The 490,908-nt window shown below is 41.5% G+C and overlaps 2 protein-coding genes across 5 annotated transcripts; one reads left to right on the top strand and one right to left on the bottom strand.

The window, feature by feature from the left end:
• Positions 1-22,449: 22,449 nt before the first annotated feature.
• PDE4B (phosphodiesterase 4B) lies at positions 22,450-490,657 on the bottom strand. 4 transcript variants are annotated; one of them, XM_061633352.1, is made up of 17 exons: positions 490,622-490,657; positions 436,562-436,674; positions 428,823-429,058; positions 124,623-124,817; positions 120,972-121,008; positions 116,210-116,280; positions 113,265-113,314; positions 59,038-59,150; positions 39,520-39,613; positions 37,142-37,320; positions 35,587-35,685; positions 35,292-35,456; positions 33,938-34,037; positions 32,637-32,791; positions 32,228-32,350; positions 27,951-28,133; positions 22,450-24,441 (listed from the first exon to the last, which is right to left on the bottom strand). In XM_061633352.1, exons 2-17 carry the CDS (start codon positions 436,601-436,603, stop codon positions 24,076-24,078), a joined length of 2,208 nt encoding a protein of 735 aa, XP_061489336.1. In that variant the 5' UTR covers positions 436,604-436,674; positions 490,622-490,657; the 3' UTR covers positions 22,450-24,075. The 4 variants fall into 4 exon arrangements, with proteins under 4 accessions (XP_061489336.1, XP_061489337.1, XP_061489338.1 ...); XM_061633353.1 differs by lacking the exons at positions 428,823-429,058; positions 436,562-436,674; positions 490,622-490,657 and adding an exon at positions 383,317-383,351; XM_061633354.1 differs by lacking the exons at positions 113,265-113,314; positions 116,210-116,280; positions 120,972-121,008; ... (2 more) ...; positions 436,562-436,674; positions 490,622-490,657 and adding an exon at positions 99,041-99,098.
• LOC133387791 (uncharacterized) lies at positions 332,407-338,016 on the top strand. The gene is made up of 2 exons (XM_061633351.1): positions 332,407-333,435; positions 337,009-338,016. The coding sequence occupies exons 1-2, from the start codon at positions 333,015-333,017 to the stop codon at positions 337,611-337,613; spliced, it is 1,026 nt and encodes a 341-aa protein (XP_061489335.1). The 5' UTR covers positions 332,407-333,014; the 3' UTR covers positions 337,614-338,016.
• Positions 490,658-490,908: the final 251 nt, after the last annotated feature.

Here is a 490,908-nt window from a genome sequence, read left to right as displayed (position 1 = left end):
AAAAGCATGGGGGACAGTACCGATCCCTGCAGGACTCCACAATGGAGAGTCCAGGGCATCGAGCAGTGTTCCCAAGCACTACCTTCTGGTGGCGACCCACCAAGTAGGAGCGGAGCCACTGCCAAGCAGTACCCCCAACTCCCAACTCCATGAGTCTTCCCAGAAGGATACCATGGTCAATGGTATCAAAAGCAGCTGAGAGATCAAGGAGAATCAACAGAGTCACACTCCCTCTGTCCCTCTCCCGACAAAGGTCATCATACAGGGCGACCAAGGCTGTTTCGGTGCCCAAACCGGGCCTGAAACCGGATTGAAATGGATCAAGATAATCAGTGTCATCCAAGAGCCCCTGGAGCTGGCCAGCAACCACCCGTTCTAGCACCTTGCCCAGGAACGGAACATTCGCCACAGGTCTATAATTGTTCAGGTTATCTGGGTCCAAAGAGGGTTTCTTCAGGAGCGGTCTCACAACCGCCTCTTTTAGGCAGTCAGGGATCACTCCCTCTCTCAGAGAGGCGTTTATTATCTCCTTGGCCCAGCCAGCGGTTCCGGTCCTGCCAGCTTTCACCAGCCAAGAGGGGCAAGGGTCCAGCACAGATGTGGTCGCCCGCACCAGTCCAAGGATCTTGTCAACATCCTCAAGCTGTACAGACTGAAACTCATCCAATAAACAAGGGCAAGACTGTGTTCTGGATGCTTCATTTAATTAATGGATATGTGTAAAAAAAATCATTGTAGCAGGGTGACTGACATAGATAGTGCTAATGCAAATCCTTTTGATGTCTATTTCATACTATTAAAGATTAGTCAGCTAAAGAGTAAGCTATTGAGTTATTGCACACCTATTTTTTTTTACAATAATTTTTATTCAAATTTTCATAAAACATAGAAAACAAAATCATAAAACATTCAAATACAAAAAACAAAACAAAACAAAAATAATTAAACAAAAAAAATAAAATATTGACTTCCCATTTGTCACATATCAAATCAGTTATAGGTCTACAATATATAACAATCCTGTCTCTTAAATCATATTATAAAACCACTTTCCTCCAGTAGTTATCTTAATTAATCATCAAATCTCATAAACATTACTTTATTCTTTCCACAAAAAGTCAAAGAGAGGTTTCAATTCTTTAAGAAATATATCTATCAATTTTTCTCCAAATAAACATGTCGATTAATCCATCTCGTTAATAATTATAATAATCTTATTGTCATAACCATAGTCCAAATAAACATTTCGATTAATCCATCTCATCAAAATCTGTTAGGTTCAATAATTTCAATAGCCATTATTCCATTATCCCTATTAGTTCCATCTTCCATCTTCAATAGTCCTGTTAAGTCCAGTAATTTCAGTGTCCAATCTTCCATTATCAGTATTCCATAATAATTTTGCTGTCGTAGCCATAGTCATATAATAAGAGTCTGATGGGAATTTCCTCTATCCCAAATATTTTCTTGCCATCCATTCTGAATAAGTTGCTGAAATACTGTTGTAAAGTCATATCTCTGTTCTTCTTTTTTACAAAATGCACTGGCTCATCTCTTGAGAGTTTTTCCATTGTCACATGGCTGCAGTTAATTCCATAGATTTTCTCTATATCAAACTCCATCACGTCATTCCAGTCCAAAAGATTATCCAAGCCATTGATAACTTTATCTCTAATATCTTCATTAATTTCTTCAGAGATAACGTTAAATTCCAAACAGTAGATTTTATTTCTAAAATCCATAAACTCCAGATCTTTTTCCAATTCCACATTTGTTCCAATCTCCAGGGCTTGTATCTTCCCTTTATTTTTTCTTTTCTCATCTCTGATCTCATTCTCCTCTCTCACAGGATCCCCTATTTCTTTAAGCTCCTGTGTCATTTTGCTCAGTTCCATTTTCAGCTCCTTACTACCCTGTCGCAGGGTTTGTTTCGTTATCTCAATCTCATCCATTATTTTCTGAAACATAGTTACTTCCAGATTCTCAGCCACTTTCTTGATTGCCATTTTTAAAACCACGAAAACAAAGCAAAACAAAAATAAAGAAGAACCACTTCTTATTTCAGCAACAATTGGGTTAATATTCCAGGCTTGATGACATCACAGTATAAACAGAGCAGCCTGCCTTATCTCTCTATGTTCAAGAATGCAAAACAAATTTAGTTCCCAGCATCAAAACAGTTAGTGGCTTCGTGAAGAAGCAGATTCGTCAAAATAAAATAGACCAAAAAGAGAATAGTCCCAGACAATATAATATTCCTCGGAATAGAAATCAGGAATAGAAATCCCTCTTCTGTTTATATCTTTAGAATGCACTTCCAGGACAGCTTTTTGCGACAGAAACAGAGATAAGCTGTTAATTTCGTGAATAACAGAGAAGAGTTATAGCTCACCCAGAAGTTGTCCAAAGCCGATCAATCTGACAAATCTCCTTTTGCTGCAACAATTTAAACCAAGTAAAAAAAATAATAGAAAGAAGGGTGCTTGCCTGTTAGTCCGTTCTCTCTTTAAAGAAAAGATAAACGTATCGCTTAAACAGATAGAGCTTGTTCGGAAGTCCGTCCGGCATTGTTGGCTGGACCTTATCTCATAAATTAATGAAATCCAGTCCTCCCAACAAAAACAGGCTTTTGAGGTTGATCTCTACGTTTCTCCCTGCCCGGGAGAAATTTCATCAGTCAAAAAAAAATGTTCTGACTGATTTATATCTGAATAAGCTTCTTCTGAGGCAGGAGCCCGTCTCAAAAGCAGGCACAAGCGAAGTCACCCTTCCCGGAAGTCCGAGTTATTGCACACCTATTGAGATTGGACACAGATGTTTTTATTGAGGGCAGGCACTATCTGTAATGATGTTTGCCTTACAATGTTTGAAAGAACTCCTTTACAATTCAGACATATTGCTACACATACAAGAGAGGACAGAGCTCCTGAACCTTTAATACAGCCTTTCCCAACCGGTGTGTGGGAGTTGTGGTCCAACAACATCTGGAGGCACACTGGTTGGGAAAGGCTGCTTTAATAGTTGGATAGATGAGTGTGTCCCAGAAGGTGTAGCTTCTCTCTGCCTTACCATACTATTTTATGACAAGCTGCACCTGACAGGATTCCCTTGTCTACACAACTGTTAAAGGAACAGGGCTCCTGTTCTTGCCTGCTTCTGGTTTCTTTTGACACACCAGCCTTTTGCTTTATTAAAGAAATCGACAAACATAGCAAGGACTTCTTGGAGACCTATATTTAGATTTTATTTTTTTGCTTTACTTGGCATGCTTAAAATAAAAAAAAACATAAAAATATAATTAAAAATAATACTTCCTTCAATAATATATCTGAAATCTTTGTCGAGTGTCCTGTCCCATCTAAATTTGATTTGATTACAAAAAATAAAAATAACCTCACACTCTCAAAAGATACAATGAAAACATTTGTATATTTTCATCAGGAAAAAGCCTGAGGATAGAAACACTCACTGCTCTGCCAGTTTCAGCTTCACCTCTCTCCTGAAAAAGGTGGCACACAATGCTAGGCAAACCCCACCCCTTTCTAATGTAAATCCTGGTCGGATCAGCTTGAGTGTGTCTTTTTTGAATTCAGCTTCAAAGAGATTTTGCAACTGATTGGCAGATCAACCCATTCCCCCTCCAGGTGTAGCGAATGGAAACTCTCTGCTGTAGGAGACTATTTGTGTTCACAGCCTCTGATATATCTGAGGTGCTGGCTCCAAAAACAAACAAATACACAATTGCTTTGGCTGCTTTTTTACATAGCCATGATAAAAAATGGGACTTACTCTGTTTTTTAATTTTATTATTACATTTATAAGCCAGTTTTCCTCTAGGTGCTGAAAGTGATATACATGGTTCCGCTCACTTCTGTCTTATTCTCTCCCAAATCCTGCAATGTAGGTTAGGCTGAGAGACTGTGACTGGCCCAGGGTCACCCAGCAGCTTCATGACTGAGCGGTGATTTGAACCTTGGCTTCCAGGCCCTGGTCCAACATTCTGAACTGTATATACACACACATGCAGACATGCACAGACAAGGTAGATGCATGTCTGTCCACACACATGCATAGGCTTATGCTCCAGGGTCCTGAATTCAGCCTCTGACATGAGCAAGAATATAAATACTTATATAAAAGTACTTAATAGATGTTGTTGTTCTGTTGGTGTTGTTTAATTTATTAAACATCCTTCACCAGCATGTCCCAGGGTGGGTTACAATAGTTTAAAATTCAATGTTTAAACAACAATTCATATGTAATTCAATGTAAAGTAAACAAAAAAATTATGAATGTTTAAAATTCATTTAACAGCTTTTAAGGAATGATAATAGGCTTTGTTCTTCTATAATGTGTCAAAACATTTGAATTGAAAATTGCCATTATGCCCATTCCTAGATTTTCAGTTCATTCATTTATAATTGGGATGTTCTATAATCTCTACTTGTTTGCGTATAGAATTTTTGCAGCTGTCAAAATATATGAAATAAATTCCTTAACTTCACTTTTGACTGAACCCTCTATTTGATTTAGTAAGCAAAAAAACCCCAGTTATGTTATCTTGTATTCTTTATTTTTTCTTAGTGACAAAGGTCACTTTTTTTTCAGTTAGTATTCCCACCAAATATGGTAATAATCTCTGGTTGGTTGGTTGGTTTTTGTTTTTTATTTAATTTCCAGCATTTATTTGGATAGTTTTTATTTATTTTGTTTGAGTTGCATTCAATATTAATCATATTCCGAGTATATCCACTGAAATTAATGGAGGTGACTGAATTCGGTCAGAGGGAAGATGCAGAGCTTGGAAGATTACTTTTAAAAAGTAATAAATTACAGTTACAATTACTTGGCCCAAGAAAGTAGTAATTACCCTTACAATTGCAATTGCTCTGAAAGTAACTGATTACTATACTTTTTCTCAAAAGTAATCACTACAATTACATTTCAGTTACTTTTTAAAAAAAAACTCGTACAGGGTGCTGGCCTTGGCTGCTGCACATCTAAGAAGCCTAAAACAATATTAAAAATAAACACACACACACAGGGGGTAGTAGAATAAAAAATTTTATCCATAAGATTAACATAATGGCATAACAGAATCTCACAAGCAATGAAGATACCCCAACACTTGAAGATTAACATAACGGCATAACAGAATCTCACATCCCCCCAAGCAATGAAGATACCCCAACTCTTGAAATCAAATTTTACACTTGAAATGCTTTTATAATATGTTTCTGTTATGTCTCAAAAGAACAAGATGCTCAAAGAGCATGTCAGACAAGGAATGTCTTTTTACAGTCATTATGTTGCCACCAGTACTGAACAGGCGTTCTACTGCGGCGCTTGAAGGCATGCCTGTGTTGTGCTGCAAAAAACACCGCAGCACACGTGGAAAGCCATGGAGTGATGACACTTCCCTGCTGGGAGACCTCAGGTACCTCACCAGTTCCTCCTCAGCAGTGTCCACTGCTGACTTCTTGCCCTGGGGCAGAAAGTTAAAGAAGTCATCTTCTAAGTCATCTCCTTCCTGGTCTTTATCTGAAGACTGATCACTGTCCTCATTAAGTACACCCATCTTTATTTCAGCTTTCAACAAGGCTTCCATTGTGTATCTAAGAAAGAGAGAGGATATGTTAACACATATATGTTAGGAAACCATCGTCTACTCTTCATTTCCTGATGCTTGTCATGCCCCCTGGTTCAGGGTCCAGCCTGAGCCTGTGGATGATGACATGGAAGGTAGGAAGGTGACCAAGTCACCACACTCATGGGGCAGCACAGCAGACCCTTAAGGATTATGTGCAGCAACCCAAGGTTGTGATGAGGAGCCCCAGGAAGAAAAGGCCCAGCCCCTGCCTACCAGCTTAAGCCCTCTGATGCCTCCCTTGAGACATTTCCCTTGGAGTAATCCACCCAAAGGGCTTCCCTAATGTTCTTACTTGTTGGTATGGGTGGTGGCCTGACACGATTCCAGCCAATCTAGTTTGAAGCGAGGGTGTAGGCAGGCTGCCAGAAGAAGCCTCTTGTCCTCCCAGATAGCTGCAAACCGCTTTCTTAGGGCTTTGCGCACACCTCTCAGCAGCTGAAAACAGTATGTGTACCTCTCAGGTTTGTTTTCCAGTCCTTCTAACTTGCGGTCCAGATTGCAGAGCGTTGGTAGCAAATACCCCATGAACATGCCGTTCTCCCGTTGCAGGATATCTAGGGACTGGGCTAGTGGCTCCATAATCTCTGTGTATTCCTGTACCACTTCAATCTCAGCAGCTGTGATCCTGGACAAGGAGCAGCGGTCCATTATGGCATGCATTTTTAGTGGCACAGTTGACAGGAGCTCATGTAGTTGCTTCAACGCATCAAAGGTGGAATTCCACCTGGTCTTATTCGGTACCTTCAGATACACACCACATTGCGCATGGATATACTCAGCAATCTGGGCTGACTGGCTCTGCTTGGACCACAACTTGCTGCACTTTCCCATCAAGGAACGAAACTGTTTCTTGAAAGGACCAAGAAGACTACTTTTGGAGGAGTCAGAAAGCATGGCCTCTATGTCTTGTGTTGCCACAAGGTTGAGGGTGTGGCTAGCACATCTCTGGTGTGGTGGTAAAACAAAATCCTCTCCTGAGTCTGCAGCTTCTTCCTCTGCCTCAGGTCCTGTGTCCAGGATCTCACAGATAGGCACAAACTCCACCTCAGCCTCCTCCTCCTCCTGGTTATCACCATCATCGTCACTGGTGCCTGCAGCTTCCACTGGTTCTTTGGCCATGAAAACTCTGAACGCTTTCACAAAGTTGGAGGCATTGTCTGTAGTAGTGCACATAACTTTGTTGTGGATCCTGTACTGCACATGTACATCATGCAGTGCTTTTGAAAGGACATTGTATGTATGGCGCCCCTTCAGACGCTTACAAGCCAAGGCCCCGACCTCACGTTTCAGGGTAGTTGGGTTGATCCAGTGGGCTGTTACCCCAAAGTAACTCTTCTTGCCATTGGTCCAACAGTCTGCAGTGGTTGCTATATATGTCACAGCACCCATTCGGTTTGCAAGAGTTTCTCTCATGTGGCATGCTCTCTTCTCAATTCTGTCTCTCAGAGTCTTGGCACATATGATGGTGAGATCTTTGGGGAGTCCAACGCGAACCAGATTAATGAATGATGGTTTGTCCACAGTCTGAAGTGGTAATGTCTCCTCTACAATGAAATCAATGATTCTCCTGTCGAGATTGCTCTGGGTGACAGGCTCCCTGCCAGATCCCCACCTCTCAAGGGTTGTCTGCTGCTGCTTCAGCATTTTGGCAGGAGGGGTGTCATGCATTGGTTCAGGAAGGCCACGTCTCCTTGCCTTTATTGCTTCTTCAATTGCTCTCAGCTTCTCAGGGTGTGCCCTCTGAGGAAGAAGAACAAAGCATGAATCCAAGAAAAAATGGAAGAGGAACTTCACAATTTAAACATAAATAGACAATGGACACTCTTTGAGGACCAGCATGACAAAGGCTTACCTCAAAATGTTTCTTCACATTGGATGAGGAGGAAACAGCTGATCTCAGATTTTTGATCCTTAGAAGGCAGTAATTGCATCGTACAACAACATTTTTCCCACTCTGGCTCACAAATGTACAAGCTTTCTCAAAGCCAAACCATGGTACTTGCTGTTCTGCAGATGTGGCTGTGGGCAACTGGCACTGCTTCATGCCCTCCTCCTCCTCGTGCACAGGGCCTCCTTTCTGAACCTCACTTTCTAGTTTTGCCTCCTCAGGATCAACAAGCTGTGACTCAAGTGGCTGCACTAACTGACTGCTGCTCTCAGCAGCAAAACCTGCAACAGGCGTCTCTGTAATAAACAAGAGATAATGCTCCTATATGGGTGAACTTCAGCTGTGATGTGCCCCCATCTCTTCCCCATGCTGCAAGATGCCCCAGTCAGAGTGGAAGTAAGCAGGTCGATAGCACAATTAAAAGAGATCCTATTTGCATCATTTTTGCTCACTGAATAACCCTGCCTGGGCCAGTCTAACCTACTATCTCACAGGGTTGTTGTGAGAAAATGAGACTAGGGTTCAAATCCCCACATAGCCATGAAGCTCACTGGGTGACCTTGGGCCAGTCACTGCCTCTCAGCCTCATGAAAACCCTATTCATAGGGTCACCATAAGTTGGAATCAACTTGAAGACGGTACATATATTTTTTATTTTGAATATGATGATTATGATAATAAATATGCAGCATTTCAAATTAATTCTGTATGAGAAGCATTCCATGCCAAGCTTGGAAAACCAAGGATGAGGTATAAAATGTAGACAAAAATACTTTTGACAAAATGCCGTTTATCTTTTATATCTATATCTATAATTAGCAATACAGCTGAATGATGTATGTAAAGTATTTTTTCTTTCCCTTTTTTTTATTAATATTTTAGTACTACTGCTAAAGTTCTGATGAAAGAATAAAGCATTCATTAGCCAAATTCAAATGATTAGAACACATCACATAAATTCCACTGAAGTTGGAGTTTTTGCCATAGAAAATGAAAAAAACATATAACCTATGATAGCCCAATAGACAATCAGAACTAATATAAAACCCTATTGCTTCTCATTTGCAAATCTTGCAAGCTCTAAGGTAACTCTAGATCATGTGAGTTCAGGTGATGCATGTTATGTACATTTGTATAGATATTAGCACAGATTGTCAACAGTCTATGATGCTTGTGTGTGCCAATGTGTGTGTTTGTGGCAGGCTTTTACCCTGCACTGAAATCACTGAGACTTAAGACTTAGTAAAATAAGAAAAGCTATTTCATTTATAGACATACATCGTAGATAGGAAAGGCATACCTAGTTCTAAGTAACTAACTTGGAGGCGCAACACCCAGGTTTGGGAGTTGCCCTCACTGCCCCTTCTTCATGTGTACTGGAGAGTGACAGAATAGGGCTAGAAGCAAATAGAAAGCAAAAATGGAAAGTAGGGTAACATCTAAAGAAATACTCCCCTTTACATCTCTCCTTTCTTTCTTTCTGTATATATATATATATTTATTTATATTTATATATATCCCACCCTTCCTCGCAGTAGGAGCCCAGGGCGGCACTGACAGTGGTTGACCTTCACTTCCTAAAAAGCAGTAATGATGAAACCCCTCAACATTGCCTATTGCAGCCTGTGCAGCTTTGGCACTGTTCATCTTATTGAAGCTTACTTGAGCTTCTGCTTTTTGCACCTGCACATTCTTTTCTAGGCAGCAATTGTGTTGCAGCGACTGCACCACACAGCCTGAGACTTTTCTCCTCCTTGCTTTGGTCACCACATGGCAATGTCATCAAGAAAGGGCTTGCACATAAATACACAAGCCTGGGCTGTGATGAGAACAGATTAATCTCAACTCTGAAATTCACTGTATGCGAACTGAATGGTACTTGTCTTCCTGGTCAAATGATTTTTTTTTTAAAAAAAGCCAACTCTAGGGCTACAAGCTTTAATTTTCAGCAGATTAATTAACTAAAAGGAGAGTTGATTAATCAGTGGGGCCTATTTTTATTGGTAAGAATGAGTTTTAATATGAGACCTTGTTTATTGTTTTTAGAGTAATTTTATGTGTTACTGTACTGGGGAATGCATGAAACAATAACAAAGATCAGCCTTGATTTTTTTCAACTGTGTGCCCTAGAGCTTCTGTATTGAATTCTTCATTGTCTTGCACTCCTTTTAATTATTATATTCTGGAAATTCTCATAGATTTGAAGTCTTGGTGATAAGCAAATCAATTGAAATGTAATTGATCAGTTTATTGAAAGGGAGAGGATTAATCAGTTAAACATTTTAATTTTACATTGCCCAGATATTCAGCTGCAATAAATGGATTTTTTTCAACAAGAGGTGATCTTCACAGGTACCCCGCCTGGGGATGCTGTTGGAGAGAATGGGGTTTACAGGAGTTGTCTCTCTCTGGGACTGGGAATCTCTCTCTTTCTCACAGAACATGAGTTTGAGAGCTGGGGGACTGAGAGGAGGAGCTGCAAGGACCCTACTTCTCACCTCATCTCTGCCAAGAACAAAAAAATCAGCCTTAAGCCATTTATTATACGCCTAATGATTTTTATTATTATTATTATTATTATTACTGAGACAGTTTTTGTCCCACATACAATTCAGTCTTGTGATTAAACAGGACAAAAATACAAATAAAAAGAAAGATGGAGTTCAAATAAATATACAATAAAAAGCTAGCCGGCATTTTAAAAGGCAGAAGTGCTCTGTCTGGATAAATACAGCACACAGGTATGCATGGGAACAAGGGGGAGAATTCAAAAAGGGGGTGAAGGAAGAGAAGTAGGCCGAAGTTTCAGAAGTGCCTTGTGATGATGGAGGGGGTGGCAAATGTCCTATCTGATACGCTTGTGAGAGTCAGAGAGAGAACACATCTTTAAAAAGAGTGTTGTTTCTCTTTTGGGACATGCAACTAACTCTCACCCTGAGCTAAGAAAAACCTCGGTTAAAAGTTAGTGAGCCCAGCTTCATCCCGTCACTCTGGCAGTGCAGGTGGCATGATGTGAGCAATGCCTGGCTCTGCATAGCATAACCATTTTTGTCTTGTCCTGGATCCAGATCAAAGCTTTAGAAAGTGGTTTCAAATTCAGAGGCTGGGAAAGGGAGGGGTTTGCTTGCCAGAGCAGGGCAGCTCTATTTCTTCACAGTTGGAGTAGAGGGGTCAGGAAGGCCCCCCAACCCCTGGGCAGAGGGGGCACCCTGCTGCTGAGGCTGCTGCTGCCCCTTGCAGGCCCCATTCTTGGGGGACTTGGCAGGGAGGGACAGCCCACTGTCCTCATAGGCCTTCCGCTTGGCTAGTGGGCGGTATATAAATCCCTTGGGCTGTGGGCGGTATATAAATCGAATAAAATAAATAAAATAAAATAAATAGTTGGCCACGGGGTGCAGCTGCATCGTCAGTTCACCCAGCTTGTTGAAGGCAGCGCCAGTGGCAGAGAAGATCTCCCCCACCTGGGAAGGTGTGCCAAGAAACAGGTTAGGGGTGCTGGGGAGAAGTGGCAGGCACCTGCTACTCCTGTCACCCCCCACAACAGTGGACGGGCAGCGAAGGGGGTGCGGAGGAGCAAGAGGGAAACAGCCCCTCCCCCAAAGTCACTGAGGAAATGGGAGGGGGGCACCCCCCACCCAAACTCTGTGGTAGCCAAGCAGGATGAAGCCATGCCAAAGTGCCTTTGAGCCTGTGCAGAGGACTTCACCCCTCCCCAGCCTGGAGGCAGGGCAAATAACAGGCAAGTTCATGGGGGGTCAGGAGGTGCGGTGGCCGTGGCAGCGAGGCAAGGAGAGGCAGTGGGGGGGCAGAAGGTGCCACGGGGGGGCAGAAGGTGCCGCGGAGGCAGCAGCGAGGTAAGGAGAGGCAGTGGGGGGGAGAAGGTGCCACGGGGGGGCAGAAGGTGCCACGGAGGCAGCAGCGAGGTAAGGAGAGGCAGTGGGGGGGCAGAAGGTGCCGTGGGGGGGCAGAAGGTGCCACAGGGGGCAGAAGGTGCCACGGAGGCAGCAGCGAGGTAAGGAGAGGCAGTGGGGGGGCAGAAGGTGCCATGGAGGCAGCAGCAAGGTAAGGAGAGGCAGTGGGGGGGGAGAAGGTGCCGCGGGGGGGCAGAAGGTGCTGCGGAGGCAGCAGTGAGGTAAGGAGAGGCAGTGGGGGGGCAGAAGGTGCCACAGGGGGGAGGAGAAGGTGCCATGGGGGGCAGAAGGTGCCGCAGGGGGGCAGCAGGTGCCACGGAGGCAGCAGCGAGGTAAGGAGAGGCAGTGGGGGGGCAGAAGGTGCCACAGAGGCAGCAGCGAGGTAAGGAGAGGCAGTGGGGGGGAGAAGGTGCCGCAGGGGGCAGAAGGTGCCGCGGAGGCAGCAGCAAGGTAAGAAGAGGCAGGGGGCAGAAGGTGCCGTGGGGGGGCAGAAGGTGCCACGGAGGCAGCAGCGAGGTAAGGAGAAGCAGTGGGGGGGCAGGAGGTGCCACAGGGGGGAGCAGAAGGTGCCGTGGGGGGCAGAAGGTGCCGCAGGGGGGCAGCAGGTGCCACAGAGACAGCAGCGAGGTAAGGAGAGGCAGTGGGGGGCAGAAGGTGCCGCGGAGGCAGCAGTGAGGTAAGAAGAGGCAGGGGGGGCAGAAGGTGCTGCAGGGAGCAGAAGGTGCCACGGAGGCAGCAGCGAGGTAAGGAGAAGCAGTGGGGGGGCAGGAGGGGCAGCGGTGAGGAAACGAGAGGCGGGGTGGTGGCGCAGGAGGTGGTGATACAACGGCGGTGGCGGGGGAACAAGAGGTGGGGTGGGGGCAGCAGGAGGGGCGTTGGCAGCAGTGGGGGGAACGAGAGGCGGGGTGGGGGGCGGCGGGTGCAGCAGAACTGTTCAGAACACGCTGTGGGGACAGCAGGGGGCACAAGCGGTGGTGGGGGGGCAGGACATGCAAGGAGGACGGCAGGATGTGCACACACACACACACACAAATCATCGTCACTCACCTCCACAGCTCTTCGCCATTCTGCTGCTGCCTTCTCCTCCGTTGTCCTTGCCCTGGCTTTTTCCTCCAGCATCCATTTTTTCCTCTCAGACACTAGCAGGCCCTGCCTATTCACCTCTTCCCTCGTGCCTCCTAACACAGATCACGAGGGAAGAGAGAGTCTGCGCAGAGGTCCAGTCAGTGTGAGGCACATGTCTTGTGTTCACCAATCACAGCCAGGAGCTGACTTCCCCTTGTTCCCGCCCCCAAGTAACGTCCAACCTAACGTGGAAACGTTAAAGTTGCAGCTGAAAAGTAGCGAAATTACTAGTCGTTCCATTACTTGCCAAATGTAATGGAATTACCCACTTGTTATTTAAAATTGTAACGAATTACAAGTAACTCGTTAAAAATAATGAGTTACTTCCAAGCTCTGGGAAGATGTTGGGTTTCCTCTCCAGCTTGCCCCTCTCCCTCCCCAGTCTTACTTTGGTCAGTTCATTCCTTAAAGGATCAAGAATTGTCTATCTTTGCAAAGGAGTGGCTAAGGACAGTTGAGAGTTCAGCACAAAAATGCTCTTTTGTAAGATTTTGCAAGCATATCTTTCTTAGCAAGATAAATTAGGAATGGGATAAATTAGGAATAGGAATTAGTCTGCAAAATAAGACTAAGTGAATAATATTAATTAAAGTAAGGGAAAGCAAACTTTTTAAACGTAAGGCTAGTTAACTTAATTAGAGAAAAATGAAGAAATGTTGAGGAATGGAATTCCTGTACTCTTTCAAGTATATCCATATGCAAGTCCATACAAAGCACAGCTCTGTAATTCATAATTTTTATAAGGTGTCAGGTGTATGTTAGCATACCATGTTGCCGTTATAGGCTCAGAAACAACATTTATAAAACAAGTGACAACACTCAGCTTAAAAACGAAATTCAACAAAACTACCTACAAGTAGGGCTAAAAGAATTTGCTCCCAAAAATTGTCCTTGAAATTTCCTTTGCAGAGAATTTTAATGTTGAATATTCTCCAGAACGCTGAATACTTGTTCGCTGTGGAATTTGATTTCATGTTCAATATCTGACTATCAATATTGGATAGCATGTGTTAGTTGACATGCAGTATGCTGAAGTGACTTTCAAACTTAAAGAAACTGACCATTACTTTATAATATGTTTTGCTGCTATGATATTCTGGTTGTGTTTGATTTGCTTGTTTGGACTGGTAGCTGCTTTGGATTTTTAAAAGGAAAATGGGATATATAAAAATCAGGGAGGAGTGTAGTGGTATAAATCTATAAGACAGGATTGTACTTCAAGGAGGTTGAGATATTGGCACACGGTTAGATATTGGAAAATTCCACTCTCTCCTAATGCACTCAGACACATCCAGTTAAGCTGAATGTTGGAAGATTCAGGTCAGACAAACTACAGTACTTCTTCACCACAGTGCCTAAGGACAAGACTATCAATGACTGCTAGCCACAATGGCTATGTCCTTCTGCCACTGTTGGAGGCAAGATGCCTCTGTATGCTAGTTGCTGGGAATCACAAGTGGTGAGAATTCTGTTATGCTCAGATCCTGCTTGTGGACTTCCCGTGGCTATATGTTTGGCCACTGTGAGAACAATATGTTAAACTAAGTGGGCCTTTCTCCTGATCCAGCACAACTTTTCTTATGTAAACCAGATGGATTGCAGAAGAGTCTGAGGTAGAAAATTCAGTTCAGTTTTGTGTGGTGGGCTTTGTTCTTATCTTCTGAGTCTGGCTCTCTTTTATTTTATATTATTTTTATTTATGCCTTATTATGAGATTGTGGTTGTTTTCAGATGACTTATTTCGCACTGATTTGTTTGAAGAGAGGTTAGATTATGTTGGCTATTTATTGAGCATTCATATATTCATTTATTATCTATTATTTATGTATTTATTAAATTTATATACCGCTCTTCCTCCCAGTAGGAAAACAAGGCGGCAATCAAAAACAAAACATTCTAAAACACCTTAAAGACAGACTTTTAAACTTAGTTTTTTTAAAAAAAAAACGTTTAAAACACCATAAATAACAATTCCAACACAGACACAGACCGGAATAGGTCTCCACTTAAAAGGCTTGTTGAAAGAGGAAGGTCTTCAGTAGGCGCCTAAAAGATAACAGAGATGGCGCCTGTCTAATATTTAAGGGAAGGGAATTTCAAAGGGTAGGTGCCACTACACAAAAGGACCACTTCCTATGTTGTGCTCAACGGACCTCCTGATACAATAGTATCATCAGAAGGCCCTCACCTGCAGAGCACAGTGATTAATTGGCTATATAATTAATGGGGGGTTGGGCAAGAATTATTTCTGAGGATCTGATTATAATAATAATAATAATAATATTTAATTTGTTTGTTGCCTATCTGGCAAATGGCCACTCTAGGCGACGTACATTAAAATGAGATAAAATACAACAATAACAATGCAGTCATATTAATAACAGTAAATAAAAATGCTGGACCGTCATCAATACATATAAAAACAATTATATTAACAGCATACGATGACAAGATCAAGGAGATTTACCCTTCCCAAGGACCTTAAAGGCCTGTTGGAATAGCCATGTCTTCAGGGCCTTGCGGAATACCTCTAGGGAAGGGGCATGTCGAAGGTCACATGGGAGGGAGTTCCAGAGAGTGGGGGCCACCACAGAAAAGGCTCTCTCCCTAGTACCCACCAGCCTAACTATTTTGGTTGGCGGGATTGAGAGAAGGCCTTGTGTGGCTGATCTAGTTGGGCGGCATAGTTGGTGGCGGTGGAGGCGCTGTTTCAGGTAAGCTGGACCGAAACCGTACAGGGTTTTAAAGGTTAAAACCAACACCTTGAATCGGGCCTGGAAAACAACCGGTAGCCAGTGTAGATCAAATAATACTGGCGTAATGTGGTCCCGGCGGCGGCTCTTGGTAAGTAAGCACGCCGCTGCATTCTGTACAAGTTGTAATTTCCGGGTCGTTTTCAAGTGTAACCCCATGTAGAGCGCATTACAGTAGTCCAGACAAGAGGTGACCAGGACATGCACCACAAATGGAAGCTGTTGAACAGGGAGGTAGGGTTGCAGCCTACGTATAAGATGTAATTGATACCAAGCTGCCCGGCTCACAGCCGAAATTTGAGCCTCCATGGACAGCCTGGAATCAAGAACAACCCCGAGGCTGCAGACCTGGTCCTGTAGAGGCAACCTCACCCCATCAAATACCAGGTCAACATCTCCTAACCCTCCCTTGTCTCCCACAAGTAGTACCTCGGTCTTATCAGGGTTCAACTTCAACCTGTTCCTGCCCATCCATCCACTCACGGATTCTAGGCACTTGGACATGGTCTCCACAGCCCTCTCCGGTGAAGACTTGAATGAGAGATAGAGCTGAGTGTCATCCGCATATTGGTGACACTGCAGCCCAAATCTCCTGATGATCTCTCCCAGCGGCTTTACATAGATGTTAAATAGCATGGGTGAGAGGATAGAACCCTGTGGCACACCACAATTGAGAGGCCAAGGGTCTGAAACCTCATCACCCAATGCTACCTGTTGGTGCCTATCAGAGAGAAAGGAGTGGAACCACCGTAGAACTGTGCCTCCCAATCCCAAACTCTCCAGGCGATCTAAAAGGATACCGTGGTCTACGGTATCAAAAGCCTCTGAGAGATCCAGGAGGACAAGGAAGGTGAGTTCTCCCCTATCCATTGCCCTCCTCATATCATCGACCAGAGCGACCAAGGCTGTTTCAGTTCCGTGTCCAGTCCTGAAACCCGATTGGTATGGATCTAAATAATCCGTTTCATCCAAGTGTGTCTGCAACTGATTTGCCACCACTCTCTCAATGACCTTGCCCAAGAATGGAAAGTTTGAAATTGGGCGAAAGTTGTTTAGAATCTGGGGATCCAAGGAGGACTTCTTTAAGATGGGTTTAATAATAGCCTCCTTGAGGGCTAGTGGCATAACACCCCCTTGCAGGGATGCATTAACCATTGCCTTGATCCCCTCACCCAATCTCTCTTTGCAGCTCATAAGGAGCCACGATGGGCAAGGGTCATTTAGACAAGTGGTAGGCCTTACAGATGAGAGCACCTTGTCCACATCCTCAGAAGGAAGAGGCCAAAATCGATCCCATTTGACCGGTTTGCAACTGGTCACCTCTAGCTCACTCACTGTATCCACGGCGCACGGAATCGAGCTCCTCAGGTGCTCGATTTTGTCAGCAAAGTGCTTTGCCAATTTGTCACAGGAGGCCTTAGACTGTTCCAAGGGTTCCTGAGCAACTGGACCGACCAGGCTTCGGACCACTTGGAACAACCTCCTGGGACAGCACTCCGCTGATGCAATGGAGGCGGCAAAGAATTCCCTCTTTGCCGCCCTCACCGCCACTTGGTAGGCAGCTATTGCTGCTCTAACCTGTGTCCGAGCATCTTTGGAGTGAGACTTCCGCCACCGACGCTCAAGTCGTCTCACCTCCTGTCTCAAAGTACGCAACCGTGGTGTGTACCATGGTGATACTTGAGTTCTGTTCAGGGGGAGAGGACGTTTCGGAGCCACTTGGTCTAATGCCCCGGCGATCCTCTCGTTCCACTCCGTCACCAGGGCTTCGACCGGGCGACCTTCAGCAGGTTCTAATTCCCCAAGCGCCATCAGGAAACCATATGGATCCATCAGGCGTCTGGGGTGGACCATTCTAATAGGACCTTTACCCCTGCGGAGGGCGTGCAGCATCAAGAGATCCATCTTTACCAGATAGTGGTCTGACCATGACACAGGGGTAAGAGAATTGGCCCCTAACTTCAGCACACTACCCTCCCCCCCGGGACAAATACAAGGTCAAGAGTATGACCGGCTACATGGGTGGGCTCAATATTACTAAGGCGCAGTTTCCAGGAAGCCATGGTTTCCAGGAAATCCCGAGGAGCTCCAGTGAGAGTGGTCTCAGCGTGTATGTTAAAATCACCCAGAACTAACAGTTCCGGGGACAACATTTGCACGTCCGAGATCACCTCAAGCACCTCGGCCAGGGAGTCTGCCGTGCAGCGGGGCGGGCGGTACACGAGCAGGATCCCTAAACTGCCCTTCGAGCCCAACCTCCAGTACATACAATCAACAAAGCTAGTCCCACGAAGGGGAGGTCTGGCAAAGAGCAGCGACTCTCGATAAATAACTGCCACTCCCCCTCCCTGCCTTCCAACCCTCGGCTGCTGTGCGTAACGGAAACCTGGTGGGCACATAGCCTCAAGAATAGAAGCTGAGGCTTCATCCAACCAGGTCTCCGTAATACATGCCAGGTCTGCACATTCATCCAGGATCAGATCATGGATGATAGATGCCTTCTGTACTACAGACCTGGCATTACACATCAGCAGTCGAAGGTCAGTAGAAATCCTGCGTCCCCCAGCTTCCTTCTGGTTCTGGACAGACCTGGAACAAGGGATAGATATTACGTTGACATGGTCTGCCCCCAGCACCCTTCCAGCGCCTGCCGCCCAATCTTATTAAACTTTGGCCCCCAGCTCTTCCCTCCTCTTCCCTCCCTGATTTACACATGCCCCTATCTCCTCCGCCAATCAACAAGCCCAAAGATAAGGTCAAAGATGTTGTAAAAGATATTAAAAGAGGGGTAAATCAAGTCCAGTCAGTCCTATCATGAGACTGCATATGCATAAATCATTCAACTCATTCATACCACAAAATAATCAATCATACAACATTCATACCATATTAATTCACACATACAAGCACAGCACACAACCAACATTAAAATTAATCCCCTACTAACATACAGACAGCAGGGGGGCGGCAATAATGATGAAAAACAGGCCGCAGAGAAGACCCCCGGAGGTGATACGGCACACAGCAGCAACAACTGTAAGGTAACAACGGCACCTCAGCAGTTATCCAGTACCATCACGGCCGTGTTCTTCCGTGGGGATTGCTCTTGCTACCACCACCGTTGTCGTTCGTCGGCTCCCGCAGCACTCTCACCGTTGCGTCCTGGTGCACTGTTGCCATCCGCCGGCATCTGCGGCGCTCTCACCGCCACCTCCCCGGTGCACCGTCGCCGTCCGCCGGCTCCTGCAGCGCTCTCACCGTCACTTCCCGGCGCATCAAAGCTCTCCCCGGCCTCCCAGGCCCAACGCCGCCACACCTCCGCGACTTCCGTGCCACTATCAAGCCACTCCTCCTCAGCAGATCTTCACACTATCTCGCTACTTCCTCATTGCCGCCGGGCCAGCCTCCCGCTGCCGGACAGGGTCGGCTCCTGCGGCGCTCTCACCGCCGCTCACCGCCTCCCAGTCCAGCCACCTCCCGCGACACTCTCACCGTCGCCAAAGCGGGTCACTCTCCTCCGCCAAGCTGTCGGACACCCGCACAACACTCTCCGACGAAGACCCACACACTTAAAACTGGAAAAGCTCCTGACATTCTTCCTTTTTTATGATTGAATTCCTGTTCCTCAATTCCCCCTCTTTTTCCCAAAATTAATATTCTTGCATTATCCATCATCCTTGTTGTTTTCTGTTCAGTTGCATTATGCTCTGTGCATGTTGTCTCTTAAATACCTGTTCTCTCTTAAAGTCTAGCTTTTCCACCTTTGGAAGCTTATGCAAATATGGCTCATTTACATAGACACCTACCCATGAACCATTTGTTTGCATGTTGGCAGTGGGGCTAGTCTAACTGCACAGCAATGCAGGGGATTATTTGGGACACCAAAATGTTAGGGATGCATATGAAACTGTACATGCTTCCAGATGTGAATGATCTAGCAGCACCCAGTCATTGCTCTTATGCTTTAAGCTGGAAGTGGATTGGTCTTTCTCGCCAGTGGCGTCACTAGGGTTGGTGTCACCCAGTGCAGTAACTCCTGTCACCCCCCCATGGACCTCCTCCCGTACCGGACCATACAGAATCCGTAGTAATGGTTTTTGTACTAATGTTACTCGTAAATCATAATGCCCGTATATCACTGAATGTAATGGCAATAGTAGTGACATAAACAACTAGCAAAATTAAAATTACACCTTTAAATTACAATATCATACGCACAGCCTAAATGTATTTACATTTACATAGTTTCATGTGGTTAAAGTGAAAATTCGGTAAGAAAACAATAGAATTCTTTGTTATGTTTACTCAGAAGTCCCATTAATTTACAGCACAATCCTAACCATGTCTACTCAAAAGTAAGTCCTAATGAATTCAATGGGGTTTACTCCAGGTACATGGGATCAGCATTTCTTTACTCCCAGAAAAGCAAGTATTGGATTAAAGATTTCATATTGGAAAGGTTTTCAAAGCACTGCCCTCTCCAATAGCCCAGGGTCTGACTGCTACACACAACAGAAAAAAAACTTTAACCCATATTCTTACTTACTCAAACTGAACACCTCAAAACCACCATTTTGACGTTGTAATGAAGCACTGCCTGGGTCAACAAATCACAAGCCTGGCTCCCCTTATTGGCTACAATCCTGAAAGGGCGGGATTAGAGGCCAGAGCTTGGAAAAGTTATTTTTTGGAACTATAACTCCCATCAGCCCAATCCAGTGGCCATGCTGGCTGGGGCTGATGGGAGCTGTAGTTTAAAAAAGTAACTTTTCCAAGCTCTGGCTAAAAGCTGCTATACAGATTGGTTAAAAAACAGATTAAACAGTCGCGGGGGGGCTGACGTTTCGGTGTATATCTCGGGAACCAGACAACCTAGAAACTTAGGTTTTTTTTTAAATTGAAGCTGAGAGTCCGGAGATTAAGGTAAATTAGCTGGAGAGCTGGAGGGAACCCCCCAAAACCAGAAACTCCAGCTGAAAATCGGACACCTGGTAACCCTACTCCATCTTTGCACCCCCTGATTGACTGCACCTCGACCTTCCCTTGGTACACCACTGAAGCATGCAGTGGGTTTACAGAGGCAGTGCTTGGCTGGGCTGGAGGTTTGAATCTCCCGCTCTTTGGCTGTTGCAGAGCGGTTTTTTCCCCATCCTGCCTGAGAAGCCACTCAGGCATGCAGCCCAAGAGCAGGCAGGGGATTCAAACCTCCCACCTAAAATTCACAGCTGATGAGCGGGCAGGCCAGGCAGGATGGGGGGGGGGAAACCGCTCTGCAGCCGAAGAGCGGGAGATTCCCCAAGAGGGAAGTGGCTGGCGAGATGGCCGCTGCAGGGCTGAAGATATAGGTGCCTAGGGGCGGCTCTGGGTGTCACCCCACTCTGATGGTGTCACCCGGTGCGGTCTGCACCCCCCGCAACCCCCTAGTGATGCTGCTGCTTCTTGCCCCAGCCCCAGATATTGGAGAGGGATTTTGATTGGGATCCTTCTATTGTGGGAAAGCGTTAAATGCTCCCTCACCCATTACTGTACTCCCAGTAATGATTGTTTTCCCTTCTGCATTTTTTTGGGGGTGGGGAGAGAAAAAATGGCTAGTAAGGCAATTCCTAATTTGAATTTTGTACCTGAACATAACACCTCTCACAAAGTGTCCCTTATTTCTCAGCCTTTTGCTTTTTCTCAGTCACTGCTTCTTTGTACCTTTTTATTATTAATTTTTAAAGATATGCACCTGGAGTTTAAAGAGTATTCATTTGTTTCAATATTCACATGAGATGCAAGTGGAAAGCAATGTAAGGAAAAGAAAGGCAGGGTGTATGTGTGATATGTATATCTATGCCACATATATCATTGACATAAGAGCGTAGGTGAGGCTTGCTTGTCTTCATGATCTTTCCAGCTGTTTCTACAACTCCTTCATGCAAATATTCTGCAAGAAGGAATCATATAAACTGAATCTTATTTCCTTGGCAATCCAAATTGTAGAAATGGAGATACTTTCACATAGCACCTGTGGCAACCCAGGTGACAAACCAGGGGAACCAGCATTTGAGTGCACTCCAACTGACCTATATGTAGAGAAGCAGACAAAAATAATGTGACATTAAAAGTGTCACCACAAATGTCCCAACAACTCTAAACCAACCTGAGACCATATTTATATATTATTGTTCAAGGTTGCTCCAATACAACTGGCACAAAGAAGAGCTGAGATTAGAAACTGAGAATGTCTCACTTGTGCTGACAGGCTTCAGCTACATCACACTAGCTTTTTAATGATTGTGCAATGCAACTCTTGTGATAATGTGTTTCTTGCAATATTTTCCAGCTTCACTGGAAGAACTAGACCAGGTACAAAGAACAATGGGTTTATTAGTTATAATATAGAACTAAGCCTACAGGTTTCTACTGCATAAGCATCTTGGAATAGCTTCAATAGCTTCTACTTTCTAGTCAGCAGTAGGAGATGTATGGCTCTTCTATGTTAATCTTCACATAGCCAAGCAGTTTTGCTTATGCTTTACTACTTTCTGCAACACTGATAAAAATGTATTGCTTGTGGGTTTTTTTTAAAGGTATTTGTGTTGGTTTGCCATATAATATGAAAACTAGTTTATAACAATTGATCTTAAGATGGAGGTGAGGGGAAATTCTAAAGTCCATGAAATAAATGAGTACACTTAGGGCATCTAATCCAACACAAAACTACTTACTATAAAGGTTATATCCCACTTTTCAAAAATATTTTCCACAGGGCAGCTCATAATCTTGTTAAAATCTACATAGTTTTATTTAAATTCATGGGGTGTAACACTTTCATAACTTGCTGCAGGGTCAGACTGTTTTTGAGATGGAAAATCTGCTTGATTAATAAAAATGTAAGAACAGTGGAGGGTCAGTCTGAGATTTACCTAACTGAGTATCATATCTCTTCCAGTGACTCATTCCTGATGGGTCAGAAAAAGTGTACACGACCAAAGAAGGGTGTTTGTGAAAGGATTCATTCCTTATTCACCATCAGTGATGGTGACAATATGTTCAACAAGTTTGCATTAAACACATGCAACTTAGACATAGTGGATAACCAAAAAGAACATCCAGGAGATCCCAATCTAAGTCATGCTTTAATTTATTCACTTCATATAAAAATCTCTTAAGAATGCATCTGAACACAATATATAATACTATAACAACATACATCGTGTGAAACTTTGAAACAAAATAACCACCTGAAACAATGCAGTGTTCAACAGACATACAAACCCATTGATCATGCACAACTGTGCTATTTCATCAACTAATTAGTCACAAGTTGGACTGAAAGCTTGAAACATAGTTTTACAAACTGAGATCGGCACCATATACATGCCTAACAAGCTTTGTTGGAAGAAGTTTCACAGCACAATTATAACATCATTTCACATTTTGTCATAGGAATTCACATTGGGTTGTTCGTTAATTGGAAATTGACACTTAACATTTTGTGGCATTTACTGGAGGTTTCTTTTTCAAAGTTTCAGTAGTTTCACATCATCTGAATACCATTCTAAATATTTTTCCATTATCCACCAACCATGATTATTTCCCAAATGCTAGTGAAAATGAAACCCCTGTGAGCTAATGCCACCTGAATGCCCTCTCTGGGTTCCATATGTCTCTTTTAAGCTATGTTCAGGTTCTATTTTATGCAATACAAAAGGTTACAAGAAAGGCAACTCTTATGCAGAGTATTCTACACAAGTAACATCACCACTGACAGGCAATGTTAATTTATATAAATTAATACTTACAAAACATTACATTATATACATTAAGTAATAAATACACTGTTATAAACAGTACTGGACATGTTAGCGCTCGAGGCAAGTGCAAGAGAGAAAAGGAGACATGAACTATGGAGGAAGAGAGAACAGAAGGACCAAGCGTGCAATTTTCACAGAGTTTAAAAAAAACCCCACAATGAGGAGAGAATGCACATCACATTACCTCAGTATGCTGGCTTTTACATGTGCTGTATTGTGCTATGGAACAGAAAACTACACTTTATCCTGTTGACAAGAAAAGTCAAAAACAAATCACACTGAAAAACGCTGTTTTCAGTATGAAGGAAATGGAGGAGCTACACAGGATTTGCAGGATTGATAAAGTGACCAATGGTGCAGTAATGCAAAGAGGAGGGCATCCTGCTTTATTTAGTGAGTCAAAGTGATTTAAACTGCAATAAAGAAACAAGTATTGCCCCTAAAAGGAAGACCTCTTTCATTAAAACAGAATTATTAAAAAAGTATACATCAATATCAAACACGTTTTGTTGCGTATTTTGTAGGCTTCTCAAAAAGACATGGAAGTGTTTATAAAAAAGGCACACGGGTCTGCAGACAGGTGGACAAGTTTTAAATGCAGAGTTACAAATCAGTAGTGCTAAATGTCAGACCTGTCTAGATTTCAGAATCTCTTAAGGATAGAAAAGTTTTCAGTTGACTATAATTCATGATCAGGCTTGTTCAGTTACAACTCACACTGGCTCCACATTTTGTTTTTTGGCTGACAAAGCTTGAGTTGCAATATAAATCACCTGTTAGTTTCCTGAGCAGTCACACACACTCTTTAACCCTGACTCCAATCTCAAGTAGCTGGAAAGGTCTTTTAGCCAATGGTAGATGCTGGCCTAAGACCTTGATTTCAGGCTAGTCAGCAAGACAACCTGCATGTGCATGAAGTATTTAAATTCACCTTTACAGATACAGTATATTAGGTATCAATAGGTGATGTATCTTCTGTCACAATTTCTATATTAGCTTCACTTTGGGGATCCCTTTTTCCTGGGTCAATCACACAGAGTGTCTTTGTACTGCTGAAATAGCTGATACTATCACTTTCTTTCTCAGGCCCATCAGAATCCTCTTCTTCAAGGGTAAGCTCAAATTGGAACTTCTCCATCAGACCCTGACAGTCTCTGTTGTGTTCATCAAGGGGAGGAGAGGGGCTCTGAGGGATCATACTCTGGTACCAATTCCTGTTGTCTTCTAGGGTATCCAGGATGTCTTGGGCATCAGGCTGTACTAGGTCTGCCCATGTCTCCCAAAGTGGGTGCACAATATAATCAATGAACCCAACCTGTAAAACAACAATAAAAAGTAGTTGTTACAAATCTAAATTTGTTAGGAACAAAAACAACAACAATTGTAACAAAATTTACAACTTGAAAAGCTGCCACTGTTATGTCTGTAAATATCAGCTCAATAATTTTCTTTTTACTACAGCTGAACGACTTTCCAGCCAATAGTGTTATTGTACAACAGACATGCAGCAGTTACACAACTGTCAAAAAGGATCCAAATCTTAGCATGCCTGTTGTTAATAATATTTTTCCCATCAAGAAACGACAACAGTTTGTCATTCATAAAATCTGAAGCTCAGATTTTCCATGGTTTCCTGTTACGGCAAGCCTGTATGCTAGAGGATGAGATCCAAACCTTCTGCTTCCACCATTACATTTCCCTGTCCATACTCAGGGGACTGGGGTGCAATATAACCATCACATTATGTACTGGCTGCCAAGATATAAACCCATCAGGAGGTCTATTCTGCACAATGTCGGAATTGGGCCTTAAGTGTGGTGGCACCTACCCTTTGGAACTCCCTCCAACTGCATTATCAGACAGGCACCTTCTCTATTGTCTTTTTGGTGCCTGCTAACAATGTTCCTTTTAACAAGCCTTCTAAAATCTTTACCCCAGTTGGTATCTGTCCTGGATCTGAACTGATTTTATGGACATCCTGTTTTAAACTGTTTTTTATTGTTTATATTTCCATATTTATGTTTTTATATGATTGGTTTAACTGTTTTTATACAGGAAACTCTTTTATATATGTTGTGGTAATGTAAATCACTTGAGGGTGCTTCATGAGAAGCAATTCATGAAGCAAACAACTGTGGGTAGTTTGAAACTCAAGTAAGTAAGAACAAACTGTGATCAAATCTCATCAGCTGCAGAGAGTAGCAACCATAAAGGAAGCTTCCTTCTAGTGACCTGGTTCACATGTAACACTCACCTAAACTGTGGCTTGGCATGATTGCATGAGGGTTCCCAGAGAGGAGATTGCAGCCACTTTGCTCCTCCTATATTCCTGATGTTCCTGTGCTACCCATGGTTTGGCTTAGTGTGTTGTCTGAACCAGAGCTTTGGGTTTGTCTTGCAATGTTTGTTCTTGGTTTATGCTTGTTTGTCTGGGGTGAGACAACCACAACCCCAGGTTTGGACAATGTGCTAAGCCAAACCATAACTTAGTTTGCAGCAGCAGCAGGACCAAAGAAGGAACCATTGTCTCTTCTCCAGGAGCACATATGCTCACGCATTCCTGCTAAGCCATGATTTGGCTTAGTGTTATGTGCAAACTGGGCCACTGAATGAAACCATTAGTCCATCTAGTTCAGGACTGTCTACATTGAGTGGCAGTGACTCTCCAGGGTTTCAGACAGGAGACATTCCCAGCTTTACTTGGAGATATCAGGAATTGGACCTGGGACCTTCTGCATGCAAATAAGATGCTCTACCACTGAGGTACGGCCCTCCCCAGCGTACTGGGGCAAGCAAATTATTGATTTGCTTACATAATATTGAGTTTTCAGAAATCACAGCAAATAAAGATGATGTAAAACAAGGCACTAGATGCCAATCTGCTTCATCAGTACTCCTAGGTAAGTTTTCCGACACCATCTCTCTAATAATGAATTTACCATGAAGAAGGCATGCTAGTAAATAACGGCTTGCTGGTAAATAAATTATTCAAGTACAATATGTGGGAGCAAAGTAGGTTAATGTTTATTCTGTGCACTTACAATTTCATTGCATCCTATAAAGAACTGCCATGCCACAGGATGGGCAATATCTATCTAGAAAACTTGGGGGTAAATGCAAATGAAAAGTGTGGGTTTTTTTAACAGGCACTCTGACATTCTGATGAAGATCTCACTTTTCTGGCAGTTTTGGAATTGACACCATCTTTAGTTTGAGGATGCTGATGCTTTTCTGGAATTCATTTTACCTTTGATATTATTGTACTATAATGTAAAGTTTATAACTGTTAATGTAATTTGCATAATGCACTATATCTTTAACAGAGACAAAGAGATGCTATTTCCATTTAATATTTATATTCCCCTCTACTAGGTTTTGTAAACAGCAGGAAAAGATAAATGAGGCATTCGCTCTTAAGCCCAACCCCTTGCACCCGTGCAGGCATACTGTAATGTTCTGTGGGAATGGTGTGTCATTGTGGGGAAATAATGATGGCTTCACGTGTTAACTGATGAGTAAGGTCTGGACTGAATTACTTCTTAGTTGCTTGACAAACAGGAAGTATGGAATAGAGAAAAATGAATGGCCATAACAGTTATTGGAAAGTCTTCTGCCTGACCAAAGTTTGTCATTTAATTCCAAAAGCTGCTGGATGGCAATTTTAAAGAGCAGGAAAACAGCTCTCAAAGGAACCCATCTCCGTGTTAGGATGTTTGGTTTGGAAATCACATTTGCCTTCTTCAGACACAACAGGATGTCGAATGAACCATTATAATTCTATTGTAACCACTAAGGCTGCTTAAGCCAAAAGGTGATGAAAACTTCCTACAGAGTGTGCTCAGTAGAGAATGTTAAGTAGCTTTGCCTGGTTATTAGAAGGTGGGGCTCTTTGGCACTTTACATTCATAAAGAAACACCACCAGAACTATTTCCAATTTTTAAACTAAGTTGAAAGTTAATGTTCTAAGCAGACACCTCAAACCAGGAAAGCGAAGAGTCTTGTTTTACCAGTTTTTGGCTTGTAAAAGGTATTATTTAAAGTTAATTTTTGATTTTTGTAAACCGCCCAGAGAGCTTTGGCTATGGTGTGGTATATAAATGTAATAAATAAATAAATAAAACTTTTTGCCTTATAATTCCTTTTAGTCTTATTATTTAATTTTATTATTACATTTTTTCTCTCTGGGCTTTCTTCCAAGTAATTCAGGACACCAAACACAGTCCCGTCTATTTTATCTTCATAAATGTTTCAACTGTGTTTATCCTGTGAGGTAGGTTAGTCAGAGACAGTGAGACAGACTGGCCAAAGATCACCTAGTGAGCTGGGTGGGGATGTGAACTGGGTCCTCGCAGTTGAAATTCCAGCATTCTAGTTCAGGGCGAGCCAATGTGGTGCCCCCCAGAAGTTGGGCTACAGCTCCCATTTTCCCTGACCACTGGCCATGGTGGCTGGGGCTGATGGGAACTGGAGCCTAACATCTAGAGAGCACCATATTGGCTGCCCCTGCTCTAGCGGTTGCACCATGATGGCTCTCAAGTGCTTGCAACTAGAATTGGGAATATAAAAAGAATAGGATGATATCCCTTGCATAATGGAGAAGGTTGGAGATGACAGAAGTCTATTTTCTGCTTACACCACAAAGGTGTCACAGGCATGTAGAGCTTTGGAATCAATCTGCATTCAGCACCAAATGCAAAAAGAAACCTTCTGGCATTTACCAATAAATGCAAACAACATGGAATAAGACAAAATAATAGGACATCTGCCCCCTTTAAAAAATGCTCACACTAGTGGAGGGAGGGAGGAGAAGGGAAGTGAAATACCTGTGACTTCTCTACAGAAGCTGTGTGCTTGTCACACATTGGGCTGATTTCCATTCCTCTCTCCCGTTCCTTGTCCCCCTGCTGAAAAAACTCCTCCATGATTCTGTCTGTCCACTGTCGATAGAGTTCAAGAGATTTTGTGGGATTACTTAAGTCAGCGCAATGGACCATATTTCGGAGAACCTGTAATTACATAACCTGTATTAATTTGAAGGCTCACATAATCAGGCAGAATAAAACAACATTTCATTCTGTACTTGCTGGTATATCCAGTACAATTTCACATTAAAAGAAGAACATTGTGATCACAAAAATACCCTTATTTTGGAATATTTTATGAAAACAGAACTTCATTAAAATACATTTTTTCCAAGTCAAGATGCAGATTATTTGGTAAGAGGTCACCTTATGTCTACCTAATTATCTGTGTGTGCAGAATGAGCAATCGTTTTGGTTTGTGCAAATTTCATGAGTGCTGTCCTGAATAACCAAGAGCAAAACTAAACCTTACAAGTGAGACAGAGCCAGTGTCAGGGGCTAGGAGTCGGAATCCTTTGTCTCAGGTGACAGTGAGAACTCCAAATCTGAAGGGAAAGGGCACACAGGACCAGAGCCAGAAGTGCTGCTATCAGACAAACCTGAAGGGCCAGTGCCTCCCCAGCCTGAGGATGCAGCACTGCCATCCTCAGTCTTGAAGGGCTCCACTGCAGAAGACCCTCCCCTGCTCCATCACTGTAGGGGACTACTGCAGAAAACTGGCTCCCTTAAGTAGAGTAGTACCTTGTAGTACAAGGAAGACTGCTACGATGTAAGGGCTCGGTTCAGGTTATTTCTTGCTGGACCAACTTCAGAACTCTGTCTTCCCCAGAGCACCACTTGTGTCCCACCTGAACATTGCCTCCCCTTGCCTTGCCTCCCACCTGAATCTCTCCTTGTCTTCAGGGTCACTGACAGACGGGTAGAAAGGGTCCATTTCTACTGGGCCCAGGGCTAGAAGGGGACTCAGACGTCTAGCTTTCATTTTTTAAAAAACAAGTAAACTTCTAAGTACTCAAAAAATGTTTATACACCAAAATGTGAGCTGCATCCCTACCACAATTTCTGTGAAATGAACTAGCTGGCTGGACCAATCCCCACCCTTTCAGGTTTTTAGCCAATGAGTGGAGTGAGATCTGTGATTGACAACAGATTTGTTGTAACACCAGACAACTAGAAACCCTGCAAGTGCTGAAAACAGATACCTTTTCTTCCATGTCTCTGCATATTGGTTAATGGGGTGTGTGTGCGCACGTGAAGTTGAGTGAGATTATAGCTTTCAGGAGCAACACGTTGCCTGCCTGTTAGGGATTGTGCTGTTAAGTCAGTTGGACTTTTGAGTAGACATAAGCATAAGACTGTGTTGTTAATTCTTCTCTGTCTGTGTCCCAACCTTCCACCTCCAATCCTATTTTCTGAGGACATTAGGCAGGGCTTACTTAGGTGTCACTGCTGTTATTTAGCAATAAACTATTATATGGGGTCTCTGCATTTTTACATCTCCACTGTGTGTGTACAGAATATTTGCAACAACCCTGTGAGCTAGGTAAGGTTAAGAGTTGGTTCAGTCAAGTTGCACATGCTTAGAGTATTTGTGTGTGTGTGTGTGCCATTGGCAAGTGGTTTTTTTTAGGGGGGGGCTGTCTTTGTGCATGTATTTTCCATTTACTGCATAGTTTGTGAATATGACATGATATATTTGCACCTCATTTTCTTCCTGAGTTCTCCCTCCCCCTTTTATCTTTGCAATAACACAGTGAGGTAAGTTAGGCTGAGACTTGGTTCAGCCATGCTACATGCTTTTTTCAACTGCTCCTATCTTTTTAATGTTATTTTGATGTTTAAATATTGTTAAATAATTATATGATTATGGTTTTTGAACTGTTGTAAAATGCCTTGTGAGGGCAGGAACTCGGAAATCTGTTAAACATCTCTTAAATCAATGGTTCTCAAACTTCCCCCCCAACAGTTCACTTGAAAATTGCTGAAGCTCTTGGCAGACTACTTAATGATATTTCAGCCTATTACAGCAATTTGTAATCTGCTATGCTATCTGTTGTATGATTTTTAATTGTATTTTATTGCTTATTTTATTTCTTGTATTTTATTACATAGAATTAAAATTGTAATACAATAAAATACAAGAAATAAAGAAGCAATAAAAACACATATTGCCACCATTAAAAGCAAAAATGTTGTCAGGATTAACCTTCCTAACTCTAGCCTCCCATTAATTCGCAGGCCACCTGAATGAAGCTTGCATACTGGTAGTCCATGGACCACAGCTTGGGAGTCCATGTCTTAAATCAGAACTGTGGATTCAAATAACTGTTCATATTGGTAATATATGTAAATATGCAGCAGTTTTTGCCAACAGATTACTGGTAGGTAAGGGGTGGGTGGAAATGTAGGGATCCCAATCTACATGTAGTATACCAGGCCCAGGAAGTCCTGTTGGTGCTCCTGCTTGCCTTATATCCCAGTTGTGCCTTGCCTTGCCCCACTGCACCACAGAGCAGGACAACTAGCTGCTTATGTCCCACTTCAAAGGAGGTCCCTATCCTATAACTGAATCCAGAGCTGCTTTCAACATTACTGTACCCTTTTTATATCTAAAAAAATACCAGTAAGGAACAAAGAAAAAACAAGTCCAGACTCTCGTGTCTTGAATCTAACTCAAGCTCAATTTACATTTTTTAGACTGAAGATCTAAAGGTCCCTGGTTAAACCTGGGTTTCAGCATATTTTACAAAGATTAGTAATTATAATGTCATCATGAGATTGAGGGACCTTGATTTGAATCCTAGCTCAGCTATGCGATGACTTTGGGCCAGTCACTATCTCTCACCTCAGTTAGTCTAAAAAGTACTATTTCATTCTTTTACTGATCTTTATAAAAGACTAAATGTGGCATATCTTCTATAGATACACATTCTATCTTCCATAGTTGCTGTGAGGATAAAATGAGAAAGAGAACTAAACACCAGCTTGAGCTCCTTGGAGGAAATAAAATGAATTGGAAATGGAAATTAAATGAAAAATGTTTTTGTAACACCTCAGCTGTCAGCCATGAGTCTGATACAGAATTTGTGGCCCTGATTTATGCAGGTTTACAGAGAGTGCCTGTCAAGACTGGCATCTGGCTCTCCATTTGTCTGTCCAGGCATTACAGAGAACTGAATATCTGCTCAGCCTTGCTTCTTTCTTCCTTACTTGCCTCCTGAAAGCTGGAATATATTATATATCTGAAGCAGCTTTCAGTTACTTGTGTGAAAAGAGCCCAGGTTGATCACTCATGCTGGTGCAAAATGCTTACATTAAATCCTTTGTGCTATAGATGCTGACCTATGGATGCTGATCTATGGATGCTAGTCCTATAGATGCTAGTCCTATAGATGCTAGTCCACATAAACCATTTTTTAAAAAAGGAATGGGGAACCTGTGGCTCAGAAAAGCTGAGAAAATATTGGAATAAATCCTCAGCCTTTAAGGAATATTTTTTCCAATATTATTAGCCATCCATGACAAGGCTTAAACCTTAGAGCCTATAAACATGTGAACAACAAACTTTTTGATTGCACAACACTTGGACATACTACAAATCCAAACAAACACTAAACTGGCTATATTCATTATGACTGTGGGATCCTGTCTTCTCCAAGTGGGTTGGAGAGAGGAAGAATTTAGGAAACCACAAATTACCAAATTCCTATCTTGTGGAGAGGTTTGTGTGATTATATAGTTTATGTGAGCAAATGTGCTTTATCAGCTCAGTCATGTTCCTGGTTGCAATTGCAGCACAAGGAGAAGTTTATGTTGCAACAGCTACAGTAACAGTAGTCTAGTTCTACCCCACCTCCTCTGAACCTCCCGACTACCTCTTACTACACCTTGATTACTGGCACAAGTCACTTTCCTAACCATTAGTATGCCATGCTAAAGTTGCAGATGGGCCTTACCTCCCCACCTTGAAAACACCTGCAGTATACTTGTGTTGTGGAAAGCTATTCTCCCCCTGCCCCAGGAAATTAGACAGGCTTCTTCCACCAGAGCAAGAGTGCTGTGCTTTGCACTAGAAGTCCTCTGATGCACAGCAGAGCTTCTGGATACACCTTCTCCACTATAAGCCAAGAGCATAGTGTCTAACTTGTTATGCTTTGCTGCCTTGAGCCGTAAAGGAAGTCACAGTATGCATTTTTTTTAAAAAGCAGCATAATCAAAACAGAAGCTCCCATACACACCTGTATTCGGTCTGTGTAGTTATCTAGAAGCAGGACTCCGGAACTTGTCACTTTTTTAGTTTCCACCATAGTCTTTAAGTCTGCCAGTAGGAACATGTGTTTGGACATATCTGTTGCCAAAACCTATATGAAAGGAGAAATAATTATTGTAAGTGCAGGGAAATAGAAACATGAATTTCTGTTACATGCAGCGTTAAAATGAGCAGCAATAAAGTTAAGGAATGTATTTATTTATTTATTTATTATTTATTATTTCAATTTATATACCGCCCTTAGCAGAATAGCTCTCAGGGCGGTGAACAAACAAGATAAAATACAATATATCATAGTAAAAAATCACAAAAACATGTACAAACAAACAACAGAAAGCACAACAAAAAGTAAAAAACAAAAAATGTAAAATCCCTACCATGTCTATCGCCATTTTCCTGAGTGTTTGACGTTGCTTCTTGGTCAAGTTCTGGAAGATATCACAATGCTCTTCTTGTAGCAGCTTAAAGCCCACAGCAAGATGGTGGTTTTCCAAGACTGACTCATCATTGTACATCAGAGCAAGTTCAGAATCTGGCCAAAAAGAGTCAAATAACACCATTAAATGTAATGCATGATTTCATAAGGAAATTCATCTTCAGTATACTAGAGACTTCATGATTTAAAAGGGGAATGTACAGAAACCAGTGAGACAGTATATCAGTCTCTTTGGGCACGCTTCTGACTGACAATGTGGCTGCTCCACTTAAAAATTACAAAGGAAAGTTAGAATAAAAGGTTCCAGAAACGGAATTCACTAATCAGTTGGGCTGCATTGTTGGGTGATTTTCTCACTGCAAGATGTAATGATCGCCTGTTGCTTATGTGCTGCCTACACCTTTAGTTCTACAGCCGCTGTTCAGTAATCCTGTTTGGTGACCTTACAACAGTTTAGGTATAATGCTGTATTTATATTTTACATTTCAGTGACTGGGATGTCTCTTCTTCACCCTCATGTTCATTCTTCCCTAATTCACTTTATGTAAGAAAAGGCTTGGAAGATCAAAAGGTCCATCCAGTTCAGAATTCCATTTTCAACTGCAACCAGCCTAAACTTCCAGGAAGTCTATAAGCAGGGCATGAAAGCTGCAGTGTTCCCGTTGCTGAAGGGAAATATTGGCATTCAGAAGCATACTGCCCCTGAATATGAAGGCTTCATTTATTTCTCTCTCACGATACCTCAGCCTAAGTGAATATGTTCCTAGAACCTTCTCAGTTCATTTTCTGAGGTAGTTTCAGTGCGGGAGTTTAGCATAGTCTGGCTAGTTAGATGCTATCACTGCTCTGCATTCATACTTGACTCTGAACCAGCAGCAAATACCATGAAGATCAGCACAGTCCCATGTGGCTTTCAGATGTTGGCCACATTACTTTATCTTGGGGATTCTGGCTCTATCAATATGTCATGCCTGACACTCTCAACCTATACTTTCTGCAAGCACTCTGGTGTTACATTGCATTCTCGAATCATAACAAGCTAAGAATCTTCTAGAAGGTGCACACTACAGGCCTGAATGAATATATTATCTTAAACATTTGTTTTTTTTAAAAATCTAATAAATAAATGGGTTGCATGAAGAAGAAATGCCAAAACCGGTGATAGAGACAGAGAGGAGATAGATACAGAAATAGAGATATGGAGATGTTTTTGTGTGTGCATTTAATAAACAAAGGACTTACTTGTATTAATAAGAAACTGGTTGGAGACACCAGGGTGATCCACATCATGAATTGCTGCCGCAAAAATAGCTGCAAGAATTTCCAAATCAGTGAAGACAGCCTAGGACAAAATGAGCAATAGAGAGATCATAATTCTGAACATCAACTACATGCTCAGTCATTAATAGAAACCAAATTCAGTTAACATAACTGCTTTAGTCAAATACTATTAAAATGACACAGTCTGTAAAACAAAGTCTTTTTCAGGACCACTTGCCACTTTCCCTCCATCCTGGCACATTCCTCTGGGAAGAAATATCCCCAATATACCCACTACATAAAGGCAAAATAACTGTATCAAAGTAAATCTACTGCATTCAGTATTATGTTTCTCCATGGAAAAATTAAGATTTTGATACCAGAGTATTGCCTAGATGTTTACCTATATGGTTCCATCTTAGAAATCAAGGCCTATGCACCCTTATGGAGGATCTGTTGCAATTCTTTTTTTGGTCATTAATAATTGGTTTGTACTCAATAATAACAACAACATTTATGTGTGTGCATTTAACTAATAATTTAATATTAATTCAATTTATATTCTGCCTTTCCTCCTGGTGGAAGCCCAGGGCAACTCCTATGAAAAATTATACTTACTTGTCCTTGTGTATATGTGTGTGTATATATATGCCATAACCTACACTCAGCAGGAAGGAGAATGGGCAGGCTAATGTGACTCCTGAAAACAGGCAGAGAAGATAGAAATATTTATTGGGGTCCAGCAGGGGATTGATGAGGAATGTCAACAAGATGACCTAAGAGTGGGGTTTTTTTTGGAGTTTTTCTCAAACCATCTAAATATATATGCCTGCTATTCAAACCATGACATCTTTGGCTTTGAACCAATGGCAGGTTGGTAATCCAGCCATGAAACTCCCAATAGTCCTACACCACAGTCCAGAACAGGTGTGGGGAACCTGTGGCCCTCCAGATTAACTGATTAACAATTGTAGCTGGACTACAATTCCCAGTCATCCCTGGTCATTGGCTATGCTGACTGGGCTGATGGAAATTGAGTCCAACAATTTCTGGAGGGCCACAGTTTGGCCATTACTGGTCTAGAAATCAACTTAATCATGCAACTACTAAGTATGCAAGAACACATGGAAATAGCTGTGGCATCCCAGAAATGTCAAAGCAACTGGATGATGCATATTACTTTACTTATGTATGTTTAACTATCAGAATATTTAATGAGGCCTGATGATATAAGAAACTGAATTATAATAACAGAATGTTGTAAATAAGTAATTATCCGGCAAAACAACCTGATTATCACAATATGAATATTTTCTGAGGGTGGGGAACTACTCACATCCAAAGCTGGAGTGGACAGAAGAACATGTGTTGATTGGGCTACATCAGCTGCATGGAGACTGTTGTGGTAGGCTACATCAGAATGGTAGTGGTCTTCCAAAGTCATCATGTAAGTTATGAAGGTGTCTGATGAGATCTTGAATGTCTTCAGTAGATCTCTCTCCTGTTTAAGGTAATTGCAATTGAATAAATTTATAAGGTGACATAACTTAATAGCTTGGGATGGGACTGTTATTTGTGGCTGATTTTAAATATAATCATCTGATGCAATATATATCAGTGAAATAACCAACCTGAAAAATGGCATACATAATGCAAGTGAGAGGTCTACTGTGCGAATATCTTGCAACATTAAATATGTTCAGACCCCATTTATTCAGATCCTCCAGCTCCTACAGGAGAAAAAACACCCAATATTAAAAACTTTATGGATGCACAATGCTATCACAAAGAGAATAGGGCCACACATAGCCTATAACTGTATTTATAAACTCAAGCAATTCTTTTTTTAAAGATTAATATAATGAATGCTGATAATATTTTCATCAAAAGAACATGGTATTTCATGTGAAAAGAATCTATGTAAAATAATTTATACATGGAGAACACATGAACATAATTATAACATGATAATTATTTGTATCACAGTACATCTCCTTGCATGGAAAGTGGAAAATAGGAGATGGCAAATGAAGGATGCTATTACTGAATATTAAAACATCTATAAAGACTTTTAGCCTGCAATCCTATGCACATTTGCCTCAAAGTAAGTCTCATTGAACCCAACAAGGCTTGTGTCTGAGTAGATATGTATAGGATTGGATTATTAATGCTGTTATGTAAATATATAAAGTTGATTTAAGTTAGTAAAAAACAGATGCCAAAATTTTATTACCTCCACATTTCTTTTGAACTAGATAATAGTCATTGCTTCCCTCCATGGAACTCTGGGAATTGTAGTTCAGAGGGAGAGGGCTAAGAATTTTCAACAGATAATTTTCTGCTGACGGGAGCCACAACACATAGTGATATAAAACTGATATAAATTTGTAGTATGCAAACTTAACTACTATGGAACTGTTAATGTAGCATAACATACCATGAAATAAATAAAGCGAGACATAGGCTACCAATATTTTTTTTCGTCCTTCCTGGTGTTATTATTTTATTTATTTATAAAAGTATTTATATACCATCCTCTCACAAAACATCAGGATGGTGTACAACAATATAAAAACCGTTAAAAGCATTACAGAAAGCAATAAAATCATTGCTGCTCTTGTTGAGGTGACACAATGGCCAGCCTCAAGTACTTTTGAGGACTTATACCACAGAATTTTCACTTGTCAAATACTTTGGGACTGAAGGCATTCTTGCTCAGATGTAGACCTTAAACAACTTATTATGAGACCTTTGATATTGCAATTGGATCTGGCATACTTTACGCCGTCTTAACATAAGCCATCAAAATTTACACTGGTTTTCCCATAGTTAGGATTGCTCACTTGCTTAGGTCCATTAATTTCAAAGGGTCTATTCTGAGTGAAACTTATATGGATACCGCCCAGTAGTTTTTGTTACCATGACAGGATCCATTATGTACTAGGAAGAAGAAGCGAGCAGAAACTAGACTCAGTAACTGTAAATTCTTAAACTCTTCTACTTCAGTGTCAAATATAATACATAAGAGAATGCCTTTCTGGTGAAGTTCATATTCACTATTCCCAGGTAGGATCAGATGTCACAAAAAGACTTAAGCACTGGTCTTATACACTATATTGAAGCAGCTGGTCAAAATGTCTCTCCTCCATTGGTAGACTAATACAACAATAAGCGAATCACACTTACCTTGGCTAGATGGTCTTCCTTTTCTGTTTTCACACCAAATCTTGAAATGCTAGTATTATTCAGGCTTGAACTATGCATTAGCTTTTTCACACCACTGATCTGTGTCATGAGCTGCTGCTTTTTCTTTTTCTCTCTGTCCTTCTGTGTGGGAGATGGAATCTCCAAATCATTCTGTTTGTCTTTGAAGAACATACAGAGAAATGAATTGTAGTATTTATTAAACATAGTGCATTGCTTTCAAACATTTTGAATAAGCATCCTTTGTTTTAATACTACACATGCACAATAAATATTTTATTATACTACTTGCTTATTCAAAAGTTTAAATAAATTAATTAATCTATAAATTTAATATTTAGATACTATGTAATGACTATTGAAAATAAAGACAATAATTACTACTATTACCAAATTTATTTGTAATGTTTAATAACCAAAGATGGAGCTATGTAATGGATAAATTCAATGGGAGCATTAATGGTGGTTATCAAATACGACATGACCCTTAAAAAAGGAACAATATCACTGACAATGTTAACATAGTGATATCAATATTATTTCTTCATTAAATATTTTGCTTCAGAAAGTGCACTTGATTAGAACCTAGATAAAGATTGTGTGTGTATTCAATGCCCTTGTTCCATTAGTGCAAGGATTTACACTTGTGCAATTGAACTCCCCCTCATGTCCTGTGCCCTCCCCAAATCTACCCTGGAAGGGGAACGTGCAGGAAGGAGGGGAGGAGCTCCATTGTGCAAGTGTAAAACTTTGTGCTAATGGAATGAGATTCTTAGCGCTACTTTGGATACAAGCCTGTGGATCAAAGTATCCACTACCTATGCTAATTCAACCACCCACACCTAAGAATATCCACTGAAGGCAAATAAGTTGTATTTACTTTGTGGTAAAACAAGGACAAAATCACTAGAAATGTCACAAAAATGTTATGTTCACAATTCAAAGTAAAATGTCAAGCTTTCAGATGAATTTTGTGTGTGCCTGTCAAGATGCCTATTTATCAATATTTGAAAAAAATAATTTAAACTAGTTTAATACTAGGATTGACATCACTACTGGTGTGTTTGATGGTTTAGAATCTAAACTTTAGATCATCATGCTGGTTGGGGTTACTACTCATCTGTATTTTAAAAAAAACTGCTGTATTATGTAAGGAAGCATCATGATGTCTGAATGCGTTTGCATAGAGTTGTATCCAAATGCTCTGAGTTCCTTGGAGCAATGACAGAATAAGAATGTAATAAATAAACAATAAAATAAAATAAGCATGTATATTTTAACCAAAATTATCATTGAAAGGCTGCTGGATGCTTAAAATGGGGGAAACAAATACTGACAAATAGAAATCGTCACTACCAATCACTACAGAAAAACTACAACCGAACTCACATATTACGGGGCTGTTTAAAATGAATACACTTTGGTAAGAGGGGAGAGGCCAAAGGATCTGGGGGAAGGGGTATTGTTTAAATGCAAATCTTTTTGTGCTGATATACTTTGACTTTTGGCTGAAATAGAGCCTCCAGTTGTCGCATCAATCCAGTGTTTTATATTATAAAGAAAAAAATCACTAAAAACTTTCAATTAAAAAAAGAATGACTATATTCAAAGCAGAAATCAGCTAATGAGCATATAAAAGCAGACAACTAGGGCTACTGCTGGTGAAATGGGCCAACCACCTCAGGTCCAACCACTGAATTGGAGACTGATGTGGCTATGGTAACTTCCAGCTTTATAAAGAGCCATGATGAACAGTTCCAGGCAAGCAAAAGCCACTGAAGAATCACACAAGCAAGCACCATTTCCCCCACGCAACTTCCAGTCATGAAGCATATGGATGGTTGCTAAGCAACAGCCTGCAAAATTAGATTTCTCCCCTCCATACCAATTCTATACTCTTGTACTTCTAGAGTTAACTAATTAGATATTCTTCTGCTTAGTGGTGGGATAAATAAATAAATAAACTGTGCCTCCTGCATACACCCCAGTTTTATCTCTTGTCCAAGACTGGGCCTATCTCTGTCATGATATGTGCGCCCTACAGCACTTTATCCAGTTTGTTTTATGGCAACCATAAAGTCCCATGCATGAGCTCAAGTTCTTCCCTATACAACACTGGGGCTTCTTTAATCTCCTTTCCTGATCATGCTTCTTTCACTGCATTGGAGGCTGATTTCTAAAGTCTACTGGGTTTCTGAACTGGATTGTTGGATGGTACAGTGGGCTGGGATCGAAAAGGAAGGTTTGTGAAGCATCACTGCACCTGTAGAACAACCCTGCAGGCACATCAGATCCTAGCCATGGTTGTTAAAATCCTACTTATACAGAACAGGAGATGAGTTCAATGTTAAATAGCTTACCTAGGAAAGTGTTTGAAATATATTCAGACACCTGGTTCCCTGATCGGCTCATTTCTGAAAGGTGTGTCAGCTCCCGGTTCAACATTCTCTTGAACTAGAAATTAGAAAAAATAGAGATAGAATTAGAAGAAGTAGGAAAAAAATTGGACTGTCAGTTCATCTGAAAGATGGGTGCACAGTAAATAAAATTGGGTATTACTAACTAAACAAGGTACTTGACAAGGTACTTGGACTGGTGCGTGCAACCACTTCCGTACTGGATCCTTGCCCCTCTTGGCTAGTGAAAGCTGCCAGGGTTGGAACAGCCAGCTGGGCCAGGGAAGTGATAAATGCCTCCTTGAGAGATGGAGTGGTCCCCTGCTGTCTGAAAGAGGCGGTGGTGAGACCACTCCTGAAGAAGTCTTCCCTGGACCCAGATAATTTGAACAACTATAGACCGGTCGCGAACATCCCATTTTTGGGCAAGGTTCTAGAGCGTGCAGTTGCCAACCAGCTCCAGGTTCTCTTGGATGAAACCGATTATCTGGATCCATTTCAATCCGGTTTTAGACCCGGTTTCGGCACCGAAAAAGCCTTGGTCGCCCTGTATGATGACCTATGTCGGGAGAGAGACGGAGGGAGTGTAACTCTGTTGATTCTGCTTGACCTCTCAGCTGCTTTTGATACCATCGACCATGGTATCCTTCTGGAGAGACTCACAGAATTGGGAGTTGGGGGTACCACTTGGCGGTGGCTCCGCTCCTACTTGGTGGGTCGTCTCCAGAAGGTAGGGCTTGGGGAACATTTCTCGATGCCCTGGACTCTCCATTGTGGAGTCCCGCAGGGATCGTTCTTGTCCCCTATGCTATTTAACGTCTACATGAAGCCGCTGGGAGCGGTCATCAGGAGCTTTGGAGTGCGTTGTCACCAGTATGCTGATGACACGCAACTCTATTTCTCCTTTTCATCTTCTTCAGGTGAGGCTGTTAACGTGCTGAACCGTTGCCTAGCCGCGATAATGGACTGGATGAGAGCTAACAAACTGAAGCTCAATCCTGACAAGACTGAGACGCTGTTGGTGGGTGCTTTCTTGACCCAGGTGGTGGATGTTCAACCTGTCCTGGATGGGGTTACACTCCCCTGAAGGAACAGGTTCGTAGCTTGGGGGTCCTTTTCGATCCATTCCTGTCTCTTGAGGCTCAAGTGGCCTCGGTGGCACGGAATGCGTTCTACCATCTTCGGTTGGTAGCCTAGCTGTGCCCCTATCTGGATAATGATGACCTCGCCTCAGTTGTCCATGCTCTGGTAACCTCGAGATTGGACTACTGCAACGCACTCTACGTGGGGCTGCCTTTGAAGACAATTCGGAAACTACAGCTAGTGCAAAACGCAGCAGCCAGGCTGCTGACGAGGACCAGACAGTCCGCACATATAACACCTGTTCTGGCACATTTGCACTGGCTACCTATTTGTTTCCAGGCCAGATTCAAAGTGCTAGTTTTGACTTATAAAGCCTTACATGGTGCGGGACCTCAATACCTTGTGGAACGTCTCTCCCGCTATGAACCTACCCGCTCACTACGTTCAACATCTAAGGCCCTCCTCCGAGTCCCGTCCCATAGGAAAGCTTGGAGGGCTGCTACTAGATCCAGGGCCTTTTCGGTGGTGGCCCCTGAATTATGGAACAGTCTCCCCGATGAGGTGCACCTGGCGCCTACTCTTATATCTTTTCGGCACCAGGTGAAAACCTTTTTATTCTCCCAGGCATTTTAATTTTAATTGTTTAATGTTTAGTTAATTTTATATCAAGTTGTTAAATGCTTTAGCTGTCTTTTTAGGGATTTTATCTGATGTCTATTTTATAGTATTGTATTTTATTCCTTGCTGTGAACCGCCCAGAGAGCCATTGGCTAAGGGCAGTATAGAAATGGAATGAAATAAATAAATAAATAAATAAATAAAATAAAATAAAATAAGATAATCATTAAACAACACCTTTATAGATAAACTATAAACATTTAAGAAATATTTTCTAGAACACACGGCGGAATATAATGTTTTTTAAAAAAAATATCATGCAAAGGTAGATAAATTTTCATATAATTCTGGAAAACTATGCAGATTTTAGTTTTGCACTTTATAAGCTTCTTTTAAACAATGAAATGTGTTAACAGTCATTTTTCCCACATACAATACAAAGACAACTTCAATTTATAGAACTTTTTGACTCTGAAAGTATACAACATATTTTAAGACTATATAGTAATACAAATATGAATCTGATATATACAGTAGGGCCCTGCTTATATGGTGGGTTAGGGACCAGGCCCCCGCCGTAAAGCGGAACCCATTGACTATAATGGGTCGCGTTGCGCAAAAATGCTGCGAAAATGCTGCAAAATGCCGCAAAAGTGCAAAATCGGCTTTAAAATGGGGAATTTCCCCTAATTGAAAGCCACCGCATCAGTGGAACACTGGAAAACAGGACGCCGTAAAGTGGGGCCCTACTGTACCTTACCCTACATATACTGAACACAATGGGATTTTATTTTCTGCTTTTCATTATTTTAAACCCACCTTGATATAACCCCAAGATACAGATAACAAATAGTTTGCCTCAGGCATTTTTGGAAGACTCTGCACACCAAAAGCGAAAAATCCCTTATGAAGAATTTGTAGATCAGAGGGAGGAACTCCTCAAGAAGAAGGATTTCCCAGCTAGTGAAATTAATATCTATAATATCTATAATAGTCAGCAATTCCTGTAATCATGGCTACTTGCTACTGCAACACAACATGAAGGTTTGAATTCCAGTTTTGCAAAAAAGACTGGTTTGGCAGAACACAAAAATGATTTGAAGGGCTGCGTAAAGAAGCAACAGTAATCCAACTGTTTCCAGCAAGCTGCCTTAAAGCACTTATGAATTATGAAAAGCCCTGGTTGCTTAGCTGTCTGAAGCGGGTCTCCAGATTAGTATTCCTTAGCTGAACAGAGTGAAAAAGAAATGATGGCTGCTTTTGTAGGTATTGTGAGCTTTAGTAATACAGTCATCTTTTCAAAAGAAAGATTAAAATGGAGGAAGCATATTTAAACAATTCAAAAGAAGATGAGCAGTCTTCCTCCTTCGAATCACTGCATTGCTATTCTGGAAAATCCCCTTTTATTCACAGAGATGTTTAAAGTCAACTTTTGGATGTTGATTTAAAATAAAAATTGTTCTCTTTTTCTCCATTTCCATATGATTTTGTATTTCTTTACAGGTTTTATATATATATATGCGCTAGCATATAACAAAGAAGATATATTTTAATTTTTAAATGCATGATAGTATCAAACAATTTTCCCTTCTGGAATGCTCAGGAAACATAGCAAGCTATTCTATTTCTGCAGAGTAAAATATAAGATGATTTCTATATCCAGTTCCTTAAAAGAAGTTATTCAGAGCCCCAGTTTTATTGGAGGTTTTCATTTCTGTATCAGGCTGCAAAGGAACAAGCTCATTCATACGCTGTCTCTTCTTAAATCAAGATAAGAATCCAACAAAAAACAATAAATTAAAGTGAAATAATCAGATTGAATTACTGTAGCCATTTAAAACAAATTTATACTGCTTTTGTTCCCCAGGCCTCACTTTAGGTGTCAAGAATCACCTAAAAATAAATGTGATTTAAAAATTATTCTTGTTTCTAATTAGCAACCACTTTGGTTTTATAACATAGAGCTGCCTTCTCTCTCCCACCCCACCCTCACCCCAGCATATCTCATTCCTGTCTTCAAGAGTTCATATACAGCTGGTCAAAAGAATACCACAGTACCATGGCAACATGACAATCAACCTCCTTTACAGTAAGGCTTCCCTTCAGATTACTGTTATGCACCTCTAAGGGCCTTCCTTCCTCTAAGGGAATTCCAAGAGTGCTTTAGGCAAATTCGAAGCGAATTCCTGTGATCCAAAATGGGAAATATAAAGCCAGCCTAGTAATATAGAATCTCCTTCTTTTGCGACAAAAAAAATGTTTCAGGCGTACACTACAAAAGTTTCTACCAGGAAATAATGTTTATCTCTTCTAAGAAAGCTCTAAAGCATTTTGAGTACCAAAACTATTCTGACAGCATGATAGAACACATATGAACTATACAGTATAATCTGCGATATGAAGTTGCATTATGATTGTTATTCTTTCTCCAGTCCCAAAGAGATTGATTAGATCTGATCTTTAACATTTGTTTCTTTTACTGCTCCATAAATTCATACTTATCACCTCCACCAGTTTAGCTGCTACATTAGCGGTTTTTAAACTGGTCTTCTATTTCTTTATATGTCAATGGAGTGAATACTTAAGAAAGGCTGAGTGATTAGACAGTAACAGTGGCCACTTCCAGACTGCTGCTGTTTTGTGGTGGGATTCAGTGGCATACCAGCAGGCTGCTCAATTAAAGTGAATTTGGAGCCCTTGTGCGACAAACCTCCCACCCCCACCCCCGGACCTGTGGCTTGAAAGGAAAGTGGCTGGAAAGTGCAGAATAACGATTGATTCAATGTCGTGTAACTTCCCTGCAAAGAAATCGGGGAATGCTGAATAAAAACAATGAGCATTGTATAACCTCCCTGCAAATGTTGTGCAAACAAATCAGAATGAATACGCAATGAACAGGTTGTCTGGAAGTGACCAGTATGCATTTTGCACCTGAGGGACAGGGTTATTCCTTTTCATGGCTTATTTTAATACCTGGTGGAATACAAGAAATTTACTATCCCATTCTCTGTACTGGCAAATTGCAGCACAATTTAACAACAAAAGTACTGATTACAGTTTCAAAGGTAAGAGTCTCACTTGGTTCTGAGTTGACTGTTCTATAGATATTCCATTCAATTCCCTGCAGCTGTTATGGTTTGGAAATGTGCTTTTGAAACAAGGAGTTTGTGTAATCCTAGTATCGTAATTGCTTCTCCCTATGTTGACCCTAGGGCCCACTTGTTATCCTAATCATGGATTGGAGAGGAGGTTACTGGGTAGACAAACATATTATTTACCTTCTTTTCAATCCATGGTTCATATTTTGTTTTTCATCAAAGGCTTAAAATAGCATTCAGGTATGTTTAGCTATTGTTTAGATAAATGGCTTGTGTGGCCCTAACCATATACAAGGAACTAGCTTGTGGAGAAATTTAAATTGTACCCTATGCCCAGATATCATATAAATAATTTATGAGAATTCCTTGCATGCCTGCAATGAAGCACACCAGCTAACTGTTGAAATTTAACCTACATAAATATACTGCATACGATGTTAAAAAAATAGAAACTTCTGTTAACTCTACACTGGAATGTCATTCAATAAAGTTTACTAATTAGTTGGCCCAGTTAATCTGAATCTGAGGATTTTTGAGGCTAGCCTAAAATGCTTAACCTGGAAAAGTTCCATTGAAATCAACTGACCAATCATCACTGGTAAACAGGAGTTATACAGGATTTGCTCATTCCGAACAAGTAGGAATAATATTGGCTTCCGATAAACCAGGAGTGGGGAATCTTTTTGGTCCACTGGGCCAGATCCTTATCTATCCCCACCCCTGTGGGCCAAATATGGTAGTCAGGGAAGACATTCACCTGTCAACAACCTGATGTAATTATGACCTTGCAGAATGCTTTGTGCAGCGCTTCCTACATGCCTGACAGCCGGCTGGTTGTCAGGTGCTTGGGAATTATAGCACAAGGGGCTTTGTCAGCCCTATGCATGGTGCTTGGGAAGTGCAGAGCACAGGGCTTGCAAAGCACTTTGGCAGAACTTCCCAAATGCCTAAGAACCAGTTGGCTGTTGGGATGTTTGGGCAGCACTGTGTGAAGTGTGTTTTGCAAGCCCTGTGATCAGCACTTCCCAACCAGCGAGCACAGAACTGGCAAAGCCGCTTTCTGCAGGGATCAGCTGCATTATCAAGTTCCCTAAGGGGAATTCAATTGCACAGCTGATCCAGCAGGCCTGAACTCATTGTCTATCAGCTGATAGATAAGCCATAAACCATAAAAGCAAAATGTTTCAAGATAACTCTATGGTGTTCACCAATTTGAAGTAATTACTGTGAAATGAAAAGAGCTCATAGTTATGATGAAAAACATTAAGGAATTTGCTCAGAAGCCATAAAGAATTTTGACCCCTGAAACAAAACAGGCAGCTTAGAAATAGTGACAGAACAACCTCTGTAGAGGAGATTGTAGTTGTAAGTGCCAGACTCTCCTGCTTGGTTTATTTTCCTAGTTAGAAAGTAGAAAGAGTAACTACTAGCTCACTGTACGCTCACTTATAGGCAGGAAAATTGAACAAGTTGTATAACCATTTCATTGGTGACATGCACCTTGCTAACAGGAGCCTTCAGCATGTATTTAACCCTGCAGGAAGATCACAGAGCAAATGCTACCTATCCATGCTTTGTCAAAGTAAAGGCAAGTGTGAGAATCTGCTCTCAGAGAATGTTCAGAGCTTTTAGGTACTCAGGCTTATTATTATTATTATTTATTAAATTTATATCCCACGTTTCCTCCCAGAAGGAGCCCAGGGCGGCAAACAATGAACGAAACACTAAAAACAAATGTTTTAAAAACATTTTTTTTAAAAAAAACTTTAAAAACATATTAAAAAGCAATTCCAACACAGACACAGATTTGTAACACCTACTACTCTGCTGCCCTCACTTGCTGCTTCCTGCAGCTTGGATCTGAATGGGAAGTCTATGGATGGGCGTAAGATATAAAGAAATTTTCTGTTATTTGTGTCTGAGTCTTTGAATACTTTGAATTTAAGATACATCTAACCAAAGTTTGAAATGCTGGAAGACAAAGCACACAGCCCTAGGGTTTATGCACAAACATCAAGCTGGTATGAGACTTTGAAATGAAATATAAGTCGTAATGTGTCTGAATTTCCCTTTCCTTTGGCAAACCAAAGGCTAAATGGGCAGCCGCCTGCCACCCCAGACAGACTGTAAAAAGGAGTCCTTAAAACTGACTGCTAGAATGTTGCGATTCAGAGTGGATGCTGTTGGCACAGAGGCCGCTTCTGATGTGTGTCACTCCTCTCCTGGCTCTTGGTGGGTTTACTCAGGAATATGTCACAAGATATGAGCAAGGGAAGGTGTGAATGATGCTTGCTGTGAAGGTCAGAAATCCCAGCTGTGTAGGCACATGGAGGGGTGGGTGACTTTCACCTCATGGAACTCATTTAGGACTCAGATCAATGGACCAGTATGACAACAACTTTGCCAAAAACAAAAGAATACCAGAATTCAATTAAATATTTAAGTCTAAGAACTAAATCAATGTAATCTAAGACATTTAATTTTATCTTGATTGACACAAAAGTATGCCTCTGCAATATGAATAAAGACATTTGAACAGGATATTAATTTACAGGAAGAGATTTTCTTCAGTTTGTTTGTAGTTGGAGAAATAAAATAAATAAACTATCGCATAAGGCCAGGTATCTTTCTGCTTACATTTTTAGAGCCCAATTATCATATTGTTGTGCGCCACCCCAATCTCCAAGCGGTGAAATTTCCAGGGGTCCCTGTGCTCATCCAGGGTTTGGTTTCCTTGGGAAGAAGCTCAGCGGAGACTGTGGTGTCTTTATGAAATATGGTTTATTTATTTACACACATTCCAACCTGAGCTTAGGATGGAGGGGTTCAAGGCATCAGCAGTCCAATATCCAGCTTTTCCATCAGGGTTACATGAGGCACACCAAAGCCATGGTGCAGACAGCCAGTCTCTCCGCCTGCCTCCAGTTCCCAGCCTTTCTCAGACACAACTAAAAACACAAGCCTCTCCTAGGCCCCAGGAGGGGAGGGGAAGGCTCTCCTGAAGAGTTCCAATGACAAAAGGATCTCCCTGGCCCATTCACCAGTTGATGGGCACCTGATAGACCCATTAACCCACCTGGCCACTCTATTAGATTAACAAAAGAAACTCATCTGACCAGTAGAGAGTGTTTCTCACCCCCCAGGCACAAGTCTCCAAATCAGAGGCTGGAACGGGACTCATAGGAATTATCCATCTCATCCCCCAAACTCACAATATATTAAACAGAGTTGCAAGACTTCCATGAGAGCAGGCTGAATAGTCACCTTCCAGAAAACAGTATGGGTTCAAGAAAGATGATTTACTCTCATACTCATAGTTAAAACTCCCATCGCTCACAACAATGCATTTCCTTTCAGATGCATGTGTCCAGTTAAAAGCATGTCTACTCAAAAGTAAGCCCAATTATGTTCAATGGGACTTACTCATAGGTAAGTGTGCATATAACATAAGATGACGCTGATGGATCAGACCTATCTAGCCCAGCATTCTGTTCTCAGAGTGGCTAACCAGGTGCCTATGGGAAGGCCACAAGCTATAGGATTGCAACTTAATGGCAATCTAAAGGAGCATCAGTCTAATTGGATGCGACTGAAATTAGGCATGCCTGAATCTCATTGAAATCAGTTGAACAAGGGCTAAATTGAGCATAGGGTTGCTGATTTCAGTAGCATTTAGATATGCTGCTTAAATTTGTGTTGGTACTTAGCTTGCCCAACAGTTGTGCCACTCAGGGGGAGTTCTGAGATTAAAGGGGAGAGAGAGAAAAAATACACCCAGAGGATTAATGTGTTATGATTTTGCTTAACAAAATGTAATCCAATTATATTTTGAAACAACTGGAATTGCCTGCTTGGGTCAGCAACTTTAAATGTAATTTTATTCACATTTAACATAAACCACACATACTAGCCTTTATAACGTTGTACAGATTTCTAGAGCATTGAATGATGTCAAATGCTCCACAGAAAGACATTCATGCCTGCAGGGCGAACATATATTGCTTTCCCCACATAAATTCACAAATGCTATAAAGTGTAACGCTCTGTAAAGGTTTTTAAAAGCTAAATCAGTAACAGTGAAATGTTAAATAATGGTATTGTATTTAAAGAAGAGAAAATTAGAACTATTTTGGATTAAATAACTTGCATGAATGCAGCAGGTTGCATATTTCATAGAGCTTGCACATCTAAATTTGTATTAATAATTTTTGTCAGCATGTAGAATCAGTTTAAATGTTATTATTTTAATGAAATCAGTGCAATAAAGTAGAGATACTGCATACACAATCAGTTACAAGATCACACATCATGAACATCTGAATAGACTATTAAACTTAAAACCCATGTTCTTATCTTTTAACAATGGTTAATGCATACGCAAAGCTGTGAAAAATAGATCCCAATTGTGAAGTTTTCCTGTTATGCATGTTTTCAAACGACTGTAAAAACAATTATGAGCTAATTAACTCTGCCAGACATTGAGTCATTCTTCAGTTAACAGATTTGCCTGTTGTAAGAATTGCTAAGTATGATGCTGCCCCCGCTTTTGTTGTTGCTTTTAAAAACATTGTGACAACAATTATTTAAAAGGCTTTTGGAAATACTTCTTCAGATTTACATTAAAAACAGATAAATTTTCATTGCTCATTTCTGCAACTTTGTTAATGCTAATGTTTTACATTTACAGTAAAAAAACCTAGTCATTTCCTTCCCTTCACTCAAAAGGCTAAAGACAATCTAAGCAATGAACAAACTACATCCACTGACTATCCCCTGAAAGACTGTACAAAGTGGGAGATGCTGTTCAGTGTGAATGAAGGTATAAATGTATTTTGAATCTGACCTTAGCTTATCATTGATTGCAGCTTTTTTCAGAGGAAAAGTTCATGCCTATCAACACAATGCACATTTATTCCAGCACAGTACCTTTCCCCTTTCAGCACTGTATCAAGTCCTATTCAGTAACTTGCATTTCAAAAATGAGAATACACCTTGAGTGGGTAGCATTTGTGTCAGAGAGGTTAAACAAAACGTAAGTTGCATATACCCCTTTCTGGTTTTCTAACCCAGAGCTTGCTCTGCAGGTAATCCTTAGATAATAATTTATATGTAGACTATAGTGTCACATGAGAGCCAGTGTGGTGTTGGACTATGAGTTGGGAGATCAGGGTTCGAATCCCCACACAGCCATGAAGCTCCCTGGGTGACCTTGGGTCAGTCACTGCCTCTCAGCCTCAGAGGGAGGCAATGGTAAACCCCTTCTGGATACCACTTACCATGAAAACCCTATTCATCAAGTTAGAATCAACTTGAAGGCAGTCCATAGTGTCACAAGCGCTTATGCAATTTATAGTCAAAGACATGATCCTTGCCCTAAGGGGCTGAAGAAATTTTTAGAAAGCTTTTCGGGGGTGAGAAACTGTGTGTGTGTGTGCGCGCACACACATACACACATGCATACATAAGTAAGTGAAAATGCCTTCTGGTCTGTTTCTGAAATCTCCATTCCTTGTACTTATGTTAAAGTTCATTTCTTTTTCATCTGAATAACTTTCTTTCTGTGTAAACACAAGACTCCTCCTGTTTATACATGTTACTGTACTATTTTGTACTGATCATCTTACTCATGGAAACTCTCTGTTAGAAATCTCTGTAACTCTTAGGCGGAGTGATTGATGCCTCAAAACCAAACTAGTGCAAACTGTTGTGAGATAAAATAAGAAGTGTAATGCCTTTTATTGCACCAGTTTTGGGGCAAGAACCAACCAAGATTAAGCACTTTAATAAAGTCCTATTGTTTCAGTAGGAGAATAAAGCACATTCTCAAATCAATTCCACTAGTTCTTATAGGCCTTATGGTGGTTTAACCTGGCTGGATAATGCCTTCCCCCACCCCCTTCTTATTATATATCTGATACTGCTAGGAATGGTTGCATTTCAATAGCCTCTGAACCTGAAGTGCCTTTAACATGAAAAACTGGAAGTTTAATTCAGAGATTAAAAGCAAAGACCAGGAAGCAAAAGAAATTAGTTGGAAATAAGTGCAAGGAAGCAACAGCAAAAAATAAAATAAAATTATGACTAATCAAGTAAGGCCACAGGTGCAAAAGTAATTTGTTACAGAAATTCTTCATTCATAAATCTGAGCTATGGCACTTAAAATGTTAACAAAAGACTCCTGATCCTGGGCAAACTTGTTCGTCAATGTCTGTCACGTGAACTGCATGAACTCACACTTATTATTGCTGCTAAGCTTGTACACCACAAAATTAGCTCAGAAACCACATGTAAATTTTGTCCAGATTATGTTGTTTATAATCCACCTGCCTCAGGGCAGTGGATGAACTTGGTGATCTTTTCCCATCCCTTCAAGTTTCTAAAACAAGTACATAGGCCAGACAAGATGGGCCAGTGCTGGAGACATGGAATAATGGATTTTTCTCTTCAATTAATCACTTTGTTTCTATCATTTTAACATTATAATAAAGAAACCTTTCTACTTTTCTCCATAATACATTCCAGGGGCTTGACTGAGAATGAATGGGGTAGGATTTGTAGATTAATTTTGAGTTGTATAGTATTTAGAAAAAGTTAGAAGTGAGGTCTGTGACAAAGATGGATGTACAAGTCTTCTTACTGTGAATATACCAAATTGTGAGCTGAGGAAATCTGACATCATACTGCTAGCATTAAGGGACAAGGCAGCAGAAACAGGAGTTAAGTCTGACAGCTGGGTTGACAGACTTCATACCCCAATGTTTTTGTTGCATGCCCCTGTAGTTCTCCTTGTAAACTTTTTTCTTCCCTCTTTGATCTGTATGCCACTCAAAATACATCCAAACCAATTCTTTAAACAGTGTTTTAGAACATTATGATGGTATAGAGAATATTTTCAGAGCAGTTCATCTCTTTCTCTCTGAGGAGAGGTTGCTTCCCGGTAACTAAAACAACACAACACACATCTACAATTGAGCAGCTGCCTTTAAAGGTATGCCCTGTTTCTTTAAAAAAAGCTGTCAAAGAAGTTATACTTGAGGAAGAAACACCATAGACGAGAACATGTGGGAAAAGTTGGCATTGTCTAGTGGCATGTTTGGGAAATCAAACTCTTGCTAATTCCACTAAATTCTTTATTTGGCACCATACTCAAACTTAAACAAAGGACATAAGTTGTACACAGTTCCAAAGAGGATATCAACATCAATTTAGAAAGGGTGAGAGAATGCCTCACAGAGAGATTTATTTCAAAATCTTGGCTGGAGAACAAACATATTCAAAATAGGTATATTTCCCTGAATATCTGCCTCCAACCTAATGGTCAATTTTGTCCATTTTATTCCCAACAGCCTCATTTGCCAACTGGGGTCAAAACAGTTATCTGGTACTGCTGAGATTTTTCAAGGAGGGCCCTGACTAATATCTCATAATGGTCAAGACAGATTTTTTTTAGAAAAAATGACCAAGATTAGTCCAAAACAACCACATTATCCTTTCTCCAAAAGGTTTTCTTATATAAATTTTGTTGTCAAATCACTTGTCTTCACTATATATACAGTTGAACAAACTTTCTCTTTTCACCTCACATAACCATTTGCTTGTTTTCCCTGACTTGCTTTTGAGGAATTCTGTACCACAAAAAATCTGACTACATAGAAGAATCTGACCAATTGAAAGCCTGGAACATCAAACCCTTACAAGTAAGAGTGAATTAAGGGTTCATTCACATATTCCAAAAATTCCAATTGGTCAATGTCTTCAACAGAACACAGTCTAGGAGTGACATCTCATACCTACTTGCTCCAGCCACCAAATTGTTTATTGAACCAATTTCATAAGATCATTTTACAGAACTCCTGTATTGGACATCCTGAGAAAATGCTATGGCACATGAAAATACTTTTTTAATCATTGATTTCAATTAATCAAAGACCACCAGTGTTAAGAAATGGAACTGTACAGCTTCCATATTTGCATGGACAGCCATCCATTATTCTGCCCCTCAGTGCTAAGCCCACAAAACCAACTGGCAGCCCATGGGCTGCATCTGTATTCTGCTATGGCAACCATCACTTCCCCAAATCACAGTTGGTATTGTCCATCACCCAAGTTCTATGTAGGATCTTAAAGGTAAATAAACCCCAGTGAGTTCTTGAAGTCAGCCTAGAAGAACTAATTTTAACTTATAGTTAAATTCCTTAAAGACAATGCTCTAATACCTAGGTAGAGCTTTGGCTAGGGGTACATGTTCCATGTGCTTACAAGGCCCATGCCATCAAGCAACACACCCACACAAAATATAAAGCTGACACAGAGCATACTATTCAGACTCTCTTGAACAAAGAACAGCTGAAAATCCATAACTCACATTAAGCAGCACATTATTGAAGCATTAAGACAACATTCTTAAGAAACATTTATCCATTTTATAGACGTAAAATATTGAGGGAGAGTATCTCTGGTCCAAAACAGAATGAAAGGGGGGGCCACAAAGTCTGAAAACCAGCCGAGCCAGTAGTTTCCCCTAATTTTACTTGGAAGGATGACACATAACACAAAAACGAAATAGAGGGGATGGGGGAAAGTTGCACAAGGGAGCCTGGCAGGCAGAGCACTTACAATCTCACACTTTACTTGCATCCTTTTAATACTTAGTTTTATTTATTTATTTGCTTTCCTGAATAATTAATATCTGCACAACTCACCCCACACTATAGAAAATAAATTGGTCGCTTTCCCCGGTGCTAGAAGAATCTGATTGAAATCAAAGTAAGGCAGTTCACATGTTATCAGAAGGAATGTTCCTCAGTACCTCCATAAATTCTCACAACAAGTTTAGTAATAATAATTTAAATAGCTAATTCTCTTTCTAGTAGTTTAATGCTTATTGTCACTAAATTGCTCTTGGGTAAAGTTACCTGAGATTTATTATAAGGTTATTATGCATGTAAGAAATCCATTGATAATAATGGTGTAATTCTGATGACTGATTTGACTAGACATTCTTTCCCATTTGCTTAGGCAAAAGTGCTGCTGCAGTAAGGACAAACAATTGTAGCCCATCAGGAGATGGGAATACCAAACTGAAGGTCATAAATCTAGGCAGAATCCCCCGATTCATAGCTATTAAACTCCACTTTATAAACCAAAGAGAATTGAAGTAGTAGGTTCTCTAGCTAGCTGCCCAACACTTAATCTAGACAGTCTCTGTGAGGCATATGGCTATTTTGTAATGTATATTAAACAAAGGAAGTTACAGTAAACTAAAACCCAAGAACAGTCCGACACTCCTACAGGAAAACATCACGTACCAAGTGAGCAAAATCCAGAGCTTGCATACTCATAATAAGACCCCCCCTTCCCAATATGGACACTGTGCAATGAGGCACATAGACAGCTGGAAGGCAGCCAGGAGTTACCTCCTGAGTTTACATTAATGTCCTCATGTTTAGTTTATTTAGCCTCCTAAAACTGAGGCGTGACGCTGTGTGTCTTATGTGACTGAAACCCCTTTTGAAATAGTGCAGTGAAAGCTTTGTATACACCAATAGATTTTAGTTTACAGATAACAAAGACAATAGTCTAGTATGTGAAATTGCTAACAAAAGAGAGAGGAGCCATAATTGAAATTTCAGCAAGCGCCTACGTGATGTAGGGATGCATGTCCCTTTGGATCATTTAGGTGGTTCTGAAAAAACATATCCTGGTGGTGTGTTTCATGAAGGTCATGGTTCATTTTTCTTCAGTCATGCCACACATCCATAACTGAAATCATAAGGTGGGGAACCTGGAGAGCAAGTCCTATGAGAAAAGGTTGAAGAAGCTGGGTATGTTTAGCCTTGAAAATATATGGTTAAGAGTGACATGATAACCATCTCTAACTATCTGAAGGGTTGTCACACAGATAATGGAGCAAACCTGGACTCTGCTGTTCCAGAAGTTAGAACCCAAATCAGTGGGTTCTGATTACAAGCATGGGGATTTCAATTAAACATTAGGAATAGCTTCTTTTAGTTGCAGCCCGGTTATTCATAGCACAATTTTGGAAGGATCTTAAAGGTATATCTATTTCATTGTGGTATAGTAAAGTCTGGCAATTAGCCTTAACAGAGAAATTGTCACAGAAGTTAAAGATAGCGAAAGGACAGAAATGTAAAAACTCTTTTGTGGCAGAGTGGGGGAGCTTTATTACATATGCTAATGTAGCAGACAATAAAAACAAGGTTCCCATGGCATTCCAAAATTTATTGACTCTACAAAGGTGACCAAATAATAATGATTATTTTCTTGTATATTTAAGTGCAGGAAATCTTATTTTATATATATGTTGTTTACCCCTTACTCTCAATGGATGCATGACTTACTTTTTCTGAAAAATAATTACAAAGTAAAAAATAAATAAATGCGGAATATGAAAAAAAGGAATAGCTTCTTTTAACTGAAAGAGCTGATTGATAGTAGTCTTAGAAGGTGGTAGACTCTCCTTAATTAGAGGTTTTTCAGGAATGGATGGCCACCCATCAGGGATACTTCCAGTCTCAAAAGGTGGTTGGATTAGATTACATGTGGGAACCTTTTTTCAGCCCAAGGATGACATTCCCCTCTGGGCAACCTTTTGAGGGCTACATGCCAGTGGTTGGCAGGGCCAAAGCAAAGGTGGGTAGAGGAACAAAAGTATACTTTACCTTTGTACCGTAAGCTAGTTTCTACATACACTCATACTTGCCCACTCTTCTCCAAAGCAGAACCAGTGAGAGGTGTGGCTTGAGAGGAGTTCCGAGGGCCAAACAGACAGGCCTCAAGGGCCACATTTAGTGCTTTGGTGTGAGGTCCTGTACCCCTATATTAGATAATCACTGAAGTATAGATGGCTATATTGGGCAGGTCATCATTTGGTTCCTCCTTTTCTTAGGGCATGTTGTAGGTTGCCCCCACAAATGTTTCAGATCTCAAATGATCATTTTTATTTATCAGAAGCATTAGGTCTACACACTGAGCAACTTTTGTTATAATCATTAAAAAGGTAAAGGTGTCCCCGCACTTGTAGTGTGAGTCATTTCTAACTCTTAGGGTGACGTCTTGCGACGTTTACTAGGCAGACCGTATATATGGGGTGGGATTGCCAGTTCCTTCCCCGGCCTTCTTTACCCCCCAGCATATGCCGGGTACTCACTTTACCGACCACGGATGGATGGAAGGCTGAGTGGACCTCAACCCCTTTTACCAGAGATTTGACTTCCTCCTTCCGTTGGAATCAAACTCCGGCTGTGAGCGGAGCTTCGGCTGCGTTACCATCGCTTACCACTCTGCGCCACGGAGGGTCTTGTTATAATCATTAAGTACACCTATATACTAGGAAAGTATGCCAATGGCAGTATTCTTTTTTTTTTTTAAGGATATTTGTTCTACTTACGTTGGTATGCCGATTTGGTATAAGTATCCTGAGATATATTTTTAAAAAGTAACCATAACTAAAGCTCTTAAAATATGCTGCTTTTTGTTAATTAATATTGAATATATCCAGGAGCAGGGCTTTAATCCACACTGAAAGTCATGCTCACCTATTGAAATCTCTTTGTCCTCTCCTCCATTTCTAAAATGATGTCCCTGCCTTTTTTAATATAAGGATGTACTCAGCATCTATCTCCTTCTTCTTCTTGCTATGTTAGGTAATAGGGCAAGGTGGGTCTGCAATTCTATTTCTAAGAAGAATTATGATGTATTCATCTGCCTAATGCCTATGTTAGCTTATGAGGCTTCTAACAAAACACCACTTCCCTATATGGTGCTCCTAAATAACAATCAACCACTAAGTTTTTTGTGTGGAAGGGATTCTAAAATGGAAATAAATAACACCAATGCAAAATAATATTAGTCAAAACAAAGAGCTGCACAAGAAACACATCATGAACCAGCAGCCAACAGCAGTAGCAAGTATGCTAATGTGTATTTTATAGTTCAATGATTTGAGTATGATTTTAATGCAACTGGTATATGTCATGCCACAGTATATTTTGCAGCTTTTTACTCTTCGCAGCTCTGAACTCTGTTTTCTAAGTTTCTGCATCTGAGCTTCAGACCCATACACTACTTGAAGGCCATAGATTAAGTTCCTCATATTCCTGAGTAATGTAATCACTTCACTTGATAAACATTTGCATCTGTTTTTACTACAAGTCTTTTACAAACTTTCATTCAAAATTCTTTGGCCCATCACCAAATTATCAAGAAATATCTTTTGGTAACAGCTTTGAATAAAGACTGTCCAAACCAGTCCTCCCTTCTTTGTCTGCTGTTGTTGCAATGCTGTACTTTAAAACTACGTCTGTCAGGAAGGAGACAGGAAATTCGAGTCACACTTACAACAGCTGTGCCATGCCCACTATCATTCTCAAATGACGTAGTTTGGCTTCAGTGGCACAGGGCCAGGAACTGAGCAATAGCAGAGGTCAGGAAGATAGGTCACTGTTTACACAGCTCTTGCACTTGGGATCATGCTGGGTCTATATGCTTTCTTCCTTTCTCTACTGTTGCTCTTTCCGTTATTCTTTACTAATGGTGAGGTAGAAGCATCCTGTTTTCAAAGCACTAGACTGTTTTGCTATTACCAAATCTCTACTCAGAAGCCTTTGACGGAAGAGAGCCAGATTATTCAGATACTTGACAGATGTGGAAAACTTGACAATTAATTAATTAACAAACATCTTTTAAAGAGGCTTAACAGCTTCTGAAAAGCTTCAATGTACTTTCAGCTGTAAGTGTTGTTGGGTCCAAACCCAACACGCAAGCCGCCCTGTCAACCCCAACTCACTTACACCTGGGAAAAGTGCGGAGCTGAGTGCAAATTAACCCACTATCAGAGATCAAATAAAGACAAGACAATTCCTTTGCAAAGGGGACCCAATACTTACAAGCCGAAGCAGGCCAGCATGGGAACCTCGTTTATTGGTGTCGTAGGGTTTATATAGGCTCACCCCGAAGTTTACAATATCGGGCTCACGTCATAAAATACAAAGGAACTGGGCTTTAAATCCAATCCTAACAGTGTCAAGCTGCATGACTCACCTCCAATATCGAATTCCAAAAAGCTATAAGGAGTCATTTATTTGAAATAATTCTACATCTTTTGTTATAATATGATAGAAAAAATGGCAAATTACAGTAAAAATGAGAGGCGTATTGGAGTCCTTTGGATGAAGCCTTATTTTACCTTTGTTGCCTCCTATTTAATTGCTAATGCCACTTTTACTGTGTAAAATGTGGTACAACCTATATCTCATTTTTTTTAACAAGGTTGTGATGCTGGTTATTAATCCCTAATTTAAAGATGAAGAGAAAAGTACACAATGGTACCTGAACAAGGTTTAGTAGCTAGTCTGTGGCTGGGTTTGTGAATGCTGGATATTTAGAAGGGTTTGTAAGAAAAGTTGGAAACAAAATGTGAAAAACAGATGGAAACATAATAAAATGTTAGGCTTCATAGCTTGCTTATCATATAATGTCATGTACAGGTGTAAATAAGTGCACCTGGAGAAAGTTATGTGTGCTGATTCTAGGGATCATGAATGTTGTAGCTCAATTGACCAGAGGGCATAGTGTGAGATATCTGCATTAACATTGCAAAGGAGCTCCTCAGAAAGAGGTGAGCCACGTGTTCCATTGAACTGTGCCTGGGATCATGCAGAGGTGGTGCCTGTAGCCTCAGGGAAGTGGGTGTGCTTTTTGTTAACTCAGTCAATGTTCAGGCCAGCAGCCAATCAAAGAATGACATTAGCGTAAATACAGTCTGAGTCATAAGTTTTTACCAAGAACAAGATAATGCTTCAGAAGCTCGGGACAATTTCTTTACAGGAAGATTTAATTTATAAATTGAACACGTATAATCAGCATGATTTTCCAGGTAGCTTAGTTGAAAACATATGAAGGACACTTGGCTCTACCAGCCAACTTTCTAACACACCTTTTTACCCCTTTTAGAAATATGCCTATAAGTATAACTTGTCATTTACATGTGCATCTGTTATATATAAAAGAAGTTTATTTTATAATATACAATACAGGAACTAAAATTAAAGCAAGACATACTATATTTGCCACATGGTAACTGTTTACAATTATCAGCATCACAGGCAATTTAATTTACTAGGAGCAATCATTTCTGAAAGTTATTGGTTCCTATTGAAGGCAGCCCCAATTATAGTCCCATCAGGGTAGTTGTAGTTAACTGTTTTTCTCTCAGTGATATCACTCTTTTCACTTGATTTCACTGCCTAATAGTTACTATTCCTACAAATCTAAGGAATAATCTAATAAAAATTCAGGAATTGTTAATCTGCTCCCCAAATTTACCCAACACCTATTCAACAAAATCAAAGATCAAAACTTGATTCCTGAATGCAGCTGTGTTCTGCTTGAGGACTTACAAAGTTTGGTATCATTTATTTGCACTGCTCCATTCACCTCCCCCTCCCATAGCTATAGGCGCTAACAATACCTAACAGCTCTAAGAAAGAGCAAGAGGGTGGTATGTAATAGTTCATAAATTTTCTTTAACTTTGTATTCAGTAAGCCAATAATAGGTATGCTGGTAGACACAACTATATACATAACAACTATTTAAACTTTTATACAATTTAATCCCCTTTGTAAAAAAAAAGTTACATTTTATATGAATATTTTCTCTTACCTTATTTGATGCCATTTCACTAACAGATCGGTAGGTCTGAATGGTTTCAAGTTGGTCTAAACACCAGTCCAATTCCTCCAAAGTTTCCATAGCTAATTTTTGATAAGATTCCTCTGCAAATAAACACATAGACATGTAGTTAGGCTTGAGTGATTGCAGGCTTTCCATGCTGGAATCGTTGGCACGGCTCGGACCAACACTGCTGTAGGTACTACAGTGCACTTTCATCATGAGTTCTGCAGGCTCCTGTTCCACTCTCCAGCAGAACAAATCAATGCACGTCTCGCCTTTGAATGGCTGTTGTGGTTTTGTAGTTCTCCCCTTTCTTTTTGCTCTTGCTGGCTTTGAAGAAGCAATGTCAGTAGTACATCAACAAACTTCCTCTAGAAACGGGTGTAGGGGGAGGGACGCCTGACAGGCTCATCTGCATCTATACGCACTCACAGAACAGATGAGGAAAAGCAGTTCTTCGTGAGCAAAGGGTTTTTTTCTCTCAAGTATTAATCATATCGGAATTTCTTGAAGCGATGACATTTTTATAAGACGTCTAAAGTGTCATCAAGTGAGATTAGGTAATCAAACTGTATCTGTCTCCCCCCCCCCAAAAAAAACATTTTCAGATAAAAATCAAAGAGAGAGAGATAAGTGGAAGTAAGCGTGCAGACTCTTTGGACTTCTGCAGGTGTGATCATCATCCACTCAAAAAGGTTATTTGCATAACAGCAGAGATTTTTTGTTTGTTAAATTAATTTATATTAAATTGGGTTTTTGATGAAATGTCTCTAACAGGAAGACTAATATGGAAATACTGGATCTTTTTTCAGTGGCAAAATGGAAAGGCTGCTTCCCATAACCAAATTAAAATTCTCCTTTAGTACATGCCAAAGTCACAAAGAAATTCTGAACTGGAATTCCAGACGGGATTATAAATGTCTGTATTATTTTCTTGTCTTTGCAGATGTTATTAGGGAAACATACATTTCTTTACAAGATTTTCTAAAACTGCAGTTTTAAATAACTTACAAGACTAAATTTGTCCAATTGAACTTACTGAGATTTACTTCTGAGTAAACAAGCACAGGATTGTGCTAAAAGAATTCACAAAGAATCACAAGCAGGGGCATTGTTGGGTGGTGGCTGGGGGACTCCTGAGTCCTGACTCTTTTGTTAGGGGGCCTGGATAGCCTCTCTCTTTTTTTCTTTTTAAAATTAATAAAACAAATAAATAAAGTTTAGGGAAAAACACTTTCCTTGCTGGTTAGGCACACTGCAAAGTGAAGTGCTGGTATAACCCTAGTCACCTACCATCTTAATATATATCACAAGCCTGTGGCAGAGTTCTAAGTGCCAGGCAATGCCCTGGAACATAGGTAACAAGCACCTAAGACTGACTCATAAAAAGTACATCTAACAAGCTATATTATTGTTATTGTTATTGTTATTGTTATTGTTATTTAATATCCTACACATCTCACAGCAATGTACAAAAAACAATAAAAACAGCAACAATAGTTAAAAACCACACAGAAAAGAGCAGCAAATCAACTGGTGGGTTGTTGTTGTTATGTGCCTTCAAGTCGACCACAACTTATGGCAACCCTATGAAACAGTGACCTCCAAGACCATCTGTCATGAACCACCCTGCTCAGATCTTGTAAGTTCAGGTCTGTGGCTTCCTTTATGGAATCAATCCACCTCTTGTTTGCCCTTCCTCTTTTTCTACTCCCTTCTGTTTTTCCCAGCATTATTGTCTTTTCTAGTGAATCATGTCTTGTCATGATGTGCCCAAATAATGATAACCTCAGTTTCATCATCTTAGCTTCTACTGACAGTTCTGGTTTAATTTGTTCTAACACCCAATTATGGTCTTTTTTGCAGTCCATGCTATGCGCAAAGCTCTCCTCCAGCACCACATTTCAAATGGGTTGATTTTTCTCTTATCTGCCTTTTTCACTGTCCAACTTTCACATCCATACATAGAGATTGAGAATCCCATGGTCTGAATGATCCTGAGTTTGGTGTTCAGTGATACATCTTTGCATTTGAGGACCTTTTCTAGTTCTCTCATAGCTGCCCTCCCCAGTCCTAGCCTTCTTCTGATTTCTTGACTATTGTCTCCATTTTGGTTAATGACTGTGCCAAGGTATAAAAGTTCAATGTCCTCATTGTCCACTTTAAAGTTGCATAAATCTTCTGTTGTCATTACTTTACTCTTTTTGACATTCAGCTGTTGTCCTGCTTTTGTGCTTTCCTCTTTAACTTTCATCAGCATTTGTTTCAAATCATTACTGGTTTCTGCTAAGAGTATGGTATCGTCTGCATAGCTTAAATTATTGCTGTTTCTCCCTCTTATTTTCACACCTCCTTCATCTTGGTCCACTCCTGCTTTCCGTATGATATGTTCTGTGTATAGATTAAACAGGTAGGGTGATAAAATACACACCCGTCTCACACCCTTTCCGATTGGGAATCAATCGGTTTCTCCATATGCTGTCCTTACAGTAGCCTCTTGTCCAGAGTATAGGTTGCGCATCAGGACAATCAGATGCTGTGTCACCCCCATTTCTTTTAAAACATTCTATAGTTTTTCATGATCTACACAGTCAAAGGCTTTGCTGTAGTCTATAAACCACAGGGTGATTTTCTTCTGAAATTTCTTGCTCTGATCCATTATCCAACGTATGTTTGCGATATGATCTCTGGTGCGTCTTCCCTTTCTAAATCCAGCTTGGACGTCTGGCATTTCTTGCTCCATATATGATAAGAGCCTTTGTTGTGGAATCTTGAGCATTACTTTACTTGCATGGGATATTAAGGCAATAGTTTGATAATTACTGCATTCTCTGGGATCCCCTTTCTTTGGAATTGGGATATATATTGAACACTTGAACTGGGGGGGGGGGCAATAAAAACAATGGAGAAGCTTTCCAGCTGGGAAAGCTTGTTGGAACAAAAATGTATTCAATTGTTTTTGGAAAGTTCAGATAGGAGGTGCCTATCATATCTCAACAAGAATGCAGCCACACTAAATAGGGGCAGCCACACTAAAAGCCCTGCTCAGAGTTACTGTAGAAAAAGCTTCTGATATCTTTGAACTTGAAGGAGAAGCTCTCCTGCAGATCGCAGTGACCTACCTGATATAGCAGGGATATAGCCAGTGTGGCATAGTGGTTAGAGTGTTGGACTACGACCTGGGAGACCAGGGTTCGAATCCCCACACAGCCATGAAGCTCACTGGGTGACCTTGGGCCAGTCACTGCCTCTCAGCCTCAGAGGAAGGCAATGGTAAACCACCTCTGAATACTGCTTACCATGAAAACCCTATTCACAGGGTCGCCATGAGTCGGAATCGACTTGAAGGCAGTCCATTTCCATTTTTCATAGAAAGGACCTACCTGATATAGAAGTATGTGGTAACTCAGGGCCCATGCATCAACATATACATATTTGTTGATACAAGGATTGTGGAAATTTTAATGATGTTTAGAATAAAAGCTGCCCCATCCTTGGCTGCTAAATTCACCACCACACTTGCTGGTGGCATATTTGGAGAGGGGTTATTTTATTGATTTTCGGAGGTGGGACAAATCCTTTGGTTTCATGGTGGTATGGTTTTATATTTTTCAACTTAAACAGTTTTTTAAAACATACATACGTTGGATAATAGATCAGAGCAAGAAGTTTGTCTCAGTGGCTGCCACTTGTGGCTGCCTTTTCCTCCTTTTCTTGAATGCCCCTGGTATAATGTTACGTCAGATAACATCATTCCAGTGCCTGAGGAAGGATAGCTGCTAGCTGCCAATAAGTGCCCTGCTATTGTTGCTGGAAATGTGATAGGCAGTAGGGAAAAAAATTGCTCTTAGTTTAAAGGGGGGGAAAGGAGTAATTGCCACAACTCATCACAGTGTTAAATAATTTTTCTCTCTTCATATAGAGCCAGTGTGGTGTAGCAGTTAAGAGTGTTAGACTAGGACCTGGGAGAGTAGGGTTCAAATCCCCACTCAACCATGAACGTTTGCCAGGTGACCTTGAGCCAGTAACTGTCCCTCAGCCTAACCTACCTCACAGCGTTGTTGTGAAGATAAAATGGAGAGAGAGGAGAACCATGGATGTCACCTTGTGCTCCTTGGATGAAAGGTGGGATGCAAACATAATAAATAAATAAATTCAGGGTGGTATTGTAGTGACCGAGAACAGAAGCTTCTGTTGGAAGGAAAGAGGATGAACCAAAACTAAGCAATTTTATTTTAAAATGCATTTAGGGGACATGCCTGACATTTATTGAATTTACTAGACTGGTCTCCCTTTTGCTGACAATAGCAGTGTAGCTATTTACTTTATATTCTGTGTATGCAAACAGAATTTCTCACTTCTCTGTGAACAGCTCTTTCCCCCAAATAGTGCCAACCCAGAAATAGATAAGGAGCAGAACTGGATATATGATACAGCCAGTTTGGATTTTTCACATTCCACAATGTTAAATTGAAAATACGCCCCATGCCATTCTACTGCTTTCTATAAGCTCATTTCAAAACAAAACCTTACAAAACTTATAGTCCTGAACTCAAAAATGCTTGCTTAACAACCCTCTAACTTTTCATGGTGATACACAAAACACTCAGAGAGAATGGAGAGTTCAAAGTGTAAAACAAGAGAAAAAAATCCAGACCCCATTGGACTTTATTCTGTCAATAGTCTCATAATTTGTTGAAATTAATTAAAAATCAGCCGTGTTCACAGAGTGCCTGCAATCCTATTACTGACCTTGCCCCATATTCTGACCTTCATTGTCTGCACTTTAAAAGTTAAAAAAATGCCTGGCTGATGTTTAATTAATTTAAGAAATTTAACATTGAAGTCTATTATAACGTTAGACATGTCAGTAAGAATCAACAGTCAGTATTCTAAAAGCCAGACTCACAGCTGTTTGGCTTGGCTAATCAGGGGCCACACCCAGGCCAGACCTTTATTTCACTTTAGACAGTCATGGCTTCGCCCAATGAATCCTGGGAAGTGTAGTTTGTGAAGGTGCTGAGAGTTGTTAGGAGATGCCTATTCCCCTGACAGAGCTCCAGTGGCCAGAGTGGTTTAACAATCAGTCCCTCTTCTGGGGATTGTAGGTCTGTGAGGGCAATAGGGCATCTCCTAGCACCTCTCAGCACCTTTCACAAACTTCCCAGGATTCTTTCAGGGATGCCATGACTGTCTAAAGTGAAATAAAGGTCTAGTGTGGATGTGGCCAGGGACAGCTTTGGTTTAAAATTGGGTGGGAGACTACGCATGCCTGCTGTAGAATAAAAAGGTCGGGGAAACCCTGAAAAATGATACTGTTCACAATGTTTTCCTTTTGGAAAGTAAAGGGGCTTTCCCTATGCCCAGTGCCCACTCACCCAATCCCCTCCCCTTCCTTTCTCTCCCTCTTCCACCTCCCCGCCCCTCCCTCTGGTCAGTTTCACGTTTCCTAAGCATGATTGTACAGGAGTAAATCCCATTGAACTGAAAAAACATGTAAAGTATCAAACCTGCTCTCCCTTCCTCATCCCTCTTACTCCTTTCCTCCTCCTTCCTTCAACCCTCCCTTCCTATCCCCTTCCCCTTCCAATCCCCTCTCCCCTCCTTCTTCCTTCCTCCTTCCCCCTCCTCTTCCCTCCCTCTCCTCTTCCTCCACGGTCAGTTTTACCTATTCTAAGCATGATTGCATGGGAGTAAATCCCATTGAACTCAATAAACATGCAAATGATCAGATCTGCCATGCCCTCCTCCCTCCAATCCCCTCCCCCCTTTCCCTTCCGTCCTCCTTCCCTTGTGTGTCCCTTCCCTCTTCTCCCATGGTCAGTTTCACCTACCCTAAGCATAATTGCAAGGGAGTAAATCTCACTGAACTCAATAAGCATGCAAATGATAAAACCTGCCCTCCTCCCCTCTCCTCCCCTCCCCTCCCAGAATGTTACCAAATTCTTCCAAGCTACACAGGAAATGGATTGGACTGTGAAAGACCAACCCAAACTGTGTTTGCATTTTTACAAATTTGTAGGGCAATACAACATCCCAGAGAGGAGGTCAGGTCTCCTGCTCCCCTGGTGCATTCACTATAGCTACCCAATTTCCCTGTTTTTTAAAGTTTGATAGAACTATCTGTGGGCTATAGGTACGTTCTTAAACTGCAAGGTTTTTTTTGCCTATTAATGAATCTATTCTATGTATGCATCAGCCTTCACCAATCCAGATGTGCCCTCCAGATGCTTTGGACAAACTCCAAAGAAATCCAAGCCAGCAAAGGAGTTGTAGTCCAAAAAATCTGGAGGGCATTAGGTTGACAAAGGATTAATTCATGTGTGAATTACTTCTGTGTAATTTTAGAGCTCTAAAGAGAAGTCAGAGCACTCACTCTTTGCTCAACATAGTCTACCTCAGAACCATGGGAAGGCATGAGTGCATTTCCACAAATTTCTCTTCTGAGTGCTACAAAAGGCCACAGCAGAAATTTTTTTTGAGTGGTATCCAATATTGGTCATACTTATGGCAGACACACTGTAGTCAATCAACTTAAATAATTTGGGCTGCAAGGCCATTTCCCATAAACTACAGCCACCTGCATCATATGTGATGTCAGGCATACGACAGGTATGGATACAGGTTCAGAGGAGCTCTTAATTGTTCCTTGAGAAGCAGGGCTCCTTTGCTGACAGGGAGCCCTGCTGAGATTGGTTGGACTAGGGAGTTTCTGATGGGGAACTCCCTAGTGCAGCTAAGGCTTTCTTTCTTTCTTCCTTTGGAGGAAGTGGTAGACATTCAAGTAACTTCCTCCAAATGGAGCATTTTCCCCTCTGCAAACATCTGCAGAGGGGAAAATACACTGTTTGGAGGAAGCAGTTTTCACAAGTATTCACAAACAGGACAATTATGTACTAGGGTAAACTGTGTACTTATATAGCTTCATAATGTGGCAGAGAATTTAGATAAGGCTGCATATAATCTTAAAGAGAAGATTAGTTAGCTTACTTAAGGAGGAAGTTCATTGCAAGTATTATCTATTTCACATTAATGACACCATTTCTTATAAATTACTGAGCAGGAGGAAGTGTGGTTGGTTTGTCTGTGATTGAGGGCAGTAGTTACAAAATAATTGCTATCTGAGGAGCCTCTGGACACGCTTCTTCATGACAACAAAATTAAGGACCAGAGTACCAGGTGACCGTGATGAGGGGGATCCCAATACATGTCTCTGTTTTATAAACAACTTTGTATCTATGCCCTGGAGTAGCAGCTTGATTTGGGTCTTACCTAAATGCATTTTTAAGTAGTGATGCATAAACCCCATTTCCCTTAAATCATATCTGGGCCATTATGGGTTGTATTCAACTAAGTCCTACTCAGAGTACTAGTTAAAATAAAGGAACCTAAGTTAGTCATATCCATTAACTTCAGTGGGTCTTCTCTTAATAGGACTAGCATTGAATATCACCCTGTGAGTTTTCCCTGGAACAATGGGGGTAAAGTTATAAATTGGCTTATAATGATTTCACACTTGTCAGGTTTTGTGATGTCACCTGAGAACTGTACTGTGGGATGTAGGCAGACAAGAATGTGGAGGAAGAAGAGATGTAAGCAGCTTCAGTGGTAGTCTGGCCTGCCAGACAGCAGTTGGGTGCTATATTAGAACAGAGTCATGTTTAAGTGATGCACATCATACATTGCTCCTCAGATCTTCTCCTAATGTCAAAGTGGACCTAATGCTGGTAAGTAACAGTATGGGTTCCTGACAGAAGCAGGAATTATAGGGGAAGGTGGCAAGGTTTACTCTAACATGCAGCTAGATACATTTTGTGCAGTGTCAAAAACTGTGCAGTGTGAAATAAGTTTTTGTGCAGTTGGGGTTATGGATTTAATAAGGAGCTAGGTAGTTTCTAAAAAACAAATCAATGAGAAAAGATAAAAAGAAATAGAAAATAAAGATGAATGCTGGTTTATTTCAAATCTTCATAACCCTATATTAATAGTATGTTATGAAACCAATTAGTTGACTAGTCAAAAACATTTATTGATTCATATTGAATTCTACTTACAGTATGTAAGTATACAATTGTTACATACCAGTACAAAACAAACACAGAACTTAACTGTGGATTGGGGCAGGCGCATACTTGAGTGTTAACAGTACAGTAGTAGGTATTGCATCAGTAGATTCTTGATGTTCATCAGTAGGTGCAGATGACAACATAGCTGCAAATGTTATGTTGGCAGGTAGTGTATGAGGACATCGGCTAGCAAAACCATTGTCAATGGTGGTTGTGGTGAACTGTTGGATGCTGCCAGCCACCGCTGCAGAGAGTTGGTTTTTCACCAGCCGGCTTGGATTGATGTTTTTTCATTCTGGTATCAAGTGGTACAACAATAGACTTTGGAAAAGAAACTTCCAGGTTGAAAGGTCATACAAAGGATTAGCAACTAAAGGACTGAATGGAACGTATGGATTAAAAGAAAACAGTAAAACCAGTTTTTCTCCTCTGTCCCTAACTAAACATCCCTACAAACGCAAACTTTGAGCTTGTCCTAGCCAGCAAGGAACTCTTTCCAAATGCAAAGTCTTCATTTTAGTCGTCAGCCTCCCGTGGTTCAAAAACTGTCTCCAGCAGCTACAGTTCTCCTTGGGTCTTGAAGTGACTCATTCCTGTCAGCCCTTTAATACAACTTAGGCCAGGTAGCACAGTTATTTCTCTCTCAGCAAGCAGCTTGGAAAATCACATGATAGGCCCCTAACTCTTCTTTCAGTCTTTGCGCAGGCTCCTTACCCTTCCTTCTCCAATCCTACTGTTTTCTCATAAGAGCAGCTGCAGCATAAGGCAGGCAGGTGTCTGTTGTGTCATGCTACAGTTCCCAGGATTCCTGGAGCTTTGTTCGTGTTTGCCAGTATTAGTTTTGCCCTTCATCTCCTGGAAAACTAATCCTTAAAGAAGACTCATGTCACATGACTAGACTTCTGGAAAGCTCAATTCAACAGAAGACAATAGCTCAGAGAGACTTTGGCCACATTCACACTGTACATTTATTCCACTATTATTCCATTTTAAACAGTCATGGTTTCCCCCAAAGAATTCTGGGAAGTGTAGTTTATGAAGGATACTGAGAGTTGTTAGGAAAGCCATAGTCCCCTTACAGGCTGGCAATTCCCAGAGTTCTTCACAACACCCCTTCCCAGGATTCTTTGGATTCAGCTGAACGTTAAAAAGACTAAAGTAATGACAACAGAAGATTTATGCAACTTTACAGTCGACAATGAGGACATTGAACTTGTCAAGGATTATCAATACCTTGGCAAAATTATTAACCAAAATGGAGACAATAGTCAAGAAATCAGAAGAAGGCTAGGACTGGGGAGGGAAGCTGTGAGAGAACTAGAAAAGGTCCTCAAATGCAAAGATGTATCACTGAACACTAAAGTCAGGATCATTCAGACCATGGTATTCTCGATCTCTATGTATGGATGTGAAAGTTGGACAGTGAAAAAGGCGGATAAGAGAAAAATCAACCCATTTGAAATGTGGTGCTGGAGGAGAGCTTTGCGCATACCATGGACTGCGAAAAAGACCATAATTGGGTGTTAGAACAAATTAACCAGAACTGTCACTAGAAGCTAAAATGATGAAACTGAGGTTATCATTCTTTGGACACATAATGACAAGACATGATTCACTAGAAAAGACAATAATGCTGGGAAAAACAGAAGGGAGTAGAAAAAGAGGAAGGGCAAACAAGAGATGGATTGATTCCATAAAGGAAGCCACAGACCTGAACTTACAAGATCTGAGCAGGGTGGTTCATGACAGATGCTCTTGGAGGTCACTGATTCATAGGGTTGCCATAAGTCGTAGTCGACTTGGAGGCACATAACAACAACAACAACATCCCCTTACTCCCCCATTCTTTTCAAGGCACCTGCATTTTTCTTGCTCCCACAGTGTCTTTTTCATTTCCCCAAATTTCCTGTTTTTCTTCCTCTGTTAATTTTTCTTCCATCTTTCATGCTCTTTCTTTGAGTTACAAAAAGTTTGGGGGTGGGCAGTATGTTGGCTACTTGTGCAGCAGGAAAAAAGTTTAGAATAAACCCTGGAAGATGGCAGGGCTTGAATTGGGAGGTCATTCCCAAACAACCCACAGACAAAATGGGAATATTAACACTGAACTATAATGCAGAGATCATCAGATAGGAAGGCCAGTTTTACAGAATGAGTAAAATGTTACTCAGAATGAGTAAAGTATTACTCTGTAATAGAGTTCTGGCCATGAACCAACGTCTGCTATAGGCCTTGCCAGCCTGGTCTGCTAAATCTTGATCACCAGTGCTGTTTTGGTAAAAATGTGCAAGTACTCATATGTTAATAAAACAGCTGTGGGTGCTAGCCCATAATGATTGCCATAGGCAGCAAAACAAGAGGTGTTGGTAGCCTATACTGGTGACTACTGTCACAAAAAAAGCTGATCACAAACAGGCAGAAGTGAGGCATGAATTTGCATGTTTTGGTATGAATTATGTTTGGAGTAAAAGCTTAAGGGTAAATATATTCAACATAATAAATATGACAGAATTAGAAACAGTGAAAATGTGTATTATGAACCCCTTATTTGCAAACTTTGTTAATATCACTTCTAAGCAGTACTAAAGTTAAATTACTATTTATAAAAACAAACAGGCAGTTTGTAAAACAATCCAGTTTATAATTTTGTAGTGATTCAGGACCCAGAGACACAGACACATATATCCTATCAAGAGATTACAGAATAAATCTTTCTGCAGTGAATGGAAGCAGGCTGTATGGTTCCATTAGATGATTCCCTCTTTAGATGTACACAAATACTGTAAAATGTCATTTATTACTTTTATTTGTAAATATTCTTGAGTATTTTCTCTTTCATGTACCTGCAAAAAAGGTGCTACACTAAATCAGAGTTAGAAAATCCCAATACAATAAGCAAAATGTATATAAGTGTTATTTACTTCCAAACTTGATTTGACTAAGTACTAACCATGTGCTTGACAATCACGTTGGAGATTAGACATGTGGTTGAGAAAGAGAAACAGTGACCTACAGTAACTGACTATACAGACATTTGGGCAGGGTTCAGCTGATCATTCATTAATCCCAAATTAAACATGTATGTGAGGAACACCCTTCATTTAACTTTGAAAGTTAATAGAGCGGCATGTTATTCTGACATGCCAATACATGAAAGAAAATAGGTTTATGTGGAACAGCCAAGAATGAATTCTTGGTCTACCATGGTTAATATGCATGTGAGGCTGTGTGTCTATGTATGCACATTTATATTAAATAGCACTGACTGAATAGTTCTCAGGGAACCATTTATCTGGGGGAAGGAGAAACAGCTTCATAAACTGCAGTCCTAAAACACACTTAGTTGGGACTAAATCTAAGCATCATCGCTTAGCCCTTGTGTGGAATGCCTATTTAGTACGTAATTGCTCCTTTTACCTTGAATAATTTTTCTAACTGGATTTAATAAAAACTTTGCTGAATATTTTGTTCTGTGGCTTGATTCTGAATAAACATTGTTTTGTGTATTCAATGTTCCAAACACAAATCTATTGTAGGAGGAAGATGCTTCCTTCTGACATGATACGAAGCTCCTATGGTATGTTTATTAATAGCAAAATCATGTGGATGGAGCCAACTGCATGGGGAATTCTTATTCTAGAAATGAGGTCTTGTAATCTGCATAATGTTGTAGGATGCAGCAAAAGTTATAAATAGGCAACACAATCCAGAGAGTTCAGTACACTCCCCATTCCTTGCAATGTAAGGAGCTGATTACGTGCACAAAGGGACTGTGTATTAGAATCAATTCCTCCACTGAAATTAGGGAAGAGACCATTCCTGGCTAGTAAGCACAGGGAGCACATAGAACATCCTATACCTAGAACAATTCAGGGAGAGAAGATACCATAAATATGAATGATATATGTATACATTTCAGACTCTTGCTTTTGAGACAAACTGTAGTCCTGACAATTTCACAGAACTAAGGAAAGTTTTTAGGGGGAGGGCAGTAAAACAGGAGTAATTAGTGGCAACACTTGGTAACTACAGTTTATGAGCTATAAAATACCAAGGCTGCCTTTCCCCAGTTCAGTTTATGTTACTGAATCTTCTCATGTTCAGATGGCATCATGAATGGAAGTTACAACAGCTCTTGAGAATGTAATATGGTAAATTCTGTATATGATCACATTTAATCTCAAACACAATAAATTTAGAGAAAAGGTATTCGTGATTTGCAGGTTCCAATGTGAATATTGGCTTATTTTATCTATTCACTCAATTTGTTCACTGCCCTTCATCCGTAAAAGTTCCCAGAAGCAGTATGGCCTGAACTGAAAGAAAAATTTGCTTGCTGGCTGTAAAGCTCCACAAAGAGAAAGGCAAAACACTCCTTTATGCTATAGGGGAAGAAGCCAGCAATGTACATACATCCTTTACTTTTGTTGAAGAGAGCCATAAGGACAACTTTGAGAGTGTTCTGGCCAAGTCAGATGCCCATTTCATCTACAAGATGAATTTGGTTTTTGAGAGGGCTCTGCTTCTGTTATAGAATAGTAGAATAGTAGAGTTGGAAGGGGCCTATAAGGCCATCAAGTCCAACCCCCAAGAGACAGCACAGAAACCTTGAGAAACTGTTGAATCATTTGTTAGAGCCTTTTATGAACAGAATGAATACTGAGTTTGTTCATAAAAAGGAACTGCACCTTACAGAGCACTTGGTGCTAAGCAAAGGGCTTTCTGAAATAATGCAGCTAATAGAGATCTCAGTCTTTCACAAAGCCATAGAGATGCCAAAGCAATCAGAACTGGGCAAAACCCAGAATAAGGAGCAAAGAGAAATTGGGAATGACTGTGAAAAATTAGCCTTGACTTCAGAAAACACTAGATGTAGTTGCAGCAGCCATTTTGAAAAGAGCAAACACAACTCATGTCTCTGGAGAATCAACAGAAAAGAAAACTCCCAAAAGCAGTCTCGGTATTTAAAAAGAAGTCTGCAGCAAAAAGAAACACTATTTCTGATTGCTCAATTAATACAAGGGGGTTGACCCGTGGCACCAAGGAGCTTGGTTCAACTGGTACTCTGTATATGCCCTGGCATCATGTGTTTATTTTAGCTTTGTTCTGAACACTGAGCATGGTGACACTGCAAAGAATCAGAGGAAGCTGTGGCAATTCAAGCTAAGTATCCTCCAATCAGAGGAAATCCAACTTGTTCCAGCCAACTATCCTATACATAGAAACTAATGTACAGGGAAATTTACCTGTTGTAACTGAAAAGCATTATTAGCCCCTGATATGTCCACTGTATCTAATACAAATAGATACCCTTATTTAGCATTACTGAACTCTGGACAGAAATGGAGGCATCCTCTGGCAAATACTTTCTCCTGGTATTTGGATTAAATCTCAATTTACATTTCATGGGAATTTTTTCACCTGTCCCCAAAAGGGGCACCTCAGTAACTTGGCTGCAAGTTCTGATTGGCCAGAGGCTCCTTGTGACCATTCAGCCACTAGTAGCGGGGAACTTGCACTGATGTATCTATAATGACCCAGTATTTGAATTAATTAACATTTAATATCACTTCTATCCAGCCACATCCTTAATGAATCCACCTTTTGTATCAGAGCTCCATGTTTCTCTCCAGGTAGGTTTTTTTGCCTAGGAGTTGCACACCACTCTGGTTCAGTCTTCCCCATCCATTCCATACTCCATAGAGATCGTCAAGCCTGCTCTGACCCCACCCACCTGTCGATCTCCTGACATAATAGTGACATCAAGTGGTGCTGCTCTTTGAAGCCTCGACTGTTGGGACTTCAGAGTGCAGCAGTGGGGTTGTTTGAAAATCCTTTGCAAAGGGCTTTGAAACAACCACATTGCTCCTTTCAACGCAGAGCATGCATTGGTCAAGGAAGGGGAAGCAATTTCCATTCAATGGGAACTACTTTTCCATCCCACAGATTTTCTTTGAAGCATCCTGCTGCTTGTTTACCTTTCTGAAGGCCTAAATCTAAAAGGCTTTCTTTGACTGTTTATGCCTATTCCCTGCCTTTTAAATTCAAGCTTTCAGAGGTGTACACAAACAGCACAAAGCTTCAAAGAGCATAGCTGGGATGGGTAAGTGGTTCTCATTGAATGGAAACTGCTTCCCCTTCCTTGAACAAGGCATGCTCTGAGGTAGAAAGGAGCAATGAAGCTGTTTCAAAGCCCTTTGCAAAGAGCATCCTGGTAGAGCATCCTTCAGCAAGGCACACTCTGAGGTTTAAACTTTGCCAATGGAGAAAGAAAGGCGCCTTTCAAGCATAGATGGCAGACAGGACTAAGCATTTTGCAAGGGGAGAGGAAAAAGAAAGGTGCATTTCCCCAAGCATAGGCAACTGGCGGGACTTCTTCCACTCTCCACTGATGCTTGCAAAAGGTACCTTTCTTTCTCTGTTTTCTGTTACTTCCGTCCCACAGCCAATGCCTGCAAAAAACCCGGGGCTGCTTGCCCTGAATGTGCACACCTGTTCTCAAAAGGGAACAGGTGTGCACAGCCAAACTGAGCAGGATTTAACCCCTGACAAGCAGGGTACACATTTATCTAGGCCTTAAAAAGCGTAATAAAGCTATAGTCGATGAGAAAAAATGTAATTCCAACACTAGAGGGCCTTCTTCTGAAAGTGACAATTGTCAACGTTTTTTCCAAAATTGGATGCTTAAAGTGGTTTCTGGCAAACACTTTTGTCAAACCAGAATGCTAAAGTGACATTTATTTTGTCTTCAGAATATTGTTATTTTGAATCACAAGTGCTTCTGAGCCTTTTTAAAGGAAGATGACAGAACTCAGACAAAAATGGAGTCACTGTCTTCATGGATGACATCTTAATAAATGGCACATCAATGGAAGTCATTGACAAAACACTGGCCAATTTATCCACTCCAACTGTAGAGGAATCTCTTTCCAAAGTGATCTGACCTAGAAAAAGTTGCTGCTTCAGATTACCAAGCAAACAGAAGTTATGACAATTCTATAAAAATTGCAATTTGGTGTGAGAACTACCAGATCTACAGCCAGAGGCTGAACTAAAGCCTTTTAAAATCAATAGGAGCCTGCCAGCAGTGCTCTGAGGTCTTGGGAATCAATCATTTGAGTTGATTAATGCTGTCACTTCCATGCTGTTAGCTGTGAGCAAGATAACAAAATACAATTAGCATTTTGCAAATACAAAATGGTCTGCTTCTAATATATTAGTTTAATAATTGTCTAGTCTCTTGTCCATTAGTTCTTTTCTTTTTATATATTCTAAAGCTATTTACCTCATTGTGAAATGTTATTCTGAAAGATGCACTTGTTAACCAGCAGGGTTTTCCTCAATGTTCTAACTTATTGTTAGAATTAACATACAGGCAATGAATCATTTCTTCAGTGATTCATAAATATACACAAGAATTCAAGTGAGCATTGAATAACTAAGGCTGCAATCCAATACATGTCTACTCAAAAGTAAGCTCCATTGGGTGCAATGGGACTTACTCCCAGGTAAGTGTGTATTGGATTGCAGCCTAAGTCTAGTCAGTAAAGGGATAATGTGATGAATCATCCATTTGCTCTTGGAGAGAGAGATCTGCGTAATCTTTTCTTTTCATTCAATACCCAAAGTTAAGTCTCTCTGGGCTCTTGCTATTTCTGCTTCTAGGTATCCATTGACCGTAGTATTTCTAGTATGCAGGCAAATCCCATTCCTTGATTCCCCCTATGATATCATTGCTAAGTGACATTTGACAAAATGTTTCCTGCGTTTTGCTCCTTCCATTTGGCACCATCCACGCGCTGTCACTTTTCTTTCTGATTTGTGACAACCTCAATACATTGTTTGCTGTGTTTGGCTCCCAAGGAGGCACAACCCATTGCCAGGAGGAGATCTATGCTAAGGTTGTAATGCTTTGTAGGCAAAATGATATGTTGCCTCTCTTTTCAACCCCTCCTTACTTTTTCATAATCTAGAACTAAGTGTTTCAAATCCCTTTGTCAATCCATTTAGAAATCCCTATGGAAAGATAAAATAACAGTATCTGAAGCTTCCAACCAAGGCACTATGTGCACAAAGTGAATAGGCTAAAATGTCTTTTTAACTGTGTTTGCCAAGACAAAGCCACAATTATATGAATGGCTGTTAATTTTTTTATATCTGAATTTCTGCACAACAGTGTGTTGAAAATCTCAACAGTTCTTAATGATATGCTTGTATTTTCCTTGTGTATTTATTTTTCATGCACAAATGCGCAATAGATTCTATCTGGTTGATAATAAGCATCACTGTTTGCTTTGATGACTTTTCGTATCAGCCCAAACTGTGTTGAGGCAGTGATGTCATTGGTATGCTCCATCACAGGCTCAGATGCCAAAATAGTGTGCCACTGCACTGCAAGATGTGCTGTAGAAGCATTACATCAGTATTAGGGGCCTGGGAGCTTGTCAGAATGAAGCCCTTAATTTGAGATGAGGAAGGCATTTGTTGCTGCTGGACTTTTGAGGCGATAGATCTTTCTTGAGGTCTGTCTAGCTCACCGCTTCAACATTTGATTACTTATTTTAACAATCTCATTCTGTACAGTTTGGATTTATTTCTTGAAGGCTGTGGACTGAAACTTTAGAAAATATTTACATCCATTTTGAAATGAATGGTCTCCATGCCATTTAGTAGTAAACAGAGGCTTCATTCATTGTTGGGATATGTAATACCTGTCAGTTTATTTATTTATTTTATTATTTTTATTTATTTTTTAATTTATATCCTGCTCTTCCTCCCAGCAGGAGCCCAGGGCGGCAAACAAAAGCAGTAAAAACACTTTAAAACATCATAAAAACAGACCTTAAAATACATTAAAACAAAACAACTTTAAAAACATTCTTTAAAAAAGCTTTAAAAACATCTTAAATAAAAAGGGTTAAAAACATATTGTGTAGAAAAAAAGTTTTAAAAAAACCATATTAAAAGCAATTCCAACATAGATGCAGACTGGGATAGGTCTTAACTTTAAAGGCTTGTTGAAAGAGGAAAGTCTTCAATATGCACCAAAAATATAACAGAGATGGTGCCTGCCTAATATTTAAGGGGAGGGAATTCCAAAGGGTAGGTGCCAACACACTAAAGGTCCGTTTCCTATGTTGTGCAGAATGGACCTCCTGATATGATGGTATCTGCAGGAGGCCCTCACCTGAGGGGTAAGACGGTCTTTCAGGTATCCTGGTCCCCAGCTGTATAGGGCTTTGTACACCAGAACTAGAACCTTGAACTTGGCCTGGTAGCAAATGGGCAGCCAGTGCAATTCTTTCAGCAGCGGGGTGACATGTTGGCAATACCTTGCCCCAGTGAGCAGTCTCACCCCCGCATTTTGCACCAGCTGCAACTTCCAGAACAACCTCAAGGGCAGCCCCACATAGAGCACATTACAGTAATCCAGCCTGGGGGTTACAAGTGCGTGGACAACAGTGGTCAGAATATCCCGGTCCAGAAACTGCCGCAACTGTCTAATCAGCCGAAGCTGGTAAAAGGCACTCCTAGCCACGGAGGTCACCTGGGCCTCTAGCAACAAAGATGGATCCAGGAGCACCCCCAGACTACAAACTTCCTCTTTCAGAGGGAGTATGACCCCATCCAAAGCAGGCAACTGACCAATTACCCGAACTCGGGAACCAGCAACCCACAGTGCCTCTGTCTTGCTAGGATTCAGACTCAGTTTATTGGCCCTCATCTAGCCCACCACCGAGTCCAGGCACTGGTCCAGGGCTTGTACAACCTCTCCAGATTCAGATGTTACAGAGAAATAGAGCTGGGTATCATCAGCGTACTGCTGACACCTCGCCCCAAACCTCCTGATGACTGCTCCCAAGGGCTTCATATAGATGTTAAACAGCATGGGGGACAAGATGGTACCCTGAGGCACCCCACAGCACAACTGCCAGGGGGCCGTAAGACAGTCACCCAATACTATTCTCTGAGGGCGACCTTGGAGATAGGATCAAAACCACTGTAAAACAGTTCCTCCAATACCCATCTCACCAAGTCGGCCCAGAAGGATACCATGGTCAATGGTATCAAAAGCCACTGAGAGATCAAGTAAGAATAACAGGGTCTGTTTCATCCAAGACTACTTGCAATTGCTGCACCACAACCCTCTCAATCACCTTCCCTAAAAAGGGGGTATTTGCAAGCGGGCGGTAGTTGTCAGAAACCAATGGGTCCAAGATGGGCTTTTTCAGGAGTGGTCACATCACCGCCTCTTTCAAGGCGGCTGGAACCACTCCCTCCCGCAATGATGCGTTGACCACACTCTGGATCCACTTGGTCAACCCCCCTCAGCAAACTATAATAAGACAAGAGGGTCAAGGGTCAAGAGGACACGTTGCTGGCCGCATCATCGCAAGCACCTTGTCTATGTCATCAGGCCGCATCAACTGAAACCAATCCCAAGAAGTTGCAGCAGACATTGCACTGGACATCTCATTGGGGACTACAGTAGATGTGGATGGGGCATCAAGTCTGCTACGGAGGTGAGCAACTTTACCCTCAAAGTGCCTTGCAAACAATTCACAGTGGGCCTCCGAAGGGTCTAAAACTCCATTTCCTGGAGTTGATGTCAACAGACTCCTGACAATATGGAAAAGCTCCACTGGACTCATTTACATGAGCATTTCCACCTTTCCACATGTTGGCCTCATATATTCAAAGATATCTATGCAATCTCCAGGTTTTATTGATTTTCTCTGTGTTTTGTTGACAAATAAAAAATGTTTTGTGTTTTATCTATAATTTTAGGTGAAGTGTTCTATAAGTCTTTGGAAATAAAAAAATATTTATTACAATAAAATAAAAGAAATGCAGATCCAAATCACAATTAAACATGCACATTTCTGGAAGATGTGGAAATGAACGTTCATGCAATTTAAACTGCATTGTGTTCCTCAATAAGAAAATATCCTTAATTTGTGCAAACTCTGTTATGGGGGGCCATGGATACATGTAATGATTTAAAACTGATTTAAAGCCACATCATATTCCCCTTTGGCAAGCACATCTCCAAGCAGATTATGAACTGTATTGGGAGGAGAAAGAAAAATGAAGTGTGCCCTCTTTTTAAGGTATGTTTGCATGGTCTCTTACACTACTATGTAATTCAGTCTCTTTACACATTTTCTTTTAAACAAAAGATGTTGATCTATCTGTAAAACAAGTTACAAGTGGTGTCTAGGCTATATAAAAAAGAAAAAGAAAAAAAGCAACAATACTGCCGTGTGAGAAGGTTTGCAGGAGAGAGACAGGTGAGGACCACCTCAGAGCCTGCTCTAGCAGGACTCCCTCATACCCCCAGGCAATCAAGTATCAATGGTACTGTGAGAAGGATTCCAGAATTAAGAGATGAAAACCACCTCAGAGCCTGTTTGCGCTGGACTCTCACTCTCAGGATCTACCATCTACTGTATTGTAGGAAGGATTGCAGAAGATAGAGAGAGGAATATATGCAAAGACCACCGCAGAGCTGGATTTCTCTTCTCCACCACAGGGCTATTTTACTATCCACTACCCTGTGGAAAGGATCCTGATGACATTTCTATCATATTGTTTATTGTGGTTTCTAAAAAGATAGTTTAATATCTCCTGTAAGCCACCTTGGGAAGACTTGTTTCCTGAAAGGTAGGCTATAAATAACTGTAGTGAATAAATAGCAAATAAACATGCCCAAAATTTGAGAATGAACAGCAACAATAAGGGTTAGCACTAGTAAACCTGCATTTGGAGTACTAAGCTAAATCCTGGGTGCCACCGTTCAGAACTCAAGAGAAGAGTCATAAGGCTGAAAAGAGATATAGCAGGCATGATAATTTAACTCATGGAAAGAAGAACTGTGGAGGAGTGGCAAGTTCAGAGTTTGACCATTTTTATAAGGATGTGAGATGGAAGAGGTTGGACAATTGTTAAACGCATCCACTAAGTACAGAATAAGAAGCCATGGCTAAGATTCAATGAGCTAGTTGAATTAACAGAAGGAGTACATGCCCTTTGGCATATTTGACTTGTTGCTTAATTGACCAACCAAAGCCATTTGACAAACTGCTTTTGAAACTCCCATGTGATACAAAAGTACTTTGCCGTGTGCTAAAGGGGAATGTTGGTCGCTATTTAAGAATAATGGATTTAAAGTCCTGTTGAGCAGCACTGCTTCACAGCTCTTTGTGTCCTGTCTAATGGAGCTTTAAGGCAAAAGCAGTTAAATGTAAACTGTAGGAAAACTGTCCTAAAAATAAAAAAAACTGCTCAGCATTAGAACAAGCTGCCAGCAGAGGTTGCTCGATCTTTTTTTTTATCAGTTTGGGGCAGGTTTGTACTTATCTGCTGCCATCCACCCCATCACCTTCTTCTCATGCTTCCCCAGACCTCTTTGCTGCCGCTGGTACCTACTATCATTACAATTTCTGCTTGCCACCATTTTAATTTGGGATGTGTATGCATACAAAACAAGGCATCATACATATATATACAAACACAGTATCACCTTTAAAATAGCATCAAAATGGACAGTTACAGAAGAACAGGAGGAATGGACAGCAGTTTGCAAGTATGGCAACAAGGTGTACTGGAGAGTAAATGTGTTTAGAAAAGGGAATTCTGGCATGTACAGCCTATCATGGCATAGCACAACAGAGGTGGTAAAACTAGTTTTCTGTTTTAACCATCATCCTAGCTGCAGCACCCATGATAGGCAGCACTAATTGGAAATCCATTGTTCATCCCTAGCCTATTACACCAGAATATGAGTATTTATTTGTTTAAATTTGCATCCTGCCCTTCCTCACAGAGGAGCCCATTATATGCATCTCTGCGCAGACATGGGCTTGGATCCAGAGTACATGAGCAGGATTTCCACTGATTCCCCTTTCCCACTGTAGCTCTCTGAAACACACAATGCGCAGAGGGTCTCCCAAACTTCAGGAGTGGCTTTTAGGAGACAAAGGAACACAGTGGGGAGGAAATGGTGAGAAAGCACTGTTGCATGAATAGAATTCCATTTCTGTTACTCTGGATCAAAGCCATAGCTTTTACCCACTTTGAAGAACATCCTCAAATCACTATTTGAAGTGAGAACAGCCATTTTCAAATAAGTCTACAAACATTTGCTGTATATTCTCCTGCTGTTGCCAAGAAATCCTTAAAATCAGCCAGTAATGCAGGGTTCTTTGACGGGTTATCTTTTGTGGCCCCATTATGATATGTTGTGTTGTATTTTATTGTCCTACTCTGTTTTGAATAGTTTTAATTGTATTGAATGCCAGATTTTTTAAATGTATCAGCACAATCTTTCAGACCTGGGACAATCAGCAAACAATAATATGAGTGTGATGTTGTAAATAATTTGCTGCTTACCCAGTGGCCTGTACTCTTATAAAAATATGTTCTGGATAATCCACATCTTTATCAAGCTCCACTCACTTGCACTGGCCATATGTAGATTAATCACAGAACGAAACCCAAAATGTTTATTCAATGCAGCAAAATTAGCTTCTGTTCATATGATAAATTTATTTATTTATTTATTATACTTGTATACTGCCTCATAGCTGAAGCTCTCTGGGCGGTTTACAGTAACTAAAAACAAATGCAATTTAAAATACATCTTTTAAAAAAACAATTTAAAACACAATTTAAAAATTTAAAACAATATAAAAACACATGCTAAAATTGTGTGTTTCTTGCATGTTAAAATCCTGCATTTTTGGGAGGTATACATATAGGGTCTTTCCAGAGACTTACCATTGTTTGTAGTATAGTTGATGTTTGATCCAACATCTTTAAGAGTGAAGTTGTAGCTGATTGTCCGCACCTTTGGTCACATGTCACTGTTATTAGAGTGCAAGTGCGAGGTTTTTCTTTTCACACTAATGGTGGGTTGTGCCTGAACTGAGAAACGTTCTGGGGCTGTGGTCATGTTTCTTATGTATCCTTGTATTTACTTCCTCCATTAAGTAAATGTTGGAGTTGTAAGTATGCGCATGGGAATAGCCCTTCCACTTTTCTTTTTAAAATGCCAAGTATTCCATAATTCTAATCTTGTGGGAGTATAGGAGATTACAAGAAGTTAGATAAGAGAAACTATGAAACCCCACAGCTACTACAGTTTGTCGCTGAACTCCCTTTGCTATCTGCCATCTCTCTCTTATGAACTGAGCTCACAAAGTGACATCTCACACTGATCAGAAGGAAGTAGACATCTCTAAAACCATGCCCACTAACACCTACCCTCTCCACACAGAAACTAGGATGATGCTTGTACCTTTAATGAAAGTTGGATTTTTTTGTGGTAGAAGAAAAAATTGGGGTTTTTTTGGAGGACATTATTCTGGAATACTAGCTGAATAATGACAATGTTGTGTGGTTTGTTGTTGTTGTTATGTGCCTTCAAGTCGATTACGACTTATAGCGACCCTATGAATCAGCGACCTCCAAGAGCATCTGTCATGAACCACCCTGTTCAGATCTTGTAAGTTCAGGTCTGTGGCTTCCTTTATGGAATCAATCCATCTCTTGTTTGGCCTTCCTTTTTTTCTACTCCCTTCTGTTTTTCCAGCATTATTGTCTTTTCTAGTGAATCATGTCTTCTCATGATGTGTCCAAAGTATGATAACCTCCGTTTCATCATTTTAGCTTCTAGTGACAGTTCTGGTTTAATTTGTTCTAACACCCAATTATTTGTCTTTTTCGCAGTCCATGGTATGCGCAAAGCTCTCCTCCAGCACCATATTTCAAATCAGTTGATTTTTCTCTTATCCGCCTTTTTCACTGTCCAACTTTCACATCCATACATAGAGATCGGGAATACCATGGTCTGAATGATCCTGAGTTTGGTGTTCAGTGATACGTCGGGTGACTAAGGTGACAACAACTGTGGTGGGTTTGGATCAAACTCTGTTCGCTACCTGAGGTATGGCAGGCACGGCGCTGAAGCGGCTAATGGCGGAATATAAACGCCCTGCAGGAGAAAGAAAGCATCGCCCCAAGGGAAGGAGAGGCTGCTGCTGCTGTGCTGCTGCTGCTGCGGGACCACCACCTCCACCACCCTTCCCAGAGGGACTTCTGCCTGGCAGGACCAGGCCCCAGGTACCCAGCCAGCCAGGACTGATTTACCACCTGTCCCTCTTTGGAGGGATACATAAGCCGGCTGGCTGAGGTGGCCTGGGAGACCCAGGCCCTGCAGGAGAAAGAAAGCATCGCCCCAAGGGAAGGAGAGGCGGCGGCGGCGGCGGCGGCGGCGGCGGCGGCGGCGGCGGCGGCGGCGGCGGCGGCGGCGGCGGCGGCGGCTGCTGCTGCTGCTGCTGCTGCTGCTGCTGCTGCTGCTGCTGCTGCTGCTGCTGCTGCTGCTGCTGCTGCTGCTGCTGCTGCTGCTGCTGCGGGACCACCACCTCCACCACCCTTCCCAGAGGGACTTCTGCCTGGCAGGACCAGGCCCCAGGTACCCAGCCAGCCAGGACTGATTCTTACCACCTGTCCCTCTTTGGAGGGATACATAAGCCGGCTGGCTGAGGTGGCCTGGGAGACCCAGGCCCTGCAGGAGAAAGAAAGCATCGCCCCAAGGGAAGGAGAGGCTGCTGCTGCGCTGCTCCTTTCTTTTTTTTTACTTTTTGTTGGTGTGTTGATGCAATTTGAGATGAATGGGTGCCTGATTATATGAATGTATGTTTGTTTATATGCTGTATATATGGCTGTATATATAGCTGTTTTTATACGTTTAATTGTTGTATATTTTAGTTGTATTATGTGCTTCAGAGAGAGTTTTATCCATCAGGCGGGGAGACTTGAGGGGGCCCCAATTGCCGTAGTGACGGGCAAAGGAAGGTATGGCGCTGTGAGAAGGACGTGCCAGGTAAGGGGAACGCGGTCCAGACATGTTGTGGCTGTGCCTTGTTCCGGTCCTTCCCACACCCGCAAGGTCGTTGGTAGTCCTATCAGCCAACTCTCAGATCTCCAGTTGCTGTTATTAAATGCCAGATCGGTATATAATAAAACCTCCCTCGTCCACGATTTGATTGTGGATGAGGCAGCCGATCTGGCATGTATAACCGAGACCTGGGTGGGTGAGCAGGGAGGAGTTGGTCTCTCTCAGCTCTGCCCACCGGGGTACCTGGTCCAGCATCATGGTAGATCTGAGGGTCGGGGAGGTGGGGTTGCTGTCGTCTATAAGAGTTCCATCTCACTCACCAAGCACCATGTTCATTCAGTTACTGGCCTGGAGTGTTTACACCTTGTGTTGGGCCAGAGGGACAGGCTGGGAATCCTTTTGGTGTACCGCCCACCTTGCTGCCCAATGGCTTCCCTAACTGAGCTGGCGGAAGTGGTCTCGGATATATTGTTGAGGTCCCCCAGACTAATAGTACTGGGGGATTTCAACATTCATGCCGAGACCACTTTGTCTGGCGCGGCTCAGGACTTCATGGCTTCCATGACAGCCATGGGGCTGTCTCAATATGTTAGTGGTCCTACACATGTATCGGGGCACACTCTAGACCTTGTTTTTGCTACTGAGCATGGGGAAAGTGATCTGGATGTGGGGAGTTTTACAACACTCCCTTTGTCATGGACAAAGCAGAGACCACTGCTTGCTGAAGTTTAGACTTTCAGTAACCTCTTCCCTCTGCAAGGGTGGGGGACTTATTAAAATGGTCCGCCCCCGGAGACTAATGGATCCTGAAGGTTTTCAAAGGGCTCTGGGGGATTTTCCGGCTGATAGGACTGGCGCTCCTGCTGAAGCCCTGGTCGCTCTGTGGAATACGGAGATGACCCGGGCTGTAAACACGATCGCTCCTGCACGCCCTCTCCTGTGTAGAGCTCATACAGCTCCATGGTATACTCCGGAGCTGAGAGCGATGAAGCAAGATAGGAGGAGGCTTGAGCGGAAATGGAGACGAACTCCCGACGGATACAATTATGCGCTGGTTAGTGCTTCGACTAAGCTCTATGTAGGAGCAGTGAAGGCAGCTAAAAAACATCATTTTGCTGCCACTATTAAATCATCTCTTTGCCGCCCAGCGGAGCTCTTTCGAGTTGTCCGGGGGCTTCTCCATTCAAATCCTCCGGACAGGGTGGAATCATCGGAGGCCCGCTGTAATCAGTTTGCCGATCACTTCCAGAATAAGATCTCATGTATCCGCCGGGACCTAGACTCTCAAGTTATAGCAGTAGATCCTAGTGAGGTGTCCGGAGCACAGTCTTGTCCTGTTTTGTTGGATGAGCTTCAGTTGGTTCAACTCGAGGACGTGGACAAGGTGCTTGGACAGGTACGTGCAACCACTTCGGTACTGGATCCTTGCCCCTCCTGGCTGATAAAAACTAGCAGGAATGGAACAGGTAGCTGGGCCAAGGAAGTGATAAATGCCTCTTTACGAGAGGGAGTGGTCCCGGGCTGTCTGAAAGAGGCAGTGGTGAGACCACTCCTGAAAAAGCCTTCCTTGGACCCAGACAATTTTAACAGCTACAGGCCAGTGGCGAATGTTCCATTCCTGGGCAAGGTCTTGGAACGGGTGGTTGCTGGCCAGTTCCAGGCGCTATTGGATGAAACCGATTTTCTAGATCCATTTCAATCGGGTTTTAGGCCCGGTTTTGGCACTGAGACAGCCTTGGTCGCCCTGTACGATGACCTATGTCGGGAAAGAGACAGAGGGAGTGTAACTCTGTTGATTCTCCTTGATCTCTCAGCGGCTTTTGATACCATCGACCATGGTATCCTTCTGGAGAGGCTCGCGGAGTTGGGAGTTGGAGGTACTGCTTGGCAGTGGTTCCGCTCCTACTTGGCGGGTCGTCTCCAGAAGGTAGTGCTTGGGGAACATTGCTCGACACCGCGGGCTCTCCAATATGGGGTCCCGCAGGGGTCAGTTTTGTCCCCCCTGCTTTTTAATATCTACATGAAGCCGTTGGGAGAGGTCATCAGGAGTTTTGGAGTGCGTTGTCATCAGTATGCTGATGACACGCAGCTCTACTTCTCCTTTTCATCTTCTTCAGGTGAGGCTGTCGATTTGCTGAACCGTTGCCTGGCCTCGACAATGGACTGGATGAGAGTTAACAAACTGAAGCTCAATCCAGACAAGACTGAGATGCTGTTGGTGGACGGGTTCTCTGATCGGATGGTGGATATATACCCTGTCCTGGACGGGGTTACACTCCCCCTAAAGGACCGGGTTCGTAGTCTGGGAGTCTTTTTAGACTCTTCCCTCTCACTTGAGGCTCAAGTAGCCTCGGTGGTTAGGAATGCGTTTTACCAACTTCGGTTGGTAGCCCAGCTACGTCCCTATTTGAGTAAAGAGGACCTTACATCAGTGGTACATGCTCTGGTAACCTCACGTTTGGATTACTGTAATGCGCTTTACGTAGGGCTACCTTTGAAGACAGTTCGGAAGCTACAACTAGTGCAAAATGCGGCGGCCAGATTGCTGACAAGGACCAAGCGGTCCGAGCATATAACACCTGTTCTGGCCAGCTTGCACTGGTTGCCAATATGTTTCCGGGCTAGATTCAAAGTGTTGGTATTAACCTATAAAGCCTTATACGGTGCGGGACCACGATACCTTGCGGAACGCCTCTTCCGATATGAACCGGCCCGTGCACTACGTTCTGCTACGAAGGCCCTCCTCCGGGTTCCAACTCACAGGGAGGCCCGGAGGGTGATGACAAGATCTAGGGCCTTCTCAGTGGTGGCCCCCGAACTATGGAACAGTCTCCCTGAGGAAGTACGCCTGGCGCCGACTCTGCTTTCCTTCCGGCGCCAGGTCAAAACCTTCCTATTCTCTGAAGCATTTTAAGTTACATTGATCTAATTTTAATAATGTTTATTGTATTGTTGATTGTATTTTAATATTATTTTGTTATTCATTGTATTTTTATACTATTTTATGTTCACCGCCCAGAGAGCTATCGCTAGTCGGGCGGTATATAAATTTAATAAATAATAATAATAATAATAATTGCATTTGAGGACCTTTTCTAGTTCTCTCACAGCTGCCCTACCCAGTCCTGGCCTTCTTCTGATTTCTTGACTATTGTCTCCATTTTGGTTAATGACTGTGCCGAGGTATTGTTAATCCTTGATAAGTTCAATGTCCTCATTGTCCACTTTAAAGTTGCATAAATCTTCTGTTGTCATTACTTTAGTCTTTTTGATGTTCAGCTGTTGTCCTGCTTTTGTGCTTTCCTCTTTTTCATCAGCATTTGTTTCAAATCATTACTGGTTTCTGCTAAGAGTATGGTATCATCTGCATATCTTGATGTTTCTCCCTCCAATTTTCACATCTCCTTCATCTTGGTCCACTCCTGCTTTCCGTATGATATGTTCTGCGTACAGATTAAAGAAATAGGGTGTCTCACACCCTTTTCTATTGGGAACCAATCGGTTTCTCCATATTCTGTCCTTATAGTAGCTTCTTGTCCAGAGTATATAGGTTGCGCATCAGGACAATCAGATGCTGTGGCATCCCCATTTCTTTTAAAACATTCCATAGAGTTTCGTGATCTACACAGTCAAAGGCTTTGCTGTAGTCTATGAAGCACAGGGTGATTTTCTTCTGAAATTCCTGGCTGCGTTCCATTATCCAACGTATATTTGCGATATGATCTCTGGTGTCTCTTCCCTTTCTAAATCCAGCTTGGACGTCTGGCATTTCTCGCTCCATATATGATAAGAGCCTTTGTTGTAGAATCTTGAGCATTACTTTACTTGCATGGGATATTAAGGCAATAGTTCGATAATTACTGCATTCTCTGGGATCCCCTTTCTTTGGAAGTGGGATATATATTGAACGTTTCCAGTCTGTGGGGCATTGTTTAGTTTTCCATTTTTCTTGACAAATTTTTTGTCAAAATATGGACAGATTCAGTCTCAGTAGCTTGTAGCAACTCTATTGGTATGCCATCTATTCCTGGTGATTTGTTTCTTCCAAGAATTTTAACAGCAGCTTTCACCTCACATTCTAAAATTTCTGGTTCTTCAACATATGGTTCCTCCGTGAATGAATCTGTCATTCTTGCATCTCTTTTATAGAGTTCTTCAGTGTATTGCTTCCATCTTCCTTTTATTTCATCTCACTCAGTCAGTGTGTTCCCCTGTTGATTATTCAATATCCCTTCTCATGGTTTAAATTTCCCTTTCATTTCTCTTTTCTTTTGGAATAGGGCTCCTGTTCTTCCCATTTTGTTGTCCTTTTCTATTTTTATACCATAAGTATTGTAATAGTTTTCTTTGTCCCTATGTATTAGTCATTGTATAGTTGCATTTAGAGTTCTGACCATGTTTCTATCTCCTTTTGCTTTTGCTTTCCTTCTCTCTTTAACCATTTTAAGAATTTCTTCAGTCATCCACTGAGGTCTTTCTCTCTTTTTAACAAGCATTCTCCCCTGATAATGTCCCTGATTTCACTCCATAGTTCTTCTGGTTCTCTGTCAACTAAGTTTAAAGCCTCAAACCTGTTTTTTGATCTTTATATTCTTCTGGGATGTTATTTTAATTATATTTTGGCATTATGAGTGCTTTGTTGTTCTTCTTTAGCTTTACTCTGATTTTCGATATGATCAGTTCATGATCTGTACCGCAGTCTGCTCCTGGTCTTGTTTTTGCAGAAAGTATGGAACTTCTCCATCTTCTGTTTCCAATTATATAATCAATTTGATTCCTATATTGACAATCTGGTGATGTCCACGTGTACAGTCGTGTTTTTAGTTGCTCAAAAATGGGTTGACAAGAAACAAATCATTGGCTTCACAGAATTCAATAAATATTTCTCCTGCTTCATTTATGTCTCCTAACCCCATTTCCCCACAATTCCTAGTTCTTCTCTGTTCCCTACTTTTGCATTCCAGTCCCCCATGATTATCATCATATCTTGTTTTGGTGTGTGATCAATTTCATCCTATACTTCTGTGTAAAATCTCTCCAATTCTTCGTCTTCTGCATTTGATGTTGGAGTGTAGACTTGGATGATGGTTATGTTAATAGGTTTCCTGTTTCATCTAACTGATATCACTCGCTCAGACCTTGCGTTGTAGCTCCTAATTGCTTTTGCTACATCACTTCTCACTATTAAAGCAACCTCGTTTCTTCTTGATTTATCATTTCCTGTATAAAATATTTTGTAGTTGCCTGACTGAAAATGTCCCATTCCAGTCCATTTTAATTCACTCGCGCCAAGTATTGTAATGTTGATACGCTCCATTTTTTGCTTGTCAATTCTAACTTTCCCTGGTTCATGCTTCTCACATTCCATGTTCCTATTGTGTGCGTCGTACAACTCCAGACTCTCCTTTTGCATCTGTGCGCATCAGCCTCTGGGCTTCCTTTCGGCTTTGACCCAGCTGTGTCATTAGTCATAGCAATACTCATACTTGTCCTTTGTTCTTCCCCAGTAGCTCGGTGAGTGCCTTCTGACCTGGGGGTCTCATCTTCCAGCACTATCTCGTGTTGCATTTTGGATACTATGTTTATAGGGTTTTCATGGTAAGAAGTATTCAGAGGTGGTTTACCATTGCCTTCCTCTGAGTTTGGATGCATCTTAGTCTGGTGTCTCAGCTTTGACCATTCCACCATGGGTGCCCCTGCTAGGAGTCTAGCCTCTTGGTCTAGACTCCTGATGGCACCAGCAGCTATACCACTATAAATGGTAAGAGTGGAAAGGCCCATAACCAAATTATGGTGATATTCTCAAAGGTTTCCCTCATTATTCTTATTTGTTACATGATAACTTGGTATAAAACTAATTCTATACACAGTGGAATAATTGATAATCAGCAGCTCAAAAAATCTTTAAAAACAAGACTCTATTAATAGACCTAAGAGTGTTTTTTAAATCACATTTAATAGTTTAACCATCCTTGACTATCAAGGCTGCGGTTTAATGACTGTGTTTTTGATGCATTTTTAATGAAATGCATTTTCTCTTGTGGTCAAATTGAGTTTTAAAGATACTATATCACTAAGTAAATCACAGAAAGTGGGATGAAAAGGGACTAGAACCCCCCCCCCAGTTTAGTTAATTTAATTTTTAATTGGTTTAATTATTTAACTTTCTTTCTTATTGGACTTAGTTGCAATCCAGAAAACTTCACAATCAACCTATACAATCAACCCAGTCAACAATAGTAGACAAATGTATGTACGTGCCTCAAGTCACCATGGATATAGGGTCATGTATATACAAACACTCCACACATAGGCCTGTCTGGGTGCACGCCTGATTTCCATAATCTTCCCCTCCCTCAGAATGCGAGGAGGACAACTCACACAAGATATTATATGGATAAAAGGCCCCAGATGACATGTAGGCCCACTACTGATGTAATGTTGCCTGTAACGTAAACTGTAGTTTATGAAGCCAGGAACGAGTGTTGGGTTTGCATGCTCCCTTTCCTTTCCTCATGTGTGCTAGCTTCAGTGCAGCTATTCAGGCTTGTTTTAAACCAGAACTCCCAATTATGTCCAAAACAGGGAAATCCGGTTTAATGTTGTTTAACTAACCAGGTGATTAAGCAGGACTTAGAATCATAGAATAGTAGAGTTGGAAGGGGCCTATAAGGCCATCAAGTCCAACCCCCTGCTCAATGCAGGAATCCAAATCAAAGCATTCCTGACAGATGGCTCTCCAGCTGCCTCTTGAATGCCTCCAGTGTCGGAGAGCCCACTACCTCTCTAGGTAATTGGTTCCATTGTCGTATGGCTCTAACAGTTAGGAAGTTTTTCCTGATGTCCAGTCAAAATCTGGCTTCTTGCAGCTTGAGCCCATTATTCCGTGTCCTGCACTCTGGGACGATCAAGAAGAGAGCCCGGCCCTCCTCTATGTGACAACCTTTCATGTACTTGAAGAGTGCTATCATATCTCCCCTCAGTCTTTTCTTCTCCAGGCTAAACATGCCCAGTTCTTTCAGTCTCTCCTCATAGGGCTTTGTTTCCAGTCCCCTGATCATCTTTGTTGCCCTCCTCTGAATCCGTTCCAGTTTGTCTTCCTCCTTCTTGAAGTCCGGAGACCAGAACTGGATGCAGTATTCAAGATGAGGCCTAACCAGTGCTGAATAGAGGGGAACTAGTACTTCACACGATTTGGAAACTATACTTCTGTTAATGCAGCCTAATACAGCATGTGCCTTTTTTGCAGCCACATCACACCGTTGGCTCATATTCAGCTTGTGATCAACGACAATTCCAAGATCCTTCTCACATGTCGTATTGCTGAGCCAAGTATCCCCCATCTTATAACTGTGCATTTGGTTTCTTTTTTCCTTTTTCTGTCTTCCACGGTGTTAGCTATGCCCCCCAACTTTGTATCATCTGCAAATTTGATAAGCAAATTTGTACCTCCTCATCCAAGTTGTTAATAAAAATGTTATTAAGACTTAATATCTTAAAAGAAGAGGCGGGGCATGCTTATTTTGGTTTCATAAACCAGAATGTTGCATCCTACCAGGGCCAGTATTATTATTTTATTGTTTATTCAATGTATATCCTGTCCTTCCTCCCAAACAAGCCCAGGGTAGCAAACACATCAACAATAAAACAACTCTTAAAAAGCATCCTAAAACTAGTTTAAAAAATCTAAAAACAGTTACAAGCAGTTACTCGGGGATCTCAGGGTTTCCAGGAATAGGGTGTTTCATGTAGGCTTCTGGACAGTGAAGTGTTTCCAGAAAGACATGTAATGGGTTAAAACTGTGCAGCTGTCCAAGGACAAACTGCAGCAGGCACTGAACCAAAGGTGTATAAAGCCTTGGGAGAAAAAAATCTCAAGGTGTGGGGGGATGTTAGTCGGAGTAAGAGAATTGTATTATCGAGTAATCTTTGTCTTAGGGATCAGTAAAGATCCATCTATACATAACTTGCTGTTGTCCATCATTATTCTACGTTCGAGTGCATTCTGGATTGTTTGGCGCATTATTCTTTGGGCATATCGCTTCAGCATTTCATCGCTGCACAACAAAGGTTATGGGCCCAGACTGCCCAAGGATATAGCCCAGACTATCCGAGGAAATAACCCAGAGAGCTCAGAGAGAACAGCAAACAAAGTACAGTGTGTGCGGAGTCGTGGAGAGCTGCTGCAGACAGGATGGCAGTTTCGCTTTCGGCTAGCATGCCTCTGGAATGGCTGACAGAAACAAATTACTTAAGTTGGCGTTTGAGGATGCAAGCATTTCTGACAAAGGAGGATCTATGGCAAGTAGTTATACATGAACCCCCAACCGTGCCGACACCAGAGCAGTGGATTCGAATGGATGAAAAGGAAAGGTCATTTCTCATATTGGCAGTTGATGATTCACAGTTGCTGCATATTCAAGATAAGCCAACAGGCAGGCTTATATGGACTGCTCTTAACGAGGTGCACGTAAGAAAAACAGCCAGCAGCAAAATACATTTGGCAAGAAAGCTCTACCAGATGAGGCTGACCGAAGATGTGAAAATGTCTACACATCTTCTGGAGATTAAGAAGCTGTTTGCTGAATTGCAAGAAAGGAATGTAGTTCATACGCAATTGCAACAGGTATATATCATTCTCTCTTCATTGAATAGTTCATGGGACTCTGTAGTATGTTCATTGGAAGCAATGCCAGACAAAGGGCTGACTGTCCAGTATGTTTCGGGAAAGCTGATCCAGGAATGGGAAAGGCAAAAGGAAGCAGAGGAAAGAGAGGGAGGATCGGAAACAAAAGAAAGAAGAACTGAAAGAACTGACATAAGTACGAGAACTTTTGGAATGAAAGCCTGTTATATATGTGGTTCACATACGCATCTACAAAAGGACTGTGAGTTGAAAAGAAAAGGACGAGGGAGAAAGCCATCGTACGTGCAGCTGGTGAGTGCTGACAAGTGCAAAACGGAAAGCTGCAGAAACAAAGACAATATTGCGTGGATAGTAGACTCTGGAGCTACTCTGTATGATCACAGACAGAACATTGTTTAAAACTATGGTTCCCATGACTGAGGATGTGGTACTTGCTGATGGTACGCACAGAAAGGTACTGGGGAGGTGAACTGTAAAGTTATGTATACTTAACACTGTCATGACTGATGTATTATATGTACCAGGATTAGAAAACAACATCTTATCTGTCACAAAATTGAATTGCATGGGTTATGAGGTACTGTTTAGTCACGGAATGTGTACAATAAGCAAAGGACATAGGATATGTGCACAAGGAAAGCTAAAGAATTCACTGTTTTATATAAAAATAAGTCTCATCAGGTGTAGTCAGAGGGTGGAAAGCCTAATAATACCAAAAGGGAGTAACAGCAAAGGCCCAGACGGTGCAACAGAAACGAGCCCGGTGATAGAGTCGTCCCTGGTGTTCACCGCCGCCATAGTCGCACATGATGAGTTACAGGAGGAACCCTCCTGCATTGATGATATCAGGCAGTTGTCCATGACCGAGCAGGCCAAATGGCAGGCAGCCATGAAAGAGGAGCTAAAAGCCATAGACAACAATGGCACATGGACTCTGAGCAGTCTTCCCACAGGAAAGAAAGCCATTGGCTGTAAGTGGGTGTTTAAGAGAAAAAGGACTAGCTCAGGAGAGGTGCAAAGATACAGAGCACGACTAGTAGCAAAGGGGTTTACACAACAGTATGGTAATGACTATGATGCCGTCTTTGCCCCTGTTGTGAAGCATGAATCCATTAGAATACTCTTGAAGATTGCTGCAATGAAACACATGAAGGTCTACCATTATGATATAGGCACGGCTTTCTTGCATGGAGACCTGCAGGAGGAGATATACATGGAGCAACCCCCAGGGTTTGTAATGAAACCAGGGCTAGTGTGTAGGCTGCACAAATCATTATACGGTCTTCGCCAGAGTGCAAGATGTTGGAATGCAAAGTTGGACGAAGTATTGAGGTCTATGGGTTTTAGACGATGTAGAGCAGACACTTGTGTGTATGTCAAGACAAATGGAACAAGCACCACGTATTGTTCCGTGTATGTGGATGATATTCTGTATATATTCCACGATGAGAAAGATGAGATATACTTCCATAATAGCCTACGACAGCATGTAGATACGAAGTGCTTGGGGCCAGTGAAGCACTATTTAGGAACTGACATCATGCGTGGTGATGATGGTAGCTTTATCTGAGACAGGAAGGAAAAATAAAGCAGCTTCTAACAGAATGTGGGATGTCAGACTGTAAACCAGTAAAGACACCCATGACTGTCTCATTTCAACAGGAAACACAGGAGACACAATGCGCAGACCCAACCCTATATAGACATATCCTGGGCAAGCTACAATACCTTGTGAAGGTGACTCGCCCAGACATTTGTAATGCAGTCGGCATCTTAAGCAGGAAGGTGGAGAAACCCTCAGAAACCGACTGGCAAGGTGTCAAGAGAGTGCTTAGATACCTCCAGGGCTCAAGTAAAAAGGGGCTGGTTCTTTCCATGCAGGAACAGGGTGGCATGGACTGTTTTGTGGATGCAGACCATGTGGGTGAACTCACAAGCCGTAAGTCAACCACTGGCATAGTTATGCGGCTGCACAGGGCAGTGATCGATTGGTGTAGCAGAAGGCAAGCGGTTGTGGCAACATCCAGCTCAGAAGCTGAGTACATTGGCTTGTCAAGCGTGTGCAACGAATTGCAATGGTTCGAGCATCTGACACATGAAGTGGGAATAGAGGTTAAGAAGCCTATAAAGGTATATGAGGATAATCAAACATGTATAAGGCTAGCGACATCAGAAGCGAACACCAAGCGCACAAAACACATAAGTGTCAGATATCACCATGTCAGAGAAAGCATACAGCAGGGGTTCATCATGTTGATATATTGCAACACTGCTGACATGTTAGCGGATATCATGACCAAACCCATATGTGAAGAGAAGTACAGCAAAATGGTTACTATGCTTGGCGTGTTTAACTTGAATTAAGAATGAAAGAAGGAACTGCATATTTCACTTGTAATAAACCTAACCAAAATGAACAAATGTAACATGAATGTAACAAATGAAAATTATGTTTGAAAACTGCGTATTAAACTGCATCTTGTCTTTATGGAAAGGTGGGAGCTGTAGGCTTCTGGACAGTGAAGTGTTTCCAGTAAGACAAGTAATGGGTTAAAACTGTGCAGCTGTCCAAGGACAAACTGCAGCTGGCACTGAACCAAAAGTGTATAAAGCCTTGGGAGAAAAAAATCTCAAGGTGTGGGGGGATGTTAGTCGGAGTAAGAGAATTGTATTATCGAGTAACCTTTGTCTTAGGGATCAGTAAAGATCCATCTATACATAACTTGCTGTTGTCCGTCATTATTCTACGTTCGAGGGCATTCTGGATTGTTTGGCGCATTATTCTTTGGGCATATCGCTTCAGCATTTCATCGCTGCACAACATTTCAGCCATCAAATGCCTGGGCAAATTGAATGTTTTTAAATTCCTCCTGAAAGTCAGTAATGAAGGCAACACCATACCTCACTAGGGAGGGCATTCAAGAAACGAAGAATCACCACTGAGAAGGTGATTCTGGTTGATCCTGTCATGGGTCAACATCTACCAGGCAGCCCCCAGTAGTGGCACCATCAACCAGACTTCACCTGCCTATCATAGGGGATGAGATGGTTGATACTGGGGAAGGTGCTCTTTTAGCTAGTACTAGCATCTAGAGTCCTAAATGGTCTGGTACCTCACTGGCAGTCAGTGCAGCACTTTCAGGACCAGCAATGGTAATACTGTATTGTATAGTGGGAAAGGATATGTGTGCCTGTTCCTCCACCACCAAGTTTGTGACACATTGTTATTCATGGGGGGGGGGAATTATTCAGCTATTAAACATGCCTAAGTGAAATTTCTGAATTATGGCCCTTACAGTCTATTTTGTTGAGCCTTATTTTCAAACATACTGTAGGACACAGTGGGCGATAGCATAGGATGTAGACAAGAGATTAGGAGGCCATTGCCTTGTGTTAAAATATGAGTTATGGTTTATTTTTCCATCCAGCTTTGGTGTGATCTCTGACTATTTACATCTGTGTCAGTGGAAAGATTTCTGTAAACGCCATGGAACCTGAAGTAGAAGATTATGTAGACTTAAAAGTTGGGTCTACTTGCAATTCTATTTTTATGTACATGTAGGCATATTAGTTGGCATGATCGCCTGATATACCCCAACATGTTTTAAGCACAACCTTTACTGCTTTTGAATCAGTGTATTTATTTATCTCACACATTTATATCTTGCCTTTCCACAAGTTTTCAAGATTTAGAAATAGAAAAAATAAAATACAAAATAAAATAGACTGAAAACAATAAAAACAGTGCCAACATGAATAATGAATAAAAGCCATAATTATATCCAACCAAAAGCCTGAGAGGACGGGGCATCTTTCAGCCAGTGCCTAAAGGACAGCAAGGTAACTGCCAGGCAAATATGCTTGGAGAAAGTGTTCAGTCAATGAGGTGCCATGACAGAGAAGGTCCTGTCCGTCAGAAACTTACCTAGTGTCCAAAAGTAGGGGCAGCCAGAACAATGCCTGAGCTAACACTCTCAATACACATGCAGATTTGTAAGGCAGGAGGCATTCTTTCAGATATTTTAATCCCAGGTCATTTAGGGCTTTACAAATAAAAACCAGCGCTTTGATTTGCACCCAAAAAGAATGGGAAGCCAGTGGACAATTTTTCAACACCAGCAAACTATGATTAAAAGGTGGGCCCCAGTAAATTATCTGGATGCTGTGGTTTGAGTCAGATGAAGTTTCTGAATGCTGCTCATAGGTAGGCCCAACAATATGTCTCTTCAGTAATCTATCCCAGGTATTAGCACAAAGATAATTATGGCCAGGAAGTGCCACATGTGGAATGCCAACCAAAGGTGCTCCACACCACTGAGAGTGCTTGGGCATTTCATAAGCAAGACTGGATCTAAAGAGCCCCAAAGCTGGATCAGTATAAGGGAACGTGCAACCACATCCAAAAGAGAGTGAATGCCATCTCAACAGCCAACTGCATCATCCATCATCAGCACTTCTGTTTTATCTGGATTGAGCTTAGTTTATTAGCCCTTATCCAGCCCATTACTAACTCTAGGCAACTATTAAACGTATTCACCACTACCCTACCTAAATTAGATGAGAAGGAGAAATAGAGGTGGTGCCATCAGCATATTGATGGCACCTTGCTCCAAGTCCCCAGGCAACTTCATCCAGTAATTTCATACAGATGTTAAGTAACATGCTGTAATACAGTGTTGTAGAGAACTTTATGTATGTCCTGGAATCTTGATCATTGGTGGCAATTTGCAACTAAGGAGTCACAATATGACAGCCATATAATGTAATTATTATTATTATTTTTAGAATTGTAAGGCTGCAATTCTAAACATGCTTGAGAGTAAACTGCACTGGATACAGTGGAAGTTGCTTCTGAGTAAACTTGCCCAAGATTGTGCTGGACAGTTAGAATGGGAGTTTGAGTCCTAACTCATTCTTGTGTGACTGAACTCTGCTGATACCAATTTCAGAATTGCTTCCAGCACAGATTTTGTTGTTGTGCCTTCAAGTTGATTATGACTTATGGCAACCCTATGAATCAGTGACCTCCAAGAGCATCTGTCGAGAACCACCCTGTTCAGATCTTGTAAGTTCACCAGCACAGATTAGGGAAAGATAAATATTTGAAATAATTTGGACAATGATAGTACTATCAGCGTTGCAACTGTTTAAACACAGGCTTCTCCTTCTAAGATTCACTAAGTAGTGAGGAAAGAAGACTGTGTGGTACTTCATATATTACTTCAAAGGTACATAAAGATATGGACCTTGGGGCTGACGTCCAGGGCCTCACAGTCTTAGGAGGCATCCAAATGACAATTCAGAGAGTAGTAGATGATAAGAGCAGTGGCAAAGTGCCCCATATCAGCACCCAGGCCAGGATGGGAGTTCATACACTATCCCACTTTCAATATTGTTTGCACTTAGGAATATTTTGGGGTGGTCACACGGCTTCATTTCAAATGAGTGCATAACCTGTAACTTTTTATAACACAATTAGTTTGGTTTATTTTTGTTCTGCTTTTGTTATGCTATAGGCCCTCCAGACAACAATCATGTGGTAGCATTGGGGAAGCATTGCAAAATAACTAATAAAGCAGAATAAATCCACTAATGTACTATTATTGTGTCAAGAACATGTTACAGAATACACCCCTTCTTTAAAAAAAAAAGAATATAGGGGTAGTCACCTGGGCATGTACATAGTTACAGATACACATTTTATTATTTTTAGTTTAGAAATATATTATCTATTTCTACAACAAAATGATTCCTATTCCTGAGTTAATGTGTTTAGCATTAAGTTAACAGAAGCCATTTTATTCATGTACTCTTGATTGTACAATAATTTAAGTGAGTGTAAAATAAAAAGCTGCACATTATCAGAGTATTTCTCTTTTAAAAATCAGGATTGGAAAACTTTTTTCTTTCTCTGTCACACATATAATCAGGAATGTAATCGTTTGTAAAGCATAGAATGGCAGTGTGAGAGAGAAGTGAAATGTTAATTGTGTGCTTCACAACTGAATGAATACATATGCCTATCCAAAGGGCCCCCCCTTAAAATTACCTAGCTCCACCACTATTTTTTTTTTGTTCACAGAGACTAACAATCATATAGAAAAAAATGTACCCTATAAGGAATGGCATGAAAGTATTTTCCATTGGATAAAACAAAAACAGCAGGTCTGTTTTTCAAAATAAAGTGTGAATCGTCTTCCAAGGAACACTGGTCCTATTAAAATTCTTATCCAAAGTTTCTGAGTGCTAGTAAGTTATCTGGTGGATTTATCACACTGTTCTTAATGCTATAACCATTATGTTGATTTTGCTTTTGATGTCTTTATTGTTGCTTTTTTATTGTTGGATGTGTTGTTCATACAACTGCCCTGTAGTTATAGCGTAAAGCAACTCAGGAGTTCCTATGGAATTTACATTTAAATTTAAACTTGAAAATAAATAAAATAAAAATAAAATTTCATCTCAAATAGTAAAAGCAGACCCAGTTTTAGTCCTCTTCTGTAGTGTCTGGTATCACCAGAAGCAAACTTTTCATGCCTCCATAATCGTATCATGCATGCAACAGATTCTAGCCCTCTCACAGATTTTCCTGACCAACACTGACATCAGCAGGAGCTAGAAAAGCTAAAGGCATGGAACGTGGCCCACAACAGCAAGAATTAAATACTAGCTGTTGCCACCTTCTTTCTTAGTGCCTGAATCTCTCAGCAGTAGTTGTCATCCTCTGAAACTCAACTCCAAAGATGATATAAACATAGTATTTTGAATTTGTTTTCACTCTGCAAGTTTCATATGCACCCCTTCCTTGTTGGTGCTCATAGATTTTATCCTTCCCATTCCTAGCTGGCAATCTGTGAGACCAAGATGATAAATTGCTGGGATGGTTCAAAGAACCATGCTGCTCTAAAGTAATGCCATGTCACAGAGTCAAATGACATTCTCATTTGAACATGAAAACGTAAAGAAAAGTTGAAGGCCTGAAATCACCTCTGAAGTAACTTAGGGGAAAAATGTCACTATTGTAAAGCTAGTGCCACCCTTAATAAAGCACATTTCATTAACTCGGGCTTTCACTTTTAGTCAGACTCCTAAGTTTTCTTCAAGGCTGAGTTTGTCTGCATATGGACTACTAAAAAAGGTGTATAAAACACAGAATTCAGTTTGGTAGGTTTAAAAAAAAATTGCATATGAACTGATGCTGGAGCCCTCCTGTTTACATTGGAGAAGATTATAAAAGGAATTATATTTCCCTAGCTGGAGGAAGAAACTCTTCCCAACAGAGAAAAAGCAAGGAGCAATCTGGAAGGGGAAATGACAAGAAAACAGAGGCTCAACATCTATAAATCACCAGAAAACACTGTGCTTTTGTCTTAAACATACCTGATTGTTCCATCAAAAGATAAAGTCGTCCACCACATATTTAAGGGTGCCATATATCCTCAATTGTGGAGCTTTAAAAGGCTTTTTAAAGAAAACTCTTGCCTGTCAGATCCATTCTGTCTGGAACAGCTGCATATCCTGCACTGTGTATCTAAAGAGGATGGGGCAGCTCTAGGATGTATGCATTATCCTGGTTAACATAATGAATGAATCTGTCAGTCACTCTGTCTTGGAAGAGTACTTGCCTCCCCTCCTCCCCACTGGAACTTCAGAAGGGTTCCTTGACTATGCTCAGGGAGTCCCACTGACATCACTGTTGCTTGCTCAGCTGCCATAGATGGCAGTTGGACTGGATGGAATGGCAGGGTGCATGATGGGTATAGCACGTGTGGAATGCCTAACATGAGAGTCCACAGGTGTGGGTGACAGGAACAGTTTATATCAGTTGCTATGGAACCACGACTGGCTTACACATCTTCAGAGCCCACAGGAGGCTTGCTGAGGAGAAACAGCAGCTATTTTTTAATAGACTCTATGAAATCAATCCCTGAAGAACGTCTGGAGTCAAAGTCTAAAAAGGTTTGGCTGACTTAATGTTACATGATATATGTAAGTAAGTCTAGCTACAAGACGTAAAATTAGTGTCACTTTTCAGTCAAAGCTGATCACAAGAAACCACTCTTTAGTCACTCATTTAGGGTTGTTTATTTACCTAGTAACAGAATGACAACATCTCCACTGATCCCCCAAACTTTCTCAACAATGAAAAGTAACTGAAGTTTAAGACAGAGGAGTCTTCTGCAGCACAGAGACATTAAGAAAGAAGCTTTCCACGTTATGTTCTCCAACTGCAAAAGAAAACCTGATGTTCTTCTTTTAAAAACGTGTCTGCCTCTAGGTCTTTGGCACAAGCTTAGGGTTGGGAGGGCCAGCAATCTATTTAATGACTGCATTGACGTCAATAGCATAACTGAAATACTTAGTAAGATGCATGATTCCAACTTTCAGGGGGGTGTGTATTTCTAAGCAGTGGGAAAATGAGAGGTGGATTCTCTATGGGAAGGAACTACACTTGAAATGCAGGAAATGAAGGCAGTATTGCAACCAGTATTGTTTGAATACTGGCCAGATAATTATTGTCTGAGAGGAAAAAAGTTTAAGGATTACCTGACAAAAGATATACATACGTTTTATTTCTGGCAATTTCAGAACTATTCATTTTTCAACAGAATTAATGCATGTTTTAAATATCTATTTTTTTCCTAATACAAAGTGAGAGTTTATGCTATTGGCTGTTTCCAGCTATCTGCAGCAACATCAAGTTTTGTTATAAATGTCTCATTTGTTTTTTAAAAGTGTTACATTAAAAGTAACAATTTAGGGGCACTTTTGGGTTTCATAATCTAAATTTCTAGCAGTACGGATCCACTGTGTTATATTTTAAGAACATGGTGTAATCTAGCCAATCTAAATTCTTTTAAAGCTGTAACCCACAGGGAAAGAACCACAGCTCAATGATACAGCACACACTTTGCATGGAAAAAGTCCTCTGTTCAGTGACAGTCACTGGCATTTCCAGAGGAGATAGGAGAAACCTGTCCAAAACCCTAGAGAGCTGTCGCCGGTAATATATATACAGTACTGAGTTAGATGGGCTAATGGTCTTAAGTTGGTATAAGGCAGCTTTCTATGTTCCCTCCCACTTATTGGTGAGTGCCACTGAACTTAATGGAACTTACTTCTGAGTAGTCATATACTGGATTGTTCTGCAAGACCACTGATTAGAGTGGTGGATGCTTAACTCTCCTGTTGAAATCAGTGATACTTAAGTGCTTGATCTTGACTCGATTCTATCCGTATTTACTTATGTGATGGAGATGCTAACAATTATCAAATATTTGTTAAATTTAAATATTTAGCATGAAGCCAGCCACCATCCCACTATAAATTCTATATTAACATTTTTGGCATCTTGTACTGGACTTATTTTGATTTACATAGTAGTATAATTATTTCTGTTCTTTAAGGTGCTTTTGCCATCACAAAATCATTAATTTTATACCCCTGTATTTCTAGTATAGAGCTGACCTATATTTAAAGGTCAACTCAGATTACTTCAGATCTAGTGGATGGTGAGCAGTATATGGGTCTGAGAGACTTTGGTTCAAGTCCCACACATATTCATTCTATGGCCTTAAGGAAATCACTGCTATGCCTCAAATCCACTTCTTTTGTGCCACCTTATAAGGTTATTGGCCTATGGCCATGCTACTCTAAACATGCCCAATCTCGTCTGATCTTGGAAGCTAAGCAGGGTCAGGCCTGGTTAGTACTTGGATGGGAGACTGGCTTAGACCATAGGCTTAGAGGAAGGCAACAGTAAAACCACCTCTGAATACCACCATGAAAACCCTATGAATATATCCAAAAAGATTCATAGGGTTGCCATAAGTCGTAATCGACTTGAAGGCATATAACAACAATGTGAGGTTATTGTGCAGAAAAACCACAATCAAAACTATAAAATACTCTGCAAGTTATGTACTATAAGTAGCTATAGTATTTTACCCTACATAACTGAATGGGTGTGTGAATTAGCTGCTACATGCCAAAGTATCACTAGGCATACCCTTAGTTGGGTAAGAAAATCCTCAAAGATTGTTATGAGATTTGAGGCTATGACAGCAGATTCGCATGATTCATTTACTACAAGCACATCCAGAATCTATACAGATTGAAATAATGAGGCTCTCGAAATAGTAATAACCTTACTAATAGTAACTACCTTAGTTAACTGACAACCTAATCACTTATTTTTCTTTGATCATTCATGCACAAATACACACCAACAGAAAAAGTACATGTGTATATTGAACACATTTAATTCTTTATGTAAAGGTATGTAAGGAGTTTAAGCAAATGTGGTTTACAGAAAAGTCCACTTGAAGCAGCATGAAGGGAAAAACATAGTTTCATAATTACTCATCACAATGGAGTTTTTACTGTCCTTTAATCCTATGAGCCTTGGGAAACTGTATGCAATTTGTTGCAGATATCCACAGCCTAATGTTGCAAAGCATAACAGTCAGATACTGTATTGTTGAACATGTCATTCATTATCAATGGTGCATTTGTCTTCTTTTGAAAACAGTTGAGGGTTTTTCTCTTCTCTTCTTCCCACCCCTGTTCTTTTCTGCAACAACACATTTTTTAAAAATTATGCTGGGTCCCAATTAGACTCAAGTAATATCTTGGCAGTGCAATCTTATACGTGTCTACTCAGAAGTCAGTTCCATTGAATTCATTGAGTCTCACTGGCAGATAAGCATATTGGAGATTGCAGATTTAATCTGTAAAATCATCCATCACAGGATGCCCCTGAAGACAATTCAAGTTTTTCACTCAAGTAAAACCAGAGCTTGGAAGATTACTTTTAAAAAGTAATAAATTACAGTTACAATTACATGGCCCCAAAAGTAGTAATTACCGTTAAAATTGCCATTGCTCTGAAAGTAACTGATTACTTTACTTTTTCTCAAGTACTAATCACTACAATTACATTTCAGTTACTTTTTTAAAAAAACACCTACAAGGTGTTGGCCTTGGCTGCTGCACATCTAAGTAGACTAAAATAACATTAAAAATAAACACACACATACAGAGGTAGTAGAATAATTCTTTTTATCCATAAAATAGCAATGGTGGTCTCTCCGCTGGTAAGAGAGATGGGGAGGGAGGCAGAGGCCACTATTCAGATCTTTGCATGTCAAACCAAGTGCAACACCCCCCAGAGCCAGCAAGCATAATCTCTCTCACTTAACCACCTCCCGCACCCTTCCCTGCCACCAACTAAAGGACACTCACCCAAGCAAACATTTTCTTCTGAGATGCAAAAAAGTTAAAATACTGCAAATGCAGCACAGTAGCGAGAGAGGGTGGTGGCCACTTCGTGTGCCAAGTGCAAACACAGAATTCACACACACACACACACACACACACACACACACACACACACACACACACACACATGTTGTCATCTTTCACCTCCACAGTTCTTTATCTCCATTCTGCTGCTGCCTTTTTCTCCTTTATCCATGTTCTTGCCCTCTGTCTCCTTTTTCCCTCCACTCCATTCTTTACCACCACCATCCATTTTTTTAAACAATTGTTTTCTCCACTCCACCCCGTCTTACTCTCCACCTCCTCCCTTGTCGCCTCCTACCCACCCACAGAGCATGAGAGAGAAGTGACACTGCACAGAAGCCCAGTTTGAGGCACATGATTTTCATCCACAAATCAAAGGAGCAGAAGACTTCCCCTGCTTCACCCCCCACGTAATGCCCAAAGGTAATGCTGGAAACATTACAATTACTCCATAAAAGTAATAAAATTACTCCTATTTCTATTATAATCAAAATGTAAAGGAATTACCCACTCGTTCCTCAAAAAGGTAATGAATTACAAGTAATTCGTTACTTGTAATGAATTACTTCCAAGCTCTGAGCAAAACATATGTACCTTTCTGTTTATTTAGAACTATCTTACACTCTTATTTTTCTTTCAATACCAGCATTGCTGGTTTAAGAGATTTCTTGTCAGTTTGTATCAAAGATCAAAGTTGATTCTATTTTCTGTAATATTTACACATCACTGTAGGCAAACAAACACCTTTAAAAAATTGATCCTAAGTCCTAGCCTGGAGGAGTTTACAGTAATCCAGACATATACAAATACCAACTGGATGGGAACCAGGTATAAAAATCAGAAAACAAAACAACACAAAGAATTTATATTACACATTTGTATGGTTGGTTATTTCAGTTGGCATGGCAAATCTAGAGATGGACAAGTATGGGTGAGTACTGCCTTGCTTGTCCTGAAAAATTAATTTGGCTGTTTGAATTTGGAAAACATTTGGAACATCTTGATGGGTTTTTCAAGCATTTACCCTGAATGCATAAACAGTTCAATTAGAATATAAGAATGTAGGACGCTGTCTTATAACAAGTCAGACCATTGATCTCTTTAGCTATTGTCTATACTGACTGGCAGCATATCTCCAGCATTTGAGATAGGGAGTCTTTCTTGGCCTTACCAGGAGCTATTGAGGCTGGAACCTGTGAATGTATGCCGCTGCTTTTACCCTTTAATCCGCAGCAATCCAATTTTAATCCGAAAAAGAAAGGAAAAACTGTCTGTGCTTCGTATCTCTAGGGGCTTGCAGACGCTTAGCTCCGATGCTTTGGTGAGTCCAAGCCCACTCCCTCCTCCTCCCTTTGTTCATGTCATTTCCTGTTGGCTCTCGTTCTGCAAGCCTGCTGCAAACTATGCTTTTTTTTCCTTTCCCCCTAACTTGTGCAAAACGCATAACATTGTTGAAACAAATATTTGTATTTCTGCTGGATTCTGAAAATACAAACAATAGCATTTGAGGATTTCCCCCCCTTTTTTAATGAAACTTAACTCTGGAACAAACTGAGCATACTTGGTCATTAGGAAGCTGCGTGATTGACCCTTTCCCTTCAGTGTAAATGCAAAACTGTGGATTGAGGGCTCGTATAAGGTAAGAAGTATGAACCTTTAAACTCTATCACAATGAGAAAAGCTTTGTCTTTAAAATGGAGTTTAGCTCCCATGTGAATGAGCTCTTAGTCACAGCAAAAGAAAGGGAAGCTCATCCATGAGAATTTCATTGACATTTTATTTTCCTTTTAATAATTTTAATGCATTCCTCCTCTCATTAATGGATGGAGAACGGCTGAAAAAAATAGAAGAAACGTTCAGCACGGCACTACTCAGCAGTAAATAACATGCTCCACACATCATTTCCTGCCAGGGATCAAGGGGCTTGTAGTCAGGCTCTGTGATCCATTAGAAACTGTCAGGTGGATCATGCTATTTGCCCTTTCTTCTGTTCTCTGCCACTTGGTAAGGTTTTTCCCTCTTAAGAACAGTGGAACTGGCAGAAAGTGCAGTGAAGGAGATGTGGCAGGCTGTGATCCTCATTTTCAATTCAGGCCAGTTCAGATGGGGCTGGACCACCCTATGTGAATAGGAGCAGGTTCCATTTAAGCTCCCCATTTTAAATACTTACTCCATACTTAGGCCTATCATAATTAATGGTGTGTGGAATATACCCCCTCCCCTTTCACAGAACTACTAATTCCATGTGAAAGTGCATGATCCTCTGCGTGTTTATGTATGTGTGGATAATATATTCAGAGACGGGGAGGGGCAGGGAGAAGACACATTTCTAAGACCTTACATGTGGGGTTGTCTTATCTTGCTATGAGGTGGCCAAGGGTTTCTTTTTTCTTTCATGAGCCAAAAACAAACAAAACAAGACATTGCAACCACCTGAAACAGTGGCTTGGCTGCTTTGAGCACATTTCTGGCAACCTGAACACCTATTAGACCATTGGTCTATCTGGCTCAGTACTGTGTACACTGACTGGCAGCAACTCTCCAGGATTTCAGACAGGGGACATTCCCAGACTGACCTGGAGAGGCCAAAAATCGAACCTGGAACCTTTGGCATGCAAAGGAGATGCTCTCCCACTGAGCTACAGCCTTTCCCAGGATGTGAAGCTGGTTTTATAACTGTCATTTAAAGATATCCATGGAGATTAACCATTCAGTTGCAGCATACAAGGGATCAAGAAAAGTGTACTAAACATTTGCCAATGATTTATATGTTTGCTTATGAGAAGATTAGTCATTGGCATATTCTCCTTGGCATCAGCTGAGCAATTATGAGCATTTGGAAAAAGAACTCATCTCTTTTCTGAGAGTTTTCTCTCAGCTTATAACATTGGAACACACATCCAGTTAGTGCTACATATGTGTGCATTATCATATTGCCCCCTGGGAAATGTAGTTCCTAGCATTAGCCATAGCAACACCGTGTGGAAATTCAGTCCCTCTTTAGCACACACCCCATACACACACAAAATGAGAGTCTTAGAGAATTGATTCAGAGAAAACAGTAAACAGAAGACTGCCTGGTTGAGTAGTGTGGTGATGTAATTCACAGCAAGCAACGAGAGTTTCAGTGACAGTATGAGATTTAACATTAAAGAAATTTGCCTACAAATGAGATAGAGTTTGAGTGTGTAGTCTCCTGAACAATGACTACTACATATGCACAGAATCTCTTTTTATGTTCCAAGTGGGCGGATGTCAGCACATTTTGAGATAGGTCCAGCCCCCCCCCCCAATCTGGGAAAGTGGCATAGGCAGGACGGATCTCATGCATGCCATTTCCCACCAGATCATATGGGGTGACTGACTACAGGCTCCATGATCACTGGCAGGAAATAATGTGTGGATCATATCTGCCACTGAGGATAGGTCCCACAGGGCCTCTTCTAGCCTTCTGCTTCATGTAGTATTACTCCCCACCCAAGTAATGATTTTTTCTTGGGCATGAGGACAAACAGCCCAGAGGATGGGGCAGAAGAGAAATGGGAAGCCTTGACAAGGATGAAAAATTGACTTGTTTGACTGTTCATGTCAAATACTTAAGAAACCTCAAGGGTTTCACTTGAACCCTCCAACAGCCCAATTAATGTTTGGGATGAGCAAGAGGGGCTTGCCTGTCTAATAGTGATGAACTTTGACAATGCCACTAGTGTAAATACCACTGCACTTTAAATTGGAATAATGCTTCAGAAAATGCATATGAACGTATAAGAATGAACTCTAGGCAAATGTGGGGGGGTCACCAGGCTTTGTTCACTCACTTTTCATGGGTCGTGCAAATCCTTGCCTGGCTTGGAGCAAAAAATACTTTGACTGCTGCTTTGTGCAAATATGATATATAATAATAATAATAACAATAATAACAATAATAATAACAATAACAACAACAACAATAATAATAATGCTGTGTGAAGGTGTGTGCATGTCCATAATGGACCTCAGTTTCCTGGCTTGGAGTGACACACACATTTAAATATATATATATATATTTGTTCTTTTGTGAAACCTGGTATATATAAAAAAACTCTTGAATTTCAAATACATACACCACACATGCAGGGGTTAACAAATACCAGCTTGCATGCTCACAACGGAGCTCATATTTCTGGAACTTAGAGTGAACAGGGAAATACTAGTTGGGCAGAGGGGACAGCAACACACAGCGTGAATACATCCCATCAAACACCGCTCACTAGTGTGGATGGGCAACATTGACATAGAGTTCAGAGGCATAAAACTGAAAGCCCTCAGGCATGCAATGAAGGCACACAAATGCACGTACGGAAACAACAATCCATGGTATGCATTAATGCCCTAGTGTGGGCCCAGTCTCTATTCAGTGCCATGGAGAATAGCAATTTTAATCCATCCTCCAGCTGAGAGTAGAACTGCAACTTCTCAGAAGCACTAAAAGCTTGGAAGGAACCTGTAACTGGATGGTTACAACGGTACATATTTGCATATTGTTTTGGGTTGCAGAATGTAGTGGCACATCAGCTTAGCTTAATAATGATATCTATTAATGTTGTCTTGAAATCATAGTTTTCCACAAAGTTGCAGAACAGATGGTCTCACAGACTAGATTTATTTATTTGTCAAATACTTGTCTTTTTGACCCCTTAAGAGCCTTTTAATTTATGAAAACAATTCTGTGTGTTCCTGTGGTCTGTAATTACAATAAAATTAAAAGGGGGAAATTTTGGCTGATTTTTAGGACAAAGTACAGTATGTATTCCGAGTACATGTTATTCTTCTTCATTGCAGCTTTAAGGCTAAAGAAAACACCCCATGACAGGACTGGACAGCTGTTTAAAAGAAACTTAACTTAGTAATTATTTATGATAGTGTAGTGTAGTAACAGAGTGTGAACTGGGAAATCTCCAGTTCAAATCTTGCCTCTGCCACAAGCTCACTGAATGGATATAGGCTAGTCAATATTTTCTCAGTCATAATTCTCCATTGACAAAATGATAATCCAGACCAACCTTAAATGATTGCCATAAGAGTTTCTGACACAATGTCTATGAAGCATTTTCGATATTAAAAATCCACTGAAGTTGATGTACATGTTAAATATTATTATGCTGCCCTGTCAGACAAAGTAACTGCTTGTATAACCCTTTAATAAAACATAATGAGTGAAGAATTGCTATTTGTTTGCTGAGCTCTGAAACTTCTATTTAGTGCCAAGAAATGTGTCACGTTAATTTCCAGTACAAATGCTGAATGAGATCTGCTTTCTTCACCAAGGAACATTACTCAGATTTATGTCAGCTGGCTTTAACTGTTTTATGCTTCTCATAACAGGGTACGAGTCACACTTCTAAAGCAAAGAGAGTATTTTCTCTTATTCAACTGACGTTAGTTGATTCTGTGGATTTTATGACTCAAGTTATAATAAGATAACTTGCCGCCCTGGGTTCCTACTGAGAGGAAGGGCGAGATATACATCAAGCAAGCAAGCAAGCAAGCAAGCAAGCAAACAAAGGGCCTATTCGGAGATAATCGGGCATCAAGTCTGAGACCTACCTTGGATGCCTGGCTGTGTCTTCTGAGAGAAGGTAGACCCAGCTTCCTGCCTGCTTGACACCTCCTCCCACCCACCCCAGGATTGATCCCTCTACAGGGTGCAGGTGATGTTCCGCAAGTGGCTTTCCTAAAAGAAAGTTGCTTGCTGAACATCACCCATGCAGAATTGCAGGGTATATTCTGCACGGTGCAGGTGATGCTCTGCAAATGGCTTTCCTAAAGGAAAGCTGCTTGCTGAACATCACCTGTGCAGGATCGCCCCCTCGGCTCAACAGCTGTTCAGCAGAGAGGTCAAAACTGCAGGGTGCTGCGACTCCTTCCCCCCAATCAATGCCTCCACTGAGGCATTGACAGGGGGCAGGCATCACAGCATCCTGCAGATTTGACCCGTCTTGGAGTCTTGGAGGGGGAAGGACACCACAGTCCCCCACCCCTCTCCCAGCTATATGATTAATTAATGTTTTACAGATCACAGCGGATGGGGGGGGCTGTGCATAGCCCTAGTACCTAGTCTTGTTAGGAAGAGAAGCAACTTATGATGGGAAATCACATTGTTTCATCTACTAGAAAATATCACACACACATTTTAAATGTCAGCTCTTCTTTCTTAGAAATATGCACAAAATAAAAATAGAATTTACACCTAGTTTGAGGTACTCTGTAAGAGAAGTGGAGAACCTGTGGCCCTCTAGGTGTTGTTGGATTACAATTCCCATAATCCATGACCATTGGTCATGTTATCTGGGGTTGATGGGAGCTCCCCACCTCTCCTCTGTATCATACCCTTTCAAATGCCAAGCAGCCAAGGATAAAACAGAGCATTCCTAAAACATAAAGTTTAAAAACACAACAACCCACATTTATGGTATGCACTTAAAAACCCACATTAAGAGATCTATATTAGAGCAGGTGGAGAGAGACACTGTTGTATTCATCCATGTTTTCACATTTGTAAAAGGACTTCTGCTAGTGCAATGGAATTTCCCCTCCCTCTTCTCTCTATGCCCCCCACATCTGCTCTAGAGCATTGGGGTAAAAACCCAGAACAGTTTTTGAGAGCGTGCCAGTGGAGGAGATGAAGGGGTAGTTCCATTAAACACGTGGGAAGTCCTTGTGTGAGCAGGATGACTTTGTTGGATATCCCACAATAGGTGAATGCACATATGGAAGTAGTGGTAAAGGACATGTGAAATTCTGGAATTGTTATTCATACACTGGAGAGCATTCAGAAAAAATATGCAAATATAAATATTTTCTCTTTAAATTACTTACTGGTATTAAACCTTAGACCTTATAACTGGGAAAATATTCTAAAAAGGCCAAGCACATTTTCATGATTATCACAGCCTGTGCTGTTATAGTCACATACCACATGGGTTCACATCTCAGGGAATTATAACTTGGTGTATATTGTTTCAGCTTGGCTTAACATGGTTGCTATAATTTGTACTTTTTCTTGTGCCGATGACTAAATGTCAACATTTTGACAATGTGGGCAATTCTACAGGTATCCTGTGGGCCAATTATTTTCTCTGGTGTGTGCTTCTTGGCCAGTGCAATCAGAATGGCAGTACCACAGCTCATATTTTTACATAGAGGTTCTATTTAAACAAAAATATTGATTTCAATGAGGCTCAAACAAACTTAACTATTAGCAATGCTTTGCTAAATTAGAATTAAATACAACTAATTTTCTTGGGGTGACAAAACAGTATTTTTGTAAATAATTTAATTTAGAATTAGGAGACATTTTAGGAACTGAAATGAATAAAACAGATTTAATTCTACAACTTTTTAAATACAGAAAGCCAAATCCTCTATTTATTTAATAAGAATAAAAGTGTTATACTACATATTACACAGGAGATCTGTGATTTGATCTTTCAACTTTTTTTTAAAAAAAGTGCAGTTGCTGGAAGCTGCCATTTCTTGCACATCTGTGGTACAGGTGTATTTATGGTTAAAATGTGTCCCCTCTTCTAGTCTTCCCCTTATCCGACAAGGTCTAGGGTTAGGGGTAGCCAATGTGATACCCTTCAGATTTTGTGGACTGCACCTCCCATCAGCCTCACCCAGCATGGTCACTGGTCAAGGCTGGTAGCTGCTATATTTCTAAACACCTGGAGGGCACCATGTTGGCTACCCCAGGTCTAGATTGTTTTATTGACCTGCTGACCAGTCTGTTGTAACACCAGGTTGGTGCACAATAAAACAGAAACTATCCATGATTTAGGTGTGAATGAGGGGGGTGATTTAGTGTGTGTTACTGAGACTTGAGTGGATAAGCTGAGTGGGATTGATCTGACCCTGAAGTGTCTACCTGTGAACATGGTGCAGAACCAAAACACAGACTGGAGGGCAGTGGGGCGGGGGGAGGCTAGACACCATCATCCATAGGGATTGCATTAACAAATATTTCACTATATTCTTTACAAATTGTAGGTACAGCTCAAATAAGTATTTCAGTTTTTGGTGAGGCACTGTTGTGAGGACTGTTGAAGGGATCCTTTAGTTGATATTTCCACTTTAAAAGATAGGAGAAACAAAAAAGACCAGATGAGGGTCTCCATATTGGAGCTACGGAAAACAGAAACATAACCTTGAGTTAAAATGTATGCACTAGAAATGGGTTATGTTGTTTGTTACTCAAAAAAACTAACAATACTGATAGTCTTGTATTGGGTAAAAATATTTCTTTTGCAAAAGCATGGAACAGAAGCCAGAAGAATGCAATATACATATTGCTGACCCTACCAATAAATGTATTTCACTTCTTGATTCTAGTCTTCACTGAAAACTGGCAAAAAACACATGTCACATTTATCCTAATGAACAGAAACTCTTAATGTTTGCTGGTTGGAATTCTAATTGGCCATCTGTTTCCAAATTAATCACAGTTCCTAAATTCGGGCATCATTTACACACACACCCATTTTGTAAGAGTGAGCTGAACATTAAAAAAAAAGTCTAAACATATTCCACCTTTATCTGGATTTCCTTATATACTGTTAGAACATAAGAACATCTATTGCTATGGTTAAATATTTCCTGCAGATACCAAGGTATGCTATATGGGTGTCTTATCATGCAGTGGAATTGCTGAAGCCTTAGTGAGAGAGTTGTATAGCCAACAGAACCAGGGCCAAGACTGGCAGTCATTCATCCTGGAATCATGAAGTAATGTTGGCATCTATCAAGGGCTGAGGCTATGGTGGCATGTGCAGATTTCAGTATGTCACTTGAAGGAAGCCGGAAGGAACAAAGGGATTAGTGAGGAATTGTGAGCCATCTCTAAATTTGTTAAGAGAAACCTTCTTTGGACTTGGGGGCAGTTTGCTTGGTTCCAACTGATGCCTCTGTGCAAGAGGAGGATACTGAGGCAAACCACTTACACCAGTACCCCAGCCAGGTCAGTTATACTGTCATCAGTAATGGATAGGGCTGTTGCATGAACTTCAAAAAGGCTCATGCACAGAACTGTTGCATGGCCCAAGAAGTCTTATGGATAGGGATTTTGCATGAATTCAAAAAAAGGCTTTTGCATGGTCCAAGAAGGCTTAATGTATTATTAACAAAATGTAATATTTCAGTTTAAACATACCACCATCAGTTAGATATAACCAACATGGAGTCATCATCACCAACATGGTGCCCATGGGTGTAGCTGCAGTGACCTCCCTTGGTGCCCTTCCTTCCACTAAAATTAGACTTGAAAGAAGCATTGTAACTAGTAGAATGGGTTGCTGGGTGCACTGCTTGGTTGCAGGGTGTATGGTGCCCATGATGGTTTCTCTGGTTTGCAAATGTGTCCATGGGACCAAAAAGGTTAGCAGTCTCTGCTGTATCTGCACAGAGAATTTAAGACAATCAAATTCATCTCTCTGTTGTGGAAGTCTCTACATAAAACTTGTACAAACAGGTTGCTTACAATTTTAGTTACCTGTTGTATGTCTTTACTGTAAAGCCATCCCATATCTCATAACTGAATCTTTTCTTATACCTCTTCCTATCTACTACTGTTCTCTTCCTCTAGCTAATGTGTCACATACATACCCTGCTATCTGCTGCTGGTGTCTCTGTACCCAGTTTTCTCAGTGGACGGTCATTGTCCTTACCACCATAATAATAATCTCCTTAATCACAAACCATCATGCAAGTTTTTAAAAAAAACGTATTTCCCATGAAGTAACCATTCATGTTTTCTTTTATTTAACAAAATTTATATACACTTGAAAAAGCTCAAAGCAGTTTACAAAAAAAAAAAGTTATGATAGAATTGGCTAATAGTTTTCCTTCCACTTCTCATTAATGGCCAGAGCAAACACAAAGAAATGGGGAAGCACTGCAGTACTGGTTATATTATATACAAGTAATTATGATACAGATTTGCTTCATGATATTTATTTATTTGTTTGTTTGTTACATTTATACCCCACCTTTCTTTCACCATGGAACCCAAGGTGGCATACATGTGGTTCCCAGGTGGTCTCCCATCCAGGCACTGACCAGACCCAGACCTGCTTAGCTTCAGCAAGGTGGTGGCCTCATGTGCCTTCAGACCATAGCCTAGGACCCAATAAATGTGCTGGCCCTGGTGTTTGAAATACGAGGTCTCTAATAGGATTTTAATGGAATCAATAGTGTTCTTCACAAGACTGTTATTAAAATAAAAGACAGTTGTTGGTTAAGCATTTGTGTTCAATAAAACACATACCTTGAATGTTAACCCTGGAGACTGGTGGTTGATTTCCTGCTGGTGACCTCCTGCACAAGTATTAATAATACATTATAAGTTTCATATCGCCAGGTTGATTAATTAATACAGTCTGAAGTTGTTGTTTTGCCTTTAACACAGTCTGACTAAGGCCTACTTCACATGAACAACAAATAATGTTTATCTGCATTGTGTGAATGAAGAACCTTATCATGTGGATCAGCTTTTAGCAAGGTTTTTCTCTCTCCACACATCCATGAGCATCAGACTGGAATGTTTCGCATGAAGGATCCCACATATATGGGATCCCACATATATGCCTCTATGAGGCAAGTTGCTGCTCACAAACAGCTTGCCACATGGAGCAACTGCCACATAGATTCATTGTCAAGCAACCTCCACGCTGCAAGTATAGGTAAAGTGAAACTACACTCTATAAAATCATGAGCTGAAAGAAAATGTGTTTTCTATATGGAGCAATCAACAGACGGATTCTACTTGCATTGGGGTGCCTATACAAGTCCACAAAAACAGACAATAGTAATTTTATAAATGTGCCATCCTAGGTTGCTTTAATACCACTTTGAGCCTCCATAAGACCAAGAGGAAAAAGTAATTAGTAATATCTTGAGAACACTAATTTCCTCAAATAATCTTTAGTTTTAACAGGCAGCAATTTATCCCAAATGATGGAGCAAAATGACACATCTTGAGAATCAACGTTATGAATAGCTTTACAAGTACCTCCGTGACAGTAAAGAGATCACAGAGTTTTTAAAGTTATATTAGAAATATGCTGTTCTGGCTTCATTGTCTTCAAACACAGCTATATAAGAAATAGAGGCCAGAGGTGACACTGCTTTATATAATATAACACAGAAGGATCATGTAATGTTTGACATTGAAAATGACTTCAATGTTTATCAGTTTCAGCATGTCTACTCAGAAGTCCTGAATTCAATGAGGCTTACTCCCAGGTTAGAATTGCAGCCTTGTTTCTGTATCGTAGAGACTAACAGAGCAATCCTAACCATAGGAAGCCAGCGTAACTCAGGCCAGTGTAACTTACACCAACCTAAGTTACTCCTATTCCAAACTCCATTCAGGAGCCTCGGGTAGATGGGCTACGGCCATCTGAACCAGCAGGTGAGTGTGGGCCTGAGCTTTGAGGGCTGGGCCCTAAGTCGCATGACTGAGCTGAACAGGATTTGGAATAGATGCAAGTCTCTTCTTGCTCTGTCCTGCCTCAGAATACCCCTTTTGGGGGGGACTTACACCAACATAAGTTCCACTGGCTTAAGTTCCACCAGCTGAACTGGGGTAAGGGAGTTACATCGTCGTTTCACTAGCTCAGTAGGGATGAGGGACTAGTGCTGAGCCCTGGCTCAGCCAGGAAAGCCCAACAAACTTTCAGCAAATCCAAACTCTCTCATCCTGGCAGATCTTGCATTTAGATCGTGCTGTAAGACAATAGACTGTGAGTTTGAAGTTCTTAGTTCAGCTTTCACCTCAGCATGAAGTCTTTAGGTGGCTTTACACAAACCACTATCTCTCTCAGCCTCACCCTCTTTCCAACATCTGCAATGTTAGCATAATAAGAATGTGCTACCTTACAGGGCTATCTTAAAGGCTACTGAGATAAAAAGTGGGAACCTCTCTGAACACTCAAAGGTGCATTATAAACACTTAAGTATTTTTATTTTCTCCCTGCCTTTGGAGACTCTTTAGAATATGGATAGGGAACCTGTGGCTAACCAGATGCTGTTGGACTTCAAGTTCCATCAACTCCAGTCAGCATGGCTCATGGTTAGAGAACATGGGGTCTGCAGTCCAGCAACATCTGAAGAGTCACAGGTCCCCCAATCCTGCTGAAGAGTCTGTTGCAAGTACAAAACATGACAACTTACTTCCTGAGACAAATGGACCACCAAATGCACGTTAGATTGCCAATCCAAAATCTGTGCTGGCATAATTTAATGTGCTGGTCTTGGCCAATTTAATTACAATTGCAGTTCCATCTGTGCATCAGTTTCAACAAGCAGATATAAAAAGTGCTCTTGGTAGCTGCCATGCAAACTTCAATATAATGCAATGTTTGAAGTGCTGGGTAAAGAGTTTTGCCTTTGCGTTAGTTATGCTCAAAACTGCCGGATTTACAGTATTTTGTTTTGAATCCACAAATACTTTAACAGGGTAAATTCTTGGACATATTTAAAACTAATGCAGAGCCCTCATTGGTTTTTAATATTTCACTCCCAATTATTAGCAAGTGTAAATAATGACTAAAATCACCCTAATTAAAATCAATTGGATTTTGTCATTGACTTAAATGTACAATAGGTTGTATGCATTACATTTGGTCTACACACTTTTTCACTGTAGGTCCCTGGACAAAATGTTAGTCAGGAGCCTGCAACACAAACACTTCATTTGTAAAAAAATCAGCTTAAGAATGGAGATCTATCTTATGGTGTAATTTTCAAAGGTAATCTAGGGTTGCCAGGTTCAGGGCCTGAGACTGATCCTGTATGTTTAGGAGAAGAGAAAGTCAGCCAAGTGCAGGTGTTCTTGCAACACTATATTGAGAAAAACCATAAGGTGGAATTCTCCCTTCCCCCTGCACAACTTTTAAAGATACAGAAGACCTCTTTGAGGCCGGGTCTGGCAACCAAGAGGACTTCTGTATCTTTAAAAGTTGTGCAGGGGGAAGGGAGAATTCCACCTTGTGGTTTTTCCCATTACAGTGGTGCAAGAACACCTGCACTTGGCTGACTCTCTCTTCTCCTAAAGATACAGGATCAGTTTCAGGCCCTGAACCTGGCAACCCTAATTTCCACCCATTTCAGAGTTACTTCCTCTTTAGTAAGTGTTCTTAGATTGCAGCTCAAATAATGTTGTAGCACAATCATCATCATCATCATCATCATTTAAAAAAGGTAGCTTACTTGTTTGATGTTCCTTGAAGATTTGTCAATAATGTAAAATTATTTCTTACACTCCTCAAACTTGCCAAGACCTAACAAAACACAAGACCGCTGAATATTAAAATAAATACATCCATTCAAAATGTACAGATAAACGTGTAGATAGCTAAATACTCCCAAGCGCCATTGATTTCAGTGGATGAGAAACAGCTGTAGCACTGGGGAACTGGAGGAGACTTGCTCCGGGAGTGAGTACTTGAGCATCTGGGTGCTTGCTTCCTCGCTCCTCTAGATTGCTCTCTCTTCTGCTAAGTGCTGTAAGGACTGGGACCTCCTACCTGGCCCTGAATCCAGAGAGAGACTGCATTCAATCTTGCAGTCTCTTGCAGCTCCTGGCTGGGTCAGGGGGCATAAAAGCCTGGCAACCCTTTGGGTCCTTGGGAACAGCTGCAGCACTAGGAGAATGGAGAAGACTTGCCCTGGGAGTGGTAGTGGAGGAGCCCAGAACAATAGTCCTGGGTGATTTCAATGTCCATGCTGAGGCTGCCTCTAGTGTTCCAGCTCAAGACTTCATGGCTTCCATGACGTCCATAGTACTGTCTCAAGTTGTCACTGGTCCAACACATAGGGCAGGGCACACCATTGATTTGGTTTTTGCTCCAGATGGAGAAAGGGTGGTTGGGAGATGGTGGGGGTGTCACTCCATTGTCATGGTCAGACCTCTTCCTGGTGAAGTTTAGATTTATGGCTCCAAGCCTCCACTGCAGGGATGGTGGAGAGATTAAGATGGGCTGTCCCTAGAGACTAATAGAATCCACTGGATTCTGGAACACTCTGAGGGAATTTCCAGTAGATAGAGCAGGTGAGCCTATTGAAGGCCTTGTAACTCTGTAGAACAAGATGCAGCAGGCTGTTAACATAGTTGCCCCGAGTGCCCTTTTTGGCATTGTGGAGTCTAGGTTGCACCTTGGTACACCAGTGTACTAAGGGCAATGAAACAGGCTGGATGACGGTCAGAGTGCAAATGGCAAAAGACGTGCCATGAGGCTGATTGGGCATGAGTAAAACATCATAACTGTGCCTAATCTGTGGAGGTGAGTGTGATGAAGAAGCAGGGCCAGCTCTAAAGGGCGGCCAGGTTGGGCACTGGCCCGACGGCCCCTGGAGCTACAGGGGGCCCCTCAGCTGCCCCTCCACTCCCCTTCCGCGATCCGTGCCCCCCACACCCCCACCTACCTTTCTGCTGTCTTTTACCATTGCCCTTAACGAAGATGGAAGCTGCGGTTTCCTTAAGTTACTGAAGCCCCTGCCGCCATCTTAGTTGACAGTAGAGATGTGCGCGCGTAGCACGCACATGTGCCATCAACAAAGATGGCAGCGGAGGCATCATCCCGTTAGGGAAACCATGGCCAAAACCATGGCCGCCATCTTTGTTAAGGGAATGGTAAAAGACAGCAGAAAGGTAGGTGGGGGCATGGGGGTGTGTGCATGCGTGCATGCACAAACGCCGGGGGCCAGGGCAAGCTGATGCCCAGGGGCCCCGGCATTCCTGGAACCGGCCCTGCGAAGAAGGCCCACTTTTCTGCCTCCTTTGCATCCTCAAGTAGCCGTCCAGTGGAGCTTTTCTCAGGGGTCTGTTAACATCAACTCCAGGAAATTGAGTTTTAGACCCTTCAGAAGCCCACTGTGAATTGTTTGCAAGGCACTTCGAGGGTAAAGTTGCTTGCCTCTGTAGTAATCTTGATGTCCCATCTAACTCTACTGTAGTCCCCAGTGAGGTGTCTAGTGCAACATCTGCCACAACTTCTTGGGATCAGTATCAGTTGATGTGGCCTGATGACATGGACAAAGTGCTTGCGACAATGCAGCCAGCAACATATCCTCTCGGGCCTTGCCCTTCTTGGCTTATTAAAACTTGCTGAGGAGGTATGACCAAGTGGATCCAGGGTGTGGTCAACATGTCTTTGAGAGAGGGAATGGTCCCATTTACCTTGAAAGAGGCAGCAATCTGCCCGCTCCTGAAAAAGCCCATCCTGGACCCATTGGTTTGTGACAACTACAACCCAACTGCAAAATCTACCTTTTTAGTGAAGGTGATTTGAGAGGATTGTGGTGCAACTATTACAAGTACTCTTGGATGAAACACATTATCTTGACCCATTCCAATCTGGATTCAGGCCTGGTTATGAGACTGAATCGACTTTGTTCGCCCTGATGGATGACACTTATCGGGAGAAGGACAGGGAGAGTGTGACCCTGTTATTCTTATTTGATCTCTCAGTAGCTTTTGATACCATTGACCATGGTATACTTCTGAGCTGACTTCGTGAGATGGGTATTGGTCACACTGTTTTAGAGTGGTTCCAATCCTATTTCCAGGGCCATTTTCAGAGAAGAGCATTAGGTGATTGTCTTTCAGCCCCCTGGCAATTGTGCTGTGGGGTGCCACAGGGTACCATCTTGTCTCCAATGATGTTTAACACCTACATGAAGCCCTTGGGAGCGGTCATCAGGAGATTTGGGGTGAAAGGTCAACCATATGCTGATGATACCCAGCTATACTTCTCTGTAACATCTGAAGAAGGAGAGGTTGTACAAGCCCTGGACCAGTGCCTGGACTTGGTGGTGGCCTGGATGAGGGCCAATAAACTGAGTCTGAATCCTAGCAAGATGGAGGCACTGTGGGTTGGTGGTTCCTAAGTTTGGATAATTGGTCTATTGCCTGCTTTGAATGGGGTTGTACTCCTTTGGAAAGAGCAGGTTCATAGTCTGCAGGATGCTCCTGGATCCATCTTTGTCGCTAGAGGCCCAGGTTACCTCAGTGGCTAAGAGTCATCTGGGATAGTGTGTCCACTATTGTCCATGTACTGGTAACCTCCAGGCTGGATTACTGTAATGCACTCTATGTGGGGCTGTCCTTGAGATTGATCCGGAAGCTGCAGCTAGTGCAATATGCAGCGGCACAATTGCTCACTGGGGCAGCATATTACCAACACATTACTCCACTGCTGAAAGAATTGCACTGGCTGCCCATTAGCTACCAGGCAAAGTTCAAGGTTCTAGTTTTGGTGTTCAAAGCCCTACACAGCTTGGGACCAGGATACCTGAAAGATAGGTTCACCCCTTATATACCCAATTGATCACTGCACTCTGCAGGTGAGAGCCTTCTACAGATACCATTTTATCAGGAGGTCAGTTTCACACAACATAGGAAGTGGACTTTTACTGTTGTGGCACCCTTTGGTATTCCCTCTCCTTAAATACTAGACAGGCGCTATCTCTGTTATCTTTTCGATGCCCATTGAAAACCTTCCTCTTTCAACAAACCTTTTAAGTAGAGACCTTATCCCAGTCTGCATCTGTGTTGAAATTACTTTTGAAGATGTTTTTAAAGTTGTTTTTCAAATATGTTTTAAGATGTTTTGTTTTAATATGTTTTTAAAGATGTTTTGTTTTAATATATTTTAAAGTCTATTGTTTTTAAGATGTATTAAAGTGCTTTTAGTGTTTTTGTTTGCTGCCGTGAACTCCTTCTGGGAGGAAGGGTGGGATATAAATAAATAAATAAATAAATACACACTTAACTCTTCCCCATTAAAACAATGGGATGTCAAAGTTTTAAATTGGTCTGGATCATGCCCAACATATAAAAGCTGATGATTATTCAAGTTAATTATACAATCTACACAACTCATATAATATATCCTTAACAGGAACAGCTACATATAGAAAACAAAAGCAGTAATAACTTATAATAGAACCATCACAGCCTAGTCATGCCTTCAATTTTGCTACAGGATGCCTGGCGTAGGTGCAGCTGCAATAGGGTGGGGCTGGAATGGGGAGAAGGGCATGGCATTCTTGTTGGCCATCTGGCCAGATTATCAGTTATCAGGGACAGGGTTTATATTAGGTAACCATAGTTACCCACCAAGCACAGTACTTCTGTAGGGAAAGCAGTAGCCAGAAACATAATCCCACATAATCTTAGTGCATTTGCTCTAGGAAAACAGGGAAGTAAGGGATGGGTGGAAGACCTGCTTCTATAGGGAGTCAAGAAATATCACAGCAACCAGAAAGAAGAGAAATACTCATGATGTCCATAAACTCTTAATTTGATGTCATTCTTGAAAGCATAAAGCACTAGCAGCGCCATATCAGGCCAAGAATTCACAAATAGCTTTAGAGGGATGGGAAGTAGGGATTGTCAATTTCAGTTCTCTCAGTTTCTCATTTTTCCAATCTTAAAAATGAGTTCTCCACGCTTCTGCAACAATTTGTGATTTTAAGAAATGCTCATGAAAATTCTTCAGCACTGTTTGCAAATTTCAGCTAATATATTTTCTATACAGCTTTGACTAGTATAAACAATTTTGCAACCAATTTCTCCTAATATAATTAATTTTTCTGTTCATTTTAAGCACATTTCCCCTGAATTTATGCCTTTTTGTAAACATTATTTGGTTGGAGAACAGCAAAAATCCAGTGCCTACTTTGAAGAATAGCTGTGTTTCGGTTCTCATATTCTTTCAGGAAATGCAGATTTGATAAATTCAGCTTTAAATGCATACTCAGTTGGTTCCCCCCCATCCCTAATGGGTAGGAACTACTGTAACTAGAGGAATTAAGAAAGACCTACGAAGCAATGACAGAGGAAGAATCATGTGAGCCAGGATCCATGTGAAGCAAAGGAGCAATACTCATACATTCACTTTTGGCTCTCAAATGCTTCACGTAGAGCCCCATCAGCATTAGAATCGGTGTCAGAATATTTGGAACATACCTGCGCAAAAGGTGTAACTATCAAGTCATCTCCATGTCTAGTAAGAAATGAAAAGAAAAATAATCACATATTTTAATAAATAACTACCTAGCCAAGAAACAACATGATGCAATCTCATTTTGTTTTAAAACTTTGGGCAACTTCCTGTGTAACAGTTGCATACTCATTCTGTACATTCAGATTAAGATTGTAGAGATTTGAACTCAAACACATGAGTGGCAACTTTGAATCAATCTGATAAATACCATTCTTTTCACTGCTATACACCACTGTCACAGTGTTGTATCTTGTCTAGCCCTCACTCCCTTGGATCTCAACCCCAGCCTCTCTAGTACACAGCCATTTTTGTATCTCTTGGCTGTGTATGATGTTTTCCACATCTCTCTCCTACCCCCATGGTGCACCTCAGACAGTGCCCATGAAGGAGCAGGTGGGTTGCAGACAATATATGGTCTGCTTTTCGCCTGTAAAATATACTTTGACTCCATTCACATGTATCGCTAAGCCAAGCCATGACTTAGTGCTAATGAGCAAATGTATGGGTTCATGAAGAGAAGATCATGATCACATTATTCCTCCTCTGGTACAGCTGCTCTCATGTTACCCAGGGCTAAACCATGGTTTGGCTTAGCATTACATCCAAATCCAAGCTCATGGTTTTTCTCTCCTTAGACAAACCATAAACTATAACCAAGGTTGGTCCTATGACTTACAGTCCATGATTTATCTGGAGTGAGATAAACCAGGAGCCAGCTTCGGATGTAACACTAAGCTAAAACATAGCTTAGCTCACAGCAGTGTGACAGCAACAGAAGGATCAAATCAGCCATGATCTTCCCTCTGGGAACCTGAACTTTTGCTCATTCACCCTAAGCCATGATTTGGCTTAGTGTTACATGTGAACTTGGCCAGAATGTGTATGTATATTTTTATAAGTCTGAAAATGACCATATCTAAATATTTATGCCACCCTGGACATATTTGCAAGCTGAAAAGATATTCCGAAAATAATATTTGCTTGCAATAACCTCTGTTCAGTAAACAACTCTTTACCACCTGTAGTAGAACAGAGAATTTGTCCATAAAAGGCTGCTTCTAACTTGATTGGTTCTCCAATCCTAGTGTGTATTCATAAGAAGAAAATAATCCAACTAGAAGCTCCCATTTGGTTCTTGAAGTACACAGGAATAAAAGCCAGGACATTCAAAGTTAGGGCGGTAGATTCCCTCACAGCTGGAAAAAAGAGCATTAACAGTCTGAGTAAAGGTCAACTCTGAATTTCCTGGCTTTTGTTGACTTGTGACATTGCCTTTAATGATTTAAACACAGGGCTTTGCCTGTAGATTTTCAGCATGGTGTATACTAAGCATGGTAGAAAGTCATTGAAATATTTGGGATTTATTGTTGTTGTTGTTATTATTATATTAATATATAATGAATATATCTATATCTATATATAAAAATATGTAAAATATAATGAATGTTTTAAAAGTGAAGTTTTAAAGTCATCTACCTAGCTAGATTAATATTGATCATAAGAAGTCTACTGAAGTACATATATTTGGGTCTGGCAGCATGAGCAATCAGCCTGTTTGCTTTCTAAATTAATTTCATTACAAAACTTGACATATTCAATCATCATCATCCCCACAACCACTGAATTAGGAATCATAAGAGGAACCACCAACAAAATATTGCAAGATGTCTCCTCACCCCATAACAGAAATAATTCTGTTTAAGGTTCTTGCCAGGTAGCTGTGACTTCCTCCAGGATATTAGAAGCAAACCTTCACCCTTCACTGATTTCCCTTTTTCCTCTTTTCCAGCTGAGACTAGACATTCATAGGCTGGGTTGTTTCTGCTTTATTTATTTAATTTTCTTTTTAACAGGCAATGCCCCATTTGGGTTTTTAAAACAGATTCTTTGTACTTTTCCAAGCCTCAGGGTTTACTTGACTATGCTGATACAGTTCCCTCTTCTTCTCAATGGCCCTGTTCTGGCTCCAGTCATGCCATCATAAGGGCACTGAATTAGAGGGAGAGATGTTTGTATGTATTCATACATCAGATATGGGTATAATAAGAATCTCAGAAACTGATGGCCATAGGCACCCAGCTGATGAGCACACACATTATTTGGATGTTACAATTTTACAGCAGTGGAGTAACTTTTAATTTTATTCTTTGAACAAAAATTATTTTTCCAGAAGCAGCCCTAAGATTGCTCTAGAACAATCAATTGGTTAAATGCTAGAATTGGAATGAAGGGACAATATAACTGATTCTTTCATACTTTGGGGCTAGAAATGGCAACTTACAATCTGTGTTGACGTGTTTATGTTGGTCTGGATATTTTGTTTATACATATACAATAATTATTTTTGCATTTGGGGCATTAGTTGCATTAGTTGCATATTTATTTTTACTTGCATCTCAAGCAAATTTTTTTTTCCAAATAGTGCCTACATTACCTAGGCATTGTGCATAAATCAAAAGGGCCAGGTTCCGCTCTTTTCTGTCATGGGCTAATCCTGACGTTGGAATTTTGAATAGGGGGAGAGTTAAAAAGGACTGTTTTGTTGGTTAAGCAGGGGAGTTCAGATTGGTGTTGTAATGAAGTTAGTTAGATGAGAGTTAAGTTCTAATGAGTTGGGGTTTTAGGAGAGAGAGGGAAACAGTTGGGAGCTGGTTGAGAGTAGGTTAATATAGAAATATTGAGAAGCAGAGTTCAGGGAAAGGTGAAGAATTGTATCATTGTACCCATCATGTGCCAGCTATACATATAGTCCTAAATAATTTCTTGGTTTAAAATAAAATATTTCCTCTTTGTTTTACATTACTGCCTGGATATTGTGAATGTTCTGAGAATACAAGGTATATTATTCCTAGAACCATCTGGTACGAGTCACACATACAGGGAAACACTGGGACACACTTCACTCTTTTATTTCACTACTCCTATTTTAGCCAGTGTGGCATAGTGGTTAGAGTATTGGACCTGGGAGACCAGGGTTCAAATCCCCACACAGCCATGAAGCTCACTGGGTGACCTTGGGCCAGTCACTACCTCTCAGCCTCAGAGGAAGGCAATGGTAAACCCCCTCTGAATACTACTTACCATGAAAACCCTATTCATATGGTTGCCATAAGTCAGAATCGACTTGAAGGCAGTCTATTTCCATTTCCATTTCATTTTAGGACAGTCACCTCATAAAAAGAATTACAAAAGGCAGGTGAGGTGGGACAGCCAGCTCCAGTGAGGGGAGTATATAACTAGAGCAGTAGACCTGGTTGTACAAACTGAAGAGGAGATCAGTTTTACAATTCCAGAATGAAGAGGTAAGTTTTTAATAAAAACATTTAAACCCAGCTAAGGCCAAGCTGATCTTCACTTACAAATTATATGTAACATCCCTTAAATCAACAATGCTAAAAAGTTTTAATATCATAACTTGATTGCTGCAAGGCTATAGAACCAGATAGAAATATTCTCAATATAAGACATGCTCAGTACTGCAAATGTCTAATAATTTATTATTATCAATAAGAATGTATAGTTTAACCTTAGACCATCAATTTATTAATATACATGGTATAGCACATGGACCTAATACATACAGTTGAGTACAGTACACTGTGTTGTGTACTTACTGTTCACTTGGAAGAGAGGAATTCCTGGACGTGGTCTTTGGTGATAGGTCATAGTCACTGTCTGATCTATAAAGAAATGACTCTCTGCGCTGGCTGTGCCCGGGGAAAGTGGTATGGAGCACAAGTCCTGAAGAAGAGCTAGCCTGGGGGTCCAGTGGGCTGCGACCTGGTGATGGGCCATTTTCCACATCAAAGCTGTGAACGAGGTAAACATGACTGTTACAGGACAGCATATTCTTCATTTTAATAATCGCTTTATGTAATGCTTTCATATACAAACACAATCATTTACTTGTGATTTATTTTAGCAAACAGCACAATCCCTCCTGCTACTGAAAGAGACAGCTTTATGATCCACCAGAATAATATTTCCTGGTGGTGATTGCTATTGTAGTCCTTTGCAATTTTACTACCATTTAGTTTTCATTTTGTTAACATCATTTCTGTTAAAATTGTCCCCAAACACTGCACATCATTATCTGCCTTTACCAAACATTATCTCCATTCATTCGCTCCCCCAATACATGCTGAAAAATCTATAGATTTATTTGTGAAGTTAAAGCCAGCTTTGAATAACCTTTTAGAGTACTTACTGTGGTCATAGAGAAAAGCAAATGAGGTATCAAAATATAGAAAGCTCAGATTTGCAGGAATATAGCAATGTAGCAATTTTTCTCCCAAATCAGATAAATGATAACAAAAAATACAGTTCAATAATAGGCAAAAAAAAAAAACCTTGCGAGTTAAGTACGTACCTAAAACCAACAGATATTTCTATCAAACTTTTATAAGCAGGGAAATTGGGCAGCTATAGTGAATGCACCAGAGGAGCAGGAGATCTGACCTCCTCTCTGAGATATTGTACTGCCCTACAAATTTGTAAAAATGCAAACACAATTTGGATTGGTATTTCACAGTCCTATCTACTTCCTGTGTATCTTGGAAGAATTGGTGAGTGGTGGCAACACCTGAAATCAGTGGGTGGGCACTGGGCAGAGGCAAAGCCCCTTTTCCAAAAGGAAAATATTGTTAACAGTATCATTATTTTTCAGAGTTTCCCCCACCTTTTTATTCTACAGCAGACACATGTAATCCCCACACAAATTTAAATCAAAGCTGTCCTGGGCCACATCCACGCCAGACATTTTTTCCATTTTAAACAGTCATGGCTTCCCTGAAAGAATTCTGGGAAGTATAATTTGTGAAGGGGGCTGAGAGTTGCTAGGAGACTGCTACAATCGCCAGAATTCTGTGGGAAGAGGGGCTGACTGTTGAACCACTTTGGGCATTGGAGCTCTCTCAGGGGAATGCCAGATGTCTGGTTTTCACCTGGAGACTCCAGATTTTTGGGGTCCTCTCTGGGTCTCCGGGACAGTCAGATTAATCTCTAGACTCTCAGCTTTCATTAAAAAAAAGTTTCTAGGTGGTCTGGCCCACAAGATATACACCAAAACATCAGCTGCCCCCCTCCGCAACTTCAATGAAATGATCTCTTAACTGGCTGCTCTAACCCCACCCTTTCAGGTTTGTAGCCAATAAGTGAAGTCAGGGTTGTGATTGACAAGGGATTTCTGGACCTCCAGGCAGTACTTAGACTGCATTGCAAGGTAGAAAATGGTTGTTTTTTTCCTGTTTATCTGAAAATCTCATAAACTGAGTATGTATATAGCTTTCAACAGTACCAAAAGTTTCTTTTTCTGTTGTGTGCAGGAGTCAAACAAGTTTAAATTTTCCAGGGCTGTTGAAGAGAGCAATGTTTTGAAAAACTTCCCAGTATGAAACCTTAATCCAGTACTTGCTTTTCTGGGAGTAAAGCTGTAATGCTAATCCCACATACCTGGAGTAAACTCCACTGAATTCAATAGGACTCACTTTTGAATAGACATGGTTAGGATTGTGCTGTAAATTAATGGGACTTTTGAGTGAACATAGCAAAGGATTGTGCTTGTGTTGTAAATCTTTCTCTCCCCCTCCAATTCTGTTTTTAAAGTAATTAAGCAGGGCTTACATAGGTATCACTGCTTTTATTATGTAGGAAACTAATACCGATGTTATTTTTTAAAAAAGTTCTGCAATGACCAACTGGTTTTGACAATAAACGATTATATGGGGTCTATGTATTTTTACATCTCCAGTGTATGTATGGAGTCTTTCCAACAACCCTGTGAGGTAGGATTGCTGATTGGAAACCAAGGCAGCTCACAACAAGAAATAAATCCTTTTAAAATCCAATAACCATGAAAAGTATAAACAGTTGCAAAACAGTTTCAAGTGGCATGATTCTGAATTTTGGGTTGGGTGAGTGTTCCTTATCACTTGAGGCTGCAGTTCTGTGCACACTTCCCTGTTTGAGTAAGTCCCATTGAATACATTGGGACTTGCTTCTGAGTAAACAATCATTGCACTATAAATATCTTTACAGGTTGTGTAAATAAAGATCTTTGGCATTCAATCTTATATAAATATTTCTTCATACTATGTCCTGATCAGTATTTGATTTCACACTATGGTTGTAGATTATTATTTCCTGTACATTTTAAGTGTGCCCTTCTTCCTTGGGGTGGTCATGGTTCTCCTCCCTTGTGACTGGCTGTGGGATGCTGAGTTTTCTGCCTTACTCATAGGAACTTTGTTGTGGTTGGTATAGTATTGCATTTAGGAAATCATCACTGTCTTTTGTTTTTCTTTTTCTGTTTGCATTTAATTTACCTTTAACCTCACTCCCTTACAGCCATAGAAGCAACACCAGTGGTTCCATGTGCTCAGCTCAACCTCCTTAAACCCACAGATGATGAACCTTGTTGGTTGCATGACGGTTTATTTCTTGCCCAATAGTGGTAAAAGAGAATTCACATCCTGGGAAGTGTGGCTTCAATTGTTATTGTTCCCAAGCTTTGCAGAGGATCCCTAGTCAAGCTTTATCAACAGCACAATCCAAACTATATCTGCTCAGAAGTAAGTCCTGTTGAGTTCTATGGGGCTTGGTAAGTGTGTTTAGAATTGCAGCCTTCAGGGGCATCCATCTTTACTCCTGAGTGCTCCTATCTAACATCTCCACAACATGAGGCTCCGTTCTTCCTACAATGGCCTTCTGGTGACTGGCCTGGCCTGAGGCATTTAAGCCCTTCTTGCCAGAAGCAAGTAGGCTAGATTCCCTACCCAGGCTCTATCTTTTAGCTAAGATTTCTATCTTAATTTCCAATCAGAGGAAATGTTTTTGTTTGAATTGTATGCTCTAAGCAACTGTGGTTGATGCTTAAGGTATCATGCTTAATGACATCACTTGGGCCCACCCCTGTGACATCACTTGAGCCCACCTATAACATCACTACAGACCACCCCTGTGACATCAGTACGACCTGCCCCCATGACATCACTAGAAATCTCAGGGTTTGAGATGCTTCTGACCTGGCAACCCTATTCCTAACAACTCTCAGTACCCTTCACAAACTACTTGAAAACATAGGGTTGTTAGGCAAGTGTTTCTGAGTTCAGGGCTATAAATTTCATAAGATTTTGTTTTGAAATGAGCTTATGGGAAGCAGCAGAATTGCATGGGTGGTATTTTCAATTTAACATGGAAAAATGTGAAAAATCCATGCTGGCTATTGTATTTATTTATTTATTAGATTTATATTCTGCCCTTCCTCCCAGTAGGAGCCCACTCTCATGGCTGTATAATAAGGTGATCTCATACTGAAGTCTTTTAAATATACCAATTAGCTTTATGAGTTCTGTCTTGAGATCAATAAAATTAATTCTCAGCTACTAAGGTGCTCTAGAATATTTATGAACATTTCATTTGATGAGAAGGGTTTACAAAACAACAACCGTCAGCACATAAGACCTAGGGACAGATGCAGCAGATTGCACTACTAAAAGATAGGGACAGAGGCACGGGTTCAACAACGATGGGAGATGGCACCACTGTCAAAGTACTGGTTAACAGACTTTATTAATATATAATTTTCTTCTAGCCAATACCGTGCTCCACAAGGTAAGGAATGGTGCTTGTTTTTCAGATACTAATGGTGAGGACTCAAGAATATTCACGAAAAAGTGAGGTTATGCACACACCTTGAATTTGTACCTTTTTTATTAGTTAAATGGTATTTGCAGTGAGGGACCAAAAGGGGGGGAAAGCAGCGTGTATCTTCCACCTGGATGCATATTCTCTCAAGCTCTTAATCAAGACCAGGAAATTTATATTTGAATATTTGTCCTGACTAATTCTTTCTGCCAGGCTGGCATGAGTTGGATGCGGTAGATCCCCAGCTGCGCCGGCAGGCTCCCAGCTGTGTAAGGCTCTGCTGCTGCTGAGCTGTGACACTGCCAGGAGCCTGCTGGTGCCTCCAGGTAGGCCAGTCTGGCAGATCGAGGGCCAGCAGAAGCCCCAAAAACAGGGTGTTCCAGGGGTGTGGATGGGAGGAGCTGTGGGGGGGGACTTACGCGAGATCCTCTTCATGTTCAGAACCTTCCTCCAGGTCCCAATCCCCCTGAAAACGCTGCCGGCCAAAAGGCCAGTACAGTAAAATATTTTATTTATTCTCCATTGTGGCCTATGGGAAGCATTTACTCCCTTGGAGGCCTGTTTGTTGGAGCCGGAGCTACATGGCCTGTAACAGAGCTGGTGTTCAGCTGGGCTAGTGGCTCCCGAGCAGCAGGAGGATCCCATGGAGCTTTCCACCAGCTCTTCTGCCACACACCCCTCCCCGCTGACTTCCCAGCATTTGGATTGCTCTGTTAGTATGCCTTCTGAACGCATCTTTAGCATAGGACATAAATTCAACTGATCCAGTCTGAAATCACTCATATGGTAGAATGAGCCTGTAAGAAGCAGCACAAACTGGAACACTTTCTAATATTGAACCAGATGTTAGTGAGCTTTTTACTATGAAAGCTGTCATTTAAGGGAGACATAACCCCCCCACACTATTTTCCATTCTTTCACATATGTCTATTTACAACCTTGTTTGCATGGTGGCTTCTGCTTCAGCTGTATTTTTTTTTCTTACTTGAACGGTCTTCTTCTTCCCCAGCTAATCAGGGACCACACAGCAATCATTTTTTTTTTCAATAATTTTTATTCAGATTTTCATAAAACATACAAGACAAAATCATAAAACATTCAAAGACAAAAAACAAAATCAAAAATAGTTAAACAAAAAGAAAAAAAGAAAAAAAAACAAAAATAAAAAATAAAGAGTAAAATATTGACTTCCCATTTGTCAAAGATCAAATCAGTTATAAGTCTATAATATATAACAATCCTGTCTCTTAAGTCATATTATAAAATCACTTTCCTCCAGTAGTTATCTTACTTAATCATCAAATCTCATAAACATTACTTTATTCTTTCCACAAAAAGTCAAAGAGAGGTTTCAATTCTTTAAGAAATATATCTATCAATTTTTTTTTCCAGATAAGCATATCGATTAATCCATCTCATTACTAATTATGATAATCTTATTGTCATAACCATAGTCAAAATAAACATTTCAATTAATCCATCACATCAGAATCTGTTAGGTTCAATAATTTCAGTAGCCATTGTTCTATTATCTCTATTAGTTCCATTTTCCATCTTCCATCTTCAGTAGTCTTGTTAAGTCCAGTAATTTCAATATCCAATCTTCCATTATCAGTATTCCATAATAATCTTGCTGTCAAAGCCATAGTCATATAGTAAGAGTCTGATGGGGATTACCTCTATCCCAAATATTTTCTTGCCATCCATTCTGAATAGGTTGCTGAAATACTGCTGTAAAATCATATCTCTGTTCTTTTTTTCAAAATACACTGGGTCATCTCTTAAAAGTTTTTCCATTGTCACATGGCTGCAGTTAATTCCATAGATTTTCTCTATATTGGGCTCCATCACATCATTCCAGTCCAGAAGATTATCCATGCCATTGATAACTTTATCTCTAGAATCTTCATTCATTTCTTCAGAGATAACATTGAGTTCCAAACAATAGATTTTATTTCTAAAGTCCATAGACTCCAAATCTTGTTCCTGTTCCACGTTGGTTCCAATCTCCGGGATCTCCTCTCTCACAGGGACCCCTATTCCAGTCTCCAGGGTCACCTCTCTCACAGGGACCCCTGTTCCAATCTCCGGGGTCTCCTCTCTCACAGGGACCCCTTCCAGGGTCACCTCTCTCACAGGGACCCTTATATCTTTAATCTCCTGCTTCATTTTACTCAATTCAATTTTCATTATCTCAATCTCATCCATTATTTTCTGAAACATAGTTATTTCCAGATTTTCAGCCACTTTCTTAATTGCCATTTTAAAAGAAAAATATAGGAAAACCACTTCTTATTTCAGCAACAATTGGGTTAATACTCCAAACTTGGTGACATCACAGTATAAACAGAGCAGACAGCCTTATCTCTCCAATAGTTAAGTAAACAAAATGCAGTTCCCAGGATCGAAACAATTAATGGCAATCGTCAAGAAACAGATTCGTCAAAATAAAATAGACCAAAAAGAGAGTAGTCTCAAAACAGTATAATATTTTTCAAAATAAAAATCTGGAATAGAAATCCCTCTTCTGTGTATATCTTTAGAATGCAAATCCAGGACAGCTTTTTGCAACAAAAACAGAGATAAGCTATTAATTAGTGCGTAGCAGAGAGAAGTTATGGCTCCCCAGTGAGATGTCAAAAACTGATCAATCTGGCAAATCTCTTTTAAACAGCAACAATTTAAGTCAAGTAAAAGAAAAATATAGAAAGAAGGGTGCTTGCCTGTTAGTGCGTTCTCTCTTAGAAGATAAGGTGAACGTTCGCTTTATCAGATAGAGCTTGCTGTTAAAAATCCGTCCCACCTTCGTCGGCTGGACCTCGTCCCATAAATTAATGAGATCTGGTCGTCCCAACAAAAATAGGCTTTGAGGTTAATCTCTTCGTTTCTCCCTACCCGGGAGAAGTTTAATCAGTCAAAAAAAAAAGAAAAAACTGACTGATATATCTGAATAAGCTTCTTTTGAGGCAGGAGCCCGTCTCAAAAGCAGGCACAGGCTAAGTCACCCTTCCCGGAAGTCCAGGGACCACACAGCAATCATAATGACACTGTAGCACCACATAGCCAATCAGATCTAACTATATGATATTACTAAGGGCACACCAAGTTCTCCCATTGTTCCTAATAGCAATGGGGGGAGAGAGAGAAAACTCATGTTATGCTACTAGTAGCATTGTCCACCTTCTCTATGTGGCAAGAATTTTACCCTGACTCAGCCAAAGTTGCACATCTACATTAGGGACGGGATTCACTGCATGGTTCCGATCAGCTTGCGTTCTGACAATCTGTCCTTTAATCCTGATCCACCATATTTTTGTTCCCGCTTGCTCTCGCACTTGCCAATTCGATCTGCTGTGCATGTTTTTGGGGGATTCAATCTGCGGTGGGGGGTTTTCCGGTGGCCAAAATTGCATAGTTATCAAAGTCAGGAGCCATGACATCTCAAGATATTATAATGTAAATGTCTGCATATGTGTTGTTTATTCATCTATTCTTTACCAAAGAGGAGGCCTGAAGGACCCTCTGGAAGAGAGGAACAGTTTCCCCTTCCTCTTGCAACAAGTGCTTTCTGGATTCCAAGGCAAAAGCCTCGGAGATTACCTGATTGGAACCAAATGGTGTCAGGCTTATGAACAGGTTACCCTTTACCCTTAGGACGATCTAGATTCAAAATTGGCTTCATTGGGAACATTTCTATAAAATACTAAGGTTCCTAAAATTGGGGGGTGTGAGGGAGTGTGAGAGCAGTGAAAAATGGGACTAAAGAATGAACCCTGGAGGCTTCAAAGCACAGGTATTTGCAAGTACAATGAAACGCAGTTTTAAATTGCCTAATTGGAGCTGCTTTTCCTTGTTAGCAACGTCCAACATCTTGGGGAGCAGTTGATTGACAAGTGATGGAGGTTACAAGGGCATGAAATGCTGGCTTCTTGGAAATGAGCCATTTACAGAGTGTTATAAAATAACTCAATGTAAAATAGGGGGGAAAGTTCAAAATAATAAATTCTTGCCAATTTGCAGCCATGACAGTAAAATCTGTGCCGATTACAGCCGCAGCCCGCAGCAAGAAATAGGTGCCGGTCCGAAAAGATGTCAAACTATCAAATTCAGCTTGAATCTGGTGCCAGTTATTCCATTAATTGTTAAATAGGTGAATTTTAAAATAAATACTTCTTCAAAAGTACTGCAGAAGTAAAAACTACTTGGTATTTGAAGATGTCACACAAAGCTATTAACTAGCAAATTAGCCTATGTCTGAGAGCTGCACTGCTAGTGCACACAACTCATATCCTTCTTTAATTTGAAACAAACCATGGAGCTACTTGCTTAGCATTACGTCCAAACCAGAGCTTGGAAGTAACTCGTTATAAATAACGAGTTACTTGTAACTTATTTCTTTTTTGAGTAACGAGTGGGTAACTTCGTTACATTTTGCTGGTAACAGAACGAGTAGTCATTTCATTACTTTTGAGCTGCAACTTTAACGTTTCCACCATTACTTTTGGACGTTACTTGGGAGGGAGCGGGGAAAGTCTTGGTCTTGGGTGTACAGATTTGTACAGCTCCAACTTCCCACAATACAAACGTCCAGGTAAAGAAACCCTCCAAGACTCTCCGAGGAGATGAAGGAGCAACTTGGGCCAACCAGTGAGGACATCTAGGGTTGGCCGCACTGACCCAGGGCTGCAGCTTCCTTCTCTCCTCCCCTCCGGCGCCAGAGTCACTCAGCTGAGGTGATGACAGAGCCGTCAGGCTCTGGATTCATCTAGATCGGCATGGACTCCTTTTTCGGTATGGTCTCTGCAAGCCAGGGAGCTGCAAAAGGCTGCCGGGGAAAGGCGAGAGCAGGCAGCTTGCAAGAGCCTTGCCTGACACGTTCTCTAGCCCCGGGCTGCAGAAGCGAAGGACGGAGCCGGCGCACTCCTCCCCTGTGGCTCTTAATCCCACCAGCCTGGATCCTGTGGCAAAGCAGGCGCCGGCTCCCTCTCCCCCTTCCGGGGCTCTTGCAGCTGACTGCCTCAGCTCCACTGCCTTCCAGGTGGCGCCTCCTGCTCCTGCGCTCGTTTCCTGGGCACTTTAAACAACAAGGTCGGGGAGAGGAGCGCCCAAGTTATGAGGGAGGTAGAGAGAGAGGGGAGGGGGTCCTCCTTGTGCAAGCATGCATGTGCCCAGGAGGGGTCCAGCTCTGCGCGGGACGCATGTGTTCCGAGCCGTGCCAGCCAAGCCTCCTGCCCTTACCTTGCCTGGAATGGAAGGGAAATTGAGGTGAGGAGGGGCTGTGAAAGGCTGGCGGCAGCAGCAGCAGCAGCAAAGGACCAGAGCAGCTCGGTGGTAAAGCACATGCTTTGCAATTGCTTTGCAATGCAGAAACACACAGGTTCGATTCCCTGGGTGTCTCCGTCGGTCTCTCCTACTTCCAGGAAAGCTGCTACCAATCAGTGTTGACAATACCTAGTTGGTCTCACTACAAGGCAACCTCCTGTTTTCCTGGGAACAGCCCAGTGGGAGAAAGTCCCAGCTCCTTTTCTGATGTTTAATAATTATTATTTTTGGTTTAATCTTTTAATTGTGTTCCTATTTTTTAATTTCAAAAAGTATAATGAACTACTCCTGAAATTTCATCTAGGATAAACATTGCTTCTATTTTCTAGATTAATCTTGACAATAATTAAAGGGCCCATAAAGAGTAAAAGCATCAACCTAATTAAATTTGTTTAAAAAATGGATAAATGCTAGAAACAAATTGCGATCACTGTAGAACATTTACAGTAGTATCCTACACATAGCCAACTGTCATGCCAGAACAATTAACTATTAATAATGTAAGTGGGAGAACTTCAAAGAACAAATTCATTGAAATAAGGCATATAGGCACTTGTGGTATAATTCACTATTCACTCTGAAGGCCATACAGGGTGAACAGATCCTTGGAATGTTTGAGTCCATGAATCTTGCTGATTCCAAATCTTGTCATAGATAATATTTGCCTGTCATGGATTTTTTTTAAAAAAAACACAAGTCCCCTTTCCCTTCCCACCCCCAAAAGGTAGAATTTGTATTTGTTCTATATGTACTTCAAGTTACATAGATGTGACTAAGCAAAGCTGAGGGCTTCTGGGTCAGAAATGTCAGTTCCTAGATGGGCTCAAGCTACAATGCTTACATTCTGAAGCAGGTGTTGGCAACTTTTGGCCCTCCAGATGTTGCTCAACTACAGTTCCCATCAGCCTCAGCCAATGGCCAGGGATGATGGGAATTGTAGCTCCGCAACATTTGGAGGGCCAAAGGTTCCCCGCAGTTGTTCTAAAGGAAGGCATTTAAGGCTGCAAATTCTAACTCCATTTGCTTGGGAGTAAGTCCCATTGAATGCAATAGGACTTACTTCTAAGTAGGTATAGTTAAGATTGTGCTGTCAGCCTTCCTAGATGTCATGCAGAGCAGGCCTTCCTTAATCAGAAATGTACCACACACCTTAAATATGTGAGATTGGGGTATGGAGAAAGGTGCTGGTTGGATGCTGGATGTTTCCAATGATAAACCACAGCATAAATGAAGCACAGCTCGGTTCAGCTATTGATTTATGAAGGGAAACAGCAGGGCTCAGGCCTGCCTGGATGTCATGTCTGTTGATTTGGAAAGCCCCTGCCCTCAACCCTGTGAGGGGCAGCTTCTAAATGCAGAATGCATAAGAGGCTGTTTTCAAATGTCCACGGTGGTAGTCTGTCTATGCAACCTTTTCCCTAAGTTATCTAAAAGAGTTAGGCCTCCCACAAGGCCAGTTTTCTCAGTAACACTCCCCTTGCTGCTCTCAAAAATATTGTTTAATTCATAACCTTAATTCTCTATCTACCACGGTAATAGGTTTCCATTACTTAGGTAATTTGAAAAGCTCATCCTATTAGAATCATAGAATCATAGAGTTGGAAGGGGCCTTGTAGGCCATCGAGTCCAACCCCCTGCTCACAGCAGGAAATCCACAGCTAGAGCATCTCCCGCAGATAGCTGTCCAGCCTCTGCTTGAAGACATCCAGCGAAGGGGATCCTACCACCTCCCTAGGCAGTCGGTTCCATTGCCGAACTGCCCTTACTGTCAAGAAGTTCCTTCTAATGTCCAATCTGAATCTACGCTCCTGCAACTTAAAACCATTAGACCTAGTCCTACCCTTTGGGGCAGCAGTGAACAAATCTGTACCCTTCTCTATGTGACAGCCCTTCAGGTACTTAAAGAGTGTAATCATGTCACCCCTCAGCCTTCTTTTCTCCAGACTGAACATGCCAAGTTCCTTCAACCTTTCCTCATAAGACTTGTTCTCCATACCGGCTATCATCCTTGTCGCCCTCTTCTGAACCTGCTCTAACTTGTCTATATCTTTCTTAAAATGAGGCGCCCAGAACTGAACGCAGTATTCCAGATGAGGCCTGACTAATGCAGAATATAGTGGGACTATTACTTCCCTCGACCTGGAAACTATAGCTCTGTTTATGCATCCCAAAACCGCGTTTGTCTTTTTTGCTGCAGCATCACACTGCTGGGTCATGTTCAACTTGCGATCCACTACAATTCCAAGGTCCTTCTCACACGCACTACTGCTAAGCCGGGTATTTCCCATCCTGTACCTGTGCATTTTGTTTTTGTGGCCTAAATGCAGAATCCTGCGTTTGTCTTTATTGAATGTCATTTTATTAATTTCAGCCCAATTTTCTAGTCTATCCAGGTCCCTTTGGATATTGTCTGTTTTTATGATGTGAAGATCTGTTTTCAACATACGTGCATCTCCTTGCAATGATTCAAAATAATTAAATGTACTCAGATTCTGGTTCAAATGCTCTTTTAGAAATGTCACATATGTCTGGCAGGTAAAGATTTGCTAGCAGTCCTAACACACTGAATCCCACTAGACAGAAGGTGAAGGGAGTCACCAAAACCTCAAATCACCCTTGGTTCTTGCATGTTATCTTTAACCCTCCCACCTTTTATAGTCTCAGGTAAGACCTGAAATCTTAGAGCTATGATATACAGGAACGGTGCTACCATTAGGCAGAAGGAGGGATGGCAAGGTGCTGGAGGACAGAGCAGTGCATGCCACGTGGCCTGCTCTGTGTCCCCTCAGCCGGCCTGCTGCAGTGAGTTGTGATGGAGGATGATGTCCTTTAGCAAGTACTGGAAGCAAGATTCAGTAGAACGCCTGTTCAGTACCGGTGGCAACGTAATGACTGTAAAAAGACATTCCTTGTCTGACATGCTCTTTGAGCATCTTGTTGTTTTGAGACATAACAGAAATGTATTGTAAAAGCAGCATTTCAAGTGTAAATTTGATTTCAAGTGTTGGGGTATCATCATTGCTGGGGGTGTGGGGGGATGTGAGATGCTGTTATGCCATTCTGTTAATCTTACAGATAAAAAAAATTCTACTACCCTCTGTGTGTGCATGCTTATTTTTAATGTTGTTTTAGGCTATCTAGATGTGCGGCAGCCAAGGCCAGCACCTTGTAGGCATTTTTTTTAAGTAACTGAAATGTAACTGTAGTGATTACTTCTGAGAAAAAGTAAAGTAATCAGTTACTTTCAGCGCAATTGTAATTGTAACAGTAATTACTACTTTTTTGGGCCATGTAATTGTAACTGTAATTTTTTACTTTTTAAAAGTAATCTTCCAAGCTCTGGTCCAAACCATCACTCATGGTTTGTTTCTCCCTAACAAACCATGATCAAGAAGCCAACAACAAACCATGGCTTCAGACTGGGGTTTATTGGACAGAAACAAACCATGAGTGCTGCTTGGGATGTAATACTAAGCCAGCCGCTCTGTGGTTTGTTTTCTCACTCAAATAAAGTTGGAGTGAAGTGGGACAACTTGAGCTGCATGCATTTGCCTGCAGCTTGTGCAGAGGCTAATTTGCTTAACTGAGCTAGAACGTTTCTTTATGACATGCTCTCTACATGGACAGCATTCAAAAAAGTAACCCCACACTTTTAAGTATGAAGTAGTACAGCCCAGACGCAGGTTTATTACTTCAGTAAGAACTGTTGGAAGTGCAACAGGAGGGGATCATTCAGTTTGTGACTTAATAGTTTATTCTGTTATCAGTAAGTCAGCTAACCAAAAGGGGGAGTGGAGGTGTTGCTCAGCAACCAGGCATAGAGGCATGATCTTTAGTGAGATAGCATGTGCTCTTACTAGCTATGTAGTTCTGAGGGAGTTTTCCTCTGTATGTTTGGTTGTACATTTCCCTGTTATGTACTTCTTTAAGGGGCTGATGCACCTACTGACATCTTGGTTGATGGTAGGCATGTGAGTGTGCATAGCATACAGTGCATGTGTGCCATCAATCAAGATGGCGGCTGGGGTGTCAGCCCCTTAGAGAAGCCTCCACCACCATCTTGGTTGATGGTAAACTTCTGTGCGAACATGCATAGCAGCAGACAAGAGTGAGGTAGGTGGAACAGGCAGGAGCCACACGCCTGAGGTCCATGCCTGGCTGCGTGCAGGTGCTGGGGCTGGTGCCCAAGGGTTTCAGCATGCCTGGCACCAGCCCTGGTATTATTGGGTGGTTATTGGCTGTTTCAAAGTTGCTCAGTACCAGTTAGTGTTAGGGTCTGAACAGGTATAGAATATAGCCCTTCCTTGGTGAGAAACTGGGAGGGAGTGGTTATGTGGCATAGACTATTGGACTACGACCTGGGAGACCAGGGTTCGAATCCTCACACAGCCATGAAGCGCACTCGGTGACCTTGGGCCAGTCACTGCCTCTCAGCCTCAGAGGAAGGCAATGGTAAAATCACCTCTGAATACCGTCTACCATGAAAACCCTATTCATAGGGTTGCCATGAGTCAGAATCAACTTGAAGGCAGTACATTTACATTTTTATATATTGCTCTAGAGCAGCCTTTCCCAACCAGTGTGCCTCCAGATGTTGTTGGACCACAACTCACATCAGCCTCAGCCAGCATTGTCAATGGCTGAGGCTGATGGGAGTTGTGGTCCAACAACATCTGGAGGCACACCGGTTGGGAAAGGCTGCTCTAGAGGGAGGTGGGTGAATGAGCTGGTTATAAATTGTGCTTAATGTTGCTATGTACTTTGGAGACCAAAACATTTGTTCTTTAATAACTGATTGGCTGGGGATTAGTTATCAGTATGGTTGGTGGGAATGCAGGAGAGTGAGGCTTAGACGGGGAGGATATATTGGGGGGGGAACACTGTGTTGGGGAAGGGAAGTGTAGGTGCAACTTCAATCTCAGTTATTTTGTTTAGTAACTGATGATGTTTTGTGGAGTTTATTGTATTATTGTATTTCATTGTTATCCATAAAGTTTTTATGTTTGAGAGATTTTGTTTTCTTGTTCATTATGTTGCTGTAAATGTGTATTTTATATTTGACCTTCTTCTGTAATGTTTTATTTTGATATTTTGTAACACTTCATTTGATGCTTTGGATTGTAAATTGCTTTGAGATTTTGTATATATAGGTATAGAAATGATTTAGATAAATTAAATAAATAGTTTGTTCCCAAGTATGGTTTGTTTCTTATCACATATCTGAAAAAACAATCAGCCATCTGATTATAAGTCTCCCAGTTCAAATCTAATGATGTAGGTAGGGTTTCTGCTCACGAATGAAATTAATAGGCCAGGCCTTTTTTTCTGCAAAAATAATTTGATTTATTAAAGAAAAGTGTTAGATAAAATCATTAGTGAGTATAGGGTGACTGTTTCACATGACATTGCTGTAAACTGCCCAGAGAGCTTCGGCTATGGGGCGGTATACAAATACAATAAATAAATAAATAAATAATCTACCTACTAGTCCACACTAGGGAATGGGGAGAAATTTGATTCAGTTCACATTTAAAGCCAAATCTATCAAATTTGCACTTTCGAAAATAATATGGGAACCAAAACAAAGCCATCCTTCCAAATTCACACTTATCTAAATTTTGTGGTGTAGTTCTCCAGCCAACCAATGATCGCATATATTGCAAAATGCATATATTAGAGAAAGTGGGCATAAAAATGAAGATATTAGTGAAAATAACATAAAATGCAACATACTTGGACAAATTGCTTGCAAAAACATGTACATTATTCAAAATTGCATAGTGTTTATTAAGAATGTTTATTAGGAATGTTTATTAGGATAAATGTTTATTAGGAATGTTTATTAGGATAAATTTGTACTAAAATGCCAAAGAATTTTCATGAGTTTTTTTTTAAATCACAAATTGCTGCAGAAATGTGGAGAACCAAATTTAAGATTGGACAAATGAGATACTGAGAGAACTGAAATGGACAGATCTTTGCATCCCTACTCCACACTTGTAAAGTGTGTGTGTAATATAGATGTATGTACTTAGTTTTGTACTACCCTGAAAAAAGATTTGCAAGTTAGTTATTTGTCTACTACTTTGAGATCATTAAGTGAAAGGAAATACAAATCAGGCAAGATCTTTTATACACAATTCTGAATTTAGTGGTGTTCACTGAACTCTATGCTGTTACATTACACTCCTCTGTGGCGCAGAGTGGTAAGCGGTGGTAACGCAGCCGAAGCTCTGCTCACGGCCAGAGTTCGATTCCAACGGAAGGAGGAAGTCGAATCTCTGGTAAAAGGGATCAAGGTCCACTCAGCCTTCTATCCATCCGTGGTCGGTAAAATGAGTACCCGGCGTATGCTGGGGGGCAAAGAAAGGCTGGGAAGGGAACTGGCAATCCCACCCCATATATACGGTCTGCCTGGTAAACGTCGCAAGACGTCACCCTAAGAGTCGGAAACGACTCGCACTATAAGTGCGGGGACACCTTTACCTTTTTTTTTACATTACACTCAATTATACTCATGCTAATGGCATTTTTTTTTAAAGGAGACCCTAAACATGTAATTTAGCAACAAGCATGAATCATCATCATCCAGAACCAAGCTCAGCAGTTTATATTCTAACAATTTTCAAATGCCAACAGAAACAAAATTAATAGATAAAAGACCCCATTCACACTGCTGTACATCACTGAAGAGTAAACTGACGGGTAAAAATAATAATAAAAAAGCAATCAGGAAACTATCTTGACATAAAAAAAATTGCAGTTGATGATTATACTTTACCAATTCTTTGCAAGCAAAGAGAGCATGGTGTAAAGATCACCATATGAAGATTGCATTGGGATGTTCTACTCTCACTACCATGACTGAATCTATGACCCTCTATAAGAGGAGCACAGACAGACAGGCCACTGTCAGTCACATGCATGAACGGATGGAAATGGCTGGCCAAATTTTAATTTGAATAATGACTCAACAGGGATTAGTTTGGGGGCTTATCTTCAGTTGTCAAAGCATCTGAATTAAGACAAAAATGCTTTTGACAGGCACAGAGTAATAATCTCATATAGTTTGATGTGGCTTCTGAAACACACTTTTGGGTTTGGAGGCAAGTTTCTGGGTCACAGTTTCAGGGTTCTGTTCTGTCTCCTTTGTTATTTAATATCTATATGCTGGGTGAGATCATTCAGAGGTTTGGAGTCCGATATCATCAATATGCAGATGACACCCAGCTTTATTTCTCCTTCCCTCCTGACGCCAAAGATGCCGTCCGACCCCTGAACCAGTGCCTGTCCTCAGTGATGGATTGGATGAAGGTCAATAGGTTGAAATTAAATCCAGACAAGACAGAAGTGCTTTTCGTCAATCGTGGGACAAACCTGGAAATAGGGAATCTACCTATGTTGGACGGGGTTACACTCCCCCTGAAGACTCAGGTTCGCAGTTTGGGTGTGCTTCTGGACTCGGCTTTGAATCTGGACGCTCAGGTTTCGGCTGTGTCCAGGAGCGCCTTTGCCCAATTAAGACTGGTTCGCCAACTGCGCCCGTTTCTAGAGACGTCTGATCTGACGAAGGGTACACATGCCTTAGTTACATCCCAGTTGGACTACTGCAATGCACTCTATGTGGGGCTGCCCTTGAAGACAGTTCGGAAGCTTAAATTGGTTCAACGTGCAGCAGCGAGAATGCTGACGGGGGCTGGTCCTCGAACCCACACAACCCCCTTGTTACAACAGCTCCACTGGCTGCCAGTTAGCTTCCAATCTCAATTCAAGGTGCTGGTCTTAACCTTTAAAGCCCTATACGGTTTGGACCCTGTTTATTTGTCCGATTGGATGTCATTTTATGAACCCTCCCGCCCCCTGAGATCTTCTGATGAGTCCCTTCTTGTGATTCCCTCAGTGTCACAAGTCCATCTTTCGGGAACTAGAGATAGAGCGTTCTCTGTCATCGCCCCTACACTTTAGAACTCATTACCAGTTGAGGTGCGATTGACTTCTTCGCTTTTGGCATTCCGTCGCCAGGTTAAGACATTCCTATTCCGGGTGGCGTTCAACTTAAATAAGGAATAGGAATAAGAATAAGAAAATTTTTAAGGAGAAATGGTGCTTAACTTAAATGAGGAATGGTAATGTTTTAATTTTAATAGATTATGATAACATGTATATGTTATTATGTAGTTTTAGTATATTTATTTTTTGTAAGTGATTATAGTTTATTATGTATATTGTATTTATGTTTTTATATTGAAATTGTTCGCCGCTTTGAGTTTCTTGAAAGACAAAGCGGGTTAGAAATGTTTTAAATAAATAAATAAATAAATATACTCTTTGCTCCTGTCATTTTAGAAACTAATTATTTGAGCAAAGGACATTTTAGCTTTAATACATAGATTCTGCTAGAAGAAAGCTTTCCCTTTAAATTTACTAATTTGAATCTTGACTATCTAGACCAGCCTTTCCCAACCAGTGTCCCTCCAGATGTTGTTGGACCACAATCCCCATCTTTCCTGACCATTGGCAATGCTGGCTGAGGCTGATGGGAGTTGTGGTCCAACAACATCTGGAGGCACACTGGTTGAGAAAGGCTGGTCTAGACTCTGTGAAGCAAAAAAAGTTACCTTGTATATGCAAGTGAAAAAGAAGACAACTAAAATATAATTATTCTCCCCCCCCACTAACCAGCAATCAACTGACATATTGTTTATTTAGAATTTTATAACATACTTATGTCTGATGCACAAAAAATTGTCCTTGAGAATAGGTCTACTGTTTTCTCAACGGTAGACACAGATGGATTTATTTTCCCATGGGAATCCAGTTGTTTCCTCTAGTACACATGAATATAACCTGAACTGTAAAACTATTTTAATATTTCTACACAAGACACAAATGTATCAAACAATGAGCTTTCATGATATATTTCCAATAAATAATGCTAAATTTATCTTACATTATAGGTCTGGGCTTAGGCTGTCATAACAGGTCCAGAATGGTATGCAATGAGCTGTGCTTTTGCTGAAACCCATAAGATGGAACAGTTCCATACCTGCAGTATGCATCTATTAGCATTGCAAATTTACCCTCAATAAGATACAGTAAGACCACACTCATTCATGATTTGATCATGGATGAAAGTGCCAATTTGGTGTGCATTACTGAGACCTGGGTGGGTGAGCTGGGAGGAGTTGATCTGACCCAGCTTTGCCTACCTGGATATTCGGTGCAACACCAGCACAGGCTGCAGGGATGGGGGGGGGGAGGAGTTGCTGTGGTCTACAGAACTTCCATCTCTGTCACCAGGAAACCACTCTGTCTTGGAGCTGGCTGTGAGGGCCTGCGCCTGGTGTCAGGCCAAGGAGACAGTAAACTAGGGATGCCACTCTGCTTCCCGGCAGCTTCTCTGACTGAGCTGGTGGAGGCCATCTCGGCTGTGGTATTGGAGGAGCCCAGAATGATAGTGCTGGGTGATTTCAATCTCCTTGCTGAGGCTGCCTCTAGTGTTCCGGCTCAGGACTTCATGGCCTCCATGACGACCATGGGGCTGTCTCAAGTTGTCACTGGCCCGATGCATAGGGCAGGGCACACCCTCGATTTGGTTTTTGCTCCAGATGGCAAAAGGGGTGGTCTGGAGATGGGGGGGTAGATGTCACCCTTTGTCATGGTCAGATCACTTCCTGGTGAAGTTTAGATTTATGGCTCTGATCCTTCCCTGCAGGGGTGGTGGACAGATTAAGATGGTCTGCCCCTGGAGATTAATGGAATCCACTGTATTCCTGAATGCCCTGGGGGAGTTCCCAGTAGATAGAGCAGGTGACCCTGTTGAAGCCCTTGTCACACTGTGGAACAGCGAGGCACATCGGGCTCTTGACACAATTGCCCCTGAGAGCATGCTCTGGCATTGTGGAACCCGGTTTGCACCTTGGTATACAGTGAGCTAAGGGCAATGAAACAGACTGGATGACTGCTAGAGCGCAAGTGATGAAAGACATGCTGTGAGGCTGATCGGGCATGAGTAAAACATCATAACCATGCTTACTGGAAGGCCCACTTCTCTGCCACCAGCGCATCCTCAAGTAGCCATCCAGTGGAGCTTTTCCGTATTGTCAGGGGTCTGTTGACATCAATTCCAGGAAATCGAGGTTTAGACCCTCCGTAGGCCCACTGTGTATTGTTTGCAGGCACTTTGAGGGTAAAGTTGCTCACCTGCGTAGCAGTCTTGATGCCCCCTCCACATCTACTGTAGTCCCCAATGAAGTGTCCAGTGCAACGTCTGCTGCAACTTCTTGGGAACAGTTTCAGTTGATGTGGCCTGATGATGTAGACAAGGTGCTTGCGATGATGCAGCCAGCAACGTGTCCTCTCGACCCTTGCCCTTCTTGGCTTATTAAAGCTTGCTGAGGGGGTTTGACCAAGTGGATCTAGGGTGTGGTCAATGCATCATTGTGGGAGGGAGTGTTCCAGCTGCCTTGGAAGAGGCAGTGATTCGACCACTCCAGAAAAAGTGCACCCTGGAGGCATTGGCCTGTGACAATTACCAACTGGTCACAAATACCCCCTTCTTAGGGAAAGTGATTGAGAGGGTTGTGGTGCAGCAATTGCAAATACTCTTGGGTGAAACAGATTATCCTGACATATTCCAGTCTGGGTTCATGCCCGGTTATGGGACTGAATCAGCCTTGGTCGCCCTGATGGATGACCTTTATTGGTAGAAGGACAGGGAGAGTGCAACCATGTTATTCTTACTTGATCTCTTGCGGCTTTTGATACCATTGGCTATAGTATCCTTCTGGGCCAACTTGGTGAGATGGGTATTGGAGGCACTGATTTACAGTGGTTCTAATCCTATCTCCAGGGTCATTTTCACAGAATGGCATTGGGTGATTGTATTTTGGCCCCCTGGCAGTTGTGCTGTGGGGTGCCGCAGGGTACCATCTCATCCCCATGCTATTTAACATCTATATGAAGTCTTTGGGAGCGGTCAGGAGATTTGGGGTGAGGTGTCAGCAATACGCTGATGATACCCAGTTCTATTTCTCCATAACATCTGAATCGAGAGAGGCCGTGCAAGCCCTTGACCAGTGCCTGGACTCGGTGGTGGGCTGGATGAGGGCCAATAAACTGAGTTTGAATCCTGACAAGATGGAGGTGCTGTGGGTTGGTGGTTCTTGAGTTCAGATAATTGGTCACTTGTCTGCTTTGGTTGGGGTCGTACTCCTTCTGAAAGAGCATGTCCGTAGTCTGGGGGTGCTTGTGGATCCATCTGTGTCACTAGAGGCCCAGGTGACCTCAGTGGCTAGGAGTGCCTTTTACCAGCTTTGGCTGGTAAGACAGCTGCAGCCGTTTCTGGACCGGGATAGCCTGACCACACACTGGTAACCTCCAGGCTGGATTACTGTATGCACTCTATGTGGGGCTGCCCTTGAGGTTGTTCCAGAAGCTGCAGCTTGTGCAAAATGCAGTGGCGTGACTGCTCACTGAGGCAGGGTATTGCCAACGTGTCACCGGCTGCTGAAAGAATTGCACTGGCTGCCCATTTGCTGCTGGACCAAGTTCAAGGCTCTAGTTTTGGTGTACAAAGCCCTATACAGCTTGGGACCAGAATACCTGAAAGACTGTCTTATCCCTTATATACCAGTTGATCACCGTGCTCTGCAGGTGAGGGTCTCCTGCAGATACCATCCTATCAGGAGGTCCATTCTGTACATTATAGGACCTTTAGCTTGGTGGCATCTACCCTGTGGAATTCCCTCCCCTTAAATATTAGATGGGTGCCATCTTTATTATCTTTTTGGCACCTATTGAAGACCTTCCTCTTTCACCAAGCCTTGTAAGTTGAGACCTTATCCCAGTTTGCATCTGGGCTTAAATTAAAAATTGCTTTTTAATATGTTTTTGAACCTTTTTTAAACAATATGTTTTTAAACTTTTATAAAAAAATGTTTGGAAAGCGTTTTTAAAAAAAAATTTTTTTAAAGATGTTTTGTTTTAATCAGAGCTTGGAAAAGTTACTTTTTTGAACTACAACTCCCATCAGAACCAATCAGCATGGCCACTGGATTGGGCTGATGGGAGTTGTAGTTCAAAAAAGTAATTTTTACAAGCTCTAGTTTTAATGTATTTTAAAGTCTTTATGATTTTTAAACTGTTTTAGTGCTTTTGTTTGCTGCCCTGGGCTCCTTAAATCAAATAATAAATAATAAAATAAATAAATTTATATGATCCAACAACTCTAAATGTAAAACCATACCACTAGGGCAGCTAAAGCTTGAAATCTGAACTTTTGTACTGAATTATCAGACTAGCATTCTGGGCTGGCATCAAGTGTTATGATGGGACACCTGCTGAAGGCCCACAGCCTGACAGAGTTGCTGACCTGAGATACCAGTCTGTTTCCCATTTCTTCAAGAATGGCAGGGCCTCTGGGGTATATTCTGTATATGGAGATTGCCTAGAACAGTAGGCACAATCACATAACATAGAAGTAAGCAGTTTAAGCTCTATGTACATAACTCTCCTTGTCTTCTCTGAAGAGACTGGAAATTAACTGTACTATACATATCTGATCAAAACTTGTATTTTGTTGGAAAATGCTATTATATTCACTCTATATTTATCCATTGCTTCATCACCCCTGGAGGCTCCTCAGAGTACCAGTATAGCTCCAGAGTATACTAGCTGGGGCCATTGCTACAAGACCTCAGCCTCCCTTTTCATCTTTGGACTAGTCCCCTGGGCTTGTCCTTTATCTTGCTGCGTACACCTATTTTCCTTATGTTCCACCAATTTCATGTTATAGGCTCGCCTCCAGAACTTTTTGTCCCAGCCCTAACTCCAATGTCTCTATTTTTTGTTCCCTTATTATTTGCTCTAAGTGTGAGTCCACCCTCCACGCTGCTTTTTCTCTCTCACTTATATTTGGACACTGCTTTAGAGGGCACCACCCTCTTGTCTCTATTCCCCTAAATTGCTTACTCTGCAAGCAGGATGTAGTGCATCCCAACAATTCTCCTTCTCCTCTCCACTCATCTGGTTCTCACACAGCTTTCCTCTTTCAGCTTTCCTCATCAAGCCTGTGTCCTCGTAAGAGCATGCTTAAAAAGTTTATTCATGCTGGAGAAAATTGTCACATGTATCTACCATCAGGCATGGCATATATCAATAATGTTGCCATTTGTGATGACTGAAATCCCACTTCAAATGTATACAGTAGGGCCCTGACTAAAAGAGAGACAGCAAAAGAACAGTTAATGCCCAGCAGTTTAACCCCTCCTCTTCTCCCGCTCTCTGAAGGGAGGCTTGAGATCAGTAAAATAATTACAAACTCAAGGCTGAGAGTAAAGCAACCCCTCCTTTCTCTTAGGAGAATGCCTTCCCTGCTCAATATCAGCAGCCATGGATTAGTACATGGGTCTCCAGCATGGTGCCCGTAGGTGCATGCGTGCCCACAGAAGTGTTCCTTGGTGTCTGTAGGATCCTTTAGCCAAAAGAAGGGTCTCCTTTCAAGCCTAATCATGGCATGGGAGCAATTTCCAGGGTGTAAGAAAGAATCAGAAAGTAGTGATAAAACACTTCAGCAATCTATGGAAGAATAAGGACTAACATATTCATTTCATAAAACTTGTCAGTAACTAGGGATGGAGCAATAACAATCATGGAAAACTACAAAAATTGTCCCTTTTATCTCTATTGCTGCCTTTAGCACACATATATGAAGGACGCAAACTTCTTCACGTTTCCCACATGTTATGCTGCTTGCTTCTATTCACTCAGATTCTCTTTGAGTTTGGGTGACCAGAACTGTGCATGGTATTCCAGATGTGACTGCATCATTAATAAATGTAATAAGAGATTATACCTGCTGTTGAGAGAGAGGGGGAAAATGCACCTAAAATCTGTTTGTATTATGCAAGTCAATGTACAAACCTCTTTTTGTGACTGTAATTCATTCTGCCCTTTGTCATGGTTGAATATGACTGACACAGTTCTGGAGAATATTATTAGTGTGTGTGTGTGTATATATATATCTGTCTACCTATCTAAATATTTATCACTGTATTCAGTTTATAGGATTTACACTTTACAAGTCTGATACTAATCTTCATGATATTAATTTAGAAAAAAGTTATGTCTGAATTGGAACTGAGTTGGAAAGTTTAAAAATGCTGATGACACAATTTTTAATGGTTTGACTCCTTGATAACAAGTCACACTACTTTTTATTGCATATTAAGAAGCTCTAAGAAAGTATGATAAATATCCATGTAATGTGCTTGCCTGCCTCAAACTGAACTGTTATTTTTGCCCTTTGCTTTCCCTTTAACACCACATCATACCACAGCTTTGATAGTGTGAAATATTTACAAAATGACTAAACTCTACAATCATTCACATTTAATTATTATAATTCTAAAGTTTTAAGAACAACTGTATTTCATGTCAATCCCCAAGAATTTCATTGCTAACCTGGCAGACCCACAACAAGCATCTGAACCCAATTTGCTCAAAGAGCGTGTGGGATGAGATCCAAAAACTGATGTGAACCATAGAGATAATATTTTCACAGCTGCAAAATCTTTGAACTCAGAAGAACTCCGATCTCCTCCACTAAGACTTTCTCCTCAATATCTCTTAAGGAAAAGGGGGCGGGGACTGAGTTTACTGGGATACTAAACATGGGTGGACAAACTCAACACTGATCTAAACTCTCCAAGCAAACTTGCAAGACACAAGATGGTTCACTGCCAACATCTTTCCCCAAAAGTTCAGGTAAACAGGTTCATATAGCCATTCTAGTTTCCTATACTATAGGCTTACTATACTATATGGTTACTGAGAACTGAAGTTGCTAGTTGTTCCAGCCTCATTTATTTTGCCTTTCGGAGAAATGGCTTCCTACAACCCTCATTCAGCATGACATGAGAAACTTTCCTCCTCCAAGTTTTCTGGCACATGCAGAGGAACTACTGTTGACTGCCAATTAGAACTGGTAGTATGCCAAGCCAAACTTTGTGGACCTCTGTGTATGGCTTTTTAGAAAGATATAGATATATAAACAGTTAACAGGACTTTACTACTGCTATGTGAGTCAAGAACAAAGTACACATTATATGGGATATCCATCACTGGAACTCCTCATATAATTTTATTTTCCAAAAAGCAGCTGTGAGAGGCCTGATTTGTATTGGGTCTGCAGAATGGATGAAGGGACAAACTAAACCCCTTCCCCTTATATTAATTCCTCAGTGCAAATCATCCCTTTCCAAGCTGCTATTAAGTGCAGATGAAGAAAATATTCAGGCACTCTCTATGGCACAAATCTAACTTCAGAATATTGCAATGTTTAGCATTTCAAAATCAACAAACACTGAAGCAAGCAAGCTAGCATACAGCTCGTTATCACATACTATAATCAGCAAGAGCCTGGCTGTCTCTTGCTAATAACTACACTGCAATGATCAGGATCCACTCATCTAATTTATACCAAATCAGTAAGGTGCTACGTAGAAGCCTATGGCATGTACACAATACTTAATGTCGTTTAATTTAAGAAAAGCTTTCCATGGAACTCAGAATCTCAATTTAAAATGTCTTCCAAGTTCCCAGCTTTCAGATTCCTGTTCTTTACATGCTTTACTCCTCTGCGACATTACAGCTAGCGAGCCATAGAAGCTATTACACAGGGCCCCTTTGATGTTATATCCATTAAGTCAATTACATAATATAATAAAAGGGAGGTTAGTAATTTAAAATTTATTTTCATCTTATGTATCTTATTTTGCTGGAAAAGTGATAGAAATCTCAGATCTTTCCATTTGTTGTCTTCTCTATTTTATTTCAGTTTAAAGTAATAAAACTTTAATGGGAAATTTAAAAGAAAAAGAATGCTTGTCCTTATTTATTATTGCAAGTACCATTAATATTCTATGATTTGCAAGAGAAAGTTCTCATTTTATAAGTTTAACATCTCAGTCCCCAAAATCTCATGCCATAATAAATTTGTTAGAACTAAGGTGCCATAAGCCTCTCTTGTTTTTACTGCAAGAAGCATGGCTACCACTCTGAAAATAGTTTTTAAACTGTCAGTTTCACTGCAGCCAGTTAAGTTATAAGGAGAAATAAAAATATTAGGAAAAATAAAAGAATCATGCTATCACAACCTAAACTTTAAATACTGTACAGGTGTCAATAATTATTACTATTAATGAGTCCCATATTATGAATTATAACAAGCAGTTGCTACTCACTGAGTGCCATCTACTGGAATATTGCTTCCCAGCTATAGTTCTAGTCATTGCCTTTATAAGTATTCTGAAAGTCCACCCTTCCTGAAATCCTCTTTTGCCCATGTTAATGTTGCTGCCTGTTATCTCCACTATATCAGTGCCTCTAGCTCTAATCATAAATTTGCCAGATTTTCAGCTTCCGTTCATGATTCCTTGTAGGAAATGTGTCAATTCCTGCTATTTCCAACCTATCATCATTCCGGTCTTCTTAGATATATCTTTTATCATACCACTTTTTGTTAGTTCTACAAATGTTGATTCATTTATAAATCACACCACTACAGCACTGTAACTATTGTGCAATAGTAACTTGTGTTTTAGCCAGATTTAGCAGATTTAATGGCAGCCCTATCCTCAGCCCGTTAATATAAACTTGAAATGAAAGAACGGTGTTAAAAAAAAATAAAGCAATAATTTTTCTATAGACTTTGGTCCATATTAATTTTTAGCAGAAAGAATGGAAAGATAGCTCACATCTTAGGTAGAACAAATTATTACTAAGAATACTTTGGGCAGAGCAATCCAACTCAAGGGTAGCTGGTGGGAGGGAGTGCCAGCGGAGGAGGAGCTGGTGGGAAGCTCCGTGGCATCTACGTACTGCTCGGGAGCCGCTGGGCCAGCTGAATGGAGCGGAAGGAAAGAGCCAGCTCCCACAAACAGGCCTACTGGGGAGTCAGCACTCCCTGTAGGCCACAACTGGAATAATTGTACTGCAACAGCCTTTTTGCCGGTGGAACTTCAGGCCGGATTGAGACCTGTGGGAGCGCTCCAAGGGGGACTTGGATGCTGCATAAGTCCCCCCTGCTGCCCATCTCCACCACACCCCCAGAATGCCCCATTTTTAGGCCTGCTGCTGACTTCCACCGGCTCTCTGACCCCTGGAGACGCTGGAAGCCTGCTAGTGCCACCACAGCTCAGCTGGGATGGGGGGCTTCTGCTGGCAGAGTCCAGCAGCACCAGGACCCTGCCAGCTCAGCCAGGGGTCTGCCACATCCAACTCCCCACAGCCAAGCATAAACACAAGTTGGATTGCTCCCTAAGTCACCTTTCAAGACCAATCTTCCAAAGACTGCATGCAATAATAAACATGCATGCCTACATGCAATTTCAGATATATATACAACAGAACAGCTACTTCAGAAGTAAGTCAGCTATGAAACCCAGGAGGAGCATATACAATAAAACCATTCAACTAAAAGACAGAGAAAACAAATGATTTTCTAGGGCTCTCTTAAAGTTCATGATTGGTGGGGCCAGTCATATATCTCCTCGAAGGGGAATCCATACGGTAGGGGCTCTCAATGAGGAGGTCCTATCTTTAGTGTCCATCAGTCTAATGACCATAAAGATGAGACAAGGGGGTAGTCTGAAGATTATTTTAAAACATGGGTAGATTCATAATAAGACTCCAACCATTTAGGGCTTTAAAAGTCAAAACCAGCACTTTCAGATGGGGTCAGAACTGCACCACAAGCCAATGCAACTTATCTACAGAATTGGTATAATCCAACCACCTGGGCCCAACAAGGACACCAATGGACAGATTCTGCAGTAGATTAAGTTTCTGAGTTGTCCTTAAAGTCAGCTCCACATAGATTGCATGACAGAATATGTACTAACCAAAGTTAGTAAACAGCACTCCTAGCAATCATTGCCACTGTGTTTCCACAGGCAACGCCAAATCCAGGAGCCTCAAGATAAAAGCTTGATCCATGCAACACCAGTTTTCACCACCAGTTGAATCCATCTGTACAGAGTAATGGGTGGTATCCTACACTCCCATTCCTCTAGCACAAGAGATGTACTCTAGCAGAATGGAACTTTTCACTCCTCTCTTCTACAGCCCCTCCCAATACCCTTAAAATCAGCTCCAGAGCATTGGGGGATCCTGCAGAGAAGACTTTGGGGGAGTGGGGGGGGAAGAGGAGAGGAAATGGCACAGCCAATGGTGTGGCATTTGTTGTAATCCAGCAACATCTGGAGGGCCAAAAGTTCCCCATTCCTGTTCAAAGGATAGCAAACATCTCATGTGATCAAAGTAATTGTGATTATTTCAATAAAACATAGATTTTACTGATATTACAACCAGTGACTACTCTTTTTTTTGCTATTAAGGCTGCATTCAGATGCAAGGTTTATTGCATTAGTTTTTATAACACTGCTGCTTCTATCCTGATTTCTAACCTTTCTTTTGCACTTCAGTACCTGTTGTGTTACTGAACTGTGGATTTTTTTATCAATTTACCTCCATGCCATGGTAATTTTCATTCCTGCCAGTGGATGTGGTGTGGCACAACAATGAACATCATCAGATATGTTGTCACTCCCCCATCCTTTCTACACATGCATGCTTCTGTTCCCCCATGGTTTGCCGCATGGTATGCTAAAATATTTCCCCAAAATTTGTTACTTGAGTGGTGGGGAGGTCATCCATGAAAACTGTGGGAACCTTACAAAGGAAAACTCCCACAATATTCCAGATTTCCAGGGTTAAAAACAGATTTTTTTCTAGAAACATTTAATGCAGAAATGAATGCTAAACTTCCACTAGATTTCCAGAAGCGGCTTTTACATTGTGTGAAAGATCACCTAAAACATGCAAATTAACATATAAGGAAACATCAGGAAGATAGAATAAAGTGTCATCTGAATTCAGCCTAAATTGCCTATTCTAACATTCCAAAAGACTCCTGACTTAATCTGTTCCTCCACTTTCACTTCCCTGCACAATGACATTAAAATACAAAAGGAAAGAGTAACACTGGAACTGGCATTATACCACAAGCCAGTCAGTGACTGTTGGGAAGGATGTGATAAGACTGAGGGCTCATCTACACAGTGGTTTACGTGTGTTTAGTGCTACTCGCAAGTCCTTTTAATTTGCATGGTTAACATGACGTTACTGGCAAACAGAAGCTATCATGCAGTTTCCCCCCTGTAAATCCATACTAACCCAATCTTCTGATAATACGTATCTCTGGTGCTTGCAGACACTTTGCTCCGATGCTTTTAGGTGGGTATGTCAATCGTTCCCCTCTCCACGCCCACTCCCTCCTCTTCCCTTCTTTTATTTTATTTCCTATAGGCTGAAAAGCAACTTCCAGCTGCTCTCTTCCTTCTGCTTTTTTATGTTGCTGCAGACAGTGCCTTTATTTTCTTTTCGCCCCTAACTTGTGCGCTAAAGCATAACACTGCTCAAATAATGATTTGTATTCCAGCTATTTCCTAACAGGGAAAACACAGAAATTCACACTTCTGGGTGTGTGTTTTTAAGGAACCCACTGCAACATGCTTGGTTGCCAAGCAACCAGAGGGAGTGGAAATGTTGAATTAGAGGGCATGGTCATTAGGAAACTACATGATTGATCCTTCTCCTCAGTGTGAATAGAAAACAGTGTTTTCAGCTGGTATTTAGCCATTGCTGTGGATGGTGCAAATAGAAAATAGAGGTAAAAACAGGGCCTTTAGTATGAAGTAATGCTCCCATATGGCTAAGCACACTATGCATCAGGATCAGCTTAATCACAGTATTCCATGCATTGGTAACCTTAAGGTTGGATTGCTTCAATGTGCTCAATGTGTGGCTACCCTTGAGGTTGGTCCAGAGGCTGTAGTTAGTGCAGAATGTAGTGACTGGGCTGCTTGTAAGAGCCAACTACGACCAGCATATAGTGCATGTCTGTGGGAATCTGTGCTGGCTGCCAATCTGCTACCAGGTCAAGTTTTAAGTTTCTGGTACTAACATATAAGGCCTACACATCTCAGGACCAAGTTATTTGAGAGACCGCCTTATCCCTTGTATACCCAGTAGGTAACTGCGTTCTTCAGGAAAGTTTCTCCTTAAAGTACCGAAAATATCAAAAACCCATTCCACAAGGTTTTCAATGTGGCTGCCCCTGTTGTATGGAACAACATCACTGTGGAGATATAGCAGGTGCCCATTATTTGTACCTTTTGGAAATAATTGAAGGCATTTTTGTTTCAACAGGCTTTTCCAGCCAGATGAAAAGGCCTCGGCCTTAGGTGTTCATTATGTATTGTTATTAAAACTATATTTAAAAAGCACTACAGAAATCAACTATTTTCAGTTGTTTTTATGACATCTTTATAAATTGCCTTGAGACTCATGTGGAAGGCAATTCAGAAAATAAATAAGTAAATCTCAAGGACAAATAATATAGCAGAGGAACAACAAAGTGACATCTAGTGCTTTTGCTCATGCTCAAGAGACAAAAGAAGCTATAGTGTGTGTATACTATGAAAATGAGTGGTACTTTGAGATGTGTGCATAAAATTTTGCAGAATGGGAAGGACTGGGTTATATGCAGAAATATGTGAAAATATCTGAATTGTGCTTACATGTGAAAATAAAGGATTGCAGATGGATTGTACTTAGACAAAATTGGAAGAAATGGTGGGAAATGGGTTTTTACTGAGATTTCAATATATATTGGTGGCATTTTATAAACATCATAATAATGGAACAATTTCTTCTGGCACAATTGATCATTACAATTGTAAAGGGGGGTAGGCAAATCCCAAGCTCTCTCTTTCCCAAAGCAGGGGCTAATTTGCCATTTACGTCTATTTTTTTTCTTGAACACTGAAAATTGTATCCATTGAACACTGCATGAGTGACTGCATATAGAAGCAAGAAAGAGGAGGAAAGGGGGGAAATGTTGGGGGGAAGATGGGGGGAAAAGACAGGGTGTACCTAGACACAATTGTCAGTAGATTCAAGATCAGTTTCTTTCACTAATCAGTTTAATAGCAGTGAACAAAGAAGGCACCTGACTGAGGCTGTGGCACAGGAGAAGAGGGGCTTAACCTTTCCCCCTAGGGGGGCTAGTTTAATTAAGAAAATGGTACAGAGGAAAGGGTTAACTCCCTCCTCTCATCCTTACCCTGCAAGTGGTTCTGATCCACAGCTGCTGTTAAATTTCTAGGGAATCATGGGAGATCCAGTCGCAGATCTCCAGATGACAGCTCTGCATTGGCCCTATATAGCGGAACCATTTAGAAAGCTAGAATTTTAAAGGATTGCTAGCAGCATAAGATGGAAAAAATGAGCAATCTGAGGAGAACGAACTGTATTAATTGTTACCGAAACAGAAGATATAAAACCAGCAAAAGTATTATGAAAAGAAGAAAAAGTATTTTCCTCCCTCTTCTAGATGTTAATCGAAGCAAGGGCAGTAGATGGCTCTGTAGCCTTACTTGAGTTGACACGCAGCACCGAGTACTGTAAGTAGGAGGCATGAAAATAAAATATTACAGCTCTGTGTTACTGTATTAATTTACTGAAATATATGTTTCAAGAGATACTGAAGCACGACACAGTGTACAAGATAAATATATATTGATTTGTTCCTACATTAAGCACAAAAGACCTCTGATGTGTGATTATGTTAAAACGGCTTTGGATTAAAAACAACACATACCCCAAAACCATATTTTCTAGACTATTACATAAGACCTGGATACTATTTTTACCTCAGCTAAAAGTGCTGAAGTTTAATTCTACAGATGCTAAAAGAAAACCATCATTTTTATTTTTCTCAAAAGATAAATTCGATATTCATTGAAGGGGAGGGCAGAGAGACCCAGCCTGTGTTTGCTGTCAGAGGATGGCTGCTTCCACCTGCCATGTCCTACTCTCCTGTCCTACCAGCCTTCACGAGGCAGCATCTGCCAGAGGAATTATTGCGGGGGGAGCATTCTGGCCTTTTGAGAATGGGTGTAAAGGTTGGGGTAGGATTGCTCATAGCTACTTATTACTGTCAGTTGCTCTAGGACTATTCCTAATTATAGAAAAAACCAAGAGCTTGGACATATTTATTTGCAGGTTATCAATAGGTAGTAAATAGCTCTGGTGGTTTCCTCCAGAGAAGCCTGCTTGGCAAGCATAAGCTAGAATTATCGGGTCCTTCACAAATACCTTTGGTTGCTTCCTAGGCATTTTGAACAAGCAAGGAGGCTAGATACTGGGGTCTTTCCCCCCCCCACCTAATATCAGTTCAGAAATGCAAATATGTTTATTTCTGTCCCTATGTCCTAAGAGCTTACTTAAGGAAGCCCTCTCCAGTTTTATAAATATAATGGTAATTGGCCTCTTTCCTAAATCCCAAATCTGGGATAGCCAGAAGATTTACATCCCCTTTCATTTAAAATAAAAGGAAAGCAGAGTGCAAGGCCTCAGGGAAGTGAAAATACTGAAAAACGGGAAACTTAATCAGAATAACACTCTAGACAATAATTGGTTTTCCTTGGATCTTTAGTAAAATATTCTAAATGTTAGGGATTAACCAAACGGGTGTTAAAACTAGGACTCTCATTCATATGTTACTGTAATGATATTCACAACCTTTCCTACCTCATGGCCTGATTCCATATCATCTCAGAAACATATGAAAATGTAGCAGGTGCAACCACTCTGCTTTGCATGCATCCCCTTTCAGCTGTAGACCCTAGTGCAGCTAATAATGACATGACTCCACAGGATTGGAATTTCTAAGTATCTTGAAGCCAGCCCTGCCATTAGGAAGAGTGAGGCGGCTGCCTCAAGCAATAATGCTAGGGAATGCGGAGTAGCAGAAAAGTGTTGGAGGACAGCTATGTGTGCTATGCAGTCTGATCCATGCTCTCTTAGCTAGTTTGATCTCTCAGGTGCAATATGCAGGATGTTATTCTATAAACAGTGTTGAAGTAAGATTTCACTGCCACCAGCCCAGTTGGTTTCTGTACATGGAATGGGTTGGTGCCATCTTGTCCTTCACCTCATGGGGAAAAAAAGTCTTCTCCAAGCACTGCATGTCACTACATTACCATATGAATTGGGCCTGAAACAGGAATAGAATAACAATACTATGCTTAAAACCAAAATGACCCAAGAATCCAGTATTACACAATAAACCTATAGCACTGTGATTGTAAAGTGTCTATAACACTGCAGACCTCTAGCTTTGTTGTCAGATTTTACCTCTGTATCTTCAGATACATGCACATCTTTTGAGAATCATACAGAATTAACATTTGGGAACCTGGAAAATGGTTAACCTTATGGTTTTGGAGATCCCCTTTTCAGCCAGGGTACTGCAGACTCCCTAACATAATGCTCTTGAATTATCTACTCCAGGAATTTTTTTAACTACTACCAGCTTATTGTTATTAAATGTTACAGATGGTTTTGAGTTCCTCTCAACAGAAAAGGTTCCTTTGCCAGGGTATTTGAAGATGCTAGATTCATGGAGCAGCCTCTATCTTGTAGTTAAAAGGGAAAACAATGCTCTATAACTAACTTCTATACAGTCATACACAGGCAGTGGTGGTACAAGCAAGTGCTAGCTACTATGCAAACATCTATTCTACTCACATCTATACATAGATAGAATTTACCACAAGCATGGTCAGAAAGCTGACCCCAGACAGAAATATGAATTCTGACCACTTCCAGATTTCCATGCCAAATGACATTTGGGTAATATAATTACTAGGAAATACACATTATATAGGGGCAGTTTGGTGTTACAGAGGACATGATGTCAACAAAAGGTTCAGAAAAGAACTTTTCCATAACATTATTAACCAGTACTGACCACCTTTATTGCAAAGCAATGAAATGTGGATGTCAAATAAATAAAGGCTCATGACTGATATGTGACAGGCCATATAATGGTGTAACTAAATCTATTCACCATTAGGGTTGCCAGGTTCATGGCCTGAGACTTATCCTGTATCTTTAGGAGAAGAGAAAGTCACCCAAGTGCAGGTGTTCTTGCAACACTATAATGAGAAAAACCACAAGGTGGAATTCTCCCTTCCCCCTGCACAACCTTTAAAGACACAGAAGACCTCTTGGAGGCTGGGCGTGACAACCAAGAGGTCTTTTGTATCTTTAAAAGTTGTGTAGGGAGAAGAAAGAATTCCACCTTGTGGTTTTTCCCATTACAGTGGCAACCCTATTCACCACCCACATGAGTTCTGGCTTACTTTCTTGGCATAACTATTCCACAGAAAGGATTAATGACTTTAGAACTCTACTGCAGCAAGCAACGCAAACAGCAATTGAACATGCATCAAAAAAGTTTTATGAACACCCCAATCTGGGTAGTGAGAAGTTTCAGGGATCCAAGCACATAGCCTGGGTAGGTTTCCTTGGAACAAAAGCTGTATAAAATGGAAGAATCAAAGCATTAACACTCCAGCCTCAGGTTCTTAAGGGGCTATCTGTGCAATAGGCTTTTTCCAGATTACAATATAGGTCTCTGTCTCTTTCAGGCCCAGTTCCAGCACTGCTAGTCTATTGCTCTTTGTCATACAGATTTTTGGAAGAAAGGTGGGATAAATAATAATAATAATAATAATAAAGCTTATATAAAAAGGGGATACTTAATAGCAGACACTGGTTTGACCATTTTAGCATTCCTCCTTGTCTGCAGACCTCCATCTTAGAATTATATAATCACAGGGCTAGGAGGGATGTTGGGAAGACATACAATCCAATACCCAATCTCAATCCCATAATAATTTTATAAAGCCAACTGTGATCAAGATAAACTGATGATCAAGTTGTATCAAGTTCAAGATACAACTGCCTAGAAGCAGACATCCTATTTGAATGTTGTCTTTATTTGGCTAAAAGAAAAGACACAACAAAGCTGTTGAGGTGCTAGAAAGTGTCTGATGTGACAAACTTAACAGAGGAAGAAACTCTGGCTGCTGTTGATACATTTACACAACACTCACCTGAAATGAAGTTAAAACACACACCTACACCTATATTTAATTTCCCTCCCTGCAAACACCTATTAAGGGGGAAGGAGAAGCATAGAATCACAGGACCAAAAAAGGCCCATGAAGTCCTCGAATGAAGTCTCTTGGGCTTCACTATTTCCTACATGAACTGAGAATTCATCCTAGAATCTACCCACCTCTCTCTTGTGACTCTACTTTGCAAAGGAAGCCTGAAAATTCTGGGCAAGCTGTACTTCAGGGAAAGTTGTCCATCATTAGCAATATTTTAACTAAAGAATGACTGATAAAGTTTCTAAGACTCCCCAAAAGACAGTTGAAAGCCACAAACCTAGGTAGAGAATCCCTTGAATTTCATATTCCATAATCAATCTAAATATTTGTGTACTACAAACAGAATAAGTATACCCTTCCAGAGGCTTTGGACAATTGCATATAATTGTTCACACAGCTAACTATGCCACATGCTCTAATGTACTTTACAAACAAACAACTTCCTATCGGCCACCCACCATACTAACATGAATTACAATATCTACTTCTGCTTCTTATCAGTTATGAAACTGGTCCAAGACTGAAGATTATGCAACTGCACATAAATATATTATACATGTTTTCACACAGGTATTCACACATGTGCTCCACAGAACATCTTCTAACACCTTCAAAAAGACCTTTTTGAAAAGTGCTTTAGCTATTAAGGCTGGATGATGTTTAAAACACCCATCAATCATGAGGCTAAGAGAATTATCTGTCTACCAGCCTCAGGAAAAGTCTAGTAAAGAGCAAGATCAAACAAGCAAGAGAAAACTAGTGGGCATTGTCTTTATAAACACCATGAAGGTCATATGTGACATACTGTATTAATCATTCACATCAACCAAAAATTTCTAGCTATTTCAGCAAGGGAAACAAAAAATTTGGTCAATATTAGAGGGTTGTTGACTATTTACATAGCTGAACCAAACGGAAAGGATGGCCAGCTCAAGTGTACATGAAATGTTTAAATTCAACACACACACACACACACACACACACACTCCTAGTCATTAAACATAATCACAATGAAGCTGCATTGAAAAAATATGCTATCCCACAAGACAGCATTTTATTTTGAGATGCTGGCATCTGAATACAGTTGACTAAATTATTCCAGTTATCTGACACTTCTGGAATGTTTTTCTCCATTCACTTCTCTTTATTTGTTTCTGTTCTCTGAATAATGGTTTGTTCAGTGATCTGACTTACACAGGTAAATCTGCAGAGGACTTAACATTTATGTTAGATGATGCTTACTGATTCTTCCAATACTGCCTATACTACTGCCTGGTCTGGTTTGCATGTCCTCCAGAGCCATGGTTTGTGTAAATCATGGTTCACTTAAGAAAGTACAAACCATGAGATATCCCACAGATGATCAAACAAACCATGGCTTGTTTACTGAAAGCTTGGTTTTTCTTCTGCCCATTTATCACTGTCTGCAGATATCCCAAGTCCTTTTGTTAGTGCCCTAGTACTGGCATTGCCTCTGGAGGTATAGTTACCCAGGGTCTCGGGGGTGTCTTAGACCTCTTACCTTTTTGGGAGCCAGGTCTGGGGGAGGGGAAATGGGGGTGCCCCCTAGGATTTTTGTGGGAAATTATATTTTGAATTTGTGACATGGCAGATAATAACCTCCATTTAAAGAATGATAGCTTGTTTTAAGTACAGGAGCAATTTAACAATAGGACCCTCTGAAAAATTCAGTGAATAAGACAGGGCCATTGCACAACAAAAGCCTCTGGAAGACCCCCCCAAAGTTTGCTCACTCAAGACTTTCCCTGATTGAGAGTGGATTTTTCATTATTACAATCACCATATAATTATTTAAGTGATGCTGGGGGAAAAACACAGCCTATATAGTAACATCAACCTTGAAGAGTTAAATATAAGAACTTTGTATTATGGCCAAGAGCTAGACTCCACCTCTTGGACTTTCCTTTGCTCTGCTTTTCCTTTTCAATTTCAGTTGTGCTATCTACACAGCCAGCAGTAGAGAAGCATGTCTGTTTACCAGCAATAAGAAGAGTTTGTCTGTTTTGTAGTTATTATAATGAGTAGAGTAGGAGTGGGTGCTTATTGCTAATGGGTGAAATAAAGCAATAATTTTTACTAATAATGAGTGAGCTGAAAAAATGCCCACCTTTTACTCTTTTAAAGCATTCACTCTCCTCACAATCATAGAGGCTATTTTTTTCTTTTTTCTTTATTACTTGATGGCAAAGGATGAAAACAGCCCTAGAGGAATAGAAATATGGCTGTGTACACTACATTTAGCTAGCTGGACACCTAGGCCATAACTGAGGTCTAATTTCTGATTTTCCCAATAAGTGCAGCTCAGCACGAGGCCTTTTCAGGTTTTCCAGACGGAAAAATCAACCCAGCAACCAGTAAAAAAAATTCCAATTGCTTTCCACAGGTAGTTTCCGATTGCTTAGTTCATCCTTTATATAGCAGCCAGTTAAAAGGTTTTTCCTTGATTGTCCAACAGAGAAAATCTAAAGGCCAGAAACAATATTAGAAGGAGGGATTCTCAAGGAGGAGTTAACAAACACACCCTATAGTATTTATTTTCTCTCTGCCCTTCCCTAAACTTGTAGTTTGGACAAGTTTGTTTTTCAGGTGGAATCTAAAACTGAGATACCTAATGCAGCATCAAAGCCAACCTCAGGAACTCACTGTCTTTACCAAAATAGATCAGTTCATGAAGAATCAGAACACAGGAACAGACCACATGTGAAACAGGATTCTAGCTATAAGCAAAGTCAAGCTTTTGAGTCTACTATTCCTGGGGATCTCTCAAAAAAGGGTGAGACAAGTCAACAGATCAAATTTCATTCATGTAAGTTAACACACTCTCTGGATGGAGGAGTGAGGGGGAAGGTCAGGCCTTTCCCTTTCCCTTGCCTGGCCCTCACATCCTCTCCAACAGTGGGGGGAGGGACTGGCTAGTGCTATGCACCTCTTGCTTCCCAAAATGCCCCACCTAGAAATGTGGCTACCCCACCTAACAAGGAAGGCTGGCTACAGAGCTGTGCTGGCCCCTGAGAAGTCTTCAAACTTGCTTCCTTGTCCTTTCCTGCTCATTGGAGCCTATCAGAGTGAAAGGAGGGGAGTCAGCTACAGTAACCAACACATTCCACTTTCACACTGATTGGCTCCTAGGGATGTCTGTTGTTGTGGGAGAAGATATTAACAAGGATCTTATTCTCAACCCAGCAGCAAAAAAAAAGGGGGGGGGAAGAAGATGTGTGATTTTGTTCCAGCTCAAAGCCAGGAGTAAGGGAGGAGGAAAACAGAGAGAAATACATCTGGGGAGGAGTGTATGTGTATGTGTGTGTGGTGCATGGTTTAGTGTAATGCATATGAATATACCTAAGAATGTGCATGTGGTGAAGCTAACATCAGAGGTTAGGATCAGGAATTTCCATGCTTAAGTTTCCTTTTAAAACTCACAAGGTCTGCCCAAATGCAGTTACTCTGAGGCTTAGTATGGCAGCCATGAAGGGAAACTCAGCAAAGGAAGTTCCTTACCTTACAGCAAAAGGATGTTGATGATGATAACAAACTCTCTGAATGTGCTAAACCCCCCTCTTTTTCTAACATGATGGGTAGGTGTGGAAGAAGGAAGCAGTGACACAGAGAAATAGGAGAAGGGGGTGGAAAAATCCCTTCCTACCTTCTAGAAGGTGGTAAAGTTCAAAAGGTTACAAATTCCTATGCAAAATGAGTGCCTGGCCTGCTTAGAGAGTGTGAATTCCTTCATTTAGGCAAAACAGGCTTTGTCTTAACCAAGCAGCAAAAAAGTCTCCAGACCAGAGCTTGGAAAAGTTACTTTTTTGAACAACAACTCCCATGAGCCCAATCCAGTGGCCATGCTGGCTGGGGCTGATGGGAGTTTGTCAGGACCCTTCCTGTCAGGATCCCAGCTCAGGCACCACCTGCTAGGATCCTGCCTGTGGTCACTGCCTTGTCACGGTCCCACCTCAGGGTCCTAGTCTTTAAATGGTTCTCACCGGCTCTAGCAAAGATCTCTCAAGATCCCACTGCTAGGCAGCAGCACCAGTCACTCCCTGTAATTCAATATTGCCTTGAGACTGTGCCTTAGTCTCCTCCTGGCCTATTGATACTTTGTGTCTGGGTACACTTGCAGGCCACAATCCCCCTGTATCTTTGTGCCTATAAATAATACAGCCCTGGGTTGCTCTGGATACCTGATGATGTTACACTATCTCTTCACCGCTGCCAGCATTGATACTATTTCCCAACCTTGGTATAAGCCCTGCCCACCTTTCTGGTCTGTGTAAACCCAGCCAAGGATCAGGCGTTAGGTAAACCAAGAAATATTTATTTATATACACAGGAATAACAAGATTACTTAAAGGTATAGTTAACAAGCGTATGGTTTCATCAGATGCGTTTATCTTTATGTTTCTAGTTATCAATAACCTGCCTCGCTACCAGCCTAATCCAATCCAACCCACAAAACCAACTCCAACCTCCCTCAGAACTCCCACCAACCGAACTCTCTCCAACTGTCATCCTCTCATTTATACCTTCAGACACTCAAACACTCAGCCAATCATAATACAACATTCTCCAGCATTCCAGCCCATGTACTCCCCCCTCTCACTCAGTCTACTTACCATATATACTCCAATAAACCCGCACTTACCATATTTACAGTATTATAAATACAGGGGCATCACAGAGTTGTAGTTCAAAAAATTAACTTTTCCAAGCTCTGCTCCAGACAGAGTAGAGCCTATGCACCCAGCAGTTTTTGAAAGTCTGTATTTTTCTTTATTGCTCTAGGGCTTTCTAAATCACTTATGCAGGCTCCACTGAGTGTCAATTGCAAGCAAGCCTTTATTTATTCCTACTTCAAAAAGCCAAGACAAGTTGTGGAGAGTGAGAATTCTGTAATTGCAGAAGAAGAAGCAGTAAATCCTGGTGATACCATCCCAGCTATATCATCAAGCAGTTTGGTAGCTGCAAGATATAAACATGTAGACCCTGAATCCAGTCAAATGGTGATAGTGGTACAGAAGCAGAAAGCAGTCTTCAAGCCTGGCCAGATTATTCTATAATCTTATAAAGTTGTATAATCTTAGGAGGAGTCGGGGCTGTGACTGTCATGAAGAGACCCTGTACTTCTGAATTTGCCACTACACTACTGATATGTTATCAGCCCCCTCACATTGGCTGCCTGCATGAATGGGTTGATGAGATTTTCTTGGAGCGCTTTGGCTGATCTTGGCAGCAGATGAGGCAAACCAGCATCCTCCCTTTTCTCATTAAAGAAACATCTAATTTAATCATTTTCTTGTAAAGTTTTGCTGAGAAAGCTTTTCTCTCTGCAAGACTCAAGCTTCTGTGTTGTAATTCTCCCCCCCCCCAATCCCCAATCTGAGTGAAGTAAGTTTAACATAATGTATGAGTCTTCGGAGGAAAAAACCCACCTGGCACGGGGCAATTTTTATACCAACACTCCAAATATACACCTGCCTAAAGGGAACCTTAGAGTTAATCTCAATTTGGAGAGAAAATCTCCAACTCTAATCAACAAAGTACTCAATGCTACCAAAAAATGTCTCTTTTAGCTTTCAAATCTATACCACCACACCTCAGGAAATTATTTAGCAAGCAACTCTACTGTATTCAATTCTAATAACCAGTAAGTCCTTTCAGAAAGTCAAATCTCCTTTTCTCTTCCCATCTCAACAGTTCCCTTTCTGCTAATAAAGATGCATGTTTAATGAACAAACTTTATTACACAATTAGCAGAGCAGATAAAAGCAAGCATCAATTCATGTGATGAACTGGAGGGTTGAAGTGGGAAGTGGCATGCTTGAGTAGGGTGCATGTGAGAGAGTCTGTCAGCTACTGGTGGTGTGAGCAAAAGTGTATGGTACAAGTCAGTAGTAGCTTGAACTTTGGGGAAAGAGGGTGTAGCGCTCCCAAATGATCTAGGATATGTTGTCAGGTACAGGAAAGTTCAAGTCATGGCTACAAAGAATCAAGAGCGCACTCTTAAGTGCGCTCTTGATTCTTCTTTTGCAGCTTGAATTTGGAGGTTTGTTTACGTATTTATTTATTTATTAAATTTATATCCTGCCCTTCTTCATAGAAGGAGCCCAGGGCTGCAAACAAAAACACTGAAAACATTTTAAAACAAACATCTTTAAAACATATGAAAACAAAGCATCTTTAAAACATATTAAACAAAACATCTTTTTAAAAAAAGCTTTAAAAACATCTAAAAAAGTAATTCCAACACAGATGCAGACTGGGATAAGGTCTCCACATAAACGTTTTGTCTGGACAAGACTATGTAAAATGGTAGTTAAAATTAACTAATGCTTCCACTCTTCATGCCAAAGCAGAGGAAAAGGGAGAAGGTTCATGTAAACTATGATTTAATGTTACATCTGAACCAGACCATTTTATTGAATATTTAATCTGGTGGCATTCACTAGAGCTCACTTGCGTATATCCAACACAAAGATGTGGAGGGGGACCATGCCTGCTGGCTCTGCCCATAATGATTCATGTTCTGCAAGCTTTGACTCCAACCTTCAGATGTGATGTTTGAAAGGGGAGCCTTTCTACATTGTCTGTCCTCTTAATTGTGCATCATGACAGTGTAGAGCTCCTGTTCAGGCAGAGAGCCTATGTGTATATAGATATAGGTGTGTGGGCTTCCGTTGCAAATGCTGTGATGGGACCTGGGGCCAACAGGGTGAAAAACACTGAAGGTGATGAGTGTTAATCTCACTTTCTCATCCATGTACTGGATATATGCATGCAGCTTGTGGTTTGAACACTGTACACAGCTTAGGTGGAGCTAACCCCCCAGTCCTTTATAGAAATAATGATACAGCCACAGGAGCAGTTCCATAGCAAAAGGAGGCAATATCTTGAAGCCATGAAAATTCTATTCTTTGTAAAGTAGAGATGAATTGCCATCAGTGTGAAATTTGTTATAAAGGATCTCTTGGAAGAGGGAGGGATGACATATCATAAAACTGGATTAAAATGACTGGATGTTAGTAGTTTAATAACTGGAAGCAGAAGTGGAGGGAATTTCTCCCTTGGATGTTTCTAACAGTTTTTTTGGTGAATGGGGAAACAATTTCAGCTTAACAGACTGTATATAGAGATATTTTTGAAAATGCATGTGTGCTACTGAGGTGTGCCTATAAATCTGTTTCCAACAATCTGTTGTATTTAAATTTATGTGTTCCTGTTCCCACATTGTTCAATGGTTGCAAATAGTGGTAGAATTTATGTCACACATGCTTAGTGGCAGTGGGAGTCAGCAACTAAGTTTGTAACTGGGCAGGAATTGTTTGGTTTAAATATAAAGTTACTTTGTCACTCTGGGCAAGGTAACCCCCTCGCCAAAAGAAAACACAGAAGAGAAATAGTTAAGAGTGAAGCAAGCCTTGTTTTGGGGGACAGAGAAAGGAGAGCCTAAAGTGGGTGGTAAAGCAGAGGCTAGCAACTGAATGTATTTTGAGACAAAGACTGAAAGGAAATAGGATGTAATGGGGTATTCAGGAAGAAAAAGTATGAGTATAGGTGGTTGGTTTTGGGAAAAGAAAGATGCACAAATTAAAAAAAATAACCAGACAACTCCTGCAAATATTACCAGATCTCCCAGGAGCATCCCCCATGGTGGCCACCCCTCTCCACAGCAGAGCAGGCCACTTCTTGCCCTGGCATCCAGGATCTCATTTGCACTGAAGTAATAAGCAGGTATCTAGGCTGTGCTACTTGGTAGAGTAAACATTTATTTGGTGGCAAATAGAGGGGAAATCTGAAAGCAAGCATGAAAGCAAAGGGTACACAATTGAGGCAATGTGGGAGCCACAGAGGACTAGGATTTGGTGGATATTTAGGGGGAGGGGATTCCTATTCCTGGGAGTTTCCAATTGTTTTGTTTTGCTGATGAAGGAAATACAGTTTCAATGGTTCTGTTTGGGGGCGTAGATATTTTTAAAAAATAAGTGTGTAATTAAGGTGTCCCTTTTATTTTCTTTTTAAAAAAATTCACTGTGTACCTCTAATGTTTACATCCTATTCATTTAGTGTGTATTGGTGACATAGAGATGAGGAATCAAGCTTTAAGAACATAAGAACATAAGCAGAGCTTGCTGGATCAGGCCAGTGGCCCATCTAGTCCAGCATCCTGTTCTCACAGTGGCCAACCAGGTGCCTGGGGGAAGCCCGCAAGCAGGACCCGAGTGCAAGAACACTCTCCCTTCCTGAGGCTTCCGGCAACTGGTTTTCAGAAGCATGCTGCCTCTGACTAGGGTTGCTGAGCACAGCCATCACGGCTAGTAGCCATTGATAGACCTGTCCTCCATGAATTTGTCTAATCTTCTTTTAAAGCCGTCCAAGCTGGTGGCCATTACTGCATCTTGTGGGAGCAAATTCCATAGTTTAACTATGCGCTGAGTAAAGAAGTACTTCCTTTTGTCTGTCCTGAATCTTCCAACATTCAGCTTCTTTGAATGTCCACGACTTCTAGTATTATGAGAGAGAAGAACTTTTCTCTATCCACTTTCTCAATGCCATGCATAATTTTATACACTTCTATCATGTCTCCTCTGACCTGCCTTTTCTCTAAACTAAAAAGCCCCAAATGCTGCAACCTTTCCTCGTAAGGGAGTCGCTCCATCCCCTTGATCATTCTGGTCGCCCTCTTCTGAACATTTTCCAGCTCTATAATATCCTTTTTGAGATGAGGCGACCAGAACTGTACACAGTATTCCAAATGCGGCGCACCATAGATTTATACAATGGCATTATGATATCGGCTGTTTTATTTTCAATACCTTTCCTAATTATCCCTAGCATGGAATTTGCCTTTTTCACAGCTGCTGCACACTGGGTCGACATTTTCATCTTGCTGTCCACTACAACCCCGAGGTCTCTCTCCTGGTCAGTCACCGCCAGTTCAGACCCCATGAGTGTATATGTGAAATTAAGATTTTTTGCTCCAATATGCATAATTTTACACTTGTTTATATTGAATTGCATTTGCCATTTTTTCGCCCATTCACTCAGTTTGGAGAGGTCTTTTTGGAGCTCTTCACAATCCCTTTTTGTTTTAACAACCCTGAATTTAGTATTGTCAGCAAACTTGGCCACTTCACTGCTCACTCCTAATTCTAGGTCATTAATGAACAAGTTGAAAAGTACAGGTCCCAATACCGATCCTTGAGGGACTCCACTTTCTACAGCCCTCCATTGGGAGAACTGTCCGTTGATTCCTACTCTCTGCTTTCTGCTTCTTAACCAATTTCTTATCCACAAGAGGACCTCTCCTCTTATTCCATGACTGCTAAGCTTCCTCAGAAGTCTTTGGTGAGGTACCTTGTCAAACGCTTTTTGAAAGTCTAAGTACACTATGTCCACTGGATCACCTCTATCTATATGCTTGTTGACACTCTCAAAGAATTCTAATAGGTTACTGAGACAGGACTTTCCCTTGCAGAAGCCATGCTGGCTCTGCTTCAGCAAGGCTTGTTCTTCTATGTGCTTAGTTAATCTAGCTTTAATAATACTTTCTACCAGTTTTCCAGGGCAGAAGTTAAGCTAACTGGCCTGTAATTTCCAGGATCCCCTCTGGATCCCTTTTTGAAGACTGGCGTTACATTTGCCACTTTCCAGTCCTCAGGCACGGAGGAGGACCTGAGGGACAAGTTACATATTTTAGTTAGCAGATCAGCAATTTCACATTTGAGTTCTTTGAGAACTCTTGGGTGGATGCCATCCGGGCCCGGTGATTCGTCAGTTTTTATATTGTCCATTAAGGCTAGAACTTCCTCTCTCGTTACCACTATTTGTCTCAGTTCCTCAGAATCCCTTCCTGCAAATGTTAGTTCAGGTTCAGGGATCTGCCCTATATCTTCCACTGTGAAGACAGATGCAAAGAATTCATTTAGCTTCTCTGCAATCTCCTTATCGTTCTTTAGTACACCTTTGACTCCCTTATCATCCAAGGGTCCAATCGCCCCCCTAGATGGTCTCCTGCTTTGAATGTATTTATAGAATTTTTTTTGGTTGGTTTTTATGTTCTTAGCAATGTGCTCCTCAAATTCTTTTTTAACATCCCTTATTGTCTTCTTGCATTTCTTTTGCCAGAGTTTGTGTTCTTTTTTATTTTCTTCATTTGGACAAGACTTCCATTTTCTGAAGGTAGACGTTTTGCCTCTAAGAGCTTCCTTGACTTTGCTCGTTAACCATGCTGGCATCTTCTTGGCCCTGGCGGTACCTTTTCTGATCTGCGGTATGCACTCCAGTTGAGCTTCTAATGTAGTGTTTTTAAACAACTTCCAAGCATTTTCAAATGATGTGACCCTCTGGACTTTGTTTTTCAGCTTTCTTTTTACCAGTCCCCTCATTTTTGTGAAGTTTCCTCTTTTGAAGTCAAATGTGACCGTGTTGGATTTTCTTGGCAATTGGCCAGTTACATGCATGTTTAATTTAATACCACTATGGTCACTGCTCCCAATTGGTTCAACAACACTTACATCTCGCACCAGGTCCCGGTCCCCACTGAGGATTAAGTCCAGGGTTGCCGTCCCTCTGGTCGGTTCCATGACCAACTGGTCTAGGGAATAGTCACTTAGAATATCTAGAAATTTTGTTTCTTTGTCATGACTGGAACACATATGCAGCCAGTCTATGTCTGGGTAGTTGAAGTCACCCATTACTACCACATTTCCTAGTTTGGATACTTCCTCAATTTCATATCTCATCTCAAGGTCTCCCTGAGCATTTTGATCAGGGGGACGATAGATCATTCCCAGTATTAAATCCCTCCTGGGGCATGGTATCACCACCCACAACGATTCTGTGGAGGAGTCCACCTCTTTTGTGGTTTCGAGCTTGCTGGATTCAATGCCTTCTTTCACGTATAGAGCGACACTGCCACCAATACGTCCTTCCCTGTCCTTCTGATATAGTTTATATCCAGGGATAACCGTATCCCACTGGTTTTCTCCATTCCACCAGGTCTCCGTTATGCTCACTATATCAATGCTCTTCTCTAAGACCAAGCACTCCAGTTCTCCCATCTTGGTTCGGAGGCTCCTAGCATTAGCGTACAGGCACTTGTAAGCAGTGTCTCTCTTCAAGTGTCTTTGGCACTTGTGGTTTGGCCTGTGGTAATTTTGCTCTTCTGAATTTATATCCTGTGCCCCTGCTCTCACAATGCCTACTTCTAGGCCCACCCCTTTTAAAATTTCATCATTTCTTTGGTCTTTATCCCAGGGGGGAGGTTTATTCCAAACCCGACCTTCCTCAGCTCCTGTCGGGTTTTCCCCCTCAGTCAGTTTAAAACCTGCTGTGCCACCTTTTTAATTTTAAGTGCCAGCAGTCTGGTTCCATTCTGGTTCAAGTGGAGCCCGTCCCTTTTGTACAGGCCCGGCTTGTCCCAAAATGTTCCCCAGTGCCTAACAAATCTAAACCCTTCCACCCGACACCATTGTCTCATCCACGCATTGAGACTGCAAAGCTGTGCCTGTCTGGCTGGTCCTGTGCATGGAACTGGTAGCATTTCAGAGAAAGCCACCTTGGAGGTCCTGGCTTTCAGCATCCTACCTAGCAACCTAAATTTTGCTTCCAGGACCTCACGGCTGCATTTCCCCATGTCGTTGGTGCCAACGTGCACCACTACCACTGACTCCTCCCCAGCACTGTCTACCAAACTGTCTAAATGACGGGCGATATCTGCAACCTTTGCACCAGGCAGGCAAAACACCTTGCGGTCTGCACGCCCATCACACACCCCACTGTCTATGTTCCTAATGATCGAATCACCCACTACAAAGCTTTGAGCTTTGATGTAATTTCCATTCCTTCTAAAATTGGAATTATACTATTTATTCTAGCAGTATTGTATCAGCTGCAGAAGATCTCCTGGGTTAAGGTACAAAACAGTCCAAATTACAGATATCTGTAGTGTAAATGTAATCTGTAGGTCAGTGTTAATATGACTGTGATTGATTAAGTCTTTAATCTATTGTTCTTCCATTGATTATTTAGGACTGCCTGAAAAAACAGATTCAGGCTTGCGCCCTCTGACTGTTTCTTTTCCTGTTCTCCCCCCCCCCCCCCGAATGTTCAGTTAAAAAACTGAGCAGGAGAAAACTCCGCTTCTGACTCCTGTGTCTTTCTCTTTAAAAAGAAACAGGAGGACTTAAACAGTGGTAATGAGGATAAAAGCACTGAAGCTCTAGGCCTAACTTCATCTCTGTGGGAGAGAGAGGAATTAAAAAAAATAAAGAAGAGAGGAGAGACTTGGTCACAGTGAGTCTAGACTAAGGGGGAAAAGGGGACAATAGGATGGCTAGCTGTATTGGAAAGATTGATATTTTTAATTCTGTAACAGAAGATTGGACACTATACACAGAGGATTGAACAGCATTTTGAAGCAAATGAGATTGCTGATGAAACAATGTGCCAGTTTTACTGAGTGTTATGGGAGACAAAGCACACAGTTTACTGAGAAGTTTGACTGCTCCACAAAAACCCTCATTATTCAGCTTGGTAGAATTAGTGAAAATAATGCAGGAGCATTTGGCATCAAAACTATTACTGGTTGCAGAGTGCTTCAGATTCCATAAATGAAACCAGAAAGAGGGAGAGTCCATTGCAACATATGTAACTGAACTTAAAAGGTTGTCTGGGCATTGCCAATTTGGTGAGGGGCTAAATGATGCATTGAGAGACCGGCTGGTCTGGACTTCCGGGAAGGGTGACTTCGCTTGTGCCTGCTTTTGAGACGGGCTCCCGCCTCAAAAGAAGCTTATTCAGATATAAATCAGTCAGAACATTTTTTTTTTGACTGATGAAATTTCTCCCGGGCAGGGAGAAACGTAGAGATCAACCTCAAAAGCCTGTTTTTGTTGGGAGGACTGGATTTCATTAATTTATGAGATAAGGTCCAGCCAACAATGCCGGACGGACTTCCGTACAAGCTCTATCTGTTTAAGCGATACGTTTATTTTTTCTTTAAAGAGAGAACGGACTAACAGGCAAGCACCCTTCTTTCTATTATTTTTTTTACTTGGTTTAAATTGTTGCAGCAAAAGGAGATTTGTCAGATTGATCAGCTTTGGACAACTTCTGGGTGAGCTATAACTCTTCTCTGTTATTCACGAAATTAACAGCTTATCTCTGTTTCTGTCGCAAAAAGCTGTCCTGGAAGTGCATTCTAAAGATATAAACAGAAGAGGGATTTCTATTCCTGATTTCTATTCCGAGGAATATTATATTGTCTGGGACTATTCTCTTTTTGGTCTATTTTATTTTGACGAATCTGCTTCTTCACAACGCCACTAACTGTTTTGATGCTGGGAACTAAATTTGTTTTGCATTCTTGAACATAGAGAGATAAGGCAGGCTGCTCTGTTTATACTGTGATGTCATCAAGCCTGGAATATTAACCCAATTGTTGCTGAAATAAGAAGTGGTTCTTCTTTATTTTTGTTTTGCTTTGTTTTCGTGGTTTTAAAAATGGCAATCAAGAAAGTGGCTGAGAATCTGGAAGTAACTATGTTTCAGAAAATAATGGATGAGATTGAGATAACGAAACAAACCCTGCGACAGGGTAGTAAGGAGCTGAAAATGGAACTGAGCAAAATGATGCAGGAGCTTAAAGAAATAGGGGATCCTGTGAGAGAGGAGAATGAGATCAGAGATGAGAAAAGAAAAAATAAAGGGAAGATACAAGCCCTGGAGATTGGAACAAATGTGGAATTGGAAAAAGATCTGGAGTTTATGGATTTTAGAAATAAAATCTACTGTTTGGAATTTAACGTTATCTCTGAAGAAATTAATGAAGATATTAGAGATAAAGTTATCAATGGCTTGGATAATCTTCTGGACTGGAATGATGTGATGGAGCTTGATATAGAGAAAATCTATGGAATTAACTGCAGCCATGTGACAATGGAAAAACTCTTAAGAGATGAGCCAGTGCATTTTGTAAAAAAGAAGAACACAGATATGACTTTACAACAGTATTTCAGCAACTTATTCAGAATGGATGGCAAGAAAATATTTGGGATAGAGGAAATTCCCATCAGACTCTTATTATATGACTATGGCTACAACAGCAAGATTATTATGGAATACTGATAATGGAAGATTGGACACTGAAATTACTGGACTTAACAGGACTATTGAAGATGGAAGATGGAACTAATAGGGATAATGGAATAATGGCTATTGAAATTATTGGACCTAACAGATTCTGATGAGATGGATTAATCAAAATGTTTATTTGGACTATGGTTATGACAATAAGATTATTATAATTATTAACGAGATGGATTAATTGACATGTTTATTTGGAGAAAAATTGATAGATATATTTCTTAAAGAACTGAAACCTCTCTGACTTTTTGTGGAAAGAATAAAGTAATGTTTATGAGATTTGATGATTAATTAAGATAACTACTGGAGGAAAGTGATTTTATAATATGATTTAAGAGACAGGATTGTTATATATTGTAGATCTATAACTGATTTGATATGTGACAAATGGGAAGTCAACATTTTATTTTATTTTGTTTAATTATTTTTGTTTTGTTTTGTTTTTTGTCTTTGAATGTTTTATGATTTTGTTTTCTATGTTTTATGAAAATTTGAATAAAAATTATTGTAAAAAAAAAAAAGAGAGACCGGCTGGTCTGTGGAATTCTGAAAGAAAGCGTTCAGAAAAGACTCTTAACAGAGGCAGATTTAACATTTAAGAGAGCAATTGAAATTGCCACATCTGTGGAAACTGCTGCCAAAGATGCAATAGAGTTGCAGTCAAATAAGAAAGTCACCACAGTGCCTAAATTTGTATGAAGTATATTGGGTCAGTGTTATTATGACTGTGATTGATTATGTCTTTAATCTATTGTTCTTCCATTGATTATTTAGGGCTGCCTGAAAAAGTTTCAGGCATACCCCCTGTGGGTGTTTCTTTTCCTGTTCCCCCCCCCCAATGTTCAGTAAAAAAAGCAAGCAGCAGAAAACTCCACTTCTGACTCCTGTGATTTTCTGATTAAAAGGAAATGAGAACAATATCAGATGAAAAAGGAAGCATACACAGTCCTCTCCTTTCCCCTTTTATCCTCACAACAACCCGGTGACGTAAGATGGTGACTGGTTGAAAAGGATGAAAATGGAAGCATACATAGTTCTCTCCCCTTTTATCCTCACAACAACCCAGTGAAGTAAGATGGTGACTGCCTCCAACCTGCAGAAGATGACCATGGGGTATGAAGGCAAAGTATGTGCACATGAACTTAGCTTGGAAATAGTATATCAGATCATGTAGTGCTTTCTTTAGTGCATCTTTAGTGCTTACATGATATGAAAGTTAAGGTGGAAGCTTTAAGATACAATTTTTATGCTTTTTGGAGCATGAGAGAATTTATAAGAGCCTGAATTCTTCACTTAACCCAAACTTTTCTAAATTGTAGAATCAATATTAAATATTATAAATATTGATTAAATATATATTCCAAAGAGAGGGTGAAACGGCATTGACAGAGCCATTCATTTCCTTAAGAGTGTATGTTAAATTCATTATTTGACAAATTTATACCAGCCAGCAAACTAGCATTTTACACAGTTCATCCCATGTCCTTAAACTCATTTTGTTATGTGAGCATGCAGAAAGTAATTGCTCTGAAGTCATTCTATAGAATTCCACATGTTGTGAAGGAAGGCTATTTTAATCCAATTTAGTAACTGAAAAGGGGGTTAGGATCTGGACATAGGCAATTTAGTGGGGGGAGGGGAAAACTATATTGCCATTTTCTGTGCTCTTTAGATCATCTTCTAGGATTAAGTATTCATAGCCACATTCATTCATTCATTCATTCATTCATTGGCGATCACTCGTGGCTGAGTAAGATTGTCTCCCAAGATAAGGTCTTTAACAGTGGGTCCCTGTAAGTGACTGTGGAAGCCAATTCTTGATCCACACAGCCTCCCACAGTGAGGACATAGGTTTCCAGATGGAAGATGGTCACGATGAGGATTTGTTTGACGTGCCTTCCGCTTAGCTCGTTTGTCCCGTTCGCCCTGTATTCGTGCTTCTTCAAAGTCCACAGCACCTTTGATAATAGCCGACCTCCATTTGGGACGTTCGTGGGCCAAGACTTCCCAGTTGTTGATGTTCATGTTACATTTTTTTACATTCGCTTTAAGAACATGTTTCAACCACTTTTTGCTGTCCACCAATGTTTCGTTTTCCATCCTTAAGCTGGGAGTAAAGTAGCTGCTTTGGAAGACGGTGATTAGGATTCAAACAACATGGCCGGTCCAGCAAAGTTGATGTTGAAGGATCATTGTTTCAACACTGGTAGTCTTTGCTTCTTCCAAAATGCTAACATTAGTCCATCTGTCTTCTCAAGTAATTTGCAGAATTTTCCGGAGGCAGCGTTGGTGGAATCTTTCGAGAAGTTGGGAGTGGTGTTTATAAATGGTCCATGTTTCACAGGCATACAGTAAGGTCAGTAGTACAATGGCTTTGTAAGTAAGCATTTTGGTCTCCCTGCGAATATCCCGATCCTTGAACATTCTACGCTTCATTCGGGAGAATGCAGCACTCGCAGAGCTCAGACGATGTTGAATTTCAGCATCGATGTCAGCTTTTACAGAGAGATGGCTGCCAAGATAGGGGAAGTGATCAATGTTCTCCATCACACCATTAAGCTGGATTGATGGTGCTACAGAGGGACTAGTTAGCCACATATTTCCTTCCTAACTAAAATTAATCCAGTAAAACAATCTGTGTTCACTTGAGGTTGGACTTTTCAGCTTTGGAGGATAGAGTGAACCTGGCTGGTGGTGGTAAACTCCCCTTCTGTGCCAATCTGTTCTTCATAGACTTAGAAAGAATCTGTGCCAATCTGTTCTCCATAGACGTAGAAAGCACAAGCGGTAGCCAGCAGTAGTGGAGCATCCTAGGATTGATAGTTGTTTATGAGAAATGGCGAAATTTGACCAAAGCGTTGCCAACAAATTGGATTTTCTAGAAGCTAGTGCCTTTGACAGAGAGCCAGTGTGGCTTAGTGGTTAGAGTGTTGGACTATGACCTGGGAGACCAGGATTCAAATCCCCACACAGCCATGAAGCTCACTGGGTGACCTTGGGCCAGTCACTGCCTCCCAGGTTCAGAGGAAGGCAATTGTAAACCACCTCTGAATACCGCTTACCATGAAAAACCCTATTCATAGGCTCACCATAAGTCGGGATCAACTTGAAGTCAGACCATTTCCATTTTTCAGTACCTTTGACAAAGCTCCAGATTGTTCTGACTATGCCTTTAGTGAACATGTGAGACACCTCCTTCTTGGTACAACTTTGTCCACAGAGTTATGCACAATATGTAATTGAAATAACTTAACTTGTTTCAGATTTGAACATTATTTATAACACAGACTTTCTCTTATTTATTTGAGAGCACTCTGTTTATAGCTATATGTTCCATACTATATTAATGCATATACTTCTTTCTGAAGGTGTTAGCAATATTTTCTATGCTTCCCACTATTTAAAAAATATTTCTCTTGAAGACAGATTCTGTTACTTACTTACTTACTTACTTATTTATTTATTTATTTATTTATTTATTCAATTTGTATCCCACCCTTCCTCCCAGCAGGAGCAAAGGGCAGCAAAGCAAGCACTAAAACACTCTAAAACATAATAAAAACAGGTCTTAAAATACATTAAAACAAAACAGCATTAAAAACATTAAAAAACATTTAAAAAGGGTTAAAACATTATTAAAAACATATTAAACAATTCTGACACAGATGCAGACTGGGATAGGTCTCAACTTAAAAGGCTTATTGAAAGAGGAAAGTCTTCAAAAGGCGTTGAAAAGATAGCAGAGATGGCGCCTGCCTAATATTCAAAGGGAGGGACTTCCACAGGGTAGGTGCCACCACACTAAAGGTCCATTTCCTATATAGTGCAGAACGAACCTCCTGATAAGATGGTATCTGCAGGAGGCCCTCACCTGCAGAGTGCAGTGATCGACTGGATATATAAGGGGTAAGACGGTCTTTCAGGTATCCTGGTCCCGAGCTGTATAGGGCTTTGTACACCAAAACTAGAACCTTGAACTTAGCCCGGTAGCAAATAGGCAGCCAGTGCAATTCTTTCAGCAGCGAGGTGACATGTTGGCGATACCCTGCTCCAGTGAGCAGTCTCGCCGCTGCATTTTGCACCAGCTGCAGCTTCTGGACCAACCTCAAGGGCAGCTCTACATACAGCTCATTACAGTAATCCAGCCTAGAGGTTACCACTGCGTGGACAACAGTGGTCAGGATATCCCGGTCCAGAAACGACCACAGCTATCTCACCAGCCGAAGCTGGTAAAAGGCACTCCTAGCCACTGAGGTCACCTGGGCCTCTAGTGACAAAGATGGATCCAGGAGCACCCCCAGACTACGGACCAGCTGTTTCAGAAGGAGTACGACCCCATCCAAAGCAGGCAACTGACCAATTATCCGAACTCGGGAACCACCAACCCACAGCGCCTCTGTCTTGCTAGGATTCAGACTCAGTTTATTGGCCCTCATTCAGCCCACCACCGAGTCCAGGCAGCGGTCCAGGGCTTGCACAGCCTCTCCTGATTCAGATGTTATGGAGAAATAGAGCTGGGTATCATCAGCATACTGCTGACACCTCGCCCCAAATATCCTGTTGACTGCTCCCAAGGGCTTCACATAGATGTTAAACAGCATGGGGATGAGATGGTACCCTGTGGCACCCCACAGCACAACTGCCAGGGGGCCGTAAGACAGTCACCCAATGCTATTCTCTGAGAATGACCCTGGAGGTAGGATCGGAACCACTGTAAAACAGTGCCTCCAATAACCATCTCACCAAGTTGGCTCAGAAGGATACCATGGTGAATGGTATCAAAAGCCGCTGAGAGATCAAGTAAGAACAACAGGGTCACACTCCACCTGTCCTTCTCCCGATAAAGGTCATCCATCAGGGCGACCAAGGCCGATTCAGTCCCATAACCAGGCCTGAACCCAGACTGGGATGGGTCAAGATAATCTGTTTCATCCAAGAGTACTTGCAGTTGCTGTGCCACAACCCTCTCAATCACCTTCCCTAAGAAGGGGGTATTTGCAACCGGTCGGTAGTTGTCACAAACCAATGGGTCCAGGGTGGGCTTTTTCAGGAGTGGTCGAATCACTTCAAGGCGGCTGGAACCACTCCCTCTTGCAATGATGCATTGACCACACCCTAGATCCACTTGGTCAGACCCCCTCGGCAAGCTTTAATAAGCCAAGAAGGGCAAGGGTCGAGAGGACACATTGCTGGCCGCATCACTGCAATCACTTTGTCCACATCATCAGGCCGCATCAACTGAAACCGATCCCAAGGAGTTGCAGCAAACACTGCACTGGACACCTCACTGGGGACTACATTAGATGTGGATGGGGCATCAACACTGCTATGGAGGCGAGCAACTTTACCCTCAAAGTGCCTTGCAAACAATTCACAGTGGGCCTCTGAAGGGTCTAAGACTCCATTTCCTGGAGTTGATGTCAACAGACCCCTGACAATATGGAAAAGCTCCACCGGACGGCTACTTGAAGATGCGATAGAGGCAGAGAAGTGGGCCTTCTTCGCCGCCCTCACCGCCACACAATAGGCACTGTTATGATGTTTTACTCATGCCCAATCAGCCTCACAGCACATCTTTCGCCCCTTGAGCTGTAGCCATCGTCCAGCCTGTTTCATTGCCCTTAGTTCACTGGTGTACCAAGGTGCAAGCCGGGCTCCACAGTGCCAGAGAGGGTGCTTGGGGGCAACCAGGTTGAGAGCCTGATGCACCTCGCTGTTCCACAGTGTGACATGGGCTTCAACAGGGTCACCTGCTCCATCTACTGGGAACTCCCCCAGGGCATTCAGGAATCCAGTGGATTTCATTAGGCTCCAGGGGTGGAACATCTTAATCTGTCCACCACCCCTGCAGGGATGGATCGGAGCCATAAGTCTAAACTCACCAGGAAGTGATCTGACCATGACAATGGGGTGACATCCACTCGCTATCTCCAGACCACCCCTTCCTCCATCTGGAGCAAAAACCAAGTAGAGGGTGTGCCCTGCCCTATGTGTTGGGCCAGTAACAAGTTGAGACAGCCCCATGGTCGTCATGGAGGCCATGAAGTCCCAAGATGGAACACTAGAGGCAGCCTCAGCATGGACGTTGAAATCACCCAGCACTATCGTTTTGGGCTCCTCCAACGCCATAGCCGAGATGACCTCCGCCAGCTCGGTCAGAGAAGCTGCCGGGCAGCAGGGTGGATGGTTCACCAGCAGCAACCCTAGTTTACTGTCTCCTTGGCCCAACACCAGGTGCAGGCCCTCACAGCCAGCTCCAAGACAGAATGGTTTCCTGGTGACAGAGATGAAAGTTCTGTAGACCACAGCAACTCCTCCCCCCCCATCCCTGCAGCGTGTGCTGGTGCTGCAGTGAGTATTCAGGTGGGCAAAGCTGAGTCAGATCAACCCCTCCAAGCTCACCTACCCAGGTCTTGGTAATACACACCAAATCGGCACCTTCATCCACAATCAAGTCATGGATGAGACTGGTCTTATTACCAATCTGGTGTTAAACAACAACACACACAGGCCAGTGGGCACAGCAGCTGAGCAACGAGGAACCCATCCATGAGAGGAATGGCAGCAAGGAACAAGACACAGATAGCCTTGCCTTCTCCTTCTCTGGTAATTCACCACCTCCCCATGGCTATATTTCCCTCTGCCCGTAATCAGCGAAATTGGGGAGGCATCACCCATGTTCCTCCGTACTAAGACTCCTCCTAAACACCTAATATGGGCCCAACACGAGCCCACCAACAAAGCCTGCTGGAGCAAATTATCCCAGTAGGCCTCTGTGAGGATTGGGAACAGTCACACCCATTCAAACTTTTTCACACAGGGCCCATCTACTCCCCCTACTGTCTCACACCCAGGGAGGGCCAGCCTTCTGCCAGTTACAGACTCTCACTCTGAAGGCATCTGGTGACTTTCTCCTCTCAGGCAGTTCACCGCACAGGCTCCCACCCAGTGCAGGAACTACACATGCACCACACACCCTCCCCACCACCAATCTCATCTAGACTGGTTTAACAGAAAACAAATTAAAAAAACAAAAAGAAGAAAAATATAAAAAGTAATAGAAGGGTGGTAGCGTCCTCGCCCTGGGGACTCCCCTTCGGCGGCGACCCCTTCGGTGGTAGACCTGCTGCCCAAGGGCAGCTGGGCTTTTATGCCTCCTGATCCAGCCAGCAGCTGTTGCAAGGGGCTGCGTGATTAACTGCAGCCTCTCTCTGGAGCAAGGGCCAGGCAGGGGGTCCCAGTCCTTGCAGCACTTACCAGGGACTTCAGCTGTCTGGACAGACAACAGCCCAAAGGAGCTAGTAGCAAGCACCCAGATGCCAGATATTCACTCCCAGGGCAGATATTCCTCAGTCCCCTTGTGCTGCAGTTTACAGGTCCCTACAGCAAAAAGTACACATTTAGAAGCCTGTTCAAACTTAATTTTGGGACCAGATATTTACAGAACTAACACATTTTCTCATAGGAATTTGCCTGCTGATATAAACAACAGAGGCTGTGCTCCATGTCCCATCCCTGACCTGGTTTATATGTCATGGGTAAGCCAACTGTTGCTTAATGGGATGGAGCAAATGTGACACCTGGAGAGGAGCTCACACCCATTCTGCTCCTCCCCTGTCCTTTTAAGCACAGCCAAGATTTTGCTTTGCATGTCACCCAACCCGAGATGCCCTCTTAACTATGATCTGTACCCAAGGTTTGTCCTCTGGTTACACATCATTGAGAAGTGACCCTAACCATGATCCCAGATTTGGACAACATGCTAAGCCAAACCTTGGCTTAACTGCTGTGCCACACTGTGCTAAACATACCGGGGAGGAACAAAGTGGGTGTAAGCTTCTCTCAGGAGGAATCATAGTTTGGCTTAGAATGCCATAATTTGACTTGGCGTGACGTGTGAAAGAGGTCCCTATTAGAGGTGTAACTGGTGGGGATAAGGACCAGGGCTTTTTTAGATTACCACCATTTGCAGCGCCCTTCCCTGAGAGTTCCCCAGTTTACTTGCATTTTGACCATCAAAATGATGTTGTTTTAATTGCAGCTTTGGCTCAGAATATTTTTGTATTTCCTTGCTAGCATGCTGCTTTGATGGTTATTTTGTGCTGCTGACTTTTGTGCTGCTCCTATTTCTTTCTTTTTTTGCTATGTGATTTTTATTATTTTCACATTTCTTTTGTTTTATTGTATTATACTTTTATTAGTATATTGTATGTTGCTTCATGGACCCTTTTGGGCATTTAAGCCTATACATTTAAGTATAAACAAATAAACCAACACATTTTGAGGCTATTAACTTCAGTATTAAATTAATCCAATGTTATTGCTTGTGTGACAATAAATGTATAGGCTGGAAACCTGCTCATTCTTAGGCTGCTTCAGTCTAATTGAAGTAGGCTGCAGGACTGCTGCAAAAGATGGCCCAACTGAGATAACAACAGTGATGGAGCGAGCAATAAAAGAAACAGCCAGTTCCTGGGCAAATTTACTGTCTAAGTGCATCAAAATCCAGTTAATCTTTCAAAAATTTTGACAAGCATATAAAGAGCATAACCTTTTCCACACAAAACCATTTCATGCACTCAGAAGAGTTGTTCTGTCAATATTTTTTATTCATTTTCTGCATCATACATAACAAAAGGTGAACTTTTATAAATAATAAAATGTGAAAGGCTAGAGTTACACACTCTAGGTAGCTCCAAATAATACTTCAAAATAAATCCAAGAAAGGATAACTGCATGCCATTATCTGCTGGTGGTGCATTGTGATAGAGAAGCATTAGCTCCAACCAGCTGAGTGTTACTTTGTGTAACTACAGCATGTGACAGACTGGCCTTTCAAAAATTTCTCCACTTGGGAAATGTATATACAGAAATTAAAAGTTATCCACTGAGGTTTGCCCTTTGGGGAAGAAAGCAACATGGACTAGAAATGATGGGTGCTTGCCAATTTTAATCACATTTAACTTCTAAGGAGAACTTAGGGGCTACTGCACCTAACTACAGAAGACAAATTCAAGCTTCAAGTCTCTCTACTCCAGCAAAATATAGGAGATAAGGTGAAAATCTAAGATCTCCTTCTTACTTTTGCTAGGCTTTGAGCCTTGAGTGGAGTCATTTCTGGCTTTAGGACAATTATAATATGAATATGGTATGTCAGGAGACAGAAACCTAGATATGGATCCAAAGATGGTATGTAAACACGCATAAAAAAATCTGCATTTGTATCTGGAGCTTTGTGTCCCCCTGCTGAAGAGACAAGATACAAGAAGCTTCTTCATTCAGTGGTGGAAACTGCTGCAGTGAACCAGCTGCACGTGCATTTCACCCCCACATGCACATATTATTCCCCTATCTGCATATTGGTCCTAATTTTTACTGTACAGAATAATGTTATTTTGGTTCAGTTTGGATCCAACATTAAACCATGGTTTAGCATTTCATAAAAAAAGAAGCAATGAGCATTTGGCTTATGAGCTACCCTTCCCCTCTCCTCCACTGGTGTATGGAGCAGGCCTGGTGTCAGCACCTGGCATGGTGAGGCAAATGCTGGAGGAGCCCATGAGCCCCAGAGAATCAACTGCAGCTGCTGCTAGTCTCCTTTTAAGTTTTCCCCCCAAAATATAAAATAAAATTATGGCCTGACACTGTGAATAGCATACACTATGTTGAGGAGGGGTCCCAAAGACACTGGAGATCATGATGATGGCAGCAGTGACTGGAGCTGCCTTGACCAACTCTACACTGAAGTAGTGCCAGACAGTTGGAGCTGTGTAGCTTTCAGCTGGAGTTGTCCCATCTGTTGCCCACTACCACCTGTTACCTTTACTCTCTAGTAAGCATTGGAGGGGTCATGAGGGTGGCATTAATGGGTCCATCAGGATGGCATTGGGGGAACCACCAGAGGACCTCTTCAAACCTGATGCCAGCCTGCCTGGCATGACTGAGAGGAGAATTGAAATATATGCTGCTTGGTTTCAACTGACTGGAGTTTATAATCACATTTGAACTGGGAACTCTTGTTCATTTATTCAAACTAGCCAGAATCATAAATCATGGTTTCATCCTGACTTCTTTCAATATACCATAGTTTAACCTAACTAGAGGTTGTCCTTTCTATGTAGATGTTATGACAAACTCTAGCTCAATAAAACAGGAAGCAGATACTTCCAACCTCCTTCTTGTAGCCTCATTGGAGGAGAAGAGAAAAGAATAGCATGAACCCAAAGCTAATTTACTGATTGGTTTAAAATTATGCCCAAACTGAATGTCAGCAGCACTGTCAAATTTGAGGGGGCCCAGGGTAAGGCACCCTCCAGTGGGGTCTCCACACCATTGTGGCCACTCTCACAAAGATGACCCACTGATTTCCCGAAGAGATTGCATCACTTGATTTTTCTGAATTTTTAGATTGGGTCTAAGGCAGTTAAACTCCTAAGAGCAGCTGATCAATGCCCCTTCTTGGTTGGTCATTGTGAGAACAGGATGCTGGACTTAGTCTAATCCAGCATGACTTTTCTTATGTTTCTCAGCTGGGGAGAAACACAGTCAGGTCTGTAGCTCCAGTTCGGGACATTTACTCTTTTTCTGTTTTCTATCATGAGGGAAGAGAGGAAGCAGAAGTGTCCTAGATCTGATACTCAGTTTTGTTTCAAAATCTAGTAACAAAAAACAAAATATTGGGAGACTTGGAACCTATAACTAATGGGTTCCTTTTATCAGTTTTCAGACAGATATGAAAAAAAAGTGGAGGTTCACCATACTGTACAGTATTCTTGTAATGTAGTCCCTAGAAGTACAAACAACTCAACAGTGTTTTTTTCTGGAGATAATTTTTCTCCATTGATTATTAAGCCAGGTAGTGGTGTTATAAGTTTATATACTGTAATGAGGAAAATTTAAAAGTGGATCATATGCTGGAGAATCTGCAGAAACAAGGAATCATGTATCAGAAGCTACATCATCATTATTATTTAAAAAAGTAAAATGAATGCAAACATAGTAAGATTTAATCTTTTAGTTCTCCATTTAATTTCAAGACTTAATTTCTAGATATAAGCATGACCTGATAATATTTTCATAATTACAAACGAAGAAAAATCAGAAAGAATAACAATTTCTTGATAAGCTAACCACACCATGCTTGGAAGAAGAGCAATAAATAGATTCTCATATCATTACCTCTGTTGCAGCCGATGACTCAACACTGCTACTGGCATTATATCCCAGAATAGTCATGCTTCACTATGCAGTACTTTTCAGTAAACCTCTTTTTGTGAATTGACAGGGAAGGACCTGATTTTGATAGGCTAATTTCAAGTGTTTCTGTTAAGAATAAAAAATATTTCAAAAAAGGAATGAATGGCATTGAATTGCATTTGCCACTGTACTGCCCATTTACCCAGTTTTGGAGAGATCCTTTTGTAGCTCCTTGCAATCTGTATTTTTAAAACAACATCCCTGAACAATTTGATACCATGCACCAATTCGGACACCCCACTCCTCACTCTAGATGATTTATAAACAAGTTAAAAAGCACAGGTCCCAGTTCCAATCCTTGGGGGACTCCACTTCCTACATCGCTCTATGGGAAGAACTATACATTTATTCCTACTCTCCGCTTCCTGTTTTTTAACTGTTATTGATCCAGAATAGTACCTTTCCTCTTATTCCACAACTGCTAAGCTTACTCAAGAATCTTAGGTGAGGTACTTTATTTAATGCTTTTTGAATGTTTAAGTATACATGGTCAACCGGATCACTGCTATCTGATATGCTTGTTGACACTCTCAAAGAACTCTAAAAAGTTAGACAGGATTTAACACTTGCAGAAACCTCCTACTACCCCACTGATTCTCACTCTTAAATTGCACCCAGTTATAATGTGTAGTTCCAGCTTTAGTATTTTTGTCTTGGTAAGTATACATTAATATTTTGTGAATTATTTTAAAGCTATCATAGACTTAACCACGTTTTTAATCAATTGAGCGCCATTTCCAATATTTGTATTCTCTGTTTATAAGAGAAGGCAGGGTCCAGAGCGACATATCATACAATTGTCAGAGAAATATTGTGTCTAAATATGTTTCATCTGGATATGTATTTATATTTTTTAAAAAATGCAGAATTAGTACTGTCACAGCAGTGAGTACAGCAACAGTGGCATGACAGACTTCTCCCAGATACTTTTGCAATGCTAAGAATTTCCATTAACTTTTGTAGACATGTGCCCTACATCTTCAGAAGGAACACAATTTTTTAACTAGAAAAATGCATTTTCTACTGTGCAATGGTACTGAAAAGATTACCACTGAGTTTTCAAAAAGGACTTTTTAGTATACATGCTGAAAGGGGGAATGTTCTACATGGATAACATTCGTACAGTGTTATACCACAGTCACTGTCTTTATGACATAAACTTCTTGCAAATGAATACCCCAATGGCCATGATTTTTACTATAACTATATTTTCACTGAATCCTACTACTTTTCTTTGTAGGTTACTAGAAGGAACTTTGTGATTGCATAAGATATATGATTTATGTCAAGAGAATCATAACTATAAGTACTTATTCACTAATAGGCAAACAACCTTGCGGTTTAAGAATGTACCTATAGCCCACAGATATTTCTATCAAACTTTAAAAAGCAGAGAAATTGGGCAGCTATAGTGAATGCACCAGGGGAGCAGGAGACCTGACCTCCTCTCTGAGATATTGGACTGCCCTACAAATTTGTCAAAATGCAAACACAAATTGGGTTGGTCTTTCACAGTACAATCCACTTCCAGTACACCTTGGAAGAATTTGGTAACATGTGCCTCTGAGCATATGGTGAGTGGTGGCAACACCTGCCATCTCCAAAGATGGAGAATTATATTTTTGTATGTTTGTTGGTGTTCTTCTTAGTTTGCTTCTTTCCTGTGTTACTAATGTTTCTACAGAGAATCTAATCTAGAAAATTTTATTTCCCTCATTATTCATCCTAGAAATCTATGCCAAATTTATTTTTATTAATTTCAACGCCCTTTTATTGGTCAATGTCATATGATGGTGAAGACAGCCTTTTGGGTTTCAAATTGGAGGTTATGTTCTATTTCTATTTTGGGTGCATTAACAGTTGAATCTGAAACTGCAGTTTGATGTAAAATCAGACTGATTACAATATGTTGCTCCTTCAGCAATGACTCTAGCTGTTGGAAAAAAGAGGATGCATGTTTTCAGCCTGCTATGTTTAAATCAGTTCATGTAAGGCAAGGTGGGCACAAACAATTAAAACATAGAGCACACCTAGAATTTTGCTAGAATATATTTTACCTCCCACTCTAAGACACTCCTGATGTCCACTGGAGACTATTCTGCAGAATAGTTACTGCCATTATTCCACAATTATTTTTGAAGTTCTTTTAGTGTAAATTTTTGCAAAGTGTTGCTGTTCTTCACATATTCACAGAAATAGAAACAAAAGAAAATGATTTCCTATAGGAAACCTCACTAAAATTGCAAAGTAATTTAAAGTGATCATCTGAACTATATCAACTGTCTTAATAATGTTGCTTCCTCCTTGCTAAAACAAGATCAGTACAGTACATGTCTTCTTTCTATTATTTGGGCTGATTGCAGTTGCTGCCACCACTTACCATATGCTCAGAGGCACATGTTACCAAATTCTTCCAAGCTACACAGGAAGGGTATTGTACTGTGAAAGACCAACCCAAATTGTGTTTGCATTTTGACAAATTTGTAGGACAGTCCAATATCTCAGAGAGGAGATCAGGTGTCCTGCTCCCCTGGTGCATTCACTATACCTGCCCAATTTCCCTGCTTTTTAAAGTTTGATAGAAATATCTGTGGTCTATAGGTACGTTCTTAAACTGCAAGGTTTTTTGCCTATTAGTGAATTTCTCTGCTTTTAAATCTGGGAGATGAGAAATGGGATCCTGTCCAAGTTTGCTGAGAATGGATTAATCATTTTCATGTTTATTGAGATCAGTGGGATTTACTCCCCTGCAATCATGCTTAGGATAGGTGAAACTGATCACGGGGGATGGGGATGGGAAGAGGAGGGAGGGGAGCAGGCAGGAGGGGGAGGGGAGGAGAATGACAGGTTTGATCATTTGCATGCTTATTGAGTTTAATGGGATTTACTCCCATTCAATCATGCTTAGGATAGGTAAAACTGACCATGGGGGAAGAGGTGGTGGAGGGGAGGGCAGTGTAGAGGGAAAGAGGAAGGGGGGAGAGGGGAGCAGAAGGGGGAGAGGGAGGGGATTGGAAGGGGAGCGGGAAGGAGGGGATAGGAAGGGGGAGGGAAGAGGCAAAAGGGAGGTGATGGGAGGCGGGAAGAGGGGAGGTCCGGTTTGATCATCTGCATGCTTATTGAGTTCAGTGGGATTTATTTCTGTGCAATCATGTTTGAAAATGGAAATGGACTGCCTTCAAGTCGATCCCGACTTATGGTGACCCTATGAATAGGGTTTTCATGGTAAACAGTATTATTCAGAGGTGGTTTACCATTGCCTTCCTCTGAGGCTGAAAGGCAGTGACTGGCCCAAGGTCACCCAGTCAGCTTCATGGCTGTGCGAGGATTCAAACCCTGGTCTACCCAGTCCTAGTCCAACACTGACCTGGGGGAGGGTAGGAGGAGGGGGAGGGGAGGAGATTGGGTGGGTGGGCACTGGGCAGAGGGGACAGCCCCTTTCCTTTCCAAAAAGAAAACATTGTGAACAGTATCATTCCTTTTCATCATTTCCCCTACCTTTTTATTCTACAGCAAGCAGATGTAGCCTCCTACCCAAATTTAAATGAAAGCTGTCCCTGGCCATATCCACACCAGGCCTTTATTTCACTTTGGACAGTCATGGCTTCTCTCAAAGAATCCTGGGAAGTGTAGTTAGTGAAGGGCGCTGAGAGTTGCTAGGAGACGCTCTATTCTCCTCACAGAGCTACAGTCAGAGTGGCTGACTGTTGAACCACTCTGGCCACTGGAGCTCTGTCAGTGGAATAGGCGTCTTCTCTCAGCAACCTTCACAAATTACACTTCCCAGGAGTCTTTGGGGGAAGCCATGACTGTCTGAAGTGAAATCAAAGTCTGGTGTGGGTGTGGCCCCCTGATTAGCCAAGCCAAGCAGCTTTGAGTCTGGCTTTTAGAACACTGATGATTCTTACTGAGCATGCCCGACACTATCATTCAGTTCAATGCAAAATTTCTTAAATTAATTAAAAATCAACCAGGCATTTTTTAACTTTTAAACTGCAGAAGATGAAGGTCAGAGTATGGGGCAAGGTCAGTAGTAGGATTCCAGGTACTTTGTGAACATGGCTGATTTTTAATGAATTTCAACAGATTATGAGAACTCACAGAAAAAAGTCCAAAAGGACTCTGGGGTTCCCCCCCCCTTTTTTCAGACTTTGAACTCTCTGTTCTGACTGTTTTGTGTATCACCATGAAAATATAGAGGGTTGATAAGCAAGCGTTTCTGAGTTCAGGACTATAAGTTTTGTATGGTTTTGTTTTGAAATGAGCTTATGGGAAGCATCAGAATGGCATAGGGGGTATTTTCAATTTAACATGGTGGAATGTGAAAAATCCACGCTGGCTACAGTATACAGTCACTCTCGTGGCTGTATAATACTTTGAATTCACAATTCCAACATTAGTAGAAAGTGTAAATGCTCACACTGATTGTAGGCACTGTCAGTATCAGGGAAGGTATTATTGTAATCGTAGTGGAAGAGGTCTCAGTAATTGTGAACTAGGACAGCAACAAGAAATGGGTAGTGAAATTTGCTTCTGCAGGAGTTATTTTGAAAATTACCAACTATTCCATGATGATTGACTCAAACCACTTTTTGCATACCTTTAGAACACTGTGGCAAATGTTTTTGGAGAATGTCAGTTCAAAATAAAATTCTCAGTAATATCTGTGGTCCTGCACGTCCCCCAACTTATAAGCATTATGTGGAGCACTGCCATTTTAGGTGATTATATTTGGTGTTATACAGATGGAGCCATAAGTTCTGGATATTGTTTTTCTGTATGTGTGGAGAAATGTTTTTTGAACTTCACTGTAGACTTAACTTGGATAATAATGCATAATAGGAAAAGGAAACTGAGCAAGCAACACAACTGTAGCCTCTTTGGTAATTTATTCTCAGTAATTCACTTTTCATACAGTGAAAATATTGTCATGAATTCAAAATAGATAGAAAACAGCAGAATTTCAGACCTTTTCTCCACAATTAGGTAGATCATTACCATAATCATCATCAGCCTGTTCCTCTTGTTTTGTTATTCCATGCTGCCTGGTCTGTGCATGTCTCAACATTAGTGTCCCTGGGTTTGGAACACAGGAAGCTGCCTTATACTCTGGCTCTGTACACACCATACATTTAAATAACATCTTTCTCCCAAAAAATCCTGGGAACTGTAGTTTACCCCTCGCAGAGCTAAATATTCTTTAACAAACTACAGTTAAGGAGTAAAATGTAGGATGTGTATACACAGTCTTACTCTGACCATTGGTCCATCTATCTCAGTATTGCTGACACTGACTGGGAGTCCTTCCCAGTGCTACATGGAGATGCTAGGAACTGAACATGAGACCTTTTGCATGCATGGCTTACGCTCTTCCACTGAGCTATGGTCCTTCTTCTAATGTAGCCATTTTACTGAAGCTAACCAGGCTTGGGTCAGTGCCTAATGGGAGACTGCCTGGGAATCTCACGTTCCATGATTGGAAAAGGTGGGCTATATATATGTACTAAAAATAAATACGGTTGGGCATGTTCTCCATGGCAAGAACTGTAACTGGGCATTGCAACTTTTATAACACAGTTACTAGGAACAGTAGTTTGGATTGTAAGCAGGTTCACTATGCTTGCCAAGTTTTTAAAAAATCATGTCAGAACAGGACAATCATGGGAAGACAAGGTTGTCATGCTTAGAAATTCATTGGGAAGATCAAAATACAACAAAGCATAGCATTTTCAGTGCTGTTATCGCCATCTTTTACACCCTTGTGTTCCAATGACGTTCTTGTGCTTTATTTGTACACTGCTGCAAACTGCACTTTGGGCACAGTTTTCTTTCCAAAGCTCCATAAAATATTTTACTGTATCATCAGTCTGCAGCGGACATTTTCATCCATTTCTTTACATGCATTTCTTAGCAGAGAAGGGTGAAAATTGCCAGCCAGCTCCATTGCAGCTACCTGTCAGATGAGGTACATCATCTATAAAAACAGTGTGTCTGTCAATTTGATGGGAAGCCACTGAAGAAGTTGGAGAACAAATGGACAATTCCCATCTACAACAATCCGATTGCTATACAGAGGATTCAGCATTATGCATACATAACCATGTGTATATATTTGTATTAATGAACAGAACACCATGAATGAAGTTTAAAATAGTAAATAAGAAAGTTTGTTTAAAAAGAGAAAACCACCACTCTGGAAATCCAACAATGCTCAAAATTTAAATTGGGAAGATACATACACTGACATTCTAAATGAGTACTGATCATGATTAGATATAGATAATAAATGTGGATGTAGGCATAGCACTGGGCCTTATTCCTCCATACTTCTGTCTTGCCACTTCCTACCTCACAGCTACAACACAGCATCTGCACACCTTATACACAAACAACAGTAAACTTTGGCTGCTTTTCTTCAGTCAGTTATTTGCCTCCTTCCTAACAAGATCAAATTTATCAAATCGTTCTACTGGGATATTGCAACCAACAGAAAAACTGCACACCGGGTGGGAGGGATTGATGTTTTCAGAAAATTGCTATGAGCTAAAGTACAGTTGGAAAGTCTGCATTTCCCAATAAAAATGGAACTTATAGTTCTCATTATGAAATAAGCAAACTCATATCTAATACTTTTTACTCGATTGTTTTTCAACATTACTGCCTGTCATGAAGCAGCTTCAAAAAAGAAGATTTTACTGTTCTTTCTTCTCCCACACCTAATAATCTATTCGCAATCTTTGGAATGGAACTGCCCACATGTTAATTCTCTGTATTCATTGCATTTTCAACACTTCCCAAATTAGCATCATCTCTTGTATTAATTAACAGACTGTTTCTCCTCATCTTTCACATCATTAATAAACAAGTTAAATTAAAGCAAACAGGAAAACTGCTTTCATCAATCCACACATCTTCAGAATTTCTGTGCAATATATGATCCTGAAATATTTCCATTTGCTTCTTCATGTACAAGTTTTATATGCACAATAACCAAAACTTGAAAGCAAAATTTTACCCAAACAAATATTTGTCTTGGTAGGAAAACTATGGTCAGTAGGGAGCAACATAACCATGACTGGTGGCTCCTTGAATGTTCGGACTAAACCTGCAGCAAAATCACTACTCCACTGACATCAGGGGTGCCAGTGTCCACTGACTATAGCAAATTTCCCAACAAAGGATTGTCTCAGGGTCACATAATAAAGAATTCTCCCATGGAAGCAGTGGAAGTTTTGAACTGGTGTCTAGAGTCACTTTTGGAATATGAACAACTGGAAACTTCATCTTGACAAGACAAATGCACTATGGATTGGGAGTTAAGGCAATTTAAGAGGCATTGAGCTTGTGTTGGATGGGATTGTTCACCCCTTCAAAATTAGGTTCCCAACTTAGGGTGCTCCTGATCTGGCTCTGCTCCTGGATGGTCAGGTAGTAGCACTGGCTGAGTGCCTCTCACCTGGAACACCAGCTGCACATTTTTCTGGAGAAGATAATTGTAGTAATCAAGAAGATTCTAGAGACGTTTTACCATAATAAGGCAGAGACACTGCCTTGTCTGCGGGGCCCCTAGACAGGTACCTTCTGCCCTTCTACTCCAGCCAACCTGCTCTTCTCCCTCAGAGAGGGAAATGGTAAGTGGAAAGTGTGGCAAGAGAGAAGCCACACTTCCCTAAGTGGCCCTGGAGCTGTAGCCCTTCTAGAAAATGTAGGTGGAGATGAGTATAGAACAGCTTGTGCTGCTGTGAGTGGTGTGAGCAGGGGCGGCTGGCACCCGAAGGGGGGGGATCATGTGTAGGCCAAGTGGCCTATCATGAAGGAGGGCGAATGAGCTTATAAACCAGCTCCGCCCTCAGATTTGCCTCTCGGTTGCCCCCTGCCCGCCTTGTGTCCAGTTTCTGCCCTGTATAACTTTATGTCCGTAAGGCCAGCGGGCCACGGTTATTTATTCATATACCTCGATGGGTCTGCCCTGCCTCAATTTCAGTTTTGGTCTGTGGTTTGGAGGGCCTTGTTGGCCAGTGGGCGAGACCCAGGAGCGTATGGACTACATTCTTTCTGAATTGGGGTGGCGACTGCCACAGCCCTCGTGGGCATGCCTTCTGAAACCATGGAAGATGGCGATCTACCACATTTAAATCTTATGTTCGTTTGTAAGTGTTGTTTCTGATTGTTTTTGTTCTTCCCAAGTTTCTGAAATCTTCGTGATCTGGCCCAGGTCTTTCTTTGTGGGCATTCTATTTTGCTTTGGGTGTGAAGGAGGGCTGGTTCTTCTGCGGTGGGGATTCAGCTGCAGCTGTCATCTCGTGCAACAATCCATTGGGTGGTCAAGTGATGCATGTTATGGGGTGAACTGTTACCAATGGTTTGTAAAATGATGTCATCTGGCAATGGACCCCATGTTTTCCTTATCCATTTGGGTGAAAATGATTTTGTGCAGCAGCTGGGCTTGGACTTGCTGCACAGTGTGACCCATGATTTTCATTGGCTCAAGCACTCATATCCGGACTTGCTTATTGTGTGGTTGGATATGCTTGAGCGTAGGGTATGGAGGGGTGCTATTCACCCTAACAGAATAGACAGGTCCCAGTGCTGGGTTAACAGGATGGTTAGACAGTTGGTTTTGTCCATGGGGGGTGGTTATTCCCCATAGCAGGATTTGCTTTCATTGTCCCCATCTCTTTAGAGATGACGGAGTTCACCTCTCTGAGATGGGTTGTGATTTCTTTTTGGAGGATTTGCGGCTGGGTTTGGCAGCCTTGTTTCTTGGGTAGAGGGGATCAAGCTTCTGCTAATCCCCTCTTGTGGCATGGAATTCGGGCAGGTGAGGAAGGCAGGGTAAACAGCAGGATACTGAGGCATTCCTGGGTAAAGGGCACCCTCTGGGGAACTGCCAGTGCTTGTTGCCTGGTGGGGATCTGGGGGGGTGTCCTCGTGGGCCTAATTTGCACATCAGGGTGAATGCCAGTACGGTGGGTCCAGGTTGCACAGGTTGGACCCACACCCTTGGTTCTACTAGCAAGGAGGGACAAGTTCTTCCCCATCCTTTGCTGGGGAGCCGCAGCCAGTGGCTGATTGACATGCCCAGGTGACTGGAGGGAAATATTCCTACCAGATAGGTTTTAGTCTCACCTGCCCGAATAAGGTTTAATCTGGTTAATTTGGATCATTTGGTTTAAGGTTTGAAATTGTTGTTATATTTTAATAAATATAACATTATTCCAAGTTTTGTGTCACAAGCGGGTGTGGGGGCAATTACAGTATATCAGCTCACTGAAGAATTAAGGATTTCTTGACTAGAGTAAAACATATGGCTCCTGGAGGCAATAAACCTCTTGATCCCACAAGACTTCTGCATCAACACAGAAATGTACATCATGTACCAGATTACTATCAGCAGCAGATGAGTATTTGTTCCAAGGACCTCCTGTGAGGCAGCATCACAAGAGAACTGTTAAGACTGTGTACCATGTATTCTGTATGGCTAAAACACTGGGTTCCAGCTTTAAGGGACAGCGATTTAGTTGCCAAATGGTGTAAGAACTATATACTGTCACTGTTAGGTTACATGTGATATATGTTTGCACGTTTCAACAGAAAATGTATGTAGCTATGTAGTATGTAGGTATTTTAGGAACCTCGGGGTCTGAAGATGGAACTCAGCCCAGTGAGCTGCCATAATAGACTATGTGGAGTACATGAGTAAATGAGCAAAACAGATTTTAAAAATTTATTATTACATTTATATCCCACCTTTCCTCCAAGAGCTCAAGGTGGCATACATGGTTCTCCTCCCTCTCCATTTTATCCTTGCAACAACTGTTTAGTAGGTTGGCCCAAAGTCACCCAGCAAGATCATGGCTGAGTCAGGATTTGAACACTGGTCTCCCAGGTCCTAGTTCAACACACTAACTGCTACACCACACTGGGATATGGCTGTGGCTAGGAGTGCCTTTCACCAGTTTTGTCTGGTTTATCAGCTATAGCCGTTCCTGGACAGGGATAGCCTGAACTCCACATGTTGGTAACCTCAAGACTGGATTACTGCAATGCACTCTATGTGGGGCTGCCCTTGATCCTGGTTTGGAAGCTCCAGCTGGTGCAAAATGAGGCGGCCAGATTGCTGATGGGAGCACATGGCCAACAACATGTGACACCACTTTTAAAATATCTGCACTGGCTGCCCATCTGCTACTGGGCCAGGTTCAAGGTTCTTCTATTAATTTACAAAGCTCTGAACAATTTAGGTCCAGGGTATCATAGGGACTGCCTGAACCCTTATGGTCCAGTTCTCTGGAATGTTTCAGCAGGCGTCTTCTGTTCTGTTCTGCCAGGCTTATGCAGGCAATTACGATGATGCTTTTTTGCAGCAGTTGACCTTTGTTTTTGTTGTATTTAAATGTTTTTATTCTATGGTTGTTGTTTTTAATGTGTTGTAAATTGCTTTGACGTTTTTAATGAAATATCAGAATACACATTATATATATATATATTTGTATATAGGGATATTCAGCACCAGCCCATGCAATTGTCAGGCAGAATGAAGCCTCTGGGTTAGCCAGGCCTCATGTGAAATACTGTAAGGCTGGCCTATTTTGTATAAACAACAGAGTAGTACTTTTTGCTTACAGCACATTTGTCTTCATATTCTCCAGCTGAAGGAAGAATTTCTTTCATGTTTCAAAGGTAGGATTATGAGCTTGAGGAAGTAAGAGAACGCCTTTGTATGGGGCCTCCAGAATGCAAGTCTGTTTAATGCAGATCTGGATGCAAGTTACAGAGCCCACCCATACCTAACTGCAAAATCCACATTTTTCATATTCGGTTTGTGGCCTCGAGATCCATACATGTCCTATTTGTGGTCAGATTATTTTGAAAACGCAATTATCAGGCATCCACATGTGGGCTTTTCTTAATGTCTAAATTGCTTTAGCAATGGGCATTCCCCTAAGTCCACCCCTTTTCAGTGATTGGTCCATAATGGTTGTTTGCTTTTCACACACTTTTTCGGAACAGCGCAGAAAGGTATATCTTTTTATTAAATTCCCACACATGCACAGGTTTGTGGATGTGCTATTGGGTGGGAAGGAGACAGGGGCTTGGCATATGATGGAGGAACGCCCATAGACCATGTATTATAGGAAAGTCCATTGCATTATGTCCAAGTGCATGGACGTTAATGTGATTGATTATGGATACAGGAAAGCATAATCGGTTTTTCAGTCATGTTTCTAATGCAGATTTGTGAACACAAACATCCACACTAGTTTGCAATGTCATATGCACAACGGTGAATTAACGAGGACACAAAGCAAGAACATTGCAGACTATACAGTCATATGGACAGGCCCACAGAATGGGCACCTTTGTGGAAACACAGTGCAGCACAAATAGTGGCTGTTTGTCCTGTCTCCATGCCTGTGTTCTGGGATCATGGGGGGTGGGAAGGAAAGGAGTGCAGCAGAGGGGCACTGTAGTTCAAGGGATCAGGAGAGACACAGAGGTTTTTTTCGTACAGCAGTAATGTAGTGAAGCAGGAAAGAGCTCTGGGAACTCAAAAGGAAGGAACAGAGGATGGAAAACGACATTCTGAAGTGTTAGTGACAGGAGGGCAATGCAGAATTTTTCCTTGTTATTACAGCACCCCCTTTCACCCTCACAAAACAGGAAGACAGGGGCGAGGGGAAAATGTATGGGGAAGAGCTCTGAGCTTGATAACCCATACAGATGTACCACACCACACCAACACAGACTGTTGTGTTGCCTTTCTTAGACAATCAAGTTATGCAACAACCAAATACTACATTTTTCATACTGTACAAATATAGAGAAATGTAATACAAATTGTTTGCAGTGCTTTTTTTTTAAAAAAAATGCAGACACTCAGCTGCCTGCAAAGCTCTAAATGGACAATTTGGGGGAAGGTTGCAACTTTTTAAGGATGCACACTCCTAACATGTTAATGCGTTTTGTATCATTACTAATTAACACAGGTTATTTCAGTACTTCAGATCTGTAAAAAGCCACCTCTAATTTGTAAAGATAATAATGTAATGCAAATAGTGCTTAGAACAACTACAACAAAATCCTTTTCAAGCAGAGAAAATTCCTTGGTATTTTTGTTAGCAAACCAAAGGACCTCTTTTAGCTTTTTATTTTATTCATTTTAAAAAAACATGTTATAGCTTTAAATGAATTAATTACAGATAAACTAGATAATTCATTCTTGTTTCTAGTTTGCTTTTCTGAAAACAGTAGATACCACACAAGCAAATTAATACTAAACACAGTGGGTTCTTGAGAGACAAATGATCCATTTTAATCTTATATTTAAAAAAACCCTGCTACAATTGATGCATTTTCTTGCTTAAATCTTTATACACATTTATGAATTCATAATCTTTCAAGGCTGATAGATGCAGACAAGAAAAGCTTTCCGTATATACTGTCATTTCACATCTCTATATCTGTATTCTACATTTGCCTTTTAAAATGGCATTTCTCCACATTCTAGTTACAAAATGTTTCGTGTTTTGTTTTTAGAAGAGAAAATTATTAATGTGGGAAATGCAACACACTAGAATGAGAAGAGAGAATTTTTAACTTTCCCTGAGTAGTGGATTATGGAATCAGTGCATTTTTGTTTCATTTATGTGCATGTTTACTATATGTCTTGGACTGGTTTGAAACCTCCCAATGACGACAATGGGCCAGAGAAATTAGAGCTAAGCTAGACAGCTGCACTGCACTGAATCTACTGAGACTTTATTCTTTTCTCCCATGGTGACATCCGAGACAGATACTATTAATCAGACTCTCCTGGCTCAGCACCAAAGCAGCAGTGTTTCGGCATTCTGAATCTGCAATTAGAACAGTTCAGAGCATCTTAGAAATATGATTGCCCACTATGATTATTAATAATCAAAATAAAATGTAGCTTTATTTAAACTGAACGGCCATTAAGGGTGAAAGCTGCTTACTGATCTATAACATTATTTAAGTGGGGGGAGGGCAGCATCCCTGTAGTCAAAACTGGGACTTGTTATATGAAAGATTTTTCATTTACTTCCCTTCCTTTCAAGTTTTCTTTGTTTTCTCTAGTACTAAATTATAAATCCAGTAAAGGAGATAAGGCAGTAACATCTCTTTCATAATTTTAACTAACCTGATTTCAAAATATATACAGTTCAATAATACATTCCTACAAAGCAGTAATTATTTTGTAATTATTATCACCACTAGACCTATATATAGAAACAAATATCTCCCCCTCTAAAATGCTTCAGTTATTTCTTTATAGCCTAGTCTATTGATTTTTCAATATTCTCAGGTTTAAGCACAGATTTTTCTTGCCAATAAATGCTGCACTGCCTAAAAGGAGTCAACAATGGAGATGCAGAGACTATTGCTGCCTTGGTGAGGAACTAAGTGACATCTGGCTGCTCGAAACCACTTCCACAGTGGGTGGTCACTTTTGAAGGGGATGACATCAAAGGTGATTGTTCCTTTGGGTTGTCTCTTCGAAACTCTCCTTTTTTGCTGGGATTGCCCCTGGTGAGGAGGTATCTTTTTGGATGGGAGTGGGCTGTTCTCCAGGACTGAAGCTAAGAGGGGGCTAGGGGGGCTGCCCCTTAAAAATGTTCTGCCCCCTATTTCTTTCTTTTTTTTTAACAAAAATAAATAATTAAATTTATTACAGAAAAATTCCCCCCTACTTTTTTGGTCCCCCCCCCCAACTTTTAGGCTAGCTACGGACCTGCTGCTCTCCCAGGCTATAGTGACATGGTCCCTTGGTTAGGGGACTAGCTTATCTCTTTCGTTTGAACTATAGTGAAGGTATTTATGAGAGGGAAACAGGAAGAGCTATGTTTTGTGTTGTTTTGGTTGCCCTGGTTCTGTTGTTAAATGCTTGCTATATACTGGCTATAACTCTCTCGGGACTGAGGTTTTTTGTTGTTGGGATTTGTATGTTCTTCTTGTTTATCAGTTCTGCACTGAGTTGGCTGACTGAACTCTGAAGGACAGAGAGCTGTGGGTCTGGGTTGGGTGCTGTCATTCAGACGGTAATAAGCAGAGGGAGATGTGGTAGCAAAGACTGGACATGCCATGATAGGCAAAGAAGAACTGATTATCTAAGGACTGTTCCTATTTCTGGTCCTTCCTCCAGGGAGCCTGGCAGTCATGCTGGCAGTCTCTTGACAGGAGTGTCAACAGGATTTTCTGGGCCAAGTACACTATGTGGATTGGGCCCTCTGACCCACTCACAAAAAGGGACATAGATTTGTATACAATTTACATATGCTCTGTATCCTTTGCAAATTTGTGTCCTCTTTCGCAGGTAAAGTGGAAGGCCCAAAAATTAATCAGTGGCCACAAAATGTATGACAGACTGAATATGAACAGGTGAAAGTTTCCCCATAATTCTATTTCCATACCAGAAAAGGCTTGACCTGTTGAATTTCTATGTGCCACACAGCTGTTAAAGGCACATGAACCATGCTTTCCCCCAATGCCAACCCTAAACCAAAGCCTAGGCTGCAATCCTGTACTCAGTTACCTGGGAGTAAGCCCCATTAAACATAAAGAAACGTACTTCTGAGTAGACATGTATACCATTGTACTATAAGTTTACTATACAATGTCCGGTTTGTAGTTCCTGCACAGCAGGAGACAAAATAACTTATAGGGGATAGCTGATTTCAGGTATCCCACCACATGAAAGATGCATTCTGGTTGCTAGGAAAAAAGGAAGGGAAAAGTACAAAGATCCCAAGGACTGGAAAATGACACAGAAGCAGGAAATGTGCTCTAAAGAGGATGGGAAAACAGGAGCTCTCTAGGACCCAGGGATTCCTGTAGTCTGGTGTGCGAACAACCTACTCATCAGTCACAGCTCTGACTTCACCCATTGGCTAAAAACACTTAAAGGTGAGAGCAGCAGGTTGACTCATCTCACAGGAATAACTTAGAAATTCCCCCCCTTCTTCCTGCATAACTTTATTTCTAGGAAGGCTAGAGTTTTTTAAAAAAAGCTCAGAGTCTGGGGCCTAGGCTGGTTGTGGGCTCAGTACATCAGTACCCTACCCACCTCTCAGTCCCTTGATTCTTAAGATGCTGAAAGTTAACACAGATCAGTTAAGATTGTAGCTATTCAGAATTTGATCCTGGATGAGCAGCCCAATCAGGTGGCTAACCTGTGGTCCTCCATCGGCTACTGAATGACAGCTCCCATCATCCCTAGTTGTTGTAGGGAGTTGTTCAGAAACATCAGGAGGGACACAGGTTAGCCACCCCTGCTTTACAGCATTAACTACCCTGACTGCCAATCTGTTTCTGAGTGCAATTCAAAATTTTTCAACGAGTGTTTGAATGTACTGCTGGTTAGATCGTGATGTGTGTTGCTTTTTAATTCTGGTTCTTTAAGTTTAATGCTGTTTTAACACTGACCTGATTCACACATCATAAGAACATAAGAACATAAGAAGAGCCTGCTGGATCAGGCCAGTGGCCCATCTAGTCCAGCATCCTGTTCTCACAGTGGCCAACCAGGTGCCTGGGGGAAGCCCGCAAGCAGGACCCGAGTGCAAGAACACTCTCCCCTCCTGAGGCTTCCGGCAACTGGTTTTCAGAAGCATGCTGCCTCTGACTAGGGTGGCACAGCACAGCCATCATGGCTAGTAGCCATTGATAGCCCTGTCCTGCATGCATTTGTCTAATCTTCTTTTAAAGCCGTCCAAGCTGGTGGCCATTACTGCATCTTGTGGGAGCAAATTCCATAGTTTAACTATGCGCTGAGTAAAGAAGTACTTCCTTTTGTCTGTCCTGAATCTTCCAACATTCAGCTTCTTTGAATGTCCACGACTTCTAGTATTATGAGAGAGGGAGAAGAACTTTTCTCTATCCACTTTCTCAATGCCATGCATAATTTTATACACTTCTATCATGTCTCCTCTGACCCACCTTTTCTCTAAACTAAAAAGCCCCAAATGCTGCAACCTTTCCTCGTAAGGGAGTCGCTCCATCCCCTTGATCATTCTGGTTGCCCTCTTCTGAACCTTTTCCAACTCTATAATATCCTTTTTGAGATGAGGCGACCAGAACTGTACACAGTATTCCAAATGCGGCCGCACCATAGATTTATACAATGGCATTATGATATCGGCTGTTTTATTTTCAATACCTTTCCTAATTATCCCTAGCATGGAATTTGCCTTTTTCACAGCTGCCGCACACTGGGTCGACATTTTCATCGTGCTGTCCACTACAACCCCGAGGTCTCTCTCCTGGTCGGTCATCGCCAGTTCAGACCCCATGAGCGTATATGTGAAATTAAGATTTTTTGCTCCAATATGCATAATTTTACACTTGTTTATATTGAATTGCATTTGCCATTTTTCTGCCCATTCACTCAGTTTGGAGAGGTCTTTTTGGAGCTCTTCGCAATCCCTTTTTGTTTTAACAACCCTGAACAATTTAGTGTCATCAGCAAACTTGGCCACTTCACTGCTCACTCCTAATTCTAGGTCATTAATGAACAAGTTGAAAAGTACAGGTCCCAATACCGATCCTTGAGGGACTCCACTTTCTACAGCCCTCCATTGGGAGAACTGTCCGTTGATTCCTACTCTCTGCTTTCTGCTTCTTAACCAATTTCTTATCCACAAGAGGACCTCTCCTCTTATTCCATGACTGCTAAGCTTCCTCAGAAGCCTTTGGTGAGGTACCTTGTCAAACGCTTTTTGAAAGTCTAAGTACACTATGTCCACTGGATCACCTCTATCTATATGCTTGTTGACACTCTCAAAGAATTCTAATAGGTTACTGAGACAGGACTTTCCCTTGCAGAAGCCATGCTGGCTCTGCTTCAGCAAGGCTTGTTCTTCTATGTGCTTAGTTAATCTAGCTTTAATAATACTTCCTACCAGTTTTCCAGGGACAGAAGTTAAGCTAACTGGCCTGTAATTTCCGGGATCCCCTCTGGATCCCTTTTTGAAGATTGGCGTTACATTTGCCACTTTCCAGTCCTCAGGCACGGAGGAGGACCCAAGGGACAAGTTACATATTTTAGTTAGCAGATCAGCAATTTCACATTTGAGTTCTTTGAGAACTCTCGGATGGATGCCATCCGGGCCCGGTGATTTGTCAGTTTTTATATTGTCCATTAAGCTTAGAACTTCCTCTCTCGTTACCACTATTTGTCTCAGTTCCTCAGAATCCCTTCCTGCAAATGTTAGTTCAGGTTCAGGGATCTGCCCTATATCTTCCACTGTGAAGACAGATGCAAAGAATTCATTTAGCTTCTCTGCAATCTCCTTATCGTTCTTTAGTACACCTTTGACTCCCTTATCATCCAAGGGTCCAATTGTCTCCCTAGATGGTCTCCTGCTTTGAATGTATTTATAGAATTTTTTGTTGTTGGTTTTTATGTTCTTAGCAATGTGCTCCTCAAATTCTTTTTTAGCATCCCTTATTGTCTTCTTGCATTTCTTTTGCCAGAGTTTGTGTTCTTTTTTATTTTCTTCATTTGGACAAGACTTCCATTTTTTGAAGGAAGACTTTTTGCCTCTAAGAGCTTCCTTGACTTTGCTCGTTAACCATGCTGGCATCTTCTTGGCCCTGGCGGTACCTTTTCTGATCTGCGGTATGCACTCCAGTTGAGCTTCTAATATAGTGTTTTTAAACAACTTCCAAGCATTTTCGAGTGATGTGACCCTCTGGACTTTGTTTTTCAGCTTTCTTTTTACCAATCCCCTCATTTTTGTGAAGTTTCCTCTTTTGAAGTCAAATGTGACCGTGTTGGATTTTCTTGGCAATTGGCCAGTTACATGTATGTTTAATTTAATAGCACTGTGGTCACTGCTCCCAATCGGTTCAACAACACTTACATCTTGCACCAGGTCCCGGTCCCCACTGAGGATTAAGTCCAGGGTTGCCGTCCCTCTGGTCGGTTCCATGACCAACTGGTCTAGGGAATAGTCATTTAGAATATGTAGAAACTTTGCTTCTTTGTCATGACTGGAACACATATGCAGCCAGTCTATGTCCGGGTAGTTGAAGTCACCCATTACTACCACATTTCCTAGTTTGGATGCTTCCTCAATTTCATATCTCATCTCAAGGTCTCCCTGAGCATTTTGATCAGGGGGACGATAGATCGTTCCCAGTATTAAGTCCCTCCTGGGGCATGGTATCACCACCCACAACGATTCTGTGGAGGAGTCTGCCTCTTTTGGGGTTTCGAGCTTGCTGGATTCAATGCCTTCTTTCACGTATAGAGCGACTCCCCCACCAATACGTCCTTCCCTGTCCTTCCGATATAGTTTATATCCAGGGATAACCGTATCCCACTGGTTTTCTCCATTCCACCAGGTCTCGGTTATGCTCACTATATCAATGCTCTCCTCTAAGACCAAGCACTCCCGTTCTCCCATCTTGGTTCGCAGGCTCCTAGCATTAGCGTACAGGCACTTTTAAGCAGTGTCTCTCTTCAAGTGTCTTTGGCACTTGTGGTTAGGCCTGTGGTAATTTTGCTCTTCTGAATTTATATCCTGTGCCCCTGCTCTCACAATGCCTACTTCTAGGCCTACCCCTTTTAAAATTTCATCATTTCTTTGGTTTTTATCCCAGGGGGGAGGTTTATTCCGAACCAGACCTTTATCAGATCCTGTCGGGTTTCCCCCCTCAGTCAGTTTAAAAGCTGCTCTGCCACCTTTTTAATTTTAAGTGCCAGCAGTCTGGTTCCATTCTGGTTCAAGTGGAGCCCATCCCTTTTGTACAGGCCCGGCTTGTCCCAAAAAGTTCCCCAGTGCCTAACAAATCCAAACCCTTCCACCCGACACCATCGTCTCATCCACGCATTGAGACTGCGAAGCTGGGCCTGTCTGGCTGGTCCTGCGCGTGGAACCGGTAGCATTTCAGAGAAAGCCACCTTGGAGGTCCTGGCTTTCAGCATCCTACCTAGCAACCTAAATTTTGCTTCCAGGACCTCACGGCTGCATTTCCCCATGTCGTTGGTGCCAACGTGCACCACGACCACTGACTCCTTCCCAGCACTGTCTACCAAACTATCTAAACGATGGGCGATATCCGCAACCTTCGCACCAGGCAGGCAAAACACCTTGCGGTCTACACGCCCATCCCACACCCCACTGTCTATGTTCCTAATGATCGAATCAGCCACTACAAGGATCCCTCCACCCCCTGGAGATATATCCTCGGCACGAGAGGATAGCTGCTCATCCCCCAAGAAATGGGTCCCTTCTAAGGGATCGTTTCCCTCTTCCTCAGCTGGATGCTCTCCTTCCCCGAGACCATCGTTGTCCATGATAGCAGGAGAGCTATCATCGTTGGAGTGGGACACAGCTATAACGTCCCTGAACCTGTGGCTTAGCGAGACTGCTCAAGAATGTGGGCTGCTGGAGAGGAGCTTGCAGCTGCTTTGCTCTTCCCCAGTCCTTTTTGCTGATGCACTGCAATGAGCTAAGCCAAGGTTTGACCTAGTGTGTCATTTCCAAGGGGGCATGTCTTTCTTTACTAACCACAAGGTGTAACCAAGGTTTGTTGTTGTATTATTGTATTTTAACCGAATGTAATTTTTTGTTCTGTTTTTGTTTGCCACTTTGAATGTCTGCATTTGGTGAGGAAATGTTGGGATATAAATTTTATTATAAATAAAACAGCATTTTTTATTATTTTTGGAATTAGAATGTGTTATGCAATGTAACTTAAGCCTTGGGTGTAAGGATTATGGCTGTTAAGCCACATACCTGCATAACACTGAGGAGAGAGACTAACTCTCTCCTCTGAATGTTTATTAAAAAAAGGCTATCCCAAAACAACAATCTTTCCAAAGCAGTTTCTTCACCCTTGAGGAGGTTTAATCACCATAGTTTCTAATGGATACTGTTGTTTACTTTAAATTAACCTTTCTCTATTGGTAGATATGTAGAAGGTATGAAGATATGTAAAAGGGATTGGAAAGGCTACATTATACAAGAGAAAACTCAAAGCCTGAGACAAGGGATCTAAGCAACTATACTACCCGCATAATGCACCAGCATATTTAAGCAGACAATAAGGGCCAAACTATGCATTACAAACAACTGTGTGTATATTTTATCTCATGCTTTCCTTTAACCAAAAGCTACCTCCATTTCCAGGCAAAATGCCATGGAAGAGTCTGTTTAACCTCTTTTCTGTTGACCAGTTTTTATCTTACAATCCCTCCCACCCCAAAGAAATGCTTTTTGCCCTGGAGGGGAAAATATTGACATCTGTATTTCTTCTCAGTTGAGAAAGAAAAATAGATAGCGGGTGGGATGTTAAGTTGCTTTTTTCTCCTCTCTCCCCAGTTTGTCTGCAGAAATTCACGGCTGCAAAGGCTGCTCTTGGTTACAGAAAAGAAATGGAAGAGAAAAGATACACAGAGCTAAATGTAACATGTTGTTTGTCCCTGAACCTCATCACAGGTTCAGCTTCTGCTCCAAAGCCATTCTGCAGCAGGTTGGGTTTGGTACCAGGGAAACAATATGCTCTCTCATGCCCAACTTACAATTGTAGCCATGTGTGATGAGTTACAAAGAAGATAATTTATGAACAGCAACTATGATCAGAAAGCTTACATGTCTTCTTCATGACACCCACTTTCCTAAATTGGGAAAAGGAGAGCCAGGATCACTTCTCAATCATCCCAGAGTGCAGCACAGGGAATAATGGGCTCAAGTTACAGGAAGCCAAATTTTGGCCAAACATCAGGCAAAACCTCCTAACTGTTAGAGCAGTACGACAATGGAACCAATTATCAAGGGAGGTGGTGGGGTCTCCAACACTGGAGGCATTCAAGAGGCAGCTGGACACCCACCTGTTGGGTATGCTTTAAGTTGGATTCCTGCACTGAGCAGGGGATTGACCTTGATGGCCTTATAGGCCCCTTCCAACTCTATGTTTCTATGATTCTAAGAAAAAACTGTGAAGACAGCTGATGAAGAGCCTGTTAATTGGTTTAGGGTCAGGCATCTTCATTTAATTGGCATTGTGCTTTGTACTAGTTACAGAAAGCAAAGGACAGCAAAGAGAGGTCTGCAGACACAACATTATGCATAGCACTGAATTGTGTTCAGTTTTGATCACCACCAAAGCTAGAGGCACAGAGGAAAGGCTTTCAGAGAGCTGGACTATTGTCCAAAGCCTCCAAAAGGGTTATGAGCAGGGTTGGTGTTTGCTAGTGGTTTATAGTTTTATGAAATTTTTGAGCATTGAGAGCATGGCTGGAAGCAGATGGGCAGCATTTTAAGACTTTACCTTCAATTACCTTTTCCTAGTGATCAGAGGCATCATTGCTGGTAATACAGATATTGTTTTATATATGCTTTCACTGATCGGGTACCTGGAGCTCATATTCATGGGGACTTTATTTATTTATTTTAAATATTTCTATCCTACCCTACAATTGGGCACTCAGTGTGGCTACAATAGAATCACACACATATATAATAAAATACACAATAAAAACGCAAAACATTACAGTAAATTAAAATGCATAACATACTATTAAAATACATAAAATGCATTATGCATACACATACAAACATACATACATACATGTATATATGTGCATACACATATAAGAAAGTGAGAATAAAAGAACTTAAAAGATAAAAATAAAAGATAAAAAACTTAAAACAGTGTCAAGCTGACCCGTCAGTCCCAACCAAAGGCACTCCGGAACAAAATAGTTTTTACAAGGTTCCGGAAGACCATCAGGGAGGGAGCAAAGTGGGCTTCTTGTGGCAGGGAATTCCAAAGTCTGGGAGCCACAATTGAAAAGTCTCTCTCCCGCGTGCCTGTCAATCTAACTTCTTTCATTCCAGGCACGTAGAGGAGACCAGAGGTAGATGATCTTAAATCCAGGCTAGGAACATATGGACGTAAGCGGTCCCTTAAGTACACTGGTCCAAGGCCATTTAGGGCTTTAAAGGTCAAAACCAGCACTTTGAATTGGGCTTGGAAACAAACTGGGAGCCAGTGGAGTCGATAAAGCACAGGGGTGATATGCTCCCTGCGCCGTGCTCCAGTTAGCATTCTGGCTGCTGCATTTTGGACCAACTGTAGTTTCCAAATCGTTTTCAAAGGCAGCCCCACAAAGAGTGTGTTACAGTAATCAAGCCTCGATGTCACCAATGCATGTGTCACCGTGGCCAAGTCAGCTGTTTCCAGGAACAGATGCAGCTGGTAGACCATTTTGAGATGGCCAAAAGCACCCCTGGCTATCGCAGCCACCTGATATTCCAGCAGCAGGGCAGGATCCAGAAGAACTCCCAGACTGCGGACGTGATCTTTCAAGGGGAATGCAACCACATCCACAACAGGTTGCAACCCTATCCATGGCACAATTTTTCGCTTGGCCAGCAACACTTCCATCTTGTCTGGATTAAGTTTCAGTTTGTTTGCCCACATCCAGCCTTTCACAGCCTCCAGACACCGGTTTAGGACAAGCAGTCCCACCTTGCTATCAGATGGAAGGGAGAGACAGAGTTGAGTGTCATCAGCATATTGATGACATTGCACTCCAAATCTCCAGATGACTTCTCCCAGTGGTTTCATATAAATGTTGAAGAGCATGGGAGACAGAATGGAAACTCTGAGGTACCCCATAGGCCAACGGCCAGGGGGTCGAGAAGTAGTCTCCCAGCACCACTTTCTGGGTCCTGTCCATTAGGTAGGAATGGAGCCACTGTAGAACAGAGCCTCCTAGACCCATCCTAGCAAGACGGCTCAAAAGGATACCATGATCGTGTTGGTCAGTGACGCAGGCTGTGAGACTCACAGACAAGGTTTTTAGCAGAGAGAGAGAAACCTGAAGCAGAAGGGTTAAGCTGTGAGAACAGAGAGCCAGACAATCAAGGTCAGTGGCTGGCTGAGAGTGTGATAAGGTGGGAAACTGGCAGGAACTCAGTGTGGGGGAAGAAATGTCAATGGAGAGAGCTGTGTCTAATGTCTTTGCCTAGTAAAGACTCTTACAAGAAACTTGCCTGGCCTGTCTTATTCCTGTTCTAAACGGCTCTTGAATTCAAACCACGTTTGACCTATTCACGCACACGCCAACAGGGGTTATGGGCCCAGCTTATCAGGCGTGGTAGCGGGTTCGAGAGCCGGTGAAGTGGCGTTGTTGCAGAGAGAAACAAAGCGCAAGTAAGAGGCAAGTAAGAGTGGGCAACATGGCTGTAAATCTGTTATCCGGGATGCCGATGGAGAGGCTGAATGCTGTAAATTACTCCAGCTGGAAGTGGAGAATGAGAGCAGTTCTGATTAAAGAGGATTTGAATGATGTCGTGGAAAACCCCCCTCCGGCAGCTCCTTCAGCAGCGTGGCTGAAGAAAGACGAGAAAGCGAAGGCTTTTATTACTCTGGGGCTATCAGATTCACAACTGTTGCTGGTGAGTAATGAGCCGACAGCTAATCAGATGTGGGAAAAGTTAAGAGCCGCGCATGTACAGCAAACTGCGGGAAGCAGGCTGTGTTTAGCACGGAAGCTATATCAGATGCGTTTTACAGATGATGTGACTATGGAAGAGCATTTGGCTGAATTTCGTAGATTAAATGCTGAGCTGCAAGATCGAGGCGTGCATCATAATGACTTACAGATGGTTTATCTCCTGTTATCTTCATTGGATCAAAAATGGGACGTGCTGGTCTCTAGCCTGGAAACCCAGCCTGACGGGAATCTGACTTTGGACTTTGTGGAACAGAAACTTCAACAAGAGTGGTATAGGAGACAAGAGAATAAGAAAATGGAATTAAAAGAGACTGAGACTGTGTCTGTACAACACCAAAATCAAAGAAGCAGGGAAGAGACTAAAACATGTTATTTTTGTGGATCACGTGGTCATATACAGAGACATTGTTTAAAGAAGAGGAATTACAGAGACTTTGAAAGTCAGAGAGCAAGCGTGAACTTTGTTTCTAAGGAGAGCAATAAACTGATTAACTCTAAATGGCTTCTTGACAGTGGAGCGTCTAATTGCCTAATCACAGACTCTAGTTTATTTTACACTTCAAAGCCGACGCAGGAGAAGCTTTATCTGGCTGACGGATCGACTCAGGACGCGACTGCGAGAGGAACGCTGAAGATGGGTAATTTGGGAATTTTAACAGATGTATTATTGATTTCTGGTCTAAAATATAACATTCTATCAGTGAGAAAATTGGCTCAAATAGGTTGCAAAGTTACATTTGAAGGGGATAGATGTTTTGTGAGAAAAGATGGTGAAATATGCATGCAAGGGAAATTACAGAACAATATGTTTATGGTTGAGTGCAAGCTTGATAAAGACATGTGTGCTTGGATAGCAGTAAATAAAGAGAAACATGATAATTGTGTCCATGAATGGCACAGAAAACTGGCACACACCCATTTCCAAAAGATACAAAACACCCCAAAATATAGTCAAGATTTGAAGTTAACACACTGTGAGCATGTGGATGAGTGTGAGGTATGTTATAAAACAAAAATGACTGTGAATCCAGTAAATAAGAGCTGTGAAAGCACGACTTCTGAACCCTATCAGCTCATACATGTGGATTTAGCTGGACCTTTTCAGTGCTCAAAAGGTGGAGCAAGGTTTTATTTAGTGATTGTGGATGATTTCTCCAGATTTACACATGTGTTCTTATTGAAAAAGAAAAGTGATGCAGAAGAGAAATTAAAGGCATTCATACAGAGAACAGAAACACAACATGGGGTTGTTATCAAAAATATCAGATCAGATAGAGGTGGTGAATTTACCAGTAATTCATTTCAAACATATTTGGAAAAGAAGGGGATAATTCAAAGTCTCACTGCTCCCTTCAGCCCATCCTCCAACGGAACGGCAGAGAGGAGGAACCGGTCATTGCAGGATTCATTGAGAGCAATGCTAGCAGATGCTGATATGAATAACACTTATTGGGGTGAATGTATTCTGTACACTGTTTATATTCAGAACCGCCTTATGCACAGAACAATAGGCATGTCTCCCTATGAGAAACTGACTGGAAGAAAACCCAGGGTGAAACACATAGAACGTTTTGGGGCAAAATGCTGGGTACATGTTGCAAAACAGTCAAAAGCTCAGGCAGGACGCATTTTGGGATTTCAGAATTCATATTATAGAGTTTGGTTGCCTGAGAAACAACAAGTAGTGTTAAGCAGAAACATAAAGGTGATAGATAAACCTTGGAGAGACAGTCAAACAGTGATCCTAGATAGTGAAAGCAAGCAGGAAGCTACGGATGTTCCTTTCGGGCAGCAAATTCCATTAAAAACTGCTTTAACAGATTTAATACGCAGTGGCAAACGTACTGTTAAAAGACTGAGAGGTGAAGACATAACAACACATGATACAGAAATACCAAGTACTAGTGGTGCAGGTCCGAATAAAATTGAGAGTGAAGAAGAAATGGAAATAGATAATGTCAGGAAATCAGAGAGAAAAACGAAAGGTCAACCTCCTCAGAGATTTGCATTTAATGTTACACAACAGAATAATGAAACAGATGAAATTCCAGTAGAATGGGAAAAAGAAGGACCAATAGATAAAGAAACAATGGATCTAATGTGGCAATTTTGTGTTGAAGAATGAAATAAATGTATTATCAAATGAAAGTGAACAAACATGAATCTGTGAAACTTGTGTAAATAAAGAATAAAGAGAAACTGAACTGAACTGAACTGTAAATGTAAACTGTGAGAAAACAAACCATGTACTGAAATGTATTGTGATGAAAAGTTAATGTTGTAAAAATGTAATAATTGTAACATGAAGTTTTGTAGTCTGTAAGTCTCAGATGGGGGCTGTTGGTCAGTGACGCAGGCTGTGAGACTCACAGACAAGGTTTTTAGCAGAGAGAGAGAAACCTGAAGCAGAAGGGTTAAGCTGTGAGAACAGAGAGCCAGACAATCAAGGTCAGTGGCTGGCTGAGAGTGTGATAAGGTGGGAAACTGGCAGGAACTCAGTGTGGGGGAAGAAATGTCAATGGAGAGAGCTGTGTCTAATGTCTTTGCCTAGTAAAGACTCTTACAAGAAACTTGCCTGGCCTGTCTTATTCCTGTTCTAAACGGCTCTTGAATTCAAACCACGTTTGACCTATTCACGCACATGCCAACAGATCGATGGTATCAAAGGCCGCTGAGAGTTCCAGCAGCACCAACAGGGATGCACTCCCCCTGTCAGATGCCCAGTATAGGTCATCAAGCAAGGCGACCAAGGCAGTCTCTGTCCCATGACCAGGCCTGAAGTCTGATTGAAAAGGGTCTAGATAATCTGATTCATCCAGGAAAACTTGGAGTTGAGCCGCCAGCACCCTCTCAACCACCTTGCCAAGAAAGGGGAGATTAGAGACTGACCGGAAATTATTAAAATCTGCAGGATCTAATGAAGGCTTTTTAAACAAAGGTCTAATCACAGCCTCCTTCAACAATGTTGGCAAATAGCCTCCCTTTAGGGAGGTGTTAATCAGATATGTCAACCAACCAGCTACTCCCAATCTGGCAGATTTAATTAGCCAGGACGGGCAAGGATCAAGCGAGCATGTAGTGGCCCTCATTTCTCCCAGAATCCTGTCCACATCCTCAGGGTTTACAAGCTGAAAAGTATCCATAGAAAAATGACCAGAGGGAGCAACGGGGACATCTGGCACAACTGTAATTAATGAGGAGTCCAGGTCAATCCGAATGTGAGCAATTTTATCTGCGAAGTGCCTCGCAAACATTTCACAGTGAGCAACTGATGGTTCAGAGTCTGCTGTCGGGCCAGATCCCAAAAGACCCCGGACCACCTGAAAAAGCATCGCTGGATGGCACTGGGCAGATGCAATGGTGGCAGAGAAGTAAGCTTTTTTTGCCACCATCACCACCACATGGTAGGCTCGAAAATGAGCTCTAACCAGTGTTTGGTCAAAGACAGATTGAGTTTTTCTCCATCGTCATTCTAGCTGTCGTCCCTCCTGTTTCATCAGGCCCAAGGTTTGAGTAAACCAAGTTGTATTATGGGCCTTCCCTGGTGAGAGAGGGTGCTTTGGAGCAATAGTGTCCACCGCCTGGGTCACCTCTGTATTCCAGAGGTTGACCAGGGCTTCGGCAGCAGCACCAGCCATGCTGGGAACATCCCCTAGAGTGCTCAGAAACTATCAGGATCCATAAGTCTCCGGGGGCGGACCATCTTAATTGGCCCATCACTTCTGCGGGGATTATCAGGGGCACAAAGTCTAAACCTAAACCTAATCAGGTGGTGATCTGACCATGACAACGGAGTCACCGAGAACCCCTCCACCCTCAGATCACCGGCTTCCTGTCCCAAACAGAATACAATGTCGAGTGTGTGTCCTGCCACATGAGTTGGTCCAGAAGATATTAAGGACAGCCCCATGGTTGTCATGGCAGCCAAGAAGTCCTGAGCTGGACCTATGAGATTAACCTCAGCATGTAAAGCTCATCACATCGGGTATGCTCCATAAAGTATGCTTTTCGATTCAAGCATATGCACACATACTTATTCAGATTTTCTCTATGGGCATTTATTAGATTATAAATCCATATTTCCTCTGATGCATGTGGGCTATGTTCTGTTGAGCTTGCAGCTGAAAGCTTATCCTACCGTTCACAGTGAGTAATTGCATGTCTATAGGGAAAAACATCTGAAGGTTACTGCACTATCAGAGCAATGATGATCTGATGTATTTTCCAGTTTTGTCACAGTCAGACAAATTTCACAGTCGTTATACCACAAAGCCAGCCAGCCTAAATCCCATTCTTAATTCATTAAACCAAACACTCAACAGAAATCAGTTGGAATTTCTGCTAAATGAACACTGGGATGTGGGGACAAAGAATCACCAGGAAAACAAACTTCATTAAATAACTTTTTGGGGTGTGTGGGGTAAACAGCATCCTGAATTGGTTGTATATAGAATACATGCACATTCCCAATTATTTGTCTATATGACTTTATTTTAAATTCTAAATCTAGAAATTTCCTATATTTGAATACAAGGATTTAATACAGGTACCCCCCCTCTCTCTGATATTACTTTTTTAACTAGAAAAAAATGACACCAATGCAGATACTATGAGATGGACAAGAAATGAAAAATGTGTTGTAAAAAAGGCAAGCTTCCAAGAAGCGGGGGGAAGCGTCTGAAATCGCTGAATGCCATTTTTTTTAGTAGCGATATTTAGGACAATAAAATGAAATTTGCAGAATGTGTCAAAATGGCTGGCAATAACTATATGCAGGATGGTCTTCATGCTTTCAGGATGACCCAAGCACTAACACTTTGCATATACTGTGTGTTCCCAAAATGCCTAGATTTAAACCAAACCAATATTCTTTCTACCATGTAACTGAATTAACACAATTTTATTCTTTCTGAAATAAGCACTATCCAATGTTGTGTTACTTAAGAACAACCACCAGGGGTCACAAATTTGCAACCCACAGGCTGCACCTCCTTCCACAACTGTTCTGCCTGGCTTTTCAGGATGAGGAAAGCTGAGGTCGCCTGGTTTAGAAGTAAGTGCAGGACTCATGAGTATGTGGTGGTGAAATTGGGTTGAGCATTTCCCTGAGGACTGGAAAGTAGTGCGGTCCAAATCTAAACAAGTTTCCTGAAAGTCACGTGCTCCTTCTGAGCTAGCTGGCTCATTAGCTACTCCTCATCCTTTCCAGAGCTAAAGGCAGAGACACCCCAGAAGCCTTTGCATCAATGCACAGATTTCAGCAGCATCTCTGCCTTCAGGTCAGGAAAGGCCAAGCACAGGCCAGCCAGCTCAGGCACAGCTTGAGATTCTCATATGTGCTGCATTGAGCTTATGATGTGGTGGAGACCAAGATCAGTGCAACACTTAAGAGTCCTGCAGCGTTTGTGGTAGGCCAATCTTCAGCCTATCAAGTACTGAAGAGAGGGGCATACCCCAAGGTCATCTGTAGTGATTCAGGGTTTGCAGGGACTCAAGGTTGTTGATTCTCATGCAACACTGGAAAGGTCCACTGTAAGCTCATAGGGAAGTCTGAAAGTGGTACTAGTCCAGTCAAAGGCAGTTTTGTTGTCTAGCTTCTCTCCCAGCTGGCCTGCATTCCTCTCAGCACTGGAGGATAGAACTGCAAAGGTTTCTGCATTGATCACAGTGAATCCTCTTCTTCAGTGCTGAAAGCATCTTTAGCCTTGGTGACCAGGCGTTCCCTAGCCATGCTGCCAGAGTGGAGATAGGATGTACAGTGATGTCATTGCCATTAGTGTTCAATCCCAGCTTGATCAAGGAGAATCCAGCTCCCTAGGTTGAAGAACATGGAAATCTCCAAGTTAAGCTTTTGTGTGTGTGTGTTCTATCTACTGTACAGTGTGGTTGACTCTACACAATATACAAAATATTATTAAACTACCAGAGGAGCCAAAACGTACCCTTCAAATAGGTTCATAAACATGATTAATGCAAAACAATATTTTGATACTATCAAAATTAAGATAACAAATTAAACAAGTTTAACTGATATTATTATATATAAAGGATTTGTAATGCTGTTGCTCTTTTCATTTCCTTGAAATAACGGCCTTGGAAATGAAGACAATAAGAAGGGTAATGTAACCAATACCTTATCAGGATGGTACAAAATAGCAATCTATATGTATAAAAAATCCTCTATGAACAGTAGAAGAAAGCACTGAAGCACAATACTTTATTACCATAATTCCCCTGGTTGCTTCATCTCATGGCATTTTTCTTCATCAAAATTACAGTTAAACAATACAGTCTTTGTCTTTATTTAACTGTAGTTTCTCAGTATGTGAAAATATTTGTTATTCCATTTTTCTATTGTGCTTAGTGTCCTGCTATCTCCTAAATAGGAAACTTGAGAGAATGAGAGACCAACTATAGCTTTCTTTAATGCCGGCTTTAAGAATTAATAATCTGCTAATTCTGAAATGTGGAGACAAAGTATTATATTTTAAAAATCTGATTTAACTCTAGTACTAATAGCTGGATTTTATTTATGAGAGGTAAGAATGACTACAATGTGGAAGACTGCATTGGAGCCCCTGATATCTCCTGCTGTTGGTCTGTCACAAATTTCCTATGAAAGCACTGATTCTGTCTTCACACCCCCCACTTCATATACGATCACTGCCTGAGATGGCTAGTGGGAGCTTCTGTTGTGCCCAGTGGAGGCCGGTCCATCAGGGCTACTGGGGCACTGCCCCACCAACCTCAGTCTGCTCTCAGCCAGCCTTCGTTTGCCTACCTCCTTGCTTAAAACCAGTTCAGGGGGTGGCACCTGCTGTTCTTCAGTCTCAGTGTTGCCCTTGTAAAACTCAGCAAGGAAGAGAATGGGGGACAAAACTAGAATGAGCTGGCACTGCCTATCATTGGCTCTGCTGCCACCTACTGTCAGTTTCTCTGCCTTCTGTCCTACCAGCCCCAATGGGCACCAGGCACCACCACTCTCTGGTTGTGCCTATAGTATCCTTTGGATATCCTTAGAATTTCACAGAATCATTGAATGGTAGAGTTGGAAGGGTCTTATAAGGCCATCGAGTCCAACCCCCTGCTCAATGCAGGAATCCAACTTAAAGCATACCTGACAGATGGCTGTCTAGCTGCCTCTTGAATGCCTCCAGTGTTGGAGAGCCCACCACCTCCCTAGGTAATTGGTTCCATTGTCATACCACTCTAACAGTTAGGAAGTTTTTGTTGATGTTCAGCCAAAATCTGGCTTCCTGTCCATTGTTCCGTGTCCTGAACTCTGGGAAGATCGAGAAGAGATCCTGGTCCTCCTCTGTGTGGCAACCTTTCAAGTACTTGAAGAGTGCTATCTTATCTCCCCTCAGTCTTCTCTTCTCAAGTTTAAACATGCCCAATTCTTTCAGTCTCTCCTCACAGGGCTTTGTTTCCAGTCCCCTAATCATCTTTGTTGCCCTCCTCTGAACCTGCAATGTCCATTAATGGGAGAGAGGTTGGAGTTACTGGAATTTTTTTATGCCTTGCTAAAACATCTTGCTCACTACAAATGCTAGAGATAGGCCTCTGTCACCAGCAATCTTTGAAGTAAGATTCAAATGATATCCAGTTCTGTGTGGAGATGAGAGCCCTATCACCATCTTGCTCTTTGACTCAGGCAACAAAATGTCTTGGCCAGCCTTGGGTGGTTGTACTAAATAGGGTAGCCAGTTATACACTGCCAAAAAATGATGTGCATCACCAAAAGAAGGCATAGATTTGCATTTGTTAATTTAGATGTACAAATGCACATTTAGAAATAATTGGTATAATTTAAATAGGAATAAAACCAGTCTCATCATAGTGAAGACCAGTTTGTCTATGTGCATGCTCCACCTGCTGTCCAGGTGCTAACTGTTGATGGGTAACTTAAAGGCCCCTACTTTCTCTTCTTCTGGTTCTTTGAAACTACACTAGGACTGAACAGCCCTTAAAATAGAGGGCATGTTCAAATAGAGGACTGTCCTCTGTAAAGTAGAACGCATGGCCACCAACCTAGTACTCAGGCTGACTATACTGAAATCTTATTGCTTAAATAACTAGGTAGGGGAAGCTGCTGCCTATTTTTTCCAGTATACAAACATTTGGCCCATCTCTTGCCTCTTCAGAGACTATATAAAATGTGATTGAGATGTGGTAGTAGTATTGTTTATTACGGTCGAAGACCAGTAAGAATACATAACAACATACAAAATATACAACAATTAAACACATTTAAGATTGTTAACTAACATAATGGATGAAAATTATTTACCGTGAACAGTCGGGATTTGGTTATAGATTTTATACATTTATATATGCATATACATATACAGTATGAAATAAATTACGGTATATGAAGTGGGAAATCATTCAACTATACTAGAAATTGAGCTATAAGTTAAAATTATTATCTAAAATGATAAAACAGAGTTAATTACCATGGACATTACCCATTTACTTATGAAATTAAACATTGATTGAGATGTGCTTTTTGTTTGTTTTATGCTTACGATTGCTGTATGGCAATTGGTTAACATGATCTGTTCAGTTTTACAATGGTACTTCATTGTAATCTACCCTTAGATCTGTATGATGAAGAGCAGGTTTATAAATCAACACACATACATACTTTTTTGAAAGTATATTGGTTATTTTTGAAACATCCAAACTCTTATAGCTGGACATACATTTTATGGATGTAGGTGCCATCATTCATGAGACTGCATGGCGGTGGTTCTGCTCCTACTTGGTGGGTCGGCTGCAGAAGGTGGTGCTTGGGGAACATTGCTCGGCACCCTGGACTCTCCAGTATGGGGTTCCACAGGGGTCAGTTCTGTCCCCCATGCTGTTCAACATCTACATGAAACCGTTGGGTGTGGTCATCCGGCGCTTTGGAGTGCATTGCCATCAGTATGCTGATGACATGCAGCTCTATTTCTCCTTTTCATCTTCTTCAGGTGAGGCTGTCAGTGTGCTGAACCAGTGCCTGGCTGCAACAATGGACTGGATGAGGGCTAATAAACTGGGGCTCAATCCAGACAAGACTGAGATGCTGCTAGTGGGTGGTTCTTCTGACCGGATGGTGGATGTCCAACCTGTCCTGGATGGGTTGCACTCCCCCTGAAGGAGCAGGTTCGTAGCTTGGGGGTTCTCCTAAAGCCATCTCTGTCACTTGAGGCTCAGGTAGCCTCAGTGGCACGGAGTGCCTTCTACCAACTTCGGTTGGTGGCCCAGCTACGCCCCTATCTGGACAGGGATAAACTGGCTTCAGTTGTCCATGCTCTGGTAACCTCCAAGTTAGATTACTGCAAAGTGCTCTACGTGGGGCTGCCTTTGAAGACGGTTTGGAAACTGCAGCTTGTGCAAAATGCAGCGGCCAGATTGGTAACAGTGATCAGACGGTTTGAACATATAAAACCAATTCTGGCCTGCTTGCATTGTCTGCCTGTATGTTTCCAAGCCTGATTCAAGATGCTGGTTTTAACCTATAAAGCCTTACACGGCTTGGGACCACAATACCTCTCCCGACACGAACCCATCCGTACACTATGCTTAACATCAAAGGCCCTCCTCCAGGTGCCTACTCCAATGAAGCCTTCTCAGTGGTGCCCCCCAAATTATGGAATGATCTCCCTAACGAGGTGTGCCTGGCGCCAACACTGTTATCTTTTTGGCACCAGGTCAAGACTTTCCTCTTCTCCCAGGCATTTTAGTATGTGTTTTTAAATTGCTTTTTAAAAATGTGTTTTTAAAATTTGTACATTTGTGTTTAATGTTTTTAATTGTTGTAAACCGCCCAGAGAGCTTTGGCTATGGGACGGTAATATAAATGCAATCAATCAATCAATACCAAAACATCTTCTAAGATTAAAACATTTTAAAAAAGAAAGTTTAAGAACATATTAAAAAGCAGTTCCAATACAGATGCAGACTGGGACAGGTCTCAACTTAAAAGGCTTGTTGAAAGAGGAAAGTCTTAAATAGGTGCTGAAAAGATAACAGAGATGGTGCCTGTCTAATATTTAAGGGGAGGGAATTCCACAGGGTAGGTGCTGCCACACTAAGGGTCCGTTTCCCATCTATGAGTTCATGGTCTTGTAACACACTTTAGGGCAGATCCAGTGTCAATTTCAACCTACAGATATTTTAAGGGAAGAAACTCAGCAACTTTAAGGATATAAGTATTTGGAACTGGTAAGAGTCTGTGAAGTGGCATGGCTAACAGTATAAACAATAAACTAGAAAGTGTCGAGTTCAAATCTCACATCAGCCATGCATGAATTAGGTGGCATTAGGCAAGCCATTATCTCTTAGTCCCACTACTGGGAACAGCATTACTGACCGAAATTGCACATTTATACCTGTGTATCAATGCTATATCAACACATTTTTTTTTAAAAAAATGTAATTTTAACTCAATGATCTAAAATGTATTATACTTAAAGGATAAAAAAGTTTACTTTTTCGAAACATCATCCTACCTACAATTGCTGTACAATAACTAAAGTCAAGCAGCAATGACAAGCAGTGGTGTCCCCCCCACAAATTTTTATTTCAACTGTATTGATAAAACAATGTTCACAAAGTTACTTTTTAAAACTGAAATTAAAAGCTACACATTCACAGTCTATTGCCAGATTGCCAGTCAGATGGGCGACTAATAAATTTAATAAATAAATAAATATATCATCAACTCGTTTCATTTATTGTGCAATCCTTACAAACCAGATAAACAGAACTTTATACACAGGATCAGCAATTAATCTCTATTTATGACAATGTCCTACTACCTTGCCTACAAATTTAAGACAAATTTTGCAGTTCTGCTACAAAAAGAGTACCAAAATTGGTAGCTGTATTTAAGATCTCAGGAGTCTGGAAGTGGTGAACCACAAAAGCTTTTAAACTTCACATTACTCATAATTTCTTTTTGTACTTCACATTATTCTTGCAGCTGTATTACCTCCCATTTAACTAGCACACCACTGTTTAGCATTTCTGAGCATGCTGGAAGCAAAGCTAGCACAGAGAATCAAATTTCTTCACTGGCATAATATGCTGGTAAAGCAGCAAAGTGGGAAAATTGTTTAGATTATATTTTCTTCCAGGGCACGTAAAAAGAAATGTGCCAATTACAATATCAACACGTTAAACTAAAGGTGCCAAGTGAACATTTTTCAACACTTTAAAGACCATATCCTCTGAGCTTGTGTGCATGCACAGTGTCATAAAACAGAAGCACAAATAGTTTTGACTATCATCTTAGTAACTTTCAAATCAACACTGAAACCAGTGATAGCAGAGCATGAAGAGTCTGTTTTTAACAGCTTTCCATCGAAGGTGCCTCCACATACCAAGCAGTTTGTTTCCTACAGTTCATTTTTTTATGCTGCTGATGTAGTTATGTAGTAAAAAATCTCAAGTTTCTTACTGGGAAGCTGAAAAGGTGGCCAAGTCTTACCTGTTTTCCAAACTTTATAGGGTGAAGCAACATATAACGGGGCATATCCTGATGTCAGCAGCTAGTTGCTAAGTTCATGCAGGGGAGAACAGTCCTGCATATATCCAGGTCCTTTTCAATCCCTTAAGAGTAAGTACTAGGCTATTGGCACATGTAGAGAAGTGGAGTTTAAGAGTCAGAATGTGTGAAGAGAGTCTTATATTATTAACAGTTTTGCTAATTACTGAGAAAATGATACTTTAAAAAATGCTTTCAGGGGCAGCTCCGCAGAAATGGGTAGTTTCATCACAGTAATTCCATGCACTCAGTTTTAAAAATAGTGGGAAGGGGTTGTTATAGAGAAGCACGGTTTTTGCAGGGAGTCCTGGATTACAAGGAGGCTTTTTACTTCATCAGATTCAAAAGGTAATTCTAAAAGATGTGTTATCACACCATACAAAAGAACATAGGCAGCCTAGCAGTAGGCTAACAGCATGAATGCTGCTGAAACAACATCAGCTATCAGCTGAACAGCTAGCTGCCTAGCTGCCAGCAGCATTTAACAATGAGTCACACATTACTGCTGGAAGAATATCATTATTGGCCTGACTTCTGAAACTAGTGTTGGCCAATAATGTCTGTGAAATCAAGTGATGAGCATAAAAAAGGAAAATAAGCACTACACTATTTTATTAATTGTGGTTTTCAGCTAGAATTTTTAAATCTTTTAAATGGAAACATTGCTGCATACTAAATACTTAAAAATGAGATTTAATGGATTAAAATATTTGTTAATGAAAGAAAATAAAATGCTAGTCAGAAACACTTTGTGCCCTTTTCTATTGACTTTTTTCTAGGCAGAAGTACAAATCTTTATTTTATTACCTATATTACAATTTAAAAGTGACCACTTTACCCAAGTGGCAGTACTGATTATATAATTAGTGTTCATATTAGTGGGCGCATGTATTGAAAATTGTAACCATGTTTTGTATTTGCAATATTTCCTGTGTATCCATTCCCTTTTTATATACCCATTCTCTCACATACTGCATGGCCTTCCACCAACACAGCTACTGAGGCCTTCCTGGCCCTCCTTGCTGGGGATGCTTAAGTCAATGCTACAGTGCTTTGAGCTTAAGCTACATAGTGTTGTGACTAGTGTGTTCCTCTGAGTGTTCCCCATTGTGAACAGATCAAGAGAGCAGTCTGTACATACAGCAGTGTGGATGAATTGGTGGGTCTTCAATTTCCAATCACCGTGGAGACAGAGACACAATAGCATTAGCTAAAGCTTTTATCAAACGTTATAAACACTGGGAAGTTATTGTTCAGCATCACGTGGGATCTTCTGATTCTCTGTGATTCTCATTCTGATTTTTCTCTAGCAAAACTGTGCTGTCTGCATGACTCCAGGAAGATGGCCTCAAGTACATCCTGGAGCTTTGGGTGGATGCCTGCTTGCAAAAATAGAAGTGGAGCATGTTAGTGGTGGTAATGGTGGTTTACTGGTTTGCAGTCGGAATGGATATTCCATGTTCATGCGCCTCTCAGTAAGTGCCTCCACCTGGTGTGCTTGTTTTCCTCTCTTGTCCTCCAACTCATATACTCATCATTTCGCCTCTATGTTCTCATTTGATCCACTCATCAAGTGGCCGTTCATTTATAGATGCATCCGTTCAATAAAGAGCATGCCAGTGACATACAATCATCATCTGTTGGTGCATTCTAGTTGTCTTCAGTTCCTGCTTATTCCTGTCTTCAGCTGAGTTGTTTCTATTCATGGTGATAGGGCAGCAAGGAAGAGATACTCAAGACACCTACAGACAGAGATCTCTCTGCCTATAGTCAGAGCCTGGAACCCTGTCTCATGATGTCCTATGTTCCCTAATCTCTTTTCAGCAGAGATGTGATGACAGGCAGCTTACCTGGGGCTGTTACCTGAATAGCCTTCTGTAGGGGCTATTTTTTGTTTTGTGCTATGATGGTCATATTATGACCTCCTGAATGGGAAACAAGGGTTACAATTGTGTTACATCTGCTGCCCCCCTCCATTTCCATGGTAGCTCTTAACTGGGTGGGTGCTCTACCCTTACACAACTGCAGTTGCAGAGGTGAGGTTTCTTGGGCAGCATTTGTCTCCTTAGGCATGGGGAACACCTGTGGAAACCCTGATAATGTTTGTGGGATATACCTGTCCTTCCTTCCTTCTTCAAGACTTTATTGCCCTCAGTGGGTGTTTATGGATTGTGCTTGTCTCCCCGTTATACTTGGTGCTGTGTTCTTTCAGCAATGTTTCCTTTCACCATTTGCTCTCCTTTTCTTTTCTTTTTTTTACAATAATTTTTATTCAAATTTTCATAAAACATACAAAACAAAATCATAAAACATTCAAAGACAAAAAACAAAACAAAACAAAAATGATTAAACAAAAAAATAAAATGTTGACTTCCCATTTGTCGCAGATCAAATCAGTTATAGGTCTACAATATATAACAATCCTGTCTCTTAAATTATATTATAAAATCACTTTCCTCCAGTAGTTATCTTAATTAATCATCAAATCTCATAAACATTACTTTATTCTTTCCACAAAAAGTCAAAGAGAGGTTTCAATTCTTTAAGAAATATATCTATCAATTTTTCTCCAAATAAACATGTCGATTAATCCATCTCGTTAATAATAATAATAATCTTATTGTCATAACCATAGTCCAAATAAACATATTGATTAATCCATCTCATCAAAATCTGTTAGGTCCAATAATTTCAATAGCCATTATTCCATTATCCATATTAATTCCATCTTCCATCTTCAATAGTCCTGTTAAGTCCAGTAATTTCAGTGTCCAATCTTCCATTATCAGTATTCCATAATAATCTTGCTGTCATAGCCATAGTCATATAATAAGAGTCTGATGGGAATTTCCTCTATCCCAAATATTTTCTTGCCATCAATTCTGAATAAGTTGCTGAAATATTGTTGTAAAGTCATATCTCTGTTCTTCTTTTTTACAAAATGCACTGGCTCATCTCTTGAGAGTTTTTCCATTGTCACATGGCTGCAGTTAATTCCATAGATTTTCTCTATATCAAGCTCCATCACGTCATTCCAGTCCAGAAGATTATCCAAGCCATTGATAACTTTATCTCTAATATCTTCATTAATTTCTTCAGAGATAACGTTAAATTCCAAACAGTAGATTTTATTTCTAATATCCATAAACTCCAGATCTTTTTCCAATTCCACATTTGTTCCAATCTCCAGGGCTTGTATCTTCCCTTTATTTTTTCTTTTCTCATCTCTGATCTCATTCTCCTCTCTCACAGGATCCCCTATTTCTTTAAGCTCCTGCGTCATTTTGCTCAGTTCAATTTTCAGCTCCTTACTACCCTGTCGCAGGGTTTGTTTCGTTATCTCAATCTCATCCATTATTTTCTGAAACATAATTACTTCCAGATTCTCAGCCACTTTCTTGATTGCCATTTTTAAAACCACAAAAACAAAACAAAAATAAAGAAGAACCACTTCTTATTTCAGCAACAATTGGGTTAATATTCCAGGCTTGATGACATCACAGTATAAACAGAGCAGCCTGCCTTATCTCTCTATGTTCAAGAATACAAAACAAATTTAGTTCCCAGCATCAAAACAGTTAGTGGCGTCGTGAAGAAGCAGATTCGTCAAAATAAAATAGACCAAAAAGAGAATAGTCCCAGACAATATAATGTTCCTCGGAATAGAAATCCCTCTTCTGTTTATATCTTTAGAATGCACTTCCAGGACAGCTTTTTGCAATAGAAACAGAGATAAGCTGTTAATTTCGTGAATAACAGAGAAGAGTTATAGCTCACCCAGAAGTTCTTTAAAGCTGATTAATTTGACAAATCTCTTTTTGCTGCAACAAATTAAACCAAGTAAAAAAAATAATAGAAAGAAGGGTGCTTGCCTGTTAGTCTGTTTTCTCTTTGAAGAAAAGATAAACGTATCGCATTAATCAGATAGAGCTTGTTCGGAAGTCCGTCCGGCATTGCTGGCTGGACCTTTTCTCATAAATTAATGAAATCCAGTCCTCCCAACAAAAACAGGCTTTTGAGGTTGATCTCTACGTTTCTCCCTGCCCGGGAGAAATTTCATCAGTCAAAAAAAAATGTTCTGACTGATTTATATCTGAATAAGCTTCTTTTGAGGTGGGAGCCCGTCTCAAAAGCAGGCACAAGCGAAGTCACCCTTCCCGGAAGTCACCATTTGCTCTCCTTTTCAAGCTTGTTTCTCCCAATGATGGAGTCCTATATTCAGTCTCCTCTTATTTCCTGTATATTACACAATGTGAATGGTAAGCTGGTGTGGTCTCATTCCATGCTATGCCCCTTCTCCTCACTTTGCAAAAGATAAAAGCCACTATACTTATAACGTACAGCTACATAAATTTATAAGGCACTGTAATATAGGACTCACTTGCTAATTTTAATCTTGCTTCATAAAGAGGAAAAGCCTTACTTCCACATGTAACCCACATAGGACTTTTTTTATATATACCATATACTTCATCTAAAGAAATTATGTTCTGTGGGTTGTATCCAATGTTGCATGAGCATAAGACAGCGTGTGCAACTGATTGTTCCTTCCCTCTCCAGCCTCCACACCCCCCAAAAGCATCTCCAGAGGGTGGGAGGAAACTGCTCCAAATCAGGTAGATGAATGTGCACCGCTCATGGAATGTTCCAATTTTGGCCGATTCCCCCCCCCCCACTGCAACATTGTAAGATGTAGTCTTCAGTGTTCAGTAGACCCTCTAGCGCTCTTGAGAAACTTTTTGGGGCGGTGGAGTGGATGTAAATGATTGATATTTATCACTTTCAAAATTTGATAAGTTTTGCTACTAAAAGTGAAACAGAGTTTTGGCCCCTTCTCAAGATCTAAAAATTATAGTCTGCTGCCTCACAGCATAAAAGGGACATATTACCATTCTTGTACAAAGTAACTAGGTGGTGTTCAGAAATGGTGTGTGTATCTGATGCTCAAGGAATTGGCCTGAAAAAAGGTAAATGAGAAAGAAACTCCCATTCACACTGACTAGATACAAGATACATTTTTTTTCTGTTATTCCCTTCTGGCATGTGACAGATATTTATGCAGTAGTGCAGTGGCAAATTCAGAAGTGCAGGTTTCCTTCATGATAGTCACACCATACCCCCTCACAGCCACACCCTCTTTTCCACATTCCCTCGTGTCCCTAGCTCTCTGGATCATCTCTGTCCCTAGACGCCAATCAGCATGAAAGGGTAAGCTGTGTGTTAGTTACCCAGAAGAGTCTTATCAGTGGATGATTCACCTCCTTTCACTCTGAGTGGCTCCAATGAGCACAAAATGACAAGGACTCTTCTCGGTGGCTAACATGCTCCACTTTCATGATGTTTGGGCTCATACATAGGGACCTGGCTGGGACCCTGCTCCCAAAAAAATAAGGGGTCTACAGCCCCCCCCGCGATCCCAGATGACTACACCCCTGTATTTATGGACATGACAGCTAGTTTAATTATATATATAAAAAAGAAAATAAGGATAATGATAGAATCACAGAACTGAAAGGAACCCACCTATAATATTGTTGCATACTCTGCATGCATGAAATTCACCCTCCATTCACCCCTAAACATATCACCCAAATTATAGTATGTTACAAGCGAACAAACATCTCACATCAGAGATTCTTCAATGATGCAACTAATCATCTGGAAAAACCATCCATATGACACAACCAAAATTAACCTTTATAGCTGTTCTTCTGTTAAAATACACAAAAAGAATTAGTTCCAATTTAAAAATGAGCCCTATATTAATCAAAGCTTTATTAATTTTCAGATTAATATGAAGTACAGAAGAGGCACCACAGATCATTTCACAAACATATGTTGGATAATGGAACGGACCCTGTGCTTTATAGAATACAGCAAAGCCTTTGACTGTGTAGATCATGAAAAACTATGGAATGCTTTAAAAGAAATGGGGGTGCCACCGCATCTGATTGTCCTGATGCACAACCTATACTCTGGACAAGAGGCTACTGTAAGGACAGAATATAGAGAAACCGATTGGTTCCCCATCGGAAAGGGTGTGAGACAGGGTTGTATTTTATCACCCTATCTGTTTAATCTGTACGCAGAACATATACAGAAAGCGGGATTGGACCAAGATGAAGGAGGTGTGAAAATTGGAGGGAGAAACATCAATAATTTAAGATATGCAGACGATACCATACTCTTAGGAGAAACCAGTAATGATTTGAAACGAATGCTGATGAAAGTTAAAGAGGAAAGCACAAAAGCAGGACTACAGCAGAACGTCAAGAAGACTAAAGTAATGACAACAGAAAATTTATGTAACTTTAAAGTTGACAATGAGGACATCGAACTTGTCAAGGATTATCAATACTTCGGCACAGTCATTAACCAAAATGGAGACAATAGTCAAGAAATCAGAAGAAGGCTAGGACTGGGGAGGGCAGCTGTGAGAGAACTAGAAAAGGTCCTCAAATGCAAAGATATATCACAGAACACCAAAGTCAGGATCATTCAGACCATGGTATTCCCGATCTCTATGTATGGATGTGAAAGTTGGACAGTGAAAAAGGCGGATAAGAGAAAAATCAACTCATTTGAAATGTGGTGCTGGAGGAGAGCTTTGCGCATACCATGGACTGCGAAAAAGACAAATAATTGGGTGTTAGAACAAATTAACCAGAACTGTCACTAGAAGCTAAAATGATGAAACTGAGGTAATCATACTTTGGACACATCATGACAAGACATGATTCACTAGAAAAGACAATAATGCTGGGAAAAACAGCAGGGAGTAGAAAAAGAGGAAGGCCAAAGAAGAGATGGATTGATTCCATAAAGGAAGCCACAGACCTGAACTTACAAGATCTGAGCAGGGTGGTTCATGACAGATGCTCTTGGAGGTCGCTGATTCATAGGGTCGCCATAAGTCGTAATTGACTTGAAGGCACATAACAACAACAGATGTAATGGATATTTGACTTGCTTGATGTGACCTGGGAAACATCTTAGTCAGTATCAAAGATCATTTAATGATGGTGTGGGAAACATGCTGATGTTGAATGGTTCTAGGAAAGCCATAGGGAGGTAAGTATTAATAGATATTTGTTTTCAAAAGACAGGGAAACAGAACAGAAGGCTCTAAATTGGATGAAGATACGGAATTGCCTGCTCTTATGTTTCTTAGCTTGCACATCTTTAACAACAGGAGGCAGAATTTTCTCCAGTCACCTCCATGGTGTCTCTCTATTGCAAGATAAGGTTCTATGATGTAGGATAAAGTAGCACACTTTTGGATGCCTTGTTTCTTCACAGGACTCTGATCAGTAAAGATGTAACAGCTTGTTTATGAAAAGAATCTAGGAAAACAACTCTCTTGATATATAAAAGTCGGTTAATCTGTGGCCCACTAGATGTTGCTGGACTGCAACTCCCATCCCTGACCACTGGCCATGCTGACTGAGACTGATGGGAGCTGGAGTCCCACAAAATCTGGAGGGCCACAGGTTTCCCATCCCTGCTATATACATAACACTGACAAGTCTACTTCCACTACAATGTGAACTAGAGATGGGCAGCTGTACCTTTTCACGGTTATACAGATAAGGGAATTTGGAAGCTAAAGGTTTTCAAACTCTTGCAGTGCTATGATATATCAAGATACATCTGCCTAAATTCCCTTAAATATGAAAGGTACAGGAGCTCAGATTTTGAAAGAAAGGCTGTCCCTAATAATAGTTGCAGAAATATAATCAAAATGCTACAATCGAATGTAATAACAAATATTGAAAGCTAAACTATAGAACTGGCAGGTTCTTTAGGCACAACAAGAAGCTGTTAATAGGAATTCAGGCCACTTAATGGCTCTGCCTATTAAATTAACTTCCTCTTGCTCACAATGATTGGTAAACATCCTTGGCTTCATTCAAAATCAGTTCTGTATTAATGAACTCTCTGAAAGCGTTCTACAAAATGCTCATCTCTGTTGGAGAGTTCTCTCCCGGCTTGAAATGAGTGCTGATGATCTTCTGGCTATGTGCCTCTTGTATTGACCATGGGAATGGTAGCTAGCAGCACCAGCCACAGCTGAAAACCACATGGAACCTAAATGCATATATCCCTGTGAAAACAAACACATCTAAAAACTAGAAAAGGTTTTATAGCTGGATGGGAACACCACTGCTTAAAATGTTTACAAAATCAAAAGCAGTGTTCCAAAGAGAGAGGACGCACAGATAAAAAATGTGGTTTGTTTGGAAGTCTGGTCAGTTCACAGAAATCAATGAGAATTTCATTAACAGTTAGGTCTTTGAAGAACTTTTAATAATAATAATAATAATAATATTTAATTTGTTTGTCGCCTATCTGGCAAATAGCCACTCTAGGCGACGTACATTAAAATGAGATAAAATACAACAATAACAATGCAGTCATATTAATAACAGTAAATAAAAATGCTGGACAGTCATCAATACATATAAAAACAATTATATTAACAGCATACGATGACAAGATCAAGGAGATTTACCCTTCCCAAGGACCTCAAAGGCCTGTTGGAATAGCCATGTCTTCAGGGCCTTTTGCATATGTACTGTACCTACAAAGAAACTCATTTTACACTGTGAGCTAAAGTAGAAGTTTTGAGGGAAATACATCCAAGCAGTATGAGCTGGACAAATTTGTACGCTGAAACAGATAATTATTATGCCTTAGGTGACATCTCTATTTGCACACAGTGATATGTTTTCCCCAGATTTACACTTGTTAATGAGAACAGACAAATCTATCCAATGGGAACAACTTCAGATTTAATGTGCTGAAAATTGTTCTAGTATCATTGCCTCCAAAAAGTGCCTTCTCACAGGACTTTTCAATAACATTTCCACCTTTCTGATTGTTTTTCGTTTTTGTTTCTGAGATGCCATAGGCACCAATTTACTGGCATGATCATCATAATCAAATTAAATGGCTACCACAATGCTTGGAATTAAAATGAAAAGCTTTGGAGGCAATGCAAGGCTGGCAGGCACCTCTTGTGATAAAATGTCTACCATGGAAATTCAGTTCAGCAAACAAGTTTGTCTGCTGCACAAAGATAAACACCCATTATTGAAAACTAACATGGAAGAATGCCAAAGAATGCCACAGAGAATTTTCTGTACAGAAAATTACACAATTTTCCAAAACAAAGCAAGCTGTAGTCTATAACCATAGCTCTCCAAAGTCCTAGTTTAACTGTGGTCCTCAAGAGGTTGGACAAGATTTTAGGGCCTTGAATTCTAGCCGGGCTGCAAAGGAAGAAAGGAAGACTTGGTAGCACACTCAGAATGTGCTCCAGATTCATTACTTTGAAGTGGAGTAACCTGATGTCATGGTGACTGACATGCTCTGGAAACATCCAGATTGGATTATTTAAAAGCACTCTCTGTGGAGCTGCCCTTGAAGACAAGTCAGAAACTTCAACTGGTCCAAAATGCAGTGGCCAGATTATTCACTGGGGTTCCATTACGATTATAACTTCTGTTAAAACAGCTGCATTGGTTGCCAGTTCATTTTTGGGCCCAATTCAAGGTGTTCACATCAGTGTTTAAAGCTCTAAATTACTTAGACCTCAAATAGCTGCTTCTCTGCAGACTCTCTTAGGTGTTAAAAGCAGAGGGGGCCCTCTTGGTAGTTCCACTGCCCTCAGAAGCAATGGGGGTGAGGCCAGGGAGAGGGCATTCTCTGTGGCAGCCCCTAACTTGTGGAACTCCCTCCCTACAGAGGTTCATCTGGCAACTTCACAATACAGTTATTGGCTGAAGACACACCTCTTTTCCCTCGCTTTTGACACCTGAGATGTATATTTTTAGGACCCACCCTATTTTTGTGATTGTGAGTTCTTTTAAAATTGGTTTTTAAGGATTATTTTAAATTGATGTAGTACAAAAATACTAATAACCACCTGTTAAAGTGACCTACCAGATGCTAGTGGTGGTCAGGATCCCATGAGCTGGTCGGATCCAGTTAACCACCCATGTTTTAGGTTTTTGTAGCCTAAAAACGTGTGAGTTTTGATGCAATTTGAATTTGAAAAGTTAAATTCACTTAAGTTACAATAGATAGCTATAGTGCAAGCAAGTTGATTAGCAATACTGCAGCTTTTCATAACAATTTTTCAAGCAGCTACACCCCTCCTTTTCAAATCAAAGTAGATCAACTCCAATAATGTAAAAAGCATATGCACAAACTGTTACGTAAAAATAATTTAACACTGATTAGAATCACAAGCAAAATAGAAGTTTTTGTCTGATAAATCAAAGTGGGTTTCTTTAGCAAGGCAAGTGTTGCCAATCAGAAGTACAGGGCAGCACAACATAAGGCATTGGACTGATGGAGGTGTCTTACAGTAGAAATGCCAGTTCTTATTGCCCTTATCTACATTGCTATAGAGCAGCCTTAGCCACCTTGATGTTCTGGATTACAACTTTCATCAGCTCCAGCCCAGCACATAAGCTGGCTGGGGCTGATGGGAAATGTTATCCAGAACACTGGAAGGTGACTAGTTTGGCAAAGGTTGCTAGAGAGATATCACAGGATTGTCCAAGCCCATTAATACTGAGAGTGGAGTGAAAAAAATGCCCACATTGCTCCTTCTCTCCCTTGATTTAGAGGCATGTGATACAGTTGGTGCCTGTTTTTCCAGGTGCAGCTAATCAGCCATATTACATTGCTCAATAGATAAATAGCTGGGAGAGTGAAAATCTTGTGTAGCATTTTTGCTGAACTAAGTGAAAAGGAGTAGTAGTAATAATTTGGGAGTCATGGCGTGAGACAGAAATAAAGCAAAAATAAAGTGGAGGAAGAAAGGGAGCGTAGCAAGACCTGTGTGTAGGGAAAGGGGAAAAGACAGGGTTACAAATTAGGGATACAAAGAGGGAAAAGGAAGACAGATGGGGATACAAAGATATTTGTGGTAGTATGAAGAGAAAAAAGATGTAGCTGAGAAATGGGAGTGCAGAAAGATCTACTGGATAGTCTAGTCTATTTATGTTAGAAAGTAATCTGATGTAGCATAGTGGCTAAGAGGCTGGGCTGCAGATCAGGATGTTCCCAGTTTGAATTTCACATCTGCCATAAAATTGCTAGGTGGCCTTAGGAAAGCCCTTCTCTCTTAGTGTCAGTTATCTTCCCCATCAACAGCAAAATGGGGAAACGTAATACTAACCTTACAGGGTTTGTTGTAAGGATTACAAGGTAATCCATGTGAAGTGCTTTGAACGCTTGGAAGTGCTAGACAAATGTTAAGTATGTTGTAAAAAACTAGAAATTATATATGTTCAGACCTAAATTGCAAAATAAAATATCTCTTGGATTGAGAAGCAAGTTTGTACAAAACATTATGCCTATACTTTTTTTTCTTTCCCCCTGGAAAAAATTATCTTTTCCCTCCTCAAAAGTTTCCTTTTAATTTATATTTACAAACCCACAGAGGCTAATTTATACAGCACAATAGTGTTGATTGATTTTTAAAAGGATGGAATTGCTTGTGGTTTCCAACAAATTACTCACCCAGGCCAAATTCTTCCACTCAGTCATTATTACTGACTATACTGCTTAATATTGCAGAAACTCTGATTTGCAATTCAAATGTTTCTTCCTTCAACAAATAGCACGCCTGTAAGTGCAATCCACATCCAGTAAAGTGGTACACTGGGATTACACATACTCAATTAACCAAATCTTCATGCAAGAAGTTGAAGCAGTAAAGAAAAATAAATATGAACATCAAGAGTCAAATGTGTAATATTTGGGACAAAAACCAATTCTACGAGTATATTGTTCTATATTTCATTATAATAAATAAAATTATTATATATTTTTAACACTATACATACTGGATGCACAAACATCCCACTGCTTGATACATAAGCAACTGAGTCTTTGCACACATTCCAATCAAATACTCAAAAAACCCTCAAGGCTTTGCTAGCTTTCAATGCAAAATACTCACAAAGACTTGAGGGTGCTCACAAAGCATCCACCTCTGCTACCTCCCACTTCTTCAGCTTCAAGACCCAGAAACTTGGGGAAGATAATGGTTGCATACGTGGATGCTTCCTCAGGGAAGCAATCCAGGACTGGGATTACAAGCTCCAGAAAGAAATGAATGCTACTAATAATATTTGTAATGCCTGTTTCCCACCAGGAATTCTGGGGCTTGTAGACCCAGTCAGCATTAGGAAAAACAAATACTTTGGTGGCAAAAAACACTCTGCTAGCCCATGGAAGTATCTGCTGCCACTGTCTTTACCATCACCTTTCCATGCCCCTAAGTAGGTTTCTGGGTCTCGGAGCATGAGAAGACATGGGAAAGGCTTGCAGATCAAGGTCAGCATAGTGCTGCAATCAGAGCTGTGCCCGGCTCAATCCTGCTTGCAAGTATCTGATCAGGCTGCTCATTTCTATGAATGCCCCTGCCCAAATGCTTATAACACCCCTAGCACTGACAACCAATGTTGCTGCATTTTTTAAAAATCGTACTTGGAACATAATATATTAACCTCAACTAGTTCTGTGTATTCAAGGTTGCTTTGGACTTTTGTTTCTCAAAAGGTATGCATGTTGGGATACATTGGGACATTGTCCTGTAAGTTTTTCTGCAGGAGGCCCCGTCAGCGCCCTCCAATCCACCCCCCCACGGAACAGGAGGAAGCAGGAGAGGAGCCCACCCCAGGCTGAATGATACAGCAGAGGCCTCTGCAACTGCAGAGGAACAGGAAGCGTCACAATGCAGGGCAAGAGACATGTGGGTGTCAGAATGAAGCCCCAGCCTATCTTTTGTCCCATGATGTGGTGCCTCCTTTTCTTGTTCCTCTTCCTCCTTCGCAGCCTGGTGCTGCTGGGGAGGCTATTGCCATGGCCTCCACCTACCACCATTGGGTGTGTGCGTTTCTGGCTGCGGGAGTGGCTCCCTCACTTGCCATCCATGCCACTGGCTCCTGCACACATCCCACTCCAAAGTGACGGTGGCAATTAAGACAGGACTCTCGCAGGAGAGACTGGGGCTGGCAGGCAGACAGGCAGAATCTCCTGTCCGGTGGGGAATCTCCTCTGGTGAAAAATGAGGAAAAGGGCAGGCAGCCATGTTGCTGCTGCTTACTTTAATGGCTGCAGCCCTAGTTGCAGTCCTGGCTGGGCCACCTCTGCTGGTGCATACATGTTTGTCCCCTCTGTGTTTGTCCCCCCCACAAGGGAGGTGGCAGCAGCATTATTACAGCTCAGGGCTTCTCAGGGATTTGCATCAGGGGGCCTCCTCCTTCATGGTGGTGGTGGTGAATCAGCACTGCAAGCAAATCTGTGGGGCGTGTGTGTTTGTGTGTGAGAGAGGCTGCAAGGGGTATAGCCTGAAGGGACCCTGCATTTCTAAATTCGCCACTACACTACAGTTTCTGTTTCTCTCTCCCCCCCATGCTACATTAGAAACCTCTTTTGAAAGTGAGGACAGTATCCAAAGCAGTATTTGATTCACTAATAGGCAAAAAACCTTGCGGTTTAAGAACATACCTATAGCCTATTGATATTTCTATCAAACTTTAAAAAGCAGGGAAATTGGGCACCTATCGTGAATGCACCAGGGGAGCAGGAGACCTCTCCTCCTCTCTGAGATATTGGACTACCCTACAAAGTTGTCAAAATTCAAACACAATTTGTGTTGGTCTTTCACAGTCCAATCCACTTCCAGTGCAGCTTGGAAGAATTTGGTAACATGTGCCTCTGAGCATATGGTGAGAGGAGGAGGAGGGAGGGGAGGACTGGGATGGGAGCAGGCAGGAGGGGGAGGGGAGAAGGACAGATTTGATCATTTGCATGTTTATTGAGTTCAGTGGGATTTACTCCTGTGCAGTCATGCTTAGGACAGGTAAAACTGACCGGGGGGGAGAGAGAAGGAGGGCTGAAATGGGCAGGGGAGGAGGAAGAAGGAAGAGGGGAGGGGAGTAGGAAGGGAGAGCAAAGGGGAAGGAAGGGGAAGGAAGGGAAAGGCAGGTCTGATCATTTGCATGATTATTGAGTTCAACTGGATTTACTCCTATGCAATCACGATTAGGATAGGTAAAACTGACCATTGGGGAGGGGGAAGGAGTGTATTGGAGGGGGGCAAGGAAAGGGGGAGGGGACAGGTTTGATCATTTGTATGCTTATAGAGTTCAATGGTATTTACTTCCGTGCAATCATGCTTAAAATAGGTAAAACTGACCATGGTGAGGAGGAAGGGGAGAGGGAGGAGGGGAAAGGGGGGATTGGAAGGGGATGGGGGGCAAAGGAAGGGGGAGGGAAGGGGCAAGAGGTAGGGAATAGGAGGAAGAAGGGAGGGTGGGTTTGGTCATTTGCATACTTTTTGAGTTCAGTGGGATTTACTTCTGTGCAATCATGTTTGAAAATGGAAATGGACTGCCTTCAAGTCGACCAGACTTATGGCGACCCTTTGAATAGGGTTTTCATGGTAAATGGTATTCAGGTGTGGTTTTACCATTGCCTTCCTCTGAGGCTGAGAGGCAGTGACTGGCCCAAGGTCACCCAGTCAGCTTCATGGCTATGTGGGGATTCAAACCCTGGTCTCCCAGGTCCTAGTCCAACACTGACCTGGGGGAGGGGCAGAGAGGGGGGAGGGGAGGAGATTGCATGGGTGGGCGCTGGGCAGAAGGAAAGCCCCTTTCTTTTCCAAAAGAAAAACATTGTGAACATTATCATTGCTTTTCAGTGCTTCCCCCACCTTTTTATTCTACAGAAGGCACATGTAGCCTCCCTGCCAAGTTTAAAACAAAGCTGTCCCTGGCCACATTCACACCAGGCCTTTATTTCACTTTGGACAGCCATGGCTTCTCTCAAAGAATCCTGGGAAATGTAGTTAGTGAAGGGTGTTAAGAGTTGCAAGGAGATGCCCTGTTCCCCTCACAGACCTTCAATCAGAGCAGCTGACTGTTAAACTACTCTGGCCACTGGAGCTTTCTCAGGGGAATAGGAGTCTCCTCTCAGCACCCTTCACAAACTACACTTCCCAGGATTCTTTGAGGGAAGCCATGACTGTCTGAAGTGAAATCAAAGTCAAGCAGCTGTGAGTCTGGCTTTTAGAACTCTGACAGTTGGTTCTTACTGAGCATGCCACGCGTTATCACTGGCTTCCAGCCAAATTTTCTTAAATTAATTAAAAATCAGCCAAGAATTTTTTTAACTTTTAAACTGCAGAAGATGAAGGTCTGAGTATGGGGCAAGGTCAGTATTAGGATTACAGGTCCTCTGTGAACATGGCTGATTTTTAATGAATTTCAACAGATTATGAGAACTCTCAGAGAAAAAATTCCAAAATGGCTCTGGTTTTTACCCGTTTTTAGACTTTGAGCTCTCTATTCTCTCTGACTGTTTTGTGTATCACCATGAAAATTGAGAGGGTTGTTAAGCAAGTGTTTCTGAGTTCAGGACTGTAAGTTTGGTAAGGTTTTATTTTGAAATGAGCTTATGGGAAGCATCAGAATGGCATGGGGGTATTTTCAATTCAACATTGTGGAATGTGAAAAATCCACGCTGGCTATAGTATATAGTCACTCTCGTGGCTGTATAATTTAAAAAATCATTCAAAAGCAGGAGAGTTAAAAATTGTACTCAACATGTCCAAGCTCTAGGGCAGCCTTTCCCAACCAGTATGCCTCCAGATGTTGTTGGACCACAACTCCCATCAGCCTCAGCCAGCATTGCCAATGGTCAGAAAAGATGGGAATTGTGGTCCAACAACATCTGGATGCACACTGGTTGGGAAAGGCTGCTCTAGGGCAGCTTTCTCCCAACCTGACACCTTCCATATACTTTGGACTACAGCTCCCCTCATCCCCAGCAAGCATTGCCATGCTAGGTGGGGCTCATGGGAGTTGTAATCCAAAACATCTGGAGGGCACAAGGTTGGGCAAATAAGCCTAATATAGATCACAGTTATTTTGTTTTACTATATAAAAACACTGTGAAATAATCCTGCTGTAACAAGTCATTGGGTTACAATATGACAGAAATTACGGCATTTTTTCATTAAAGTAATTTAATTTCTCACTACTCAGAAAAAATAAGATGAAATTGAAATCAGAAATCAGAAGCAGTATTTCCCTGATGTTACACATCTGAACAAATGAAATGCATATCATTTACACACTATTAAAATATTGGAAAGAGGCAAAGAGTGAAAAACAAGCAACCCCATACTTGGTATTGTATTAAACTATCATGGGAAAAGTCTAATTGAAGCTATATTCCTCAAAGAATAATACTGAGAGGTTTTCAATAAAGAAAAACTAAATAATGAATCACAAACAATTACTGAATGACAGGTATATTAGAAATGAAAACTACCTTCATTGCAATCATCTTTTACACATTTCCATTTTATATATGACAAAACCATTTTACAAACAATTGAAAACAGAGCACCAAAATATTAAAGCATGACAAATGAACACGAAAACACATTTCTATCTAGATCATATTTTGTTACATTTTGTGTTTAAAAAAATCTTGAGGAAGTTTTTCATTCATTTCCATTTGTTTATGTCCAAAGTAAAAAAAAAATAGCAATGAGTATATATGATGTTCCACCAGAAATCTGCAACTCAGAGATATATCTTAAAGATATTAAAATTCTGAGAAATGTAATCAAAAGGAAAATATGCACATACACCATGTATTCTTCTTCTACATGAAAGGACACTTATCAGCCCTATGTACATGCCATTGTATAGTAAGTAAATTTATTATTATGGTCAAATAACAGCATATAAATATAAATATATAACACTAACACAATAGGACATAATTTAAATTCAAACAATAACAAAAATTATGCAAGCTCTGATAAAAAACCCAGTTATAAAATATTTGAATGATGTTAATTTATTATCGGACATGAAATGGCCACTGATGAGAAACTGGCCACTTTAACTGTGACCTGAGGATTCCGATCAGACAAAAGATACTCCAGATAAAATAATAAATTTACTTACTTTATATAAGATCTAGCTGAATTTTAAAATTTACCCAAGAAGTGGTGGTATTTGATTTTCATCCATATATAAATAATCTAATTTAGAAGAAATCTAGTGCTGGTATACTTAATCTACAATATATTCTATTTCAGGATTGTTTGGATCAATAATTAAAGTTAGTTTGGGAGGAGTTGTTACTTATTAACAATGAATAATTATTATGAAGTACTCCAAACAATAACCAATAGTAATCTTCCACCTGCACACATAGACGTCATACTTCAGAGTAAGTAGGTGCTAAACTAAAATGGCCTTCCCTGGTTGCAGAAATATCACCACTATTTTGAGGCTGCTCGGGATCTACTTTACACCTTTTGTTTTCTGTCCTATCACATATTTTGAAACCCCAAAATGCAGTGTCATTCCAATACAATGTTCTGTACCTAACACTTTGCCACAACATACAAGAACAAGGTGCTACTCTCTTGTGCCAGCTTTTGTTGAAAAGTTGCTTATAAACAGGGCCGGTTCTAAGGGGCGGCCAGGTTGGGCACTGGCCCGACAGCCCAGAAGCCTCAGAGGGCCCCTTAGGTTGCCAGCCAGCCGTCAGTAGGGTTGCCATATTGCCCGGTTAGCCGGGTTTTACCCGGATTCTATGCATGCCACCTGGCGCCTGGCTAGCCCCTTAGGTGGATTCTCAGCTTTAATTAAAAAAAAAAAAGTTTCTAGGTGGTCCGGTTCTCGATATACGCATAAAAACATCAGCCCTCCTGACTCTTAAATCTTTCTTTAAACAGTACTGTATACTATAGCACTTCGTAGCTTTAACCCTGCCCATTCAGGATTGCAGCCAATCAGGCATTGTGTTTCAGTTTCATTGACCTGAGGCAGTGTCTAGAAAACAAAATGGTGGTTTCACCCCCTGTTTATCTGAAAATCTCATAAATTGGGTAAGTATATACATTTCAGTTTTTTTTCCTCTTGTGCGCAGGAGTCAGATCTTGGGCAGTGTTTTGAAAACCTTCCCAATGCTTGCTTTTTGTAAAAGCAATGCTAATCCCATATGCCCAGAGTAAATCCCATTGAATTCAATAGGACTTACTTTTGAGTAGACATGGTTATGAATGTGCTCAAAATCAATGGGACTTTGGAGTGAATTTAAAAAAGAATTGTGTTTGTGTTCTAACTCTTTCTGCCCCCTTCTCCAGTCCTATTTTAAAGCAAGTAGGCAGGGCTTACTTAGGTATTACAGTTTTTATTCTGTAGGAAAGTAATACTGGTTTTTTTAAAACTAATACTGATTTTTCTGCAATGACCAACTGGTTTGACAATAAACTATTATATGGGCTGTATGTATTTATACATCTGCAGTGTGTGCGTGTGTGTGTATGGAGTCTTTCCAACACCCCTGTGAGGTAGGGTTGTTGGAAACCAAGGCAGCTCACAACAAGAAATAAAGCCATTTAAAATCCAATAACCATAAAAACAAGTATAAACAGTTGCAAAACAGCGTAAAGTGGCATGATTCGGAATTTTGGGTTGTGTGAATGAAGTTGCTTATCACTTGAGGTTGCATTTCTGTCCCTGTTTGAGTAAGCCCCACTGAATACACTGGGACTTGCTTCTGAATAAATAAACCTAGGATTGCACTATAAATATCGTTACAGTTTGTGTAAATAATAAATATATTTGATAGTCATGTTTATATAAATATTTCTTCATTTATCATATTTTTGGTTTTTGGTTAGGAATCCTGACTGGTTGTGAGATGCTTAGTTTTTTGCCTTACTCATAGGAATCTTGTTGTGGTTGGTATGGTATTACATTTAGGAAAGTGTTACTGCCTTCTGTGTTTTTTTCCTATTTGCATTTCACTTATCTTTAACCTCACTCCGTTACAGCCATAGAAGCAACAGCAGCATATGCAAGATAATTAACTCCCATTAGTGATAAGAACAAGAATTTATAATTATTATTTCAATTAAAACAAGAGACTTATCAATACTTTGAAGAGGACCAGATATTTATTTTGTTTCTCAGCCCAGGACTGGGTCTTTCATGATGCCTGGGGGGGGGCAGCAGGAGAGTAGTCGATAAGACAGACATCCTGGCATTGATAATCTAATTAGCAAGGTATGTGTGGGGTTGTTGCACACTTCCAGGCCCAGTTTCATTTTGAGTATGGAGGTGGAACCTGTGTAGATGTGGTTGATCAAAGGGAGAAGAAATTTTGAGTTAAGCAAAGCTCTGCTTTTATAAAACCTAAGAAACATAACAGATACTTTGAATGTCTGAGTGCCTGCACCAGTGGAATACTGGAGGAACTTGTAAAACTTGCTGCAACAGTATTTAGAACTGAGTATGTGGTGTGAAAGACTCCTTTTCCTAACGTTTTGGCTTCTTGTTTTCTCCACCCACCACATCTTTTAAATATATCGTATATGGTTAACCGTACTGCTGCCCTGACTTACTTTATGTTTGTTGCTATTTTGTGTTTTTATTATGTTTTTATATTGATTGTGTATTTTTATTGTTTTTATTATATTTGTGAGCTGTGCTGAGCTCTGTTTTTAACAGCAAAAGGGCAGGATATAAATTCTCTTAATCAATCAATAAATACTCCATAGTGTTGGAAACTAGAGTCTAGGCATTTAAGGCTGAAAATGTTGCTTTTAAAAAAAAGATTTCTCACATCTTTCCCCAGCTTTTGGTGGTAATTCCTAGGCACAAAAACAAAACAACTGGACAATCCAAATATTAATATGCAAATATTTGCATAATATGCAAATAATATGCAAATAATTTACATAATATGCAAATAATTTACATAATATGCAAATACTTTACATAATATGCAAATTAACCTGCCCAGATTTGTGGAACTGGAATATGGCAACCCTAGCCATCAGGCATTCCTCTGGAGTCTCCGGGTGCTCTCTCAGCCCTCCAGCCAAATCACCTCCTAGTCCCTGGATCGCTGGGTTTCTGCTGTGGTCTTCCAGCCACATTTGCGGCAGCGGGGGGCCAGCGCTGAGGGAGGGAGGGAGGGTAGGGGTGTGAGGAGGAAACGGAGGAAGCATCACCGTTTTTCTTCTTCGGCTTTTCCTTCCTTCCTTCCTTCCTCTGCTGCCGTGGCCCAAACTCCTCGCTCGTCAAGCTGTGGCCACTGAGCAGGCACGACAAAGCCCCTCCCTCTTCCAGAGCGGGCGACTCCATCTGCTGCCTAGGGTTGTTGCAGAGAGAGGCTTCACGGTGGTGGCCGTTCTTCTAAGCACATGCCGTGCCGAATGCCGATACTTCCCCCTCCCCCTCCCCCCATTCCAACGAGTGCAGCTCAGGATAGCCGTTCAACATTTGCTGTGGACTTGATCCTAACAAGCTAAGGTAGTTTTGCCATTTGGTTAATTGCCAGAGAAGAATTACAACTTATCCTAGCCAAATAGTGCTAAATTACAAGGCAGGATTCTTTTATTCTGAATGTGTTTAATTAAATGCTTGTTTGGAAAATGTAATGTTTAATAGTCACAAAGATTATCTATATCTGCATAAGTTTATTACCTACTCCTATAAGTGCAAATGTCATTTAAATCACACCTAAACACTTTCTGAATTAGTGTATATTTTTATCTTTCCTTCCTGTCCATGTTAGTTCATACACTGCCCAAGGATGCTGCCTTTACATGTACAAAATACAGTTCCCTGCCTTTGGTGTGTTTTACTCAGTAGAAACTCTGTTGAAATAAATGAGGCTCCCTTTGTATTGAGGAAAAACTGGTGATATTGCAATGCCACCCCCATCCCCAATTTTCTAAGGTATCTCCCTCTCATCTTCCCTCACACAGTGGCTACTAGTGTGCTTGTTATCACTGGGGTATTGTTTATTATGATACAGTAAACCATAAAACAAAAATAGAAAATACAAAATAGAAAACCAAGTAGCAAACACAGACTTATAATCATCAAACACCAGCATCCAATAACAATTCCTATAGACTGTATTTCAACTCAGGGATACTTGTTTATCAAGATTGGCAAAATGTGTGTGTGTGTTTTGCTGTGAAACTGCACATGCTTATACAGGGCTGGCAGTAAATAGCACATGGTGAACTAGGGCACAAGCCAATGGCCTCAAGCTGCAAGGAAGTCCCCACGGGGGCCAAATGTAAAGTGGGAATTGAATGACAATGAGAGATACATAATACACTCAGTGATAATGGCTATGAAAGTTGGACATGAAAAAAGTGGATACGAGAAAAATCAATTCATTTGAAATGTGGTGTTGGAGGAGAGCTTTGTGCATACCATGGACTGCGAAAAAGACAAATAATTGGGTGTCAGAACAAATTAAACCAGAACTAAAACTAGAAGCTAAAATGATGAAACTGAGCTTATCATACTTTGGACGCATAATGAGAAGACATGATTCACTAGAAAAGACAATAATGCTGGGAAAAACAGAAGGGAGTAGAAAAAGAGGAAGACCAAACAAGAGATCTGAACAGGGTGGTTCATGACAGATGCTGTTGGAGGTCACTGATTCATGGGGTAATTGAATTGAAGGCACATAACAACAAATGTATGTTCACAGAAGGCACATTTTTTACATCAGCAGACTGGTGATAATTAGGAACATAGGAAGCTGCTTTATATCAAGTCAGGCCATTGGTCCATCTAGCTCATCATTGTCTATGCTGACTGGCAGTGACTTTCCAGAGTTCCAGACAGGAAATGTTCTTAGTCCTGCCTGGATTTGCAAAGTAGATGCTTAGTTTTTAAGCTATGACCTTTCCCCAAAAGCAATCAGAAAAGTCCCAGAGTATGGCCTGGAGATAAATGGGGTCACTACCTTGTTTAAGCCAAACGAGTCTGGACCAATCATCATGTGCTTTACCACTGATCAATATTCCTAAGTGTATGGCTTTTGCACTAGGTTCTTGGTGGATTTTGAAGTGCTAGTTTAAAGCAAACTAGATCCTGCAAGCCTGAAGTCTAGCTTCCCCTATATTAAGATATGTGGTGGTAATAAGATCTAAATGCACCATGTAGGGAATAAGGTGTATGGAGCAGAATTCCTGATGATGAGCCTAATTCAGATAATTGCTATTGGTAGCTAGCATAATAACTACAGGAAATAGATTTGAAGTGGACTTTATTTGATGTGGCTGAGACTGTGCCATGAGGCCAAACTCTGGTATCTTTTGCAGCAGCCCTTACTTGAATGCATTCTTTCAGTAGACACAATGGATCCTAAGGAGTATATCCACCAAGGATCAACACCTGCAAAGAAACACAATTCGGGGCACCAGAAAAGAAAGAAAAAGGCTTTACTGGAAGAGAGAAGGCAACATCATCCATGGACCGCTTCCTTCAGAAGAGCAGTGTGCTTGAGAACACAGAGGGAAGTGGAAATTCTGCCTCCACCAGCACATCAGATACTTCACAATGCATTCCACAATGTTCCTACACTGAGAAGAAAATCATAGCTCTGCCTTCTGGTTCTTGCCAGCAACCCCAGATCCACCTTTCTGAACCACTTCCAGAGTTCAGCGATGATCCCACAGAGTGGCCAGGGACAATCAGTGATCTGCCTTCTGGTTCTTGTCAGCAACCCCAGATTCACCTTTATGAACCACTCCCAGAACTCAGTGATGATTCTGCAGAGTGGCCAGAGACCATCAGTGATCTGCTGAGATGCCAAGCCACCAAAAGGGGACCTAAGCAACTGAAAGGCTCTGATATGCCAAATGGAGACTTTCCATTGAGTGACTTTCCTGATGGTCACAAGAGGAGATTCTCTTCTGCATCTTATTACAGAACTGTGGGCATTGGTTGCAAGGTTGAGACAGACTGGCTAGTTTACTCACCGCTAAATGATTCTGCATATTGTTTCTGCTGCAGATTGTTGTATGCAGATGCTAAGTCTACATACTCAAGTCGAAGAGGATTTAAAGACTGGAAGCATCTCTCTGGCAAGGGGTCCATGCATGTACATGAGCTCTCTAGCTTTCACCTGAATAACTACTATAAGTGGAAAAAGTTGGAAGCTAGTTTAAAATCAAACAGTACTATCGACAAAGACTTGCACAGACAGCTCCAGTTTGAAGAGCAGCGCTGGCGTCAAGTATTGTGGCGTTTACTGGATGTGATTTGCTGTATGGCAAGAAACAACATAGCCTTCAGGCGGTCATCAGACAAGGTTTTTATAGAACATAACGGACTTTTCCTACAGCTCCTTCAAGTGTTCTCAAAAAATGACACTGTTTTGGGTGAACATTTGCAGCATGCAGCTAAAGAGAGGACCAATGTCCACTATCTAAGCAACAACATGCAGAATGCATTTCTTCATTTGCTTGCAGCTGCAGTGACAGAGGCTATTATTAAAAGACTTAAAAATGCTACATATTTCAGCATCATAGTAGATTGTACCCCAGACATTTCAAAGCAGGAACTCTCACTTGTGGTCCGATATGTTGTCAGTAATTAACAAATCAGTGGAAGTCAAGGAGAACTTTCTGTAATTTCTTCATGTCACAGACACCACAGGAAAAGGTCTAGCCATTGTTGTGTTGGACACATTGACTGAAAAATATGGGTTATTGCTTTCTAACATTCTGACAATGGAGCCAATATGAGGGGACAATACAAAGGAGTGCAAGCCATTATTTCAGGAAAAAATCCTCAGGGTTTCTTTGTACCTTGTTCACCCCACAATTGGAATCTTGTGTTAGTGCATGCTGCTAGCAGTTCTAGCCTAGCAAGAGATTTTTTTGGAAAGTTGAATCAGATTTATGTGTTTTTTTCTGGAGCAACAAAACACTGGGAAGTGGCCTCAAAACATTTGACAAAGCTGACTCTGAAAGCTCTTTCTCAGACACGTTGGAGTGCTCGCCTAGATGCAGTTAAATCTGTTCTGTTACAGTTGCCACAACTTGTCGAAGCTTTAGAAGAGCTTACACATGGTACAATTCTTGATCATGATGGGTACTCTCAGGCCAATCAATTACTAACTTTCATTTGTGAATTTAGATTTATTGTATGTTTATGTATATGGTATGACATTTTGTTCCATGTTAACCAAATCAGCCAGGTTCTACAATTCAAACATATAGATCTCTCAAGTGTTATTCCATTGGTTGATTCTGTGGCTGATGGTTTCAAGGACTACTTACAGTCAGGTCTGAAACAGGCAGAAACCAAGGCTGCAGGTATCTGTGAGCATCTTGATGTTCCTGCTGAGTATCCAATAAGCAGACAGCACAGAAAAGTTAGGAAATGCTCAGACAAACATTGTACAGAGATAGTATGCCAGCAAGCAGATATGCCGCAGTTTTCTGATGCTGCAGCAGAGTTTGAAGAAACATTCTTCAGGCCCCTACTTAAAACTGTCCTGGAGGAAATGGATACAAGATTTGCATTTCTGAAATAATTTACTTCCAAGTATGGATTTCTTAATGATATTAAGAAGTCCATCTGTGATGTGACTGAACTTCGAAGCCAGTGCTTGAATTTTTCTGATCCTGCAGTTGATGGGGAGGATATGTTGGAGGAACTGATGACACTGGGCAGAATACTGCCTGAACATTTGTCTCCACAGGAGACTCTACAATATATTTTTTCTCAGTCACTGAGCCGGGCATTCCCAAATACTGCTGTTGCTGACAATTCCAGTGTCAGTTGCATCGGCGGAAAGGAGCTTCAGCAAACTTAAACTTATTAAGAACTACCTGATGTCACAGATGTCCCAGGAACGACTGAATTCTTTAGCAGTCCTGTCAATTGAATCGCAAGAGGCAGAACATGTAGATTTTGATTCTGTGATTCACTGTTTTGCTACTGAAAAAACTAGGCGGAAAGTGTTTTAGTTCAGTTGCATGTTAATTTTCTGGAAAATGCAGGGTGGTGGTTAAAAATTATTATAGTTTACAATATGCACATTTTCTGTTTACATCTAAGTTATGTCTCAAGTTCTGTCTCTGACAGTGCATTCCTATGTACATGTCTAGTCGGGCGTAAGTCCCTATGAGTCTGTTTATTTTATTTATTTATTTATTCATTCATTCATTCAGTTTATATCACACCCTTCCTCCCAAAGGAGCCCAGGGTGGAAGATAAGTGTGCATAGGTTTGCAGATTTATACCTCTAAGTTATACTGTTGACAAAAAAATTAAAAATGCAGCTAATGGAACACTTACACTTTGTTTTGTTTTTCTTTGACAATAAGGGGTTGTCACATCAGTCAACATTTGTTTAGTTTAAAGGGGAGGAGCCAAGATGGAGTGGTGTGGTTTAAGAAGGAAAGGGTATGGCCAAAGGGCCCTCTGATATCCTGTGCCCAGGGGCCCAAAGAAACCTGGAGCCGGCCCTGCTTATAAATCACCACAGACAAGCAGAACCTTCATTTGCCCCTCAAAATAGCAAGCAGGGCCTATTGAGACATAAACTCTGAGACAACCCTCTGAGTTCTCCCCAAAGAATCCTTGAAACATTGTCACAGAACTACAGGTTCCATGGTTTGTGTCTACAGCCACGAAATAAGAAGCCTTGACACAGGGTGAAGTTGGTTAAACATGGGCCACATTTTTTGAATGAATGTGCAAAAGGAGCTTCAGGATGACTATGCAGAAAGCTAACTGTTAACCAAGCCAACAAACCCAACCCTGCAATGTGAGAAAAGGTATAATATAAATACCCCTCTTCCATCAGCCCCACCCCAGAGGATCGGTAGGAAGGCCTTCCAGACCCACCCCCTCTTGGGGTCACACAGCTCCAAGTGGATGTTACAGGTTAGCCCAAAGGTGATTCTTACCCCAGAACCTGGAAGGACTCACCTTTCACCTCATATTTTGTACTTTGATAACTTCAGGTTTCCCCTTGGCATGCCAATAACTCCCTCTTGTTTCTCAGTGCCTCCATTTTAGCTCCAGTCCTATCAATGTTCACCACCTGAGTTTGCTATCAGAGGGAGTGATGGTCCTTACAAACCAGAATGATGAAGAATGTCGTAGAGGAATTTGATCATTCACAGTATACTCGTGCACATTTCAGTTGTATTATCCCCAGGAGCAAAAGCTTTTACATATATTTGACCATAGCACTGGTTGAATTAACACCAAGAGAAGGCAGTTTTTGAATGCTTATTTAAGAAGCAATTTACTGAGAAGCCAGAAGTTGATTCAATTTGACTTTAAATTTATGTTGACTTCAGAGGTATCTGCATGAAAACATCTGAATTTGTTTATCCCTATTTTTCTTCCTAGTATTTCATTAACTGAAATCAGGAGGATGGGGGTAGTAGTGATGGGAACTATTCAGCAGTTGTTTCACTATTGACTCCTACTCACAGATAGTAAATTCTGTAGCATTGTTAATTATACAGCTGTATACTATAGCCAGCATGGATTTTTCACATTCTGCCATGTTGAATTGAAAATACCCTCCACTGTTTCCCATAAGCTCATTTCAAAAGAAAATCTTACAAAACCTATAGTCCTGAACTCAGAAACTCTTGCTTAACCACACTTTGCGTTTTCATGGTGAAACACAAAACAGTCAGAGAGAATCAAGAGTTTAAAGTCTAAAACAAGAGTAAAATAACGCAGACCCCTGTTGGACTTTTTTCTGTCAGTGGTCTCATAATTGATTGAAATTAATTAAAAATCAGCCATGTTCACAGAGTACCTGTAACCCTATTACTGACCTTGCCCCCATACTCTGACCTTCATCTTCTGCAGTTTAAATTTTTAAAAAATGCCTGGCTGGTTTTAAATTAATTTTAAAAAATCAACATTGGAGTCTATGATAGCACAGATATGCTCAGTAAGAACCAACTGTCAGTGTCCTAAAAGCCAGACTAACAGCTGTTTGGCTTGACTAATCAGGGGGTCATACCCACGTCAGACATTTATTCCCCTTTAAACAGTCATGGCTTTCCCGAAAGAATTCTGAGAAGTATAGTTTGTGAATAGTGCTGAGCGTTAGGAGTAGGGTTGCCAGGTGTCCGGTTTTCTCCCAGAGACTCTGGATTTTTGGGGTCCTCTCTGGGTCACCTTAATCTCCGGACTCTCAGCTTTCTTTTAAAACAAATTGAGTTTTTAGGTGGTCTGGTTCACGAGATATACACCAAGATGTCAGCTCCCCCCCCACAATATCTGCTAAATGAGCTCGTATCTGGCTGCTTGAACCCCTTCAGGTTTGTAGCCAATAAGTGTTGACCTCCAGGCAGTATCAAGACCACATTGCAAGGCCTGAAAACTGTTGTTTCATAAATTGAGTGAGTGTATAGTTTTCAGTCTTTTTCTCTCTTGTGTGCAGAAGTTAAACAAGCTTAAATTTTCCTGGGCTGTTGAAGAGGGCAGGGTTTTGAAAACCTTCCCAATCTATCTATGGACTGCCTTCAAGTAGATCTCGACTTACGTCGACACTATGAATAGGGTTTTCATAGTAAGCGGTATTCAGAGGGGGTTTACCATTGCCTCCCTCTGAGGCTGAGAGGCAGTGATTGGCCCAAGGTCACCCAGGGAACTTCATGGCTATGTGGGGATTCAAACCCTTGTAGTCCAACACTCTAACCACTATGCCACATTGGCTCTCAATATAGCTTGTTAGATGTACTTTTTACAACTCAGTCTTAGGTGCTTGTTACTTGTGATCCAGGGCATTGCCCGGCACTTAAAGAACTCTGCCACAGGCTTGTGATAAATATTAAGATGGTAGGTGACTGGGGCTATACTAGCACTTCACTTGTGTGCAACCAACCATTAAGGAAAACGTGCTGTATTTGTACAATACAGCAGTTCCCAGCCTCTGACAACCAGATTTCTCAAGTTGAATAGTCTAGCAGCACACACACTATTTTGAGACCCAAATTTGTTTGTTGAAGAGTGGGTGAAAGGCTGCCATGTAGCAGATGCCATTCTCACCTTTAGGCATCATCATGCTCAGTTTCTGCTGCTGATGTCTTCCAGTTCAGAGACAGATAAAGTGGAAGGAGCTGATTTTGGGGATAGTCTCACTGTATGGTGTTTCAGGAAGTGTCTGGTTCCACTTGGTTTTGAGGCCACACATTGCAATTTGCTTCTGTTTGCACTGGGAGTGGTGAGTTTACCATGTTAGAACCAGATGCCATCCCTCTTCAGAAACCCAGTCTATTACTCCATCCTCCTCTGGATTGTTATCTAAGGCCTTGGTCAGCACAAAATTGTCTGCCTGATCAGATCTTAGAAATCCTCTTGGAGTGATTCACCAAACACATCCTGAGGATTCAAGGTCACAGACAGGCAAATGCAGACTCTGTATTGAAACCTTTGTTATACACGCTTCCACTATTTGATATCTCCTTATTCTGCTGGCTAGCCGTATTGCTAGGATCACAGTGCAACAATAAAGCAGAGTCTAGAAGAAAAATATTTTTAAAAAAGTAAATTATGTCTGCAACAGAGAAAATATCTTAACACAGCTGACATTGCCAGGCTTAAATATGAGGCTCAGGGCAAATGAGGGAATAAAATGAATGAAATGGAACCTGGTATGTAAAAAACATTCAAGGAGAGCCAAAATTCACCTCTCTTTTTCTACTAGCCTTTGCAGTATATCAAGAACCATTACCCCCTTCCTCTTCACTAGTTCCCAGAATTGCTAAATACATCAATATATCTAAACTGGAGGCTACAATCCCATGCACACATACCTGGCAGTAAGTCCCATTGAACACAGTGTCAATTTTTGCTGAGTAGGCATGCATAGCATTACACTATAACTAGCTAAGTGAATTGTTTTGTTTTGTTTTAAAAATGGAAATGGACTGCCTTCAACGTGATCCCGACTTATGGCAACCCTATGAATAGGATTTTCATGGTAAATGGTATTTAGAAGGGGTTTACCATTGTCTCCCTCTGAGGCTGAGAGGCAGTGACTGGCCCAAGGTCACCCAGTGAGCTTCATGGCTGTGTGGGGTTTTGAACCCCGGTCTCCCAGGTAGTAGTCCAGCACCTTAACAAATTTAAATTTTTCCTAAGCTGTTGAAGAGGACAGTGTTTGAAAATCTTCCCAACATGAAGCTTTAATCCAATACTCACTTTTCTGGGAGTAAAACTGCAATGCTAATCCCACATACCCGGAGTGAACCCCACTGAATTCAATAGGATTTATTTTTGGGTAGACATGGTTAGGATTGTGCTGTAAACTAATGGGACTTTTGAATGAACATAGCAAAGAATTGTCTTTGTGTTGTAAATCTGCCTCTCCCCCTCCAATCGTATTTTTAAAGCAATTAGGCAGGGCTTACATAGGTATCACTGCTTTTATTATGTACGAAACTAACAATGGTGCTATTTAAAAAAAAAAAAACGTTCTGCAATGACCAACTGGTTTTGATAATAAACTATTATATGGGGTGTATGTATTTTTACATCTACTCAGAAGTAAGTCCTATTGAGTTCTATGGTGCTTAGTAAGTATGTTTAGAATTGCAGCCTTCGGGGCATCCATCTTTACTCTTTGAGTGCTCCCATCTAACACCTCCACGACACTAGGCTCCTTTCTTCCTACAATGGCCTTCTGGTGACTTGCCTGGCCTGAGGGCACTTAAACCCTTTTTGCCAGAAGCAAGTAGGCTAGATTAAATGTTCCCTACCCAGGCTCCATCTTTTAGCTAAGATTTCTTAATTTCCAATCAGAGAAATGTTTTTGTTTGAATTGTATGCTCCAAGCAACTGTGGTTGATGCTTAATGTATCATGCTTAATGACATCACTCGAGCTTGCCCCTGTGACATCACTCGGGCCCACCCATGACATCACTCGGGCCTGCCCCTCTGACATCACTAGGGCCTGCCCCTGAAATCTCAGGGTTTGGGATGTTCTGAGCTGGCAACCCTAGTTAGGAGATCCTTCTTCCCCTCGATAAGTTACAATTCCCAGAGTTCTCTGAGAAGAAGGACTGACTGTTAAATCTGTCTTCCCAAAGAATTCTGGAGATTGTACCTCTGTGAGGAGAATGGGGAGACTCCTAGTAACTCTCAGCACCCTTCACAAACTACACTTCCCAGGATTCTTTCAGGAAAGCCATGACTGTTTGAATGTCTGGTGTCGATGTTGCCAGGGACAGTTTTGGTTTAAATTTGGGTGGGAGACTATATGTGTCTGCTGTAGAATAAAAAGTTGGGGGAGGGGCAGGAGGCACATGTTACCAAATTCTTCCAAGCTAAACAGGTAGTGGATTGGACTGTGAAAGACCACCCCAAAACGTGTGTGCATTTTTACACATTTGTAGGGCAGTACAATATCTCAGAGAGGAGACCAGGTCTCCTGTTCCCCTGGTGCATTCACTATAGCTGCCCAATTTCCCTGCTTTCTAAAGTGTGATAGAAATATCTGTTGTCTATAGGTATGTTCTTAAACCACAAGGGTTTCTTGCCTATTCGTGATTAATAGTCATAGCATTCTATTTTAACATGCATCAGTCAGACCAACTCAATTTGCTGTACAAATTGGGATGTCTACTTTAGTAGCTGTCGTGTTTGTATCTTGCATAGTTTGCCCCAATAGAAATGTGCCTGACTGAATAATCTGTCCTGCATGCAGCATATAAATAAAAACTTAAATTATCCACTGGTGTAGAATGTTATATGCAATACAGGAAGCAGAGCAGAATAATAAACCAGTCTATGGCATTATCATTACAGCCCAGGCAATTTTGGCTCTTGACATCATTCAGCAAGGATCAAATGGACCCAAAACAACCTTGTGAGAAGACAGTATTTAACTTCAGTTTCAGTGCTGTATAGTTTTGGAAACATTTATCCACCAGACAAATCTCGTATGGCTCATAGAGCTCAAATGAAAGGGCATTCATGCAGAACCATGAAGGTACAGTGGGAAGGGCTCCTTCTACTCGGTTTCTTTGAGTCACATTTATTCAAAACCTTGGCTGTGCCTTGCCTTCACATACAAGCATCCTAAGGTCATGGTTCTCAAAGTATGAGTGGGCCTCCCTATGGAGACACAGGCTATTATTAGGATACACAGAAGATAAAAATAAAAGAGGATAACAAAAAGTGAGGTACTGGTAGAGTTGTATGAAAAGGGAAGGAAAAACAGGAAGATTACAAATAAAGCATCTAAAAAAATAGGACACATATAAAATAAAAATATATATCTATAACTTAAAACTATTACTAGGACCCTTCAGTAAGGAAATCAACTTACCCTCAAACGCATGACAATTAATTATTTTATGTTCATCGCCCAGAGAGCTATCGCTAGTCGGGCGGTATATAAATTTAATAAATAAATAAATAAATAAATAAATTCCCAGTGTCAAAAGTTAGATTTGTATTCATTAAAGTCGCAATCAAATGGATACCTACACATACAGGCGCTGCATTCAGACATGGGGTTTGCTGTGTTAGTTTTACTGATTATATTGGTAGTGCTTCTGTCCTACGGTTGCCATAAAGCAGTTCCACAAATCAGGGCAAGCCAATTTGCATATTATGCAAATTATATTCTAATTATGCAAATTAAGCCTATTGATGGTTGCATTGTCTAGTTGTGTTTTTTCTTTTGTGCCTAGTAATTATTACCAAGAACTGGGGGAGGACGTGAGGAACCTTTTTTTAAAAAAAAAACCTTACATTTTCAGCCTTAAATGCCTAGACCCTAGTTTCCAACACTTTGGAATATATATATAAACACAGTCAGTCAATTAAAAGCAATATTGTGACCAAGATGTTGTCTTAGCAACAATTAGAATGCTACAATGAAATGAACTCTACAACCTGTAATGCTGATAGAAATAAAGATTTCAGTATTATCAATTCTATCAATAATCTTCTCTAATCAGCTTCAAAGCAAGCAGTGCTGTCATAGAATTCTTTCTAATACGACTATACTCCTGCATAAGTTTGAAGTACCTGAAGACACCCAAGCTTATGCTTATGCTGAGCAATAAATTGAAGATCAGCAAGTAAATAGAAATGATATATTCTATATTTAGAGTTTTTAATATACCACTAGAAAGAACAGAACCTCAGTGTGCAGCAAGGTTTGCCTGAACTTCAGAGTATTTTGAGCATACAATGTATATGGAGCCCTGCCAAAAATAGTAGTAGTAGTAAAAATATTTATATGCTACTTTTCAACAAAAAGTTCCCAAAAGTGGTTCACATAGCAAAATATATAATGTTTGAGATTTGGCTATATAAAAGAAGATACCTACAAACCAATCATTTTCATTTCAAAATTTAAATAAAGGAAATTCTCCCCAATCCTTGCAAAAACAAGAATTGGGCTTTGAGTATGTGCAATAGTAACATAGAAAATGAATCCTCTAAATATGTGCTAAGGGCATTCTACAGCACTAAATTTTAAGTCTGCCTCTATTAATTTGGCATTAGGAATAAGGGATATCAGCCACTGCCAGGGAGCAGACATGTAGCACCAACAGCAAAATATATCACATAGTAAGTAAGCAAATAACTTTTCCCAAGCTGGTGAGTGTGGGATGGATTGTTCCATTCCTATTGGTCTTAAGGGGGGAAAGGTTGCATCCCCCACTGCACTGAATATATAGAGAGTGTGTATGTATATATGTATACGTGTGAGCGTACACACACGCATGCGCGCACACACACATATCCCTGGGGAGGAAATGAAGTAGGGTGATCTTTGGTGGGGAGATGCCTGCCAGTCATTTTGAAGAAGATAATATATTAAAAAAATACTTTTTAGCCTTTTCTGAATTGCTGAACAGAGGTTCTGCCTGGAAATTGGATGAACGAGCCTGCATTCCAATGCAACTTTTCTTGGGAGTCAGCACCAATTAACAAGGTGGGGACAGGGCTGAGAAATGCAAATGCTAATTCCTCAGCCCTTTCTAAAGAGAAGCTTGCTTTTATATTTGTGTTTTGGGGGGAGGGAGCATTTGGTGGATTCAAACCCCTTTATTTCATCCTCCATGATGGCAGGCAGACCCTCCCATTGCATTCACAACTTAAGACACATACCCTGAGACAAAGAGGCAATTGAGATGAAGGCTGCTTCTCCTTGCTGACTCAAACAGAAAGTCCAAGGATAAGGGGTGGACGCTGCATGTATTGGTCAAGGGAGCATGTGCAGGTTTCTAAACTCTTAGCTTCTGCATACGCAGCAGGCAGGCAGACTAAAATTCTTGATTTTCTCAGGACACTTGTGGTGTCCCTCATTGGCTAACATCAATGGAAGGCAGAATTTCTCACAAAATAGGCAGGAAACTGCCTCCACATTTTGCCTTGTATCTGTGGATCCACAAGGGCTAGAGATCTTTTAAAAAAAAAGAAACGAAAAGAAAGCTGGGAATCTGGGTCACCTAATTGGCTATGTGGGGACCAGGCAGCATGGCTAGAATCTGTGTAAAACCCAGCTAACCAGGCAATATGGCAATCCTGTTCTGCCCTGAATTCTAAGGCCACATTCACACCATACATTTATTCCACTGTTATTTCACTTTTATATAGTCATGGTTTCCTCCCAAAGAATTGTGGGAAGTGTAGTTTATGAAGGTTCCTGAGAGTTGTTAGGTGACTCCAATTGTCTCACGGAGCTATGATTGTCAGAGTGGTTTAGCAGTCAGTCCCTCTTCTCAAAGAACAACAATGAACTATGAACATCATTGGACTTGTCACCAATACAGTAGGTTTCTACTAATGTTCTCCCATGAGTTCTGTTCTCCCATGATTTCCCGCATGAAAACAGCAGGAAAGAAGTGTATGCCAGTATACCACCCCAAATTTTGTCATTTCACTCCTGCAATTTCCTGGGTTAATGGAGTTGAAAATGGATTTTGTTCTGGATCCAATTAACATGGAAATGAGTGCAAACCTTCTACTATATTCTGCTAGATTTCCAAAAGTGGCTATTATGTCATGTGAAAGATCAAATAAATTGCAGAAATAATCAGGTAAGGAAACTTCCAGAAAACATAATAGCTGTCTGAATACAGCTGGGGTTTCTGGAAAACACCTGAAACTTACACATGAACAAGAGATTCCCATTTACATAACTGTCAGGAAGAGCTTTGTCTGTTCAGTAGTAATGCAGAGTAATGAAGAGATTTACTTGAAATACACCTCTTATGTTTATTTTATTTATTTATTTATTTGTTTGTTTGTTTATTTATTAGATTTATATCCTGCCCCACATCCTTTCTTCCTGTAAGAGCCCATATGTTCCACAGAGCTCTATATCATGCTAATCAACTTAATATTTTGGTCAACAATACAGCACTACTTTGATTGTTTGCAATAAATAAAATTATTTCATGGAGATTCCAGTTTCTTTTTTATAGCGTTAAAGTATATTGATCAGCATGTATTAATACAGAAAAAAATATTTCAGCATAAAAGCTGTATATTGTATGGTGAAATATGCTTTAAAAGTATTCAAATAGCTCTTTTAAGAAACACTAATTACTGTAGGAACCTACAAAATTAATTATATTTAGAAAATGTTTTAACCACCTAATTAAGATATTTAAGCCATTGTTACAACATTTTATGCAATGAAAACTGCAGCATATTTGTTTCCTTGGAAACAAAGCCTTTCACCTTCCTTGCACAGAACCTTAACCAAAAGAGAAATTAATTAGGGCCAAGGTTTAGTTATTTTAAGCCAGAAAAATCATAACATACAACTATATTTTTATTATTATTGGGACTTTAAAAAGCACTTTTATCTAACTTATTGAATCAATAAAATATTCACATAATCTAAAACAAGCAACTGAATTAAACACATATATACTGTTTGACTGAATGACTATAGTTTATTTATATTTTAGTATTCTTTTCAAATATGAATAATGAAATGATAAAGCAGTGAGATACATGTGGAATCATATTTAAATACCTCAGTTTTTCCAATCTTCATTAATCACAAGAAATATTTATATGAAAAAGTAAATTGTGCTAGTTACTATTCTAAAGGTAATTAAGGAGAACCTACTTCACTGTATGCACTCATACACTTGAACAGAAAGAGCAGAACTATACACACACTTCTGCGAAAATACACATTTAAATATATTCTTTAGTCTCTATTTATTGCTTGAAAGATAATGGAAGATGTGGTGAACCTCTAGGAATCTTGCTTGTATTGTATTAGCAAGATGGTGACCATCTTGGATGTAGGGTTTCCAGTGTGCCTTACCTTTGTGAAAGGCCAAAACACTAGGTCTTTTGGACTAAGTTGCCTAGATGTCCACTGAAGTAATAGTATGCCTTCCTTGCTACCAGGTTGGTAGTTTACCCTGCTTTCAAGACTTCAGATCCCTAGATCAGAGCATTGCTAGAAATATGCCCTGAATCTTTTTCTAAGTGCCCCAATTGTTTCTGGGTAGGTAATGAAATCAGGGAAAATTTAATTGGAGGGAGGTGACCAAGGATTATATTCAATATTGTGCTAAGTTATAGTTCTTTCAGCTCAAGGATTTCTTCTTGTGCAACGGGACTTCCCCCTCCTCTCACACCCTCCAATCTGTTCTAGCGGCTCCCCCAACCCCCCAGAGCAGATTTGGGGAAGGTGTGGGGTATGGGAGACGGAAGAGAAAGGGGAAAGTCCAATTGTACAAATGGAAATCTTGGCTCTAACAGGATGTTAGTTGAATATTGCCCTTTGATTATTTTGGTAGGATATTAATTTAATTTGGGGAAATAAATTCATGTAAAATAACTACCTAGACATTATTGGTGGGAAATTAATGGGAAGTAACTGAAAGGAAATTGAATTCATTTGCAGTAGGTTCTGATGAAAGTTGGGTTTAAATTATTTAAAGAGGAATTGATCTGGAATGAGGTGCAAATTAACTGAACAACCTAGCTGGGATGATTTAGATGGGAAATTCATTGTCTTGTGTTACATTTAAATCTGCATCTGTACGTATAAATCAGCATTTGCAAATTTTATGCAAATTGTGAGGCCATGCACCAGAACTTTTAGGTACTAAGCAACACCCCTGCCATAGATAAAAACATTTGTTGTGCCTTTTGACATTAACCTTTTACCTCAACCTATCCAAATAAATACAAAATTAGTTTAATTATTTTGCCCCAGCAGGTCCTCAACGTTTCTGTATAACTCTGGAAACATATTATGCCAAACTAATTTTTTTATAATTAAGCCCCAGCATTATGTTTTCGATGTTTGTTTAAAACTATTCTTTTCTCCCAAGGCCTTCCCAAGCTAGTCTATTTTATTTCTGAAATTTGTAATCATTTTGATATCATTTTATGATCTGTGTTGTGTTTTATATTCTATTTCTGTAAATCAGGTATTTTCTGAATGTAGAGTGATTTATAAATCCTGAAATAAATAACAAAAATAATAGGCTGTCTGAGAGCCTACCTGTCCCTGCTCAGTGCTGACATGAGAGCAGGACCTATCAGGGTATGGAAGCCTTAGGGGGTTCTCCAGCATTGGGATCCACAAGCAAAGCAGAAATATTTCAGTTATTTGGTAGTGTTGATTGAGGATGGAATTACATATTGCATGGCAAACATGATCTCCCTCTTGCAATGTAAAGCGGTTGAGGGTTGGGGGCAGCATTTATGTGGAGAATCGGCTTAACCCTTTGCCTTCCCAATTATTCACCCTGCAAATACCCCAAGTCATTGTAACCTACCTTTGCTTCCTAGTCATTTAAACCCACCCAAACTTTAACTCTAAAGGAAAGCCCAAACTAAATTCCAACGAAGTTCATTAACCCAAAAATTGCATGTTGAAAAGGGCTGTGGCTGTAGGAGTGGGACTTTAATTGCTTTAAAAATGTTAAGTGAATCTCCTCCTCCTCTCCTAAGAGATTCTGAAAATATTTTCTGCTGAGATCCACATTCAATCATATAAGGTAATGTCAACAAATCTATTATATAGTTCCCAATATTTGTTTTGATTTGTAATCCACTGAAGATGGGTTATAACAATTGTTCACAAACCACTTATTTTTTCTATAAAATAAAATGTTTATGGGTAAATATTTATGTGTCCTGTTTATATATAGCTAATTATTTATCTGTATTAATGAACCATGTAATGACAAAGCACAAAAGTGTATTTAGAAATGGGGTTGCTGTTGTTGTTGTTGTTGATGCTGCTGCTACAAGGTTTAGTTTTACAGTAGGGCCCCGTGTGACGTCCTTCCCCAGCACCACCAGTGAAGCTCTCACTTGTGGCTACCAGCAGACAGGAACGTCAGGTTTTCCTCTTACCCTTTTCAGCTCTAGCACAGATTCAACTAATCCCACTGCTAGGCAGCACTACCAGTCACTTTCTGTAACCCAAACTCCCAGAGACTTTGCCTAAGTCTCTCTATAGCTTGTTACTTTGTGACTGTGTGCCTATGCTGTTCCCAACCCCCTTGTATCTTTATATTTAAAGCATACAACTATGGGTTGCTCTGGATACGTGACTTGTTACAATCTCTCCCTTTACCGCTGCCACCATTAGATACAGTTTCTGTTCAGCCTTGGTAATTACCTTGCCCTCCCTTCTGGTCTGTATATTCCCTCAGCCAAGGATCAGGCCTTTGGTAAACCAAATAAGTATTTATTAAATATCAGAAATAACAAGATTACTTAAGGAATGTTTCACAAGCGTATGGTTTCATCTATATTCTGTTAGGTACTTAACTTCTTACTAATTGCCTCAGAACTCCGACTCACTCTCCACACCACCTCTCAATTCACCACCTCCCTGACACCTTCAAAACACCACCTCCTCGATTCAACTGTCATTCTTCCATTTATACTCCCAGCCATTCAAACGCTCAGCCAATCATCCAGCATTCTACTGCTCATGTACTCCCCCCTCCTCTTTCACTCCACTTACCATATGTCTTCTATATAAACAGCACTTACCATATTTACAATATAAGCAGGAACATCACACCCCGCTTTACGGCAGCCTGCTTTTCAGCATTCCGCTAATATGGCGGCTTTCAATTAGAGTAAGGCCCCACTCATATGGCGCTTCTTCCGCTTTTACAGCATTTTTCAGGCATTGGGAGCCATTTTATTGATGGAGTTCCGCTTTTTGGCGGGTTTTGCTTTTTGGCGGGGGTCTGGAATGTAACCCACTGTATGAGTGGGGCCCTACTGTATTTTGTTTTAGCTGCTGGTGATTATTGGGTTATTTGAATAAAGTTCTTTTTGGTGTTGAATAAATGTTTTGGAGTGATGAAGATTTATCTTCACATCTATTTAGATAACCATTTATACTGCTGAAGTTTAGTTTAGTAACAAATGAAATGGTTTTAAATAGAAGGAAATAAGCCAATGTCTTGTTTTCTCGAATGGAGAGCTGCTTGCCATGTGAAGTACATCAATTTCAGACATCCATGCTGTTAGTTGTATCTTCAAACCTGAATTAGGTCTGTTGATGAATGCTAAAGTGCCTAAGGCAGTACAGTATACTAGAGTGAGATCCTTCACTATTGGAGGTGACAAGCCAACCAGAGACACCAAGATGTCCTGATGAACAGGTAATCAGAAAATTTTTTTGAGTACCCAAAATGCTACCTGCACATAAACCCTGTAATCAAATTACCTGCTTCTGAAGCTGCTGTGAAAGTACTTCCACCTAGGCTGAAGATAGCTTAATTTTAAATTTTGAGTTTGATCATCTTAAAGAGATAAATGTTCAGTAAAGGATTCACTAGATCCCTGAAGCATCTGTCCATCTCCTCACAAAGAAATTTCCTCCAAGTGCACACTGATGCTCCATTATATGCAGAGGAACACATAAGCATACTGGATTTCAGCAGTGTCTTTACAACCCAGAATTGTTTGTGTGTCTAAAGGAAAGCATGTACTTTGGTAAAAAAAAAAGGGCAAGAAAGAAGCAGGACACTATGTGTCTATGCTGTATTCGAACAACATGAAGATACTATTTTTTGGAACAAAAAAAATTCTAAACATTCAAAAGGACTTGTGAAATCTTGTTTAAATTGCCAGTCTTCAAACAGAATGAATTCATGCTCAAACAGGTGCAGTGAAGGGCCACAAGACAGATTACTAGAGTGGCTTATCCCTGGGCAGTGTGTGTGTCTATGTGTGTGTGTCTGTACATACACACACACATGTGAGAAAGAACGAAGCTTAAGAGGAATATGATTAGAATCTAGCAATACATTGGGACTGGCTACACAAGCGCATTGCTGCCATCAACCAAGATGGTGGCAGAGGCTTCAGCCCCTTAGGAAAACCTCGGCTGCCATCTTGATTGATAGTAAACCTGCGCACACAGTGCGCACAGCTGCAAAAACAGCAGAGAGAAAGGTAGGTTAAGTGGGGGAATGGCAGGCGGCTCTGAAGCTCCTGCCCTGCTATCCATGGCAGCAATCCTGCAGCGGATTACAGAAGGGGAGTGCAGGGGCCCTTGCAGCCCCAGCGGCCCTCGGCCAGTGCCCCACCTGGCTGCCCTTTAGAACTGGCACTGATCATTACAATAATAGCTAGAGCAGATATACATGTACTTCAGAAAGCATCTTCATTCCAGATGAATACTGAATACAGTGTCCAAAGATACTCTGTGCAGCTACACACTACACGTGCACTCCTTAGCTGTACATTTGCAGATAAAATGAAGCAGATAAAATGAAGATTCAGCCTCAGGACTACCAGTTGCTTAGCAATCTGTATGCAAGTACAGATAACAAACTACAAAGAATACAACACACACTACAAGAATTGAAAGCTCTTATTTGGGTTACATTACAAACAGTGGGGAAAAGATCCCAATTTACTCACAAATAAATAATATAACAATGTGATAACTGGTGGTGGGAGAAACCCAATTCTATTCACTACGAACAGTTCACTATTTTTAAACATGAATGGTTTCACAATAAAGAAAGCTTGATGTATACATTTGTGGAAACCTTACACAATCCCACACAGGTCTCTTTACTGGCAAGTGAGAAGGATGTAGGAAGTACAGGCAAAACACTGAAATTGTTCCACATACAGGTCCAAAATTAGATTGGATTCCAAGCAAACAAAAGCTATAAAATCCCACTATTACCATGCTGATGATATGACAAAAAGAGTGGTGTATATACCTTCAGAAATAATGAATCTAGGACAGCTTTCTTAAGACAGCAATAAATTATAGTGTATACGCAGAACATATACGGAAAACGGGATTGGATCAAGATGAAGGAGATGTGAAAATTGGAGGGAGAAATATCAATAATTTAAGATACGCAGATGATACCATACTACTAGCAGAAACCAGTAATGATTTGAAACGAATGCTGATGAAAGTTAAAGAGGAAAACACAAAAGCAGGACTACAGCTGAACGTCAAGAAGACTAAAGTGATGACAACAGAAGACTTACGTACCTTTAAAGCTGACAATGAGGATGCTGAATTTGTGAAGGATTATCAATACCTCGGCACAGTCATTAACCAAAATGGAGACCATAATCAAGAAATCAGAAGAAGGCTAGGACTGTGGAGGGCAGCTGTGAGAGAACTAGAAAAGGTCCTCAAACGCAAAGATGTATCACTGAACACTAAAGTCAGGTTGATTCAGACCATGGTATTCCCAATCTCTATGTATGGATGTGAAAGTTGGACAGTGAAAAAAGTGGATAAGAGAAAAATCAACTCATTTGAAATGTGGTGCTGGAGGAGAACTTTGTGCATACTATGGACTGCAAAAAAGACAAATAATTGGGTGTTAGAACAAATTAAACCACAACTGTCACTAGAAGCTAAAATGATGAAACTGAGGTTATCATACCTTGGACACATCATGAGAAGACATGTTTCACTAGAAAAGACAATAATGCTGGGAAAAACAGAAGGGAGTAGAAAAAGAGGAAGGCCAAAGAAGAGATTGATTGATTCCATAAAGGAAGCCACAGACCTGAACTTACAAGATCTAAACAGGGCGGTTCACAACAGATGCTCTTGGACGTCACTGATTCATAGGGTCACCATAAGTCATAATCGACTTGAAGGCACATAACAATAACAACAAATGACACAGACAAGACCATACCTTTGTACTTCATGCTAAATTGCCCCCACACAAAGAAGACTCGTGACACCAAACTGGTATAATGTTATATTTATTAAAATATAACATCCTAAATCCAATGCAATACAGCCAATTATTCAAATCTATATCTTTTCGGGCAGGTGAGGCTAAACCTAACAACGAGGGATTACACCCTCACCTTCTTAAGGCATCACTTCTCATCATCACGTGACTCCATAGTCAAGGACGTGGGTGAATTCCTCCCTCCTTGCTCTTGGAGCCAGCTGTGTGGTTCCAACCTCCACACCATGGCCCCGCCGTACAGGCGTTCACCATGATGCGCAAGCAGGTCCCACAAGGACACAACACAGATCCCCACCGGACACAAAGCCCTGATGGTTCCCTAGGAAGTGCCCCTTTTTCATGATGCCTTAACCACCTAATTTTAACCCCCATATACCTCACCTGCCCGAATTCTATGCCACAAGAGGGGACCGCTCCAGTGTCCACATTTTGCAGGTCACTAATGCTGGTTATAATCCCTCTTCACCAATAAGGTCCACATTCAGGATTATTTAATGCAAGTGAATTACTCTTGCTTGCCCCCATTTTCATTTGCAACCTCCAGATGACTGAACCACATGATATAGGATCCCAGGAATTCTTTCCCCAGTGATGCTTCAAGCCTGCAGAATAGTCTGCAGAATAGAAGCAAGGCAATTCAACTGCATATATTTTCAATACATGCCAACTTGCGGAGGCATCAAAAGTTCCAGAACATGGGGAGATCATGGAAAGCATAAAGAAAGTGATCTGAATAACACTCTTTCTAGATAAGAATTGGAGGGAAAGACCTTACCTTGTTCATTTTCTTTTTCATTTGTCAGTCTAGGTCTATGCAGACCCCAATTATTTTAAGGAGCAATTATTTCAATTAATTTGGCATGTTTAACTTTGCATAAGATCACATGGTGATGCTAAAAACAAACAAACCCTAAGCACAATTACTTGGAATTATTCAGATTTACTTCTGAATAAACATGGCTAGCACAGGTTACAGCTAGATCTAAGCTTTCTCTGTGATGAGACTCATTGTTTCTCCTTTCTTAGTTTATAACAGAGGTGTCCAACAGTCTTTTCATACTTGGCAAAATTGTGGCGAACGTGTTAACATTTTCGCCACATGACAAAAAAGTTTTTTAATTGTGTTTTTGACGGTAGAAAAATACACAGTAATGTTTTGAATTATTTGTTGATAGAATAGTGAAAAATCTGACATCTTTTCATTAGGTAGTGCAGGGAAATCAGGCATACAATCAGTTAGACTACATTTCAACTTTGCCTGAAAATTTTCATCCAATGTCTGTGACCTATATTTTGGTTTTACCATTTTTGCTAAAGAAAAAGTTGATTCATGGAGCCATGTTGAACTAAAATTGGAAACAGTTTTGGAATAAGTGTATTTAGAACTGTGAACTCATTTTTATTTAAAACACAAGTCCACATCATAACAACTGTTGACTGTTTTGAAGTAAAATCACATCCATCTCGAAAAAGTGCCTCTCCAAAGAAAGAAGTCTCACAAGCTCTTGAGATAGTTGAGAACTCTACATGTCAAGGTGAAATGAATCTTGCATGAATTCTGTATTTTTCAAAATTGGAAAAGTGTATAGGACCCAAGGATGAATCTGTGAGTGTTAGACATGGAGGGTGGACCCTTTTTTAAAACTGGTACATGTATATAATAATTTTAGTTAACAATTTATTTTTAATAAATAGGTGGTAGAAGTAAAGCACCAATTGGCCACAGATCAATGGCTATTTTGCCACATGTGGTAAGTAGCGACCATGTTGGACACCAATGGTTTATAAAAATCTGATTACTTACAGATGCTTATAAGCTGCTTGCAATCACCGCAGAGGAGACCACCAAAGTCAGTAGCGTGATCAATAGTTATGAGTGGTTTCCCCAGATAGTTAGTTTACAGAAACAGAAAGCTGAGACTTCATTGCCATTGCAAAAGCCAGCTCAAAATCTCTAAACAGTTTCCTTAAGCCTTCCATCCCCAACCCCTGCCAATTCCAGGTGAAGCTCTACAATGGCTGGCTTTGCTTTCTATTCACAGTCAGCAAATTCCTTCCTTTTACTGTCTATCCCCCAGTTCATCATACATATTGGAAGTGTTTTCATTGGGATATTGTTTCTGTGTTGTCTTCAGCTGTTTATGTTATGTAGAAACTCACTACAAACTGAGTTAATGGTCAACAAACTTTGTTTCTGATGAGGCCTGGAAGCCTGCATAGAATGGCAACCAACCTCTCCAGCCAGGCTATACCTCTGAGTCCAGGAGCTAGCATCCTGAGTCATAGCTGTTTCTCTTAATGGGCCACGTGCCAGATATTATAGTTGATATTACATCCCCCACTTCAATAAACATTAAATGAAAATCTCTCTAGATGTTTCCAATGGGGAAGCAGCAATAGGGCTAAGTAATTGCTTCAGCTGTGTGATGTAGTCCTTCCACATTTTGGATTTGAATTTTCTTCCATACCTTGAGTGGGTGTTGCTCATACTTGCCTCTCGAGTCATGTGATGACAGTTCTTCTTTCTTCTCTTGTACCATTACTTCTCCCTGGCTATTGGATGGCCTTGCTGTGGTGCCCAATTTGGTTATGGGTTCCTCCTTCTCAGCTGTATCTTTTGTCTTGCCTGTTTCAGCTGCATCAGATCATAGATTCATAGAATAGTAGAGTTGGAAGGGGCCTATAAAGCCATTGAGTCCAACTCCCTGCTCAATGCAAGAATCCAACTTAAAGAATATCCAACAGGTGGCTGTCCAGCTGCAGGAGTGAGTCCTGGAGCAAGTCTTAGGTGCCTGTGATTTTGCCTTGGTCCAATTTCCATTTGACCTGGGATATCCTAAAGTCTCTGTTATCGTTCCAGGGTGCCATTGCCCATCTTGGCTTTGTATGATTGCATTTGCATTTCTGGGAAGTAGTCTTAGTGTTTTGGCTCTTTTATCAAGTGGAATTTCTGTTTTCTTTCCCATAAATCCAGGTTTGTTTCACCTGGTGATGATCTGTTGCTTTTGGGTTTAGCGGGCATCTGGTTTTGAGCCTTCTGCTCGTTAACATTTGAGCAAGCAAGTATCCTGATTCCATGGGTGTGTTGTGATAGTTCAATAACTCAGTATATAGATCTTGTCCATCTTCCTTGGCTTTAGTTAGTATCTGCTTTGGTATTTGTACATATTTCTCTGCCAGACCATTAGATTGTGCATAGTATGGACTGCTGGTAGTGTGAATAAAACCTGGTCTTTTGCAGTTCTGCAGAATTCTTCAGATGTATATTCGAGTCTATTGTCAGAGAATAATTAATAACAAATGCCATACCTTGAGAGTGATGTCTTTGTCTGATTTATTACATCACTAGATGAGATATTTTTCAGTTCAGTCACTTCAAAGAAGTGGCTGTAATAATCAATTATTAGCAAGTAATGCTTTCCTTTCAGTTCAAATAGATCTGTAGCCAGTTGCTGCCAGGCTCTCCTGAGCACCTCCCTAGTTATCATGGGTTCTTTGCAGTTTTATTTTTGGTGTTTTGCACAAAGGCCAAGCTTTTAACTATATCTTCTATTTGTGCAATCATGCTATGCCAGTAAAAAGTGTCTCTTGCTCTTCTCTTGCACAATACTGTCCCAAGATGTCCTTCATGGGCTCTTTCTAGCATCTCTGCATGCATTGCCTTTGGGATCACAATCCTCTCCTTTCAAAATCAGACCATTTTCTACTGTTAGTTCTGTATTACCATTCCAGAATTCTCTTATGGCCAATGGAACTTGATGCCTGTGGGTAGGCCATCCTATATTTAAGATTTTTTAAGACAGGAATTACCTCATCTCTCTCTGTTTTCAGCACAATTTCTTCCAGTTTGTTTCTGATTGCAGGAAGGTGTTGCAACATCATGTGCACCTGCTTTTCTAGTAGTCCTAGTAATACTGTTCCCAATTCTTTCAGAGGCGTAATGGGATAACTGTTTATGAGGAGGCTTGGGAAGGAGGAACATGGGTGATGTCACCCCAATTTCAGTGATCATGGGTAGGGGGAGGTATAGCCATGGGGAGGCAATGGGCTACCATGCAAGACAAGGGCAAAGCTATCTACGCCTTGTTCCTCGCTCCCACTCCTCCCATGGAGGGTCCTGGTTGCTTATCTGCTGTGCCCTCTGCTCTGTGTGTGCTGTTGTTTAACACCAGATAGGTACACAATAAGACCACACTCATCCATGATTTGATCATGGGTGAGGGTGCCGATTTGGTTTGCATTACTGAGACCTGGGTGGGTGAGCTGGGAGGAGTTAATTTGACCCAACTTTGCCCACCTGAATACTCGGTGCAACACCGACACTAGGTGCAGGGATGGGGGGAGGAGTTACTGTGGTCTACAGCACTTCCACCTCTGTCATCAGGAAACCACTCTGTCTTGGACCTGGCTGTGAGGGCCTGCACCTGGTGCCAGGCCAAGGAGACAGTAAACTTGGGTTGATGCCGGTGTACTGTCCACCCTACTGCTCAGCAGCTTCTCTGACTGAGCTGTTGAAGGCTGTTGCAGCTGTTACATTGGAGGAGCCCAGAACAATAGTCCTGGGTGATTTCAATGTCCATGCTGAAGCTGTCTCTAGCGTTCTGTTCGGGACTTCATGGCCACTATGATATCCATGGTACTGCCACTGGTCCAACACATAGGACAGGACACATCCTCAATTGGGTTTTTGATGCAAATGGAGCAAAGGGTGGTCTGGAGATGGGTGGGGTAGATGTCACCTCATTGTCATGGTCAGACTACTTCCTGGTGAAGTTTAGACTTACAGCCCCAATCCTCCCCTGCAGAGGTAGTGGACAGATTAAGATGGTCCACCCCCTGAGACTAATGGAATCCACTGGATTCCTGAATGTCCTGGGGGAGTTTCCGGTAGATACAGCGGGTGACCCTGTTGAAGCCCTTGTTACACTGTAGAACAACGGGATGCATCAGGCTCTTAACACAGTTGCCCCTGAACACCTTCTCAGGCATTGTGGAGCCTGGTTTGCACTTTGGTACACCAGTGAACTAAGGGCAATGAAACAGACTGGATGATGGCTAGAGCGCAAGTGGCGAAAGACAGGCTATGAGGCTGATCGGGTATGAATAAAACACAATAACTGCGCCTACTATGTGGCAGTGAGGGCGTTGAAGGCCTACTTCTCTACATCCATCACATCTTCATGTAGCTTCCAGTTGAGCTTTTTTGTATTGTCAGAGGTTTGTTAACATCAGCCTCAGGAAATGGTGTTTCAGACCCTTCAGAAGCCCATTGTGAATTGTTGCAAGGCACTCTGAGGGTAAAGTTGGTCATCTCCACAGTAATGCCCCATCTATATCAACTGTAGTCCCCAGTGAGGTGCCCACTGCAATGTCTGCTGCAACTTCTTGGGGTCAGTTTCAGCTGATAAGGCCTGATGACGTGGACAAGGTGCTTGCGATGATGTGGCCAACAACATGCCCTCTTGACCCTTGTCCTTCTTAAAACTTGCCGAGGGGGTATTACCGAGTGGATCCAGGGTGTGGTCAACACATCTTTGAGAGGGAGTGGTTCCAGCCACCCTGAAAGAGGCAATGATCCGACAGCTCCTGAAAAAGCCTACTTGGACCCAGTGGTTTGTGACAACTACCGCTAAGTCGCAAATACTCCCTTTCTAGGCAAGGTGATTGAGAGGGTTGTGGTGCAGCAATTGCATGCACTCTTGATGAAACAGACTATCTTGACCCATTCCAATCTGGGTTCAGGCCTGGTTATGGGGCTGACCCATTCCAATCTGGGTTCAGGCCTGGTTATGGGGCTGAATCGGCCTTGGTTGCCTTGATGGATGACCTTGATCGGGAGAAAGACAGGGGGAGTGCAACCCTGTTATTCTTACTTGATCTCTCAGTGGCTTTTGATACCATGACCATGGTATCCTTCTGAGCCAATTTGGTGAGATGAGCATCAGCAGCACTATTTTACAGTGGTTCTATCTCCAGATAGAATCTCCAGAATTAGTTTCAGGGAATACCATTTGGTGATTGTCTTTTGGCCCCCTGGCAGTTGTGCTGTAGGGTGTCGCAGGGTACCACCTTGTCCCCAATGCTGTTTAACATCTATATGAAGCCCTTGGGAGCAGTCATCAGGAGATTTGGGGTGAGATATCAGCAGAATGCTGATGATACCCACATCTGTTTCTCTGTAACATCTGAATCAGGAGAGTCCATGCAAGCCCTAGACCAATGCCTGGACTCAGTAGTAGGCTGGATGAGGGACAGTGAACAGAGTCTGAATCCTAGCAAGACAGAGGCACTGTGGTTCTCAAATTCAGATAATTGTTCAGTTGCCTGCTTTGGATAGCGTCTTGCTCCCTCTGAAAGAGCAGGTTCATACTCTGGGGGTTCTCCTGGATCCATCGTTGTTGCTAGAGGCAAAGGAGACCTCAGTGGCTAGGAGTGCCTTTTACCAGCTTTGGCTAGTAAGACAGCTGCAGCCATTTCTGGACTGGGATAGCCTGACCAATGTTGTCCATGCAGTGGTAACCTCCAGGCTGGATTACTATAATGTGCTCTAGTGGGACTGTCTTTGAAGTTGGTCTGGAAGCTGCAGCTGGTGCAAAATGTGGCTGCACGACTGCTCATTTGGATAGGGTATCACCAACATGTTACCCCCCGCTGCTGAAAGAATTGCACTGGCTGTCCATTAGCTTCTGGGCCAAGTTCAAGGTTCTAGTTTTGGTGTACAAAGCCCTATGCACCTTGGGACCAGGATACCTGAAATATTGTTTTACCTCTTTATATACCCAGTCGATCACTGAGCTCTGCAGGTGAGGGCTTCCTACAGATACCATCTTATCAGGAGGTCTGTTCCGCACAACATAGGAAGTGGACCTTTAGTGTTGTGGCACTGACACTTTGGAATTCCCTCCCCTTAAATATTAGACAGGTGCCTTCTCTGTTATCTTTTCAACACCTATTGAAGACCTTCGTCTTTCAACAAGCCTTTTAAATAGAGGCCTACATACTGGTATATATGCAAATATAAAACTTTATTATTTCTATTTTCATTGTCATTTCTGTTAGAATAATGCACACTTGTTAATGCTATGGGGCCTCTTAAACTTGAAATAGTTTAGGGCTTCAGCAAGTCTTTTAATTCAGTCCTGAAGACCTTCCTCTTTCAACAAACTTTTTAAGATTTTAAAGTTGTTTTTTTAAAGATGTTTTGTCTTAAAATATTTTTAAAGATTTTTTAAATATGTTTTAAACTCTTTTGTTTTCAAGATGTTTTAAAAGTGCTTTCAATGTTTTGTTTGCTGCCCATGGCTCCTTCTGGGAGGAAGGGCGGGATATAAATTAAATAAATAAATCTTCTCTTTGGCATTTTGTTCTTCTACACAGTTGTGTGAGAGCAGATCAACTATGGGGTGTCTTTCCCAGACTTATATGTTACTTTTAAATTGTACCATTGCAATCTTATTATCATGCACTGAAGTCTTGGTGGAGCAGAAGTTTCTCTACTATGCTTTCCAGGGGGTTATGATCAGTTTCTACAGTTACAAAGCATCCATAAATGTATTGATGAAACTTCTAACACCCAGCAGCAACAGCAAATAATTCCTTTTCAATATGGGCACCATTCTGCTGAGACTGCCACAGACTGCCCTTCCTGCAGTAGTGGTGCACCAACTTTTACCTGTGAGGCAACTACCTGCAGCGTTAATTCTTTATTTTCATTGTAATACTCAGTTTTGCTTCTTGGGTGATGGCTTCTTTCATGTTTTCAAGCGTCTTGTCGTGATTGTTGTCCCAGTACTATTCAGTGTCTTTTTCTTTAGGTCTTTAAAGGGGGCTGTGATGTCTCGGGATGAACAATATAGCTATGACACCATCTCAACAATCGTTTCTAGTTCTTTTAGGGATTTTAGTGCTCTTAGCTGGTTTTGGCTTCCACTTTGCTTCGGTCTGCCTGGATGCCTCTCTTTTCAAGAATGTGACCAAAATAGCTATGTTCTACCCCGATTTGCAGTTTGCGGTAATTAATCCTTTCTCTGCACTGCATGAGTAGTGCTATTAGGTTTATGTTGTGTTCCTCTCTGGTGCTCCCTTAGACCAGAATTTCATCAATTATAATATCTATTCCTTTTAGGCCTTTCAGGGCTTCATGGACTTTTTTGGATGATGATGATGGTCATCATCATTATATCCCGCCCTTCCTCCCTGCAGGAGCCCAGGGCGGCAGTATCTCTTGTGCTGATGAGATACCGAATGACATTTTCTTGAAGTGCCATCTTTCAAATGGAATGTTGAAGGTGGTGAGCTTGCTGCTGTCTTCATCCAATCTGATCTGCCAATACCCTGACTAGGCATCTAGTACACAGAATACCTTAGCGTCTGATAGTTTGTGAGTTATATCATCCAGTGAGGGTAGGGTATACTGTTCCCCTCATGACTGCTTTATTCAAGTCTCAGGAGGTCTATGCATGACCTGACTGCACAAGTTTTTTTTTTCCTACAGCAACTATTGAATTGACCCACACGGATGGTTCTTCCAACCATTCAACTATCCCTTACTGTTCCATGCAAAGGAGTTTCCTTTTTACTCTAGGCTTCATTATTATCGTTAGTTTGTGTGGTGCATGAATCACTGGCCTTACATTTTCAGATAGCTTAATCATGAAGTAGCCAGGTAGACAACCTGTGTCTTCCAATACCTCTGGAAATCTTTTCTCAACCCCTTCTGCTGTGAGAGGTCCATTTATCAATTCTACTGTCATTGGGATTTTTATTAGTTTTAAGAATTGCAAAGCCATTAGTCCAAATAGCTTTCTGCTCAGTTCAGTTTGACTTTTCCCTCCACAGCAAAGCTCTGTTCCTAATGCACAGCAAGTACGATGCAGATGATTGCAGGGCCCTAGAAAATGGGATGCATTTCTCTCTTTTCTTTATCAAAGTCTTTTTTTAGCCTGATCATCTCTGGGGGGAAGCTCAGCCCCATCTGGCCAATTTTATGGGAGCTCTGATCCACCCCTTTCAGAGTCTCTGCACTGCTTCCTTATCTCCATCAATGTGTCAATAAATAAACTAATATAAGGTACTTAGGAAACTTTCTTGTAAACAATCACTCATTACATAGAAATGTCTTATAAAGTGTTTCACAATTAATATACAACTGCATATGCAGTTAGAGTACAGCTGAACAGAAGTCTGGACCATCCTTGTTAGTAGCTGGACGGCTATACCTTAAGAAAGTATCTGTAATGCACTTGGCATTATTTCCTTTTCCTACGGTAATTTTTGTTTGTAGTTTCTTGATATTTTACAACATATGAATATGAAATATTAAAGCAGAGAGAAGTGAAAAACATGTAGCCTTCCTTCATTGCAATCTATTTTTGTGATGGTTAGTTTTCCATTGCTGCAAAACAGTGCTGTTTACTTTCAAGTATGAGATAAAATGAACAATTGTTGCCTTGCATTTTAAATTAGCTACAGCAGGCTACATGAAAACATTAAGTATCTGCTGCTACCCACAGATTTAAACGGGGCGATGACAAAATAATTAGGGGACGCAGGATGGTGTAGACAATTACTGGCAGAGAAAGGATTTATATATACTCAGTATAATGAAAACATATACTCAGGGCAGCAGTTTTTGCCTAATTAAAGTGGATCTGACTGTAGATAGTAAGCAAATGGAACAACTAAATATGAGATATATGTTGCGAGTGAAGGGGCGAAATAAGACAAGGACACATCAGCTTGGGTGGAACAAGGGCCACTTTATTAAACTATACAAAAACACCTTTTAAAGTGACCTGCAGAGGGAAACCTAGGTGCGGAACTATCTATAAGGAAGCATCTTGCCATACAGCTCACGGGTGACCAGCCCCTGCTGGGGACAAGGGCAAGCCCCATCTGCTTACCCCTTCTGCCAGCCACACCCAGTAGGTGAGTAGGGGGGCCTTCTCAGGTCACCACCCCCCGGGGCCGCACAACCCTCGGGTGGATGAGTTAAGTTGGCCCCAAAAGCAGCCCATATCCTGCCCTCAAGCCGCAAAGCTCTGACAGACAGGCCTCTGGAACCACCAATCACCTCCAAAGGTGCCTAAGGGGGCCACCGAGCTGTCCTTACCTATTTCCCTTTCCGCACCTTCCCGCCACAAAAAGGGGACAAATCTCTATTTAGTCTCCTTTTACCCACTGCTGAGAAGCGCCTCTCGCAGACACCTCTGCAGGTCTGCCAAAACGATGTTACCTGTGTCAGACAGGTGAACGCCATCGGCCCTGTACAGTTCACCCATCCAATGCTGAATGCAGAGTGTGAAATAGCCAACCCCCCCTGCCCCAGAATAGCCAACCGAATTTGCCGGTTGGCCTTCTTTTGCACTTGGTCCATCCCTATTGGGCTCCAGACACCACGCCAAACCCTTCATGGAAGTATGTCTGACCAAAGCAGACGTACCCAAGGCCGACGTTGCCTTATTAACTGCATGCCATGCATGCCTGCCAAATTGAGGGCCATGCCCTTTCGTTGCAACTGAGGCCATGCCCTTAAGTAACCGAGGCCATTGTTGCCTCCTGAACTGCATGTCCGCACATGCCTGCCAAACTGAGGCCCATGCCCTTCTGTTGCCTCGCCAACTGCATGTCTGCACATGCCTGCCAAACTGAGGGCCATGCCCTTCCGTCGCCTCGCCAACTGCATGTCCGAACATGCCTGCCAAACTGAGGGCCATGCCCTTCTTGTGCCTTGCCAAGTGCATGTCCGCACATGCCTGCAACTGAGGGCCATGCCCTTAGGTAACCGAAGCCATTGTTGCATCCCGAACTTCATGTCTGCGCATGCCCGCCACCTGAGGGCCTTGCCTCAAATACTGAGGTCAATCCCAACTCGGGGAATGACCACCACATGCGGAGATGTCCACACTGAACCAAGCTGGAACAAAGTGGGTAGGAGCCCGTCCCAAAGTATTCCTTGCCAGCCAAGCCACCACACTGCAGCCCATTGACTGAGGCCTAACTGTAAGCGCAGGATAGGGTGCGCAGCTGCTCCATCCCTGTCCAGCAACATTGCCGTTCCATCAATGTTATACAGGTACAACTCCCTTCCATGGAGACATCTGATTGCTGGAGGGCCCGTCGAGACAAATCTCCCTTGGATCCAGCCACCACCTCACCTAAAGCTCCAAAAACCAGCATAAGGGCTGCCGCCTGGAATAGTATGGCTTCATAGCTTGAGGAGCATACTGTTTTTCACTGGCCCACCATACTCAATAAAATGTCCCGTAAGAAAGGGCAACGGGGATCGAGGGTGGCAGGGTGTTCTCTAGCCCACCCAGCTAACACATGGTGGACTCTAAAGTCCTTGGAATAAGTGGGAAAATCATCAGCCTTTACCTCGAAGTGACCGAATAGGCCACTCTGGCGCATAGCCCTTGCCAGCCCAGAAGTCCTGAGAAAAACCCCTCCTGCATTCTGATAGCTGTTGAGCATGCTGGGGCGACAGACCGGCTTATGGCCACCAGACCTGTCCCATGACCATGTTATCCCACTAAAATGGACGGGAGAGTTCCCAAGCCTCACTGCCTATAAGTCCAAGCCTGCAGCCAGCACAAAACCCCGATGCATCCATGGACTTCCAGTTCTACCTCCCAGCCCTACCTAGAGATGCTATGGACCTTCAGCCTGCAGTTCAGATGCTCTAGCCCTGAGCTATGTCATGTAATTTTACAGCAAGTTAGTTAGTTCTTCTCCAGGTGTGTGGGAAAACTAGACCAAATGATTTGGGCCAGAATATAAAATTTAACCTGCAGTTTGGCTCTAATTTCTTGATCAATATTTGATCACAACAAGCATTAAATTATTATACAGCCACAACCCTGAACCTGTAGTAAGGCTGTGAAAGCTGTGCTACGACCTCATAAACCACCGGAAAAGACCTCTAATACCTGGAGGGCAGATAAGAAACACTTTCTTGGCCTAACTGGCATGAAGCCATTAGGAGGGGCGGCCTGGCCTTAAATAGGCCCATGGCCCCTCCCCTCCCTGCCACACGTCACGCACGCATAGGGTTGCCATATTGCCCGGTTAGCCGGGTTTTACCCGGATTCTATGCATGCCACCCGGCGCCCGGCTAGCCTCTTATGTGGCCCGGATTCTCAGCTTTAATTAAAAAAAAAATTAAGTTTCTAGGTGGTCCGGTTCTCGAGATATGCATAAAAACGTCAGCCCCCCCGACTGTTAAATCTTTCTTTAAACAGTACTGTATACAGTACTACAGCACTTCCTAGCTTTAACCCCGCCTGTTCAGGATTGCAGCCAATCAGGCATTGTGTTTCAGTTTCATTGACCTGAGGCAGTGTCTAGAAAACAAAATGGTGGTTTCACCCCATTTATCTGAAAATCTCATAAATTGGGTAAGTATATACATTTCAGTTTTTTTTCTCTTGTGTGCAGGAGTCAGATCTTGGGCAGTGTTTTGAAAACCTTCCCAATGCTTGCTTTTTGTAAAAGCAATGCTAATCCCATATGCCCAGAGTAAACCCCATTGAATTCAATAGGACTTACTTTTGAGTAGACATGGTTATGAATGTGCTGAAAATCAATGGGACTTTGGAGTGAATGTAAAAAAGAATTGTGTTTGTGTTCTAACTCTTTCTGCCCCCTTCTCCAGTCCTATTTTAAAGCAAGTAGGCAGGGCTTACTTAGGTATTACAGTTTTTATTCTGTAGGAAAGTAATACTGATTTTTTTAAAACTAATACTGATTTTTCTGCAATGACCAATTGGTTTGACAATAAACTATTATATGGGCTGTATGTATTCGTACATCTGCAGTGTATGCGTATGGAGTCTTCCCAACACCCCTGTGAGGTAGGGTTGGAAACCAAGGCAGCTCACAACAAGAAATAAAGCCATTTAAAATCCAATAACCATAGAAACAAGTATAAACAGTTGCAAAACAGCGTAAAGTGGCATGATTCGGAATTTTGGGTTGTGTGAATGAAGTTGCTTATCACTTGAGGTTGCATTTCTGTCCCTGTTTGAGTAAGCCCCACTGAATACACTGGGACTTGCTTCTGAATAAATAAACCTAGGATTGCACTATAAATATCGTTACAGTTTGTGTAAATAATAAATATATTTGATAGTCATGCTTATATAAATATTTCTTCATTTATCATATTTTTGGTTTTTGGTTAGGAATCGTGACTGGTTGTGAGATGCTTAGTTTTTTGCCTTACTCATAGGAATCTTGTTGTGGTTGGTATGGTATTACATTTAGGAAAGTGTTACTGCCTTCTGTGTTTTTTTTTCCTATTTGCATTTCACTTATCTTTAACCTCACTCCGTTACAGCCATAGAAGCAACAGCAGCATATGCAAGATAATTAACTCCCATTAGTGATAAGAACAAGAATTTATAATTATTATTTCAATTAAAACAAGAGGCTTATCAATACTTTGAAGAGGACCAGATATTTATTTTCTTTCTGAGCCCAAGACTGGGTCTTTCATGATGCCCGGGGGGGGGAGCAGGAGAGTAGTCGATAAGACAGACATCCTGGCATTGATAATCTAATTAGCAAGGTATGTGTGGGGTTGTTGCACACTTCCAGGCCCAGTTTCATTTTGAGTATGGAGGTGGAACCTGTGTAGATGTGGTTGCTCAAAGGGAGAAGAAATTTTGAGTTAAGCAAAGCTCTGCTTTTGTAAAACCTAAGAAACATACAGATACTTTGAATGTCTGAGTGCCTGCACCAGTGGAATACTGGAGGAACTTGTAAAACTTGCTGCAACAGTATTTAGAACTGAGCATGTAGTGTGAAAGACTCCTTTTCCTAACATTTTGGCTTCTTGTTTTTCTCCACCCATCACATCTTTGAAATATATCGTATATGGTTAACCGTACTGCTGCCCTGACTTACTTTATGTTTGTTGCTATTTTGTGTTTTTATTATGTTTTTATATTGATTGTGTATTTTTATTGTTTTTATTATGTTTGTAAGCTGTGCTGAGCTCTGTTTTTAACAGCAAAAGGGCAGGATATAAATTCTCTTAATCAATCAATAAATACTCCATAGTGTTGGAAACTAGAGTCTAGGCATTTAAGGCTGAAAATGTTGCTTTTAAAAAAAAGATTTCTCACATCTTTCCCCAGCTTTTGGTGGTAATTCCTAGGCACAAAAACAAAACAACTGGACAATCCAAATATTAACATGCAAATATTTGCATAATATGCAAATAATATGCAAATACTTTACATAATATGCAAATACTTTACATAATATGCAAATTAACCTGCCTGGATTTGTGTAACTGGAATATGGCAACCCTATGCACGCATAACGCTGTGACACACAACGTTGCCCGTAACAAAGATGGCCGCGGCAGCATCGCTCCCTCCTCGCAACTATGCCCCGCTTATCCATGCTGCACAGGTAAGTGGAGCTTCATATTCCAGTAGTGTATCAATCACATTATTATCCATCAAAACAGGGTAACACTTGACTGCATGGACTCAGGCAGAGGTCTCTCCTAGGCAAAAAGAAAAAAAAAGGAGGGCAGAAGAAACTCCAGGTTCTACAAACAGTGTTCATTGTGAGCACCTAAAGAGGAAGTGGGGGTTCTTTTTAGTCCAAGGGCCACATTTCCTTCTGGGCAACCTTCCAGGGGCCACATGCCAGTGGTGGGCAGAACAGAAGCAAAAGTGGGTGGAACAATTAATATAAATGCTATCTTTGTACAATAGGCTAGTTTCTACACACACACACACACACACACACACACACACACACACACACACCTCTTTATCCTATATTTAGGCAAACAAGAGGCATTATCAGTTCTAGCCAGGCAGAAACACTTGAGGAGGATGCAGAACAGGGCTGAGGAGGTGTGATGCCAGTGGAAAGTCCCAATGGCCAGACAGAGAGGTTTGGAAGGCCGCATTTAGTCCTGAGCCTGAAGTTTCCCACCCCTGATCTAGAGTTTCTTCCTTTCCTTGTTTTGCCCAATAGATACCCTGATTCTGTGGTTAGAGGTCTCTCCCAGCCCTTCTATTGGTGGCTCTTTAATCTGAGGTTCTGAACTTGAAAGCAGATAGATTCAATCTTATGTATGCTCTACAAATCTAAATATGGATTTTTTTGTCACATTGAGTAAAAAAAGGCATATTTTAGACAAGCACCTTTTTCAACTTTAAAAATCTTGAAAATATTTAGATGCAGGGGACATCCACTTTGCACCATGTGAGCTAACTTTCCAGATCAAGTCAGACGACCTGTTTATTGAGCATTCATCCTGATTTGTTTGCACAAAATTTATATGGAAGTTATACAACACAGCAGTTTATTAAGCATTTATTTATTCGCCTGATTTTTGTTTTATCACACAAAAATTGTTTTGTTTTGCAGTGCAAGAACAGCTAATCCACTTTAATTGTGCAACCTAAATTTGCTGGTTTATGATAGAACCATACCCACAAAATAGTGACATAATAGCGACAGCCTGGAAACTGCCTCTGAATGGAAAAATAATGTTAAAGAAGATGTGTCTTTACTACTTTGTTACTACTATCTTTACTCCTCATAGAGAAGCTGTTCAGGCTTTTATATTGCTTCATTAATATAATCACCCCTGACATAAATAGAGTTTATCCTTCCAACCTGCCACCAGTTTTGAGAATTGGTATCTAAAGCCTGGAACTGTTTCTTCAAAGAACGAACCACATTCTAAATCATACTATACTGCTCCTATTATGACCAATTTTGATTAGAATTTAGAAACAAGAACTTGTGAGTGTTGGAGCTCCCAAAAATATCACAATACTATTAGTTTGGTGCAATCATTCCCAAACATATGTTTATTAACACAGCCACTCTCTTGAAGCCACACTGCATAAAACAAATCAACATTTGTTAGGCACCCATAACTCATAGTAACTGGAGACAGACCAAAATCAAACCTGCTGAAACATAAAACCTAAGGAAGGATATTGCTGGGAAAATAACCATTAAAATTATTATTTAAAAACTTCCCAGTTCAGGGAGTAAATAAATCTCCTGTAACAAATACTTTAAACTTGAATTTTAAAAGTCAGTGCAGCTTTAGAATATGTACTGTGAGAAAAATGTCCACTTTTTAACTATCAGAGCTAGAAAATCATGATAAAAATGCCCTGGGGAAATACAAGCAAACTCTGATGACTGAGAAACAGTGTTTCTTCATTTAAAATAATTCATGGAAAAAAATCTGACAGTAACTCATGCCATCTTCACCGTGTCACTGGAAATGAATAGAATATTCGTGACTTCTTGGCAGTGTAAGCAAACTTCTATGATGTGCCCCTCCTCCTCCCTGATATATTTGAGTATAAGGCTGCATGCTAAAGTTGGAATGATTTAATATTCAGACCTTATTTTCCTAATGTTGTTCCTATTTTTATTAATACCACATTCACAAAAATTGTGCACTCAGGCCACATTCACACCATACATTTGTTTCACTCTTATTCCACTTTAAACAATCATGACTTTCCCAAGAATCTGTGAAGTGTAGTTTCTGAAGGGTGCTAAGTGTTGTTAGGAGACTCTTATTCTCTTCACAGAGCTACAATCGCCATTGTGGTTCAACAGTCTGTCCCTCGTCCCAGAGAACTGTAGCTCTATGAGAGGAATAGGGCCCCCTAACAACTTTCAGCACCCTTCACAAACTACAGTTTGCAAACTACACCCTTTGAGGGACACTTCAACCTCCCAAAACATTCTGCAACTGACCTTAAGATGAAAAGGAATTTCAAAGGCAGACTACAGCTTGAAACTTGTTGAATTCATCAAGAGATTCAATGCTATTACTTGAATCAACACAATGGATTTTTATCACAGTACATGTGTTAATTGGCTTAGCAATGCCAGGATGTTTCCTGTTAATAAAATAATTATCACAATCTGTTCTTTTCTGTGTTTCCTTTCCTTCTGAATTCATTTTGCAATCCTGTGCTCCCTCAAAACATGTATATATACCTGCAACTCAGGATAACCATACATCTGATAAAGGGGGCTGTAGTCCACAAGTTAAGACATAATAAAGTTGTTAGTCTTTAAGGTACCACAAGACTATGTACTGTTTTTCTTTAAATATGACACTTATCTATGGCAAAGTATTTTTTAAAAATCCTCTTCAATTTTTATAGAGAGAGTGGGTTTTCAAAGTAAAACAACAATGACTCACACACTTTCCAATCTTGCTAAATAAAGTAACTGGAGAACAAAGCTGGTATGCAGCCTCTGGCTACATTTGTGTGTGCATCAAGCGGGATAGCACAGGATCAAGAAGAGAACAAGCCTATCTTGAAATCACCTTTGCTCTACTGCTGTTCAGTCTCAGTCATAACCAAAGACTAATGCAAGAGCGAGGCTTGAAATGTTTCTTGGTAATATTATGACCTTCATTACACAACTAATAACTCAAGTTTTGAATAAAAAAATAATGTTAATCCATTTTTCCTAGTTATCCCTCCTCTCTTTTATAGTTCTCCTTCCCTTTCTTCCACAGCCTGGAGTTCATCGCAATTTATGCAAACAATTAGCATTACAACAGCCTCAGTAGAATGATAAACTTGTAATGAATCCAGCTACTCTTCCCAGAAAGGCTGCAATGGGAATGTTAGCGTTGACCTTGAGTTGATATCTCAGACAAAAGCAGAATTTCATTTTTAAAAAAGTCTTCTTAGATGGAAACACTCACTCCCATGCCGGTTACAATGTAAATGTCAGGATAGATACCCTTCCACAATTGATATTTGGTACCGACATCGGGTCTATTACCTACTAAGCAATCTTCTAATTAATACAATTTTCTGTATTCATCCCTTCATTTATCCCCATTTGCAGGTCATAATTGGAAAAAGTATGTGCATCCCAAATATTATTTTGCATTGTGTTTGCCAGCTCTGTCAGGAACTACTGAATTCTATTGACTCTCTCAGTGGACCCATTAGCTTTGGCCATCCATCAGCTGTTATGTAGCGGTAACCACTGCATAAGTCTACTTGAATTGTTTCCATGCCAGCCGCTTGTTATAAGAATGGTAAAATTTAAGAGATGGTGTTAGAGCTTCCTCCCTCCCCATCCCTCCTTCATTGTGTGTCATGCTGCCCTGGCCTCCTACTGGGAGGAAAGGTGGGATATAAATCAAATAAATAAATGTCTTTTAGATAGTAAGCTTGAGGGCAGGAACTGGCTTACTGCTGATTTTTGTACGCTGCTCTGGGAGCTTTTCTGGTTAAACAGCACAGCAAAAATGTTTTAAATGATATAAATTCTTAATATAACTAAACAAAAGTAGCCACATTAGTCTACTGCAGCAACACACTACAAAGAGTTTTGTAACTCTTTAGGGCAAACTATATGTGACACAGTAATAGAGCCCCAAGGTTTTTTTTCCTTTAAAACAAAGTTGATTTGTAAGGGTGAGATGAGATATAGCCTCCAGCCCTTTCCTTACCCACTACTTCCCAATTCCTAATTACCCCTTCCTTCTTCAGTGGTCCCACCCTGCAGAATTTCAGATGTATCCAAATTCTCCCACCAGAGCCATGGCAGCTCTGAGATTGAACTCTGTAGCCTTTGTGTTGTCTCTAGCAATTAGTTTGTTGTCCTCTTCTCCATTCTCAGGAAAACAATTTAACAGGAATATTAGGGTAAACAAGAGAATAATAGCCATAAATCGTCCTCGTCAAGGAAGGGAGAATAATAGCAATAAATACCACTCTATAAATGGTAGGGGAACCCAGCAGGTAGCTGCTAAAGCCCTTCCAAGTACTGACACTAAGGCCATGTGGCATTTGTCCTATAGAAAAGCCACTCCTGCCATAAATGTCAAGGATCCTTATTTCAGCATAAAATCCCTACATTTGTAGTCTCTGAAATAACCCCAGTTAATTGAAAGGAGCATATAATTATTAGCCCTTCAGTTAAGCATCTACAATAAATCATAATAGTGATAATAAAGAATATCATATCGACACACACAATAAAATAAAAACCATGCCAGCCAATGAACCAGAGAATTAATTTATGCACTTTAAAAAAAATACTCAGAGACTGTCATTTAAAAACTAAGGCAAAAATACAAATGCTATATTTTAATTTAATATTACTGCTATTAAAACTGTGATAAATAGGAATGTAATATTAAATACAATATTGCACATCAAGCCTCTCTTTCACTTACTACCAGTGTGACTTAACATTAATTATATATTTTCTCAAAAGAGCAGAGTGGCTGCAATTGGGTCAGTGCAACCTATGGAGCAAATAACATGCCAATCAAAGTATAAATGTGTGCAGTAACACAGAATGCCTTAAACAACAAGGATTCCCATGGTGCTTTAAAGACTAAGACATTCATTCTGGCACAAACATTTCCAGACCAGAGCTGTTTTTGTTAGTTGGCACATATGCCTACACACAAGCATGACAAGAAACAAGTCTGAAAATATTACGTGCACGGGGTGTGTGTGGTGTACTGTATGTGCACATGATAAACATTAAAATGTTACAGATCTACTGCTATTCTTTGCATTACATGGGCCCACTGTTTACACTATCCCCCTGTACCAGCTTAAGATATAACTTCATATATCTGACAAAGTGATCTAGTCCTGCCAAAGCCCGTATCATGGTCTTTAAGGTAGCACAGGACTGTTGATTTTACTACAAAAGACAGAATCAGCTATCTTTTTGAATTAGAATGGCTTCTATGCTTGTATCATAATGGATAAATAAGAATTTTTCTAAAAAGGACCTTAAACAGATACAAAGAATCCATTTGTAAAGTGATATTTGCATTACACCATGTTATCTTCAACAGTCACAGACCTTAAGAGACAAATACACTCCACAGTAGTAACTTCTAGAATTCTCTAGAATTCTCTAAAAAGAGTCTCTCACATAAATCATCTACCATTTTGTCATGTGCAGTCACAAGATACCACCCATCCAAGCTGAAACATATATACCTATGGCAACTGTCTCATATTAAATTAACAGTAAATCTGAACCAAATAGTATTCTTGAACACTTACAACAAAACATTCACAAATCTATTAAAATGAATGCAGTCATCAAGATTATTTTACTCTGGATTAAGCTTCCGCAGGGGTAGGCAACTATTTGGCTCGTGCCAATTAGGGATATAGTTCAGTTTGATGCCAGTTCTGTTGTCATTTTGATGAATTGGCAGCTGGTTAAGGTCCATTGTAGCACTTTGTTATCTTCTGTTTTTCTTATTTCGTTCTTTTCCATTGCTGAAAAGTAACATTATTGTTTTTGGATTTTTCAACAATGGCCTGCGTTTTTTTAAAATTCAAAAGTAAATGAGCCAGGTATTTGCCCATCAAGTAGGCATCTTGCTTCAGGGTTATTCCTTTCTGAGGACAGGAGACAAAAGTCCCCCCCCATGCAATTAAATGAGACTTGTGAATCTGATTTTTCCCCCAGCTCAGGTATTTGATGTAATTTTGAAAGTTGAAAACTGAAACCGATTATCTTCAAGCCTTGAATGCTGCTGTCTGTTACACATGTACGTCTGAATCTCCATGTGCATGTTGACTCACTAGAAATTCAAACACCACTTCTGCAAGGGTAGCAGAACCTTTTGCTGTAATTAAACCCACACATCACCCTTATGTGTATAAAATCTTGCCCTTAACCCCAATGAAGCACACAAAGAATAAAATAAAGGTTGGTTTATTAGAAGAAGAAACAGGAAAAATATTGCATTTTACAATGTCAGTTAAAACAGGCAGCATCCTAACTTCAACCCAGTCACTCGTTACTAATACTCTAGATCAGTGGTCCCCAACCTTTATTATTACGGGACCCTCTTTGTAAGCTCAAAAAAAATTGTGACACCCCCCATGCTAATTGTAATTTTAGTCTCTGTTAATTGAAAAAATGGTGTGTGGCAAAATCACATCTTCAGATAAAACTTTCCATAGAAAGTTCCCTGCATTTTCTTTTCTTAATGCAAAAGTCCAATCAAATTGGTATCCCCCTCCCTGCCCACCGTCTGAAGATGTACAGTCCTGTCTCCCAACACCAGTGGGTTACAGTGCTGGACTAAGATGCAGGTTCAAATCCCCACCCAGCCATGAAGCCCACTGTGTGACCTTGGACCAGACACAGTCTCTAGCCTGACCTATCTCACAGGGTTGGTATAAGGAAAAAATGGAAATGAAGAACCATGTGCACCATTCTGAGCAACTTGGAGCAAAGGTGGGATATAAATGCAATAATAATTAAACAAATACATTTCAGCTGCAGTATGTGGACCCCAGCTTCAGCTAACCTGCTGAGCTTTTTACTACTACTACTACTACTACTACTACTACTACTAATAATAATAATAATAATAATAATGAGGAAGCAGCACTGTGATAGTGGTGGAGATGCTAGTTTGTGAAGACCAAAGGGTGGAGAGGTTGAGGAGGGGGCTCAGTACTTTCACTTCTGTACCTATCTTCCCTCTTCGTGACTTCCTAGCACTTTTAGTTTTCAGTTTTGCCTTTTCCTGATTCATCCTACATTCACTGAGCCTCCTTCTTTAGTCTTTCTTATGTTTCCTACTGTGATTTTGTTCTTATGTTCAGTTCTGAAGTGGTAGAAATAGATTGAACTCCTTCAGATGGCGTGTGGCAAAATCACATCTCCAAATTTCCCTTTCCATTAAAAGCTCCCTGCAGACAGAAACCCAGAATCATGAGTTGCACTAGAAACCCTCTGATGTTCTAATCTTCTATCTGCAGGGAGATACTGCTTTCTTTTTTAAATGGAAGGGTCCGAGCAAATTGGTATCCCCCTCACCCCCCAGTTTGAAGATGTACAGTCCTGTCTCTCAACACCAGTGGGTGACAGTGTTCAGTGTGCTGAACTTTTTTTAAAAAAAAATAAAGAAGCAACAATATGGTGGTGATGGGGATACTAGATTATGCACTGCAGACAACAGGGTAGATGGATTAAGTTGGGATCGCAGCTACCTAGTATTACTTTTTTGGACACTTGCTTCAGTAAATCCATGGCGGCTCCTAGACGAATGAATTTCATTAGATCTATGAAAATGTTAGCCCAATCCTTTTATGAATGGAGACTGATCATAACATGTCACTCGCGGAATATGACCAACCAAATCCTCCGAACAAGGAACTCCTTGACTAAATTCGGTATTAATGTTCAGAGATACTACATCAATACTTCGCCTCCAGCTCCTCTAATTGATCCCCTTCTGCTATCCAGTTTTATCAGCACTCATGCATCAGAAACTACCTTAAGCAACTCCTCTCCACCTATGTCCACAAATGACATCCTGACACGGTCCACCAACTCCCAGGAGCAAACGTTCTCTGTGCAATCCCAAGAGACGTCTTTCCAGGAACTGGATTTCGAGGAAAGTCAATTGGCTGACCTATATCTTACTTTGCCTGAAATGGACAGACTATCCCTTATAAATAGATTCCGACGACTGATTTCTCGCCTACAGATGTCTTCTTTATCTAACTCCTCTTCAGATAATCCTGCGCCAAATACAGTGCCTGAGCAAACACCTCAGCACAACATTGGTCAGAACATTATGGATTACCAAGCTAACACCTCTCACTATCCTGAAGGAAGGAGTAGTACGAACTCTCAACAGCCTGAGGAACATCATTACGCTGTTACCAATTTAAAGAATTCTCCTCCCCCTCAAGCAGATTCTGTCTCAAAACACAAACCCCATACAAAAAATGGAGCTATCTATAACAATGTCAACGGTTCGCTAGATCTAATCGCTGCTCTTAATTGACAACCCCTCTCACCTCCAAGTGGTGCTCCTCCTGATCCTGTGCGGTCCTATAATTCAACAAACTGTTTACGTTTAATCTCTTGGAACATTGCTGGTTGGAACTCAAAAGTGGTAGACCCAGAATGGTCTTCATATATTTCTAATTTTGATATTACTGTTTTGCAGGAGACTTGGGTTACTTATACACCTGATATAAATGGTTACTCCTCCTTTAACCTTCCCGCTATACCCTCTTCGAGTGGCAGAGCGAAAGGGGGCTTATTGACCTTAATTTCATCTTCTCTTAACCTTAAAATACAACCCTTACAATCCCTTGCCCCTTTTGCACTTTCTCTACTCTTAGAAATAGAAGCCTACTCTATCATACTTACTAATGTATATATTCCTCCAGCCAAAGACCTGGCCTCCATAGATCACAACTGGGAGCTATTCGACCAGTATATTTCGAACCTTGAGATCTCCCTCCCCTATGCGAAAATGATTATCATGGGCGATCTTAATGCAAGAATTGGCTCTAATAATGACGAACTACTTTCCTCAAAACTTTGGCGAGGCGAAGAATGTGATCCCTTAGCCTTTCCCTATGAAAGGAATTCGAAAGATACGATGATTAATCATGGGGGAATTAATTTAGCCTGTTTTGTAGCCACACATCATATGATCATCTTAAATTGTCTTAAGAATATTGACGATTGGGCGGAATACACCTATATTTCCAAACATGGTTCTAGTACAATCGACTATGCTTTAATTTCCCAAAATCTCATATATATGATTGACGAATTCACTACTGGATTGAAATTAGACAGTGATCACCTTCCCTTAAACCTCACATGCAATATACCAAGGGGAATCTGTTTAGCTCACTAATATCATTTTTCAGATAACTTTTCTTCCCATCACAAATGACCTGTATGGTCACCTTCCCTAGCCACACGCCTAGAAAAGTTCTTGCTCTCTCCAAGTACTGAAGCCATGCGCTTATTGTTGATGAACTCGAACTCTCCTGATGAGATTCTTCTCACATACAAATCTCTATCCTCTATGTTATGTACTCTACTATCTCCATACACACCAAAGAATAAATCCTCTAACCAAAATTGCCCCAAATGGTTCGATAAAGAGTGTTTAGCCCTAAAACTATGTTTAATGTCCATATACCACAACTATCTCCAACATCACCTTGCCCACCTTCCCTCCGAGTACTTCTCCATCAAGAGACTTTACAAGAGGACCCTTGTCTCTAAAAAAAACCAAGCAACTAAAGAGGAATGGAATAACCTTATTGATGCATCCAGACAAAACAATTTGGATAAATTTTGGGGTATTATCACTAAGGCCTTTAAAACCCACCCCCAAGTTCTGTATTCTATCTCCCCCCATGTCTGGGAAAATTATTTCATATCCTTTTATCAAAACAAATATTCAACCATCCCTAAAAATTCTTTGATCCTTGACCCTCTCCCCCTTCCGGACTGGCCGCCTGTCGACCAAGCCCATATCAGGGAACTGATTGCAGGCCTTAAGAAAAACAAAGCCCCAGGCCCAGACAAAATTCCCGCTGAACTTTTGCAAAATAATTTAAACTGGTGGGCCCCTTTTTTAGCTAAACTGTTCTCCAATCTCAATAAATCGGGTCACTTCCCTCCCTCCTGGCAAGAGGCTATTATAATACCTATTTTTAAAAAAGGAGATAGACATAATCCTGCCAACTATTGCCCCATCAGCCTCCTATCCACCATCGGTAAATTGTACGCATCCTACTTGAAAATAAAACTTCAGTCCTGGCTTGATGAGCAAAATATCTTGGGATCAGAACAAGCAGGGTTCCGTAAGGGCTGTTCCACATTGAACCACTGCTTAATTTTACAACATCTTGCTGAGAAATATAACAAAGACAATAGTACAGGTCTACATGCTGCCTTTATTGACCTAAGGGCTGCATTTGACTCCATCCCACGGGACAATCTCTGGTTCAAACTATCAAAAACCTCCATCGATAAGAGACTCCTTTTTCTGATTTACAAACTACATCAAAACACTTCCCTCCGGGTCTGCTGTGGCAAAGACGGTGGGCTGTCAAATCACATTCCTACGTTTACAGGGGTGAGGCAAGGGTGTGTACTAGCCCCCCTTCTCTTTAACCTATACTTAAATGACCTGAAAGCCTATTGTTTATCCCAGGATTTCCATATCCCCAAGATTGCCTCCGAACGATGCCCATTACTACTTTATGCGGACGACGCTGTGCTCTTGTCCTTCTCAAAAATTGGCTTAACTCGTATGATTAAGACGTTTATGTCTTACTGTAATAACAATCACCTAGTTATAAACTTTGATAAAACAAAAATCTTAGTTTTTTCCAACAAAAAATCCCTTCCCGTTTGGTCAATACATGGACACCAAATTGCACAAGTCGCTAGCTACAGATATTTAGGCATAACTTTCCATTCCTCCCTAAGTTGGACCACACATGTTAGAGTAGCAGTAATGAAGGCAAGATATTCCATAAAAAGCTTGCTTCGCTACTTTTACTATAAAGGGGGGCGTTTTGTACCAGCACTTATCAAGTTATTCCAATATAAGATTGTTCCCCAACTTCTTTATGGTGTCCCCATTTGGATCCATTACTTTGGATCCTCAGTTGAATCCATGCTTTCCAGTTTCCTTCGTAGCCTTTTAGCCCTGCCACGCTGCGTTTCCTCTGCGGCTATAAGACTTGAATGTGGTCTGTCCTCTTTGGACTGTCGGGCGTGGATTTTGACCACCAACTACTGGGCGAAAATATCTTTAACTCCCCCTCAAGGTCTTATAACTCTTTTTTGGGATGATTCGCACCGATCTTCTTGGCTTAAAAAAATTGAAGCCAAACTAACAAGAATAGGTTTATCCAAGGACTACTTGGCTACACAGGCTCCAAGTACAGTAACCTCTTTAATTCGGTCTCGGCTCAATGATACTGATTTGCAAAACTCAACTGCATGTGCTTCAAAAATCTGCTCCCCCAAATATCTAAATTTAACTTTTCCATCTGGTGAACTTGCTCCTTACCTTTATTTCATTACCCTTCCCAAACTACGTCTGGCTTTTTCAAAAGCCAGATTTAATGCTCTAAACTCTGCAATTATGGAAGGGAGATTTCAGCATATCCCATATGAACATCGCACCTGCCCCTGCGGTTCAGAAGTGACTGAAACCCTAGGTCATTCCATGTTGGACTGTGTGCTTTATACACATATTCGATCTAAATTTCTCAAACCCATTCTGATGAATCAGAAATTTAAAAATCTCCCCTCTAACGAAATGATACCTATACTGCTGTCCAGTTCGAATAAAGACATCACTATCCAAGTTGCCAAATTTATACATGCCACCCAAATAATTCGTGCTTCTCTTTAATGTTTGTAATTCTGAATTTTACCATGCTATTTCTGCTGTATTTTCTTTTTTATGTGTTCACTTTGGGTCCTTGACCGCAATAAATATCTATTCTACTAGTTTTCTACTAGATTAAGTTGGGTGGTTAGTGCTTTTAGGCCTTGGAGTGATAATCAGAACTGATGACTTGGTTAGCATGCATTTGGTGAATGAAAGTGGAGCAGAAGACAGATCAGTACATGCACACACACAAACACACCTGCCCCTCCTGCAAGCAACTGCAGGTGTGCATGCATTCGGGCATGTGGTAGGGGGAAAGCCCTCAACTGTCACAGCATTTTGAAGAGAGAGATTCAGGGGTAGAGTGTAGGTGGAAGAAAGGGGGGATGCTGACACATGCACTTAGCTTCAGAGATGGGGGGCGAGCAAGTCCTGGGCTTTCTCACTGTTCCTTGGCTCCGTCTAGGCCGGAGGCAAGATCTTGGCGGCCTCACAAATAAGAATAATTTTGAAAAGGAGGTGGCAGTGAAGCAGCAGCCAAGAAAGGCAAGCACACTAGCTGCCAGGAAGGAAGGGGGAAACAGCCTTTTCATATAGCCTTGCTTCTTTTTGCTTCACGAAAAGCCCTCTCTTGCTCTGAGCAAGGGCATCGTTAGCAGAGGCAGTGCGAGGAGATGGGAGTCAGCAATAGTAATCCCCTCTTCTTCCTGGTAGCTCCATCCTCAGTCTACTTTGGCATTTGCCATGTGTTTTACAGGCAGATGCCTGCCCTCGCATGCCTGAAAAACACTCTCCACTTCAGCAAAAGTCCTCCCTCTTGTTTTGAGCAAGGGGGAGGTGTTGTCTGCAGCAACAGTGGGGAGCAGACAGTGTTCAAGGAGCGAAGTTTTTTTTAAAAAAAAAATTAATAAACAATGTATTTCTTTACTGTTCATGGCTCCTCTGATTACTTCACGTCCCCAGCAATGCTGGAGAGGTTGAATCACTAATCCATGTCTTCTTGTACTGTCCTTTATATCATGACTCTAGACACCGTCTGATTAAGCCTCTAATTACTTCCTTCCCAGGAAGAAGTGAGGACTTTTATGTCAAATATCTCCTTGCTGACCATTCTGTTCATATTACGCAATCAGTAGCAAAATTCTGTACTACAAGTATTTCCATTAGGAGAAATTTAACCATGTCCATTTAAGTGGAATGAAATCTGAATGTCCTCTCTCTGTACCTAACGTTATTAAAATTAAATACCTCTGACCCTCATCTAAATGGCTAATGCATAAGGTAACTAAATTTGTGATGTATTATTTTTATATTAAGTCTTTCTCTTCCATTTTATTGACACAAATGTTTTAACTTTTCTATGTATGTATGTTTTATAACTGTTTTATTGGTCTATGACCGTAATAAATATATCCATCCATCCATCCATCCTTCACGTCCCCTTGGGGTCACAGCCCCCAGGTTGGGAACCACTGCTCTAGATAGAATAAGAGAGAACTAAATTCTTATTAACACTCAGAGTTATATCAAATCACACAGAGGAAAAAGGAAAGGAAGGAGCTCATGAGTTCAGGGTAAATATACTTTTCTTGAAGACTGCAGCGAGAGTCTAAGGTTAGCAGGGAACTTTCATGTCTAGCTGTGAGCCAAAGCTCAGCCCTCACTGTAGCTTTTGCTGGACTCGGAAGATCTCACCTTTCCTTAGTTTCTTGTGGTTCATGCAGTTAGTGCACCCCAGTGTTGGTTTCTGCTGAAAGAATTGCACTGGCTGTCCGTTAGCTTCTGGGCCAAGTTCAAGGTTTTAGTTTTGGTGTACAAAGCCCTATGCACCTTGGGACCAGGATACCTGAAATATTTCATACCCCTTTATATACACAGTCGGGTATATATCGGGAGGTCTGTTCCACACAACATAGGAAGCAGACCATTAGTGTTGTGGCACTGACACTTTGGAATTCCCTCCCCTAAAATATTAGACAGGTGCCTTCTCTGTTATCTTTTCAACACCTATTGAAGACCTTCTTCTTTCAACAAGCCTTTTATGTAGAGGCCTACGTACTGGTATACATGCAAATATAAAACTTTATTATTTCCTATTTTCATTGTCCTTTCTGTTAGAATAATACACATTGGTTAATGGTATGGGGCCTCTTAAACTTGAAATAATTTAGGGTTTCAGCAAGTCTTAATTCAGTCCTGGATATTCTTCATGAAGAAAGACCAACATAGTCATTGAAAAAAAATGGACGGCCTTCAAGTTGATTCCGACTTATGGGCAACCCATTTCAAGATGAATTTCAGCAGCTTGCAATTAAGTAAAAGATTATGTATCTTGTTAACCATGCTTTGATTCCTTTTCATTTTTGTACAGCAGATAAACATAAAAGAAACAAATGCAGTATACAGTAAGAAAACTGAGGGTAGGCTAACAAAGTTTAAGAAAACTCTTTAGAGAGAGAATTTTAGTAGGAAAGTAAATTGAGAAGCATTTAATAGAGTAGGGAGAGAAAATAGATTTATGGAACATTCCATTTTCCCCAAGGAAGTTTCCCCCTTTTTCATCTTGCTATGAATCTTATTTTCTTTCCAATTATACTTAAGATTATTTTGGGGGGGGGGAATGGGTGAGAGACAATATTCTCTGTGGAGAAAAAGAAAAGGTAATGTTCACCAACATTAGACTTGCTACCAAATGACACCTAAAACAATTTGAAGTGAATTTGTATGACGGATGTGGTGTGAGGAAAAGGAGTCAGGCAAATATTCTTTACAACTATTGAGGAAAATAAAAAGAATTTCAATCAGAGTAGCAAAGTTTCTCAGAGTAGTTTGCACAGCTCTAGTTTCAAGACAGAGACAGTTTGACAGGAACATGGAAAAGACTCCTAAAATTTAATGTTAGTAGAGTGAAAACCCAATAGCTATGAAGCATGCCACCCCAATCTCCATGCAGGGTGAGACTTTCAGGAATTCATGTGCTTACCCAGGGTTTGGTTTCCATGGTAAGAAGTTCAGCAGAGACTATGGTGTCTTATAGGATATATGGTTTTTATTTACACATATTTGCAACATGACCTTTAGAAAGAGGAGTTCAAAGCATTAGCAGTCCCATAGATCTTGCTTTTCCATCAGGCTTGTAGGGAGGCACCCCAAAGCCATGGTGCAGGGAGCCTCACCATTAAAATGAATGAGGAAACTTGAAAAAACTGTGTGTGCTCATCACAACACACATGGGACTCTGCAGTGGAATATCTGTACAATATATTTATATTAATTACAAAGCTGCAACATTTTTAAAGCATAGCCTTTTAAAATTTATAAAAAGTCTTTTCCTTTTGTGACCAAAATAGTTCATTTGAAATAGTATCTAAATTAATTTTGAAGATAACCATCTTTTCTGCAAACAGAAATAAAAAATGATATTTGCCAATTCTCTGTAGTGCAAAACACACACGCACCTCAGACAACCGGAATTAAGTTATTTTGAGTTGTGTAACTAAAGGAAAAGAAACAATAGACAATCTTTTATACTGCATTTCTCTAAATATCTATGTCTCTATGGCAACAAGCTCTATCCTGTGTTTACTAATCTATCCTGCTCAATCAATACTTTTTGGTAATTATTTTCATAGAATTTTTTTATAATACTCATTTTATAAGTTTTTAAAACTCAACTCAAATTTTAGCTCAATTTCTGAGCATTAATAAACCTTTGAAAGTAAGTTAGAAATGTAACATTATATTATAAATGTAACTTTATGTTAGCTGAAACTATTAACCTCAACTATGAGTTGCATTATTAGATTCAAGCTGCAAAAACAATGCTCAGCTCAGTGTTTGATGCTGTATCATCTTGGGAAGAAATTTCTGAAATCAGTTGATTTTTGAAAATTATTCCTCACCAAATCATAGATTTCCCCCACAGCCAATTTAACAGGTACCTTTTCTGTCCTAATCTTCTTTTTTTCTACAGTGCAAATTCCCTTCATACCTCATGAGTATCCTGAGCTAATTCATCTTATTTGTTTTATTGTTTCCACAGGAAGAAGCTCTTAATCAGCATTCCTCTTCTCAATTGACACTTGATGATTCAGGCACCACTCCCCCCTCCCTTGTATATTTTTTGTATTCACTAACTTCACCACCAGCAGCTCATTAATCATAAAATCTTGGCTTTATCCTTCCTCACTTTTGTTTACCAAGTGTGGCACTTCTCCCTGTCTGAAGGTGCAATAAATATGCCCTTCCTCTCTACCCCTTTTGACAAAATCATTCACACTTTAGTGATCTGCCACTTGGACTACTGCAACTTCCTCCTCTTTGGCCTTCCATTCACATGTCTTGGCTCTCTTACCTTTATTCAAAATTCTGCTACCAAAATCATTCATACTAATTGCTGCTCCCTTAAATGTTTTGCTCCTAGCAAAATACTAGCCCTATGCAACTAGTAATTTATTTATTTATTTATTTATTACATTTATATCCTGCCTTTCCTCCAAGGAGCTCAAAGTGGTGTACAAACATGGTTCTCCACCTCCCGATTTTATCCTCACAAGAACCATGTAAGGTAGGTTAGACTGAGAGATAGTGACTGGTCCAAAGTCACACAGTGAGCTTCATGGCCAAGCGGGGATTTGAATGTTGGTCTCCCAGGTCCTAGTTCGGCACTTGAACCACTGCATCACATTGGCTCTCATCTTACAAATTTGCAAAATAAGTATAGACAATACTGAGCTAGGCCACGGATCAATTGCCTGACTTGCTATAAGGCAGCTTCCTATATTGTTAAAGTACAGGTAAATGTGTGTCAGACACATTTATTCTAAACATTGAGCATTTCTGAAGGTGGGTAGTAGAACATCAAATATCTATGATATTGCTCTCAGAAGTGCATTTCTGAGATCTAGTATCATTCTGTTCCCTAAATCACATATCAGTCTACTTTTTTGTTGTATCAAACATTTAATTCAATTGACTTTTCATATTTACTATCTTTAAAGTAGAATTTTCAAAATGTCTTCCAAACTGAGATTATCACAATAATCAATTAAAAATGATTAAACTAGAAGAGATAAAACTTGTGTGAAGGAAAAAAAGTTACCAATTAACCTGATCATAATTGCTAGACAGAATTTAAATACTAAAACCAACATACTTGTATCAAATTAAAAGAAAATTAACTAATTAAGCTAAAATTAATTATTGTTCACTCTGAAATTTGATTAAACATATGAAATTTGATTAAACATATGAATTAAGAAAGTAGGGTTGCCAGGTTAGAAGTATCACAAAGCCTGAGATTTCAGGAGTGGGCTCTAGTGATGTCATTAAGCATGATACATTAAGCATCAACAACATACTACTCAAACAAACATACTACTCAAACAAACAAAATTCTCTAACTGGAAATTAAGATAGAAACCTTAATTACAAGGTCCAGCTGAGGTGATGGGATCATTCCTTCTCAACTGCTTAGGGAGCCCAGGTAGGGAACATTTAATCTAGACTACTTACTTCTACCAAGAAGGGTTTAAGTACCCTCAGACAAGGCCAGTCACCGGAAGGCCACTGTAGGCAAAAATGAGCCGAGGGTCATGGAAATGTTAGTTGGGAGCACTCAGGAATAAAGATGGATGCCCCTCAAGGCTGCAATTATAAACACACTTACTAAGGGACCAAACTCCATAGAACTCAATAGGACTTACTTCTGAGTAGATATGGTTTGGATTGTGCTGTCGGTAAAGACTGACTATGGATCCTCTGCAAAAATATTGATATCAAAGCAGGGTTGGCAACCCCTGCGGGAATGCCCTGCCCCTGCCTCAACATGGCTGCTCCAAGCCTCTGTACAGAGTTGACCCTTCACTACAGAGAGAGGTTTGAGAAATCAGTAAGAGTAAGAAGATTCTCTACCCTTTTCTGTCTACCCTGTGGGCTGCTGTAAGCTCACTTTGACAGCCAACCCAATTCCAGTGAGTAATAATTGACACGAGAGAAAACACACATGGTTTGGTCTACCTTCAAAGGCAGCAGCTTGGGAACAACTGGGGCTTACTCAAAAAGGAAAGCATGCACAGGACTGCAAATTCAAGTGATAAGAAACTTCAGTCACCCAACCCAAAATTCAGAATCATGCCACTTTAAGCTGTTTTGCAACTGTTTTATACTTGTTTTATGGTTACTGGATTTTTAATAAATTTATTTCTTGTTGTGAGCTGCTTTGGTTTCCAACCCTACCTCACAGGGTTGTTGGAAAGATTCCATGCGCACACACACACTGGCGATGTAAAAATACATACACCCTATATAATAGTTTATTGTCAAAACCAGTTGGTCATTGCAGAACATTTTTAAAAATAAAAATCAGTATTATTTTCCTACATAATAAAAGCAGTGACACCTAAGTTAGCCTTGGCTAACTGCTCTAAAAATAGGATTGGAGGGGGTGAGAAAGATTTACAACACAAACACAATCCTTTGCTATGTTCACTCAAAAGTTCAATTAATTTATAGCACAATCCTAACTATGTCTACTCAAAAATAAGTCCTATTTAATTCAATGGGATTTACTCCCGGTATGTGGGATTAGCATTGCAGCTTTACTCCCAGAAAAGCAAGGATTTCAAAACAGTCTATGAATTAGACAAATGAACTATCTTCTTCAACAGTCCAGGAAAATTTTAACTTGTTGATTCTTCATAATTAGAAAAGCATAACACATTGTAATTGTTTTTAGATCTCCTGCACACAACACAGAAAGAGATGTTTGCTACTGCTGAAAACTATAAACTTACTCAGTTTATGAGATTTTCCGGCAAGCAGGAAAAAACAACAGTTTTCTGTACTTGCGATGGGTTCTAGCTATTGTCAGGAGGTCAACAAATCCCTTGTCAATCACAACTCTGACTTCACTTATTGGTTAAAAACCTGAAAGAGCGGGGATTAGAGCAGCCAGTACTAACAGAAGTTGCAGGGGGGTGTCAGCTGACGTTGTGGTGTATATCTCTTGAACCTTTCCACCTACACTTTTTTGAAATGAAAGCTGAGATTGAGGTAACTCACCTGAAGTCCCAGAGAGGACCCCAAATATCCAAAGTCTCTGGGTGAAAACTGGAGACCTAGCAATCCTATATGAAAGGTGTGCTGCTTTGGCACAGCTTAAAAGGTTGCTAACTAGACTAATGAAAAATAGAGCGTAAAGGGATTCATGCTACAATACAGTATATCTCAAAGGAAAAGGTGAGCAGGAAGAGGAAAATGAATGAATCAGTTCTATAGAAGATAGCACAAAAACAAGAGAATCTGTTCCTTTCCACTCAAGAAAAGAAACAAACCTGACCAAAAAATTAGCTAAGGGGAGATATTTAGTACAGTAGGGCCCTGCTTTTTGGCGGCCTGCTGTCTGGTGTTCCACTAATATGGCGGCTTTCAATTAGAGTAAGGCCCCACTCATACGGCGCTTGTTCCACTTTTACAGCGTTTTTCGGGCATCGGGCACCATTTTATTGACGGAGTTCCGCTTTCAGGCAGGTTTCGCTTTTTTTTTTTTTTTACAATAATTTTTATTCAAATTTTCATAGAACATACAGAACAAAATCATAAAACATTCAAAGACAAAAAACAAAACAAAACAAAAATAATTAAACAAAAAAAATAAAATATTGACTTCCCATTTGTCACAGATCAAATCAGTTATAGGTCTACAATATATAACAATCCTGTCTCTTAAATTATATTATAAAATCACTTTCCTCCAGTAGTTATCTTAATTAATCATCAAATCTCATAAACATTACTTTATTCTTTCCACAAAAAGTCAAAGAGAGGTTTCAATTCTTTAAGAAATATATCTATCAATTTTTCTCCAAATAAACATGTCGATTAATCCATCTCGTTAATAATTATAATAATCTTATTGTCATAACCATAGTCCAAATAAACATTTCGATTAATCCATCTCATCAAAATCTGTTAGGTTCAATAATTTCAATAGCCATTATTCCATTATCCCTATTAGTTCCATCTTCCATCTTCAATAGTCCTGTTAAGTCCAGTAATTTCAGTGTCCAATCTTCCATTATCAGTATTCCATAATAATCTTGCTGTCGTAGCCATAGTCATATAATAAGAGTCTGATGGGAATTTCCTCTATCCCAAATATTTTCTTGCCATCCATTCTGAATAAGTTGCTGAAATACTGTTGTAAAGTCATATCTCTGTTCTTCTTTTTTACAAAATGCACTGGCTCATCTCTTGAGAGTTTTTCCATTGTCACATGGCTGCAGTTAATTCCATAGATTTTCTCTATATCAAACTCCATCACGTCATTCCAGTCCAAAAGATTATCCAAGCCATTGATAACTTTACCTCTAATATCTTCATTAATTTCTTCAGAGATAACATTAAATTCCAAACAGTAGATTTTATTTCTAAAATCCATAAACTCCAGATCTTTTTCCAATTCCACATTTGTTCCAATCTCTAGGGCTTGTATCTTCCCTTTATTTTTTCTTTTCTCATCTCTGATCTCATTCTCCTCTCTCACAGGATCCCCTATTTCTTTAAACTCCTGCGTCATTTTGCTCAGTTCCATTTTCAGCTCCTTACTACCCTGTCGCAGGGTTTGTTTCGTTATCTCAATCTCATCCATTATTTTCTGAAACATAGTTACTTCCAGATTCTCAGCCACTTTCTTGATTGCCATTTTTAAAACCACGAAAACAAAGCAAAACAAAAATAAAGAAGAACCACTTCTTATTTCAGCAACAATTGGGTTAATATTCCAGGCTTGATGACATCACAGTATAAACAGAGCAGCCTGCCTTATCTCTCTATGTTCAAGAATGCAAAACAAATTTAGTTCCCAGCATCAAAACAGTTAGTGGCGTTGTGAAGAAGCAGATTCGTCAAAATAAAATAGACCAAAAAGAGAATAGTCCCAGACAATATAATATTCCTCGGAATAGAAATCAGGAATAGAAATCCCTCTTCTGTTTATATCTTTAGAATGCACTTCCAGGACAGCTTTTTGCGACAGAAACAGAGATAAGCTGTTAATTTCGTGAATAACAGAGAAGAGTTATAGCTCACCCAGAAGTTGTCCAAAGCCGATCAATCTGACAAATCTCCTTTTGCTGCAACAATTTAAACCAAGTAAAAAAAATAATAGAAAGAAGGGTGCTTGCCTGTTAGTCCGTTCTCTCTTTAAAGAAAAGATAAACAGATAGAGCTTGTTCGGAAGTCCGTCCGGCATTGTTGGCTGGACCTTATCTCATAAATTAATGAAATCCAGTCCTCCCAACAAAAACAGGCTTTTGAGGTTGATCTCTACGTTTCTCCCTGCCCGGGAGAAATTTCATCAGTCAAAAAAAATGTTCTGACTGATTTATATCTGAATAAGCTTCTTTTGAGGCGGGAGCCCGTCCCAAAAGCAGGCACAAGCGAAGTCACCCTTCCCGGAAGTCTAGGCAGGTTTCGCTTTTAGGCAGGGGTCTGGAATGTAACCCGCCATATGAGTGGGGCCCTACTGTATATGTTAAGGATAGCCAATCTCTGTACTCTTCAGGGCCCCTCTGTTCTCTAAACAATAATCTAGGTACTAGAACAATTTGCCCCCGTCTACAGCTCATCCAGATCTGTAATAAAGTTGATATCAGCAGTAAGGGCTTCACATATCTGAAGCATGTGCATTTGGATGGCATGAAGTTATCAGTTGGATTGGGACCCCCTGCCTGACCCTGACTCCAAAGAGAGGCTGCAGTTAACCTTGCAGCCTCTTGCATCAGCTCCTGGCTGGGTCAGAGGGCATAAAAGCCCAGCTGCCCTTAGGAATCCCCATAGGGAGTCCTGAGGGCGTGGGTGCTACCCCTGCTATTTTTTTAACCAATCTAGAGGAGATTGGCAGTGGGGAGGGTGTATTGCGCATGTGTAGTTACTGTGGTCTACAGAACCTCCATCTCTGTCACCAGGAAACCAGTAAATCCCACTGCACCTGGTGTCAGGCCAAAGAGACAGTAAACTAGGGTTGCTGCTGGTGTACCATCCACCCTGCTGCCCGGCAGCTTCTTTGAATGAGCTGGTGGAGGCTGTCTTGGCTGTGGTATTGGAGGACCCCATAACAATAGTCCTGGGTCATTTCAATGTCGATGCTGAGGGTGCCTCTAGTGTTCTGGCTCAGGACATCATGGCCTCCATGATGACCATGCAGCTGTCTCAAGTTGTCACCGGCCCGAAGCAGAGGGCAGGGCACACTGTCGACTTGGTTTTTGCTCCAGTTGGAGGAGTGGTCTGGAGATTAGGTGGTGATGGATGTCATCCCATTGTCATGGTCAGACCACTTCCTGGTGAAGTTTAAGACTTATAGCTCTGATCCTCCCCTGCAGGGGTGGCAGACACATTAAGATGGTCCACCCCTAGAGACTAATGGAATCCACTGGATTCCTGAATGCCCTGGGGGAGTTTCCAGTAGATAGAGCAGGTGAACTTGTTGAAGCCCTTGTCACACTGTGGAATAGCCAGGTGCATAGGGTTCTTGACACAGTTGCCCCTGAGTGCCCTCTCTGTCATTGTGGAGTCTGGTTTGCACCTTGGTGTACCAGTGAGCTAATGGCAATGAAACAGGGTGGACGATGGCTAGAATACAAATGGCAAAAGACGTGCTGTGAGGCTGATTGGGCAAATGTAAAACATCATAACCATGCCTACTGTGTGGTGGTGAAGAAGTGCGATGGCACTTCTGTGACACCACCGCATCCTCAAGTAGCCTTCCAGTGGAGCTTTTCCATATTGTCAGGTGTCTGTTGACATCAATGCCAGGAAATTGAGTTTTAGACCCTTCGGAGGCCCACTATGAATTGTTTGCAAGGCACTTTGAGGATAAAGTTGCTTGCCTCTATTGCAATCTGGATGCCCTATCCACATCTACTGCAGTCCCCAGTGAGGTGTCCAGTGCAATGTCTGCTGCAACATCTTGGGAACGGTTTCAGTTGATGCGGCCTGATGATGTGGACAAAGTGATTGCAGTGATGTGGCCAGCAATGTGTCGTCTTGACCCTTGCCCTTCTTGGCTTATTAAAGCTTGCCAAGGGGATTTGACCAAGTAGATCCAGGGTGTGATCAACACATCATTGCAGGAGGGAGTGGTTCCAGCCCCTCTGAAAGAGGTGGTGATCTGACCACTCCTGAAAAAGCCCACCCTGGACCTATTGGCTTGTGACAACTACCAACCGGTTGCAAATACCCTCTTCTTAGGGAAGGTGATTGAGAGGGTTGTGGTGCAGCAATTGCACACACTCTTGGTTGAAACAGATTATCTAGATTATCCTGACCCATTCCAATCTGGGTTCAGGCCTGATTATGGGATTGAATCAGCCTTCGTCGCCCTGATGGATGACCTTTATCGGGAGGACAGGGGAGTGTTATTCTTACTTGATCTCTTGGTGGCTTTTGATAACTTTGACCATGGTATCATTCTGGGCCAGCTTGGTGAGATGGGTATTGGAGGCACTATTTTACAGTGGTTCCAATCCTATCTCCAGGGTCATTTTCAGAGAATAGCATTGGATGATTGTCTTTCAGCCCCTTGTCAATTATGCTGTGGAGTGCCATAGGGTACCATCTTGTCTCCCATGCTGTTTAACATCTATATGAAGCCCTTGGGAGTAGTCATCAGGAGATTTGGGGTGAGGTGTCAGCAGTACACTGACGATACCCAGCTCTACTGGGTAACATCTGAATCGGGAGAGGTTGTGCAAGCCCTGGACCGCTGCCTGTACCCAGTGGTGGGCTGCATGAGTCTGAGTCTGAATCCTAACAATACAGAGATGTTGTGGGCTGGTGGTTCCCAAGTTCAGATAATTGGTCCGTTGCCTGCTTTGGATGGAGTTGTACTCCCTCTGAAAGAGCAGGTCCATAGTCTAGGGGTGCTCCTCAATTCATCTTTGTTGCTAGAGGCCCAGGTGGCCTCCGTGTCTAGGAGTGCCTTTTACCAGCTTTGGCTGGTAAGACAACTGTGGCCATTTCTGGACCAGGATAGGCTGACCACTGTTGTCCATAAACTGGTAACCTCCAGGCTGGATTACTGTAATGTGCTCTATATGAGCCTACCCTTGAGGTTGGTCCAGAAGCTGCAGCTGGTGCAAAATGTGGTGGCACAACTGCTCACTGGGGCAGGGTATCACCAACATGTCGCCCCGCTGCTGAAAGAATTGCACTGGCTGCTTATTAGCTACCAGACTAAGTTCAAGGTTCTAGTCTTGGTGCACAAAGCCCTATACAGCTTGGGACCAGGATACCTGAAAGACCGTCTTACCCCTTATATACCCAGTCAATCACTGCACTCTGCAGGTGAGGGCCTCCTGCAGATACCATCTTATCAGGAAGTCCATTCCGCAGAACATAGGAGATGGACCTTTTGCATAGTGGCACCTACCCTTGTCTTAGGAGTTACAAATATTTTCTTTAACTGCAAATTTATGCTCTCTGTGTTATTGTTAATAAATCTACTTTTTAAGCTTATTTATTTTACAACAAAAGCCTCCACTTGAAGGCAAACAAATTATACAGAAACAAAAGTAAGTAATCAGGATATACCAACATAAATTCCAAAACATAGCAATTTCATAGAGTTATGCAAAAACCTTCCTTTTATATTTTGTGTTTTCTGTTTTAATACAGAAAGAGAAAGATAGCTAACTGTGAAAAGAAGTAATGATATCATAACAAGGGGACACTTCTTGGGAAGGAGATAAGAAGGCAGTGGGCACATTAAGGCTTCGATAGTATCCACATCTTACAGGATCTCAAGAGTTCTAAATACAAAGATAAATCTACTTTTATAGTTAAAGTAATTTAATATGTTCTGATCTGCGCAGATTTACTATATCTTATCCATTGTTGCCTTGGGCTTCTCAGCCAAGTTACTCAACAGCTATTACACAGCCACAAGAGTGGCTGTATACTATAATCATTATGGATTTTTCACATTCCACAATGTTAGATTGAAAATAGCCCCCCATGCCCTTCTGATCCTTCCCATAAGCTCATTTCAAAACAAAACCTTACAAACCTTATAGTCCTGAACTCAGAAACCCTTGCTTAACAGCCCTCTAAATTTTCATGGTGATACACAAAACAGTCAGAGAGAATAGAGAGTTCAAAGTATAAAAAGAGAAAAAAAACCCAGACCCCTTTTGGATTTTTTTCTGTCAGAGTTCTCATAATCTGTTGAAATTCATTAAAAATCAGCCGTGTTCACTGAGTATTTGTAATCCTATTACAGACCTTGCCCCATACTCTGACCTTCATCTTCTGCAGTTTAAAAGTTTAAAAAATGCCTGATTGATTTTTATATAATTTAAGAAATTTAGCATTGAACTGAATGATACTGTCAGGCATGCTCAGTAAGAACCAACTGTCAGTGTTCTAAATGCCAGACTCATAGCTGCTTGGCTTGCCTAATCAGGGGACCACACACACACCAGACCTTTATTTCACTTTGGACAGCAATGATTTCCCCCAAAGAATCCTGGGAAGTGTAGTTTGTGAAGGGTGCTGAGAGGAAACTCCTATTCCCCTAACAGAGCTCCAGTGGCCAGAGTGGTTCAATAGTCAGCCACTCTGACTGTAGCTCTGTTAGGGGAATAGAGAGTCTCCTAGCAACTCTCAGCACCCTTCACTAACTACACTTCCCAGGACTCTTTTGGAGAAGTCATGACTGTATAAAGTGAAATGAAGATCTGGTGTGGATGTGGCCAGGGACAGCTTTGGTTTAAATTTGGGTGGGGGGCTTCATGTGCCTGCTGTAGAATAAAAAGGTGGGGGAAAGCCTGAAAAAGAATGAAACTGTTCACAATGTTTTCCTTTTGGAAAGAAAAGGGGCTTCCCTTCTGCCCAGTGCCCACCCACCCATCCAATCTCCTCCCTTCTCCCTCCTCCTCCTCCCTCCCCTCCCTGCCCTCCTCCTCCCTTCCCTGCCCCTCGCCCAGGTCAGTTTCAGTTAAGCATGAAAGCACAGGGGTAAATCTCATTGAACTCAAAAAGCATGGAAATGATCGAACCTGCCCTCCCCTCCTCCCCCTCCTATCCCTTCCTCTTGTCCCTTCCCTCCCCCTTCCTTTGCCACTCCTTCCCCTACCCCATCCCAATCCCCTCCTTCTCCCCTCCTTCCCCTCCCCTCTCCCCTCCTCTTCCCCCATGGTCAGTTTTACCTATCTTAAGCATGATTGCATGGGAGTAAATCCCATTGAACTCAATAAGCATGCAAATGATCAGAGATGCCTTTTCCCTCCGTCCCGTCTCCTCTCCCTTCCTCCTCTCCTGCCCACTCCAGCCCTCCCTCCCTCTTCTTCTCCTCCCCCCATGGTCAGTTTTACCTACCCTAAGCATCATTGCACAGAAGTAAACCCCACTGAACTCAATAATCATGTAAATGATCAAACCTGTCCTCCCCTCCCCTCTTCCTCCTCTCCTACCCACTCCCTCCCTCCCTCCCTCCCTCCCTCCTCCTTCTCATCCCCCTGTGGTCAGTTTCACCTAGCCTAAGCTTGATTGCAGGGGAATAAATCCCACTGAACCTAATAAGTGTGCAAATGATCAATCCATTCTCAGCAAACTTGCACAGGATCCAGCCCTTCCTCCCTCTCTGGTCACTTTTACCTATCGTAAACATGATTGCATGGGAGTAAATTGCACTGAACTCAATAAACATGAACATGATCAAGCCTGTCCTTCTCCTCCCCTCTGCCTCCTACCTGCTCCCCTCCCAGTCCTCCCCTCTCTCCTCCTCCCCTCCCCATCCCCTGTGGTCAGTTTTATTTATTTATTTATTTGTTTGTTTCATTTTTAGACCACCCATAGCTAGTAGCTCTCTGGGCGGTGTACAAAACAGATTAAAAATACAATATTATAATAAAATCAATCACATATATCAACAACAATATTAAAATAAAGCGTAGACATAAACATTAACATTAAAACATTAAAAAGCCTGGGAGTACAGCCAGGTCTTAACCTGGCGCCTAAAAGAAAGCACCGTAGGCGCCAGGCATGTCTCTTCAGGTAAGCTGTTCCACAATTCGGGGGCCACTACAGAAAAGGCCCTAGATCTGGTAACAATCCTCCGGGCATCCTGGTGAGATGGTACCCGGAGGAGGGCCTTAGATACTGAACGAAGTGAACTGGTAGGTTCATAGCGGGAGAGGCGTTCCACAAGGTACTGTGGTCCCACACTGTGTAAGGCTTTATAGGTCAAAACCAGCACCTTGAATCTGGCTGGGAAACAAATAGGTAGCCAGTGCAAACGGGCCAGGACAGGTGTTATATGCGCAGACCGATTGGTCCTCGTCAATAGCCTGGCTGCCACGTTTTGCACCAGCTGAAGTTTCCGAACTGTCTTCAAGGGCAGCCCTACGTAGAGTGCATTACAGTAATCCAGTCTAGAAGTTACCAGGGCGTGAACAACTGAAGCGAGATCGTCGCTGTCCAGATAGGGGCATAGTTGGGCTACTAAACGAAGATGGTAAAATGCATTCCGAGCCACCGAGGCCACTTGAGCCTCAAGCGACAAGGAAGGGTCAAAAAGGACCCCCAAACTACGAACCTGTTCTTTCAAGGGGAGTGTAACCCCATCTAGAACAGGATGAACATCCACCATCCGGGCAGGGAAAGAGCTCACCAACAGTGTTTCAGTCTTGTCTGGATTGAGTTTCAGTTTATTAGCTCTCATCCAGTCCATTATCGCGGTCAGGCAGCGGTTTAGCACATCAACAGCCTCACCTGAAGAAGGCGAAAAGGAGAAATAGAGCTGCGTGTCATCAGCGTACTGATGGCAACGCACCCCAAACCTCCTGATGACCGCACCCAGAGGCTGCATGTAGATGTTAAAAAGCATGGGGGACAAAACCGACCCCTGAGGGACTCCACAATGGAGAGTCCAGGGTGTCGAGCAATGTTCCCCAAGCACTACCTTCTGGCGACGATCCGCTAAGTAGGAGCAGAACCACTGCCAAGCAGTGCCCCCAATTCCCAACTCCGCGAGTCTCCCCAGAAGGATACCATGGTCGATGGTATCAAACGCCGCTGAGAGATCAAGGAGAATCAACAGAGTCACACTCCCTCTGTCCCTCTCCCGACATAGGTCATTGTACAGGGCGACCAAGGCTGTCTCAGTGCCGAAACCGGACCTAAAACCGGATTGAAACGGATCCAGATCCTAAGCATGATTGCAGGGGAGTAAATCCCATTGAACTCAATAAGCATGCAAATGACCAATCCATTCTCAGCAAACTTGCACAGGATCCCATTTCTCACCTCTCAGATTAAAAAACAGAGAAATTCACTAATAGGCAAAAAACCTTGTGGTTTAAGAACATACCTATAGCCTACAGATATTTCTATCACTTTCAAAAGCAGGGAAATTGGGCACCTATAGTGAATGTACCAAGGGAGCAGAAGACCTGACCTCCTCTCTGGGATATTGTACTGCACTACAAATTGGCAAAAATGCAAACACAATTTGGGTTGGTTTTTCATAGTCCAATCCACTTCCTGTGTAGTTTGGAAAAATTTGGTAACATGTGCCTCTGAGCATATGGTGACTGGTGGCAACACCTGCCATCTCCAGAGATGGAGAATTACATTTTTGTATGTTTGTTGGTGTTCTTCTTACTTTGCTTCTTTCCTGTGTTACTTCTGTTTCTGCAGAGAATCTAATTGTACGTTCTAAAATATCTGGACTAAAATGAATGGGGCAAGGAACAAAAGGAATATGGTGGTTGGAATCTACTACCGACCACTCACTTAAGGAGAAGACAAGGATGAAACTTTTGAAAAGCAAATTGTCAATGTTTTGAGAAGGCATGATGTAGTAGTAATGGGGGACTACAATTACCCCGATATCTGTTGGAAGGCAAATTCTGCCAAACACGGCCCCTCCAATAAATTCCTGACTGGAGTTGGAGATAACTTGAGGATCAGCTATCCTTGACTTAATTCTAACCAATAGAGATGACTTAGTGGATGAAGTGGAAGTTACAGGAACTGTGGGGGAAAGTGACCATGTTGTACTTGAGTTCTTGATTTTAAAGGAAGCAAAAGCTGAGAGTAGCCATACACATACCCTGGACTTCAGGAAAACTGATTTTAATAATGTTATGTTATGGTTTATTTCTTTTGGCCAAAAACGTCCCTGGCCAAAAAAAAGGCGGATTACACACAAATAGAAAAACACAAATGCAAAATACAAATAAAAACAATACAATTTACAAAAATTCAAGCCAACAAAATGCAAGCGTTTCTAAAAAGCAACAACTGCTAAAAACCAAACGCATTCATCTTCCTGGTAAAGGACAGTCCCCAGAAAGATGTCACTAAGAGCAGGGGTGAGGGGGCAAGGCAGGTGGGAAAATGTGCCCCTTGATGGTCCCAGCACAGTCTCAGAACAATGTTAAGTAAGGTTCCATGGCAAATTACCCCAATGAGAAAAGGAGTCCAAGATGGGTGGGAGTTTCTAAAAAGGGAAATTCTAAAGGCACAATAGCAAACAATTCAGAATGAGCTGAGGTTAGTGAGGGATGGTAAAAGTAACAAAAAAAATTCTTCAGGTACACCCACAGTAAAAGACAGAGGAAAGAACTGGTGGTACACTATACAGTGATGATGGCAAAATGGTAACAGATGGCAAAGAAAAGGCAGAAATGCTCACTTCCTACTTTGTCTCAGTCTTCTCCCAAATGAGGGTCTATGACCCTCCTGGCAAACGGCAAGTTGAAGGGGCAGGATCGCAGCTTGAAACTGATAGACAATGGTCAAGAAATACCTAATCACTTTGAACGAGTTCAAATCTGCATGGCCTGATGAATTGCATCTTAGAGTATTGAAGGAACTGGCTGAAGAACTTTCGTAACTACTGTTTATTATCTTTGCAAAATCATGGAGGATGGATGAAGTACCAGATGACTGGAGAAGGGGTAATACTGTCCCTTAACTTCAAAAAGGGCAAAAAGGAGAAACCTGGAAACTACAGACCAGTCAGCCTCATATCAATCTCTGGGGAAATTCTGGAGCAGATTATAAAGTGGTCAATCTGTAAGTGCCTTGACAGCAATGCAGTGATTACTAGAAGCCAACATGGATTTATCAATAACAAATCCTGCCAGACTAATCTTATCTCATTTTTGATAGGGTAACCTCCCTGGTAGACTGTGGGAAGGCTGTGGACAAAATATGTAACTTGAAGTCAGCAAAGCTTTTGACAAAGTGCCCCATGATATTGTGATTAGAAAGCTACTAAATGTGGGCTGGAAGAAACAACTTTCAAGTGGATCCACGGGTTGCTACAGAATCATACTCAAAGAGTACTTATCAATGGTTACTTCTCAAAGTGGGGGAGGTAACAAGCAGGGCACTACCGGGCTCAATCCTGGGCCCAGTGCTCATCAACATTTTTATTAATGACTTGGATGAGGAGGTGCGGGGAATGCTTATCAAATGTGCAGATGATACAAAATTGGGAGGGATAGCTAATATCCTGGAGGACAGAAACAAATTGAAAATGATCTTGATAGGCTGGAGCATTGAGCTGAAAACAACAGAATGAAATTTAACAAGGATAAGTGCAAAATTCTACATCTAGGAAAAAGAAATCAAATTCACAGTTTTAAGATGGGGAATACTTGGCTCAGCAATACTACATGCAAGAACGATCTTGCAATTGTTGTTGATCACAGGCTGAATATGAGCCAATATGGCTGCAAAAAAGGCAAATGGTATTTTAGACTGCATTAACAGAAGTATAGTTTCCAAATCTAGTTCTGGATATGGCTCTTTAAAAAGGATGCAAACTGGAACAAGTTCAGAGGAGAGCAACAAGGATGATAAGGCGACTGGAAACAAAGTCCTGTGAGGAGAGATTGAAAGAACTGGGCATGTTTAGCCTTGAGAAGAAAAGACTGAGGGGAGATATGATAGCACTCTTCAAGTACTTGAAAGGTTATCACACAGAGAAGGGCCAGGATCTATTCTTGATCATATCAGAGCGCAGGACACGGAATAATGGGCTCAAGTCACAGGAAGCCAGATTTCAACTGATCATCAGGAAAAATGTCCTAATAAGCGGTACAACTATGGAACCAATTATCTAGGGAGGTGATGGGCTTTCCAACACTGGAGGCATTTAAGAGGAAGCTGGACAGCTACCTGTTGGGTATGCTTTAAGTTGGATTCCTGCACTGAGCAGGGGGTTGGACTCAATGGCCTTATAGGCCCCTTCCAACTCTATGTTTCTATGATTTGCACTTATCTGAATTTTGCAATACAGTTCTCTAACCAACCAATGTTTACAAAAATACATATATTAGGAGAAAGTATAGATATAAATATATTATTTATTTATTGTATTTGTATACCGCCCCATAGCCGAAGCTCTCTGGGCGGTTTACAGTAACTAAAAACATTAAAACAAATATACAAATCTAAAACACATCTTTTACAGACAATTTAAAACACAATTTAAAAAGTTTAAAACAATTTAAAAACACAGTGTTTCATTAGTGAAAATAACATACACAAATGCATTGTAATAGGATAATTTGTTTGCAAAAAATGTGTACATGTCTCAGAACTGAACACAAAAATGTGTTTATTAGGAGAAAATAGAAATGGACTGCGTTCAAGTCGATTCTGACTTATGGTGACCCTATACATTGCAAATTCCTAAACAAATGTGGAGAACAGAATTTAAGATCCTTCCATCCCTAGTTGTGGCCTTTAAATCCCAGATTGGGTATCTGTATTTTCAGATAAATTATAACAGTCAAAGGTAAAAAAACACTTGTATCATGGGTTTTAATTCTTTACAATTCAGTTGTTTAACATTTTAGAAAAGCAGTCAAGCAGATTTCAAGAATGAATAAAAGAATGCATAAACTGATTTAGGGGAGGGGAGACATTTCATAATTAATTGGCTCCGATTTATGGCGACCCTATGAATAGGGTTTTCATGAGGCTGAGAGGCAGTGACTGGCCCAAGGTCACCCAGTGAGCTTCATGGCTATGTGAGGATTCGAACCCTGGTCTCTCAGGTCGTAGTCCAACACCTTAACCACTACCCTATTCATAGGGTCGCCATAAGTCGGAATCAACTTGAAGGCAGTCCATTTCCATTTTCTCCTAATAAACATTATTCTAGTTTTCCTCTTGTTCTTCCTTTTATTCATGGATATACATCAGTGAACAAAATGCCAGTCATGTGACAAAGACATTAGATTACCTTCAGAGCTTCAGTGCTCAAAGTGTATTCAAGTCATGATAACATGTTTCATGTCCTGGACTAGGATTGTGCATCATCTTCATATTGCTTATTATGTACAGAGCTGTCATTTGTTTGTATCATAATTTCGGTGTCTCTGGAGACCTCTGAATCTTGCTTCAAATTGATATTTCAGTTGTCCTAGTTGATGTTTGTGAGTCCCTTTCCAGGGCTGGCAAGGTTAGGCATATTGGAAAATTTCTCCTTAAACAGAAATGTCACTTAAAATGGAAAAGAATATGAAATGATGTTTGTATAGAATAAGCCATTCAGCAGAGTAGCTTTTCAAGTAGCTTTAAAATTTCAATTTTCCAGGATTTTATTCTGTACCCTGACTTTTTAAAATCTTTTGGGTAGAAAAGTCAGACACTACTGTTTTGCTCTCAGTTTCATTCTTAAATTAACAACATATGCACTGATGGGCAAAAATCTGCTCAGTTACTAGATCTATACCTAATTTTGAATTAGGTGATCATTTGACACAGAAACAATGCAGAATGATTAGTAGACACAATGATGCTTTCAGTAGTTTTGCATCAAAACCATACATGTAAAAGCATTCTTATAGCACTTTAACAGTCATTGCTTCCTCCCAAAGAATCCTGGCAACTGTAGTTTGTTAAGCGTGCTGAACTCACAGAGTTTTGCATTGCAAGCCCTGCTAAAATAGAGAAAAACACTTTGTTTTAGCAGGGGATTCCATGAAAACTGCTTCCTGAATCATGCACAGCCAAACTGAGCAGGATTTAACCCGTTTCTTGTCAGCTGATGAGTGGGGTTTAAATCCTGCTGCTTTGGGTGTGTGCCCCTGTTCCCTGCTGGGAACAGGTTCATATAGCCAATGCAGGATTTAACTCCACCCATCAAATGACATCACAAGTAACATCAGCTGTGGGGAGAGCGGTAGTGAAATGGGGAAATATTGGGTATTGCATCATAGCTATGGAGAGAAGTGAAATGGAAGCGTTGATTATGTTGGAATCTTCTTTGACCTTGAGAACACCCAAACAGGTAACAGATATGTAATACATGTTGTTCAGAACTTGCACAACATGGCGACCCAGTGGACTCAATTGCTGAGTGAACAGATTGGTACATAATAAGACCACTCTCATCCATGACTTGATTGTGGATGAAGGTGCTGATTTGATGTGCATTACCAAGACCTGGGTGGGTGAGCTTGGAGGAGTTGACCTGACCCAACTTTGCCCACCTGGATACTCGGTGCAGCACCAGCACAGGCTGAAGGGACGGGGGGGGGAGGAGTTGCTGTGGTCTACATAACTTCCATCTCTGTCACCAGGAAACCACTCTGTCTTGGAGCTGGTGCTGGGCCGAGGAGACAGTAAACTAGGGCTGCTGCTGGTGTACCATCCACCCTGCTGCACAGCAGCTTCTCTGACCAAGCTGGTGGAGGCTGTCTCGGCTGTGGAGCCCAGAACAAGTACTCTTGGATGAAACAGATTATCTTGAGCCATCCCAGTCTGGGTTCAGGCCTGATTATGGGACTGAATCGGCCTTGGTCACCCTGATGGATGACCTTTATCGGGAGGACAGGGGGAGTGCGACCCTGTTACTCTTACTTGATCTCTCAGAGGCTTTTAATACCATTGACCATGCAATCCTTCTGGGACGACTTGGTGAGCTGGGTATTGGAGGCACTGTTTTACAGTGGTTCCGATCCTATCTCCAAGGTCGCTCTCAGAGAATAGCATTGGGTGACTGTCTTTAGCCCCCTGGTAGCTGTGCTGTGGTACCATCTTGTCCCCCATGCTGTTTAACATCTATATGAAGCCCTTGGGAACAGTCATCAGGAGTTTTGGGGTGAGGTGTCAGCAGTATGCTGATGATACCCAGCTCTATTTCTCTGTAACATCTAAATTGGGAGAGGCCGTGCAAGCCCTGGACCACTGCCTGGACTTGGTGGTGGGCTGCATGAGGGCCAATAAACTGAGTTTGAGTCCTAGCAAGACAGAGGCGCTGTAGGTTGGTGGTTCCCGAGTTCGGATAATTGGTCAGTTGCCTGCTTTGGATGGGGTCGTACTCCCTCCGAAAGAGCAGGTCCGTAGTCTGGGAGTGCTCCTGGATCCATCTTTGTTGCTAGAGGCCCAGGTGACCTAAGTGGCTAGGAGTGCCTTTTACAAGCTTCGACTGGTGAGACAGCTGTGGCTGTTTCTGGACCAGGATAGCCTGACCACTGTTGTCCATGCACTGGTAACCTCAAGCCTGGATTAATGCAGAGTAATGCACTCTATGTGGGACTGCACTTGAGGTTGGTCCGGAAGCTGCAGCTGGTGCAAAATGCAGCAGTAAGACTACTCACTGAGGCAGGGTATCACCAACATGTCACCCCGCTGCTGAAAGAATTGCACTGGCTGCCCATTTGCTACCGGGCCAAGTTCAAGGTTCTAGTTTTGGTGTACAAAGCCCTATACAGCTCGGGAGCAGGACACCTGAAAGAACATCTTACCCCTTATATACCCAGCTGATCACTGCGCTCTGCAGGTGAGGGCCTCCTGCAAATACCATCTTATCAGGAGGTTTGTTCTGCACAATATAGGAAAAGGACCTTTAGTGTGGCAGCACCTACTCTGTGGAATTCCCTCCCCTTAAATATTAGGCAGGCGCCATCTCTGCTATCTTCTCGGTGCCTTTTGAAGACTTTTCTCTTTCAACAAGCCTTTTAGGTTGAGACCTATCCCAGCCTGCTTCTGTGTTAGAATTGCTTAATATGTTTTTTAATAATGTTTTTAACCCTTTTTAAACGTTTTTTAAAAAATGTTTTTAACACTGTTTTGTTTTAATGTATTTTAAGATCTGTTTTTATGATGTTTTAAAGTGTTTGTAGCGCTTTGTTTGTCGCCCTGGGCTCCTGCTTGGAGGAAGGGTGGAATACAAATTAAATAATAAATAAATAAATAAACATTTGAGAATGGATCTGCCCAGTCCAAACTGAAAAATATTAACTGCTCCATACTGAATTCCTCCCCAACTAACTTTTCATATTACTTTTAAATAATCTAACCCAAATGATCCCTTAGGCTTATGGAAAGCAATACCTATGTTAAATTGTCTTAGAACTTCTTACATTTAATGTAAAATAGTGTTTGTTTCTGATGGTTGTATTTTAAAAATATTGTTTTGTTTTCATTGTGTATTATGCTTTAAATTGTTGTGACAGACCCTGGAATAATGTATGATGAGGGATGAGATATAAATTGTATTATTATTAATAATCCAAATACACACACAAATCTGCAAGGTGTACCTGAAGCAACATTTTCTTCTACCTTCTGAACGTTCTTCAAAAAGCTATACTTGTTTCTGATTTTATGCAAATTAAAAACATAAAGAAGATGCTTAACATTAGTTTCACTATTTGACATATTGTTTAAGACAGGAAACACTTCTATTAATATTTTTCCATGAATTTCAATAACTGTTATTCTAAATAGGAGTTCAAAAGTCTACAATAGCAATTAATCTTCCTGTTCTTCCATTTCATAATTATCTCTAACATTTGTATATTCTCATGGAAAAGAAAACTATACCCAGCACCGGAGAGTTATACACCCTTTTGCAAATCCCCAGAGACATCATGTCAAGTTAGAGTATACAAAAGCCTTCCTTATAGCATACTATTTACATTATTATTTTCATGCTCTGATGCACATGTCCTCCTATCCCAAACATTATTGCAAATAAAGAAATGTTTATTTTGCTTGCATAGGCAGTACTATCAGCATTCTACTTTAATCCTTACTTATTATATTATTTTGAAGTAAATTGCAGGGCCAACATTGTCATTTAAAATAAAATCAGCAAACAAATTTGAGAGCATTTGACTCAGATGACAGCTGAAATTACAGTCTCTAGAACCTCTTTCTAAAGACAACACTATGTAAACCATTCTCCTAAAGTTCAAGCAGGAAATGAATAGGACATTTCCCTTTCTTTTGGATAGCAAACTGGCTGTTGACTAGAGAGAAAACACAACATTGTTAACACATACTGCCAATCTGTCTGACTGTTGAACACTGAGTCAGTTGAAGCACCTTAAAATTTGTACTTCATGCAAACACAGCAAACCATTTTTTTCTATAATGTAATTCCACATCATTGGTGGCTGCATACAGTAATAGTTGCCAGGGCAGAGCAGGATGGGGTGGTGTTGCTTATCTGATTTCCCAACACTGCCAGTAACTAAGAGGGGTAAAGATGAGAGAGTGGGGAGGATGGTGCAGTGAGGATGTGGCAGTGGATCCAACTACCAGTGGCAACCTTTGCAGCAGTAAGCCAGGCAAGCAACACCTCCCCACTCTGCCAACTGTTACTGGCTACATGTGGAAAGATACATCTGCACGGCTAGAGAGATCACATGGACTTGTCCAAGACTCTCCAGATGCCTATACAGGAAGTTCCCACTAGAACAGGGTTGGCTAACCTATGTACCTGTGACCTGTATATGATTCTGAGTGGCCCATGGGGACCACCCAACATTTGACATAGGTTTTTTATGTATTATCTCCCCACACCACTTTTCCATGGTTAATTGCCTTAAATATGCTACCCCAAGAGCCTTGAGGATTTTTTGCACGCTTTCATTCATTGCGGTTTCTAAAAAATAACACCCCAAAATCTTGATTGTTTCCTGTTACTGTTTTCTGGTGCACTTTTAATAGTGGTTTGCTCAATTCACTTCTATTCGGTGCTGGCTCCATTGTGACTCTTGCAGTGATGACTTCTGCAGCCGATGATAAACAGTCATCCCCTGACTGCTGTGAGGCATCAAAGCAGGAGAAACAATGCAGCCGGCAGCAAATAGAAGTGATGTAAATCAAAGTAATGAAGGCAACATCATATGTTGATCACAATTATACATATTTGGGGAAATTTTGGATGGGGAAGAGGGACTATAAAGGACTTTGGTGGAATATAATAATGTAAAATAACCAGTTAAAAATAAAATAAAATAAAAAAAATAAAATAGAATGCATTTGGGGGTATTATGCAAGGGAATGGGTGGGCTTTCAGTAGAAGGCAGAATATTAATAATATTAGTAACATTAAATTAGAAAGTAAAAAATACTAAAATAATTAGTTTGGAAGGATTAAGGAAGAGGATGAACTGAGTTTGGATAGATAATTTAAAAAGAAAAAACTCATGGAAAATACAAATAGAATTAATTGGAGGGATTAAGGAAGGGCACAGACTAACTTTGGATGTAAGACTAACAGCAAAACAAATCATGTGAAGCCGGTGGGAGGAAGGGCAGCAGCAAAGAAGCCAGTGGGAAGCTCTGCAGCATTCACCAGCCGTTCAGGAGCAGTTGGGCCGGCTGAGTGTCGACTCAGTTGGGAGCCACACACAGGGGCCGGAAGCTAAAAGCCATCTCCCACAAATACCCCTATCAGGGAGTAAGCACTCCCCCATCCTGGCATTGAAATAATTTTACTCTGCTGGCCTATTGCCCAGCAGAAATATTGCCCAAATCGGGATCCAGGGGGGTGCTCTGAAGGAGAGTTGGATGCTGCAGAAGTTCCCCCGGCTCCTCCTCGGCCACGCCCCCAGAATACCCTGTTTTCAGGCCTTCTGCTGGCTCTCTGTCTGCCGGGCTGGCCGTCCCTGGCGGATCCCCAGCTGAGCCGGCAGGGTCCTGGCGGTGCCTCAGCTCAACTGGGATGTGGGGCTTCTGCTGGCAGAGCTGGTGGCACCAGGGCCTGCTAGATTAGCTGGGGGTCCACCACATCCAACTCCTCACAGCCCGGCACAAATACAAGTTGGATTGCACCATAAAGAACAACAAGGGAAAATATCAGTTAAAATAAAATAAATAAAAATTAGTTTAAATAGATAAAATAAAAAATAGTTTAAAAAGTAAAAGAAAATACAAATAGAATGTCTTTGGGGATATTAAGGGAATTGACTGACTTTGGATGGAAATAAAATGATGTGTTTGGGGAGTTAATGAAGGGATGGATCATTAATGGAATAAATGAAAGGGGTGAATTTGGGTAGGGGAGTTAATATATTCTATGTATTCAGCATATTAATTAAATTTAATTTTCTGCCTTGACCTTGCCCAATTTACTCACAGAGTAAGCCTACAGAGGGCTGGCTATGGATTAATGTGGCTTTTGACTCTGAAAAAAATTAGCCACCACTGCAGTATAAGGCCTTTTCTTCACACACACACCCTTGTGAGTTTCTTGTATTTCTGGCTTTTGGCCCACTTTCAGTGTCCTCCTTCCAAATAACTGGAGCATTCCTGCTGGCTCAGAAATGCTCTCTCAATTCTGTGTTCATTGCTGGGGTGCCCATAGTGCTGTTCATTTTGGTTTCAACAGCTGAATTCTGCACAAGGAGTTACAAATTAGCATATCCCCTCCACTTTTCCAGCCAGCCTAGCAACAAAATGTTCTGAAGATGTGGTCACACAGTACCCATAGTATCTTTGGAGACCAGATATCCATAAGCTGAGGATCATCTTCAAGTATCTTGGATCCTCTTGGTAGTGGAACTCTTCAGGTAACTATCCATGAGAATGTTTCTAACCTTGGATGCCACAACCTCTCTAGATATTCTTCTGGTTCTAACTTGCTATAGCAATCCCTCCTTGTCATCCCTACTATGCTTCCACGTACAGGGAAGCAAGAAGAGCAAATAACACACAGTAGTAAAACTGCTAGAATCCTGTGCTGCTTTCACTCTGCCTTTGTTATCACCACGCCATTTTCTTTTCTGAGAAGTAATTCATACATCATCACTGTGGTGTGTACCCTCGTTTTACATGGTTAGGTCTGGTCATAATTCTTTGTCTGACTATGTGACCCTACTTCTTAATTCCTTCACTGTCCTAATACACTCCCACATCCTGCACAATCTTCTTGTCCATATCTTCAAACTCCTGCATGACCTTGCCCTTCCTTATCTCTATGTTTATTTCCCAGCATGTCTCCTATTATGAACTTTGTTCCTCTGGCTCTACTACCATCAGGCATCCAATGAAGCACCTAAGGATTAGATCTCTTGGTAGATCCAAAGCCACTGGTGCCTCACCCTGAAATGGCTTGATTCAGGGCTTTCTGGTAGTTACTGCTGGTGAGAGAATGGCCGGTAGTAGTTTTCCATTGATCTGGACAGAGTTAGAGCCTCCACTGTGGTGAGTACCCCCTCTCCTAACTGGCAGTGCTCCTATATAAAATCCCAACCCCCTCCCACTAGAGATCAAAATGGGATAGGGGCAGGATTGTACTCGCATTTCTTTTCATTCCCTCCTCGAAACTCACCTTTTCCAAGAAGCCTTTGGAGCAGCATCCCACTAGTCCCTATACTTTATTGCAACTAAGCCCTTCCCTTTTGTCCATTTTAGATTCTAATGCCCTTGGGTTAGGGAGCAGTCATACCTGTTCTTTGTAAAACACCACATACATAGATGGTGATAAATAAACAGGGGCCACATGGATGGGATGGGCAACATGGTTCATTCCCATGTCAGTACTAAAAGCCCCAAATGCAAGTAATAGAACTCCATATTTGATGAGCAATGGCAACTTAACCAAAACAAGTTCATCACTGATCACTCCCTTGTCTTTGAACCCAGAAAGGGTACACAACACCTGCCACTAGGAGGTCAAAACATGTTGTTCTGGTCGAAGAGATGCTCTCTATGGCAAGGCATAAGAGAATCTAATATAAAAAGGGCAAGATAAAAACTTGAAGGTGGGAGGTTAAGAATAATGGGATGCATCTGTGAAGGCTATGTCTAGCTAGCCATAGGCCCTGCACCCTTCAAGACTCCTGTTATTTCTCAGACTTCCTACTTCAGCCCTTTCCATCATATCTAGTTATTTATGTTTGAGTGCATGTCCTTTTTTAAATTTACTTCATCCTTTTACCTGCTTTATTGCTATTGCCTCCTCCTCTATGTTTATATACAACTTCTCTATCTTTCTGCTATAGTGACAACAGAAATAACTTCAATGGTTTCTCTAATGCATTAACTACTGTGTTACAACAGAGTCAGCTCCATTTTTTCATTAGCCTTCCCCGCCTCCAACACATTAAAAGTCAGAAATAAATAAAACTGAATCCTGTTGAATCAGCAGAGTTTCCTCTTAGGAAAACCTGCTGAAAAGAAAGCTTCTGTATTCAGCCTCCTGCACTTGGGCCTTAGTTGAAGCCAACTGTATAAGCAGATGGCAGCAATTGAAAAAAGCCTGCCCATGTATTTTGTGCCAAATCTCACTCTCTTTCTCTAAAAAAGAATCTTCCTTCACACACAGAGAGAAATAAATAATCCTTGGAATTTTGGAAGGCTTTTCAAGTGCAATCTAAAACGCAATCCATTTAAAAACTGGTACGAAAGACCAAGGTAAGAAACTGCTTGCATCTATGTAAATTAAAAAGTATACATTCCACCTGTATCGGGCATTTAGCAAAAGACCCTTGCACAGAGAATAGAGCAGCTCTAGCTTTGTTTCACAAATGGTTTGAATGACGTCATTAATGTCATGGTTACAGCATTGCTGCATAAAGCGTTGGTCATGCTTCTAGCCACTGATATAATAGATCATGGCAAACAGCTGCAGATTCCCTCTCCAAATCTGTAACATAAGGATAATTCCTCCCTTGCAAGAATACAGGATTCAATACCTCCAGTGAAGATGACTAAAGAAGCATGTTCTAGTTTTAGTCTTATATTAGTGCTCTCCATAAATAAGTATTCAGGCTAAACCAATGCACTCACAAATATGCTCTATTAATTTTATGAGCATCAGCAAAATTCATTGCCAAACATAACAAAGAGAACATTTTAAAAAAAATAATGTAGCCTGATGGTCTTAGTACTGTAGACACAATTAGCTATTTGAAACACAAGAAAAACAAAGTAACTGAAAACACTTGCAGCTGGCAGGTGGACATATGCTTTTTTAAAAGAGCAATTTACACATACATCCCCCCCCACACACAGAGCATTTATTTTTATAGCTTATTTTTTATTTAGTCAATGTAATGAAGAGCTCCAGAAAGAAAGTTCATTTCTGAAACTGCCTTTAGGTTGATTCTCCAGGTGTATACTTCTTATAAAAGGAATTTAATAAAACTATTTAGATAAACATTTGAAATCACAGTTGATTAATTAAGCACTAGGAATTCCACAGAATCTATGGACAAATGAAAACACTGCTACAGAAAGATAACAAGTTGTCTGTATAAAGTCTATTCAGGTTAGTCATTGTCAGTTCACAACAGTGGAATGCAATGCATCTTTCTACAGTTCCAGCTGTTTTGAGATTATCTTTATTTTCCAGACCTTAGTATATTGTACTAAAAAAACATATTTTGGCATTCACAAGTGACTGCTTTAAAAACCCAACTACAATCCAGCCTATCCCAACTTCTTGAGCTTTGAAATCACATTAATATACTACTCCAGTTTTAAGCACAATAGCTTTCCTGGACCTCAGTTTTAAAGTGAAAACAGTATATCACTATTATTATTTTGCACTGAAGCCACAGCAATGCTATTTCTCACACTGCTGGTGTAACATAAACAGCCCCATACCATAGGATGGGGAGCCGACATTGTGACTCTTCCCCATAGTGTCACCAGCTTCTGAAAATCTGTAGGAAAAATATAGGAAGGCCTGAAGCATGGCCTCATCCTTGTCCTGTGTGGTCCCAGGTTTCTCAAGCGATGCATTAAGGAGCAGCAATGCTGACTGCTCACATGCTGCTAAGCATATAGCAAAGTAATGTAATGCTAATAGGAAAGTCATTTTTACGTGGGAGTGGTTTAATCTTGCCAAAGACCATGTAAAGCTGGAAATTTAACAGATGTGAACAGAGATTGAGAGATAGTGATTCACCCAACCAGTGAGTTCATAGCTCAACTGAGATTTGAACTAAGGATTCACAGTTCATACTCAGACAAAGCACATGCATTAAGAGTACAATTTCCCACTTAGCTGAGTTCTTTGAAGGGAACCACTATATGATGTCTTCCAATTCCAGCTTGCTTTCCACAAACAAGATTTTTTGCAGCTTCGTTGAAATACCTATCTCATGGTGAACCGCTTTAGACAAACAAGTTTGATAAAGATCTTGCTTGAAAGGGGAAAATGGGTATCATGTAAATCCACCCTTAGGAAGATATAAATACGTTATGCTCCCCACTGAAAACTTAAGGTCATATACCATTATCGTTTCATAAAGGTGGATAACCTCTCAACTGACTACCCAACCCCTTGGACCAAGCTCCCCAGGATACCAGTCTAATACGAGAGGTGAGTGATGTCATTCCTTCTTGCACTTGTTCTATAGTATTGGGAACTCAAGTGCACAGAATGTATGTGTGTGCATATGTTTGGATGTGTACAGTATATGTAACGGGAATGCACAATAAGTATTCCCTGTCCTTTCAGAGTTTTTTCCAGGAACTTGAGAAGCTGCCTTATTTCTGTGCTCTGTTTAATACAAAAGCAATCATCCACAAATATTGTAGAGGTGGCTAACCCTCACTGCAGGGAACTACCCCCTAATACCCCACTGATTTCTAGCAGTATGGCAGAAAGAGAAAAGGGAAACACAAGTGGATAGAGAGGAGTGCGTGTGTGTGTGTATGTGTGTCCTTCATGCTTGCATGCAAGAATGTTTGTGTTGCAGGGTGGCCATACTCACCACTGGCATGTGGCCCCTGGGAGGCCAAGGATGAATGTGGACCTCGGGCAAAAAAAAGAAGAGCCACTCTTATTCTTTTGATATGTCCTCATTGTAATTACTTTTGACAGAAGATAACACACATAGTAGAGTTGGTATGGTTAGAAAATGAATATTTTCCCATTACCTCCCTACATGAAAATGAGAGAGAATACAGAAGGTATTATGGTTTTCACATCTGTGTCCTAGATATTCAGGGTTGGAATGGGGGAGCACAAGAGGAAAAAGATAGGTTTGCTGATATGAAGCTCAAAAAGGCTACATTAGGAACTGCCAAATCGCAGTGTGCTCCTTTCACTTCCCAATGCAGCCTTCCTAGAATACACAAGAAGAGGGTTCTCTCAAAGAACCTAAGAAATCTCTCCAATTTTCCCACTTACTCTGCTATCTTGCTATAAATTGAGGATCCATCTGACTTTTACTTCAAAGATGATCTGTGGAATCAATACTAACAATATTTTCAGTACAACTAAAATTTAGTTTTATTTTATTTAGCACCCCCAGCAGCAACAGGAAAGGTGGAGTAGGTGGAACACCTGCAGAGCCAACTTCTTGCCATCTATAATTGCTCTGCATTTTGCTACTGCCCTGTCTGGGATACAGCTGCAGCACTGCGGGACTGGAGAAGACCTGCCCTGGGAGTGAGTACCTGAGCATCTCTGTGCTTGCTTGCTTACTCCTTTGAGAAGCTGTCTCCTGAGACAGCTGAAGTAAGTGCTGCAAGGACTGGGACCCCCTGCCTGATCGTCACTCCAGAGAGAGGCTGCAGTTAATCTTGCAGCCTCTGGAACAGCTCCTGGCTGGGTCAGGGGACATAAAAGCCTGGTTGCCCTTGGGTGGCGGGTCTACCACCAGTGGAGTCACCACCAAAAAGCTACACCAAAGGGGGTCTCTCCTTGGGGAGCCCTGAGGGCAAGGGTACTACCCCCTTCTAATTTTTTTAGACCAATATAGAGGAGATTTGTAGTGGGGAGGGTGTGTGGCTCATATGTAGTTCCTGTGCAGGGTGAGAGCCTATGCAGTGAACTGAATGACAGGAGAAAGTTGCCAGATGCCTTGTGCAGATGTGCCGTTTGAAAGATATTGAGTGGATCTGACTGTTCCCAATTCTCTCAGAGGCCTACTGGGATAACTGGTTCAGGTAGGTTTTTTTGGTGGGCTCTATATCAGGTGTTTAGGAGGAGACTTAGCAAGGAGGGACATAGATGATGCCATCCCAATTCCAGTGGTCATGGGAAGAGGGAGGTATAGCCATGGGGAGGTAGGGAACTACCATAGAAGACAAGGGCAAAGCTATGTACACCTTGTTACTCGCTCCCACTCCTCTCATGGATGGGTTCCTCATTGCTCATCTGCTGTGGCCACTGGCCTGTGTGTGTGTTGTTGTTTAATGCCAGATCGGTACATAATAAGACCACGCTCATCCATGATTCCATCGACATGAAGATGTCGATTTAGTGTGCGTTACTGAGACTTGGGTGGGTGAGCTGGGAGGAGTTGATCTGACCCAGCTTTGCCCACCTGAATATTCAGTGCAACACCAGCACAGGCTGCAGGGACGGGTGGGGGAGGAGTTGCTGTGGTCTACAGAACTTCCATCTCTGTCATCAGGAAACCACTCTGTCTTGGAGCTGGCTGTGAGGGCCTGCGCCTGGTGTCAGGCCAAGGAGACTGTAAACTAGGGCTGCTGCTGGTGAACCATCCACCCTGCTGCCCGGCAGCTTCTCTGACCGAGCTGGTGGAGGCTGTCTCGGCTGTGGTGTTGAAGGAGCCCAGAACAATAGTCCTGGGTGATTTCAATGTCCATGCTGAGGCTGCTTCTAGTGTTCCAGCTCGGGACTTCATGGCCTCCATGATAACCATTGGGCTGTCTCAAGTTGTCACCGGCCTGACACAGGGCAAGGCACACCCTCAACTTGGTTTTTGCTCCAGATGAAGGAAGGGGTGGTCTGGAGATGAGGGGGTGGATGTCACCCCATTGTCATGGTCAGACCACTTCCTGGTGAAGTTTAGACTTATGGCTCCGATCCTCCCCTGCAGGGGTGGTGGACAGATTAAGATGGTCAGCCCCCAGAGACTAATGGGATCCACAGGATTCTGAATGCCCTGGGGGAGTTCCCAGTAAATACAGTAGGTGATCCTGTTGAAGCCCTTGTCAAGCTGTGGAACAGCAAGACTCATTGGGCTCTTGACACGGTTGCCCCCGAGTGCCCTCTCCAGCATTGTGCAGCCTGGTTTGCACTTTGGTACACTAGTGGACTAAGGGCAATGAAACGGTGGACCACGGCTAGAGCACAAGTGGCAAAAGACATACTGTGAGGCTGATTGGGCACGAGTAAAACATCATAACTGTGCCTACTGTGTGGTGGTGAGGGTGGCAAAGAAGGCCCACTTCTCTGCCACCATTGCATCATCAAGTAGCCATCCAGTGGAGCTTTTCCGTATTGTCAGGGGTCTGTTGACAACAACTCCAGGAAATGGAGGTTTAGACCTTCGGAGGCCCACTATGTGTAAGACATTTTGAGGGTAAAGTTGCCTGCCTCCATAGCAATCTTGATGCCCCATCCGCATCTACAGTGCAATGTCTGTTGCAACTTCTTGGGATTGGTTTCAGTTGATGCGGACTGATGACATGGACACAGTGCTTGCAACAATGTGGCCAGCAACATGTCCTCTCGACCCTTGCCCTTCTTGGCTTATTAAAGCTTGCTGAGGGAGCTTGACCAAAAGGATCCAGACTGTGATCAATGCATTGTTGTGGAAGAGTTCCAGCAGGGACCTTATCCCACTTTCCGTCTGTGTTGGAATTGCTTTTTAATATGTTTTTAAACCTTTTTTAAAAATATGTTTTTAAACCTTTTTTTACTCCTATGCAGTCATGGTTAGGATAGGAAAAACTGACCATATGGGAGGACGAAGGAGGGGGGCAAAGGAAGGGGGAGGGGAGGACAGGTTTGGTCATTTCCATCCTTATAGAGTTCAATAGTATTTACTTCCATGCAATCATGCTTAAGATAGGTAAAATTGACCATGGGGAGGAGGAAGGGGGGAGGGAGGAGGAGGAGGGGGGGAGGGGAAGGGAAGGAGGGGATTGGAAGGGGATGGGGATGGGGAGGGAGGAGCAAAAGAAGGGGGAGGAAGGGGGCAAGAGGGAGGGGATAGGAGGGAGGAGGAGGGGGGAGGGTGGATTTGATCATTTGTATACTTTTTGAGTTCAATGGGATTTATTTCTGTGCAATCATGTTTGAAAATGGAAATAGACTGCCTTCAAGTCGACTGGACTTATGGTGACCCTTTGAATAGAATTTTCATGGTAAATGGTATTCAGAGGTGGTTTCACCATTGCCTTCCTCTGAGGCTGAGAGGCAGTGACTGGCCCAAGGTCACCCAGTCAGCTTCATGGCTGTGTGGGGATTCGAACCCTGGTCTCCTAGGTCATAGTCCAACACTGACCTGGGGGAGGGACAGGGAGGATAGAAGGAGGAGATTGGGTGGGTGGGCACTGGGCAGAGGGGAAGCCCGTCCTTTCCAAAAGCAAAACATTGTGAACAGTATCATTCCTTTTCATCGTTTCCCCCACCTTTTTATTCTGCAGAAGGCACATGTAGCCTCCCACCCAAATTTAAAGCAAAGCTGTCCCTGGCCACATCCACACCAGGCCTTTATTTCACTTTGGACAGTCATGGCTTCTCTCAAAGAATCCTGGGAAGTGTAGTTAGTGAAAGGTGCTGAGAGTTGCTAGGAGACGCCCAGTTCCCCTCACAGACCTTCAATCAGAGCAGCTGACTGTTAAACCACTCTGGCCACTGGAGCTCTCTCAGGGGAATAGGAGTTTCCTCTCAGCACACTTCATAAACTACACTTCCCCAGATTCTTTGGGGGAAGCCATGACTGTCTCAAGTGAAATCAAAGTCTGGTGTGGGTGTGGTCCCCTGTTTAGGCAAACCAAGCAGCTGTGAGTCTGGCTTTTAGAACTCTGACAGTTGGTTCTTACTGAGCATGTCCAACGTTACGACTGGGTTCAAGCCAAAATTTCTTAAATTAATTAAACATCAGCCAGTATTTTTTTTTTAACTCTTAAACTGCAGAAGATGAAGGTCAGAGTATGGGGCAAGGTCTGTAACAGGATTACAGGTCCTCTGTGAACATGGCTAATTTTTGATGAATTTCAACAGATTATGAGAACTCTCAGAGAAAAGAGTCCAAAAGGTCTCTGGGGTTTTTTTCTCTCTTTTTAGACTTTGAACTCTCTATTCTCTCTGACTGTTTTGTGTATCACCATGAAAATTGAGAGGATTGTTAAGCAAGCGTTTCTGAGTTCAGGACCATAAGTTTTGTAAGATTTTGTTTTGAAATGAGCTTATGGGAAGTATCAGAATGGCATGGGATATTTTCAATTTAACATTGCGGAATGTGAAACATCCATGCTTGCTATAGTATATAGCCAATCTTGTGGCTGTATAATATATTTTAAAGTCTGTGTTTATTATGTTTTAAAGTGTTTTTAGTGCTTTTGTTTGCCGACCTGGGCTCCTAGTGGGAGGAAGGGTGGGATATTAATGAATGAATAAATGAATGAAATAAAGGAGAGGAGAGCTGTCAGCCCATCCCTGGAGGAAGACCCAGTCCCCCACTGATTGCAGCAGCCATGATTTGACGCCAAGGTTCCTGGGTGGGGAGGAGTGGGAAACTCCCAGAATTACACACCTGACTTTGGGCTCTGTGTGTGTGTGTGTTTTATTTTTATTTTTTATCTGCTGGAGGGTGGGTGAGGTTTGGGTTTTTTTGCCTTGACAGTCACAATTAGTGTACTGCCAGAGCTTTCTGTGGCTGTATGGGGATTGTTATTGTTTTATTTTATTTTTGTTTTGTTTTATATATGATATATTATCTTGGCTTTTAATTATGTCGTAAGTTGCTTGGAGACATTCAGGTAGCAAGCGACTAATAAATCGACTAAAATAACACAAATAAATAAATTTACCTTTCCTACAAGGAGCTCAGGGTTGCATACAAGTTTCTTTCCCCCTCTTCATTTTATTCTCAGAAACAAACTGTGAGTTTGTGGTTTGAACTAGACTGAATGTTAAATGCATCTTCACATTTAACATGTACATTTTTGAAAATGCAAACGGCAGCTGTGGGGAAGGGGGTTAAGCGTTCCCTTCCCTACTACAATTTAAATGAAAATCATTCCTTTGAAGCTACTTTTTGCATTAGAAGCAAATTTGCCAACACAGTTTCTCCTAATGCAGCTTCAAATTGGAGTAAGGTCGCTGAGGGTAGAGACACATTTACTGTTCTGCTGGTTAAAGTGCATCTCCACCTCTCTTTCCTGCTAACTAGGGCACACGATGCTAACCAAACCCTGCCCCCTTTTACTGTAAAACCTGGTGGGTCAGCTCAACTGCATTTAAAAAAAAAGCTTCAAACAATTTTGCAAGTGATTGGCAGATCAGCCCATTGCCCCTCCACCAAATGTGCTGTAGGTTATTAGTGTGGTCACAGTCTGAGTGAACTTGATGTTTGAGTGGGGTTTTGAATCCCAGTCTCCCTGGTAATACTACAATACTCTCGTAGCCAATACACCAAACTGGCATTGACTTACAGGACTAGGCTAGGCTAATTACATTTGCTGTAATGGAATATACTTTACAACAGAGATGCTACTCTATAATATTTACGCAGAATTGGACTTCCTTGTATCCTTGGAGATGAGTCAGTTACCACTTAAGTATAATTTAGTGTTAATACTTATCCATATGAAGTCCATTCAGTACCTTTAAAATTATGTAGACAGATCGAAGAAAAATCTTTAGGTGGGTGAAGAGGTTGTTGATATACTGACATAAGCTGGTGTTTTATTATGCAGAGAAACCAAATATTCAGCAAAGCAATGCTCCAAACAAAATAATTCTAACACAATTTGTTGGTTTGAAGGATTTCTAGCCATCTGTTGCTATAATAATATATTTTAGGAATTCATCTTGCTATTATTAGCAGAGTAAATTGTCACACGAGATGACAACCTTTAGTTTCCTATACTGTCTTGTAATTATAAAGGAGCAGCTGGGGTGCATGAGTAGGATGCATAAATGAATTAGGGAAAAGAATATCAGCTCAGGCATTACTAGCTAGCAACACAGAATTGTCGCTGCTCCAAGTCAGGAATTACAGATAAACCCCAAGACTGGATTGGTTAGGGTTCAGAGATTCAGATTGCTATAAGGATTCTACAAAATGGAACCTTTAACCTGATTGTCTGAAATAATTATCACAGTACAGATTTAATAAAGCCGATCATTGCAGCAAATATGATGCAATGAAACAGAGCTGGTTCCTTTGCCATTTGAAAACTGATTGTGTGTACACAATCTCCACTTGACCAGCAAGTACAACTAGCAATGTTCCCATAAAAGAAGTGAAATGAATAACTAGGGAGCTCTTATCTCAGTAGCTAGGAGGTAAGTGACAGATGTGACAGGTGGAGATGGCGGTGAAGAATAAGAGAATACAAGCCTAATATCAATTCAGTGAACTTGGCAGGATGCAAGCTGTCATCAGAAGATATTGCTGCTGGAAAGGGCAAAATACTCTATCATACCTGCATGTCATAGCCTCCAAAAGGTGAGGCAGGCTGGTAGGCAGACAACAGAAGAATTGGAAGGATAAGGATGCAAGTACCAGATACTAGAATGCCAACATGGAGAATACAAGTGCTGGGATGGCATGGGTAAGGAAAACACCTCATGAGTAGCTAGCACTCATTGGTCAGCAAGGGCTCCATTTGTTACTGGGAGACAGCGGAGGCTGGTGGCTCCGATGTCAATGGGACAGTGAATCGGCTCTGTCCAAGATACCTTGGACAGCTCCTTGAAAGTTCAGACTAAAACCAGAGTGGATTCACTGCCCCACTGACATTGGAGCCACCAGTGTGATGGGTGGGGTGGGGGCAGAAACAGCTCATCCTAAGGAAAGAATATGAGCCTTAAGTTATGGCAACAGAATTTACAGACTAACAAGTTTACAGCCTCCAGCTGGGTTGTGGGTTTTTTTGTAAATTCAACTAATAGGCTCTTGAGGGGTGGGGAGGTAAATTAGGAAAGATGCAACTGAAGTTAAGGAGAGTATGTTCATTGGGTGGAGGCGGAGCTGTTTCCAGGTTAAAACATTCATTCTGGGGTGTGGATACAACTTTCTTTTTTTAAAAAATACAGCTTTGTTGTAGGACTAACTTGTGCTACATCTTTCTATTTACAATTTACACAGACTGCAAGTACTTTGTTGCTTTTCCCAGCTCTGTGGCATAAATTAGGGGAAAGGCCATAGTTTGGTTGCAGAGCATCTGCTTTGTATGCAAAAAGTCCCTGGTTCAATCCCTAGCCTAGCATCTCTGTGTTGTGAATGGCATCCATCCAAAACCCTGGAGAGTCACTGCCAGTCATTGTTGACAATGCTGAGCTAGATGGACTGCTGGTCTGACTCAGTAAAAGGCAGCTATGTTTAGGAACCTATGTTCCTAAAAATGCCCTGGGGTACACCCACTTCTCCCTCCTCCAATAGGAAAATGAAGAAGGGGGAAGGAAGATGAAAGAGACATAGAGACAAGGTTATATCAGCACAAATATCTGCTCAAATCATAGAATCATAGAATAGTAGAGTTGGAAGGGGCCTATAAGGCCATCAAGTCCAGCCCCCTGCTCAATGCAGGAATCCAAATGGAAGCATTCCCAACAGATGGCTGTCCAGCTGCCTCTTGAATGCCTCCAGTGTCGGAGAGCCCACTACCTCTCTAGGTAATTGGTTCCATTGTCGTATGGTTCTAACATCTAGGAAGTTTTTCCTGATGTTCAGTTGAAATCTGGCTTTCTGAAACTTGAGCCCGTTATTCCATGTCCTGCTGTCTGGGCAGCCTTGTCAACTAATGAATTTAATTATTTAACAAATTTATATACTGCTTAACATAAAGAAAAATGTCAAAGTGGTGTACAACAGAAGAATACAATATATCATTAAAACAATATAAGGCATTCAGGATAAAATGAATCACATTAATCAATGGTACATACTGCTTGGGTTACACTTCAGGGTAAAAAGTAAGTTGTAGTGAAATGTGATCTTGAATAGACAGGCAATGCCTTATATGGCATGGCAAAGAAAGTGAAACTAAAATTAGAACTAGAGGATTGAAGCAACATAAAGTATTGCATTAGTGAGTTTGTAAGGGCTGTTGCATGGTCAATTTTAGATAATCAATCTGCCCTCTTTTGCTCTAGGCCACTTACCAGGGCAAAGGTCTGCACATGCATTGAATTACTACCCAATGGGTCTAGTCCCCCAATCCCCCAAATAAAATAATAGAAAGGATAAATTAAAATGTGCATATGCAGGGCACCATTACTGCTGCCACTTGGCCCACAATTGCCATTGCTTCCTCAAAGGTGGCCCTAATTGCTGATCAAGAGTCTGCTACTTCTTCTTCTAAAAAAAAGGAAACTACTACAGGGAGAAAAAACAATGGTCATCACTGAAACAAACTGTAAAACTTGTACACATTTATACACACATACATAACCACACAATGCCAGCAGGGCTGCAAGCAAAAAGCATCCACTCTATTATGTTGGACATCAATAATTCAATATTAAAACAACTAACCTTTGCATCAAAATTTGTTCTCTACTGAATAATATTAATACACAGAACTGAGATGTAAAAGATACCATTGAAGCCTGTTAAAGTTTTAAAGCTTAACTACATTACTGATTCAAAAAGAGAGAGGGGCGAGTCTATTGATAAATTACATTTTATATTTGGCATGGCTGTTTCACATAAAAACGTTTCAAAATTAATGCATGCTACTGCAATCACCTATTCAGTACTATCAGAGCTAACGCTGAAACCAAGAGTGAATCATTTGAGCAGCTGGGCTGTTCAAAAGAAAGCAATATCTCTAAGAACTTTAATTGAGTAATAAGTGAATTATGTGACTCAGCTTGTGGAACTTCTAGTCTGTGTTGCAATGAAGACTACATCTGTTAATGTTTATATATTCCTCTTGTCAATGGCCAAGAAAAAGGAAGGAAGCAGAATCCCATAAAGCAGTATCCTGAACATTGTGCAACCTGTTGGTGTATAACGACGATAGCAGTCATCTTTCAGTCTGAGCCTCCAGAAAGACCCCCTATACGCCAACAAAAACATAGGCTCATTACCAACCAACTGGTAAGTCCATTTTAAAATAAAGAGAGTCAGATTTCATACTGACTGATTACTCCATTAGCACAAGGAAAAATATTGGTAATAGCTTTTCCTGGTTGTTAATTAGCCAAATGGGCAAAGGTATAACAATGATTGAATAAAACAGACAAGCGATTCTGAATATAGAAATCCTACATTGTTATACTCATGTTCTCCCCAATTTCATTGCATCTGACAATATTGTCATTGAATGGGGCAGGTATGACCAAAAAAAATTATCACATGGCTCTGGCACACTGATTCATTTCCTATGATATCCAAAGAAGCATTTCATAATTCAAAGCACATATCTAAAGGCATACAGTAGGGCTCCGCTTTACAGCGATTCGCTTTACAGTGATTCGCTAATACAGCGGTCTCAATTAGACACAATTAGACTAAAGCCCCACTCATACGGCGCTTGTCCCTCTTTTACAGTGGTTTTCGGGCATCGCGCGCCATTCTATTCAATGGTTTTCGCTTTACAGCAGGGATCCGGAACGTAACCCGCCGTATGAGTGGGGCCCTACTGTATGTGAACAAAACATTATCTTGTTTTACTGGCTTATTTTTGGCACACATTTTATGATGCTAGAAACAAAATAATATGTATAATGAATATATATATCCAGTCTCACCCAGCTCATCAGACAGACACATACATTGTGGACATAATTATGGGACACTTATCTATTCATCTTTTGATGATGATGAGGGTCCAAATTAAAACACAGAGCACACAAACTAGGCGTAAAAACAGTTATGTGAATTTTAGTATCATATAGCATTTATTAACTTTTTAACCACTTAGTAGTAGACATGGATGAAATCACTGGGGGGGGGAAATGCCTCTTGAATTTGCCTCTTGAATCTTGCCTCTTGAATTTGCTGGCTAGATTTCTGTAGAATTTCTGGTTTTCAAAAACTCTGGTCTCACTGTTGTTGTTGTTATGTGCCTTCAAGTCGATTACAACTTATGGCAACCCTATGAATCAGTGATCTCCAAGAGAATTTGTCATGAACCACCCTGTTCAGATCTTCTAAGTTCAGGTCTGTGGCTTCCTTTATGGAATCAATACATCTCGTTTGCCCTTCCTCTTTTTCTACTCCCTTCTGTTTTTCCAAGCATTATTGTCTTTTCTAGTGAATCATGTCTTGTCATGATGTGTCCAAAGTATGATAACCTCCGTTTCATCATTTTAGCTTCTAGTGACAGTTCTGGTTTAATTTGTTCTAACACCCAATTATTTGTCTTTTTCACAGTCCATGGTATGTGCAAAGCGCTCCTCCAGCACCACATTTCAAAGGAGTTGATTTTTCTCTTATCCGCCTTTTTCACTGTCCAACTTTCACATCCATACATAGAGATTGGGAATACCATGGTCTGAATGATCCTGACTTTGGTGTTCGGTGATATATCTTTACATTTGAGGACGTTTTCTAGTTCTCTCATAGCTGCCTTCCCCAGTCCTAGCCTTCTTCTGATTTCTTGACTATGGTCTCCATTTTGGTTAATGACTGTGCCAAGGTATTGATAATCCTTGACAAGTTCAATGTCCTCATTGTCCACTTTAAAGTTACATAAATCTTCTGTTGTCATTACTTTAGTCTTTTTGACGTTGAGCTGTAGTCCTGCTTTTGTACTTTCCTCTTTAACTTTCATCAGCATTCTTTTCAAATCATTACTGGTTTCTGCTAATAGTATGGCATTGTCTGCATATCTTAAATTACTGATATTTCTCCCTACAATTTTCACACCTCCTTCATCTTGGTCCAGTCTTGCTTTGCGTATGATGTGTTCTGCGTACAGATTAAACAAATAGGGTGATAAAATACACCCATCTCATGCCCTTTTCTATTGGGAACCAATCGGTTTCTCCATATTCTGTCCTTACAGTAGCCTCTTGTCCAGAGTATAGGTTGTACATCAGGACAATCAGATACTGTGACACCCCCATTTCTTTTAAAGCATTCCACAGTTTTTCATGATCTACACAGTCAAAGGCTTTGCTGTAATCTATGAAGCACAGGGTGATTTTCTTCTGAAATTCCTTGCTCCGTTCCATTATCCAACATATGTTTGTTATATGATCTCTGGTGCCTCAAAAGAATCTAGTCACTGATGTTTGCCTATGGACCTCTCAATAATAAGGAATCTCTCCATATGCCACCCATGGAAGGGCTTCTTGGAAAAAGGGACAAATCACACAATTTCAGCTTCAGTATGCAGGCACTATGCATTCAGGAAACTTACTTACAAGAACCATTTTTCGTGTGCATATAAATGGTCTCAAGGGACTGTTCAGAGCCCCAGTGCAGGCTTTGGTCTGCATCAGATCTTTCCTCCATCACAACCACCCTTGGATGACTCTACTGGAGTGATGGGGAGGCCTGATCCATGCCCACATAGGCCACTAACTTCAAAGAGACCTGTCAATGCACTGGTGTTGAGGGAACTCTGCAAAGGAGTACTGTAGGGCCCCACTTTTTGACGTTCCGCTAATACGGTGGCTTTCAATTAGAGTAAGGCCCCACTCATATGGCAGTTGTTCCACTTTTATGGCATTTTTCGGGCATCGGGCACCATTTTATTGACAGAATTCCGCTTTTCGGTGGGGGTATGGAACGTAATCCGCCATATGAGTGGGGCCCTACTGTAGTGATGCCTGTGTCACAGGAGATGGAGAGAAAAGGAAACAGGAAAGCCACATTGGATGTCAGTAAATCTCAAATATTCTATGTTGACTAAACTTCAGAATTTATTGGTAACCTGTTAGCTTTCGGTGCCTGCTAAAAGCTTTTCTTTTTAGGCAAGCCTTTCCAGACACATTGATGTTGATCTGTTTCAATCTTTTTAGTTACTAGCTGTTTTGTTTTAAATGTGTTTTTAATTACTTGTTTTCAACTGTTTTATTGATAATTTTAATATTTTTTGTAAACTGCTTAGAGGACTTTACATTCAAGGGGTATACAAATTTGATTAAATAAATACAAATAAATAAATACAAAGCTCAGCTTAGTTGGGACCTGACACATGCCCTGAGACTATGTGTTGCGATTTAACTTTACTCTGGGTCATAGTGGTAGAGGGCCATTGTGGTGGTCTGAGAAAGTGGTGGAGATAGTAGGCACAAGTAACAATCATCTCCTAAAGCAGGAGGATGCTCCCTGATGTAATTTATTCCAAACTTCAAAACCAAAGGTAAGGTAAAAAAAAATTGGCCAGGAATCTCACCTTCTGAGTAAAATTGAGGACCAACCAGCAAGTATACCCATCCAATCTTAAATTAAGGTTTATTTTATTTTATTTATGTTTCCCCTGAGAAACCAAAGCTCTGTTCTATCTTCTCATAGCCAGTAAGAACGTAAGAAGAATCCTGCTGGATCAGGCCAATGGCCCATCTCATGCAGCATGGAAGCAGGTACTGAGCACAACAGCATTCTCCCCACTTACTGCCTCTGACAATGGAGACAGAACATACCCTTATCCTCCATGATTAGCACATGTTGATTAAGTTTTGTTTGTATCTCTTTAAGAGCTCCAAATTCAGCTGCTGTTGGGTTCAGGCACTGGAACCTTACTGAAAAAGAAAACCTCACTAGTCCAATTTTCATTCTGTGGCATGTCATTTATGTCATAGGAGCTTTACACCCCGACTATTGTTATGGACTGTCACCCAGGGTGGCTCCAGACAGTCATTATTTTGCAGGAGGGATTCAAGCTCCAACTGGAAAACTGGATTTTTAGTTTTCCACTTTTAAAGTGTATTAAAGGGCTTTGCTGCCCTAGCAAAACAAATTCACTTAAGAAAAAAAACAGACTTTTTGCAGTTTGGAAAGTGATGTGGTAATGCACTGAAAAGTGTGGGATGAGCAAGTAAATAAAGGGAAGATGTGTAAACATCCCACAAGCAAATCAGGCTGAATGAAAGATATAGTCATTGTTGTATAACTGCCCTGCAAGCAAATCAGAAAGAATGCTCAATAAAGACCATATATAATCTAACTTCCACATAAGCTTTGTGCAAGCACACCAGGATGAATACTCAATAAATACGTGGGCTGGAATATACAAGCCCTTATCCTTTTTGAAGATATCCCTTTGATATACCAGGGAGCGGTTAATCAATCATTTCCCTATATCTGGGCACCTCTCAGCCATCACATTGTTCCATCTCTCTCCCACAAACCAGCTCCATGCTTCTCTTCTCAGAGTCTGCTCAGCATCATGGATACCCCATGGGAATACACCTCTTTAGAGCCTTTAGATCTGGTGGGGAGATATTGCTACATATTCTAACATGCCTTAAGAATGTTTGGTTGGTTGATTACATGGTACAGCTGATTGTGGCATTCGACTTCATAGAGATTTGCTCCTCAGAAGGCCCACCTAGCCCCTTCTGCTTTTTCATAGGCTACTGAAGACCAGCTTATTTAGAGAGACATCCCTTCAGTTTGGAATGATACATAACATCCAAACCACTTTGTTGTCCTCATTATGTTCCTTCAAGTCGATTACGACATATGGTGACCCTACGAATCAGCAACCTCCAATAGCATCTGTCATGAACCACCCTGCTCAGATCTTGTAAGTTCAGGTCTGTGGCTTCCTTTATGGAATCAATTCATCCCTTGTTTGGCCTTCCTCTTTTTCTACTCCCTTTTGTTGTTCCCACCATTATTGTCTTTTCTAGTGAATCATGTCTTCTCATGATGTGTCCAAAGTATGATTACCTCAGTTTCATCATTTTAGCTTCTAGTGACAGTTCTGGTTAATTTGTTCTAACACCCAGTTATGGTCTTTTTCACAGTCCATGGTATGCGCAAAGCTCTCCTCCAGCACCACATTTCAAATGGGTTGATTTTTCTCTTATCCGCCTTTTTCACTGTCCAACTTTCACATCCTTACATAGAGATTAGGAATAACATGGTTTGAATGATCCTGACTTTAGTGTTCAGTGATACATCTTTGCATTTGAGGACCTTTTCTAATTCTCTCATAACTGCCCTCCTCAGTCCTAGCCTTCTTCTAATTTCTTGACTATTGTCTCCATTTTGGTTAATGACTGTGCCAAGGTATTATAATCCTTGACAGGTTCAATGCCAACTTTAAAGTTACATAAATCTTCTGTTATTACTTTAGTCTTCTTGACATTCCCGTTCCGCGCCTGGGACCTACCGGGCAGAGGGACGAGCTTGCAGCCGCTGTCGATGTCCCGGCCGCCATCTTGGATGGGATGCGTGCACACACGGCGCGCTGGCGCGCCGTCGTGTGACGCGGCAGGGAGGCGGGGCGGCTGAAGGCTATTTAAGGCCGCCCCGCCTGCTTCCCGCCATCCAGTTTGAATTTCGGCGGCAATCGGGGCAGCCGCAGCAGCAGCAGCTTCGGCTCGGCGCGGCTTCCTTCAGCGGCTGCTTCGGCCGGGCTCCTTTGGCGGCAGCTTCGGCGGGGTTCCTTTGGCAGCGATCGCGGCAGCAGCAGCTTCGCAATTTCGGCAGCAGCAGCTTCGGCGGCGGCTTCTCTGCCGGCGCACGTGGGCCTCCGGAGGCTTCCTGTGGCCAGGGTGGCTGGGCGGCATCGAGCGCCCCCCCCCAACCTCATTGAGAGACAGGGAGGCAGTGGCGGCGGGCAACAAGGCCTAGGCGGCGAGGATCCTGGGGCAGTCACGACGAGGCGGCAGCGCAGGATCGGATCCAGCACGGCGAGGACCACAGGCTAGGCGGCCTTTGGCCGGCAACTTTTAAATTTAATTGTTAATTTTAGTTAACGCGGGGGAGGTGGGGCACGACCCCAACCATCAACCCTTGCCACGTGCAGGGCAATTAGGCTACCCTCCAGGATAATTGGGTGCCGGGTGGGGGTATTGAATAAGCAGGCGGGCTCCTTCACAACGCTTTGTAATCACGTCCTTTTTTTTTTTTTTTTTTGCAAGCGGGGCCCCCTATCTCCCTCTAGTATGCCCAAGAAAGGACAAGGGGGGCCAAAAGGGAAGGGAAAGGCCCCCAGAGCAGGGGGGAGATGCCCACCCCCAGCGGCGGAGGGGGCAAGGAGTGGGGAGGGGCCACCATGGGCGGCCATATTAGCCAGGTTGGAAGCCCTAGAACATGGCTCAAGCCACCCTAATGCACCCCGGGACCAACCTGTGACAGGGAAGAAGAAGGACCCACCACCCAAACGGTCTCGGGGGAAAACACAGCGGCCAGTGAACAGTGCTGATGCAGGGGCTGTTGCTTCCATCTTAGCGCGACTGGATGTGCTGGAGGCCGGGCTCAGGGCTGAGGCGAGGACGCCCAGCATAGAGCCAGGCGCAAATCCCACCCTGCAAGCAGCCCCAACAATGCAGCCCGCACAAGGACCTTCGGCGGAAAGCACACAGGGTGAGTCCTCTATCATGCCACAACAACAAGGACAGCAGCAGTGGAGCTGGGCCCCCTGGGGGTACCCCTACTGGCCCTTTTCCCCACCAGCGGTAACCGAGGGATATGGGCAGGCAGGGACCTCCGCCTGCGGGGGGGAGGTTACGCCACAGCAGCAGCATCCCCTAAGGGAGGCCTGCGAGCAGGTCTGGCACCTCGCTGCTGGGACGGCGACGGAAGGAGGACAGCAGCCCGCCCTGTCTGCCAACCCCCCTGCAGAGATATCCGACCCCCTGGGATCAGTCAGAGAGGGGGCCATACCTTTTGGGGAAACGTCTGCCCCACTGGGTTTTCATCTTCTGCCTGCTACGAAGGACAGAATATGGAGGGGAGAGTATGTGGACCTATTCTCGCTCCTGTACAGGGAGCCGGTTGGGAAGGATAAGGATAAAGGAGAACATGCAGAGCCCGATAGGCCCAAGCGCCGACGGGTAGAGCGCTCTTGGGCTAACTGGCTGCCTGCATTCCTTACCTACATGGGGGTGGTAATACAGAGGCAGCCTCACAGGGCCTCGGTACTAATCAAATACCTCGATATCATATACCGGGGCTACTCGGAGTTTCAAGGGACGGCATGGCTAGACTACGACCAGGCGTTCCGTATGAGGGCGGCTTTTGATACATCCCTCCCCTGGGACAAGAAGGAGGCTGACCTGTGGCTGCAATTTATGGCGCATTCTAGACCCATGGCAGGCGATAGGGCGGACAGCGGCCATCTCTTGGCGCGCCAGGCATCAGCAACTGCTTCCCGCGGGCCTGCGGGGCAGGGGGTTCAACCCCGCCTGCTTTGCTGGGAGTTCAGCTCGCGTGGCCTTTGCGGTCGGAGCCCGTGCAGGTTCAGACATGAATGTGCCATATGTGGGGGCCCCCACGCCTGCACTAGCTGCCCCAGGGGCCGCCCCTTCAGGGGTGGAAACAGGGATTCGGCTGGCGCAAGGAGGACAGGGGCTGCAGGCGCAGCTCAGGGAAAGGGGCCCCAGCCCAATTAAAATTGCCGTGCTCCGACACTTACTCCACCTTTACCCCCTAGTCCTAGATGCCCAGTTTTTATTAGAAGGCTTCACAGTGGGTTTTCGGATCCCCTATTTAGGTCCCAGGCGACCTTTCATGTCCTGCAACCTTAAGTCAGTGGAAGGCATGGAATCAGTTCTGAGAGAAAAAATTAAGAAGGAAGTAGTAGCCGGCCGGGTTCTGGGCCCCTTTGCTGCACCACCCATCCCCTCACTCAGAGTTTCCCCGTTGGGCCTCGTTCCCAAGAGGGCACCAGGTGAATTTCGCCTGATACACCACCTGTCCTTTCCACAGGGTGAGTCAGTCAATGACTTTATCCCAGCGGAGCTGTGCTCAGTCCGCTACACATCATTCGACTGTGCTGTGCGAATGGTCAGGGACTGCGGGGTTGGGGCCCTTATGGGAAAGTGTGACATCAAGTCTGCTTTCCGCCTCCTCCCGGTCCACCCACAGGACTTCGAGCTGTTGGGCTTGGCTTTTGATGGGGAATATTACGTGGACAGGGCATTGCCTATGGGCTGCTCTATATCATGCTCTGTTTTCGAGCGCTTCAGCTCCTTCTTGGAGTGGGCGGTCAAGAGGCGCGCAGGCTTGCAATCAGTGGTACACTATTTAGATGACTACCTGTTTGCGGGCCCTGCGGACTCAGGCACCTGCAGGGCGTTCATGGCACATTTCGCGGGGCTGGCTGGGGAGCTGGGCGTCCCCCTCGCGGCCGAAAAAACTGAGGGCCCATCCACGGCTATCACGTTTCTGGGCATCGAGATAGATACGGTGGCCCAATGCTGCAGGCTTCCTCAGGACAAGTTGGGGGCCCTCAGGGAGAAGATCTCAGAGGTGGTCAGTTCTAACAAGGTGACATTAGCCACTCTCCAACGGCTGGCAGGCCAGCTGAACTTTGCCTGCAGGGTTGTAGCGCCCGGCCGCGCCTTCCTGCGGCGCGTATATGATGCCATGGCTGGCCTATCACGATCCTACCACCGCACACGGGTGACAGCCGCTCTTAGGGCTGACCTGACAGTGTGGTCCACCTTCCTGCGGGACTTTAATGGGGTCTCCCTATGGAGAAGGGATCGCCTGTTGGAGGCAGAACTACAGGTGCACTCCGATGCCTCGGGTGCCTTCGGTTTTGGGGTCATTCTGCATGACTCATGGTGCCACGGCAGCTGGCCACAGGGCTGGACACTGGCGGGCCTGACCAGAGACCTGACGTTCTTGGAGTTCTTCCCCATCGTCGTGGCCGTACACCTCTGGCCCGACAAGCTGTGTAATTCCGCAGTCCACTTTTGGTGCGACAACCTCCCCACAGTGCACGTTATTAACACCCTGTCCTCTAGAAACCCCAACGTTATGCTTCTGGTGCGAGCATTCGTGCTCCAATGTCTTCACTATAATATTCAGTTCCTGGCGCGCCACGTTCCGGGTATTGACAATAGTATTGCTGATGCTCTATCACGGAACCAGATGGAGAAGTTTCGCCAGCTGGCACCGTGGGCAAGGGCTCTGCCGGAGGTGTTCCCCCCAGCGCTATGGGAGATTGGAGGATTGAATCAGAAAGGGCCATAAGCCTTTCTGTGGCGCCCAGCACTTTGGCCAGCTACCAGGGGGCAGGTAGGGATCTATCTAACTTCAGAGAGTCCAGGGGTTACGTCCAGGAGTGGCCCATCCCGGTCGAGCAGCTTATGGAGTTCTGCGTGGAGGGGAAACGGAGAGGCCTTTCAGTCAGGACCATCAAAGGTAAGCTCTCAGGCCTCGCTTTCCTAGCGAAGGCACGGGGCTTTCAGGACTACACGGGTGACTTTAGGGTGCGCCGGATGCTGGAGGGTTGGTCCCGCGAGCGCCCTTGCCCCCCGGATGCCCGCCTCCCCTTTTCCCCAGAGCTATTGTTTGGCCTGCAGGGACAGTGGAAGCACTTGTGTTCTTCCCCTTTCGAGGCCCTGCTATATCATGCTGCGGCCCTCACTCTGTTTTTTGGGGCCTTCCGAATCGGGGAGGTGGTGGCAGCTTCCAAGAGGGATAACTCCCTCCGAGCCCTGCTAGTCTCCGACCTCAGCTGGAGGGCAGAGCGGGCCATCCTGCGGCTCAGGCGGTCTAAAACGGACCAGCATGGTAAGGGGCGCCTGGTGGTATTAGCCCCATGCCGGCAGCAAGAACTCTGCCCAGTAACAGCCCTGCGCGGTTTTGTGGCAGCGAGGGGGTCGCAGTCAGGGTACCTATTTATACATAGGAACTCCCAGCCCCTTACCAGATACCAGTTCTGGTCCGTGGCGAAGGCCGCACTGGGGAACTTAGGCGTGGACCCCAGTAAGTTCGGGACACACTCCTTCCGGATAGGCGCGGCCTCCACGGCGGCCCTATTGGGCTTTACTAAAGACAGGCTTCAGGCCGTGGGCGGGTGGTCCTCGGACGCGTACAAGGCCTACGTTAGACCACTTGCTGACACACACGGCGCCAGCGGCTAGATTTTGCCCCCCCCCCAGGGGCCCCCCCCATTGTTACCCAATGTCGTTGTTGTTTCAACAGATCGCCGGACAAGATCGGAGCTGCCACGCATCCTCCTATGTGGCCACAGTATGATGTTCTGGGCAGGCCGCAGGGCGGCGAAGTCTCGCTTCGGCACGCAGCTGGGGCTCAGTCAATGGGCCGCAGTGCGGTGGCTGGGACGTCGGGGGATGCGTTGGGATGGGCTCCTGCCAGCCTTGTTTCAACCGGCTGTGGAAGTGGCAGCGCCCCAGGTGCTGGTGATCCACCTCGGGGGCAACGACTTGGGTCTGTTAAAGGGCAAGGCCCTAATTGAACAGGCATGCGGTGACCTCCGGGCCATTGCACGTCGCTGGCCGGGGGTGCACTTAGTGTGGTCAGACATCCTGCCGCGCAGGAGGTGGAATTGTGCTGGTGACCCACGAGGGATGGACAGGGCACGGAAAAAGGTGAACAGGCAAATTCAGAGGGCCCTTAGGGACTTAGGAGGTTCTGTCATCCACCACCCAGAGGTGGGCCACAACAAGCTTGAGCTGTTTCGGCCTGACGGCGTCCATTTGACGGACAAGGGCAACGACATCTTTCTAAGGGACCTGCAGAAGGGTTTACACCAGATTCTTATCGGGTGTGGGGTAAAGGGGGACTAAGCAGAGGCTTGTCCCCCTTCTGTGGCGAAGAAGTGCGGGGAAAGGTTAAAGGGAAAGGGCAGCTAGGTGACACCTTTAGGCACCTTTGGGGGTGACAGGCGGTCCGGAGGCCTGCAGCTCAGGGCTACACGGCCCGGGGACAGGGTACGGGCCGCCTTTGGGGCCAACGTGCCTCATCCGCTCAGAGTTTCAGGGCTCCGAGGGGCGGTGATGCGGGTTGGACCCCCTACACATCTTCAGGGTGTGGCTGGAGCTGGGGGGGCTGGCACAGGGCAGCCCCCAGGCTCAGGCAGGGCATGATCGCCCGATAGCTGCTAACAGGCTTTGCCTGGATCTCCAGAACGCCCCGCCCTTAATCTCCCTTCTGCAGGTTCATTATTCAATTGATTCTGTTTAAATAAAGTGGCCCATCATTTACCCAAGCAATGGTGTCTGTGTTTTATTTCGGCAATAGGCCGCAATCCCGTTCCGCGCCTGGGACCTACCGGGCAGAGGGACGAGCTTGCGGCCGCTGTCGATGTCCCGGCCGCCATCTTGGATGGGATGCGTGCACACACGGCGCGCTGGCGCGCCGTCGTGTGACGCGGCAGGGAGGCGGGGCGGCTGAAGGCTATTTAAGGCCGCCCCGCCTGCTTCCCGCCATCCAGTTTGAATTTCGGCGGCACCCGCCCGACCCTCCCTCTGCTGCAGTGTGATCCATTTGGTCGCTACGGGGCCGACTAGGAATTTTTGGCCTGCCTGCCTCGCTTTGCTGGCAGGTTTCTTTTGCCTACTCCACACTGTGGTTGGGGGGAGGGGTCAAGGGTTAGCACGGGTGCCCCTGGGGGTCAATAGGCTGATTGGGCTGTTTAGTTTGTATTGTTAACGGTCACTTTTGGATGCAAGCGAAGAAGTGCGGGGAAAGGTTAAAGGGAAAGGGCAGCTAGGTGACACCTTTAGGCACCTTTGGGGGTGACAGGCGGTCCGGAGGCCTGCAGCTCAGGGCTACACGGCCCGGGGACAGGGTACGGGCCGCCTTTGGGGCCAACGTGCCTCATCCGCTCAGAGTTTCAGGGCTCCGAGGGGCGGTGATGCGGGTTGGACCCCCTACACATCTTCAGGGTGTGGCTGGAGCTGGGGGGGCTGGCACAGGGCAGCCCCCAGGCTCAGGCAGGGCATGATCGCCCGATAGCTGCTAACAGGCTTTGCCTGGATCTCCAGAACGCCCCGCCCTTAATCTCCCTTCTGCAGGTTCATTATTCAATTGATTCTGTTTAAATAAAGTGGCCCATCATTTACCCAAGCAATGGTGTCTGTGTTTTATTTCGGCAATAGGCCGCAATCAGCTGTAGTCCTGCTTTTGTGCTTTCCTCTTTAACTTTCATCAGCATTTGTTTCAAATCATTACTAGTTTCTGCTAGTAGTATAGTATCATCTCCATATCTCAAATTATTGATATTTCTCCCTCCAATTTTCACACTTCCATCTTGGTCCAATCCTGCTTTCTGTATGATATGTTCTGCATATACATCAAACAAATAGGGTGATAAAGTACATCCCTGTCTCACACCCTTTCTATTTGAGAACCAATTGGTTTCTCCGTGTTGTCCTTACAGTAACCTCTTGTCCAGAGTATAGATTGTGCATCAGGACAATCAGATGCTGTGGCACCCCGTTTCTTTTAAAGCATTCCATGGTTTTTCATGATCTACACACTCAAAGGCTTTGCTGTAGTCTATAAAGCACAGTGTAATTTCTTTCTGAAATTCCTTGGTCCCATTATCCAAAGTATGTTTGTGATATGATCCCTGGTGCCTCTTCCCTTTCTAAATCCAGCTTGGACGTCTGGCATTTCTCGCTCCATATATGGTAAGAGCCAATGTTGTAGAATCTTGAGCTTTACTTTACTTGCATGGGATATTAAGGCAATCGTTCGATAATTACTGCATTCTCTGCGATCCCCTTTCTTTGGGATTGATTGATTGATTGATTGATTGCATTTGTATACCGGCCCATATGCTCTCGGGGCGGTTTACAACAATTAAAAACATTAAAAACAAATATACAAATTTAAAAACACATTTTTAAAAAGCAATTTAAAAACACATGCTAAAATGCCTGGGAGAAGAGGAAAGCTTCCAGTCTCTGGGCCATTGTTTACTTTTTTCCATATTTCTTGACAGTTTTTTGTCAAAATTTGGACAGATTTAGTCTCAGTAGCTTGTAGCAATTCTAGTGGTATGCCATCTGTTCCTGATGCTTTGTTTCTTCCAAGTATTTTAAGAGTAGCTTTCACCTCACATTCTATAATGTCTGGTTCTTCATCATACGGTTCCTCCATGAATGAGTCTGTCATCCTGGGATCTCTTTTATAGAGTTCTTCAGTGTATTGCTTCCATCTTCCTTTTATTTCATCTCAGTTAGTGGGTTTACCTGTTGATTATTCGACATCCCTATTCTTGGTCTAAATTTCCCTTTAATTTCTGTAATCTTTTGGAATAGGGCTCTTGTTCTTCCCTTTTTGTTGTCCTCTTCTATTTCTATACAGTAACCATTGTAATAGTTTTCTTTGTCCCTACGTACTAGTTGCTGTATTGTTGCATTTAAGATTCTGACCGTGTTTCTATCTCCTTTTGCTTTCCTTCTGTCTTTAACCATTTTAAGAGTTTCTTCAGTCATCCATTGAGGTCTTTCTCTCTTTTTAATTAGAGGTATTGTCTTTTTGCATTCTTCCTTGATAATGTCTCTGACTTCACCCATAGCTCTTCTGGTTCTCTGTCAACTAAGTTTAAAGCCTCAAATCTGTTCTTTATTTGATCTTTATCTTCTTCTGGGATGTTATTTAAATTGTATTTTGGTATTATGATTGCTTTGTTCTTCTTTAGTATCGAAAATCAGAGTAATTACCAGTTCATGATCTGTACCACAGTCTGCTCCTGTTTTTGCAGAAAGTATGGAACTTCTCCATCTTTTGCTACCAATTTGGTGATGTCCACGTGTACAGTCATCTTTTCAGTTGCTCAAAAAATGTGTTTGCGAGCAACAAATTACTGGCTTCACAGAATTCAGTAAGTCTTTCTCCTGCTTCATTTCTATCTCCTAAGCCCCATTTTCCCACAATTCCTAGTTGTTCTCTGTTCCCTACTTTTGCATTCCAGTCCCCCATGATTATCAGCACAACTTGTTTTTGTGTGTGATCAATTTCTTCCTGTACTTCTGCATAAAATCTCTCAATTTCCTCTTCTTCACGTTTGCTGTTGGAGCATAGACTTGGATGATGGTTATGTTGATAGGTTTCCTATTAAGTCTCATTGATATCACTCCATACCACGTGGATTTATATCTAGCTCCTTATGGTCTTCTGTTTTACTCTTCTACTGTATTATAATCATTTTATTGTAAACATATATAAAAAGCAGCCTATACATTTTATTAAATAAATAAAATCCTTCTTTACAATACCTAAGAAATTTTAGACTGCGATTTTTAGTTAATAGGAAAGTGCAAAAGCAGGCATGCTGATCCTTTTTGTTTATACTCTTACAAGCTTCACTCATCAGTAAATAATCAATGCAACTGAACAGCTCAACTCTGAAACATGCTATAGGCGCTAAATTATTAAAGTTGCATGGTGCTGTTGCATGTTGCCATGTTCTTATCACATGGTGTGTCCTGACCACATAGAATGTCTCAAATGCCAATGGATGCCAGGTCTATGTTGTATTTATATTGTCAAACAGGTGAAAAGATCAAGCAGAAGATGGTCTAAATATAAGACATTAGCATACTGAGAAAGTCAGTATTTTACAAATGTTACATATGAGACTCACTGGGTGACCTTGGCCCAATCACAATCTCTCAGCCCAACCTACCTGCCAGGGTTGTTGTGAGGATACAAATGTGAGGGAAGGAGAACCATGTATGCCACCTTGAGGTCCTTGGACAAAAGGTGGTATATAAATGTAATAATTAGTAACAAATAAATAATGCCCAACAGATGTAATTCAAACACATTAGATATGCTGGGGTGGGGGACTGGGAATAATTGTGTCTGAAATGGACCTCTGGCATTTCTTTGTTCAATAGAACCATTTTTCCTTTATGCACACTCTGGTGGCTTCACAGCATATGTTCTGTTAAAAATTAATCTTCCTTCTGTATAAGTTTTTCCCTGTATAACTAACAATTATCCTTAATTATCACAGCCACATCCTTTATTTTATTAGAACCCGATGCTACATAATTAATTTCCAAATCTTTCCAGATCTTCACTCTATGATCTGTTACTAGGTACTTCTTTGGCTGCAATAGAGAAGATCACATTTATTTATGAATGAAAGCTTTCTCCAGATTTTATTCTGCCTTTGATAAACAGCCCAAGCTCAAAGTATATATGACATTTAACAAATAATTGACAGTACCACTCACTTGTTTTGTTTTGTTTCCTCCTCTGGCATATTCAGAAGCATTAGAAATCTTACTATTAATACATTTTGGGCAGATAAGCATTCTTTTTTTCTAGGAATGGTGACAATAATTGAAAGAAAAATTTAGCACATCAGTTATCACTATATGAGTGAAGTCTAACAAAAATATAACTTGGTTTATATTTATGATATAGGTTAATATACTTAAAATAGTAGGTGTCTGTCTCAGTTTGCTTCACAACAAATCAGTGTGTGAAGGACAGGAAAACTGAGAAATGTTTACACTGGGAAAGGCTTAAAAGATATAATGTCTGAGTTCTCAGCTACCATGCATGGTGTTCTGTTCATGCATGGAGACTTTTCACCCCCATTCCAGCAGCACCAATCACCAATTGCTAAAATGCTTCCAAGTGGTCCTCTGGGATAGAATCTTACGTAGTGTGTAGGATTGCCATCAGAAGGCAGTAATGCCTCTGCTCCTGTATGTGCAAGGCTGTGTACACACCATACATTTAAAGCTATATAGTTTATTAAAGGTGCTAGAAATTGTAACTCTGCAACAAGATAAGACTACAGTTCTCGGGATTCTTTGCGGGAAGTCATGTGCTTTAAATGTATGGTGTGTACCTGATAATACACTGTTGGCCAGTAATCTGTTCATTCCAAAGCCCTGGCTGTTCCTTTGGAGGTGGGGTTGCCATATTGCCCAGTTAGCTGGGTTTTACACGGATTCTAGCCATGCTACATGGTCCTCACTTAGTTCGTTAGTTGGCCCGGATTCCCAGCTTTCTTTCTTTTTTTAAAAAAAGCAAGGCTGTAGCCCTTGCGGATCCAGAGATACAAGGCAAAATGTGGAGGCAGATTTCTGCCCATTTTGTGAGAAATTAGCCTATTCCCGCCTTCCATTGATCTTAGCCAATGAAGTACACCACAGCGATCCTGGGAAAATCAAGAATTTTAGTCTGCCTGCCTGCTGCATATGCAGAATCTAGCAGTTTAGAAAACTGCACATGCTCACTTGATCAGTGCATGCAGCTCCACCCCTTACTGGGGTACTTACTGACTCAACTCTGGTTGAGTCAGCAGGGAGAAGAAGCCTTCATCTCAACTACCTCTTTGTCTCTGGGTATGTGTTTTAAGTGGTGAATGCAATGGGAGAGTCTGTCTGCCATCATGGAGGATGAAATGAAGGGCTTTGAATCCACCAAATGCTCCCTCCCCTGAACAAATACAAATATAAAAACAAGCCTCTCTATAGAAAAGGCTGAGGTATTAGCATTTGCATTTTTCTGCCCTGCCCCCACTCTGTTAGTTGGTGCTTGCTCCCAAGTAAAGTTGCATTGGAATGCAGGCTCATTCATCCTGTTGCCCGGCAGAGCCTCTGTTCAGCAATTCAGAAAAGGTTAAAAAGTATTTTTCAATATATTCTCCCCACCAAAGATCATCCTACTTCATTTCTTCCCCAGGGAGGGATGGATTAGGGTTGCCATATTCCAGTTCCACAAATCTGGGCAGGTTAATTTGCATATTATGCAAATTATTTGCATATTGGATTGTCCAGTTGTTTTGTTTTTGTGCCTAGGAATTACCACCAAAAACTGGGGAAAGATGTGAGAAATCTTTTTTAAAAACATTTACATTTTCAGCCTTAAATGCCTAGACTCTAGTTTCCAACACTATGGAATATTTATTGATTGATTAAGAGGATTTATATCCTGCCCTTCTGCTGTTAAAAACAGAGCTCAGCACAGCTTACAAATATAATAAAAACAATAAAAATACATAATCAATATAAAAACATAATAAAAACACAAAATAGCAACAAACATAAAGTAAGTCAGGGCAGCAGTACAGTTAACCATATATGATATATTTCAAAGATGTGGTGGGTGGAGAAAAACAAGAAGCCAAAATGTTAGGAAAAGGAGTCTTTCACACCACATACTCAGTTCTAAATACTGTGCTTTCCATGTTATGGGTGCCACATAGTACTTGTTCTGCTCTTGTAAGAAATCAGTCCTGTAAAGTGACAGCACCTACGCTTTGGAACTCCTTGCCTATTGACATTAGGCAGACGCCTCTTTTCAGCACCTGCTAAAATCAGTTTCCTTGAGGCAAGCCTCTCCAGGCATGTGGAAGCTATTGTGTTTTTAAATCTGTTTTTAACTCATTGTTCGTTTTATTATTTTGAATGTTTTTAAGTATCTGTCCTTAACGCTTTTGCCAATAATTTTATTGTTTTAATTCTTTCTGTAAACCACTTTGAGATTTTTTACAATTAAGCGGTATATAAATGTTGTAAATAAAAATATATAAATAAATGTTGGAAATCACTGTGGCCACTGAGTCTCTTCCCACTTTTAGGAACCAAGGAATCTGCCTTATACTGATTCAGGCCATTTCGTACCATGATTTCTTAAATGCAACACCATACCAACCACAACAAGATTCCTATGAGTAAGGCAGAAAACTAAGCATCTCACAACCAGTCAGGATTCCTTACCAAAAATATGATAAATGAAGAAATATTTATATAAGCATGACTATCAAGTATATTTATTATTTACACAAACTGTAAAGATATTTATAGTGCAATCCTAGGTTTATTTATTCAGAAGCAAGTCCCAAGGTATTCAGTGGGGCTTACTCAAACAGGGACAGAAATGCAATCTCAAGTGATAAGCAACTTCATTCACACAACCCAAAATTCTGAATCATGCCACTTTATGCTGTTTTGCAACTGTTTATACTTGTTTTTATGGTTATTGGATTTTAAATGGCTTTATTTCTTGTTGTGAGCTGCCTTGGTTTCCAACCCTACCTCATAGGGTTGTTGGAAACACTCCATACACACACACACTGCAGATGTATAAATACATACAGCCCATATAATAGTTTATTGTCAAACCAGTTGGTCATTGCAGAAAAATCAGTATTAGTTTCCTACAGAATAAAAACTGTAATACCTGCCTGCTTGCTTTAAAATAGGACTGGAGAGGGGGGGGAACAGAAAGAGAACACAATCACAATTCTTTTTTACATTCACTCAGAAGTCCCATTAATTTACAGCACATTCATAACCATTTCTACTCAAAAATAAGTCCTACTGAATTCAATGGGATTTACTCTGGGCATATGGGATTAGCATGCTTTTACCCCACAAAAGCAAGTATTGGGGAGGTTTTCAAAACACTGCCCAGGATCTGACTCCTGCACACAAGAGGGGAAAAAATGAAATGTATATACTTACCCAATTTATGAGATTTTCAGATAAACGGGGGGGGGGGAACCACCATTTTCTGGCATTGCAATGAAGTTTCCTAGACACTGCCCAGGTCAACCAAATTGGCTTCACACTGATTGGCTGCAATCCTGAACTGGTGGGGTTAGATTGAGCTATGAAGCGCTATAAAGTACAGATTTGTTTAAAAAAAAAGATTTAATAGTCGGAGGTGGCTGACGTTTTTGTGTATATATTGAGAATTGGACCACCTAGAAACTTAATTTTTTAAAAAAATTAAAGCTGAGAATCCGGACCACCTAAGGGGCTAAACGGGCACTGGGTGGCATGCAAAGAACCCAGGTAAAACCTGGCTAACTGGGCAATATGGCAACCCTATTAATGGGAGACTTGACAGGCCCATTAACCCAAAGAAAACTGTTTTACCAGTACAGCAGATTTCTCTGCTAAAACCTGCATGCTTCATCTCTGCAGGCACATATATAGGCTGGGAGGGGATCGTAGATATAATCCAGATTAATTCTATAACAATACTGTCCTCTTTTCCTCCATCCCACAACCTACTGCCTAGACCAGCCTTTCCCAACCAGTGTGCCTCCAGATGCTGTTGGACCACAACTCCCATCAGCCTCAGCCAGCATTGTCAATGGTCAGGAAAGATGGGAATTGTGGTCCAACAACATCTGGAGGCACACTGGTTGGGAAAGGCTGGCCTAGACCAAACATTATCAAAATGTTAACTTTGAAATCAACACTCTTTCATGCAGCACATAACAAGTGTTTTTTTTATCATGTTTAGTTACTAAATGACTATGGTTTTATTCTCAGTTATTCACCTTTAGCTTAGTCACTCCTATCCTCACTTATTATCTTCTTGCATGATTGTGGTGACTGACCTTTGGGAAATTTTGATTGGCCTCTTTTGTATGCCAGCGTAGCTATGGAATGGTTTTAATTATGGTACAATCATGATAAAGCAGTAGGAGGAGCAAGAAATTCATTCAATATTTTATAATTGTAACAAAAGTTGATTTTTAATTTATCTGCCTGTTCGACAAACAAACTACTGAGGAAATACTGGAATGAAAATATACTACTTATCAAATACTACAGAGTTTTTTTAAAAAAATTAAGCAGTTTATGAATGTCTTAAATTTAATAAATAAAAATAAACTTAGCATATCTGAAATGTGCAATTTTCTGATGTGCATCTTAGAGGCAATTTATTTTTCATAGGCCAGTTATACATCCTAACAAATGTAACATTCAGAGATTCATAACAAGTCAACTCAAAAACTTTGAAAGAACATATGTTTGTATCTGGTGAGAAAACACTTTTCTTGTTCAGTATATAATTCTCCCACAATGTGTGGAAAGAGGGAATCAAAGCAATGCTTGATTTTCTTCTGAATCAGGTGTATGCACAGTTCATATGGGAATATACTCCTTTAGGTAAAGTGTCGCTCTGTGAACTGTGTAACACTTGCTCCTGAAAAACCTGTACAGAGAAGTCTTGTCCTTTTCTCTTGGGTTGTAGGATCACAGCCTCACTTTAGTCTAAAACTGCAGTTTTATAAAGCACCGCTCAAGTTCAGGGTTGGCAAAATCCGTATCTGATTTCCCAGATGCCTAACAATGCAATACTGGAACACAAGAATAATGGGCGGTGTCCAAAGAAGTAGTTCCATTTGTGCAAGGACTTTCCCTTCCTCTCTAACCCTGTGCACCCTCCCCAAATCTACGCCAGAGGGTTGCGGGAACCTCCAAAACAGATTTAGGGTGTATGCACAGGTAAAACAGAGGGAGGCAAAGTCCCACTATGCAGCCAGAAGTTCTTTTGCTAACAGAACTACTTAACTAGACACCACGTAATAAAATTATTTCCACTTCTAATGAAGCAATACAAAATAAACTGCTTATAAATATATTGAAATTTAAATGAGGCAGGCGGCTAAAATAGTAACATTAATTTCAAGCACAATATATCAGCTCTTTTTAAAAAAACATAACTTGACACACTCTCAGTGCACAGGAAATGATAGCACACATGCACACGCACAAAACTCACACACTAAAGTCTTACCAATACCAGTAAGTAAAAACTATGGTTTTATCTACAGTTCTTACCTCTCTCTAAACAAAGTTGTATTGGCTATTTATTCAGGTTGCATATCTATTGCTATATCTTCATTTAATTCAGTGTGTGTCTGCAATTCATTTTTGTTTGCAAGTAGCATGATTTTTTATATTCTCATTTTATTTCATTTCTTGGAACATCTAGTTTCACCCATGGTCTAGTACTTTCATTTTCTGTGAATAAGCCTAGGCAAATCTTCTCCAGTGCAACTGCAAAGAGGAAATTAGAAGCTTCCCCTTTCATTTTAGATTGACTACAGTTTAGGTTACATCCAAACTGTAAACTGTGGCCAACATTACTTATGGTTTATTGGAACTAGCCAGCTTCATAAACTAAGTTTTTTAATTTGTTTGTTCCAGTAAATCATAGTTAAAACTAACCGGTTTGTCTGAGTTAAAACATAACACTAAATTGCAGCTAGTTAAAAATGAAGCTGAAACCTTCCAATCTTCTTGCAATTACATGGAAAGACAGGCGGAGGGAGTATACAAGCCCAAGGCTCACCCAGGAGCATTCATAGTAAACCATAGTTCATTGTTAAACCAAAATGTGGCTTACGATGCCAATCTTTCAAATACTTACAATGTCCCAGCATTTGCTATTGGCAATGAGTTGGACCTAAGTAACAGTGAGCAAAAGTACAACTACAGCTAGTACTATTCTGCAAATGCTTGCACACAAGCTTACACAAAAGTCCACACAGTGCTAGATTCTACAGCAGTTTTCATGCTTCTGTTTACACACTTAATTTTTTCATGTAATGCTCTGTGTAAAGTCCAAAACAGTGGGCAGAACAACACCTTCCACCTGCACAAATTCAACTTTGGATCCAACCCAATGTTTGCATCTAGAAAAGTACTCTGCTGTTTATACTAGAATTAACAATAAGATGCTTATTTAGATCTGCTAATTTTAAAAATTAAAATTTTAATTTTAAAAAATTCTGTCATTGAGTTTTGTAAAATTTGGTTAAATTGTTTTATTTATTTATAAACATATTTGTATACTGCTATTTCACTTTTTGAAAAACCAAACAGGTTTATGACAAATAAAAACCGCATAATAAAACCCATTAAAAATACAATAAAAACAAGATCAACTATTGCAGTGACATCTTTTTAACTGCCGGCATAAGCATGGTGGAACAGAAGGGTTTTCAGCAAGTGATTAAAGCTTAAACAGAAGGCACTTGCTGAATTTCTATTGGCAGAGCATTCCAGCGAATTGGGCTGATAACACTGAAGGCTTGATTTCGTGTTGACGTTAAATGAGCCTCACTGACTCAGGGGAGGACCAGCGCTGCTGTTACAGATGTTCTCAGTGATCAAACTGGGATATAAGGGTTCAGGCAGTCCCTAAAGTACCCTGGACCTAAGTTGTTCAGAGTTTTGTAAATTCATACAAGGAACTTGAATGTGGCTCATTAGTAGATGTTTAAAACAGTGCAGATGTTTTAACAGTGGTATCATATGTTTTCGGCCATGTGCCCCCATCAGCAAACTGGCCACTGTGTTTTGAACCAGCTGGAATGGAACTTCCAAACCATGCCCAAGGGCAACCCCACATAGAACTCACTGCAGTAATCCAGCCTCGAGGTTACCAATACATGGACTACAGTAGTCAGACTATCTCAGTCTAGGAATGGCAATAGCTGTCAAACTAGACAAAGCTTGTAAAAGGCACTCCTAGCCACAGAGGAGCTTGTTAGCACAGTAGGGAGGAGAGCCTGGCTGGGACTCCAGAGTCTGTGAGTTCAAATCCCCGCTCGTGTCTCCTGGGTATAAAGGGCCAGCTAAAGATCACCCCCACAGTGAGTGGCTCACGGGTTACTTCCCCTGCCACCTGTACAGCCGTGGGCAAGCTGCATAGTCCCAAGGAGTCCAGTTGCCCCCCAGCTGGCAGTTGCAGACAAGGAAGGGGCTGGCTTGTGCAGCTGTGGCAAGCTGAGCAGGCCCTAGCCAGCTGGGGAGGACTAGCCTCAGAGGGAGGCAATGGTAAACCCCCCCTGAATACCATTTACCATGAAATCCCTATTCATAGGGTAGCCATAAATCGGGATCGACTTGAAGGCAGTCCATTTCCATTTCAATATGTTTTATTGATAGAGGGTTTTTTTCTATTTCCAGAAAGCTTCCAGTGAATTTCAACCTGAATTCCTTTGTGCAGAAATAGCATTATTGAAACTATGAACATACCTATGCTTATTATCTCTGCAAAACATAATAAAATATGCAATGTATTATTTGTTTCCAAGAATGCCATTTTAAGTTTGCATTACTAGCAGCAAAACCCATGAAGATTATTAAAGCCTGGCTTTTAATTTGACCATAGGGATTAACCACCACCACCACTTCTTTATGAAAAGCAATTACATCTTTACCAGGAAAGCAATTTATGCTGCAGAAGGCTAAAACTAAAAACAAACAAACCTACATTCATTCTGTAGAAACAGAGTTTAAAAATTAAATAATTACTACTTTAAGTTTGTTTATTTCTAATATTTGTTTCTATCATGCAGCAATTGTAGGAAACTTGATTTTGAAAATATTTTCTCAAGAAAAATGCTTGACTTTAAAGCGTCCTCCATCAACTGAATATGTCTTCCACACTAATGAACGCTGGAGCTTGGATGCTCTAGTGAAAAGCTGAATGTGAGCTTTGGTTTGATAAAGAAGCTTTGAGTGTTACCCAGGAAAGTATCCCTGGATGCTCTGTAGTACTCAGTATGAAAGTCTGGCCCATTTATCTAAATGCTTGAATATGGATCTAGCACTTACCTAGTACTGAATTTTAAGAGATCACAATTTGCTCCTTTTATCTGGGCTCTGTGAAGCTTCAGTACCACCACCCAACTTGAACCATGATGCCAACAAAATTCCCAAAGAGAGGGATTTATTTATTTATCTATTAAATAATTTATATACTGCCTTCTCACAAAATATCAGGGTGGTGTACAGCAAAAAAAATACTTTAAAGGCAGTACAAAATAATAATTAAAATGACTGGCTACTCAATTGTATAGGCAATTCAAAAGTGAGAATGTCTGCTGAATCTCTGTTGGAAGAATGTTCCACAGCATGGGACCAATGAAAACTTAAACTAAATGCCCAACTTCTCGTTGAGGCCAGTCAGGCTCCTGTAACATGGGGAACAACTAACAGTGCTTCTCTTGGTAATCTCAGTGATCGAACTGGAATATAATGGCTCAGGCAGCCCTTTTGAATCTAAGCACAATGACACACCTTCCACAGATTTTCTCATTTGCAAACTACTTACTGAATAAGCATATTCTATTCCTAAAGTAGGGTTGCCAGGTGTCCGGAGTTCACTTGGAGATTCTGGTTTTTGGGGGTCCTCTCCGGGTTTCCAGGTGAGTCACCTTAATCTCTGGACTCTTAGCTTTCATTTTTTAAAAAAATTAAGTTTCTAGGTGGTCTGGTTCAAAAGATATAAATGAAAATGTCAGTCCTCCCCGCAATTTAGGCTGCCCTAATCCCTGTCCTTTCAGGTTTTTAGCCAATAAGTGAAGTCAGGGTTCTGATTGAAAAGATTTGTTGATACCAGGCAATAGCTAAACTCACAGTTTCCTTTTCCTGCTTGTCTCACATCAGGAATTCAGCAAATATATAGCTTTCAGCAGCATACAGAATACCTTCTCCATACAGGATTGGGACTTGCTTCTGAGTAAACATGCATAGGATTGCACTACAACAAGATTACAGCAGGATCTTGGTAGGCATAAAAGTGTGCATGCAGGGTTTTTTTAATTACTTGCAAAAATGGCATATTATACATTTTATCTTTTAAATAAGTTTTGAACAGAAGTTTTAAAAAGCGTACATGCTGCAGTGTTATACTTTTCTAATTAAGGAGTGAAAAGTTTAAAATTTTACTGGAAGAGGGCAGTTTGTCTTATTCATAACCTGTTTTGAAAACCTTCCTAATAAGAAGCTTTTCTGGGAGTAAAGCTGCAATGCTAATTCCACATACCCGGGAGCTAACCCCATTGAATTCAGTAGGACTTACTTTTGAGTAGACATGGTTAGGATTGTGCTGAAAATCAATGGGACGTCTGAGTGAATATAGAAAAGGATTGTGTTGTAAATCTTTCTCTCCCCCTCTGATCCTTTTTTTAAAGCAGTTACACAGGACTTATTTAGATGTCACTGCTTTTATTTGGCAGGAAACTAATATTTTTTTTAAAAAATGTTGTGCAATGGCCAACTGGTTTTGACAATAAACTATTATATGGAGTGTATGTATTTTTACATCTCTGGTGTATGTGTGTGTATGAAGCGTTTCCAACAACCCTGTGAGGTAGGGTTGGAAACCAAGGCAGTTCACAAGAAATAAAGCCATTTAAAATCCAATAACCATAAAACAAGTGTAAAACAGTTGCAAAACAGCTTAACATGGCATGATTCTGAATTTTGGATTGGGTGAGTGAAGTTCTTTTATCACTGAATGGCAGTCCTGTGCATGCTTCCCTCTCTGAGTAAGCCCCATTGAATACATTGGGACTTGCTTCTGAGTAAACATGCATAGGATTGCACCTTGGGGTGGTCATGGTCTTCCTCTGTTGTTTTCACCCTGAGGGGCAGATTAGGCTGACAGATGGTGTGTAGCCCATGGTCACCCAGTAAATGTTGTATCTTATTTCCATTTTATTTATATCCCACTCTTTCTCCCTGTAGGAGCCCAGTGCTATGATATGATAGATATTATCTATATGCAGATAAGGTCTATGAAGCAATGCAGATCCACATAATACATTTAAAGCACATCCAACCCACATATAAAACTTGGATCCCCAAGTTTTGAACAACTTTCGACCCATTTCGAATTTGCCATTTTTGGGCAAGGTCATTGAGCGAGTGGTGGCTAACCAGTTGTCAGCACACTTGGATGAAACGGATTATTTAGATCCATACCAATCGGGTTTCAGGACTGGACATGGTACTGAAACAGCCTTGGTCGCTCTGGTAGATGATATGAGGAGGGCACTAGACAGGGGAGAATTCACCTTTCTTGTCCTCCTGGATCTCTCAGCGGCTTTTGATACCGTCGACCACGGTATCCTGTTAGATCGCCTGGAGGGATTGGGAATAGGAGGCACTGTTTTACAGTGGTTCCGTTCCTTTCTCTCTGACAGGCATCAACAGGTAGCATTGGGAGATGAGGTTTCAGACCCTTGGCCCCTCACTTGTGGAGTGCCACAGGGTTCTATCCTCTCTCCCATGCTATTTAACATCTATGTAAAACAGCTGGGAGCTATCATCAGGAGTTTTGCGCTGCGATGTCACCAATATGCTGATGACACGCAGCTCTATCTCTCCTTTAAATCTTCACCGGAGTTGGCTGCAGAGACCTTGTCCAAGTGCCTGGAATCCGTGAGTGGGTGGATGGGAAGAAACAGGCTGAAGCTCAATCCTGATAAGACCGAGGTGCTACTTGTGGGTGACAGGGGAAAGTTGGGTGTTGCTGACCTGAATCTTAATGGGGTAAGATTACCCCTGAGGGATCAGGTCCGCAGCCTCGGGGTTGTATTTCGGAATACCTAAATGTATTTCGGAAAGCCTTAAAGACCTGGCTTTTTCAGCAGGCCTTCGGGGTATCCGGGGAGGGTTAATCGATATAATTGTAATGCCTCCTACCCAGTTTTAATATTGTTTTAATATTGTTGTTGTAGATCTATTGTTTTTATTGTATTACTGTATTTTATTAATTGCATTTTAATAATTTTGTAAGTCGCCTACAGTGGCCATTGGCCAGATAGGCGACGAAGAAATTAAATTTATTATTATTATTTATTGTTCTTGATTCCAAGCTGTCCATGGAGGCTCAGATTTTGGCAGTGAGCCGGGCAGCTTGGTATCAACTGCACCTCATACGGAGGTTGCAACCCTACCTTCCTATTCATCAGCTCCCACTGGTGGTACATGCCCTGGTCACCTCTCGTTTAGACTACTGCAATGCGCTCTACGTGGGGTTACCCTTGGAAACGGTCTGGAAACTACAACTGGTGCAGAATGCGGCGGCATGCCTGCTTACAAACAGCCGCCGCCGTGATCACATCACGCCGGTGTTAATTCATCTACATTGGCTTCCAGTTGTTTTCCGGGCCCAATTCAAGGTGTTGGTCTTAACCTTTAAATCCCTATACGGTCTCGGCCCAGTTTACCTGAAGGAGCACCTCCAGTACCACCAACTAAGCCGCCCGACCAGATCAGCCACACAGGGCCTTCTCTCCGTCCCACCAACAAAAACAGCTAGGTTGGTGGGGACTAGAGAGAGGGCATTCTCAGTGGCGGCCCCCACTCTCTGGAACTCCCTCCCGTTCGATCTTCGCCATGCCCCTTCCCTAGATACATTTCGCCGAGCCTTGAAAACATGGCTCTTTGGACAGGCCTTTGGGATCCCAGGGGTGGGCTAATTTCTTTATATTGTTTTAAAACTGTCTATTGATGGCCCTAAACTGTTCTGTGCTGCTGCTTTTAAAATGATTATTGTTGACTGCACTGTATTTTATTATGTATTTATATTGTATTTGAACTTTAATGTTGTACGTCGCCTAGAGTGGTTTCGGCCAGATAGGCGACACAAAAATTAAATTTATTTATTTATAAAGAACGTGACTTTCCCCAAAGAATCTTGGAAAGTGTAGTTTCCACCTTACAGTTATAGTTCCCACCACCTTTAACAAACTACAGATCCCAGGAGTCTGTGATGGGATTCATGTGTTTTAACTGTATTATATGGATCTGCCCTAGTATGCTGTGCATTCATTAATGAAATTAAAAGAAGATTTTTAAAAGATACTTTTTTAAACAGGGCTGTAGCTCAGTGGTAGGGCACATGCTTTGTATGCAAAGGTCCAAAATTCAATCTGATAGCAATGTAATAGGTAATGCTGAAAATAGGTAGGTTTTCAGAAATTGGCAAAACACTCTAATAGATGGTTTCTGCTAGATCTCCAAGGGGAGATAATTCCACAAGGTGGGTGCCACCGGAGGTAAGGCTCTTCTCCTAGTGGTAGTGAGATGGATTTCTGTAGGACACAGCATGATCAGAAGGGTGTCCTCCAGTGATCAAAGATGGTGGACAGGTCTACATGGGGAAAGTATTACCTCAGATAACCTGGTCCTGTTTGGGGATCTAAAAATTATTAACAATACCTTGAACTTGTTTCAGTAGCAAATTGGCAGACCATGCAAATTCTTCAGCATAGCTGCCATTTACACACAGTAAGATGGTTCCACTTAGTAGCTTAGCTGTTGTATTTTATATAATCTACAGTTTCCAAACCAGATTTAAGGGCAGCCTCACACAGAGCTCATTGTAATAATCTAATCTTGAGGTTACCAATGCGTGGATTTAGAATTGGTACTTCCTATTAGTGCTGGGATCTAAAACTCAATGTATGAAACTGGGATTTGCTAGTTTTTCCCTTCCAGTGGTAGCTCCATTCACCTTGTAGAATGCCACCCTAAAGAGTCCCACATTAGTGGGTAGCTTTTCAAAGGACCAGAGGGACAGCAGCAGAAAGCAAGAACTGAAATGCTTTCAGGCAACAATGATAGACTCCACACAATCTTTTGGGTCACAGATAGGGTTGCCAGGTCTCTGGTTTTCGCCCAGAGACTCTGGATTTTTGGGGTCCTCTCTGGGTCTCCAGTGAGTCACCACAATCTCCAGACTCTCATGTTTCATTAAAAAAGTTTCTAGGTGGTCTGGTTCAAGAGATATACACCAAAACATCAGCCTCCCCCAACTTCTGTTAAATGAGCTCTTAGCTGGCTATTCTAACCCCAGCCTTTCAGATTTGTAGCCAATATGTGAAGTCCAGGTTGTGATTGACAATAAATTTGTTCACCTCCAGGCAATAGCTAGAACCCATTGCAAGGCCAGAAAACAGTTGTCTTTTCCTGGTTTATACCTTTCTCCCTGGGTTATGGATACATAATAAGAAGACATGATTCACTAGAAATGACAATAATGCTGGGAAAAACAGAAGGGAGTAGAAAAAGAGGAAGGCCAAACAAGAGATGGATTGATTCCATAAAGGAAGCCACAGACCTGAACTTACAAGATCTGAACAGGGTGATTTATTACAGATGCTATTGGAGGTTGCTGATTCATAGGGTTGCAATAAGTCGACTTGAAGGCATATAACAACAACATAGAATTGCAGCCTTCAGAGGCATCCATCTTTACTCCTGAATACTCCCATCTAACATCTCCACAACACTAGGCTATATAATGGCCTTCTGGTGACTGGCCTGGCCTGAGGCCACTTAAACCCTTCTTGCCAGAAGCAAGTAGACCAGATTTAATGTTGCCTACCCAGGTTCCCTAAGTAGGTGAGAAGAAATGATCCCATCACTTCAGCTGGACCTGGGAACACCGTCATTTAGATGTCTACCTTAATTTCCAATTAAGAATTTCTTTTGTTTGAGTGACATGCTACAAGCACCTGTGGTTGATGCTTAATGACATCACTAGGGCCTGCCCCTGTGACATCACTAGGGCCTGCCCCTGTGACACCACTAGGGCCCACTCCTGAAATCTCAGGTTTTGGGATGCTTCTGACCTGGCAACCCTAGTCACAGCATAGACATTTGATCTTCTCTGCTCACATCCGTGACCTTGGTATCCAAAAAATCAATACTTAACTTTAATGAGAAGGAAAAACAATGGATCTGAATGTTTTTACTTTCAGTGGAAAAAGCCGTCAAGTTTGTTACCTGTTATTTTGTAGAAACCAGAGATACACCATCTTCTTGCAAAAATACTATTAATTTGCTGTTTAAAACTTAGCTAACAAAAGACTATCTACATAATCAAGAGAGATGCAAAATAGATTTTCTGATAGGTGAAGCTTTTGGGTAACTTAATTTGAGCATGTATATGAAAAGTTTTCTCTGAACGCACTAATGTATATAGCAAATCAAAGCCCAGATCAACAGCTTGCTGGGAACACCAGTGTCAAACAAGTATCCTCTAAAGGTCATGAACAAGATTAGAAGGAGGGACCCTCAAGGAAAAGTTAAACACCCTTGTTCACTGTATCCTTAACATCCTTTTTTCTTATGAAATAAAAAAATATACTAGTCATTTAATTCTGGTGTTCATACTAAATTTTCTGTTAACGTGATCTTTACATAGCCCATTATGTCAGTTAGCACGCTCTGCATGGAGGAGTGAGGGTGGAGGTCACTGCCGTTCCCTTCCCTGGCCTGGCCCTTACATCCTCTCTACCAGTGAGTGGAGGGGTGGCACTGTGCATCTTCCCCTCCCCCAATGGCCCACCTAGAAATGTGGCTGCCCTACAAGAGAGGCTAGCTACAGAGCCGAGTACGACCATGCAGCTGGATCTTCCCCTGACTTCCTGCAATACACACCCAAGATGCTGAGGGCAGGACTAGTTGCCTTCTTCTCCATGCAAAGATTCTGCACACTGATAATGCCTGAACAGGGCTTATGTTAAAGAGGCTTGAGGCTTGTCTCCATGGTTTACAAATTTATGTTTTACAGCTAGCATTGAATCAAGCATTACATTTTAAAGACATATTATTAACAGAGTAATATAAGGAATTAAATGGTTTTTAAATCAGCAGCACTTTAGCAGCATATATTTTGAGATTTAGGAAATGAATATTATAACAGCACTCTAAAGATACTTGAATAAAAAGGCATTGAAGACCTCTTCAAACAAGCACCATCACATTCTATTCATACTTGAACATCCTTCACCTAGTTATCAAACCAATTTTTTTCTGAAGCTCTATCTTACCTCTAATAATCAAAATTACATCTAAATTATGTTGTGACAGAAGATATTTCAATTGACAAGTTTTACAAATATGGAGCTTTGTAAAACTAGCCATGATAGGCAAATTAAACATCCTTGTATATAAATACCCATGTTTGGAGGGAGTGTACCTCTGAATATCAAACACTGGGGACAAACAGAGGCTGTTGCCTTCCTTCTCTGTTTAGCCACTGCCCAGAAGCTTCTGTCTATCAGGTGTTGGAAACAGGATGCTTTTTATTTATTTATTTATGGCATTTATATACTACCCTTCAGAAAATTTATCCCATGACAGTTTACAATGCTAAACACTATAAAACAGTAAGATAAATAACATACAACAAAGAATTAAAATCCACACACACAGTTAAATGCAAATTAAAACAGCAAGCAGAAACTTCATTTGCAGTTTTTAAAACATAGAATTCTTCCAATACTTAAAATACAAACCATTAAAATGCCTGAGAGAATGAAAATATTTTAACCTGACATCTAAAAAATAATAGAGTGGGCATAAAGCGGGGTTCCTTAGGGATGGATTTCCATAATTTTAGACCTTATGTTGACACCATGAGATTTCACCTAAGTTCTTAAATCAAAACTCACATCTATTTCCGTGCTTTGCTTTTTGTGCAGCCCTTTAATAGCAAGGCATAACCTACTGAAAAACATCCATATCTCCAAAGTTCAGCTGTAGTCATATTCTACAGTGACAGAAGAATAGTGGGGGAAACTCTTCCTTTAGACGTTTTAACTGAGATAACAGCTACAGATAGGCAGACAAATTATACAGTACAGCTTCCAAAACCAACAGGATACTATTCTTGTACACATCCCTTTCCAAAGAAGAAATATAGGCTGTGTGTCAACAGGATCTGGTATCTAAGTAAGAGATCCAACTTAATTCCACCTTAGACTGCAGTCCTAAACCCACCTACCAAGCAATATATTCCCCTGAGCTAAATGGAACTGACCAGCTGCACACATCTTGAAATCTGAACAGAGGTCTATTGAGAAAATTAATAGTTAGAATGAAGATACCAGTGTATTTGAGTGGGGGTATTATGTTGAATGAAAAACTGATGACTAAACCTCTTCCATTACTAGGTTTTTCTTAAACACTTTGAGCATACATAACTAGTGAAAGTATACAGGCTGTTAGTAATCTGGTTTGGACTGCTGTTTTTAGAACAAAGCAAGAAGTTTTGAATGAAGAGTGGGATAAGTCTCTCTCAACAGCTTTGTACAGATGATCACTTTTTAGAGAGATGGAACTATAGAGTTGCCATTGCCCATACTGAATACGTTCATGATCCCTGTCAAACTGGTTTTGTAGATGTCCATAATGGACAACTAGTAAAATGCTCAAACTAGCGACTAGCAGCACTAGTAGTGTTTGTTTTACCAACACAAAATGACAACTTCCTTTTGCTGTAAAACTCATGTCAGCAAATGAAGTAAAAACAAAACAATGGCTATTGTAGCAAACCTGGTGATAAATTTAAATAACACAGGACACACAGCCTGACTCAAGGCTTCATAGAGACCTACAAGGGTATTCCCCTTTCCACAGTATGCTCACAGCTGCCTCTAACACTGACATTTATGTTACCTTTTTAATAGGTATATGCACAGATATGATTTATGCACCAACCATAGCCAACTAACATCCTGGCATATATATTTCTCCAGATTTCTTTTTTAAAAAGAGACGAATAAAAAGGATGCATTGCCACAAGTCTACTGCGCTTACTATCAATGTAACTATTTACACTGTAAATAGAACTGACACATGGAGACCTTTTCAAGAAAATCCACAGAACCAACAGCATCAAGGTTCTTCTGATCAAAGGATTAATATCCCAATGAATGACAAGTGACTGCAGGCAGAAGATTTTAGCTGAAGTTCTATTTCTTGTTGTGTTATATGACAAAGTCTGAGATGACTTTCTTAGTATATTGTGCTTTTCAGTAGGCCTTACTATAGGCAATATAGGCTGTTTTTCATAGTGTAAGTGGACCCTAGGTGTCGAGAACTAGTTCTGAGCTTCTGGCATTTGTTTTACATTTTAAGCTGTAGAAAGACTTTCTGGAAAGTGATGTTAGATCAGTAACACATGCAAGCATTACAGGCTAGGCAAATATGTAGTTTCAGCCAGGAAATTATGAAGTTTGGCAATATTGCTATAAGTGACTTAGTAGACCACTTTCTCCCAAATGAGCCTTTAGCCTCACTTCAGAAGTCAAGCAAGGTGGCTACCAAGCAGGAGCCTTCTTCACTGTGGCAGCCCATCTTTTGGATGTCCTCCTGAAGAAGGCTGACCTATTCTCAACTATTCTGTATTTCTGGGGCCAGACCTTCTAAAACCTTATTTTGCCAGATCTTTTTAACTCTTGGGGCCTTCAGCCTGGTTTTATTTTACTGCTATGAATTTTTATTTTTACTGTTTCTGCTGTTGTTGTGATAACTTGAATTTATTGTTTTAATACTTGATATTAAACTTATTTGTTTTTATACTTTGTTAGTTGCCCTGTGATCAGCAATGCTGAAAGGGAGGTAGACATTTTAAAAATAAATCAGTGAAAGTCACATTAGAAGCTTATGCAGACATGAGCTAAAATTTAATTTTAAAATCTGGATTCTTAGGATTCTCCAGGCTTCACAAAGCAGTTTATAAGCCATTTGTTCTAGTGGGTAAATAGATAGGGCTCTCTTATTTGCAAATACTAGTAGTGCTACAGATTGTTTGGCAGATTAATAAATGCCATCATTTGTGTATACATGAGTTCAGTGTTCACTAGGCTTGGAACTAATGCAAATAGTATCAAAACACAGCAACACGCTAATTAACTATCAAGCAAGTCAGTCACAAAAACTTGTATGTGTCCATTTAAAAATGTATTCTAGTACATTCTGAACATGACCGTGTACCTCTGAAAAGCATACAGTCACATGATTATATAATTTGCAAGTACACCATTCACATTCTCCTCTTTTACAATATATACATGTAAAATATAAAAAATGCATTCAGACTGTGCCAGCTCTTTATAAAGTAGCTGCAAACCTGCATAAGCACACTCCTGAGTAATTATCCCAAAGTTAATGGAAATGCTTCTAGGTAAGCAGCTACAGTTCTATAGTTTATATAATGTTAAAATATTCCATTGACAACAAAAACCCTGTAAGTAGCCAAAACAAGAAGCAGATAATAGTTGGATTGTCTAGAATAACTAATAAATTAATTAAGAAACCTTTACTTATCCAAAAGTATAGCGCAGGATTACATTCTAACAACATGAGAAGTAACCCACATCATTTAACCATTAGGTTCAATCCAGCCCCCTATCCTGGACCATGTGCAAAAGGCAGTGTACAGAAGGATCATTGCACACAAATGGACATGAGACTGGGCATGTGTGATTCTGTATATGCACCAAGTCACTTGAACTATACTCTGGCTGTCTCAGTCACAGAATTCTATACCAGTTATGTTGACTCTATAGAAGGCTTTCTACAAGTGGACAATATCCAGATGTTTGGGCCCATTACTCTGCGAGCATAAGTTGCTTTGCTTGGACCGCACAAATGGTGTGCATAGAGAGAAAGCCTATAGTAAGGGTTGTGCCTGGGGGAGCATGGTAACACCACAGATGTAGCCAGTTCCCCTTTAATGGTGTTCTTGTACTGAGGACACTGCACTCCAGAAACTGGAAAGGAACATGAAATGACCTTGTGCGTCTTGCAACAAGCCACCAATTGCTGGAGCCAGGGTGCCAGTACCCACCAAACTCATCATGGCAACCTTCCATATTGAAGAAAGCCTTAGTTCACAGTCAAGCAACACATGCCTCAGGGCCCACATGCAGTTCTCCATCAGTGCACCCCCTCAACCCTGCAGAGAGAGAGAGAGAGAGAGAGAGAATACATGGAAGAAAATGAATGAATGATGGATTAATGAATGAAGGGGGGAAGAGGATGGATGCACGTGTGATGTGTGAACACAGAGGGGTATGTGTGTGTGCATGCATGCATGCACATGTGCAGTGGGGAAAGAAAGAATATGGATGAATGAATTAAGGGGAATCAAAAGGGGGGTCCTGTCCACTTTTTGCTTTGGTCCCACTCCATCACCACTGGAATTGGCACCCAACCATTTCCCCCAAAGCAATGTGGGCCTTGATCCCAAAAACATTGCCCGTCTCCTGTCTAAGGCTGTAATCCAATACACACTTACCTGGGAGTAAGTCCCATTGAATCTAATGGAGCTTACTTCTGAGTACACATGAATTGCAGTCTTAGTTAACAACAAACCCCAATGAGACCTGTAAAAGTACTCACAGTAAAGAATCTAGATAGATCACTGGGTATAATTTTAACATCTTACTACAGTTGTTTAAGTGCTTAATTGCATTTAAGATGTTTCTATTGTTTATCACTTATTGTTTGCCACCTTGGGCTCCTTTGGGAGGAAGGGAGGAATATAAATTTAATTAATTAAAGATATTCAGGACTTTAGAGTATTTTGAACATCAAAGTTAGGAAAGAGCACTTTGAACAATGTGCTATGAGACTCTTGATCTATACTGGTAAACAGTATAAACAGGTTGACTCTGTTTAACAATCTGTAAAGAAGACAAATGGAAACATTTTCCCCAAAACCTATCTACGGTGTGATTAAATGCCCAGCTGCCTATATATCTGCTGGCTTATTTGACTGACCTCTTTCTCGTCATCCTTCCAATAACCCATTTGTACTGTCTCTAAGCTAGATAATGTCTCCAGATCCAGTGAAATGATCCATGCTCCACTGAAGCACTGACAAACTGATATCTGACAAAGATTTTAGGACCATGAAATGCACAGAACTGAATGGTGCAGTTAACTTCTAACCATGGGGAAATTATAATTCTATGACATATTCTTTTTGGTGTAGTAAACCATAAATAAGAATGCATTCCAAAACAATATAATTTATAATGAAAAGCTGTCTGAAGTCCACTCCCATTGCTTATCCCTATGGTACAGTCTATTATGAATACATTGGCTTTAATCTATAGTCATGTGGCATTAGGTTTCCTTCTCCCCATGTTCTTTTATTGGTCAAGATTCAAAACAGCTGTTAGAGCTGTTAATTTGCTATAAACAAGCACCAAAAGGAGATGGAAAGCTCCTTTTTAGAAAGTTATTCTTTTAGTGCACCAGTGAGCTTTTTAATTTGCTAAAAATGAAATGTTCTGCTTTGTAAATTGGTGAAATTATCAAAGGTGAAAAGGGCCATTTCAGCAGAGTGCCCATACATATATATCATAGATCATTTTCCTTCATTACCTGTCACTCAAGCATAGATTAGACATCAACAAGTATGTTTATAGAACCCAAGAGATTTTTTTTAAAAAAATTACAAAATATTTGGGTATTTTAATGTATGTTGACATCTCAAAATATGGGAATGAGATGCATATCCATGAAAGGTATACCGAGTTCATGTCCAGAAGAGAAGAGAAAAGTCACAACAAAAATTAATCTGATCAAACTCAAATTACTAATCCTTTATTACTTTATCTACCTTGATCAGTACAATAATTTCCTACTTATTTTCTGTGATAATCAATTCAAGACCAGAGAGTCAGCTACATCACCACAAAAAAGGCTGAAAGATTAAAAATTGTCAGTTTAAGAAACCTGGCTGCCAGCTAGATCTTTCTTCAAGATGCTTCTTGAGAAGGAGATTTTTGCCCTGCAGTCAAATGACAGTCATGTCAAAATTCTAGCACATCACCATCTTTTATATCAGACAGTACGGTTCTAAAACAATCCATTGCAAGATAAAATTGTCAACAACGGGGCAGACTTAGGAAATTTACAGCTTGGAAAGATTAATTTTGAAAGTCACATTTAGCAAAGCTTAACTATAATTCTCATGAACATATTATTTGCTTTGAAAAACATGATATGAATGACAGTTGCATAAATTACATATATATATACATGTATACATAATGTGACTGTTGTAGTAGGTATTGTGAACAGATAACAGCTTTACTTTTTTTAAAAAAAAGTGTAAAAAACAAAGCCAGAAACACCCTTTTTAATAGATATTAATATCAAGGTCATCTTACCATGTATGTGCCACTGTAAAACGTCGCCGTTGACGGATGCTTTTATTCACCAGCAACTTTCTGAAAAAGCATGGAGAGTTCCTTGGAGAACTGCGGGGGGAAATTTTTGGAGAGGTGGGTCTGTTCCCCTGCCCTCTGGGAAGCTCAAGTTCTAAATGCATTTGTTCTTTGAAAGTCTTTATGTAAATCTCTGTCTCTGGAGCAGCAAGTTCCTTAGAAGAATCTTTTGCTGTCATAGCTTGGATGTTATGTTAGCTTTCACCATTCAGAAAACACAACAATAGCACAGCCCAGAGACATTGCTGCAGATTTAAATGCTGATAAACCGAGAAGCTCTGTGCCAGTCATTCATCGGGTTTACGTCTGAATGAAAAGGCTGCCTAAAGCAACGGCAGCATGATCGAAGAATATATAAGTCAATCCTGTCAGAAAAAGCTTGATCAGTCCTGGTTTCCCCTCTGAAAATGCACCAAAGTGCTTTCTGTGTCAGTAGCCTCCTTGTGGATATGGTTTGTCTGCAAGCTACATGGTGTGACACTCGCTGAATTCATTCAGCTGCATATACCAGCTCATGAAAAATGCATAAGGACTCCCCATCAGTCCCTTCCCATATTATGTTAGGCTTAAAATACCTGATCAACACAAACATGTGTTGTATTTCCCCCCCTCTGATTAACGATAATGACACAGTTCCTCTCCCTATTATATCACCCATGGAAGATGGTTATTTGAAATCCAGCATATTTTATTTAAAAGGGTTTTCATTCAGAATTATCTGTTCACAGACCACACAGCAGTTGCTCCACCTACAACATGCTTATTGGTTCAACTTATTTTGGCACTGGACTCAGGTTAGCCCTTTTTTATTCTATACATAAAGGGTGCCAACAACACTTTATCAGTCTGGCTGCTTCAGATCAAATCTTATCTTATGCACAAGCCAAGACGTTCCAGTTTTATGATTTCTACACAAAGGCAAGGCTAAAACAGAGTATATTGTTAGAATAATGTGAAACAAAGATATTCAACCAAAGGCTCTGCAGTCAATATATATATAAAATTAAAATATTTTTGACACCTGCAATTTGGAAAATAGCAATTAATTAGCTACAGTTTTGCTAAATCATGTTATCTATAAAGGTTTAAGAGCCTACTGGGAAGTGGCAATCACTGCTACTCCTGGAGGCAAAAAGAGCAAGGTAGGATCACCCACACTTTAGTTTTATGGCTAAATTAAGCCTAAGCCCTTAAACATAAATGAGGGCTAAAAAGTCACTATGGGTTGTTAACTAGGAAGCAGCAGCTAATGTCACTGCTTCTAAAATTTATTATTCATTCATAAAAGTATTCATATACCACCCTCTCATAAAATATCAGGGTGGTGTATAGCAATATAAAACTGCATTGCTTTTTTAAAAAATTCAATGACAACTGCAAATGTGATGGATGGGTAAATGTTCAGCTAATTCTGCCACTTCTTAAATCTGGCATTTTCGCTGGAAAAGGAACACCAATAGTACTTCTTGTAGCCCTAGTCACCCTCATTCCCTTCTTTATGCCCTTCTCTATGCCCACTAAGTTTCACAGTTTATTCTACTAGCCAACACATTGTTTATTGAAAAAGAAGCACTGTATGGCAGAGACACTGTGGGGAGAATGTCTGTTATGTCTTTTTCTTGAAGATTGTGTTACTCTTGCCATAAAATGCTTGGCAGCTTTTTTTACCTTCTTATGTCTTTTTTTATTAAAAACAATTACAATCATTATTCCAATTACTGCAGTGATTTCCCCCCCCTACATAATGAAAGGCATGTCACTGAACATTATCAAATCTGTAAAGGTTTGGAAGATTTTTTAAGAAACTCATGATATCCATTGCTAGAGATCATGGTAGTAGAGAGCATCCTGGATTCAGACTACACCTTTCAACCCCACCATCCAGCTGTTGGTGGTTCCTGCTGGCCTATATGGCGGTTTTGCTCAATGACAAGGGCCCCCTTCTGGAAGCAGAATCCAACAAAAACAAACTAGGCAGTGCTGCAAACGAGGCTACAGCAACTGTTGGGGCCACGCAGATTAGTTGTTGGAGATGATGAAGGTCAGGGAGTATCTCAGGATGTCATTTCAATGCTCTCAATCTACCTCCTCCAGCTGTTGGCCTCCATGACAGGTGTGGAGAGCCTGTGGCCTTCTATATGTTGTTCAACTATCTTTATGTACTACTCTTTTATCTAATCAGTGTAATCTGTTAAAAATAAAATACATTCCTTGCGATAAGAGACCCATACCACTTGTCCTGTATTACAATAATGCTATATGTGAGGGAGTGAGCATTAGCTTAAGAACCACAAACACCATAAAATAAAAAACCAACAATTTTACTTTTTGGTGAAAGATTCTTTAAACTTGAATTTAGTAAAGGGAAAAAAAGATGGGAGGCAGCAGAAAATGTGTACAGGGAACATAAGTGGGCTTGCCTGAGCTGCCACTATTATTGCTCCATCTTTTCACCAGCAGAAAGATTTTTGACAGGGGTTATCTTTTTCAGTGTATTTTTAGACCAATGTGTAGCTTTCTAGCTTGTTGAAAATGCAATATGTCACACTGTAGATCAATAGGCAAACATTTACATTATCCTTTTCCTTCTGCCTCCATTGACATCCAGTGAAAGACGAATGCACTGAAATCTGAACAAAGCTAACAAATGAAAAACAAAGTTACTATAGCTGATTTATCAGAGAAAATGCAAGATTATCTAAGATATGATAAAATATCACATTTAGAGAGACTAGTACTGACTTTCCTTTTCAAGAACACATCTGACAAAAGAATAGCATGTTCAAATGCATGACTGCCCCTCACTCAGTCTAGACCTAAAGAGAAGCCCATCTTCCTCATTCTTCAGTCTTAGAGCTGTCTATGAGGGCCTGCACCTGGTGTCAGGCCCAGGAGACAGTAAATTAGGGTTGCTGCTAGTGTATCATCCACGCTGCTGCCTATCAGCTTCTCTGGTCTTGGCTGTGGTGTTGAAGGAGCCCAAAACAATAGTTCTGGGTGATTTCACTATCCATGCTGAGCTGCCTCTAGTGCTCTGGCTCAGGCCTTCATGGTGACCATGGGGCTATATCAGGTTGTCACCAGTCTGGCACATAGGGCAAGGTACACTCAATTTGCTGAATTTAGAGGAAGGGATGAAATTTGGAGGAAAGGATAATCTGGATATGGGGGAATAGGATGTCACCCTGTTGTCATGGTCAGATCACTTCCTGGAGAAGTTTGGGCTTACAGGTTCAATCCTCCCCCCCCCCAGGGGTGGTGGATAGGGTTGCCAGGTCAGAAGCATCCTGAATCCTGAGATTTCAGGGGTGGGCCCAAGTGATGTCATTAAGCATGATATATTAAGCATCAACCACAGTTGCTGGCACATACAATTCAAACAAAAACATTTCTCTGATTGGAAATTAAGGTAGAAAACTTAGCTAAAAGGTGGAGCCTGGGTAGGGAACATTTAATCCAACCTACTTGCTTCTGGCAAGAAGGGTTTAAGTGCCCTCAGGCCAGGCCAGGCCAGTCACCAGAAGGCCACTGTAGGAAGAAAGGAACCTAGTGTTGCGGAGATGTTAGATGGGAACACTCAGGAGTAAAGAAGGATGCCCCTGAAAGGCTGCAGTTCTAAACACACTTACTAAGGGACTAAGACCCATAGAATAGGGTTGCCATATTGCCTAGTTAGCCGGGTTTTACCCAGATTCTTTGCATGCCACCTGGCGCCCAGCTAGCCCCTTAGGTGGCCCAGATTCTCAGCTTTAATTTAAAAAAAAAAGTTTCTAGGTGGTCCGGTTCTCGAGGTATACATAAAAACATCAGCTGCCCCCGACTGTTAAATCTTTCTTTAAACAATACTGTATACAGTACTATAGCACTTAGTAGCTTTAACCCCGCCCGTTCAGGATTGCAGCCAATCAGTGAAGCCAGGATTGTGTTTCTGTTTCATTGACCTGAGGCAGTGTCTAGAAAACAAAATGGTGGTTCCTCCCCCCGTTTATCTGAAAATCTCATAAATTGGGTAAGTATATACATTTCAGTTTCTTTTCCTCTTGTGTGCAGGAGTCAGATCTTGGGCAGTGTTTTGAAAACCTTCCCAATACTTGCTTTTTATAAAAGCAATGCTAATCCCATATGCCCAGAGTAAATCCCATTGAATTCAATAGGACTTACTTTTGAGTAGACATGGTTATGAATGTGCTCAAAATCAATGGGACTTTGGAGTGAATGTAAAAAAGAATTGTGTTTTTGTTCTAACTCTTTCTGTCCCCCTCCCCAGTCCTATTTTAAAGCAAGTAGGCAGGACTTACATAGGTATTACAGTTTTTATTCTGTAGGAAAGTATTATTGATTTTTTAAAACTAATACTGATTTTTCTGCAATGACCAACTGGTTTGACAATAAACTATTATATGGGCTATATGTATTTATACATCTGCAGTGTGTGCGTGTGCGTGTATGGAGTCTTTCCAACACCCCTGTGAGGTAGGGTTGGAAACCAAGGCAGCTCACAACAAGAAATAAAGCCATTTAAAATCCAATAACCATAAAAACAAGTATAAACAATTGCAAAACAGCGTAAAGTGGCATGATTCAGAATTTTGGGTTGTGCGAATGAAGTTGCTTATCACTTGAGGTTGCATTTCTGTCCCTGTTTGAGTAAGCCCCACTGAATACACTGGGACTTGCTTCTGAATAAATAAACCTAGGATTGCACTATAAATATCTTTACAGTTTGTGTAAATAATAAATATATTTGATAGTCATGCTTATATAAATATTTCTTCATTTATCATATTTTTTGTTTTTGGTAAGGAATCCTGACTGGTTGTGAGATGCTTAGTTTTCTGCCTTACTCATAGGAATCTTGTTGTGGTTGGTATGGTATTGCATTTAAGAAATCATGGTACGAAATGGCCTGAATCGGTATTGCCCTTGAGGGGCGAAATAAAACACAGACACATAAGCTTGGGTTGAATAAGGGCCACTTTATTAAATTACAGCAGACAAACCCAATTTTAAAGTGACCTGCAGAGGGAAATCTAGGTGCGGGACTAACTATGAGCAAGTAGCTTGCCATACAGCTCTTGGGCAACCAGCCCCTGCCAGGGCAAGGGCAAGCCCATCCGCTTACCCCTTACCCTGGCCACACCTTATAGGTGAGTAGGGGGGCCTTCCTACGTCATCCCCACCCGGGGTTGAATAACCCTTGGGTGGATGAGATAAGTTGGCCCCAGAGGCAGCCCATATCATGTCTTCGAGCCTCAAAGCCATGAAAGACAGGCCTCCGGAACCGCCAATCACCTCCAAAGGTGCCTAAGGGGGCCACCTAGCTGTCCTTATTTCCCTTCCTGCACCTTCCCACCACAAAAGGGGGACAAATCTCTATTTAGTCCCCCCTTTACCCCACTGCCGAGAAACACCTCGCGCAGACCCCCCTGCAGGTCCCCAAGAAATATATCATTACCTGTGTCAGACAGGTGAATGCCGTCTGCCCTATAAAGTTCAACCTGCCAGTGCCGAATGCGTGAGTGTGGGATGGTTAACCCACCATGCGGAAGAAGGGCCAAGCGAATCCGTCGGTTGACCATCTTCCGCGCTCTATCTGTAGCTCGGGGATCCGTGGGAGTATGTCTGACCAAATCAGACGAACGCCAGGCCACCTTTGCCTGATGAGCTGCATGTCACTACATGCTTGAATGAGGAGGGCCTTGCCCTGTATCAAACCAAGGTCATTTCCACCGAGATGGATGACCAATACATGCGGAGTAATCCGCGTCGCTTGTTGCTGGAATAGTGCGGGTAGGAGCCCCTCCCAACGCATTCCTCATCGGCCAAGCCACTGTATCGCTGCCCATCTGCTGAGGCCCAACTGGGAGCCGGCGCTCGAGTTCGCTGCCCTTCGAGCTGCCCAAAACACCATGCTGTGGCCACAAATAAGGATGCGTGTCTGCTCCGTCCCCGACCAGCAACCTGTCAAAGATGCAAATGTTAAGCTTCCGCAATTCCTGTCTTCAGAAGGGGCGAATATAGCCCTTAAAAGCATCAGAAGACCAACGCCCCACCGCTTGTACCTGTGCCTGGGAAAATCCCACACCTGCTGCTGTAGAAGCAGCTCCAATTCGAAATGAATGGGTTCCAAACTGTGCAGGGTTGTGCCCAATCCCTTGCAAGGCACGTTTAATCAAGGCCCAAAACTGGTAAATAGATAGGGGCTCATGGTTGGCATGGATAAACAAATATCCTTCGTCTGACCCCCTGACATTCAAAAATATCTGCAAAGACCGTACAGGGCAAAGTGCAGGCACCGAAGACATGGCCAAATCCACACGTCGTCCCTTACACTTCTGGTCAGTTTTAGACCTTCGCAATACTATGCAGGCACCCCCTCCATCTATGGATACGTCTGAAAACTGGAGAGCACGCCCAGACCGGTCTCGCTTTGAGCAGGCTACTACTTCTCCAATCCTGAAAGCCCCAAAAAACAATGTAAGTGCTACTGCCTGAAATAGCTTGGCTTCATAGCTGGAGGAGCAAAGTGCTGCCAATTGTTCGACCATTCCCAGTAACATGTCCAGAGAAATGGGACGACGGGAATCCGCTGGGACCGGTTTTTCCTTGGCCCACCCTGTCAACATGCGGCGGACCCTGAAGTCTCTTGCATTATCACGAAGGCCCCTTGATTTGGCTAAAAAGGAAAGCCCAGCCAGCTTACCTTGCAGGGCACTGACGAACAGGCCGCGTCTCCTGCCCTCCACCAGGAATTCCATAATGTGACTTACCGGAATAGGCCACTCAGGAGTATAGCCCTTGGTGGCCCAGAATTCGTGCATCGCTCTACCTGCCCTTCGGTAACTGGAGAGCGTGCTGGGGGCAATGGAAAGGCCTATGGCTCTCTCCAACTCCTCTCTCCAATCTCCCATATCGCAGAGGGAACGGCCTCCGGCCCAGCTCTGGCCCACGGCGCCAGCTGACGGAAGCGATCCATCTGGTTCCGTGACAGAGCATCAGCAACACCATTATCAATGCCCGGAACATGCCGTGCTCGGAACAAAACGTTAAAACGCAGGCATTGGAGAACGAAGGAACGGATGAGACCCATAACCCTAGCTTTCCTGGATGTAAGGGAATTGATGACCTGGACTGTAGCCATGATATCGCACCAAAAATGGACCGTGGAGTTCTTCAACTCCGCGGCCCACAGATATACTGCAACCACTATTGGAAAAATTCCAGAAAGGTTAGATCTTTGTCTAAACCGTGGAGCGTCCATGACTGTGGCCATTGTCCCTTACACCAGGAAGACCCGAAGACTACACCAAAACCATAGCCCCCAGACGCGTCAGATTGTACTTGTAATTCTGCTTCCAAAAGTCGGTCCTGCCTCCAAAAGGACACCCCATTGAAATCTTGTAAAAAGGAGGACCACACCGCCAGGTCAGCGCATAATGCCGCTGTCACCCGAAATCTATGGTGGGGTTGATGCAGCCCCGCCATAGCATCATAGACTCGACGGAGGAAGGCTCTGCCAGGTGCTATAACCCGGCAGGCAAAATTTAAGTGCCCTGCCAACTCTTGAAGAGTGGAAAGATGAACTTTTTTGGCCCCCGTGACTTCCTTAATCCTCCTATGGAGCGTAAGAAGTTTGTCATAGGGCAGCTTGCAGCATTGTTGGTCAGAGTCAATTTCAATGCCCAAAAAAGTCAAAACTGTGGCGGGACCCTCAGTCTTCTCTGTGGCCAAAGGGACCCCAAGTTCCGTTGTTAAGTCATGGAACTGTGTCATTAAGTGTTGGCATACGCCCGTGCCAGCACTACCCGCAAACAAAAAATCGTCGAGATAATGCACCACCGAAGCAAGCCCCGTCCTTCTTCTAACTGCCCATTCCAAAAAAGTACTAAAACGTTCAATTAGAGCGCAGGAGACTGAGCATCCCATTGGCAATGCCCTATCCATGTAAAAATAGTTGGCAAAGGAAAAACCCAGCAGTTCAAAATCATCTGGGTGGACAGGTAGAAGCCGGAAGGCGGATTTGATGTCGCACTTGCCCATGGAGGCACCTCGGCCACAAGCGCGCACCATGCGCATTGCAGCATCAAAAGAAGTGTAGTGGACAGTGCATAGACTGTCAGGAATGAAGTCATTGACTGACTGTCCACGTGGATATGACAAGTGGTGTATTAATCTAAACTCACCCAATGCTTTTTTGGGCACAATACCCAAGGGGGCACCCTGAGAGTAGGAAGGGGGGGTGATGTAAATGGGCCAAGCACCCGCCCTGCCTGCACTTCCTTATCAATTTTCGCTTGCACAAGCGCCTCCATGCCTGTGATAGATCTTAAGTTGGGTGACATGAAGGCAACTTGCGGACTATCATAAGGAATGCGGAAGCCTGACCAAAACCCTTGTAATAAAAAGTGTGCATCCTCAACTGCCGGGTAACCAGCTAGTAAGGTTCGCAGAACGTGCCATTTAATTGGGGAGGGGCCCTTTTCCTTGAGTAACTCCAGGTGGGGGTTGCTTTCTGCCCCCTGGCTGGTCCTTAGTACCTCCCCTGTAGAATCGCTGTCTGGGGCAAGCGCTGGAAGGATGTGCGGCTCCGCAGTTGGCACACTCGTGTCGGAAATGACATGGGTTGCGTGCGCACACCCCACGGGCATTAAAGTCCCAGCACAACCGCCGTGGTTGAACCCCCTGCCCCGCATTAACGCAGGGAGGGTAGTGGCCGACTGCCGGCTGAGAAGATGCCCACTATCGCACCTGTCCCCATTCATGGCCCTTGCTGCAGACATAAACTGCAGCTATAATTCGGGTTCTTTTTTGTCCCACGGTAAAGATCCATCGCATGCCCCACGCATACGAAATGCCTCGTTGTAAGACAGCCAAGCTGGGCCAGAAAACTCTATATACACCCTGTATATAATGTCTAAATACTTCAGGAGAGAGAGCCCTCTCTGGGGCTGCCTCTCCATCAATACCCCAGCGTAAATCAGGTATGCCGGTAACCAATTAGCCCAGGTACGGTCAACCTTACGCCGTCTGGGCTGTTCCACATCACTCTCCCCGTCCTTATATTTATCTCTCTTGGGGTGTTCTCTATATAACAGGGAAAAGACATCCACATACTCCCCCCGCCACATTTTTTCTTTTGTCGCGGGGAGTAAGTGGAATCCTAGGGTGACGGAGGTATACCCAAAAGGGATGGCGTTCGCTGCTATTGATCCGAAAGGATCGGCCACCACCTTAGATGCCCCCGCTGGTTGTTCAGCAGGAGTATGGGTTGCATCGAGCTCAGCAGGCGACGCCACTGATACAGCAACCTGACTAGAGCCTGTATGCTGCCATATCTGGGTGCACGCAGCCTGGAGTGGGGGCTGCAACAGTCCAGAAATCATCATCTGGGAGGGAGTAGATGTCATCCCTGACCCAGACTCACCTGTGCTCACTAGAGGTCCAGCCACACTCGATCCAATAGTAGCCACCTCGTCTCCAGATCCCGGAGCCGTTGTTGTTGCCACAGTAGTCACCTGCCTTTCAGTCCCTGTCTGTTCAGAGACAGGGAGAGACTCCAAGGCATCTAACCGGGCTAAAATTAAGGCAAGGACATCAACGTTAGCTTCCTGCCGCTGCCCCACAGCTGTATTAGCCCGTGCAATGGTCTTAGCCCGTTTTGGCCGCCCAACAACCCCCTTGGACGTACCAGGAGTGGCTGCAAGGTCTGCTGCAACCAAAGGTAACCCGGGACCAGGAGCTGGTGATACTCGACCGCAATTTTCTAAAGCCTCTAGGCGCGCCAAAACAGCAGCCCAAGGCGGTGCCTCTTCCTCATCGGAAGAGCCAGGCATCGGGGGGGGCGTTTCTGGGTGGGCCGGGAGGCCTTCCCTTTACCTTTCACCCCACCTTTACCTTTTTTGGGCATTGTATTATTATCAATAGTAATAGTAGTAGGAGTAACAATAGCAACCACCCAAAATATAAACCACTAATAAACTAAAACAATACGAAGGGTTAACCCAGTCTGATATGAAAAGGGGGAGGAGAAACGTGCGTGTCTTGCTTAACTAGCTGCTGAGAAGCCAATATAGGCAAGCCTCGCAGCTCAGCCACCAGCAGGGGCTGAAGAAGTACAAGAAATGTGAGTGCTTGGTGAACTGGCTATTGTTGGGGGGGGCAGCTGCAGCGCCCTGCTGAGCAGGCCTTGATAAAAGGCCCACGTCAGCTGCTGCCTGCTATCTGCACCTGGCCACCCAGCCACAATTGCCACCCCCTCCGGGGTAAATCAGGCCAGAATAGGCCGAAGAAAAGCCCGAGCCGCTCTAAGGAGCGCAGAAACGGCCGCAAATCGGCGCAGCAAAATGGCGCCACTCAGCCCCACTCGCGGCGAAACAAAATGGCCACCGCGATCGTCCAGCGTCGTCCTCTTGTCCCTCGTCATCCTTGTCGCGATCTGAAGAGGCAGGTAGGAGGAGCGGCTGGGCTTAAATAGGCCCAGCGGCTTTGCCCCTCCTTCGCAGCCGAGTCACGCTCGCATCATCGGCGCGACGCGCGACTAGCCCCTTTTCAAAATGGAGGCGGCTGCTTCGCCCCCACTGGCAACTATGCTCCGCTCGTCAGCTGTGTGACAAGCAGAGCGTCATTAAGGCAGATTCCTTGGTTCCTAAAAGTGGGAAGAGACTCAAGGGCCACAGTGACTCCAACATTTATTTATTTTTATTTACAACATTTATATACCGCTTTATTGTAAAAAATCTCAAAGCAGTTTACAGAAAGAATTAAAACAATAAAATTATTGGCAAAAGCGTTAAGGACAGATACTTAAAAACATTCAAACTAATAAAATGAGCAATGAGTTAAAAACAGATTTAAAAACACAATAGCTTCCACATGCCTGGAGAGGCTTGCCTCAAGAAAACTGATTTTAGCAGGTGCTGAAAAGAGGCGTCTGCCTAATGTCAATAGGGAAGGAGTTCCAAAGCGTAGGTGCTGCCACTTAACAGGACTGATTTCTTACAAGAGCAGAACAAGTACTATGTGGCACCCATAACATGGAAAGCACAGCTTGAACTTGGCCTGGTAGCAAATCAGCAACAAATGCAGATTTCAGAGCAGAGGTATTATGTGCTGATAGGATCTCACTCATGTCAGCAATTGTGCTGCAACTTTCTGCATTAACTGCAGTCCCCAGGTCAGGTTGTGCTGCACGGGGATTTCTGTGACCTTGGCTGACTGCTAGGATTTTTTTAGTTTGGGTTTTTGGTTATGAATCCTGACTGGTTGTGCGATGCTGAGTTTTCTGCCTTACTCATAGGAATCTTGTTGTGGTTGGTATGGTATTACATTTAGGAAAGTGATACTGCCTTTTGTGTTGTTTTTTCCTATTTGCATTTCACTTATCTTTAACCTCACTCCGTTACAGCCATAGAAGCAACAGCAGCATATGCAAGATAATTAACTCCCATTAGTGATAAGAGCAAGAATTTATAATTATTATTTCAATTAAAACAAGAGGCTTATCAATACTTTGAAGAGGACCATATATTTATTTTCTTTCTGAGCCCAGGACTGGGTCTTTCATGATGCCCGGGGGGGGGGGGAGCAGGAGAGTAGTTGATAAGACAGACATCCTGGCGTTGGTAATCGTAATTAGCAAGGTATGTGTGGGGTTGTTGCACACTTCCAGGCCCAGTTTCATTTTGAGTATGGAGATGGAACCTGTGTAGATGTGGTTGATCAAAGGGAGAAGAAATTTTGAGTTAAGCAAAGCTCTGCTTTTATAAAACCTAAGAAACATACAGATACTTTGAATGTCTGAGTGCCTGCACCAGTGGAATACTGGAGGTACTTGTAAAACTTGCTGCAACAGTATTTAGAACTGAGCATGTAGTGTGAAAGACTCCTTTTCCTAACACTTTGGCTTCTTGTTTTTCTCCACCCACCACATCTTTGAAATATATCGTATATAGTTAACCGTACTGCTGCCCTGACTTACTTTGTTTGTTGCTATGTTGTGTTTTTATTATGTTTTTATATTGATTGTGTATTTTTATTGTTTATTATATTTGTAAGCTGTGCTGAGCTCTGTTTTTAACAGCAGAAGGGCAGGATATAAATCCTCTTAATCAATCAATAAATACTCCATAGTGTTGGAAACTAGAGTCTAGGCATTTAAGGCTGAAAATGTTGCTTTAAAAAAAAAAGATTTCTCACATCTTTCCCCAGTTTTTGGTGGTAATTCCTAGGCACAAAAACAAAACAACTGGACAATCCAAATATTAATATGCAAATATTTGCATAATATGCAAATTAGCCTGCCCGGATTTGTGGGACTGGAATATGGCAACCCTACCATAGAACTTCCTTCTGAGTACTTGTTCCCCTCTTGTAAGAAATCAGTCCTTTAGTGTGGCAGCACCTAAGTTTTGGAACTCCCTGCCTATTGACATTAGGCAGACACCTTCATTGTACTCTTTTCATCATCTACTAAAAACATTTTTGTTTAGGCAACCCTACCCAGGCATATAGAAGCTATTGCATTTTTTATCTGTTTTTAACTCATTGTTGCTTTTATTATTCTGAATGTTTTAAATACCTGTTTTTAATGGCTTTTGCCAATAATTTTATTGTTTTAATTTCTTCTGTAAACTGCTTTGATTTTTTTTATAATAAAGAGGTATATGAATGTTGTAAATAAAATACATAAATAAATTTTAAACACTGTGGCCCTTGGGTCTCTTTTCATTTTTAGGAACAAAGGAATCAGCCTTATACCGACTCAGGCAATTTGGTACCATCTAGCTCAGTACTGATGACATGGACTACTATTGGATCTCCAGGATTCCAGGCAATAGTCTTTTCCAGAAATTGAATTTTGGACCTTTGCATGAAAAGCATGTGCCCGACCACTGAGCTACAACCCTTCCACTGTTAAAAAAAAGTATTTTTTAATATTGTTCTTTTCAGTTCACTAATGAATGCACATCATAAAGATCCACACCATTCATTTAAAGCACATTCAACACACATTTGAAGCACATGAATCCTACCACAGAATCATGGAAACTGGAGTTTGCCTGCATGAACAGTCTGGGTTCAGGCCTGGTTATGGGACTGAATCGGCCTTGGTCGCCCTGATGGATGACCTTTATCAGGAGAAGGACAGGGGGAATGTGACCCTGTTATTCTTACTTGATCTCTCAGTGGCTTTTGATACCATTGACCATGGTATCCTACTGGGCCGACTTGGTGAGATGGGTATTGGATGAACTGTTTTACAGTGGTTCCGATCCTATCTCCAAGGTCGCTCTCAGAGAATAGCATCAGGTGACTGTTTTTCGGCCCCCTGGCAGTTGTGCTGTGGGGTGCCGCAGGGTACCATCTTGTCCCCCATGCTGTTTAACATCTATATGAAGCCCTTGGGAGCAGTCATCAGGAGCTTTGGGGCGAGGTGTCAGCAGTATGCTGATGATACCCAGCTCTGCTGGGTAACATCTGAATCGGGAGAGGCTGTGCAAGCCCTGGACCGCTGCCTGGACCCGGTGGTGGGCTGGATGAGGGCCAATAAACTGAGTCTGAATCCTAACAATACAGAGATGTTGTGGGATGGTGGTTCCCAAGTTCGGATAATTGGTCAGTTGCCTGCTTTGGATGGAGTTGTACTCCCTCTAAAAGAGCAGGTCCATAGTCTAGGGGTGCTCCTCAATTCATCTTTGTCACTAGTGGCCCTGGTGACCTCAGTGGCTAGGAGTGCCTTTTACCAGCTTCGGCTGATAAGACAGCTGCGGAGGTTTCTGGACCGGGATGGCCTGACCACTGTTGTCCATGCACTGGTAACCTCAAGCCTGGATTACTGTAATGTGCTCTATGTGGGGCTACCCTTCAGGTTGGTCCGGAAGCTGCAGCTGGTGCAAAATGCAGCGGTAAGACTACTCACTGGGGCAGGGTATCGCCAACATGTCACCCCGCTGCTGAAAGAATTACACTGGCTGCCCATTTGCTACTGGGCCAAGTTGAAGGTTCTAGTTTTGGTATACAAAGCCCTATACAGCTCGGGACCAGGATACCTGAAAGATCATCTTACCCCTTATATACCCAGCTGATCACTGCGCTCTGCAGGTGAGGGCCTCCTGCAGATACCATCTTATCATGAGGTTCATTCTGCACAATATAGGAAACGGACCTTTAGTGTGGCAGCACCTACCCTGTGGAATTCCCTCCCCTTAAATATTAGGCAGGCGCCATCTCTGCTATCTTTTCGGCGCCTTTTGAAGACTTTCCTCTTTCAACAAGCCTTTTAAGTTGAGACCTATCCCAGTCTGCATCTGTGTTAGAATTGCTTTTAATATGTTTTCTTTAATAATATGTTTTAACCCTTTTTTTAAAAAAGATGTTTTTACAGCTTTTAAAAAAATGTTTTTAATGTTGTTGTTTTTAATGTATTTTAAGGTCTTTTTATGATGTTTTGAAGTGTTTTTAGCGTTTCTGTTTGCCGCCCTGGGCTTCTGCTGGGAGGAAGGGTGGGATATAAATCATATAATAAATAAATAAAGTAAACTTTGCCTGCATGTAAATCATTTTAATCAATTTTTAAAAATGGAAATGAGCTTACTCAAGTTTACTGGGTGACCATGGGCTACTCACCATCTCTCAGCTTAATCTGTCCCTCAGGATGAAAACAATAGAGGGGAACCATGACCACCCCAAGGAAGAAGGCACACTTAAAATGTAGAGGAAGTAATAGTGTACAACCAGAGTGTGCAATCAGATACTTATTGGGACATAGTATGAAGAAATATTTATATAAGCATGACTGTCAAACATGTTTATTATTTACACAACCTGTAAAGATATTTTAGTGCAATCCTATGTTTGTTTACTCAGAAGAAAGTCCAGTGTATTCAATGTGGATTACTCAAACAGGGAAGCGTGCACAGAACTGCAATCTCAAGTGATAAGGAACTTCACTCACCCAACCCAAAATTCAGAATCATGCCACTTTAAGCTGCAACTGTCTATACTTCTTTTATGGTTATTGGATATTAAAGGGATTTATTTCTTATTGTGAGCTACCTTGGTTTCCAGTTGGCTGTATAGCTTGGAAGAATTTGGTAACATGTGCCTCTGAGTTCAATGAGATTTACCCCTGTGCTATCATGCTTAGGATAACTGAAACTGACCTGGGAGAGGGGCAGGGAGGGGAGGAGGAGGGCAGGCAGGGGAGGGAGGAGGAGGTGGGAGAGGGGAGGAGATTGGATGGGTGGGTGGGCACTGGGCAGAAGGGAAGCCCCTTTTCTTTCCAAAAGGAAAACGTTGTGAACAGTTTCATTCTTATTCAGGCTTTCCCCCACCTTTTTATTCTACAGCAGGCACATGTAGCCTCCCACCCAAATTTAAACCAAAGCTTTCCCTGGCCACATCCACACCAGGCCTTTATTTCACTTTGGACAGTCATGGCTGTTCCCCTCACAGACCTTCAATCAGAGTGGCTGACTGTTAAACCAGTCTGGCGGCTGCAGCTCTCTCAATGGAACAGGAGTCTCCTCTCAGCACCCTTCACAAACTACACTTCCCAGAATTCTCTGAGGGAAGCCATGACTGTCTCAAGTGAAATCAAAGTCTGGTGTGGCCCCCTGATTAGGCAAGCCCAGCAGCTGTCAGTCTGGCTTTTAGAACTCTGACAGTTGGTTCTTAGTAAGCATGCCCTGCATTATCAGAGGCTGCCAGCCAAAATTTATTAAATTAATTAAAAATCAGCCAGGCTTTTTTTTTACTTTTAAACTGCAGAAGATGAAGGTCAGAGTATGGGGTAGGGTCTGTATTAGGATTACAGGTACCCTGTGAATATGGCTGATTTTTAATGAATTTTAACAGATTATGAGAACTCTCAGAAAAAAGTCCAAAAGGGCTCTGGGTTTTCTCTCTCTTTTTTTAGACTTTGAACTCTCTATCCTCTCTGACTGTTTTGTGTATCACCATGAAAATTGAGAGGGTTGTTAAGCAAGCGTTTCTGAGTTCAGAACTATAAGTTTTGTAAGATTTTGTTTTGAAATGAGCTTATGGGAAGCATCAGAATGGCATGAGAGGTATTTTCAATTTAACACTGCAGAATGTGAAAAATCCACGCTGGCTATAGTATACAGCCACTCTCGTGGCTGTAAAATTAAAGCTTCATATTGGGAAGGTTTTCAAAAAACTGCCCTCTTCAACTGCCTAGGAAAATTTAAACTTGTTTGACTCTTGCACGCAAGAGAGAAAAAGACTGAAAGCTATATACTTACTCAATTTATGAGATTTTCAGATAAGCAGGAAGAAAAAATAGTTTTCTGGCCTTGCAATGGGGTCTGGCTACTGCCTTGTCAATCACAACTCTGACTTCACTTATTGGCTACAAATCTGAAAGGGTTTGGTTAGAGCAGCCTCCTACGAGCTCATTTAACAGAAATTGTGGGAGGCCGCTGACATTTTGGTGTATATCTTGGGAACCAGACCACCTAGAAACTTAACTTTTAAAAAAATGAAAGCGGAGAGTCTGGAGAATCAGGTGATTCACCCGGAGACCCAGATAGGACCCCAAAAATCCAGAGTCTCCTGGCAAAAACTGGAGACCTAGTAACCTAAGGTAAAGGTGTCTCCGCACTTATAGTGCGAGTCATTTCCGATTCTTAGGGTGACGTCTTGCGACATTTACTAGGCAGACCGTATATATGAGGTGGGATTGCCAGTTCCTTCCCCGGCCTTTCTTTACCCCCCAGCATATGCCAGGTACTCATTTTACTGACCATGGATGGATGGAAGGCTGAGTGGACCTCAACCCCTTTTACCGGAGATTCGACTTCCTCCTTCCGTTGGAATCGAACTCTGGCCGTGAGCAGAGCTTTGGCTGCATTACAGCTGCTTACCACTCTGCACCACGGAGGGTCTTGCCTTGTGGTAGACAAATTAGGAAGGTCCACCACCAGAGACTAATGGATTCCTGAATGCCCTAGGGGAGGTTTTCCATAGATAGAGCAGGTGACCCTGTTATTATTGTTGTTGTTGTTATAAAAATAGCCACTGCTAGTCATCACTCTCAAATATTTGGAAACAGAAAATTGGGGGGAAAGTGACCTTCTTGGGACTCTTACTGAAGTTATCCATGAGTCGCAGGAGATGCTCATCACTCCCCTTCCCACCCTTACACTTAAAAAAAAATACTCCACAGATTGATTGTGTAACCAGCCGAGGAGTAGGAAGAGGTTCCTTTCTTGGATTCATCTCCAGATGGCTCAGCTACAGGGCTGAGGAGGATGCTGCCACTCAATCATCCAAATGCATTCCCCACACACTGACTTCCTCACACGTATCTGGGTCAGCCTGAACAAGATACAATACTTCCTCTCTCATTTGTGATTTGGAGAAGAAGGGATTAAATATGTCATGAGGGAGGGAGGAGTGGAAACATCCCCCCATAGCATTTAACCCCTAGTTTCCCAAGCTACACAAGTGCAGCATTACAATTTGGAAGGTGATTAAAAGCATGCACCACGTTCCAGACTCTCAGAGGTCAGAGAGAAGACAGGAGGAGGGACAAAGAAGTGGAAGAACCCAGCTGGGGAGTTTGGGGGTGGGGTGCAAGGCAGCCAGCTGAATAAAGTTATGTTCTTTAACCAATGTTCCTCATATTTTGCCAGCAGTGGAGTTAAGGGTACCTGATGGGCCATCAAAAGGTTTGAGAGGGGTTCTAACCAGGACAAGCAATTCACCACCCTTATCTTAAAATGAATAAATTGCCTATAGTGTTGTAGCTGTAATGCACATAAGAAATGTATCCCCACAAATGAGTTAGAACTTGTACATAGTAGAACTGGGAAGCATTCCCACCATGCTTCCATGCTATCCATTTAACTCATATAATCAGCGTAATCTCATTTGGGGGTTGTGTTCCAATTTAGCAGCAAACACCTCCCATTCTGCTTTTCCTTCTAGTGGTGGCTGTCATGGTTTTTAGTTCCCTCAGTCTTTCAGATTTTTTTAAAAGCTATTATATTCCCAGCTTGTTACATTTTCAGAAATGGGCAGTAAAACTTGTGTGGAGAAAAACACCTATGACATAATGTGAGAGTGGTGGCTTATCTGTTTTGCAGATAAGGAAAGTTTTTTCATGCTTGAAAAAGTAGCAAATTAAGTAGGTTTACAACTTGCCTGTTTATGCTGCTCAGCAGGAAGGCTCTGTGGTAAGGCCTTAATAATGCCATTCCCTAATTTTACTGGTGGAAAAGACATATGCAAAGGGAGACAAGAAATAAATTCAAAGACACTTTGACAATGAAAGCAAAACATTTTCTTCTTGTTCTGAAACTAGAACCCACTTTTACATGGGCACTGTGACAGCCACTACCCAGCCAACCTGGGTCCTGTATTTGTGAGGGAAGGGAATTTCCAGCTAACACAGAATATATCCCTCTGTTCAGCCACCCTACCCCTTAAAGAGCTTGTTGACCACAAATAAGGGGGCAATTTTACTATAAGGCTACCCCTTAATAATCAGCCTAATAATAATGGTAAAATCTTCCTTGGGTCTCTCTGAAACCTCTGAAGGTAGCACAGTCTTGTGACTTACAGGCGTGGGGGTGTTAAAATAAAGAGAGACCTTACCAGGTACATGAAAGAAGATCCAGTGTTTACTAGAACAGAAAATGACAGAGCTTTAAGAAAATATATGACATGCCAAAGTTAACAGAAAACCAGCATATTTCCTTTGGAGCAAAAAAAAAGACAAACAAAACAGAGTGTCCTCCAGCTCTGGGTCTTTCACATATCATGCAGCAGAATCTTTTCTAGAATTGCAGCCCTCACGTCTTATCACATTGAGATCTGCCTTGATCTAAAGGCCTTCCTATCTCAGGAGTTCCACCTTGAACTAACCTCCTCCACACAGACCACCTGTTGTTATAGACTGTCCTTGAAAATCACATGCTCCTCCCCCCTCAGGGTACAGGCTCAAGGAAGTTTGAAGGTTTCATTTTCTTGACCTCAGATGAGAGATATGCAATTTCTCACATACACAATGGAGTTGTCACTGCCTTGATATTTGAGCTTCAGGACAGATAATGTGATTAGCCAGACCAGGTTATTAAAGCAGGTTAAACCTATAACCCTCCCCCCAAAACAGACAATAAAGATATGCATCCCAGGATGATACACACCAGTCCACATGAAAACAGTGTCCATACAAACAGTCCAGGACAGTAAAGTCCAATTCCTTCACAGGCACTCAGACAGTGGAGGCAGGAAAAATGGCACCCACTTTGGAATTGTCTGCTTGCTTCATGGGAGAAATGCTTAAAGAATATGACATTTGCAAAATCCTATAAAAATAACCTGAACCACATAGAATAGAACCTAATTATAATGTGCTTGCTGAACTGCAGATACAGATATACTGTGGGTGTGACAATGCCCCTGAGTCGAATACTGTTTACAGATGTGGCTTTCATTATAACACAGATGCATCCTTTGTCCCCCGACCCCCAAGTTATATCAAGGTTCTACCGTGTATCAAAATTACAGCATACCTCTCCACTGAATTTCACACCTGAAGCGGTGCAACACACGTCTTTGCAATTTAAAAGTATCAAAATATACAAAATATTTTGGAGGAAAATATGTAGTCTGAGAGAAATTTCTTTGAGAAGATATAAAATTTGCAGATTAATGTGGAAATGGAATAGAATTACAGGCAAAACTAGGAGTGTCATCAGATTTGAACAAATGCTGAATCCCAAGGTGAAGTGGGATCTCTTAAAGATATTTTGGATATGTCACAGGTGAAACAGGATCGCTACAAGGTAGCACAATAAAAACAGGAACCCTGAAGCACTTTATGGCTCCTCTGCAACCCAAAAATAAAAACAATGCTTCAGACAAGCATCTGCCAAAAGAGAAAATAATGTCTCTAAGCTTACCATAACATCAATATGGGATGGTGGAGAAAGAAGAGTAAACATCAGAGTGGAGAGAGGATGCAGAGGAAGTGCCCAGTTGTGATTGGCAGGTCTACCTTGTAATTAGAGATTTTACCAGCACTCTCCAATCCTCATACTTTGGGAAGAGGGAGCAGTTTTGCAAGAACAAAACGTACACCTCTAAACTTATGTCAGGATGCTCCCCAACCTAGGAGGGATGGGGAGAGCTCTTTTGCAACTGGCAGGTCTAACTTGCAATCAGAGATAATGATTTTATCTGGAAGGCAAATTCCTTTTAGTTCTTCCCACTCCATAATCTACTTTAAAGGTGCCTAACACAAAAAGGACCCACTGGTCTGCAATTTGGCAAGTTTCTTACACAGGGGTACCCATCCCATGTCTATAATTTTCAGACCAATTGCCCACAAAACATTAGGAGAGATTGATTCCTTTTTCACCCATCCCAAAATTACAATGGCTGCCCTTGCAGAAAAACCACTATAGCTTCTGATATCTGGCATATCCTCAGAAGGGACAACTTGCCTGCTAGTTTCACAATCAAATTAGATCAGATCAAATCTTCATATGTTGACTATCTCTCCAGAATTACCAACAACAACTATAAATTCTACTGAAGATCCTCAACATTAAAAGTTATCTCACTATCTGCATATTTATAATTCAAAAGTATCATGGTGTAATGGCAGGGCAGAGCACAACACTGAAGCATTTTGTATGCCTTGCTGAGAAAAGATGGGAGGTTTGGTTGACTCTTTACAATACTGATGGCAGAATAATTGGGTGCTTCTCCCAGAAGGTACATTCCATGAAAGCACATTATTTGGATAAAATTAGTTACAAGGCTCCTTTTTCTGTCACTTAGGTCATTGTATCATCTAAAAGGAATTAGGAACAATGAGTCAAACCAAAAGAAAAGAAAACTTCATATAACAGATGTTAGGAATCTTCTTAGCACAATGTTCTTTAAAAGCCAAAAGATAATGCTAACCCTGTCATCTAAAAAGGGTGATTTCAAACAAATTATAGATAAGCTGGCACTTACACCCCCACCCTGCAAGGCCTGGATCCAGCATCTGGGTGGCTTTGGGCAGATGAACTCACTCACAATGCTCCATCTGTATAAAAATGCTCAGAGGGCTATGGTGAAGGTGAGAAAGGCTGTGAAGCACTTTACAGTTATGAAAATTGTTACTGCCAACTTACACTTTCTGTTCTGAATCGGTGCTTAATATGATTATATTTGTGGGGGAAGGGGGAGCCTACATATTTGTGCAGGGAGGGATGGACACCTACCTACAACACCTTTTTGCTCAGTAGATTTCTTCTGGGTGTATGTGGAATAATATCTGCCTGCAGTGATACCTAAAATTATATTTTAGCTGCTGTTTACTTTCACTAGCCCAGCAGAGCTGCTGCAATTAATGCCAAATAAATCAGATTCTGTTTTCAGGCAGTATAAAAATTACCCTGCAGTTCAATCAGTTTCTGGGATGACAACTGGAGTATCCTAGATACCACAGCGAACAATTATACATAGGACTTTTTTTACTACTGATGATGCAGTAAAAGAATAAAATAATATATTTCCAAAGTCCTTGTTACCTGTGACTGTCTGGCAGTTAGAAAAAACAGTAGTGCAAACTTTAAACAAAGAAAATGCAAACATAAATCTCTGTATCCATCAGCTACATTATTATTCCTAATATGTTGTCAGGATCAGCTGTAGAAAGTATTAGTAGATGGAAATTATAAATCTAGAACTGTGCATGTGTGTCTTGTTTGGCATTGAAGAGAATATCCAAAATATTTACCAAGTGAGTGAAGACAGACCCATTTTTCTCAACTTGGGAGTGTCATTGGGTATAATCAAGAGGAAAAGTATAGTTACATTTTAGAACTGTGTGACACTACATAAGTGAAACAGTTAACAGTACTTACTACAGCAGTAGAATCAGGAGTAACACAACTACAAATGCTGCTGTAGCGGCTTACTGCACAGTTTGGGACAACCTAGATGGAAGTATGTACAGTTGGCTTGCAGCCCATTCATCTCTTTGTGATCAGCAGATTGTGGTAAACCATCCTGCATTATTTCACAAAACTTTGCAAGTATCTGTGCCATCATCCACAAGTACCTCACATAACAACATGCAAATTGACATATTAACCAAGCTTTGCTGCAAATTTGGTCCAGGGAAGATAGAATCTAAGTACCATTAAAAGAAAGCCTTGCCAATAAGACAAAACAATGTACAACAAAATCTTCTTTCTAGTCCATCTCAAATATTTCCTGCCGAAAATCTAACTCAAAGTAAGAAAAAGGTTTTTACACACACACACACACACACACACACACGAGAGGAGGAAAAAAATCTGTGAGCAACATTATCTTAATGCAAATAGGTTTTGGGCGAAGGAGGACTATTTGTGGAACAGGCAGTACCCATTTTCTTACATTCTGTGAGAAAGAATTATCCCACTCTCCTCATCCCACAGCTTGTTTGCAACATCTGCTACTTCACAGCTGAATGCTTCCAGAAGCTAGCCTCTTAAAAAAGCTCCTTTAAAAACAGGCAATATATTTTGAAGACCTTCCTCATCTTTTGCTTGACATTTCCAAGATGGTAGGTTAACTAGAAGTTGTAGCACATGAATAGTTATAAACTGTATGATTCAGTGAAAACAAGATTTGATTGCTCAAATGGAATAAATGATCAATCCATCAGAACTCCTATTACTATTCCTCTCAGCAAACATTAGCACACCACAGATTTGGGATTTCAAGTTGATTAATTTATATAACCTATGTAACTAACCCCACTCAGCCTTTGAAGTGCTTCTGACGCTTGGACAAAACCTCCACCAAGATGCATCACTGTTTCAATGGACAGCTTCTAACAACAGACTGGTGCAGAAACAATGCATTTCAAAAACAGGTAGTAACTAGAAAATCCATTTGTTCAGTCTACTCTCTCTTATGATGGACAGAAGTTACTTTTAATTAAAGCATGAGTCTTTTAGATTTCATGAATCATGAGAATGACCAATGCTGCCCCTTAAGCAGCTGCAGTGTGAAGAACTAAGAAACTGAAACTAGAAACTAAGGTTGCAATCCAATACACGTCTACTCAGAAGTAAGCTCCATTTGGGTTCAATAGGGCTTACTCCCAGGTAAGTGTGTATTGGATTGCAGTCTTTGTCTTGATGTTAGTCAGACACAGCTGAGCAGTAAAAATTTAGCTTGACCTGGAAACCTTGATAGTCTTTCTAGATCAGAAAGAACAAAAAGACAGATTTAAAAATTCATCCCATCCCAAGAAACCATTTGATCTGCAGTCCTAAAGTGTTTTCACACTTCTCTGTTTTGTCTGAAATTGTCATCCTTTGTTGACTAACTTTTTACAGGCCATCCAGACGATGTCACTGTCAAATACTTGCATTCCAGTGTTTTCTGAGTTGTTCTCCCCTCTCTTTTCAGACCTGGTTTGAGGTAACAAACATGCATACACACCTTTGCTTGAAGGAGTGGAGAAAGAGAAAAAGAGGAGTTTTGTACAAGTTTGCAATAAATAAATAAGATAAGAAAATGGTGGGACCTGAGAATAATTAAATGATTAAGTGCCAGTGGCTCAGAGGAAACCAGTTCATAAAAGGTTAAAAGGTCTATTTTAATTTTATTTATTTATTAAATTTATATCCTGCCCTTCCTCCCAGTAGGGAGCGGTGTTAAACTCCAACCATTAGGGAGACTTTTGCTGATTGAAGGCAACAATTCTATATATACTTTCTAACAAGCAGGGACTTAATTCTAAGTAAACATTCTAAGTAAACATAGTTGCAATCTTGTCCATGGGTTACAGGCATAATTCTGTGCTACTATTTTTGTTATTTCGTTTTGTTTTGGGGTTTTATTTTATGATTTTAATTCAAAATAGGGTTGCCAGGCTCAGGGCCTGAGAATGATTCTGTATCTTTAAGAGAAGAGAAAATTCAGCCAAGTGCAGGTTTTCTTGCAAGATTGTAATGGGAAAAACCACAAGGTGAAATTCTCTCTTACCCCTGCACAACTTTTAAAGATACAGAAGACCTCTTGGAGGCTGGCAATTGCAGTTAAGGGATGAAATAAAACACAGAGACATCAGCTTGAGCTGAACAAGGGCCACTTTATTAAATTACAGCAAGAAAAAACCCAATTTAAAGTGACCTGCAGAGGGAAGCCTAGGTGCGGGAACTGTCTATGAGCAAGTAGCTTGCCAAACAGCTCTCGGGTGACCAGCCCCTGTTGGGGTAAGGGGAAGCCCATCTGCTTACCCCTTACCCTGACTACACCTTGTAGGTGAGTAGGGGGACCTTTCCACGTCATCCCCATCCAGGGCCAAATAACCCCTGGGTAGATGGGATGAGTTGGTCCCAAAGGCAGCCCATATCCTGTCCTCGAGCCGCATAGCCGTGACAGACAGGCCTCCGGAACCGCCAATCACCTCCAAAGGTGCCTAAGGGGGCCACCTAGCTGTCCTTAACTATTCCCTTCCCGCACCTTTCTGCTACCAGTGCTATAACGAACTGCCCTGAGAGGGCATTAACCTTTTTTAATGTCAAGTAGCCAATTAGCCAAAACCACCTATTAATTACAATGCCCCATAACCTGATTCCCTCCTCCTCCCATAGTGTGGAGCAGGCAAAAAAGCTGCCTGCCAACAAGGGTGGGCAGGATAAAAATTCCTACTCTTCCCTGAAGCGACCCCTAGGCACACCATAAAAGAGGGAGGGCAGGGTGGGCGTCGCAGCTTCAAGAGGAAGATAGGAGGGGCAGCTGGGCTTAAATAAGCATAGCAGCTCTGCCCCTAAGGTCTGCTGCATCGCGCTCGCATCATAGACGCGACATGCGACTTTGCCTTCATTCAAGATGGAGGCAGCAGCTTCATCCCAACCTGCAATTGTGCCCAGCCTGCCAGCTCCATGGCAAGCAGGGCGTTATTTCTTTTAGTATGGCTGCACCTACTCTTGGGAACTCCCTGCCTATTGGCATCATGCAGGCGCCTTTGTTGTATTTCTTTCAGCACCTACTTAAAACTTTTTTGTTTAGACAAGCCTTCCAGGCACACAGATGTTGTTCTATTTTAATATTTTTAGTTAGTAGCTGCTTTAATTGTTTTAAATATGTTTTCAATTTCTTATTTTTAACTGTTTTATCTATAATTCTAATGTTTTGTGTCAACCGCTTTGAGGTCTTTACATTTGAGCAGGATATAAATTTTGTTATATAAATAAATATAAATAAAGGTTCCTCAGCATTTTTGAGAAGTCCAGGTTCTCCCTAGATTTTTCACATGTTACTGCCTCAAAAAGCTCCTGTGGTTTGGCTGACATTCATCACCTGTTAGTCTTATGCATAGATGGGCAAAGCTTAGTTACACCTCACCCATACATGGACATAAGCATTCAAGGGACTCTGATCACAGCCCAGCAAGAACATCATAAAGTCACCTGAAATGTGTCCCATTTCAAACCCCTAAAGAGACCTCATCAGGTGCCTCTGGATGACATGGAGCTACCAGACCTGAATGCATCATACAGTGATGCCCCACTTCCTATGTCACCAGCCCAGAACCAGTTTCTCCAAGTACTGGAGGACATACTGAAAATGTCCAGAGCATTTCAAATATTATGATGTAGCATCGAGGGGACTGTTATGTAAAGACAACGTTCAGGCACAGATCAATGTAAGGCACAGTTTATTTAGTAGTTCTGTTTGAGTTAGTAGTGACAGAATGGGAGATTTTGTGTAGCAGGAAGAAAGGAGGGGTGTAGTGTTTTGAGTCCAGTCCATGTTCTATGTGTGTTCCAGTTCACCAGGGCCTGAAGCTGTTCCATTCCAGGTCCTACACAGAAGCCCTAAAAAGACTAGGACCTGAGGCAGCTGAGAACGGAGTTTCCTGGTGTGCTCTTTTCTCATGCTTAAAGTTTGTTCAAGTTTGTTATAAATAAAAGTATTTTGAATATCACCTTTGTGCCAGCCCTACATCTCACAGAAATCATAATGAATTACAAAGAATTTCTGTAAAATTTCAGATATTTAATACCAAATGCTATAATCGCACCACATATATTCTTCTGTATAACACATTAGATCAAAATGTGTTGTCTGTGTTGTTGCATGTGTGCATATTTAAATTACTATTTGAAGTATAAAGCAAGCAGTAGCTAATGTAATTGTAGCTACTGTTCTCTCAATGAGAACTTCCTCAGCACATTTGAATCTAGTTGGTTTAGAATATTTATCAAAGAATATTTAACAGTCTGCTCTATTATTCATAATGGGTAATCACAGTTGGCAGGATGTGATGTGGGCTGCTTTTGGGATTCTCTTCTGAAGTGCACAGATGTATATTTTACTAATGAATCCAAACCAGAGCAAGCTTTTCACAGAGAGAAAAAATGCAGACACTTGGAGATTCTGATACAGCCCTGGGAAGCAAGTACAAGCAGCTTTGGGTACATTATTTGTCCATTTTGACTGGTGTTTCCATCCCTTAACTTGGCCATTCCAAGCAATTCTCCTGAGGTTGTCATCCAATAAGTGGCAAATGAAAGAGCAACTTTGGCAGACACGTATCTGTTAGGAATCCAATGTATAATAATTGGTTTTGATTTATTTTGTACCTGCCACTAAACAGCTCTGTTAGCAGTTTTTGATCATTACAACCACACATTGGTTACAACCAGTATCCTAGAAGAAGCTGAACCTTACAGATCGAATGCTCTACTGTAATGTAACTGGGTTTGTTGGTATAATTCTTCAGAAGCAGGCCTTTTGAAAATGGAACTTAAGTATTTGCAGCCAGATGTCCAGCGCTGCTCATCCGCAAAGCCTGGCCGGGCAGCGCTTAGTTGCAGCTAGTGGGTGAAGCCACAGCCGCCATCTTAGAGAAAGGAAGCGGCAGTCTGTTAATGACTTTATCCCAGATATTTTATGTGCAGTCCACTATACGTCCCTTGATGCTGCAGTGCGCATGGTGCACACTTGTGGTAAAGGGGCACTTATGGGGAAGTGTGACATTCAGTCCACTTTCCGCCTCCTGCCAGTCCACCCAACGGACTTTGAACTGCTGGGCTTTTCTTTTGCTGGCCAGTTCTATATGGACAGAGTGCTTCCAATGGGCTGCTCAATTTCTTGTGCAGTGTTTGAGTGTTTCAGCTCTTTCCTTGAGTAGGCTGTCAGGAGGCAAGCTGGTTTAAATACAGTGCTGCACTATTTGGTTGACTTCCTGTTTGTGGGTGGGGCAAACACTAGTGAATGCCACCATGAGAAAACAGAAGGCCCGGCCCCAGTCCTGACATTTTTGGGCATTGAAATCGACATGTTGGCCCAGTGTTGTAGGCTGCCCATGGAAAAGCTTAAACGTCTCCATGTTAAGATTAGAGAGGCTGCTGAAGCGAGGAAAGTTTTTCTTTCTACCCTTCAGGAACTGGCGGGGCACCTGAACTTTGCGTGCAGGGTTGTCATGCCAGGGCGTGCATTTTTGCAACTCGTTTATGATGCTGTGGTGGGGCTTTCCCGGCCACACCATAGGTTCAGGGTCATGGCGACATTATGTGCCGACCTGGCAGTGTGGTCCTCTTTCCTGCAGGATTTCAATGGGGTATCCTTTTGGAGGCAAGAAAGGCTTTTGGGGGCATAGTTGCAAGTCCACTCTGATGCTTCAGTCTTATGGATTTGGCGTGATATTTGGGTCTTCCTGATGTAACGGACACTGGCCACAAACATGGATTCAAGATGGGCTGGACAAAGACCTGACCTTTCTTGAATTCTTCCCAATAGTACTAGCAATATATTTATGGGCAGAGAGGCTGCAGAACTCTACTGTCCATTTTTGGTGTGATAACAGGGCTACAGTCCAGGTTATCAATTCCCTTACATCCAGGAACACCAGGGTTATGGGCCTTGTTCGGGCTTTTGTTCTCCAGTGCCTATGCTTCAATGTTCTTTTTCGGGCACGGCATATTCCTGGCATTGACAATAATGTTGCTGATGCTCTGTCACGGAACCAGATGGACCGTTTCTGTCAGCTGGCGCCACTGGCAAGGACTCAGCCGGAAGCCATACCCCCTGCGATTTGGGAGATTGGAGAGCGGAGTCGGAGAGGGCCATAGGCCTATCCATTGCCCCCAGCAAGCTAGCCACATACCAAAGAGCATGTAGGGAATTCCAGGATTTTTGGGCCAGCAAGGGCTACACGCCTGAGTGGCCTATTCCGGTGAGTCATCTGCTTGAATTCCTGGTATATGGCAGGCAGACGGGCCTGTCCGTCTGAGCGCTTCAAGGTAAGCTAGCCGGACTATCTTTTCTGGCCAAAGCCAGGGGTTTTCCTGATTATTGCAGGGATTTTAGGATTCGCCGTATGTTAACTGGGTGGGCTAAGGAACACCCTATTGCCCCTGACCAGCGATGCCCATTCTCACCAGACCTTTTACTGGGTCTTATGAGACAGTGGCCAGAGCTATACTCTTCGAGCCACGAGGTGCACTTATTTCAAGCAGTGGCCCTTACACAGTTTTTTGGTGCATTTCGGATAGGGGAAGTAGTGGCTGGGTCCAAACTGGACCATTCTCAGCGGGCTCTGCTGCTATCAGATATCAGCATAAATGGGGGACGTGCTTGCATTAAATTAAGAAGGTCTAAAACAGACCAACGCGGCAGGGGACGGTCTGTGATTTTGGCCCCTTCTCCACTGCCTAACCTCTGCCCTGTGCAGGCTTTACAAGTTTTTCTGAGTGCCAGAGGAACTGTGAGTGGGTATTTATTCATTCACAAAGGTGGCTTACCCCTCACAAAGTATCAATTTTGGGCACTCACGAAAAAGGCCCTACAGGGGATGGGAGTGGACCCCGTGGGATTTGGAACCCACTCCTTGAGAACTGGAGCTGCTGCTACAGCAGCGGGGCTTGGGTTTTCACAAACCAGATTACAAGCAGTTGGACGATGGACTTCTGGGGTTTATAAGCTATTCGCCCTATGAAGGGGACTGGTAATCCGGAAGCCTAATTTTGTTTGCTTTGTTTTGGCAGGTTGCTGGATGGCAACAGAGCGGATGCGCATCCCAATCTGTGGCCACAGCATGATTTTCTGTGTGAGCGGTAGGGCTGCGAAGTTGCGAATGGGCTCGCAGCTGGGGCTCAGCCAATGGGCTACAGTACAGTGGCTTGGCTGTCAAGGGATGTGCTGGGACGGGCTCCTACCCGCATTGTTCCAGCAAGGTTTAGTGCGGACAGTTCCGCAAGTTATGGTCATTCACCGGGGGGGGGTAATGACCTGGGTTTGATGAAGGGCATGGCCCTGACTGTTCAGGCATGTGAAGACATGCAGTATATAAGGCAACGTTGGCCTTGGGTTCGTCTGCTGTGGTCAGACATCCTCCCACGCAGGGAATGGCGTGGTATTTGGGACCCCAGGAGGATAGACTGGGCACGGAAGAGGGTCAACTGACAGATTTGTTTGGCTCTTCTTGAGGAAGGGGGATTGACCATTCCCCATCCATGCATACAGCACCTTAGGGTTGAACTTTATAGGGCCGATGGCGTTCACCTGTCGGATACAGGGAACGACATCTTTTTGAAAGACCTGCAGGGGTGTCTGCTGGAAGTGCTTCTTGGCAGTGGGGAAAAGAGGGACTAAATAGAAATTTGTCCCCCTTTTATGGCGGTAAGGTACAGAAAGGGGATTAGGTAAAGATCAGCTAGGTGCCCGCCTTAGGCACCTTTGGAGGTGATTTGTAGTTCCGGAGGCCTGTCTCTCAGGGTTTTACAGCCCGAGGACAGGATATGGGCTGCTTTTGGGGCCAACTTACCTCATCCACTTGAGGGTTGTGCGGCCCCGGGGGGTGGTGACGTGGGAAGGCCCCCCTACTCACCTATAAGGTGTGGCCAGGGCAAGGGGTAAGCAAAAACGGGGGGTTGCCCTTTGCCCCAGCAGGGGCTGATCACCCAAGAGCTGTGGGGCAAGCTGCTTGCCTAAGGTTTAGTCCCACACCTAGGTTTACCCTCTGCAGGTCCCTTTAATGGGTTTGTTATAGTTTAATAAAGTGGCCCTTTGTTTCAACCATAACTGCTGGTGCCTGTGCTTTATTTCACCCATCGGCCGCAAGTGGAAAGGGCAGCTGCTACAAAATGTATTTGATAAGACTGAATACTGCTGGTATAGCAGCTTAAGTTATGCATAACTCTTCTTCAGGTAAAACATAATATTGTCTAAGGTTTCCTTCAGCTGTACAATTCCAGATTATAGGAGGAATGGATGCAATGAAGGAAAGCAATAGGAGGAGTGCAATGTACCTACAGGGCATCTATGCCAAGATGACATAAAGGAATGGAACTTCCTATAGTTTCCTTTGAGGAATAGGCTAAATGAGAAGAAAAGCCCAAATGTGGCTCTTAGAAAATCTATCTGGTTCATACATTTTTTAAAAATAGTACATTCCTAATGCACTGGAAGGAGAAGCAATGCAGGACTCCTTCATTTTCTGTTTTAATTCTGCCATATCTAGTTCAAATGCATAACTAGTAGAATGCAGCAATATTTTTAGCATCACCTTCTTCATAGCCTTGGATCCCTAAACCTTGCAAGCTTTAAAATCTATGAGAGCCATGGATAGTCTTTGTAGATTGGAACCACAAGAAGACTGATTGCAGTAAGAACCTGACTGGGAAGCCCACAATAAAAACGTTCAAAGAAGAATTACACACTTGTAAGGATAGAATCCAGATGGACGTTAAAAACAGAGGGATGTGGGTAGACAGGCAGAGACCTAAGACTTAAAAATAAAAAGCAATGTAAGGTAAGTAGAGCTAGACCATGAAAATGAATTACAACAGAAAGTAAGTTCTTGTAATTGTCCAGAATGTAAGAATCATTTGCAGTGGGTATGTGGGGGAAAATGATCAGTCAAGACCGAGATATCTGAAGACATTCATATGTTGGAGGCTGCAATTCCTGGCCACATTATTCTAAAGAACAGAGCAAGTGGCCTCAGTAATTAACCAGTGTCTGAGGGTGGTTCCCTGCTGGATTAGGAATACAAAAAGGGTTGTCTTTTTGTATTCCTAATCGAGCAGGGAAAAGACGACCCAGGCAAGACACAAGCTATGGCTGGAGAGGGAGGTGGGGGAGGCTTGGAGTTCTATAAAGTTGAAATACCCATCACTGATGGCATTAGCCTATCTTTATCTGACCAAATGTGTACTCTTGGCTTCTCCACAACTTGATGTTGTCCATGCATAGACATGGGGACAATTGTTACTAAATCCTGGTTCAGACATAACAATTTTGGGCTGATAAACTATGGTTCATCTGATCCTTGTTTCATAAGTCGTAATCGGCTTGAAGGCACATAACAACAACAACAAAGCAGTGCTTAGACTACACAGTTGACAGACACAGAGCTTGGAAGTAACTAGTTACAAAAAATGAAATACTTGTAATTTATTACTTTTTTGAGGAACAAGTGGGTAATTTTTTACAATTTGATTGTAATAGAAAAATGGAAATGGACTGCCTTCAAGTCGATCCCAACTTATGGCTACCCTATGAATAGGGTTTTCACAGTAAGCAGTATTCAGAGGGGGTTTACCATTGCATCCCTCTGAGGCTAGTCCTCCCCAGCTGGCTAGGGCCTGCTCAGCTTGCCACAGTTGCCCAAGCCAGCCCCTTCCTTGTCCGCAATTGGCAGCTGGGGGCCAACTGGGCTCCTTGGGACTATGCAGGTTGCCCACAGCTGTACAGGTGGCAGGGCACGTAACCCCTGAGCCACTCACTGTGGGGGTGATATTTAGCTGGCCCTTTACACCCAGGACACACGAGCGGGGATTTGAACTCACAGATTCTGGAGTCCCAGCCAGGCTCTCCTCCCCACTGTGCTATACCAGCTGAGTCATTGTAATAGAATGAGGAGTAATTTTATTACTTTTGAGGAGTAAGTGTAATGTTTCCAGCATTATTTTGGGGTGTTACTAGGGGGGGAGCAGGGGAAGTCTTCTGCTCCTCTGATTCGTGGATGAAAACCATGTGCCTCAAACTGGGCTTCTGTGCAGCGTCGGTCTTCCCTTGTGCTCTGTGGGTGTTTAGGAGGCAACCGGGGGGGTGGAGTAAAGAGAAAATGTTTAAAAAATGGACAGTGATGGAGAAGAATGGAGTGGTGGGAGAAAGGAACTGGAGGGCAAAGGTGTGAATGAAGAGGGAGGCAGTAGCAGAATGGAGATAAAGAAGTGTGGAGGTGAGAGACGACTATGTGTGTATTAATACTGTGTCTGCACTTGGTGCATGAAGCAGTCTCCACCACCCTCCCTGGCTACTTTGCTGCATTTGCAGTGTTTTAACTTTTTTGCACCCCAGGGAAAAATGTTTGCTTAGGTGGTTGTGCCTTAGTTGGTGGCAGGCCAGTGTTTGGGAGATGGTTGAGTGAAAGAGATGACGCTTGCTGGCTGAGTGTGTGCGTGCAGGGGGGTTGCATTTGGCTTGACTCACAAAGATCTGAGCGGTGGCCTCTGCCTCCCTCCCCGCCTCCCTTACCAGTGGAGAGACCACTACTGCTATCTTATGGATAAAAAGAATTATTCTATTACTTCTGTGTGTGTGCATTTATTTTTAATGTTTTAAGCTACTTAGGTGTGCAGCAGCCAAGGCCAGCACCCTGTAGAAAATCTAATGTAAAAAAAAAGTAATTTAACTATAATTGTAGTGATTACTTTTGAGTAATGGTAAAGTAATCAATTCCTTTCAGAACAATCATAATTGTAATTGTAATTTATTCCTTTTTGGGGCCATGTAACAGTAATTGTAATTTATTCCTTTTCAAAAGTAATCTTCCAAGCTTTGGACAGACATCTGGGAAGTTGTGGTTTAACAAGTCAGGTTATAAGCACCAACCTGGCTGCACAAAGGGAAGAGGGGGGAGGGGAGCAAAGTAGAAAGGGAGCACATGGGCTTTTTCTCAGGCCAAGATCTTTACATCTTAAATGTGGTGTAAGAGTAGTTGTTATTAATTGATATGACCACTATGACCATTCCTACTATGCTGGCATTATCCACATGTTTGTACCTTCAAGAACTGATAACTGCTATTATACATTTTGTGTATATGTTAAAAAATGTTTTAAGAATTAAAAATTAGAAGAGGTACAAATTTTGCATTGCTATATAATATTAGTAAACACATTTCTGAGTCACAACCAATAAAAAAATCATTTACATTTTAGGAGTGTGGGCTTTATACTGCAAAAAAATTAATTAAAGGTTTCAATTTTGATAAACTCTACAGTAAATTGTCTTTCTTCTTTTAATCTAACGTAGTTTAACTTGACCATTGCTACATATTCATACAATTTAGTGTCCCTTCTACAATGGGGGGAATAGATGTTGTTTTCCATAAAATAACATAGTATTGTCTTGTAGCTATGTTTATATACAAGATAATTTGTCATGGACACTTTGGTAAATCTCTCACTGTGGTATATGACAATGAAAGTGACTAACAACATGCAATCCCAACCAAAACAAGCCACAGTATTTTGATTTAAACTGATATAACTTCATTTGCTTGCATTTGTTTATAATGGCTTGATCTAATTGGTTTTTGGATGAGGCTACAAGTTAATAAATACTCATTAGTAACTTGCCTATAACTTGTTATATGTACTACATATTCTACGCTCATCCCAATTCAAGTCCTAGAAAGTTATCCTGCGATTCAAACTTATGGCTGGTATTTATAGTATTTTATAGTTTCCACTGCCTTCATTCAGCTCCCCCCCTCCATCTTACCTTCTAAATAGGGTTGCCAGGTTCATGGCCTGAGACTGATGCTGTATCTTTAGGAGAAGAGAAAGTCAGCCAAGTGCAGGTGTTCTTGCAACACTATAATGGGAAAAACCACAAGGTGGAATTCTCCCTTCCCCCTGCACAACTTTTAAAGATACAGAAGACCTCTTGGTTGCTAGGCCCGGCCTCCAAGAGGTCTTCTGTACCTTTAAAAGTTGTGCAGAGGGAAGGGAAAATTCCACCTTGTGGTTTTTCCCATTATAGTGTTGCAAGAACACCTGCACTTGGCTGACTTTCTCTTCTCCTAAAGATACAGGATCAGTCTCAGGCCATGAACCTGGCAACCCTACTCCTAAATATGGTTACTACTATTTTAGGATTTTGTGGGCCAAATCTCAACACTGGAATTTTTTCAGCAGTCTCAAGTTTTCTTGCTAATTGGTGCTGCTGATGCGGCTCTCCCAGTTTTAGATATATTTCAAGCTGTCCCACTTTACTTTAGCTGAGGGACATAACTATAACAATAAGAGAATCATTAAAACATATTTTCTCTATTGTTTGTGCAGCTACCTGCATCCATGTTTTCAGATAACACTATCTGTACCATACCCCAGAATGATTCTGCATTGTTAATAAGCCTAATGCACATCGAAACACTAAAGGCCATTGCCAATGAAGAAATAGCTGTCTTTACCAAAACAAGCAGAAGCATCTATTCATATTTAAACCACAGCCTATAGTAAACAATCCCACAAGTTTTCCCTGCAATTCCAAAAGGATGTTACAGTCATTATAAAGCATAAAAATTGTACAATGCTTATAGAGCCACTCTAAACAGAATATTCCTGCTGAGCTGAAAGATCCAAGATATTCAGAATCTGTGACAGCAACAGATAAAAGCTAAACATAGACAGCCAAAACACTTCTTTGCATATGTTCAGTTAAAATTACTTTACTGATAAACCACAGACAGCACAAATTAACTCTTTGGCAATCTGACTCTTGCTATATACTGCAGTACCTGCAAAATGTGATACATTTAAGCATAGCTAACGAAGAAATTCCTATGGCTAAAAACCAGCACTTAGGTCAGTGTGATTTTAGGTATGCAACTATGCATAAAGACTGCATATCTTGGATCTATAGTTGCTTATTGAAAGTATATGTATACTTATATTACCTCTGTCTTACATGGGGGTTCTAAAGGTCTCCTGTCCAGGTTACAAATCAGCTGTGCAACAGCGTACCTTCAGCAACTAGACCATTCACCTCAAGCCACCATCATCATTGCAGCTAGCAAGCACCTTCCTCATGAACATGAAAGACAGCAAGTATTCACAAAGAATAAAGCCTAGATTAAATATTCAAACATACCTTAGAAGGAAAGAGGCCTGCTGAAATGTTGCTTCTTCCTACAAAGTTTACACCGCCTATTTTTGTACTTCAAGATAACAGTCACAAGATAATTATATTTGAAGTCAAAGAACATTCTTGCCTAGCTCAAGCAATGTCCCCATCCTGTAACCAGCACGTCCCCCATAGTGCTTTAGTTTAGAATTGTGAGAGGCAGAACTAGCAAAGCAAAAAAAGTCTAAAGCTGCAGCGGGATTTGTGTAGCATTCCCGTCATGTGGACTGTGCCACCCACACAGAGAACCACCATTAGGTTGCAATTATCCCCATACACAGTCCCTAGAGAGTAGGAACTCAGTGGGGCTTACTTCTGGATAGACATGCATAGGATCACACAGTTAGTCATGCAGACTAGGGAGATTGTGGTTTTGAAAGATCTGAAGAGTGAAAATGGCTGCTATAATGGCTACTTGTATTTAAGTGTATGCCTTATCATTTAAAGTTACACTAATTTTATAGTATGCATTTTTGTATTAAAAGTAACTAACAAACTGAAGTGAACCACCTAGTTTCATAAGTAATAATACCTACAAATAATGCTATCACTTTATATTAAAAACCTTAAATAAAATATTATACTTTGTTTTCACTTTACATTTGGATCTCTGATCTGTTTTGTCCTATGTTCCTGTCACTTTAAGAAGAATGCAGTGTGAACTTTAGTTTTACTGCCCTATCCCAAACCGAAGCCAATTACCCTGTAACTCTCCTTATCCCAGTTAACACTCAGCTAAGAGGTACAGAGGACTGTACTCACAGTACTCAATAAGGTCCACAGCCTCCTTCTTCTGGAGTCTTATGGGTTTCTCTCACAACTTCTATTGCAGACTTCCTCCTGGTCCAGCAACCACTGTCGCCTCAGGTTCCCAGCATTTCTGCAATCACATGGCTGTCGTCTCTCTTGAAGGCTGCCTCTGCAGTTATTTGCTCTTTCCTGAAGACCTCCTTCAGCTCTTAGCATAGTGATATCAGCTCTTGGCTCCCTTTATTTTATTTATTTATTTATTTATTTTTAAAACTTATATACCGCCCGACTAGCAATAGCTCTCTGGGCGGTGAACATAGGTACAATAAAATACAATATAATACAAAACATCAGTCTAAAATCAAATTTCACAGTCTAAAAACAGCAAAGGCTAAACTTAAATTACAAACATTACAATCATTAACAAAAAATTTAAATGCCTCGGAGAAAGGTTTTAACCTGGCGCCGAAAGGATGATAGTGTCGGCGCCAGGTGAACCTCCTCGGGGAGACTATTCCATAGTTCAGGGGCCACCACTGAGAAGGCCCTTGATCTTGTCACTGCCCTCCGGGCCTCCCTATGAGTCGGGACCCGGAGGAGGGCCTTCGTAGCAGACCGTAGTGTACGAGCCGGTTCATAGCGGGAGAGGCGTTCAGACAGATATTGAGGTCCCGCGCCGTATAAGGCTTTATAGGTTAATACCAACACTTTGAATTTGGCCCGGAAGCGTATTGGAAGCCAGTGCAAGCGGGCCAAAACAGGTGTTATATGGTCAGACCGCTTCGTTCTTGTTAGCAGTCTGGCCGCCGCATTTTGCACCAGCTGTAGCTTCCGAACCGTCTTCAGAGGTAGCCCTACGTAGAGCGCATTACAGTAATCCAAACGTGAGGTTACCAGAGCATGTACTACTGATGTAAGATCCTCCTTACATCAGGTAGATCCTCAGGTAGGGACGTAGCTGGGCTACCAATCGAAGTTGGTAGAACGCATTCCGTGCCACAGAGGCTACATGAGCCTCAAGTGACAGGGAAGAGTCTAGAACGACTCCCAGACTACGAACCTGTTCCTTTAGGGGGAGTGTAACCCCATCCAGGACAGGATATGTATCCACCATCTGATTGGAAAAACCATCCACCAACAGCATCTCAGTCTTATCAGGATTGAGTCTCAGTTTGTTAGTTCTCATCCAGTCCATTGTCGCGTCCAGGCAACGGTTCAGCACATTGACCGCCTCACCTGAGGAAGATGAAAAGGAGAAGTAGAGCTGCGTGTCATCAGCATACTGGTGACAACGCACTCCAAAACTCCTGATGACCGCACCCAACGGCTTCATATAGATGTTAAAAAGCATGGGAGACAAAACCGAACCCTGCGGGACCCCACATTGGAGTACCCACGGTGTCAAGCCATGTTCCCCAAGCACTATCTTCTGGAGACGGCCCGCCAAGTAGGAGCGGAACCACTGCCACGCAGTGCCTCCAACTCCCAACTCCGCAAGCCTCTCCAGAAGGATACCATGGTCGATGGTATCAAAAGCCGCTGAGAGATCAAGGAGAATCAACAGAGTTACACTCCCTCTGTCTCTCTCCCGACATAGATCATCAAACAGGGCGACCAAGGCCGTCTCAGTGCCAAAACCAGGCCTGAAACCCGATTGAAATGGATCTAGATAATCGGTTTCATCCAATAGCGCCTGGAGCTGGTCAGCAACCACTCGTTCCAAGATCTTGCCGAGATATGGAACATTTGCCACTGGTCTGTAGCTGCTGAAATCCTCTGGGTCCAGGGAAGGCTTTTTCAGGAGTGGTCTCACTGCTGCCTCCTTCAGACAGCCAGGGACCACTCCCTCTCGCAAGGAGGCATTTATCACTTCCCTGGCCCAGCCAACTGTTACCTCCTTGCCAGTTTTTATTAGCCAAGAGGGGCAAGGATCTAGTACCGAAGTGGTTGCACGTACCTGTCCAAGCACCTTGTCCACGTCCTCGAACTGAACCAACTGAAAATCATCCAACAAAACATGATAAGACTGTGCACCAGACACCTCACTAGGGTTAACTGCTATAAAATGAGAGTCTAGGTCCCGACGAATGTGTAAGATCTTATGCCACTGCAACCCTCTTCTTAAGCCCCTCATTGACCACTACCTGAGCTCCAGCTGTCAAATTCCAGCTATTCTCTTAGCTGACCAACAACTAGTTCCTGATCAGAGCAGAACCTGGCCTTTTATTCTCTCTAACCAGCATCCCCCACTCTTGACAATAATTTTAATTTGAGTGGAATTCTTCCCCCCTTGCTGATCTTTACATTTGACCCAATAAGATGAGGCAGAATGTACACTGATTGGCCAGTTTTAAACTAACCAATTTCTGATGCCCTTGGTTCTACCACACTTCATTCATATTACAATTTTTGGTAGACTATTACTGCTGATACACAGTACCCGTAATAGATCTCAAAAAGAACTCATATCAGTTTGCATTATGGTTAACCCTTTACATTCACTTCAGCATCAAAACCTTTATATGTATTTATAATAAAAGCTTTATTACAGACAGAGCTTGGAAAAGTTACTTTTTTGAACTATAACTCCCATCAGCCCCAGCCAACATGGCCACTGGATTGGGCTGATGGGAGTTGTAGTTCAAAAAAGTAACTTTTCCAAGCTCTGATACAGACATGATTTCCCCAGTTTCACATTGGACAGGTTTGGTCATAACACTAAACCATAGTTTAGCTTTATGAGAATTAGTTGCAGTGAGTGTTAGGCTTGCACACTTCCCATCTTACTTCAGCACAGCTGTGCTGCCTCTGCAGGGTTTAGAATTGTATATAGAGAGACTCCTTCTGTTGTGCTAAATAAGGCATATATTAGGTTAGAGTTATGGAACTCTAGCGGTCTGTCTCTATGCTCCCTTAGCCTCACAGTAACTTCCTGCCAGGTGACATCACCCCTCTCTTTAATTGGTTAGTTAGTTTTCCCTCCAAAACCTGCCTCAGTTGTTTCAGTCATCAGGAAAGCAAGCAGCAGGCCTAGTAGCCCCAGAGGACAACACTCCTTTTTTTACCTATCTCTCTCTCAGAAGATACTTCTCTGCCAGAATTACCTCTTCCAGAAGCTGTCTCTCTCAGAAGGTACCTCTCCTCCACTGAATCTACCTTTTCAACAATCCTACAATATCCTACCTGGTATCAACCTTCTTCATCATCATCACCATCACCATCCTCAGTTCACTATCCCCAGAGACTGTGCACTTTCTTTGAAGTTTCTGTATACCTTTGTGTTTTCTGGTTTAATAAAATAGTTCTGATTAAAAGAGAGAAATTGAGTTGACTGTCTGGCAAAGTGGGTTTCAGAATCATGGGCTCAGAACAACAGCCATGAGGAGTTAGGAAGCTTTCACTTCCATTTTAGGTTAGCCACAGCTTGTCATATCACCCAGTTTATGAAAATGGATTGTTTCAACCATAGTTAGTTTAGATTAACAATAGTTTAGGGTTCAGATGATATGGCTAAACTGTGGATAATCTAAAATAGAATTTCCACCTCAACTGCATGGCAGAGGAGAAAGGAGGAAAGGGAAGTATCGAACTTGAGGCTCGCTGAGGCTAAACTATTAGTATTACATCTGAATGCAGTTTTGTGTGTGAACCTAGCCAGCCATTGCTGGAAATACTTGAAGAGGATATAGCTATGCTGTTGGATTCATTTAACCTCTCTCCCAGCCCACCTGTAAAAATGGCAAAATACCTTGCTGACTTCATTTTATAGGTGGCAAGCTGTATTTGATCCAGCTGTCTTCTATTGCATACAGTATGTGGCTGTCTAATATTCTGCTGAGATAAAATAGTCTGAGGCTGCTTCCAAATGTTATGCAATGAGACTGTGAAGTCTTGGAACTACATTTCCCAAAAGCTCCTGCTGTGGCCTGTATCTCTGACCTAGGGAGGAGGGAGGTTGTGGAAAAAGAAGGGAGAAAGACAGAGATGGGGGGAAAGTATTGCCTGGGAGTGAGCCTGCCAAAACCTACCAGTGGGGACTCAGAGATGAAGAAGATTCATTCTAGCAGTTGGAAGAAAGGTAGTCCTGCAACTGTTGCTAGGCAAAGTGACTCTGGGAAAGGCCATCAAAAGGAGGAAAGCCTCACAAAGTACTGAAGCTGTACAGGTAAACTGATAAACACAGAAGGTTGCCTAAAACACTTTTAACTCTAGGTGGATGCAAGTTTCCTTGCTTATCTCTTCCATTAACATCTGTTACTTGTTCGCTATGTTTCATTGCAATTGTGGGAACCTACCAAGGTTAGTATAGAGACTAATACTGAAGTGTCCTCAGAACTTGCCCCCACACTTTATATACATCCATGCTACTGATTTGTAAACTTATTACAGTTACATTTTTCTGCTTTCATTTTCTAAGTGGAAAATCAAGTGTCTCCTACTTACCTATTTGATGGAAAACAGGTAGGAAAATGAGATTTTCTGTGTTTATTTGTTTATTAGGGATGGGCAAATCTGTCAGTTTTAGTTTCATTCAGTTTCTAATTTTTCCAATCTTAAATAGTTCTCTACAATTCTGCATCAGTTTGTGATTTATTTAAGTTCTTATGAAAATTCATCAGCATGTTAGTGCTAACTGGTCTGGATATATATTTTTTTGCAAGCAAATTTCCCTAATATAATGCATATATTATTTTAACTAATATATGCCTTTTTTATGCACACTTTCCCCTAATATACACATTTTTGCGCACGTTATTTGGTCGGAAAACTGCGTCATAAAAGCCGGAAATGTAAGAATTTTGAAGGATAGCTACAGTTTGGTTCACGTATTGTACCAAGAAGTGTGAGTTAGGAAGTTACACATGAAAATGCACACCAAACCAAATTTCTCCCTCATGCCTACTGTTTATGTAGCCTTTTTATCAAACATCTACAGACTGTGCAAAATTCATGTTATGATATATCTATAAACTGCATCAGATATACAATTTTAAAAATCTAGATTATTTTTAATCACACTTAATACCCTAATATGAGGGAACGGGCAAATTTTTCCACTTCCAGCTGCAAACTGTGCTACAACATGTGCAGGTGGAAACCAACCATGTTGGGAATTCTGGCTCTCACATGTGCTTTTATGTCCTTTTATCTCTATTCCTCCTACCCTTGCTTTGTTACTCACTGGCTCAAATGGTGGCTTGAGATTTTGAATTTTCTTAATCATATTTTGCACTATTATTTGCAGTTACTATATAAGGGCCAATAGCCTCAGCTATGGAAAAACAACAGAAAATGCAAACAAAACTTATACTGCAAGAAAGCACAAAATACTGAAGAAATGCCCAACAGGCTGTCCAAATCTTTGGCTGATCTACAGGTGCTAGATCTAACTCATTTATTTCCTGCCTAGCATTGTTAAATTCAAGCTCTCTCATGTCCAAGAAAATAATTCCTGTTTTGGTCTGTTGGATTTGCAAAAGACACAGTCATGATAAGGAATTTATCACAAATATTTATTCTGAACCCTTTCATACAATAGAAATAAGTTATTGCAGTGAACTATAGCAAGCTAAACAGCTGTAAACATAATCAGAAGGCACACCACCTTTTTCTTCAATACACAGTCCTTTTCAGTTTTGTTGGCACATTTCCACAGTTCAGTGGACATGCCCACAAGACAAAAAAAACCCACAAATGTCAAGAGAGTAAATCAAAGTAGTGTCATGAAATGCTGAGTCTTGCATTCAAGCACCTAGCAAGGTCTATGCTGAAAACCAATAAGATTCCTAAACATTTTAGGCAAGCCTCCATAATAATCACCATTAAAACAAAAAGCAAAAACCAAGCACACAGAAATGATACCTCCTAGATGAAGTCTTCAAGTCTATATCAAGCACTAAAACAATTCAACATTCCTGACATCTAGTTGGTTGTCAAGGAAACTTGCGATAATCATAGTAATTCTCTTTTCCAAACTAAGCTATCATTTATATTGTCCAGAAACAGTGGATTGTAATTAAAAACCATTTTCCTATAGAGTACATTAAATGTTACAAACAGCACATGGTCTCTTTTTTTCTTTAAAAAATGTCACCTTGCTCTAAAGAAAAGCATGGCAAGCAAAGTGTGTGCGTGCACGTGAGTGTGTGCACAAAAGAAAAATTATTAAGATTCTGTGTTATCCCAAACCAGCCTTCCGCAACCTGATACTCTCCAGATGTTTTGGACAACAACACCCATCAGCCCTACTCAGCATGCCCATGCTAGCTGGAAGCTGATGAAAACTGCAGTCCATTAGAACATAAAAAGAGCCTGCTGAATCAGGCCAATGGTCCACCGAGCCCAGCATCCTGTTCTCACAGTAGCCAACCAGATGCCTAGGAGAAGCCTGAAAGCAGGACCTGAGTACAACAGTCTACCCAAGTCAGATGTTCAGGCACCAGGTTGGGGGAGGCTGTCTTAAACCTTACAAACCCCACATGGATATAAACTGAAACACTATCAAATCAGTACAGACAATATTACTGGACAATTATAGTAACAAGAAAATTTGCAGTATTTAAGAAGCTATGTCCCATTCTGTTAAAATTATAATCACAAATTACAAATTCATATGGCAGCAGGTAAATGAGCAGCAATGCAAAATCGGGTTTGTGTATCTGGGTCTAAAAAATATTGATACCAAAATTAATAAAATAAATAAAAATGTCCAACTTTAATCTCAAATAATTAATGTAAAAAATACAACAATACAGGGAAAATACCAATAAATATGTATAAAAGCTCCATATTATTGACATGTATTGGAATATATCAAAATATCAACTGATAAAGCCAACAATGTTGTGACAAACCAAATGTAACATACAAATACTTAGTAGATCAAATGAGTTTCTACCCTGAATGGGTCTTCTTCTGTGGTAAGTATGGATACAATATTTGTCACTACAGACATAGTTTGCTATTGTAACAGAGTATAATACTATGACCTATATTCTCCAGAGAACATATTTGTATCTTTTGATGGATCTTGAATGAACATGTGATTTGCCCAATCCTTCCTACCAACAGGGCCTTTTCCATTTGCTGGCTGACCTGTGAGAAAATGACTATTTGGAAAAGGCTCTGTTACAACCTGTAAAGCATCTCAAACAAAAACCATTCAAACAAAAACATTTCTCTGATAGAAATTAGGATAGAAATCTTAGCTAAATGAAGGTGTTCCCAGGTCCAGCTGAAGTGACACTCACCTGCTTAGGGAGTCTGGATAGGGAACATTTCATCTAGCCTACTTGGTTCTGGCAAGAAGGGTTTAAGTGCCCTCAGGCCAGACCAGTCACCAAAAGGCAGTTGTAGGAAGGGAGCCTAGTGTTGTGGAAGTGTCAACATACCTCAGTATTGTGTAGGGTTGCCAGGTCATAAGCAGGTCATAAGCAAAACCTGAGATTTGAGGGGCGGGCCCTAGTGATGCCATGGGGTGGGCCCGAGTGATGCCATGGAGCAGGCTCAAATGATGGCACGGGGTGGGCCCCAATGACGTCACGGGGCAGGCCCCAGTGATGTCATTAAGCATGATACATTAAGCATCAATCACAGTTGTTTGGAGCATACAATTAAAAAAATATATCTGATTGGAAATTAAGATAGAAATCTTAGCTAAAAGGTGGAGCCTGGATAGGGAACATTTAATCTAGCCTACTTGCTTTCAGCAAGAAGGGTTAAGTGCCTTCAGGCCAGGGCAGTCACCAGAAGGCCACTGCAGAGACAAAGGAGCCTAGTGTTGTGGAGATGTTAGATGGGAGCTTTGGGGAGTAAAGATGGATGCCCCTAAAGGCTGCAATTCTAAACACACTTAGTAAGGGATTAAGCCCCATAGAACTCAACAGGACTGACTTCTAAGTCGATATAGTTTGGACTGTGCTGTTGGTAAACCTTGACTAGGGTTCTTCTGCAAAGACATCCATATCCAAGTAGGGTTGGCAATCCCCTGCCTGGAATACCCTGCCCTTATCTTTTAACGTGGCTGCTCCAAACTTTTTTACAGATTTGACCCTTTACTTCAGAAAGAAGTCTGAGAAATGAGTAAGAGTAAGAAGTATCTTTTAAAATTGTTCTTTTCAATTCACTCTTGAATGCACATCATACCTAGGGCAGATCCACACCATTCATTTAAAGCACATTCAACACCCATTTGAAGCACATGCATCCCACCACAGAATCATGGGAACTGCAGTTTGTTAAGAGTGGTGAGAACTATAACTGTGAGGGGGAAATGACACTTCCCAGAATTCTTTAGGGGAAGTCATGCGCTTTAAATGCGAGTTGGATGTGCTTTAAATGTATTGTGTGAATCCACTTAATAAATTTTGCCTGCATGTAAATTGTTTTAATTAATTTTTCAAAATGGAAATGAGCTATAAACTGTAGTGGGTGACCATGGGCTACTCATCATCTCTCAGCCTATCTGCCCCTCAGGATGAAAACAATGGAGAACCATGACTACCCCAAGGCATACTTAAAATGTAAAGGAAGTATTGTACAACCATAGTGTGAAATCGGATACTTATAGGGACACAGTATGACAAAACTGGGCGGAAGTAATGAGTGGGGTACCACAGGGCTCGGTCCTAGGCCCAGTGCTCTTCAACATTTTTATTAACGACTTGGATGAGGAGGTACAGAGCATGCTTATCAAATTTGCAGATGATACAAAATTGGGAGGCATAGCTAATACCGTGGAAGACAGAAAGAAAATTCAAAGGGACCTTGATAGGCTGGAGCATTGGGCTGAAAACAACAGAATGAAATTCAACAGGGATAAATGCAAAGTTCTACACTTAGGAAAAAGAAACCAAATGCAGTTATAAGATGGGGGATACTTGGCTCAGCAATACAACATGTGAGAAGGATCTTGGAATTGTCGTTGATCACAAGCTGAATATGAGCCAACAGTGTGATGTGGCTGCAAAAAAGGCAAATGCTATGTTAGGCTGCATTAACAGAAGTATGCTTTTTACTGACCTTTGTAATTTTATTGTATTTTACTCTATGTTGTGCACCGCCCTGAGAGCCTTTTGGCTGTGGGCGGTATAGAAATCGAAATAAATAAATAAATAAGTATAGTTTCCAAATTGCATGAAGTATTAGTTCCCCTCTATTCAGCACTGGTTAGGCCTCATCTTCAGTGCTGCGTCCAGTTCTGGTCTCTGCACTTGAAGAGGGATGCAGACAAACTGGAACAGGTTCAGAGGAGGGCAACAAGGATGATCAGGGGACTGGAAACAAAGGCCTATGAGGAGAGACTGAAAGAACTGGGCATGTTTAGCCTGGAGAAGAGAAGACTGAGGGGAGATATGATAGCACTCTTCAAGTACTTGAAAGGTTGCCACACAGAGGAGGGCCGGGATCTCTTCTCGATTGTCCCAGAGTGCAGGACACGGAATAATGGGCTCAAGTTGCAAGAAGCCAGATTTCGACTGGACATCAGGAAAAACTTCCTAACTGTTAGAGCCATATGACAATGGAACCAATTACTAGAGAGGTAGTGGGCTCTCCAACACTGGAGGCATTCAAGAGGCAGCTGGACAGTCATTTGTCAGGAATGCTTTGATTTGCATTCCTTCATTGAGCAGGGGGTTGGACTTGATGGCCTTATAGGCCCCTTCCAACTCTACTATTCAATGATTCTATGAAAATATTTATATAAGCATGACTATCAAATATGTTTATTATTTATACAACCTGTATAAATCCTATGTTTGTTTACTCAATGTATTCAATGGGGCTTACTCAACCAGGGAAAACCGTACCCTGAAGTGATAAGGAACTTGTTCTTTTATAGCAAGTCTCTTAAGTTGAGACCTTATCCCAGTCTGCGTCAATGGTGGAATTGCTTTTTAATATGTTTTTAAACCTTTTCCTTAAAAAAAATGTTTTTAAAGCTTTTAAAAATGTTTTTAAAGATGTTTTAATATATTTTAAAGTCTGTTTTTATGATTTTTAAAGTGTTTTTAGTGGTTTTGTTTGCCACCCTGGGCTCCTACTGGGAGAAAGGGTGGGATATAAATCAAATAATAAAAATAAATAAATAAACTTCATTCACCCAACCCAAAATTTGGAATCATGCCACTTTAAGCTGTTTTCCAACTGTTTATACTTTTTATGGTTATTGGTTTTTAAAGTGATTTATTTCTTATTGTGAGCTGCCTTGGTTTCCAATCACCAACCCTACACACACACATATATATGCAGATGTAAAAATACACCCCATATAATAGTTTATTGTCAAACCAGTTGGTCATTGAGGAACATTTAAAAAAAATATCAGTATTAGTTTCCTACAAAATAAAAACTGTGATAAACCCTACCTAATTTCATTAATAATAGGGTTGGAGGGGGAGAGAAAGATTTACAACACAAACACAAGACTGCGCAATGTTTACTCAAAAGTCCCATTAATTTACAGCACAATTCTAACCATGTCTACTCAAAAGTAAGTCCTAATGGAGTTCAATAGGGTTTACTCCAGGTACATGGGATTAGAATTGCTTTACGCCCAGAAAAGCAGATATTGGATTAAATACTTTCATATTTCATAGCCCATGGTCTGACTCTTGGACAGAAGAGAAAAAACAATGTTGAGCCATATTACTTATGCAAACTGCAAAAATCTTAAAGCCACCATTTTCTGACATTGAAATTAAGCCTAGGCATGCCTGGATCAACAAGTCACAACCCTGGCTTCATTGGCCATCCTGAAAGGGTGGGATTACAGCCACAGCTTTGAAAAGTTACTTTTTAAAACTACAACTCCCATCAGCCCCAGCCAGCATGGCCACTGGATTGGGCTGATGGGAGTTGTAGCTAGAGCAAGGAATTGTTCTAGAGATCTGTAAAAAACAGTCGCGCGGGGCGGTTGACGTTTTGGTGTATATCTTGGGAACCAGACCACCTAGAAACTTAATGTTTTAAAAAATTGAAGCTGAGAGTCTGGAGATTAAGGGGTGCTAGCCGGAGAGCCAGAGGGCCCCCCAAAAAAACAGAGACTCCAGCCAAAAAACGGAGACCTGGTAACTCTAGTACTGTGTAGGCTTACCATGTCTCCAGTTTTTGCCCAGAGAGTACAGTTTTGGGGGGTCCGCTCAGAGTGAGTCACCTCATCTCTGGACTCTTAGCTTTCATTTTAAAAAAAATTAAGTTTCTAGGTGGTCTTGTTCAGGAGATATACACCAAAATGCTAGCCACCCCCCGCACAACTTCTGTTAGAAGTTGATTGCTGTAATCCCCACCCTTTCAGGTTTTTCACCAATAATTGAAGTCAGGGTTGTGATTGATGAGAGATTTGCTGACCTCCAGGCAATAGCCAGAACACACTGCAAATCCTAAAAATAGTTTCCTTTTCCTGCTTCTCTGCACATCAGAAGTTGAGTGAGTGTATAATTGCAGCAGCAGCAATACTGCTTTTCTACAATAATATAGCAGGAAATCTAGAACTGAAGATCACAGTAGGATCTTGGTAGGCACACACAGTAGACAATTTCACTTATGATTATAATAAAAGTGTACATGCAGGGGTTTTTAATTACCTGGAAAAATAGCGTATTATACATTTTAACTTTCAAATAATTTTTGAACAGAAATGTGAAAAAGTGTACATGTTGTAGGTTATGATGCCATTACAATATGTTATACTTCTCTAATTATACGGAGTCAAACAAGTTTAAATTTTCCTGGGCTATTGAAGAGGGCAGTTTATTTGTCTAATTCATAGCCTGTTTTAAAAACCTTCCCAACATGAAGCTTCAATCCTATACTCAGTTTTATGGGAGTAAAGCTGCAATACCAATCCCACATAACTCCACTGAATTCAGTAGGACTTCTTTTGAGTAGACATGGTTAGTATTGTGCTATAAATCAGTGGGACTTTTGAGTGAACATAGCAAAGGATTATGTTGTAAATTTTTATCTCTCCCTCCAATCTTTTTTTTTAAGCAACTAGGCAGGGCTTAGGTGTTACTGTTTTTATTTTGTAGGAAACTAATACCGATTTTTTTTAAAAAAAGTTCTGCAATGACCAACTGGTTTTGATAATAAACTATTATATGGGGTGTATATATTTTTACATCTCCAGTGTATCTGTATATGGAGTCTTTCCAACAACCCAGTGAGGTAGGGTTTTAAAGCAAGGCAGCTCACAATAAGAAATAAATCCATTCAAAATCCAATAACCAAAAAAACAAGTATAAAACAGTGGCAAAACAGCTTAAAGTGGCATGATTCTGAATTGTGGGTTAGGTGAGTGAAGTTCCTTGTCACTTGAGGTTGCAGTGCTGTGCATGCTTCCCTGTTTGAGTAAGCCCCATTGAATACACTGCGACTTGCTTCTGAGTAAACATGCACAGGATTGCGCTATAAATATCTTTATAGATTGTTTAAATAATAAACATATTTGATATTCATGCTCATATAAATATTTCTTCATACTATGTCTCATGTATCTGATTGCACACTGTGGTTGTACATTATTATTTCCTCTACATTTTAACTATGCCCTTCATCTTTGGGGTGGTCATAGTCCCCTTCTGTTGTTTTCATCCTGAGAGGCAGATGATGCTGAGAGATGGTGAGCAGCCCATGGTCACCCAGTAAACTTTTGTAGCTTATTTCTATCTTAAAATTTAATTAAAATGATTTATATACAGGCAAAGTTTATGACATAATGCAGATTCACATAATACATTTAAAGCACAACCAACTTGCATTTAAAGTGCATGACTTAACCCAAAGAACCATGGAAAGAGTTATCATTTCCACCACCCTTAACAAACTCCAGTTTCTATGATTCTGTGGTGCAATTCACATGCTTCAAATGTATCCTAGCTATGCTGTACATTCATTAGTGAATTGAAAAGAACAATTTAAAAAATACTTTTTTAAACAGGGGAAGGGCTCTGGCTCAGTGGTAGGCACATGCTTTGCATGCAAAGGTCCAAAATTCAATCTGTAGGGCAGGAATTGCTGGGAATCCTGGAGAGCCAATGTTAGTTTATGTCATCAGTACTGAGTTAGATAGTACCAAATGGCCCGAGTCAGTATAAGACAGATTCCTTTGTTACGAAAAGAGGAAAAAGACCCAAGGGCCACAGAGACTCTGAAATGTAGTTATGAATTTTATTTACAACATTTATATATCACTTTATTGTAAAAAAAAAGTCAACGCAGTTTACAGAAGGAATTAAAATAATAAAATTATTGGCAAAAACAGTTAAAGACAGGTATTTAAAAACATTCAAAGTAATAAAACCAACAATGAGTTAAAAACAGATAAAAACATAATAGCTTCTATGTCTGGATACGCTTGCCTAAACAAACGTGTTTTTAGCAGGTGTCAAAAAGAATACAGTAATGTTAATAGGCAAGACGTTCCAAAGTGTAGGTGCTGCCACACTAAAGGATCATTTTTTTACAAGAGCAGAACAAGTACTATGTGGCCCCCATAACATGGAAACCACACCTTGAACTTGACCTGGTAGCAAATCGAGAAGCAATGCAGATTTCAGAGCAGATATAATGTGCTGACAGGGTCTCACTCATGTCAGTAGTTGTGCTGCAGCATTCTGCACTAACTGCATCTCCCAAGTCAGGTTGTCCTGCATGGCGTTTTCTATGACCTTGGCTGACTGGCTGCCAGGATTTTTTTAGTTTTGGTTATTAGTTGTGGGATACTGAGTTTTCTGCCTTACTTGTAGGAATTTTGTTGTGGTTTCATTTCATTTACCTCTGACCTCATCCCCTTACATCCACAGAAACAACAACAGTAGTTCCATCACTCAGCTCAACCCCCTTAAACTCACTGATGATGCACCTTGTTGTTTGTATGATGGTTTGTTTCTTGCCCAACACTTATTTATTTATTTTATTCTTTTATTTATATCCCACCCTTCCTCCCAGTAGCAGCCCAGGGCGGCAATAGTGGTAAAAGAGAATTCACATACTGGGAAGTGTGGCTTCAATTGCTGTTGTTCCCAAGCTATTGCCTCTTCTCCCAGGCATTTTAGCATGTGTTTTTAAATTGTTTTTTTTTAAGTATTTTTAAATTTGTATATTTGTTTTTAATGGTTTTAATTGTTGTAAACCGCCCAGAGAGCTTTGGCTATGGGGCGGTATACAAATATAATTAATACTAATAATAATAATAATATAAAGATAGACCAAACCATATGTGTTTTCTCTCTGTCAATTATTACTCATTGGAATTGGGTTGGCTGTCAAAATGAGTTCATTGCAGTCCTCAGGGTAGGCCAGGGTAGGGTAGAGAATCTTAACTCTTACTCAGTTCTCAGTCCTCTCTCTCCAGTTAAGGGTCAAGTCTTTAAAGAGTTTTGGAGCCATCATGTTAAAAGGCTACTTTGAAATCGGTATCTTTGCAAAGGATTCCTTACCAACAGCACAATCCTAACCTTACCTACTCAGAAGTAAGTCTTATTGAGTTCTATGGGTCTTACTGCCTTAATAAGTGTGTTTAGAACTGCAGCCTTCAGGGGCATCCATCCTTACTCCTGAGTGCTCCCATCTAACATCTCCACAACACTAGGCTTCCTTATTCCTACAATGGCCTTCTGGTGACTGTCCTGTCCTGAGGGCACTTAAACCCTTCTTGCCAGAAGCAAGTAGGCTAGATTAAATGTTCCCTTCCCAAGCTCCCTAAGCAGGTGAGAAGGAATGATTCTGTCATTTCAGCAGGACCTGGAAACACCCTCATTTAGCTAAGATTTCTATCTTAATTTCCAGTCAGAGAATTTTGTTTGTTTGAGTGGTATACTCCAAGCTACTGTGGTTGATGCTTAACGTATCATGCTTAATGACAGCACTAAGGCCCGCCCCTGAAATCTCAGGGTTTGGGATTGTTCTGGCCTGGCAACCCTAGCACTGTCTACACTGATTGGCAGTGGCTTCCAGGATTTCAGGCAGGAATCTCTTCCAGCCCCACCTGGATATGTCAGGGAACCTCCTGCATGCAAGACCAGCAGATGGCTTGAGCAACAGTTGAACTGCTGCTGTGTACAATGTGCTAAACCAGGGATAGTTCTGTAAGTAAGGTTTCTGTCTTTGTATACAGGAGCTAAGGCATCAGGAACTGGTAAATTCTAATTGATCATTTGGTGGACTGATGAAGAGACAGAATTACAGCCATATTAAAATTATTGGCTAGAGGGCTCTGGCTGGAGATAATAAAAGGCCAGACCCTAGTAAAGGAGAGAGCAGCAACAACACAATTGTAACAGTGTGGCTGAGCTTAGCAGAGCAGGCTGGTGTATGGCTGTTGGTCAGCAGAAACAAGAGTTGAAAGTTGGAGTCAGGCAGTGGACACTCAGGACATTTAAGAAGTGGCTCAGAGAGACTTGAGGAGCCAAGAGTGACATCACTAGCTAGAGCTGAAGAAGGTTTTTGGGGAAGAGTTTGTAACTCTAGAGGCAGCATTCAGGAGAAAGCTACAGCCAAGCAACAGCAGGATTGCTGAGAACTTAAAGAAACAGCAGTTGCTGGGACTGCAGCAGAAGCCCTGAGAAAAGCCTCATAGACTCCAGAGGGAAGACATTTGGACCTGGTTGAAGACTGCAAGTACAGTCCCCAGTGCCTAGATAATGAGTGTTAACTGGGGAGTGAGAGTGTTGGAGCAATATTCTAGAGTAATTGGCTTAGGTTGGGATAGGGGCAGTAACAGAAGCTCACATCACTATTCTCAATCCTGTATTATGTTTGATATACCTTTTAAGGGACAGTAACCTAACAGAGCATAATGTGGAAAAAGTTAACCACCTAGTTTGTTAAGTAACCATACATCACCATTTGTTTATATTATTGACCATTCTAAATAAAATATACTTCACTGTATGTTTTTACTTTATATTTGGATCTCTGTGCTGTTTTGTCCTACACTTAACTGTAACTACTGGTGGACAAACTGAGGAATAAAATAAATGATACTGAGTTACATGGTGGCAGCAGTAACAAAGAGTTAAAGAATATAAGTAATAAGTTGCAGCTGGGAAAACTAAAGTGTAAGATACCTCCCAACAATAACAAAATAACAAGTGGAAGCAACACGTTACTCTGATCCAAATGGAAGGTTGCCCGAACATGGATCACCATGGCTAGACTATCTCTATCCATAAATAATCACAGATGGTGAACCAGCTGAAATCTCTAGAGACAACACTGGATCAAGGAGTACCCCACAACCTCATACCTGCTCTTTCAGGGGAAGTGTGTTCCTGTCCAGAACAGGATGGATTCCAATTTTCCAGACCTAAGAACCATTCTCCAACAGTGCATCATCCTCTGTTTATTAACCTTCAACTAGCCCATAAAGAGAGGGTAAAAAAATGTTTCGCCTGCGGGCTCAACCCTATTATTTAGACCTAGAAATGAGATGCTGCTGCATTCATATTGTTGTCTCTCATAGCCAATGCACAGGCCTTACACAGAATATTGATGCAAACAGAGGGAAAGGTGATTCTTTGTTACCCCAATTAAAGTGAAAGAAATAATTAAATTTGTTTTGCCCCAATTTAAAAAAAAATGTTTTGATAATGATAACACATACATTCATACAAGTTTATAAATGGCTAGAGAAACATGGAGGAAGAGATTTTAATAAGAACACATGATGTGATAAAAAGTGATCTGCAGTATCATCAGAAGTCATATGTCAGAGCTTACCGGCATGATTCAGAACATGACTAATTGCCAAGATTTTCTGAAGATGTGAATGATTAATGAGTCACTTTGATGTAACTTTTTTGTTAAAAAAACCCCAATCAATATAAAATGTGAATGCCAGTTCCAAGAAATGCTAATGTTACTGACAATATGCACAAGAAGGTCCCCCCCACTCCCTTTTCCTTTAACATACCTGCGTCTTGATATGCTAGGCAGCCCAATCTTATCTCCCACTTTAGCCATGGAGTCAAAGGATTGCATCACAGTATGAAATGGCATCCCTTGTGAGACAAGAAGGCCACAATTGTCCAATTCTACCCATATGCCTCCTCAGTACCAATGTTCTTTTATTTCAGGAGAATTAAAGCAAAGGTAAGAGTACTCTTTTCCAAAATGTGGTGACATGAAGAGATGGAGTGTATGAATCTGGGTTGGTGGTGTACGCAAATTGTATGAGTTGTCTCACAGTGTAATTGCCTATCTCAGAATGTGCAAGATCTTCCTATGGTACACAGTTTCCCTTTACTACATTCATCCTTTTCAGATGCTTACCATTCCAACCAATGAGCACACAACTTAAAAAAACTTGGGGATATGCACTTATGTAATCACAGAGAAGCAAAGGGTAAAACCTTTTGTCTTCCAAACCATAATACAAGTAGATACTGATACTCAGGAATGGGAAGAGAAAAGAGGGCTTAGCTTACTGCTCCAAGATAATTATACAGCACCTAAACAGAAAAGATATTTATGACTAGAGATGGGTAAGAAATTCAATTCAGTTCACATTTCAAGCTGAATCTATCAAATTCACACTTTCCAAAACAATATGAGGACTGAAACACAGCCATTTTTTGAAATTCACACTTATTTAAATTTTGCAATGCAGTTTGCCAACCAAACTATGTTTACAGAAATGCATATATTATCAGAAATGAATATATGAGGGAAAATAACATACAAAAATGCATTATATTATGAGAAATTGCTTGCAAAAATGCACATTAGTCAAAACTGCCTACAAAAATGTGTTTGTTAGGAGAAATTCACGCTAAAATGCTGGAGAATTTTCATGAGGATTTTTCTTTTTAAAAATTGCAAATTGCTGCAGAAATGTGGAGAACTGAACAGAAGATTGGAAAAATGAGAAACTGAGAGAACCGAAATTAACACATCTTTCCATAACATCTGAAATGACATTTAGGATTAGGATTCTGGTAAACAATGCCTAATAAAATAAATCAGAAATCACCTATGCCGCAATATATTAGAAAATTTAAATCCAAGACAAGCTAGTGATCACACTGCTTAAAGTTATGAGACATTTTATCCATGGTTGCTGTAACCAGTTGGAAAATATTTTGTTAAATGCATATGTTACTGGCTACTGTATCAGAAAAGAGGTGCAGCAATGCCCTCTTGTGTTGTAAAAAGCTAATCATGAAACAGTAATTCCTGACTATATTTTTCTAAAAGTAAATCCAGATATCAAAATAAATCTATTTTAGAATACATACATATGAACTTGCTTTATTACATCTTTTAAAGGAGAAATGTTAAAACTGTGCCATACAAATGATCAAAAGCTCAAAGAACAACTGCTTAGTGCTTGATCCTTCTGAAAGTACCTATTTTAAAGATGGAAATAGTTAATTAGAAATTCTGAAAGAGGAGAACACCTGTGTTTTAGCTTTCACCCAATCCCACATATTCAGGGCAATCTAAACACTTACTCATGCTGCCAAAGCTAGCTCTGGATAATCTTTTAGAGGCCCTTACCATCATTGTAAGGAGATGAATGAGAAATCAAATTAAAGCAAAGATCATCTAGATACACAAATATTAATCTTGCCAATCTACACCCTCCCTCAAAATAAAATCAATACAAATAAAGGGAAAGCCTGAAATAAATACCCATGGCACTCAGCCCCTTGGGTTTTATGCAGGGCCGGTTCTAAAGGGCGGCCAGGTGGGGCACTGGCCCGATGGCCCCTGAAGTTACAGGGGGCCCCTCAGTTGCCCCTCCACTCCCCTTCCGTGATCTGCTGTCCCCCACGCCCCCCCACCTACCTGTCTGCTATCTTTTACCATTGCCCTTAACGAAGATGGCAGCCACGGTTTCCCTAAGGTACTGAACCCCTTGCAGCCATCTCAGTTGATGGCAGAGATGCACGCGTGTAGCACGCATGCGTGCCATCAACAAAGATGGCGGTGGAGGCATCATCCCCTTAGAGAAACCGCGACTGCCATCTTTGTTAAGGGCAATGGTAAAAGACAGGAGACAGGTAGGTGGGGGGCATGGGGGGCGTGTGTGCACATGTGTGTGCACACACACATGCCGGGGCTCACGGCAAGCTGATGCCCAAGGGCCCCGGCATGCCTGGAGCCGGCCCTGGTTTTATGGAATATTTATGAACACCACAATTGTTCAAAGGTAGATTTCTTTCCTTTCTTTATTTGGAGTGGGCGGAATCTGTTAGCATACAAGACCTACAAGACCTAGGCTCATATACGGCTGTGGAAAGGTTTTCAGTACAGAAACGTAGGCTATGAAAATGCTGATATGATGAAAGACAGTTTACTAATTGTGTAGTGCAGAGGGAACACAGCTTCAGGTCTTTGCTTGTTTGTTTGAGCAAGAGCAGTAACATAATATTTCAGAGAGGTAGGGTAATTGATGGATGCTCCTTGCTCTTGCAAGTGAAAGAAGTAATAACAAGGCTTTCAAGATTGACAATTGTTTGTGACAGGTTGGCATAGAGTCAGCCAAAGAATGAGAAAAATAATCAAGCAGAGGTACAATAGTTCTTTCCTTTGATGGGGTTCCTACTTCATGCTACCAGTTTGAATAACAACATTCCTTTACAAGATGGTTCACAATTCTAATTAAAAGGGAAAGCTTGCCTTTCTGCTGATTGAAAGTCTTTTGTTAAAACTCAATGGATGGCATTCAATACTAGTTCTACTCAGAGTAGATCAATTGAAGCTAACAGACATGACTAACTTAGGCTCATTAATTTCAGTGGCTCTACTCTGAGCAGGACTTAGTTGAATACAGCCCAATGTGTTTTACAAGCTGAACCTATGCACTCAGAAGTAAGCAATACATTCTTACTGGGAAGAGGTGGGTGAGGTAGGAGGAGTTGTTCTGACCCAGCTTTGCCCACCTGGATACTTGGTGCAACACCAGCAAAGGCTGCAGGCAGGGCCGGTGCCAAAGGGTGGCCAGGTGGGGCCCTGGCCGAGGGCCCCATGGCCCACAGGGCCCCTGAAGGGCCCCTCCTTAGGGTGGGGGAGTAGTGCTCCCCTTCCGTGATCTTCGGCAGCATCCCTGCAGCAGATTGTAGGGAGGGAGCTGCCCACCAGCGCCCACTCGCTTGCCCTCCCCTCCTTCCACTCGCCTGCCCACTCTCTCATTCACCCACCCCCTGGCCTGCCGTCCTACCCCCTGGCCTGCTTGCTTGTTGTCCCACCCCCCACGTGCTAGGTAGGTAGGTGGGGCATACGTTCATACGGGTGCCAGGGTCCAGGGCAGGCTGGTGCCCAAGGGCCTCGGCATGCCTGGTGCTGGCCCTGGCTGCAGGGATAGGGGGAGGGGTTGCTGCAGTCTACAGAACTTCCATCTCTGTCACCAGGAGACTGCTCTGTCTTGGAGCTGGCTGCGAAGGCCTGCACCTGGTGTCAGGCCAAGGAGACAATAAACTAGGGTTGCTGCTGGTGTACTGTCCACCCTGCTGCCCGGCAGCTTCTCTGGTCAAGCTGGCAGAGACCATCTCAGCTGTGGTATTGGAGGAGCCCAGAACAATAGTCCTGGGTGATTTCAATCACCATGCTGAGGCTGGCTCTAGTGTTCCAGCTTGGGACTTCTCCAACCCGAACATAGGGCAGGGTACACCCTTGACTTGGTTTTTGCTCCAGATGGAGGAAGTGGTGGTCTGGAGATGGGGGGTGGATGTCACCCCATTGTCATGGTCATTTGTGCTTGCAATGATGCGGCCAGCAACGTGTCCTCTTGACACTTGCCCTTTTTGGCGTATTAAAGCTTGCCAAGGGGGTTTGACTAAGTGGATCCAGGGTATGGTCAATGTGTTGTTGTGGGAGGGAGTGGTTCCAGCAACCCTGAAAGAGGTGGTGATCCGGCCCCACCTAAAATGTCCACCCTGGACACATTGGTTTGTGACAACTATCTTGTATCTGGTCGCAAATACGCCCTTTTTAGGAAAGGTGATCGAGAGGGTTGTGGCACAGCAATTGCAAGTACTCTTGGAGGAAACAGATTATCTTGACCCATTTCAATCTGGGTTCAGGCTTGGTTATGGGACTGAATCAAACTTGGCGGCCTGGTGGATGACCTTTATCAGGAGAAGGACAGGGGGAGTATGACCCTATTATTATTACTTGATCTCTCGGCAGCTTTTGATACTATTGACCATGGTATCCTTCTGAACCTACTTGGTGAGATGGGTATCGGAGGCACTGTTTTACAGTGGTTCCAAACCTACCTCCAGAATAGCATTGGATGATTGTCTTTTGGCCCGGTGACAGTTGTGCTGTGGGGTGCCACAGGGTACCATTTTGTCCCTGATGATGTTTGACATCTATATGAAGCCCTTGGAAGCGGTCATCAGGAGATTTGGGGGCAAGGTGTAGGCAGTATGCTGATGATACCCAGTTGTAACATCTGAGTCTGGAGAGGCAATGCAAGATCTGGATGGGTGCTTGCACTTGGATGAGGGCCAATAAACTGAGTCTGAATCGTAGCAATAAAGACGGGCTGTGGGTTGGTGGTCCCCGAGTTCAGATAATTGGTCAGTTGCCTGGTTTGGATGGGGTCATACTCCCTCTGAAAGAGCACTTTCATAGTCTGGGGATGTTTCTGGATCCATCATTGTCATTAGAGGTCCAGGACCTCAGTGGCTAGGAGTGCCTTTTACCAGCTGTGGCTGGTAAGACAGCTGCGGCCATTTCTTGGCTGGGATAGCCTGACTACAATCGTCCATGCACTGGTAACCTCCACGTTGGATTACTCTAATGTGCTCTATGTGGGGCTGCTCTTGAGGTTGGTCAGGAAGCTGCAGATGGTACAAAATGTAGCAGTATGACTGCTCACTGGGGCACGGTACCGCCAACATGTCACCCCACTGCTGAAAGAATTGCACTGGCTGCCCATTAGCTACTGGGCTAAGTTCAAGGTTCTGGTTTTGGTGTACAAAGCCCTATACAGCTTGTGACCAGGATACCTGAAAGATCATCTCACCCCTTATATATCCAGTCAATCACTGCACTCTGCAGGTGAGGGCCTCCTGCAGATACCACCTTATCAAGAGGTCCATTCCACACAACATACGAAGTGGACCTTTAGTGTAGTGACACCTACACACACCATCTTTTTGGCGCCTATTGAAGACCTTCTTTCAACAAGTGTTTTAAGTAGAGATCATACCTCCCAATCTGCGTCTGTGTTGGAGTTGCTTTTTAAGATCTTTTCAAAGATTTTTTTTTAAAAAAAGATGTTTTATTTTAATGTTTTAAAATATTTTTTGTTTTAATATATTTTAATGTCTGGTTTTATTATGTTTTATAGTGTTTTTAGTGTTTTTGTTTGCTGCCTTAGGCTCTTACTGGAAAGAAGGGTGGGATATAAATTTTTAAAATAATAATAATAATACGAATACAAATACGAAGAAGAAGAAGAAGAAGAAGAAGAAGAAAGAAGAAGAAGATTGTAGTCGTGCCACACACAGCTGATCAGAGGTGTGAACCCAGGTCTTCCCACTCAAATTACATGTTAATCACTACACCACCTTAAGCCAACCTTGGACTCTCCTTGGGTGCATAGGACTGTCATGATGAATTCCAGCACTTCAGAATGTACCAGTAAACCAACTGCTGTTGATCTATAGTTTATTTATTATTTATTTATTTAAAATATTTCTATCCCACCCTTCTACCCTACAATAGGGCACTCAGGGCGGCTTACAATGAAATTGCACAGTTCAAGCAAGGCAACCTTTAAAATGGGTGTGGGGAACCTTTGGTCCTCCAGATGTTGCTGAACCCCAGCTACCATCATCCATGGCCATTGGTCATGATTGCTGGGATTGATGAGAGTTGTAGTTCAGCAACATATGGAAAGCCAAAGGTTTCCCATACCTGCTTTCAGACCAATTGATGTATCTGCCACAAAGACTCAAGAAGCGGATGAACATCAGTTATCTACTATCAGGACAGCAACAAAAGTGGAGTCAAACATGACAAGTGTGTGGTCTTATTACCTCATATCTGTAAATTGCATACAGAGCCTGAACTATTATGATCTAGAATAGACTCACAGTTTTGAAGGCCAGAGCTAACTCTAAAAAAATGACATAGGAAGCTACTTTATACTGAGACAGACAATTGATCCACCTAGCTCAGTATTGTCTACACTGACTGACAGCAGCTTTCTATGGTTTCAGATGGGGCTGTCTCCCAGCTCTAGCTGGAAATGTCAAGGATTGAACCTGGGACCTTTTTCATGCAAAGCAGATACTCTACCTTTGAACTACAATATGCATACCTAAGTCACATATGTAAATGTACGCATCTACAAGGTGACTTTTTGAAATGTACTTGGAAAAGAATTTTCTATCGGAAAACTGGCTAGGCATGACATCAATATTCTATATCATGTCCCAATATTCTCTATTTTACTTTTTGATGAGCCTTTTGGATCTTTGGGTTAAGGATTGTGGTTTGTGAGCCTGCACATTGTATTATGTAACAACTATTAAAGAAAAATAAGCACCATCAGCAACAGTTTGTTCATAGAATAGTAAAGTTGGAAGGGGGCTTACAAGGCCATCAAGTCTAATCCCCTGCTCAATGCACAAATCCAATTTAAAGCATAGCCAACAGATGGCTGTCCAGCTGCCTCTTGAATGACTCCAGTGTTGGAGAGCCCACCACCTCCCTAGGTAATTAGTTCCATTGTTGTACTGCTCTAACAGTTAGGAAGATTTTCCTGATGTTCAGCTGAAATCTGTCTTCCTGTAACTTGAGCCCATTATTCCGTGTCTTGCACTCTGGGATGATCGAGAAGAAATCCTGGCCCTCCTCTGTGTAGCAACCTTTCAAGTACTTAAGGAGCACTATCATATCTCCTCTCAGTCTTCTCTTCTCAAGGCTAAACATGCCCAGTACTTTCAGTCTCTCCTCATAGGGTTTTGTTTCCAGTCCCTGGATCATCCTTATTGCCCTCCTCTGAACCTGTTCCAGTTGACCTGCATTCGTCTTAAAGTGCAGTGTCCAAAACTGGACACAGTACCCAAGATGAGGCCTAACCAGTGCAGAATAGAGGGGAACTAGTACTTCACGTGATTTGGAAACTATACTTCCGTTAATGCAGCCTAACATAGCATTTGCCTTTTTTGCAGCCACATTGTACTGTTGGCTCATGTACTATTGGCTCATATTCAGCTTGTGATCAACAACAATTGAACAATCGTTAACTGTCATATTTTCATGGATAAAATTTTAACATTTTGTGAAGAAAAAGATTATCATCATACTCCAGAAAATATACTGTTCTGAACTTTAGAAACCTAATTGTGCAATCCTATGAACTCTTACATGTGAATAAGTCCTGCTCAACAATGAGGAGCATGTTTCAGAGTAATCATGTATAGGATCAGGACCAGAAAATTCAGTATATGCATATAGAAAGTTATCCAGTCTTGTGCATGGGTTTCATTGGTTTTCAGATTGTTGCTGAAACCAAACTTCAATGATGAAACTGTTGATACATTTGGCTTGATATGATAGGAGTGAGCAACTCATTGGTAGCTGACTAGATGGACCATCCTGAACAGTACTGGCCACCTGGAAGTGTACGGTACACAGGATACAAGAAGTTCTTTCTGCAATATAATCGCCATCTAGATTACTGTTCTGATCCTGTTTCGCTTCTTTCTCTGCCTTTACTTACTATGCCCCCACACTTCTCATGGTGCCTTTACTTCTATCTTGCCCTCTGTTAACAACTTAGCTTTTAATTTGCAATATTGTGGATTTTTTTCACGAAATAATTTTTTTGATTCTTTTTTAGCTGATTTGAGTTCTGATCACAGATACTAACAATACCATAAATTCTCATTGTGTGGTTTTGTTGTCATCTAGTTATTAGTATTCAGTTCTACATTACTCTTGATTTCATTTTTTTATTCCATCCAGGATTTAAGGGATTATATTCATTTTACTTTTCCCAGCACATCTTCTTAAGATCTCTTAAAGATATGTTCTGCATCTTGACAACAAACTCAAAAGTGTTTCTCAAACACATGTTCAGAAAATTTCCCACAAGCCAGTTAGTTAAATGCTTATGTGAAGTGCATAGGCCTATTTCAGTAATGTCTCTGCCTGAATCTTAAGAATGCATGTAGACTGAAAATACTTCAGGAAGTAGGTGGGGATGGGGTAAGGAATTGTTGGGAGGTAAATTCCATCTCCCTCAACACAATTCCCAGAAAGAAGGTGTGTAAGGGTATGCAAGGGATTGATCTATACAACTCTATGTGGTGGCCCCCGAACTATGAAATAGTCTCCCCGAGGAGGTTCGCCTGGCGCCGACACTATCATCCTTTCGGCGCCAGGTTAAAACCTTTCTCTATTCCAAGGCATTTTAATTTTCTGTTAATGATTGTAATGTTTGTAATTTGATTTTAGCCTTTGCTGTTTTTAGATTGTGAAATTTGATTTTAGACTGATGTTTTTGTATTATATTGTATTTTATTGTATCTATGTTCACCGCCCAGAGAGCTATTGCTAGTCGGGCGGTATATAAGTTTTAAAAATAAATAAATAAATAATATGTGACCCAACATACAAGATATTGGAATAAAAGGGATGAAAGCCAGGTTTGGAGCCTATTCTTATTACTAATTCAGTGTCTGCTAGACTGAAAAATCTGGCCCATACTTCTAGCTGGCCTTGCACACAAGTGTGGTCAAAATTCAGTTTTTGCTATGCTAAACATTGTGCAGTAAGGAATGCATCAAAAACTGAGCCTTTCATGTGCCTTGACACAGACTGAGGTTACTAGAAGTTAATGCAGAAAAGGTTGCAACATACCAAAGTGATATGAAACCAGATACTCACTTTTTAAATTCTAGAACACCTTTCATATCTGCTCCTGCGATTCTGTTTGTGTTATGGGCATGAATATTCTACCCTACTTGAGATATATGGGAGTGTAGTTGAATAGTGTACAGAAATTTACATTTTAAAAAAGATGTATGCAGAGGTAAAGAGATTAAAGAATACTTCATCTTTCCAAAGTAAAAGAAAGCTGTAAGAATTAAAGGTAAAAGGATAAAAAAAGACAAAATGTTAAAACATAAAACATTAGGAATTCTAAGAAAAGACACCTGACTTTCCTATTCATTTTGGATTTGTAAGTTTTTTTAAAATAAAAAGCTTCTTCCCACATTCCTTCATTGTTGCAGGGCATCACTTCCATCCAACAGAATTCACTTTAAGTGAATTGAGCAGGGGGTTGGACTTGACCTTCCAACTCTACCATTCTATCATTCTATGATTCTAAGTAAACATTGTTGAAAGATATGTATTCTGTTCATGTCCTCAAAATCTTCTAATCGTCTGGAAAGTCTTCAGACAAATTTCCTTTGAGAATATAGAATGTTACATTGAAAACCTCTGAGAAACAGTGAAATGAAGTTTTGAGAATAATGCAATTAGCATAAAACAAATTTCAAGCATATATATATTGCAGCTTTTTACAGGAAAAGCATTTTACAAATGTAACTTGTTTCTTCCCACAATGAAAATAGGACCAGAAACTGAACTAATGGCATCTGCAACAAAATATTGCAGTATATCCTACCCCCCCCCACCAACAGGAATGCTCCTGTTTAGGGTTATAAGCAGCCATGTCCTCCTCCAGGTAAACTACTAGACAAACCAATTGCTCTTCCCTCAGTTCTCTTTTTTATTTTTCAATTGATGTTCAATATTCCGTGGCTCTTGGTACCCACTGAGCATGGTCAGATCTCATTGGAATGTTTTTTGGGAGAAGGGTTTTTTTTTCCCTTAAGTTTTTTTTCTAAACTTTTTGCAATTCCAGGTTGAGGGAAGTAATAGTCCCACTATATTCTGCATTAGTCAGGCCTCATCTGGAATACTGCGTTCAGTTCTGGGTGCCTCATTTTAAGAAAGATATAGACAAGTTAGAGCAGGTTCAGAAGAGGGCGACGAGGATGATAGCCGGTATGGAGAACAAGTCTTATGAGGAAAGGTTGAAGGAACTTGGCATGTTCAGTCTGGTGAAGAGAAGGCTGAGGGGCGACATGATTGCACTCTTTAAGTACCTGAAGGGCTGTCACATAGAGGAGGGTACAGATTTGTTCTCTGCTGCCCCAGAGGGTAGGACTAGGTCTAATGGTTTTAAGTTGCAGGAGCGTAGATTCAGATTGAACATTAGAAGGAACTTCTTGACAGTAAGGGCAGTTCGGCAATGGAACCGACTGCCTAGGGAGGTGGTGGGATCCCCTTCGCTGGATGTCTTCAAGCAGAGGCTGGACAGCTATCTGCGGGAGATGCTCTAGCTGTGGATTTCCTGCTGTGAGCAGGGGGTTGGACTCGATGGCCTACAAGGCCCCTTCCAACTCTATGATTCTATGATTCTATACCTCATGGTGCTCAGCAGCATGTGGATACCTGCCCTCTTGTTTCCTAGTTGTTCTGTTTTGACTCTATTTCTTTTGGCAGTGGTGCCCCAGTAGCCCCACTCTCCACATGTTGGAGTATGTCTGCATTGGTGAAGCCTGCTCAATGCACATAGGCTGTCTCCATAATCTAGAACCCTGATCATGCATGGTTCTAGATGATAGGTAAGTCTACACATATCTAGCAGCTTACCCGTTGCAGACATTCACCCAGTGCACAGCTGGTTGCAACAGGGCCAAAAGGAAACACTGGCAGTAAGTGCAGCCCCACTCTCTCACACACAACTGTTAATTGCATGAATCAGTATGAACAGGTGCCTTATAAGGCAGACAGCATCAGTAAAGGAATGCATGGTAGTCATACTAGTAAACAGAATATTAATTTTAGAGTGCTAGGTATAAAACTAATAGAAACCAAACTGGATAGTATATCCTAGTGGCTGGGAGGTAAATGATCTTATTCAGGAACCCCTACTGTTGGACTATATGGCAGGTGGATAGCAGACACAGAGTCTTGTAAGTTGTGGTGCCCAAAATCTGGAACAGCCTCCCAAGATAAGGATGTTGGCCCAATCAACGCTTGTTTTTATGTCAAAAAGACAGTTCTATTTCAGCAGACTTTCCTGTTACATTTATAAACAAATCTTTATAGCTGTGTTAGTCTTGGTTCTTTATTATTTCATTACTGCCATTTTATTGTTCTTTTTAAAATGCTAAGCTGTTGGTTAATTTTAGAGAAAGATGGGATATCAATACAAGAAATGCATAAATAAATAAATGAAAGTCAAAGACAGGGCCGGCTCCAGGAATGCCGGGGCCCTTGGGCATCAGCTTGCCCTGGGCCCCGGCATGTGTGTGCGGGCGTGCACATGTGCACACACATGCACACGGCCCCCATGCCCCCCCACCATTGCCCTTAACGAAGATGGCGGCCGCGGTTTCCCTAAGGGGATGATGCCTCCGCTGCCATCTTTGTTGATGGCATGCGTGCGTGCTATGTGCACGCATCTCTGCCATCAACTAAGATGGCGGCAGGGGCTTCAGTACGTTAGGGAAACCGCGGCTGCCATCTTAGTTAAGGGCAATGGTAAAAGACAGCAGACAGGTAAGTGGGGAGCGTGGGGGGCCTGCAGATCGCGGAAGGGGAGTGGAGGGGTGGCTAAGGGGCCACCTGTAGCTCCAGGCGCCGTCAGGCCAGTGCCCCACCTGGCCGCCCTTTAGAACCGGCCCTGGTCAAAGACATACGACAAAACTGAGCATAAACTGCTCAGACTAAAACTATCTCAAAATATGCAAACCTAAAGAAGTCACTGACAAGGAAAGAACAGTACCCTTACACTTCCTTCAATGCACCATTACTGAACTTCTTACAATCCTGAATGTTCTACAGAGACTATTCAGAGACTGGTTTCAGAACCAGACTCTCTTCTCATTCTGAAACCAATGTTTGACTACAAAGACCTATCTCCAAAATGAATTTTGTCACTTGGAACAGTTAATTAAAACATGCCTCTAGGATCAGGCCTTCATAGTAGTCACAATAAAGATCAATTAATAAAAGTTTCCTAAAATACAAACTTTGTTTAAAATTCCAAAAGACTAAATGGTAAAGTATTTCACCTCTTAATGGTGATTGTAATTACATGTGCCATGGAAATCCACTAACAGTTAAGTCAAAACCCCATAAGGCTTTCATTATATTTTAATAATATTTCCCTTAATGTTCTTTGTCTCATATAGTTTTATATAGAAACATAAGCATTTCTTATTCTTCTTTAAGAAGTCACATAATTTTTTCTGGAGTTCACTATTAATCCAGAAAAATAAAAGCACTGTTATCCAAATACCTTACTGATAAAAGTTTTTCAACAGAAGCAGTAATCACATATACACAATGTCATTAGCTTCCTTATTCTAGTATCTCAGGTTACCATAACTGTGGCTAAACACTATGATCAGTTACATATTATGAAATAAACTTTCTAAAGAAAGAAAGACCTGCAGAACTCAATATTATAAGTATTATAAATATTATAAACTTCCCAAATGAAACCTCTCTTTAAGAAACTTACCTATCCTGATAAGTGGTAATGGCAATACTGGGAAGGGTCAGTAGAGGCAAAGTTGTGGGTCTAGAAATGTTTTCTTGGTCTGGTGTTCTTGCTTTTTCACTCTGTCTTTGGGACAGTGGTGGTAACTGCAAATTACCAGAGCAGCATCTTCTTCCTCTCCAGAGATCTATGCCAAGGGTGTTACTAGATGCACTGTAAGACTTGCTGAGACCACATTCTAAGTAATCTTTGGCATTCTATAAAAAACAAATAGAAATGTTATTTATACAGAGATTCCATTTTATAAATTAGAATATCAGTAACAATTACAACTACAAAATGAAAATGTGGACTGATCATTCACATGACAATCATATAAATCTGTTTCTTAAATATATATGATATGATAGCCAAATAGAAATACATGCATGTATAGATACAGATTAGGGTTGTCAGGTCTCCCTGTTTTTGCATGGAGACTCTGGCTTTCTGGAGTCCTCTCTGGGTGCTCAATCGCTGGACTCTGCTTTCTTTAAAAAAATGAAGTTGCTAGGTGATCCAGTTCAAGAGATATACACCAAAACATCAGCCGCCACGGCCCCCACAACTTCTGTTAAATGAGCTCGTAGCTGGCTGCTCTAACCCTGCCCTTTCAGGTTTGTAGCCAATAGGGGAAGTCAGGATTGTGATTGACAAGGGATTTGTTGACCTCCAGACAATAGCTAGAACCACTGAAAGGCCAGAAAACTGTTGTTTTTTTCCTGCTTCTCTGAAAATCTCATAAACTGAGTAAGGTCAAGTCTCTTTCTCTCGTGTGCAGGAGATCTAAATGCCATTACAATGTATTATGCTTTCCTAATTATAAAGAGGTAAACAAGGTTAAATTTTCCTGGGCTGTTGACGAGGACAGTGTTTTGAAAACCTTCCCAATATGAAGTGTTAATCCTATACTTGCTTTTCTGGGAGAAAAGCTCAATGCTAATCGCACATACCAGGAATAAACACCATTGAAATCAGTAAGACTTACTTTTGAGTAGATACGGTTAGGATTGTGCTGTACGTTAATGGGACTTTTGAGTAAAGATAGCAAAGAATTGCCTTTGTGCTGTAAATATTTCTCTCCTCCTCCATTCCTATTTTTAAAGCAGTTAAGACAGGACTTACTTAAGTGTCTCTGCCTTTTTATGTAGGAAAATAAAACTGATCTTATTTTTTTTAAAAAGATATTCTGCAGTGACCAACTAGTTTTGACAATAAACTATTATATGGGGTGTATGTATTTTAAATCTCCGGTGTGTGTGTATATGGAGTCTTTCCAACATCCCTGTGTGGTAGGGTTGCTGAATGGAAACCAAGGCAGCTCACAACAAGGAATAAATCCCTTTAAAATCTGATAACATAAGAACAAGTGTAAAACAGTTGCAAAACAGCTTAAAGTGGCATGATTCTGCATATTGGGTTGGGTCAGTGAAGTTCTTTATCACTTGAGGTTGCAGTTCTGTGCACATTTCCTTATTTGAGTAAGCCACATTAAATACATTGGGACTCAGTGGCGTCACTAGGGTTGGTGTCACCTGGTGTGGTAACTCATGGTGTCACCCCCATGGACCTCCTCCCGTACCAGACCATACAGAATCCTTAGTAATGTTTTTTGTACTAATGTTACTCGTAAATTGTTATTCCCATATATCACTGAATGTAATAGCAATAGTAGTGACATAAACAACTAGCAAAATTAAAATTACACCTTTAAATTACAATATCATATGCACAGCCTAAATGTATTTACGTTTATACATAGTTTCATGTGGTTAAAGTGAAAATTCGGTAAGAAAACAATAGAATTTGAAGTGACTGACCAAACACAGTGCAGAAACACAAAACTAAGCATGCACAAAGACTACAATAACACATAAGGGTAGAATATTAACATGCAAATTAATGTATACAGTGGGTCTGGATGGTTCTAATTGTAGCCATAATTTTACTATCATGCAGTGAAGAGTGACTAGCCATTAGGGTCTACATTCTGCATCAGCAACCAGTCCACAATGCCACCATATCTCTACAATGATGGAACAGCATTAAATGTTGTGACACTGTGGTAGCTGCTAGCAAATCAACTACTATACTCCATCCCAAGTATTACTGTGCAGATGCACTCAGTCCTCAGATAAGACCATCAGCAATTTTTGAAATATTGTTATTTGCTCTTTATGGAGACAATTCAATTCCAATAAAGTATGAATTACAGATTCCTGTTTCTAGAAGCAGAACTTCCAATATCATTTTTATATAACTTATCAAAAGTTGACACGCATTATAACCTGTATCAATGGCATTACCATGAAAAATAATGGCTACTCTGGGCTAGAAAAATTATTTGTAGGTGTACGTGGAGTTGGGATTCAAAGAGCTATTTAGGCATGCACCAGGAATTTGTACTAACCCAGTGCAAGTTTTGACTCCCTCCTTTAAATAGCCAACTCTGTTGCCATATCATTAAATGCTTTTGAAACTCTTGCTCAGTATGCCATTCAGCCTGAAGGCTGCTAATTCAGGAATATAAGCATAAAGCCTTTTTGAGCTCACAGAACTAGCTTTATGGTTCAATGAATAGGTGTCCAAGATTTTCTCAAATGTATTGATCCTTATTATCAGGGAATGCCCCTTAGCCATAGCACTATGAAGAATAGGAGTGCTCCATATTTTAGCATGGCAACTGAACAGTGCACAGTAAAACACATTTATCTGGAACTAATGCTGCAATCCCATACATGTTTACTTGAAGTAAGTCTTTTTCATCACAGTGGGACTAACTTCCAAGTACACGTGCAAAGAATTGCACTGCAAGTCTCCTTAATTTCTGTAAGACTTCCTTTTGAGTACGTGGATAGAATATAATTTTAGTTGATTTTAAAGAGCAGACCACCATGCCACAGTACAAACTGGTTTTTGAAACTCCTCTTGTGAAGCTGCTGTGAAAGAAAAACAAGCCCAGAGTCTTTTGGGACAAACAGAACTGGCTGGAGAATTCATGGATCCTTAGAAACAGAGCATTTGATATATTTCATATTCTTAATATGAACTATTTAGCTACTTGAAAGCCATACTACCAAGTACAGCTGCTGACTTTAATTAGTTTTATCAAAAGAGTAACTAAATAAAGCTTTCATTTATTAAAAGGATGCAGCCAGTTTTAATTAATGGAGCAGTGAGGTAAATACCTTTCCAATTTTAAGGCCATTTACAGAAGCATATATTTTATTTTCACAGTAAGACTGCAGTCTTATACAGCCTTACCAATAAGATCCATTGAATATAGTGGGACTTACTTCTGAGTAAATATGCACAAGCATAGGCTGCACATATTGGCCTCAAATCATAGTTTATGGTTTACTGTGAACACAGTTTTGGATCTTATCTGTTTTGCTCTTCCCTGTTGGCATGCAGGAGAAACAAACCACAATTCCTGGCAACTGGAATGGATGCAATACTAGTCAAATAATTAACAAGTTGCAAATGTTCCTAGGAAGCACATATATTTGTGCGCACAGCTCTTCAGGCATGATAAAATTAATACCAACTTTTTAATTTGTGTATACACTTTAGAAGATTGGGATTAATCAGAATGATTGCACTGGGCATGCTGCAACAACAAAAATAACTTGACATTGATGTCCACCCAATGAAAGAAAGAGACTAATTTGCAGTATTGCTTTGCATGCAGAAAGTTCCAGATTCAGTTCCTGGCAACTCCAGTTAAGAACTGAAGTAGCAAGGGAGCTAGGAGAAAACTCTGCCTAAGATCCTGAACAACCACTACAATCATAGTTGATCGTGCTGGTCTAGAAAGTCTCACTATACACAACTCCCCTTGTTGATTTGATTTTGCCAAAGCGTTGTGCCCGCTCACCTGCTTGGGAGAAGCGGAAGGCACGCAGGAAAGTGAGGCACTCGCCCAGGCTGGTGCTGAGGGCAAAGTCGCCCAGGAACGGGCAGCGGCGGAATAAGAGCTCGAAGGCGGCTGGCTCCCGGTGCCGCCCGGCTCGCCAGTAGCCATAAGCCATGGTGAACTGGTAGAGGTCGGGTGAGCAGCGCCAGAGAGGAGCCGCCGCTGCCACCGCCCCACCATGGCAGATGCTGTTCCTGGGGCTGCCCGGCCCGGCGCCCTCGCCCGGCTCCTCCATGGTGCTCGCTCACTCGCCCGCTGCTCTCTGCGCCCCCTTGGCACGAGAAGCAGGCCTGGGAACACCAGCGTGCCTCCCTTGTCCCACCGACGCTGCTCCCGGTCTCGCCTGCCCTCCTGCGGCCTGCATGCCTCCGAGGAGGAGGAGGAGTTGGCTGCTCCGACGCCGACCCGGAGCACTTCTTGGCTCCTTTGCCAGGCAATGGCACCCTGCCCCACGACGGGGGTGGCGGCTCTGGGTGTCACCACTCTCATGGTGTCACCCGGGTGTGGTCCGCACCTCCCGCACCCACCTAGTGACTCCTCTGAGGTTTGGCTTAGTATGTCATCCAAACCTTGGCTTGTTGTTAAGCTCTCTCCAGACTAACCATGAGGTATAACCAAGAAAATCTTGTGGTTCATGAAGAGAGTGCTTAACCACAAGCCCCCGTTCGGACAATTCACTAAGCCAAAACACAGACCAGAATAGTACCAGAGGTTCTGAATATAGTCTTAAGCTCTCTGTTGCCTATGCAAACTTCCATCACATTAGTCAAAATAATTGGAAAAATGTCAAGAAATCCTACAGCACTTTGTAGACTAAAAATATCATCTAGGAGCAACTTTCTCTTTGTCAGTAATATGACACATTCTTGCAGCTATTAACCTTACATAGCTTTGGCACTTGACTTTTTGAAATAGTTGCCGTCTATACAAAAAGTAAAGCATGGGCCATTTTTAGCAACTTAGTTAAATAATTTTGTTTGCCGTTATCACATATTTTATACCTAGTCCAGAACCAGCATAGGAATAAGGGGACATTCATCAGAGCATGAAAAATGCACATGTATCTTTTGAACATTAACAAAAATGTCAGGAAACCTTTCTCAAAAACTGTTCAGGGGGGGGATGGGGGATCTCACCTCCCACTGACCTCATTTCCTCCAAGGAAAGAACTTATTTTCATAATGACATAGATGTTTCAGATGTTTCTAAATCTAAAACGTGGAGGTTGCCTTTACTTCACAACTTCCATGACGCCCTTTGTAACCTCAAAGGTTTTCAAGACACCCACATGCTAATTGTAATGTTGTTGTTCTTATATGCCTTCAAGTCGATTATGACTTATGGCAACTCCAAGAGCATCTGTCATAAACCACCGTGTTCAGATCCTGTAAGTTCAGGTCTGTGGCTTCCTTTATGGCATCAATCCATCTCTTTGGCCTTCCTCTTTTTCTACTCCCTTCTGTTTTTCCAAGCATTATTGTCTTTTCTAGTGAATCATGTCTTCTCATTATGTGTCCAAAGTATGATAACCTCAGTTTCATCATTTTAGTTTCTAGTGATAGTTCTGGTTTAATTTGTTCTAACACCGAATTATTTGTCTTTTTTGCAGTCCATGGTATGCGCAAAGCTCTCCTGCAACAACACATTTCAAATGAGTTGATTTTTCTCTTATCCACTTTTTCACTGTCCAACTTTCACATCCATACATAAAGATCAGGAATACTGTGGTCTGAATGATTCTGAATTTAGAATTGTAATTTTAGTCTCTGTTAACTGATAAAAGATATAATAAAGTGTTAAGTAATGTCACTTTTTATTCATCACAAAAACAAATACTATGATGATGATGATATTTATTATCTGCCCTACACCAAAAGATCCCAGGGTAGGTTATAGCAATATAAACAACTTTTAACAAATTTTGAAGGAAATAAAAGGAAGGAGATAAAAGTAAACCACCCAGAGTGGTGAACAAAGCCTGGTTGATGCCAAGGCATTTGGATTCTGGTTTTAAGTGTTCCACCTATATGCAATGATGCCTCCTCTTCAGCACTCAGCTCAGGAAGTTCCATATGACAATAATAATAATATGTCTAACAGACAAAGTCAACAGTTCCCCCATAATTGTATCTCCGTACTATAAACGGCTTAATTTAATTTCTAATTTCTGCCTGCCACACAGCTGTTAAAGATACAAGAGCCCTGTTGTCCCCCAATGGCAACCCTAAACCCAGAGCTTGGAAAAGTTACTTTTTTGAACTACAACTCCCATCAGCCCCAGCCAGCATAGCCACTGGATTGGGCTGGTGGGAGTTGTAGTTCAAAAAAGTAACTTTTCCAAGCTCTGCCTAAACCATGCAAAGAACTCAGGTTAAGAGTAAAAACAACAAAATATAGGCAACTCAACATATTTTAAAATATTTAAAATACATTTAAAATGAACACAAACAACTGTATAAAAACAAACTCAAAGCCTTGATAACCAGCAACAAAAATACACTAAGCATGTCCAATTCTACATTTTTAAAACTTACTTTACCATCTTTTTTTGCTCACTTACTGCTTTGGGTCAGCCACTAACTCTCAGCCTAAGCTACCTAATATGGCTGTTGCTCCACTTAATTCTATAGGACTTATTTCTGAGTAGACCTGGTTAGGATTGCAGCCTAAGTCCTTGTATAATAGACATACATCTTTACTTCCTTTAACCAGAATGATGCATCTTTGTACCATAAAGCTCCATTCCCCATTAAAGTACTTCTTTACTCAGCATATAGTTAAACTATGGAGTTTGCTCCCACAAGACGCAGTAATGGCCACCAGCTTGGATGGCTTTAAAAGAAGATTAGACAAATGCATGCAGGACAGGGCTATCAATGGCTACTAGCCATGATGGCTGTGCTCTGCCACCCTAGTCAGAGGCAGCATGCTTCTGAAAACCAGTTGCCGGAAGCCTCAGGAGGGGAGAGTGTTCTTGCACTCGGGTCCTGCTTGCGGGCTTCCCCCAGGCACCTGGTTGGCCACTGTGAGAACAGGATGCTGGACTAGATGGGCCACTGGCCTGATCCAGCAGGCTATTCTTATGTTCTTATGAAGACTTACTTCTAAGTAGACATGCACACATTGTACTATAAGTTAAATATACAGTGAATATTTAACGAGCGCCCAGTAGGGTTGCCAGGTTCAGGGCCTGAGACTGATCCTGTATCTTTAGGAGAAGAGAAAGTCAGCCAAGTGCTGGTGTTCTTGCAACATTGTAATGGGAAAAACCACAAGGTGGCATTCTCCCTTCCCCCTGCACAACTTTTAAAGATACAGAAGACCTCTTGGAGGCTGGGCCTGGCAACGAAGATATCTTCTGTATCTTTAAAAGTTGTGCAGGGGGAAGGGAGAATTACACCTTGTGGTTTTTCTCATTACATTGTTGCAAGAGCACCTGCACTTGGCTGACTTTCTCTTCTCCCAAAGATACAGGATCAGTCTCAGGCCATGAACCTGGCAACCCTAGTGCAGCAGCAAGTATTTTATTAGCAGACATGTTCAAATATGCCTTGACATAAGCACCTGCATTCATTGTGAATGACAAGTTCCTGCGCTGAGCAGGGGGTTGGACTCAGTGGCCTTATAGGCTGCTTCCAACTCTATTATTCTATGATTCTATAAGTCAGGAGAAAATATCAAGACTTATCTTGTCCAAAAATAAAAAGGTAAAGTGATACATATATGAACAATTGTGTTACTAACTGGAATGCAAACAAACCACTAGGCTAAACTAGTCCTCAATACATATCATACACACACTTACACCATCTGTGGTGACTGTCATCACACTCCTGCTTTTCTTCATAATAATGACTGAACGTTGTCCTGGTTGTATCAAGCACTCTTCTTAGTGGTGTTCCTGCCAGACCAATAAACCTAGCAAAAAAAAAAGAGACAACCATATTCTCAGTCCTTGCTGAATGATCAATCACACTTTTTTTTTCACAGCAAACAATTCTGCCTTTATACAGTGCCTTGCAAAAGTAATCAGACTCCTGACCAATGCTCTCATATTACTGACTTACAAATGGTACATTGTAATTTCATTCTGTATGATATTTTATTTTGAAACACTGAAACTCAAAAACAATTATTGTAAGGTGACATTGGTTTTATGTTGGGAAATGTTTGTAAGAGTTTGCCTCTCTCAGCTTTTCCAGGTCCGCCACCTTGGCCTCAAGGAAATGAAGTCGTTCCCGGAGAGCCAGGAGCTCATTGCACCGAGAGCACACCCACAACTGCTGTCCAACAGGCAGATAGTCGTACATGCTGCAGGCGGTGCAAAACACTGGAAAGCCCCCACACCCCTGCTGGCTTCTTACCTGCATAGTTTTGTTTAAGGTTTATTACGTCAATGGGTTGGAGACTGCGGTTTAGTTGAGGTCAGGGAACAGACGGGCAGAGTGGGGGGCCCTGGCCTCCTCGCCCTGCTGCCGAACTCGCTCTGCTGCTTAACTCGCCTTGACGCTTTGTCAGCTGGGGCTCCCTCTAGCTCGTGGATCAGGCTCCCTCGCTAGGGTGCTCTGACTTTATATGTCAGCGCATAGTTAAACTATGGAATTTGCTCAGCGCATAGTTAAACTATGGAATTTGCTCCCACAAGATGCAGTAATGGCCACCAGCTTGGATGGCTTTAAAAGAAGATTAGACAAATTCATGGAGGACAGGGCTATCAATGGCTACTAGCCGTGATGGCTGTGCTCTGCCACCCTAGTCAGAGGCAGCATGCTTCTGAAAACCAGTTGCCGGAAGCCTCAGGAGGGGAGAGTGTTCTTGCACTCGGGTCCTGCTTGCGGGCTTCCCCCAGGCACCTGGTTGGCCACTGTGAGAACAGGATGCTGGACTAGATGGGCCACTGGCCTGATCCAGCAGGCTCTTCTTATGTTCTTATGTAAGAAACATAAAAAAACTGAACCATGTTGCTTGCATGTATTCAACACTTGTGCCGTGGAAACTCCCAGTTTACACAGATGAAAGAAATTGCCCTAATGAGGACACAATTACCTTACCATTGGCCTCCACCTGTGAACCATTAAAGTTGCTGTCATTTTGTCAGGATAAAAACCCCGCTGATGAAGGATCATTGGTCAGGCTGTGGGTATGAAGGAAAATGCAGACCAAAGAGCATTCTACAGAAGTGAGAGCTAATGTAATAGAAATGCATAGATTAGAAAAAGGGTACATAATTATTTCCAAGCATTTGGATATCCCAGTGAGCGCAGTTGGATCAATCATCAGGTGGAAGCTGCATCATACCACCCAGGCACTGTCAAGAAAAGGCTGTCCCTCAAAACTCAGTGCTTGAACAAGAAGACTTGTGAGAGAAGCCACAGAGAGGCCAACAATCACTTTGAAGGAGCTACAGAGTTCAGTGGCTGGGAGTGGAGTAATGGTGCACCAGTCAACCATATCAAGAGCTCTGCATAACACTGGCCTGTATGGGACGGTGGCAAGAAAGAAACCATTACTCAAAAAGTACCGTCTGGAAGCACATCTGGAGTTTGCCAGAAAGCATGAGAGTACCCTAGTTGTGATAAGGGAAAAGGTCTGTGGTCAGATGAGACCAAGATAGAGCTTTTTGGCCAAAACTCAAAGTGCTATGTGTGGTGCAAACCTAACACTGCCCATGCCTCAAGACACACCATCCGTACAGTGAAGTATGGTGGTGGCAGCATCATGCAGTGGTGATGCTTCTCATCAGCAGGGACTAGGCATCTTGTTAAAATTGAAGGAAGAATGGATGAAGCAAAATACAGTGAAATACTGCAAGAGAACTTGCTTCAGTCCACTAAAAAACTGCAGCTTGGGAGGAAATTCACTTTTCAGCAGGACAATCATCTCAAGCACAAGGCCAATGCAACACTGGAGTGGCTCAAGAACAAAAAGGTGAATGTCCTACAGCGGCCCAGTCAAAGTCCTGATCTCAATCCCATTGAGGATCTGTGGCGCTCTTTGAAAATTGCGGTCCACAAGCAACATCCAACCAATTTGAATGACCTGGAGTGAATCTGCCAAGAAGAATGGGCCAATCCCTCTGACACTGTGTGCAGAGCTGGTACATACCTACCCCAAAAGACTTAAAGCTGTTATTGCAGCGGAAGGTGGCTCTACCAAATATTAATGTGTGTGGGTCGAATATTTATAAAGCAACATTTCAGTTTTTTATGTTTCTTACAAACATTTCCCAAAAGAAAACCAATGTCACCTTACAATAATTGATTTTGAGTTTCAGTGTTTCAAAATAAAATACCATACAGAACAAAATTACAATGTACCATTTGTAATTCAGTAATATAAGGGCATTGGTCAGGGGTCTGATTACTTTTGCAAGGCACTGTATATGGATTTATCATGAAAATACATGGGCACAGAGAATTCCACAAATACAGTAATTTTGCACAATAGCAACTGACCAGTTTTGAAAGGGTATAATGTTTGTGGAGCTCGGTTTTAAAATATTGGCATTATCACATACAAGATTAAAATGTATGAATTTGTAATTGATAATTACATCATAGAGAGATATTCAGCTGAAGTAAGGAGACCATGTGTGCATACCATCATGGGTGGGGTGTTTCCAGCTACCCCACCACCCCCTGTCTTAGGAGGACTTGTAAAAAGCTGCTGCAAGAGTGGGATTCTGAATAACATCATGGGTGGGATGTATTTAAGAACCAAGTTGTCTAATTCCTTTTTATTTTTGCTGCACTGCCAAGAAGTATAAATTTGCCTGCTTACAGATGTAATGTTATATTTATTATATTGAAAAGGGTTTTGTGTTTGCTGTGATATTTGCTGTTATGTTACTGTTTATTATTTTTCTTATTATGAAATTGTTTTTGTAATTTCTGTTCACTTCGTTGTAAGCTGCTTTGAGCACAATGTTTCGTGGAAAGGCGACATACAAACAAAATGATGAAATGAAAATGAAATGAAATTTATCACTTTTCTAGATTGTAGAAGCATTAGGGGCCCAGACAATATTTACAAGTCAGTCACTATGATTTCCCGTTTAGCAGGATTAGGGTTGCCAGATCAGAAGCATCCCAAACCCTGAGATTTCAGGGGCGGGCCCTAGTGATGTCACAGTGGCAAGTTGTACTGATGTCATGGGGGTAGGCCGTAGTGATGTCACTGTGGCGGGCCCAAGTGATGTCACTGGGGAAGGCCCTAGTGATGTCATTAAGCGTGATACATTAAGCATCAACCATAGTTGCTTGGAGCATACAATTCAAACAAAAACATGTATCTAATTGGAAATGACAATAGAAATATTAGCTAAAAGTTAGTGCCTGGGTAGAGAACATTTAATCTAGACTACTTGCATCTCACAAGAAAGGTTTAAGTGCCCTCAGGCCAGGCCAGTCACCAGAAGACTATTGCAGGAAGAAAGGAGCCTAGTGTTATGGAGATGTTAGATAGGAGCACTCAAGAGTAAAGATGGATGCCCCTGAAGGCTGCAATTCTAAACACACTTACTAAGCCCCATAGAAATCAATAGGACTTACTTCTGAGTAGATATGGTTTCGATTGTACTGTTGGTAAAGCTTGACTAGGGATCCTCTGCAAAGATGTTCATATCTAAGCAGGTTGGCGAACCCCTGGTGGAATGCCCTGCCCCTACCTTTTAACATGGCTGCTCCAAACTTCTTTACAGATTTGACCCTTCACTTCAGAAACAGGACTGAGAAATGAGTAAGAATAAGATTCTCTACCCTTTTCTGTCTACCTTGTGGGCTGCTATAAACTCACTTTGACAGCCAACATGATTCCAGTAAGTAATAACTGACAGAGGGAAAACACACATGGTTTGATCTACCTTCACAGACAGCAGCTTGGGAACAACAATAATTGCAGCCACACTTCTCAGTATGTGAATTCTCTTTTACCACTATTGGGCAAGAAACAATTGTCATGCAACCAACAACTTACATAGTGGGTTTAAGGGGGTTGAGCTGAGCACATGGAACCACTGTTGTTGCTTCCGTGGATGTAAGGGAGTGAGGTTAAAGGTAAATGAAATGCAAACAGAAAAAGAAAAGACAGTGATGATTTCCTAAATGGAATACCATACCAACCACAACAAAATTCCTATGAGTAAGGCAGAAAACTCAGCATCCCACAACCAGTCAGGATTCTTAACAAAAAGCCAAAACTAAAAAAATATTGGCAGCCAGTCAGCTAAGGTCACAGAAATCCCCATGCAGCACAACCTGAGCCAAGGGCTGTAGTTAGTGCAGAATGCTGTGGCACAATTGCTGACAAGAGTGATACCCTATCGGCACATCCAGAGCTTGGAAAAGTTACTTTTTTGAACTACAACTTCCATCAGCCCAATCCAGTGGCCATGCTGGCAGGGGCTGATGGGAGTTGTAGTTTAAAAAAGTAACTTTTCCAAGCTCTAACCTCTGCACTGGTTGGCGATTTGCTACCAGGCCAAGTTCAAGCTGTGCTTTCCATGTTATGGGTGCCACATAGCACTTGTTCTGCTCTTGTATGAAATCGATCCTTTAATATGGCAGTACCTACGCTTTGGAACCTCCTGCCTATTGACATTACACCTACACCTTCATTGTACTCTTTTCAGCACCTGATAAAAACATTTTTGTTTAGGCAAGCCTACCCAGCCAGGTAGAAGCTATTGTGTTTTTTATCTGTTGTTAACTCATTGTTGGTTTTATTATTTTGGATGTTTTTAAATATCTGTCTTTAACAGTTTTTGCCAATAATTTCATTGTTTTAATTCCTTCTGTAAACTGCTTAGGTATTTTTTTACAATAAAGCAGTATATAAATGTAAATAAAATACATAAATAAATTTTGGAGTCACTGTGGCCCTTGGGTCTCTTTCTACTTTTAGGAACAAAGGAATCTACCTTATACTGACTTAGGCCATTTGATACTATCTAGCTCAGTACTGATGACATGGACTAGCATCGGCTCTCCAGGATTCCAGGCAATAGTCTTTTTCAGAAATTAAATTTTGGACCTTTGCATGCAAAGCATATGCCCTGCCACTGAGCTACAGCCCTTTCCCTGTTTAAAAAAGTATATTTGAAAATTGTTCTACCTAGGGCAGATCCAATTCATTCATTTAAAGCATATTAAAAACACATTTCAAGCACATGAATCCCACTACAGAATCATGGAAACTGGAGTTTGTTAAGGGTGGTGGGAACCCTGTGAGGGGGAAACTACACTTCCCAGGATTCTTTAGGTGAAGCCATGCACTTTAAATGCAGGTTGGATGTGCTTTAAATGTATTTTGTGGATCCACTTAATAAACTTTGCCTGCATGTAAATTGTTTTAATTAATTTTTTTAAATGGAAATGAGCTATAAAGTTTACCAGGTGACCATGGGATACTCACCATCTCTCAGTCCAATCTGCCCCTCAGGATGAAAAAAACAGAGGGGAACCATGACCATCCCAAGGAAGAATTACACACTTAAAATGTAGAGGAAGTAATAATGTACAACCATAGCGTGAAATCAGATACTTATCAGGACATAGTATAAAGAAATATTTATATAAGCATGACTGTCAAAGATGTTTATTATTTACACAACCTGTAAAGATATGTGTAGTGCAACCCTTTCATTGTTTACTCAGAAGCAAGTCCCAATGTATTCATTAAACAAGGAAGTGTGCACAGAACTGCAGCCTCAAGTGATAAGGAACACTCACCCAACCCAAAATTCAGAGTCATGCCACTTGAAGCTGTTTTGCAACTGTTTATACTTTTTATGGTTATTGGATTTTAAATGGATTTATTTCTTGTGAGCTGCCTTGGTTCCCAATCGGCAATCCTACCTGACTCCTATACATGCACACACTGGAGATGTAAAAATACACAGACCTCATATAACAGTTTATCGTCAAAACCGGTTGGTCACTGAGGAACATTTTTTTTAAATAATAATATCAGTATTAGTTTGTTACATTATAAAAGCAGTGATACCAATGTAAGCCCTGCCTAATTGCTTTAAAAATAGGATTGGGGGGGAGAAAGATTTACAACACAAACACAATCTTTTGCCATATTCACTGAAAAGTCCCATTAATTTACAGCACAATCCTAACCATGTCTACTCAAAAGTAAATCCTATTGAATTCAGTGGGGTTTACTCCAGGTATGTGGGATTAGCATTGCAGCCTTACTCCCAGAAAGTAATCCAATCCCAGTATTGGATTAAAGCTTCATATTGGGAAGGTTTTCAAAACATTGCCCTATCAAACAACCCAGGAAAATTTACTTTGACTCCTACACACAACAGAAAAAAAGACTTTTGGCACTGCTGAAAGCTATATACTTACTCAATTTATGAGATTTTCAGATAAACAGGAAAAACACCCGTTTTCTACCTTTGCAAAGCAGTCTAGGAACTGCCTGGAGGCCTAGAAACCCCTTGTCAATCACAACCCTGACTTCACCTATTGGGTACAAACCTGAAAGGGCAGGGTAGAGCAGCCAGCTAAGAGATCATTTCACTGAAGTTGCGGGGGTGGCGGCGACTGACGTTTTGGTGTATATCTTGGGAACCAGACCACCTAGAAACTTAATTTTTTTAAAATGAAAGCTAAGGATCCATAGATAGAAATGAACCACCCAGAGACCCAGAGAGAACCCAAAAAAAACAGTCTCTGGGCGAAAACTGGATATCCAGCAACCAAACCATCCATTCTTCACTTAAATTATTTACTGAAGCCATGATATTTTGGAGTAATCAGAGAGATATTATTTCACATAAGGAGAAGAACTTACAGCTCAACAGTAAGGCACATGCCTTGTATACAGATGGCTCCAGGTTTCAATCCCTGGCACCCTTAGTTAAAAGCTAGCTCTAATGGAAAAGGTCTCTGCTGAGTCCCTGGAAAGCTGCTAACGGAGTAATCAATACTGGGTGAGAAAGACCAATAGTATGTGTGAGACAGCAAAACCTAGCTTTGTATGCTCATACATTATCAATGAAGAACCTGAAAGTTCCAGCTCTTCACAAGATTGGAACTGAGCAGTGCTTCAACTTGTACTTGGAAACTGACTATTCATAATGTTGACTGTTCTACCTGTATGAAGAAACAGAAAGTCAAAACATCTCCAAAAGACAGAAAAATTGTAGGCATCAAGTCCTATTTTTCCTGGAAACAGGTACAGCAGAACATACATTTCCTCATAAACACCCTGCAAAATGTCTCTTTCTCCTAGAACAGCAGTTTCCAAACTATGGTCTGTGGACCACCAGTCACCCATGAGCTTCATTCAGGTGGTACACAGCAGGACGGCATTAAATATTCATATTGATTTTTAATTATATTTTTATTGCTTCTTTTATTGTTTATATGGAATTCAAATTGTAATATAATAAAATACAATATAAGAATTAAAAGAAGCAATAAAATACAATTAAAAATCATACAGCAACTACCACAGCACATCATTACAATTGCTAGAGCAGGCAGAAAAATGATTAAGTGGTCCACAGCAATTTTCAAGTGGTCCATGGGAAAAAAGTTTGGGAACCACTGTTCTAGAAGCAATGTGCCATGAAACAAGAGCCTGGTCCCCTCTGACTCTCAAGTCTCTACATATAACATACAAAAACAAATGAAAGAATAAATATCAATCCAATTATTGATATCTGTGCTGAGGCAATACAGATTGACTAAGAGCGCCCAATACCAGCATCCAACACAAGGACCTCTATCTTACAAATCAATGGGGTAGCTCAGTCATCACAGACATTCCTTCAAGATATGAATATGCTGTCTTCAAATTCCCTCATACTCACCTCTAAAATAGAGCTCCATTTTTTTTTAAAAAAGAGGATCAACACATTGACACTCCCAGAGTCTCCACAGACACTGACAGGAAAACCAAGCTACAGCATTTTTTGAAACAAGAACAACAACAAATTGCAGTGACTAATCAGATTTTGAACATCATGAACCCAAGCAACCAATAGCCTCATACCAAGTCCTCTTGTCCGAGAATAACTACACTCACTTCTCAGGAGTTGCAATAATAAAGAAGGGAACATGTGCAGAATATCATGCTTCTCCCCCCACCCACAGGAAATCTTGACTTTAAACTATGTTTAAAAACACAAGCCATCCAATCTCATACAAGTAAACTTCCATCACCGAAAAACAGTACTTTAAATGAAAGTACTCAGTTTCTTTCATAGTCCAGTCATTTTCCTGTGGATGACAACTAGAATTTATGCTGCCCTGGGCTCCTGCTGGAAGGAAGAGTGGGATATATGTCAAATAATAAATAAATAAATAAATTTATGGGTTGCATCCAATGGTGCGCTAGTGGGGTTCCAACCCTCAGGAGCTGACAGAAGGGACAGAAGAGGAAGAAGAATTTCCATAGCATACACAGAATTTCCTTGTGCCAGTGGAGCTGCAGATTTTGATATGGCCCAATGTTTTGAGTCTTGAGCCTAGCTGAGTAAGGAGTATATGACCTGATTAGAGGTAATTCAAGGTCACCTTTGACTATGTACTATACGTTTTAAGAAAACCCTAGTTGTATTGCACATCAGTTCCTTAAAGCTTGCCCATGAACCATTTAAATGCTTGGGTGCATCCAAGGTTACATCTTTTCTAAATATTTATTTATTTATTTATTTATTAGTCACCCATCTGGCTGGTTATCCAGCCACTCTGGGCGATGTACAAAATAAACATACAAATACATTAGACATTAAAAATCTGAAAACAATGATAATAAAATCTAGCCCACCCAAAAGTCTGCCTGAAGAGCCAGGTCTTCAAGGCCTGGCGGAAGCTCATCATAGAAGTGACATAGTTGAGATCATTTGGGAGGGAGTTCCACAGGGTGGGGAGCACAATTGAAAAAGCCCTCTCCCTAGTCCTCACCAGTCTGGCTGTTTTGACTGATGGGATGGAGAGAAGGTCTTTTGAGGCTGATCTTGTTGGGCGGCATAGCTGATGATGATGGAGGCGCTCCTTCAGATAGACTGGACCGAAACCGTGTAGGGATTTAAAGGTCAAAACCAACACCTTGAATTGGGCCCAGCAACAACTGGTAACCAATGCAACCCTTTTAGCACGGGAGTGATGTGATCTCACCGGTGGCTGCCTTTAATCAGGCGTGCCACCGCGTTCTGTACCAGTTGCAGCTTCTGGACCATTTTCAAGGGTAGCCCCATGTACAGCGCATTACAATAGTCTAGGCAAGAGGAGATCAGGGCATATACCACTGATGGGAACAGATGATTGGAAAGGTAGGGGTGTAGCCTCCATATCAGATGGAGTTGATACAGTGTTGCCTGGCTCACAGCCAAGACCTGAGCCTCCATGGACAGTTGGGAGTCAAGAATGACCCCCAGTCTGCAGACCTGGTCTCTCGGGGCAATTATACCCCATTGAGCACCAGGTCCAAATCCCCTAACCTTCCCTTGTCTCCCACGAACAGTACCTTGGTTTTGTCAGGGATCAGCTTCAGCTTATTCCTTCCCATCCAGCCACTCACCGACTCCAGGCACTTGGACAGGGTTTCTACAGCCAACCTCGGCGAAGATTTGAATGAGAGATAGAGCTGCATGTCATCTGCATACTGGTGACACTGCAGCCCAAATCTCCTGATGATAGCCCCCAGCGGCTTTATATAGATGTTAAATAGCATAAGGGAGAGGATGGAGCCCTGTGGCACCCCACAAGTGAGAGGCCAAGGGTCCAAAACCTCATCCTCCAATGCTACTCTTTGGTGCCTACCAGAGAGGAAGAAACGGAACCACTGCAATAAAGTGCCCCCCATGCCTAACCTCTCCAGGTGGTCCAGAAGGATACCGTGGTCAACGATATCAAAAGCTGCTGAGAGATCCAGGAGGACGAGGAATGTGCATTCACCCCTATCCAACGCTCTCCTCATATCATCCACCAAGGCGACCAAGGCTGTTTCAGTCCCATGTCCAGGTCTGAAGCCCAACTGAAATGGATCCAGATAATCTGCTTCCTCCAAATGCGCTTGCAACTTGCAACCAAAGTTCATCAATTACAAATGGACCTAGAGACCTTAGACACATTTGGCATTTTTGCCGTTTTATCTGGAAGATAATACATTTGATGACAACTCTGGATCCATTTAGCATTTTAGAGAAGGGAGATTTATGTACTGTCTCAGTGCCTGCTGGAGCAACAATTTAGGGATCTGGGCCAACATAAGAGATCATGTTTGTGTCTTATGTTTCCCTTGAGATCCCATGAGCCCAAAAACTGAAATGACATGAGCAGTTCTCCAAATCTTCTGTTGATCTCAACAGACATCTGAGATTTTAGCTGTAACATTTGCCTATTTAAATATAATTACTTGGTTTAATTGCTTAAATTGTTCAAATTCCATCATCATGACCACATGGGCAGCCATTGTGTTCACACATTCCCATTGTGTCTATTCCCACTGTGGTTCCTGATCATGTGATCCAAAGTAAGCCTTTCAGTTTCTTTCTCATTGCAAGCCTGGCCTATTGTTAGGTCTAGCAGCTATATTTAATGTCAAATAATTTCTTCATGGCTTACATATTAGCTACTTGTAGAGAACAGTGCTCAACGCTTGGGTGGACATCACCCAAGGCTAATGCTTCATGTGTTTCCTACATAGGGGTATTAATCCCTCAGTCCCCATTATTGAAGATGATGCACTTCAGCCATTCAGGTAAAACAAGAGCCCTTGTATGCTATCCAGAAACTTCTGAATGTTTGACAGCTCATAATATTTACTCTCATCATTCATGTTTTAAAATTGTTATCAGTCTACTCTTAAGAACAAAGAATAGGGCAGATTTCTTGCCTCAACTGATTAATTTGATTTTAGAAAACAGCAACATAACCTGCTGATAAAAATGAAAGTGCAACACTTGCTTTTTAATGATTCTAGAAAAGAAAAGAAAAAGAAAAGAATATGATTTCTGTTGACAGAGGTCAGTACTTAGAACAAGATGACCCAATGTTCAGTTCCTATCTTCTTTTCAAAAGCCAAGTTTCATTAATTCCAACAGAGAGAAACATCTTCTTTTAAAGTAAGACAATTATCACCTCTAAATTGTGGCCAGCATGCAGTGAAGGATCAATTTAATGTAGTCATTTGTTGTGATAGGGATTTTGTTTGAAGCAGGAAGATGCAGGATGCAGGATATATATATACTCTTAGAAGGAAATAATACTGATCACAGTAACAGCTCTTCATCACAAACCAAAATAGATGATTTAGGGATAAAAGCAGAGTCCTAAAAGAGTGAATTAAGAGAAAAAGCTTTAGGAAGCAAAGAGATTAAACAGATTATCCAATCACACAGATGTAATTATATCCAGGGCCGGCTCCAGGTTTCTGGGGGCCCTCGGGCCCTCAAATCACATTCCTCCTTCCTTGTGGCCTCACCTCTAACAAAGACAACAAATCTTTGCCAATATTGCAACCTCCTCTTGTAAAATAAAAATACACAATTATTATTTATTTTAATTGGTTTGGGTAAATTTACCTATTGTGTAGGCCTCCTAAGAATTTATTCTGATTTACCATGTTAATAACAGGCAGATTATATGAATAATATCAAAGCCTGGGATCTTCCACATTGTGTACTGAGAAATAATTCCTATTTTTTGCTGTTTCTGTTAATTTTTCTACTTTAATGTTTTCACAGGCAAAAAAGTGTGTGTAGGGGGGTTGAATCCATCCTCTTCTGTCATTTGCAAAGATCTTTGAAAAACCACTTCAAATAAACATTTCAATTCTCCACCAGGATTTTCCTCTCACATAGAAAGCTGCCATATACTGAGTCAGACCATTGGTCCATCTAGCCTAGTACTGTCTACAATGACTGGCAGCAGCTCTCCAGAGTTTCAGGCAGAAGCCTCTCCCAGAAGGTCTCTCAGGTTCAGTCCCTGATGGCACCTCTCCTGCCTGGAAGTACCATTAGGGACTGAACTTGAGGGACCTTCTGCATGCAAGGCAGATGCAGCAACGGCCCTTTCCCTGCACTCATAACTTACTCAGCTGTGCTGAGATATTAGAAGGCATTCTAGAATTAATCTTAGAACCCCTTATTGCCACATGGCACTGTTGTATCAGAGTACCAGGGCAAGCCAAGGTCAGAACAGTAGATGAAAGGCTGCCCTCTTAAACAAATACTATTTTTAAAAAGTTAAAATTCCATTTCTCAAAAAAAAGGCATTCACAATAATTAAGCTACAATTCACCTATATGTTAAGAAGTGCGTATAGTGTACAAAAATGACACTGAAGGATACTCCCACATCACAGGGCTTACATGCAGAGAAAAAACTTTCAGATAGTATAGATCCATTTAAAAGCAGATGCAACGCAATACTCCAGCATGCCTCAGTTCATCAGAAATCCTCATAAAAATGGCTAATAAGAGGAATCACCTTTGACATGTAGTGCAGAATAAACACATGGCACTGGTGGAGATTTAATGCTATTAGTACTACTAATATAGCACTTTGTATTGTTATGAGCATGGGGGTTGGAATGGATGATCCCTGTGAGTTCCCTTTCCAGCCCCTGATTTGGAATCCTATGCCTTGGAATGAGGAACTCACTCTGCTGGTCAGATGAGTCTCTCCTTTGTTAAACAAATAGAGTGGCCAGGTAAGATAATGGGCCTATCAGTTGCCCAGCAATGGTGACTGGGCCAGGAAGACCTTTTTGTCATTGAAACTCTTCAGGAGAGCATACCCTCCCCTTCCTGGAGCCCAGGAGAGGCTTGTAGTTTTGAGTTGTGTTCTAGACAATGGCTGGGCCTGCAGGCAGGCAGAGAGACGATCCCTCTGCACCATGGCTTTAGGATGGCTCCTGCAACCCAGATGGAAAAGTTGGATATTGGACTGCTGGTGCACCCCCTCCATCTTATGATCAGGTTGGAATGTGTGTAAATAAATAAACCATATTTCTTAAAGACACCGCAGTCTCCGCTGACCTTCTTCCCAAAGGAAATCAAACCCTGCAGGAGCGCAGGGACCCCTGAAATCTCACTGCTCGGAGATTGGGGAGGCGTGCAACACTGGTGTTAGAAGTGGGACTGAGTTTCCTAGAAGAAGCATTGGGAGCAAGGTGTGCCTGAGTCAAGATGGAAGAAAAAACAGCAATCCTGGAACAGCTAAGATTGACGTTCCAGCAGCAAAGGGAGGACCAGCAGCAAAGGCAAAGAGAGCGCCAGGAGGACCGGCAGCAAAGGCAACAGGAGCGGCAGGAGCACTGGCAACAAATGGGAGAGATATTTAAAAGCATATTTGGAGAAAAAAAGGAGACCCCGTGTGAGGAGGTGAGAGCCCTGCCTGATCAGCTGCTACAAGGGGTCGAGGGTGACCCAGGAGTCCAGCTGCAGAGCACCCAGACTGGGGTGGCTAAAGGGATCCAGAAAGTGGATGGGCAGCTGGAGGGTTTGGACTGTAAGGAGTTGCAGTCAGTAGTGGAGGAATAAGCTTTGATTGTCCAGGAGCCTGCCAGGGGGGAAGACAGCAGAAAGCTGGAAGTGAAGCCCCAAGAGCTGAAGGAGGACAGGCTGGAAAATGAAGAGGAAGATGCCTCGGAAGAAAGTGGAGTGGAGGCTGGAGAAGAGATGCTGCTGATAGATTTCTCTCCTCCATGTGCGCCTGCTGTTAAAGAAGTAGCACAGGAGGAGAAAAGGCCTTGGAGAAAGGTGAACTAGAGGCTGCAGAAGAGCAGCTGTCAATAGATTTCTTCGCCCCGTGTGTGCCAGCTGTGGAAGAAAAAGTGCAGGAGGAGAAGCCTGAGGTGGGAGTGCAAGTTAGGATTGCAAAGATACGTCATTTTTTCCCTGGCAATCTAACCATAAAAAAAGAGAATAAAATTTTTTCTGCTTTAGAAATTCAAGTAGCTCTTTTGATCTCTAAGAGAAGGTGCCATTATACTGCCATTGGTCTTCATTTGCTCCAGCTATGATGGGGAAAATCAATACTAATTTAACAGTATTACATTGCTTCCTGTCACAAGGTTTAATTTTTTGTGCAGAACTAAACTGAACATGCAAGTAATTTATTTGGTATTCTGGCAATGAAAGTATAACCACTCTACCCACAATGCATTCACTTGTCAGAGAGTTAAAAGACATGTCTAAGAGATAAAAGGTATATTTTTTCAAAATGTTTAATTTTTTTAATATTAGGTTATCTATGAAGTTGAAATGTCTACGACTAGCCATTTAAATGCTTTCCATTCACAAGGATGTTAAAGGGCAGTGGCTTCAATCCAGAGAACAACTGGGGGAGGGGTCTGCTTCCTCTTTCATATTGCAGGAAGGAATCTGTAAAAGGTTGTCTACCAAAGAGCCACTCCTGAGGATTAGGACACTCAGGAACTGAACGCAATGCAGGTTGCAACTAGGGGAGAAATTGGTGGAAAGTTTTTACTTGCGTGAGTGAAAACTTCTTCTGCTTGCATGCCAAGCCAATAATATTTTTAAGAACTATCTATAGTGTATGTTGAGCGTCATTACTAAAACAGCACTAAAATTGGCAGCATCTTATTTTCTTTTCACTATTAAGAAAAGACTAGCTTTACCTTCCATTTCCCGAAAATATAGACAAATATATATTTGTTACAAATTTGCTGAAAATGGGACAAGTACACATATAGAACAACACATACACACACACAGAGAATGGGAAGACAAGCAACTGTTCCTCAGTTTGGGCACAGGGAGATTATGAACATAAAACTGTTTGTGGGATGCAGGTTCTAACTTTAAATCTAGTGTGAAAGAGGTACTCTGAAAAAAAGGATGAAATTTCCATTTGGGCTTGCAGCAGTGCAGGGTTCTTTACATACAGGCTTGCAGCCCAACAACATTCCTAGAATGCCGATGTGCCAACACATTCTATATCTGGGATTAGGAAATCTGTGGCCTTCCAGATGTTTTTGGGCTCCCAAATTCAATCATCCCCAGCCAGCATAGCCCATAGTCAAAGATTATTGGAGGTGTGGTCCAACAACATACGGAGGGCCACATGTTCTCGATCACTGATCTATATAGAAGTTTATGTGTCAATAGTTTTTGACACAATATAGACAACAACAAAAACCATAAATTAGAATACACAAAATATTGGAGATACAGCTAACTTTATTAGCTTGGATCCAATGCAGCATTTCCATTTCCCCAAATGATTACTAATTCCTCTTTCCTTCCCCCCATGAAAGGCAGTCTCTGACCTCAGGACTGCTATTTTTAAAGCACAAGAAGCTGCAGATGTAAGGAAGATTCAGAAAATTTCCATTATGCAAGCAGAATACCATTCATGTTCTTAGGATCCATTGCATTATGTGCAACTCAAATAATCTTTCAACTAACTGGAAAGATGCCATTTAAAAATTGTGGAATATTTTCAAGATGATTAAATTAAATAATTATTTAAATAGAGAAGGGCAACAATGAAGTGACCAAAACTGAATTTGTTTAGTTTTTGAATGGAAAAAATATACAGCCATTTTCATGGTTTTCTTTATTATTATGATATCTTTTCTCAGTATATTACTTTTAACCTGAATGTGTAAATGACAAGATGCTGACTATAATAATAATTACTGCAAACTCCAACATTATGCATTGGCAATTGCTATCACGCTGGGTGTAAAGCATTTGGAGCTGACTCTCCACAGCTTTTCAGATCGTTACTGTTTCTCGTCTTACTCAAACATGTTCCCAGAACTGTAAGTCTTGATAAGTACCTGCATATTAACAGTCATCATTTCAAGACATTGCAAAATCATCATCCACAAAAAAGAGGGAAAACCACCTTCAATTTCCAGAATATCTTCCCCCACTCAAACACACAAGGTACAGTAAAGGGTGTTGTGTAAAAGGTCACTGGAGCACCATTAAATAAATTCCAGAAGGAGCAAGTAGATGTTCCAGTAACCAAATCCTATTAGTACAGATATGATGACGGATTGAACAATTTGTGCCAACAAAGATAAATTATGCAAAAACATCTATTTAAGGAGAATTGGCTGTTATTCTCCACCCCCGATATTTATTTAGGGCACTTCCAGACAGTGTTCCTAGCAATGACAACAGCAAACTCAGAAGCAAAACAGGAAACATCTCAGAAGAGATACTGCATGTATACTACATACATACTACAAATGATCCTGTTAATATGCTGAGACTAAAAGCCATTTATTGAGAGCAAGATATAGAGGTTTAAAGAAATTACACCTGAGAAAGAGCAAGTGGATTTCACTTACACTTATTTGTGCTCTCTGTTGAACTGAGGCAGAAGGAGCAAACTTGAGAGTTCCATGGTGGGAAAGGCAAGGTAAAATTGGTTCAGGAGGAAGAGAGAGAGGATCAGGTAAGGGAGAGAAGGGGGACAATAATAATTGTGGGGACTGAGGTTGGCCAGGAATGCTAAAATAAGTCCTTGAAGGATGTCCCTGAACTGTCCTAGTCTGATCCTAACAACAGGAGACCCCAGTCTGATCCTAGTAGCAGGAGGGCAGAGATGAGCCCCTCAAAAGGTTATGGGCTAAGTGTCCAGTGTCAGGAGTCATCAGAATACCATGATTTGAAGAAGGATTTAGAAATATGTTTTCAAACTGCTGGAGAAGGAGAGCCTTAAAGACCTGTTGAAACAATTGAGAGGCCATGAAAAATCTGAAGGGGAAAGAATTGACTCTTATGTCACTGTTTAGCACACACTGACTACAACTTGCAATTTTGGAGATTTGACAGATTCTTTGAATAGGGACATGATAGTCCCTAATTGCCTGGAACCACCCCGTGACAGTAGCTCCTTGGGGAAAGTAATCTCACACTATACAGATGTCTAGATATGGGGCATGCAACAGAAGCCTTGCAAGAAAGACTGAAAGCCCTAGGGGCTACTTCTTCTGTATATATGAATGGAAACAATATCTGAAGAAAGCAATAACCTAATTCTCTGTACCCAGTGGGAGATGCATTTACTGCAGGAGACAGCATCAGAGTGTAAAGGGGAATTGTCCGGCACTAGGGCAGTGCTGAAAGGAATGTGGCAAACTGAATCACTTCAGCAGTATGTACAAAAGCAAAAGGCAGCTTATTAGAGACTGTTAGACTTGTACAGAAGGAAGACAGAGCATCAGACTGCAATGAAGCATCATGGCCCTTTCCCTCAACCCACAAAAATAGAGGTGTGGGCTGTTCGTTCACAAAAGAAAAGAATCTTCACACAATCTACAGCCTATGCAACTATGGTAGTAGAACAATCGTTTGTGCATTTTCAGCTAGATAATGGGGCCTCTTGCACTGAGATTCCACAAAGTGAATTGGGTCCTACACACCTATTGAATAGAGCAGACACGCATTAGTTATATTTAACAGGGAAATGCAAAATTATAATTAGCTGCAGAAATAGAACATTCATGATCCACCAGAAACAGCCTCAGGGGCATCTAGTAGGCCAAGATACAACATCAGGGAATGAAGAAAAAGAGACTTACCTGGAAGTTAAATCAATAAAGAAGGAAGAGGCTCACCAGAGGAAGGGAGATCACACACAGAAAGTAAGAGGAATACTCTCAGTATAGTCACCTTTTGAGAAGACCAGAGCACCTCAAAGACTATGGGTGCTTTCACACTGCACTTTATCCTGTTATTCTGGCAATTTCTTACCTGGTAATTTGTGCATTATATTTGATCTTTCACACGACGCACAAGCTAGCTCTGGAGTTCTAGTGGAATGTAGTGCAAGTTTAGCGCAAATTTCCATGATAAATGATACCAGAAATAATCTGTTAGCTAGGCTGGGAACCCGGAAGAAAGCTGGAGTTTTTCGCTTAGCTGCAGCTACTCACATGGCAGGCATTCCAGAATGCAGTGCGTTCCCGCCCTTTAGTCCAGCAGGGTTGTTGTTGTTGTTGTTTTTTGCCTGATGAACATTGTACTGGTATTCCGGCATTGGCACAGATAGCAGCAGCATTTCCCACACACACACCCATCTTGATACAACTAAAACAATTTAAAAAGTCAGATCCTAAAGGGAGAGGGCTTGCATGGCAATGGGATGATATCTTAAACCTCCTACACATTGGGGAACAGTGCGCATGGGTGAGGGACGAAAGCAAGCAGTGTGAAAGACCGTTGCATGAAATGCCGGTATATCGGCTGAAAAAGCTGCTGTTCCTTAACGCAACAGGATTTTAGAAGTCAGAACAGAAGCGCTACCTTTTTAACCCGTTAAACTAACGCAATCAGCCCCATGTGTGAAAGCAGCCTGTGTAGCCTAACAATTTTGAAGTCCCCAACTGGGAGGGTTTTTTTTTTTTTAGTAAATGCTATTAATAGTGTTGGTAAATAACGAAATATTTTAATGATTAATGGAACTGAAATTAAGGAGAGTACATTACCTGGGAGGAAGCTGTTTCCATGCAAAAAATTCCAAGTCTCCCTTTGGGGACAGCTTTTATTTTTCAATGAAGCTGTGTTGTAGGGTTAGCTTGTGCTACATCTTTCTATTTATAAATTACACAAACAGCAAGATGTACATTGCTTATCCCAGCTCTGTGGGACAATTAATTATGGCAACCTTTACTAAACTGGTTGTGGGTGATGGGAAGTGTAGTCTAAACTTGGCTAAACTAGGGGAACAGCTAAGGCTCAGTAGCAGAGCACTTGTTTTGCATGCAGAAGATCTCTGGTTCAATCCCTGGCAGGTCTAGGTAGGGCTGGGAATGTTTCGTGTCCTAAATCCTTGAGAGCTGCTGCCAGTCAGTGTAGACAGTGCTGGTCTAGATGGACGAACGGTCTGACAAGTTTGGTCAGGAGTCCATAAGTGGGTCATCTAGGCACCATCAGTGTGCTTTGAGATATTAGGAATATAAGCAACTGGAGATATTTTATAGGTATGAATGGAGAAGAAAATTTCTTCAAGGTGAGGATGTGATGTTGACAAACATGTCCTGCAAAATGATATATTTGGATTGACTGGTGTATATATGTAATCTACAGATATGCATAGGAATTTTTAAAAAAATCAGAGAACTTTTAATTACTCTCTGATGGACATAACAGGACTATTACACAAAATATTGTTCCTCAAGCATTCTGAATTAGTTTTTTAAAAAAAACACCCTTGGATGCCATATGTATCCATGGTGTAGGAGGAGTAAGCCTAGCATCACCACACCTGACAAACAGAAAGAAGTACTTTCCCCTATTGTTTCAAAAACTCATAAATATGTGTTCTTTAGCTAGTACCTCCACCCCAAATCAGTTTGGACCTTTTCAAAATATCATCTGTGGAAGCAGAAATGACAACACAGTATGCATGCATCTGATCTCACTCTCTGCTATACCTAAAACAGGTATTAACCCTAATGATATATATTTATAGAAACACAAACATTTATGCAGTACTTTAAAGAAAGGAGAACACTATTTATAAAACGCTTATTAGGGAGATGGCAACTATATGATTTTATAACTGTTGGGAACATCCTATTCCAACTCAGAATGCTGTCCTCAGCAGCACTGAACAAATTCATGCCATACTTAAAAGGTTGGGAGGACCTCTGCTTATTTTATGACTTTATACACCTGCAGTACCCACAAAACTGTACTCCCTACAGGGCACATTGTTCACATGCAGAAGGTTTTAGATTCAATCTTTGGCATTTCCACACACACACACAAAATCAGGCAAAGAGTCTGTGAAGGAACTCAACCCAATATCCTGGAGAGTCGCAAAGAGCACTTAGCTAGATGGACGAGTGGTATGAATCAATATAAAGCAACTTCATGTGTTTGTAAGGCTACAGTGTGATCTCTCAGATCAAGCCTGGTTACACGACTTTACATTTAACAAACAGCTAAAAAACATAACCCTAACTCATATTGCTTCTAATAGATCTAAAAGCACAAACACTAAGCATGATCTCCATTTTACAGATTAGGGGAATTAGGGCAGAAGAGAGATTAAGGAATTTACCCAAGGTCATACATAAACAATCCATGGGGACTGTGCCAGTGAAGCAGTATATCGGGATCAGATTGCCAGTGCCAGCTTCAGAAATGTACATTTTTAAAAATTCCTGCAACCTTTACAAAAATTATATACTTTGCAGGGGATGTGACATCATGGCCACAAAGGTAAGACAGTCAGGGGTACCACTCACGGGGATGCTAGTCCTTAATGCTGTCCTGCCATCTGATTGCCTTGCAGACACACCACCATAACTTTTTTGCATCCCAGGGGAAAATGTTTGCTGGGTGAGTGTTCCTTAGTTGGTGGCAGGGCAGGGTGTGGGAGGTGGTTAAATGAGAGAGAATATGCTTGCTGGCTGAGGGGGGGTTGCACTTGGTTTGACATGCAAAGATCTGAGTAGTGGCCTCTGCCTCCCTCCCCACCTCCCTTACCAGCAGAGAGACCACCGTTGCTATCATGGATAAAAAGAGTTATTCTACTACCTCTGTATGTGTGTGTTTATTTTTAATGCGTTTCAGGCTACTTAGATGTGCAGCAGCCAAGGCCAGCACCTTGTAGGCATTCTTTAAAAAAGTAACCGAAATGTAACTGTAGTGATTACTTTTGAACAAAAGTAAAGTAATCAGTTACTTTCAGAGCAATTGTAATTGTAACAGTAATTACTACTTTTTGGGGCCATGTAACTGTAACTAATTTATTACTTTTTAAAAGTAATCTTCCAAGCTCTGGTAACAGGCTCTGCTACTCCCAGTCTCTTCCCCAGCAATTCCTGTGAAAAGGGCCCAGAGCAAGCTACCTCTTATTTGCTGCTCTGTTTTCAGTGCATTCCTGCCCCAATTCTAGGATCCCAATAAAATTCCTGTCATGTAGTGTGGGTGGCTCTCAAAGGATGACCTCATGGAGTTGTAGGCCTATATTCTTTATTATGTTCAGCACACACACAAAATGGCTCCTGCTACAATCTGTCCTCCTTGAGCTCCAACACTCCCTCCTCAGCTATTACAGGCTTTTCTTTTAATATTTTTTTGTTTTGTAGCAGTACCTGTCTTTCCGTAAACCTTCTTTATTTGACAATATCTATTATTTTTATCTTTAAAAATAATAAATGAAAGTTATAAATGAAAAAGATATCCAACTGACCTCTTACAGCTTACAGCTTTATTTTATCACTATATAGTGCTTATAGTTTTTCTAGTATTTGAAGTGCTAACTGCTTAGTAGCCTCAAAGTAAAGCTGCTTTCCACTGACTTTTACCCAGCACAAATTACATCAAAGTGGAACTTGAAAAGGAAACATACTTGAAAGCTAATACAATATCATTTTTGTAGTTAGTACCCAAACAACCTGTAGAAACTTGAAAAAAAGGTTACAATTGTTTTTTGCCACCCTAGCTCACAGCAGACATTACATTCAAAAAATATAGTCACTGTGCTCAACTAGACACCCTTCTCAGCTCAGCCAGGTGCCCCCCCTCAGCTTAGTGCCCACCCCAAGATCAACCATGGCAGGGATGGAGAATCTGTGGCCTTCTAGATATTGCTGGACTGCAACTCCCATCATCCCTGACCATTGGCCATGCTGGCTGGGACTGATGATAGTTAGAGTTCGACAACATCTGGATGACCTGCTATAGAGTGTTTCCTTAGTTCATGGGGGGATGGGAAGAATACACCATTCAGAACTCATTCTTCCTCTGCTGTGAACTGGCACGTAACATTGTCTTGTTCTAAATTCTAAGGAATGAAATGCTGCAAAAAAATGTCTAGCTATTGCAACTCAGCGTAGAACATTCAATTCATGTTTCAGATGCAAAGAAATATATCCAGAATATAAAGTGCAAAACCAGCAGATGACCAGCATGAAATATGACACTCTTCATTGCCAGTCTATTTGATTCTTAAGCACTAGGAGTGGGAGGAGAAATAAGAATTCTCTGATCTCCTCCATGAAGTTATGTGAACAGCAGAGCAGGATAAAGGTTGCCACGTGCGCTATATAATTCAGATCAGGTAAGGTACTCCTACAGGGATTCTAGGATCTTTCAATGTAACATAATGAAAGTCTCTATTAAAATTCTTTCAGACAATAAATTGCGTTGACTGGTATTGTATCATCATAAGCCTTCATTTTTACTGTATTCTCCATGGCTTAGTGAAAATGTGAAGTATTCAGAGCAGACAGAGTGAAACTAGCTGTGGGTATACATGTGTTTCTTCTCATGCCTCCTCCCTTTTATCTAAATTCCCATGTTCCACTCTACCCAGGTTTGGCATCACCTTTGGTTATTGCTAACCCTCATTAAAATGAACTCAGTGATACTCCCAAGTGCTTTTTCAGAACTGCGTTAAATCAAATGTGTTAGTCACACACAGTAATGAGCCAGATGGTATGGAATTTAATCAGAACTGAATGACAGCCATACTAAGCTTTCCTTAGGAATAACAAAAATATGCTTCAAGATATAAAAATTTCTGTTTGGAGATGTTAGTTTGAACTGAGGATATTGCTTGGCTGCATATCATCTGAAATGCTTTCAAAACAATTACAGTAACACCTCAGTTAACAAAGTATATGTGTTCCTGGACATTAATTCTTTAACAGAAACTTTGCTATCAGACGTAGGAATAACATGGAAAGAATAGGGATAGGTTCCTATGCCTGATCACAGATGGTGGGGACAGCTTCAAAAGGGGCTTTAAAGAGTCCCTACCTGGCACCCACCCACTCCCCCTCTTTCTCCTCCTCTGAATTGTATTGGATCCTTCCCTCCCCAGCCCTGGGAGAAAGCAAGAGATCTCTTTAATGCAAAGCAAACACACAGGCTTGTCAGTTTCACCCTAGCAAAGGGAAGGCACAGGACTATCAATTTATTGATAGCAAAGCAAAGACACAGGCTGGTAAGTCAAGTCCCAAGCCTTGGCATGGGGCGCTAATTATGGCGTGGAGTGCGCCCCAGGCAGCGATGAGAAGGAGGAGTTAGTATCCTCCCATCCATGGCCCGGCTCTCGCAAGATCACCTACAATCCTGGGCAGTCTCACGAGAGCAGCCAAAGGGCAGAGCTAGGCCCGGGCCTTTAAACGCCCCAGTCTGCTGAGAGCCGGCCTCTTTCTTCATGCGCCAGCTTTCCCACCCACCCTCCCTCGTTCTTGGGGCATCACTGAGCAGTGTTTAACTGGGTCGCTGGTTGACAGGGCCAGATAGGAGTTTTTCCTCTCAATGAATCTGGCCCCATTGTTGAGCAGGGTTTTCTGCCTATTCTTCAGTGGTTCACTGTGCAATTGTTAGGCATTCATTCACCTCTGTCACAACTTTAGGCGGAAATGGCATTGGGCAGGATCAATCAAAAGGGAGACTCCCCTAAGGAGTCCAGTGGGTTGTACGATGGCCACGCCCCCACCCCAGGAGGGGCGCCGTATCATCCAGCTCACAACACCTCCCATTGGTTGGTCAGCAGGACCACAGGTGCCTTGGGTTCACGCCCCACTTGGGTCTAAAGCGGGCCAACTCCCAAGGGTAGTTCCCAACTACTTGTTGGTTGACTCAGCATTCCTCCAGCATGGGCTGCCAGAATGAAGCAGATCCTGGCCCTACTGCCATGTCAACCCCGCTTTACTTGCTCTAATCAATAAAGTTGTGGCCCTACTTCACCCAAAAACCTGTGTCTGGCTGTGTTATTCCCATTGCTAAAGGGGGTGCAACATGCTCCTACCACACAAGTTTCACCTTAAAGCAAAGGCACAGGGTTGAAAGTTTAGCCATAGCAAAGCAAAGCTGGTTAGTTTCACCTTAAATAAACTTTTATTAAAGGAGCTTTGTTCCTGGAGGATTCGTTAACTGAGGAATTATGGTATTAAAATATTGTGCATTGTAGTTATACATTTAAATGAGAAAACTTCATTTAAAAGTAATTTATTTTATAGATACAATAGAAACAGAACAACAATTTTCTTTAAACTACTGGGTTATAAAGTTTAGCTTCTTAATACCTATATTTTTATGTTATTTCTATTATAGTGAATTAAAGACCTTAAGATGCACAGCACCCCAGAGTGAGGCAACAGTATCAGCTGAATAATCCATTAGTCACAGTTGGACTCATTAAGGAGTCACACATCAGAAGAAGCTGGCCCAGGCATTCCTGCCAGAAACATTCTAAGAACAGTACTAGTTCTGCTTACTTAGAGACACAAGGCTAAAATACAGAAATGAAACATTCTGTATACTGACCTTCAGAGTGACACAATCTTCTAAACGCCATTGATTACTTCTGCTCCACACATACAACATGAGTTCATTAAACACATACCTATTTTTCTTCCTGGGAAAATGTCAAATGCTGAAAAAGAATGACCCAAAATTTATACCAAATGTTCCACTTCCGTAGTGACAAGAAGAGGTCTGAAGGCACATGACACTTTCTTAGGGATGAAATTAAACAGCTCTAGCCTTGAACACTACCTGGATGAGAGACTGGGAAGCATATATAATCACTCTTTGAAGGAAGAACACAGTAGAAGTGGAATAGACATATATTCTGCACAGCACAAGGCCATAATATGCTTACAGCAACAATGAGCAGATTACAGGCATGCAAACAGGGCACCAGGATGGAGAATGCTGAATTATAAAGTTATTAATATTGGAGAAAGGTTTACACCAGGGATGTTATGGAAAAACTACAATTCAGTAAGGAGTTGGGGTGTTTGTTTTAAGTGACTAATTTCCCTTTATATTCCAAAGCAATGTTTTCTTGTCAGCAAGAGACAGAAAATAAAGCCCCTGAATAGTTCTTTCATTCCTTTCATTTTGAAAAATTTAGCATCTCCCTCAATTCTTCTTGTCATCTACAGGACAGATTAGTCACAATAAAAAAAATCATTTTGCATGAGTAATAGACATTCAGTGAAATCTCTGTGTGGCCTTTAATGCTGTTGCACACTTCTGCACATATTCCCGTAGGTGGATTTTTGCTTTGGTTGACTACAATAAATCTGTCTGTTTTCTAGTTGGAGTAGCATGTTACCATACTAGCCTCTACTGATAAAGGTTCAGATGTGAAAATTGGCTCACAAATGATGTACATCAACACTTGTAAGCTTTTTCATAATGAACATTCTCCACATCATGAGAGCATTACACACAACTCTCACCATTCTCTGCTCTGGAAAGCACAGCTGGGCAAGATAGGCAGACAGAATTAAGGCACACTGTTGTAAGAAATACGGTACAGCACATAAAAACCTTAACCACACTGTGCCTTGTGCAACCAGCCTTGTCACTTCCATAAGAATTTAAGAAGACCTCCATTGTATTATTATGCAACATTCAAAACTGAGCTTAAAACTAGCTGGTCTATATTTGCACTAGCAGGTAAGCAGAGATAGGCCTTTTGTTTAATGTATTAACATTTCACAGAAAGTGGTCTTGTTCTCATCCAATGTTAAACTTTGCTTTAGCATTAGATGAACAAACCATGGGTTCATGCACTTCCCTCCTCCCCAGAACAATCATTAATAGCAAATCAGAAACTTTTCCTTCCATTTTCAATTAACTGTGGTTAACTATGGTATAGAGCTGGGATGGGAAATCTGTGGCCCTCCACATGCTTACTACAACTCTCATCATCCCTGATAATTAGCCAGGCTTCTGTTGCTGATGGGAGCTAGAGATCAACAAAGTTCACTGTTGGGGTGGGGTGGGGAAAGAGGCATTTCATCCCTGGTTTAAGGAAACAAGCCAACTTAAAATCATGGTTTTTGATCCTGGTTTATTTCCTAAACTATACTTGAGATTAACCACACAGTTTGTCTGGATTTGTACATAATAATTGAAAATGGACACAAAAACATTAATGTGGAATTGGGGAGGGGCACACACAAGCCTGAGACTCATTCACATATCACTAAAATCAGTTCAGTGTCAGACATGCTCCTCTTCCAATTAAAGGGGCTTGCACAGAAGTAGGATTTGCCAGACTAAATAATTTCAGATAATTTCTTTATCCATCTCTGCTTTAAAACATCTAGGGAAGCTAATACTGCAGTTTGCCAGACAGTTTGTTCCTTAGCACACAGAACTAGTTAGGAAATATGTCCTTATTTTTAGTGCTGCTTGTATCTTTTACATTGCTTCATGTCTTAATATCAACAGCAGATATCACTTATACTTCTTATTCAACTTCATAATCACATTGCTTTAACATTTCCTTCAACATGTCTTGAATTCTGAGCACTTTATATCTCTCAATTTTTTTTCAGAATTAACAATAACATATTCCCAAAGAAGTAAGAACATCTGTATTATTTTCAAAGTACTAGATTCAGTGCTTGTGTTTGTGCTCATGTTACATTATCCTCTTACAACAGCAAGTCATTGAAGGCCTGTGATCAATTTGTGCTTTGTTAAAATGTCTTATCTCCCTCTGAATAGCATTCCCACTTTACAATTTTTTTAAAAAAATTATATCCTACTTTATCTTGTCAAAAGGTAACCCAAGGGGACTAACACTATACAATCACTAGAACAATGAGATACAAATCAATGGGGGGGGGCGCACTTCGCACACCAATCTCTGTTCAAGAGTGCTGATGAGAATGGATGAAGGAGATGTAGAAATCTTGCTCTGAGTCATGATCTCTCTCTCTCTCTTCAGCAAGTCTCCCTCCCTTGTTTACCTGCATGGTATCTTGTCCTGGCAGCCCTAGTTGCAGGTGTGGAGTTGAGATTCCTAGTAGATGATTGTGCCTGGACTCCTGAGACAAGTTACCTACAAATTTTTGCAGTGTTTTAAAAACCAGGCAACTATATGCTTGCGTATTTGTTTTCCTACAGACATACACAGAAATAATTTTAACTAAGTACTCATTGAGATATAAAGCATTATTTTTATTCTGTTGAATTTAGATTGCTGTTTATTGTGAATAGGCTGTTTCCTTTTCTATTTTATGAAAAATGCTATCATCTACGAAGAGACATATATACCTCTATGATCTAAAAGCCTTTCTTCATATAAATATAGAACTACCATAACACATTTCCATTGAGCCATTTACAGCCCCAAGAGAGAGAAAGTGTTGATAGACTTTAGTAAGGCTCTCAATAACAAATCCAGCAAAGATTGTGCAGAGTACAATTTAAACATTCTAGTTATGCCAACAGAATAGGAGTGGTCCCCAAGGCAGTTACTAGGATTTAAAAAAACAAATTGTAATAATTTTTTAAAGCAGTCATAGAATAAAGTTGCAGGGTTTCCCAACTTTTTTGGACCCATTGGCAGATTTGAAATTTTGAGAAGGTGTTGTGGACACCATTCCCTTGACTTGCTTCACACTAGGGATGGGGTTCACTCTTTGGTTCTGGTCTGTGTTTTGGTTATCGCAACTGGCTTGTGGTGCCAATCTGCAACATCCCCCCCCCGACTTGTTTTTGCTATTTCTGATCCGCTTGTAATAGCTAACGAAATTGCTAATGCTGTTGGTGATCTTTCTACCTATGGTCTCTTGGGTTTTCTATTTAAATTTCAAATTAGGCAGATCATCACCTGTCAATTCTGCCTTTTGTCTCAGGTTACTGAAGTGTGGACCAAAGATGTTACTGGGGATTATTATTGCCTCATTGAGACAGAACTTCAAAGGAATACACATTGCAGCAATTCAGAGCAAAGCTGTTTACATCAATAACGATGTCAAATTAGACACAAATTTGTTTTTTTTAAAAGCCAGTGTCACTGACAGTAGCAAGCATTAGTCAAACCTGATCTGAAGACAGGATTTATGCATTCTGACAGAATTTGGTAACAAATCCAAAAATGCCAAAATTAGCCCCCATCTCTGCTTCACACACACACCCTGGTCACTTCTGCCCCAGGCAGCGAGAAACTGTGTGACAATATTTTATTTCCTATGTGGTGTGGCTAAAATTCAGATCCATTAGGATTAAAACTGATCCTCTTGAATGTGCATATTTTTCACAGAAGCTTCAAAACAACACTATCAAATTAAAGCTTACTTTGGTAGAGTACACAGTAAAAACCACAGATCCAGTGCTGACCAGCACCATTGTTTTAAAGCATGGATCCTTATGGATCTTCATGATTTTTTACATAGGATGACAATAAAACTACCAACAAATCACAGATCATATCCATGGACAAAGAGATGGCCTATGATGGTGGTTTTTCGGTGATCTCTTGTAAACAAAATTGAGGATCCATATGGATCTGTGCCTCAGATCCATGTTTTTGCATCACGGTAGTGCTGGATAAGGACAAGATCCATGATTCCTATGTTTCAGTCAATGGAGACAGATGCAACCTGTACCTTGATGGTAGTTGGGGGGGCACCTTCTTTGTCTTTTCTGACTCCTGTAGCCTCCCACTTGTCTCATTTCTCTGTTTTCCTTCTTCCAGTCCCCCAATTAACTCCCCTTTCCATCCTACCCTCCCAGTTGCTTCCTGTTCAACAGCTCTGTATCTATTCGAGGCTTGAAAAACACATAAAGAAGTGAGAGAAAGCAATACTCCTCCAGCTTCCACTTTCAACTTTAGTTACTTTTCAAGGGGTAAATGGGAAAGGTACCACCCTAGTTATCATTTGACAAAGGGGGCAGTAAGCAAGGGATGAGATGGGATGCTCAGAGACTTCACAGGCACCAGGGGAAGTCGTTGATGGTGCCATTTTGCCATGTTGACAACAGGAAAAAAGAATTATCTAACAGTACATACTCTAGAAACACTTGACTGATCTTGATTATCTCAGAAGCCTGGCTCTACTATTAGGCCTGAAAGAATGCCTGCCCCTGTAGAGAACTGCACAATCACTTCAATCAGGAGTTCCCAAACTGTGGCCTATGGAACACCAGTGGTCTGCGAGCTTCATTCAGGTGGTCCAAGGAATGTCTGCATTAAATGCTCATATTTATTTTTAATTGTATTTTTGTTCCTTCTTTTATTTCTTATGTATTCTATGTAATGTGAAATGTAATACAATAAAATACAGTACAATAAAAGCAATAAAAATACAATTACAAATCATATAGCATCTAGCACAGTGCATTATAATTCCTATAAGGGACAGAAAAATCATTAAGTGGTCTGCGAAGACCATCAGCAATTTTCAAGTGGTCCATGGGGAAAAACATTTGAAAGCAACTGACTTACAGCATCTGGGGAAATTTATTTATTTATTTGTTTGTTTGTTTGTTTATTTATTGCATGCATATACCGCCCCATAGCAGAAGCTCTCTAGACGGTTTACAACAATTAAAAACATTAAAAACAAATATACTAATTTTAAAAAACAAAATTTTAAAAAGCAATTTAAAAACACATGCTAAAATGCCTGGGAGAAGAGGAAAGTCTTGACCTGGTGCTGAAAAGATAACAGTGTTGGCGCCAGGTGCACCTCGTCAGGGAGATCATTCCATAATTTGGGGGCCACCACTGAGAAGGCCCTCTCCCTTGTTACCAGACTCCCAGCTTCCCTCCGAGTAGGCACCTGGAAGAGGGCCTTTGATGTTGAGCATAGCGTACAGGTGGGTTTGTGTCGGGAGAGGCGTTCCATCAGGTATTGTGGTCCCAAGCCTTGTAAGGCTTTATAGGTTAAAACCAGCACCTTGAATGGAGCTTGAAAACATACAGGCAGCCAATGCAAGCGGGCCAGACTCGGTTTTATAAGTTCAAACCATCTGGTCCCTGTTACAAATCTGGCCGCTGCATTTTGCAGTAATCTAACTTGGAGGTTACCAGAGCATGGACAACTGAAGCCAGGTTATCCCTGTCCAGATAGGGGTATAAGTCTATGTTTCATTTGTTTTATATATATATATATATATAAAAGACATGTGATCTTCCTAAGAACTCTTTCACTCTTCCACATTCTTAGAGTTGTTACCGCGCTCTCCAGTACCTGGTTTGAAATGCAGATATGTTACGAACAAAGATGAACAAGTTCAAATTAGTATATAGCATCTGATGAAAAAATGTTTTGGCCTGCAATAACTTTTTAATTTGTAAGATTGTTTTAATTTTATGTTATGGTTGCATTTATGTTTGCATTGTTGGAAGCTACTCTTGAGTGTACTTGCAGGAGTGGGATATAAATAACAAAGTATTGTTAATAATGCTCCTGTAAGAATAAATGCATTTGTCTTGAAGATGTTATGGGTCACTTCATGCTGCAACATACTTATCTATCTTTCAAAATAGGTATACATAACACAAACCTCTCTAGTAACAAAATGAAATGAGAATGGAAATATGTATGTATCTTCCACATACACACATATAACAATATGAAACAAAGCAGGGGGAAACATTTGGTTTATATATTGTTTGTATTCTGAAACTGAAACACAGGAAAATAATGTTCTATAAGATGATTAATTAGTATAGCTAATATCATCTAATTCACTTTAGAATATGGCATAACATGTACATTGTTTTTTAAAAAAGCATGTATAACCACCTGCACTGGCCTCAGAATAAAATGACAGCCAGAATTGACATTATTTATATTCTACTTGTGGTGTTGCACCCTGCACTATATCATCTGAAACCGGCATTTTCTGTTGTTGCCCCTGTTCTGTGGAATGTCCTTCCCTCTGCCATATGTGAAGCAGCAAGCATCAGCTACTTCAGACATCTTTTAAAGACATATTTTATCCCAGGCTTTCCCTGACTCAAAAGATTTGACCCCAACTTATGTGTATGAATCCTCTGAATCTTTTTTAGTTGCTTTTAATATTGTTTTATTGGTTTTATTTTTATTATTGTGTTTTTGTTTTAATTGATATTGTTTTATATTGTACATAGTATACACCACTTAGTATTTTAAAAATATTAAATGGTTTAGAAACAATGTTAAATAATAAATAAATAAATAAGGCAGAGTGAGGCAGTCACTTCAGGCAGCTGATTTTGAGTATCAAGAAAGGATAGCCAGTTGTTAGTATTTAATTTATTATTGCATTATTGCCAAGGATAGGGAAAGAGAGTTGTGGAATTTTCTGCCTCAGTTGCCAAAACAAGTTGATCAGTGTTTAGTACTATATGCACATTGTTGTATATGTGTGTGTAAGGAGAATATCATTTGGTCTTCCACCTCTTGGACCAGTTTTGTCTTCATATTATGTAGTTGCTTCGTTAGATTGTTTCTTAAAACATTTTGATCAAAAATGAGTAGTCTAAATCACTTCTACTTTTCATATCCCCAGCTTTTTGCTATTTAATGTTCACCGCCCAGAGAGCTGTTGCTAGTCGGGCGGTATATAAGCTTAATAAAATAAATAATAAAATAAATAATTTATAGGCACTCTTAGAAACATGGCCATGATGTTTAGCTCTTTATCAGGTACAGTCTGTCACAATTAGGGTTGCCAGGTCAGAAGCATCCCAAACCTTGAGATTGCAGGGGCAGGCCCCTACTGATATCACAGGGGCAGGCCTTAATGATGTCACAGGGCGGGGCCTAGTGATGTCATTAAGCATCAACCACAGGCTCAAACAAAAACATTTATCTGATTGGAAATTAAGACAGAAATCTTAGCTAAAAGATGGAGCCTGGGTAGGGAACATTTAATCTCAATCGTCCCAGAGTGCAGGACACGGAATAATGGGCTCAAGTTGCAGGAAGCCAGATTTCAACTGGACATCAGGAAAAACTTCCTAACTGTTAGAGCCATACGACAATGGAATCAATTACCTAGAGAGGTAGTGGGCTCTCCGACACTGGAGGCATTCAAGAGGCAGCTGGACAGCCATCTGTCGGGAATGCTTTGATTTGGATTCCTGCATTGAGCAGGGGGTTGGACTTGATGGCCTTATAGGCCCCTTCCAACTCTACTATTCTATCATTCTATGATTCCATGAATCCAACCTACTCACTTCTGGCAAGAAGGGTTTAAGTGTCCTCAGGCCAGCCCAGTCACCAGAATGCCATTATAGGATGAAAGAAGCCTAGTATTGTGATGTTAGATGGGAGCACTCAGGAGTAAAGATGGATGCCCCTGAAGGCTGCAATTCTAAACATACTTACTAAGCCCCATAGAACTCAATAGGACTTACTTCTGAGCAGATATTGTTTGGATTGTGCTGTTGGTAAAGCTTGAGTAGGGATCATCTGCAAAGATATCCATATCTGAGCAGGGTTGGCAACCCCTTGCCTGGAATGCCCCTACCTTTTAACATGGGTGCTCCAAATTTCTTTACAGATTTGACGCTTCAGAAAGTGGTTTGAGAAATGACTAAGAGTAAGAAGATCCTCTATCCTTTTCTGTCTACCTTGTGGGCTGCTATAAACTCACTTGGACAGCCAACCCAATTCCAGTGAGTAATAATTGACAGAGAGCAAACACACATGGCTTGGTCTACCTTCACAGGCAGCATCTTGGGAACAACAATTGCAGCCACACTTTCCAGTATGTGAATTCTCTTTTACCACTATTGGGCAAGAAACAAACTGTCATGCAACAAAGAAGGTGCATCATCAGTGGATTTAAGGGGGTTGAGCTGAGTGCAGGGAACCACTGTTGTTGCTTTTATGGCTGTAAGGGAACAAGGTCAAAAGTAAATGAAATGCAAATAGAAAAGGAAAGGAAAAGACAGTGATGATTTCTTAAATGCAATACCATACCAACTACAACAAAATTCCTATGATAAAGGCAGAAAACTCAGCATCCCATAGCCAGTCAGGATTCCTAACCAAAAACCAAAACTAAAAAAATCCTGGCAGCCAGTCAGCCAAGGTCACAATAATTCCCATGCAGCACAATCTGACCCAGGGGATAAAGTTAGCACAGAATGCTGTGGCAAGATTGCTGTCAGCACCTCTGCTCTGAAATCTGCACTGGTTGCTGATTTGCTACCAGGCCAAGTTCTTGGTGTGCTTTCCATGTTGTGGATGCCACATAGTACTTGTTTTGCTCTTGTAAGAAATCAGTCATTTAGTATGGCAGCACCTACACTTTCGAACTCCCTGCCTACTGACGTTAGGCAGACACCTTCATTGTATTCTTTCCAGCACCTGCTAAAAAAATGTTTTGTTTAGGCAAGCCTACCCAGGCAGATAGAAGCTATTGTGGTTTTTATCTGTTTTTAACTCACTGTAGTATACTGAATGTTTTTAAATACCTGTCTTTAACTGTTTTTGCCAATAATTTTGTTTTAATTCATTCTGTAAACCACTCTGAGGTTTTTTACAATAAAGCAATATATAAATGTTGTAAATAAAATATGTAAATAAATTTTTGAGTCACAGTGGCCCTTGTGGCTCTTTCCATTTTTAGAAACAAAGAAATCTGCCTTATACTGACTCAGAATAGCATACCTAGGGCAAATCCACACCATTCATTTAAAGCACCTTCAACACACATTTGAAGCACATGAATTACACCACAGAATCATGGGAACTATAGTTTAATGGTGGTGGGAACTATAACTGTGAGGGGGAAACTACACTTCCCAGGATTCTTTAGGGGACGTCATGTGTTTTAAATGTGAGTTGGATATGCTTTAAATGTATTGTGTGGATCTACTTCATAAACTTTGCCTGCATGTAAATCATTTCAATTAATTTTTTAAAATGGGAATGTGCTATAAAGGTTACTGGGTGACCATGGGCTACTCACCATCTCTCAGTCTAATCTGCCCTCAGAGGGAAAACAACAACAGAGGGGAACTATGACCACTCCAAAGAAGAAGGGCACACTTAAAATGTAGAAGGAATAATAATGTACAACCCAGAATTCAGAATCATGCCACTTGAAGCTGTTTTGCAACTGTTTATACTTCTTGTTATGGTTATTGAATTTTAAAGGGATTTATTTCTTATTGTGAGCTGCCTTGGTTTCCAGTCGGCAACCCTACCTCACAGTGTTGTTGGGAAGACTCCATATACATGCACACACTGGAGATGTAAAAATTCATAGACCTCATATTTATTGTCAAAACCATTGGTCATTGCAGAACTTTTTTTAAAAAAAAAAATCAATATTAGTTTCCTGCATAATAAAAGCAGTGATACCTAAGTAAGCCCTGCCTAATTGCTTTAAAAATGGATTGGAAGGGGAGAGAAAGATTTGCAATACAAACACAATTCTTTGCCAAGTTCACTCAAAAGTCCCATTAATTTACAGCACAATCCTAACCATGTCTACTCAAAAGTAAGTCTTATTGAATTCAATGGGGTTTACTCCAGGTAAACAGGATTAGCATTATAGCTTTACTCCCAGAAAAGTGAGTATAGGATTAAAACTTCAAATTGGGAAGATTTTCAAAACACTGCACTCTTCAACAGCCTAGGAAAATTTAAACTTGTTTGTCTCCTGCAAGAAAGAAAGAAAGACTAAAAGCGATATACTTATGCAATTGATGAGATTTTCAGATAAGCAGGAAAAAACAAGTTTTCTGGCCTTGCAATGGAGTCTAGCTACTGCCTTGTCAATCACAATGCTGACTTCACTTATTAGCTGCAAACCTGAAAGGGTGGGGTTAGAACAGCCAGCTACAAGCTCATTTAACAGAAGTTGCGGGGGCTTGACGTTTTGGTGTATATTTTGTGCAGAGCCTGGAAAAGTTACTTTTTTAAACTACAATTCCCATCAGCCCCAGCCAGCATGGCCACTGGATTGGGCTGATGGGAGTTATAGTTCAAAAAAGTAACTTTTCCAAGCTCTGATTCTTGTGAACCAGACCACCTAGAAACTTAATTTTTTAAAAAATGAAAGCTGAGAGTCAGGAGATTAAGATGACTCGTGCGGGGACCCAGAAACGACCCCAAAAATCCAGAGTCTCTGGGCAAAAACTGGAGGCCTGGCAACCCTATCATGATAAGTGCTTTGCAATTTGTTATTTACAGCTTCTTTTGAAACATGCCATGCATTTTCAGATGTCAGATTTCCACTCTGATGTAACAGCAATAAAGCACATTTATACTGCATTCAAACTAAACTTATTGACTGTCTAAATTTCAACTGGAAGTATGCCTTGCATCAGTTCAGGGTCAAATTAAACACAACTGAAAACCATGATCAGATAGCTTGTCTCTAAATTTTAGCAAACATCAGCCTTCTGGAGGCCCAAAACTGGTCTGGGACCATATCACTGGGAATCAGGTTTTTAATCCTTGTCTTCTGCATACCATATTCTATATGAACATCAACCCTGCCTGCTGCTAGTTGCCATCTTAGAGAAAACTAGTAGCTTAGGATATTTATTGGGGAAGGAAGTGGGAAAGGGTTAACCCCTCCTTTAGCACTGCAGTCCTGATTAGGGTTCTTTCTGGCAAAACTTACAGCCACAGATCTGATCACAAATCACCACTGTCTGATCTACTTTGACTTATAGTTACTGTTCTTTGTTAAAGCTTTTCATAATAAATTTTCTGGAGAAGCCATGTTCTTTCACACTAATTACAGCAGTCATCTAAACTGTCCCAAAACAGTACTCTAAAGAGATTATGAAGTATGTGTTTGCATGCATAAACATGGCATTATATTAGGTACTGGGAGTTCTGCCCCTGTGCGCTTTGCACAGCAACCCCTTCCCCACATCACCAAGGTCCCCCTCCCCCTTTCGCCCAGGTCGCCAAGGCACTCTAGCTTCCCCCAGCTCACTAAGCCTCCTATTCTCGCCCCCCTCAGATGTTACCAAGCCTCCTACTTTCCCCTCCCATGGGTTGTGACTATTCCTTCTCTTCCCTCACCCTGCAGTCAGATTGCCAAGCTTTCTCCTCCCCTCCCTGATGGGTTGCCAAGCTTCCTCCTCTCGTCCCAGTCACAAAGCTTCCTCTTCACCTTCTTCTCCCATTGAACAAACGTCTTGTTATCCAGGTGTTGCAGTAGTGACGTCAAGGCCTGGCAAAGGTGCTTGCCCAGCACCTGCTGCTGCCTGCTCGCAGTCCCGCACACTCTGGCACTCTTCCCCCCCCCAGGCTGCCAAGCTTATACACATGCACACACACACACACACACACACACACACACACACAGAGAGAGAGAGAGAGAGAGAGGATGCCAAGCCTACACACACACATGGGGTCACTCAGTTTCCTGGTTTGCAGGCCTCGTGCTGAGGTCTCCCAGAGCTGTCCTAGCCTGTTGCTCCATGGCTCCCACAGGTCACTGGCCAACACTGCACACTCACTCACTGTCCCACTTTCACTGCCCAGGTCATCATGCTGTAGTTTGCAGTGCCATAGACTGCAATACTACCTGTCTGTGAGGCTGCAAACTGCAGCATGACAGGTTCAGAGCTAACAAAAAAATTATATAGTTAACATACCAATTTGGATGTTTTTATGGACCAAGTTTCTCATTTTGTTTTATTCAATAAAACTTTGACACTGAATACGATTTTTATATACCTAACTTTATCCACCCAGCTTGAAAGACCCTTGGGGCGGGGCACAATTTGCAGTGCTTGAAAGGCAGACACAGTGGGGCCTGGGAACATCACCTGAGCAAACATGACTGCCCCTATTGAGTGAAAAAGGCAAGAACAGGGGCAGGGCCAGCCCCAGGCATGCCGGGGCCCTTGGGCATCAGCTTGTCCTGTGCCCCAGTGTGTGCACATGAGTGTGCGTGTGCGTGCGCGGGCCCACCACTTCCCCCCACCTGTCTCTGCTTCCCCTTGAGCTACAGGGGCCCCTCCACTCCCATTCCGCGATCTGTGGCAACAGCTGCGGATAGCAGAGCAGGAGCTTCCGCCTGCCCACCATTTCCCTCATCCCACCTACCTGTCTTCTGTCTTTTAGCATTGCCATTAACCAAGATGGCGGACACGGTTTCCCTAAGGGGATGAAGCCTCCGCCGCCATCTTGGTTGATGGCACGCATGCGTGCTACACACTCGCATCTCTGCCATCAACCAAGATGGCGGCAGGGGCTTCAGCACCTTAGGGAAACTTCGGCCACCATCTTCATTAAGGGCAATGCTATAAGGCAGGAGACAGGTAGGTGGGGCAAGGGAAAGGAGGGCAGGTGGAAGTTCCTGCCCTGTGATCCACGGCTGCTGCTGCAGATCACAGAAGGGGAGTGGAGGGGCCCCTCCTGTAGCTCCAGGGACCCTTGGGCCAGTGTACCCCCCCTAGCTGCCCTTTAGAACTGGCCCTGAACAGGGGCTATTTAAACTGGCTCCAGCCTAATGAGTTATAGAGAGAAATCCAAACCCAAGATCTGCCCAGATGAGCAGAGTTTGGAATGGGCAAGATCTGGCTATTTTGCAAGATGTGGTCATTCCTTAACAGATTTAAACTTTTGGGTGGGAGAAAAAATAACTGTGCACAATACTCAGATCCTACTAAAGAGAGAACTAGCGTGGATTTTAGAATTAAAAACGCTTGTTCCCGATGGCCTTTATGAGGAGTTAAGAGTTCCCTTTTATAAGATCTCACACTACAGAGATGATCCCTTAGACACAGCTGTTATAAATTCCTCTGTCTCACCGCTAATAGGCATTCGAGCAAGTGTATAATTTTCACACTCTCAGTTTTTGCTGCTACACGGTCAGTTTTCTATTGCACAGAATTGGTGTAGATATTCCATGCACATTTTTGCATAGGAAATAGTTGAAGATAGACCTTTTAGATTGATTATGTAAGTATCCATTTTGTTCTCATTGCAATGTATGGTTATATATTGTATGATATGATTACGCTACTAAAAGATGCATTGTATGATTTTACTTATAGCCCCTGATGAAGGCCAAGTCTCGAGTGGCTGAAACACGTTGGGCTTCTTCCTTTTTAATAAAATCTATTTGGATTTTCCATTCAAGAAATTCATTTCTTCGGCATCTTGGGGTTCCCCCTCCTTCTTTCTCCTGCTGTCTTTGGATGCCAACCACTCCTGTTGTTTGCAAGATCTGGCTATGCCAGCTGAAATCCCTCACCCTAGTTTAGCTAGAGATACACCAACCAGTTGAGCCAAGGCCTGGGTAAGGGGCAGGATGGGGCAGGGGAAGACTTATCCTTATTCCAAACTCCATGTAGTTTGGTCGCATGAAGTTACATTGGCAAAAATGATGGTGTAACTCAAATGGTGAGAGATGGTGTGGCTTCCCCCTTGTGCTTAGGGAGTCCTTTGGGATGGGGTCAGGAGCATTTTGGATCAAGTGCACTGGCTGGCTTGACAACCAACCGACTGCTGAACTGGTTACACTGACTTCCTATAATTAGGATTGCTTTGCCCATCAGTGGATCACAATTAGGCCATGCTTCTCTGCGGATTGTGCAGGGATCAGGGTTTTCACCATTTTCTTTGCTTTCTAGTTGTTGATCTATTGGCTGTGCGAGCTGATTGTGTTTTTACTTATTCCTGGGTGAGTTGTGAAATCAACCACAGAGTCGGGCATCATTGATAAGTTTAAGCAGCCCAGTCTAGTCCACAGTGGTGGCTTGGGACTGTGGCTCCTTACCCTTCTGGAGAGTTAGGACAGAGAGGGGTTTGGTAGGGAGGCTTGGTTGGCCCAATTGGTCTCCAGTAGTTTGAATGTTTGTTCCCCTCACTTTGGTATCAGAGTTGGCTTTCAGGCCATAGCATCTAGTGGTGTACATGGAGCCTTGGAGGAAAAGAGAAAGCAGGAATCTGTGGAGATGGCTATGAATGTGAAGGCATCTGGTTTGAATGAAAAAACTTTACAGGGCCCTGAAGTGCATGCCAGCGATGGGGAGGGAGCAGCTCTGCTGGTCATACGACTGTTTCACTCTCAGTCAGGTGCCCCTGGGAGTTCTATGTTGGCAGCTGTGGAGGTCATCTATGGCAGTAGCAGATGCTTTTGCCAATAGCCCAGCCAAAGGGTGAGAGGATGGCTAGGTGGCCCAAGAACCTTAAGTCAGTTAAAAAGGGATGGAGGATGTTCTTAGGGCTAAGATCCTAAAAGAGAAGAAGGGGTCCAGGATCTCTGATCTGTACTGGATGCAGGTGTCACCGTTTGTGTTATTCCCAAGAAGCCACTGGGTGAATATTGGTGCACTTACCATATTTCCTTTCTCAATTTAAGCTTGGTCAGTAATGCCATTGACCCTGCCTTCTGTTTGATGAGAAGTCTTTTGACTTTGTTGGGGCTGTGGTGTAGGCTTTGGGACCCTCCTGACAAAATATGATATTAAGTCTGCCTTTCTCCTCTACCCTTTTGATTTTGACCTGTCAGGATTTCAGTTTGAAGATGGGTAGTTATTATAAAGCTTTGGCTCATGGTCCACATTCTTAGAGTGGTGCTTGAAAATCAGGTCTGGTTTTCAGCCTGTGTTCCATTTTTGGATGAGTTTTTTTCCTTTTTTTTTGGCTGGACAAGCAAGAACTGGACTTTGTGAGTAATTAGCTACTTTTCAGCAACTGGCTGAGGAACTGGGTATCCCATTGGCTCCAGAGAAGATTGAGGATTCAGTGTATGGATTGACTTTTTGGGAGGTGGAATTGGACAGTGTTTGGTTTTTCTATCTTTCCCAATGAGTAGCTAGACTTGCTTAAGAAGCTATTGTCAGTCATGTATGGTAGGAGAAAGACAACCATGAAGGATTTCAGGCTAGCTGGACATCTTTATTTTGCCAGTAGGATTGTTGTTCCACAAAGGATGAGTCTTTGTGCCTAGCTATGCATCACCATTTAAGGGGCAAAAGCACCCTATCATTATATTAGAGTCACTAGTGAGGTTAAGGAGAATCGGGCTATCTTGGATCTTTAGATTTGTAAGTTGGTGTGTCCTGGGGGAAAACATTTAATTTGGCAGTAGATTTACAAGTAAGTTGGCCTCTTCTATGACAGTGAGTGGAGTGCTGAGCTTGAGCTGATTCAGGTTTGTGTAGGGATTCAGCATTTTTAAAGACTCCATTCCTATCTTAACTGCAGTGATAATTTGGAGGGAGGTGTTCTGTAACAGTTCAGTTCTGTTTTGGTGTGGCAATATGCTGGAGGTACAAATTATCAGTCTCCCAGGATGATGTGACTGTTTAGGTTTGTGTTAAGGTTTTTGGAGTTCAGTGTTCTCTTTATAGCTAAGCATGTACCTGGGATTTGTAATGAGTTCACAGATGTTCTACCCCATTTTCCATTCCACAGATTTAGGAGCTGGCACCAGGAATCTGTACCAGAAGCTCAGATAGAGTCTGTACCAGTACTTCCAGATCTGTGGAACCTTGTACATAAGGCCATTTCACAGTCATTGCTCCATGCACATGTCTGGCTTATGGTAAGAGCATGCAGCAGTTTAGGGCCTTTCAGTGGTCCAAGGGAGTTGGGGCTGTTTTGCCAGCAAGGCCTAAGAATGTTTTGAGGTTTGCAGTTCATTTAAGAGATTGTCTGCCAAGACAATTACAACATTTTAGCAGCACTGGAGTTTCATGACAAGGCTACTGGCTTACCAGAGCCTTGCCTAGACTTTAATTTTAGGATGTGCAAAGTTACTCAAGGATAATCCAGTGAGGCTTCTGTACTAAAAGATAGGTCTTTTCCTATGGAGGCACTGGGGGGCACTGGTGCAGGCTTTGTCCTTGGTGAGGTTCTTCTCTTTTCAGCAGTATTCCTGCTGGCCTTTGGGGAGAGGGCTTTAAGATGAGAAAGTTAATGATCAGGCTTGGTGGAAAGGGTCTGGCCAGTCCCTGCTATGATTGGATGTTGTTGTGGGTACTACATCTGTACCAGTACTATCAGGCAGTCCAAGAATGACCACAAAGTGCAAGTGATTTGAGTTATTTTAAACATCAGTGGACCAGCTTTGAAGGAGAATATGGATGGCATTGATCCTTACGTGGGCTCCTTTTTCACCATGAATCCAGTCTTCTGTTGACAGAGTTTCTATGACTTTATTGACTGTAGTGTTGGGTTGTCCCCTGGGGAGTATGCATCCCATTCTTTTTGCATAAGGGCAGCCATGATGTGTGCATCAATTGGACTTAATAGTGAAGACATTGTCGCAGTAGGTGGTGGCATTCAAGGATATATCGGTCCTATGTTAATTTGAGGCTTGGTACTGGACCATGGGGTCACCCCAGAAGATAGAAGGTTGTTTTAGTAGCTAAGTCTGGGTTTTACCTTTTTGTCTTCTATTTCAGACTTCCTCTCCCTAAAGATGTGGGTCATTGGATATGGCCTCATGGCAAAGCATGTTGGTGAGGCTGGACATGGATTCCTTGGAACCCCAATAAGATGGCTCACACTGAATTGTTGGGATCCCAGGGCATGCTATGGGTTCTTTGGTCCCTCAGTTGATGGACATATTGAAGTGCCTGCTCATATACTGGCAATTTATTTGGGGGAGAATTACTTGGTTCAGTCTCAAGGGATTTATCTTATCTCAAAAGTGGCTGGGGATGATTGAGATACTGAAGCTTTGCCCCAAGATCATGGCAAGGTGGAGAGAGTGCCAAGAGTGTGAGCAAAATATGTCAAAGCCATCAAGAGAACTTGGCATAAATCCAATTCTGAAATTGCCAAGGCAGTTTCTTCACGGGGAGGCAAGTCCATAAAGCAACTAGGAGTTACATAGTAGCAAGCCCATATTTACTGATGTGATGAAATCTATCTTTCTGACTAGATGTTTACATCAAATATCCTTTGATGCAGGGCTGTCCTTTTTCATTGTTTATCTTGAGCTATTGTGAGGTTCTTGCTGTAATTTGAGTTCTGGTGTGGAGGTGGGGGAAGGAGGCCAAGCAAAATTAGCCTCTTCTGTGGCAGGTGGCCTGGTGGTGGAGAAAAACCAATAAGAGGTACAGGAAGCCAGATTTTGGCTAAACATCAGGAAAAACCTCCTAACTGTTAGAGTAGTATAGAACCAATGACAATGGAACCATCACCAGTGTGGTGGTGGGCTCTCTAACACTGGAGGCATTCAAGAGGCAGCTGGACAGCCACCTGTCAGGTATGTTTTACATTGGATTCCTGCATTGAGCAGGGGGTTGAACTCGATGGCCTTATAGGCCCCTTCCAACTCTACGTTTCTATGATCCTATGAGAAGGGCTATAGCATATGAGAGTAGGTAGGAGAGTTTGGGCAGCTGAAGGAGCTGCCTTGCCTTCCAGGGATGAGGAGGGAGTTATCAGTTGGACAGCAGAGCTGGGCAACTAGTATCCCTTCCTTGATCAAAAGGCAAGGCTGCCTCATCTGGAACAGCTCAGAATTGAACCGGCCCCACAGAACAGAACAGAACAGAACAGCCAGGAGCATAGAGAACATTCCTGGGCAAGATCTTGGAACGAGTGGTTGCCGACCAGCTCCAGACGCTTTTGGATGAAACCGATTATCTAGATCCATTTCAATCGGGCTTCAGGCCTGGTTTTGGCACTGAGACAGCCTTGGTCGCCCTGTTTGATGACCTATGTCGGGAGAGAGACAGAGGGAGTGTAACTCTGTTGATTCTCCTTGATCTCTCAGCGGCTTTTGATACCATCGACCATGGTATCCTTCTGGAGAGGCTTGCGGAGTTGGGAGTTGGAGGCACTGCTTTGCAGTGGTTCCGCTCCTACTTGGCGGGCCGTCTCCAAAAGATAGTGCTTGGGGAACATTGCTCGACACCGTGGGTTCTCCAATGTGGGGTCCCACAGGGTTTGGTTTTGTCTCCCATGCTCTTTAACATCTATATGAAGCCGTTGGGTGCGGTCATCAGGAGTTTTGGAGTGTGTTGTCATCAGTACGCTGATGACACGCAGCTCTACTTCTCCTTTTCATCTTCTTCAGGTGAGGCGGTCGATGTGCTGAACCGTTGCCTGGCCACAACAATGGACTGGATGAGAACTAACAAGCTGAGACTCAATCCTCATAAGACTGAGATGCTGTTGGTGGATGGTTTCTCCGATCAGATGGTGGATATATACCCTGTCCTGGACGGGGTTACACTCCCCCTAAAGGAACAGGTTCGTAGTCTGGGAGTCGTTTTAGACTCTTCCCTCTCACTTGAGGCTCATGTAGCCTCGGTGGCACGGAATGCGTTCTACCAACTTCGGTTGGTAGCCCAGCTACGTCCCTACCTGAGTAAGGAGGACCTTACATCAGTAGTACATGCTCTGGTAACCTCGCGTTTGGACTACTGCAACGCGCTTTACGTAGGGCTACCTTTGAAGACGGTTCGGAAGCTACAGCTAGTGCAAAATGCGGCGGCCAGACTGCTAACAAGAACTAAGCGGTCTGACCATATAACACCTGTGCTGGCTCACCTGCACTGGCTTCCAATACGCTTCCGGGCCAGATTCAAAGTGTTGGTGTTAACCTATAAAGCCTTATACGGCGTGGGACCACGATATCTGTCGGAACGCCTCTCCCGATACGAACCAGCTCGTACACTACGGTCTACTACGAAGGCCCTCCTCCAGGTCCTGACGCATAGGGAGGCCTGGAGGGTGGTGACGAGATCTAGGGCCTTCTCAGTGGCGGCCCCCGAATTGTGGAACTGTCTCCCCGAGGAGGTACGCTTGGCGCCGACACTATCATCTTTTCGGCGCCAAGTTAAAACCTTTCTCTTCTCTGAGGCATTTTCATCTTAGTTAAATGTTTGTAACTTGGTTTTAGATTGTGTAGTTTTTATATGCTTGTTGTATCCGATTCTGTAATTTTATTGTATTTTATGTTAACCGCCCAGAGAGCTATTGCTAGTCGGGCGGTATATAAGTTTAAGAAATAAATAAATAAATAAATAACTAGGGCTGTTTTCTATTGCTGACCATATTTTGTTATTGCAATATTTTAAAATAAAGTTTTTATTGGATTTTACAAGCTATAGTTTATTCAATAAAGTTGTGGCTTACTTAAATCCATGCCTCTGCATCCTTCTTTACACCTGCAAATGTGTTAAGAGCTCTACTGTTATTGTTCGAAAAGAACAGTACTCAGACTTTCAAAATATTATTCCCAGAGTTAATTCAATGTCACATTGTGAAAACACCTGCACTTCAGCAATGTGCTTTTGACAACATAACCTGTTGATAAATGGTGTGTATTTTCTCTAGAACAAACTGTTATAATTTCAAACACAACACCCCACCACCCTACCCATTCCTGTGGGTCAGTGCTTAGATATACACATTAAAGAAAAACCTGTCATTATGCAATTTCATTTTTTTCTAGCATTTCCCCCAGTAGCTGTTCTAACAGTTTGTTCTTCAAGTATATACTGTATATCTTACATGCTAACTGTTCTTTGCAAACTCCAGTAATTACTATACCAGATCCCTTCCCCCTTGCACGAACTTATAACAATTTATTTAAACTAGGTAAGAAACACTTTTATTTTATAACCAGTTTGGAAACAAACTTGGAAATGTTGTGATGTTCTTTTTGAAACGTCTCCTTTGAATGCTTGGACTCTATCCTGAAGAAGAATAATACCAATACAGTAGATACAACAGAAAGATCTGTTTCTTATCTGCATGACCCCTCTCATTACTAGAAGACAGTTTATGTGCAGATTTCCCCTTATAGAGGAAATTTGCTACAGGTTGAAACCCAAAATAGGCATGTATTTCATGTTTGGAGATTATTGTCTAATCAGAGATGAAGGCACCAAGAAATGTGCCTTCACCTTCTTGCTCCCATTTTCAGTTGTCAGGGGTTGGGATGGGGTAATTTCTTTCTTTCCACTCTCATGAGATAATTAACTGTGCATTTAGTATTGCTACTAATTACACAGGGTTCCTCCATTTGTGCTCTACAGCAAGCATTTGGATAGTAAAGGGCCATGTGAAAATGCTGAAGGCAAATGACTAACCAAACACTTCCTCAGCCTCACCTCTATGTGCAAGCCATTTTCAGGGGCAGGGTACAAAAAATAGGACATTGCCTCCTTGCTTGTAGGGTTTGCTGGTGTGGGTAAAAGGATGACTTAAAAGAACTTAAGAGACCTGCTGAATCAGACCAAAATCCTATCTAGTCTGGTTTCCTCTTTCTTGCAGTATTCAACCAGATGCCTTATGCGAAGCCCACAAGCAGGACATGAAGGCAATAGTCCTCTACTGTTGTTGTTCTGAAGCAACTGGTATTCAGAGGCACATTGCCTCTTATTCTAGATGCAATATCCTTAATGAAATTGTCCAATCCCCTTCTAAAGCCATCTAAGTTGATGGTCAGCACCACATCTTACGTTAGTTAACTGTGAGTTATGCGAATAAGTACTTCCTGTTATCTGTCCTGAATCTTCTGTCATTCAGTTTCATTGGATGACCCTAGGTTCAAGTCCCCCTCCAGGATGCACACCTTAATGTGGTGAGGGGGTTTGAGAATGTTAAAGAAGCTGAGAGCAATGCTGTCAGGAGTCTAGACCAAGAGGCTAGACTCCTAGCAGGGGCACCCAAGGCGAAAAGGTCAAAGCTGAGTCACCAGACTAAGATGCATCCAAACTCAGAGGAAGGCAATGGTAAACCACCTCTGAATACCTCTTACCACGAAAACCCTATGAACAGAGTATTAAAGGTGTTGGACTACGACCTGGGAGACCAGGATTTGAATCCTCACACAGCCATGAAGCTCACTGGGGCACCTTGGGCCAGTCACTGCCTCTTAACCTCAGAGGAAGGCAATGGTAAACCCCCTCTGAATACTGCTTACCATGAAAACCCTATTCATAGGGTCACCCATAAGTCAGAATCGACTTGAAGGCAGTACATTTCATTTTTCAGTCTTTCTATGGACAGTATTGTTAATTGCAGGGGTAGCCAACATTGTGCCCTCCAGACGTTGCTGGACTACATCATTCCCAACCATTGGCCATGCAGGCTGGGGCTGATGGGAGTTGGAGCCCAATAACATCTAGAGGGCACCTTGCTAGCTACCCAGGCATATTATCTGCAAAGGATAAATTGCAAAATTAAAATATAATCCCCATGACTCAAGGTGACTCGATTGCTTCTGGGAAATGTTCTGTCTCTTTAAAAAGCCATGTCTGAAATGCATGTAAAATGAATCTAGGTTCATTTTCTGACTTGCATCCAGCCTATCAAGTCTAAATGGTGAGATACATTAAATTAATCCAGATTAAACCAATATTTGCAGTATTCTATTCAGAAATGTAGTATGGCTTACCTTGTGTCAAATTGTATGCCTTCAAAGAGATACATAGCTCCCTGAAAACAGACAAATCTGATGAATTCGAGGACAAGTGCCTCATTATTTTTGTTTGTGCAAATGAGAAATAAAATCATCTTGAGCTTTACATGTAAAATAGAAACAAGAAAGTATTTGAGAAGTTCCTGAAACTGTGCACCAACACAGTACACAGAAAATAATTGTATACTGCTCTATAACAGCCCAACAGTGTAGCTTTAGGGCATACTATAGGTATGTACAGACAGAGTAGCAAAATCTGTAATAAAATAACTGTTTGATAATACCCAGGGCTAGCCCCATCATTAGACCAAGTGAAGAAAGGCTATCTCAGGTGGCAGAACCTGGAGGCAGAGAGTGGCTGTGAGGTGTTGGAGAACAGAGCTGTATATGCCACACAGTCTGTCATTGCCCACGAATCTAGGCTAGTGCCCTGAAGTGTGGTTTCATTGCTAGTGTTCAACACTGGCTTCAACACTCTTCAGTAAGATTTGGCTGCCAATTTGATCAGCTTCTGCATGTGGAAATGTGAGTGAAATGTGTCCTTCAGCCGAGGCACCAAAATGCTGGCCATGTACCACATGTTAACTGATTCCACTTCAGAGCAGCAATGATAATGCTAAACAATACAGGGTGCATAAATATCATGGTACTAATGGCAAAGACTAGAATGGAAATCAATGCATGCTTTTCCAGTGGTACATACACTGCCAACACTGTTGCCCATTCATTGACTGCAAAAAAAGAAGAAAAGCCTGGTGCAGATGTTCTCAATATGGTGACACTGAGCCCATGGATGGATGATATCCCTGCTCCCTGCACATGCTGCTGTTGCCAGATTTAGAACATCTGCAGAGATCTAGTAGTTCTTTTCCCAAACGTGTCTACAATTTTATAACACAGAATCTTCTTCCTGACATTTTATCTTTCCACATGCAGGGAGACTGTGACATAGGAATGTTTTCAACAAGTGATCCTCAATATGCATTATGAGGCATGGTTATGTAGAGCACTGTATAACATGCCAATACAAATAGCTGAATTAACTGAGAAACTGCAGCCTTGAGGACACATGCATAGTAGTGAGTTCCAGTGAAATTAATGGGGATTTCTTCCAAGTAAAGTTGTTTAGAATTACATGTTTTGACTGCATATTATATTCCTACCACAGCATGTTGCAACTTTTCATATAGCCTTTCACCTTCATACTAAACACACATTCATAACAACCACACTGAACTAGGTTGCTATTGATATGTAAGTAAAAGTAGGTTAGAATCTTAGGCTAGGATTCAAAGGGGCAAAAATGCACATTCCACACATGCATACAGTTGCATTTCAGTGCTAATTTTGCTTCCCTTTGCAAATTGCTAATTTAGCACCCTTGAGTTCAAAAAACAGTTTGATCAACAGGCGTAAGTGCTTTTCTAAGGAGAAAAACAGCAGCTTTTCCTTTTTAAAAAAATATCACACCGGTTTGCTTGGAAGCACAGGTAATGTACAGTACATAAAGTGGCTTTCTGGATCACACCACAGTGGGCAATCCTTAAGAACAAAGTACACAATAACAAAATGTACTAAGCAATAGATCCTGATAATTCAGTTTACCTTCAAGTGAAAATGCCTTGGGGGAAGCATTTCCATAATATTCTCCTTCAGATAAACAGCCTTTGCACCTGTGTATTACACTCCTAATGTTTTTATACAAAGGCTTTCTTTTCCTCAACATGTTGGATAGCCTGCATAGCCATCATGCTAAAAAAAATTGAAGACTAACATATGTTATTCATTCATTTACCATCACTCAATGAGTTTTAGACTATTGTAATACTATCAGGAAATACGTTCTATGATCTGAAATGGCTGTTGAACATTACATAAATCATTAAGTGATGAAAAGCACATTTCTGAGGTCACTCTAAAGTTATGCCCCTAAAGTTTTCCTAAAATATGCGTAAATGTACACAATATACTTGTATACTTTTATTAGATATGTAGATTATAAAAAAAACCCCACAACAACACTATATTCAATAGATCCTAACAAGATGAAGCTAATGACTGACAAAACAGAGATTTAAGATTTTCTAAACAGAAGACTTTCTAATTAACCTCCTACAGAGTATACCACCTTCGCAACACTAGTTTCAACTTCCAGCAAATTCACTTTCAATGTTAAACAAAGCGTACAGAAACAAGGTCCAACTATACCACTGTTCTTCAACCTTGGATCCTCAGATTTTGTTGGATTACAACTCCCATCATCTTCCTTGGCCACTGGCTAAATTGGCTGAGGTTGATGGGAATTGTAGTCCAACCTTGGGGACTCAAGACTGATGAGCAGTGAGCTATGCTACCCACTTGGTTCCCTCTTAATGCCTCTATATTTATGGGCAAACTAGAACAAGCAATTTTTAAAGAACGTAACAGTGGTGATACTTTACTTTTACTTTATTGTTTACGATCAATGACCAGTCATACAAATACAAGTATTTAAATGCAGAAAGGCAGAAAAATTACATATAAACAAATAAACTGATTGAATTATATAGCTTATATATAAACAACCTTTAAAAATTAATAAAATAAAATAAAATCTATTATACTAAAGTTAAGATGCATTAACCATCTGTTTCCTTATAGTACATGCTAAGACACAAAATGTTGCCACTTTAAAAGTTATTTCATTTCTCAAATCTGAGAGAAGAAAGGAAGTATAAAATGTGTCAGATCTACCTGGTAAATTTAAAAAAATTAGAGCAATATAAAAGGAACAAATGTCTTTATAATATGTGTAATGTAACAGGACATGAGTGATTGATTCAACCTCGCCCAGTTGACATAGGCAGATGAGCTGGGAATAAGGAATACGCAAGCATCTCCCCTCCAACATGGCTGACGGTAAAGAATTAAAACGAGCCAGAGTAAAGGCTCTATGATACTTAGGAATCCCTAGGACATAAAGACAGGCTTCGGGTGCAAACTTCTTATTGTAATTCACCAGAAATGGGTAACATGAGGCCCAGGCTCTGTCTTCTTGTAAGGCAACATCCCTAATCTGTTCTTAATTGTTTCTTTGGCCTTTGTATGTCCCAGCTGAACCAGAGCTGAGGGAGAAAATCCAGAAAGATATAACTTTTTCTCAACCATACTTGCCCAGCCAGAGGTCAGATAAATCAGAGGTTAAAATCAGAGAGGTTAGTCCTTGAGATCTGAAATTTAGCTTGAGCCAAAAGCTTAATGCATTTAGCCATGCTCGTGCTTCAAACAAAACCAGCCCAGATTCCAATCTGAGTAGGGCATTGGGAATGCCACGTGGGGCACCAAAAATAGAACGTAGAAACTCGGACTGCATTGCCTCCAGGGAGCGAAAATCTTTATAAATGCATATCTGAGAACCATAGAGTAATTGAGCCAACACCTTGCCCTGGATAACTTTGATGACAGAGGGAATGACCCTGCAAGTTGTACCTTACTCTAAGAAAATTATTTTCGTGCAAGGTGCAAGTTAATATTAATAGTCTGTGATCAAGAGAGGAGGCCTCCAGTTTTGCCCATAGCCTGTTCCGGGAGATACTATCAAATGCAGATTTAAAGTCGACAAAAGCTAAGAAAAGAGCTCCAACTTTACTGATACACTGATTATATTTTTATAATATGGACCAATGGGATAGAAAATGTACAACAATTCAGAAACCTTATTTATTCTATCTATCCAGCAATAAAACATTTATACAACAGCATCACTTAAAAAGATATCCATCTTTTTCCTTGAGATTCTCCGCAAACAAAACAAAACAACCAAGGATCTGTACATTGACATTCCTATTTGCTGAAACTGTGCCATCCAAAAACAAATCAAGAGGTCACAAACATAAAAAACATCTTTTCTGCAGAAGATACTCTGCACATATCATTGTCTGTAATAGCCACAAGACATCTATCCCATCCAAAGAACCCATCCACCACAAAGGTGAGGAAGATACTAAGAAGGAACACTGCATGCCTTTTGCAGCATACTTTCATCTAGCATCTCCTAAGTATACCCCTTGCCAGTCAATTCACAATTCCTTCAAAATGCTTTCAGAAAGCCTTCTTTCACCAGTCTCCAAAAGCCTACTATCAACCCTGGGTCCTATCATTGTGAATCTAATCACTGAATCACACTTATCTTCGAGAAGTGGTTGCCTTCAAAAGTAGAATGACTGGCAAGATATTCAGCAGAATGTTAGATGTTATAGAAGACAAATGCCAATGCCGCATGCAGCGCGCTGGGAAGATTACAGAACTTTGTATCCATTTCAGAAATCACAGGTCTCCAAACACAACAAAACAGCTTGAATAACCAATGGCAAGACATTTAAATTTAGATATCCACTGCCTTTCAGACTTAGAAACATTTCCAATAGAGAGACCATCCAGGCTTGTTCACTACAAATCACACTAGAAGCAAGACTTAACTCCTTAAGACAGACCCCAGCATCTCATGGCCTTATTTTAGAGAATAACATAGGAATAATTTTTATTTATTTATTTATTTATTTACCACCCCATAGCAGAAGCTCTCTAGGCAGTTTACAAGAATTAAAAACATTAAAAACAAATATACAAATTTAAAAAAACAATTTTTTAAAAAGCAATTTAAAAACACATGCTAAAATGCCTGGGAGAAGAGGAAAGTCTTGACCTGGTGCTGAAAAGATAACAGTGTTGGCGCCAGGTGCACCTCGTCAGGGAGATCATTCCATAATTTGGGGGCCACCACTGAGAAGGCCCTCTCCCTTGTTACCAGACTCCCAGCTTCCCTCCGAGTAGGCACCTGGAAGAGGACCTTTGATGTCAAGCGTTGTATACGGGTGGGTTCATGTCAGGAGAGGCGTTCCATCAGGTATTGTGGTCCCAAGCCTTGTAAGGCTTTATAGGTTAAAACCAGCACCTTGAATGGAGCTCGGAAACATACAGACAGCCAATGCAAGCAGGCCAGACTTGGTTTTATAAGTTCGAACCATCTGGTCCCTGTTACAAATCTTGCCGCTGCATTTTGCACAAGCTGCAGTTTCCAAACCGTCTTCAAAGGCAGCTCCATGTACAGCGCATTGCAGTAATCTAACTTGGAGGTTACCAGAGCATGGACAACTGAAGCCAGGTTATCCCTGTCCAGATAGGGGTATAAGTCTATGTTTCATTTGTTTTATATATATATATATATATATATATATATATATATAAAAGACATGTAATCTTCCTAAGAACTCTTTCACTCTTCCACATTCTTAGAGTTGTTACCGTGCTCTCCAGTACCTGGTTTGAAATGCAGATATGTTACGAACAAAGATGAACAAGTTCAAATTAGTATATAGCATCTGATGAAAAAATGTTTTGGCCTGCAATAACTTTTTAATTTGTAAGATTGTTTTAATTTTATGTTATAGTTGCATTTACGTTTGCATTGTTGGAAGCTACTCTTGAGTGTATTTGCAGGAGTGGGATATAAATAACAAAGTATTGTTAATAATGCTCCTGTAAGAATAAATGCATTTGTCTTGAAGATGTTATGGGTCACGTCATGCTGCAACATACTTATCCATCTTTCAAAATAGGTATACATAACACAAGCCTCTCAAGTAACAAAATGAAATGAGAATGGAAATATGTATGTATCTTCCACATACACACATATAACAATATGAAACAAAGCAAGGGGAAACATTTGGTTTATATATTGTTTGTATTCTAAAACTGAAACACAGAAAAATAATGTTCTATAAGATGATTAATCAGCACAGCTATCATCTAATTCACTTTAGAATATGACATAACATGTACATTGTTTTTTTTAAAAGCATGTATAACCTCTGCACTGGCCTCAGAATTGACATTATTTATATCTGCAGTACTAATTTCTTTGTATATAAAGATTTTAAAATATAAAAACCTGCTGTTATCCAACCAACATATTAGATATATACTGGCTCTTAGATAGTACAGATTTAGCAAAAGGATTTGCTTCTTCCATGTGGATAATTGCATCTTGAAATATATACAGTTGCTCGCAGTGAACATGACACAATGTGACCTTCTAATTCAGGGTTCACTATTTTTTTCTACAAATCTTATGCTCAGTCTTCAAGACAGTTACTTTTTGGTACCTCCTTGGAGATCTATAGGACCACCTTGCAGCAACTAAATTGGTTACTCTTTTTTTCTTATTTAGAAAACAAATATAGAAATATAATCTGCTAGACTGATGTTCCATCGCTTTCACAGCACTGTGTTGCCCTCACAATGAACCAACACCTTAAAACACAAATATGTCTGCAAAAAAGGTGTCAATCAAAAAGGTCAATCAAATCAAAAAGCAATCCTCAAAGTCTTCCTATATCCATAAGGCCCTTCATACTTACAGGACCCTCACACAGCACTGCATAAAAGAAAAGTGTCAAATTATATAACAAGATGTGAAAAAGGAAATATAACGTAACACAATTATTGCTATTACAAGATAAAAACATGAAGGATGTGCAGACAGATGTTACAATAAGAAGATATGACACTCCTGAACAGAGATAAATCTGTTCTTGTGCACTATCTTGTGTTTTTCTACACATAATATAAGGCAGGAGGAAAAATACAAAAATATGTGGGCCAATGTTCTGCCATTTGATTACAGATCTTATGTATCTGGTAGCAACAGGTTAGAAAGAGCAGAGAACTAAAGATTAAAATGAAATGAAATTAAACAAGGCCATTTTTCAGAATGAAAAAGAATAGATGCAGAGTTTCATACACACACCCAAACACATTTTCCATATTTGTGGGGAAATAGCCATTGTTACGCATGTCTTAATATTATATAAATGCAAAACTCAGAAATTACGTGCTCTTAATTAGATCTACTATATGACATGTTCTAACGTTTTGTAAGCATTATTATGGCCTTCTAGCATGTATATAACAAACAAAAGTATGCATAAAGCAAAAACAATATTTCTTGCTGAATTAAAGAACAAAAGCAAACTGATACAACGGTAACTAGAAGACATGAACTAGTGTGTTGCAATCATTCAAATATCCCCCACAGTTGTGCAACCCATTTATCCATCCCCACCCCCACAAAATGTAGGTCAAAAAGAAAGCAAGAAATAAACACAGTACAGCGATAAGCAAAACAGTGCAAATTGCCCTAATTTTTACTGAGCTAACACTTCGCTGTTTAGGCAGAGTTTGTTTCAACGCCTGTTTCGCGCAAGTTCAGAGGATCCCTCTCTTCTTCATCCCCTCTCCTTTTCTGTGTTACTTCAAACCGCCGAGTATTTTTGGCTCACCTGTCAGTTCAGGGAACAGGCAGGCGGAGTCTTAACACCTCGCTCAAGAAAAGTCTTTCCAACAGACACCTTGCCACCCCAAAGTTCACTGACGTCGTTGCTCCTGTCAGTGCTTTGGTGAAAAGGCGGGAGGAGTTCATCCTGGCAAATGCCAGCGAGAGGCTTAGAGATGTACTACACGTTCCAGGAGCCGCTACACAATTGGCGGGCAGATGGGGAGGCGTTTTGTCTCCCTTTGGAGGATCTCTAAACTAATTAGCCAACCACTTAAAAAGGGGGGGGCTCGAGCTTTCTTTTGCTCATATTTTGGATCCCTCTGCGGGGGAAACGCGTGTTTTGTATACCTCGGTATTTCATCCCCACCCCACCAAGGTAAACAACCCACGCCAGTTCGCGTGGTTTATAAGGGCGAGGATGAACTGAAGAGCCGGGAAAGGTTGTTTAACCTCACAATCAAGCACTGTCCCTTGACCACCCACTCCTGATCCTCTGGGAGCGCTTACCTTTGCCAATATCTTGTCTGGCGGCGGCGAAGACAACAACGGCACCCTCCCCCCGCAACCGAAACGAGGCGCTTCCGCCGAAGAGGGGAAAAGGCGCTTTCTTTCTGTGCTTCCCGACTGGTGCTTGTTGTCCAACCTTATGCTCCCAGAGCCGAGCAGGCTCCGTCCCTCCTCAGCGCCTCTCCGTGAGAAGCGGCAACACCATCAGGCGGCAGCTGATCTTCCCAGCCAGTGTACTAAATGACAATGTAGCATTCCGTGTGTGTGTGTGCGCGTGAGAGGGGGGG

The sequence above is a fragment of the Rhineura floridana genome, chromosome 6, assembly GCF_030035675.1.
Source record: "Rhineura floridana isolate rRhiFlo1 chromosome 6, rRhiFlo1.hap2, whole genome shotgun sequence".
NCBI classification, from domain to species: domain Eukaryota; kingdom Metazoa; phylum Chordata; class Lepidosauria; order Squamata; family Rhineuridae; genus Rhineura; species Rhineura floridana.
The sequence above is the reverse complement of the archived record's forward strand: the minus strand, read 5'-3'. Positions and strand labels throughout refer to the sequence as shown.

Bases quoted from the DNA above. Each gene is read 5' to 3' on its own strand.
- LOC133387791 (XM_061633351.1), top strand. From the start codon at position 333,015: ATGCCCAAGAAAGGACAAGGGGGGCCAAAAGGGAAGGGAAAGGCCCCC. The intron at 333,436-337,008 runs GTGAGTCCTCTA...TTGTTTCAACAG, and splicing joins TTCGGCGGAAAGCACACAGG to ATCGCCGGACAAGATCGGAG.
- PDE4B (XM_061633352.1), bottom strand. From the start codon at position 436,603: ATGAAGAAAAGCAGGAGTGTGATGACAGTCACCACAGATGGT. The intron at 39,614-59,037 runs GTAAGAGAAAAT...TCTAATTTCTAG, and splicing joins GTGAAATGGCATCAAATAAG to TTCAAGAGAATGTTGAACCG. The intron at 32,792-33,937 runs GTAAGTCCTTTG...CTTTTTGGCCAG, and splicing joins CCAGTTTCTTATTAATACAA to ATTCTGAACTTGCTCTGATG.